The 513,838-nt window shown below is 46.4% G+C and overlaps 4 protein-coding genes and 5 long non-coding RNA genes across 16 annotated transcripts; 5 read left to right on the forward strand and 4 right to left on the reverse strand.

Annotated features, from left to right (window-relative positions):
* Nucleotides 1-18,723: 18,723 nt before the first annotated feature.
* On the forward strand, nt 18,724-38,814 carry LOC120401643. Its single transcript, XR_005596610.1, has 3 exons — nt 18,724-19,062; nt 19,827-19,993; nt 38,680-38,814. It is a non-coding gene; the product is annotated as an uncharacterized LOC120401643 (long non-coding RNA).
* Nucleotides 38,501-74,025, reverse strand: EHD3 (EH domain containing 3). Its single transcript, XM_039531795.1, has 6 exons — nt 72,764-74,025; nt 64,421-64,597; nt 56,026-56,123; nt 43,793-44,205; nt 42,331-42,495; nt 38,501-40,650 (listed from the first exon to the last, which is right to left on the reverse strand). Exons 1-6 carry the CDS (start codon nt 72,988-72,990, stop codon nt 40,123-40,125), a joined length of 1,608 nt encoding a protein of 535 aa, XP_039387729.1. The 5' UTR covers nt 72,991-74,025; the 3' UTR covers nt 38,501-40,122.
* LOC120401641 (calpain-14-like) lies at nt 73,644-122,329 on the forward strand. The gene is made up of 22 exons (XM_039531794.1): nt 73,644-73,713; nt 91,159-91,515; nt 96,481-96,550; nt 97,687-97,805; nt 98,410-98,546; nt 99,957-100,131; nt 101,480-101,545; nt 104,380-104,465; nt 106,292-106,366; nt 107,061-107,224; nt 107,929-108,092; nt 109,274-109,285; nt 111,291-111,496; nt 112,149-112,185; nt 112,724-112,786; nt 114,585-114,642; nt 116,454-116,518; nt 116,910-116,978; nt 118,149-118,227; nt 119,647-119,763; nt 120,393-120,448; nt 121,206-122,329. Exons 2-22 carry the CDS (start codon nt 91,279-91,281, stop codon nt 121,230-121,232), a joined length of 2,082 nt encoding a protein of 693 aa, XP_039387728.1. The 5' UTR covers nt 73,644-73,713; nt 91,159-91,278; the 3' UTR covers nt 121,233-122,329.
* A 9,981-nt stretch (nt 122,330-132,310) lies between these two features.
* On the forward strand, nt 132,311-147,092 carry LOC120401881. 2 transcript variants are annotated; one of them, XR_005596809.1, is made up of 4 exons: nt 132,311-132,689; nt 140,304-140,464; nt 142,808-142,924; nt 145,961-147,092. It is a non-coding gene; the product is annotated as an uncharacterized LOC120401881 (long non-coding RNA). The 2 variants fall into 2 exon arrangements; XR_005596808.1 differs by lacking the exon at nt 142,808-142,924.
* A 3,764-nt stretch (nt 147,093-150,856) lies between these two features.
* Nucleotides 150,857-338,904, forward strand: GALNT14 (polypeptide N-acetylgalactosaminyltransferase 14). 4 transcript variants are annotated; one of them, XM_039532166.1, is made up of 17 exons: nt 150,979-151,079; nt 168,113-168,218; nt 179,103-179,282; nt 227,766-227,935; nt 269,147-269,245; nt 290,122-290,189; nt 292,619-292,684; nt 295,313-295,434; nt 302,979-303,066; nt 305,532-305,616; nt 307,694-307,797; nt 318,145-318,271; nt 321,299-321,391; nt 325,552-325,635; nt 326,754-326,898; nt 336,760-336,879; nt 337,574-338,904. In XM_039532166.1, the coding sequence occupies exons 3-17, from the start codon at nt 179,118-179,120 to the stop codon at nt 337,730-337,732; spliced, it is 1,695 nt and encodes a 564-aa protein (XP_039388100.1). In that variant the 5' UTR covers nt 150,979-151,079; nt 168,113-168,218; nt 179,103-179,117; the 3' UTR covers nt 337,733-338,904. The 4 variants fall into 4 exon arrangements, with proteins under 4 accessions (XP_039388102.1, XP_039388100.1, XP_039388101.1 ...); XM_039532167.1 differs by lacking the exons at nt 150,979-151,079; nt 168,113-168,218 and adding exons at nt 170,196-170,226; nt 177,262-177,341; XM_039532168.1 differs by lacking the exons at nt 168,113-168,218; nt 179,103-179,282 and having other exon boundaries at nt 150,857-151,079.
* LOC120401917 lies at nt 169,333-176,501 on the reverse strand. The gene is made up of 3 exons (XR_005596834.1): nt 176,387-176,501; nt 172,611-172,727; nt 169,333-169,434 (listed from the first exon to the last, which is right to left on the reverse strand). It is a non-coding gene; the product is annotated as an uncharacterized LOC120401917 (long non-coding RNA).
* A 9,813-nt stretch (nt 338,905-348,717) lies between the features above and the next one.
* On the forward strand, nt 348,718-437,851 carry CAPN13 (calpain 13). The gene is made up of 24 exons (XM_039528259.1): nt 348,718-348,847; nt 351,417-351,593; nt 377,761-378,131; nt 383,939-384,190; nt 397,885-397,954; nt 398,862-398,980; nt 403,140-403,273; nt 405,079-405,253; nt 406,475-406,549; nt 410,727-410,812; nt 412,895-412,969; nt 414,102-414,268; nt 415,710-415,858; nt 416,192-416,203; nt 418,313-418,524; nt 420,688-420,724; nt 423,393-423,455; nt 424,974-425,031; nt 425,961-426,028; nt 428,576-428,644; nt 430,115-430,193; nt 432,369-432,485; nt 435,593-435,645; nt 436,448-437,851. Exons 4-24 carry the CDS (start codon nt 383,948-383,950, stop codon nt 436,472-436,474), a joined length of 2,088 nt encoding a protein of 695 aa, XP_039384193.1. The 5' UTR covers nt 348,718-348,847; nt 351,417-351,593; nt 377,761-378,131; nt 383,939-383,947; the 3' UTR covers nt 436,475-437,851.
* LOC120399975 lies at nt 370,587-375,991 on the reverse strand. The gene is made up of 3 exons (XR_005595439.1): nt 375,971-375,991; nt 373,927-374,021; nt 370,587-370,627 (listed from the first exon to the last, which is right to left on the reverse strand). It is a non-coding gene; the product is annotated as an uncharacterized LOC120399975 (long non-coding RNA).
* LOC120399974 lies at nt 424,549-449,542 on the reverse strand. 4 transcript variants are annotated; one of them, XR_005595437.1, is made up of 5 exons: nt 449,480-449,542; nt 438,007-438,089; nt 431,911-432,059; nt 429,562-430,546; nt 424,549-425,024 (listed from the first exon to the last, which is right to left on the reverse strand). It is a non-coding gene; the product is annotated as an uncharacterized LOC120399974 (long non-coding RNA). The 4 variants fall into 4 exon arrangements; XR_005595435.1 differs by lacking the exon at nt 424,549-425,024 and having other exon boundaries at nt 428,227-430,546; XR_005595436.1 differs by lacking the exon at nt 424,549-425,024 and having other exon boundaries at nt 428,227-431,025.
* Between the last annotated feature and the right edge of the window lie 64,296 nt (nt 449,543-513,838).

Raw genomic sequence — 513,838 nt, forward strand, 5'->3', positions numbered from 1 at the left:
TGCCCCTCCCTCACCACTGAGAAGCCCCTGAATAGGGGAGGCGCAAGTCACCTCGTCTCTGTCCCAGTGCTGGCCTTAGCGCTGGGGCGAGGATGATTTCAAGACCCCTCAAAAATGGATTAACAGGACAACGTGGCGTCACTACCTAGGTCAGTGGCCTGTGTAAAATGAGTCTGATGGTCTCAGTCTTTCTCCTAGTCAGCCGGAGTCCTTGTAAACAGCATCGTCCCCACAACAGGCCTCCTGGTTTGTTGACTTGGCGCGGCGGCCATGGACTGAGTGGGGCATGAAGACTGCATCAGCACCCCTGGAGGTGGACCCTCCAGGACACAGCTGAGATGCACTGTGAGGTCAGTGTGTGGGAAAACTCACATAGCTGGTCCCCTGCCCCCCTGAAACGTCCAAATAGATGACTAGAGGACTCCAGGCGTAAAGTGTGTCCATGCAGCATCCATTGCCAGCATTTAACTCAGCCAAGAAAGGACAATGTACACACAGAGTGTGGTTCATTGCAAACATACAATGGTTGATACTGGAGAGTGCATCCGGTATTTATCTGACAATGCACCTCATTAAGGGCTACATCCTGCACTCTTGATTTAGGCAAAACTCCCAATAAAATGCATGTGATAACACTACTTCCCTACCTCAAAAGAAAAAGCAGCAGCAGCAGCTTCGCCTGAGAGAGGACTGCAGGGTTGGCCCCAAAGATGACTACATGGTAACTATTTGGGCTAGATTCTATTTTGCTCATTGGCACTTAATCCCATTCCAAGATATTTTTGTGTGTCAATGACCACTCTCATTTTTGGTCCCAAGAGTTCCTCCTACACATCAAGACTTTTACAAAGAATATGCAAATCCTGGGCTATTGTTCCGCACTGCATATAACAGACAAAGCTGCACCGGAATCCTTCTTAAAATGGCTTTTGTGGATTGTGTGTGGGTGGAGGAGGGCAGAGTGTGTTGGTGTCTGTTTATGGGAATGTGAACTTTGTTACGTGATGGCAAATACCATCCAATTCATCAAGGGATATTTTTACCCTGCTGCCTGAAGGAGGAGCAGATCGGAAACCTATTTTTTCTCCTGTTTCTTTTTGGGAGGCCAGCACTTGGAAACCGGGATTTGAGATCTAATTGTTGAATGCTCTAGAGCAGAAAATGCTGCCAAGTTCTTTGTATCATCAGTCACTCCAAAGAAATGGCAATGTATAAATAGCCCTCTTCCAAGAGTGGCATTCTAAATGGGAAGAATCTTTTTTCCTTATCAAGAAAGGATACAGTCATAAAGCAATGGACTGGGTACCACAATTCCTGGGTTCTCTACTGCCTGGCTCCACCAAATGGAGGTGGAGCCCTTTAAGGAAGCGTGGCCCTATGGGCAAAACTCAGGGGGCTTTGGGAAGCTACTTTGTTTGTGAGTGAGTTAGCTAGGCTGCAGTGCTGAGGAATCAGCCCCTTCTTTGAGCTCCTTTCTCTGTGCTTATTTCCAGCACCAAAAGTAGCAGGTGGAGATGTGGACACTTGTCCACTAGCATCTGGCCTGATGCCACCAAGCTCATTTCACTCAGAGGCCATCAGAAAGGTGTCTGAGGGCAAGGCCTTTTGGCCAATATCATTATGTTTTTAAGAGACCCGCAGCATGGTTGGTCCAAGTCACAAATGTGTCTTCCACCTAAGCCCAGTGCCTTATGTAGTCTCAGGGCAACTTCAGGCAATAGTATTGCTAGATGAATCATCTCCCTGGGTCAGAAGAGGTTACATAAGAGGGGAAAGGAAAGACATTTCACATGTCATTCAAGGAATAAAACAGGTAGGACAATGTTTAAAAGGGTTGTACAACTCAGACACTTCCTGTTTTCCTCCGGCCAGGAGCTGTGATTGTCACTTCTTATTCAGCGTCTCATCCTGGGAGGAAGACAATATCAGGTTGTATGAGGGCAGCAGGATGTTTATATGGCAGATTGAGTCAAGGTGCTGCTTTTAATACTCCCAGGAACAGAGTTGGGGAGGGTGTGGGGGGGAAGCATTCAGTAAAGCTTTTTTAAAAAGGGCCATAAACACTCAAGATTCTTAACGATTGCCATGCAGACCGGCTGGCTTCTTGCCAGCTCAGAATGTCATTTTCTAAGGCTATTATAAAGGGATTTGACAAGATGCTGGGGACTATTGGTAATTTAATGTGGATTCATACCATTAGTGACGCTGCATTGAGAGGCTTTGCTTAATTACAATGTAAGCCGTTAAACACATCCACTCAGATAGACCGCATTAACATTAATACTTAATTGTGATAAACATAATCAGCTGAGACTCAGCCACCTGAGACCCCCCTCCCCCCATTGCATTTCTAGTCATGTCATACCCCACTCATCTCCCATTTTAGGAGCTATGCATCTGCAAGGCCTGTTAGAACAAAGCCAGGTACGCAATGGGGCTTATTCTCATTGGTTACCAGTTGTCTCACAGCCTCAACTATCAGGAAAGATAAATGCAATTCTTGTAAGTGAGGGGTGTTGTAACAGCAGAGGAATAAATTGGACATGGTTGGCTAAATTCAGGCCTGTGTGCAAGTGCTCAGCTCCCATTGACCTCAGTTAGGAGTTGGAAATTGGTCCAAAATATCAGTGCTTCAGTGTGCTCTACATAGGTTTATTGCATGAATGTTACAATACTTAGGGCCTAATTCACCTTCCATTTACACTGGTGTAACTCCATTCACTTCAGCAGTTTTAATCTTGATTTACTCTGGAGCAGAATAAGGCCCATAATGATAGATGGAGCTTGTTAGTGCCATCTAATATTAAGGTTGCCAGATACTTCCCATTGTAAGACCCTGCCTTCAGCTGTTTATAACTTTGCCAAAATGGGATTGGCTGGACAAGGAGACCGGGACTGAGAACTGAGTGGGGCATGGGGAAGGAGAGGATGGGGAGTGGAGACTGAGCTGACAAAGAGTTGGTGTGCAGGGCAAGAACTGAGACTGGCTGGGCAAGGAGACTGGGCCAGGAAGCTGGGGTGGAGGACACTGAGGTTGGAAGAGGAGCCTGGGTAGGGAGATCAGGGCTGGGAGACAGTGAGGATGGGGAACATGGGCATTGGGGGCATGAGTGGAGGCCTGGGGGGGCTCAGGTGGAGGAAACTGGGAATGTCAGCAAATATCTGTGAAACCCACTGGCAGAGTGGCTCATACCCTGCTAATGCTGGTTTACATACAGGATGACAACCTACTACAGCTCATTAAGTGAGCGCTTGTCCATCCTGTGCACTGACTGAGTCCCAATCCTGTGTAAAATACAGTATGTATTCATGTAATTATTAAAGACAGTATCATAAGGCATATGCTTGGGCTTGGTCAACCTTCATTCTGGCATTTCCTAACTTTGATTGCTTGACTTTGCAGCCTTAATAACAGGGGGTGGGGGTGGAGGAGGGGTGTTAACACCATTTGTGTGTGTGTGTGTGATATTTGTTTGAATAGACTCCGACCTGGCTATATTTCCCAACTAGTTTGCGTCTTCCCATTGGGTTCTCCTGTCAGACTTGCTGTGCACTATTTCAAAGCTGCCACCTTCCACCACAGAGAAGGGGCTCATCGTTCTTCCTTATGAGACATGAAACTGAGCTCCTGGCCACTTGTGGTTATTAAAGAGGATTATTAGTGTGGTTTACTGTACTGTTGTATTACTTGTAAGACGTGCAAGGCGCTGCACAGACATACAGGAAGCAGGGGCGGCTCTAGAAAGTAGGCTGCCCCAAGCAGCGCGGAGCGCTGTGCCGCCCTTCCCCGGTCCCGCGGCGGGTCCCCTCTTCCCGCGGCTCTTCCTGCGGGAGCTCAACCGGAGCCGCGGGAAGACGGGACCCGCTGCAGTCATGCCTGCGGCAGGTCCGCTCGTCCCGGGCTCCGGTGGACCTGCCGCAGGCATGCCGGCGGGAGCTCAACCGGAGCCAAATGCCGCCCCCCCGGGAAACGGCCGCCCCAAGCGCCTGCTTGGCGCGCTGGTGTCTAGAGCCGCCCCTGACAGGAAGCCACAAGTGCTTGCACACACAAACTAGCTGCTGTGGATTTCTGCATGCTTAATTCTGAAAATCTAGCTCTCTGCCTCTCCTTGCTCATCTATTTTTAAAGGGAAGGAAAAGTCTGCTCCTGTGCTGGCCATTAGTTTACCTCCTCCTTTAGGCTGTGGTTATCTACTGGCCTTACATTTTAGGATCCATGGAGATCTGGAATAGGTAGGTGGTAAATGATGAGTTTAGGTCTCCACACACTTATGTCTCTCAGACTCGGATCATTTCCAAACCACCATCCTATTTTGGATTTAGCTAAATTACAGGCTAGATCCATGGAGTTGTCTATGAAATAACCCTCTACACCTAATAATCAGCACAATAACTCAGATTTATGGCACAATATGTCTGAGTCCCACCTTCTCGCCTTAGCCTAATATTTTGTGTGTGTGTGTTGAGGAGGGAATGAGGGAGTGACCCAATGAATTAGTAATCCCCCCTGTGGAACTCCCATTGAAGCCCATGGGAATTTTTCATACAAACTGATGGCAGGATCAGGCCCTCTGTTTTTCATCTGAGGCAATGCTGGCTGGATTGAGGCTCTTGCAGAGCAGAGAAGGCTTAAATCAAAGTGCCCTCAGAGCTTGCTAGAAAAGAAAGTGAAAATGAAGTGAAGGGAGAGGAAAAGTCAAACCTAAAGCATCCGCTTGCGGAGCCAGGGCCTGATCTCTCCCTTGTGATCCGTGCACCAAAGTGAAGGGGAGGTTCAGGTTTGTGTAAATGTGTGCAAGGCAGGTTGATGTGCTTCCCTGAACTACCACTGGTGCAGCATTTATACAAACCGAGTCTCACAGGTTCAGGAACATAGAGCCTCATATTTCGTGTTTCTGCTTTGCCACAGGCTTCCTGTGTGATCTCTGGTAAGCTCCTTAGGGTTTGACTAGATGAATTGATAGGTTGTGGTAAGCTGGAGTGTAAACCCACCTTGCACTAGTCTGCTGCACACTCACTGTCTGTGTGGACCCTGCTACCACGCACAAAAAATTCCCTAGTGTGCATTGACCTCCTTTGCTCTGGAACGGCAGTAGATCAAAGTGCATTAGGGAACTGTGGGGAGCAGGGAACTTGTGCGGCAGGCTAGTGTGAGGTAGATTTAGACTCCAGCGTGCTGCGCACTTTGTCTAGACAAGCCCTCACTCTCTCTGTGCTTCAACGTCCCACCTGTGAAACGGGGATAACAACACAGCCTTTCTCTCACTCTTTGTCTGCCTTGTCTGCTGAGATTGTAAGTTCTTCAGAGCTGTCCCTGTCTCTAACTATGTGTATGTACAGTGCCTAGCACAGTGGGGCTCTGATCTTGGTGGAGGCTTCTAATTTTCTACTGTCATATATAATAGTTAAATCATAGAAATGATCCTTTCCTCCACTTGTGTGAAACAATCATCCCAAGATTGTGACAGTGAAAAATGCAAAGCACCCCTCTTACCATCACATAGTTCCTATTAGTAGACATGCATTTTGCTGCCCAGTGACTTTCAGAACAAGCACAAATTATATAGTTAACCAGACTAACAGAGTTGTTATGCACGGCTGATTCTTTCCCTACATGGCACCGCCGTTTGGTTTTTCCCAGGCCCTGACCTTTCTGTCAGGGCAGTGAGCAGCTGTTTGAATGAAAGTTGTGTTGTTCCGATAGTGCTTGGCCGCAGCTGAAAGTATGTGCTGAAGGGCCTGAGTCAGCACTTTGCGACTGCTGCTGTTACCCGTGTTTGTCACTGCAGAGCTGGGTCAAGACAGAGCACGTTCTGCCTTTGTTTACCCTGGCCTTTGGCCACAGTCAAGTAAAGGCAGAGATGCAACTCAGCTGGGTATGAAGTGGAAAAAGAGAAAGAGAGGCAACCGAGTGGCTCAGAATGGCAGTTGTCCGAAGGCTCTCATCTCTCACTGAGACGCACTCCATTGTAGATCAGAACGCAGCTCAGAGAAACACCTCTGGCGACAAAGGCCTGGTTCAGTGAGCTGACTGCTAACTCTGCAGAGTGTTCATAGAAAGGTGGAGAGGGGGTGGACAGGATTGTCTTCAACCTGCCCAGTATGGCGGCGGTGTGATCTCTTCCCTCCCTCGCCACCTTCTCTGGCTGGGAGAACCATGTGTTCCCTACCCTCTGACTAGGAGCATTGCCCCTCCTTTAGCTAGCGGCAATAACCCTCTAGTCTGGATAGGTGTTCCTCCTTCTGCCTTCTAGTTAACAGTATCAGCCTTTCCCTGAGTAGATGCCCTTTCCTGTCTAGCAGCATCCCCTCCCCTTTGGCTCGAAATACTCGATGGTAATTAAACCCACTCCGTCAAATTCTGCTCTTGTTTATAATGGCCCAAATCTGGTGTAACTTCCCTGACTTTATGGAGGTACTTTCCATTTACACCATGGTAAACTGAGAGCAGAATTAGGCCCACTGTTTCCAGTAGCGAGTGAGCAAAAGGGTGCTTTTCCACAAGATACTGAGTCCAATTCTGATCCCACTTACACTGGCATAAAACTGGGGTGAGCACTGAAACAGGCCCATTGTCTTTTCAGTTTGACACTGGGAAGTAACTATTGGCAACCAGAAACCTGATGCACGGAATTGCATGAAAGGTGGGCATTTCCACACATTGGAATGCGGCTCAGTGTATGCAAGGGGCTGAATTCACTGATTTAAAGCTGGAGTAAAGTTATTGACTCTCATGTGGTTATTCCAGATTTACCACGATGATTTACCCAAGTACCTCGGTGTCAGTCATAGCTACAGTTTTGTTTTCTTTATTACATTTTCAAGGTGAAAAGAATCTGGGATCCTGAAACATTGTCATCGGAACATCCAGGCTGAGCTCCTGTTCTTACTGAACGAATGCACCACAAGGGGAAAAAATGCTAGGACAGTTCTGCCAAAATTCTCATGGAATGTCACAAAACACATAGTCTCCCTATGGGCCCGATTCAAAGCCTGGTGAAGTGAGTAGAAAGACTTCCATTGCCTTCAGTGGGCTTTGGATCAGGCCCTAACGCAGCTAATCCCCATAAAATCAAATGCAGACAGCATTCACCATAAATCAGAGAAGCATGGGATTGATCTTAACTGCCACTAATGATCCTGCCTCCAGCTCTGCTGGGGATGAATCAGTCTACACTGGATCAGTGTTTTCATTCTCACTCTGCCAGCTGCAGTGGAGGTGGCCACGTATACCCAGGACCGCTGTGGTGCACAAGCAAAAACTGCATATGCACCCACACTTTTGTAATTGCCTTGTTGCAAATCAGCTCCTTTTGTGCCTGGCTGCCCATTTGCACAGACATTTTTGTGGGCACATGGAGGCTGCAGCTGAGGCTGGTGGAAAATTTGGCTCTGATAATTTCTTCTACGAGAATTATTTGGCATTGATTGCTCCATTTCTAGATGGGAAGAAGATCAGGGGTTTTCCTAGCTGCTGCCATTTTAAGACACAAAAGAAGACCAACATACAATTTGACTACAATAAATATGGCACAATCTCTCTGCCATTGTAAACTGGCATTGTGTTGCCCCAAAAACCCAGAGAGGAGAGATGATCTTGTGGTGAAGGCTCTGGACTAGGACACAGAATAGCTGAATTTAATTCCCGGGTGCGTCACAGACTTCCTGGGGTAGTTCACTTAACCTCTCTGTGCTTCACTTTTCCCTTTGAAAAATGGGGCTAATACTACTGCTTTGTCTTGTCTATTTTGATTGTAAACTCCCCAGACCAGGGACTCTCTCTTATTATCTATACACTGCGTAACATGGTGGGGACGTTCTCAGCAAGCAGCTCTCAGCTGTGGAATTGTTCCATCCAAGGGGGTGTTCCCCTTCAGGGTATACCACAAGGCCCAAGTCAGTCTTGAGGGAGTGGTGTGAATGAGATGAGTTCTTTTTAAGCAGATATTTATCACTTTTTGGTGATACTGTTGTGTGACTGTCCAAATGCCCAGAGATGGTTGATGGCTGCATATTTTACAGATCAAATAGATACTAGATAGAATCAGTGACCAGCCCTTGCACCTTCTCTACACCTAACTTCCAGCCGTCAGTTATGAGTAATTTGGATAAATAATGTTTTCGGGAAAACCAGAGTCTTTGATCCCTGACACTTACCATACCAGAAATGGAAGGGGGAAGTGGATTTAATGGCTGTTTGTTTATCTTTTTTTTCCAGACAATAACCTAGTAGGTAGGCCCAGGTTGTTTATATTGGGATCAGGCTGTACAGTGTCCTGTGAAAGGAAAATGACACATCTACCTCTGTTTGGATAGAAGTGTAAGAAAAACAGAGTTGGCCAAAGGATTGATCTCAGTGCAGAGACACCAGGGATGAATTTGATTGGATATATATTTCAGCACAGGCGCAGGCTTCCTCCGGGTCCCGGGGTGCTCAACCCTCCACTCCGCCCACACCCACTCCCTATCCCCAAAGCCGGCCCCCATGCCCTGCCTCTTCCTGCCCCAGCTCCACCCCAGGCCCCGCCCCTAACCCACCCTTTCCTCCAAGACCCCACCCTGCCCTGCCTCTTCCCGCCCCCAATCTGCCCCCACCCTACCTCTTCCCGCCCAGTTCAGCCCCCTCCTCTGAGCGCACCCCCTGCTCCTCCCCCCACAGCATCTCCCGCATGCAGCAAAACAGTTGATCACGGCGGGTGGGTGGGAGGCACTGGGAGGGAGGAGGAAGAGTTAATTGGCGGGACTGACAGTGGATGGGATGCACTGGGCGGGGAGGGAGGGAGCTGGCTGCCGGTGGGTGCTAAGCACTCATTATTTTTTTTTCTGTGGGTGCTCCCATGGAGTCAGAGCCTATGCACTTGAGGCCTGAACCCCCATTAAGTGCCAAGCCCGAGATGACAACGAATAAGAGGAGAGCTGTGTAACCTTGTTTTTCCCCATTTGCAGTGTTAGGTTATTGGGGCAAACATGCAGGAAAGGTAGAGTTTGACCACAAGCCTGCATAGAATCATATGAGCTTTGACATCACCCACTTTCAACCTCCTCCCCCATTCTGAGTGCATGTTTTTGTGGGCTGAAAGTCCTCTGAACACATCCAAGGAAATCTGGAGGCCCTGAGTCTAGTGGAAAAACAATGTAACCCAACCTGCCATCATCAATCTCAGTGGTGCCAAGAAGTCACCCCTTCCCCTTCCTCCCCTCCCCGTAAGTGACATTGTTTCAGAACACACTGACAGTAAACCAGAAACCAATACCCGTTTCCCATGCTATTCCAAGGACACATCACCAACAAGAATGGAGCAGGCAGGCAGAAAGACCCACACAAGTTTATATCACATGCCTCTAATACCAGGTGGTTCCAATACCTGATCTTCTGCTCTTTCAGGATCTCGAGATCAACTTTACTTGAATCACTGAAGTACCTAAACATCATCAAGAGATATGGGCTTAACCTGCAAAATTCACTTCTGGATCCAGAGCTGAGTTCCCCCAATGCTCAAAGGTGTTTTGATCTTGGGTTTTGGGCTGATCCATCAGAGAGATAAGGCCCAGCAGTGAATTTTAGAGCCACACCCAGACTGAGTTGCAAAGTTCAGCGTTGTTAATATATCAATATTAAAGTATCAGATAAGTGCTCTGTGTTAATGAATTAGGCCTTGGATCAGTTAGTCCACACCATTTGCAACATTTATCTAACTGCCAACAACACTGTCTGAAAAGCCACCTTGGTGCTTATTCTTTGTGTCCCTCAGTTTGGGTCAATTAATTTTCTTTTTCTTTGCACATTAGTAGGTGCATCTGTTATCCTTTTATACTGTGGTATTGCCGGCCCCTGCATCCTCGTGTTGGATGTAACCCCATTTTACTGCTCCCTCTAGCTTTTCTCCCCTGTTTTTCTCCATTCATCCTTCTGTAAATAAATATTTCCTTTCGTATATTCATCCTACTATTCATTGTGGGTGTGTGTGTTTGATCCTGGGGGTTTGGCACAGGTACCCCTGGGTTAGAAGGGAGTTTCCCTGCTGCATTCCTGCGCGTGCCTTGTCTTGGCCAGAAGCCCCACTCCATCTTAGCCACAAGGTCGCTACAGTTTCCCTTGAAAACAAAAGCTGGTTTGTTTTGTTAATGAACCTCCCCCCCATTTCATTTAAATCAGACATTTCCTGTGGAAATTGACCCCCCAAAAGCCATTTTTTGCCCAAAAAAAAAAAAGTTGTGAATGAAAAATCTCAATCCACCCTAATTGCCTCTCCTGTGCTATTGTGCAGTTTAAAAACTGCTGCTGCTGCTGCAGTGAGCCTCAGAGATGGCTCATTTCAGAGGTGCATGAAGAGATGTGCATATGCTCTGTGTGTGTGTGAACTCATTAACCAGTGTGAGGACTATTTTGGGAGCTTTGGATATAAGGAATTATATATATATGTGTGTCACTATCATTTATCTGTCTTATTTAGTTGACAGACAGAGAATCAGCTCATCACAAATTTTTGCATCAGAAAGCTGCCTCCAGGTCCTTGCTGCGTAGAAGGGTGTTGCTAGCATAGTAAACAGTGCACTACTGTAAGGGGAATATATAACTGCTCCCTTTGTCCTCTCTCATTCATGTTATTGCTTTTCTTTCCATGCTGCTCACTACACTTAAAACAGCCTGTCACTTCCCTATGCCCAGTGTTCACCCTCTCTTACTCCCATTCCCCCACCCTCAAATCCTGCATGTTCTATAAAGGCTTTGTCTGTGCCACTTTTCTCACTCACAAGGATCCTGGATTTTTCCCATGCTGTCACTGAAATCTTATGGCATTGTATTTGCCTCAGTAAAGACTGATCTTTGTGGCAGGTGACATGTCTCTGTGTACCTTGGAAAGCGATGTGTGTGTATTTATGATGCTAAACAATAACAATAAGTTGCATTATCCATTCAGAGACACAATTGCTGCATTCCCCCCCGCCCGGGCGGTCCCGCCTACCCAGGGTTGTGAGTTCAGTCCTTGAGGGGGCCACTTAGGGATCTGGGGCAAAAATCTGTCTGGGGATTGGTCCTGCTTTGAGGAGGGGGTTGGACTAGATGATCTCCTGAGGTCCCTCCCAATCCAAATATTCTATGACCTATACAACATGTGTGAACAGACCTTCTGATGGGGATAATCAGCCTTATTACATTCTGTAGTTATTTATCCTGGGATTTTAGAGGCGTCTCAGGGAGCGAGATACCCAACCCAGATCACATTGAATTCCAATGGGAGATGGGTTCATAACTCCCAGAGGGTCCTTTGAAAATCCCAGCTTTAGTGGAGATGAGCCTGAATCCAAGCCCTAGATCTGAACACCCTGCACAGACCAAGAACAATGTTTTTATAAGCCCCCAAATGACCTAGGAGCTTAAGTTTCATTTTCAAAAGTGACTTAGGCACTTAGGAGCCCAAGTCCTATTTTGTCATTTAGGTGCTTTTGGAAATTGTACCCCAGATTTTGAAGGCTGATCCTATTTTTAGGTTTGAAAATAAAAGGGGAAGCACTCCCCTCTTCCCTGTCCCTATCAGACTGCCTTTATTGAGCTCCATTTTGGTGTAATAGTAGGTGAGTCAGTCCTTGCTAGATCTATCAATACAAGTTCATGACCTGTTACTGCATTATGGGATTGCAGGGGATCTGCCTAGAAAACTCATAATAGAAACCAGCCTAGTTTTTGTGATTGGCATAACGAGATCAGACATTAAAATGCAGTGATGACATGTTCAGAGGATCAAAGTCTTATCTTTTTACTATCAGATTTGACAGCAGTGCATCACTGTTGAAGCTTCAGAGTTTCCACTTACTCGGTCTCATTGCTAGAATAAAATATTTTAATTTTGGTAGCAAGTGCTACTAACATATAAAGGGGATCTGGAAAATCACACACACACACACACACACACACACACACACAAAGATGCTATAGATTTAGTAGAGATGGGCCCCTCATGGAGAAGCTCAGCCCTGAAAGTGGTTCTAACTGCAAACGTTCTCAAACTTTTTGGGTCTTTGGAGTCTGGTCTGGTTTGGCCAATTAACAGAGAATTGGTAAGTTTGGATCATCGTGAAACTTTACAAAATGTCTTTCTGTCTTGCCACGGTCTATTGTGAAGCCCAGAATTTTCTCCCAGAGGTAGTGGGCTACTGAGAGGCTGTTCTTATCACTGTCTTCTCTCTCCCTCTTCCCAACATTCAAAACGGCAGGAACAAGATTTCTGGCGTTGTCCTAAGGAGACATTGTTACAGCACACTGCTTTCAACTCAGGTTTATTCCTGAGCCACCTGAGCACCTGATTCTCTTCTCACAGATGCTAATGTGTGCTATTGACTTCAGTGCACAGGCTCCTGATTTAAACCAGTGCAAGCTGGAGGAGAATCAGTGTTTGTGTGTCTGGGGGATCACCAATGCGAGCAGTAAGAGCAGGATCGGGCCCTCTCATTGACTTCAGCAGGAACAGGTTTGAGCCATCACTGCCTATGATGCATTTCAGCATTCATCGTTTATCTACAGTGTATAAGAATCAAGAACTTTTTCTGCTTAAAAACAGACATATACCTTCCATTTCCCCAGGCAAAAATACCAGCCCTTTCCCATTCATCTCCAGGAGCAGGTGAGGAGGTTACTAGGACTTGAGAGAAGTTTCCTTGTTAGAGGCCTGAGAAAAGTATGACCTATTTCTGTGTATTTCTGGTTCCTCTCCTTAGCTCTTAGACTGGCTATGACAATTACCTCACTGGTAACAGGGACTGCAGGGAAATTCAAGCAGAAGAAATGCCCAGTAGTGAGCAGAGGCTGGTGAGTGAAAGATTCTTGATAGCAACAATCACTTGCAATTGTTTCTTTCTTATATAGTTAATTCTGATGTTATTAGTGGCTTTTCTATATGGTTACCTGTTCAGCAAGGATCTGGACTGAGAACAGCTAACTCATTTCACCCAAGCTGCTGAAGAAGATAACAGCTTTCCGTGCCTAACCACCTACATTGTGTGATACCCGGAGCTTTGAAATTGGGAGATCTTTGTTTCCTGTCCTGCATTTAAAACATTCTGTTTGCAGAGACAATAGCCACTTTCTTGTTTTACGCCCCATCCTCATCACCAGAATTCTTGTTATGTTTCTCCTTAGGCAAGGGCAGCCATGTGCTTTCCCTCCAAATGGCTCTCTTTTAGATTAAAGAAAACAACAGCACTAAAAAACATCTTCATGGGAGACAGCATAGTGTTTGGGTTTCCTTTGCAAGTGGCTGCTGCGAGTTGGAGGACAAAATGGCTGCTTTCTCTGTGCACAGGCAGAGTGCTTAGAGTTTAAAGGTGGAGTTCATCAAAAACAAAGGCATCTCAGTTCCATAGCTACTATGTCCTTGTTTTCCATATGTGGTAATGGAGACTGTGCCTTTAAGGAAATTGAACATCACGCTTCTGGGAATGTTCTAGAATTAGAACATGACAGTCATTGGACATCATGTCAAATGGCAGACTCAGGTACTTGCATACCTAGCAGAGTCTGGTATTTTTCCAGGGATCTTTGAATGGTGTGGCAAGTGATGTTTCCCACACCTGAAACGTCTCTTTCTGTGTTATTTACCTACTAAGTCTCAGGTGATTTAGAAGAGAAAGCTCCATTGTCTCTGATCCTTTATGAAAATATCTAATCCCGGCTCTTCATGATGGCCTGGCTCAGTATTAAAAATGAAAATGGTTTTCTCAAACCAGCTGAACGCCATCCTGTGAAGACTGCTGCACAACTGGCTGAAGAGCATGTGCCCCTTTCCAATTTATAAATCACACTGGTTTATAAATCCTTCATATCTGTATATGGCGCTATAACACAGAAACACTAACAGCAGATTAGAATAAACAGATGTAAGAACTGTGCTGGATGGGGCTTCCAGACAGTAGGGCTGCACAGGAGACTGTTCAGCCCTAGACTCTCACAATTTCATCAGTCTGGGCAGAGAGAGAATACAGGAGATAGAAAGAGACCTGTATGATTAATGATGAAATCATACATGCAGGCAGTAGTTGTGAGTTTAGCTGCATAAATAGCCAGGCGTAATATGGAATGGGATGACTGATTAATCTATGGACTATTCTAAAATGCAATATGCAGTAGATATTTTTTCCTAATGGAGCTCCTTTTGAAACCCTGACCAAAGTTTGGGCAACAATTCATACCCATGAGGGTGGGGTGGGATGGGGAGAGGGTGTCCAAGTTCAGGATCCTAATTTGGTATCAGATTTCTGCATCCAGATTTAAGATCCAAGTTCTGCATCCAAATTTTGGATCCTGTGTTATCCACATTTTGGATCCAAGTTTGGAATCTGAGTTCTGGGGCTAAATCTGAGTGTCAAGATCTGAATCTAAACTGAGCAGGACCCTGATTCTGCTAACACAGTGGAGTAACTTTTTGCCCCTCTAGCACTGCCATGTGTGACGTTACTCAGGCCCAGATCCACAAAGGTGCCTGGGCTCCTTACCGCCATTCATTTCAATTGACGTTAGAAGCCCAAATACCTTTGTGGATCTGGGCCCCTGTATCCACAGGCTTGTGGCCTAAATTTAGGTATCTAAGTTCGAGATCCAGACTTAAGATCTGAATTCTGGATCTGAATTTGGGGTCCAAGTTCAATCTTCTGCTTCTCTCATGACAAACCTGGCAGTGCCGCACAGAGGGAAACACTCAGCCCTGATGATGGGAGACAAACGGGAGCGACGTATTGCTCTCCAGTGGACCCATGGAATAGCACTGAGGGGCAGCACCCTGCTTGTAGGACTGTCCTGGCCTCACACATCCACTGAGGAGTCTGGGAGCCATGGTGCAGGGGAGGGGAAAGGGTGGGAAAGAAAGACAATATTCCTCTGTGCTTATATATTTCCCCTCATATTAATTACTGACATTGAAAAGCAGGATGCGCCCACTTGGAGCGCATGATGCTTTCTTTCCCCCCACACAAATACTTACCTGGTCAGAATGCAAAAACAAACCCTGCTACTAAAAATACTCCACCAATCAGAGTTAAGGGGAGAGATTTTCCAAAGCACAGATTGTTCCGGAAATTCGTAATCCCATTATAGTTACTTTGGGGGCAGTACTGCTTGTTATATTTAAGGAGACCATGAACAATGCAAATAACAAATGCGATTCCATCCCCTCCTGAATACTGTCACCCTTCGGAGAGTCCATCAATAACTCTGCAACTGCCGGCTCCCCAACCAGACGGAGCAAAAACAGGATTTTCTTATCGGCGCAACAGGAAATTCTATTTTTACTTTATGTTTGAATTAAAAATACAGGAGAAAGACACAAGCACACGTGCTCACGTAAGGGTTGTGCTAAAATTAAACCATTCTGCTTGTTCCTGGTGTCGTCCTCCATGAGCAACCGGTGCTGCACTACAAGGAGAATTGTACTGCAAATTAACACTGCTATGGTATTTCACCTGTTGTGCCTTTCCTCTGAGCATCTATTCTCAAAGTGCTTTATGAGCATGAATTAATTAAAATACCCCATACCCCTGTGAGGAGGGGAAGTATCATCATCATCCTACCATTGTAGGTGGAGACAATGATGACTTTCTAAGCCCATCCAGACAGCCACTAGCCAAGCTGGGAATAGAACCCAGGCCCGTGTTCTAAGATGGTCTACCACCTACCTTACTTATTGTCAATTGGCAGGTGGCAACTACTGGTTCTTCTTGGAGATATTCTAGTGAGGCCAGGCTGTGATTTTAAAGGTAGGCTAAGGCCTTGTCTAAAGCTGCAGGCTATGAGTTGTGTGCAAAGTCTCTAGGGTTTTGATGCTTCAGGACAAGCTGGAAGATGTTTTCCCTTCCCAACCCCCCAAAATCATTCAGACAGTAAATAGCCGCACAGCATTTCACTGTGCTAGGTGACCCCAATTCGGCCGGTTCAATTGAGTAATCCTGTGTACTCCAGTGCCAGCTTACTGAGCGCAAAAGAGATTTTGCTGGGGCAGGAGCTATTGTGGAGTTTTAGGGCACTGGAATTATGCTGGGACTGGCTGATATATTTGGGTCAGAACTGGGAGGGAGTTATGGAAAGGTTGGAGGGGAGGTTGCAAAGGTGGAAGTGGTATTTGCCTCAACTCTCCTTCCAAGGGCGAGAGTTAGTCATTAAGAATTGAATTGCCTCTGTGTTGTGGCATCAGTGTATTGTTTTGGATTCCACTCCACAAGTTTAGAAAAAGTTCAGAAGTTCCTTATGAATTTTTTCCGGGGTGGCCATCGTTGGCAGAGGCAAAGTATCTTGTATCTGCCCATTGTGGAAGGAGCTCAAGGTCTCATTGATCTTTTCACCAGAGTTACTTTTCGGTCACTGTCTTTGCAGCGCCTGTTGTTTGTGAATGAGCCTGTTCCTTGGAAGCAACTGGACTTTGCTTTTCTTCGGTGGGTGGGGGATTTGGGGGTTTTGATTGGGCTCTTTTTTGTTGGATCATGGGTGCCTCCATTTTGAGGTGTTACTCAGTTTTTATCAAACTCCTTTTAATGTTTGAAGATTTTTAAAGTTGAGGCTTCAGGACAGGTGGCTTGCTGCAACTCCTTGTTTATAACCATGTTGTGAGGATTGGTAGTCTTGATTCTAGGAGTCTTGTCTCTTCCCTTATGGCAGCAGGTGTAACAAAACTGGTTCGTTTAATTGATTTTACTAATTTTACATGGGTCTCGGTGGCTAACTTGGCTGTCAAGCTTGGTTTTCATTCCATTCGCAGGGTTTCTTGGTTTTTATCAGAAGCGGAATCAGCCCTTCTTAGGGGCAGTATTGCCAGGCTGGCCAGTTGCTTCCTTGAGCGAGCCATTCCTGAATATACTAATGTTTCCATCTTCTTGCCTGTTGTTCCTGCTGAGGATTGGGATGTTGACAGGCCTTGTAGCTTACTTGCCCTTAATGGGTCCTCTTCATAGCTTAAGCCATAAGTCATTGTATATGCTTGTTGTAAAAGAGTCATCATTTTCAAACGCTTGTTGGTTATCCAGATATGATATGGAGGAGACAGCTGCTGGTAATGGGCTCCAGCCATCCAGCCTAGCGAACTGTGTGGTGTCCCTAGCCTCTGTTTGCCAGAAGCTGGGAATGGGTGACGGGATGGATCACTTGATGGTTACCTGTTCTGTTCATTCCTTCTGAGGCACCTGGCATTGGCCACTGTCGGAGGACAGAATACTGGGCTAGATGGACCTTTGGCTGTTCTTATGTTCTCACATGTGCAAGCCTCTGATTGCAAAGAGGATGGGTGATCTCCAATGGAGAATTCTTCACGAGGCTATTGCCATGAATGTGTTTGTGCATCATCTGACTCCGGAGGTGTCAGTGTCATGTCCTTTTTGTGACATGGAGGAGACTTCTTTTCATATGTTTCTTACTTGTTTCAGGTTTCAGACATGATTTGTTTTATTTCAGGGTATTTTCTGGTTATTGTCCCTTCATTTTTCTCATACTGTGTTTATTTTTACTGTTAAGTATAGGTTCACAAATAGATCGCTGGTATGCCTTGCAAACTTTATTTGAGGCAAGCAAAGACAACCATTTTAAAAAGCAGATGATGTAAATTATTTGGTACTGAGGCTGCCGTTGTTCTTCAGTTTTGTAGGTTTTTATTGGTTTTACACCTTCATGTGGCGTTTAGATATTATACTCCTATAAGTGATTTGGATCAATTTATTCAGCAGTAGGCTATTGGAAAGGCACTTTGTACTGTTTGGGATGGGCAATTGTTTTGGATTTATAATTGATCTTGTTTTTACTGGGTTGCTGTACTAATTTTGTGAAAAGTGTTTTAAATGTCAAAGTCTCTCTGTCTCTTTCTTACCCAATGATTATGTATTTATCCATAAAGGAACAGTCGGTGGGCCAGAGATCCCATTCATGGATGACTAAACAGAGATAGGTGTCTTCCTGCAGCATGGACTTAGGCACCTATGTCCGAGACAGGGGTGAGGCTAAGGACACACTCCTCTACTTGGGGTGTTGCAATGGTTATTGTAGGTGCTCTCCCCCTAGGATGCTGGCTTTTGTGGACTGCATTCTAGGACAGGTATCTCTCTCCATTCATTGCATAGGGAGCCTAGGCACCTAACCTGCCTTTCTGGAGTGCACTGTCATTCCTGTGATTTTCTAGGCATTTAAAAGTTAGGGGCTGGGATACCCAGCGTTGCAATGCCAAAGTTTGTGGATCTGGGCCTTCCTTCTTGTGTGCCATCACTGGCAGCAAAAGTTCTGCAGACTATATTAAGCCCTCAGTGACACTTGTGCAATTTCATTAGCACCTGTGGGTTTGCTCAGGTGTAACTAGTGGTACTTAGTAGGCAATTCTGTTGATCAGAGAGAAGAACAAAGTGAACCCAGATCATTCTCTCTTATTTGTGCTGACTCTGCAGGGCTATTAGGAGCAAAAAGCAGCTAAAACTTACTCACTAAAGTCAGTAGATGTGACTGATTACACCCAAGGGGCAAATCTGTTGAATGACTTATAAGATGCCATTTGTACATAATCTCTTTTTAGAGATCCCTGAAAGAATCACTTTAAAATGACTTTTGAATACAGAAAGGTTTTTAAAGGCCTCGGTGGGGGTTGTCTGTGGTAAAACAGGATTTTCAGTCATGAATGAAAGATGGCTTAAACCTGCTGACCCTGTGAACAGTTGGCTGACCGGGTGCAGAAGTGGGGGAAGGGTCTCCCACACACATGACACTGATGAGTACAGCTCAGTTTAAAAGAAGGAGTTAAAGCAGAGAAGGGGGTGGGTGTTTTAGGAAAGTGAGTGTAAGCACAAAGTAGGTATTAGTTACATTAAAAGAGCCAGGAAAGTAATGAGTCAAAGAAGTGACTCAGGAAAAACAGGGTGGAGAGGGAATCACAAAAGGTTCAGATCTGATGAACAGCAGGCACCAAAAAGTTTGGAGGCCCAAGTGAATGTGTTTGTCTATGTACTTGCATAGTTGTGTTGAACCCAAAGCAGATCATAGGTCTCTTCTGTCTGGAATGGCTTGATGACATCTTTACCCCCACATGATCTTAAAAACTTCTTAATGTAAGTTCAAACCAACAAATTGTTAGCTGTTTTTTGTACTAACGGGGAAAAAAGAACATGGCTGAAGTGAAAGTGATAGTGGGCAAATTCTTTAATTTATTAAACTCAATGTGCTCACTCTTTTTTGTTCTTTAATGCATTACTAAATCTTGACTCTACCCTCTCATCTGGAAGCTCCCTCATTCCATCTGTTTGCCATATGTGTTTAAAAACAATCCCGCATAGGCTGATGCGTAGCTTGTTCCCTTAACTTAAATTGGACTGGAAATCCTATGCTTTGCAGTGAGATTTCAGGTGGGACATAGACCTAGATGACCAGAAATGTCATGAGAGCAGCCTTTCTCCTTGCATTGGAGTATTTGCAGTCTTAACTAGAAAAGGCAAATGCAGAAACAAATGAAAATGACATGGGGAGGGTTTGGGTCAACTAAAGTCTATCAAAAGTTTTGGCAGTAAGGTGGCTATGGTGCACAGAGAGATCTCCCTGTGGTTAGACACTAGTGCACAGAGCACTGGGCTTGGGAAGAAAGAGAGAAATTATGAATTCTGATTGGGTGGGAATAGAGCCTGAATTCTGTAATTCCTGATCATCTAGCTGTTTCTTTGGCTACACTTGAGGGGAGAAAGCGGAAATCTATATCTGCAAATGATGTGGATGATACAATACAAAGGCCCCTATTACTATCTGATCTTTTAAGATGCTTACTTTGCAACTTAATGGTATTGTTCATTTTATATATTTTTCCCCTCATACTTTGAATTAGGTATGTGCCAAGTGACTTCATCATAAATATGAAACTTTCAGTTACCAGAGCAAGCAAGAACTTGACTCACGCTAGGAAAACCCAGTCCATGCGCCTGGCCCATGGATGGAGACGAATGAAAGCCTGCTACCAAATGAATGAAAACGAGAGTGCCCCAGCTACAGCATGTGAGTAGTTGCTTGCTTAGTCATGCACTACACAAAAATTCACAATTTATTTTAAAGGAGGAATAGAACAAAGTCTAATCCCTTCTGATTTAAAGAAGCACTAGTCAAAAGGGTGTTAAGACTTCCTTGGGGGACAACAGCAACTTAAAAATCAGGCTTCTGTCTGAAATATTTTAAATCTTCTGTGGTTAGAAATAAACCTAAAATCAGATATTTTCATTTCTTTTTAATTCATTTTGTTTACTTTTGTGCATTTGACCGCACTTTGTTGGCAGAATCCCTGTTTCCCCTGTATATCCAAAAGAACTTCTTCTCTTTTTGCTTTTGTGGGTCTTTCATATAGCATCTGGGGAGAGAAAACCACAGAGGAAAATAGATACATAAACCCCACAAAACTTGGCTGGGTGACTCAGGGACAGGTGTAGTATCTGAAACTGCTCTTACCTCATTTCTAGCACTGGACTATATTTCAAACTGACTTTGTCCCTTTTAATGTATAACAGTTTAATGAGTTTATCTGGAAAATGTAATGGTTTAGTCTGATTGCCCCAGTATTTATTTTGATTTAAATAACTAAAAATACAACAATGTATTCAAAGAGAGGGAGGGTGGTCCCGTGGTTAGGGTATTAGTCTAGGCCTTAGCAGACTTGCGTTTGAGACTGCCTCACAGTGACGTTGTGAAGTAAATGCTTTAAAAATTGTGAGAGGTTCAGACACTATGGTAATGCTGGGCCATAGATGTACTTGAGGCCAGGTCTACACTAAAAAGTTAGATCAATCCAGCTATGTTGCTCGGGGGTATGAAAAATCCACGCCTCTAAGTAATGTAGCTAAGCCAACCTAACCTCTGGTGTAGACCGTGTTAGCTTTTGTTCAACCTAGCTACCGCCCTTTGGGGAGATGGATCCACTGTCAAATGTACAAAGCTATGGCTGAAACAAAGTCCCCAGGGTCTGATACATGCACCTCCTGAGACGTACCTATTCTGTTGAAGGAAGGGCACTTGAAGTGCTTCTTTCTCTGGGAGAAGGGGCTATCCCTGGTAGATGCTCAATCTGTCAGTCACTTTTTCTCTACGAGGACACAGAAGACAAGAGATGCAAATCCTAAATCTTTTTCTCTGGAGCACTCAATGAGAGCCCCCTCAGGACCAGAGGAAGGTGCCTACTGGGCCTGAACAGGCTTCATCTGTCAGCAGGGCCGGCTCCAGACCCTAGCGCGGAAGGTCCACCAGAGCCGCGGGACCAGCGGACCTCCCGCAGGCATGACTACGGAGGGTCCGCTGGTCCCGTGGCTCCAGTCGACCTTCCGCAGGCATGACTGCGGACGGATCGCTGGTCCCGCGGCTCGGGTGGACCTCCCGCAGGCATGACTGCGGATGCTCCACCGGAGCCGCGGGACCAGCGGACCCTCCGCAGTCATGCGTGTGGGAGGTCCGCTGGTCCTGCGGCTCCGGTGCACCTCCCGCAAGCATGACTGCTTGGGGCGGCCAAATTCCTAGAGCCGCCCCTGTCTGTCAGTGTTCCTGTGAACTACTGCCCAGCTCTCAGGCCTGCTCTTCAAAAGCACCTTCATCCACAGAAACTGGCAGAGCAGCTATGTCATCCTCCACCCAGTTATCTGAAAGGAGTGGGAAGGAACATCATTCCCACAGTAAGCACAGGCCTAGGTCACCCTCCTGAGGACTTAGTTAAAGAACGCATAGATGTCTTCAGGCTACTCAGCCAAAGGGTAATGGCCCAAATCGGGTCCTTCAGAGACCAGGTTTTGACAAGGTGTCAGAGCACATATGGTACTGTCACAGGCCAAGATCCGCACTTCAGCTGGCACTGACTTCTTGTTACCAACATTTGTGCACCCCAATGCCCTTGGTGTCCATGATTCCAGTGTTGACCCCTATGATACAGATGGTCTCCGCACTGACTTTCTTGGCATCAAAGTTATTTTTGGTACCAAGTGGTGACCATGCGGCCTAAATCACCATTACTATCCTTAGCTGTGAGAGTGCCTGTAGCAGGGTCCACTCAGCGCAAGAAGTCTCCTCTTGGCCAGGCGTGGCAGAGTGGATAATTCCTATACAGCTCCCCCTGCCGATGGTCACTTCATCACTGTAAATGGCCTCTCTTCCTGTAATTCACAGTGCTGCCTCTTCCTGACTCAGCCCTCCGGCTAAGTTGCTACATGGTCCCCACTTTTGGGGTTTCAAAGTCTGGCTGGACCAGCTGTTTGGATGGTGCCTCAGGCTGACCTATGCCACTTCCCAGTGGCTGGCAGGGGAACCCAGGCCCTCCCACTACACTGGGTTCCAGCCCAGGGGCTCTATAATCAGCAGGCAAAGGCTACACAATCTGCTTCCTTGCTGCTGTTTCCCTGGTGTCTTCCTACCCTGCCTTCTCAGGCTTTCATTCTCCACAACTTGTCTGGGTTTGACCCTTTTTCCATGGCCAGGATCCCAGGGCTTATTCTCCCCCTGCTCGGGTTTCCCCCTCCCCACTTCTCTGCTCTCAGCGAGACAGGGGACTCTCCCCCTGCAGCTCCTCCTGTTTATATTCCTTACCCAGCTGGGCTTCATCAACAATGAGTATTTGTAAATTCCTGGGCCTCCCCTCAAATGCAACTGTGAAGGTTAATTGGCCTCTTCTGGGCCACCTTAATCCCTTCAGGGCTGGTGTGGGGTGAACACCCCGTCACTGTGCCCTGTATAGCACGGACAACTAATACTATCGCAGTATCAGTCACCTCTTCAGTTACAGTAGCGGCGGACTTAACCTCACCTTAGGAGTTCCTGCCTGAGTGCAGGGGGTGGACTCACTAGATGACCTCTCCAGGTCCCTTCCCGGCCTACATTTCTATGATTCTGTGAAATAAAAAATTGAGCTCTTAAGGAAATAGAGATCAGTAGGTGACAAATGTAGGATCTACAGGCCATCCGCATTCTAAATCCATTCACTGGAATGTGTGATGGACCTGGATCGAGAACTTCTTACCTCTTCCTGAATTGTCCTGGTGGTCTGTGTATTTAGACTCAATTCTTAATTGAGACTTAACAAACCCAAATTAGTACATGTGGCATGAAAGGAATATGGGGGAGAAAAATACCTAGTGGTGACTCTTGCTGTCCTCTCTCAGAAGTCTGAGGGAGTCAATTATTTTAAAAAAACCTCAAAACAGGAAACTCTTATCAGCTCAGCAGGAAGTTCTATTGCTTTGTGGAAGTGTTACTTTAGGGTCATTGCTACTTTAAGGAGCTGTTTGTGAGTAATTTATGGTCTGAGATAGGCGTCAAGCCTTCCATGAGCAGGAGGAGTGGCTCTTTGCCTGGGAGGGGTAGTGGCAGAGGGGTGGAGGAAGGGGGAAATGACAAGGGAAATAGCTTGTATTATCTTACAATGTACATTCACATTGATAATATTTTCATTGTCCTTTATGGTAAATTACGATCCTGTTTTTGTTCCATATTCAGATACAGGAAGCAGGGAACCTGTGTCTTTTAAAAAATACACAGTCTTAGCCTTTTTGTACATTATTATTCAATAGAAATCAGTATGTATAGAATGTGTGATCTGGAGGGATGCAGGAAGATATAAAATTCTCTGGAAGAGCATCTGCTAAACTCTTAGCATATAAAATAATGTGCCTGTCTGTGTGCTCCAAACCCAAAATATGTGTATGTGTATATATACTGTGTATATGTATAAATATATATATGTATATCAAAATATATAATGGCTAAGATTTTCATAAAGGACTGACAAGTACTTTTGGTTACCTCAATTTTGAAATGTCCAACATGAGACTGCTTCAAGGGGCCTGACTTTTAGAGGCTGAGTGTGATGTATTCTTTGGGTTTGGAGTGTACCTAATAATTCTTACTGAACAAGCAGCACTGGCTCACTACCCAATATTAGATCCCTTTTGTTATATTTGTTTGACTATTTTGGATTGTTCTCATCACTGTGGTCAAGCCTATTATGAATATCTTTACAATGGAATTATTTGCAAACTGTGTTGTGCATGTGTAATAAAAAGAAGAGAACCTATTAATAGCATCCAGTTGCTCAGTTACCATTTTCAAAGCTCTGAGTGGCGAGCAAAAGTGTCTGTACATTGTTTGTTCATCTTATATTATCATTAAGCCTGGGAAATCTGTTTGTGTTAAAAATCTGAGCTGACTCTTTTTATTGAGGTTTTAAAGGTTTGGTTAAGTGATTTGGGTTTTTTAGGGTTTTTTATTCATATGGGCCCAAAGTAGTATTCCAGATCCAATTTGCCATATTTCAGCACTTTCAGAAAGTGAATATTCAGAGCCAGCTTCCCCTCCCCAGCTCCATATGAACTCAATGCAGCTGAGGCTTTATCCCATTCACTTTAAGTAGCCACTTCCAACCATGACACTTCAACTACAGGTTTCAGAGTGGCAGCCGTGTTAGTCTGTATCAGCAAAAAGTACAAGGAGTACTTGTGGTACCTTAGAGAGTAAAAAAATTGAGTTGAGCATAAGCTTTTGTGGGCTACAGCTCACTTCATTGGATGCATGCAGTGGAAAATACAGTAGGAAGGTAGGGGTGTGTGTGTGTGTGTATGTACACAACCACACACACCCACGGGCATGAAAAAATGGGTGTTGCCATACTAACTATAATGAGTAATCAGCTAAAGTGGGCTATTAGCAGGAGGAAAAAAAAAACTTGTGTAGTGATAATCAGGATGGCCTATTTCCAACAGTTGACAAGAAGGTGTGAGTAACAGTAGGGGGGAGAAATTAGCATGGGCAAATAGGTTTTACTTTGTGTAATGACTCATCCACTCCTAGTCTTTATTCAAGCCTAATTTAATGGTGTCAAGTTTGCAGAGGGGCTTTACTGGCACATATCACTTTTAAAAAAAAAAAAAATTGGAGATATACCTATCTCCTAGAACTGGAAGGGACCTTGAAAGGTCATCAAGTCCAGCCCCCTGCCTTCACTAGTAGGACCAAGTACTGATTTTTGCCCCAGATCCCTAAATGGCCCCCTCAAGGATTGAACTCACAACTCTGGGTTTAGCAGAGCTATCCCTCCCCCCATTAGTATATGTACAGGTGAACGCACCTCTGATAGTATGGCTGATGTGATTAGGTCCTATGGTGGTCTCATTCACCTGCACATCTACCAATGTGATATATGCCATCAGGTGCCAGCAATGCCCCTCTGCCATCCAAACCGGACATTCTCTACGCAAAAGAATAAATGGACACAAATCAGACGTCAAGAATTATAACATTCAAAAACCAGTCAGAGAACACTTCAACCTCCCTGGTCACTCAATTACAGACCTCAAAGTCGCAATACTCCAACAACAAAACTTCAAAAACAGACTCCAACGAGAAACTGCAGAATTGAAATCGATTTGCAAACTTGACACCATTAAATTCGGTTTTACTTTGTGTAATGACCCATCCACTCCCAGTCTTTAGTAAAGCCTATTTCCCCATGCTAATTTTTCCCCTACTGTTACTCACACCTTCTTGTCAACTGTTGGAAATGGACCATCCTGATTATCACTACAAACCTTTTTTCTCCTGCTAATAATAGCCCAGCTTAACTGATTACTCTCGTTATAGTTAGTATGATAACACCCATTTTTTCATGTCCTCTGTGTGTGTGTGTATATATATCTTCCTGCTGTATTTTCCACTGCATGCATCCGATGAAGTGGGTTTTAGCCCACGGAAGCTTATGGTCAAACACATTTATTAGTCTCTAAGGTGCCACAAGTACTCCTTGTTCTTTTTGCCTTCAAATACAGTAATCCCACCAGGGGATATTATTTCTCTTCCACTGGATGTCTCATGTCCAATGTTCTGATGATTCTCACATGAATCCTTTGGAGTTGGTCTCCGTCACCATCTTAACTGGGGACCTTTCTAGCTGAGTTCCCCAGACGAGTAGTAAAACTTACTACCTCCTGTCCCAATAGTACGATTTACTTGGAGAAAAATTACTGAGCAGAAATGATTTAGTACAGGAGTTTGCAAACTTTGTCATAGTGTGGAACACATCCTAATAGGGAGAGTGTCTTGTGAACACCTCCTCTTTCACTGTAAATTGTACAGACCACCTCTTCTCTCATTGGTGTTTGAATATCATCTGTGGGGATTCCTCACTTTTGAATGCAGGCCACCTATATAGGTGCCTAAATATGGATTTTGGAGCCTAATTATAGTCTAAACTTTGGGTTGTTCAGAATCTTGGCTTATGTGTTTTTAAAGAAGTTGTTGATACAAAAAAATGTGCAGCATAAAAATTCCCATTGTATGTGCATCTCTTTGTCTTTTATCTGCTTACCTCTATACTAGGCTTTTTGAAGAAACATATCTCAGGCTTAGTAAACACAGCTAATGGCTTTTTTTGTCCTTGGATTAGATAAGATGTTTCCAGTTGTACTTATCTAGGAAGTAAATAGCTTTTTGCTGGGGCTGTAAAATCACTCTTCCTCTCCCTGTGTCTCAGGGCTTTTTCCTCTGTCAAGTGTCAAGTGCTGCTTTTCTGAGTAAACAATTGAATAAGAATGATTCAAAGGGTGTAACTTCTCAAGTAGCAGCTCTCCAGATATGAACATGCAAAACAAAAGGTTGTGATGACCTATCTATGTGGGAAATGGTCTCTCTCCCAATGACATACCACCACAGTTGTGGTCAGCATTGGTGTCTAAGCTGGAGCTTTATTGGTATGAGAGAGGGTTGGCTGGCAGGCCATTCTCTACAAAGGCTCCAGACCTCCAGAGCTCACTTCCCCTTGTGCATAATAGCTTGAGTATATTAGTCCTCAGGGTGCATGACTGGATCCAACTCTTCTCCCCTACCCTTGAGGGTAAGGATGTTGGGTTGGGCTGGGTAGAGATTTTGTGTGGCAGCAGATTCAGATGGCTATGATATAGCTGTGGTGGTGCATAGAATGGACTTTTAAGTTGAATTGTCCCTTGCAAGATTTCTTCCTTTGACAGTATGGAAGGGTTTAGGCTTCTTAAATCCTTCAGAATTGCATCTTCTAACCTTGTTCATGATCATCCTCCTGCTCTGCTTCCTTCAACCTCTGCTCTATACACCTTCTATAAAAGCATACCTTCTTCTGCATGTGGGACATGACTCTGCCATTGCAGCTGTGCTATTCTCAGCTGGTGCTAGACTGTAACTTGCCAGGATCTTCTGCGTATCTCCTTGTTTGTGACAAAATCAAACCGACATGCTAAGAATACAGCATAACTTTTGACACTGAAAACTGTTTCGTTTCCTCTCCTCAGTTGTTTTTAACAGCCATACTTCTGCTCCATGTAACAGGGTTGTCATCACTATCACGCTGAACAGTTGTATCCTAGTTGTCACATAGACATCCTGCTGCCCAAACAGAGGCCTTTGAAGACTCTGAAATGCCATTGAAGCAAGACTGAATTAACGTGTAAGTTCTGCAATTATAGAACCGCCTGTTGTCAACCAACTACCCAGATAGATAAAACTATTCACCCCATTCAATGTCATTGCCATCTACATGCAGCATCAGCAGGTCATTCATTTCCATTTTATAGGAGGCATGCGTAGCTTTGCTTTTGTCACCACTGATCTTAACGCCCATAGATTCTCTTTTCTTTTCTTTTCTTTTTTTTTTCTGCAGCTATTCCAGCATTAGCTGTAGTTGGTCAGTAGTCTCTCCAAGTAAGTCAATATCATCCTCATACTTAAGATCCTGTAAAGATGATTCTTAAATTTCACACCTCCTACTTTCTTTGGCTTCCTTCGCCTTTGTCGTCAGCTAGTATAGTAGAATGCTAAATAACATAGATCAGAGTATACATCTCTGGCATACCCTTGATTCTACTGAAAGTCAGTCTGCAAGGCAACCATTGTCCTTCACACGGCTAAATTTACCACAACACAATTCTTCCACTAGGTGTGCTCAGTCGTCAGGCACCCCGTACTGGACTAGCAGTATCCACTGTGCTGATCAATGTACTGAGTCAAAAGTGGCTGCAGAGTCTATAAATGCAGTGTTACCTTCCTTTTGTTGCTCCGGTTGTTTTTCAGTAACATTCCACAGAGCATATATAGCATGGATTGTAGAACAACCTGTACAGAAACCACACTGGTTATCTCATTTTAGGGTTGAGACAGTATTTCAGTTGGTTCAGAAGTATGATCATAAACACCTTCCTTGGGACTGACAGTAGTGTAATTCCCCTATAACTTGAGTAAGCTGAGTGTGCTCCTTTTTTGGGGAAAGAAGGGATGATGCAGCCCCCTTTCCAGTCTTCTAAGATAATGCTATGAAGCCAGTGAACTAAGTCCAGGCTTCCATGTTTCAGCAGGTCTGATGAAATATTGTCAAGACCAGATGCGTTACCATTTTGTAACTGTTTGACCTCTAATGTCACCGGTCTTTTTCCTGCTGAGTAGGTTCATTTTTGGATGAAGCTGTAGTTTGCAGCTAGTTGTGCATGGAGGTTATGTTTATGCTGGGGCTGGGTTATTTGTTTTGAATTTATCTGGGATAAGTGACACTTCTGATTGTTTGTGAATTTTTATAAGACTGTCTGGGGTGCTCTGATCATTACAGAATAGTAACAATCACATAAATCATTAAATAAGTAAGAATTGACTGTGAACATGAAAGACCAGTCTGAACAGCCCCATACTTGAGGGAACTCCAGATCTGAATGTCCCTGTGCCGACTTCATCCCCAATTCTATAATGAATGAAACCAAACACATGAGCCCTGAATGCTCTGACTTTCTGGAGCACTGGCTGCAGATCTGAACTCTGAGGTTCATGCTTGTCTCTAGTGAGAATCTAATAAACTACATTTCTGCTGCATGGGATCTCAGAGGTTTTTGCAGACTGCATGGAGAGTGCTTGCTTCCTTCACCTGTGGGATATTCTAAAGCAATCTAAACCTGGAAGGGAATAATATCCCAGGTTTTATTCCTAACCATGCACGAAAAGGAGGCAGTGAAAAAATACTGCCCCTTTTTAATCTAGCTGTAAGAATTGTAGAAATGCAGCTAGAAATATACATGCTATTAAAGGAGCTACAGGGTTAAGGCAGGGAAACTCAAGATGGATAAGAACCCTGGCAAAGAATCCTCACTGTCATGGTGGGTGCTTTTCTTCCCACACTCCAAACCCAACTACTTCCTCTCCTGTGAGGAGGGCTGACCCTTTTCTCATGACAGGACGCAGGCACTCAAAAAGGCCTGGTCCTGGCAGAGACTCTTTAGGGCTGTGTGAAATGCCTGAGTCTGCGTGAGTGGTTCACTGATGAACTGTGTCTTAGCCAACTTTCACAGGTTCACAAGCCACCCCTCCATTCTCCACTAGCTGCCTTTGACATCTCCAGTGGACCTCTCTGAGTTTTGGTCTGAGAAGCCACCTCTGCCACATCCCAAGCCCTTCTGGGCATGCCAGTTGGCTGCTTTCCCACAGGTGGGCACTCTGAGGGGTCACTTGGTGAGGACCACTGTTTCTGCCAAGCCTAAGGGGTCTCCTGTGGGACAGGATGCACACCCCTCTTGTCTCACCACATCTGCCGGCGGGGAATGTTTGTGTCACTACACTTCTACCATAGAAAGAAGTAAAAAGAGACCAGAAAGGTGTTCAACCTGGGGGTATATAGGGAAGATTTTTTTTAAAAGGTGTCCATGGTCACATTTGAGGTGCCCCATCCCATCAGGGTGCTCTGCCTCCACTCCAACAACCTTATTTTTTTTTTTTCCCCCTGAAGCAGAAATTTCTTTGTATAGCTGTGCTGGAGGCTGACATCAGTGGCAATGCCAAGGAAGCAGCTGCAGATAAAGCACTAGAGCAATGGTTTTCAACCTGTGGTCTGTGGATCCCTGGGGGTCTGCAGACTCTGTCTAAGATTTCTAAAGGAGTCTGTACCACCATTTGAAATTTTGGGGGGGGTCTGCAAGTGGCAGAGTGCTTTCCCGAAAGGTGGCTGCATTTCAGTGGTAGTCTTGATTAGAAATGCCCCCCTCCCCCCAAAAAATTCAAACGTTTATTCAAATAAAAACCTCAGATTCATTTCAATGGTGTGACAATTTGGAGAATCTCTGTTCCACTTATGAATTTCAGTTTGATTTTATGGAGTGTCTGTATTCATATATCTTACAAGAGTCTTTTACTGTGTACTGCCTCATGTCCATTGTGCTAAAGAACAGGGGAATGCTGCCTACAAATCTGTCTTTGAAAGAGATAGAGGTTCAGGGCTATCAACTAGTGAACTGATCTGGCCCACAGAGAACAATAGGAAGGATGAAGTCTGGGGGAAGTCAGTTTTCTCAAATTTCCATGCAGGGGGGTTTGGACAGAGCAATGGAATTTCCCAGCAGTGGACAAAGGAACCAGGTATTAGTGACAGGACTTACAAACTCGAGCGACTCACAGGGCAAGGGAGAGAGGAAGCCTTTGACACAAGATAGGAACAAAACAGGGCATGCTTTTGTATCGTGGGGGACTGGTTTTGATGGAGGAACGAGCCAAGACCAAAGGAAGCTAATCTGGAGGAGGGAGAGAAAGAGACTCCATGATTCAGAGAAGTCATGAACTGCAGGGCAAGGATCTTGAACAATCTAGAGGACTCTGACCTAAGCCCAGATAATGCTCCAGAGAGGTGAGGAAACTGAGGTAGGGAAATGTCTGTAGGTGTGTTTATTATTTTTGTCTGGCTCTGTATATATTTTGTGTTTATATAAGGTAAAGAATGATTGTGTTTAGAAACCTTTGCAAAACCATTGGGTCTATTCGCTTCAATGATCACGTCATAGAATCATAAGATTAGAAGGGACCACAAGGGTCATCTAGTCCAACGCCCTGAATGTCCTTAATGTCCCTGGAGAGGTGAACTGTAAACCCAGAGTACCCACAAGGTTAGAGTTCTGGGAAAGGCTGTGCTCCCAAGCTACTGGAAGGTTTGTGTTTTTTTTGGTGTGGGGGCAGGGGCGGCTCTAGCCATTTCGCCGCCCCAAGCAGGGCGGCATGCCGCGGGGGGCGCTCTGCCGGTCGCCGGTCCCGCAGCTCCAGTGGACCTCCCGCAGGCGTGCCTGCGGAGGGTCCGCTTGTCCCCCAGGTCCACCGAAGCTGCAAGGGACCAGCGGACCCTCTGCAGGGATGCCTGCGGGAGGTCCACCGGAGCTGCCTGCCGCCCTCCCGGTGACCGGCAGAGCGCCCCCCGCTGCATGCCGCCCCAAGCACGTGCTTGGCGTGCTGGGGTCTGGAGCCGCCCCTGTGTGGGGGGCAGCATTGGTCCTGGAGACTGAGGGTAGTTGGTTTATAGGGCCTGGTTTCTGTGAAGGGGTAATGGAGAGCCTGTGCCTGGGGAAGCGTACCACAGAGGCCAAGGGGAGAGACAACACTGCTGCCTACTCAGATCAAGAGATGCTTAAGAGCATGTGTGAGGCCCAAACACAGCAGGCAGGTGAGTATCCAGCCAATGGGTGCTCAATCAGGGCTGTGGGTGACAAAGGGTGTCGGCAACCCCTTTAGTCCCTTTCTACAAATGTTCGTGTCAGTACATTTTTGTTCACAAGAATATTCACAGAAACAAAGCAGCAGCTGGCACCCATCCTGAGAGCTCATGCAAATGTTGTACTTGCACCATACGGGTCTGGCAGCTACCTTGGAAGTGTTTTGTGGGTTTGGGACTCATCCAATAGGGAGCAGAAACATTATCCTGTGACTGATGTCCAATCACACAGCACAAAGAGTGCCCATTCAAGCAAATACTCAAGGAGTATTGCTAGTTTTGCTAGCGTAGAGGGCATAAGGCTCAGAGGGTTTGGCCCATTATGTCAATATTTTATTTAGGGCTCACCGTGACATCCGGTGGTAACAGTCCACCAATTTCAAGAAGTCTAGTTCTGTAGATACTCCTTTCCACCCACATGTGTATTCAGGGCCGGCTCCAGACCCCAGCGCGCCAAGCACGCGCTTGGGGCGGCATTTTGCCGGCAGGGCGGCAGGCGGCTCCGGCGGACCTTCCGCAGTCATGCCTGCGAGAGGTCAACCAGAGCCGCGGGACCAGCGGACCTCCCGCAGGCATGCCTGCGGAGGGTTCGCTGGTCCCGCGGCTCCGGTGGACCTCCCGCAGGCATGACTGCGGAAGGTCCACCGGAGCCGTGGGACCAGCGCACCCTCCGCAGGCACGTCTGCAAGAGGTCCCCCAGAGCCGCGGGACCGGCGACCGGCAGCGCGCCCCTGCAGCGCGCCGCCCTGCTTGGGGCGGCCAAATTCCTAGAGCCGCCCCGTGTGTATTAGTGAGTCTCTGAGATTTCATTTTAAATTACTAGCGATCCTCCGTAGCAGGTGCTCTGTTAGCATCAGAATTAGGACATTTTACTCCAATCCAGAAACAGACACTTACAGCTCAAAAGCCATAGACTGAGACTCAAGGATCAAAATTAACACTGCTTGGGGTCCAGGAGATTTTCCTTAAAGCATTAGACACTAAGTTATGTGTGTCAAAAAGAAAAGATCATATATATGACTTTAAAGAAAAGGAAGGGGTCAATGAATGCCCACAGCTAGCAGATCCTGGCACCTGCTAATAAGAAAGCTTGGATGAGTTAGATAATTTTTATGGCTGAACTTACAAGCTGTGACTGCCAGAGAATTGTCACCACTGACCTTTTGTTTGCTGACTTTACAGATACTTTTGTTATGCTAGATTTAGATGGATGCATAAAATGTGCATTGGATGTAACATTACCGAAGCGTTTCAGGGTGTACAAAGAAACAGAATGTCCTACCAGGAAGAGAAAAATTAACTTGCAGACTGAGGAAATCTGTACCTGGCTATATGTGCCTTCCTTCAAAATTTTGGGTCAGTTACATTCAAGCTCTTGAGAGTCTTACACAGTGGGACTGGAACAATTTGCATAATGGGTGGGGGGTGGAAGAGCCATTGAACCAAACTGTAAACCCTGTATATGATGGAAACCACTTCAAGCCAGGGGGTACAGCAGCACCCCTAGTTCCAGCCCCTGTGGTCTTACATATCTGGAATTTGAGAGTCCACTGACATAGTTAGGGTATAGATTAGAGATGGGCCCAAGCTACAAACCTGAGATGTAAACTTTGAGGGTGTTTGTATCTGAACAATTCCCTCCGCTGTATCTGTGAATCTTTTAAATAACACAGATGCAGATGGATCTGACTTTTATTCCTGCTTTGTATCTTTATTTCCAAAGAGTTTAAAATTCTTGACTTCAGAAATAATAAAGTGTCCAAGTCAGTGGAAAGCTAGTGAGATAGCTTAATCCTATCCCTCCGAGTGACTGCAATTTCTTTCCCTACATGTGCTATATTTGTAGGCGCCTATTTCATTCTCATCTTACTGGTAAGGACATAGTTTCATAGGCCAAGTAGTGTGTACAAAGCTATAGATAGAAAATCTCCACTTAGCATTAGTGTTGCAATCAATTTGGGGGCTAAGGCTGAGGAGAGGAATTTTACACTCAGACCCTACAGCTGATTTAATGCAGTGTTCACTACAACGGGGGAAAGAGACCGACAGAAACCACACACACACACACACACACACACACCCCCAACCACTCAGGACTATTCCTAAAAATGCCTCCTGTGGTTTGTGCCAATAAGACCATTTAAAATATGCTACTGGATCCGTTTATTCTAATTTCTTTACATGATATATTGTTAGGTGGAAATGGGCCTGATCTAAAACCCTGGAAACTTTTGCAGCGTTCTTAGGCCCATGCCATCCAAGGGACCAGTACAATATAATAAAGCCCAGAGGAGGCAGGTCACATTCACAGGGGATTTCCTTCTCCCTAGGCAGAGATTAGCTGTTTTAGGTACACTGCGTCTCCCTTGAAATAGCAGATTCATTGTTCCATTTGACCTGCCTGCAGGAATAGGAAAATGACATGCTGAGTGAATTGCCCACGTTAGCCTTGAACTTTCTCTGTGTGCAGAGTTCCCAAACTAAACTCTGGTCTGAACATCCCCAGTCCAGCCTTGAGAAGGGAAAGACGGAGGGAGAGACTTGGAAGCACAAGGAAGGAAAGGGAAAGACCAAAAATAACAGATGCATGCTGTATTATGAAAGCATCATAAAAAATAACCCGCAAAGTTACTGTCCGGCTATTCCTGTGTAACAATTCAGTATCCTCCTCCTCACCGCAATTCTTTCCTAGCACAGAAACTCCAAACTTAGCAATCCTGAGGCTGGGGAAAGATTTCACTGGGTCTGCAATGTTCTCTTGACCTGCCAAAGCCCAGATAAATAGCCACACAATCTCCCTTCCCACAGCTAGCCCCATAATAAGAGAAGCCATGAAATAATAGTGGAGGCGACAACTGGAAAAGCGTCAGAATGTGTAGCACTGGCCTAGATGAGTTTTGCAGACACTCCGTCCGGTATTCCTCCAGTGCTGTATTGTGGGTGGTGCAGATCATGGTCTATGTAAAGTCAGGTCACCCACAGCTCTATGCAAAGGCAAAACGTTTAGGCATAAGAACGGGAGTTACCAGAGGGCAGTTTTCAGCCTTAATGCTGAATTTCTTGGTTGTATGCAGTTTATGCCAGTTAGTTAATATGACGTAATACAGGTTCTGACTGTTTGATTAAAGATCCACTGCAGTGTAGGAATGTTGACCTCACTGTCCTGACAAAGCACCAGGTTGGCTAATTAACTGCATTCTGCCAACCTAAATGCACCCTAAAGTTTTAATGGAATAATTTATTCCATTTATTTACATTTTCTTCTCCCGTAACAACTTGTTGTGTAGTGGTATCGGTACGAAGTGGCTGTCTTACCCTAGAGATATATCCAGCAACCCTAAAATGCAGCTATCATCCATAGGGCCAGATAGTCCCCTCTGAGAGATGTCCAGAGAGGAATGGAAGTAGAGGGAAAACCCATTACAATGGCTAAAAATGGGAGCAATAGGAGTTGAGCCAAATAGCATCTTATCATCCCCTCCTTCTGAGTCTGTGGAACATTCCTCTGTCTGCTTGGGGCTCCTCAGATTTAGGAGGGCATGACTGGAGCAGAGAGGAGAGTGGCTGAGTATGGTGGTAGAAGTATTCCCCTGTTTGGCATCATCTTCCAACAAACCAGAATGAACGAATGAATGCTGAGCCCTCCACAGAAATTCTTGGGGACTTCTTGCCCCACTCTGGCAAGCATCTCCTGGAAAGAGGAAGTGGGGACAGGTACAGATAGGGAGGCAATGGCAGCATGGCTCAGGCTGGAGAAGAACTGCCAAGGAGACCTGGGGCTTGGAGTAGCATGAGTGTTGAGCTCCATGAGACTGCCTAGTGGGTTTTGAGGCAGTCATAAGTTTGGAGGGGCCACTCCACCTACTCAGCGGTAGAGCTGGTCAAAAACATTTGCAAGAATTATATTTGAAAAGTCTTTCTCCTGTTTTTCATCCTGTGGTTATTGTGAGTTCCCTCTGTGTGCTGCCCCAGCTCTGCAGATAGCTGACACAGCAGACCTGACGAGAACCCCCAATAACCACAGAGTCCAGTAAGATGCAAAGTCACGTCGGCTAGGTTTATTGCGACCTCGGACACAATTGTAGTTCCCTGTAGGTTTCTTAGCCTAATTCAGGGCATACTACAAGAAAGTGCCTCTTGGCAATGGACCCGGCTCAGTGGTGGGACTTTCCACTCCCCCTTCGGCCGGACAAAGACACCGCCCCAAGGATGCATTCTTATACACAGATACAAACAAGTTACACATCACACCTGACGTATTGAGGTGCAACCCCTCTACATAGCACGGTACAACCCCTCTACGTATTAAGGTGCCGCCTTCTACCTTGTACATGTAGGTTCAATCAAAACAACTCTATCCATCATATTACCCTTTTGCCCCTGTCATTGGGATTGGCCAGCCTGTTCTTTGTTATCTGTGTGGAATGTGCAAGTACCGGTATGTGAATGTTCTGATATCTAGTGTTCAGTACCTTTTAGGTACGTATCTTCTTGCAGCATCAGCCCTTTCCTTGCCAGCTTTTGTGAGCAGGGCCTGCCTCTGGCTCACAGCTTAACTTTGCTTTATGTTAGCAAAGTCTTGATCATTACTTTAGTTTAGGCCTCAGGCCTCATACCAGGCCTCTGATACCAAGGTTTATATCTTAGGGCCTCCTCTTACTACACAGCTTGGTTAGACTTTTTCAAATAGCCAAAATTTCAACACTTTATTTTAAAAGTTTTCAATTTTTATTTATTTTTGACTGGCTCTATTTACCAGAGAAGTTTGTATGTACTTTATGTATGCAGACGTGTGGGATTTAAGCATCTTTTTACCCTCCAAGGGGTTTGTTCTGTCTCATCGTTTGCAGGGCATTTTGGAACCCATGAGGATGAAATGTAACATGTAAATGCAATTTAGTATTATTTGTACATGGATTTCTTTTTATTTGTAACTTTCCTGTTTGGCATCCTGCCCTTTCATACCGTCACATTTTCACTGAATGCTGAGGGTGCTTCACCTCTTCTGTCTTGTTGTTAAACCATAATGCATAATAAATCAGATCTCAAAGCAACTAAACTCACGTCTGTTTAGTTTTTCTTCTCAAAATGGCCTGAAAAGTTACATTTGAACCAAGCAAAGTGGTTTTTGCGTTACAACCTACAAATCTTCTGTGTTTTGGGCACTTGTAACAGATGGTAGAGCTCTTCTGTGGACCCCTCCTGTTAGCATTTTTAAATGAGAGCTGATGAAAGCTACCAGATTGGCTATCATGGAGACTGAAGTCCTCTGTATATCCAGACAGTGGATACAGGATGGGCAGTGGCCATGCCACATGCCAGTCTGCTGACTTGTCCTCAGTTGGGGACAAAATCTGTCTGTGCTGCCAGCCTGTTCAATCCTTGGCTTCTTTTTCGGAAACTGCTAAGATCAAGTGGCCAAACATGGTGTGATGGTTTTTGTAATGTGGACAGAAACCACTGACTAATTTCCTATGGACAGCTCAGCAATTGAAGCCGCTAATGATGTTTCAGTCAGTACAAGGCTGGACTGAGTTGATCCAGAATGGAAGGCTTTGTATCTCTGGAGCCCTCCAGTCCCCACTAGAGTGAAATTTATGGCTAACCTCAATACTCCTGCCAGTGGAACTTTATACTGAAAGAAATGTTGATAGACACTCTGCTTTTAGCAGCAAAAATCCCAGGTCCCAACATCAAAAAGCTAATGTGTCACAACTTCACCACAAGCCCTTCCAGATTAGAGACCTCCTCTAGAGCCAGTCCCCAGAACTCTGAACCAGCCTGGAGGTGGGAATGTCATTAAGGAGTGACACAAGGTGCTTCCCTCTCTTTCCCAGCCAGCCCCTGTTGAAATCTAACAGAAACTCAGGTTTTGGAGTTAAGTGAATGCAGCTTCCTTGGAGGAAACTAGTAACATGCAGCCGACACGTGAATTGCAATGCAAGTTAGTTGGAGAACAGTTGTTACTGACAAAATAGTGGACCCTGATAATGGAGTGGGAAAGCAGACACAGCCTACGTTAGCATATAACCTTGTGTTAATTGCTGTTCTGTTTACACTACCCCCACAGGCTATATCTACTGTGATCCCCAGCTTGCGCATGTATACTCGCGTCGCTGAGAGCTAGCTGGTGTACAAATAGCAGCGAAGGCAGCAGAGGCACGGCCTTGCTGGGCCATGTACATACAGACAGGGTTCAGGTGGGTTTGTACGTGGCTTGGCTAAGACATGCTGCGGCTGCCTGCGCTCCCGTGGCTACACTGCTATTTATACGCATGCTAGCCCGCATCGAGCTAGTGTGACTATACATATACACTCTGGGAATTACCCTAGCTCATGGTGTCGGGACAGCATTAGATATACTCACTGAATGCTAAATCTGTGCTGTGTTACTGCTTACACCCACTTTCTACATGTTACCAGCATTACACCAGCACTCAGATGGGCCCTCACTGTGTTATTACCTGGGATAAAGGTCACTCAAATGAAGTATCACATCTCGCAGTGGTCGATTTTAATGCAAGCTCAGAAGAATATGTGAGTGGCTGTGGGACTATGTGGTTTGGTTCATTTCCGGTCCCTGTGAAGCTGTGGAGCTTTGGCACCTTCTCCTTCCATGACTGGCAGGAAAGAAATTACTTGGGACCATTCCTGCTGCTCCTGAAGCTAGTGGCAAAACTTCAACTGAGCTGAGCAGAAATCAGCTTATTTGGGTTCTACCCTTCCCATATATTGAGCTAAATTAATCCTGGGTGCAATTTCACTGGCTCCAGTGATGCTACACCTGTGATTACGATTAGATTCCCAGAAAGTAGCAGGAAATTTTAATGCAGATATTAACCAATCATGACCCAACACAAGCCCAATAAGGTTGTTCTATACACAGGCAATACAGATGGTACCTGGGATGGTTTGCTTCTATTGTAGCCTCCAGGCAGGAACAGGGGTCTCTTTAAGAAACCACTGATATTTTATTCCGTTATATAAGGGAACAGAGAAAGAAACAGTCCTGATTTTTTACTTTTTTAATAATGTTTTAGGACCAGGGTACAAAAAGGTTAATGCATTAATTTTTAAAAGATAAATGCACTGCAGTAAGCACATCCTACATACATAGAATATATTTCTCTATATAATATCAACACAGATATAAAATAAGTTATGCTTGTCTTGTTTTTTTTCATCACAGTAGGAGCTCAGCATATATCAAGTGACAACAAGAAGTGGAGCCATACCCCGTCCCAAATGAAAAAAATAAAAGGGGCGAGGGGGAAAACAAACCTAAAATGGAGGGATTATTACCAAAGTAAAATCCCAGGAAATCAGAAATGTCGTAGTGAATGAAAGGAAGAGTTGAACATTTCTTGGCTCAGGATGGAAGTTCTGGATGGAATAAAGAGGAATTGTGTGAGGGCTAAGCAAGGGCTCATTACCGGTATCCAGGCTATTGCTCACAAGGACACAGAAAATACAGCAAGCCCTTCCTACTGCTACATGGTGCCTCTGTACTCATGATAATAGATGATTCATCTGACAGTGTTGGATTTTTTTTTATAAGATAAGAACATGAGCTTGCGGTTTTCATTGTACACACTTCTGTGATAACAGGTAAACATATCACTTTCTAGGAAGGATAAATACCATCCATTGTCCAGAAAGCTTTCAGAAGGGGAAAATACTGAGCAGTTCCATACGACACATTCAGTGGATTATTTGAGGATGATGAAGCAGGGAAAATTCCTCCCCTCTAAACCATCTGATCTCTGCCTCTAAACATTCAACTATTTCCATGCCTTTGTCCCCTCCTTCTCTTTGTTTTCCTGTGGGTTGTATTATCATTTGCTTGGCCATGCCCTGAGTCGGACTCTCCCACTGGTGTCAATGGGAGATAAAGGTGCTCAGTAGCTTGTTGGATCTGACCCACTGTGGTTAGAGGAATTCAAACTGCCAAATTCAGATCCAGATGTCAAAAGCACTGAAGTTTGGGCGTATTCAGATGTGCTGTTTTTGGCTGAGCCCGCCCTAACGACAGGGGCCACTTGGAAAATTCAGAACTAGAGCTGGATCCAGATTGCAGACACCTCTCTAGATCCTGTCCATGAGGGCTTTTATCTGGGGTTCCAGTGGGGGCTCATCACTAACGGGTGATGTGCTCTTTTACTTTGATCTGCAGCTCAGGGACTTTTGAGTCGCTTCTCCTTTCCCACCAGGAATTTCACAAATCTCAGGCTGCATCTGAACCCAACTAAATAGCGTGGATGAAGTTCAGGACTGATTCTGGAGATTATCCTCAGATAACTTGCGCCTAATCCAACCCCAGAAGACACAGCCTACTTGATACTTCCCTCCACCCCCTGCTGTCAGCTTCTGCCACTGTCTCCAAGCCTTTCCTTTCCCTTCATCTTTACAGGCTACACATTAGGAAGCAAGGACATTACATAGGAAGAGTTAGTTGCATGTTATGATGAGAAAGGGCTGGGCTTTTTTGTTTTGCTTTAGGTTTTCCTTTGTACATTAAAATTGTTATAAATCCAAAGGTGACCTCACATCTAAAGGTATAATTTAAGTAAACATGTCTCTGGGTTGTCTCTCTTTCCCCCTCCTCCCTCGTGTCTCTCTGGTGACCTTCTTTTCACTCTGTCAGTTTCCTCTTGGATGGAGGGAGGAGATGGGAAGGAAGTTCATTTGGGAGCTCGTGACCTTCCAACTTGACCTTAATGAGATGATTAGCCAAGGCAAATTCCTCATCATCCAGCATCCCGTCCTTGTTGATGTCAGCCAGTTTCCATATCTTGCCCAGCACGGTGTTGGGCAGTTTGGATCTCACCATCTCCCTCTTGGCGTTGGCCCCAGTTATTTTACCATCGACAGGCGACAGTGTGTAAAAGATCTCATCATACATGGGCTTGTCTCTGGCCACCACCCACTCTGCATCATCGATTCCTTCTCCCGCTCCTTCGCCGTAGCCGTGTCCGAATGGGCCATGCAGGGTGCCCTCAAAGGCACCTCCCTTCACCATCTGCATGGGCCTTTGGGACTCTTCCTGGCGTACCAGCACCATGAGCTGTGCAATGTCATTGGCCAGCATGTCTTCCACTGTCTCCAGGAGTTTACTCTTCAGTGGCTGGAATTTGCTGAAATCTTGACCCTGCAGCTGATCCTTAAAGCAGGACAACAACAAAGAGAGGGTAAGCTGCAAGTATTAGTGAGACTTAGCCGGGCTGCCGGGCAGGAGGTGACACAACAGCAGCGCTCAGTACGCCTCTTTTCTGCCACAGATCCCAAAGCACTTTCATAAAGGGGTGTGTGTAAAGATCAAGGACTTGAGTAAGGGGGACCACGGGAGAACACGGCTCCCCCTCCACTAGGGTGACCAGATGTCCTGATTTTATAGGGACAGTCCCAATTTTTGGGTCTTTTTCTTATTTAGGCTCCTATTACCCCCACATCCCCATCCCGATTTTTCACACTTGCTGTCTGGTCACCCTACCCTCCTTTGCCAAAAGCAAAGGGAGAGCTCTCTTGTCCCCTGGGCTGGTACTGCTAATGCAGTAGGTAGACAGACCCCTTCCTTCCTGGCTGATGTGGCAAAAGCTCTCACTCCTGCTTCATTCAACTTTAACCCTTGGTAAAGATTATTATCCCCGTTTTATAGATGGGGAGAGACAGTTCAATCTACATCCAAATAGTTTTAGAAGCAACTGTGACATTTCAGGAGTAATCCTTCCTTTAAAAATGCACGAGTGCCCCTCTCCATTATCTTAAGGAGCAAACTGAGGGCGTGCCTGGCGTGAGCTATAATTTCATTCTACCCCTTGTACTTCAGGGCATAAATTGATTGCCCATGAGAATAAGGAGTTGTGGGGGAGGTTCCCCTTAAGTGCAGCATTGTACAAATGGCTGAGTGTATACTTGTTTTCCTCTGAAACATCAGATACCAGTCACTCTCTACACCTGTGTTCTGGCCTGGAACTTATCTGATGTGACAAACTCCACTGGCCTGACTTTTCACAGCCAGGTAAAAGTGCTTAGAGCAAGTGTTACTAGTTCATCCTCTACTGATAGAAGCTAAGTGACATACATCTTTATCCTTCAGCCTCCACTTCCTTCTTAAATAGCATCCATTTACTCCTAACAGTAGTATAAAATTCACATCTTAGCAACTAATGAACTAGATCCTCCAGCTGGAAACAGGCTGCAGCCTGGATTGAAGCCAGTCAGTGGTTTGAACATCTCCAACATGGTTTGCATACACTATATGAGGTCCTGATCCAGCACTCACTGAAGTCAGTGGAAAGGCTCCCATTGACTTACATGGCCATTGGCACAGTCCCCAAATGTGTAGCACAGAAAACCTGCTTGTCCTTTTAAAAACAGAGAGGGATACTTTAATTGTCACATCCTCTTTCTTTACAGGAGTCTTTCTTTGCCAGAAATAAACAAGCAAGGGAGCAGAGAGCAAAAAAATAGCCCCTATTTGAATACAGAATATTATAAATATTACATCAGTGGTATTTGTGAGGCCAGGTTGGTCCTGAAAGCTGTAAGCCTGAGGTCTGAAATAAAAGACAGAAGGAGCTAAGTAACTCACTGTAAGAGCTGTTTGTGCCATAGACTCAAGTGAAGGAGTCTTCCCTCTCGTGAGGGCGTTAACCTGCCATTGTTGAAATATCTATGTCTAAATATAGCCTGGACATAACGCAGGTTTCATTTCTGCCTTACAAAAGTCCTGACACACTTGTAACAGCATCAGTTCAGCGTTGCTTCTGACCGACTCCCTACAGCTGCTGTAATGCTCTTGCCTTGGTCAATTATCCGGCCTTGTTATTCCAGCGCTTACCTGCATCTTTCTGAGATTCGGGAAGTCTCCTGGTGAGATCTGATGCTCCCGTTCGATGCGGCTATAAATCTCCCCCAAATTGTTCACGAGCTCCTTCTTCTTATTGTCTTTACCAAACACTGATGGCATTTCCTTCTTCAGGGAGCTAATGATGTAGGCGTGGACCTGACAGGCATAAGAAAGAGATGGGAAAGAAGACCAAGAGGAGCATTAATGGGTACATCTGAGCATTATCTTCAGCAGATGGTACTCATGCATCCAAGCTTTGGAGTAAACCCTATCCTCTCTCCCTTCCCCTTCACTGAGCTCTTCCTCTCTGCCTGCTCTTGCTGGTTATCACTACCGCACAACACTTACCATTCTGAATTGTGTGCCCTGATTGGTCTGACACAAGAACACTGTGCATGCTGGGAGATGTTTGAAAGTCACCTGTCACAGGGAATTGTTTTGTTTCATTTTACAGCTCCCTTCAGGACAAAGCATCCTTCCAGCTAGTGATGCCAATTGGGTTAACAGACACCATGCACTTTGGATCTACGGTAGTTAGAGTTTAATCTTAAGGTTCATATTTTCTGTGTGGCCGACTTTAATATGAATACATAAAATGAATATCTTATGTGCAAGGATTCTGCCGATCCAGAGAAACTAATTCCACTGATGTCAACTTATATCAATGTGACTAAGGGCAGAATCTGTCCCAGTGCCTCCATTGCTAACCTGACCTACAGTATTGGGTGAGGCCATCCTTCTATTTCCTCCCCTAATAGTATGGTGTGTTATGCTGGTCCAGATAGGATACAAAAGCCTGAAGTATCACCTGGTCCCTCTTTTCAGCCAGAGCAGGACTGTGACCTACCGTATATTTTCAAGAGCTACTTCGGCCCAGTTCAAATAGTTCCAGTGAGGGGGTTTCCACCACTTGCTTTGAGCGACACTTCCACAGGGTGCTACTAAGCTCACAGTATGATTTAGCAGTTTCAGTGAATTGCACTGTATCTCCTTCTCCAGTGTGCATTGTTCTCGTGGGTCTCCTCTGAGCCAGATTTGCTCTGTTAAGGCTATTCAGAATTGGAAGCCAAAGGCCCAGAGCTGCCCAAGCGCCGGTGTGTGTTGTTAAGTCTGGTGATCTGGGGTGAATTTTAAAGTTGCTACTTTAAAGCAAAGAGACTGTAAGAGATGGTGTCCATCGCCTGCCACTTCCTGTGCTGACAGCCTCCCTGATATGATTGCTTCTGCTTCACCCTACTCCCACACACATTATTATAACAGTACCTCTGGGTACAGCAACAAGGGCTAGTCGCTGCTAGGACATTTGTTTTTTCATATACACAGTGCCCCTCCCCACCCCCAGTGCAACATGATGGACAATGGCTATGACCCAGTGAGCTGAAATAGCCAAGACCTCTCCTTCATCCTCCCCACCGTAAACTCTACAAGGCTGAGTTTCTCTGGCAAGACCCACCTTGGCCAGCCGTGCCCGCTTGATGAGATCGTTCAGCTTCCGCAGGGCTGCATTGCGGGGCAGGCTTTGAATATCCCTGAACAGGTCCTGTTCCTCAGCCTCAAACAGCTTGCGGTTGTCAGGGATCAGCAGCGGATGGGACCAGAAGGAGCCGATATAGACCCTGATCACCTCGGGCGTGTTGACGATCTTCCCCAGGGACCACATGAGGGCACCATATACGCGCATCAGCTGCTGGGTCTCAATTTGGTCAGCCTTGTTGAGCACCACCCTCATCTTGTCCTCGTGGTTCTTCAGCGCCTTGATGACATCAGAGAACTCGTCCGAGATGTCCAGCTTGTGGGCATCGAAGAGGAGAATGATGCGGTCGACCCGCTCTGCAAACCACTCCAACACGGCTGCAAAGTCATAACCTAATGGGGGAGGAGGAAGAGCAGAGAGACACATGGGAGACGAGAGAGGCAATGCGGTGCCGTATTCATTGACAGGCTGAGAAAGAATAGGCAACATGCTGCAGGTTGTGCAGAGCACTGTGGGAGCCAGATAAGAAAGGCACTGGAGACATCACTCTCCCTTCCACCATATCCCTGACTCCAAGGTATGTTCTTCCCGCACCTCATTCTGACCAACACTGGTTCACCGAAGACATGCACAGTTTCTTTTACAGACAATAGTCCTCTCCTCTGGACTGGCTATAGGGGAGCACTCAGACAAGTCTTAAAAGTCACACACAGAAGAAACTGCCATGTTCAGAATGCAAACTGGTATATCCAGTCACATGACAGGAAAGTCTAGCCTCTTAATTACTTTTCATCAAGGTAACCCACGAAGGCTGCAGGGTTCTGGAGAATTATAACCTGTACCCTGCCTGCTCTGAGGTGTATTTCTTTCACCATATTAACAATACTTAGCCGGGGCAAAATTCAGTTTGTATTTTTTTTATATATATATACAATTTTGAGGGATAATATGAATGTTTACTTTTAAACTTTTTTTTTTTTTAGATTTTTATCCATGTTCATAGTTGCAGGAAATTATAGGAGAGTATCAGACAATAATTTAATGATAACAGATGCTGAGATTCAAAAAGTTAAAGCTTTCTAACTAGTAAAACAAAAACTGCCAACATCACATGTCAAAATATACAAATATATAAATATCCTTAAATCAAACTCTAATTTAAAGTTCTCAAACAACATTTCTCTTATGTTGCCTATCTGTAAATGTCGATTATCAGTGGAAATATTTTTTCAGCAGTTTGTGTGTGTATGACGTTTACTGACATTTAATGACCTTGTCAGGACCCAAATGAAGGGAGTAGCTATAGCATTAACTCGGTCATTTCCGCAGCCAGCCTTGGTTACATACCCATCTCCCCTTTTCCTTTTCACAGATCGTCCTGTGCTATAGAGTGCAGGATTTCCCACCCGTCTCTTTTCCTCCTCTCTAAATTCTTTTGTCATTTTTTTTAAAATCTCCCCCCACCTGTGTGCATTTTCCTTCTGCGTCTAGCTGTGCCTGTCAGTGCACATGACTACAGGGAGGACTGGAATGCAGCACTGGTGCACGCTAGAGGGCTATTTATCACTCTGCTTGGCACAAATAGGAGCTGTGCTCATAAATTCCTTTGAGTGTCAAATGCAATGCAACACAGCTGAGTAGAATGTAATTCCTTTGGGCTTTCCATGGCCTGCTTGAGTTCGTGAGTCTCGTGGTGCTGATTGCTGGGACTTCACTGGCAAAATGTAGCAAGAGATATAAGCAGATGCCCTGCCCCAGGCATTTACTCTAATGCTGAAATCACATTCCCTTGCCGCTACGTAAGACTCGAGCATGAATGGAAAATGAGTCCCGACAGTGGAAGGGGAAGCAGACAAGATAAACAGGAAAACTATTTGCTTCCATCAGATGTTTCTTCATGGGACAGGTTTCCTTCTGCCAGCTTGAGAGGCAGTCAACGGATTTATCCCAGCTCCAGGACTGACAAGCATTTCAAATCGGCAAGTCTGATGGGGGGAGGGGATTTTTCATAGAGCGGACTAAATTTAAAAAGATACAGGTCCTGTTGTGAACACCTCCGTGGCCAGCCCCAGCTCCACACACTCTCTGTGGCACTTGATCTTATTTCCCCATGTAACTAAGCTCTAAGAGGGGATAAAATAGACAAGCCATTTATTCACCCCAAGTTGCCTTTCGTAGCCAGCAGCCTCCACTGAGCTAAACAGTGCAGCTTCCTGAGCGGTTTGGCTCCGTCTACCAGTGTTTTGGTGACTTCCACCCCTGCACACCTCAGATTTTGGTGTTGCCTGCAAATTTGAATCTGGCCACTGAATTTATACCAATGAAAACCATAAGGAAGTGAGATTGCATCTTCCATCCATGGAGAGATTGGTTCTGAGCCAAAAAGCTCCTCCTGGATACCTAAGGGCATCCTACACTGGGCTACAAACCCGTGGGGCGTATCATGACTTGAATACTAATAGGCTCAACTGCTGTGACAGTATATCAGCTCTGGGGAACACCTGGGTTTGCTCTGTAGGTCAGTCTTCAGCACTAGTCTAGGCCCTTTTGCATTTTGTACTGGCACTGCCCATGCTAATGCCAAATGAGTTCCTACCAGGCAACATACGCCTGTTTCCATCAGCCTACTTTGGAGTAATCCCTTCATTGCATCCCCCTCAGCCTGTGATCTTATCAGATGTCACCAGGTAGGAGGGATCAGTCCTAAATAATAATAATACTTGGCACCTCTAAAGCAAGGATTTCAATGCATTTCCAAAAATTAATGAACTGAGTCTCATAACATCCCAGGAAGGGAGAGATGTTTTATCGTGCCCAGTTTACAGATGTGAACACTGAGGGACAGAAAGGTTAAGTGACTTGCCCAAGGCTGCACAGTTAGTCAGTTGCAGAGTCAGAGAGGGGCACATGAGCACTGTTGAAGAAGCGGAGATGATGGTCAGGAGAGGAAGCAGCCACACGACGTGATCAGAGTTTAGTGAGAAGATTAAGTGAGTACCCACTTTGGTCAGAGAGATGATCTAGGGTTTGAAATCAAATGAGGTGGTGAGGAGGCAGGATCTAATGGATCAGACAGGACATCAACCTGGGAGCCGAAACCACCAGGGTTGAGGGCAGGAAACTGGGCAGCGGAAGGAGAGGCAAGAGGCTGTGCTGGAGAAGTGGGCAGGGAGTCAGGTGGGTGTAAGTGATGGCTACGTGGAGGGGCAAATGGAGAAGAGTTGGATGGAGAGTTCTTCAGAGAAGAAGGAGTGAGAAGGGGGAAGAGGAAGGGCCTAGAGGTGGAAACAGGAGGAGCCCTGTGCCCTTGCCATGGCTCTTTGTCATGAACCAAGGTAGGGAGTGTGCAAAAAATGCTGCGGAGACAGTAGCCGCAGGGACATGGGAATCTAGGTTTCAGCCGGAGCCAGGAGAAGGAGTGAGGGAGGGAGAGCTGAGGAGGTCATGGAGGGTGGTGATCATCTTTGAGGTGGAGTGGCTGTTCCAGCTGGAACAAAGGGTGGAGGCATGGGGGTGAAGTCTGAAAGGGAGGAGACAAAGGTGCAAAGGTGAGAAGGAGGGCAGGAGGGCCAAGGCTTGGGCAGATGCCTCTCGAGATGAGGATAAGTGGATTTATGGGGAGAAGACAGGGTGAGGAGTATAGTTAGAGCTGGGGGGAGCAGCAGCAACAGGAGGGCAAAAGGGAAGATGAAAACAGAAGGAGACATGATGGATCCTATATTCTTTTTCACATCTTGTCCTAACCTATTGTTTTAAACAGCTGCTCTGTTCCTCCACAGAGGTGGCTGCATTTCAGTGATGGGTAAAGATATTTCTCTCTCCCTCTCTAGATGTACTTGTACAGTGCATAGGAACTCTTCAGGATGAAAAGGCTTATATGAATGTAACATGTCATCGTTCTCAGAGCAGGGCTCATCATGATACTTCCGCCCTTCCCTGTGTTTAAGGAAATAATCCAACACAGCGCTAGCAATTTAAAGCACTAACAGTGCGTGAAAAATGGCGGGTGGGTGGATGTGTGTGTGTTAGAGAGAGAGAGAGAGAGAGAGAGAAGAAAAAAAAACCTGGGTAGTGGAAACCTCTCACACATCTTGGGTATGTAAATGTTTCCAAAGCAAAGGTACAAGTGACCACACTGCAGTGCAAGTCTCACTGCTTTCTCAGTCAGGAATGATGTGTTAACGTGAACTTTATAACACTAACATTTACATTAACAAGTATCTGGAATGGAACAGAGCAATCTCTGCTTTTGAGGTGTTTATTATAGTGGCTTCAGGGCTAAAAAGAGACCAGGGGCCTGATTCTGTTCTCACAGGGTAAATCAAGAATAATTTCAACAACAGCATTTGAGTCAGATGGGTGTATAACTTGGGGGAGATGAGCCAGTTCTCATGTTTCTAAACCGAACCCACATTCCTGGCAACAATCTGTTTATTTCTACACAAAATATAATTGCTACTTTCTTCAAGTGTTCTATCTCATCGTTTGTACCAGCCAGACTAAGCATTTCTTGGTACTTGGAACCACATTTTGAAAAGAGTTCAAAGTGAGATTTTTAGTGCTCAGCACCCACAACTGGGACCAAATTTTCAGAAGAACGAATTTCCCATTTAGGCACATAAATAAGGTCCAGATTTTCAAAAGCGCTCAGCATCCAGCAGCTCCTATCGTGACACGTGTGGCCAGATCTCTTTTGAAAATCTGATCCCATTTACGAATATTGACTTCTGAAAATCTGGCCCCAACTGAGAGTGCTGAGGCCTTGGAAAAATCTAGCCCTTAATGACCATCTGCAGTAGGAACCTTCACTCATCCAGCCACAGCTACTGACAACTTCAAAATACCTTCACCATCAATCATTATTCAGTGCATTGAAAGAAAAAGTGATCTGCTTAAATACTATGAATTGATTTCAAATCTGATTCATAAATATGGTAGAACATTCCCTGATTAATAAATGAGACACTTATAGATGTTTTCTAAGTCACTATGGTTATAAAAATAAAATAGCTCTCAGAAACCTATTAGGAATTAAAATGTTGCTTTATTTAAAAAATGCAACATTTGCCTCTCCGCTGTTGGTGGAAACACAACACAACTGCAGCATTTCCATCATTGAGCACTCAAAATTCATGCGTAAGGCCGTGAAAAAAATCATGAGTCTGGCTTAAAAATTATGAGACATTAAAAATAAATATTGGGTTCTTTTTATTTGTTCTGGTTTCTGAGCCTTTAGTGTCACATTTTCAAGCATTTCTCTGCAACCAGGATGGTTACAACTTGCTTTTTTAAAAAGAAACCTGAGTTTCATGTAATCATATGACTCCAGGAGCAGAGGCATTTGGTAAAACACCAAATATTGTGATAATATTACAAGAGCTGGAAATACTGTAACAGCATTGTGCTAATGGATGAGAATGAGGAAGTTGAAATTGACCAATATAGTTTCATCCTGGGAGTTGAATGAAATGCAAAATGTAAGCAAACAGCATGTGTGGTGAAGACTAGGCACAGGTTTAAAATTCTTCCCTTTTTAATTTTGGTTATCACACTGTTCTTGATATTACATAAGAACATAAGAACAGCCCTACTGGGTCAGACCAAGGGTCCATCTAGCCCAGTATCCTGTCTTCCGACAGTGGCCAATGCCAGGTGCCCTAGAGGGAATGAACAGAACAGGTAATCATCAAGTGATTCATACTCTGTCGCTCATTCCCAGCTTCTGGCAAACAGAGGCTAGGGACACCATTCCTGCCCATCCTGGCTAATAGCCATTGATGGACCTATCCCCCATGAACTTATCTAGTTCTTTATTGAATCCTATTATGCCTTCACAACATCCTCTGGCAAGGAGTTCCACAGGTTGACTGTGCGTTGTGTGAAGAAATATTTCTTTTTATTTGTTTTAAAACTGCTGCCTATTAATTTCATTCGGTGACCCCTAGTTCTTGTGATATGAAAAAGATTAAACAACACTTCCTTATCTACTTTCTCTATACCAGTCATTATTTTATAGACCTCTATCATATCCTCCCTTAGTAGTTTCTTTTCCAAGCTGAAAAGTCCCAGTCTTATTAATCTCTCCTCATGCAGAAGCTGTTCCATACCCCTAATCATTTTTGTTGCCCTTTTCTGAACCTTTTCCAATTCCAATATATCTCTTTTGAGATGGGGTGACCACATCTGCACACAGTATTCAAGATGTGGGCGTACCATGGATTTATATAGAGGCTATATGATATTTTCTGTCCTATTATCTATCCCTTTCTTAATTATTCCCAGCATTCTGCTTTTGTGACTGCTGCTGCACATTGAGTGGATGTTTTCAGAGAACTATCACAATGACTCCAAGATCTCTTTCTTGAGTGGTAACAGCTAATTTAGACCCCATCATTTTATATGTGTAGTTGGGATTATGTTTTCCATTGTGCATTACTTTGCATTTATCAACATTAAATTTAATCTGCCATTTTGTTGCCCAATCACCCAGTTTTGAGAGATCCTTTTGTAGCTCTTTGCAGTCCACCTGGGTCTTAACTATCTTGAGTAGTTTTGTATCATAATGGTAAAGAAACTTTTTGTAAAATTAGTTCCATGTTGATAGTGTCCATTTAACTTAATTTTTCATGCAGGATAGGAGGTGAAAAGCCCTCTGGCTTCTCTCCTTTCTGCTCCAAGCACAGCCATTACAGGCAGAACCTATCGGTGGGTTCTGTAGTCACATAAGATTGCTATTGATTTCAACTTTACACTGTACCATGAAAATGCATGACTCTCATGGACAGACTTGCTTCTAAAAAGAATGACTTTGCCCTGAATTTCTCATCACTGATGCTTATTCTTCATAAGAGAGACATCTGGGCTAGAATATACATTTCCTTGGCTGTGCAGATCCCTGGGCTGGACTTGAGCCAGTAAAAATGGACGTGGCTAAATGCATGTGTTGGAAATGAAACCTAAAGCCAATTTACCAGCTCTCATCCTTTATCTCCAGGCTAGGCTCTCAGGGCTTGTCTACATTACCCACAGGATGGACGGGCAGCGATCGTTCCAGCGGAAGGGGGCGGGGGGGGATTTATCGCCTCTAGTCTAGAGGCGATAAATCGACTGCGGAGCGCTCTCCCGTCGACTCCGGGGTACTCCACCAGAGTGAGAGGCGCAGGCGGAGTTGACAGGGGAGCATCAGCCGTCGACTCACCGCAGTGAAGACACTGCGGAGAGTAGATCTAAGTACATTGACTTCAGCTACGTTATTCACATAGCTGAAGTTGCGTAACTTAGATCGATCACACCCTCTCCCCCTTCCCCCCAAGCGGAGACCAGGCCTCACACTCAGCCGCTAGTGGGGGAAGAAAAGCAGACTGGCTTAAAGGATTTTCACTAGGAGAAGATTTAGTTCAAACAAGCACTCAGATTTCTGGATGTCTATTCAAACCTTACCTCAACCAGGAGCCCAATACAGCCCAGCCAGAACACCACTGCATTCAGTGGAATTCCATTTGCTTAGCCGAGGGCTATCTTTAGGCCAGTGTGAAGCTGTCAATCATTGGTTAGCAAAGTGTGCAATGCTTAGCCCTCCAGTGCTGCGCCGCTATAGCAGAGGATGAGTAATTGTTATCAGAGGATTATTGGCTTATTTAGGAGTGTGGTGCAGTTTACAGCTCATGCAGGGCATCGCTGCAAAATAAACAGAGGCAGCATGGCCTAGTGATTTGCACATAGGGGCAAGGAGGCAGAAGCCTCTGACTCCCGGTCCCTACTCTGTTACCAAGTCGTTGTGTGACATGGCACAAGCTGCACCCTCCCACCTTGTGTCACAGTTATTCACATTTTACAGGTGCGCATAAAACTCCCCTCCCAGGAGCGTGGTGAGGATTAGTTACGCAATATCTGAACAATGCTTTGAAGAGACAAAGTATTCAGTATTATTATCAAATGATCAAAGCGGCCAAGCCTACAAAGCGACCGCTGCTTTGGTACGAATACCTCCATACAGGCATCTACGCAGACTGCTATAGCCCTCCTCTTGAGCTGGAGGAAATAAAAGAAAGGGGAAGGAAACGGAGTGAGAGACAGAGCTAGATAATGACAAACGCTTTAAACGTGGACACCGACACCCATCTCAGCAAGGGAAAGAGAGAACAAATGACCACTCTTCTCATGCCCAGACGAGTCCCGAACAGTGAAGGGATGCCCTGTGCTGTGGCTTCCAGGCAACACTTCCCTCAGGTCCTTTAAATCAAGCCACCTTTTACCTCCCAGTGAGGTAGCTCCACCCCTGAAGCACAGCAGCATTGACCCTAGTGATCCCTAGGCAAGGAGCGTGCTGTGCTCCAGGAGTGGAACAGGGCAGATTGCTACGGGCAGCGCATCGGCAAAGTTCCACGCCATTCCTGATTTCACAGCCATCTACCTCCTGCTGTGTAATTTCCCTATGGCACTCAGCCTTCTGACTCTGGCCCTGTTCTGCTTGGCAGCATGAGTGATGGAGTTCTTACTGCACACTTAGACGCCCCGGACCTTTGCACTGACAGAGAGTATGGGCCTTCAGCTCCTCAGCGTCCTGCGCCTGACTGTTCCTACATCCAGAATCTCAAAGACCCTCAGGACTTTCTTTTGGTAGGGTGACCACTGGTAATGTTAGCACCTAGCTCCAAGCCAATGCTCTTCCTTTCTGTTTACCCATAGCACAGCTGCAGCGTGGGCTGTGATACTGCACTCATGCATGCCTCATCCCTGCTTGGGAGGGACCACCCCTAGGAGTGGGTGAGGTGCCTAATCTCCAGGCTCTCTCTACTGAGAGTGTCAGCAAGGGGGCAGTTAGTGCTAACGTGTGCTGGTGTTCTGAGGGGTCACCTGCCTACTGGAAATGGACTGTGACCCCCCCCCCACACACATTTGACAGTGGCTGTTCAGTAGCCTAGAAGACAGCAGTGAGTTTTGGTCAATGTGACCCTTCGCTGGGTTCAAATTAGTAAGAGGCTCCATACCTCACTCTCAGTCCCCTGGGCCACGCAGACCCCAACGTGAACTGATTCTGCCTTGAACCAGTGTGTCCCTGCGGCACCCAAGACTCCCTGAACCACTGGGACAGGGATTATTTCTATGCTTCTTTTCTGAGGACTAGTGGAAACACGCCAGGCCCCTGTGGGTTAAACCCCTTCAACACAGCATGCAGGAGTCTCCTAGTGTAGTTCTGTTCTCCGTTTTCCCATAATGCCCGCTCTGCATCAGTGGGAGAAGGAGATCTATAGATGCCAGCTTGATGTTACTAGCTGGAAGAAGAGCCCCTAGCTTTAAGGGTTTTTTTTTAAAAATAAAATGCTGGTTTAGTTCATTCAAGGGGAGAAATAAATCAGCTGCATCCTACGTATTTCACCACCTTTATTATCAGCCTTATTTTCCCCTTCAAATAGTTTTCAAATATTGGATCCATGGAAGCTGCCCCTTCAGGATCCTACACCACAGGTATGCTGGGGTGAGGAAAGCAAGGCTTCATAGTCATTACAAGCGAGCTCCCCGAACGAAAGCCATTCCTTCCCTGCTCCTAGCTATTTCGATGTCCCAGCTAAGACACTTCAAGGTCTCCACTGGGAAACATCTGCCAGACATTTGTCTCAAATAGGTGCCCAAGTGAAATCTCAGTGAGTGTGGGGAAAGCATTTTGCTATGTCAGCAATTCCTGGCACTTTCCCATTCTCTTTCCAGAAACCTACACTGCTACTCCACCTGCCTCTGACACCAGCTTGCCAATGAGAGCAACTGGCTAGCCAGGTGGGTGGGGCCAGCCTCCCCACCTCTTCTTGTTTCTTCTCCATCATACTTGGGAGTTAAAATTCCCCTTTTCAAAGATGGCTTCCTTGAGAAGTGCTGTGCATCACAGAATATCAGCGTTGGAAGGGACCTCAGGAGGTCATCTAGTCCAACCCCCTACTCAAAGCAGGACCAATTCCCAATTAAATCATCCCAGCCAGGGCTTTGTCAAGCCTGACCTTAAAAACCTCTAAGGAAGGAGATTCCACCACCTCCCTAGGTAACCCATTCCAGTGCCCTCCTAGTGAAAAAGTTTTTTCCTGTGGGCAGCCTCTTCCCTCATGCGTCACACCCTTTAGACCCTTTCTGTGCTGTAAAGCAGATCCTTTGGTGGTGCAAGTCACCATAATGGCATTGATTTCAACAGAGCTACACTTATTTACACTAGTGGAGGATCTAGTCCTACAACCCTAGCCAGGTCATTGTACAACGTGCTACAAGATGAATGTAGACGCAACCCAGCCATATACCCATAATTTGGCTGAAGCCTCAGACGGTCCTGTATTTTAATTCAGTTATGGGAACATTAGGTCTCTTCTACACCGTACCCTTTGATTGGGTGGTGGTCAGGGGACAACCACGCTGTCACTGCTTCCCTTGACTTGGTTACGATTTTAGTGTAGAAAGGGCTTTGGTGTGTGGGACAATTAGCTGCTCAAACAGCAGCAGATGGCCACGTTCTTCCTTACACAAACTGTGTGGCAGGCGGTTGTTGGTGATCCAAGATGCAACTGGAGCAGTACCCTTGATTTTTTACTTCAAGTCACAGGCCCAATCCATCACCACCTGACTCCATTAGAGTCAATAGAGTCAAGGGAAGAACTGGGTCCCATGTGCTGAAGCAGTCCTCCAGCCTGTAATCTGCAAACGGGTACTGTGTGAACAACTCACACAACGCTCCAAGCAAGAGAGCTCCCATTATGCTGCCTGCCATAGCTAAGATGGGGGAATAGGACACAGGGTACTCTGCAATCGGAGTAACCCATGCTAGCTGTACCCTAGCTAGCGCCGATAATCCTGGGCAGCATGGGCTAGCTACTCGAGTACATACACAGGCTCCTGGGTGGGGTGGTACAGCCTGCACTGTCATGGTTTTACTGCTGTCATTATTCAAGCTAGATAGATCCAAGCTAGCTTGGAAATATCCACAATACTGCAGTCACGTCTCTGATTGCAGCATAAACACACCCTCAGAGGCACACAGAAAAGCAGTGGGGAAATTTACAGCAGAGATTGCAGAAAACACCGGTCCATTTTGCTACAGGATATTGTCTGTGTATCTTATACCTCTGTTGGTTTTTCAACTGAGAACTTGCTGCTGGGTGTCAGCAAAAAGCATTAAACCTTGTTCGTGCAGAGTTGGTTACTCAATGACAAGAGAAAGTGAAATGCACAAGAAAAGCCCTATTGATGGGATGGAGACGAGTGTAATACTAGAAAAGGCATTCAGGGCATCAGAAACATTAGGGGAAGGGCATGCATTAAGGTGAGGGAGAGGGATTAGCAAGACCTGCATTGCGATTTAATTAGCAAGCATTAAAACATGACTTTCACAAACATTTATTTTTTCAGACCTGTGTTTGGGGTTGTCGGTATTGCTTACTAGGTTATTCATCCTAGTGCCTGCATAGCGCTTTCTGTCATCAAGACACTCTGCAGACATGAACTGCTGTATCACCATAATCTCAGGAAATGCAAGTGTCACCAATCCCACTTGACAGATGAAAAAACAGATTCCGAGATGTTATGGCCAACAATTTTTGGGTGCCTAAGATGAGGCATCTGCATGTCTCAAGCTGGGCTCCCAGAAATGGAGACACCCAAAATGAGTGGACACTTTTGACATTTCTGTCCTAAATGATTCCCCCAAGAGCACATACCAAGGGGTAGAGAGGCAGAGCTGGGGTTAGCACTAAAGAGTCCTGAATACCACTAAACCGCATTGCTCTCTTGCCACTCTCTGCTTTGAGTCAGGTCAGACACCTGTCAGTTACAGCCCGCACTCCTGCTGAATGCCCACCCAGAACCTGCAGTGCAGAAAATTAAATAAAATTTTAAAAAATGGTGAGGAAATTACCAGGCGACCAGACCTTCTCAAGCCGCAGAAAAGTTCAGCTTAGGTTCCAGGTCAATGCTTATTCCATTTGTATAGGTTCTCCCATCTCTGCTTGGGTGAGATGCAATTAATTCAGTCCCTGCTGGCAGCCCATTCTGGGACTATTTCCGGTACCGTATAGGATACTGCACACTAAGTCCAATATTAGATCAATATGACCATAAGGTAACTCTGAAGACTCCCATTATGGTTACCTACCTCTTGAGTTTTAATAGTTTGAAAAGAAACTCTGAATACTGGTCTCTATTTGTGTCTCCAAGCCAGAAGATGGCCTAGCCCTTACCTCGGCTAATTCTTTGCTTCTCTCCTGAAAGGATCCCCGGAGTATCGATCACACTGATGCTTTCTAGAACTGGGTTGGGCAGCTGGGCACATACAAATCTGTGTAAAAAGAAGGGGAAAAAAATCTGGTGATAAATTGATACCTCAGGATGTATGTATAATTCAGCTCCTGGTCTCATTTACACTGCGGTAAATCCAGAACTCTGTTGACATTGATGGAGTTCCTCTGGATTTACACAGGTAGAAATGAAGCCAGAATCTAGTCCCTTCTATGCTTATTTGGCGCTTCTGGAAAATATTTTTATGTTCACTCTGTTGGCATGCGGCACTTTTTCCATGTGGGCCCCAAATGTAGATTGCTAAAGAAAAACAAACAATGTGTGAATTCCAACGTGGAGAAAACTATTTTCTTTTGTTGTTTAGCTTGCAGTGAGAAAGGATTTTTGTTTTTCTTCCTGTAAACATTCCCCTGCAGGGTTCTGGACTCAACTGAGCTGAAACAGCAACACATCTGAAAAAGCAACAGCATAGTGCTAATGCCAGGAAACCCAAAAGCAAAGCTGGCTATAAACGGAAACCAAAACTGACCATTCTAACCTCACTGATGAGAAAGCCAAAAGAAGACCAAACGCATACACTGTTATTTATCTTGTTGGCCCATGGTAGCATTGCATGGGTGCCCCTTTTGCAATCATATCACAAGGGAGGGGAGCTTTGGGGGGGGTGGCAAGGTGGAAGGCAGTGGAAGTTGGCATGAAAAGTAACAGCCATGCATTGTCATGGGAGGAAGCAGCAGCACCAGAAGAACTTTTGGCCCAACCCAGAAGTAAATTTGGCACACCGGACAGCTGGGTACAGTCAGGATGGGAGAACACAGTCCAACAGTGCTACTGAAGTCACCGTGGCATCTGGACAAACTAGTGCCACTGCTATCAGTTGTTTCTTCAATACCTTTTCACTCTGAAGTATGACCCAGCTGTTTTTTATAGGAATGAGCTTAGTCATCTGGCAATGGGAGTCCCACAAACTTCTGCCCCACACGGTTAGGGATTTCAGTTCAAACATTACCTCAGCTTGGCAAGTGAGCATTCCTCATTGCATGATTGTTAGCTAACAAAACCGGAGTATTCAGCAGCATTTCTGGCATGGCTTTCTCACTGCATAGCTTATGTATCAACCAGGGGCGGCTCTAGGAATTGCGCTGCCCCAAGCAGGGCGGCACGCCGCAGGGGGCGCTCTGGCGGTCGCCGGTCCCGCGGCTCCGCGGGACCTCCTGAAGACGTGCCTGCGGAGGGTCCGCTGGTCCCGCGGCTCCGATGGACCTCCCGCAGGCACGCCTGCGGATGCTCCACCGAAGCCGCAGGACCAGCAGACCCTCCACAGGCAGGTCTGCGGGAGGTCCACCGGAGCCGCCTGCCGCCCTCCCGCGGCACGCCGCCCCAAGCGCGCGCTTGGCGCGCTGGGGTCTGGAGCCGGCCCTGGTATCAACTGTGCAGTCAGAGCTAGAAAGACCCATTAGGACATGTAGCCCATCCCCTGCCAAGACAGGATTGTTTCCTGCAGTATATTCCTGAGTACTCTGTCAGGGCTAGTTTTAAATGACCCATGTAATGGGACTTTCAGCACTTTCCTTGGGGAAGCCAGAAGAAGGGGATTTAATAGAATGCCAGTACATGTAATTGCATCCTGGCCGCTCTTGCAATCCTGTCGTTGTGTCCAGTGGGGTAAGTTATGCCTCACTAAAACATTGTGTGGGCAGCTGTTCTGTGCCAGCAATATGTTCCACTGCAGAGATGGTTGTGTCTCAGTAGTTATGTAGCTGGGAGGGAGGGGTTGAGCTGAATTTTACTTACTAGCACACTCATCTTAGGTACCGCTTTCTCAAAAAAAAAAAAAAAAAGGCAGGCCTGTCTATTAAATATTATGGGTTTTCTGCATCACTTGGAGGCAGCCACAATGTATTTTCCACAGTGTAGTTGCTATGATTCCACTGCTAAAGTGATCAATGAAACCAGAGTTTAAAATGTGGTTATACCAGGGAAAGGAACCACATACAAGTGACACCTTCTTACTCCACAGATAATGCTTGATTAGTTGTGCTAAGCACTTCACATGCTTAATGAGACATAGCCCCAGCCCCCCAGAGCATACAATCTAATACCCATTGATGTGGAAACCAGGATGGGGTTAAACACTTTCTCTGGGCAAGAAGGGTTGCTAGATCTAGTGGGGAAAGGGCTGGCAGGTGTGGCTTGTCAGACTTTGAGACTGAGAGGAGCAACTGACAGCTGTGCTAGGGTGGGTGTGAAGCAGCCCATAAAAGGGAATCAGTGAGGGTGTGAGGAGGAGAAAGGAGTTTCTCCTCAGGCAGTGGCTGTCATAGTCCTAGGCTGAGGGGAGAGTAACTGTGGAAGTTAAGGCCTGCTAGGACCCAGGAGGCTCAGATTATCATGGCAAGACTATTTCTGTTTTGTTTGGACACAGCGGTGAGGTGGAAGGCAGCTGTCCTGAAATTGGTTCATGCTTTGGGACCTAAGGTTAGGAGGAACCATGCCTGGGCTGGGCTGTTTTCTCAGGACTGAGCCTGCAATGTTTCTTTTGGTTCCTTGCTGTTTCCCTGCTGGGTTTTGATCTGCCTTTCAGAGGGTGACTGTGACTCCATCTGCCACCCCCTCTATCCAGAGAGTAAGAACACCCCTCTGATGGTGGAGGAAGAAAGGGAGGGCTGGATTCTCTTCTGGCCCAGGCATTGTTAGCTAAATTCCAGATGCAGGGCCAAACCCAGGTGAAGACGGTAGGGATTGCATAATTGTATCATATGTAGGGGGCAGACTAGCTTCCAGAGTGTCTCTTACTGCTGACAATACACAAACAAGGAGACCCAGTTTGGCCAATGGTGCAAACTTGGTGTGAAAGTGATAGGCCAGATTTTTGGTCCTGCTCCATGCACTTTGTGCCATTCAGGTGCCCTAGGTGTGGGCACTGCCTATACCTTCTCTGCTGGGGATACTTCCAAGAGTCCGGGAGCCCCAGCTGATACAAAGTGTGTGTCCGTGTCCCTCACTTCAGCCCCCATGGCATGTCATGGTCAAGGAGGGGCCAGAGCATGATGTTGCCTCAGTGATTACCAGCTGGTGGAGGGTCCTGCAGCTGGTGCTCTGTAGAAACTGAGAGCAACAGTTGTTACCTGCTTACCCTGTCTCTGCTGTGGGAGCTGAATGCAGCAGAAAACCTGGCCCAATACAACAACAAAAATGAACCCCTATGGCAGTGGTCCCCAAACTTTTTACCTCATGTACCCCCTTGCCCCTGTCATGGCTCTGGCTTGGGGGGAGGGGGAAAAGGATGTGGTAAGGGGGCTGAATCTGGCCTGGACCCTTCCTTTTGGGGGCTGGCCTGGCCAGCTGTGGGGCCCCCCCAAGCATTTCTCTTTGCTTCCCACAGCTTGGGGACCTCTGCCCTATGCTGTCATGCGGATACCACTTTTCATAATTGAACTGCACTATAAGGTGAAATGAAATGGCACCAGGATCTTCATCCAGGAAAAATTCCAAGCACATTACGTAGCTACAGCCCTGAAATGCAAGGGCAAAGGAGAGGTAGTCCGATCTTCATGGTGGTTGGCTGACAATTATGATTGACTAGTCAGATGACTCATTCACTAGACCAAGTTATATTTGCTACCTTCTTTAACAGGCTGGTGAAATTCTTGTCTTAGTTAGAAATTCCACCCACTTCAGACATGGGTTGATTCTCTTAACTTGCTTAAAGAATGTTACCATGGGAAAAAGGGGGAAAAATAGTATCATTGGGCAAGAGTTCTACAGGCAACTGATCATATGTGGCAGAATGATGGCTTAAAATAACCAGCCACAGTTCACTACAAATACAGGGGATTGCCAGGGATGCACTATGAAATTTGGTTCAACAATAGAAATACATACAGGACAGAATATAATCTTTCCCAGTCTTGACTGGGACTTTTGGGTGCCGCTGCAATATAATGGCTGAACAATCACAGCCATCCGGTGGTAGCCACTACTAGCCTGGGTTGGATTTGAACTCCAAGAGGCTCTGTATCTGCATACCATTCTCCTTAGATTGAACATACTGAGCCAAATTCACCTTGGTGTTACTAGGTTGGCAGAATTAGCCAAGCAGGGTGGTATTTGGCTCTCTGTTCCCTCGCTTTCACTATTCATGGCCGGACTGTCAGAATGTAAGGTATGTTCTTTCCAGAAGTGTGTTTACTGAAATCCTGAAAGGCTAATAAACTGAGCAGCACGTTCATTCTCTGGAATGACCCATGGAACACAATGCAAAGGGATGGAGCAGCCATTGCCTCCCTGGATGATGACAGCCTCATCTCCCCTGCATATGCAGATCCTGCAGGTGTTCACTGGCAGAGAGATATGTACCAAGAGCAGGATATTCCCCAACTGTAGCACTTGCTGCACTTGGAAAATTAGCTTCCTACTTCTTTTGGGGACCCTGCCTCCCTCTGGCCTGTGGGCCAGATCCTCAGCTGGTGTATACTGGTGTTCACTTCACTGAGGATCTGGCCCATGGCCTCTTGCGGATAAAGCAGTAGGACAATTCTTTTGGGTACTTACTTATCTTCTGAAGCAGTTGGCTGTTGCTTTATGTAGTTGTATGCACTAGGCGTAATGCACCTTCACCTCTGCCATGGGCACTGTACCAGACTACCCCCTTTGAAGTCTCTACAGCCAGCAGTTCAGAAAACACTGCCCCTTTCTATTTACTGCATGGTGTTGGCAAAGAGGGGTTAATCACATTTCTTGGCTACTCCCTGAATTAACAGCAGGACCTGTGCTTCTCCTCCTGTCACTGAATCACTGGTACAGACAAATGCCCCCATACACCCCACATGCACACATCCAGCTCCTTCAGCACAGAAGGATGATAGAGAACAGAACACAGTGTAATGAGATGAGCTAGTCCGCTGGAAGCTTAGTACAAACCATGACTCTTCATATTGTTGCTAGGTCATCAGCATAAGTCAAGCAGCCAAAGTAAGGTGGCATTTGTATTTCACACTTTGTGTAGCCTCCTTATTACTGCTCCTGTCCTCTACCCTGAATGTTTCTGGCAGCAAGGGCTCTCCTGCATTGTCTTTCTGTGGTGAGGAAGCTTCTGCAACTCCTTTTTGGGCTGCTCTTAATGGTGCTTTTTTGATCCAATGCCTCTGAGCCCTAAGCAGGGGATCTGTTATTTCCACAGTGCAAACCACCCCCTATCCTGGAGGAAAGTGTGGGTTGGCACAAGTCCTAGTCATTGGCTGGATGCAGATGTTCTGGGCCGTGTGGGACACTGATAACAGATGGAAATCTCTCTGGAACTAGTGCCACATCACATTGGCATTGTCAGAGTGCTGTGATCAAATGTCACTTTCACAGTCAACCAAAGGCTCTTTGCAAACTGACACCTATAGGAATCCATCTAACTCTGTGTGTCACAGGACACCTCTCCCCCCCTGCCCTGTATGCCCACACGATCTCCTGCCCGGCTGCAGCAATACCCCCATGTTTCTCTCCTAGTGGCAACACTGCTGCTTTTTGATTACCTTCATGGCCTGGGAGCCAGGAGCGGAGCCAAAGTGCAACGCTGCAGAACATGTGGCAGAGTGTCTGCGTACCAGGAACCATCAGGGAAAGTGAGGAAGGGCAGTTAGAAAACTCAGTTTCTGCTGCCAATGCTAGCACTGGAGTCAGTCAAGGCCACAGGAAAGGCTGGGACTGGTGCTCTGTCTGGATTAGGGTTTGTGTGTTGCTGGGCCCCTGGAGCGGGGAAGGTCTGTGTGGCTGCCTAGACCTAATGCTCACACTGGCTGTCTTGGGCCTGGAGAAATGAGCCCAAACCAAGGACCTTGAATTTTGGAGAAGTTAAGATCTGAACAGCACAGCTTATGGCCCCCGTCTAGCTGTGACACAGCATAGATCCCTCCTTGCAGAGGTTGTCCCGGGGGAAGTTGAAACCCTAGTCAGTTTGTATCTGTAACCAGTGCAAGAGAAGGGAGAGATCCATATACTGTTTCAAGTCATGCTCAAGCAATGCTGAAATCCAGAGATGAAACATGGACACATTGGGCCAGTTTCATAAGAACGGCCATACTGGGTAAGACCAAAGGTCCATTCAGCCCAGTATGCTGTCTACTGACAGTGGCCAATGCCAGGTGCCCCAGAAGGAGTGAACCTAACAGGCAGTGATCAAGTGATCTCTCTCTTGCCATCCATCACCACCCTCTGACAAACAGAGGCTAGGGACACCATTCCTTACCCATCCTGGCTAATAGCCATTAATGGACTTGACTTCCATGAATTTATCCAGTTCTCTTTTAAACCCTGTTATAGCCCTAGCCTTCACAACCTCCTCAGGCAAGGAGTTCCACAAGTTGACTGTGCACTGTGTGAAGAAGAACTTCCTTTTATTTGTTTTAAACCTGCTGCCCATTAATTTCATTTGGTGGCCCATTGTTCTTATATTATGGGAACAAGTAAATAACTTTTCCTTATCCACTTTCTCCACGTCACTCATGATTTTATATAACTCTATCATATCCCCCCATAGTCTCCTCTTTTCCAAGCTGAAAAGCCCTAGCCTCTTTAATCTCTCCTCATATGGGACCCATTCCAAACCCCTAATCATTTTAGTTGCCCTTCTCTGAACCTTTCTAATGCCAATATATCTTTTTTGAGATGAGGAGACCACATCTGTACGCAGTATTCAAGATGTGGGCGTACCATGGATTTATATAAGGGCAATAAGATATTCTCCGTCTTATTATCTATCCCCTTTTTAATGATTCCGAACATCCTGTTTGCTTTTTTCACTGCCGCTGCACACTGCATGGATGTCTTCAGAGAACTATCCACGATGACTCCAAGATATTTTTCCTGATTAGTTGTAGCTAAATTAGCCCCCATCATATTGTATGTATAGTTAGGTTTGTTTTTCCCAGTGTGCATTACTTTACATTTATCCACATTAAATTTCATTTGCCATTTTGTTGCCCAATCATGTAGTTTTGTGAGATCTTTTTGAAGTTCTTCAGTCTGCTTTGGTTTTAACTATCTTGAGCAGTTTAGTATCATCTGTAAACTTTGCCACCTCACTTTTTACCCCTTTCTCCAGATCATTTATGAATAAGTTGAATAGGATTGGTCCTAGGACTGACCCTTGGGGAACACCACTAGTTACCCCTCTCCATTCTGAAAATTTACCATTTATTCCTACCCTTTGTTCCCTGTCTTTTAACCAGTTCTCAATCCATGAAAGGATCATCCCTCTTATCCCATGACAATTTAATTTACGTAAGAGCCTTTGGTGAGGGACCTTGTCAAAGGCTTTCTGGAAATCTAAGTACACTATGTCCACCGGATCCCCCTTGTCCACATGTTTGACCCCGTCAAAGAACTCTAATAGATGAATAAGACGTGATTTCCCTTTACAGAAACCATATTGACTTTTGCCCAACAAGTTTTCTTCTATATGTGTCTGACAATTTTGTTCTTTATGATTGTTTCAACTAATTTGCCCAGTACTGACGTTAGACTTACCTGTCTGTAATTGCCGGGATCACCTCTAGAGCCCTTTTTAAATATTGGTGTTACATTAGCTATCTTCCAGTCATTGGGTACAGAAGCTGATTTAAAGGGCAGGTTATAAATCATAGTTAGTAGTTCTGCAATTTCACATTTGAGTTTCTTCAGAACTCTTGGGTGAATGCCATCTGGTCCCAGTGACTTGTTACTGTTAAGTTTATCAATTAATTCCAAAACCATCTCTAGTGACACCTCAATCTGTGACAATTCCTCCGATTTGTCACCTACAAAAGCCAGCTAAGGTTTGGGAATCTTCCTAACATCCTCAGCCATGAAGACTGAAGCAAAGAATTCATTTAGTTTCTCTGCAATGACTTTATCATCTTTCACTTCTGATATTTTTCCGCCGGCTTCAGTGGAGTTACACCAGAGCCTAATTTGGCCAAGGAACTGAAGTGATTGCGTAGTAGAGAACTCTAGGAACATAAAATCAGGGGAGAGCAGAGTGGTATGCAGTGATCCTTCAACCTTGTTAGTTTCAAGGCAGTATATGACACAAGGCAAGTTTGGTGTCCTCAGGTCTCTGTAGTGAATGCTTGTCCGTGTTACAAAACAGCTCAGCCCAGGCCATTATGCTTGGTGGTCTGGCCCATGACAAGGCATTGTAGGGCAGGAGTGCTGCCCAGTGTGACTGGGGTGGCTTCACACCAATGCAATGTGGGGAGAAGCTTGGGTGATGTCTTACCCCCATGACACTCATCGTACTGTTCGCCAGGGACTCATTATGACACTGCAGAGCAGCTCTACCTTGGTGTATAAGAGCAATACACTGACCTGTTCAAAAAGGCATTGCCAAAAGCATTGAGTTTCCTGAAGGGTTTTTTCGGATCCACCACCAGTGCATTACCAGGAATGATCCCCTCCACGTCCCCCTGCATCACTGCGATGAAGGAGTCAGTCGTAGGCTCTGGTCCAATTCTCATCCCTGGGAAATCCTGTTCCAGCAGGTACCTTGAGAGAGAAAACAGGGCAGGATGATGCGTGAGATCTGAGCTGTTGAATTCCTATCAGAGCTGCTGCTGAGGTGCACGGTGCAGCCCCTTGAGACTATTTTTAGCACTGGAAATCTGCAAATGCAATGGTAGGTTTTCACTGGGGATCTCAGAGCTACGGCTGCCTCAGCATAATCAGATGAAGAAACTGAGAGAATGTCAGATGCTGTGAAGAGATTCTCATCATTATTAGTCATTCTGTAAGTCTGTGTAACAACCCCTTAGAAGTTTAGAACCGATCTGTTTCTTTATCAAAGAAAAGCGCAAACAGCCCCATTCTTTGCAAGCGGGGCTGTTAACTCTGAAACCTAACAACATTCAATATTAACATTACTTCACTGCTGATCATTTTAGCAGAAGTGTTCAGCTAATGGGCTCAGCCCACAATCCAGAACTGCTTCTCAGATGCTGAAAGCCACAACTATCCCATACTCTGCTGTCAAAATCTCTCTTCCCTTCCTCCATGACAGCTTCTACAATGCAGTTCTTGTTACAATAGCGTACTGAACATTAAAAGGATAGGGGGCAGTGTTACAAAACCTATCTAGAGGGGAGGTAAGTCAGTTCACTTACCACTTCTGTGCTACAGAACATTCCTCAATAAAACCCTCAGGTTTTTTTTTTAACGTAGACAAAGCTGGAACGCTGCAAAAATTAGGGCAAGTTTGTCACAGTATATGGGGCATTAATTATAAGGCTGCTGGTGAATACAGGGCTGCACATACTGACTTGGCATTGCCTAGTTTGTGAGTACTGGATTGCTACAGGTGATAGAGTGCTGGACTGTGCACATTTAGTTTAATATTGTATTGATCATCAAAGCCGGGTAGCTGGTACTTTGTTTTTTCCCGTTGCTTAAAGCACACCATTGAACCTTGTCATGAGGTGGGGAAAATACATATTGTATGGACTTTGCAAGTCAATACAGGGAAAAAATAGGCTGCATTTTGAGATTACTGTCTTTAACAGCTAGTGGAGAGACGAGGAGGGGGAGGTTATAGCTTTTCACAGCTATGTTGTTTTAATATGGGATGAGTTTTATGAAGGAGGGTGATACTGGGCATGCCACCATAATCCATCCTCCATGTGAGGGTCTATGGGCCAATCGTTTGGGTGAATTCTCATCTTCTCATCACCTTAATGAATGTCATCTCATCCAGCAAAACAATATAGACATATTAGGAATGGCAACCTTTATGCTCATCTGGATACACTGTACTCCTGGGACCTGGACTGGAGCTGCATTTTCCACTCTCGCTGAGCAAGGAGGAACTACACTACAGACGAGTATAAGATTTAAAAGCCAATTGAAAGGCAATGTGGCAAGGAAGCATGCAAGATTGATGGCTATTGATCCTGTAAGGGATTAATTAACAAACAGTGCAGCTACAGCAGCATTAACTCTAGCGGTGAGCCTCCAGTTTCCAGCAGGAGCAGGTCTTGCCCTGCTTCTCCTGTCACAATCATTTTGTCTTGCATGCCTTTCATCCCAGTGCTTTCGAAGCTCTGTATGGACTAGAAAGATTCACCTACCGCTGAAATATAAGGAGCTTTGGGGTGAAATGTGGAAACTGCTTAACAGTTCCCAGCAACACTAAATAATTTAGGACAGGAAGAGAAGAAAATACAACAGCCCAATAGCTCCTAGATGAGGCTACCTGAAATTCCTGAGCAGTTGACTATTGTAGAGGTTCTCAAACTTCTCCAGAACAGTAGAACCTCAGCGTGACGAACACTTCGGGAACGGAGGTTGTTCGTAACTCTGAACAAAATGTTAGGGTTGCTCTTTCAAAAGTTTACAACTGAACGTTGCCTTAATACAGCTTTGAAACTTTACTCTGCAGAAGAAAAATGCTGCTTTTAACCAATTTAAATGAAACAAGCACAGAAAGTTTCCTTACCGTCAAAAAAAAATAATGAAAATTTCCCTTTATTTTTTAGCAATTTACATTTAACACAGTGTACTTGCATTTGCCTTTTTTTTTTTTTGGTCTCTGCTGCTGCCTGATTGCATATTTACAGTTCCAAATAAGGTGTGTGGTTGACCGGTCAGTTCGTAACTCTGAGGTTCTACTGTAGATGGGCCACATCTTAACAGAGAGATTATCTCATGGGCTCAGCTCCCCTCTCATTCATGATCGTATGAGCCACCTCCCTTCCTGATCATGATCACAGAGGTTCTCTGTGGCAGTTACAGCAGCTCTTTACGTACAAGAATATTAGGAAAACATGGATGTATGTTTTACTATCTCTACTGGAATTTAGCAGCACTAGATGACCAGCCAACTTTCTACCACCAAGTGCTTCATGGACCTGGATTCAATTCCTTGGGCCTATCTTTCTGCGTCAAGAAGAGCTAGCTCACTTCTTGGAAAGCTCATTTTAGCATCCCTGTGAGCCAGTTCGGAAGCTGTACTGATGGATTCTAGAAACTGAACATAAACTTCCTGTGTGGCAGGGCAGAACTCTAGCCCCTAGACCAAATGTAGGCAACCTATGCAGGGGCGGCTCTACCTTTTTGGCCGCCCCAAGCAGTCATGCGCGGGAGGCGCTCAGCGAGCGGGACCGCCCTGCGGGCATGACTGCATGACTGCAGCTGGTCGCTGGGCGCGCTGCTCGGACCGCAGCCGGACGAGGTCTTCACAGGTCGGCGGCTCTGGAGCTGCCGCAGCGTGCCTGCGGGAGGTCCCGGTCCAGCCGACCAGCGAACCAGCGCGGTCCGCAGTCCATGCGGGCGAGGTCCTCCCCTCCCTCCGGCGGGGACCCCGCCTCCATGACGCCGCAGCTGGCGCCCGCCCGCGCCGCCCGCCCGGCGCGGCCCCGCTGGCCTTGCCGCCCGCCCGCCGGAGGGCCCTGAACCTATGGCACGTGTGCCAAAGGCGGCAGGCGAGCTGATTTTCAGTGGCACTCACACTGCCCAGGTCCTGGCTGCCAGTCTGGAGGGCTCTGCATTTTAATTTAATTTTAAATGAAGCTTCTTAAACATTTTAAAACCCTTGTTTACTTTACATACAACAAGAGTTTAGTTCTATATTATAGACTTATAGAAAGAGACCTTCTAAAAATGTTAAAATGTATGACTGGCATGTGAAAGCTTAAATCAGAGTGAATAAATGAAGACTCGGCACAGCACTTCTGAAAGGTTGCCGACCCCTGCCCTAGACCAATAGCATAGCCCTAAGATACTTTTATTTCTATTGGCTTTCCTCCGATCTTTTTGCAATGTTTTTTATCTGAGCCAATATACACAAAAGCTCTCCCCACACAGACCTAGATTGAATCCACAGAGTTAGATATTTTAGAATTCCTACTTTAAAATGCGACAGGAAAATAGATATTATAGTCTGAGGAGATAAAGGCACAAAGAGGAGTTAGGCGCCTTTTGAAGACCTCCACCCTGGCCTTTAACTTTGTAATAAAATCATTTTTACACTCCTTTCTGTGATGCACAAGCACCATGACAACATGCAACTATTGTGTGAATACAGACTTTAAAAAAGCCTGTGGTTTCACCTTTCAGTTATAGACAAGACCTCTAAGAGAGAAGAAGCAAATAATGATCCTCTTCTAATCACCTGGAATGGATGCATTTTATCACATCCCCACTCATCTAGTAATCCCGCCCAACTGTTTTTGTTTGTTATATAAAACACTTTTAAAAAAAACCCAAGCACTCAAACAGCTACAAAAGAAGTTACAAGTTAAAGCTAATTGATGTGCAGCAAGTGGTATGAAATCAAACTGACGAAGTGGATTCTAAGATACTTAAGAATTTACACTGCCCAGGGAGATCTCTCCGGGAGATTTGGGCGCATTGTACAGCAGGGCAACTACTGAACAAGGGTTCTGCTATACTGTGGGCAAACACAAGGTGATCTATTGAAGTGCTGTGTACACTCGTCTGATGGGCTGATGGTCAGTGAAGCAAGGGGCCTGCACTGAAAGAAGAAAACCAAAGCACACTTGTGGTGGTGAGAATCCTATAAATACACAGGCACAGTGAATGTAATGGCTTGTAAAAGGTGCTGGGTAACAGCACCAGCGTTCTGGACCCCTTCAGACTGGGCAGCTGCAGTGCAAGCTTCCCCCAGCAGCCACTGTGCCTTAACCCTCAGCTGTGAGACCCCCTGCTAGGGATAAAAGGGAAGACAAATCTCCACTGCCCAGTGGTCTATCAGGTCCAGACTGTCTTGGCAGCCTCTCCAAGGTATGCTTGCAGGCTCCTCTGTTCTAACCCCAAGACATTGCTGCCTCCTGCTAGAAAGGACAGAAGTGCTGATCTTCATGCAAGGATAGGGTGACCAGACAGCAAGTGTGAAAAATTGGGACAAGGGGTGGGGGTGGGGGGGTAATAGGAGCCTATATAAGAAAAAGACCCAAAAGTCGGGACTGTCCCTGTAAAATCGGGACATCTGGTCACCCTATGCAAGGATGCTGCAGGATGTGTGTGGGGAGAGGAGGGTTGCTTTAGCGATAAGTCAGGCAGGATGCTGTGGAGAGGCAGAGATGATGTAGTGGTTGTAGAGGGGAGGCGGGGAGCAGTGGCTGGAGCAGCAGCTTGGAACTGCCCTGGGGAGCAGAGCATGAGAATGTTTGGAGTGAGGAGATGGCTGCACCAAAAGCAACCTGTGCTGACCGACAGCAGGGCTCTAGCCCCTTGTTTATTTTATTAACAGGGAGGCTGGAGCCAGGCCAGAGCTATTTTTAGCAGAGACTACAGCCCACTAATTAATTAAAATAGTAACATCCTGCCCTGCTGTCCCCTCCCCAAGCAGGAAACATAAAAGGTAATAATATTTCAGAGCCAGACTCTGATGGGATCCTGCCGTCACTGCTAACATCAGACTGGGCTGCTAGTGGTTAAAGGAAGCATTTTTAACTTCCCAGGTAAAAGTGCCAGCTCACTGTGTCTCTTCGGGCACGTATGCCCTTTCTGTGGATCTGGAAATTCTGCCAAGGCACCCTTGGAAGGGAATGGGAGGAGTGAGTGATGGGAGGGTTGAAATGTACAAGCTGAAATTCAGGACAGTACATCTTTCACCTAGCAAAATAAGGCTCGGTCCCCTGCGTCTCCAAAGGCAGACAAGAGAACAGTCTGGTTCCACCAAAACCAAAGGGAGAATTTCAGTCTTGCTTCACCGACTTCCAAACACGCAGCAAGCCTCCTCCCTGCCGGGCTGTTAGAAATATTTCACAGATGACCTTGATTGTCTTGTTTCTACCCCCCCACCTCCAGATACAGCAGGAGTCTGATCACAAGATGCTGCCGCTTAGCCCTCGAGAGAGAGACACCCCTTAACATTTCATCTGGATCTAAACCTTGGCTATAGATGGCCCCCTTCAGCTTTCAGGGAAGAGGCTTGGGGTCCAAACCCAAATTTTGTGGCTTAGGTCCTGTTTGTCGCCGGGAGCTCCTTAAATCAGCACTCTGAGACTCAATGGTCAGGTATCTGAGTTTTATTGATCATATTTGCACTGCACAACAGGACTGAGGAATCTCTCCAAGCCCTGCCCTGAAGCACACAGAGCTCAATGTAAAGATAAGATGGATTCTCTGGGGGGCAGCCTGTCCTTTCATTGCTCCAGAGTCGCGCTCAAAAATCTGGAGGGGAATATCCCCAGGATGGGTCAGAGCCATTGCTAGCTTCATCCTAATGCTGAGGCAGAGGAGGAGTCTCTTACTTCTCTGCTGTTGTGGTTAGCTTCTGATGCTTTTATCCAGACTATCTGGACCCACAGGGTCTGCGAGCTCGGGCTGGAAACCTCTCAAAAGCTTCCTGGCATTTCCTGCTTCTGACAGGCTGGAACTACCTGGAGACCAGCCTCTTACGTTATTTTATGCGTTTGTATCCAGTCCCAGCACCCCTACATCCCCCGAATTACACCCACCACCCTCTGGTACATGCAGAGGGACAGACACACTTCGAAAGGCCCACTCATCCATCTTGGTGGAGCTGCTCCCGGGAAGAAACAGGCTGGCTTCTTCTGCTCTGCCCAGGGCTCCCACGTGTGTTCATCACATCTGTGTCCACAGCAGGAGCGGAAAGCAGAGCAGCCAGGCATGGGGTAACTAATGAGAACTTGCTGCTTCAGGAGAGAGAGCCGACTCACCAAACAAGTGCATCAATCCAAGAGGTGAGGGGATGCTACCTCCCCAGGCCACTAGTTACCCCATAGCGGTCGTGGAGTCTCACTTGTGTCACCTGGGCGTACTCACCTAGTGAGCAGCCCAGCTCTCAGGCCTGGAGAGAAGAGAGGGATTGAGTGGGAGAGGGGATCTAGGAGGGAAGGCAGGTAGGTGGTGGTGAGTCTTGTGCTGCTGGGGTTAGTGATGGAAGTAGGGGAGAGTGTGGGGGGAAAGCCAGTGGGGGCTGCAGAGACCAGGGAGGAAGCACTGGGCATACATAGGGGCTGAGAGGCAAAGGGAGGGAGTGGATGTGCAGGTAGCGAGCTTAGAGTGGAAGAATTAATGACCTCCCCAAATCTGGAGTCAGCTCCACTCTGAAGTGTGGCTGAGGATGAAAATGAGGAGGGATCCAACATGTGACCCCACCACACCTTTCAGATCTTCCAAGAAGTCCAAAGCAGAGTTTAAGAACAAAGATTCAGGTCAGGTGTGTGGAGAAGGGGAGGGCAGGGTTAGCTCTGCCAGCCCGGCTTCACTTTATGCAGGGCAATTCCCTCCCCGCACCCAACCCATCTTTAAAAATAACTTCAAGAGACCAAGCAAGACCCCTGCACTGTCTGCTTTCTAGCACACAGGGGTCGTGCGCCAGCTGGCTGGGCATTGCAAATTCATTCTGTGTCTAGCTCTTGGTTACAGCATTAGGTTGCAGGAATATTAGAACAGATAAAAACGCCTGCATTCCACAAGGTCATGCAGGCACAGACAGTTTCACTGGCCCTCTCCTATTCTCCCCACACTCCCGTTCAAATGTTGGTACAAAGTAAAGCTTCCTCCCACGTAGATAAAGGGCTGGCCTCACCTCTGGCTTACTGTGGTTTTATGCCCGTGTTACTCCTTTGATTTCAATGCAGTTACCCCAGCATCACACTAGAGATACTCAGTGGTGAATCTGACCCAAGATATTCATCTTGTGAATCCAGAGAGGAAATGGAGAAGATGCAGCCCAAGTATGATCTGAGGAGTGAGGATACTGGGAGCTGACCTGGGGTTAGTATCACTGCTGAGGTATATAAGTGGTGCATCTGAATTGACCTGCAATCAAGACCAGCTCATCCTGAGACTGTGAATATGTTTAACCCTCCTTCTGCTGGTCTTCCACCAGACCTGCTATCTGCCATTAACCTTCCACTGAAATCAGTTCACCTTTAGGATGTACCTGACACCTGCAGCAGCACAGTCAGTACATCGGTGCTGGATGGATCTGAAACAGGTAGGAGGGGCTGCTTTTAGAGCCTTGAAGTTTGACCGTCCTTTTTCACACCCACCCCCTCACCCTCCCACCCTTCTTCATAGGGGCACCCCAGGGCACTATACAAAGGAAAAACAATCCTAAAATAACTTAAAAAATATAAATCCCAAAGAACCCACAATAAGTTTTATCCAGGACTTGTCAGTTGGGAAATCAATGAATTCCTTGAGAGAGAAATGTCCACTGTTCCACCACCTTCCAAAAGCCAGGGGGATATTCGATAGTAAGGCCACATTGGGGTCACGCTTACCATGCACCGAAGCGTAAATGTTTCGCATACCTAATAAAAAGGTGTCAATGCAACTTATTTCTTGTGGGTGATGCCCTAACTCTCCAGCACTTTTGCTGTGGGTCATTTGGTCCTGATCTGAGAATTGTACATTCCTGCCATGTTAGAATTTGACTTACCCGTTATTTTAAAGAAACAGCTCTGAGAATTTCCTATGAAGCAGCCTTTTTGTAAGTCATTGGTGGCTGGCACCACAGGAGATGAATGAAAGAGAACCAGGGCTGCCCTTACCCTCAAACATAAGCAAAAGAATACAATTGGCCAAAATCTGCCTTGGGAGAGACACGTACCACCCCCATTGACAGTGATGGGAATTGTATGTGTGTATCAGACAGCAAAACTGGCTGCTTCCACCCCAGCAAAATTTTCCACCCCTCAAATAAATAGGCCAAGTTATTACCTGATAAAGGTGGTCTTCCCAGTGGAATACTGCCCCACCAGCAGCACCATGGGCTTATTATCAAAGTCAGCATCTTCCAGGGCTGGCGAATGAAACTCGTGGAATTTGTAGTAGTCTTCCAAAGGGAGCAGCTTGGTTTTGTAGAGCTTTTTGAGACCCTCGCTCACCGTCTGGAACACTTCAGGGTCTTTCCTCCTCCTGTCATCGGTACCCAACCAGCTGAACATGATGGAATGGCCGGAGAGGGGATTGCCTTTCGGTGCTCTCTCCTTTTCAATGAAGCTTGGTCTTCAAAGCACAGAGCAGAAGAGGTATATAGCTCAGCCGGAGCTCTTTCTGGGGAAGGTTCCAAGGAGCAATTCCTAAATTTAGTCTCTGTATATTTGTTTATGTTAAAGCAGCAAATTTCTGTTTATCTCCAGAGGTTGCTGGTTATCCTCTAGGAAAGAACATTCTCTGTAATGCAAAGCAAGACACTAGAGCAGGATGCAGTGGAGAGGGGGGATGAAATACCCGTAGTGGCTGCAAAACAACGTCCTTTTTCTTGCATCAATGGAAGATGAGATGACTCCCCTTGATTTCCTCCAGGATCTCTTGTTATCCGCAACTGGAGTTTTGATTGTTTTGTTGTTTTAAATCTGCAGTAGGTAGGCTTTTTTAAGCATTTGCATAAAAACTCATCTTGAATTGCAATTATAATGCAAAATGAGAGAGCCTCCCCCTCTAGCCCGGTTTGCAAGGCAGTTAAATGCTAAACTTCATTCACTCTCTCCTTTCAGATCGTAGAGGTGGGACTGAGGCGCTGATTTGCTCCCGGAGGGTGCATGCTGCAGCTCTGGAGAAGAGGTGGCTGAATCACAACCGCATCCTCCCCTGGTGCCGCAGCTGGTGTTTAAATGCCAGCCTTTCAGGAAATTGACGAGCGACGGAAGTCACCAGCTCCTGGCAAGGTCTGGCCGTTCTCGCGGGCAGGGTGAGGCTGAGCAGGGAAGCACCATGTTTGGAGGAGGAGCTGGCTTTGCTCCTGCTCAGGATTTGCTGCAGTGGCTGGGCATGGTCAGATTGCAAGCTGCGATCAAGGACAAAGTCATCTCTGGGGTGGGAGAGGATCAGGCCACAGCGCCCTCTGGAGGGAGACGCAAGGATCTCGATTAGCAGGTTACACACAGACACAGTTTGTTGATTTAAAATACTTCGTTTTTCATTTTTAATCTGGCATACACTGGCATAGCTCCACTGACTGCAAGGGTGATGTGACGAGGTAGGCCAGGTTAGAATCTGGACTGTGATGTATGTGTATTATGCTGCTTGTTATCCCAAAGAATCTAGAATGACAGAGCTCTTTAACTGTACAGGTCTGTCTCATCTTACGCTGGGGTTACGTGCCGCAGTCCGCGTGTAAAGCGAAAATCGCGTATAGTCAAAATTACATTGAGTGTAATGGCAGGTGGAATCGCCCGCACTACAGAAACAGTATTTAAATTGTTATTGTTCTCTTTTTTTGTTGTGTTTTTCTTGTTTTTGCTGACCACGTAAAGCTGAAATCGCGCATGTTAAATGCGCCTAAGATGCGACAGACCTGTATATTTGTGCATTTGTGAGAGAGTAGCCTTATGATCTTTCATACTGCCCCCCAAATGTACCTCTATTCTGACCTCTGGGGTTGAGAGGGTAGTTCAGTTTCTAAGGCCTGTTTGAGCTTTGATGTCTTCGCAGAACCTGCCAGCAAGGTTGTATTGTGGTGGATTTCATTTTTATATGTAAAAAGAACAGGAGTACTTGTGACACCTTAGAGACTAACAAATTTATTTGAGCATAAGCTTTCATGGGCTACAGCCCACTTATTGGCTGCATAGACTGGAACATACAGCAAGAAGATATTTATACATACAGAGAATATGAAAAGGTGGACGTAGCCATACCAACTGTAAGAGGCCAATCAATTGAGATGAGCTATCATCAGCAGGAGAAAAAAAAAACTTTTGAAGTGATAATCGAGATGACCTGTAGAAGGTGTGAGGATACGTAACATGGGGAAATATATTCAAGCGTAATGGCCCAACCATTCCCAGTCTCTGTTCAAAGTTAATTGTATCTAATAGCACCCAGGAGATGATGACGGCTAGCAGTCATAATGCAGCATCTTCTGCTGAGCACCCAGGAGCTGACGATGGCTAGCAGTCGAAGTGCACCATCTGCTGCCACCCTAAAGATGTAAAAGATAGATGGAGTGGATCAAAATAAGAAATAGACCCAATTTGTTTTGTATTCATTTGCTTCCTTCCTCCCTCCCTCCGTCAGAGCAACATCAGACAATTGTTTCGCGCAAAACCGGGTGAGGAGGCGACGGCAGTGCAGTGACAAGAGGGACATGGTCATAGACTTCTCACAAAGTACGGGCTGGGCAATGTGCCCTGGCAATGTGCACATCATGCTGATGAGCTCTGCATGAGCTCTGCAAACACGCTGGCCAAACAGGAAATGAAATTCAAAAGTTTGCAGGCCTCCCAGAGGCCAAAACAGTGTCGCAGGTGATTCTGGGTACATGTCATCAGCCCCGCCCCCCCATGAAAGCAACGGCAGACAATCATTTTGTGCCTTTTTTCCTGTGTTACCTGTGCAGACGCCATACCACGGCAAAGCATGGAGCCTGCACAGCTGACCGTCACCTTAAGTCTCCTGGGTGCTGGCAGACGTGGGACTGCATTGCTACACAGCAGCAGCTCATTGTCTTTTGGCAGCAGACAGTGCGTTATGACTGGTAGCTGTCGTCATATTCCTGGGTGCTCTTTTAACTGACCTCGATGAGGTCAGTCAGGGGTGCCTGGGCAGACATGGGAGTGACTCTGCCAGGTCATTCCCATCTTCTGCCGAGCACCCAGGAGATGATGACGGCTAGCAGTCATAATGCAGCATCTTCTGCCGAGCACCCAGGAGATGATGACGGCTAGCAGTCATAATGCAGCATCTTCTGCCGAGCACCCAGGAGCTGACGATGGCTAGTACGGTAGTCAAAGTGTACCGTCTGCTGCCACCCTAAAGATGTAAAAGATAGATGGAGTGGATCAAAATAAGAAATAGACCCAATTTGTTTTGTATTCATTTGCTTCCTCCCTCCCTCCCTCCCGCCGTGAAATCAACGGTCTGCTAAACCCAGAGTTTTGAGTTTGATCCTTGTGGGGGCCATTCTGTATGTGACAGTTGTTTGTGTTTCTTCTTGATGCAAAGCCACTCCCTTTGTGGACTGTAATTCCCTGTAAGCCATGTCGTCAGTCGCCCCTCCCTCCGTCAGAGCAGACAATAGTTTTGTGCCTTTTTTCAGCCCAGACACCATAGCACTGGGATCATGGAGCCCGCTCAGATCACTGCAGCAATTATGAGCACTGTAAACACCACGCGCAGAATCCTGGAGTATGCGCAGAACCAGAACCTGCCAAAGCAAAACCAGGCAAGGAGGTGACAGCAGCGTGGTGACGAGACTGATGAGGACATAGACATGGACGTAGACTTCTCGCAAAGTACGGGCCCCAGCAATGTGCACATCATGGTGTTAATGGGGCAGGTTCATGCTGTGGAACGCCGATTCTGGGCCTGGAAAACAAGCACAGACTGGTGAGACCGCATAGTTTTGCAGGTCTGAGACGATTCCCAGTGGCTGCGAAACTTTCGCATGCGGAAGGGCACTTTCATGGAATTTTGTGACTTACTTTCCCCTGCCCTGAAGCACCAGAATACCAACATGCGAGCAGCCCTCACAGTTGAGAAGCGAGTGGCGATAGCCCTGTGGAAGCTTGCAACGCCAGACAGCTACCAGTCAGTTGGGAATCAATTTGGAGTAGGCAAATCTACTGTGTGGGCTGCTGTGATCCAAGTAGCCCACACAATAAAAGATCTGCTGATATCAAGGGTAGTGACTCTGGGAAATGTGCAGGTCATAGTCGATGGCTTTGCTGCAATGGGATTCCCTAACTGTGGTGGAGCAATAGACGGAACCATGTCTCTATCTTGGCACTGGAACACCAAGCCAGCGAGTACATAAACTGAAAGGGGTACTTTTCAATGGCGCTGCAAGCATTGGTGGACCACAAGAGACTTTTCACCAACATCAACGTGGGATGGCCGGGAAAGGTACATGACGCTCACGTCTTCAGGAACTCTGGTCTGTTTCAAAAGCTGCAGGAAGGGACTTTCTTCCCAGACCAGAAAATAACCGTTGGGGATATTGAAATGCCGGTAGTTATCCTTGGGGACCCAGCCTACCCCTTAATGCCCTGGCTCATGAAGCCATACACAGGCAGCCTGGACAGTAGTCAAGAGCTGTTCAGTTGTAGGCTGAGCAAGTGCAGAATGGTGGTAGAATGTGCATTTGGATGTTTAAAAGCACGGTGGTGCAGTTTATTGAGTTGGATAGACCTCAGCGAAACCAATATTCCCATTGTTATTACTGCTTGTTGTGCGGTCCACAATATCTGTGAGAGTAAAGGGGAGATGTTTATGGTGGGGTGGGAGGTTGAGGCAAATCGCCTGGCCACTGATTACGCGCAGCCAGACACCAGGGTGGTTAGAAGAGCACAGCAGGATGCGCTGTGCATCAGAGAAGCTTTGAAAACCAGTTTCATGACTGGCCAGGCTATGGTGTGAAAGTTCTGTTTGTTTCTCCTTGATGAACCCTCCCCTCCCCCCTTGGTTCACTCTACTTCCCTGTAAGCTAAACACCCTCCCCCCCACCCTGCTTTGATCACCGCTTGCAGAGGCAATAAAGTCATTGTTGCTTCACATTCATGCATTCTTTATTAATTCATCACACAAATAGGGGGATAACTGGCAAGGTAGCCCGGGACGGGTGGGAGCGGAGGGAAGCGCCGGGTGGGATGGGGGAGGAGGGAAGGACAAGGCCACACCGCACTTTAAAACTTAAACTTAAAAACTTTAACACTTATTGAAGGCCAGCCTTCTGTTGCTTGGGCAATCCTCTGGGGTGGAGTGGCTGGGTGACTGGAGGCCCCCCCACCGCGTTGTTGGGAGTCTGGGTGAGGAGGCTATAGAACTTGGGGAGGAGGGTGTTTGGTTACACAGGGGCTGTAGCGGCAGTCTGTGCTCCTGCTGCCTTTCCTGCAGCTCAACCATACACTGGAGCATATCAGTTTGATGCTCCAGCAGTCGGAGCATCGACTCTTTTCTTCTGTCAGCAAGCAGATGCCACCTATCCTCTTCAGCCCACCACCTCTCCTCGTGTTCCTGTTGTGCTTTCCTGCACTCTGACATCGTCTGCCTCCATGCATTCTGGTGTGCTCTGTCAGTGTGGGAGGACAGCAGTAGCTCTGAGAACATCTCATCCCGAGTGCGTTTTTTTCACCTTCTAATCTTTGCTAGCCTCTGCGAAGGAGAAACATTTGCAGCTAATGGGGGGAAAAGGGAGATTGGTAGTAAAAAAGATACATTTTAGAGAACAATAGGATCACTCTTTCCCATTAAACCTTGCTGTTCACATTATACAGCACATATGCTTTCATTACAAGATAGCATTTTGCCTTTTATATTGAGGGCCTGCTGGTGTGGTGTGAGAGATCACTCACGCAGTGCCAGGCAACAGAATTTGGCTTGCAGGCAGCCATGGTAAGCCACAGTCTTTTGGCTTCTTTAACCTTCATAACATGTGGGAATGGTTTCAAACAGCAGTGTCCTCATTTCCCATACCAAGCGGCCGTTGGGTTGGCCATTTCAAATGGGTTTGCAATTTAAAAGGAGGGGCTGCAGTTTGTGGGTTAGAGTGCAAAACCCAAATAACCCCCCCCACACACACACTATTCTCTGGGATGATCACTTCACCCCTCCCCCCACCGCATGGCTAATAACGGGGAACATTTCTGTTCAGCCACAGCCAAACAGCCGAGCAGGAACGGGCACCTCTGAATGTCCCCTTAATAAAAGCACCCTATTTCAACCAGGTGACCGTGAATGATATCACTCTCCTGAGGATAACACAGATATAAGGAATGGATGTTGTCTGAATGGCAGCGAACACCGGGGTTTCTGCTCCATCCCCATACACCTTAACAGACTTTTGCAGTAGCTGCACTGGCCATGAATGCCAGGGCAGATTAATCATTAAACACGCTTGCTTTTAAACCATGTGTAATATTTACAAAGGTACACTCACCAGAGGTTCCTTCTCTGCCTCCAGGGTCCGTGAGCATGCCTTGGGTGGGTTCGGGGGGTACTGGATCCAGGTCCGGGGTGAAAAACATATCTTGGCTGTTGGGGAAACCGGTTTCTCTGCTTCCTTGCTGTGAGCTATCTTCAATCTCTTCATCATCATCTTCCTCGTCCCCAAAACCCGATTCCTTGTTGCATGATTCTCCATTGACGGAGTCAAAGCACAGCGTTGGGGTAGTGGTGGCTGCACCCCCTAGCATGGCATGCAGCTCAGCGTAGAAGCAGCATGTCTGCGGCTCTGCCCCAGACCTTCTGTTTGCCTCTCTGGTTTTGTGGTAGGGTTGCCTTAGCTTCTTAATTTTCACATGGCACTGCTCTGCGTCCCTGTTATGGCCTCTGTCCTTCATGCCCTTTGAGACTTTTTCTAATGTTTTGGCATTTTGTTTACTGCAACGGAGTTCAGCTAGCACGGATTCGTCTCCCCATATGGCGAGCAGATCCCATACCTCCTGTTTGGTTCATGCTGGAGCTCTTTTGCGATCCTGGGACTCCATCATGGTCACCTCTGCTGATGAGATCTGCACTCACCTGCACCTTGCCATGCTGGCTAAACAGGAAATGAGATTCCAAAGTTCGTGGGCCTTTTTCTGTCTACCTGGCCAGAGCATCTGAGTTGAGAGCACTGTCCAGAGCGGTCACAATGGAGCATTCTGGGATAGCTCCCGGAGGCCAATACCATCGAATTGCATCCACACTACCTCAAGTTCGACCCAGCAAAGCCAATTTCAGCGCTAATCCCCTCATCAGAGGTGGAGTAAAGAAATCGATATAAAGAGCTCTTTAAGTAAAAAAAAAAGGGCTTCGTCGTGTGGACGGGTCCAGGCTTAAATCGAGGTAACGCTGCTAAATTCGACCTAAAATCGTAGTGTAGACCAGGCCTCTGTTAAATTCAGCTTCTGGTATTATTACATCTTACCAACCTAAATTCCCCTTGCTCTTTCAAATGGATGCTGTTTTCTTTGTTTCCTGTTTAAACCTGTTCCTTGTGTTGATGTTAAACAGCTACAAGGCTCCACTCCAGGGTGGCTATATTTTAGTGCTGGGTGAAGTGATCATTATTTGTATGTATCCTTTGTCTATCCCACAGGGACATACATCTAATATCCCTGAGATTGGTGGATGAAAAATGCTAGGAAAATACTAATTCTTTGGGTCTAACAGCCAATATGATTGTCTCTATTTCTATCTTAAAAGTATAGACATTAAATAATGGCCACAAACTTTCTGTGTCATTACATTTTTCAGGTAGATGGACATATCATACCTGAGGAGAGAAAACATACTGGAAGTCAAGCATTTGGCATTCTGTTCCCGGCTTGACCCCCCCCCCCCCGGCTCCCTCGTAGTACACGGAGGCTGGCCAGGCAGCTCTGTGCGCTGCCCCATCCGCAGGTGCACCCCGCAGCTCCCATTGGCCGCGGTTCCCAGCCAATGAGAGCTTCAGGGGTGGCGCCTGGCCGCACCTCAGAGCTGGAGAGGGGACATGCTTCTGGGAGCTGCTTGTGGTAGGTGCTGCCCAGAGCCTGCACCTGAGCCTCCCAGTGCCCCAATCTCCTGCCACAGCCCTGATCCCCCTCCTGCTCTCCGAATGCCTCAATCCCAGCCCAGAGTCCTCTCTTGTACCCCAAGCCCCTCATCCCCAGCTTCACCCCAGAGCCCGCACCCCTAGCTAGAGCCCTCACCCCCCATGCCCCAACAGCCTGCCCCATCCCTGAACCCCCTCCCACCCTCTGAACCCATTGGTCCCAGCCCACAGCACCCTCCTGCACCCCAAACCCCTCATCCCTAGCCCCACCCCAGAGCCTGCACCCCCAGCTGGAGCCCTCACACCCCTCCCCCATACCCCAACCCCCTGCCCCAGCCCTGATTCCCTCTCCAATCCTCTGAACCCCTTGGTCCCAGCCTGGAACCCACTACTGCACCCCAAACCCCACAACCCCAGCCCCACCCCAGAGCCCTCACCCCTGCACCCCAACCCGGAGCCCCCTCCCGTGCCCTGAACTCCTCATTTCTGGCCCCACCCCGGAGCCCTCACCCCAAGCGAGAGCCCTCACCCCCTTCTGCAGCCCTACCCCCAATTTCGTGAGCATTCATGGCCCACCATACAATTTCCATACCCCAATGTGGCCCTCAGGCCAAAAAGTTTGCCCACCCCTGGTCTGGTGGATAGAGTTTGAGACTAGGAGACGGGAGACGTGTTCTATTTCTGGCTCTGCCACTGACTTGCTTGTGTGATCTTGGGCAATTCACTTTACCGCTCTGTGCCTTGGTTTCCCCTCCAAGTTTTTGTGTGTTTAGATTGTAAATTCATTAGGTCAGGGACTGTCTCTCTCTGTGTTTGTACAGCACCAAGCACAGTGAGTCCCTGATTTCTAATGGCCCCATAGGTGCTTTACATAATACAAATGGTAATAATAATTACAATATTTTGCTCAAACAGTTCTACACAAACACTACCTCACCTTTCTGGAAGTGGTGTCAATATAAAAGCCTGTTCTCTTTCCTACTTTCTGGGCAGCTTGTGGAGCAGTCTGCTTGAAAACTGACAGATAAATACAGCTGCCGTATAAAACAAGTCATATGATCAATGGTGACATGAACCTTTGTGGGCTATCTATAACTGTTATTGATTCCTCTCTTTATATACCTAGTGAATTTTGCATTGTACAGTCATGTTATTTTAATAGGGATATGTCCTTAAAAATGCTGCACTATCAGGCTTTCGTGGCAGCTTGCCACATTAAAGTGACTAGGCAGTGTCTGAAACTAAAGTTAAGCTATACAGTGGCAAAAAGATGTTAAAACTGTTGTTGTTAACAGGGTTAGTGTGGCTAAGTGGCTCCAAAATAGAGCTGGACAGAAACTGGAATTTCCATTTTTTCAAGATATTCGGTGATTTCAACATTTGATTTTGTTCTGAATTGGAACAACTAGAAAGAATTTGGAAAATTCCCACAATTAATTTTTTTTCAGATAATATTTTGGGTCATTCAAAACTAAAAATTTATTTTGAAACAAAAAATCAAAATGTTCCATTCTAAAAATGTCAAATGAAAACATTAAGATGTTATCAAAATGCTTTTTTCATTTTTTTTCCAAAGTGAAATTTCATTGAAATTGACACATTACATGAATAAATTCAGTTTCAACAATACAGCATTTTCCAATGGAAAAACAATCTATAGAAAAGTTTTCAATCAGCTCTACTTCCAGGCTTTGTTATTCTGCACTGTGCAATACAATCTGCCTCTAACGAACAATATGCTCTTTTAACATGTACATTGTCCTCAATAGCTTTGATGTTGATGAAAGCGATATTGTTAAGGGAACTTCAATAAATAGTAGAAGAGAGAGCAAGAGAGTTATTGCAGAGTGTTTACAGAGATTATTAGTATAAATTGATCAATACAATGCAGCCAGATTTTGCTCTGTTACCCAGGTGTAAATCCACATAAGTACATTGAAGTCAGCAGTCTGTAACAGAATTACACTGGCTTTACTCTGATGTATCAGAGCAGAATCGAGCTCACAGCATTTATTTTGGGTGTTTTTACTTATTGGATTGATGCTGACTTTTAACCATTACTATAGTTGTTCAGAACAATTCCATCAAAATATTTAAAAAACAAAAACAACTTCATAAGTTTTGTTTTTGTTTTTCTGCCCAGTCCTAACTAACCACAAGAGAGAGTCTAGTTAAAAGTGCATGCAAAACAAATTAAAGTGATTAATTAAGAGACTAGTCATCCAGGTATAACACATTATGTACATACAGTATTTGCAGAACCTCAAGATGATAACATTACCTGCCTAGTGCTGGTCAGAGGTTTGACCTACTTCACTAGTATCTTGAACCGTAGTCAAGACATGAAATATGCATTTTGCAGTTCATGTTTAGTATAGCTGAAAAGATCTGACAATCTTCCAAATAGGGAGAATGTGAACATGTCATCTGCTAGTGTTATTAGGAAAGTCAAGGTAGAAAATTTGGTTGAATTGTGCTTATCGGATACTGACCGAAGTTTCCAATCTTGCAACTGTCAGTGTCTGTGAGCCATGAATTGCAGGACAGGGGTTTAAGACTTTTGTTGTGAAAGTTAAGCTAACTAACCACTATAGCTGGGAAGTAGTCAGACACTTACAAAAGGAGCTTTATATTAACCACTAAGCTAATCACGGATGTCACAGGCCAAACAATAAGAAACAAAATGCACATCCTTTTCTTTTATGAACAGAAAGTTCCCCAGTTTGGGGCTTTATTTCAGCAAAATGAGCCCACAGCCTCACAATTTTTTCAGACATTTTTGAAAGGTGTCTACCCCCCAGTCTTTACAAAGGTTAAAAAAAATGGCTTACTTGCTAACTCCTTCCAGGAGGGAGACAGTCTCTCAAAGTCTCCTCACCCTGTGGAAAGTAGAGCGAGTTGAAAAATAAGGCAGAAAAAAAGTGAGAAAAATGTCAGAATAATTTTTGTTTAATTTTCCCACCTATTCATTGAAAAGTTTAATCCAGTTTTTATTGTTTATTGTTGTTAATCTTTTGAAACAGGACATTTTCAGAGGTGATTATGTTGTTCAGGTTAGTCATATGGTGAGAAAAATTATATTAGAAATGTGTACAAATAATTTTTGAGTGACTTATTTTAAGAAAGATTTTAAACTTGATAAAAGTTTCCAAAAAACAATGAGTTTTCATGAAAAATGTCAGTGTTGAGAACAGGGCAGTTTTCAATAAAAAGGTTTGATCAGTACTAGTGGTAAGGTCACAATTTATATACTCCCTTAGTAACCCACTAGTCAGTCCATGTTGTGTGTCCCAGATACAGAGGGGATGTCAGTCTATTACAGCGCCCAGCTGCTGAGGTTGGTTTTTCAGATGAAGCTGTAGCAGCTGATGCTTTTAGCTCTATAGGTCCCTGGTTCAATCTCTCCTGTCAAGATGATGACCATCACATAAATGGGGAAGCTGTCTAGGTTTGCTAGATAAGGTACTTGTTTGTATGAAGAAGGGTGGTGGAATCAGGCCCTTAGTTTTCTTAATCTTATAACACCCACATTCCTGTAAAATAGGAAGGAGGTGAGTCTTTGGGTTTATACACAACATTGTCGAGATTCAGTAAGTTTCACTTAAGGTCACGTCGATGACACAGTGTTTTGGGATTTTGTTTTTTGTCTGCTTCCCTGTTGTATTGGAAGGTGTGTCTTCTGTTGAATCCATCTGAGGTCGAGGTAAGGTGAGCAGGGCACCTCGCTTTGAAAACAAATGGTGATTCAGTCAGTCCCATAAACTCCTGGCTTTTTGTCTCTTTTCCAGGAGGTTTGAGGAAGGAATTATTCAGAAAAAACCCACTTTCTATCAGAACAGTCACAGAGGCATTGAGGCCTGTTCATTACTAAGCATTAATGCCTAATGAAAAGTATCAAAGAGTTCAGGTAGCAATGGGTATAGAATGAGCAGGGGCTAGGCAGGGGTGCTGGAACAATTTGTATAGTGGGGGTGCTGAGAGCCATTGAACCAAACTGTAAACCATGTATATGATGGAGTGTCACTTCAAGCCAGGTGGTGTGGCAGCACCAGGACCCCTACTTCCAGCACTTCTGGGGCTAGGTGGGAGGTGAGGGGTAATAGGGTTCCCCAATGTTAAACCAGTCATTAATTTAATATATAAATGGGAAGGAGAGGTTCCCTTGCTGCATTTTTACCTATGGACCAAGCCTCTTAATATCCCAGTATTGGGAGTAATGGAGGGAGAAACATAAAGTATCTGAGGTGGAATGGAAGAGAAGACGCGATGAGGGCAATAGATGGAAGGGAGGGAGATTTTTGAGCTGCAATGGAGAGACAGAAGAAGTGTGTGTCTAAGTGGAGACAATTTCCTTTTAGGGTGTCTAGAGCCCACATAGCAAATGTCCCTGTACCCTTTCTCTCTCCACTGCTCTGCCCTTCTACTGTCTCACTCCATTGTTCCATATGTTCCTACATCCTCTTTGCTTCAGGTGGAGGTGGTTTCTAGACAGTCCCAGCAGCCCCTTTCCCCAGACTATGGGCCCTTCTCTGTGCTGGTGGCAGGATGTGTAAGCAGGTTGGCCTGGGCCTGTCCAAGGTGTGGAAGAGTCAGAGGAGCACTAACAGGCAGGAAGGTCAAGGTCTCAGTGAGCCATGGAATCTGAATTCCCCTTTGGCCTTGGAGGTGGCCTCTGTTGCAGAACATTGGTGGGTGGGGCAATGTGGAGAAAGCTGCACTGCTGCTGTTTGTGCTGTACCTACTTCTTCTTCCCACCTGTCAAGCCAACACATTTCTAAAGCACCAAGGAAACCCTGAGCAGCCTATTTTCTCTTGCAGAGATTAATATTGCTAGGAATTAATATTGCATTCAGTGGTATAGTCATATGATAAATAATTGAATTATAATTCATTTTTTAAAAACAGAGCAATAAAAAGACTGGTAAGATAAGATGGTTTAATACTTGTAAAGAGACAATTTGTAGCTATGATAATCTCAGCCCAGCTTCTACTGGCTTGGTTTGCAGGAGACTTCTATTGGAACTGCTGTCTAGATTGCCAGTATGAACATTGGCTACCATAATATGCTGGATACGTGCACTGCAGCATGTGGATAAGTAACACTGTTAACTGGTAAAGTCAAGGATGTGTAGTTGGCAAACAAAGCCAGATGGCCTCTTCCTGCTTGTTAATATCTTAGTATCACTTATATCATCGGACCTGAAGACCCCTTTGGGCTAGACACTGTACATACACAAGTGTGAGAGAGCCCCTGCCCCAAGAGCTTAGAATCTGAATAGTATGTATTATTAACCCCGTGTTACACAGGGGTGACAGAGGCACGGAGACATTGAGTTACTTGCCAAAGGTCTCACACAGTGAGTTTGCAGAAGAGTCGCCCGAGCTCCATGCCACAAGACAGACCCTCTTTTAGCCACAAGACCATCCCTTTTGTCTAGAGAGCTGACAGGGTTTGACCATAGCTATTGAATAATTCTGATGATTTGTATGGTGGTACCAGAAGGTCATATCCCTGGAATTTCCATTTTTTCAGAAACCACACTTGTCTTAATCATCAATGTGACACAATTCTAAACACTGTACAGGCTCAATCCACTCTGAGCTGGATTCCCTTCCTGAAAACATAAATCAAGTGTAAATGCATGTGGATGGAGTCAAATAAATCCAGTCATCATGCATTATCAGTGGGGTGTGAACAGTGTCACCTGTTTCATCTTTGAGATTCCATAGAAAAGCAACTTTACAAACAAGGAAACTGCCTTCCATTTAAAGAATGAATGTGTCAGTTTCTGGTAAAGGTGACGGACTGACGTGTTCTTTCACGTCCACCAGTGGGACCAGGAGTTGCCTCCTGGGCAGGTCTCCAGAAAATGCCTATTATTGCTCAATACCACTAAACCTATTTTCTTTCCCCTCTCTTATGCTTGACTACGTGTCAGATTTGCATAAACAGGATATACCACATGCATATGTATACAGTGTATATATAAAAACAGGTGCCATTGGAGTGTTGTTGACAGTGGAACGTTACTGTTTCTTGTGAGGAAGCAAAGCCACCTGGAAGAAGGTAGGACACTTAAACTGTAAGTGATAGTTGGAGTGATTTGGTGCTGAAGTTCAGAGGATGTCTGGTGCCTGCATACGCTCATGAAGATTAGGATTTTCCAAGTGGAGGAGAGGCGCGCAGCTGGTGCTGCTGTAGTTACTTTTCTTTTATCATGCGCTTGGATGAAGTTCTTTTAGCAGCTCAAATGGGCATATTTGCAACATGTTGCGACTAGCTGTACTGAACAGAGAAGCTGTTGCTGTTGTTCGCTCTTTAATGGGAAAGAAAGAGAAGTTGGGGTATTTTCATATCGGATCATTTCAAACAAGAGAACAGGCGCAATCAATGTTAGATTAACAATGAGACCGACTCGATCAAATGATCTGGGTGCCACACATCAAAGGCTCTTGCCCACCAAATTCCTGGGAATGAGGGGGGAGGTGAGTGGGTGACTAATGTACACCTTGTGCCCCCTTCCATTTCAAGATCAAGAGCTATGCATTTCAGAGACATTAGGCTACATTTGGCCACAACGCATATGGCAGAGATTAGAAAGGCCCATTGACTACATTGGAGTTATATGTGCTCGGCACCTCTGATAATCACGACAGTTATTAAGGTGCCTAAATATAGATTAAGGTGCTTAACTATGAGCACTACAGGCCAGATCTTCTGCAGGTGTAAATGGCTTATTGTCATGGGTTTCCATGGGGCTCAGGTGGCATCTGATGATCTGAATGGTAATTTGAAAATTTCAGCCAAGGTGCTTAAAAGCTGCTATGTGAATCTCAGCATATAGACCAGGGGTCGGCAACCTTTCAAAAGTGGTGTGCCGAGTCTTCATTTATTCACTCTAATTTAAGGTTTCGTGTGCCAGTAATACATTTTAAAGTTTTTAGAAGGTCTCTTTCTATAAGTCTATAATATAGAACAAAACTATTGTTGTATGTAAAGTAAATAAGGTTTTTAAAATGTTTAAGAAGCTTCATTTAAAATTAAAATGCAGAGCCCCTCGGACCAGTGGCCAGGATCCGAGCAGTGAGAGTGCCACTGAAAATCAGCTCACATGCTGCCTTTGGCATGCGTGCCATAGGTTGCCTACCCCGATCTAGACTGATAGGCTGAGATTTTCAGAACTGTGCAGGCAATTCAGCCAGGCATCTTTTATTAAGATCAATAGAAGCCTATGGCCAAATCCCTGGCACTGCTTTGAAAATCTCAACAATAACAGATGTCACTCTTAACCCTTTAGGGCAATGGTTTAAGCACTGAGGATTTGGAGGAACATAATACCTAACATTCTGCTATGACGAATGACCAGCTATAAAAGATAGGACTATTGCATTGTCCACTAAATTCACCTTTTAGCACAGAGACGTTTGTTACACTCCTAACAGCTACAGGCTTAGGGGCAGATCATTAGCCAGTGTAAAGATTTGAATGGAGCTAGTCTGGTTTACGTCAGCTGAGGATCTGGCCCCTGAAAACAACCTGCTTCAGGATTTGCTGGCATAAGTGCACTCAGAGAGCAAAGAGGAAGAGAGAGGCTTTCAGAGAGTTACTTTGTACGCTGACTGCTTTTACTACATGCAAAAGCTTTGCCTGTGGGTTGTTGAGACACTCATTCCCAGCGCCTGGCAGCTCCAGAGCATCTAACAGTGTGTGAGAGGTCAGGCAAGGTCACATACTGCTAATCTATAGTGCCGAGGTATAAGTCAGATGACACACTGCTTCCAGTAGTAAACATACCAGAGGGAGGTGCGAAAAGAGAACAGGGCCAGATCTAGCCAGCCTTCTCATTCACAGCTTTCAGTTAAAGCACTTATCCTCTGTCTGTTACCCACAGCTGCTTGTCCTTAGAAACTGCACTTACTGAAAAGGAAGACACATACCATACTCCGCCCCCAGTACAGGAGGTGGCATAAGTAGTGTATGCTCAGAGCCACATTCAGTAACATTACTGACAGACATACACGCAGGCTTCTGTTTATACTGTACTTTGCACATCTTCAGCCCCTTCCTCCCAAGGCTCTGAGACTGTTGGGAAAGAAGAAGATTAAAACAAGTGGGGAAAGGATCCAGTAGCCATCTGAGTAATAATTGCCCATGGCGTAAGTAATTAGGTGTTGCATTACTTTTAACTTACATGGCATCTGTCATCCAAAGATCTCAAAGCAATTTGGCAAAGATGCTCAAAATTAGGTGCCTACAATTAGATTCCTAGGGGGAAATTTTCAAAGGTACGCAAGTAGGGTGACCAGACGTCCCGATAAAATCAGGACTGTCCTGATATTTGGGTGTTTGTCCCGCGCCCTGACCGATCTTTGGTCGGGATGCAATTTGTCCCAGTATTTCGCTCCGCTGCCAGCACTGGGTTGTTTTTTTTTTTTTCCTTTGGGCTCTGCCAGCTGCACTCAGCTTTTTTTTTTTTTTTTGCTCCGCCGGCGGACCCCCACCACAATATGTCCCGATATTTTCTTCATCTCACCTGGTCACCCTATGCGCAAGGTATTTAGGAACACAAATGTCATTGACTTTCAGTGGGTCCTACTGGAGTCACTAGGAGTTGGTGGATCAGCATGTTTGAAAATTTAGGCCATTTATTTAGGCACCTAAATGTGGATCTAGGAGTTTAATTTTAGGCACCCCTTTTTGAATGTCTTAGCTTTTATAATTAATAAGCTTCAAAACACGCCTGTAAAGTGTGGGTATTTTACAAATGTAATGAATTGGTAAACTGAGGCACAGAGAAGGGTAGGGCTGCAAATGATTTAATATGGCATTGTGGGTGCTCTGGGCATCTGAAAAATCAGACCCCATGTGTCAGCGTCTTGGTGGGTGTAACTCAGCATAGCTCCACTGAAGTCAATGGCTGGTAATCACGACACAGGAAAAAACCCATAACAGTTAAAATAAGAGAGGCCTCTCTTTTCACCTCAGGCCCTTTGGCACCAGCCACACAAACTGCAGCCTCTGGGTCACATTCTCCCCTCCATTCTTTGTGTTAAAACTCCTGTCTGTGCCAGTGGGATGAAGGTAGAATATAGCACTTTGGCTGGCTTCTGAATCTTGAGGCGCTATCAATGGGGAAAGCAGCTCAACTTGAGTTCCTTGATGAGAGCCACATTTGAGCCTGGAATGTCTGATTCCAAGTGAGTACAATTTCTGAGGTTACTGTGACGCAATGAAATTTAATTTTGCAGAGTATCTGTTGCAGAAGAGCCTCCCAAATGCTCACCCTCTCATTACTGCCTGGGATCTACTTTTCTTTCAAGACAAATTCAATTTTTCAGTCTATATTGTAGTAGCATAACCAGGGTCCCTTAGGAACTTCCTGGTTATCACTAAGATGTGCACCTGGGCTGTATGGAAATTCCCAATCACAGCAGGAATAGAACTTGGATTCTCTTGCTCCATGTACAGGGGACTCTGCCACTTGAGCTAAAGGATGTTGTTCTGTTAGCTTTTAGCATGGCTGCTAAAGGAAATCCAACAGGCATGTGGCATAAAAAATATGTGCAAGATCATTGTTAACACTTGTGATGTGGGTCACAGCACCAGGGGCGGCTCTAGACATTTTGCCACCCCAAGCAGGGCGGCGTGCCACAGGGGGCGCTCTGCCAGTCGCCGGGAGGGCGGGCAGGTGGCTCCGGTGGACCTCCCGCAGGTGTGCCTACAGAGGGTCCGCTGGTCCCGCGGCTCCGGTGGACCTCCTGCAGACTAGTGGACCCTCCGCAGGCGACCGGCAGATCGCCCCCCGCGGCATGCCGTCCCAAACACACGCTTGGCGTGCTGGGGCCTGGAGCCGCCCCTGCACAGCACATAAGAGGAGAGGAGAAATTCTTGTCTTGACTTGAATGTAAACGGAAGAGAAACCTCGGTGTGATTTCTATAATGGGTGTGTTGCATTCAGCAGGGTGGAATGGCTATTAGAATAGGAGGATTTACCATCTAACAAAACTTAGAAAGGGGAAGAAAACTCAGCAGAGGAAATCCAAAAGCAGATTATGAGTAATGGCTTTCTGTTTTCTCTAGCTGGTATTATTCTTTGATTTGTTGTTGTACAGTGAATGGTTCTTGTATAAAGAGATTTTTAAGATCGATAGCTAGCAACATTATATGTTGGCATGGAACAACCTACTCCTAGGTCTTCATTTAGTTATGCCACCAGAGATGGGCATTTTGTTAGTAATGTCTGTGTGACTCCAGGTGACTGGAATAAAGGTGTTACTAAGATTGTGGCATGACAGGAAAAGGTCTTAGAAGGGATTTAGAGTAGTCTACTGTGCCGGGGAGGTAATATGGGGAGAGACTCAGAATATCCTTGTGTGTTGCATAAAATGAGTTATCAAGGTCTTGCATTTAAGGCCCAATTCAATGTCCATTGAAGTCAATGAGCGTCCTTCCTTTGACTTCAAAGTGTGTTGGATCAGGTCTACAGAGTTCAAGTCTCAGATACCACAGTGTTGGGTGCAATGGTAGAACCTATGCTAGATAGATGGTAAGATGCCCACTCTGCTTTTGAGATTCATCCCTCCCTGCTGGTTATTCTTGAAAAATACACAAACCAGTTATGACTAAACTTGCTTGTTACAATTACTTTAACAGCCAGGAACTCTACTGAAGGAGACACTTTTCCACACAAAGAAGGTCGAGAGAGTCCTCCGGCATTGTGTAGTGACAAGACCCCTAAAGTATCACTAGCTGGGAATTTCTCCTACCACCCCCATGGCCTTGCTCTCATTCCTGAGACGAGGGAAATCAAAGCCACGGGTGCCTTCATGCAAGGGAGCCTTTCAAAAACCCAACAAACTTCTTCATCAGAACTACGAGACCTTGCTGGAGACATGCTTGAAGAATAAATGCCTGTTCAAGGATGAGAACTTCCCAGCTGACCTTTGTTCCATTGGAATGGGATCATTGCTGCAGAAACTGCCCCCAAAGCTACAGTGGAAGAGGCCACATGTAAGTGATGTTCAGTGAATGGCTCTTATGTGAGGGATTGTTTACGCAGGATAGCCATTAATGTTCCATGTTAGTACGGAACAACCTACTAATAGGTCTTTGAAACAGGGTGGCTTGCCCTTGGGCTGAAGATCCTAGGGCAAGTTAACGCTGATTACAGAATGAATCCCACCTGAGGGGAATCGGGCAATTTCCTATAAGGAGGAGAAAGTGACTACAGTAAGGGGGAAGCTCAGGGGGATGTACTGAGACTGCAGAGAGAGCAAGAGTCTCCTGCAGGAAAGACCCTGAGGTTGGGGAATTGCTTCAGCTCGGGAGGGCTAAGGCGGGAAGGACTTTGACCAGACCAGGGGAGTTTCTGCTGTACCCAGCTGAAGGCTGGAGGGAACCCACTATCGTGTCTAGTTTTGAACTTCAAGTTAATAAATCAGCAGAGCTGGTGTGATTTAACTGGAAAAACCCTATGTGGGATATATCTGGGGACCCAAGAAAGGAAAATGAGGTGAGAGGCTGCCTGCAGGGCTGCCCTGGGGCCACCAGGGGTGTTGTCAGGTGGCCACTTGTCTACAGTCTTCATTTAATTATGTCTTAAAGCAGGGGTGGGCAAACTACAGCCCACGGGCCACATCTGGCCCGCAGGACCGTCCTGCCCGGCCCCCGAGCTCCTGGCCTGGGAAGCTAGCCCTGACCCCTCCGCCGCTGTCCCTCTCCCCCACAGCCTCAGCTTGCTTGCTCCGCCACCTGTGCAATCAGGGCCAGTGCAAGGATGTTTCACGCCCTAGGCGAAACTTTCACCTTGTGCCCTCCTCCGTCCCCGAGCCGCCGCCCTGAGGCAACCCCCCGTCGCGGCAGCTCCTTCCCTCCGCCCTGAGGCGCCCCCCTGCCTCAGCTCACCCCTGCCCCGCCTCCTCCCCAAGCACGCCATCGCTGCTTCACTTCTCCCGCCTCCCAGGCTTGCGGCACCAATCAGCTTACGCGCCACAAGCCTGGGAAGCGGGAGAAGTGAAGCAGCCACAGCGTGCTCAGGGAGGAGGCGGGGCAGGGGTGAGCTGAGGTGGGGAGTTCCCCTGTGTGCCGCCTCCCCCGTTACTTGCTGCAGGTGGCCCTCCCCGTGCTTCCCTGCCCCAGCTCCTTCCACCTAAATGCCGGCGGCGACCGGGGCGGCCGAAGATCCGGCTGCTGCAGTCGCTGCCGAAGAAAATGCTGCCCCCCCTAAATCCTAGTGCCCTAGGCGAACGCCTAGGTCGCCTAAATGGTTGCACCAGCCCTGTGTGCAATGCTCTGGGCGGCAGGGCTGTGAGCTCCTGGGGCTGTGAGCTCCTGGGGCAGCGCAGACCTGGTCTCTGTGCTGCATGATGGTGGTGGTGGCGTGGCCCTTCTCCAGCCGGGTGGTGTGGCTGTAGTGCCGCCAGCCCCTGGTGCTCCAGGCAGCACGGTAAGGGGAGCAGGGAGCGGGGGGCGTGTTGGATAGAGAGCAGGGAAGTTCAGGGTGGTGGTCAGGGGGCAGGAATGTGGATGGTGGTTGGGGGGGGGAAACAGGGTTGAATGGGGGTGAGGTCCTGGGGGGAAGTCAGGAAGTGGGGGGTTGGATGGAGTGGCAGGGGGAAGTAAGGGGCAGAGGTTCTGGGGGCAGTCAGGGAGAAGGGAGAAGGGGTGTTTGGATGGCGCGGGGGTCCCAGGGGGCCATCAGGAATGAGAGGAGGGGTTGGATGGGACGGCGGGGGTCTAGGGGCAGTCAGGGGACAGGGGTCCCAGAGGGGCCCTCAGGGAACGGGGTGGTTGGATGGGGCAGGAGTCCTGGGTGGTTTGTGGGGAGATTTATGGTAGAAAAAAATTTCCCCATACTCTAATGCTCCAGAACTACTTGCTAGATTTGACATTTTTATGGCCCATGACACTATGGAGCATTTGTAATGTTCAGACATCGCTGAGTAAAATATCATCTTGACTCGATGGAGAGTGACATATGCAGAGAATGTCTGTGTACTGAGAAAAATATACCACAGTCCATCCATCTGTCTAATATAACCTTTCTGCTCATCACCATAGGCGCAGTAATAAAGTAACATAGTGGCAGGATTGAATGGATGGGGCCAGTGATGAGCTGCCAAAATCTTAACAACCGGTTCCCTATAAAAAGTTCTGATTTAAGGGGGGGGAGTGGGGGAGGGGCCAGGGAGAGATCATCGTGGGGCCGGAGGCCCCTGCAGGGCCTGGGCCAATTGCACCACTTGCCCCCTCCCCTCTCCTCTGGCCAGCCCTGGAGCTTGCAGCAGCCCCACCGCCACCTTGCTGGGCCATTCAAAAAGTGGCAGCAGGATGACTCCAGAGCTCAGCTGAGCTGCCCAGCTGATGCCCATGGCTGGCCACGCTGCAACTAGGGGGAAGCTGGGGAAGGGCCGGGGGAGCCTCAGCCTCCCCAGCGGGGAATCCTGGGAGCAACAGGATGGTCCGGCCCACAGACCGGAGTTCTTTGCCCACCCTCTGGCCCTTTAACAACCGGTTCTCCACAGAGGTCTAATTTTAGCAACCAGTTCTTGAGAACCTGTGGGAACCTGCTCCAGCTCACCACTGGATGGGGCAATGTGGGCCCTGTGCTCTGGAAAAGCCTCCACATTTTGTATTTCTACCTGTATACCCTGGAAGTACCTGCACAGGTTTGAGGCCTTTTGCTCTGAAATCCCCATGCTGCTGACAGCCACAGGTTTTTAATTGCAGGGCAGACATACTCTGTGACTGTTCACATAAGTGCAGGCTGAGCAGTTTCGTCTGGGGTAAGGGTTAGTATTTAATTACTCTAAGTGTCTTTTGAGTGCTTGGCATTTCTCTGCCACCCTTGATGGGGAAGACGACAGTGTGAAAATTAAATTGAGCAATTTGTGGATCATAATAGTCAAGGAGAAGTTTGGCATTTATTTTATGAATTTGCCCGGAGAGGTAATAATATGTCTTCTTTCTGAACTATTACTCACAGAGTTTTTGCGGCCACAGAAAGTTCTTCAGCAGCTATCAGTTAGTTTTTTTTCTTCATTGTCTAGCCCGGGGCTGGTCTACACTAGGGGAGGTATCGATCGTGAATAGCGTAGCTGAAGTCGAAGTATCTTAGATCGATTTACCTTGGGTCCTCATGGCGTGGGATCGATGTCCACGGCTCCCCGTGTCGACTCCACTACTGCCGCTCGCTCTGGTGGAGCTCCGGAGTCGACAGGAGCACGTTTGGGGATCGATATATTGTGTCTAGATGAGACGCGATATATCGATCCCCGAAAAATCGATCGCTACCCACCGATATGGCGGGTAGTCTGGACGTACCCCCAGTTATTAGTCATAGCTGTTGAAGACATGACAGGAGGTAGCCTCTGTTGTGAATTACATAATTGGAATCTCAGTACAGTCGAACCCATTTATCTCGACCTCGGTTAACTTGCCAATCCTATTAAGTCGACGTTTTAGAAGTGGAACCGCCAAACTCCCTCTTTGTCTTATGGGTTTCTCATCCGTTATGTCGATTCTTTAATCTCGCCGAACCCTAATATCTCGACCCACCGTGTCCCCAGCCGCCCGCTCCCCGGATCTCCAGCCGCGCGGTTCCCCAGCCGCCCGCTCCCCGCGTCCCCAGCCGCCCGGCTCCCCGCGTCCCCGACCCACCGTGTCCCCAGCCGCCCACTCCCCGGCTCCCCAGCCGCACGGTTCCCCAGCCACCCGCTCCCCGTGTCCCCAGCCGCCCGGCTCCCCGCGTCCCCGACCCACCGTGTCCCCAGCCGCCCGCTCCCTGGCTCCCCACCCAGCCGCCCGCTCCCCACATCCCCAGCCGCCCGGCCTGACCCACCGTGTCCCCAGCCGCCTGCTCCCCGCGTCCCCAGCTGCCCAGCTCCCCGCGTCCCCGACCCACCGTGTCCCCAGCCGCCCGCTCCCCGCGTCCCCAGCCGCCCGCTCCCCGATCATCTCGATCTTTATCTCGATCATCGGTTATCTCGACGCTTTTTGGCAAACCCCTAGGCCAGCGACATAACAGGGTTCAACTGTACTAAGAGTAAAAGAATGAGCAGCAGCATAGAATTCCAAGACAAGAAACTCTGTTAAAGTTAAGTTTTAATATACATGTTAGTAACCCAAGAGTGAAAAACCTTACAGGGATTGTTTTAATTATCTCCAAATCAGGCATTTCAAACTCAGGAAATTCAAAGTTAAGGCTACACCTAAAAGAAATCCAAACATGTTAAGGTAATAAATGCACAGTTATGGCACTGAAACAATCTCAACTCTGCTGTGTATTTATACTATGAGAGGAACAAAGGGAGAAAAAATCCCTAAGGTATCTTTAAAAATCAGTTTACTCTGGAACCACAAACAATGTCTTGGTGATAATTGTATAGTTATTTCATGGCATCAGTACAGGATCTGATACCCGACCTGCTCAGCAGCAGGAGTAGCTCTGTTAGGAATAGAGCTGGGTAAAATTTTTCAGCCCAAACACTCTTTTTGGTGATAAATGCTGATTTGGCAATACTGTTGTTTTGCAAATTTGTGTCAGTTTCACCAAATTGTTCATTTCAAACATTATTTCACTGTAACATTTTCAAAATGAAACGTTTTTGGTTTTTTGGTTTCGCAGTTTCCACTCATATTGTTAAAAAAAAATCATGAAATCGTTCAAAGTGAGACAAAACGTTTTGGTCAACCCAGAATGATTTTTTTTCTGACTTTTTGAAATTGCCAGCAAAGCAAAACATCCCTGATTTGTCCAGGAGTCAGAAAGCAGTGAGGTGACTTCCCTACACCCTCTTTAAGACACATGACAGAGACCTCCAGAAGCAATGTCAGAGACCTTAGACTCCTCAGAAACTCACTCCATTAGTGGTGAAGTGACTTCAGAAGAAGCCATTCAGTCCTCAAGGTTTTGCAGGACCTCTGCAATGATTTGACATTCTCTCTCTCTCTCTTTTTTGGTCTTGTACCTTCCAGGAGCTGCATAAAACTCCAATATTTTATACTGCAAACACAAGACGGCTTGATCTCTGCCAAGGATTGGTTGGTACGGCTGCTTTCTCTTTTGTATATATAGCTATACACAGAGCAATTTGAGCTTAATTTGAACTGTGTAAGACTGCATATAAAGGGTGTTGATTTCAATATCCTTCCAGCTCTGAATAAAATGGATTAGGTAATTATGTAATATGCTCAACAAAGAAGCTAATGTTCTAGGCTAAGATGTGATCCAAAGAGGTGGGAAGTGTCCCAACTAGTTGAAAGCTCCACTGTATGCCATAAACATGACTTTTATTAATGTTGGTGCTGGAACATGAACTGACCTTATCTTCATACTTGTCTATAAAGTGCCATGCATCCTACGCAAATGATAACAATAGGAGCTTTGTCACTGTGCCTAGTCACTAGAGCATGTAATATATTTCATATCACATAGACAGCAGAAGGGCCTGTGACTACTGCGATATGTGTATTGGGCACAAAGCAGGCTTTGTGTCCACCTTGACTTGCATCTGTTATGAAGTGAGAAGAGGAAGGGTGGGTAACTTAGTGAAGGTGTGTAAGACTTGTCCTCTTCTAAACGGGAGTGTGGTCTAGTGGTTAGAGCAGAACGGCCAAGTTCTATTCTCAACTCCACCACTGACTTACTGGTTGGACAAGTCATATTTGTGCTTCAGTTTACCCAGGTTAAAAGGGTAACAGATGGTCTTAGGCTTCATTACATTTGTAAAGTACTTCGAGATCCTCAGACATAAGGTATAATAAACGCAGATCATTACTGTTAGAGCTGGTCAGGAAATGATTTTTTCCGTGTGAAAAATTTCAAGTTTTTGTAGAAACCCCCCAACAGTTTGGGGGTTTGGGCAATTCTGGTTGTTGAAACAGGAAAAAAAAAGGTTTGTTTTTTTAAATGAAAACTTAAATATTTTCACTGAAAACTTTTTTTGTGACATTCCAAATTCATTTGTACTCCATTCCAAATGAAAAGGCTATGAGAGGACAGTAAAGCACTAAACCTGTTTTGACTTAATAAAACACAAATCTAGCTCATCCCAATTTTTTTTGGTGTAGTTATAACTTAAAAGCATCCAACATGCTGCCTCCTCCAAAAATATTTGTCAATGACAGCAATCATTCTGTCTTGATTCCACCCCAGTGTAATTGCTCATTCTTTTGGTACAGAAAACTGCTGGTTCCTGGCCGCATTGGAAGCGCTGACGTTCCACCAAGACATCTTGGCCGTGGTCGTGCCGCAAAACCAAAGCTTTGATAGGAAGTACGCTGGCATTTTCCATTTCCGGGTGAGTGTTCTTCCCCCTAGCACTGGAGGTCCTCAAAAATTATTCCTTATACTTGACGGTGCCATGACTAAGATCGTGTTCTCAGATAGTCCATGAGCAATTCCCGCTGCCCTCAGTGAGCGATCTGAATAGGCAACTCAAGTCAGGAAGTGGGTGTCGTCCCAACCCCTCTTTAAATGAAGTGACACACTCAGAGTCAAAATAAAGTCACCCCTCTTGGTGAATATAAAAAGTTTATGCTCAATCCTTCTATCCAGCTTTAGCTGTCCCTATGGTTACCTTACTCCAGCCTAAGTCTTCACCACTCCTACACCCCCCAGCATGGCTGCCCTCAGGACCCATCTGTTCCAAATCTTTACACATTTGGTCTCTCTTTTAGCCTGAGAGCTACTCCCATCTCTCTTTACCCCACCCATGTATAAAAACTAGCTGCACCTGTGAGGCAGCAGAACCCACTGACCACAATAGAATCATCACCCTCTAACAGGTTACATGTTACTCTGACAGCCTGTTACAACCCATAGCTAATAGATGGGTCCTTTTCTATTGATGAAGAGCGGATTACTTCCCAGTGAAATATTTGCTTGTTCCTGTCCCCTTGCAGTTTTGGCACTTTGGTGAATGGGTTGATGTGGTGGTCGATGACCGACTGCCAGTGAACGAGGCTGGTCAGCTGGTTTTTCTCTCCTCCGTTTGTAAGAATCTCTTCTGGGGAGCCCTTTTGGAGAAGGCGTATGCCAAGTAAGTGAATCGTCGTGCTTTATGCAGATAATCTCTATCTACAATTTGTTGCCTCCTGCATATGCAGTTATTTCTCTCTAACAAATAGGTATTGTAAAATTTGCAATATCTGGAATATTGTGTGTGGTTCTGATCTCTATACTTTAAAAATTAAAAGCTACCAAATCTAGCTTTTTTTTCTGGTGTAGTGATAATTACATGATAATTAACCCCAGTTAGAACCCTTGTATAGGAGCCTAAGAAGCAGTGGTCATGGAGACAGAAATACACTCTCACCCTGGGAGAAGGTTCTTCTAGGGTAGGCTTGAAATGGTTGGTGGGGTGGGGAAGTTTACATTGCCACTGTAAACACTGTACTTATTCTGTGACTCGTATAGTTCTTTAGGCCAAGATTTGCAAAAAATGACTGGTGATTTGGGGTGCCTCCATTTTTTGGCTATCCAAATTGAGACACCTTAGAGGGGCCTCATTTTCAGACAGGGCTGAACAGCCACCCTCTAAATATCAGGCCCTTTTAAGATAACTACAGTTGGGCACCCCAAAATTGAAGGACTCGCTTTGATCCACTCCACAAAGTCACGTTTGAACACTCCAGTCCCACTCCTCCAGGGCTGTTAATCCAGCTGCATTCATCAACACTAAAAAAGAGACAACACTGAGAAGAACAAATTAGATGGTACATGACCTTCATCATCTTACAAGGAGACACTGAAGGAGCTTAATGTATTTGGTCTGAAAAACGATCCCAAGAATGGGAGAGAATTCTAAATAAATATTAGATGGGAGACAATATGAAAGAGGGAAAATTAATTAAATTTCACTGGACACTAGCCTTCTGTCAATGAGAGACTAGCTAAAATTTGAGACGATTCCATTTGGCTTTGCTATTTTGAAATAATATGTTAATGGTGAGGAAAATCAGACAGTGGACTAAAGTCTTAAGATGCAGTAGATATTCAGAAGAAACTAGCTAAGATATGATTATGAAAGGAATAGTGTAGGAGATCCTTTCAGTACTTCTTAGTGAAGGGGCTTAGACTAGAAATAGAGGAAACCAGAAGTTCCTTCCAAACCTGAAATCCATTATGTGTTTTCCCCTCCTCCTGAATGTTGAGGATACATATAAAATGAATCATGGATTTCAACCTTCACTTTGGTTTTGCAAGCCCATCCTGGAGTTTGCCCCTCTCTAATATCATAGATTATTAGGGTTGGAAGGGACCTCAGGAGATCATCTAGTCCAACCTTCTGCTCAAAGCAGGACCAATCCCCAAATTGCCCCCTCAAGGATTGAACTCACAACCCTTGGTTTAGCAGGCCAATGCTCAAACTACTGAGGTATCCCTCCCCCCTATTAGCTATGTTTGTACCACAAATTAATAGCAGATAAACTGATATCTCTCTTGCTAGGCTCTATGGCTCCTATGAAGATCTGCAGATTGGACAAGTGTCGGAAGCGCTGGTGGATTTTACAGGCGGAGTTAATATGACAATAAAACTGGCAGAGGCTCCTCCTGATCTGTGGGATATACTGACAAGAGCAACCTACAGCAGATCTCTCATGGGTTGCCAGACGCATTTAGGGGTGAGGCCTAGTCTGATGTCAAATGGATGGATGGGCTAACACCAGCCCCATCTTTCCTGGGAATATTCCCTCCACCAAGCTGAGCAGCAGTTTATTATACATCTGTCTCTCTCATTTTTCTATAGCTGCCATCACTGTGGTATCTAAGATGATGCACATTAGCATGTTTCACATTCTTTATTTAAAAATCACAGATTTCTTTTTAAGTTTGCATGTCTTTTCTAAACTGCCCTTGGTGTTCCACATTTCTTACAGTCAGAGATGGGTCTGGGCTAGGGAGTAGAGTTGAATTGCAAACCTACATCTGAGATTTGCAAATGGCTCCCGTCTTGTAATGGGCTCAACTAAACCCCCCATTCTAAATGCCCTGCCATCGAGGCGGCGTTGGAGCCCAGATCAGAATTTTGCAGCTGGAGCCAGGGGTGAAAGTAATTTAACCAGAAGAGGTGTAACTTCAACCGGAAGAGGCGGGACCTTCAAGATTTAAAGGCCCTCAGGCTCTGGCTGTGGCTGGGAGCCCCAGGGCCTTTAAATCACCCCGGAGCTACCAGCTGCAGAGGCACCAGGGAGCCCCAGGGCTAAGGGGTGAATTAAAGGGCCCGGGGCTCCAACTGCCACAGAGTTCTGGGCCCTTTAAATCACCATGGGAGCCCTGCCGCCATTACCTCGGGGCAGCAGGGCTCGGGCTGGGGCTGGGGTAGCGGTGGCAGGGCTCCAGTGGTGATTTAAGGGGCCCAGGGCTCCAGCAGCCGCGCTCGGGCGGGGATTTAAAGGGCCCAGTGCTCCTGCCATGGTGGGGAGCCCCAGGCCCTTTAAATCACGCCGGAGCCCTGCTGCCCCTGGGGTAGTGGTGGCAGGGCTCCAGCAGCAATTTAAAGGACCAGAGGCTCCGGCCACTGCGGGGAGCCCTGGACCCTTTAAAGTGCTGCCGGAGCTCCGGCAGCAGGGCTCGGGTGGCGCTTTAAAGGGCCCGGGGCTCCTCGCAGGGGCCAGAGCCTCTGGCCCTTTAAATCCCCACCCGAGCCCGGCTGCCGGAGCTCCGGAAGTAATTGAAAGGGCCTGCAGTGGCTGGAGCCCTGGGCCCTTTAAATCACCGCCGGAGAAGCTGGTCCAGTCCAGCACTGTGTACCAGCTCTTGCCGCTATGCCGTACCGGACCATACTGGCTTATTTTCACCTCTGGCTGGAGCCAGTCTGTAGTTACAATAGGCCAAATTCCATCTTCATGTATAGCTCCCTTTGGCTCCACTAGGAGCTGCATCCACAGAACTGAGGGCAGTATTGGGCTCAGCTGTTGCTTTATTAATACATTTGCTGCAGGTTTTTCTCTTTTTCTTCCCTGTATGCAGACAGCAAGGGTCCTAGAGAATGGGCTGGTGGCTGGCCATGCCTACACAGTCACTGGTATTAGAAAGGTAAGGACAACTCTGGTTCTCTAGCTCCAAACTTGTCTCTAATGCCAGCAGCATTCCCTGCTGCAGCCTTTGGTCAGACCGTGAGCAGGCCGTGTGCTGTGCTGGGGGAGCCTCATGCGCCATCCGCCCCTTTTAAGTGATGTCCGGGTGGCTTGAAAATGAGGAGTGCTTCAGGTAGGTTTCCTTTCAAAACTGCCTTCTTTTTACCAGCAGGACTAAAACATAGGGGACACTGACTGACCTCAGGGTAAATCTCAGGCTGTAATTGACTCATGGGCTCTGCTGACGGTATAACCTACAAGAGCATGCTAAGCCGAGCTGTCTAAATTCCCTTTATCTTAAAGTGAAAGGGGCTGGCCTATTTGAATTCCGGGGAGGTGGGCCTAAGCCTACCTAGGACACCCGTGCAACCGAGTGAGGGGCCACAGAGCCCAGAAGCCCTCTGAATGCATGGTATGGAAAATGAAAACCAGGAATAGGAACGTGGGGGCATAGGTTTAAAATGAAGAAACTGGATGGAGACACAAAGCACAGAACCCCAGACAGCGCCCACTGTTCCACTAAGGAGTTCGAAGAGATGGTGGAAACTGCCCAGAGGAACTCTGCCCAGATACATCTTGTGAGCAAGTTACGGGAATAGTCCCTACAATCACAGAGCACCTTCCCCTCAAGCTTCCTCCTTGGTCATGACTGGGACATGGGTGGTTGGACCTAGTGGTTGGAATAGGAGTCAGGCCTAGTGGTCAGAAGAGGAATCAGAAGCCAGGAGGCAGGCTGAGTCAGGATGCCAGGATATCAGAGGCCAAGACAGCCTAGAGGGCAGACCAAGAGTCAGGCATCAGGAAACAGGCAGGGTGAGATTACCAGGAGATCTGAATCAGGCAATAGGAGCAGGTAGCACAGGGGAGGCAGTCCTCAGCGGGGAAAATCTACTTGCACAGTTGACTTCTTGTTTCTCTGCTTTGTTTAAATAGAAGCAAGGAACCAGTCAGGATCCCTGGTGTTCCACCATTCAGATCCCAGGGCTCTGTCAGATTTGAGCTTCGAGTGTTGGTGATTGTTAACAGGTCACTGAGTGGTAGGTTGGAACATACAGGCTCCTAAGAGCCCTGTGGACTGGGGTTTGAGACCCGCAGCACTTGGCAGCCTTCTGGACTGATGGCTGGCCATCTTGTCCAGCACCAGGAGAAGACTGCCAAGGAGGCTCTGTGACTTTGTGGGCCACAGGCATGGAATGCATAAAGGGACAGATGTGGGGGAAAGTGCAGCCATAATCCCAGCAAGAGGTGCTGCAGCCTGGTGCACTCTGGATAGATCTGTGCCAGGGTATGCCGCAGAAGGTGCAGGCATTAGGGGTGTCTGTGGATGGCACCAACCACGGGCTCATGCTCACAGCTCCATGAGGAGCCTCCAGTTAACATCTCTGGTTGGCTGTGGGACCACTGTGGAGCAAAGGCTGGCCCACTGGGGTTGCTCACCTTCACTAAGTGGTAGAATGTCCCACCATTTAGTGTCACAGCAGGATACAAAGGTTAAGGGAAAAGCACCGAAGAAGCCCTGTCCAAGCCTGCAACTGATCAGACAGCCTGGCCTCCAGACTGGATCGTTCAGTTCGTCAGGGGGAGGGATTAGCGGAAGAGAGAGGCAGTAGATAGAGCATCGGACCCAAAGCCAGTTGGATGGGATGGAGCATGGGTGGGAAGAGCTCTTGTTGCTGTTATTGGGGCAGAAAAGGCCACCAAACAGATGGCTTGGCAAGCCACTGCCTACCTCAGGTCTCCCAGATCCTGGGCATGAGGCAAACGTAGAGTAAAAGATCATCTTAGAGATCAGCATCCTATTTATTCATTAGCAGGTGCACAAACAGGGGGGGCAAGTCTCCTCACTCCTCACCCTGCTCACTGGGCTCATCCCTGACCCAAAGGTTCAACCTCCGCTGGTAAAGAGGAGTTAACCTCCCTGGCCCCCATTTATTTCTTGGTGTCTTGGCTGAGATGAGAGCCAGTTCTGGTAGTGGTTTGTGTGATGATCACTGTTTGGAAATGGACTGAGACTCAGGCCACCAAACGGCTGTCTGTTACAACAGCGTTAGGTAATTGCTGACATGAGGTGTCTTCGGAACGGGAGGTGAAAAGGCTCAGTGAGGATCCCATTCACAAGGTGCAGAGTGCCTGACTCCAGCATGCCTTGTGGCTGGGGACCACAGCCTTGTTGTGTCTGGGAGGGCTAGCAGCAGCAGCACTTGCCTTGTAACAGTCTTTCCATGCAGGAGAGCACAAGCGCGGCTGCTGTGCCTAGAACCTGCGCAAAGACACAAGAAGGCAAGTGTGGAGAGAGGAAACTCCTTTCACCCTCTCTCCGCCCTCTAGGCCAGGCACAGTGCCCCAGTTACATTCAACTTCAGGAAGTGCTATAATTAAGATTCTTGTAGCAATGTTCTAGGCTGCCTTGGATTATTCGTCCTACTGATAGAATTAGTCTTCATGGCCCGGCCCTGCCCTCGGCTATGCAGGCATTACTCCAGGTTGATTGCTAGGGAGTTACACAGATGTTGTAGTGTGAGGATGGTTTTATTGTTAAGACCCTGAACTAGGACTCTGGAGCTTTGGGCTCTATTCCTGGCTCAGCCACAGGCTTTTTGCATGACCGTGGGCAAGACACTTAATCACTCCGGGCCTCAGTTCAGAATTCCGCATTGAGCAGAGTAACTAAAAAGAATAGTGCGAGTTGACACTCAGTAAAAGGAGAGGAGTCACCATGGCATATTATGCAAATATAAACCAGACAAAGGCTGCAGAGACCCTGGTAAACTCAATGTTATTTGTTTTGTGCAGGTGACTTGCAAATATGGACCGGAAAATTTAGTGAGACTGAGAAATCCATGGGGGAAAACTGAATGGAAAGGAGACTGGAGCGATAGGTGAGTGAAACAGGGAAGGGCTAGTGCTGAGGAGAGGTTTGGGTGGATGAAATGATGCTGCCACCTGCAGGCATAAATTAGTGCTGATGACATCCGCATTAATAGAACAGGTGGGGCTGCTTTCAGATACCCTTTGGTTTCAAGGCAATGACTTCATGGAGGTATTTTGCTAGATCAGCCAGCGCTAATGCAGTTCAACTAACTTAGTTATTTCACACATGCTGCTTCCGAGCATTTAAAACACAGAACTTTGGTTTTGCTTTTTTTGGTCAAAGGACACATAATGTAAAGGGGGTTCTTCATAATGCAAAATGATGAACACGGCAGGATCTAGCATCAGACACAGGTGTTTTCTGATTACCAGCGAGGCTGCTCCCAGGACAGCTAGAATAGTAAAGTGATCTGCCATCCTATATCAGAACATTCACCCCTTTGTCTGCGGATCATGCAAGACCTTCTATATACTGCAACTTCTGGGATTCTGAGATTAGAGTAGGGCAGGGCCTGAGCTACCTGCTCTTCAGGGAAGTAGGCATCAGGCTGGCTCTGAATATGACAAAGTAGAAGGCACAAGTAGAGATGGCCAGGGAAGTGGTGGAAGAGCCCCTGAATCTGTGTTTACATGGATGCAGCAGCTGGGAACTTCCTTTTCCCCTACAGAGGGCATAGTAAGTATAGTAGCCACTGCCCCTCAGTCGCAGAGGGACCGTGGCTGCTATTCCAGCTCAGAGGCTGGAGTGACAGCTGCAAAAGCACTGTGCTGTAGCGCTGCAAGCTACCCTCATTTTAGGTTGGGGCGGATTCCTTCTTTGGCAGCTCCAGTTAGTTCCCTGCACAAATCCTCTTTGCTCAGGTTTTATGAAGGGGTGTTGTGAACATGTTTGGATTTTGCCTTGTATGAAGAGAGAGTAACTTTCCTCTGATCTGCGTCTGTCACATGATAACATGAAAGCTGGCCACACTGAAGAAAGAATGAAGAGCATACCTAGGCCTGACTTGTAAATCACTTCCAGCTGTCTCTGGTACTTGATGCAGAATATTCTTCTGATTACGTGTCCTTTGACACAGAATTGACAAACAAAATAGAACCCAAGGTCTATATTTTAAACATTTGGAAGTAGCATGTATAATCTAATGAACTGGCCAGTAGAGCCAGTTGGGAATTTTCTGACATGTTTTTTTCTTTGGAAAATGCTGATTAGTTGAAACCAAAACTGTTTTCAGGAGAGGGCCTGTTTCGATGAACTTCCCATTAAAAAAAAAATGAAAAAAAAAAGCTTCTAAATTGTTGAAATGTTCCATTTTGAAAATATCAAAATGAAAAACTTCAACTTTTCAGGTCAAAATGACTTTCTTTAGAAACATAAGTGAATTTATAGTAAAAATGTATATAATTTTTTTTTCAGATTTTGACATTTCATTCTTTCAAGACAGGAAAAAAATTCAAAAACTCAAAAATTCTCATGGAATGGGACAACCCCAGTGTGCGATCCAACATTAGTGCTCTCTACAGAAGAAAATCAGAACTGCTCAGCCGTTTTACATAGGACCTCTATGGCTAGCAGCTAATGGAGATTTGCCTCTAGATCAAGCCTATGCTTTAGGTCTAGAGGGATTTAGGTTCTAGCCCTGCTTCTGCCATGCCATTCTGAGTGTCCATGGTGCAGTGTCTAGTGCGAACAGTGAACTGCTTGGGGCCAGAGATTTGTTACAGTGGGAACTGATCTTATGGCAGACTTCTGTATTGAGCTTCTTGACTTGAAGATAGATTTGGAGCATTTATTTAGTTATCGCTTCAAAATCAGCTGCCTTGTTTCTGTCCCTAGCTCTGGGAACTGGGAGCTGCTCAGCCCGAAGGAGAAGATTTTGCTGCGGAGAAACCAAGATGATGGAGAATTCTGGTAATGGAACTGTGAATATCTGAGCTCCGCTCCTCCTCCACCCAGCGCCAAGGCCACAGCTAATGCTGAAGCTAAACCTGCTGTCTCTCTGCTGCGCTCTAAGATGAGATCTGTGCATGATGCTTTATAGCAATTGGAACACTTTTTGTTTTTTAACGAAACAAAGGGAGAAATTACATGAGGCTACTACATTCCCATTTGGTGGTAAACGGACATGAGAAACAGCCTGTATGATTCAAGCGCGGTTCTGTGTGAAGTCAAGAGCGCTTTTAAGAGCAGAGGAAGAATCTTTGTCAGTCCCTTCTGCCCTTAAAGTCTATTTTTGTCATTATATTTTCAAGACAAACCCAGGCAAAGCTTTGGTCAGGCAAACAATGTTTGTTCAACTGCTTCCCAGTCCCATATATGTTTGCCACTAGGTGGCAATGTTGCATCCGGTTTCATTATACTTGTTCTTTTGCTTGTATTCTCATAATAATCTCTCTCTGCTGCTGTCCTTGTTGGGCCTTTAGTTATGCATTCATCACTGCTGCATGTTGCTGTGAGAGCAAACATTAACTTCTTTACTAGCTAATAATATGTAAGGGCTACCATATGTAACCCAGAAAGGGGCAGTGCTGGGGATATCCAGCCTCTACTTTTTAACCCCACGGATTGGCTGCTGACTAAGCATCTTGTGGCCGTCTTGTCACAGGATGTCTCTGCACGATTTTAAGACCCACTTCGTAGATCTGATGATCTGTAAATTAACTCCCGACCTGATGAGCCAGGAAGATGGAAAGAAGTGGATGTATTCTCTGCAGATTGGGAGATGGGTCAAAGGAAGCACGGCAGGCGGCAGGATGAGGCCCTACAAAGGTGAATGGCACTTGGATGGCACTTTAGGGGATCCGGATTTAGAACTTTTCTGTGTAAATAGTAAAGAAAGGAATTTGTTCAAGCAAAGCAAAGTTTGGCTCAAGACCCAAAGCCCAATCTTACCCTATCATAACCAGAATTCGACACCTTTTAAAAAAGGTTAGAAAGCCTGGCAATGAACAGGCAAGGGAGCCAGCTTATTCTCCATTACCACTGAAATCAGGTTGTTTCCTAAGGAAAGATAGGATGGTCTTGTGGTTATGGGCCTATTGCGGCACTTGGAAGAGGTGGTTTCAATTCCTGACTCTGTGACTTGGGCAAACCGCTTAAGATTTGACTTTTCAGGGATGTAGAGCATCCACTAGTCCAGTTGAAGTCAATGAGAACCACAGGTGCTCAGCACCACTGGCAATTGGTGCCCCAGTGATTCAGTTCTCACTAAAGTGAGGGGAAATAATTTTTCCTTCCTCCCACCCTTTGTCTTGTCTGCTTAGACTGTGAGATCTTCCATGGCAGGGCCTCTCTCTCACTATATGTTTGTGTATTATCTAGCACAGTAGGGCTCTGACCTTGGTTGGGGCCTCTGGGGATTATAAATGAGCTGCTTCCCCCACTCACCCTGAAGCCAGGTATCACGTGGAAACATGACGACAAAATGTGTGATGGAAAACGTGGCCAGAAGGTCTTTATGTTTTGCTTCTCAGACACATTTTGGATGAATCCCCAGTACTGGCTGGAAGTTTTGCAGGGTGACGGCAGCAAAAGGTCCCTGCATTCCTGCAGTGTGCTGGTGTCCCTGATCCAGAAACCCAGCAGCAAACACCGAAACCGGGCCCCTCACTTCTCCATAGGGTTTTCCATCTTCAAGGTGGGTAGAAATCTGGTCTGTGGTGGAATAAATGGGTTGCCCTGCCCAGCATGAGAAACTGCCTAATCCTCTGAACCAAGTGAGAGCTCTGCAGATCCTCAGAGTTACATATCCTGCAAAACCCAACGGGCTCTGTGTTCTCACCTCCCTGTCTGCATGTGGCTCCCATTCATCCAAGAATCTTCTCTTGAATCGGCGGGGTTGGGCCCCTTCAGACACAGCTTTCCTTGAGCTTTTCATCAAGCTCAGGATGTGATCTGTGTTTGCATAGTCTTTGTCAGACTGCAGGGCTGTAAAGGAGCTCCTGCTACCCCAGAGTGTACCGTGTCCAGCTGTGTGTGTGTTTGTCAGGGCTGAGGGAAGGGCTAGGAGCCTCCTGAGAAAACGCTGGATACAGAGTCCTTCTCAGGCTACCATTCATAATGGCAAAATCACCCCACAAAGGGTGGGGAGGGGCAGGGAGCTGGCCCTGGGTGTGATGTTGCAGCCATGTGTAACACCCTGGTGAATGAGTGCTATAGGTTCCCCCTCTATTCCCCAGCCATAGAGGATTTAATCCATGACAGCTCCTGCTGCTGAGGTTTAGCTCAAGATGTCGCAGATCCTGCTTTTAGCTCTGGAGGTCCCCGGTTCAATCCCTGATATGGCAGCCATCACATTTGGAAGGAGTGTGGCCCATGGCGTCAATTCCTCTGTGCTCCCAGCAGTTTGGGGGAATGTGCAGCCTCAGAGATTGTGTGCAGCCCCAGCTCCAGCAGACTGCAGCTGGAGTTGTGAGTGCTCAGCTGTTCTGAAAACTAGGGCCACTGTGCCTTAGTCAGGTACAAAGCCTCCCGCATTTCCCGCTGGGGCATTGTGCTCCTCCAGGCCGCAGCACCAAAGTCCTATGGGCCACATTAGCAAGGGACCCCCTTCCGTAGGGAGCCTCCTTCCTGACTGTTGAAAGTGCTGAGGGTCCTGGTGCCACCACATGTTTCAGCAACCCCAGCTTTACTGACCCAGCCTGGTGAATGGGCTGTGGATGGCCTGGGAAAGGTTTTCGAAGGGAGGAATCCGGGCTTTTTAGGCTAAGGAGCCCCATTGCTTCTCCTCCAGTTGTTAAACTACATCTGCTGTTAGCTGTGAGCCAAAGGGCTCTGAACTCCCTGACTGATGGATGCTCTCTCTTTCTTCCTCTTTAGGTGGGCCCAGAGGTAAGTCCCTCTCTGCCTTCCCTTGGCATCACATGGGGGCCATTCAGACTCCATGTCACCACCTGTGGAGCTGCGAGTGCCTTTGTTTCTTGACCCACCATTCAAAATGCCTTAATACAAGCTTTAGAAGGCGTTACAAGAAATCACCATTAATACAGAGCTATTACTAGAGGAGTGTACCTCAGTTCAGCATTAAGGCCCTGCTCCTGGGCTGCATCTGAGCTGTGCTCTGAGCAGCGATGGGGAAAGGTGGCATACCACCCTCCCACTCTTGGGATCAGCCAAGGGCTGGGATGGTGCCCAGCATTAGTTAGAGGAGTCTCAAGGTAATTCACCCTCCCACCAGCTCATTGCTGGGGATCTCCCAGAGAAAAGACTGCAGGTGTCTTCTGCCACCTGGGCTTTGCCAACCATTACAGGATGTTCTTAACCCTTTCACCTCCTCATGGAACTCTGGGACCTGAGCTGGGCTTCTGAGAGTTAAAAACTGAGGAGGGAGTTTGCCCTGACTTACATCCCTTGATCTGAAAGGGGCTATAGCAGGTATAAGCCAGGGCAGGATCTACCTCTGATCTTGTATCTAGGAATCCTGCACCTACTGCCCTGCTAACCACTTAACTCACTTCCAAAATCAGTGTCCCCAGGAACTTGGATTGGTAAAGAACTAACTTTAGCAAACAGTCACTCCAGCATGTTTGCAATGTTAATTACCTTGTGTTAGAAACAATAGCCCTAGATATGGCCTCTTTCTGAACTACGTATGTTAGGGCACCATTAGGAATACAAGTGAGATTAAATTTGCTAGCACACGTGGGCCTGACACGGATTAGGAGAACACCGCAGCACTGTCTGTGCTGCATCCGTGCTAATGGGGAGACCAGGGATGATGGGAGTTCAGTTTCAGGTTTGTATTGAACACTGAGATTAATGCTGAGAGATATAAAACCGAGACCGTTTTTGGAATTGGAACTACAGTGAATCACGGTATTGACAGGGCCATAAAAGCTATGAATGTAATATATGATGCCTAGTAAGGGACAGCCCCACGCCCCTGTAGAGGAGAGATTGCCGCATTAGCATGAGAGAAATATGGACAAAGAGAGAAGAACAGGAACTCCATCATTCTGCAAGAGAGTGAAATGTCTGAGCGGTTTTGTGGCACACCCCATATAAGGAGGCTGCAGTATTTTGGCCTGCAGAATAAAAATAATTTGTAAGAGCAAAGAGTGCTGCATCCTTGTGTAGGACATGGGGTATCAGGGATACATACACACACAGGGATACATACGCACACACAGGCCTGGAAGCTGTAGCAAAGACGTAAGGTGGAATTCTCCCCTCACCCCACTAAGGTTCTGGAGCACTTTGTCCTGGTGTAGACACAGTGTAGGACCACCACCATAGGTGACCCTATAAGTCCACAGCCCCCGTTCCCCCCCCCCCCCAAAAAAAAACCCCTCTTGTGCATGGGGCATGCTGGGGCAGGGCTGTGGCGCATGAGGAAAAAGCTGAGGAGGTAGCCCTCAACATAGGGCGTTCTGTGCTGCTCTGGGTAGTGCAGTGCTCAGAAGGCTGCTGGAGTTTAGGGCAGCTCCTGGCTGTTATAACTTTCACTGGGGGCTGAAATGACCCCTGCAGCAGCCCAGAATAAGAAGGGTGCAAAGGTGGCCTAAGGCCACTCTTGCCCCGTTCCCCCCTCAAGTTCTGGGCTGCCGTTCTTAGTGAGATCTGAGTAGGCTGCAGAGGGACTTGGGTGGAAGCCCCATTGCTTGGTGACTTTTAAAACGGGACAATGAGAATGTACCATAAGGACAATCTGGCAGGAGGACAGACAGGAGATTGGTCTTTCAACTCTCTAATTAGATTTCTAATGTCTGCCTCCTTTGCTTGTGGATTATGGAAACTGGATGTGCTATGGTAGATTTTCTTTAAGCATGCCCCCGGGTTCTCCGCATGACTTTCACCTGAAACCAGAGAGAATTTCCTTTGTTTCTTCCCTGGACAGTACCACAAAAGCAACAAAAGGCTGGCACCAGCATTCTTTGCCTGGAACCCCTCCGTCAATCAAAGGCATCTCTTCCTGAACGAGCGGGAAGTGACTCAGGATTTCCGGCTGCAGCCTGGGGTCTATGTCATCGTCCCCTCCACCGCGGAACCCCAGCAGGAGTCCGAGTTCATCCTGCGGGTCTTCTCCAGGAAACACGTCCTTCGGTGAGACGACGCCATTCCCTTGCTTGTAGTGTTTTCTTGGTGCTTCTGGGATAGTTGTGCCTTTCCACCGGGGTGGTGGAGTCACAGGTCAGTGCTGTCTGCTACTGGGCTGGATGAAGCTTAGGATAAGTACCTGCTCCATAGCCTAAACAATGCTATTAGTCCTAGTCTTTCCAGGGAAGTGCAACAGGACAAGGCATTGAACTAGGAGCACTGGAGACACTGTGCATACTGTATGGGGAGACACAGCACGCTGGCCTTGTCTTCACTGGGATATTTCTCGTTACATTTTCCACCATTGCTACGACTGGTTCATCACCATGACTGGTAGCAATTGTGAAAGCTCTAATGCAGACTAGGCCCAACCAGCCACTGGCCTTCTTTCCACCACATCCAGGAGACCTGTTCTGTGCAGGGTTAGCTGATATAGTGCTTAAAATGCCAGCAGCTGCCTGGAGCCATATTGACACTACTGCTTCCACTAATGGCGTTGCAATGGTGGGAAAGATCCCTATTGTAGACACAGCAGCTGTGTGTGGGCAGGTTGGGGTCCCTGCATGGGAAGCAGAGGAAGGCATTTTCCTTGGCAGGTGGAGAATCACATGTGATAAGGGAGACACCATCTAACATTTCCATTGTTTTCCATTTTCAGCGAAATGGGCGGAAATTCAAGTTTCATCCTTTCCAAGGTTAGTTGGAATGAGGGAGGTGAACTGTCGGAAGCTGTGTTTCAGATCAGGACTTTGGCTTTTCTCCTGTGGCAGTGCTCTTCTGGGGCAGCAATGGGTCGGGGTTGAGTTGGAATGTGAGACCTCATGTTACAGCACTTTAAGAATGAGACGCCATGTCTTGTTCTATAGATAGAATCTCTTGTACCATGAAGGTGAACATGGTATAAACGCCCATAACAAGACAGACAAACCAAAAGACACAGATGCTTTTTCACTGCAGTGTAAACCGTTCTTTTTGGCGAGATCATCACAATTCATCTTCACTCTTTCTTTTCCATCTGCCTGCAGAGAGTCTCCCTTTTATTTACTTGTGTTCCTCCCCACTCTTCTCCTTTTGTGTACTAGCAAAGTTGAAACCACAATGGGAGCTGGACAAGTAATTGCAGTGGTGATGGCAGGACAGGGAATGCAGTGAAATTTGGGAAGAATGTGATCGTATGTTGGATACTCCTGCTTCTGTTTCTTCAGTTAACATTGACTTTTTTGTTCCCTAAAGGAAATAATTGATAAACATGAAGGCAAGATTTGGGAGGATTTCTTCAATAAGCATTTTGAACAAGTAAGCGTACACATTAACTGCCAAAGGAAATTCTTCAAGGCCAGCTGCTTGCACTGCCAGAGCAATTGTGCAAAGAAAAGTCAGAATGCAATGGGGAAATTGGGAGCTGGAGTGTGCTGGAAACTGGTGGGGAACGTAGGAGATCGGCATGAGGGTACAGCGTGAACGTCACTCAAGGAGTTGTGCAATACATAAACAGTCGAGAAACATGCCAGTTAGTGAAAAGCACTCTTCATTAAATTCACAAGCACTCAGCTCACGTTGGGTCTGCTTAGGCTTCTGAAAGCCACTAATTTACTCTCGATGTGCTCAGAAAATTAACATAGGCATTAGCAAAGCCGCTCCCATCATCTGATATGTATGGGGACCAATTATTTAATAGTGGGCTCTTCAGTCTAACAGAGAAAGATATAACACAATCGTTCAAGGTAGACAAATTCAGACTGGAAATAAGGCATAACTTTTTAATGATGAGAGTAATTAACTGCTAGAACAATTTAGCACAGTGGTGGATTCTCCATCACTGACAATTTTTAAGTCAAGATGGGATGTTTTTCTAAAAGCTCTGCTCTTAGAATTATTTTGGGGAAGTTCTGTGGCCTGTGTTCTATAGGAGGTCACACTAGATGACCACAATGGACACCAGAATCTATTAAATGATTAATAGTCTTGCTCGTAGAGAGACAATATTTATTCTTACAGATTGTTTATTATTATTATTATTATGGACCTGATTTTCAGAGGTGCTGAGTGCTGGCAGTTCCCATTGATACCAGCTGTAGTTGTTCAGCTTGTCTGAAGATCAGGCCCTGTTTAACTCTGAGAATTAGAGCTGGTCAAAATTTTGTGCATAATTTTGCCCATAATTTTTTTTGCACATAAAAAACAGCATATGTTCACAAATGAAAATTTCCACAAAAACTTTTTGGTTCTGACAACATTTTTTGGTTGTAAACATTTTTGAAAAATTTTGAGGCTTTATTTTTCATGAAAAAAAATTGAGATTTTTTTCCAGGTTTTTCAAAATTATTTTCATTTTGTGTGTAACTTTTGATTGTTGTCATGGGGTGTTTTCTTGACTCTTTGGTTGGATGAGTGTGCACATAAATACTTGCTACACTCATTCCAACTGTCTTTCACAGGGGGTTTCTCTGTGGTTTGGACAGGTTTTGGTTTCAGGAACTGAAGTTTTTCAGCAATCAAAAGTTTCCAGAAAATTCAGTTTCAGTTTTTGGAAACCATGAAAAAATTGATAAAACAAACAAAATTCTGTGTTGAAAACTGAAATGGAAATATTTTTTAAATTTTTCATCTTTGCTGACGATATGCTTGATGTGACAGATAACACAAAAGAGAAAGAGGGTCTTTTGAAAATAATGGGCCAGATTTTTAGCTGGTGTAAATAACTGTAAATGCATGAATGTCTGTGGAGCTTCGACCATTTTATACCAGATGAGAATGTGCTTTTAACAATCTACAGGTCTAATTGAACACCCCCAGTAGGGGCGGCTCTAGGAATTTCTCCGCCCCAAGCACGGCGGCACGCCACGGGGGGCGCTCTGGCGGTCGCCCGAGCCGCCTGCCGCCCTCCCGGCGACAGCCAGTGCGCCCCCCGTGGCATGCCGCCCCAAGCACGTGCTTGGCACGCTGGGGTCTGGAGCCGGCCCTGACCCCCAGAGTCAATGGGTGTCTTTCTGTGGGAGTTGGATTGGGGTTGAAAAGGCAAATAGTGAAGACAGGACATGCTGGGAAATCCAGAGCAGGGGAAATTTATTACAATAGTATTTGTCTCCCCTAGCATCCTGAAATAAACGCTGTGCAACTCCAGAGGATCCTGAATAATGTTGCCTGGACACGTAAGTGCTAGGAGATAATAGTTTAATAACATTAATTAGGTACTAATTAGAGATGAGCCTGAAGTGGACCCATAACTCCCAAACTCCCTCCCTGAGTTCTGGGAGTAGAGGAGCTGGTTTGAAACCCCGGATTTGAACCTTTTCTGATAATTTAGGTTCCAAATTGGATTCCAAACTGGCAAGGATCAGTTCTCAGGATTTGGTACAGATGTGGCCCAAAACCACAATGCCTGAAAAGTTTGAGCAATAAGTTGGCTGAGTCCCTTTATACTTATGCAGATAGGGGCTGATGTAGGCATGGGAGGGTAATGAGTAGAACTGGGTGGGAAATGGCTTTCTCATGCTGGAAACTTTTGAGACTTCAACAAATTTTCCCATCAAAAATGGGAATGAAAAGTCGAAATCTCAAATATTTTCACAAACTGAAAGTTTGAAAAAAAAATGGGATTCAGTTGAAACATTTATTTTCAATTTTGACTTTTTATTATAATTAGCTTAAATTAAAGACAAAAGTTGCTTAAGAACATAAGATTGGCCATACTGGGTCAGGCCAATGGTCCATCCAGCCCAGTATCCTGTCTTCTGACAGCGACCAGTGCCAGGTGCTTCAGAGGGAATGAACAGAACAGGTAATCATCAAATGATCCATCTTCAATCCAGCTTCAAACCAGAAAACCAGAATTCTATGTTAGAAAATATCAAAATTAAAAATTTTGACAATTTCAAAACTTTTTTTCCTAAATTTTTTCAAGTAAAAAAAATTGTCAAAACTGACCCTTTCCCATTAAAAGTTTTGGTTTGACAAATTGGCATTTGCAGACAATAGAATTCTAATCAGTTCTAATAATTGGCTTTACCAGCACTAGTCTCTTTCATTGCACTTGTCTCTGGGTAGATAAAACATCTGAAGCGTTGGAAGTTCCTTTAATTTTCTCAAGGGTGAATGAAGATTGATTTTTTATCTTCATGTCAGTATCTTTCGAAAGTGACCCATTGTGAAATCTGTAATGAAACTCACCAATCCAGGTGGAGTGTCTTTACTCTTCATAGGCAATCAGTTTGAAGACATTTGTTTCAAAACTTTTACTGTGTGTGATGCATATTTAATAAACAGAGCTATAATGAGATTACAGCATCTTCGCTTTCTGTAGAGTAGTGATCTGTGAGTTATGGCATCTGTTCCGTGGAAGCCTACAGGCAATCAATAATCATGAGTTGCAACAAGATTAGTTTCTTTCTGTTTCTTTTCACATAACTCGTGTATGGCTCAGGAATGCTCAGAATTAGGCTTTCAGTGATGCTTGTGAGTTTAAAAGCTGCCTGTCTGTAAGAGAGACAGAGAGAAACACTAAGCACAAGGGTTTCAATTCATTGTGGCTAGTGAAGCTGCACCACAGATGAATTAGGCCTAAGGAGATCAAGTGACTGCTCCAGGTCACCCAGTAAATCGTATTTGGGGTGCTTTTTAACTATTTCCTGTATTAGCTACAGGTAATGGGTCATATTCCGCTCTTCGTCACATGGCCGCAGGGAGCTCCCATTGGCTTCCATGGGAATTACACCCATGCAGCTGAAAGTGGAATCTGACCCACTGTCTCACATTTGTCCCTTGCCCAGGTTGAATCACAAGAGATGAAACTTGTAAATCAGAGGTACGGTGTCACAAAAGGTTTGGGGGGCCCCAATCCTATCCCCAGTGAAATGAATGGCAGTTTCACCATTGAGTTTCGAGGGCAGCAGGCTCAGGCCCTGGAAGTCTATTTTTCTGAATAGTGTTCAGTGCTTCACCGGAACAATCTTCTCTTTTCCAGATCTCCAGAGCTTTCGGCTGAGGTTTAGTCTGGATGCCTGCCAAGGTATCCTGGCACTGCTGGATGTATCCTTTAGCTTGGGCTGTATATTTATTTGACGCACCTAATACCTTACCTGAGCTTTATTCTTCACGGGGGAGGGACTTACATTGTGATTTCTACATCATCGGGGCATTGCCCTGCTCACTTATTTCCTAACTCCCAATAACAACAATTCAGTCAGGAAGAAATGGGGTTTGTTCTGTAAAGGATCAGATTGTGCTCTCATTGAAATCAGTAGCAAAACACTCATTGATTTCAGTGGGAGCAGGAGCCGGCCCATAGTGAAGGGGGAACTTCCCAGAATCAGCATCACCACCATCATAAAATTATATTGACTGACTTTTTTTTTTCTTCTCAATTTTGGAGTCTCTGCCCCTTTACCAAGACATCATCGACCTTAACTCCTCCACTAAGCTTAATGCCACTGGCACACTGAGTATTCAGGAATTCAGGGTCCTGTGGAAGAGGCTGATTTTCTATCTGGTACAAAAATATTTTACTTGCCTCCCTGTATACTTCTCAATCGGTGTTGGCTAGGAAACAGTTAAATCCCAAGAAACCAGTCGGATCTCTGGGTAGCTATGAAGACTCATGAGGATGTGAACTGGATGGAAAAGTTGCCTGCTTGTCAAGACACAGGGAAATACTTAGTCTTAAGCAGGGCAGTCGCCAGAGGTGAGGGAGGATCCAGCGAGAATGGAGATAGCCAGGAAAGATCAGTGCTGGTGCAGCATTGGTTTCACTGAGGTTCCTGCTTTTGAAACCCAATTGACCTGCTGTCTGTGACTGACGCACAAGAAAGTCAGGGGCTAGGATCCACAAAGGGATTGAGGCATCCAACTCCAGGAGACCATTTATGGCTGTGAATCCTGAGCAGATATAGGCACCTCTCTCTGGCCTGGAGTTATGCACCGAACTACTCCTGGGGGCAGAGCTTAGGCCTTGCTCCTCTCGCCAGCATTTTGTGTTGGCTAGTTTAGGTAACTCTCCACTCAGCTTGCTGGCTTCTGAGAATCCCATTCTTAGGCACCTAACTCTCTCAGTTCATTGGTATAGGGAGCCTGGGCGTCTAACTCAGGGCTGTGAATTCCACCTGGCAGCAGAGCACTAGAAGTTAGGCATTGCAACGCATAAGTCCCTTTGTGGATCTGGCCCCAACTGATTTAGGGAAAGGTTCCACAGTGAGTCACTGGTTCATCTGGGATCAGAACTCTGGACCCTGCGAACTTTAGTCAGGGCGTATTCTTGCATGTGGGAACACCGTATCCCTGAATAGGTGCTTCATCTGCACATTGCAAACAGATTTCTTGGGCCCAAATTCTGCCCTGACTTTACCCCCTGTGAAATCCCACTGGAGTCAGATTGTAAATAAAGACAGACTTTTGACCTTAACTTTTCCAGGTACAAGTCCCAACTCTGTGGCTGCTTTGCAGCGTAAGTTAATAGAGATTCCTGGAAAAATCTACTACTTTCCGATATTATTACTACTACTACTAAGTATATGAATTGCTTTGACACCTCCATGTTGATGAGCCCCACACATAGCAAAGTGGGGTTTGTGTGTCAGTGCTGCTGACCAACAGATCTCCCCTTCTAAGATGCTCAGATTCACTTTTGTTTCTTTCACTTGTTTGATTTATTTTTAAAAAACAGGAAGTTTTCCAGAAGAAAGATGTTGATAGATCAGGAAATCTGGACTTAGTGGAATTGCATGCAGCTGTGCAGGAGACAGGTGAGCAGGTCACCGACTTTTGGCAAGTAACCACATCCTCAGAAAAGCTGGAAAATCCCCCCAACTGGGAAAGAACTAGAAGACTGTACCAAATGCCAGTAAGAGGGGCAAACACACAGAACCCCCTCTCCCCCGTAACCGTAGCTACTTCTGCTACTCCCTCTAGCTTCTCTCCCAACCACTTTCCCAGCAGTCAGGTTAACCATACTTTATCAGTGTCACAAAGACCCTAGACCTTGGCTTCTGAAAGTGCTTTGCAGCGTGACGTTTCACTTTAGCTCTGTGTACAGTATATCCATGTCTCATTGACATCTCTCTGCTGGGGTGGGAAGGCAACCACTCCATAGTTAACTCTCCATTATAAGCCCTATTATGAAACCTATACGCTCCCCACAGAGTCATAACTAACTTTACTTTAACCAATTGGTTGTGTGTGTGTGGGTGGGGGGGAGGCATATATTTGTGAGCCAGATCCTGAGCTGGTACAAATCAGTCCAGCCCCATGAAAGTCAGTGGTGCTAATGCTGATTTACAGCTGCTGAGGATCTGGCCCTCTCTGTCAGCTAGACAAGCACACAAGCAGTAGCAGTGTCAGACTTTATTCCTTTAAGATCTTTGCCCCAATCCTGCCAGGAGAACCAGGCAGGTGGACCCCTGCATCCGGGCAGAGCCACGCTGACTTCAGTGAGGCTCTGCGTGGGAGAAAGGATTCACTCACGCAGTTCTTTTAAGGATCAAGGCTTTTAAATGCTCAGGATTTATTGGCAGTTTGCCTCCATCTGGTTAATTAAAGTCATTTTGCTTGGCAACATTCAAAACTGTAGCTATAATAAAGAGGTGAAAGATAACCTCCAAATCCAGGTATTGCTGTTATTTACATTAAATCATAAAGGTTGTGTTTTCCAGGCACAAATACTGAAAGACACTTGGGGTGAATTCCCCTGCATTTATTTGTGAGACAAAAAAACAACCACCTGGACTTGGAGAGATATCCAGACCCTGAAAATGGCGTGAGGATAATTTTCCCCACTAGTTTCAGCTGGATATTCTTCTTCACCTCTTTTCCTAAATTCTTGTGTTATATGGTGCTAAACAATTTCTGTGCCTTACCCCAGAGGTGGCTGCATTGCAGTGGCGGGTAGAGGGATCTGTTATATTACTTGCGCTACCTCCCATGGATATTGTGAGTAGAGATGAACCAGATTTTGAACCACTCAAAGTTTGGGGGTTACATTTGGATCTGAGGGACTGGTTTGGGTCAATCCTTCATTTGAGGCATAGTTATTGTCTATCAAGCACTTTGAGATCCTCACATGAAAGATGCTGGGGAAGGGTAAAGTCCTGTTAGTTTTGCAATTATCCTGTGATGCTCTGAATGGCTGCAAGGTGCCCTATCATTCCCTTTCTTCCTTTCTATAGGTATTTCGCTCAGCAACGAAGTCTGTAACCTAATGGCGATTAGATACGGCAACCCTGACCTGAAAATCAGCTTTGAGAGCTTCGTCTGCTTCATGCTGCGAGTGGAGATCATGGGGGGTATGGAAGTTATTCAGCATGTCACTGATGCTGGACTCCAGAGCAAGTCTGGGGCCCCTTGCAAAGCCATTCAGCTCAGTCCCCGGGGCTGTAAGAGCCAAGATATGGGGCTTGGTTCTCTTCTCAGATAAACTAGTGTAGAGCAAGACTAACCCCACTGAAATCATGGAGTGAATTAGAGGAGAATCAGGCCCTAAGCCTCTTTCCCACACTCCTAGGTCAGGCAACCTGGAGAGGTTTGGTTCTGTGGAGAGAGCAGGTCTTGTATCTGGCACTGCAGTGTTTGCCTGTGCATGGAGTTAAGGGAATAAGAGATGTTCCTATTATGCAGGAAGCAGGAGGACCTGTGATGTGTCCCAGCCAGAGCTGCCATAGAAAGGGAAACCTTCTGATCTCCCCAGGAGTCAAATGATCACAGCACCATGAGGCAGCTCATACTGCACCCCACATGTCACTGGTGAATGTCTCATATGCTCCACACAGGCATTTCGAACTATCCTGGATGGGGTGGGGTCCCCCATGAACTGCTAGAGGCTCCACATTTCAGTTCACTCCTGGGCTGGCGAGTCTGAGTTGCCCTTGTCCCCGTTGGCCATCGAATTAATTTTCCTCGTTCTGTTTCTTCACAGAGGCCTTTCGGAACTTAACTACAGACGGCAAAGGGATATATCTCCAGGAAGCTGAGGTAAGGCCATGCACTTGCCCATTCCTTGAAATACAGCCTGAGACCTCTTTGCCTGCTGTAGTAAAAGGCTTATTAGAACAACAGGGCCTGACTCAGCACTGCCATGCACCTGTGCACGGTCATTTGCATCTGTGCCTAGTGACTGTAAAATGCTACCCTCATTAACCAGGCCTCACAACACCCGTGTGAGGTAGGGAAGTGTTAGTTATCCCCATTTTATACATGGGGGAAACTGAATCACGGAGCGACTACAGTCACACAGCAATTAATGCGGAGAACTCCCGAGTCCCAAACCTTTGCATTAGCCACAAGATCAGCTGCCCACCAATAAAATGCAAGAGATCAAACTTTCTTGGAGGGCTAACTGGGGCCATAGAATGTAGCGAATGGTTTGGATGTGTGCATGTGGTCACGTCACTATCTGCTGCTGGATGGAATCGATACTACACAGGCTCCAGTGTGCATAATTTCCTGGTAGTAATGGAGCTGCTTCTCTTGCACCCTTGGGGTGGGTTATGTGTTTTGGGATCTCAAGAGCACAGATCTTAGTTCCTGCTCTGTGGGCCTAATTGTGATCCCACTGTAGTCAATAGTAAAGCCCCCATTGACGCTAATGTGAGCAGGATTGAACCATATGTGAGGTCTTCACACTGTCTCACCACAGACAGAGAATCCACAACCCTCCCATTCAATTGTGAATGTTACTGCAGTCCAGTTGGATGTGCTAGTTCAAACCACTTTCCCCGTTATTTTACAGTGGATGATGATGACTCTCTATTCTTAAAGCAAAGCAGTGGAGGAGGAAGGAATTGGACTTAGACACACTGGCCCCTCCCAGGACATGGAGGGTTGTTCCTTATCAACTTGCTGGATACTTTGGGCCAATCCTGCAATCCCCACTCATGCGAGCAGTCCTTGGTCAGCCAGTGGGGTGGCTTAAATGCGTTAGGACAACTGAAGTGAATACAGGTTGCTGGATCAGGCTCTTTCCATATGGATAGATTTTATCCCATGAGGATCTACTTTTATGAACAGATTGGATCTAAAGACCCGAGATGCGGTGAAATGAAGATTGGCTTTTATTTTTAATGCATCATTTCAGACACCTCTGAGAATCCGCTCTTAGAATGGGACTGCAGAGTTGTGGATTCACTGAGAGACCAGGGTGACACGTAGTTCTTATAACTAGCAAAGCTACCAGGATGAAAAGTCCCGTATTGGATGCCCTGAATCTGTAAGGCTCCCCATAGTTTTCAGGTTGATTGTAGTTGGACACTTACAATTAGTAATAGTTGTGTATATTGTGGTAATGCCCAAAGGCTCCAGCTAGGACTGGGCCAACACTATCCTGGGCGATGGACAAACCTAGAAAACAGACGATCCCTGCCCCAAATGGCTTATGTGCTAAAGATGCAAACACATTCAAATTCCACAACCCCTCCAGGCAAATGTAATCCAGGTCCCTTCCTCCCTCCAAGGGTAAAAAGAATCACTAAAAACTATTAATGAGTTTGGAAGCTGAAGTCTAAGCTTTAGGGCCAGATCCTCAGGTGGAATTTGAAGTCAATCGACCTATGCTCATTATGCCAGTTGATGATCTGGCCCCCTTATTGGTTGTTTAGGGCTGAGACATCATTGTTTGCATAAGAAGGTGGGTAATGACTTCCAGTTACAGACGGCAAAGGACAGTGAAGGACTGTTTGGTGCAATAACAGCGTTCTAAGCATTAATGTCACTATTTTCCAATTTAGTAGAAGAATTTGTGTGCATTGAGCAGTCTGAGCATTTGTTATCGATGACGTAGATACCCATAGGTGAGGTCTAATTATGGACTTGCTTTGTCTAAATAGTGGGAATTGTGTGTGGATTTGAGATCAGAATTTGGGCCTCTATATTATAGGTGGGGATGGGGGTGGGAAGACGAGGGAATCTGGGACTAGGAATTGGGGGGCGGGACGGGGGACCTGGACTGGCTGGGCAAGGAGCCAGAATGGGAACTGATTGGATGAGGAGCCTGGGAGGGAGCCTGGGACTGGAAGCCAGTGGGGATGGGAACATGGGCATGGGGTGACTGGAGGCCAGGTGCAGAAGGAAAGAGTCAGATTGGGGGAGGAGCAAGGAAGGGGGAACTGGGATGCTCTGGGCAAGGGGACTGGAAGAGGAGGAGAGGACTGTCTGCAAGGAGACTTGGGAGGTGGATGAGAAGCCTGAGGAGTAGAGACTGGACCTGGGTAAGAGAGAAGAATGGGATTGGGACAAGGAACCAGGGTGGGAGAAGGCACAGGACTGAGATGAGAGCAGGTTGGAAGATGTGGGTAAAAGGGGTCACGGGGGGGATGGAGAGAAGAGTTTGTGCCTGCTGAAGCACACTCCCCTCCAGAATGGGGACTGGAACCAGAGATTCCTGAGTCTCACACTCCTCGGCTGTCAGCGAATAGCTGTGATACCCGCTGCCAGCATGTCCCATCCCCCTCTAGTGCTGGTCCACAATGAGAGTTGGGACATATTCCTGCTCTCAGATACTCCGCTAGCTGAAGTGGCACAGGGCTGTGCAATGGATCTAAAGGTCCCCACCCTGCTGACTGACCCATGTGGGCATCAAGATGGTGCTACACAATGGAATTGCTGGGTTTTGCAGTGTTCTGTTTTAAAATCTAGGAATTCACTAACTACATTCAAAGAAGATTATTGAGGTTGCAAAGTCAAGCACTCAGAAGTTAGGAAATGCCAGAATTAAGCTTGCATCTACAGCCTTTATTCAGCCCCCTTGTGTGTATGCCTTATGAGACAGTCTTTCAGTCACACAATCACAGAGTAAGTTTGGTTGAAATGACTTGCCCAGCATCACACAGGGACTGTATGGCATAGACAGGGGCAAAATCCAGTTTCCCAGGGTGGCATTCAGCTGCCTTAACCTTTCTCTTCCTGCAATTCCCTGCCTCTTTGATTACACACCTTCCAGCTCGGCAACAAATGAAGCAGGGGTCCTCCTGCATTGTACAACCCTGCCTCGTCCCCAGAGCAAGTCCAGCCTGTGCACTGAATGAGCCAGGGGTTGCGTCTGTGTGGGGCGGAGCACGTGATCATGGATTAAAGACTGTATCATAATGCAGACGCACAAGGGGGACAAATGAAGTGTACACAGGCAGCCTCACTAGTTGTCTTTTAGTGTGTGTGTGTGTGTGTGTGTGTGTGTGTGTGACAGAGAGATAATAAAAGAAACTGAGCCAAATTCAGATCCTGGTTACCGAATACTGTACAATACCCCAGTAAAGTCCACGGAGCAGCACATGTGTAATGAGAGTAGAATTGGCCCTTAGTAACATGCCACCCTCTATACATTAGATAATCTTTATAGCCATGAGTGGCAGGCATCATAGGCAGGGGGAGGCTGTGCCTCCCCAAATAGCCTGGCGTGACCCCGCCCACGCTCCACCAGGCCCCCTCCTATCTGCAGTTCCATTCTGTGGCCAAGAGGCTGGGGCGGGCAGGCTGAGGGCTGCGGTGCACAAGACCCCCAGGCTGGGGCCATGCCAGGCTGCCTGCCCTCCTGGCACTGGGATCACGCTGGGGCTGAGGATGCTTTGGCCGCACCGCCTGCCTGCCCTCCTGGGGCTGGAGCTATTACGGCTGGGCTGCCCGCCCGCCCAGCACTGGGGCAGAGCGGGGAGCCAGCAGCTGTGCGGGGGAGAGCAGTGTGCTCTGGGCTCCGGTTGGGGAGCAGAAGGGACGGGGCCTCTGGCAGAGGGGTGGTGCCAGGGGCTAGCCTCCCCCAAGGGCATGTTCACCAGCTGCTCATGTTTATAGCTCGTTAGCTGGACTAGTTAAAGTACGATGCTTTGTCCCCGAGCAGTTAGTCTATTTCTACAGTTATAGTTAGTCTGTTCTCATGTAGTTACTCTAACTTAAAGTATTCTTGTTAAAATATTTATTTTTGTATTTTTTGTATCCGGTTTTATTTATAATAGACAACATGTCTGCCTGTGTGGCCTGCTGCGACACAGATAGATACCAGTGTTCAGATCTCTCCAATGTGCCCGTCCCTGGGTTAGCAGAAATGTGTACGGTGCATAGAAAATGGCATGGCTTCCTGAGCATAGGTGTCAGTTCAGCGATCCCAGATCCAGAACGCCCCCTCCAAGGTTCTTTTAGCAGATCCTGTGACAAAGCATGCAGCTTTCCACAAGCAAGCCACCCTCTAGCCTCCTTCCTGACCTGCAGATGAACGTGTTTGGACAGTGCAAACTAAACAAGGCTGTTTTAATTTTCACTCAGCTCACTGATTTACTGAGTGTAATACCAACAGCATATGACCCACATGGACATTTGAAGCAGCAAAAGAAATCCTGTGCAGATATTAGACTACGTTGTTTTTTTTGCAGCGTGGGTTGTTAGTTAGTCTATAGGGTTCTTTCTGCTCTTTTGCTGCTCTGAACTAGACAGACTATAATGGACATTTGAGGAATCATGGGCCTTGATCTTGCCATAAGCTTTGCCCAGACACTCCCTGGGGTAGGCAGTTAGTCATTGCAGACTGGGGACTGGCATTCCAGATGGGAAAGACCTGCCACTGGGTTTGTTTTGTAAAGTGGGCTCAGGGTGAACAGGAATCATTTTCAGCTGGGGGAGTTTGCCAAAAATAATAGGATTAAATGCTGGGCATGGTTTGAATAGCCTCTTGCATGGGTTATACTCAGAATTGGGGTGGAGGACCCATTTCCAAGGTTATGTTATGTTATGTTATACAGTGGTATGATTGTTGTCTATATCCAGGTTATTTTATACATATTTATTTTCTCACCATTTACTGCTGAGCAACATAATTGCAGGGAGATTATTTTACTATTGATTATTTGATCCAGAAAAGGAACAGAATTCATCTGTGCCATGTATCACTAAGCATTTGTAACAATAAACTACACTGAACCATGTGACTTGCTCTTACACAATTGTAAAGAATGTTTTACTGGAATTATTATACGAAAACATGTACAATGCAAACGGCATTATCTGGATCACAATAAAATGTTTTGGCGATGGTGCATACTCAGATGTTGTAAAGCTTTTATGTCACTCGCAGAGTAACATTTCCCGGGTAATGCTGAAGATCTGTTACTCCTCGTTTACAATGTGCATCATGGAAAATGATATAAAAGGTTTCTGAAGGATGCGTTCATTTGTAACCACCGGCATTTACAGAGACGCTGATCTTTGCAATGGGCGATGTTGCTATAGCAGATTGGTAGGAAGGAGCAGAAGATCGGACTGGATGCCTCAGAGGAATAATAGTGAGAATACAGAGCCTTTGATGAAAGGATTGAAATGGTTTACCTAGAGTAGAGATGAACAACCAGGGACATGATACAGGTATACAAAATAATGGCTAATGTAGAGAAGGTGACTAGCAATGGCTTCTCTGAGTACAAGAGCAAGGAGACATTACATGAAACTGAAAGGGAGCAAGTTTCCCTTTTCACACATACACACTTAGCTGGTGGAACTTTCCCAGGGGACAAATTATCCTATTACAAATTACTGCATGGATTCTGGCAACCATCATTGGCCTCTGTTGAAGACAGGGTCCTGGAGTAGCTGGACCCCTGGTCTGATCCAGTCTGGCAATTCCTACCTTTCTACTTCTGGGCTGTGAATTCGAATCTAAGAGTGCTAGGCCACCTGTCGGAGACAGCCTTCACCCAGTAGCACCCTCTCAGAGCTGTGTGGGGTGCCACACTGACTCCGAGTCCATTTCTCCCCTTCACACCGTCACTCATTTAGTTCGGTCTCTATCAATTTCTTGCTATAACTAAGGCTATGATTTATTGATGGGTATTTTTAGTAAAAGTCATTGACAGGTCACGGGCAATAAAAATTCACGGCCCATGACCTGTCCATGACTTGTACTGTAAACAGGGCCACTGCTGGGGGGCTGCTGTTGGGGGGCGTGGGGCCAGTGGCTCCAGCTGCCAGGGGCCACTGAGCAGCAGCTGCTCTGGCTGCCCTGGGACTGCTGCCAGGGTCTGCTGACAGCAGCTGCTCTGGCCTCCCCCAGGACTGCTGCTTGGGCGGTCCCTGGGGGTTAACTGCCTGGGGCTACCCGAGCAGTGGATGGGGCAGCTGGCCCTGGCGCTGCTCCTGCAGGGGCTGGTGGGGCTGGTGAGACTGTGCCCGGCCCCCCCCCCAAGGAGCAGTCCTGGGGGAAGCCAGAGCAGCTGCTGTCCTGGAGCCAGCTGCTTGGGCGGCCCTGGGGTCAGCCACACTGGCCGCCGCAGAAGCCACAGAGGTTGCAGAAAGTCACGGGATCCGTGACTGCCAGATCTCTGTGACAAACACAGAGACCTTGTTATAACCTCACCTCTCTGGCTGGGCCTGACGAGGACCCACCCAGAGAGCTGAGGTTATAACAAGGGCCTGACGAGGACCCACCCAGAGAGCTGAGGTTATAACAAGGGCCTGACGAGGACCCACCCAGAGAGCTGAGATTATAACAAGGGCCCTTTCACCGTAATAGAGTCAGAAGGCCCATGGCTTTAGCACAGGGTAGTCTCTGACTGTGCCTTCTGTTGGAGATGGTGGTGGAAACTCCACTGGTTTCCAACTCAGGGACACAGTTTGAGCAGCTAGAACCAATGCCCTGCTGCTCTCTACCTTATCTCCTCTGTAGGTTTTCTCTAGAAGGCCAACTTCCCTAGCAGCTCCTCGTCAGTCTGTTGAAGGGAGCTCCACTCGCTGGTGGCCACTTCTGCCTTGAAGTCCTTTTAACTTTACAGTTGCTTTGAGGTCCCCAATCAGCCTCAGATGAGCAAGCAGTTTTCATATTAACCCTGTAGATGCCAAGGCAGCATGGGGGCTATACACCCCTTGACTCCACCAAACAGCCTTCAGACACTGAACGCTTCTGGCCAGAGATATAAGATGAATTGGTGGTTTTCAGGCTGATTCCTGTTGGTTATAGCAAGGGATTGGGGAGCTGGAGAGCAGAGTCCTTTTTCTGAATGCTGTTGCCTTGCTATGTAACTTTGGGCAAGTTAAGTATCAGAGGGGTAGCCGTGTTAGTTTGGATCTGTAAAAAGCGACAGAGAGTCCCGTGGCACCTTATAGACTAACAGACGTATTGGAGCATGAGCTTTCGTGGGTGGATACCCACTTCGTCGGATGCATCTGACGAAGTGGGTATTCACCCACGAAAGCTCATGCTCCAATACGTCTGTTAGTCTATAAGGTGCCACAGGACTTTTTGTTGCTTTGGGCAAGTTACTGATCTTCTCTATGTCTCAATATCCCCATTTGTAATAACTCATTCACCTTTCTTAAAAGCACTTTAAGATCCTCGATGGAAGACATTGTATGCATGCAATCAGTTATCACATATACCACCATCGCAGTTTTTATATACATTGACACAGTAACAGACTCTAAGGTCCGGAAACAGGGTTTTCTTCATGAGAAGACTTTCATTAGTAACGAATAGTAATAATATCTCCATGAATTACACAAAGCACCACTAGACGGTGCTCCATCCTTATAGAGAAGACTGCCAGTCTTACAAACACAACCAAAGAAGTATGAATCCTCAGAAAAATGTTTTCCCTTAGGAAATACAGCTGGATGGATTTCAGAGTAGCAGCCGTGTTAGTCTGTATCCGCAAAAAGAACAGGAGTACTTGTGGCATCTTAGAGACTAATACATTTATTTCAGCATGAGCTTTCGTGAGCTACAGCTCACTTCTTCGGATGCATAGAATGGAATGTGTGTTCCATTCTATGCATCTGAAGAAGTGAGCTGTAGCTCACGAAAGCTCATGCTGAAATAAATGTATTAGTCTCTAAGATGCCACAAGTACTCTTGTTCTTTTAGCTGGATGGATGGATATTTAAAATGACAAGGTATAAGGTATCCTTTTCCTTTTGCAGCTTAGGAAAAGTCAGCTGTGGGGTGGATCAAGAGCCCGGTGATGGGATATGAAATACAATATTGCCAAACCCAAACATTCATAAGGGCCAGCTCCCCCAAAATCATGATTGGCTTAAAATTCATGAGATTAAAAAAATTAGTAAAGTTGGGTCCTTTTAATTTCCTTTTGGGGCTTGGGGCCTTAAGGGTCACTGCCTCCACAATGAGGGATAGAAACTTCCTTGGTTTTAAAAATGAAAGTTGCAATTCTCCCATAAAACGACCCCAGGAGCTGGGGCTTTAGGAACAACACCCAATAGCACAAGATTTGCAATAAAATCGCATGAGTTGGCAACGCTGGGCCTCATTGCATTTCCGAGGATCACCCGTTTGAATCCTGCCCAGGCTGGTACTGAATGGCCGTCACTGCTATAGACACCACAAAGCAGAGCCCCTTTGCTCCCATAAAGTGCTCCAGAGCTGACCTGAAGGAGGTGGTGAGATGGTAACTCCCTCCCACACTCCCCTCTGTCCGTGGCATCCCTGCTACATCTGCCAACATTGCGTGCGTGGCCACATGCCCATTAGGAGCTGGGCAGAGAGAGTCTATCTGCTTGTAGGATGACTCTTTTCTTCCCAAGCTTCGTGCTGCTGCACTGACTACCCCTAAATGAAACACAGGTGCAAGCAACAGCGATGTGGGGTGTGTGGCAGGGGGAGGGTTCCCACAAGGGATAATATTTAGAACTTGAAATCAAAACAAGTTGTGAGAAGCAAAAAAAGCAGAGTTGCCATTATTATTTATACTGGAGTAGCGCCTAGGGGCCTGATTCGGATCAGGACCCTGTTGGGCTAGACACTGGTCACAGTCCCTGCCCCAAAGAGCTTATCCCCCCAAGATAGCAAAGGGTGGGAGAACGGAGGTATTATTAGTCTCTTTTTACAGCTGGGCAATTGAGGCTCAAGGAGATTAAGTGACTTGCTCAAGGTCAGCCAGGGAACCTGTAGCAGAGCCTGCAATTCAACCTAGCTCTTGTATCCCAGTTCAGTGCATTAATAACAGGCTTGTTCTTTCTTTCTGTAACTGAAAGCTCTCTCAACATTGAGTTCATCACACTGTTACGAGCCCTGTTTGCCCATGGGCAGTATCCCCTCTCTCTAGGTTCGGCTACATTGAACACTGCTGGTGGGGGGCACGTAGGCTACGTCTAGGTAGTTGCCAAAGTGAAAAGCAGGCGGCATCCAAACTGCGGCGTGTAGCTACACGTGGCAATGAACAGCAATGGCAGAGGGGAGGCAGCGGAGAAAGGACTCTGGCCGCGGGGATGCTGGTTTTATGTGGATACTGCCGGAGCCTTTCCCTGCTGCCTCTACCTGCCAGAGTCTTTCCCTGTGGTGTGGAGAGTCTCCAGCAGCTCCCTGTTGTGGGGAAAAACTTCAGCAGTGGGGAGCTGCCAGAGCCTTTCCCCGCGGCTTTCCTGCTGCCAGAGCCTTTCTCCTGCCGGAGCCTTTCCCCGCAGCCTTCCTGCAGCCAGAGCCTTTCCCCGTGGCCTTCCTGCAGCCAGAGCCTTTCCCCTGCCGGAGCCTTTCCCCGCAGCAGGGAAAGACTCAAGCAGCGGGCAGGCAAGTGGGATGCTACGCTGCTGAAAAATAGCAGTATAGCTGGGGAGGCACAGCTTGGGTGTGTAGAGAGCTGTGTAGGGTACATACACTAGGGTTCAGGTGTGTCTTTACTCACCTAAGCAGTCCTTCACCGTCTACATTACTAGTTATACCCGTGCTGGGGGCTGATGTGGGTATGTACTCAACACGCTGCCATAAGGAGTGTTCAGTGTTGACGTCCCTTTTATCCCTAGCACCCCGTTTATGATCCCTCACCTGAGAATGGGGAGGGGCAAGGGGGGCTCATTTTAAATTAACCATTGTTCAGCAAGTATCAGGGAAGGCCCCTCCACCCGGCTGCGCACACAGATAGACAGAGCTTATTACATTTCTGAGATGTTGTGACACAAAGAGGGTGAGGGGGAATGTTTTTCCCAGCAAGCTGCTTTTCACTAAATGAGATGCTAAAAACAATGCTTCTCTTTGCCTCGCTTCCTGCTGTGTCTTACACTGGATTACACCTGCGAAGGAGCCTCACCAAGCTGGAAGTTCAATTTAGCAGCGCAGTCGGGATTGATTTGTTACATCACCTATTCCAGGGGAACGAATGTCTCCCATTCTGGGCAAATCTCTGTTTTTCTCCGATCATCTGTGTAATGAAAAAAGCTGACATTCCACAGATGAAGAGGAAAAAGCCTATAAAATACAACCTCACTGCCCCAGCAAGGCAACACCAGAGATTAATGCCACACGGAATACAAAGCAAGGCCTGGGGCTACCCATGGCTGGCACTGGCACTTAGGTGGCTGTAGCTATCTGAGGTGGGCAGAAGTTACCTGTTTGGTGATGTAGATTTTTGTTGACTGCTGGTGAAATGTCTCAGATGAATGAGAATGAAGTTCCCTGTTTATCTACTGATTACATAACATACAGAGAGTGAGGCAGATCCTCTGATCCAGCCGAGCTGTGTTCAGCACCAAACGGAGAGTGGGTTTAAGTCACCTTTTCACTGCAGTGATCCTGAGGCTGGTCTGCTCTCCGGTGCAAGTTAAAGCTACCTGAATGGTCAGCTGTTTACAGTCTAGGGCAGTGTTTCCCAAACTTGGGACGCCGTTTGTGTAGGGAAAGCCCCTGGCGGGCTGGGCCGGTTTGTTTACCTGCCGCGTCCGCAGGTCCAGCCGATCACGGCTCCCATTGGCCGAGGGATGTACTGGCCGCTGCTTCCAGCAGCTCACATTGGCCTGGAGCAGTGAACCGCGGCCAGTGGGAGCCGCGATCGGCTGGACCTGCGGACGCAGCAGGTAAACAAACCAGCCTGGCCCTCCAGGGGCTTTCCCTAAACAAGTGGCGTCCCAAGTTTGGGAAACACTGGTCTAAGGAGCTGGAACTGTATGACAGTCTTCAACAAAATTGTTGGGGCCGTCATTCTGAATCCAAACCCTACTATGTATGCAGTGTGGCCTAATGGATATGGTGCTAGAGGGGAACTCAGGAGCTCTGGGTTCTATTCCTTGTGCTACCAGTGACCTTCACCATGAGATTTAGGCTCCTAACTTCCATTCATTTCAACAGAAGTTGATTTGTGGATCTTGGAGTTTGCCAGTCTGTAAAATGGGGTTAAAGATATTGCCCTCCTTTGCAAAGTGCTTTGAGATCTAGTGATTATAAGAAGTCAGAGCTATTGTTTTTCGCCAAGCTTTGCAAAGATTTCCACACTCCCAGGCTGACTTTCAATGCAGTATGGGCTGGTTTTAGAGAGGCAACAATGTGATACATTGTGGTTTCATCTTAAAATTATGTAAAACTCGGCAGCATTAGCTGAGATCTGCTTTGGGGCTAGGGGTAGGGGGATTCCTTCAAAGCAACATTCCAGATGTGAAAAATAGAGCTAGTGAGAAAATGGGATTTTTCTCCCTGCAGAAATTTTCAATGCAAAATTTTACTTCATGAAAACATCATTTTTCCCTTGAAAAACCATCTTGAATGAAAATTTGCAACCAGCCCTAGCACAAACCCACAAGAACGAACCCCTCAACCCATAATAAGGTTTGCAAAATTAAACATTGGTCTAAACCATAACCATAAATGCAACCCCCATCTTTGAGGGGAGCCCTGAATCTGAACCTAGGTGTAGATCCAATTTAATAATGGGCTTGTGGTAGAGAGTACATCCCCCTTCTCCCCCAGCAAGACAGGCATGAAGAGGTTAATCACCTACAGAAAGAAATATGGAGATGCTCCTCCCCACCCAGCACAGCTGCCAGTTATGGAAGAGGAAGATCCTTCCAGGTGATGCTCATTAAGGCTTGACAAAATAAAGAGGGGATTCCCTCCTCCAGTAGCTTTCTTTCATGAGAAGATGCAGAATTTATCTCCTTTTTGTAAGATACCTATGGGCATAAACCAGCTGTTGCTGTAAGGAAGGAGAAAAGAAATTGAAAAGGCCCTGAGAATGTGGTGCAGGAGTTGAAAGTGGGGATTAGAAATTTCTGATCAGTTTGTTCTGACTTTGGCTGAAGGAAACTCTGATGGTGGTGTTCTTTTGGATTGTGGTTGAAGAAAACCTGTTTTACGTCAGCCTTTAAAGATGACTCATAAATGGTCATCCCTCTCCCAGCACCCAACCCAAAACAAGTCTTTATTTTTTTACCAGTAGAAATTCAGGACTTGCCTAGTCTAAAAGACTTCAAAGCTGTGCCTGCACTAGTCCATTCCCCTTATATGCAACTGCAACAATGGAAAAATGTAAGTGCTAACCTGGATAAGGTACCAATGAGTGCTTTAATTTCTCTAAACACCATTTTATCTAGAATTATGCCAAGTAAATGAAAGGGGAAAGAACTCCTCAGTCGGACTACCTCAACTATTTGTTTTTGTTAACACCTATTTAACTCCATTGCCTGATGAACACGCTGGAGACATGGTTTCGCTAAAGATACAACACCAGTTCCCTTTGTGACACTGCACCCCATATGCTTCATAGAAGTATTGTTATGATATGAATATGGCCCAACTAAAATGTTTTATGCAAGATGGGTCATGAGAGGTATCATTGAAAAGATTATGATCTACTGAATGTGTTTATCCAATATGTATGCATGTATAATTTCTGTATCTAAAGTTAGGAATATTGATATTGTAACAATTACAACTGTGTGTGCATTTGGGGGAACACCCACCAGACAGTAGGCAATTGGCCTCAATGGGCCAGTAGGAAGAACAATAAGACTTGGAAGATACTAATCTCCTGCCTTCCTGAGAAGCTGCTAGGGTTGCTGCTTTGACACTACAGGGTCAGGTGACTGGGTCATCTGGTACTAGACCCCTCATCTTGGACTTTCAGTGTTTTTCCATTAAGAAGGGATGTGAGGGTGGAGGAGTCAGACTGAGAAAGATTCTTGCCTTATGCAAATTCTATTTTAAGACTGGGAAGTAAGTCGATCAGGACTCTTCTCCCAGAAGGAGAAGACAGGACCCTTCCTGTCCAAGAAGGAAGATTGCTAAAAACATCTGAAGGAAAAGGAACTAAGCTGAGGGAAAGGGAAGGGCTGAGTCCAGCCCGAGACAGAGGTCTAGTCTACAAAGAGAAATAACTAGAACTCTACGCTACAGAAACTCTGCAACCTGCCTAAAACATTTAGTTTGAGAAATTACATTGTTACCTGTTTCTTGAGTGTATTAAGCTTAGTTTGTGTGGTTTGGTTTTGTTTGCTCAGTGATCTGCTTTGTTTTGTTTGCTATCCCTTATAATCATTTTAAATTTACCTTTTGTAGTTAAACTTTTTTTGTTTATTACAAAACCCAGTTTGTGCAATTCATATCTGAGGGGGAGTTGCCAAAAAGCTGTACATATCCTGCTCCACATTGAGGGAGGGGGTGAATTTTTATGAGCTTGTGCTGTGCAGGTTGTTTTTTTTTTTAATACAGCACAAGACAATATTATTTTGGGTTTATACCCCAAAGGAGGTGTGCATGTGCGTGCTGGCTGTTCCCTTAGCTAAGCCATCCCACACAGAGCTGATTTCAGTCTGTGCCTGCAGCTGGGTGTGGCCTTACCTGTGTGTGCTGGAGAAGGCTTGAGAGCCTAGCACAGAGAACAGGGTGAGGAAACCCAGGCTGGTGGAAAGGGTGGGCTTAGTGAGTCCCCAGCACATCAGGTGGCATCCCAGGAGGGGGATTTCTAGAATCATAGAATATCAGGGTTGGAAGGGACCTCAGGAGGTCATCTAGTCCAACCCCCTGCTCAAAGCAGGACCAATCCCCAACTAAATCATCCCAGCCTGGGCTTTGCCAAGCCTGGCCTTAAAAACTTCTAAGGAGGTTCAACCCACTGCACCCTTCAGGTGAGACAGTTCTTGTTGTGTCTTCTCAGGTATCCTACAGGAAATCCTGTGGCAAAACCATGGGGGCTAAGGCGTGGCTGATGCTTGTCAATTAAAGACTCTAAAATTAAATTACATTGTTTCCCATTCTTCTTAACCTTCCAGGCTTTCTGTAGACATCCCTAAAGAGTCACAAGCCCCGTGTTCTAAATCTCCTTGGCAGGTCACCTTTAAAGAGGGAGGCCACTTGCTTTTCTCAGGGTGTGTTAAAAGTGAAGCCCATTGTAAACATGGGTAAACTCCACCTCACTGCTCGTTTCTTTTCAGTGAACCGCTATAGACCATTACCTCATGTTGGAGAGTCTGTCATTGTTGCCAACTCTTGCAATTTTAATCACAAGTATCCTGATCTCTGTGGTCTTCTCTTAAAGGCCCAGCTCCTGGCATCAGGTGATCATGTGAAAATCTTAGTTTAAAAAAGTAAGTTTAGTCCTCTTGTGGGGGAGGGGGAAAACATGAACCCTAAATGCTCAAAGACCAGATGGCAAACACAAAGAACCTAAAACATCTGGGTTTAAAAACTGAGAGTTTATTTTCTAAAAGCACATGAATTTTGGGGCCAGACTGCTGAGTTTTGAACACTTTAGGTTGACAATACTGATTTCATTTCCACTTCCCCATCTGTGTACATGACTGAACCAAACCCCCAGATCTGAGCCACCTTGGACTTCATTGTGTCTGAAAGCTGGATCAGCATTTTGTAACTTGCATGACCCTCTGACAATTGAAATTGCTGAGTTTTTCACCGCTCTAATTGCATCAAATACAAGAAGAAAGGGGCCTTCTATCAAACTCAGGAACAGCTAAGCATGTAAAGAATTTAGAGGCTAAATTTACATAGAAAATAATTCATGTGCTGTAGGGAATAAGTGCATGTGTGTGTGAGTTGAACTAACCTGGAGAGAGAGGAACATAGTTTTGAATCACGGCAGTAATTCAGAGGGGAGGCTGAGCATCTGTAGTACTCCTACTTAAGAATTTAAGAGTATGGGAGTGTCAAACCCAATACTGGGATAAGAGGATGAAGCCAGAGGGCTCATAGGGTGGCTGGGATCTGGGGCAGAATGAAGGTTGTGTGGCCTACCCTAATTCTGTGTTTCCATACTTCCAGCTTCTGTGTTGTGGTGTGTTTTAAGTCTGACCTTAAAGGAGCATGTCTTGGGTGTGTGGGTGTTGGACTTATTTACAAACTTCTCTCCAATAAAATTATTTACCTGGAGTTAATTGTGTTAGTTGTGAGCAGCCAGCAAGGAAACAAGACACTGGACCTATGTTAAGAACATAAGAAAGGCTGTACCAGGTCAGACCAAAGGTCCATCTAGCCCAGTATCTGTCTACCGACAGTGGCCAATGCCAGGTGCCCCAGAGGGAGTGAATCTAACGGGCAATGATCAAGTGATCTCTCTCCTGCCATCCATCTCCATCCTCTGACGAACAGAGGCTAGGGACACCCTTCTTACCCATTCTGGCTAATAGCCATTTATGGACTTAGCCACCATGAATTTATCCAGTCCCCTTTTAAACATTGTTATAGTCCTAGCCTTCACAACCTCCTCAGGTAAGGAGTTCCACAAGTTGACTGTGCGCTGCGAATAACTTCCTTTTATTTGTTTTAAACCTGCTGCCTATTAATTTCATTTGGTGACCCCTAGTTCTTGTATTATGGGAATAAGTAAATAACTTTTCCTTATCCACTTTGTCAACATCACTCATGATTTTATATACCTCTATCATATCCCCCCTTGGTCTTCTCTTTTCCAAGCTGAAGAGTCCTAGCCTCTTTAATCTTTCCTCATATGGGACCCTCTCTAAACCCCTAATCATTTTAGTTGCCCTTTTCTGAACCTTTTCTAGTGCTAGAATATCTTTTTTGAGGTGAGGAGGCCACATCTGTACACAGTATTCGAGATGTGGGCATACCATGGATTTATATAAGGGCAATAATATATTCTCAGTCTTATTCTCTATCCCCTTTTTAATGATTCCTAACATCCTGTTTGCTTTTTTGACCGCCTCTGCACACTGCGTGGACATCTTCAGAGAACTATCCACGATAACTCCAAGATCTTTTTCCTGACTGTTGCCTGTCTTTAAAACTTGGATAATACATTGTAACTGTGTAATGAGACTTAGGTTGGTCTCCTGCTTGAATTATGTGAAAACTGCTCAAAGCTACACTTGCAGCCTTCCTAAAACCTTTCATTCCCATACAGATTCTGTGCTGTGCTGCAGCCCATTGCACTGCTCAAGTGGTACAAAGTGGTTGTTATCTGGCTGCAAATGTCCAGCAGAATTGTCAGAGAACTGCCTGTTGGCATGACTGGGCCAAGGCCAGGTCCTCCATCGGTGAAGGGGGTGTGCTGAAGGTGAAAGGGAGGCTTAGGGAGGGGGTATGGTGTCAGTGTCTCCACCAGGAGGTCCCAGCATCAGAGGCACAGCTTAGAGCAGGTGCTGGGCTCCTGAGTTGCCTCAGGGCTGGGGTCAGCCCTGAAAACCAGGAAGTATATGCAACTCCTGGACTCCGCCTGCCCTGCTGCCTCCCGGTGTTGAGCAGAGTTCTGGCACAGAAGAGAAGCTAGCCTATTAGCCAAACCATTCTTGTGTGTGTGCTTTAAAAAACCCATACATGAGTTCAAATTTCTGTATCCCAGAAAGAACTCTTCTGATTTTTCCTGACACCCACCTCTGTTTGCTGAAAAGACTCTCTATATATTTTAAAACAAGCATTTTTACTGGCTGCTAAAATCAAGCACCTACTACAAAGGTGACTATCACTTTAATGATGAGGAATATTTACCCTCTCCATAATGAGCAAAATCCAAACAAAAATAGACTGTGTGGACACACCCATGATTAATTAGCTAAATGCACCCGAGCACTTTGAAGTGCGTAAGGCATTAGCTAAGTGCTAACTCTTACATATCGCTTAGTTCTAGGCCTTTAGACACATCTTAATCTGCTTTTATAAACAAATAACACATTCATTTACATGAATAATCCACATTTCTTATGCAAATCATCTTCCCTACTGCTGTTCCACTGAGAATGATAGTCTGTGTAATTGCCACATCTATTTACTGAATCTGTTTACCCAGGGTAGCTCTGTCCATGAACATTCTTAGCCAAAGAGGCCCAAGGAGCAACATGGGAGCCCAAGCTGAGACTCGCCAGCTCCCTACTCCTCTTGTTTTTGTTCTAATAAAGACTCTATGGGGGATTTGTGATGTCCCTGCAACAGCAGCAGGATGGCAGTATTTCCTCCTCCCAGGGACTGCATCTGCTGCTAACTGAAGGCAAACCTCCCCTGTTTCCTACCCTGCTGCTTGCGCTAACTATAATGAGATAAGACACTTTGAATAATAGCCCGACACCCAAAGGAAGGTTATTTTAATTTTTTAAAAGTTGGTAATTGCCATGGAGTTTGGAAACCTTCCAGGTTTCACCGTTCTTAGATGATGCATATGCTTGAGCATAATTATCTGCCCATGTGCTCGTTAGTGCAAGATCAGAAACCAACATTTTGGAATGGGTTCCTCTGCATGTCTCAAATGTCTATTCCTGTGAAACATCCCCCCCACTCCCGCCCCCCATAAATGGGGCAACCCACTCTGGGTGGAACATATTTTGCCAGCTAGAGCAAAATCCTCCCAGTGCAATTAAGTCGAATCGGCTTCTACTTTCTTGTCACCCTGTTTGGATTGATCCTATCTAGAAATCCTCCTTGTCCTGTATCACTCTTTGTTTAATTGCTTATTCAGTGGAAATTATTACAGTGCCCTGCTGGGCTTTATTTCAGACCTGCTAGAACGCTGATTGCCTGTCTTTACCTGCTTTGTTTGTATCTGTTGGTCTTTCTGGTTTTAAAAAAAAACAGCCTTTGGGACTAGCAAGTTCTAACAGTTTGTATGTTAGTGAAGTGTTTTTATGATGATGATTCAGGTTTTATGGTTTTAATTAAAAAAAAAAGACACTGTTGGATTTCTAAGGTTTTTTTTTTTATTCTTCCTCAGTGACTCCAGATCAAATTCACACTATTGACAAGTTGAAAGATCATTTTATTTTTCCTAACCAGTAGCCCTGAGACCTCAGCCTAGGATCTGAAAATCAAGCTATGTTTCTGCCTCTTAGATAATGAGTAGTAATGGCCCTGCAATCTGAATTTAGCTGTCAGTTCTGATGAATATGCATGAGCTCGAATAGAATCCAGCTTGTTCTACCATAGCGGTACTGGCTCTGCAGAGGTAAACAGGTGCTTATGCCACTAAAATAAATGGATGTGACTCAAAGTTGCACGGGGACAGACTGACACCTCCTGATTATCCCGCTCTTCTGATCACAACTACCTCTTGCTTGTGTGTGCCTTTCAGGTTGCTGAGTAGTCGGGTATAGATGTCCGTTGCTGGCACTTTGGAGCTGATGCTTTGAGAAAGCCAGGGTGGTGTGATCAGATGGCAGGTCACCCAGTCTTTGCACTTACACAACTTTGATCGTATCAGACAAGAGGATGGGCGGTTAGTCTCATGAATTTTTCATCTAAGAAACAAAGTGCCTGGATGAGCTTTCCGTTCCGTGCTGTGTACAGTGTGGCAGTCCATAGATCAAAGAGATAATTAGTTTTCAGCACTTATGGAGATGGCTTAAACTGGGGTCATGTGCGTTTCCTAGCGCTAGAAGCTCCTGAGCTCAAAAAACAGGCGTTTATACATTTCAGCTCTGCACCTTGTGTATTAGACCTGGTCATGTTCTAACCCAAGGAAAGTCCAAGCTACGTGGATGGGACTGAATTCTTATCATTGACTTATAAAGCCATGAGTGAGCCCTGGAAATTTTCATCTGCTCCCAAGCAAGATTGCACTGTTTGTTGCATGACTGCCCCCTCCCTCAGTGCTTAATCTGTGCTAAGGCTGAGCCCTGGCACCTCTGGGCTTGGCAGTTCATAGTGCTGGCGCCTCCGGGCTTCCCGCATCAGTTATGAATGTAAAAAATTTTTCTTGTGCCCTGGTGCCTCTTTCATTACAAATGAGGCACTGTCCAAGCTTATTAAACAACGGCACTTACACAGTGAATTTCAGTGTAGCTAGGGCTGAGAGTTGCTCCTGAGCAGACAGCTGTCTCAAAGCTGGCTGGTTGGGCTATTTGATCTCTCACTTTGTGGGGAGTTAGGGGGCGTGAATCTCTTCTGACTTTTGCTTAGAAGTGTGTTTAAAAAACCGATTGGATGCTTTGTCACCTGATACCTTAAGCTTGTCAGGGTTGTGCACGCTTACAAGCTTTTCCAGGAGGGAGGTGTGGGGCAAAGCCTGGTGTCCCAGTGTGAAAATACTCCTATCTACAAAAAGGAGGTGTAAAGCTACACGTTGCCAGCTGTGTTAACTGAAGCCTGAATGCTCACTGGCATCAGGCCAAAGAGCTGCCTGAAGAGATTGGGCTCCAAACACTACTCAGTGTCTACACACGGGATAGTGGTAAAGAGACAACACCCAATTAAGATAAAAGTGTTTTGCTTGGTTTCTTTATTTTCCTATCTGAATTTCACCTGTCTGAAGTGATTCTATTTCTGAATGTGGCTAATGGATAATCATGCAGCCAGATGAGAGACTAATGAGCTGATGCATTCACATCCAGATAAGCTTTGATCTGAAATGTGGCACAGCTTTAATGAACATTCTGTCTATGTGCAGTTCGGGGGGGGGGGGGGAGTCTATGCACGCCACTGCCCTCTACTGGATGGAATCAGAGCTGCTCAACTGCATCAGCATAAGCCCTGTACTGCTGTGAAACAAGATCCTCCTTTAGCTCGTGTTCTTTTTGAGCAAGAGGGTCCGAGAACTGGGCACAGCTGCCAGGGGCCATGGAGTGCAGCCTAATGACAACTGTGATGTCAGTGGTGACAGATTCACTACAGTATTGGTAGGGAGCTGTCAGCAGGGTGCTCCCCATGATAAACTGACCAGGATGTACTTGTGCTGTCTTGCAGGCATATTACACTCTCACTGTTGCCCCACCAGTGCTGCTGAGTCCTTCCATTGGTCTGACCTGGAATTAAGACACCAGGCTTCTCAGAGGCCTGCTCCTGTGTGATGCTGAGCTCCCACACTGATGTCCGTGAAAGCAAAAGGTGATAGCACCAGGCACTAGGTGAGTAGCTTTGACATAAGCCACTAATTCTGCTGCGCTAGTCTACAGATAAATTGATAGCTGTAACTTGGCATAGAAAAGAAAAAAAAGATGCCACTCCCATTTTTCCCTGCTCAGCTGCTGGTGACTTCCTGGCTGCCTTGAGTGGCTTCAATCCTCTGGCTATTGCCCTGATTCAGAGTCAAATCTGCCAAGAGCCCAACCCAGCATCTCCCTGAGCATTTGTCATCCTTGACCTCTGCTTTTCCCGTCCTTCTGGGCAAGAAATTGCACTGAGGCTCTGTGCTTTGCTTCACCTGACTATTACTTTTTTCCACAGTAAGCATCATCCAAAGAGGTTAGGCATCTGGACCTGGTTATTGGTTCCACCACATTTTGGGGCACTAAGGCAATAGGCAAGACCATTAAAGAGAGACAGTCACAAATTTAAACCCCATGTACGACTGACTTTAACACAGTTAGATGCAGAGGCTGTTCCCCACTGGATGACTTCTTAAAATCCCCAGTTGTGCAATGATCATTAAAGTGAGGGTTTTTTTTCTGTAGTCTCCTCCCATTGCTCTAAAGCACTTGTGTAGCTCCATCAGTGCCAGCAAAAGTGGGACTGTGAGAGCAGACTGATCATTAGCATTCCTATCACCATGACACTGAGACCTGCTTGGAACAGGGTTAAATGACACTGGTAAAAATGCCTGTGTCTGGTCTACTTCTGGCTAATCAGTTATGGCAAGGGGGGGATATGCGCATGAACGGCACTTCATACACATCAGTAATGGGACTACCGATGCTAAAGATTGGAAAGCTTTAATATATCAAGGACTGGGGTTTTTTTTACCCCTCTCTGTCCATGCAAACAGGGTTTATAAAAGGTTCTCCAGACAACTTAAGTGCCACTAATATCGTGATGGAAGTTCTTGCATTTACCTTCTACAGTGGAGGAATTCCTACATTGTTCTTAATTAGTTCAGTGTGAATTAGAATGAAAGCAAGAGTCCAGCTTCCAGGCCTATTAGACAATTCTGTTAATTAACCCTTGACTGAGTCCTAATCCTCCTGACCCCATATGTGTGGAACAGCCCATGTTACTGTGGAAGTCTGAGGAGATCTTCAATTAACCATCACTACTAAAGAAGCTCTCCTCTTTAATTTTTTTATGCATAGCATCTCCTCACAGCTTAAACCTTTAAATTAACTGGAGACATCATCAAGGAAAGTTTGCCAGAGAAGAATGTTTGTGATTTAATTAAAAAAAATCTTCAATAGTTGGGGGGGGGGAATCTATTTGCAATTTATCCCTAATAATAGTGAAGAGAAGCCCATGAGAATTCCTCCATTTCCATCTTTGATGCATTTAATGCTAACGTGATGTGCAGTATTGACATGACAGCTCTGGTGGAAAATAAAGCACTTTAAAGCATCACATTTGAATCTTCAGTTCAGGCTGCAGCTGTGAAACAAGCTAGAATTCAGTTAGCCTGACAACGGAAAAGGTACTGAAAACTTTCTATACACTCAGTATGCTCATAAACAGAAGCAATTGTTTTGTACGATTTCTCCTTGGGGATACATATTTGGAGAATTCATTGCTCTACGCAGGAGCTACCTTCTGGAAGGACTAAACCAAACTGACTCATAGGAACAAAGAGAAATGTATCTGTATTGCATTACAAAGACACTGCAAAGGGTGAAGCGTATCTTTCTGGCATGTATTTTTGGGCCATCAGCAGAGTCCCTAGGCATCCACTCCAAGGCTTCCTGAAATGAAGTGGTGTTCTATGCAATACCTGCAGCAGAGCTAGTCAATTGTGCTAAAGATTTCAGTGACTTCATCTGCAGCTCTTGATGCAGGAGTCTTTTAAGCTTCAATGTGGCTGTGGTTAGGAGCAGGTTTGAGATGTTTTTCGGTGTCTGTCTAAATCTAGGGGATTTAGATAGACGCATACCTTCTATGAAAAAGAGAAGTGTGTGTGTCTTAGATGACTTTGGAAATATCCAGCATGATTTCTGCTTCGCACTATGGTGTGGCTGGTTTTTGCATGTGTGGTGTCCCCTCGAAGGAAAGGCAACACAAAGAGCCCTCTTTCATTGCACTGGGAGGAAGGCAGCGCTAGAGTAAACCGGGCTGTCTTGTGTCAGACTCCCACAGCTGGGAACTCTTCCTGAGGAATGACTGATCTCCCCAAAGGAATTAAAGGCAGCTAAACTGCAACAAAGAAATAGTGTCTTTTGTTTTTTTTAAATGGGGAATGTCCTTATGGATATCTGAGCACTCCTTTGTGACAGCAGCAGCATCTCTCTTAAGGTTGCCTAACACTGTCTCTCTTCCATTGCTTTTAATTCAAGCACATCTTGAGCATTCAGTCTGAAATTTTCTATGAATGCTCTCTGAGGCTGAGATTTAAAAGAATAATTGAAGAGGCCCGAACCATTTATGATCAAGACAGAGGCTAGGAACAACAGGTAGTTATTTTATTTACCTTTTTTCTGAACTGGTCTGAAAACTACACTGAAACCAACCTGAATCTTGGCAGGGGGTATAGTTGTGGGCTCATAGAGGTATCTGTTGCTGTCCACTTGAAAATTCAAGTTGCAAAATCAGGGGGGAGAACCAGTGGCTCCTCCAAATTTTGTGACCATTCCAATTGCACTATCCCAAACACTTCAGAGTCTTTTTGCATCATCCCAAAGCAGCCACAGACAAAACAGACCATTTTGCTTGTGCACTGATTTAGGCAGGGCTCCTGTGGAAAGAATAGTATGTGACCCTGTAAGTAAAGATTGTATCATAAGGCATTCGGACAAGGAGCCAAACTAAAGTTGTGTAAGTAACCTTTAATTCTGGCATTTGCCATCTTCTGATTTTGCAGCCTTTATAACATTATTTTAGCAGTTCTTTGTATGTGCTCTGTAGCGCCTCATCATAAATGATCTTAAAGTATGTGTGTCTGTGTACAGAGATTGCTCAGCCACTTCTATGGTGGAACTCAGCAGTGGTTCAGCACTATTACATAGTGGTTTAGGGCAGGAAATAGACAGCAGTATCCAGTTACAGCTGGAAGGTGAATTTAGGTAGGTAAAATAAGAATGTTAGTGTCCTCTAAGTTTCACTTAAAATCCACTCCCCCCCCACCCCCATATACAGGAGATAGTGACCAAAACTAAGCCATGAGATATCGGTGTATCACTCAAGCCAACAAAACTAGTTACTAGGCCCTTTCAGGGCCTGTTAGTTCAAGCGGCCAACTTGATTGCAATTGCCAGACTAGATCATGGAATGGGGGTGTCACTGAGTTTAGACATGTTAGTTTAATTGGCCTCACCCATTGTGAGCCCCTTGGACACTGTGTGGGCCAGATCCTCAGCCGGTACAAACTAGTGTTGCTCTGACTCCAGTGGATCTCATGCCAGCCTACACTAGCTGAGAATCTGGCCCAATGATTGAAATCTGGGCAGACATCCTCAGTCCAGCAAGCTTCAATATCAAACACATTGCCTGGGTTTCAGGGGGGCTTCACTGATGGTTAGGCACATTCATTGCAAGTTCAAAATGTCTCAACTGCTGTTTTGTTTAAAAGATTTCCTGGGCCTGAGCTAATTCTCCACTTACAATCACTTTCAAGCCCGTAAGCATTCTCAGTCAGCTAAGGTCAGGGATTCCTTCTCCAGGGCTGTAGGTGAGGACCCATTTGGGGGGCTTGCTTGTCTAGAGTATGATGATGTGCAGATTATTTAATGTGACTCTTATAGGAAAGCTGCAGTGCAAGGGCATTTGGGTGGGAGAGGGAGCACAGAATCTACCTTTTTCTAAATGGGTAGGCTTGTTTTGGAGCTCTTCCAGGATTTCATCTTTCCACACACCCCATAACTAATCCCTCCTCTGGCAAAGGAGGACTGGATTCCTCTGAACTAACATGGAGCATGTGCCAGAACAGGCAGCTTAAAAGCAACTTGAGATGTGCTCTATTTCTGTCTCCCTCCTCTCATCTACCTCCCACCCTCACCTACTGCCTCAGGTAGGTTGAGTGTGCAGTAGAACCAGTCTGCCTCTGCCCAGGGGCTGAGAGGGAAATGGGTGAAGAGGGAAATATCTACTCACCTTTTTTCCCACCCACGCCCTGGGCTCAGATCATCATGGTTCTGCTGCACGCTTATCAGGAGCTAGAGGATGAAGGAATAATACCTAATCCCCTTGCTTGGCTATGTCAGCAGGTTGGCCCTTGGCTAGGTACTCCCCATCCATGTTGTCTTTGCTAGCTTGGTCTGTATTCATGTGGAAGGAGAAACTCTTCTGACACACCTCAGCCCTGGCATAAGCAGAGGGAATACCCGCTGAAATCAGCAGAACTGCACCCCGTTAGGCCAGTGGTGACATCTGGCCTCTGTGTTCTGTCAGGTTCTCTTTAGACAGCAAGTCCCCAACATCCTAAGAATTGTGCTTCAGTCAGGGCCGGCTCCAGACCCCAGCGCGCCAAGCGCGCGCTTGGGGCGGCATTTTGCCGGCAGGGCGGCAGGCGGGTCCGGCGGACCTCCCGCAGGCGTGCCTGCGGATGCTCCACGGGAGCCACGGGACCAGCGAACCCGCCGAACTGCAGGAGGTCCACTGGAGCTGCGGGACCAGGGAACCCTCTGCAGTCATGCCTGCGGGAGGTTTGCTGGTCCTGCGGCTCCGGTGCACCTCCCGCAGGCATGACTGCTTGGGGCGGCCAAATTCCTAGAGCCGCCCCGGCTTCAGTATTGCCCTGCTCAAATTGCTACAGGCAGAGCAAGTGGCAATATTCAGCCAGAACTCCCCAGCAGGCCCACACATCTAGTGCTGTCCGGAGGATGATCATTCCATTTCATGACTGCTTTTCAGGGTTCAAACTTTATTTTCCTTCCTCATTGGAGCAAACCCAAAGCCTGTCAAAGGCTTTGGAAAACAGCCTCTGACGCAATTCTGTTTGGAGAATCAAGAAGCTCAGGCTTTTGATTTGGGGGGGGGGAGGGGTCTCTCTGGTCAGAAGTGAGCAGAGAGCCCTGGACCTTACAAACCTTGGGGAGAACAACTTTGTCAAAACCAATCTCTCCTTGAAATGTTTTGCCTTTGATGGCACAGCTTATTTTGTTGAAACTTAATTTGATCAAACATTCCAACCAGCTCTGCACAGTCAGACGCTGAAATGCTTGGAAGCAAGTTTTTTTTTTCCTCCACCCACTCCATGACATTCACAAAGCACCACTGGTAGCAACTTGGAGCTGGAGCTTTAAGACACCCCCCCTCCTCCTTTCCACCCAGAAAATCAGATCCTGGTTATACTCTCCTGATTTCCCCTGTCCCTGGAATTAACTAACAGAGTGACCCATTTCTAAGGTGACTGCTTCTCACACCTCACACTTGCCTGAAATTCCTTCTCTTAGAGCCCTTGTGGTTGTCTTTGGCTCTAGGTTGATCTAAGTACTGTATCAGTCACCCACCTGTTGCTGTAACAGCTTTCTGAGTGTGTGGCTTTTCTGCAGGTCTCACTGCTACTGCACCAGCTGAGGAGCAGCAAACTGGGGAAATGGACATGTCCACCTGCTGTCTGATGTTCCTTCAAGAGCTGCTCTTGACAGTTAATCCAAAATATTCAACCTGTTGGAAACAGCCCCAGGGTTAAAATATTCAAAAGTAGGCAGGTACCCTCTTATTGGAACACACCAAGCTTCACTGGACCCACTCTTCCCCATTGCTATTCACTACCTAGATACAAAGGACCAAATTCTTCTCACTGCTGCTACAACTCATTTGGCATCAATGTGGTTGCAGCAATGTGTGTGCGTGAGAGAGAGAGTAAAAACTCAGGCTCTAAATATAACTTCCCAACTAATGAATGTATTTTCTCCTTCTCCTCCTCTGAACTGTTTTTTCTGCGGCTTGCATGATCGCTTGCTAAATATATTACCGTGTGCCATTTGTCTCAGCCTACAGATGCAAGACCCCTGCATGGTTCATAGGTCCACCATTAGGGATTTCCCTTGTACTTTGCAGAGTCACTGGCATCTGTGCAAAGCAACTATAGAACATTATCAGATTGGAATTCTGCAGTCTCAGTAGTGGTGTTACATCCATGTTACACAGGTGTAAATGACCACATGAGGTGCAAGGCACTGGAGAATGGGCCCCAAGCTACTTATCCTACATAAATCACTGGCTATTTATTGCATTAGCAGGGCCCCTGTCAATAACTCTTTCCCTCAGTAGAGGGAGTTGTTTCTCAATGTAATGAGAGAGCATCATCTGATTGCATTTTCTTTGTCAGGACTGTCTTATTTATTACCTTTACCTGTAATCTAATTTGTACTGTATTTCCCTTGCTATTCTATATTGTTAAACTTTTTATTGAAAAGTTTGTACTGTAAAAAGGACAAGATTTTAATCCACAAGTGAGTTGTCCTGCTCAAGTTCCTTCTGCATTTTTTTAACCTTTTGACCCACTGTGAAGTCTTCTAGAAAAATGTTGATGACCAGGTGGGAACAAAAATATTAGTCAATTAAAAACTGCAATAGCGGTGTTGCCCTGACAACACCAGAGGACCTATGCCCATACCAAAGTAAATGGTAGTTTGTATGGTGGTACTGTATCAGAGCTCCAATGTGCCAGACCCTGTACCCTGATCTAATAAAGAGATGGGCCCTGCCTAAAAGGCTTATAAACAAAGTGTGTGACAGTCACTGGATACAAGAAGTAGATGGGGGTGGGAACACAATGTAAGTGAGAAGAATATGAATAGAATCATACACCTGTAGGCCTCAAGAAGTCTAAGTCCAGCACCCTCGGCTGAGGCAGGACCAAGTAAAACTTGACCATCCCTGACAGGTGTCTGTCTAATCTGTTCTTTAAAAGCTCTAGGGATGGGGATTCCACATCCTCCCTTGGAAGCCTATTCCAGAGACAAACTACTCTTATAGTTAAACTTTTCCCTACTATCTCATCTAAATAGCCCTTGCTGCAGATTAAAGTAAGATGTCTTGCCGTGAGTGGACATGGAGACCAATTGATCGCATCCTCCTTATAACAGCCCTTAATATATTTGAAGACTTATCAAGTCCTTCCTCAGTCTTTGGTTCTCAAAACTAAACAGCTCCAGTCTTTTTTTAACCTTTCCTCATTGGCCAGGTTTTCCAAACTTTATCACCTTTGTTGATCTCCTCTGGACTTTCTCCCCAATTTATCTACATCTTGCCTAAATCGTGGCACGCAGAATTGGGCACAGTGCTCCAGTTGAGGCATCATCACCAGTGCTGCCTGGAGCAGGACAATTATTCTCCCATATTACACTCATACACCCCAGAATATTAGCCTTTTTTGCAGCTGCATCAGAGTGACTCCTATTCAGTGTGTGATCCTCCCTAACTCCCAGAGGCTTTTAGGCAATACTATCATCTAGCCAGTTATTCCACATTTTGTATATGTGCATTTGATTTTTTTTCCTCCCTCCTACATAGAGTACTTTATCTTTACTGAATTTCATTTTTGTTGATTTTCAGACCAAGTCTCCAATTTATCAAGGTCATTTTGAACTCAAATCCAGTCCTTCAAGGTGCTGGCAGCCCCTCTCCCCCAGTGGTGTTGTCTGCAACTTTTATAAGCCTGTTCTCCACTCCATTAAATAGTACCAAACAGTGTAAGATGGGAACCCTGAGAATACTCTGTTTTTGAAACTAGGGGGAAAGTTTATAAGTAAACAGAATCGCCCCAACTGAAATCTTGCTAGAACATTGGACTCTTTAACCATGTTAACTGGCAGAAGAATATTAATTTATTTTTCACAAGGGGGAAAGAATCTCTGTGTTGTCTCCTGGAAAAAAAATGGCTCTCTTCACCTGCATACAGCCTGCTAGGAGAATGACTCAATAAGAAGAGTGGTAGAATCACATTTACTAACCCCACTTCTTGCAGCACCTGTGTTTTCCTTAGTCACATGCTGAGCGAGCTCAACCCTCCCTGCTTAGCTGCAAAGACAGTCTTCTCTACACTAGCACCAACTGCTTCTGTCATTGTTAAAGACTTCTGCATATGGACATGGATTTCATCACTTTATCCTTCCACAAACTCCCTGGACAGAAAAGTCTCACACTCTTAAAACAAAGAAAAGATTAAATGTCTCTTTGTTGTTGTTAATGAAATTTTTATCTGGGCATCTTTCTAAGCACATCAGGCCTAAGAGGCATGGATTACATTAAGAGAAAGAGAGGAGTCAGTGAGCCTTGGAATAAATCAAAAGAGGGCAAAGGATGGAGAATGCAAACAGTAAATTAATAAGTGACACAAACAACGGGAGGAAATCATAAAAAGAGGAGCAGTGGGGGAAAATGCACAGGAGAGAGTGTTTGCAACATGTGCAGTGGATGGCCCAGCTTTCTGACAGCTTATCACTGATTCCTTCCGTATGTTGTTTTATGCATGGGTTCCTGTTTTTATAGGGTTTTGTTCCATCGCTTTGATACTAACACAAATGCTTCACATCTGCTCCGATGTCTAATTTATTCCATCTTCTCTAGCAGGGGGAAGCATCAGCTTACTCACTTCAGGCCAAGCTTAGTAATGGAAAAATAGTAAGTTGGGAAAGGGGACTAAACCAGGTTCTGACATGTGACTTTTTTGGTGTTTACTATCGTCTTTCTAGTAGTGTATGATCCCAACTGAGCTCCAGTTCCAATAGTCTATCTTAAGCCCTTACTCTGTGAATTGTTCACTGCAGGTAAACCCCTGTATCCATACAGAGCCCTACTGAAGTCATTGGGACTCTGGATGAGTGCAGAAATCCTATACCAGGGAACCACTTGCAGGAACAAGGTCTTAGCTACTGCTCCTCACCCCTGGCTCTCGTATTAGTAATAAAACAGTACCTTATCCTTTGCTCAGAGTTACCACCACTCTCTCTCAAGCAGTTCTATTCTAGGTTGATTATGATTTTACTTTTTAAGGGCTCAGGAGAGGTCTAGAGCCTTCAGTCTTCTCTTCCAACCCCAGTAATTAAGTTATCTACTTCCATTCCCCCTGCTGTTTCAATTGGATAAATTAAGCTCCATGTCCTAGCTAACGCTCTTGTATGTAATGTTAAGTAGATGCTGCCTTTCCCTGTAGTACCACTTTCCATGTCACTGTTACATTTCTGCACTGGGCCTTGGGCTTGTTCAGCCTGAAACGTGCTCCATCGATGGAGTTTGAGCACTGGCCTACTAAACCTAGGGTTTTGAGTTCAATCCTTGAGGGGGCCATTTATGGAACTAGGGTAAAAATCTGTCTGGGGATTGGTCCTGATTTGAGCAAGGGGTTGGACTAGATGACCTCCTGAGGTCCCTTCCAACCCTGATATTCTATGAATAGTCTGAAATGACCCCCACTGACCACAGCCTACCCTCCTAGTGTCCTTCAGCTGCTCACTTGCAGGTTCCAGAGATGGTGGTTTAGCAACAGCAGATCTGCCCACAGCACTTATGCACCTGACATCGTTAATGAGAGCTTAGTAAAAGAACCTCTAGTTTCAGGTTGGTGATTTTGATGAAAGTCTGATTCTCACAAGCTGTTGACCTTAGTGCTGTAATGTCCAAGAAACACCACCCTCTTCAGGCCCCCCTCCCCACCATTGAAATAAAGCCCCTACCTGCTTTAAAAACTCTAACACACCCTAGACAGGAGGGTGGACACAAGCTCTCACCCATGAACTAGAAGGCTACCCGCACGCAGACAACCTGATTCTCCTCTTATTCATCACAGCAGCCTCCGGCAGGAGGTAGCTCCACCGCCTTCCCTGGAGGTACCCGGATAGAAGGAGCACGGAATCAGGCGCACTGTAATGGGCAGTGACCCTGCTGGAGTGTAAATCTCCTGCCTCTGGAAGCAGTCCCCTGCCCACGGCGGGCTCCGAGCAGCGCCGTGCACAGCAGCTCAAGTTCGCAGCGAGAGGCTGCCTGGCTGCAGGTTGCCCCTGCCCCGGAGAGCTGAGCTGAGCCAAACCTGGAGGCTTCCCGCTCAGCTCGGACGTGCTGGAAAGTTGCAGGGCCCCTGCCCCGCGGCCGGCCCGGAGCTTTTCCTATCCCCGATCTCCCCGGACCGGACCGGACCGGACCCGCCCCGCGCTGCAGGGCCCGGCCCAGCGGCCGCACAAGCCGGAGAGCTGAGCCGGCGGCGCTGGGGGAAGGAAGGAAGGAAGGAGTCGTGGCTGGCAGCGCCTCCCCCTGCTCCCGGGGGGCTGCCAGCCGGAGACACCCCGCCACTTTCCCGCCTCCCGGGGAGCCTGACACAGTCCGGCGCTGCAGCTCCCCGGGCGAGCCGCGGCCGCTTTGAGCCAGCCGCTCCCTCCCCGCTCCACCCCCGGTACCTCCTCCTGCCCCGCCCCGCCCGGGCCTCGCCGCTCTCTGTCTCCGCCCAGCCTCGGAGCAGCCCCCGCTCCAGCCATGCCCCGCGCCGGGGAGGCGGCCCGCCGGTAGCGCTGCCAGCCCCTCTGCCCCGCGCCCCTTGGAGCCATGAGGCGGCCGAGTCGCCGGCTGGCGCTGTCTCTCGCGGGGATCCTGTGGCTCGCTGCGCTCCTCTTCTTCTTGGGGGCCAGGAGGAGACTGGAGGTGGCAGGACCCGAAGGGCAGACGCCAAAGGTAACGAGCGGCCGCTTCTCTTCGGGGACTGGCGGCCGGGCTCCAGCCCGGCTCGGCGCCAGGGGGCTTTGCAGGAGCAGCGTGGTGCGCGCAGCTGTCCCGCCCGCGGGCTAGAGCCCCAGCAAGCGGGCGCGGGGAGATGCCCCGAGCACACGTGCAGCGTTGGGCACCGTCACATGTGGGAGAACCGCTTGTGCTCACGCTGTACGCCAGGCTTGGGGAACCGGGTGCCAACTTTGCAACAGTTTCGCAGTCAAGTCCTTTAGGCTCTTCCTTCCCTTAGAGAAGGCACCCAAACCAGGGCATGATGCACCGAGAGCACCCTCACCAGTGGCTTACATTTGTCCATTAACCCCCTGCCACCATCTCTTCCTGCGCCCCAAGGGTCTTTAATGTATGTGGGGCTGGAGGAGCGAACAGGATTGTACGGCAGCCTAGCGATAGCCCAAAGGCAAGCAGCGTTTGCGGTGATGGGACTGGAGATTAGCTCGCTGGTTTCCTTGCAATCTGCGGGAGTTTTGCCCTGCAGGATATGACCCGACCTGAGCATTCCCTCATTTGTGAACGCTGAGATAAGGACCCCGTAAGAAATGTTTGAGAGCGGTGGGCGCCAGAAAGCCCCTCCCAGATTGCTCCCTCTGCAGAGGTTTTGCAGTTGTGTAAAGTACATACAGCAAGTATTTTCTCGTCTTCGCTATTTGCTTAATTCCTTTCTCCGAGTCAGATTAGTGTCGCCATTGCTGCCTCTGAGAGTTTTTAATCTGTGTATTGTCTGCTCAGGATGGACCCGATTCTCCTCTTGCTTACCCCAGTTAGCTTTACATCAGTGTAACTTCATTGCTCTCGATGGAATTACTCCTGATTTATACCAGTGTGTGTGAGTCAGATCAGAATCCTGCCCACGTTCATAGACTCATAGACTTTAAGGTCAGAAGGGACCATTATGATCATCTAGTCTGACCTCCTGCACATTGCTGGCCACAGAATCTCATCCACTCACTCCTGTATCAACCCCCTAACCTACGTCTGAACTATTGAAGTCCTCAAATCGTGGTTTAAAGACTTCAAGGTGCAGAGAATCCTCCAACAAGTGACCCTTGCCCCATCTTAGAGAGGAAGTCAAAAACCCCCCAGGGCCTCTGCCAATCTGCCCTGGAGGAAAATTCCTTCCCGACCCCAAATATGGCGATCAGCTAAACCCTGAGCATGTGGGCAAGACTCACCAGCCAAACACCCAGGAAAGAATTCTCTGTAGTAACTCTCATCCCACCCCATCTAACATCCCATCACAGGTCATTGGGCATATTTACCCCTAATAGTCAAAGATCAATTAATTGCCAAAATTGGGCTATCCTATGATACCATCCCCTCCATAAACTTATCAAGCTCAGTCTTGAAGCCAGATATGTCTTCTGCCCCCACTGCTCCCCTTGGAATGCTGTTCCAGAACTTCACTCCTCTGATGGTTAGAAACCTTGGTCTAATTTCAAGTCTAAACTTCCTGATGGCCAGTTTATATCCATTTGTTCTTGTGTCCACATTGCTACTGAGCTTAAATAATTCCTCTCCCTCCCTGGTATTTATCCCTCTGATATATTTATGGTGAGCAATCATATCTCCCCTCAGCCTTCTTTTGATTAGGCTAAACAAGCCAAACTCTTTGAGTCTCATTTCATATGACAGGTTTTCCATTCCTCGGATCATCCTAGTAGCCCTTCTCTGTACCTATTCCAGTTTGAATTCATCCTTCTTAAACATGGGAGACCAGAATTGCACACAATATTCCAGATGAGGTCTCACCAGTGCCTTGTATAACGATACTAACGCCTCCTTATCTCTACTGGAAATACCTCGCCTGATGCATCCCACGACCACATTAGGTTTTTTCATGGCCATATCACATTTGAAGCTCATAGTCATCCTGTGATCAACCCAATACTCCGAGGTCCTTCTCCTCCTCTGTTACTTCCAACTGATGTGTCCCTAGTTTATAACAAAAATTCTTGTTATTAATCCATAAATGCATGACCTTGCACTTTTCACTATTAAATTTCATCCTATTACTATTACTCCAGTTTAGAAAGTTATCCAGATCTTCCTGTATTATATCCCGGTCCTTCTCTGTATTGGCAATACCTCCCAGCTTTGTGACATCTGCAAACTTCATTGGCACAAAATGTGGAAATGTGCTAAGGTCAGTAATAAAAAGATTGGTCCCAAAACCGATCCCTGAAGAACTCCATTAGTAACCTCCCTCCCGCCTGACAGTTCACCTTTCAGTATGACTCGTTGTAGTCTCCCCTTTAACCATTTCCTTATCCACCTTTCAGTTTTCATATTGATCCCTATCTTTTCCAATTTAGCTAATAATTCCCCATGTGGAACTGTATCAAATGCCTTACTGAAATCGAGGTAAATTAGATCCACTGCATTCTTGCTTCAATTCCTGTTATTGGTTGGATGCCTTCTCTGAAGTTCATGCCACCTTGTCAGGTGTCTGAAACCACTGTACTCAGCCTTGTAGCCCTTACTTGTTCTGTTGGCCTTGGGAATTAAAGTATTTTCTCAGAATGCCAGCCTATGTCTCTATGATCTTTTTGACTAACCAAGATTCTCAAGTCCATGTATCATTTTTTCTGTCTGCTGTGTCATCTTCATTCCTATGCTACTTGTTTTTATATGCTGACTGTAACTGCGCTCGGTGTTCCAAATATGACCTCACTAGGCCTTACCGTGGCTAGATAGTTTTATCGTGCTCTAGTTTTCTGCTTATACGATCTGTGCCAAAAGTTTTAATGTCTCTATCCACTCCCTTTTCCCTGTATCAGTCTCAAGTTTAATATTTGCCTGTTAGAGGTATATAAACTTTTCTTGTTATTTGGCTTGCTGTGAGCACACTACCTTGTATTCTAAATTTAAAATAGTAATTGAATTGAATGCTCTGGATAGCTCCGTGCTTGGTGTATAACTAAATTGGTAAGAAAATGATGCACTCAGCATAGTAATTAATACAACTTTGCACACTTGTAATGGTCATCATCATTAATGACTGGAGCTCCAGAGCTAAAAGCATGAGTCTCTACAGTGTGAAATAAGCTAAGGCCCCAATTCAGCAGAGCATTTCGGCATGTGCTAAAATCCACCCCTATTCAGCAAAGCCCACTGGGACTTAGCATACTTAACTTCAGCCATGTGTTTATGTGGAATACAGATGGGCTGCTGAATCCGGGCCAGATCCCCTAGCAGAGTATTATAGCAGACCTGTGTCCTCTGTGGATCAGGCACCAGGGGGGACATGTAGCACACAAGGAAAGCAGTTTACACTGTCAGTTTTCATCTGTAGATTTCTAAGCACTTTATAAACAATAAGTGAATGATCCTCACAACCCTTCTGTGAGGTAGGCATGACTAGACCCATTTTAAAGAGAGAGAAGCACACAGAGAGAATTTAATGGACTTGTCCATCATGGTGAGTCTGTGGCAGAGCCGCAGATGTCATCAACTGGTTTAAATCACTACACTTATGTAGTTAAACAAAAAAGTCAGGGTCCTAATATGAATATAAATATTTCAATGAAATTGGTTTTTGTCTCAGTGAAAGCTAGGTGACCAGATAGCAAGTGTGTAACATCGGGATGGGGTGGGGGGTAATAGGAGCCTATATAAGAAAAAGCCGCAAATATTGGGACTGTCCCTATAAAATCAGGTCACCCTAGTGAAAGCAGTTTCTGGTTGGACTTGAGCATTCCCTTGCAGTGTTTGAGCCCAAAGAACAGCACTGTACAGTGCATGAGACTGCAACCTGCAACTTACTATAAACAGAAACTGACCAGTTTAGTTTCACAGTTCAAACTGCATGAAATGCAAAAAGTACACAAGCAGCATAAACCAGGAACTTTTTCAAAATTCTTTCCATTTTAATAACCTATGGTGGTACTAACATTGGTAAAGAACTGACTGTTTGAAATACATGGGACCAGATTCTGATTTTAATTATACCACTGTAAATCTGGACTGACTTGGTCGAAATTAGAGGGTTTAGGATCTGATCCAAAACCAATAAAGTTAATGGGCATCTTAAAGGACTTTGGATCAGGCCTTCACTCCAGATTTACACCAGTGTAACTGAGATGGGCATCTGGCCCATGATTTTTATATCAGCTGTGTCTGTGTAAGCTATTCCTCACAAATGACTATGTATATGCCAAGTCTGGAACTTTAAATCCAAATCACTGTTTGAAAAAGTTCTTAAATTGGTAAAAATACATTGGTTTTCATGTGGCAAAAGTCACTGGTTTTTCATGCTTTTTTTTTCAAACAAAAATGACTGAATGGAATTTTTCAGGCTTTCCATAATCTCACCTATCTAGGATGGAGGAATGAGCTTGTGCAATTTCAGGCCCAAAGATCATTTTTGTGGGGGAAGGTAATAAGTCACTGGAAACATAGGTTTAGAATGAAAGTGCTCTCTTAACCATAACTATCCCTTTGGGTAAATAGGCTTGTATTGAAAATGCACTCTTCAAAACTGCAAAATAAAAACTCACTTGTCAGCCATGATGTACTGTATTCTCCTTCAAATGAACCTTTTTAGCTAACAACAGTTGCAGTAGAATTGATTCTTCATTTTACAGCCCCCTTTGAATATCCACAGAACACATACAGATGTAGTTCTCCCCTGCTCTTTGGACGGCTAACCTTGTTACTGGCCTGATCCTGTTCCTACTGAAGTCAAGGGTAATTTCCTCATGGCTACAGGATCAGGCCCTAAATTTCTAAGTTACACCTGCCAAGTTGCCATAACTCCAGAAATCTGACAGCTGAAATTGCCTCTCCTTCATTTCCTCTGAATTTTCCATCAAAACAGTTGCATCCCCCTGGGATTCATAGAGTACAGATTCATTTTTTAGTGCATTACATTTTTGGCTTTGGAAACTCCTTTTGAGTAATATGAAATATGAGCTAGTTGTGAGAAAAGGAACATGATGTCACTTCATTTAACCCCTCTTCAGGGATCCAAATCTGGTTTCATATATTTGCATCAAAGCCAGTGAAGCAGCAATAAAGGGAGAATAGGTGATTGGGCATAGGACAGTACAATCCTCTGGCCATGAGGTTATGTATTTTGGATATTGGCTAGCTGCTAACCCAGTTTCAGGCAATACTTTTGCAGTATGTAGATAGTTCCTCCTTACCTTCTCCAACTTCCTAGAAGGAGCTCATATTATAATGGCAGAAACATGATTTGTAAAATAATGGGATAAACTGGTTGTCCAACTCCTAATGGAGAAATGAGGTGTCTCCATTCATCAACCTCCATGGCAAAGCATTCCTGATCTACACTGGTGAGACAAGCACTAGGCCTAACGAATCTAAGGCCTGGTCTACACTACGCGTTTAAACCGAATTTAGCAGCGTTATACCGATTTAACCCTGCTCCCGTCCACACAATGAGGCCCTTTATATCGATATAAAGGGCTCTTTAAACCGGTTTCTGTACTCCTCCCTGACGAGAGGAGTAGCGCTGAAATCGGTATTGCCATGTCGGATTAGGGTTAGTGTGGCCGCAAATCGACGGTATCGGCCTCCGGGCGGTATCCCACAGTGCACCATTGTGACCGCTCTGGAAAGCCATCTGAACTCAGATGCACTGGCCAGGTAGACAGGAAAAGCCCCGCGAACTTTTGAATTTCATTTCCTGTTTGCCCAGCGTGGAGCTCTGATCAGCACGGGTGGCAATGCAGTCCCAAATCCAAAAAGAGCTCCAGCATGGACCGTACGGGAGATACTGGATCTGATTGCTGTATGGGGAGACAAATCTGTTGTATCAGAGCTCCGTTACAGAAGACGAAATGCCAAAGCATTTGAAAAAATCTCCAGGCTATGATAGACAGAGGCCACAGCAGGGACTCAGCACAGTGCTGCGTGACAAGCGTAACGGAAAGCCAAAGAATCAAATGGATGCTCATGGAGGGAGGGAGGGGGAACTGAGGACTCCAGCTATCCCACAGTCTCCGAAAAACATTTGCATTCTTGGCTGGGCTCCAAATGCCTGAAGGGTCAAAAACATTTTCCCGGGTGTTTCAGGAAAAATTGTAATTGTATGTCGTCAATTTACACCCTCCCCCCCCCCCAAAGAAAAGGGAAAAAATCGTTTCTCACCTTTTTTTAATGTCACCCTATGTCTACTGCATGCTGCTGGTAGACGGGGTGCTGGAGCGCTAAACAGCAGCATCCTCTCCCCTCCCCGGTGGCAGACAGTACAGTACAAAAGGACTGGTATCCGTCCTCATCATCAGCCCGTGAGTGCTCCTGGCTGGCCTCGGTGAGGTTGGCCGGGGGCGCCTGGGTAAAAATAGGAATGACTCCAGGTCATTCCCAGCAGATGGTACAGAACGGCTGGTAACCGTCCTCATCATAGCAACTGGGGGCTGAGCTCCATCAGCCCCCCCCCCACCCCCATGTCTAAAGAAAAGATTCTGTACTGCCTGGACTATCATAGCAGTGGAAGGCTGGTCTCCTCTCCCCTCCGACCTTTTAATGTCCTGCCTGGACTATCATAGCAGCTGGAGGCTTCCTCCCCCTCATTTTATCTCACTAAAAAGTCTGTGTTTCTTATTCCTGCATTCTTTATTACTTCATCACACAAATGGGGGGACACTGCCACAGTAGTCCAGAAGGGTTGGAGGAGGAGGGAAGCAACGGGTGGGGTTGTTGTAGGGGCACCCCCTAGAATGGCATGCAGCTCATCATTTCTGCGGGATCTCTGGGGCTCTGACACGGAGCGGTTGTGCTCTCTGGTTCTCTAGTACACTTGCCCCTTATTCTAGGCTGGACTGACTCTATTTTTAGACAAAACAAAGGAGGGAATGACCCGGGGAGTCATTCCCATTTTTGCCTATGCGCCCCCGGCCGACCTCAGCGAGTGTAGTGTAGACATACCCTAACTGAGTCTCCTACATGGGTGTCCAGGACATTATCCCAGTGGCTAGGCTTTCCCTATGCTGATATTCTATTGGCAGAATGGATAGGAGCATGCTTGTTTTATTTTACCTGGTTTCACCTCTTATTTCTTCTTACTTTTATCTCCCTGCACCACACTCCGAGGCTCCATCTACGCTGCAGCTGAGACCAGACTTCCCAGCCTGGGTAAACAGACACGCGCTAGCTCCGATTGAGCTAGTGCGCTAAAAATAGCAGCGTAGCTGGTGAAGCATGGGCTGCAGCTCAGGCTAGTCACCTGAGTACAAACCCGTGGAGTCCCTACGTATGTACTTAGGTGGCTAGTCTGAGCCACCACCTCTGCTACCCCTGGCTACAATGCATATTTTTAGGGCACTATCTCAAGCAGAGCTAGCGTATCTGTCTAGCCACACTGGGAAGCATGGTCCAAGCTGCAGTGTAGATGTAGCTATCACCTTATCGAGCCTCTCTCTGCTTCTTTCCTAGCCTTGCTCACTTTTCTTCTAGTCACTTTCTTCATTCCTTCCTAACTCAGAGCATCACTGGCTAATGGCTGCATCAAGCCAGCCCTTTATCACATTCAGGAGTTGCCATGGAACATTTCCTCTAAGGAAGGCCAGCAGTGCTTTACTCAAGCAGGGGACTTCTTGCTGAGGCCTTTATTTTAAGCAATAACCTCATAGTAACAATGGGGCATGGAATTAAAAATGTGTCCCATTCAAAGTCGCCTAGCTGGTTATGGAATGAAGTCCCCAGTCCATCCAAGGACAGTTTGAATCTTATTTGCCTGGCTAGGGAAAATGTTTCTGTGTTTCTCTTCTGTTCTTTTTGGAGTCCCCTCAAGCTGTGAAGGAAGGTGAGTGCAGCGAGCCCCGCTGGATTGGTGTGACTGTCTTCTAGTGTCTGCTGTCTAGCAGGCACCTAATCAGGTGAGCCAGTTAGCAAGCAAGGGATTAGTAAAATTAATCCTGTCTGCTGGATGGTTTACTAGGGAGCAACTGTACAGCAGTTCTGTGTTTCTGATCAGCTGAGGTTCAGTGATTATATTCTGTACTTACAGAGCCTTTCGTTTCAGGATCTCCAAGCACTTCACAAGCAGTAATCAGTGCCAGCCAATGCCCCCTGCCCCTTCTGTTTTCCAGAGGAGCAAACTGAGGTCTTCAAAGGCACTAAGCATGTCCAGCACCCATTGATTCAAGGGAGAGAGAGTAGCTCAGCACCTTGGAAAATCAGGTCATCCATGACTTGCCTAAAATCACCTAGTGTGTCAGTGTCAGAGCTTGGAGCAGAACCCAGGAATTCTGAGTCCCTGCCCTGTTCTAACCACTAGACAGCACTGCCTCCCTGTGTTTTATGCAGGAGTTTTTTCTTTCTCTCATTTAAAAAAACACACATAGAAATTAATGACTTAATTAGATTAAGACATAATGAGAGGAATTGATATGCTGGATTAATTACAAGTAAATTCCCAGATTGGTTTGTGAGGAATACATGCAGTGGGCTCTGCTTAATGGCACTGAGCTGGCAAACCCAATTCCCAGTGCTTGTGCTGATGCTGGCAGTGGTCAGGTTTCAAGCTTGGTTGGCCTCTCACTTTCTGGGGCAGGCAGGGCTTGGGAGGGCTTTAAAAGGGAAAGAAGACCCCTGTTACTCCTGCTGGTATATGGATGAAGCATAGCTGATGGATTCTGGAGATCAGGACCTTTATGAGTGGGGCTGAACCGTGAAGGAAGGAGACATCTGGGCATTCCAGAAGACTCTCCAACTATCAAAAATAACAAGGCTTAGTTAATGTCACGGTAAGAAACATGGAACTAAAAACCTCCAGGAGAAACAAATGCTATTTTCAAGTTTCCAAGGAGGAGTTACAAACACTGGAGGGTATAAAAAATAGTGTAAACCACAAAATATGACATATCCTGTAACTATTATTGTAGATATAGTTTGTTCAACAAAAGGGAATGGTTAATGTTAAAATGCAGTGTGTGTGTGGGGCTGATCCTGTGAAGTGATCAGAGCTTCCTATAAGCTGCCGAGAATTCCTGTTGGAAGCAACTGGGGCTGGGGGTCGCTGTGCAGCCCCCCGAAGATTCCAGCACCCTTGCTCTGCGCCCTGGAAGGTTGGGCCCATAGCCAGAAAGGTGGTTGCCAGTTCTGCATTTGGGATCTGAATAGCACATTGCATTCTTTCTGCATCAGCACCAGCTGGAAAGATTCTGCATCCAGAGTTCATCTGATAATCTTTCTTCCTTTAATTTCTCCAGGTTTTACAGCACCAGTCTCCTGGAGGTGTTTAACATAGATTAAAACAACAATGTACACTGCCAAAATTAAGATCTTAACACAGTAATTAACTGAACTGCCTATTCCAACATGAACAGTAGCCTGCCAATTTAACGTAATAGAGGGCTTGATCCTGTGCCTGTTGAAGCCAGTGGGGGATTTGGCACTGACTTTGATGGTCACAGGGTGGGACCTATAATGACACTCATCAATGAATGCCCTCCCTGAAATGTCCAAGAGTAAAGGCAGGCTTTGCAGCATGTCTAGAACACTAACAAACTGGTGATGCGTGATCCAGAATCGAATCTAGTTTGTGCTCCGATACCTGTATTTCAGCTGCATGTCTAACAGTGATAAAAAACAACACATTCATTTTTGTGTTCGTGTGACTCAGGCAGAGCCAAGGAGCAGACCTGCTGAATAAGAAGGAGCTGTTTTCTCAGTCACTTTCCTAACTGTAGCTAGGCTTTGAAAATAGTTTTCCTCCACCGTATCCACCCGGGTTGCTAACAATTGCGTCTTTGTTGAACATTGAGCGGGACACAAAGTTCCATCAGAATTTAGCAATCCAAGTGGTCAGGCGAAACTCAGCTGGCTATAATAATAATAAAACTGTCATGGACAAATGGTGTCAGGCTTATATTATCTGTATTGTTTAATTAATCTATTGACTGCACATGAGTGGTCTCTCTGAGATATCTGAAAAACAATAGTCAGTAAATGAAAACCTTGTTAATTTTTCACTGATAATTACAATGAATGAATGTACCCCCATTCCATTCCATTCCAGCTTTATGGGCAGCTGTGAGTGATAGGGGCATAAATATTGATTGAACAAGGCCTGTTTACTTTATGAAGTGATGAGCATCAGGGCGTCCAGAAACCTTCCATTGCTTTGTGCTTGCAAAACAAGAAAAATTTTAAAACGGTAAAAAATTGCTGTCTGTTTACTCAGAAGAAGCCCAATAAATCTTGGATGCAGTTAAAGCCTTTCGTTTGACATTTTAGAGGAAGGAGAACATTTTCTTCTTTCTCTGAGAGAAGGCACAAAGATTTTGAGAAGTCCCAACACTGCCAAGAAAATTCAAAGCCATTCACTCTTGGACTGAGATTGGAAGGCCCACTGAATCTCAAACACAGGCCTACAGAGCTGCTAGTGAACACCTCCAGGCGGCCACCCAGCAATGGCTAACTACGGTAATTTGTGTCTCGCTACCCATTAGCGGCTGTGGACACAGACCATGGGAAGCCCCACCTCAAGGGCTCTGACAAGCAGCAGCCTCATGGCTCCTGATTGGCTCCCTACCCTATACAAACCTAAGGGTCATTCCAAGAAGGGTCCAGGCAACAGTGTGGATCTGCTGTAACTACCATGACCATCCCTGATCCTGAACTCCTGGCTTTGACCTCAGCCCAGTTTGGACCTTGCCTCCGGCCCCAGAACCTGAAACCTGACTCATACTCTGATCCTTGCTGTTGACCCTGGCCTGGAACTTGGCTGCAAGCTTCCCTGCTACTCTCAGCCTTAGGTTTGACCCTGCTCTGACTCTTGGTCCTGACTGCCCTTGTCAGGACCCTGCTAGAGATACTCTGAAGATATGGTTCTGATCATTAGGAAGAAGGCAGTTGAACGATTTAAAAGAACTTCTATATATTCAGTGGCAGGAGGGTTAGATTTATGTCATTTCCCCCTGTGTTGCTTTTTATCTTTATTCCTTTGGGGCTAGCTCAGGGTAGAATAAAATAGCTGGCAAGTTGTCTGCTCTTCTGGGTTAATCCTGTCAGAATTCCTAAACTAAGTAGCTCTGAACTAGAGCAGTATGTGGATGGGAGACCTTCATAGAATATCAGGGTTGGAAGGGACCTCAGGAGGTCATCTAGTCCAATCCCTGCTCAAAGCAGGACCAATCCCCAGACAGATTTTTTACCCTAGATCCCTAAATGGCCCCCTCAAGGGCTGAGATCACAACCCTGGGTTTAGCAGGCCAATGCTCAAACCACTGAGCTATCCCTCCCCCATGAAACACCTGGATCAGTGGTGGCCAGTCTGAAGTCCAAATGTTCTTTCAGAAAGGTCAGGTGGTTACAATCAGCACTGTGGGGCAGAGTGTCTGGCCTGTTCTGCTCTCTTTGTGCTACTCAGCCAAAACACTGATATTTTAGGGATTGCTGTAACCTGTGCCAGCAGGCAACAGTCCATTAGGGGTCAGATGCCAACAGGGGATAGTCCTAATGCAACATGCTCCTACTTTTTCACCTCTGCATGAGGGGCTGTGGAGAGAGAGAGAGGTGTAGGTGCTGGCTCCGTGCTTGCTAAGGACTCCCCAATGCTGGGAGAAACCCCGGGAGTGGAGTTGCAGGTGGTTTCTGCTCCCTTTCATCTGTCTGGTGTTAGTTCTCAGCTTCTTCTTTTCTAGGGTACCCCAAGTGGCTGTGTTTGGGAGAGGACCTTTGTCAGGCATTCCCCTAAGCTCTAGCAGAACCAGGAGAGCTCCTATTCTCATCTTCTTGGGACTTCCACATTCCAGTGGCTGATAGCGCAGTAAGAGCTACTCTTCTCCTTCCCCGGCCACGCAGAAGGGGGCCAGCAGGGGGGCTGATGAGTAGCTGGGGCTGGACAGCTGGTGCTGGAAGCACTCCTGGCTTGGCTCGTACTAGGGCAGCAGAGGAAGCTGTGGGAGGTAGCTAGGGAGGCAGGGCCCTCTACTTCCTCTTCAGAGGGATGCAGACACGTCAGCTAAAAAATCACAGGGTGAAGCTCAGGGAACACACATTCAGTTCATAATCAAATACAGATTTTCTTCTTAACACAGTTGGCCCTGGACGTCCCTGATTTAGAGCCATGAGGGACGCAGTGAGCACCACTGGCCTAGATGCTCAGGAAGTGCTGGTGGCAGTTTAGTAGGAGGCACTGACCTCTTTGATTCAGTGCTGAGCCTTGTGTCTCACCCGAGTACTGGGGGTGCTGTCCTGCAAAATCTCCTGGCACCTTTGGAACCCTGGTATCCTGGCAAAATTCTGAGAACTGCATCCCGCCTACCTAAACTTCCCCCTAACGTTCCAGGTGGCAACCGTACTCTGCATTTCTTGGCCTACACTATTGCACGGCAATGCTGTGTGCAGCTAAACAGCTGCTCTGTTCCATCTCGGAGGTGGCAGGAGAAGTGACTGTTCATTTTTTTAACAAAGACCTTAGGGCCAGTTTTTTCAAGTGCTCAGCACACACAACTGGGGCTCAGCTCTCACTTAGGCCCCAAATCTGTCTAAAGTGCTGGCTGCTCAGCAGCTCCCATTGTGACCCTTATGACCAGATTGCCCTAAGAGCTCTGAAGAGCCCAGCCCCTCTGAGTGAGCTCTTCTGAAAATCTGTCCCCAAATTGCTATCAGCTTATTAACTCTTTGGGACAGCAACTGTATCTATCTGTGTGTCGGAAGGGTGCCTAGCACACTTTGGGTGCTACACAATACACAGTAAATTACATATATAATGTATATGCTGTAATTTGGTGCAGTGGCTTTGTGCCTTTCATAAGCATCATCTCTGTGGGAAGAGCTTCACACCGGTTTCCATATCAAAGAGTGAGGGTGATCACCATCAACTGAAGTCCCTGTTTTCCTCCCCTCCCACAGTAATTTGTCACAGGAATAAGAACTTTTGCAGAAAATATAAGGTACAGTCTATTGAACCATTTAAAAAAACTCTCAGTGCTTTATAGTGATATTTACAGACCAATACCCGGGTAAATAGGCATGTATAAGGCACAGGTAAGTATACAAATTTTAGGTCTAATACTTGGAGCAGTGTTGTTCTGCATAACACCACCACACAGTGAAGTATATACAATGTATTTGGTACATCACTGCTTTATCCTGATAAGTCCAAGTAGCTGAGTAGAGGTTTTATACAAAGGTGTACTTGGCGCAGGGTTGTTGTTCTTTGGGAAGGATGCACATTGTTTACTCAGCATATAAATAAGGGAATGACAACTTTCCAGATACAGGACAGCTGTTTGGAAGGAGCTGCCTGGGCAGCTTTCGTGACCAAAGAACTGCAAAGGTTGGCAGAAGGCACTGGCTGTAATGAGTATTGGATTTCAGCTCCGGAGCGAAGAGCCCTGCTTTCATCTAGCACCAAGGCCTGTGAGCAGCCTGATTACAGTCAGTCCTTTAGTCATTCAGGGGCTGAGCCTGGCCCACTGAGGTCAATGGGAGTTTTGAAGTGACTTCAGTGGCAGCAGGATCAGCCCCTAGAAGTGGTGCTACTTCTCAGCTTGATGTCATAATCCCCATGGCGAGTGTGGTATTTTGCACATAACTGAACGAGCTCTTTTTAAAACACAGTCCCTGTGAGCACGCATGTTGCTTTATATGCAAGCTCTGCAGATGGTATTAGAGTTGGCAGCGCACATGCCCCTGGAGGATGCCAATTTGGTACTTTTTCTTAGCTCGAGTCTCTGTGCAGATGGAAAAGAAAACATGGGAGAAATAATAAAAAATGCACAAGCAACGTGCTGCAGCTGTGCAAGAGAAATGTAGTTAGAACCATTCCCCTTCCACGAGGACAGCCCAGCATTTGGTGCAATAAAACAAATCACTGGGATGTATCTGCGGAGAAAGCAAAACTGGGATCTGCTAAAGAGAGACGCTTTGCATGAAAGGGTAATTACGTGTCGGATAACAACAAAGGGTGCAGTGGATTGACTATTAAATGGAATCGTACAAGCACAAAATATCTACCATTAACTGTGTGCCTCTTGGAGGCTTCCTCCTGTTTAAAGAAGGGGAAGGGGTGAAAACCAGATGACAGCCTGGTAGATTTGTTATCACCCCTCTTTCCCATGCAATGAAAAGAGCCATTCCCCCCACCCTCACAATAAAGTGCTCACATTTTGCCAGCAACACTTAGCACATTTGCTTACTAAGCTGCAATTAAATTGATTTTTCCCTCCCTCTTCCCCTTCTTGGTTCCAAAGCCGCTGCGGGAGTCAATGTAACAGGAAGATCAGCTGGGAAAGAGACCTTGGGCCAGATCCTCAGCTGGTATAAACTGGCCTTGTTCCATTGCCTTTAGTGGAGCTGTGCGGAATTCCATCAGTTGTGAATCTGTCCCCTCATTAATTTATAAAGGGATTTATAAGGTCTCTTCTGAACAGCATCGTTAAAGTGCATGTGCGGTGATGCCTTTGCTATGGGAGATGAATGGGATGTAGCTGAGAATGTTTTACATCTGACTTATGTCCAATTCCATTGGTTAAGGATGGAGACGGCAGCCGTCTCCCTCCCAATGGGGCTCGTGTGATTGCTGATTGCCTGTCTGTTTACATGTATTTTGCTGTGTTCCAGACACTTATCATTAGATTCAAAGCACATGCACAAGTCAGTATTTAAAAAATGTCTCCCAGAGCAATCCAAAGTGGAATCAGTGACCTTCCTGCAGTACAGGCCCACTCGCCTGTTTAGACCCTCCCCTTGGGCTGTCAGCCCTGCTCATGTGAGTAATTCTTACTCACGGGAGTACTCCTATTGACTTCCATAGGACTGTGCATGTGTGTAAAGCCTACTCACATGAGCAAAGCTTGCAGCGTGGCCTGGCTCAATAAATCTTACAATGTGCCCTGAAAGCCAGCTCAAGAAAAGCAGGTCTCTAAAATATGCATGTCCCAAGTTCTGATATAGGGCTTCCTAGCTTCCATACCATCTTCAGTTGCACCCAGTAACTAACTAGAAGCCAGTGGAGCCTCTTCAGCTCAGGTGTAATGTTCTCCTTGCAGAAACGTGGCCAAATAACCAGGCAGTCTCATTCTAGATTGTTGTCTTCAAGTGGCATGAAAATGCAGCTCTAGACAGAGTGTGGTACAGTGAACCGGTCTAGAGGAAACAAATGCACAGATCACTCTGCTGAGGTCTCCCATCTGAGAAAATGGATTGCATTCTCCTTGCTATAAGCAGATGATGGTTGGGAATTACTCTTGGCCACTGCTGTGATCTGAATAGCCAGAAGCAACCAAGGATCAGACATGACCCCAAGCTGTGAATGTAAGTCAGAAGAGGTGGGCGAGTCCCTTTAAGGTGGGACGCAGCACAGATACTATCTCCATCATCGTTAGCTGTTGAGGAACACTTCAGGTCCCAGCTCTTCATAATATATTTCTCCCTTTCCAAACCAGGCTATTTAGTTTGACTTTTTTTATGGCTTGCCTAATGAGTTCCCACATGGATCATCAGTAGGACTTGAAACCAGGACCTTCAACACCAAAGCCCAGATCTCTATCACTTAAATGAAAGGAATTATGCCATTAGCTAGTAGCAATTGTGGGCTGTTATCCACTCCTAGGTCAGCCACTAGGAGGGGATGCACACTCTGCCAGCAGTACACTTGCAGCTGTAGCATGTTACTCTGAAACACTAAATTAAGCTGACCAATCTAGTGGAAGGGCAGAATGTAAACAAAGGATAACTTCTTTCAGGACAAATAATCTAAGGTGGTGGCATTAACATACAGTAGATTTTCTGATTCTTGGACCAAGCCATGATCTGGGTGGCATATCTCACACAAGGTCTCTTAATCATCTACTGTTTCTGTGAACTGTCGTCCATGAGGCTGCTTAAAAAGTTGAAATTCCAATTGGCATCATTAAGTTCCAGAGTCAATACGCCACTGAGCTGAGTGGGACTGTTCTTCCCAGAATGGCTGTTTCAGGATATGTCTGCACAGCAATGGGGAGGTATGCTAGCATCATGTAGACAGACCTGAGAGAGCTTTGCTCTAGCTAGCTTGACTAACAGTGGCTAGCCACCTGACTACAAGCTGCCTGGGCCACTGGGTCTGTACTCTGGCAGCTCGCATGTGGCTGCACTGCCATTGTAATTTGAGCTAGCTCGATTGAGGCTGGTTTGGGTATGTCTACACATGCTGCAATCACACCTCCTGATTGTAATGTAGACAGACCCTAAGACTGTCTGTCTCCAGACTAATGAAGATAGCCCTGCACTGGGTCTGTATCTGGACACATAAGACAAGAGGAGATATACCTCCATGTCAGCTGTGGATAACAGACTATGGCAGTGAGGCTGCTACTTTCTTAGGCAGCTTATTCAACTGAAGGCAATAAAAGACTGTTCCACTAATGGCCCAGTATATACATGTGGCTCCTGGAGCTCCGTTTGTCTGTGGATCCATTAAGCTCTTCTCTTTGTTTTCATACGGTATGTGCTGAGCGTATGCGCTGGGAGCAGGGATTGATCATCGTTAACATTTGCATTCAGAAAATGAGCGGTGATGACAGTTTCATCAGGCATCCACTGGTTTATTTATCAAGGCGCTATTTGTAATACTAATCATTTGCCTTTCAGCCAAATATATGAAAGCTCCTTATAAACCTTAATTAACCCTTACAGCACCCTCAAGAGGAAGGTAAATACAGTGTTCTGTGCTTTTCACTGTTAACTTTTAGTTCAGGAATTAATGGGTTGACTTGCCTCAGAGTGCATGAATATGATCTAAGTTGGGGCAATATGTGTGCTGGATCTGAGCCTGGTGCTGAGAGAATTGGGCCTTTCAAAGTCTGATTTATTGTGTTGTAAGCAAAAATGATCTTTGGAACAGCAAAAATTGGTGACACATTAGCTGTAATAATGTGTTAGTCTGCAGCTGTCTCTAAGTAGACAAAGGTAGTTGTATAGGGCAGCAGTTTGGAGGATGCGTCAAAGCAGACAGCGCTGTCTGGAATCTGGTTCGCCTGCTGTTTTGTTCACTCACTCTTTGGACTCTGTTTTTGTTGTTTTAGCACACTGAAGCATTTTATTGAGGAAATCCAAGGGGCTGCTTGTGATTCACAAGTACACAACAACATTGTTATGATGTCATCCCATTTTACAGCTGGACAAACTGAGGTACAGAGAGGTTCAATTACTTGGTTCCCCTTATGCACTGAGTCAGCAGCAGAGGCTGGAATAGAACCCAGCACTCCTGACTCTGGGCCAAGCCCTACATTCTGACCACTAGATCCCACTCCTGCTCCTGCTCCTGCTATATAGGTTGAAGATAGTAATTTACCATAAACAGGGTTGAACTCCAAACCTAATACTATTTGTGGGAGCAAGTGAGCTAATCATTGCCTCTCATTTGAAAAAGAACTGGAGCCAGCAGCAAGAAATATGGTGTCAGAAGAAACAAAATTGGTTCATTTGAAGATCAGGCTAAAAGAAAAGGAAAAGATTGTATTATTATTATTATTATTAATTTACTATTTCAAGTGGAACTGAGGCTTTTACTCGTCAGTTTTATAGTCTAAGATGCTGACAATAAAATATTACAAAATGATGTGAGGAGAAAGGACCTTGTGCACTGCAAAAACAAATGAGCTCTGAAATCACCGTCTATCCTCTAACTATTGTTTCCAGAGCCAAGGCAATTGAGATAGATTCTTTCTTTTCTTTTAAAGCCGTGGAAAGAGTAAGTCCAAAGGCTCTAATTTGGCCCAAGCGAGAGGGGAAAAGCTGCTTTGTCGTGGCTTCCTAAAAAGCTTTGTCTGCATTTAGACACACACCATTTCCTTTTCAAGGACCAGTGCCAGCATCAGACAATTACAAACACACCTCATAACACATTATAGAGACGCACGGCTCACAGATAAGACAAAAAGATGTTTAATGGTCGTGGTGCATAGTGGCAGTTGCAGCCTCTTCACACTGCAGGGTTTTGTAGAGGTGTCATTTTTATGAGTGCGCATTTCATTTTTGCTTAATTATAATTGGGCACAATTGAGCAAAATCAAGGTGAGAACAGAATTTTAGATTACGACGGGCTCATTTGAACTCCTTGAGCCAAGTTCCTCTCTCAAAGGAAATCTGGAGAGATTCTGATGACTTTAATGGAGGGCTTCCAGATTTACACAGGTGTCACTGAGAAAAGAATGTGGCCCCTTTTTGTAGTCTTGTCATTTTCTCATTGCATTCTCTTCTAAGCTGTGTCTATACCAGGAATAATTGGTTGTTTTTGTAAAATCCCCACTGCTGCTGTCACTGGGTGAGAACCTGAGGGCAGATGAATCTCTGATGGTGTCCAGCCTTTTTACTAATATTCATTCGGCCACTTGGGAATATTTTCCTATGGAGTCAGAACATAGCCTATAGTTGGTAAATTGCTTTGGAATTTTACAGGATGGAAGGTGCTGTATAAACGATAAGCTCATTTAAAATCTGATTATATGAAATGTGAGCTATCAAATGGGGCCTTTCTTTTCCCAGGGACAGACTGAGGGAAGCTTTTTCCAATGAGCATAATCTTTCTGGAGTTTCAGCCATTCAATTCTAAGCTTCCACGGAGCAGTGAAAAAGCAAAATGTCCTTGTCCTTTCCTTTCAAGAAAGCAGACATCACAATTCCAGATGGAAAACCAGGCCCACTCCTTCCTGAGGATATTTGCAAAGCTATAGTTCCCCATACTTCCAGCTTCTAAAACTTGGACAAATGTACTTTTACACTTCATTCGTATGTTTCTTAGTCTTTGGCAATCCAGCAGCTTTTGAAGAATTTATGTTTGGATCTGCCACTTAAGTTCCCAAGGGTTATATTTATGGGGGGGGTGTGATGACATGAGATGCACTGTCCACTCCACACAAGACCTGAAGTAGTTAAGGTGGCTAGGCAGGCCAGTTAAGTGCCCAGGCTGCACCTGGAGGAGAAGCCAGAGGGCAGGGATTAATCAGAGAGGAGGCTCAGCTGGACAGGAACAGGAGGGGCCTGTATAAAGTCCAATATTTTAGGACAGCTGGGGCTGCAGGAAAGTAGTGTGTAGCCACTCCCTGGGTGAAAAGCATGCTTGGGACTATACAGAATAGTATACATTTACTAGCAGGGAGTTTGGGCTGGTAGACCTAGAGATGGGGAGAGCCGGAAGGTAAGGCAAGGCTCAGGGGAAAAGGCAGCAAGGTTCAGGAGGGTGCAGACCTTAGCTGCTGACTAGAAGGCCCCTGATCTAGAACCCAAAGTAGAGAGTGGGTCTGTGTTCCTCTGCTGGCCACTGGGTAAGTGGCATAGGCTGGGCTGCTTGGAACAGTTTGCCCTGAAATCCTTTGATACCTTGGGAGGGGAGGACCCTAGTGAGGTGGCTGGAGGGCCAATCACCAAGGGGGAGCTGTAGCCACAGGGTGAGAGAGAGAGGACAGTGGGTGGAGAGACCACCAGAGGAGGGTGCAGCACCTGGAAGGAGCTAATCCCCAGTGCAACCACGAGGAGGTGCCCCTGGTGAGCAGGGCTGATGAGGAGGGGAAGTGGGTACAAATTACTTGAGCCTGGCTTCCCCAGCTTTCTTGGCCCTGTTTAGCTGGTCTGCCCTTGCTGGGGGGCCTGAAAAATTTTTTTCACCGGGGCTCGAACCTGCTCTCGGCGGCCCTGCTGGTGGTGAGTGCACCCTGTGACATGGTGCTAAGGCACTGTAGCCCCTTATGCTTTGGGCTTTGACAGCTGCAGTTTGAAACCCAGAGTTCAAGTTTGATCAGTGACCTAAATTTAGGCTCTGCCTGTGTTGAGATTTTTGTGATCCCGCATACTGGCTAAGGAACGTGGAGTATTCTCTCAGCTGCGTGGACAGTGCTGAGATCCACGAGAGCTGTCTGACTGGGTGTGTTCGGCACTGAAGCCAGAGAACCAAAGGATTTGGTCATTTTGCAGGAGCATGCATTTACGTGGGAGTAGAGTGGCAGTGGTGGTATTTTAAGGCCCTCAGCGATCTTCTAGCGTTTTAATGCAGTGCAGCCTATGGGGAGGTTAAGGGGAAAACAGCCTGAAACACAAATTAACCAGCCATCTGATTTCCTGTGGCTAAAATCAAAATGAATGAATTTTCAAGTAACAATAAGAGTTAAAATGCATACAGCATGTAGCTTGCATGTGGTGCATTCGTAGCATCAGTCACGTGAAATGGTTTGTAGAATGCTGTCATACTCTACAGAAGGATCATCTGGTTTAGATTTGTTTAAAGTATTAGGCCTTGTCTACACTGGGGATTTATCACCAATGTAGCTGCGCTGGAGCAACCCCCTAGTGTAGACAATATAAACTGCTATGAATTGTGACTTGTGCTGGTGCAGCTTGCTACTACTTGAAACTGCTTTGCTTCCCCCTCCACCCCCATGGGATGTTGTTGGGGTGTGGGGGAATCTCACAAAAATGTTGTGTCTGAGTCTTCCTGTGAGTTTTCTGCAGGGAATGAAGGTATGATCCAGGTCTCTAATGTAGAGGCATTAATAACCACTCCATAGTTAAGCTGAACGGAAATCTACCAATAGTCAGAGGATAACTGAATTAGCCATGTCATTTTTTGTAGTAACTGATATATTTTATTACACACACACACACAACTACATTAAAAGAACATTATTAAGGTTGTAAAGTCAAGCACTCAGAAATAGGAAATGCCAGAATTAAGGTTGCCTGTACCACCTTAATTCGGCTCCACTGTGCATATGCATTATAACAGCCTTTAATTACATGATCACGTACTATTTTTCCACCAGACCCCTGTGTCATTCAATGCACGAGATGGATGGCAGTCATAGAATGAGTAGCTATTTAATGTTTTCTTTTATCCCCGTAGTTTAATGTGTGGTCCCAGGCCTTATTTACTTCACACTATTCAAACCCTGCTTTGAAGATGGAATTAATTTCCTCATAGGCTTTTCTATGGTGCTAAACTATAAGAAGTTTCTACTGAGCATGTGAGAACTGAGATTTTTTTTTTTTTGAAGGGCTTGTAACATGGCCAACTTTGTGCAGATTTTCACCAGACCAGCGCAAGGCACATCCCTGACACACACATCATCCTGCCAAATTTCAAGCCCCTGCTAGAGCTTCTCAAACAAAAGATCACCAGAACATGGGCAAAACAATGTTATTTCTCCCTGGCCTTGCTCTTGGAAATTGCTGAACTGTGTTGGCTGAAATTTCCTTGCAAAATTCTGCCTGAGGCAGGCACTCAGCATGGGAAATTTCAGCCCAATAGTTTGGCAAAAATATTAAAACATCTGGCAACAAGATCCTATAATGGGAAGTATTAGGCAACCTTAATAGACAATGCCACAATCCTTGTCTATCATAATGCATGTACACATTAAGGAATTCCGTAACAAGGATCTCCGTGATACATCCAATGAATCCAAGAAACAAGGAACTTTCAGTTTGGCTTTTCTGACCAGGTGCCATGCTGCTCTGTAGAAGCAACAGGTAAAAATTATTAGCACTCAAGAGTGTTGGTTTTTGAAAGATGAAATTTGGTCCATATACCTGCATAATCAGAACTGGTGTTATAGCACATGGAGAAATCCTGTTTTCCAGACCTCATCAGACCCTCATTCCATCAGGGTTGGTATCATGCCTGCATGCCATGGCCAAATCCCAATGCTGCAATGAAACATGACACTTAATTGAAAAATTCCTGCTGAGATAGGTTTTTTTAATCTATATCACTGGGCCTAATTCACCACTTTAACTGCATCACGATAAAAAGGAGTAACCTAGTGGTAAATCAAAGCCTTTGACTCTGCTCCATGACCACCTCCTGCAGCAGTGAAATCCACAGGTTGGTTATATGCTGCTTAAAGAAGTAAAACATATTTTAAATCTTGTAAATCTAGGCCTTGTTTACACACAATCTTGTCCCAGTTTAACTAAAGGTGTGATCTCAAACTAATGTAGTTAAACTGGTGCTGAACTGTGCATTAGACACTCTTCTTTCAGTTTGAGTGGTATATGTGGATTTAGCCTTCACACAGACCGGAACCAAAATAACAACAAAAGGTGTTAATTAAGCCTGATTTTTATTTCCATACAAGTCTGTGTGGACACTTATTTCATATTGAGTGTCCTAATTCAATCTAATTTACTATTGATTTAAGTTAAATCAAAATAGGACTTTTAATTGGGGAAACAATATCTACGCATGACTTTTTTGCTCTGCAATTACTAAAGGTGTGAATTAAAACCCATATAGCTATTTTAGTACCAGTTAATGTGTAGACAAGTCCTAAGCTGATTCAGGCATCGTCTCAACCTAAAACCTTAGGTTGACCTAGCTATATCGCTCAAGGCTATGAAAAATGTAATGTTCTGTGCAATGTAGTTAGTCAACCTACCTCCATTCTAGATACAGCTAGGCTGACAGAAATCTTCTGTGAACCTAATGACTGCCTCTTGGAGAGTGAGGGCGAAATTTCTTCCATTGCTGGAGTAAGTGGCTACAGCGCCACACCTGTAGACATACCCTTAAACCAAACCAAAATAAGCCTTTCTTAAACTAAAATAAGAGTGTCTACACAAGGTTTTGTACTAATCTAATTAAATCAGTTTTAAACCAATTTAAGTTAAACCCGTGCAACTTTCTTGCATGGACAAGCCTCGCTTGCCATAAATATCACTGACCTGATATTATGCACATTCTGGGACAGCCTAAAAGAATGGACTGCTCAGATATGGGCAGTATGGATCTTCAATGGGACTTAAACCTATGCTTAAGTGCTTTGCCGAAGAGAATAGACTTATGCATGTGCTCAGAGTTAAGCGCTTGCTTAAGTGCTTTGCTGAATCAGGGCTTAGTATGGTGTCTGTAAGAAACTAGTAAGAATGGTGTTTATCTCAGTTGTCAGGTCACTTAATTTTTTTTGCAAATGGGGCTGATTTCTGATGCCATAGCAGGTTCTGCAGAATTTAAAAGTTGGCATCGTAGTTCAGCTTTGCCTGGCAAAGGTTCCTACTTAGAAGCCACAATGTGATTACAAGGGCAATTAAGAACCCCTAATATTCATGCTGTTTGAGAGACTGTTTACTCCTGCAGGGTCTGCTGCTGTCTGCAGTAGCTTTAAATTGATGATTAAGTCACAAATACTGCACTGAAATAACATGCAAAGCCCCATTGGCTGGGAGACGGAGAGGTAAAATGAAAGCTCTGCCTGATGCCCACCACATTATATCATGGGCTCTGGCCACCTAAGCGAGGGTAAGGAGGTTTCAAAGGACAAATTGGAAAGAGTTCAGAGGAGAGCAATAAAAACTACCAGGGATCTGGGGGGGAAAGGGCCTTTGAGGAGAGGTTAAGAGAAGTGGGCATGTTCAGTGTAAGGGAAAGAACCCCGAGGGCAGCTAAGGTAACAAGCTATGAATATGAAAAGCAGTGTTACTGTATCTAGAGTACAGGGACCAATTATTTTCATTAGTCAGCAAGGACAGGACAAGAAGTCATTGGCTTAAGCTGCAGCAGGGAGAATTCGGACTGACTCCAAAGGACGTGGCAACAGAACAAGTTGCCAGAGGAAGCTGCCTTGTCACTAGAGATGCTCGTGGTCAGACCTGGAACCCATCTACAGCTCACATCCAGAGCCCATGAGTCTACTCAAGCCTGTCAGATGATATATGCAGCGGGGAAACGCCAGGGTTCCAGAATTAACACCATTGATGGTGACCAGTGAGTTAACAATAATGATAATATAGTTTGTCACTGGTGGGTGGCTTTTTTTTTAAATAAGCACAAATCCCCATTAGAATCAACACTGCAGGGGCAACATAAGCTAAAAGCAGTAAATGCTTATTCTTGTCTCTGAAGTTAGCATGTGTGACCTTGAATACTCCTGGGGAGCAAGCTTGCTGAATAAGAAGGGGCATTTTTATATAGTCACATTACAGGGCACAACTGTGCTTCAACAATGGTAGCACCAAGGGGTACGGATGTGATGACTAGGGCTGGACCTGCTCCCTGTTCACGTATCTGGGTTGTAACCACAGTAGATCTTCTCTGGGTTCCCTGAGTCTTGAGGGAAACGCTCCCAAGTGTTACTGCTTTGTATGGCGCACACGCTGCACAGAGTCATAGATTTGAGAGTTAAGAAAGATTGATCTGGTCATCCAAGCCATCCCAGCCATCCCAGCCCATGGATGACTGTCCTTAGAGTATACTCTCCAGTCTACATTTAACTGACTCAAGAGTTGAGGTTCCCATCACTTCCCTTGTGGAGACACTCAGCAGTCTAACATCTCACGGTGGGGGAGCTTGTCCCTAATGCCCAGCTTGTGTCCCTATGCATAAGGCCTAAAATGTGTCAAGCGCTCTACAGAACCCATGGGAAAATTGCCCCTTCATTTGCTCAGCTTTGCCCCACTACTTCTAGTTACACCTCTGTGTATCAGGCTAAACCATTTTCTCTATTCTTTCATACTGTGTGGTGGCTTCCACTGTGGCTGAACATCACTTCCTTCTGGCCAGCAGGAATGGCTTGCTGCAGAGGAGTTGACTTGATGTTGCTCTAGTTTTATTTAAAAAAAAAAAAAAAAAAAAAAAAAGGAGCGGGGGTGGTGGAATCTCAGATGGGATCCACTACCTCATCCAGCTGACAGCTTCAGTTTAGCTCTGCCATCCCAGAATGTAGTAAAGTCGGGGATTTTCAAAGGCAGCTAAGTGAGTTAGGCACCTAAATCCTGTTGAATATCAGTGAGACTTGGACACCTACCTCCATTAGGTTCCTTTGGGTGGCGGGGAAAAGAACCCAAACCCAGCAACCTTAATTCCTACATTTGAATGAATGTCAGCAAGGTTCCTAGTGATGATGACTACCTGAGATGACCATGTGAGGTGGACTGGGGACAGCCAGTGTGTCCCTCTGCAGCGTCTATCTCTTTCCACTCTTTCTGAGCTGCTGCTACTCAAGCCAGGAGAACCGCCTCGAACCAGTTTTTTAAATGCTGTTTATTTTCTTCTAAGGGATCTGAGGGAGTGAATTCCAACGAGGTGAACGTTAATGAACTTGTCAGCTAATCATTGCCCTGTCAGTTTCAGTTAGAAAGAACACCCAGGTGGGAGTAGTGGGAGAGTCATAAAGTTAGGCTGCAGCAGAAGGCCCTTCTCAAGGTTCAGTGAATTTCAATTGATCTTGAGCAAGTCATTCTGTCATGCTGCTCATAGGTATATTGAGGCTGGAGCTCTTTGGCAGTAAAAGTACACCAAGTTCATCAGCATATAAGGAATTTCTCTGCTGACAAGACAAAAACCCAAACATCCCCCACAACTCTGTCACCTGATCAGCCTCATTCTTGGAGGGATATCAGTGCTCATCCGCGGGGTGGGAAGCTATCCAGCCAGGGCTAAAGAAGGGGAGGTGATAACCATCTACAACCACCAGAAAGCTGCAAACATCAAGGAAGGAGAGGAATTACTTAGGGTGACCCAAAGGGTCTATGCTCCTTGAATAATGAGATAAAATTGAGCACAGGAAACTGTAGGTTATCTTAGTGGGGTAGATGGTGACTTGGGTTATGCACATGTGCAAGGGAATAAGAAGCTCCCCACCCACGTACCCCTATAAGGGCTATCTGGATGTTGGCACACAGGAGTAAGCAGGGTTATGTGCTTATTTACTCACTCCCTAGAGCAGGTAGGGGTGGAGCAGGTGGAGAACAAGTGGTTCCATTGCTGCCCCCTCACAGGTCTGCACAGCTGACTCAGCAGACAGTGGGTAGTAACTTATTGCTGGTATGGGCTATCCCATGGAGTGAGAGGGAAGCAAGGGAATAATTGTGATTCAGAACTGTGTCTGAGTCACAATGCCTCCTGGGGCGGCTGCTGCAATTGTGCAGCTTATGCACCACCCCTTGTTCAGAAGGCACCATTTATCCCACTGGGATTTATTGGGTGGTGGGACTGGTGTCCCAAGGGAAGTGGCAGAAGCTCATCATTAGAGTCACTAGAAAGTAGATTAGACAAAGCATTGGAAGGAATAATCATATACTGCTGTGGGAGACTCGGTGGGCTAGGCGTGCTTAACCTTTAGAATGTAATAAAAGGAGATGCTTTCTGTGGTTGTCTTGAGCCATCCGATAGAATTCTATCACTGGGATATAATTTTCTATTAAATCCTGTAGGGAAGTTAAAAATTTCTGTTAAATTCTACAGGACTGTTTTCCATAAAGGAAGAAAGTTAAATGGAGTTCCTCGGGTGCTTTCTGCTTTGTTCGAAATACAGGAAGGGACAGGTGGGTGGAATCAGAGCTTACTCAAGAGAGAAGGGTAAAAGCAGGGCATGGTGTTGGGGTACTGGTAGGCACTGAAGGAGTTAACATTGGCAGAGGTCTTGCTAAACTGGGAAGTAGCGCTGCTGACTGCTGTGTCACTAGGGCTTGCCATCAATAAAGCACTTACCTTGTTGTAACCACACTGGCCTCTACCAGCCCAGCCACAGCTGGGTTTGCAAAACCAAAACCAGAGGCTGGCTCAGATCCGGAAGCTTATTTTATCCCCCAGGAGATTGGCTATCAGGCACAGGTTCTGGCCCATCCCCATCTTTCCCATAAGAGGGAGGCAATTAGCCCCTGTGGCTAGACATCTGGCAGGATAATCAAGAGAGTGAAGTTCTGTGCCATTGACTAGCCACCTGACTTTGGGCAAGTCACCTCACTTCTCCATGCCTCAGTTTCCTCATTGGCAAGATGCGGGAGGGGGCAATGGATACACACCATTTGTATGCTGCTTTGGGACCTATGGATGGAAAGCACTGTAACAAGTTCTCAGTATTGTCATCATCACAAACAGTGGAGTGTTTGTGGGGAGGAGAGGAAATATAGCTATCACAGACTATTTTAAAACCCAGCAGTTGACATGTGCTCCTTTTTAATTGTCCTGATTTAATCAGACTGATCAAATGCCACAAGAAATCCACCCCTACTGCTGTGGCTGCCTGGCGTAATATCTGTCCTCCTGACCCCTGGCGTTATTACTGTCAGTTCCCTTATCTCTTCCAGCAGGCCTGGTTCTTTATTCCAATGTATTCCCTACACAAAAGCTTAAGTTGATTTATTTTTTTCCTGAATCCTTTAGTTTCTGGCTTTAAAAGGGTGGGGGAGAGAACCAACAAAAAAGCACTCCAGCTCATGTTGCCTTCTGACAAGATGTCCCTGTGTATTAGATACCACATGTCACAGGAGCCTTAATCCAGTGTGCCAAAAAAAAAAAAAATTAAAAAAATACCTTGCAATAAAGTAATCCTCTCTGAACCGCTGCTGCTTTTTGCCAGTGGGATGTGGGACTGGTGCCTTCGGATGGGTTTGTCTCTTCTTTTTAGCCTGGAGGCCTTAAAATGAGCTTAAAATGAGGTTGTTTATGGACATGATAGGGAATAAAACTGCCCTCTTTTGATTTGTTTATGAAATGATTTTCTATTCCCCTCCCCCCACCCCTGGCCCCTCATTCCATTCCCTGCACTCTTACGTGCCCAGACCCTTGTTTCATGCCAGCTTTGATCCGTCCCTTTTTCGTACAGCTTGTGCCAGAGCTGCGCTGATAGAGGCAGTAAATCAGCGTGGGCACCATGGAGACAAATGGCAGCTGTAATGTGAACCGAGGGGAAATCAGATAAAAACCCTAGAACGATCATACCCAAGAAAAATCCATCTTGATCAAGGGCCCTTAGCAGAATGGGGAGGAATTAAGGCCAGGGTAGGAGAGCACTGGGCTTTTCTCATGAAATCCTGGGATTGGAGCTCCACTGGCAGGAAATATGTCTGCATATACCGTCACTCTCATGCTCTCTCTCTCTCTCTCTCTCTCTCTCTCTCTCTCTCACTCTTTCTCCGAGATGCTTCTGCTTCCATGTGCCCCGGGCAGACATATGTGCACTAGCACTCCGTTTTATACCTTCTGCTGCACACGCACATCCCATGCACACACGTGTACTGTCACATACTTGGGAAAGTACCCGAACACACATTCACCCTAAGTTCTTCACTTTCCATTTCCAGGCAACAGCTTAAAAGATGAAGGATACGAGTCTGTTCCCACAGTGTGTGATGAAAGGAGTGATTGAAGAAAGGCCACTAAATGGAGCTAAATCACAGCCCAATTTACACTCTCGCTGCCTGTGGCTGCTGGAGAGGTTTGATCTGAGATATCATTGTTCAGATGCCTCTACAACTCCGAAGGTTGCAACCTTTCCATTTGCTACCTGGCTTAGCTGGGTTTTTTAATGACTTTAAGTGGATTCTATACCGGGGAAAGCCTGACAGCCCTTAAGACGGAAGCCCTGTATTTATTTGCAGAAGAGGCAGTGACAGTGTCAGTTTCACCCCATTACCCTGCCAGTATGCTCCAGACCTGGCATGCCTCTGGGGGTGGGGAAAAGAGTTTGGAGTTCAGTCACTGGCTTCTTTTCTGTGTGGACAATTATCCACTCAGAACTGAATGGAAACCAGCACTTCTCATTAGTCACACAATAGCTGTCAGTTGACAATGATTTACAGCCACTGTCATCCCGGATACAAACCAGTGATGATGATTAGCTCTATTTTACAGATGGGGGAAATTGAGACACAGTTTGTTAATGGGGCTGGGTTCTAAATTAGCTGTAATTGCTCAGGGATGGGGTGCTATAGTGGACAGATGGATGAAAACGTCAGGGGTGATCAAAAAGCAACCAGTATGGTAGGGTAATGCAAAAGGAAATAATGTTGATAATGTTATAAAGCCATTATTGAAATTGATGGTGTTCTCTCATCTTGAATACTGTGTTCCATGCTGGGCACCTCATCTGGAAGGGACTTATGAAATGAGGGATTGAGATGGACATGAGAATGGAAAGATGTCTATAGCAGGAGGGATAGAATTAAAATTAGAATGAATAGAGGGTACATGGTAGATATATAGGAAAAGTCATCTAGATGCTCCAGTTTATCATAACGTGATACAAGAGCAAGGGAATGGACAATGAACCAGAAAGGCACCAAGTGCACAACAGATAGCAGGACATAATGCTCATTATGTAGCTGACTTATGGAACTCATTGCCACAAGATAGCCGTTGGATCAGGAGCTAAGTAGGAATAAAAAAAAAGACTCACTAAGCATTGGTACACTAAGTGCATACATGGTTACATATGAGAGGATATACCCTCATGCTTCAGGGTATAAATCAATCTGTCACGGTCAGGAGTTAGGAAGAAACTTCACCTATGGACAACTTATTACACAACTTCCCATTATGGATCTTTTTGCACCTTTCAAAGCATCTGGTACTGGCCACCATCAGAGCCAGGATACTGGATTAGAATGACCATTGGACTGATCTGGTATGGAAGTTTCTATACTCCTGAATGGCTTGCTTAAAGCCTCCCCAAATTAGTGACAGAGCATGGAGTGGAGCTCAGATGTTTCAAATACCCAGTCGTGTGCTCATTTGAAATGATTATTTCTACTACAATTTGGGCAGGACACTTAGGTTAATCATTCTGTCCAATGCAGATTCAGTTAGATACAGTATTCTTCATTCCTTTTGCTAAATCGGTATGTAGAGTTGCTGTGTCCTGCTAAACAGTTGCTGGGTTCTACCCTAGAGGTGGTTGCATTCTACCTTGTGCGTAAAGTGATTTCTGTGCCAGGCCTTTTGGATCATTCAAGAGGAAGTATATAAATGTAAGGGATTTCGGGGGGGCGGGGGAGTGATGCCTGTGTGCTGATTTCATGTCAGTTTTCAAAGCTTTAGTGAAGGGAGAGTTGTGATTATAATTGCTCCTTTGTTTTACCTTTGCTAGCTAGGGCACAAAGCTGGCTCTTATTGTTCTGTGATTGTTGGATTGGAAGCTTTAATGTCTCCTGTGTATCACCTGTGCACCAAAGTGCAGATCCCAGTTTGTATGATGATTTGTTAAGGCAATTCTGTAAGTGCAGTTAAAGTAAATTTTATTAAGATGATGTTTAAAAAAATAAGTGAACTGTACAGAGTTTAAGCGTAGAAGTTTCTGGTTATCACAGTTTTGATTGGAAAGCCCGGTTGAAAAGGGATCCTGGTGGCTCCGATCAGCACAGCTGACTGGGCCGTTAAAAGTCCGGTCAGTGGCGCAGCAGGGTTTAGGCAGGCTCTCTGCCTGCCCTGGCTCTGTGCAGCTCCCAGAAGCAGCAGCATGTCCCTGCGGCCTCTAGGTGAGGGGCCAGGGAGGCTCCATGCACTGGCCCTGCCCCAAGCGCCAGCTCTGCAGCTGCCATTGGCTGGGAACCGTGGCCAATGGGAGTTGTGGGGACTGCACCTGCAGGCGCGGGCAGTGTACACTGCGCAGAGCTGCCTGGTCATGCCTCCACCTAGGTTGCTTCCAGAAGCAGTGCGGTTGCCAGGGCAGGTAGAGAGCCTGCTTTAACCATGCTCCGCCACTGACCAGGAGCTGCCTGTGGTAAGCACCGCCCAGCTGGAGCCCGCACCCTAACGCCATGCCCTCGGAATGCTCTCCCGCACCCAAACTTCCTCCCAGAGTCTGCACCCTGAACCCCAACCCCTTACCTCAACCCTGAGCTCCCTCCTGCACTCCAAACGCCCCACCCCAGAGCCTGCACTCCCAGTCAGAGCCCTCACCCCGTCCTGCACTCCAACCCGCTCCCGCATCCTGAACCCACCCCAGAGCCTGCAACCCCAGCTGGAGCCCTGACCCCTCCCAACCAACTGTCCCAGCCCAATGAAAGTGAGTTAGGGTGAGGGAGAGTGAGCAATGGTTGGAGGGGGGCTGGAGTGAGTAGGGGGCGGGGCCTCAGAGAAGGCACAGGGCAGGGCCTTGGGGCAGGGTTCAGTTCTACGCAATTAGAAAGTTGGCAACCTTACTGGTCCTGCTCCCGACACAGGCAGCTCAGAATTACTGAGGTGCAGGACCACCACAGCCACACCTTTCCTCCCTCAGCATAACTCCTCTTTCCTCTGGCCTGTCCCAGAAAACCTCCTGGGCCTGAGAAGATAGGAGAGGAGAAGCACAGCTGATGTGACAGATCTGGCTGTGTGGCTGGCATCAGGGCCTCCTGGGCTGTGGATACTCTCCAAGGGGGCTTACACTTGCCCTACGCCCTCTGAATTGTGCCCTGGTTTTTAGGAAGGCGAAGTGAAGAAAAACCTCTCTTGTCGAAACCATAGGGGGATTGCAGCAGGGCCACTGCAAGTCCCTATGTTGAAATTTGGCCAGGACACTGGGGTGAATGCACCTAAACTTGTGCAACATGTCATGGGAGTTTTAATGAGTCAGGGCCTAGTTTTCTTACAACATAACGGTATCTCTCTGAAGCCTTTAAACTGCCACGGAAGAGAGAGGGAGAGAGATCACTGCAGAGGGCAGGGCACCCTTCTTTCATCCTCATTTATTTTTGACAGCAACATGCCTGGGGAATGTTATTCCTAGGGGAGAACCTGGTTGTACATTAGTATTTTCTCTAACTACTGCATTTTCTAGGAGTCAGCCTCTTGTAGCTGGGCTTTTGAATGGCTCAAGCAAATAGTTACAGTTAGTTACAGTTTAGCCATAACTGGGAAGCTTGCAATGACTAAACATTCTTTGTTGGGGTCTAGCTCTCATCTGTAGATTAACACAAATGTCTCTGGTCTATAAGAAGGAACCAGAGACGCAGGATTTGTTTAGCCTTCAGACCATTTTGATAGCCAGATGAAGCACAGGGTCTTATTTTTCCACTGCAGTGAGGAGAGAGAAAGAGATCAGGAAAGTTTTGGGTGGAATTTAAAGCTGAAGCCATGAGCACTCTAGGTCATTAAAGATCCAGCAATGTTGGTGGAGGAACAGGATGTTAATCCTGGCATACGGACTAAACTCCAATCTGAGTAATTATATTCCACCTACCTAGAAGGCTTTCCTTGTGGTGTTCGGTTGCCGAAGTTACTCTTCACAGTCTCCTTCTAAAACAAAGCAAAACACAAACCTTGTGGTGCAGATGGCAGCCGGGGGTCAGTAATCCTCAAATACATTCAGAAGGCCAGATTCTGATATCTGGTACACCAAAGTACATCAGGTCCCATTGATCTACTCTTGATCTAGTTTAAATCCATTTCAGTTCATTGAAGTCAGTGGAGTCACTGCAGGTGAATGGGGGGAAATGAGATCATAATTAGGCCTGTTGATGTTAAAACTTGCCAAACTGGCTGCTTTTCAGTGGTCAAAACCAGCAAGGAAAACTGGGCTAGATCCTTGGCCTTGCTCCCTGGCCTTGGCACTGTTTTGAAAGTGCAAAGGGGAAAGGGAGCCTGTGTAAATAGCTACTTGGGGATTCCCCTGGGTAGCACAGGAACTGGTATAACTTTGCTTGTGTTAATTTTCATTGTTTGTACCTTGTGTTAAGCTGTGACACACTGAGTACCTCACCCAGATCTGAAGAGGAGCTCTGTGTAGCTCAAAAGCTTGTCTCTCACCAACAGAGGTTGGCTCAATAAAAGAGAATACCTCATCCACCTTGTCTTTGGTTCAAAGAGACCCCAGAACTGGGGGACTGTGGACGTGTTTCAAAGCCACTTTTGAAAACACCCCCAACGGTGCTGCGTGCTCCTTGGCCTCAGCTCAGGATCTGACCCTTGTTTTTTAAAAACGTGTTTTTTTAATCAGTGTCCCTTTAACGAATGCCTTACACTGTGCTCAAAGCAGGCAGGGGACAGATTGATTGAGCTATTTCCTAACTATCCCAGGTATGTAGTGGTGGCTCTGGGTCAAAATTCCAGCTGGAGCATTGGAAACCCTCTTTCCGTATCTGCACCTTCCTCTAAGGCCCACTCTCCCTGTGCCCCCCCCATGCCGCCCCCAGATTCTCTGACTGCATTTCCACCTGTCTGCACCCACTTCAGAGATTTAGTTTCCCAAGAGCCCTCTCTTTTGGAAAGCTGTACTTAAACTCCACTTCCTGGCTTGCCAGCCCACATGGCTGACTGGGAAGGGCATTGAGACCAGGATGAGGGAGGCCATTGGCAGAGCATGACTGGGATCATAGGCAGGCAGAGGTGGCTGGTATGTGTGTTACATGTGCACAGTGGTAGTGAGAGCCCATCATAGGGAGGGAACTGGATGGGGTCCAACACACACTGCTTCATGTAAGGCCCTGCAAAACAGGTCTGGGTTTGTGAGGGCTGGTGATTTCATCGAAATCTGGCCCATGGCTCACTGTAACAAGGTGGCGATGCATTGCAAATCTGCGGCAACCAACACAGTGAAATGCCTGGAAGACGAATGTGGCTCCCAGTCTGTCACTTATGAAGAACTTTCTGGCCTTATTAAACTAGGCAGTCCCTGGCAGATGGGAGTTTTGTCAAGGACAGCTCAAAGGTGGTTGAATACAGCAAGGAAATGGACAGCAATATTTTCTGCACTGTGAGTCTCCTGGATAGGGTGACCAGATGTCCCCATTTTATAAGGACAGTCCCGATTTTGGGGTCTTTTTCTTATATAGGCTCCTATTACACCCCACCCTCTGTACCGATTTTTCAGACTTGCTGTCTGGTCATCCTACTCCTGGAGAACATCTCTTTGTAACTTATTATAGCACAGCATTGGCACGGTTTAATCAATCACATTAGCATGCATGACACTAATAGGCCCTTGCTTTTGTTTCCCAGAATGCACTGTGCCTGGGCATCTCTTGCCAGTGCTTTGCCTTTGCAGAGTGGCCTGGATCTTTTGCCCTCCCACTGCTCATTGTGTCCTGTGAAATTGTTAGTGGGAGGTTGTTGCACTGTAAATCTTCGTGGCCTGTGAATACACATGAAGTTAAGCCTCAGGGTGGTGGTAGCCAGAGTGGCCTGAGTGGGTGGGGTTACCTTGTTCTAGTGTGACAGAGGAGGAAGAGTGAAAGGCAGATAAAATCATTAATCAGTGACTAATAGGGAACCATGCTAACTAGGGACTAGGATCTGAAGCATGTAAATGTGACAGCTGCCATCTTGGCCAACACACAGGAGATCAGAACGCTGTAAGTGTAGCTGCTGCAGCTTGAGCTAAAGAGGCAATGCTCTCTAGCTGGGGGGCTGTGCTGCTCATATCCTCTCTGGATTGGCACGGAAGGGGTCTTGTGGCACACGCTCACCAATGGGCTACGTAAGCACTAAGGGGAGGAATTATTTTGAACGGGAAAAGTGGCCATGGCCGGGCCTGGTGGGATGGAAGTGAGCCAGTCAGAAGAACGTAGGCTAACTATGAGAAAAAGTTTAACTGTGAGATCTATTCTGAGTAAGGAATAGTCTAAGGATGTGGTGGAAGCCCTGTTCACCAATCGTTTAAAACAGAGGTGGCCAAACTTTTTGGCCTGAGGGGCACATCTGGGAATAGAAATTGTATGGCAGGCCATGAATGCTCACAAAATTGGGGTTGAGGTGCGGGATGGGGCGAGGGCTCTGGGGGTGAGGGCTCCGGGGTGGGGCCAGAAATGAGGAGTTCAGGGTGCAGGAGGGGGCTCTGGGCTGGGGCGGGGGGTGGGGGGGCGGGGGTGAGGGTGCGCGCTCGGGCGGGGGGTGTGGGCTCTGGGGTGGGGCTGGGGAATGAGGCGTTTGGGGTGTAGGAGGGTGCTGTGGGCTGGGATCAAGGGATTCAGAGGGCGGGAGGGGGATCAGGGCTGGGGCTGGGGATTGGGGCACGGGGGGAGGCTTAGGGGTGCAGGCTCCGAGGGACACTTACCTCAAGCGGCTTCTGGAAGCAGTGGCATGTCTCTTCTCTGGCTCCTACGTGGAGGCATGGCCAGGCAGCTCTGCGTGCTACCCTGTCCACAGGCATTGACCCTGCAGCTCCCATTGGCTGTGGTTCCCGGCCAAAGGAAGGTGCTAGGGGCGGTTCTTGGGGCGGGGCAGCATGCAGAGCAGAGCCCCCGGCTGCCCCTATGCATAGCAGCAGGAGGGGGGCTATGCCGCTGCTTCCAGAAGCCACGTGGAGCAGCCCCGGACCCTGTTCCCCAGGTTGAGCACTGGAGCAGGTCAAGCTCCAGACCCCACTCCCCAGTGGGAGCTTGAGGGCCAGATTAAAACGGCTGGTGGGCCGGATCCGGCCTGCAGGCCATAGTTTGCTCACCCCTGATTTAAAACGTACTTGGTCAAAGTACTGGAGAACAGACGAGAGGGGGTGCTGGTAAGTAGTTTAGCTAGAAACTGAGATCAAGACTGCATTAGCAGAGGGTTACTAGGAGGAAGTGGTCACTTGGAAGGGCAGCACATAAGTCTGCTTTACACTTTCTAAAAAGTTGTCTTGCTTTGTGTGTGTGCACATGCTCTCTTCAACCTAGCCCAGCACCGTCATATTTCTGAGTTTACGGTGGACTCTTCTCTAGGACTCAGTCTCTGCTGGTCTGTATAGAGGATGCGGCGGGAGGGAGGAAGGGGTTACTTTGAGCAGTAGAGTAGAAAGCTAGTTCCAATCCTGTTGCTTGTTTGATAGAAACTTTCACACATCTATAAGGGAATCAGCCTCAGAAACACACTTCCTGAAGACAAAAAGGCCAGTACCATGGAACATTTCAGGCTACTTGGTCCAACTTTTCATTTAGGGAGTTAGGACCAGATCATGCAGTCTTTATGAAAACCAACAACAGAAAACCCAAACAAACCTCCCACTGACTTTAGTGGGGCACTGTTCTGAGCAAGGTCTACTGGATTTGGCCCACCCAAAGATGGGAGGAGATCATGGTTAGTTAACACAATTCACACTTCAGCCCTGGAAATCCTCTGCAGAGAGGGAGATTTCAGTCCTTGCAGGGGAAAAACACTCTATGTCTTGCTCTTGTCAATCAGACTATTGGTCAGTCTACTTCAGTGTCCTGTCTTCATCCATGACCAATACTGGAGCCCTCAGAGAAGGCAAACAAACAAATAAACCAACCTGATGTAGCTGGTCAGTGCTACATATTGTATTCCGATATCCTCCTGACCTCTCAGCTGACAACCTGAAGCATGTGTGTCATTTTCTGAGACCAGGTCAACCCGCTTCAGTCCCCAAAATTGAAATTCCCCTTACTGGAAGATAAATCTCATGCATCATCCCTGGAGGAGATGTAACTTTTGTTTCACACTTCTTGTATTTGTGGGCAGGTAGTGGTCCAGATTTAGTTAGATAGACTTCTGAGGCAGTGCACAAGCATGATTCTATCGCTGGGTCTGTGCATGCAAAATGGGGAAGTAGCAAGAGGTCAGCAAGACTTCTTCCATTCCACAAGTGTCATCATTTTAATGACTTAGCTTTGTTGCTAATAATCTATGTGAAATAGTGACATTAAAGGAAAAGTCCTATTGAATTTAATGGATAATTATGGAAGCTGTCTGAGATTTTGAAACTAGCTTATAGAATTTCACAGAAGAGATCGCTATTCAATTCAGTATGAAGGATACCATTAACTATCACATTCTGTAGATTTACAGAGTAAACAGAATATAGAATCCTATTAGTTTCAGCTATATTCAATTCCCTAGAACATTCCTTAAAGGGACAGTGTCAAGATAAGAATCCTACATTAATTTTCTTATCTGTCTATACACAAATGTAATTGCTACCCTCTTCTGAATAGAATAAACAGATACAGGGTATACAGTCTAAATGTATCCCCTTCCTAGGGTTTGGCTAATAAAATCACCAGAGGCAACATGTCCTGGAGGGGGTAAAGAGGCTTACTCTGTAAGATGTAATAAGTTAGAGGGTGTTTCTAATGGGGCCCCTCAGGGGTCATTCCTGTGTCCAGTACTAGTCAATATTTTCATTAATGATTTGGATAATGGAGTGGAGAGTGTGCTTATAAAACTTGCCAACGACTCCAACCAGAGAGGAGTTGCAAGCACTCCGGAGGACAGGGGATTGGGATTCAAAGTGACAAATTGGAGGATTGTAGGGTTGCCAACTTTCTAATTGCTGAAAACCGGACACCCACGCCCCATCTCTTCCCCTGAGGCCATACCCCCACCTCTTCCCCCAAGGCCCTGCCTCCTGCCCCGGCACTTCCCCCTAAGGTCCTGCCCTCTGTTTGCTCCCTGCTCCCAGGAAGCTGATGTGATTGAGCAAGCCAGTGCTGATTCACGAGACTTAGAACAGCATGGGAGGTTTAAAAGAAGTGTTTGTTCTTTGCCTTTTGGAAAACATTTTTCTCAAACTTGATTCCTTTCTACAACAAAACTCCACCAAAAAATCATGTAGAACCCCCCTCTAGCCTTAGCAGCATTCATTAAATGTCTCACCTGTTCTATAGGTAGGCTTTCCCCACACATCTCAGGGATTTTTTTATTTTTAAAAGAGAAAACTGCACACTCAAATGAAGCAAACCTAATGAGCAGATTCAGTGTGGTTATACAAATACACATTGCCATTTACCCAGTGTGCATCTATTTGCAATTGTGTCCTAATACTTAGGGCATGCCTGTATTAGAAAAGTTGTACAGTCTTAACTAAATTCATTTGAAGTCTGTGTTGTTAAATAGGGGTGTTGGCAGGGCCGGTGCAACCACTACTGGTTGGGGGTGCCAAAAAGCGGTGCCCTGGCTTGGCAGGGAGGAGCCGCCTTCCGGAGGCACTGGAGAGCCAGAGCATCGGCTTGCAGGGGTGGCGAGCCCCAGCCATGGAGGAGCCGGCATGGTGTGTGTGTGTGGGGGGAGGACAGCAGCCCCGCAAAGGCGGTGGCGCCGCTAGGGGGGAGCAGCTGCACCCCCCGCCCCTCCTGCCCAGGCTGCAGCCTTGTGCCCCCCCCGGGGGCTCCTGCAGGCTGCAGCAGATGCATGCAGGTGCTGGCCCCCATGCGCCCCCCGGCTCTCCCCTTGCTGCGCTCGGGCTCTGCGGCTCCCAGGCATGTGAGCCACTGCTGGGGCATGGGGCCCTGAGCCTGCTCTGGGAGTTCAGGGAATGGGGCGGGGGGAACCTGGTCTGGGGAGCAGCCTCTGGACACGGCTGACCCCTGGGCAGGCTGGCCCCTGGGGTCTATAAAGGCTTGTTGGGATTTGCCCCTCAATGAACTGGATGTGCGATGGGGGAGGGGGCGCAAGTTGGAAGTTTCGCCTAGGGTGCAAAATATCCTTGCACTGGCCCTGGGTGTTGGGGGTGCGGAGGGAGCAGTAACTGGCATTGATGTGGTGTGGCGGGAGGACTGACTGGAATTGAATGGGCATGCTGTGGGTGGGACACTAAGTGGCAGAGCGGGGGCACTGGAGTTGAGGGACCACTAACTGGCAGCAGGGGAGTGGGAGGAGAGAGGTGTGTGTGTGGTGGGGAGAGGTGGTAAGAGGCAGAAAGGGGGCATGCTGCATGTGGGGGGGATGGTAATGGGCAGCAGGGGGCATGTGCTATGTGTGGGAAAAGAGATAGTAACGGGTGGGGGGCACATGCTGTGTGCAGTGCCGGGGGGGGGGGAAGGGTCAGTCCCAGAGCAGGGAAATCGGGGCAGAGGGGGTTCGAGGGGGGATGGACAGGATTCCCCCTTTCCGGGCAGCGGCAGCACTGGTTCCTACCTTTCCGCTGGAGTGTCTGGAGCCGGGTCTGGGAGCCAGACAGTTTTCTCCATCAGCAACAGCAGCAGCAGCTGAGCAGCTGCTGCTCTTCCTGCCCCCTTGGCAGGGAGGCTAATCGTGGTTACTCTGGTAACTGGACTTTTAGTGTCCGGTCAGCAGTGCTGACTGGACACTGCTAGGTCCCCTTTTTTACTGGACTTTCTGGTTGAAAAGTGGACACCTGGCAACCTTAGAGGATTGGTCTGAATTCAGCAAGATGAAACTCAGTAAGGACATGGGCGAAGTACCTCGCTTAGAAAATGAGGAATAACTGGCTAGGTGGTAGTACTGCTGAAAATGATTTGGGGGTTATATTGAATATGAATCAACAGAGTGGTGCAGCTGTGGAAAAAGGCTAATCATTCTGAGGTGTATTAATAGGAGTATTGTACGTAAGACACAGGAAGCAATTGTCCTGCTCGTCTCAGCATTGGTGAGTACTGTCTACTTCTGGGTGCCACACTTCAGGAAAGATATGGATAGACCGGAGGGAGTCCAGAGGAGAGCAACAAAGATGATAAATGGTTTAGAAAACATGATCTATGACTGGGGTGGGCAAACTACAGCCCGCGGGCCGGATCAGGCCTGTGGGATTGCCACCCCCATGGTGCTGCAGGCCCCGCATCGCTCCCGGAAGCAGCCAGCACCACATCCCTGCGGCCTCTGGGGGGAAGCGGGGGGCAGAGGGCTCTCCGCGTTGCCGTCCCCTGTGGGTACCTCCTCCCACAGTGCGCGGAGCCCTCTGCCCCCCGACCCCAGGGACCACAGGGATGTGGTGCCAGCCGCTTCCGGGAGCAGCGTGGGGCCAGGGCAGGCAGGCAGGGAGCCTGCCTTGGCCCTGGTGCGCACTGCTGCCACCCCAGAACCGCTCCAGGTGAGCAGTGCTGGGCTGGGGCCCGCACCCTGAACCCCTCCTGCATCCCGAACCCCAACTCCCTGCTCTGAGCCCCCTGCTGCACCCTGCCTGCATCCCAACCCCTTGCTGCACCCTGCACCCCTCCTGCACCCCAACCCCCTGCCCTGAGCCCTCTCCTGCCCTCTTCCCTGCACCTCTGCCCTCCGCCCCCGCCCTCACTCCGCCCCCCCTCCTGCACCCCAACCCCCTGCCCTGAGCCCTCTCCTGCCCTCTTCCCTGCATCTCTGCCCTCCTCCCCCTCCCTCACTCCGCACCCCCTCCTGCACCCCAACCCCCTTCCCTGAGCTCCCTCGTACACACCGCACCCCTCCTCTTCCCCAACCCCTTGCCCTGAGCCCCTTCCTGCACACCCCACACTCTCCTACACCCCAACCCCCTTCCCCAGCCCTACCTTCATTGCCCTGCAGGCAATTTCCCCACTCAGATGTGGCCCTCAGGCCAAAAAGTTTTCCCATCCCTGATCTATGAGGAAAGATTAAAAAACCCAAGTATGTTTGGTCTTAAGAAAAGAAGATTTAGGGGAGAACCTGATAACTGTCTTCAGATATGTTAAGGGCTTTTTTGAGGATGGTGATCAATTGTTCTTGATGTCCACTGAAGACAGGACAAAAAGTGATGGGCTTTTAATCTGCAGCAGGGGAAATTTAGGCTAGATATTAGGAAAAACTTGCCAACTAATGGTAGTTGAGCTCTGAAATATGCTTCCAAGGGACAGACCCTGTGAGGGATGGTCTAGGTTCACTTGGTCCTGCCACAGCACAGTGGGCTGTGCTTGATAACTTCTCGAGGCCCTATGATTTTATGTAAACACGCTGTTAGAGATTGGATGATTATATTACTGAATAATGTTTCTCTAAACAAAAAATAAGATCACTGTTATAATGATTGTCACTTTGTTTCTGACATTTACAGGGCAATTATTTGTAAATCTGTTAACTTCCTAAATAAATAAAAGCTATAAAATAACAAACGAACGTCTGCCTAAGTTTTCTCCCTAACATCAACAGTGCTTAGCTTTTTCCCTGTATAACTCTGTTTCAGACCTTAATCCCATCTGCCCAGAGAGAGACTCTAACCTTGTTGCATCTAACAAGATCATCTGCTAATATGAGTCAGCAGTAATTTACCCTGTATCTCCATGCAGGGTTCAAACACCTGACATCCAGATCGCTTTACAAATAGCCCTGCATCCGTATGCAGGGATCTTGGAGCTGTCTCTCTCTTTGTGTTGCTACCAGTCAGCTCTTAGTTTATTAAAAATAAAAGTATGTAACAAATCTAATTTACTCTGCTGATTGCTTTTTGCATTTCCCTTAGCTTGGTCAGTGAAACTGGATTGGTCTGTTTCAACCTCTGCTTATGGTCACTTTTACTGTCTAATTCTAGTACAGGGTTTCTCAAACTCTGTCTGCAGGTCCAGGGTTTGCTGCTCCAGGCCAGTGGGAGCTGCTGGAAGCGGCGTGGGCCGAGGGAGTTACTGGCTGCCGCTTCCAGCAGCCCCCATTGGCCTGCAGGGGCGAACCGCGGCCAGTGGGAGCCGTGATTGGCTGGACCTGCGGATGGGCAGGTAAACAAACCGGCCCGGCCCGCCAGGGGCTTCCCCTACACAAGCGGTGACCCCAGTTTGAGAAACACTGTTCTAGTAGCTTAAGGTTGCCATGTTTGAGTTGCAGACATGGTAGGGGACTTTTAAAAGTAAAAGCATGTTACTCACTGAAAGAAAGAAACATGAAATCATCTCTATTAACACTGAGTTTTGTGAAAGCTTCATAGGACAAACTATATACATCTGGGCGCCTAAAGTTACGCAGTATCAATAAACGAGGAGTGATTTCCAGCAATACCTCGCACTTGCATCTTCTAATCTCTTTTGTGGCATTTGTTGGGGTTCTGCACTTCTGAAAACTGGGTCATTTTAGGTACTGAACTTTAAAACACAATGTTAATTTTTAAGCCTAAACTTCCTGCCAATGTCCCCTTTAAAGACTGGCCTGGATCCACCAGTCTTCAACATGTGGAATTTCCACAAGTACAGGGTTCAGTTTTAAGGAGACATCGCTAAAAAGAGGAGATGACTGACACACTTCTGACCTTAATTGCAGATGGCAAATGCAGTTTAAATATATTGAATCAGCCTCCACAGAGAGAAATTTAGCCAGTTCATAAAGCATTTGTTAACCATTAACTGAAGCCCTGTTGTTAACGATTCTTAATAGCAGCTACTTGAGTTCATACTCATCTCTTTTGCTGCACTTTTTTATGGACCATCAGCCTTAAACGTGTAATTCCATGTTGCAGCCACTTATGAATGATATTGGGACAAACTGAACCAGGTGTTATGCTTAGATTGATACTATTTCTGATTTCTGCCAGTTAATGTAATGTAGCAGTTTAATCTCCTATCAGACGTGTTCAGGAGTATTGGTGTGGTCACAGGAGGAGTTGTAGCAAATATGATACAAAGCTTAAAGGTGTGTGAATGGGATAATAGATCATGAATAATGATGGGAGGAAGAGTGGGCCAGTAGTAAGGGTGCTGTTCTGAGACTCAGAAGACGTGAGTCTATTATGATAATTCAAAATTTTAAAAGGCCAATTTAAATGAGATGTTTTGATTGTTTGATTTTTGTTGAATCATTTCCATCAGCCTGAAACTAAACTGTTTTGGAATTTTTCCTTCACAGAGGATTTTTGAAATGTTCGGGTTTTGTTCCAATTTGGAGCAAAGCCAAATCTCAAAATCCTCCAATTGCCATTATTTACACAGCTCTCAGAAGAACTTTAATGTAATGTAGCCTATGGAACTTGTTGCTGGAGGATATTATGAAGCAAACTTTGGGATTCAGACACTGATTCCTTATACTAGCTAGGATAAAATTGCAGGGAATATCTGCTTTTATAATTTACAACATCCGTGGTGGTCTGGAACAAAAATCCATACATATATAGTACCAGTATACAATAAGAGGCATAACTGGGGCATTCCTTCCATCACCCATTCCTCTGAGGCAGCTGTTGTTGGCCACTGCTGGAGACAGGACACTGGATTTAGAGTGACCATTGGTATGTTCCAGTCTGGTAACTTCTACAGAATGTCCCACATCTGGGGCCAGTTTTTTCTCTGTCAACTCTTCTACATCGCCACTGGTGACGTTTCACTGAGGTGATGAAAGCAGACCTGTGGCCCATGGAGATGTTGTCAGAGTTACAGTAGAAAGGAAATAGTTCCATTATGCTGTGGAACAACCTTAGCACCAGGTACTGGGTCAGATCCTCTGCCCTGCCTAAATCCCTTCACACTGTTCCAATGGCACAGAGGGGACTCAGATAAGCAGTGCTGGCAGAGGAGGTGGGAGTGCCAGGGTTAGGGCCAGAGCGTACAGTGATTCTTGGCCAGCAGAACCGTCTATATGGAATTGTAGCAGCTGGCATAACTTGGAGCAGGCTTTAGGCTATGGTGTATTATGCCATTAGCTGGTGTAGGCCCCAGTGTCAGAGGAACAGAAAGGTAGCTTAGATTTGCCTATTCTTCCCATGCCTCTGCTGCACTGAATATAAGCTTGCTGCTGCTTAGAATCTAACCCACTGCTAATCTGGATATGCAATAGCATATGTCCCTTGACTTCAGTGGAGTGACTCAAGCATTGCAGCAGTGTAAACAAGATCTGAATATGGCCCTTAATGAGATTCTTCCCATTTAGAGATACAGTAGTGGGGGGGAGTGGAGCATGTGTGTGTGAGAGTTAGTCAGACCTGGAGGTGAGAAAGGGGAAGCTGCATCTTTGAATGAAGGCCGCTCAGAGCCCATCTTTTTGGCACTTTCCTTACTGCCAGCTTCTTTCACCTACTGTCTCTTACAAAACCTTGACAAAGCGACAAAGTGAATGTAGTGCTTGTGCCTCATTGCTAGCCCCGGAGACTGAAGGGCTCTGTTAATGCTGGGCAGCACACACTGCCTACAGACCTCCTTGCAGTGTGCCTCGGTGTCTCCAGAGGCTGAGAAACAAGTTTCTCCTTAGTGCCCATTCAATCCTTGGCCTCTCTGTTGAGATGGTCTCCATGGCCCATGTTAGTGCCAGTCAAGGCAGTAATTTTTGTGACGTGCCTTGGGCCAAAATCCCAGCTTGTTTCAAACAAAGGTGACTGGCATTGAATAACTCTCCTGGGGAGAGCTCTTAATTTCTGCCCTGTTTTCGGCAGACTTGGTCGATAACAATCCACTTCAGCATTTATATGTTCTCCTGCCTCTGAGAAATAATCTAGTTCCTCACATCCCTCGATCATTTAAAAACAAGAGACATGCTCGTTCCTGGTTCTGTACTGGATAGACCAAAATGACCTCCCTGCTTTCTACCTTACTGTGCTTGTGCTGACTCAGAGAGGGAGTTTTGATTTGAAAGCCCATGGCGTACTGGTGAAAAACACTAGGCTTCGGAGACTTCTGCTTAGCTTCAGAACATGCACAGCATCAGACAGGGGCATGGCAAACCGTCATCAGCCCACCCACACTACTGGTGTGGCTTGAGCTTGACCTTGGAGGAACAACATCTGGACATGAAAGGGTAGTTCTGTCCCTCTGGCTTGCTCAGTTCTTGGGCTTTGCTATGACTATCCAACAAGTGCGTCAGCTAATGCCAATTGGGTTTTGTCCTATGGAGTCTGTGGTGTCTCTTGTAATAGAGAAGAGACAGGACTCAATTGCAATATTGTTTTTTATTGAGGTTGCTGAGCAGAGACAGTAGTGTAGTTTTTGCTGTCTTTCTAGTTCCCAGACTTGCTTACAGCCTGTGCCGCCTGATGTCCTCTGCCCTGTGCCCCCAGGGATCTTGCTAAGTCTTGGCCATAACTGAGCAGTTATATAAGGGACTGCTGACTGGAGGTGGCTGGGAAACGTTATATTTTTCCACTGAAAATTTCAGTTTTTGTTGGAAGAGCCAAAAACCTGAACTGTTTTTCCTTTCAAGGGAATCAGCAGACACTTTCAGTGAAAATTGTCATTGTGTTAAAATCCAACTTTCCATGGAAAATGGTTGACCGGCCTCACACCTGACTATCCTAGATGCACCTGCCAATGAGGGAATGGACGAAGAGTACCTCCTCACTTCATGCAGCCCAGCAAACAGTCACCAGGCTACAATCCTGGATGGATTGGGACCAATACATACCTTCATAAACCAAATCAATGGTGATCTCTCCCTGACATCTCTGATGCTTCAAGTTTGCACCTTCGCCTTGTGCATTATATGTGACCGACCAGTATTATCTGTACTTGAGTCTGAGATAGGTTTGGAGGACATGAATGTTTGAGCATGTTCAAGTCAGGAGGCTTGGTCTCTGAGAATGATAGGCTTGGGCTGTAAAATTCTCACCAAATTTTGAGTGTATTTGGAGCCAGGAATTGAGCTTGGAATCACTTCTAGTTTGAATTGGACTGTGAGCCCTTTGACAAGGACTGTCTCACTACCTTTATGTACAGCACTGCTTTTTGTGCTCAGAAGGAAGGAGGATCCAGTGGCTAGGGCACTCACCTAGGACTTGGGAGATGTAGATTCAAGTCTCTGCCCAAAATCTTGTGGCCTGGCCAAGTAAAGGCTGGTCTACATTGGGAACCCACCACACCCCTGAGAGACATAGCTATGCTGAACTAACCCCTGGTGCAGACAGTGCTACAATTCATCTGTTGACCTAGCTACTGTGACTCTCTCGGGGTGGTGGATAACTGATACTGACAGGAAAACCCCTCCCATTGGCATAGGTAGTGCCTACACTGAAGCACTGCTGCAGCTATGCTGTTGTAGCTTTTTCAGTGTAGACATACCCTCGTTACCATCTGTAAAACGGGATTCTCATACCGCCCTACCTCACAATTGAGACTGAATGCATGAAAGATTGTGAGATGCTTTGGTAATGGGGAGCCTATCAAATAGACAGGTGAGGCCGTAGCTTCTTATAATCTCAAAATATGATGATGTTTCAGGGGGAGGAGAAAGAACAATACAAACCAAGCTGATTTATGATACTATATTTTTTCTACTTAGCGCTTATTAGAATGGTAAAGACTCACATGCTGTGCTTGTGACTTTTCCCCCACAATGCTACTTTTGTTATGTAAATTTAAAAAAAATCACCTTCCTTGCAAATCTCTCCTTAGTTTGCTGAGTCAGAGGAGGTGACAGATTCCTTGATTAAAACTCTTACAAGCATTTCATCATCATCATCCTGATTCAAGTGTGTGCATTAACATGCTAGTCTTTGAGAGAGCCTCTTCCTTTCTAGTGTGTTCTCTGAGTCTGCATCTCCGGGTTCTATTCATCTGCCTTCTGTTGGCTTCAATCTGACAAAAACAGAAACCAAAGAGGACTGGCTGGCTCAGGGGAATGGCAGTGCGCTGCCGTATCCTCTCCGTTAGTCGTTCTCATTTGGCTTATGTTGGTAGTGGCTAGGTCTGTGTGGAACCTTTTGGCAAACTGGAAGCTGCTGTTGGGTTTGGGAAGTAAACCAGGCCTTGCAGTTAGAATTTGATGAACTCAAGGGGAAATCCCACCCCCACATTGAGTCCTCAGGCCCCTGCTTCTCACCTAAGGGCTGAGGAGAAAGGGTAAACCAGGGTTTGTCTTGGAGAGTGGGCTGGCTGAGGGAAGGCGGTTTGCAAAAAGCCTCAGCCAGGCTTTTGGGAGACGTGTGGCACATTTTCCTGAGGATGGGCTCATATCGAACCACAAACCCACAGCCCCATTTAGCTGTTCTTGAGGTCTGCCATGAGTATTTTGCCTGTTTGAATGCTACTGGAAAGGCATTCCCATCTGGAAGATCCTTGGCCTTTGTGAAACAAATTGGAGGATATTAGTCCACTTACTAAGTAGACAACGGTTGGAGAGACAAAGCCACCACACTAGTCTCAGCAGAGAGGCCAAGGACTCAATATTTATTAATAAGACTGTGTATTGCTGGAGCACCAAGAAGCCCCAGTCATTGACATGGCCCCTCCACAACAGGGCTGAGGGCAGTTTGGGGAAAGCTTGCCCTGCTGTCCATGTTAGACCTTCTCCACAGATTAGAGGTCTGCTCAGATCTAATGTTTAAGCTGGAACTAGACCCAAGCCCACCTGACCTGAGTCCAAGAGGACGGAATTGTTTTCTGACCCAACCCTTCCCCCTCAAGCTGAGTAACCCTAACCCTAACCCTAAGTAATGGCCTCTGCCATTGCCTCCTGCCTCTGGGGCTGGCAGAGCAGCAGTTGTGAGTACCCAAGCTGCTGCCCCAGTTGTGCTGTGTGTGAGAGGCACTGCAACTCCTCAGTGCGCTCGCTCCACAGCGCACACCGTGCAGTCAGGTGGCAGCGGCCATCAGGAGAGGGACACTGAGCCACCCCCACCCCAACCTCATGAGCAGGAGGAGGTGAGCAGAGACAACCTGACCCGAGCCAGAGCGGCTCTGGTTGTTTTTCAACCTCACCTGAACCTGATACTTGTAGTCAGGTCCCACTGGATTCGGGTCAGGTTTCAAGGCTCTATATAGGAGCCCTGGCAGCTCTGTGCTTAAGGTTACAGTGAGATTTGAGTTTAAAGCAGGACTAAAACTCCTCATTTAATTACTGAATTTACTCTCCGTATTTAACACACTTGCTCTTCGGGAGCCTGTAGTATTTTCTTGCTCAAATATTTACTCACATTGGCAGAGGGAACATTTAAGAATGAGCCCTTTGGGAGATATCTAAAACAGTTTCTTCGGGCTCCTCCTGCTGCAGAACCACAGTTGCTGCCAGCTCTAGCCTTCCCCACATGTTCATTCCTGCCTCGGACAGAGGCCACTTTGGAAATGTTAAATTTAAACACACAAGTGTTATATGCTTAGTTCTGTACTAGCCTCCTTTATGTCTGCAGGAAAAAGCCAATGGAGCTGCCTTCCACTGGCTACTGCCATTCTCTGACCTTTGGGAGTAGGCTGGGCAGCAGGGGTCATGATGGAGGATTCTAGAGGGGCACTGTGGATGGAGGAGCTCTGAGAGAGTATGGGGGAATTAGGGAGGCCAGGAGGCTTGAGTGGGGATAGGGTTATACATGCACATTGTTAACTCCCCTGACCTACATTTTTCATATAGAGATAAAATGATAGATGTTACCACCACCTTCATGTCTGGGTCAATCGAGCTGCTGTTAATCAGACTGTTGAGGAGTTTGCATTGAGGTTGATAGAAGTGCAAGGGGATTTGCTATTCCGGGGAGGAGTCAGACACTGTTTGGATGTTACAGCATGTGACGAATGCTTGCCTTAACTGGTGGTGTCCTTGGTTTCTAGAGATTGTGTTGGTGGGATTGCACTTGAACACTCTGAACTGGGCGCAAACAAAGTTTGGTTTGGTGTGGGGAAACAGAGCAATTTCCAGTGCTGTCAATTTTCTACTTTCCCCCAGCAGTAAAACAGAAAGCTAAGAAATCACCATACTCCTAGTGACAGGATCAGTAGGTTTCACTGCATGTTCCTGAGCATGACCAGGGATAAACCAAACCAAGCCTATTTGCTTACAAGAACTGTGTCCTGCTGGAATAATATATCAATCATCTCTCCCCTGCTGAACATCTTGCAGACTTGTCCCTGATCTCAGCTCAGCAGAGCAGCTAGTTGCTGTTCTCTATTTCCAGCAGTTCTGGTAGATTTGAGTGACCTGCGCCTGTGTTTTTGGAATAATGAGACGTTCTCTGAAAAATCCTTCTCTGCCTTTGAGACAGATGACAGGCGCATCAAGGAGCTTCCGAGTTATGTCTGACCTGTAACATGCTGCTGAGGAGTGTCCTCTGGATTCGGAACATCTCCGCACATCTCTTATGGTTCACCATTGGATTGCCAAGAAATTAACAAACAACACCCAACTGCCGTTGGGAGTGACAAAAACAAGCCCCCTCCTGACTCTAACCAAGAACGTTCTCAGAGCTGTAGGTGGTGACGCCAGCAAGAAAGCAAGCAGAAAACCAGATGTGTTTATACCAGCTTGCTAGAGATACAAGGTAGGAACCGACAGACGTACGCAATGTGGAGTAAGGGCCAAATCTGCCTCCTCCTGCTGCACCTGCAGAGGGCCCCTTTGGAGTGGAGCGGGGGCACTTTTGCAGAGCCCACTTATGGGGTGTGCACCCGGCAATCTGCACAGCTCCTCGGTGGTTCCCTGTGTGCCAAGGCAAGAATTTAGGAGATGGGCAGGACAAGTGGATCAGCCACCTCACAGGTTCACTAGCTGCTCCCCTGCCTGCATAGTAGGAGGGAGCATGATCATCATGGAGCCTGTTCTGTGGCTTGGGGTGGGGGTACAGTTTAATAGAGGCAATGTTGACTAGTGGATAGTGGGATGTATAGAAAACTGTATTAAAATTGTAGACCTAACACTTTAAATGCATAGGGGGTTCCTGGTCCTGCCTGCAGGCAAGGGAATCTCTGTAAGGAAGCAGGTGTGCAATCAGTCATTCTGCAAAGAGCCAGCCTAGAGCAAGGTGTGGTGACTTGTGCCTCACTGTCTGAGGGGAGCTTCCTGTTTTCTTCCTCTCTGTTTTTGGGTTCTTGTGTGGTGGTGTTCTAAATTCTAAGAAATAAAGTAGGGTTACACTGCAACTTTCCAGCAAGAGTATTTGTTTTTATCCAACTTCTCTGTCTGGAAGCTGTGAATATAACAGGTTATGGGACTGGAAGTCAGGAGACCCAGGTTCTAATGATGGCTCTGCTGTGTGACCTTGGGCAAGTCATGTCGCCTCTATTTCCCCTCTCATCCTTTGTCTGCTGTGTGAATTTAGAAGCCCTTTGGAGCAGAGACTGTCTGTTATTATGTGATTGTACAGCACTGAGCGCAGTCAGGTTCTGATCTTCAACGAGGCCTCTAGCTGCTACTGTAATATAAATAACTGGGGAGACCTTCCAGGTATATTATGGCTGAGGAAGGGTTTGTCTCTGTATGAGGGAATGGTAGAAATCACTAGGGGGTGAAAACCATTTTCATCTGTCTAAGATGGTTCTTTCTAGCAGTGAGTGAAAAACAGAACCATTAAACTGTCATTTAAAAAAAAAAGTAATGTCCCTTTAAGAAAACATTAGACACTAGATAAATATGTTGGCTGCAAGGATATCTTGTGGAAGGGCATGTAATTCAGTGGTAAATCACCAAAGAGGGACAGTTCTGGGAATGAACAGTCAGCAACAGAGACAGCGCTGTGCGTAGGCTGGCTGTAGGGCTTCTTTCACTGGGGATCTGGTGGGGAGAGAACTGTCCCCAGAGGACACTACCTTCTGGGACAGAAACCTTTGAGTTTTGCCTTTTATCCCCAACTCTGGTCTGATCTCCCTCCACTGCTGTCTGGTTCCACTCTGCAATGTGTGGACACTTTCGGGCCTTTTGTTTTTGGATTTTGCGTTGTTGTTTCTAATGGAAATACCAGCCCCTCGACAGCAGCTGCTGTGTCCATTCCCCACGGCCTCGCCCAGATCTGAAGCCATGGAATGCCACCCCACTACAAAACAGAAAGCCAAGGGGGATGTCGGGCACTGGAAGAGAGGAGGGAAGCTTTTAAAATAACCTGCATATGTTTCCTTTAGCATCAATAGAGATGTTTTATTTCCATCCCTCTGAACACCCAGTTCCCGACTCAGTGGTTTTAAAGAGGTAGTTGGTTGACCTGGGAAAACAGCAGAGGCTGTGTGTGTAAATGGAATAGGGTCTGCATGAAAATGCCAGGAGCTCAGTAGATGCAATGTGTTTTGATGACATGGTGGGGAAGCAAAAACTGTCAGGCTGATGTGGCAGAGGAGGCATTGAGGCTTCTCTCCTTCTGCAAGTCAATTCTCAGTCTTCAGGGCATGGACCTATTGCCAACTGTGGTCTGGAAGGAATTAAACTAACGCAGTTAGGTGAGGTAAGGTTGGATCACCCCCTTCCTTTGACGCAAGTGGTATCAGCTAGGGTTAGATATTAATCTGGATTATATAGTGTGGAATAGATCATTAGCCTCTCAGGTATTTTTTCTAATGATGATAATACCTTGCACTTTGTATCTTTCATCTGAGGATCTTAACACACTTTACATGCATTAATTCACCATGACCTCGAGGAGTAAGTGAGCATTATGATCTGCATTTTATAGCTGGCACAAAGGGGTCAATTGCAGAGCTGGGAAAAGTTCTTTGGAGTCTATAGACTCTCAGTCCTTCATCCTAACTATCCCTAGACCACATTGCCGCCTCCTGATATTCTTGCCTGAACATTTTCTGAGATCTTTTTCTTTTCAGCTGGTATAGGATTACCTTCACTGTGAATGGAGAAAGGTATGAGAGTGCTGAGTTGTACCATAGTGATTTGGATTTTTAGCTCTGGGGAGACAAAGGGGAAAGCTTTGTGTCTCTCTGGACCTCTCTGTTCATCTGGGCAGTAATATATACTGTAAAAAAACAAGCGGAGGAACCAATGCATCTGTGCACAGAACTCTCATTGACTGCAGATGGTTTGCAGGATTGGGCCTTCAGATATGGTCTCCTATAACCAGTAAAACTACACTGTATGGCTGTGCCATCTGATTTCTTTCAGACAGGGAAGCTCCTTCCACAGCTGTGCACACTCATTCTTTCTCTCTGCCCTTCCTACTCCCTCTGTTCATCTCACACTGGCCTCCTCACTGGACTTGCCCACAATCTTCTTATTTTTGGTGCGAGAGCCTTCGCCTCTGCAGCTCCAGCTGTGCAGAACAGCCTCCGTCTCGCCACCTCATCTACTTTCCACCTCCTTTAAAATTTCAACTGCCGATGTAACTTTTCTCCTGTCTCTCCTGAACTGGGCTCTGCCTGCTGCTGCTGCTTAGTAGCTGACTCTGTAATTGCATTACTTAGCTCTGTAAGTGGTTTTCGACTATGGCTTGTACAGAGAATGCCGCAGAAGATAAACACTGTTTTGACTGTATTAGACTAAGATGCACTATATTCCCCCCACCCTCTCTTCCCCACCCCCTTTACAGTGCTTCCATAACACCTTTATCTTTGGCTGGGAGGGCAAGTTCATGGCTTCCTTTGCAGCCAGTTAGTAGCAGTCTCTGATCTCATCTGCAATATTGTGTCTGATCCTCTCGGCTTCTGGATGCTACAGACTCCTAGCAACTTGAACCCATCCCCCTGAGAACCGAGGTGAATCAAGCATGTACAGAGGGCTATGAATTAACCTTACAGAGTGACTGACTAAAACCAAAGTTCAAGCCCTTGCTCTATGCTCCCTGGGTTTTCCTCCCATCCCCAAAGAGGGTTTTTGAAAGCAAAGTGCTTAGTGCTTGGTAAATATTTTATAGCTTCTAATGGAGCCAACATGTTTACTCTGCAAGAAAGGAGGAAAAAAACCCTTAGTTAAGGAAAACAGCAGGCTGCCATGGTGCTGACTCTTCTAGTTTAGAAGCTGAGAGCTTGAATGGTTTTCTACTTCAGAAGTTTCAAAGCCCAGAAGAGAGCCTGAGGGTCCTAGAGGTGACTGGTTTATAGACTGTCAGGGCAGCAAGGCAAAGGGAAGGGGAGTAAACAGCTTGGGTGACCGGGCATAGTAGAGAGCATTCTGGGATAGACTCTGGGATATTCAAAGAAGCAACACTTGAGTCTCCTGCCCAAATGGCAAGATAGAGTGCAAATGGGGAGGGGAAAATGCCAGTCAGGCCCCGGGAACTAGAAACGCGTTCGAAGCTGGTGAGCAGTGTTTCTTCATTCAGATGTACTTTAAATATGGATATGTTTGGGAAAGCATAATCCGCGGTTCTGATGAGTCCCCAGAAGTTCTGCTTCCTACCCAGGTCTTTAGAACCTGCTATGCCCTTAGCTTGCTGCACTGCTGGTTGCTCTTGACCTTACTTGGTTTTCTTTTCTACAGCTAAACAGGCATGTGTGACCCCTCTGTTTCCTGCCTGTTGCCTGCAGCGGTTCTTGAGCATTTCACAGATGTGCTAGCCTTTCGCTTGGGGAGCTCTGAGGCCATCAATCATTTGTGTGTGTTGTTTTTTTTTTTATATCTAAGCAAATACTTCATCTGAAATTGATGCTTGCAAAAGGTGCTGGATTGGCAGCCCTGACGACCTGAAGGCCACAATGCTCTGCCAGTGAGCCTCAGCTCCAACTAGCAGGAGGGGCCCCAGTGCAAGGAGTGGGATGAGCTGAGTCTCCATACCCACTCCAGTCCTGGACATCTCTGCTGATGCTGAGTGCTGATTAGAGCCAGTGGCACTGGTGTAGATACTTGCTCAGTTGCAAGCTGACGAAGACCCACCAATTCACTTCACACAGGCCACTGAACATCCATCAAATGATAACTTTCAGTCACTGTTTACTAAGGGTGAGTGTGAGCATTGATATGCTTTGAATCCCAGACTATTACTAATCCCAGCAGCTTCCCTCTGGGGTCATGTCTGAGGTATGCATCAGGAGAAAACAGCTTTGCTGGGTCTCCTCTTCATCCATATTTGGGCACCGCACAAAACTGCTGCACAGTCCAGACTGGCCTGTCTGAGTTTCTAGCGTCTCCCAGCTCCAAATGCAAATGATAAAAATGTGCCCTCAAGCAATGTTTAAAACCTACAGGGGGAAAAACAAAACCAGGCCAGCTGTGCCTGTTTGCCTGCTTCCCCGGAACGCAAGCAAAGAGACACCTGGCAGAGTTTCCAAGCTGTAACCTACCTGCCTTCATGGTTCAAGGAGGCTTTGCAGCAAAGGCTCCATGTCAATCAAAGTGGCTAGAATAGCACTGGAAATGGACCAGAAATATTCAGGGAGTTATTAAACAAGCTGCATCTCATGTTGCAGCCTTATATTTTGGGCTATAATGAAAACTCATTCCTGTGTCAGCAAAGGGAACTCATTTATGCCTGAGTAGTAACTGCACATCAAGATTTCTAGACTGCCTTCTGACACCTGACAATGGCAAAATCCTCTTTTCTTTATCGATGATGACACGTGTAGGGGTAATCAGTGTAAAATTAAAATACTTAATAACAAGAACAAAAATCCTTCCACCTCTGGGTTTTCATCTTCATCCAGAACCACATACTTCATGGGGCTCTTTCACCGTTGCTTTGTCAGATGACTATCAAGTGGCTGGGTTGGTTTATTTTTTGCTCCAAGTTTACAGGCATGTGCAGCGACATTGATCCCATCCAGACATGCCTGAGTGTGTGTGCGTGTGTGCGTGCAGGGGGGGTGCTGCTACTGCAGTCTTTGACACTGAAATGTTTTCTGAATTTGAGACAGGGTAAAAGGATTCGACAGCTCCAGTGTTTTGCCTTTGGTGGTAACGCAGCTTCGTTCCAAGTTATAATGATCTTGTGTTGGAGAATGTAGCCGAGTTGATTCCTGTGCTGGCCTGAAATATATTCTGGGCATTGCCCCTTTGGGAACCAGTCGGCTGCCAGGACCTTTTTTTAGTGCAAGAGAATGTGTGTAGCACCTTTCTTGCAAATTCTCTCCCCAAGCCCTTGGCCGATGTAAATGATCAAGAGCAGTGGAGAGAGTGGGGCCGACAGAGTCCCGGAGAGAGATGTTTTCAGATTAGATTTTTAGAAGGGCTGAGGGATCAGTGGGATGGAGAGATGTGGAGAGGCTGTTTGGTGGACAGAAGAGAAGGCTCTCTCGCCAGCGGAGGAGAGATTGTAAGGAGGGACAGACAGAAGGCTGCTGGTAGGAGGACACATGGAACAGTGAGGGGAGTAGAGTAGAGTGAGACAAGGTCTGAGGAATGCTGGGGCAATGGAGGGTTTTGAAAACCAGCAAGTTGTGACTGTGGGACAGAGGGGCTCAAAATATACACAGCTTCCTGTGTATCCATTGCGGAGCAGTGGCCAGCGATCTCTCCCATATTCTATATGTACCATTCTCCCATTCCTCTATTTGCTGCTGCCAGGCTCAGGGTACTGTCACTCCTATTGCCTGGGGAAACCCTCCCACAAAGAAGCAGCGGAGTGGCTGGGCTGAGAGAAAACAAACCATTGCTTTCCTCAGTGCACAATGAGGACCAGTGTGACTCCGCCCATCACCACATGTCATGAAACCATTAGACTCCAGACAAGGAGGAGAGGGAAAAGGGGGCAAGTGTGACAGACCTGAAAAATACTGAAACGGCCTTGCAAAGCCATTTAGCCTCCTGGTTTTTTCCTTTGGATTCATCATTTAATTGGTGATGCTGATGAGCTGAGTCATCTGAGCCGAGCTGGTGGCCTGCCAGATCCCAACCTCCTCTTCCGATAAAATTGTTAACGCACCGAGAAGCAGCCGGGATTGTAATTGTCATTTGCTACAATGCCAATTAAAGCTTTTCTTGTTTTCCTTTCACATCTCAGTGAGCTTCCTAGAAATGCAGGGAGCTGCGTTAGGCGCTTCCTTCAAGTGAGTGTGGAGGCGGTGGCGGGGGGTGGGGTGTCTAGTTCTTTTGAGGAAGAAAACTCTCTGTAAATTCTGTCCCTCTAGGAAAGCAGGTGTTGCTTATGGTGGCGGAGGGAGGTTTTGCTACGGCAGCTGCTGTTATTTTTCCCAGCGTGATCTCCTACCTCCCCGCAGGGATGATTCTACACTTGTAGAGAATTCTGTAAGGCAGCCAAGTGTTGTTAGGTCAGCCGGTGACATTCTCTCACTTGGCAAGTTCCCTCATTGCTGCAGTGAGTTGCATGATTAAGGCAAGCAAGGAGATGTCCTCTGGAGAGGCAAGGGTGCAGGGGGTGAGAGCTTCCTACGGAGAGGGGACCCTGAGAAGTTTGTCACTCAGGGGATTCAGCAGCCTAAAGAATTAGGAATTTAGGCTTAGGTTCCAAATGCCGGGCCAGATCCAGAGGTGGTGTAAATTAGCACCGTTTCATTGACTTCAGTGAGACTAGGCTGACTTACACCACCCAAGGATCTGCTTCAGATTTATAAGGTGGAATATTTCAAACGTGGCTCTTGAATTTTGGAGGTGGGGAAAAGCAGGATCAAAGTCCCACGCCTTCACATGCCCTCAAACTTATCTACAAACCCCGTGGCAGTGAGCCTCTGAGCCCAGGTCACCGGGCTCAGGCTTGCGCTGTGGCACTAAAAAGAGCTCTGTAGATCTTGCAGATTGGGCTCTGAAGCCTAGGGAGGGAGGGAGGCGCCCCAGTGCAATCCCACAATTGGGTACATACTTGGGTTGCTAGCCCACGGCGGACTCAGTGCCGAACATCTTCACTGCTGATGTTACCTGCACTATCTAGATTAACACTGGCATGGGTGTGCCTTCCTGTGCTGAGTTACAATTTAATTTGTGGTCTAGATGTATCCAAGTGTTCCGGGGATTGAGACCTTAATATTTACTAATAGGGCTGAGCCTGTGGGCAGGACCTCAGAAGAAAGAAACTGGTGCTGCTGGCAGCCGTGCCAGCTTTCTCTGCCAGGCTCTTAAAGTCCTGCATGTGGACTGCAGTAGTACGAGCTTCTGCCACCAGCCAGCTCCTCAGACTCTTTCTCCTGAGTTTCTTCTGCCATGGCTCTGCTACACCCCGGATCACTTCTCTTACTCCTGAGGGAATTCAGCGCCCAAAACATCAAAAATTCTGCACACAATATTTTAAAACTCTGTAAATTTTATTTGACAATATATAAATTGTCAATATATATAAAGGCTCCAGCATGGCAGTGGGGAGCACAGGCCACTGGGTGCACAGAGGTGGGAGATCACCCTGCAGACCTTCTCCCGGTCCTGGGACAGGGACTCAGTGGTGAGGCTGCACCTTGACACAGTGCAAGGACTGCACCTGCCCCAAAACTCCCCGGGGCCCTGCCCCTCCATGCCAGGCACAACAGGTGTGCACAGGCAGGCTCAGCCCAGCAGGATCAGAGTGTGGAGGGGCTTAGTGTGGAGGGGGAATCCAGGTGTGGGGCAAGAGGGTTCTCTGTGGGGCAATCTGGGTGTGGGCAGCTCAGTGGGGGATCTGGGTGCAGGGGGGATTTGGATGCACAGGGGCTTGTTGGGGCAATGGGACTTTGCATGGGGGTCCCAGTGAAGGTGGTTGGGGTTCAGTGGGGGGAGGGTCTGGGTGTGGTGGAATGAGGCTCTACAGGGGGGGTTGGGTGTGTGGGGCTCTGTGGGAAGGGGTCTAGGTGCTGGGGGAGTGGGACTTGGTGGGGTGGGGCCCCTGGTGCAGCTGGTTGGGGCTCAGAGGTGTGGTGGTCTGGGTGCTTGTCGGGGTGGGGGTTTAATGGGCTTACCCTGCTTAATGCGCAAGCCCCAGCTACTGCCGAGGGGACGCCCCATCCCCCACCCCACCCTCACTTCCACATCCCCTTCCCCCTGCCCCATTCCATCCCCCTCCTTCCACGCTGCCTCTGCCACACTGTAGGCACTCACTGTTCTGCAGAAAACAGGATAGTAGCCATGCATGGTGCCCAGCACATGCCCCTCACCTGGGTAGCTCTGTGCTCACAGAAATGTGGGGAAGGGCAGTGGCATGTGACCCCGCATGTCTCCCCCTACACCTCAGCACTGTTTGGGGGGGCAATGCCCCCCAGCAGTGATTTACCTTTCTGCAGGCTGCTCTAGGCACACGAAACGATGTACCTGTGCTGTGGGGAGGGGTGTATGACTGCTCTTGCGGCTTCCCTTTGCTTCCCTGTCATTTTCTGCGGGGAAGCAAAGAAATCTGTGGGGGACATGAATTCTGCACCAGTGCAGTGGCGCAGAATTCCCCCAGGAGTTCTCTGGCCCCTCAGCCAGGGTCTCCTGGGGTTTCTCATCAGTGAAACTTGCCCCCATCCACTGGGTAAGCCTCAGAATGTAACAGATAATACAAACATGTCTAATGGTAAAAGCTCGTTCCACTTGTCACGACCCCTGAGTTCTCTCTGCACTGGAGAGGGTAGACACTGCTCCAAGTACCTTTGCCTGATCCCATCTTCTCAGACTGCCTGAGTGAATTACTTTTGCCTTCTCCTTTCCCCAAGCTGCCTGGCCGCTGCGCTACAGCCCCCTTTCCCTGAGCCCCTCATCTTCCCCACTGTCTAGGGCCCTTTTTGAGGAGCTACCTGTGAATTACATGGGGCCAAGAGTGAATTATGTGGCTCTTTTGGAACAGGCTGGTTTATTTTCCATTACCGAGCTGAGTTACTGAGGAGAAACTATAGGCTGACACAATTCCCTAAATTATGCCTGCTATATTTTCTGTGCTGTCAGTCATGTCCCTTCCAGCCCTGGAACCTAGCAAACACTGCAGCAGCAGGTACCAAGCGATCAAAGGTTTAGATCAGTTCCTGCTGTCACAGACATTTTACATCTAATTCCTTCTCCAGGAGAGTTGACAAGAGTGTGGGCTGGTGGCTCTTCTGTAGCTGAGTTCTGTAATACTATAGCTGTGCCTTGAGCCCCATCCTCCACGTGGGCCATGGAAACACCAGTCCCTTTGCAAAGTCAGGTCGAGCCGGCATTGTTCAGTATGCTGGAGCCCTTAAGCTGTTGTGGTTTTTTTGTTTTTGTTTTGTTTTTTTTTCATTACAAGATGCAATGGATTCTAAGGGCATAACTTTCTGCTTGTCCCTAACTGGATTCCCATCCCCCTTTGGTGCACCAAGGTTATTGGTGGATGCACTGGGACTTCTATAATTAGGTGGCCTAAATTGCGCCCGCAAATAGGGCCAGATTTGGAAAATCTGGCCCTAAAAATGTAAAAGCTATAGTTAGCCTGTCCAGTGAGCTTCCCTCTGCCAATGCAGGACACAGCCACACAGTGCATTGTGCAATTGCCTTTAAATAACACATGGGGGTCTCAGAAGGGCTCAGATTCTCCCAAGTGCTGTTAGGACAGCAGCAGTGCTGCCTTTATTCCAAACAGGGCCTGCTGGGAAATATGAATATGGTATAGGCAGTGGCCCAGAGCTCTTTGGCACAGGTTAGTAAAAACTGCCGTTTATAAACAGCACCTTTCACCTGATTATCTTACCGCACTTGGTGAAAGTTATCACCCTGAACTCCTCAGAGCAGGGATCAGTGTTTGGAGAGTGCCTTGCACCTTGTGGGCATTACTGTACATAAATAATGGAGAAACTGAGGCACAGAGGTCCGGAGACTTGCCTCAAGGTCAGTGGGCAGAGCTCCAAATAGAAGCCAGGAGTGCAGAGTCCTCTCCTCGAGTATTTCTTATTTCTCCATGATGTGTGCATTGCTCTTCTTGTTTTAGCATTAGCTTTGTAAATGTGTATTTCTTAAACCTTCTTAACTGCCAAAGGGCCTAGGGAAAAGGACCTTTCTCAGAAAAGTCTAGCGCGGAAGATAATTGTCCTGTAATGTTGGACACTGTCAAGTATCTTTATCGTGAGCCACTTTTGAGGGGAAATTCAGGTGCATTGAAAATGTTGGCTGGTAAAAAGAAAACCAAAGTTCCCTCAGTCGAGGGGATGAGGCGAAGAGTAGCAAGCGCTTGGCTGCTCAGTGAGTGCGGTTTCAAGTCAATACACTGCTGTTGTCATTTGCCCCCCAGTACAGGCTGGGTTGGAAGGGCAGCCATCCAGGGGAATGATAGCAGCAGTAGCCTCTAAAGCCAGGTAAATAGCCCCACAGAAGCAATTACCGGATGTATTACCGCTGGCTGCGCTGCTGTGAAAAAGCCACATCGGCTCGAGGATGCCAAGTGTATTAACCTCAAGATCTCTTTCCCCGAGCTGCAGCTGGAGGGCTCCAGAAGTGCAGTGGTGATTATGTGCTTCTTTTTAACAGACTCCTCTCTGAGCAGCGCATTTTCCTTGGGGTATCTTCCTCTGCTCCCCTCTCAAGACAAGAGGGTCGCTTTACAAACCCGTCCATCTCCCACTGTCCTCCTGAGACTGGAACATGCGTCTCTGCAGGGACAGGCTTAACCTGCTCCAACCTCCGAGCTACTGAACTGTTTTTTATGCAGAGGCTTTGGGCTTAGCAAGTGATGGAGCAAATCCTGGCTTGAGACTGAGTGCGCCAGGCTCCAAAATAGAAAGCGTCTTCTGTTCTTACTGACACGCTATTGGGGAGGTTGGTTTGACCTTGAAGGCTGTGAAGTGCCTCCAGTGTATCCCGAAAAGGCACAATTGGTGGGAAAGCTTATGACAAAAACAAATCGTATGTCTCGCTGCACAGTGCCTTGCTGTCTCCCCTGCCCAGGGGGGGCTGGGCTGTTTCCAAAGGTGCTTGACCTCGGAAGGTCCAGGGGAAAAGCCGAGCGTGGCTGGCACGGGTGAGACAGCGCTGCCTTCCTGTTTCCAATTTCTGTGCCTCTTAATTGCTGCCAGCCTTCGGGGGAGTGAGACTCCGGCTTGCCTGCCTGCTGCTCGGTTGCCTTGCAGGAGTGCAGCAAGCCAGCTAAAGATGGCATTAAGCACTCACATTAGGCAGTGGAGGAGCTGCCCGTGGTGCTCTGCTTAATGAGGCGCTCGACAGCAGCTGAGACGCACTCTGCCTTCTCCTGACATGTTGGGGAGCCCCCCCGAGCAGAGCCGGAGTTTTGTTCCAAGGAGTTGGCTCACCAGGAGGGAGGACAGTAGAGAGGGGAGGGTGTCAAGGAGGATGTCAAGGGGTCGGCATTGCTTGTGAGAGGCAGTCAGTGAATGTAGACAGGTCGCTAGGGTAAAGCTTGCAGCCCAGCCCAGTAGAAAAGGGTTCCATACACGCTCACTGAGGGGATCATAGAAACCAAGGCTCTGTCTGATCTGAGGGGAAATTAAAGTCCTGTTGTGCGTCTCACATAAGCCTAATGTCTTTGACCACCCCTTCCCTTCTGCATTGCACCGTGTGCTGGAGAGTTTGCCCTAGCCCCCAGAGGTGAATCCCAGAAGTTGGAGATGGGAGAGGCCTAATGCAGCACCCAGCTCCTCCTCCAGCCAATGCAGACTTGTTCCCTGCATTCGTTAGTCAGCAAGTGCTTTGTCCTGTTCCCTATTAGCAATCCCAGCTAGTTTCCACTGCTTCCCCAGGAAGGCTAGTCTGTAGCCTAATACTTCTAGGAAACGCTCCTGCACTCTGCTGTAGTTAGGGTTGCATTGCTTTCTGTTTAAAGGTTGACTCCTCTAAGTGCTCTAAAATGTGGCTGCTTACACAGATTATCTTGAAATTGGTGGTGCCTTGTGGCAGCGCTAAGTAGTGGAAGTGATACAAATTTGGGGTCCTTTGAGGATGGGGTTTCTGAGATACAGCCCCCGTGAAAAAACTGTATTTTACAAAACCATTTCGTTCTTCCAATAGCTTAAATGCTGCCTCGCTGAATGTCATTTGATTACTATGTGATACCCATATACAACTCTATGGGTATGATTCCTTTCTCTCCCCTCTCTTGCAATATTTGTAGGCTGTTCTCATGCACCCCCTCTTAACCAGGTTCTATATAATTTAATTCTTTCAATTTTTCCTCAAACATCAATTTCTCCAGCCCTGTATCCATTTTTGTTGCTTTACTGTAAACTTCCAGCCTGGGAGCATTTAATTGTGATCTACATACCGGTAGCAAAGTACTAGTGGGATGGAGATGCTATACAATAATAAGATAATATTTACTTATTAATACAAATCCCAGGCCATGTATATTTCAGACCCATGAAAATTAGGGGGCTAATTTACCTGCTGCAGCCAAGTTCTCCTTGGTGTACCAGTATGTGTGTGGTGGGGGTGTCTGTCAGGGAATTGATAATGGCTCCCTGATTCTTTTCCCAGCTTTGGCGTAGGTTAGAGCAACCCCCAGGGGACTGAATGCCAGATGGGGCGCAGCACACTCCTACTCTGCTTTCTCCCTGCTGCTCCCCATCCCCAGCACAGCCGCTGCCACTGGAGATGCTGGCTGGAGAGGAGGTAGAGGCTGGCTGTGCCTGCTCTCTGCCTACTGGGGACTCAGGCAGTGCAAAGGGAGCAGAGAGGGGCAATGAATATGCACTATGGGTTTCAGGAGATGCAACCAAAACTCAGCTTGCTCCAAAATCATTTCCTCCTAGAGTTTGCCACTGGCAACTACATGAAATGCTCCCTCTCCTAGCCCTTCAGTGTTAATCCCAACTCTCTTCCTAAGCACACACAGTGCAAGCACCTCCTGATCTCATAGCCCTTCCTAGCATCTGCGAGACACTCTCGAAGGTTGAGATGCTGCTCAGTTACATTCTGCTTCCGGAGGTGTCACTGTGGAAACCTCGTCTGCTTTAAAGCAGGCATGAATCAGCCACGAGGGCATCATTGGCAGAAGCATGGGAAGATAGTGTTCCAACAGTCCTATGCTGAATTTAATTCCTCCTGCTGAGGTCAAGAGAAGAACTTAGTGCATTCAGAAGCAACCTTTCAGTGGCACGCACAGCTGCTGTGATACTAATGTGAGCTGTCGTTTTCTTCTAGCCTTGGTCCCATCTATATGGAGCGGGCTCTTTGAGTCCTCCTCCTCCATTCTAGTCTGTCTTGAAGCAGTTCTTTGGAAACTCCACAACTCTCTTGTGTGCTATCCATCCATCTCACTTTGAGTCTTTCAACCCTTCTCTTACATTGCAAAGTGGACAGTAACACCCTGTTTCCTGTACATTCTTTTGATCTTCTCTTCACATGCCTGAACCCTCTAAGCCTGGACTCTTTCAACTTTTCTGTAATTGGTACCATCTTCATGCTTCCCCTAACTAGTTCATTCTGAACATGGCTCATCCTTGTAACTCCAAGCATCCATCTTCACATTTTCATTTCCACTGTATTCAAGATCTGCTCCTGTCCCTTCCTTGGTGCCCAGCATTCGGAGTCATACAAAAGTGCAGGCCTGATGAGTCTTATAGATCTTACTTCACAATTTGATAGGCATGGGAGCGATCTACGATGCTGATTATACATGACCACAGCAAGCACAATTTTTAATGTATTCATCTTCACAACACCTGTGAGGCAGGAAGTATTTCCCACCTGTTTAATGGGGAGCTCTGAGACACAGAGAAAATGAGGCCTTGTCTACACTAGAACGGGTTTGCTGGTATAGATATATTGGCAAGAGACTTTAAACCAGTTTCCCAAACACAATAGGCTCTGCTGCGCCAAGGACTCTTTGTCGATATAACTGTGTCTGCACTAGGGTTTTTGCAAACATAGCCCTCTCACTTCTAATTGGCAGCTATTCTGGCAAAACTTACGTGTAGACCAGCCTAAATCAATGGGGGTTAGGGACCTTAATATCTTCTGAGGATCTGAGCCTGAGTGAATTGATCTAGATCACTCAAGAAGCCTGTAACAAAACAAGGACTTAACCCAGGTCTCCCAAATCCCATCCTTTCTCATGGAATAGCAGCATAGCCTAGAACGTATCCAGCTCTGGGGACATCGGTGGCAGGAAGATACCAACAAACTGGAGGGACCTCTGTGCAGAGCAACAACCAAGTCGAACAATGATCAGAGGGCAGGAGGGGTTGGCATACAAAGAAAGATGAGGAGTGAAATCTTACATAGCTTGATTAAATGACCAAGCGGGCACAGTTCTGTCCACAGGTCCTTGAAAGGCGTGAACCCCAAGGAGCGAGGAGTGGATTGAGGTGGAAGGGGAGGGTAACAAGGAGCAAGAGATTAAATTCAACAAAAGGAAACTATACTGGGGGATTGTGTGATTGGGGGCGGGGAGAGATGATCCATGTAAGAGGTCTTTGCCAGCAGTGAAATGAGCAACACCCCCCCCCCCTCCATACCCACTGCCTGGCTGTTGATCTATACAGAGTTGGGTATTTTTTTCTCCAGGCAACAGCTTGCTTTATGCTGACCTCCTAAATATTCAGCTCATTATACAGTATCATGTATAAATAAAACAGAAGCAGGCAGAAGTGGTCTCCAGGAGGATATAATCGCCTTCCTTTTCTTTATAATTAAACAGGATTTGTCTCCATGTGTCAGGCTAGCCTCTGGGCTAATTTATTGTTTTAAGGAATTAGATACCGGGTGCTGGGCACTCGTGAGTGATTCTAAATGGAGCTGGGTCCTATGTGCCTCTGGAATTCAAAGACCCCCCTCCACTGATACCAGGGGTGTTTGTTCTGTGGTGGTGTGGGTGGGGGGGGGGCATTGCAAGAATAGGGAAATTCGTATCTGGGTATAGTTGTGTATTTCAGGCGTGCATGTGCACACGTTTTAGGAACGTTTGGATCTGGGGAGCTCATGCCTCACAGTATGAAATTGCTTCTCATGCAGCTGCCACGCTTATCCAGGCTGCTGAGAAACTGGACCAGAGTGCTCTGCCTGCAGTGCTTTGGCTTTAGGCAGAGTGAGCAGAGAGCCGGGCCAAGGAGCACTTCCAGCTTCAAGCAGGGTGGGGTGCACTGAGCCAAATGGACACACCTGTGAAGGATGCCCGGTGCCCCTCCCACTACTTCAGCACAAGTGGTGGAGGCCTGTATTTCAGTGCCTACATTCCTATGGTCTCTCCCTGCTGATGACTCAAAAGGTATGTCTCCACTGCAATCAGGAACTGTGATTGCAGCAGATGTAAGCATCCCCAAGCTAGCTTGCTTAACAAGAGCAGTGAAGCTGTGGTGGCATGGGCTAGCTATCAAAGTACAAGCCTGCCTGGGACCTGGCTAGCCTGTGCTGCCGTGGCTTCACTGCTGTTATTGTTGGAGCTAGCTCAATCAAAGCTAGAATGGGTATGCCTTAGGGGTGCCAACTTTCTAATTGCACAAAACTGAACACTCCTGCCCCGTCCCTTCCCTGAGGCCCCACCTCTGCCCCGCCCCTTTTCCGAGGCCCTGCTTCCCACTCCCTCCCCCCTCCCCCTTTGTCGCTCACTCTCCCCGACCCTCACTCACTTTCACTGGGCTGGGGCAGGGGGTTGGAGTGTAGGATGGGGTGCAGGCTCCAGTGGGGTTGCAGGCTCTGGGGTGGGGCCAGAAATGAGGGGTTCAGGATGCAGGAGGGGGCTCTGGGCTGGGGCTGAGGGGTTCAGAATGCGGAAGCGGGTTCAGGGCTGGGGCAGGGAGTTGGGGTGCAAGGGGGTGTGGGCTCTGGCTGGGGGTGTGGACTCTGGGGTGGGGCCAGGGATGAGGGATTTGGGGTACAGGAGGGGGCTTAGGGCTGGGGCAGGGGGTTGGGGTGTGGGAAGGGGTGTGGGGTGCAGGCTCCAGGAGGGAGCTCAGGGCTGGGGCAGGAGTGCGGGCTCTGGAAGAGAGTTAGGTTGTGGGAGGGGGTTCCAGCTGGGGAAGGGGGTTGGGATGCAGGAGGGGGATTGGAGCATGGGCTCCAGCCAGGTGGTGCTCAGGCAACTCCCAGTTGGCGGTGCAGCGGGGCTAAGGCAGCAGGCTCCCTGCCTGCCCTGGCTTCGCACTGCTCCTGGAAGCTATAAAAGTACATAGAATTTCCCCTCCCCTCACTGGATGGCCCTCTCAGCCCCCCTTGGGTTAACTGTGCTGTGTGGAGGAGGTACCTGTTATGTCAGGCTTGTTGCTTTCCACCAGCTGCCCCTGCTGGGGTTGTGTTCCTTCCTAACAGCACACGCTGGCACCAGAGGAGAAGGTGGGATGAGCTTTTCTCTGTGTGAAGTGATGTAATCCTTTCAGCTGGCATTAGTGCCTCGGACGGTAACAGCTCTATAATTGAGCCTCCCCCGATGCTGCAGCAGATATTTAAATCTCGTTTGTATAATGCCTGGTTACGATTCCTGCTGAGAGATTACTGTCCACCTCCAGTACCCCTGAATGGAAACAAACAACTTCAAGCCATCCAAAAGCAGGGAAGAGAGTTACTGCCCTTCTAGCGAGCACAAACACCTCAGGACAGCAGGGTCCCCAGAGGCAGGCTGTGCCAGATGGCCAGGAGTTCTTGTGTGTTTTCTGATGCTGTGGTGCCATTGGTATATTATTATATTAATTCTGTAATGCCTCAGTCATGGCAAATAGACAGGATCTTAGAGAGACAGGGTAGAATACCCCATGGGGGCATTACATAAGCACACAGCACCCCATGCGGCTATAAGAAGCACATGATACTGTATACTCCAGGGGCTGTTACAGAGACACCTGGCTCCCCATGGTTATACTATAGAAGCACCCAGAATGAGTCAGGCTGGTCTTTGCACAGGGACTTCTCCCCACTCCCTTGTACACTTGTGCAAGGCATGGGACAATCAGTCTCTAACATGTCTGCCAGGCTCATTCTTTCAAGCCTGTTCGTTTTAGTTCCTTTTATGATTTTTTGCACCAGTGTGACAAGGTTCTCTGCTCCAACTGGTTGGCTCTGTCCCGAGCTGGTCTCTGCAGGATGTTTAAGACTCTCTTAAAGAGTCATTGGGTGACAGAGAATGTGACTCTGTAGCTCAGTGATTAGAGGGGAAAGAGTTCAGAGCGTGGAGAGCCCTGTGCCATGTGAGCTTCATTCGTAGGGAGGGGTAACACACACAGCGTTGCCCTTCCAGGAACGTGCTGGCTCTGGGCAGGACCATTTCCAAAGCCCATTGATCCTCAGACTGACTGCGAAAGCTGCTGCTCAGTCTCTAACCCCTGGGCGTCAAACACTAAGGGCAGGCAAAGCTTCCTGAGCCGGGATCTGCCAGTAGCCCTTCGCCACGTTGCTCGCCCTTCATCTTGGGACCAGTTGTCAGACATCTGGTTATGGTGCCATCTTGCTATACCAGGCTATGGTGTTTCCTGTCATAGATACTCCACTTCCAATGTAAGTCTGCAGCCCCTGTTGTGTGGAGCCCTGGGCCTTCATCCAGCATCCTGGACAATATGGTGCAGTGCTGCAGCGTTTTTTTGTGATGCATGATAGGAGAGACAGGCCTAGAGGAAGCTGGGTTCTTGACCCCCATCTTTGTTCTGGAGACATGTCATGGGCATGAGGCATAGAGCTGGGAAGGCCTGGGCCAGATTCCTGCTGCCTCCAAGTTTCTCCATTCTCATCCTTCTTCCCCCACTCCATCTGCCCCCACCAACCCGCGCAAGCCCACTTGTCCTTTATGTCTCTCCCACATGCATTCTATCATTTCTAATACCCTGATACCAGAGTGATGGGGCATCAGACTTCTCCCTGCATGGTTGTGTCTGTCAAACTCATTCAGACTCTTCCTCTTCTGCCGGCACCCTGGGGCATGGTGGTGTAAGAGGCTGGCATGCTGCAATGTGGATGGCACTGATATGGCCACCAGCTGCTGCCCCCTAATGGACAACTCATCAACTGTCTCTGCCACCATGGGTGAAAAAATCTTGGTGGCAACGAGAATTAGCCAAGCACTCTGTTTGTTTGGTGACTAAAACTGGTTTCTATATAACAGCTGCCTGCATGCAACTAGTGGTCTCAGTTCAGCGTTTAGTAATTCGATATCTGTATAGTGCAAACTACCATCACAGTTCACCAATACAGGGTCAATGAGTCATCTCAGTGCCAGCACTGTGTGAGCCGTGGAAACTGACCTCCCCTTTCACCTCTAGGAGGTGCTTGTGGCTCGGGTTTTAAGAATGTTTAGAGGGACAGCTTGGCCCACTGCTATCCCTGATGCATTTTTTCTCTTGAGGATAAACAGAGGACATTGATCCAGTGCCTGTCACTGGCATGAACAAGCCTTGGGATGTGTAAATATGATCTTAATCTTCAGATGAGCCCTGGGAAAAGGCAGCAGGAGGTGATGGGGGATGGGCTGTCTCCCAGGAAATGAGGCAGGAGAGGGAAGGATGGGGAGCCAGAACCTGCTTTCGTGTTTCTCAGACAGTTATACAATCTGATGTGTTTCTTTTACCTGATAATTAGTTTTTTCTAAAGAACGACAAGGTGTTTGCTTTCCTGGATACTCCTAGCAGAAGTAGAATTAATACTCTTTACAGGTGACAGGCAGCATATTTTGCAGACAGCTGGCATTCACGCTGCAGCTGGCAGTGTGTTGACACTTGTCGAAGACTGGTGAATAGAAAGGGCTGTGCCACACTGAGGGGTTCCTTTTTATTTCTTAATTTCTTTCACACCTTACTGGAATCTTTAATTTTCAGTTTCAGAACATTTCCCCAGACTCGGTATTTATAATTGTTGCAGCACATATTGTGCATGCTGTATAAGTCTCTGGGCTGCCTACAAGTAGGGAACATAGTCAGCAGTTAAATTATACATTAGAACTTGGGACCCTCTTTTCCTAGAGCACAGACTGTTGTTGCACAAGCTCCTGAAGAATCCCCATTAGCATTAATGCTTTGTCTACTCCTTGCAGGACTGCTACTACCACACAACTTAATTGCATGCACTTTGTGCAGGTCTCATTCCATCCTGAAGAGGGCAGTGGTTTGCAGGGCTCCAGAACCTCTGGTTCTTGCCCAGTTCAGGTCTACCTCTACAGCCATACTCATCAGTGTAAGTGCAGCAAAGAGTCCTGTGGCACCTTATAGACTAACAGACATATTGGACCATGAACTTTAGTGGGTGAATACCCACTTCGTCGGTGTGTTTCTTATACCACTTGTTCTTGTTGCCTCTGATCTCAGTTGGTTGTGGGGACTGTGTGTTGTGGCTGTGATCGGCAAACGCATAGTGAGTGAACTGTGTGGGTGGTATATACACCCTAGGGATAGTGTATAGGAAAGAAGTGCAGTGAGAACCCTAGTACACTGTGAGGGTTACATGTCTCAGGATGGGCAGTGGAAGGAAAGCAGCCAGGGTGCATACCTTCTAATGTTACAAGTGGCTAAAGCAGGACACAGCACCATTCAGGTTTGGCCCATCTCTCCCTCTGTAGACTGAGATAGAGGAGCAGAGGGACCAAACCTGAGTGACGCTGTGATCCCATGCAACAGGTTGCAACACCACTTGATTTGGGGGTCCTCTCAAGTGGGGGTCCTCAGTCTAACTGTTGTTTGACCAGGACAAGAGGGTTGGGGGTTCAAAGCAGGATAATCCTGGGCCTGTTGGGAGGTCTGAGAGTATATGGCAGGGAATGGAGGCCCTACCTCATGGCTGGCAGGGAGAGAATTAAAAACCTTTAATCTACAGCAGATGGCTCCCCTTGCGGCAGGCATTGCCAAGATTCCCAGCCAAGGGGGAATGAAGAGGGGCTGAGCTGGGGTCTATGGCTGCTTTAGGAACTATAAAAAGGAGCGTGTTGAGTCGCTTTCTCTCTCTGAATTTGGACAGATCCTTGGGTCAGACGTACCTTGGGATAAGGGCACATTTGCCTGTTTGTTATATCTGGGTTGGATGCCCATTGCCCTTATGTGTTGGGAGTGGCCCTCTGTAAATAAAACTTGGATTGGTTCTCCTGCATTGGGCCTCGTCAAATGGTGTCGTTAGGCCTGTGATTGAAAAACATCCCAGACTGTACTCCTGCAGATCTCTCTGTATGCTTTTGTGTTGCCACTTCACCTAGTCTGATCGGCTGAGGCAAAGAACTGCTGCCTGGTCTATGGTTTTCACCAGCCTTTACAAAGGGCTTGGATGTCCCTTGAGACATATATAAAACAAGGGTTGGCCTGTACTCCCAGGGTGAAATTTATGCCCCTTCTCTCCTTGAATTAATCTTCTGTTGCCCTAAATGTAGTTGCAATTTGCAGATACCACCTCTGGGGCTATGGTCTTTTTTGATTTAAGCTAAGCAAGGTTGGATGGCAGAGCTCCAAGCAGGGCCGGCTCCAGACCCCAGCGCGCCAAGCGCGCGCGTGGGGCGGCATTTTAACTGGAGGGCAGCAGGCGGGTCCGGCGGACCTTCCGCAGTCATGCCTGCGGGAGGTCCAACGGAGCCGCGGGACGACCGGACCTCCCGCAGGCATGACTGTGGCGGGTGCGCTGGTCCCGCGGCTCGTGTGGACCTCCCGCAGGCATGCCTGCGGAAGCTCCACCGTAGGCACGGGACCAGCGGCACGTCTGCGGGAGGTCCCACGGAGGCGTGGGACCGGCGCCCGGCAGCGCGAGCGGTGCAGCGCGCCGCCCTGTTTGGGGCGGCGGAATTCGTAGAGCCGCTCCTGGCTCCAAGGAAAACCCAAGGAATCACCCAGGGAGTGGTGGTGATTCAGCCCCTGAGCTCTGTTTATATTTTTCCCAACCTGTTTCTGTTGGGTTGGCATGGCCGCATTTGCAAACACAATGGGCTTGCTTATCGAATGGAACTAATCTCCAGGATACTGGCTCTCATAGCCCTGGGGCCAATTATAAAAGCCGAATGGCCCAGCAAGGCTCATTATTGCACACAGCACCTTTCTAGGTGAGGAGCAGGCAAGGGAGTGTGCATCAGCTCAGCCCACTGAGCTCTTCCTTACTGTGTGCAGCAACACAGTGGACAAGGCACAGGGGCAGGTTGGGTGACATGAACCTGATCCTCCTGCAGCACCGTTGATCGTTGCATGCAGCACCACACTGAGTAAAGCCCAGCGGCAGGCGAGGCATCTCGAACCAGCTTTGTTCATCACCCCATGTGGCACCATGCTGGGTGACACACGCTGGGTGACATGTTATTGTAACTGCATCCTTCTCCCTTCCGTGGCAGCCTTGACCTGCCACTTACATAGGGTGACCAGATGTCCCAATTTTATAGGGACAGTCCTGACTTTTGGGTCTTTTTCTTATATAGGCTCCTATTACCCCGCACCCCCTGTCCTGATTTTTCCATGCTTGCTGTCTGGTCACCCTACACTTACAGCACCTGTTACTGAAGCGGTTTCTACCCTCGTGGTGGGAGTGTGTGGATGCAATGGCATGGTGGCTGGCTCACCCATGTGCCCTGGATGGAGATGCTGTGGGTACCTGGCTGCAGCCTGAGCTTCCCAGGGGAAACGGAAGAACCCACAGCTGCATCGGTCTGAGCCACTCACTCTCTGTTTCTCCTCCAGCAATCCCTGCTGCACTGTAATCACACAATTATTATGCCATTAAAATGTCATATTCATAGAAATCCACATAAACAAAGCATTAACAATCTCTGGAAAATTGTAGTGTTTACTGCTAATGACCTGCTCTCTTTGCGCACTCTCCCCCCTTTCTTTTCTGAGCCTTGATTTAAGAGGCAGACAAGGAAGTACATCTCTGTGCTTAGACTCTCAATTCTTAATGTGCTGTCACAGAGAGAGACTTCGCGCTCTCTCTCTTTAATAGGGCTACAGGTGGTTTGGAGGAGCCCACTTAGCAAGCTGGTAAAGAAGGAAGAGGCTGTTCAGAGTGTGTTCTCAGCTGGGAAAGTGTCAAATATCTGGTGTATCTATTGGGTTACTGGGAACTGGGTGGGCGGAAGCCTGCCCAATGCTAGAGGATCCCCCCCAGCCTAAGGGGAGGATCTACAGGACCTCAGAAACCCACTGATTTCGGGGGACAACTAATAAAAGAACAGGGACAGGAGTGCAGTCAAAGGGTCATAAGAAGGGAGCCTGACGGGGACACCGAGCAGAGAACCCCGGACAGCGCCCACTGCTCCTTGAAGGCGTCAAGGGAGCCAGCGGATGCCGCCCAGAGGAACTGTGCCCGGATACGTGAATGGACTAAGGACCGGAAACAAGCCCCACAGTCACAGGAGTCTCCATTGGCCAACCGTCTCTCCCTGGTTGCGTAGATGGCCATTTTAGCCAGGGCGAGGAGGAGGTTGACCAGGAGGTCCCATGACTATATCTGGTGTAATAAGGTAGATCCCCTTTGAATTGAATTTTGTCTCTAGCCTGCCTGTGGCATTTTCTATTCTCCTTGTAACGTGCCCAGGGGGATGATAGCTCAGGGTTTTGATTGGGGAAAGCAGGAGGGGGTCAGAGAGTGGAAGACTATGCTGATGAGAGCCAGTTCATCCCTGGTGTAACGCCATTGACTTCTACTAGGGATGAACTCAGCCAATTCTCTTTAGAGTGCACACAGTTTCTCTCCCCACCCCCGCTCCCTTGGCACTATAATTGATTCCGAAGGGCTTATCCAGGTGTGTTATTCCTGACGCATTCGAGTTGTTTGTCAGCTGGTCGCACTCTGATGCTTCTATGCGAGGACTGGTCTAATGTCTCTTGAATTAATTTTTTGTTTGTGTGGGATGCACCAGACACCACACTTGTTCATTTCTAACAGTGTCTCCTTGCTGCACACCCTTCACTGAAGCAATGCAGGGAAAGAACCTTGCCCTCCCAGCTGAACAGGAAAAGCTACTTGTAGGGGAATATTGGGGTCCAAAAACCTTGAAAGAGTCTCTTTAAAAGTTCTCCACATCCAGTTCTGTTCAGTCCATGTGTAATGAAGCATTAGAACTCACTGGGTATTTTAAATTATAAATAATAATCTTGAAACCTGAAGGCTCCTAAGGCACTTCTGAGGGACATTTTTGCTCAGGTGGTCTGAGCACGGGGATTGGCAGCTGGCAATTGTAGTAGGCTCTTATCCTCTTATGTGGCTCCTACTTAAGGGGGACAAAGATGCATACTCAGCCAGTGTGGGTTCCAGTGCGGTCGGAAGCTCCACCCATAGCCCAAGATTCACTCACTTCTGCTGTCAAAGTGTTGGCACTCAAGGTCGATTGTTCAAATCTTCATAATGAACCTACTCTAAAGCCCACTGAAGTCAATTTAAAGACTCTGATTGTCTTCAATAGTCTTTGGCTCATGCCTGACATGATCATGACTGTTCTAATTTCTTTGACCAGCAGTGAAATAGTTACCTTTATTGACATCTAAATTGTCATCAGTAAGTTTCAGAATTAACATTCCATTGATGTATGGCAGTTATTGGCATCCATTCACACCCTGCTCCCATTTCAATAGCTTTCTCCACAATCCTAGAGGCTGGAGGCTGCCTTAAAAAAAGCGTAAGTTCTAATACACAAGGTGGCAGCTACCAAGGACAAATGTTTGCTCACTGTGCTGGTTTCCAGCCCCATGGAATTACTAGAAATCTCACGACTATGACTATTTCATGGTATATCCAGGCTAATATTGATGCCAGTTTGTATAGTCCTGAAAGGCTTTAGATGCAGCTCTTCTAAACTGATCTCAAATTCTGTGAGCTATTCACCCATCTAAAGCACGAAAGCAGAGCTTGCTTTTCACAGCTGGTGAGCCTGATTAACTACTGTAAGTGAATCTTAACAGGCAAGTTCCCTAACAGAGTGGTTTGCCTGGTGCTATTGAGAGGAAGAGAGAAGAACCTATTTCATTAAAGTGGTAGGCTACCCCTCCCCCTTTTTTTAAACTAGAGAATGGGTTTTTTTTCTCCCTTTGCTGTAGACTTATTCAATCTCTCAAACTCTTCTGGCAAAAGAAGTGACTGTTTCCTATAATTAATACCAAACATTAAACTGCAGCATTGAAAGAGAAATTGCCTAATTGTGAGGAAAAAAAATTAGAATTTATTACCAGAACATGAGAGAAAATGAATGAGACAAAGAGAGAGAGGAGCCCTGCAGAAGATAAATAGAAAGGCAAGTGGAATATTGACTTGATCTTTCTCTAGTGCAGGGTAATTTGGCGTCTAAAGTGAGTTAGATCATAATAAATTAAATTTAGGTTTCTGCACATCGGTTAAATAACTCCCAAGACAGAATTCTAGTGTGAGGAAGAGGTGATAATACATGGTGGAAATATAATGAAGATCTTATCCAATAATCCAGAACTGATGTGTGGTCCCTGCATGTGTGATAGGGCTTTTCCTTTCCTTTGTCAGTGGTCCAGGAACAGGTAAATCATCCACCTGCAAGTTGGAGAAGCCGTCTGTCAGTAAAACACTTGGATAGCCTGAACGCTTCCTATACAATGCATCCTTCCTGATAACCAGTGCAGATTTGCTGTCCACAGTGAGTGTATGTCTAAACATTCCCATCCAATTGCATGCAACCTCACAGGAAGTTTAGGAGAGGAGGTTGAAGAATACTGCATCCCAATGAGACTTCAAGAGGGTATTTAGCTATAGTAAAGAAAGTGTAATTATCCAATAGGAATTTGCCCAGGACACTGGAGGAAGAGTTTAAAAGGGGAGAAAGTCAGCTCAGGGGCAGGCAGACAGCTTGGGGGCGGGGGGAAGAGAAGGACGAGCATGATAATGACAGGCTGTTAGTCTCCTCAGCTTCCAGGGAGAGGCCAGACAAAAGGCAGAGCCTGCAGCCCTGCCTGTGCGTGGCCTGAGCTTCTGGCAGTGAAGGTGGGCTGGACTCTAGTCTTTCTAGTGGCATTTCCTTAAAATGCAGATGGTCACCCTAGAGGCACCTCCCAGCAGCAAGTGCCCCAAACTTCATGGGGGAACGTTCCATTTTAATTGCAGGAAGCATTCACTGTCTGATAAACCAGCTCCGCTTCTAGACATTGGATGCCTCCTATCCAAGGATCGGAATCTATAAATGGAAAAGTCCTATTCACTCGTCTGCAGTAGCTTGTTACCTTGCCTTGTCTGCTGAGCACACAATCCTAGCTGGAGCACACTCAGCCACTGTACCTTCTCACAGGCTAGGCTATTCGGAACTTCAGAGTTCAACGTTGCAGCCTCACCACCTTATGTAAATGGCTGGCGTCCTTGTAATGCTGCAAGTACGAACAGAAGTGCCTAGAACATATGGTTGACATCACAGCAGTTTTGCCGAATTGCATTGTCTTGGACTGCATCTATCCATTATGCCATGTGAACTTGGCAAGCATCAAGCTCAAGCTGGCAGAGACTTGCCCACTACCCACACTCCCTTGCAGCATAATTATTCAGAGATCAAAGGGCCAAGCCATTTAGCCATACTGTACAGGGATAGGTTGCCATTATGCCAAGGTTTTAAAGGGATGCTGTACTGATAAATCTCTCAATGCAGGGCCTGATTCTCCACTGTTCTGCCCTGCATCCACTTGAGCATTGGTGTAAATGAGTACACAAGATGCAGGGCAATGGAGAATTTGGCCCACACTATATTACTTCTTCTATATAAAGCTGAAATACATTTGTAATATTTTGCAGATGGTTTAATTTTTGCTCTTCCCTCACTTGGCTGGTCAGTTTCACTTCCTGTTTATAGTCCATTCTCTTTTCTGGGTCTCCTGTCTAGATCAATAACACTGTTTCATATACATTTTTTTTAAATGACCTGTTTTATGGCCATTTTAAAATGGAAACATTTCTATTCATATTAAGTTTTATGAAACTTTTTTTTCAAAAACACAACTTCAGCTTGGGATCTAAACAGCTGACCTTTTCTTCAACAGAGCTGGAATCTCAGGGTCCTCTCCAACCCTTGTAAATTTCAGGGCTTCAGTGGTTCTGAGATGCAATCAGCTCAGTTTTCCCTGATCTTTCACTGTGCTGGTAAATCATGTTTTACAAGATGCCTTAAAAAAACATAAACTATATTTATTGCACAATATTCTGCACTCCTACCAAGAGCCTACAAACTTTTATGGATAGCCTTCTGCTCATAAACTTCCCGATGGACTGGAGTGGCCTTAACATTTTAATAATTTTCTTTCATTCTTGGTGTCCTGGGATGCCGGACTGATGGTCAGTAAGGTGGATTGTTCTATGATTGTCATCAGAGGCAGCCCAGCTCAAGTAGAGTGGCTATAAGCAGAAAAGCAATTGTAAGAAATGACATTGTGGTGCACCATATTTATTCCCTCTGCTGAATGTGCTGCGTCTGCAAGTTAAAAGATGATTTTTATAACTCTCAGCAACTATATGCTCACCTTGGGATATGAAAATAAAGTCATGGTCTTCTTGCCTATTGCCGCATGGCTGGTAATAAAGCTTCTGTGATCAGACCAAGCCTGAAAATGTGCTTAGATCAGGGTTGGGATAGAATTGAGCTTGCTGCTCTGTTGTTGCATGGGCTTAGTAGGTGCAGGAGGGGAATCGCTTCCTCTGCTTAGTAAATTGACCAGATGGAACCCAAAGGCCAAATTTCTTTTTGGGATAACTCCACTGGTGGAGGTGGACTCAGCTGGAGTTACAGCAGGGTGAATCTGGCCCCCAGGGAACAGAGAGAGTATTCTCCAGGGCAAATAATGGTGTTACACTAGTGTAAGGTCAGAATGAGCCTTGATGTCTCTGCCCTGAAGAGTTTACATTCAACAGCCCAGACTCTGATCTCTGTGTCACTGATCAGTAACTGAGGATCACGGAGTTAGGTCCTGATTTACGCTGGTGTAACTGAAATCAGAATTTGGCCCAACAGGGTGAGCAACAGTAAGAAATATTGGGAGTGCTCCGGAGGGAGGACAAGAAATAAAGCCGTCTTTGGTTAAAACCATAGAGGTCTTGAGGGACCTGGGAATCTTTGTGCTTTGAAGCAGTGCCGTGCCTTTGGAGGTGGCCTGTGTTCCCTTAAATTTCACTCCAACGGCCTTGCAGCATGAGAAGGGACATTCCAGGGGAATCTCGATCCAGCCCTTTTTGCTTCAACTGATGTATGGGATACAGGCTGTTAATTTGCAAGAGCCATCACTTTCCCCTCCCCTGTCCTATTAACATGGAAAATGTGCTGTCCAATGTGAATAAAATCAATTATGGGATAAAAATCGCCTGTTTCAAAAGCTTCATTTTGTGCCATTAGCAGGGGAGAGCGGCTGTGAGATGGAGTAACAAAAAAAAGATCAATTATTCGATAATATCACAATTTTCTCTGGTGCTGAAATTACTGTACACGTTTGAATCGCTCTGTATTACACGTAGGCTGAGATCAAAGAGGTGGTGCTGCTGTAACGATGTGATCTTATCGAGTGCACCTTGCGTTCGCCACCTCAGAGCCGGCCCAGAGCCATTGTGTGCTGCTTAATGAAAGGACACTTTGACTCTTGTGCAGGGGGCGAGCAACATCGTAGCCCTGCGGCTCCGCTATACCTGAGCAAACAGTGGGGATGATTCATCCTCAAATGTCTCACTTTGCAGGACCTCCTGCTGTCCGGAATAATGTGGAGGCAGGGGAGTTAGTCCAGGTGAGCAGGCAGGGTTTCACCAAGCCAGTGAGCAGGCAGTGTTTCATCAGTGTTTCACAGATGTTGCACCAAGCCATTTGAAAGGAAGTGCAGATTGAGCCCAAATGCCCTTGCAGGCGGTTGAATATTTGACAGATGTGAGAAGACATTAAAACATACAATATAATTTAGCCAAGCGAGTCACGGCTGTTGGATGGTGCTGAGGTTCGCCTGAGGAGTTGGCCGCCAAAGGGCAGTGCTAAGCGTCGCCCGTGGTCGTGTCCTTTTAATCTGTAGCAGGCCAGATCCTCAGCTGATGTAAATCAGTGCAACTCCATTGACTTCAACTACTATCTGTGAGTGGGTGCGAGAGACCACATGTGCTGAGGAGCTGCTAAGCATTTGCTGGGTGTCACTGCACTCTACCCAGAGACACCTGTGACGTGCAGGCCTCCATGTTCTGACGGGGTTCAATGTTTGTGTGTGCAGGGCTCAGATGTCGACTGGGATGACCTCTGGGATCAGTTTGAAGAGAGAAGGTACCTGAGTGCCCGGAAATGGAAGGGTGGAGAGGACCCATACCGCCTCTATGCCTTTAACCAGCGGGAGAGCGAGAGGATTCCCAGTGACCGTGCCATCCGCGACACCAGGCATTACAGGTTCTTGCATCCTTCCCATCCTCTTCCTTGATCAGGCAGCACTAGTCAAAAAGGGACATGATTGGCCCTTCCTTAAAGGTGTGCACTGGAGACAAAAAACCTACACTTGGGGGAAATTAATGGGCCAGAGACGTTGCACACTGTGTTCTTGGATTGGGAACCTACCTAGGGGATATCTTTGCTTTCAAAGAGACCCGGATGAGATAAGACATATTGACTTAAAAATAATTTCATTACGTGCATTACTAATATCACCTCAGACAACTAATTGAAACAGCTTTTGTGCTGTTTGATATGTTGTTTGCATTTCACCAGGGCAGGGAAGCTAGACCGGTCAATTTTACTTCTTGTTTATCATCCGTTTCTACTCCTGGTTTTCTTGTGCAAACACAATAATGCTGTTTTAATTTTTTTCCCAAATTGGAAGGGGATGTTTAAATCTTCAAAAATCCCTACTGATTGCACTGAAATTTTAAAAAGAATGTTTCTTGATTTTCATGCTGACCTCCAAAAGCATGAGATTGGCTTAAAATAAATGCTGAGTGCTTTTTATTTCCCTTCTGGCTTCTGCTCCTTTAGGGTGCATTCAAGTCCTGTTTTCAAGCTTTTCTCTGCAACCATTAGGGTTAGAAACTTTACTTTTTAAAAGTGAAAGCAGATATTGCCTCCTAATCACGTGCCTCCTGAAGCCAGGGCTTTCAGAGAAACACCAAATATCATGAGACTGGCAATAAAATCCTGGGAGCTAGCAACTGTGTGATTTCATTCTATTTCTATGATGCTTGTGACCTCTCCCACTTTATTCAATATAAACCAAACCTAAGGGTTAGGCCTAAATTTATTGAGTGCCCCTTTCATTAGTTTTTGGGTGCTTGTGTTGAATCAACAGTAAAGTCACTGATCCACCCACAAATGAAAAGGAAGGGGTCTGCTTTGGTCTGTATTTTCTTAGGATGAGACTTACCCCTTGTGTTTGTCTAGTCTCATATATGACGCTGACATCCTATCCTCTGAAAACTTCACCTGCTCAGGAGGGTGAACGCCACTGGATTCCATTCAGATTCTCAAGGAAAAATAGGCTTCACCTTCCTCCAAGGCAGGCAGAATTTTGAGTGAACAGGAGAGAGAGAGAGAGAGAGTGTGTGTGTGAATTTTGAGTGAACAGGAGTGTGTGTGTGTGTGTGTGTATGTAAACATACCACCAGCACTGATCCCCTGTGGCCCTAAGAGATCTCGTGCTGCGGAGGAAACAAATCAGATGACGTGCCAAGTGCAGCACAGCTGCTCGCTATTTTGTTCAGCAGGGCAAGGGTTAATAAAGGGAGGAAGGGATTATTGCAGAGTGAAAGTGGAGGCGTTGCAGTTGGGGGAGAAATATAAGAACTTATCCGGCTGGTTCTCCATCAGCCAAAGGAAAGGGCTCCTGAGTGGCACACTCAAAGAAACTCACTCTGCTTTGGAGGTGGATTTGGGCCATCTGGGGGATTGTCATCTTTCATAATTACAGTGCGGCTTGACTTAGTGGTGATGGACTCCCCTAATGACAGTTGGAAACTGACAGGCAGCAGCTGAGTGCTTTCAGCTCTGAGGGCTTGGGAGGGCCTGGAAGGGCCTGATTTCACTATAGCTAGGCAAAGGATTCTGGCACTTTCCTTTACAAGAACTCACCCAGTTTTAATCCCCGTTTTCCCCACGAGGCTCTTCAGGGGAAATGCTGCCATAGGCCCTATCCTACCCACTCGGCACATGTTGTCACTTCTTCAGTCAGCTGCATGTAGCAACAGCAGCCCCTATCGTCCCCTCCTGTGGGCAGACTTACGGTAGGGAATCTCCCTGAGGTTCTTCTGGTGAAGTGTTCTCCCTTGTCATTCTGATGGGGCAGGGAGAGCATTTTCTATGGGGCCTGCCTGCAGTCCCTTGGAGCCCCGGGATCCTCATAGATTTCAAGGACTCTGTGGGAGGCCAGGGCCGTACATAAGGCTCTGTGAGCCAGGCCGGTGCAGTTCCAGTGGGGCCACACTCACAGGGCTCTCTTGGCCAGCAGCAGTCCCTGTGACACTACCCACTGCCTCTAGCTCTAATACCTTTCTCCTAATCCCATGATGGAGGGTGAGGCACATCCCACCCACTCCCCATGCCTGGATCCCCAGACCTGGAGAGAACCCTTCTCGGGGTCCCACAGAGAGGGAGTGAATGCTGCCCTATGGAGGCCTATCCTGTCTCCATCCCATCTTTCACAGGGGAGAGCTGAGATCTCCATGAGTGGGCATCTAGGGGATACAACTGGGACCAATGACTATGCTTCTAAGTCACGGATGGGCAAACGTTTTGGGTCGAGGGCCACATCTGGGTGGGGAAATTGTATGCAGGGCCGGGGCAGAGGGTTGGGGTGCAGGAGGGAGTGTGATGTGTGGGAGCGGGTACGGTGTGCAGGAAGGGGCTCAGGGCAAGGGATTGGGGCAGAGGAGGGGTGCGGGGTGTATAGGGGACTCAGGAAAGGGGTGCAGACTGCGGGAGGGGGCTCAGGGCAGAGGGTTGGGATGCAGGAGGGGTGTGAGGTGCAGGCAGGGGGCTTAGGGCAGAGAGTTGGGGGGCAGGGTCCAGGAGGAGTTCGAGCTCTGGCCTGGCGCCGCTTACCTAAAGCGGCTTCAGGGTGGCAGTGGCGCGTACCTGGGCCAGGGCAAACTCCCTGCACGCCTGCCCTGGCCCTATGTCGCGCTGCTCCAGGAAGTGCTGTGGCCCCTGTGGGGGAGGAGAGCAGAGGGCTCCGTGTGCGCTGCCCTTGCTATGCCTCCAGGTACCTCCCCCAAAGCTCCCATTGGCTGTGGTTCCCACTTCCTGGCCAATGAGAGCTGCGGGGAGCAGTGTCTGGAGGCAAGGGCAACCCAGGGGAGGCAGGGATGTGGTGTCAGCCGCCTCTGAGAGTGGTGCAGGGCCCATGGCACCACGGGGGGCAATCCTGCGGGCCGGATCCAAAGCCCTGAGGGGCTGGATCCGGCCCATGGGCCGTAGTTTGCTCACCCCTGTTCTAAGCAGTATTCCTTTCAGTGCAGTGAACAAACGATCACTAATTGATTCTTCACCTCCTTGTGAAGTACCTTACTCACACATGGGGCAATACAAGCACTGGTGGACTTGCCCAAGGCTGTCTAGATGGCCAGGGGAAGATCCAGGATTAGAAACCAGGACTTCCTGGCCCCCAGCTCTGTGCTTCTTCATGCAGGGCAGTGACAAGTGGTGCAAAGAATTATTCAAAGGGTTTGCACTAGAAGAGACAGCAGAGGCTTGTTGGTTTGGCAGCACAGTGAAGAAGCTGCATCTTCTGGATGGTATCACCTAGGGGTGGATTTGATGTATGGGGAGGGGATCTGACCTAGCTGGAGCGGCTGGGACAATCTGAACCCTTCCTTCCGAGAGCTAAATTAGAACTCCTTTCCCTTGTGTTCCCCAGTCCTGCTTCTCTCTCTGCAATTCATTTGGTTTGAGTTATAGCAGAGCTCTGCTTGCTTTCCAAGGACATGGCCCAACCTTCAGCTCCTAATGTAGTTCCCATGCAACCGCCAGAATCCTTAGTACAGTAACTCCTCACTTAAAGTCATCCTGGTTAACGTTGTTTCGTTGTTACGTTGCTGATCAGTTAGAGAACATACTCGTTTAAAGTTGTGCAATGCTCCCTTCTAACATCGTTTGGCAGCCACCTGCTTTGTCTACTGCTTGCAGGAAGAGCAGTCCGTTGCAGCTAGCTGGTGGGGGCTTGGAACCAGGGTGGACTGGCCCTCCCTGCTCTCCTAAGTTCCCTGTGCAGCAGCTGCCCAGCAGGCTAGCAATTGCAGCTGTCTCTCCCCCCCTCCACCCCGCCATGTACTGCTCCTGCCCTCTGCCTTGGAGCTGCTCCCCGAGACTCCTGCTTGCTGTGCGGGGGGAGGGAAGGAAGAGGGGGGCTAATGTCAGGGTGTCCCCCTTCCCCTGTTCCTGCACCCCGCTTACGCCATCTTCCATAGAGCTGGGGGGGGACACCAGGGCTCAGGACGGAGGAAGCTTGCTGGCAGCAGCTGGGGTCTCAGCAAGCTGATCTAATGAACAAGGCAGTGTACTTAAAGGTGAAATGAGCATATCTCCTTCCATTTCTGCTGCCTTGTAGAGTGGGAGAGTTAACTCTTGAGGGCTCAGCCAATTGCTAGTTCATCATTTAGCAGTAAGGGAAATATCCCTTACTCCTCCACCTCAACCAAATTTCACAATCATCATCACTGTGTACCAGTATTAAATTGTTTATTTAAAACTTATACTGTGTGTGTATATATATAATATAGTCTTTTGTCTGGTGAAATTTTTTTTCCTGGAACCTAACCCTCTCATTTACATTAATTCTTATGGGGAAATTTGATTCGCTTAACATCGTTTCGCTTAAAGTCACATTTTTCAGGAACGTAACTACAACATTAAGGGAGGAGTTACTGTACTCTGATAAGTAGAGATAGGCCTGCACCAGAGCCCTTGGTCTGAATCTGGATCAGAGTCCGATCCTGGGTCTGGATTTGAAATTCCTAAATTGCCTCTGTGTAAAGAGGGAGAACCAAAATGTGGGCGCCAAACTTCCAGCATTAATTTCCCCAATTCAGCTCCTGAGGCTAGGGCCTGAACCCATCTCTAATGATAACATCGCACCAGTTCTGTAGCACAATTTCTGTTGTGATTTTTTCACTCCCTTGCCTAGTGAGGCCAGATGCTCTTCCCTCTGAAGGGGAGCTGACAGCCCTGACGGACACATGCTATAGCTGAGCAGAGAGCCTGGTATTCCTGGAGAGAATTAATGCAGGGGATATTAACCATCTGCCCTGTTTTAAAGGGAAAATCAACTAGATTGACCCTTTCTCCAAGCCCTGTGGTGGTCTGGCTGCTGCGGCCAAGTGTCAGTTTTTTTCTGGGTGCGTGACATGGTGTCGAGTGCTTTGGAAAAGAAAAGCTCTAATTAAGGGAGGAAGCAAGGGCACAGCATGCGGAGGGGCCTGGGCTAATTACATTTACTTCCAATTTCCTTAACCTGGTAATTGGATTCTGATTTATTGAATATGTCTGGCTAATGGTGCATCATCCACAGCATTGCTCAAGCATTAGAGCAGCCACTAAGGAACTGGGGCTGCCTGGAGATTCAAGAGCACCAGACAGCTGGGAGGAGGGGGCTGCAGGAAGACCGGTCTAACAGCCCTCTATGGAAGGAGGTTTTTGTTCACTGTGCAGCTGTTTGGGGAGATGCAGCAATACGCCCTGGCACTACAGTGCGCTTTGCAAACAGACCTCGCTGCTACGTTTCATTGGATAGAGGCACTGGGGAGGGTTTGTTTGATCTCTTAGCACAGCCTGGTGGGTAAATGGAAACTGTCATATCAGACTCTCGCAGCAGGGAGATTTTCAGCGGCTGATGGGCTGCATGAGGGAAAGGATAGAGGAGAGTCAGGCTGGGGTTGAACGTTTTGGAAATGGCACTGTACCTCCTCACAGGCAGGAAGGGTTGAGCCTCCCAAGAGCTGGATAGCTCCTGCCCGACAAGCATGTGAGACCAACAGTGGCTGTCACTCATTCATTCATCATTCATTCATTCATGCCCGTCACCCCAACCGGGGTATGGGCCGCCAACCACAGATCTCCATAGTCTTCTATCCTGGGCCATTCGCTCTAGCTGGTTCCAGGTACATGAGCTGCAAAAGACTCAGTTCGGACAAGCAGCCAAAGGACAACTTCGGTCTGGTGATGAGGCTCGGAATCCCTTGGGAACAGGCTTTCTTGGGAGCTTTCCACTCCTGTCAGGACCTGATTCTCCTCTCAGCCATGTTGGCGTAAATCGAGAGTGAACCCCCCTGGGTCTACACTAGAGCCCTTTGTTACAGTACTGTTATTGTTAGTTCGGTGCTGGGTAGCACTGAGAGGCTCCTGTAAGGAGTGGGGGCCCTTTGTGCTAGGTGCTGGCCACACGCAGAGGGAACAACTTGTTTATTTCATTTATAGCGCACTGGCTGAAGGACAACGGAGTGTGTCCACACTACTGACCTCAGGCAGTGTCAGGTTTGCCTTTTCGCTTCCCCCCTCAGGCAGCATTACGCTGATTCAGGTGGAGTCGCTGTTGTCTTAGGTGAGAGATCAAACTGTCTCCGGAAGGCTGGCGGAGAGTGGCCCTTCTGCCCCTTGCTGGGGGCCTTTCTGCATGTTCTCCCCCAGTAAGCCCCTGTCCCCAGGAGTGCAAGTCCTCAGCCAGTAATTCAGCAGTGGATTGCTGCCTGTGACAAAGTGCTTTCCTCTCCCCAGCGGTGCCTCTGCTTATGCCCCCGCCCCCTTTCCAGCTCTGTAACTCCTCCAGCTGCATTGTTGGCTGTGATGAACCACAGGTGGTTTCTCAGAGCAATATTATCAGCCAGTGATCCACAAATGGGTCGCCAGCTGGGCCTGCGGCAGGAGGAGTGGAAACAGGAGATGTGCTCCTCTCAGTCCCTCCACTATCTGCTGGCCCCTTTCCCTTCCAAAGCTGGCAGGGGGCGTGTTTGAATCTGGTGCTTTGGGTCAGCCCATTGAAGAGATGAGGAGCAGCTGTGAAGTTCATTCCTGGATCTGAACTTCCCCAAAATTTGCAGGGGGTGGGGGTGGATCCAGGGTTGAGAGTCATAGTGGGGGTGCTCTGGCCTCACCTCTAGGACAAGGTTCTGTTCGATCCAAGTTTCAGGTTGCTTCCTCTCCAACCTTTTTCTCCCACCCCTGACTGCAGGGCATGTGTGACTGCAGCAGGACTAGCAAACCTCCAAAGCACAGTAATTCCCAGCCAGTGTCACCTGCCAAAAGAGACGGGAGAACTTCCCAGCTCTTGTGCTTGCCACTTTTCCACTTTGAATGTGATGCTTTCTCCAGGATGGTTCTAGAAAATCTCCCTGCTTTTTGCCCCAGCCCAGCTAAGCAGCTGGAATTGTCGGCAAAACCTGGCAGGCTCGGAGCAGCAAACTCCTGCTAAAGGGTCAAAGAAAAGGGGCAAATCTTTAGGGGAAAACATCTGGCATCAACCTCCAGTTGCTTTGCAATATTTGTTGTTGTTTTTTCCCCTTTGCTCATTCAGAGGTGGTGCCCTGTCTCAAACAATGAGGAACTATAGAGTCAGTGGCATTAGAGCAGGAAAAGACCTATTAAGTCATTTTATCCATCCCCTCCCAAAGCCAGATTGAAAAACAGCCCACGGGGAACAATGACTTGAGCAATGGGGCTTCCACCACTTCTCCAGGGAGACCACAGTCTAAAGGATCTCACAGTTGAGTAACCAGCCTAACCTTTCCTGTGCTTAATTGCATTCCTGGAGAAAAGTTTTATACTCCCTTGGATCACTCTAAACCAGTGGCTTTCAACCTGTGGTCCACAGACCCCTGGGGGTCTGCAGACTGTGTCTACGATTTCTAAAGGGGTCTGCACCTCCATTTGAAAATGTTTCTGCAAATGAAAAAAGGTTGAAGCCGCTGCTCTAAACAATGCCTCTCCCTGCCTTAAGCACTTGTAGATGGCATATGGCATCCCAACCCCTTCATCCTCATTTACCCAATCCTCAAACCTTAAACATTTCACATTCCCACAGAATAAAGGCATTTCCACTTGCTCTGCCCAAAGTTAGTAATTCATCATTCTTAAAATGCTGCAAGTCCAAAGCATGGCTGACTGGCCTTTGCCAGCAAGTTGAATCCGTAGCACTGTACAAGTGCCTCTAATGCACGGCTTCTTCCTGCAAGCTAGCTAATCCGCGGAGGACTGTGAGCCACACATGTACTGTTGGATTGCATCCCTGTCATGTCCCACTGTAAATACCCACTAGCAAACGTGGTAATAAAATGGGAACCAAGGTTACAGAGAGTCAGGGTTGTGGGTCTGTGTGTGGTGCGGTGCAGAGGTGTGTGCTATTGCTCAGCAAGCTGGGAAATGGTCAGAGAGTAGGATATATTACCCAAAGCCCTAAGAATTCTCAGTAATGGCTTCTGGGTTTCTTCCAGCTGTAGCAGGCACCTCCCAAGGAGTGCAGACGTTCCGGTGTTTATGGTATTACTGTTCCATATGCTAGTCAGACTGACCTCCACCTTCAGAACGCTCTGCTGGTTTTATAGGCACACAGGTCCTGCTGCTAGTCTCAGGTGGTGCTGCACTGGCCTTGAACTTGCTCTTCCTGATGATAATGGAATGAAGGGGAGAAAACGGGGTGGTGGGGGGGTATATTAGAAGACAAACTCTGGGAGGGGAAGAGAGAGGGAGCCTCTGAAGGACTTTTTTTTTTTATCATGTATATGATATGGCCCAGCACAGGGCCTCCACCCGTGCCTAGTTTCCTGGGTTTGCCTTGCTTTTTCCATCTCAATTCTAATACGAATTTAGCAGCTACTGCCTCAAGAGCTGCTTTTCTGAAGCACCTTCCATCTGAGGGTCCCACAGTGTTTTACGCACAAGCCCATCTGTATTAACCTCTAATTCTACTGCTGCCCGAGAGAGAGCCGCTGCTAAAACTAAGCTGGACTTGAAGTGGGAAGTAAGAAGGTGGTATGGAGACTGATGGGATTGGAGGGTAAACTGCTAGAGCTAGGAGTACTCTGGCAGATCCAGGGCCATCTTGAATAAACTTGTGTGACCCTGCCAAACCATTCACGTACTGTCCTTCTCCCAGTCCCTTTGCTGCAAGGGCCATGAATCAGTATGTCACCTTCTCCTCATCTCCCACCCCAAGCCTTACATAGGCCAGCTTGTGGTAGTTGGTGAGAGGTTGTCTCACCATGGGTGGATAATCTTTCCAGAATGGGAGCTTGTGCTTGTGGAGGCAATTAGGCGGTTCCTGTTAGAGAGAGGTAGGGGGTTAAAACTGGTGTTCCTGACCCAGGACTGCAATAAAGAGGGGGGCCGGGAGGTATTTGGAGACCTCAGGGGCCCAAGCTGTTTTCAGCACAGTGCTCTGTCAGCACAAAGCCACTCACACAGACTGGAGCAGGAGCACATCACCCTACTATTTTGATCTGTCCTTTGTGTGGTGGTAAACATGGTGCGTGCGGGGATGTCGGGGATCTGTGCGTGTGTGTATTTGGTGTGCATCTGTGTACATGTGTGTGCAGGTAGTTCAAATATTTGTGTGAGTGGCATCTGAAAGGTGAGTGTGCAGTGCAAATGTGTGCTGCAGGGCATGAGTGGGGCAATTGTATAGTGTCTGTGTGCGTGTGTGCGCTTTGGAGTTACATTTTCCTGTTGAGTTGAGTATTGCAGTGGTTCTCAACCAGGGGTATGTGTACCTTTGGCGGTACTCAGAGGTCTTCCAGGGGGTACATCAACTCATCTAGATATTTGCCTAGTTTTACAACAGGCTACATACAAAGCACTAGCAAAATCAGTGCAAACTAAAATTGCATAGATGCTGGTTTGTTTATACTGCTCTGTATGCTATGCACTGAAATGTAAGTACAGTATTTATATTCCAGTACATTTATTTTATAATTATATGGTCAAAATGAGAAAGTTAGCAATGTTTCAGTAATAGTGCGCGGTCACACTTCTGTATTTGTATGTCTGATTTTGTAAGTTTTTAAGTGAGGTATAAATGGGGGTACGCAAGACAAATCAGACTCTTGAAAGGGGCACAGTCTGGAAAGGTTAAGAGCCACTGGATCATTACATTCCAGACTTGGATTGGGCACTGGATTGCATTCAAGCACCCTTGATAATTACATGCTATCTCAACAACAGCAAAAGTCATAAATGGGAACAATTAGATTTTGATAACATCCCCTTGCCTGAAAGTTTTATGTGACTCCCCAGCCCGTTTGATTTCTCCTATTGCCTTGTCATTCACCAAATCTAGTTACCTTCCTGAAGCCTGCTGCACTAAACCTGCTTAGAAATGAATCAAAATGAACAATCTGTCCTGACAACTAGAAACAATTTCAACACTGCAATATTTTGTACCACCAAAGGAAATTTTGGCTTTATGTCTTTTCCTTGCTCGGCTTCCTCAGAGCTCTTTGTAATGTTCTCTGCTATCCCTCCAGAGGATCCCCTGGAATCATTAGTGTCTGCAGAGTGACCTGTGTAGAAATGACCCCTTCTCACTCCACTGAGCCCTGTGTGTATTCAGAGTCTCATATCTTGCTTACATTAGTGACAAGAAAAATGCTTCCATTGCTCCTTTCAAAGCCAACACCTGTCTTAGGCTCTCTCTCCTGGCTCTCACATCCTCATGACAATTGGTGACGCCTAGCTGCAGAGCTGAACTCTACCCTCTGTTACTGAGGTTGCATGGGTTAAACTGAGAGCAGAATTTGAAGACAGGACGAGGGGTTGCGCGTGTATGTGTGAGGGCAGAATTTAACCTGCAGTATCTTTATTACTGGCAATACAATAAGGGCCCTCGTGGATCCCAGGTGAGGTTTGCACGGCTAACAGATAGATAAATTCCTGTATGTTTCAGAGGAGATCCATACAAAGCTGTCATGATTTAATTTCTGCCTTTCCTGTTGCTGGCCCTAGGTGGTTTTTCTCTTTTGGTTGGCAGCTGCAGTGTTAGCTGAGCTAGTTCAATGTCCTATGCCATGTGGACCAAGTCTTGAGGTCAGTGTTTATTCAGACGAAGTCCCGTTAACTTTGATGCTGATGCCCTACATAAAGACACACCCAGACCTACCCAATCTGACATGACTGGTGTAGTTTTTGCTCAAGGGAAGCCTAGCCTTGGGAATAACAGAGAGTTCTAGATCAGGGCTGAGGGGCATTGGCAGAGATGTGTTAACCCCTAGGATGGGAATAACAGTGCTTGGGACTCAAGTGCTGTGTCAAAGCTGTACTGGGCCGCTGCACTGTCATAGTGGGGCATACTGCAGGTCAGCATTGGGGCACGCTGTCATCCACTGTTTGGTGAAGGTGGAAGAGGGCACTGGAAAAGCAAGGGGCACTAAGGCCTGGATTCAGGTGCGTTGCCAGAGCTCTGAGGTGGCTCAGTGCTGTGTGAGCAGGAGGTGCTGTGCGGTAAGTCAGGACTGAGGAACATTGGCTGAGGTGTAGGGCGGGGGAGCAGGGAGCTGTTGCCACACTATTCTGCAGGGGTGGTCCCAAACACTTCCTCAAGACAGAAGAAGAAGCAGTGGTCTCAAATTGCAGTGGGGGACGTCTAGGTTGGATATAAGGAAACACTATTTCACTAGGAGGATGGTGAAGCACTGGAATGGGTTGCCTGGGGAGGTGGTGGAATCTCCATCCTTAGAGGTTGTTAAGGCCCAGCTTGACAAAGCCCTGGCTGGCATGATTTTAGTTGGGGATTGGTCCTGCTTTCAGCAGGGGATTGGACTAAATGACTTCGTGAGGTCCCTTCCAACCCAGATATTCTATGATAATAGCATGGTGATTAGTGAGTTTGATGAAAGGGCGCTCTCAGGTGCATAGGCAAAGCTGTGCCTTGGGGCCAGGAATGGTAGGAGTGGGGCAAATCAGGACTTAGGGTGTGTGTGTGGGGGGGCGGAGGAGGAGACAGTGCGGAATAGGAGCAGATATTGCATGTCAGGATTCAGGCGTTTGGCAAAGCTTGGTGGCAGGGCCGGGGTGAGGTCTGCTGACACATCTGTGGGTGGGAAGCTTGCACAATGCCTGCCCGCACTGAGGCTGACTCAAGGCAGTGAGTCACTCACTGTACTGAGCACTATATCCACTTATACGTTATTATTCATGGGCCAGATCCTGAGGTCCTGCTGCACGCAGACTCCCATTGACTTCACAGGGATTACACATGTGAGTAAATACAACTTACTGTGAGTAAGAGCTGCATAACTGGGCTAACAGTGAGCAGGTCACCTGATGCGTAAGCTACTGAATGTTATGGATTTGGCTCCCTCTTTGTTTCCATATTTTCATTATTCGTTGCCATTCTCGCACCCCAGAGCCAATAATCCCCAGCAGGTTTGTCCTGTCCCTTGCTCTGCGATTCCAGCTGTTTGTGGACAATCTGGGTGAACCCAGGAGATCGATTTTGTTCCCAAATAAGATTTATTATGTTTGAGCCAAGTATCTGATCCAACTCCTGTATGTGGGGCACCGTCACTCCAGCTCTCTGGACAACAGGGGATGTTCACCTGCAGGAAGATCCGAGGCTGGATTGGCCAAGTAGAACCAATGCAGCCTCTCACAGCTTGCGGCTGACATATGGGGAGATGGCAAAACGTGCTTTTCTGAGGGACAGTTGTGACAAGGAACAGCTGGGAATAAAGGCAAGATGAAAATGTTTCCTGCGGGAAATGGCTTAGTCACTTATTTTTCCCAGTTGCTGGTGCACCGAGAGCACAGCATGACTTTGCTTGACAACTTTGTGCTGGTTCCAGAACCTGCTGGATAGTGAGGAGTGGGGACTCTGGAAACACGGACTCTGCACTGATGGGGCCAGCTTGTGCTTCGATGATGAATTGTGAGCAGATCAAATGGATGCAGCTCCATTTCTCCAGTCAACACTTGATTGTGACAGATTAAAATAAAATCGGTGGTTTAAAAAAAAAATTTCAGAGAGTGGGCAACATCTTAACAGAGAGATTTCCCATTGGCACCTGCCCACCCTTGCACAATCACACTGCGACCCTTTGGTAATCACTGCAATCGCTTGCATGGAATGTTAACATTAGGAAAGGCTCTAATATATTTTTAGCTTCTTTTAATGCACTTTAGAAGCTGAAAACAAGTTGGGGTGGCAGCACCATGTGGCCAGCCAGCTCTCTGCAGTCCACCCGCAAGCTCACAATTAACAGAGCCAATTCACTAACTAGCCAGGGAGATCTAGCCAAATGCTACAAAAGAGTTCTGATGCAGAACTCACCCTCCGGCCAGGAAACCCCTTCCCAGCTGTAACAGGAAACTACAAACAATATGCCATAGCTTATAACTGTTGTCACTCCCAATGCTGGGCTCTAGGATCAGCTGACTGAGAAGGTCAGATCTTGACACAACTTTCACCTCAAAGGCTTCAGCTGTTATAACTCAGGTCAGAGTTTGCTTCTTCCCACAACAATGAGCTAAGGGGCCAGTCTGGAAAACCCCTTCAGTGGCTTGAACACGGGAACTCAACATTGGTTCCGTGCTGCGAAGGAGTGTTGTTGGCATTGCTGCATTCAGATACAGTTGTGATCTGTTACCCCACAGGTGTGGTATTTCAGTGGAAGGGGCAGTGAACTCCTCCATCTCATCTATTGTTTCTAGAACCCTTGGGGATCCATCTTGCAAAAAGGGTGCTGTATCCGTCAGTGTCATTAGCATTAGATGAGGAAGGATAAGTCCTGCTTGCATGACTGCACCCCTCTGATGTCTTGCCAACTGTGAATATCCTTTGTTGTTCAGAGAGCAGAACTGACACTGCTTGTGTGACCCAAGGTGTGCTCCTTTCGTTGTCAAAACTGCCCAGGAAATAAGTCAGCAGCAGAACTGCACAAACATTCCCAACAAAGCCTGACACCCTGGAAACTCACCTGGTTCTGGGTCTTGATACAGATTTGAAACTCAGACTGAATTTGCAGAAAGTTCCAAGAAGGTTCCTTGACCTTTAGGGTGACCCTGGCCTGCCTGTGATGGACCCAAACCCAAAGCCATAGATCTGAACATCCAAAACCTTAGGAAAGCTGAACTCTGGCCTCTCTAGCTTCGTTCCACCTTTAGTTTTGAACGAACATAGTTCACTGTCTGGCTGAGCATCAAAATCATTTTTCAGCTGAATTTCACATTGAGGTTTGGTTATTTTGAACTTGAAACTCGAAGTGAAATTCAGGAGGGTGCACACACATGGGTCAATCCTGGAGAACTTGTTTGCATGAACCCCTGGGAACAGGAACCACTGAGCTCACACAACCCTACCCAGGAGTCTGGCTTTGGAATTTATCAGTGGCTTAATCTGAACCAATCTGAGATGCATAACTAAACACTAGGTCTTGTTGCAGAGTCCGTTGAGGCCTCAAGACCTTCTGCATATCATTCTTGGTCCAAAGCCAGTTCTGAGGCAGAGTTTTGAACCAGTCGACAAAATTGACAAACTTGCTTGTAGTGCACATGATTTGTAGTGCTTCTTTCTGAGCAGCTCACATTAATGGGACCAGGGTTTGTATGGATGTCCTTGCAATACCCATCTCATTCCAGTTTTCCAGGCACTATAAGCCTGATTCTTCTCTCACTTATGCTGCTGTAAATCAGGAGTGACGCCAATGAAATCAAACTCCACTGAATTGTAAAACTGGATTCAATGAGAGGAGAAATAGACCAACATCAGGGTAAAATGTCTTTGGGAAGCCTATGGCCATCCCTGCATACCATGTGTCCCCCTCATTGTTAGCATTTATTTGTTCTACAGTAGCCAAGATCAGGGTCCCATTGTGCTAGGCGCAGAATAAGTGACAGTCCCTGCCCCAAAGACCTTACACTCTAAATAGATGGGGGCAGACAAAAAGTGACAGAAAGGAATTATTATTCTTCCCATTTTACAGATCGGTTCCAGAGACCCAGAAATGAACTGATTTGCCCAAGGTCACAAAGGGAGTTTGTGGCCAAGTCTGGAATTTATCTCCTGAATCCCAATCCAGTTCTTCACCCTCAGCTTACTCAGAGGGCTTGATTCTGTTCTCACCAAAGCTATTTCACTCCAGTGTGACTCCACATGATTTCACTGCGATTACTCCTGACTTGCACTGGTATGGAGGAGAAGAGAATCAAGCCAAGAGATTGGGTGTTGCCTCTAGGCTAGCTAACCCAGAATATAGCACATCTGCATTTGCTCCCTTATATCTTGCAATCTTCTGAGCACTGTTTCCCCCAAGACATCTCCTTTTGAACTTGTCACTGCTCTGCCATGAGTAGATCATAGAATCATAGAATCATAGAATTCAAGATCAGAAGGGACCATTATGATCATCTAGTCTGACCTCCTGCAAGATGCAGGCCACATAAGCCGATCCACCCACTCCTTAGCAAGTGAACCCTGCCCCATGCTTCGGAGGAAGGCGAAAAACCTCCAGGGCCATAGCCAATCTTCCCTGGAGGAAAATTCCTTCCCGACCCCAAATATGGCGGTCAGCTGAACCCCGAGCATGCGGGCAAGACTCTCCATCTTTGTCTTCGCATTCCACAATAGTGTTGATAAAAGAGCACCCTGGTGGAGGAACTGGGTGTCTCTCACCAGGTAAGGGCTGGGAGATCTTGAGCCTTTTCAGATCTCTACACTCTGCCTAGGTTAATTGTAAATGAAAATTGTTACCTGCTGCTGGGTGGCTGATGTGAAAACAGGTGGTGGTTTTAGTCCACTTCTTGGTGGGACAGGAGTCTGTCTAAAAAAACCTCACTTGCAACTGGTACCTTAGCTAGCAGAGAGGCTAAGGGTAAATGGGATTAATAGATTCCAAGGCTGGAAGGGACCATTGTGATCATCTGGTCTGACCTCCTGTATTACACAGGCCATAGAACTGCCCAGAAATAATTCCTAGAGCAAAGCTTTTAGAAAAACATCCAATCTTGATTTAAAAATTAAATTGTCAGTGAGGGAGAGTCCAGCATGATCCCTGGTAATTTGTTCCGATGGTTAATTACTCTCACCATTTAATTTTTTTCTCATTTCCTGTCTGAATTTGTCTAGCTTCAACTTCTAGCCATTGGATTGTGTTATTCCTTTCTCTGCTAGATCGCAGAGCCCAGTACTAAATCATTGTTCCCCGTGTAGGTACTTATAGTCTGTAATCAAGTCACTCTTTAACCTTCTTTCTTAAGCTAAATAGACTCACGGAGCTCAGTCTGTCACTATAAAATATGTTTTCTAATCCTCTGATCATTCTTGTGGCTCTTCTCTGAACTCGCTCCAATTTATAAACATCTTTCTTGAATTGTGGGCACCAGAAATGGACACAGTATTTCAGCAGTGGTCACATCAGGGACAAATACAGAGGGAAAATAACAGCTCTGTTGCTATTCGAGATTCCCTTGTTTATGCATCCCAGGATCGCATTCACTCTGTTGGCCACCATGTCACATTGAGAGCTTGTGTTCAGCTGATTATCCACCATGACTCCTAAATCTTTTTCAGTCACTGCTTCCCAGGATAGATCCCTCTATCCATACGTTCTTTGTTCCTAGATATGTATATATTTACACTGAGTCATGTAAAAACACACATTATTTGCTTGTGCCCAGTTTAGTAAGTTATCTAGATTGCTTAGAACCAGTGACCTGTCATTTTAATTATTTACCACTCCCTAGCAAATTCTAGGGGATTTACTCTCCTGCTTTGTGTAGAGCAGGAAAACGTGTGAAGCATCAGACAGCACTTCTGAAAGCAGCATGAGTCAAGAGACCCAGGGGAAAAGCAGTTGCTCTTCACCACCAAAGCCTGTTTCCCTGTCTTGTTCTCTTAGTCAAGCAGTGTTGCTTGACTAAGAGACTAAGTATCGCCCTTGGGATACAGAAGTTTTGAGATCTGGAGCTAATATTCCCCACATTTCAAGGGGTTTCAGATCCAGAGATTTGGTTCAGCTCATGAGGGGCCTGACTTTCAGAACTGTTGAGCCCTCGCTGTTCCAGTTAAAGGCAATGGGAGCTGCAGGTCCTCATCACCTTTGAAGGTTGGGTCCTGCAAGAAAAGGGACCAAAAATCAGAGGAGTATTAGAGCTGGAGTCCTGGTTCAAGCTAATTTCCATACAAGACCAAACAATTGGTGTTGAATATAAAAGAGAATGCACAGACTGGGAGACGCAATGGGAACTCTGTACATACAGAAGGCCCCGTTCTTCTCTGTTACACCAGTACAAATCTAGAGTAATGTCATTGGCTTTGCTAGAGGATCTCTGGATTTTACGTCAGAGAAGAACAGGGTATGTAGCCTGGCTTGGTTTCCTACCAGGACTGGGTGAATTGATTAGAACAGAACAGGTATCCAGCTCCGTCCTGCCCTGCCTTCCCTATGTTAATAGATGAGATGGGGTCCTAGCCTGAAACTTCACTCTGGCCAATAGAGTTACACTGGAATAAGCCAGAGTGAGTGAGTAGGGAATCATGGTCATTGCTAGCAAAATAAGAGATGACCCCAAACATGGAACTAGACGAGGTGCCTCTGTAGTTTGGATTTAAGTTTTCATCTTGGATTTATCTCCAATTATTTAATAGACATCATGAACCTTGATCACTGTTCAACCAAGTATTCAGTAAGTTGCAGCCTTGAATATGAGCCAAATTTTAATCTCACTTACACCAGTGTAAATCTGGAGTCGTTTTATTGATATTGAGTGGAGATTGTCCAGATTTACGCTGGTGTAACAGAGATCAGAATCTGGCCCCAGGCCTCCCAATCTTGTTGAAAACTATGTAGCTATCTGCTAGATTGCTATCTAATGGGCTTGGTACCGAACTCCTGGTTCATGCTCTTTGAGATACCTGGTGTTTATAACCAAATTCTGTTGTTCTCATTAACAGGGGCTGACCAGCTGAACGGGGGTGTGGTGGAGGCTTTAATACAATCTCTCTGACAGACAGCTTCACCCATTGTGCATGGCAAAGTACATACGGGGAAGTGATGAGTCTCTGGTGTGATACCTGGTCTGGAAACACACATGGGTTATATCTAAGCTACCTGGAAGTGACTAATGAGTGACTCCAGCAGGCTGAGCAGTTCTAGGGTGACCAGATGTCACCGATATTTAGGTGTTTGTCCCGCGTCCCGATTGATCTTTGGTCGGGATGCAATTTGTCCCAATATTTCGCTCCACTGGCAGCACTGGATTTTGTTATTTTTTTTTGCTCCGCTGGCTGCACTCGGCTTTTTTCTTTTTTTCCTCCGCCGATTCTTCATCTTATCTGGTCACCCTAAGCTGTTCTAAACTAATTTCAGGGGTGCCTGGACTTTGCAAGCCAGTGGGCCACACTGGCAGTTTGCCAGGAGGCTACGGGCTGCAGGAAATGTGCAGAGAGAAATGTCCAGACTCGTATGTTTGTTTGAAGTATTTTAATTTTTAGTACCGTTAAACAAAAAACCCATGTAACCCATGCCTGCTCTGTGTGGCACTCTGTGCCCCTCTAGTGGCACCTGGCCCAGCGAGAGATTGATGAGTCTGCTACAGCCTTAGCTTTTGGCTCATGCAGTAGAGGCTCAGATGCTAAACTTTAGAGGCTCAAGTTCGATCCCACCTGCCGATGACAGGGTCTGTTGGTGTTACATTCACACAACTGATTGGGAGGAGGATGTGACAAAGGGAGTGTAGACAATGGAACACACAGTAATCATTATGGGCTCTTCAGGGCTTGCCCAGCATGGATGCCAGAGAAGGCAGTTAGGCAAAGGGTCAAAGAAATATAGTTCCTCTTTGGTAGCTGCACAATTGCCAGTCACCATCTTTGTAAAGTGAAGGCAGCAGCTGTGGTTGGTGGTCCCGGGGCTCCCACTGTAGCATGGTCCCTTGCTCAACAATCAATGGAGTTACACTCTGGTCAAACTCCTGTGAGAGGAGAATCAGGCCCTGTGCTGTGTAGAACACGTCACAACACCTGTGTTCAGCCTGGGGTTCCTGTCTGGTCTGCAGCTTCCTAAAACCCAGCCTGTGGCTGCCCTCTCTCTATAAACGCAGGGGCAGAGGGTTTCATGACTGGTGAGTTCAGCCAATGAGCAATGTCTAGTCTAGTCTGTGTGTGTGTGTGTGTGTGAGGGGGACTTCAGACTTACAGTGGGGTAAATGAGAATAGGGTCTGGCCCATCCTCAGCCGCTGCAGCCGCAGCTTTATCTCAGAGAGCTCCTTGTAGGGAAAAGCTTGGCATGGGAAGGGGTGGTGGTGAGAAGGTTATAGTGGTAGAGAGGAGAGAGCAGGACTGGAAAGTAACTTGGGACAATGTTGTCTGGGAAGGGGGATGGAGAGAGAGAAATGAATTGACACGGGAGTCTCTAGAGATGAGGTTATTTGTACACAGGGCACTGGGGCTAAGCCCTTCATCTTCAGAGATATGGTGTTCATAGGCAGGATCAACTGTTCCCAGATCCTCTCACTTCTGAGCACCGTAAGGAAATGGTGGTGGAAGCACAGAGTCTGCAGGGACGGAGCTGACTTTCAAAAAAAAAAATCATGAAAATGATCCATCTTCCCCTCATCCCCCCCCAAGTAAAAGGGAAAACATCATCCAGGGAAGGTGGCAACTTCTGGGAAGAGTTTGAGGCGTGAGCCAGCATATATGTAGATCTGAAGGAAATATATAGGCTATTGTTTTGACTGCATGAAAACACATTAGTTAAGTGGTTAAGTCATTCATCTTCCTGGTGGGTAAAGCTACTATGTTTAAAAGTGCTTTGCTGTGATGGCACCTGCTAGCACAACAAAAAACCAGAAGTCCTGGCCTCTGTTCTTGATAGGTATGCAGGGGTCAAGCCAGCTTACAAGATATGTATAGTAGAAAGGGGCTCACCATGTAAAGTTGGGATGAGTGACTTGCATGTTCTGTAGGAATTCTGGCTGTTTAAAATGAGGTCTCAGCCTTTTAAAATTATTCTGAGTCTGCAGTGAATTTCGTGGCCTATGGGTGAATTCTACTGGAAAACATGGTGATCCCGTAAAACAAAAAATAACCAGACATTCCCCTTCCTGCAGGACAGAGTGAATTTTAAAGGACCAGGAATGCAGGGGAAGGGGATCCTGACACTGGGCCAGAGTGATTCATGAGTAGTGGGCAAATGAGGCTAGCAAAGGGGTGTGTTGCCGGATGGGTGGGAACTGGAATGGTCTCCAAATGGAGTTCTGCCTTAGAGAACTGTGCTGTGTTGGATTTTGTGTCTTTAACAAGCCAGTGAGGCTCTGCACAATATAGGGCCCAGGGCAATGTTGCACTCATCTAATACATATAGCCAGCTCCCTGGTGACTTTTCCATGGGCCACAAGCAAGCCAAACAGTAGAATGATTGGGAGATGAGGGGCAGATGGAGGGACAATTCACTGCATATTAGGATAATTCTGCAGCTGGTAAAAGGTAACAGTGAGACCATAGTTTTTTTCACACATGCTGGCTTCTTCCAGCTCTGCATTCCCTCTATAGGTTGGAAGGGTCCCTTTGTGCAGAATAGGCAATGTTTTCTTCTGAGGCGTTTGGTTCGATTCCCTGAGGGGCAGGAGAACATTTCCTGACCAGTCACCTCTTGGTTCCTACCACATGCTTGGATGTGGATCCTACATCTGCTCTTTGAAGAATCACCACACAATAGCTTAGGGTAACTTTCTTCTCTCCCATTGACTTTTCCTTCCATAGTCTGGTCTCCTAACCAGTGTAAATCTCCTTTTTGGTATCAATGGGAGATCCAGGGGTGTAGGCGAGGAGTAGTTGGGTCATCTCTTCTATCATCCAGACCCAGGCTTTGAAACAACCGGGGAAGAGACTGTGTCCAGAGGATCCACCCCAGGTTTTACACTCAACTCACTGCATGCTGGGGCAGGATTTGGGGTACACAAGGACAATGAAGCTCATGGTTAGGTGCCTCTCTGTTGCGTCTCAGTGCCTTGATTTTTGGGTACCCTCTGTAACTGATGATTCTAATATAGGCAGAGCAGAATATCTGAGCCGAGCTGGCTGGGTGGACCTGCGAGCAGATTTTTGTTTCTGGTGGTTTCCTACTGCAAGGTGGGGTTTTTTTGTTTTTGTTTTTTTGTTTTTGGTATTGAAAAGTAACCGCTGGCTGGATATGTAGTTAGCCCCAAGGATCAAGCACTGATCAACTTTCCATCAATTACTGCATGTGCCTCTCCACATTTCGGGCACATGGGAGGTGACAGAGCTAGTGCTGCCAAAGTTAATTATTCCCCAGGACAGAAGGCATGAGATAAAAAATTAACCATATTTTGAAACTGAGCTCTAGTTAATTAGCTCCACTTCTGTGACACATCCTCTTGGAGACTAAAGTTAATCTCTGGAAATCTGTCGGAGTCACTGGGATCTTTGGTCATGTCCCTGTCGGGGGGGGGAGGGGAATAAGATGGTGACGTGGCACTTTCTGTAACCTAAGGATGAACTGCTTCATTGCAAGGGGAGTGACATTCAGCATGGTCACTGCTGCCTTCATTAAGGGAGATTGAGGCTTGGGGAATAAAAGATGATTAGCCAAGTGACAGCTGCTGTGCTATAAACTGCCCTGCTGCGGGTGGGGATTTGACAATGGGTTTGTTCATCTGTGTGGGGCAAAGTGGTGCGTCATGGAGTTTGTAAATATCCTTTGGAAAAACACACTGGTTTTAGAAAAATTAAAGCGACAAAATAACAGGAAGTTCCAGTAAGTTTCAAAAGAACAATATTGGGGGGTGAGGGAGGGCCCTAGAAATGGTATGAACCCCGCCCCCAAACTGCTGTGGATTGTCCCTTCCCCAGGGGTGGCTCTATGTATTTTGCCGCCCCAAGCATGGCAGTCAGGTGGCTTTCAGCAGTGCGCCTGCGGGAGGTCTGCCGGTCCCGTGCCTTCGGTGTACCTGCCGCCGAAAATGGGGTACTGGCGGACCTACCGCAGGCATACCACCGAAGGCAGCCTGACTGCTGCCCTCACGGTGACCAGCAGGCCATCCCCCGTGGCTTGCCTCCCCAGGCACATGCTTGGTGCGCTGGTGCCTGGAGCCGCCCCTGCCCTTCCCACTTCCCAGCGTTGGGGGGCCTGTAAGTTGGCCCTGTCATGGTATCTTAGCTCTTCTACCTGAAATCAATGTCCCAGGCTCAGGGGAATCTGTGTCTGTGGAATGACCACTGCTCACAGCCAGTGACAGTGGCTTATGGAAAGGGGCTGACAGGCACAAAGAGTGAGTGATGCCTAAGGCCATCGCTCACAAGTGGAGAGCATCCATGCCGAGAAACCAGCCAGCCATTCAAAAGACAGCTTCCAGCCATGCCCTAGGAAGGAAGCCATCCCTTCATCTCTTAAAGGGCCATGCTCTTTCCCAAAAGCTGCAGCAGCAGCAGTCTGGAGACCAGCTCCAAGGAAAAAGAAATCCTCTGATGACGTTCCAGCTAACTCTGCGGACTGTCTGGCGTTGAGGCTGAATGGGATGGTGCTTGTCAAGAGGCTAATTTAAATTAACTCTTTGATTATAGGAAGAAGACTGATCTTCTAAGGGAGAACAAGTGGCTATTGTGATAGAAACACAAAGAGAGAGAATGAGCTAATATTATTGAATAGTTAGTTCAGTTGGAAACAATTGCACAGATACCACAGCCAGATTCCTAGGGGAAACCCAGTCAAGTTAAGGATATATACCAGTGCATTCACAACTGACAGTCCAGATAACTTCCGTAATACCATTCATAAAGCCTACCCATTCCGGGTCATCCGCATAAAGCAGGCTTGACCTTGCATTACCCATCAAGGTTACACTGAATTTTATAGCACCTTCATTATTTGGACCATCCCAGAGAAGGGTGATACAAATAGCAAAGTAGGCCTCCTCTTTGAGCTCAAGTGTACAAGGACAAGCTAAGATTGCGTCCATTCGTCTCTCAAGTGGAAAGAGAGGAGTCTTGTTTTAGATAAGGCAAAGCATTGTCTTGATGCCCTTCACCAAGAGCAAAAGAACAGGCACAGTGCGTTAACTAAACTGTATTGATGCCTTTTGATTATTTCACAGAAGGCATATTGCTTCATCACTCTGTGTGCTGAGTTCTTTTAGTGTCATTGATCACTTTTTCTTTGAATTACTCTATGCCTCCAACCACTTTCATGTATTGATCATTTGTCATATCGTTATTGTGAGTCTTCGATTACTTTGATAACTTTATTCCATCAGAATTATTTGAGGCAAATTTGTTAACTTAAGCTTTGTCTCAGTGTCTCTGTTGGCCAATGGTATTTGCCTAGACTAAAATCGAACCTGAGTATCAGTAAATAGGGAAACTAATTCCTTGAGCTTCACTGCTATTGCTAGTTGAGTCTATCAGACACTTTCTTCCCTTAAGCTGTCATTTGGCATTTTCTCAAGGAAAAATACCTGGCTGTCTGAGCTATAGTTATTACCATCACCTTTCACTCGTATCTCCGTCTGTCTATCTAGGTATCTAGGCACTGTTGTAATCTACCCTGCAGTTACAGAGATAGGGTGGCCATTGTCAATATTTTTGTACTAGTGTATCACATTTTAGCGTTTAGTAGTAAATGGGAAACCCTTTTAGCTTAGGGATTTGAATGGTCAGGGGTGGGTGCTTCTGAGTTTGTTTTTAATTGGTTTGCAACAAAAGGGATGATGTAGTGCCTCTGATTCAACCTAACAGGTAGAATCACAAAGCTTTGGTAGAAACTATTACCCCTACTGAGTCTTTGAATGGGTTGTTTTTAAACATCCCAAATGGAATTTCAAAGGGTTCCTAGCATCTGAAATCCTGACAAAAAGGTCAGAAGCTTTCCAGGTGGAGGCATGTGGCTAGATTCTTTTCTTAATTACACAAAATGTGTTGTTTCTCCAGATATATGCTGGTGAAACTGATATCTGAATCTGGCCAATACTCTAGATCCTATTGAAAACAGAGAAGTAATTTTTCCCCGCTCCAAAAAAAGTAGGGGGGAAAGGAATCAAACAAAACAAACCACAAATCTGTGTGGAGGGCCCTGGAAGTCTGAATTATTCACAAGCTGCTTTGAAAATCAAGGCACACAATCTGGTTAATCTTGTTTTTAAATGCAGCCATGCTATTCTCTCCTTCAGTTTTAATAGGCTCTCCCCCTTCTTTCCTTTTCCAAAGACAAAAATCCTGTGAATTTTTAATAAATGCATCATCTGACAAGTCTCAAGGTTCACAGGCAGCACATCACACACACACAAGGCTATTTTGTTTCCTTCTGCATTTTTCCCCTTTTTGAAATTTAGCTGTTTGAATAATTTTTTAGATCTCGCTCTCACTCACTCACTCACTCACTCTCACACACACACACACACACACACACACACACACACACACACACACACACACACACACACACCACTGCTTTTGCACTGTCTAAATACAGCGTGGCTCCCCCTTCCAACATCTTAGCCTAGAAATTTCCCTTGGGGCCAAGCCAAGTACTAGAAAGATCCACTTCACAATTCCATGATCTTCTGGGTGTTATCTCCCTGTGTGACTCAGCTCTGGGACCCTCACCCCCTTACGGTACTGTACTCTTCTTGTAGTAGCATATCAGCTGCACTCAGCACCACATGTGCTAGATAGAATCTCAGAAATGGCCAAGAATTACAAGCTCAGCTGTTCCATCTCCCTGCCAGTCTAGGATTGTTCACTACATCCCATTTTCTAATATTTGGTCCCATCTCACACAGTGGGGCTTCTACTAGTCCTCTCGGGACTCTATTCCATAGCCAAATAGATCTTACACTCCAAGCATTCTTCCTGATAGTCTTTTTTTTTCCCTTTCTCAGTTTCATCCAATTCATTCTAGTTAAATGCTGCTAAATAACTCCTCTCCATCCTTGGTGTTAACAGCCTCCAAATATTTGCAGACTGTTATCATGTGTCTTCCCGCCCCCACCCAAGCCCCTTCCCACTCCCACAGTCATCTGTTAGCCCAGCTCCACGCATTTAGCTGTTTTAATTTTCCTCGTTCCTTCCAGCTCCTGATTGTTTCTGTTGCTCCTGTTTGAACTCCCTCTGATTTGTCATTCTCCTTCTAGTAATGTGGTATCCAGGGCTGTGTGTCATATTCCAATTGTGGTTGCACTATAACTATGCAGAGAAGTGGTGATTACCTCCCTGCTCCACAATGTTTTGCCTGTGGGTATGCAGGCCGAAATTGAGTTGGCTCTCTTTGCTACCATATTATATTGCAGTATGATGTCTGATTAGCTATCCATTATCAATCTCTTTCAGCACTGCTGCTTTCCAGGGTCCTCAGTGACATCAAGAATTTGTTTCAAATTACTTTTCTGTCTCGGATCTTTCTAGGCCCTTTATTTCTCTTTCTTTACTAGAATTTGCAACTCCTCCCAATCTAGTATTAATCCCCTATGTTACCAGCTCATTTCATATTGCATCGTTCAGTCATTACTAACCTGAGGTGGATCTGAACAAACAGTCTACAAATGAGAGGTTCTACATCCTAATCTCCGGAACCGTTCAGTTCACCTGGAACTGCTGAGCTTTGACCCAAATAGGTTCTCATACATGCCATGGTCATTGAACTTTGCCGTCTGCTTCTGGTTATGTTACAGTTTTGTACAAAGTCATAGCTCTCTGATTTACACTGAAATCTCTGGAGATTTCTGAGCTGTACCCGGTAGCCTCACCCAGCAGCCATAAAAGAAGGAAATGATTGTAACCAACCAAAGCAGCAGAACCCGACATGCTGCAAATCCTTTGGGTTACAAAGACGTGCTCTGACAAGGCTGTTAAGGCAGGTCAGCAACTGTGCCTGAGCTTGCATACAGGACTTGCTAACAGCCAGACAAGTAGCCAGTGTGCTGCACAGCACTACATGCCAGTCAGGGCTGTGCAGCTGCCAGGTGTTGAGACAATAGATTTATAGCAGCACAATGTACGGCCTTACAGAAACACCAGACGAGCACGCTGCAAAGGACTCAATGTGATGTACCCATTGCCCTCCCTCTGTTACAGTCTTGTGCCATGACTTATGGTGTTTTGCATAATTTAGAATCCCATGTTAACCGCACCTTCTCTTCTTTCTCTTTCCCCTCAATTTTTTCATATTATGACCCCTTGTTACAACAGACAAAAGGGTTGAACCCCATACTACTTTTTATAAAGGAAGAGAGCAATGTGGCAATCACCTGGACTTGCCAATGACCCCCAGGTTGGGAGCCCATGATCTAACTTATTGATCATCTGGTTTTGTTATTCACAGCTGCTCTGAATTAATTTGAATTTGGGCAGCATTGAGCTATGTAAAAGACACTCGGTATGATTCCTCTCCATGGGGTGGGCGCTGTGCTTTTCATATTGGCTCGTGGGTTGTTTTTTGTGTGGATTCCTTTCCAGTATTTAGGTGATGTATCACGCTATGCATGGCTGTCTCCTTAGCAGGTTCATTATAAATCTTCCTGAACAGTGAGATTGGAAATCTAGTCATTTAAGATGGGGAGAATAATACTGGTTGGTGCTGACTATGGCAGGTCTGTCAGAGCTGCATGACAGAGGAATCTGAGAGGATATGCAGGAAAGAGGACATAACCATGGGGAGAGTCTATAGGTCAGAGTCGGGTAGCACAGGAGTGAGTGGTGTGAAGAAAACAGCCTAGATGTCCTCATATGGGAAGCACTTGTGCCTACGTAGATAGTATGTCATTTGTATTGTGTTACATGTGTATGTGGATTGTAATAAGAAAAGTGCCACTTGACTGTCCATCTGCTGAAGTCTTCTAATCAAGACTGGATGCCTTTCTGGAAGATATATTTTAGTGAGACACAAGCTATTGGGTTCAATACACAAATAATTGGGTACAATTCTATAGTCTGTGATGTACAGGAGGTCGGACTAGATCAGGGCTGCCCAGAGGATTCAGGGGGCCTGGGGCAGGGCCGGGTCTTCAGCGGCAGGTCTCTCTTGGAGGGAAGGACCCTCCGCCGAATTGCCGCCAAAGAATGAAGCGGCGGTGATAGAGCTGCCGCCGATAGCGGCTTTTTTCTTTTTCTTTTTTTCCCGCCGCTTGTGGCAGCGCTTGTACTCACCGGGTGGCGCTCCGAGGCTTTGGCAGCACTTCAGCGGTGGGTCCTTCACTCGCTCCAAGTCTTCCATTGCACTGAAGGACCCGTCACCGAAGACCCGGAGTGAGTGAAGGGCCCGCTGCCGAAAACCTGGAGCGAGTGAAGGGCCCGCTGCAGAAGTGCCGCCGAAAACCCGGAGCGGCTCGCGGGGCACCTGCGGGGCCCGGGACCTGGGGCCAATTGCCCCACTTGCCCCCTCCCCCTCTGGGTGGCCCTGGACTAGATGATCAAATTGTCCTCTGTTGGACTTAAAATCTATGAATAGTTGGCAAGTGAGTTGCTAGATGATGTCTCACTGAAGTCCAATATCCACAGCATTCCAATATACATCACACATCTTTGTGCTCCAGCTAGGTCAGTTGCCAAACAACAATGAGAGATTTGAGCAGTGTCTATCACTAGGGAAATTACTTTCCTTATAACCATTGGTGTCCTGTGGGCTCATCCCAAGTGGTGTTGAAAATGGCTGTCCTGCAGGAATTGAGAGGTCAGTCAAGTTCAGCACCTGTTGTAGCAAAGGGCAGGGGAATTCAATCTTCTACTCCCCAACATACCAGGTGTCTAGCATGCTTTGCAACAATGGGTGGTGAACTCACCGGACCTTCTCTACAATTACTACAGAGCAGTAATTTTCATCACCACCTGCTATCGAGATTGGCTCACTTTTTCACAGTGTAGTCAAGTCTGCGGAGAGAAGAATTACAATGAAATAATAGAGGACACATTGCTACAGTAGCTGAGACTCAGCCATTGAGATTAGAGAGGGATGAACTGATTCACAAAAAACAACTCTCCCTTCTTCCAGGACTGAATTGGCACCAGTCTCTTTTATAAATTAAAGTCTCTTCCCCTCCACCCCCCGCATGCCTGGTGGATCAAGAACCAAAATAACATGAATGCTGCTGTTCTCACTGTGACAGAGAGGTCCACCCCGATCGCCAATTGGCTGGAGTTTAGTGTGGGTGAAGTACAGGGGTTATAAAGCTTCTTTCAGCTTTTGGAAGAGTCAGTTTCTCCTGGAAGCTTGGGTTGAGCAGAGGCCTGTTTCGGCCTGGAAAGATTGAGTTTAGCCTGGGAAACTTTCAGAGCTCTGTGCCAGTCCAAAAAGATTTTGTTTAGGCTAGACAAAGAGTTGGGTGGCTTTTGCTTTAGCTGGGAGCTCTCTTTTTATGATGTTTCTATGGGAATTCTTGTAACTTAAGTTATTTCAGTTCCTATGGAACTGTGAAGGAGAGCACTCACTGCAGGCACCGCACAGTGGCTGGTCAGGTTCTCTCTTTCTTGGTGCCCTCTGTTGACAGCGCTGTGGTTTTGCAATGGTCTGCCCCTTCCATAACTCAGCCCTCTGGCCACGTTATGTGTTTGATGACCACTCTTTTTGGGGTATATAAAGAGTCCAGCAAACAGCTAACCCTCTGGGTTAGGTGAGGCTGTAATGCTGCCTGCAGTGACTCGAGTGTGAGTACCAACCTGAGAGTAGACTGTTAGGATCCAGGACCACAACCGCCAAATTGGTTGTGAGTTCTGTCCTTAGGTTTCAGCAACCTATTATCAAATGAAAACTCCTCAGGCACTCTAACAGCCTTAACACGGAGTCACAGACAGTCCCATTAATGGGTGAGCTTACCTTTGTGATGGATGGTCTCTTACACCATGAATCACAGCAGTATTCAGGTTACTCGCAGTTCCAAAGAACTATTCACTTAGCCCAGTTTAATTGCACCTTAAACCTCACACTAAAGAAAACACTTGTAGCCAATCCTATAATAATCTATATGAAGATTTAATAAAATAGGAAAGGGAAAGAAGAGAGTTATTTACAAGGTTAAAGCAGGTAAGCATACATACACAAATGAGTTACAATCTTAAGTTTCAAAAGATAATAGAAACATCTGTGCTGAGCAAGTTCCATATGTCCTTTAGGGCTAACCAAGGCTAAGTAGCTGAGGATCTCTTGCTTATGCTTAGAAAATCCTTTCCCCCTGAGAGTCCAAACAACATAGAAATAATCAGTTTCTTCTTGTCCATCCCTCTCCTGCCATGTGCTCTGAGCTGCAGACTCAGCTGATGGCAAGAATCCACTTGCATGATTCATTTTCATGGGGAGGAGGGAAGAACAACAAAGTCTTCTGTCCTCTTGTTAATGTTATGTAGGGAAATTTTAGTTGCAACATCCCACAGTAGTCTGTCTGGTACTGATGGACTTTGCTTTTGGGAAGGGTGTAAAACTTCCTGTTGAAGATCAGCCCTCACACTAATTAATGTTTCACTCCTGTTAGTGACTTACCCAGTCACAGAGATTCACAGTGCAACTGCTGAAATATCCCCTTACGATATGGGATGCAGATGTTATGAGATTAATGCAGCAACACACAAGCATTCAATAAAGCCTAAACACATTCTTAGAATTCTAGTAACTGTTTTAACAATACTAACACACGGGTGAGCCAGACTAATTCCAGCTATGTACTTGTCTGCATTCAGTTGAGACATGAGGAACTTGGCATGAGCTGGCACCTGGTCTGCCAGCATCACAGAGGGGGCTCTGGGTCTCCCTCTGGATTGATATCTTGACCCGTCTGTCCTGAGTGCCTTCTCTCTTCTATACCCCCTCTATCGGGGTACGCTTCTGCCTTCAGCATCCCCAGCGATTGGTAGGGGAACACATTCCAGCTCCCTTCTGCAGGTTCCAATCCAGGGCACAGTGTAGGCAGCTAATTCCTGCACCCTAAAGCATTATACTGCTGCCTCCCTGGATCACTCCCTACCAGTCCCTTCTTTCCTAACAGACAAGATGTTAAATATGTGGAATCAAAGATAAAATCTCAGACGTTCTGCGAATCACAAGTCTCATTCCTTTGGGTCACTACAGCCAGGAGCTCAGAGCATACGTCAGTTCACCTCCTGTGTCTACTGGCCTGTTCTCCTTTTGAGTCCCTCCTAAAAGCCATGCATGCTCTTTAGGTGTGGATGGGGTAGGGTGGGGCTGCTTGGCCTCAGAACAGCTGCTTAACCCCTTCCTTACTGGTGTGGGGTTTGTGCACCCTGTCACAGGGACCTAAACTTAAAAGAAGTATATTTCTTTTCCAATATTTTTTTCTCATGAGTCTTTTTCTTCCTCTGATTCAGTATTGGAGTCTATGGCTCCCAGTTCACACACATCAGACCACTTTCAACGTCTCTGCTCAAAAAGGTTTATCTAGTTTGGATGTTCGTGCAGACTGGGGGCTGTTCATCTGAACCCCTGAGGCGGAAATGTTTTTAGGTTTGCCCGTGTGTAGCTGAGAACCTGAGAGATACATTTATACAATACATTATACTGCAGTTTGGCATTCTATGGACAACTCTGGTTTGGGGTGTCAGGGCAAAGCTGAGTGATTCAAGCCAAACTGTGGCTGTCTCTCTATCCCCTGTATTTCTGAGCGGAAGGGAGAGGAGGGGGATTTGCAGGAGCTGAAAGATGGCATAGCTCTGCAGACAGGGCCAGCTGTTAAGAATGAATATGCAGAGGACGCTTTGTGAGATGCTGGCTGGGTGAGGGAGCATTAGGATCACACCGAGAATGTTAAAAATTCAAAGCAGAGCTGCTGGCCAGTGAGTGGTGCTGAAGCAGAAAGGAATAATGAGCAGAAACATAGTAAGTGGGGGCCGAGGGCTGGAGGGAGGAAGGACAAGGATAGTGGTCTCTTAAGGAAAGTTAACAAGGCATGTGAGAGAATGTGTGAGAGAGAGGCAGGCTTCATTGTTGCTCTACACATGTGCGCAAGCTGCAATTGCAGAGTGCTCACACACAGAAAAAGGGGGAGAAAGAAGCAATTTGGAAACCACACCGTGGCTGACTGGGATAGTAATCTACCCACTGAGGAACTAGGTACAAAGGTTACATATGCCGGGGTTGCCACTGGTGACCCCCCAGTGGCACCAGCATGGTCAAGTATCTCATTGGTGTTTCCAGTGTAAGCCCTTGTCATTTAAGATGGGGGGGGGTAGGGCAGGGAGAGGGACTCTGTTATATAGATGGGCCTAGGTCAGTAAGTCTGGATACGGATTTCAAACACCACAACGTTTAGGAGGAGTTCTAATGCAGCATCATGGTTTGGCTCATAATAAAGAGCTCTATTGTATATAGTAACTCAAAGGAGAACCTGCTTTAATCATCAGCTCCTCTATTCCCTCTCCTGCCCTACCATGGTCCCTGCTGTGTCTTTTAGCATTCCCAATTCTCTCTAAAGTCCCTGAACCAAACAATGGTTTGCACTCCCAGGGTGGGGCAGTGCCCACAGCAGACCCACACCTGGGTTAGAAGCAACAGACAGCTATAGAGGGGAGTAACCAAATGATCTCTCTCTGAGTTGATAAACAAGCACCAAAGAGTTTTGCTCTAAACAGCATAGTTAAAACCCCCTAGTCTGCAAGGATTCCTGATTTGAGCACTGGGGCTGGGAGGAAATCATTTTCCATTGAGAAGGCAAGCATCAAATATGCATTGAGACTGATCTAGTGTGCTCCATGCCAAGATACAGTCCCTCCAGCTCAGGGTTGAGGCACGTTGGCAGGTGGAGCCAAGGGGAAGATGCAGTACTGCTGCCTGTGTCATACTTCTGTGGATGAACAGGGGTCTTCGGTCTCCAAGGCTATCAATCTAGCTCCCTTCACCAGTCTTAAATTTACTTTTCTAATGATAAAACCTGTGGGAATGGATTGGGAACCCATGGATCCTGCCTCCATCCTCTCTGCAAGAACTTCCAGGAATATTGGTGTGGACATGTTGGGAGGTCATGGGTTGTGATGCCTGGCGTCTTTCCATACCTAGGGAGGACTGGGGTTGAAATGGTGAATAACTGATCCCAGAATGTGTCTTCAAAGGGAATGACTTTTCAGATGAGTGGCTACAAATGTAGACCTGTTGAAATGCCTAGGCTTTATGGGAGAGTATTATGTTGCTTGCTCTTTGCACAACAATCAACCATATGAAGCAACCACACAGGCACAATTGGTTCCCAAGTAACCCTGTTTGCTAACTATATAGGAACATGCAAGGCGTAACTATATACACACTGCTGCTCTGACTGGTTTCTGGTGGCTTTCAAAACATAGAACATGATGAGTTTATACACTACACCATAAAGAAGAAGAAAAGAAAAACAGTGAAGAGAGAGGCTAGTAAAGCTTTGTAACGTGTAACATTAACATATGTAAAATCTCTCTCTCCTTTCTTTGTGCAGTTTATATCATGATCATCACTGATATCTGAGCATTTTACATAACTATGTAGGTCAGATCAATGCTGATCTCTGGTTCTCTGCTCCCCCTCTTCTCATGTGGGAGGGAAGGGTACATAATCATTTACCATTAGTTATTAGTGTTTTGGGCAATACGGCAGAGCCATGCTAATGAGATGAGTTATGCATTTTGTCCTGAAGGCAGTAAGATTTGTGGTCACTTCAGGCTGGGGTTTTTAATGGCACCTACAGGAGACAGCACCCAGCTCGCAGTGAAATTCAATGGGAGCTGGGCCCTGAACACTCTGAGGGTCCTTTGAAAACCCCAGCCTCATCTCTTCTGGAAGGGAGGTCCCAAGCTCGGGGCCAGCCATAGAGAAATTGATGTCTTCTGCTTACTCAGGTTTGACCCATGTAGCTGACAGACCCCTGACATCCAATAGGCCTGGTCATGAAAAGTGAAATGGTCCCCCAAGGGTCCCTGGGCCCAACTCATTGAGGGCTTTGAAGAGTAAAACCAGAGCCTGGCATTTGAGCTGTTATTCAATGGTGAGTGGAGTGCTGGGGATGTGTTCAGCTCTGTCTCTTTCTCATAGGCTGAGATATTGTATGTGGGAATGGTTCTTCTCATGCTTTGACAAAACAATTAGTTTTCCTTGGAAGTAGATCTGCATGGGAACAAAACCCAACAAATTCCAAAATTTTCCATGTAATGAAAACTTTGAGAAGAGTTTCAACATCATCAGAACATTTCATTTGGATTTTTTAAAATGAAATCTAGTCGAAATCGGCATATTCCTGCAAAATGTTTTGATTTTGATGAAAAGGCATTTTCAATGGAAAACTTCCATCAAAATTGTTCGTGCCAGCTCTGCTTGGATGTAATCTTTATTTCTGTAATGAGGATTTACAAAAGAGGGGATGCAGAGTCAAATGATTAAAGGGCAGGTCTGGGAGTCAGCAGACCTAGGTTCTATTCCAGTCTCTAAAACAGACATGCTGAGCCACTGTGGTTAAAACATGTGGAGGCTCATTGATGTAAATGGAACTCCTTGCAGAGCAATTACTGGTAACTGGTCAGTGTGAATAAGGCAGAGTTGAGCCTTTCACTTCTCCTTACCTCCGTTTCCCAGGCTGAAAAATGGGGCTAGCTTATCTCATGGGGGGGCAGGAAGGCTTATTTCATTAATGAGCAAGAACATAAGAATGGCCATACTGGGTCAGACCAATGCTCCATCTAGCCCCCTATCCTGTCTTCTGACAGTGGCCAATGCCAGGTGCTTCAGAGAGAATGAACAGAACAGAACAGGCAGTCGAGTGATCCATCCCCTGTCGTCCACTCTCAGCTTCTTGTAGTCAGAGGCTAGGGACACTCAGAGCATGGGGTTGCATCTCTGACCATCATGGCTAACAGCCATTGATGGATCTATCCTCCATGAATTTACCTAATTCTTTTCTGAGCTCTGTTATAATTTTGGCCTACACGACATCCCCTGGCAATGAGTTCCATAGGTTCACTGTGTGTTATGTTAAGACTTCCTTATGTATGTTTTAAACCTGAGACCTATTAATTTCGTTGGATGACCCCTGGTTTTTGTTATGTGAAGGGTTAAATAACATTTCCTTATTTGCTTTCTCCACACCAGTCATGATTTAGAGACCTCTATCATATCCCTCCTTAGTCATCTCTTTTCCACGCTGAAGAGTCCCAATCTTTTTAATTTCTCCTCATTTGGAAGCTGTTCCATACCCCTAATCATTTTTGTTGCCCTTCTCTCTATCTTTTCCAACTCTAATACATCTTTTTTGAGATGGGGTGACCAGAACTGCTTGCAGTATTCAAGGCGTGGGTGTACCATGGATTTATATAGGGGCATTATGATATTTACTGTCTTATTATCGATTCTTTTCCTAATGGTTCCTAACATTCTGTTAGCTTTTTTGACTGCATGGGGAGTCTTTGTGATCTTGCGAAGGAAGGCCATCATGGCAGTGCAAAATCATAATGTTCTTTTGGTCTGAAGCTAATCAGCATAGCCTGGGATCCTCTGGCGAATTCTCTTTGGCAAGTTGTTAGAACTGATTGTTAATTCTCACTATCCACAGGCATGGCTTGCTGCTGTGGGCTTTCATGCACCTCAGAGGCTGAACAGACCCCATGCTATGGTCAGCCAAGCTCGGCAAGGGGTTGGCATAAGCAACAGTTCTACACTCCTTCTTCCCTGCCTTGTTGCAGGATTCCAGAGCATGCACAGAGCTCACAGACTGTGATGTACGTGGTAGTGCAAACACAAGCAGTGCCATAATTTTTTTTAAAGGAACAATCTTGGTTTCCTAAAAATGTTTGGTTTTTTTTCCTTGTTGGCAATTGGATGACCTATGAGGTACCATAAGCAGCAGAAAGCATTTATCCAGTGACAGCCCAAGGTAGCACAGGCAGCTCTTAATGGGTTTATTTTCATTATTACAGCAATTTTAGGGCGGCATGCTGCAATTTTCACTTGCGGGGATGTATTAAATTGAAATTACCCCAGATGTAATTGTCACACAGAATAAGCCTGGACATGCTGAATTTAATGCTTTTCCAAGCTGTGGTTTTTATTGCCCAAGCAAGTGCCAAAAAAACACTTGTAGTCAACAGCTTAAACTGTGCTCTGCCTCTTCAGGAACCAGGGGGTTTAGCTGCTGTTACATTGGGAAACAAACACGGGGGCTGGGAGGAAGAACCTTGCTAGTACTTTTCATTCCTTTTTATCCGACTGACAAATTTCCCCATTCATCTGTGTTTCCTCTTGCTCAGACTGGTGTCAATCAGGAATAACACCACTGGAGCTACCCATGTACAAAACTGGTGTGGGAGGAGACCTGGCGCTGTTGTGCTCAGGGTCAGATATACAAAGCATGACTTGAAGCCTTACTTCCAGGAGCCATCCCATGCCCAACTACAGCCGGACCTGAGCCACAGAGTTCAGAGCCAGAAGGGAACTTTACCAGCGTAACGGTGCACTCGGACCTTGGGTCCAAGTCTCCACTGCCCTGCATCTTGTGCAGTGATATACATCTGGGCAATTTGGGTGTAAAACCAGGTCAGAACAGTGGCACTTTATACCCATTTGATAGGTGCAGGCTATGCATCAGAACCCCCAGATGCAGGGCAGCAGAGAATCAGGCCCCTGGGGGGTTGATTCAGCCCATTATGCAGAGTTAGGACCCAAGCTTGCCAATCTTGAAAGTGTTTGGATTTGGAGCTTTGGCTGTTCTACCAACTTCCTGCCTGAAGAAAACATTGTCTGCTCGCTAATCAGATACTGTACATAAGCGACTGCACTGTAACTGCAGTTGGCGTTTTAAAGGTGTATGACACCCAAATACAAGGAGTCTGCATCACGTCTCTTTGGAATTGATAAATCTGCGCATCTCCTAAACTGTCTGGGTGACGTATTTTGCAAGTGCTTTCCACACCCTTTCTTTTCGTTGCCAAAAATAGCATCCCTTGTTTGATCCTTGCAGGTGCCAGGTTCAAAATGGGTGGAAGGACACACATCTGGGAGCAGTTAGGGGATAACTGTTTATAAGTAACGTGGAGAGAGTCATTATAGAGTCTGTAACAAGCAAGCAGCATTCAGATCAGAGACATGGTTAGTTTTAGTTCTCATATAAGCTAATAGAAAAAAACTACTGTGAGTGTGAGTGTATTATTGTAGGACCCAGGAGACCAAAGTGACGTGGTACTGTAACTTAGGGCACGGCATGGTGAGTTGCTGTTTGGTAACTCTCTGCTCTCAGCATCCCTGAAGTGTAACTTTGATAAACGAAAGGTGTTGTGTAACCCACACACCTCTGGGCTGTGGTGTTCTCTCCCATCTAGTGGCACCTGGACCACTTAGAGAGAGTTAAGAGTCTGCTCTACAGCCTTAGCTAAGAGCCAGTTGGCAGTAGAGAGGCTCATGCACTAAGCTCCAGAGGTCCTGGATTTGATCCCGCCAGCCAACAACCGGGGTCTGTCGGCGTTACAGGTGCACATGGGCCAACGTCATCAGCCCTTCTCCTATATCCTGATGGGCTCTGCACTTTCAGGATCCTTGGAGAAGGGACCTATGGTCTATCTTGGATAACGCAGCGCAGGTGTCTGGCCAATGTGCAGTGCCAGTTATAAAAGAGCATACAAGTTGCTTGGGTGGGATAGAAAACCTGAGGGGAAATGAGATACAGATGACATGATGTTGGACATTGGCTATCCTACTGCATTCCAGTTCAGCTGTTTCACTTTAAGGATACAGTAAAGGCTAAAAGGACTCCAAAAGAGCAGCAAAGATGTTAGAGGCTTATCTGGGTTTACTGAGCTGGATACTCAGCTGGTGTAAATCAGTACAGCTCTGTTGAAGTCAATGAAACCAGCTGAGGATCACAATGATTCCAAGATCTAAGATGTTTTAGTTTGGGAAGGAGACCAGTAGGGGGGCTGTGGTTCTGGATCCTGGACTCCATAATCTAAAGACTGTAGTGAAAACAGTCTCTCCTTTATGTCGTGTTATTAAAGAACAGTGAATTTAGAAACAATCAATTTAGAACTTATGGAATTCAGGATTCAGTGTGTTTCCCTTTTCTAGGGACGGGCCTGAACAAAAACTGCATGACTGGACTTGCCCCTAGACATTAGGCAAGTTCAACTAGGATCGCTGCTTTGTAGATTTGACCCTTCTCTAGTCTATTCTCTAACTCTCACTTATCATCCTGCTGGTCTGTGCACTTACAGGACTAGAAAGTCAACAGACAAAACTGCGTGGGAGTTCAGTCCCATAAAGGAAAAGAAGAGAGATCTTCTGAGATATCTCCCTTTTTCTGCTGCTTTAAACCCCACCCCCACATAGTTTATTCTGTTTGATTTATACTCTATCAGTGATTCCTTCTATCCTGCTGGATTAAATATTGACAAAACAGGCGGGCTCAGATAAAAAAAGATCCCAGTGTGATGCTGCAAGCCTACCGAGACAAAATGAGAATTCCGCATGATGCTCACAAAGCTGCTAAAATGGCACGTGGAATAAAAATCTCATAGATGACCTCATGCCTGAAGCTTGTGTGTGCATCAGCATCCTCACTGAGGACCTGCTTTTGATCTCATTTGTGCTGGTGCCAATGGAGAATGACTCCATGGAAGGCAATGGTGCCAAGCTGCCGTAAGTCAGGTCAGCATCAGGTCCCAGAGTTTCTGTGGCAGAAAAGCCAATGAAATATGTCAAAGGAGCACTGAAATCCCAATTTCCTTAACTCTGGTTGGGTCTGTGAAATGCTATATACTGTGCACTTGTTCGTAGGTTTGGCTCACTCGTGTTAGAAACTGAACTATGTAGCCTATAGGACTAACCTGCTTATTGCATATATATATATAGTAACTCCTCACTTAACGTTGTAGTTATTTTCCTGAAAAATGTGACTTTAAGTGAAATGATGTTAAGCAAATCCAATTTCCCCATAAGAATGAATGTAAATGGCGGGGGGGTTAGGTTCCAGGGAAAATTTTTGTTGCCATACAGTACAGTACTCTAGTTGGGAGGTGCCCCCACCTTACCCCACACAGGCACAGCCCCCTGGCACTGGAGACAATGAGGCAGGCAAGGAGGCTGAAGGTGCTGTAGGCTAGGAGAAGCACGTTGCGCAGCAGCAGTGGCAGCTTCCCCTACTCTGCAGACACCAGGGGCGGGGGGTTCAACCCTCAGCCTGCCCACTCCACCCCTTCCCCGAAGCCCCCCCCTTGACCCGCCTCTTCTCCCCCCCCCTTTACGCCACACACTATGTCCTTGCTCCTCCCCCTCCCTCCCCTGCCTCCTGCCCGCGGCAATTAGCTGGCTTGCAGCGTTCGGGAGGCAGGGGAGGGAGGAGGAGCCTGCACACCATATCCTTGCTCCTCTCCCCCCCCCCGAATGCCGCAAGCCAGCTGATTGTCGCGGGCAGGAGGCGGGGGGAGGAGGGGGAAGGCGCTGATCCACGGGGTCTGCTGGCAGATGGGAGGTGCTGGGAGGGGGCATAGGGGAGCTTATGGGGGGCTGCCAGCTGTGAACAAAGCAGGCAGCCAAACAACATTATAGTGAAGCGTTGCACAACTTTAAATGGAGCATGTTCTGTAATTGAGCAGGGACGTAAGATTGAAACAACGTTAAGTGAGAGGACTTTAAGTGGGGAGTTACTGTGTGTGTGCGTGTGTATATATATATATATATATATATATCTTTTCTTATAGTTTAAGTATTTGGTTTATTGTAATAGGTTTATAGATTTATATTAAAAATAAGTTTGGCTGTAATACAAGAGACCTACAGGCCAAAAACCTGTATGTTAAGCTAAGTTAGCATATCTATATTAAGACCTTTTACCCAGAAAGCAAAGTTGACCTATATATTGAGACTTGTTACCTAAATAGATAAGCACCCACCCATATGTCTAAGACCGTTTATCTAGACAAACAGACAATGGAAGACTGGCATGGAGGGGGGTTCAATTGGTACCCACAGACTTAACAGGTACACTACAAGGAAAGAACTGAAATGACTAACGAACAGAAATAATATATGTGCGTAGGTACACGTCCTCAATATGCACAAACATACTAGCCTATGGGGTAAGTGTACCCTAACATTTTGTGGGTGGGGAATGAAATTTGGGCAGAGGAGGAAGGATTTCTGGCACTTGTGAACAAAGCAGGCAGCCAAACAACATTATAGTGAAGCATTGCACAACTTTAAATGGAGCATGTTCTGTAATTGAGCAGGGACGTAAGATTGAAACAACGTTAAGTGAGAGGACTTTAAGTGGGGAGTTACTGTGTGTGTGCGTGTGTGTATATATATATATATATATAAAATATATATATATATATATCTTTTCTTATAGCTTAAGTATTTGGTTTATTGTAATAGGTATATAGATTTATATTAAAAATAAGTTTGGCTGTAATACAAGAGACCTACAGGCCAAAAACCTGTATGTTAAGCTAAGTTAGCATATCTATATTAAGACCTTTTACCCAGAAAGCAAAGTTGACCTATATATTGAGACTTGTTACCTAAATAGATAAGCACCCACCCATATGTCTAAGACCATTTATCTAGACAAACAGACAATGGAAGACTGGCATGGAGGGGGGTTCAATTGGTACCCACAGACTTAACAGGTACACTACAAGGAAAGAACTGAAATGACTAACGAACAGAAATAATATATGTGCGTAGGTACACGTCCTCAATATGCACAAACATACTAGCCTATGGGGTAAGTGTACCCTAACATTTTGTGGGTGGGGAATGAAATTTGGGCAGAGGAGGAAGGATTTCTGGCACTTGTGCCCTATAAAAGAGGTGACCCACCTTGCTAGAGTATTCTTTTTCTACTCTATCTCTATGCCTCTTTCTCTTCTCTTCTATTCTATCTACCTACTATGACTACTACTATTAGTAGGCTGTACTTCTTCTTAAACTTTCTAAGTTCCAAGGGAACTAGGCTAAGCTTGGTTTCCCTAAGCTTTTATTCTTAGTTTATTAGGTTTTGATTTTAAGTTTGTTAGCCAAGTAAACCCTAAGTTAGTTTTGATAGTTCTTAGCATTAGTTTCTTCTAAGCACTGCATCCCTCACTCAAGAATTGAGAAACCTGAACCACAAGGCTGGTCCTGTGTTATCAAGGAAGGGTGTGAGTATATTAACCAAAGCTTTGTAGCGTATAATCCTATACACCTCTACCCCAATATAACGCGACCCGATATAACACAAATTCGGCTATAAGGTGGTAAAGCAGCACTCCGGGGAGGCGAGGCTGCACACTCCGGCAGATCAAATCAAGTTTGAGATAACGCAGTTTCACCTATAATGCAGTAAGATTTTTTGGCTCCCGAGGACAGCGTTATATCGAGGTAGAAGTGTATTACCATATGTATCTTTTGAATAGCAGTCATGCATTTGTAACTTTGCAACTCTGATTATTTTACCATTTAATTGTTATTTCATTGATTTTGATAAAAAGTCTTTAAGGCTCTATCTGTCTCAGTGTGAGCTTCCTGTCAATCCCCCGGGGGGCTTTTGTAAATTCTGTGGAGCCTGATTCGGGACAAGAACTTTTATCTTCTGATCAAACAGATTGGCAAGCCTAAACCCCATACTAATTAATATTAATAATTTATTATTAATAATATTAATTCATTAAAATAAAATAAAAAAATAAAATTGATACATTAAATTAGTACACCCTAAACCAGGCTACAACCAAGTACATGTTTGCATTGGTGAGTGAGTTGGAAAAGGAAGAGCTTTCTGTTCTCCATTTCTTGGGGAAGGGAGAGGAACTGAGATGTAGTGCTGGTAGCTCCAAGAGGGCATGTGACCTAGAAAGGAGTATTGTCTAGTGGTTAGAGCAAAGGACTGGGGGCCAGGATACCTAGGTTCTAATTGTGGCTCTGCCACTACCTCAATGTGTAGCTTTGGGCATTTCACATAACCTCTCTGTGCCTCAATTGACTCTTCTGTAAAGTAGGAGGAATAATACCAGCTGTACAGTATTGTGAGGATAAGTAATTAATGTGTAAAAAGTGCTTTTAGATCCCTACATGAAGGGTGCTAGAGAAGCAGAGAGTCTGACCCTTGTACTGTAGCTGCATCTGAGGAATATTCTTTATGCATTTATTCATACATCACTCAGGGCTGGATAAGCAAATGTTTTCAGTGTGGTGTGATCACTTCTCAGTCAAAAGAGCCCCAAGATCTGGGAGCTCATCCCAAGCCTTCTGGAAGGGACCAGCTACAGGGGGTAGAATCCTGTGCCCTGGGTCCCAATCCCCAAAGTGCAGGAGAAGGACAGGGCTGGTCAGGCTGTCGGGAACTCTTCTGGGCTGGCCCCACTGCATAATACTGTTTGTGTTGTGATCTAACTATATTTGTGCCAGGAATGCACATCAAAAGTCTGTTTGGGTTCCTCAAACACTGTGTCTATATAAGCTGAACCTCTTTGGGGATGTTCATTGCTAGTCACAGTAGGGTTACCCACACCCAGAAACAAAGCTGAATGAAAGGGGGATGGTAGAATTCCAGGCAACTTATCCCACACAGCAGAATGTTCTAGATTCTGGGTCAAACAGAAATGTATAGCTCAGAAAACCACTATTTTAGTAGTGTCAGGAGAACCCGGAATGAGTACCATCTACCTTTACCCTGTGCCTTTAATGTTTGTGTCTATTAAATAAGCTGCCATTTTACATTCCAGAACTTTAGTGATACCCGTATCTTTTCCAACTTCTCAGATGTACTACTTTACACTATCGTCCAGATCTGCCATCAACAAGTATCATCATCACCTTCCACAATGAAGCCAGGTCCACCCTGTTAAGAACTATCAGAAGGTAAGACAGACTCATGCAAAGGAATATGCGAGTGCAGCACGTTTTTTTTGATCCTGCTCCAAAAACGTGTGCCACTTTCCTCACAGTATGCCAGATATTCCTTCACATTTCAAAAAAGGTTAGACGTTTGTATGAATAATAAAAGCATTTTCAGCTACGCTTACCAGGGTAAAATTACAAAGGCTACTAACCCAGGTCCTAAGATGATCGTTAGCTGAGGATAGCATGAGATCTGGCTCCTGTTAAGTAGTTTTGCACAAGGAGGTGCATTATGGAGTGGCTTCCTTTGCAGTATCTGCCAATGGTCACTGTCGGGAGCAGGTCACCAATCTAGATGGATCTTGGGATGGCAGTTTTTATATTCATTTGACTATCAACGCTGAGCTGTGTTTTGCCATAGTCAGCAAGGGATATCTGTGGCTTTGCAGAGGTCTGCTTTAGTATCATTTTTTGAGCTTCTCCAGTGACTCCTGAAGGCCACATGGGATGCCAGCAAGGAGAGTTAACTGAGAAGCTCTGATGATTCACAAAGAGGCTGCATTTTCAAGGACAGTTTCTGAGCTCTTCTAAATGAGCTGTGGAGAGGTCTGGGCACATGGCCATTCTTCCATTTGTTGGTTTGTTCTTGGCTGTGGTTTACTGTATGGGGATATAGTATATTCTTCATTTTCACTGCAGGTTTTCTAAAAGAAGCTTTGAATTCCAGTGTGGGTCTACATAGCTCTTTGCTGTGGAATGGAAAGATTTCTTGTAATCTATCCACACCTTCTGTCCTGAGGGTTAGATCTGTGCACCTTATCCAGTGGCTTATCCCATAGGAATGGTCAGATGCATTCAGTCCTGTTTCCATAATAAACATTTGACAGGTGGATTTCACACTCATGTAAGTGAGGGAAGGGTATAGACTCATCAAGTTTAAGGCCAGAAGGGACTACCAAAGCTTCTAGTTTGACCTCCTGTATATTGGGGGGGAGGGATAGCTCAGTGGTTTGAGCATTGGTCTGCTAAACCCAGGGTCGTGAGTTCAATCCTTGAGGGGGCCTTTTAGGGATTGGGGGCAAAAATCTGTCTGGGGATTGGTCCTGCTTTGAGCAGGCAGTTGGACTAGATGACCTCCTGAGGTCCTTTCCAACCCCCTGATATTCTATGATTCTATATTACAGGAGGTCAACACCATCCAGCCACCCCCATCCCAAGCCAATAACTGGAATTAGACCAAAGTATTACAATCCTCAGGAGACTAAACTATTATGTGTCCCAGACAGAGAACAGGAGGGATCAAAATTCACCAATGCCTCAGACCCCTGCAATGGCAGGGAATTGATTGATATCACTGCCTGGAGCCAGGCAATAGTCGATGCACATATGCAATTCCTGTTCATTCTTTGATGGGCAATAGAGCCTGCAGTTCAGGCCAATGCGGCATAAACTTCCTTCTCATAGTCCTGTACCTTGGTCATTGTGGCCTGCAGCCCCTCCTGCTATCACAGTCCTGGGCCTCTCAGGAGCTGAGTCTGCCAAATGTGACTAATTGTACTGGCTTGGTGACATGGACAAATTTCCACACCTGCAAATATTTCTTTACGGCCACTCCAACTCAGACCACATCCCCAGCTGCTGTAAATCAGCAGAGTTCCACTAACGTCTAGACAGCTAGGTTGATTTACACCAGCTAAGGACCTGGCCCCAGGCCTGCACTGGTGAGAGCCACGGACGTTAAAGAGCCCTTTGCCATCAGACATAGGTTGCTGACTGGGGGCCAGATTCGTCATTGCTTGCTAGACATTTCCTTCACCCCTCTGAGCACCTGATGGCTTCATCTGTCTGAGAGCAGAACCCTTTCTCGGGAAGACATGTGCATACTAGGAGCAAGTTTGACCGTTCTGCAACTGAATTCCTGCTTTCCTTTATGGCATCACTCCCCATCCCAGCTCCTTCATGTCTCACCTCATACTGTGTCACTACCTCCCTTCGTCTGGGTGGATCTAATAGACACACAGCACCGTCTCTCTTCACTCTGTACTGGCTCTTGTTGAGTTCATTTAGATGGAATACAGGCCAAAGGTGTTAGCATAACCCAGTTACTGTCCAACATTAAACAGTGTTAAACAAGGCTCGGGGCTTGGTATACAGAGATCTCAGCCTCCTTAGTACCAGTAAAGAGCTGCTGGACTAGAACGCTGGGTCTGCAGAGCCTGGCACAGCTGATGTTCCCACATCCCCACCGGTAGGCCTCAGAGAACCATATGCAAGGAGCACTGGGGAGATTAAGTGTGTTAGGAAGAACCGCTCAAAGGGACCATAGCAACAGCAGCCTGTGACCATCTGATGGGCCCAGGCTTACTATTTAACCCAGGAGGGTGCCCCAGGAAGTTGTCTGAGCAGCCATGCAGACTTCTGGTTTGCGGGGCTCTAAACCTTGCCTTGCTTGCTGATCTCCAGTCTCTGACCTGGCCTGACTCTGATCCTGGCTCTTGCCTACTGATCCTGGCTCTAGCAATTACTCTGATCCCTCCACACTGACTACTGCCTTGTGACTGCCCTGGGCTTGGTGACAGCAGCCCAGCAGTGACTGCTAGGTCAGACTGCCTATGCCTAGGACCCTTACAGTACCATGGCGAATGTCCCATTAAAATCTTTCTAACCTTTTACAGATACCAAAATAGATACAGAATAGATACAGAAAAGAAGGAAAAACGTTCATTTTAACAACATTTCCTGTTACCTTTCCCTTTAGCTGGAGAGAGTTGTGGACGGGGAAAAAACCCATGTTTGATAGTCTCTTAGAGGATATCAAAGATGGTAATAACTGTCCTTGGGGAGAAAAGAGAAGAAATTAGTTGAGAAGGGCTGGCAGTGTTAACATCCAGTCCCATTTCATCTCAGGTGGTTGGGATTCCGCTGGAGTTGGTAAGGGTGGTGATGTCATCTGAGTCCCTCACTCTCTGGCCCACTCTGGTCAGGACATTCCTCAGGATTAGGATGAAGATGGTCTGGAGTCCCAGAAGACAGTGGGGGTGGCAGCCATGATGGTGATGCTCGCTTCAGTAGCTTCTGTTTGTTCTTTCCTTATTTTTCCTCTGAAGTCTTTCTTTAAGGACTCACAAAGGGATTGATGGGTGCAATAGCCCATCCCCTCATTATTTTGTCCACCACTTAGGCCTACTATCTGACACACCAATTTTGGTTCACAAATTCCTGATTCCACATGTTCTGTTTTTACCAAGCATGATTTTAACATATTCCTTGAACCCTATCAGTGGGCCCTTTTGTTTAGACTAATTTAGTCTGTCTCCTTTTTGTACCTTTCCCCATCAACATTTGTCACTATAGGGTACTGTGACATCTCACATATTTTTTACAGCTGAGCTCACAATTAGAGTAAATTTGTAGGCTCATTTATCACAACATTTCTGACCTGAGTTTGGACCGATCCAAGATCCAGCCCCCCATCTTTAAAGCCAACAATGGGCAAGGCTTAGTTCTCCGAGACCACCTCCCTGCCACTATCATGCATGACAGGAGGTCTCCAGGGGGAGGCACTGTGCAGTTCCATGGTACCTAAGGTCAAGATCAACCAACCTCTTGCCACTTTTAAGGTCTGTTGATGAGCTCCTCACTTCAGAGTGGCTTTCCCCAGTAATGGAGAAGCAGAATGATGCAGAGGTGTTACTCCTGGGAGACAACCTCTAGGAGTGATGATGACATGTGAAAGTGTTAGGATCACAATATACTCCTCATATTGTGCCTAGCTACTGTGGTGATGGGTACATACACATGTAGACAGCTACAGTCTGTTTATTATAATTATGGTTGGATTAGAAATGCAAAATAAGTAGATTTCTCTCTTATTCCTTGTTCCTCTGTCATATTTTTCCCATGGGATTGTCCCTGATTTCCATGTCATTAACAGCCCTTTCATTTATCCTTTTTTTTGCTTCTTCATGGAGATGTTTTGTTTGATTAGGTTACTTTGATTCCACTCTTGAGTCATTGTGATTTCACTCACGGCGTCTGTCCGGGTAGCTCCTCCTCCCCTCCCACATCTCTCCATCCAATCTGGCTCACATGTTTTAGCTGGTGATGTGCACCTCCAGGGTTGGTTCTAATTACAGCACCTGCTTGTCACAAAATAACCTTGAAATGTTACTAGGGACCTGTGGGTATTTCCTTTCTAGACACAGTGCAATGGCCTGGAACGGTCAGTTTTACTATTTGTACTGGATCAAAACCAGGGCTGGATAAACGTGGACAGATAAAACAAATTAAAGGTGAAGCAAACCCAACCCCAAACTCCCTCCCCCCGCCCCACTTCCTTGGGGTGGGTTCCCAGAGCTCTCCTGCGCTGGTCCTTGGGAAATGACTGGCTAGGCCCGTGGGATTGGCTCCTGGAGCCAGTGCTGTCTGTTCATGTGGCTTGTGATGTTGAGGTTGGGTTCAACAGACTCAGTCTGGATTCAGTCCCGAATAGGCTGCCCAGCCATAGACCAGACCCTGGGGGCTCCAGCTGTTGTTAGGAAAGAGGACTGCTGACTCAATTCCTGCCCTACCTCGGCTCAGCTCCAAACATGCACACACCTGCATTTCCTGCCTGCCTTTGGACCCTGTTCAGATCTTGTATCCTCTTAAGCCTTTGTAGGCTAATTTATCCAGCCCTCTGGTCTGTTTTTTCTCACTCAGCAAATGCTTGGCTTAATTAAATCTTACAAATCTCTGTTCCATGACATCGGTAACATCTTGGATCATTTTTTTCATGTGACAGTCAACATGAAATCTATCTTAATACTACTTTGTGCTTCTGTAGCAGCTTCCATCGAAGGATCTCAAAGCACTTTATGTGCAATAACACTACTAGTCATACCTAGCTCTTGTATAGCACTTTCCATCAGTACATCTCAAAGTGCAAAGGAATGTAATTACAGGCAAGTCACATCTTAGGCGCATTTAACATGCGTGAATTCCACTTTGCGCGGTTGGCAAAAATGGGGAAAAAAAGAAAAATAACAATATAAAACCTGCATATGTAGTGCGGGCGATTCTGCCTGCCATTCAACTCAATAAGTGTTTCACTATACGCGGTTTTCGCTTTACGCGCTATCCGTGGAATGGGACCCCCGCGTAAGATGAGACTTGCCTGTATCATTATCCCCATTTGTCTGATGGGGAGACTGAGGCACAGAGAGGTGACCTGACTTGCCCCAGGTCATCCAGCAGGTCAGTGGTAGAGCCTGGAATAGAGAACCCAGATGTCTTGAGTCCCAGTTGAGTGCTCCATCCACTATCTTTTTGAATTAAGCCTCTCACTAGCACTGTGAAATTAGTACGCACTCTCCATCCTCCTTTTATAAATGGGGATAAAGTGGGGCAGAAAGAGGTTGTTTGACTTGTCCCGGGTCACAGAGAGAATGAATGGCAGTCAGGGAGAGAACTCTAATCACTAGGTAACACTGCCTCTTTGTTTCACTGTTTATCGTCTCTCTACCATGGATTTCTTCTTCCCTGCAAAGTTATTCCTGAGCACCGCACAGTGCCTAGCACAATGGGATCCTGGTCTTTAACTATGGTTCCAAGGTGCTGTAGTAATATAAATAATAATTAATAATATTTTGTGCCTGGCTAGGGATCATAGTGGTGCGGCTTTGGCCCTGAGTTTGGCTGCCTGGCAGTGAAATAAGAATGACCACTTCCAAGAGTCTTCATAACAAATCAATGGGAATCATCATCATAAGCACGAGGAACAAGAATGGGAAAGAGAAATTGCGTCTTGTAAAATTCACAGGAGCGGGACACATCAACCAATCGGAGCATGTTGCATGTATGTACTGAAGATGAGCAAACAGTGGGAGAAATTTACCGTTAATAATCTTTTGAATTCAAAAGTAAGTGTCAATTTGACCCTGTTTGAGGCCTTTTCCATGGACATCTGAGATCCCTACTAGTTTGAATCCTCATCTAAAGTGGGGTTTTAGCTTGAATACTTAATATTCTCTGTGAGCAAACTTTGAATTGGATTGTAAAATCTGCACATCCTGCTCAATCCTCAGTGGCATGAGTGTTGTGTGACTTCCGTCGCTACTCAGTGTGACACACCGTGTGGATGTCACACTTTGAACATCTGCAGTGCACCATTTGTGAACAATCTGCATCCCGAGAATTAGTCACTGACAAAAATTAGAAGTTCATGTTGAATAATTACTAGGTTCAGGAAACTCATGGTCTGTTCCCACACCATTTGCCAACAGGGGAAAAAATGGAAAAAATCATTGAATCCATGATTCTCTGGGAATTATTTTATCAGCATTACTATATGTGAACATTTCAGGGACTAGGTAGGTTCTTAGGGCCAAAGCAAAAAAACAAAAACAAAAAAAGGAGGAGGATGGGAAGGGAGAAAAAAGGCGCAGATGGGAAGAAAGATGGCATCGTCATTAAGGGTATATTTCACTAGGCATGAGGAGACCTGGGTTCATTTCCTGGCTCTGCCACATGTTTTCTATGTGACCTTGGGCAAGTCACTTACTCTCTGCGCCTCAGTTCCCCAGGTGTAACATAGCACTGCCCTACCTCACAGGGCAGTTGTGAGGAGGATAAATACATTAAAGATTGTGAGACATTCACAGACTATGGTGATGGAGCCATATGAATACCTGAAAACAGAGAGAGTGGAAAAGAAATTGGAACCCCTTTGCAGCTGTCTGCCCTACTTGCCATCCTTTATTTCCTTTCCCACAATCTTTTCTTTCTGATCTCTCCCTCTGCCTCCTACAAACTTGAATTAAAAAAGAAAACTCCATGTCATTTTGCTGCCCCTGCTGCCCTGCTCCTCCCTAGGGAGAGCTGAAGGAGCTCCACAGTGACGCAGCAGTTATTGGAGGGTAAAGAGCAATGCTGAAGTGAAGGAGCTGGACTCGACAAGGCCTGGGTCGACCGTAAAGGCTCTTAACAGTGATTACTGGTAACATCTTACCATCATGTAACCCTGTCTATCCAGAAGGACCCAGAGGTGCTTTGCAAGTGCATGTGGGAATACTTCCTGCATCTCCCACTGAAGTGCAGCCAACTCTGGGGTGGAGCATTCTGTGCTTTATGGGCTTGATCCTGAGAAGCATCCACCAAAGTCAATGGTTGCTCACCTTGCAAAACAAAAAATTGAAGATAAATCCTGCATCCACCTGAAACAATGAGGGGGATTTTAGGAGACACAGTGGAATTCCCCAGACTGGAATCTGACCGGAACAGCAGGGTTGATGGGCCTATGCCTGTAAAATGGGTCACATGTCATCTTTAATGAACCCAGGTGATCAGGACCTCTGGTTTATGTCTCATCCCAAAGATAGCTGGGGCAGTCTGGGAAGTTTTAGAATCAGCCAAACTCTTGTAAGAACTCAGTAGGACAGGAATTGTGAAGTGCCAGTGACTGGCAGCCTGCCAGGTGAGGAATTGCTGCAATGTATGATACTGTAGGCAAAGCGTCCAAGCTCGCTGGGGAGTTACTGTCCTCAGAGCTGCAGGCAAGGCAGATGCCAAACTGGGCAGCAAAAAAAGAAGCAAGGATGCAGCAGGCTAATCCAGAGCCTGAAGTGAGGAAGGAAAGGAGTGGCATGCTGGAGTATTATCTCTGCATCCACCTCCCTGCTGTGTCCTGTTCTAACCTTCCCAGAGCATGCTCTTAATTGGGCTGCATTCTCCAGCCAATGGATGGGCTGTCCACCCATTGCTGAGGAATCCCGCTCAGTCTCATTCTTGTCAATGTTGCAGGACAAATTTCAGTATCTTTTATGTGGCATTTTATCACTAGGGAAATTTTCTTCCTGACCTCCACAGGTGATCACTTAAGTGATCAGCTTAAGTCTTGAAGCCTCCTACTGCAAAACAAGCCCAGGAAATAAACCAATAGAACTCCACTGGCCATCACATATAGTCCTCAGCTAAAACCCCTCCAACGCATCATCAGGGATCTACAACCCATCCTGGACAATGATCCCTCACTTTTACAGGCCTTGGGTGGCAGGCCAGTCCTCGGCCACAGACAACTCGCCAACCTGAAGCATATTCTCATCAGTAACTGCACACCGCACCATAGTAACTCTAGCTCAGGAACCAGCCCATGCAACAAACCTCGATGCCAACTCTGCCCACATATCTACACCAGTGACATCATCACAGGACCTAACCAGATCAGCCACACCATCACCGGTTTATTCACCTGCACGTCCACCAATGTAATATACGCCATCATGTGCCAGCAATGCCACTCTGCTATGTACATCGGCCAAACTGGACAGTCCCTATGTAAAAGGATAAATGGACACAAATCAGATATTAGGAATGGCAATATACAAAAACCTGTAGGAGAACACTTCAGCCTCCCTGGACACACAATAGCAGATTTAAAGGCAGCCATTCTGCAGCAAAAAAACTTCAGGACCAGATTTCAAAGAGAAACTGCTGAGCTTCAGTTCATCTGCAGATTTGACCCCATCAGCTCAGGATTAAACAAAGACTGTGAATGGCTAGCCAACTACAAAACCAGTTTCTCCTCCCTTGGTGTTCACACCTCAACTGCTAGAAGAGGGCCTCATCCTCCCTGATTGAACTAACCTTGTTATCTCCAGCCTGCTTCTTGCTTGCATATATATACCTGCCTCTGGAAATTTCCACTACGAGCATCCGACGCAGTGGGTATTCACCCACGAAAGCTCATGCTCCAATACGTCTGTTAGTCTATAAGGTGCCACAGGACACTTTGCTGCTATTCCTTTGGGTAGTCTTAATTTGTCCAAACTAACATTGTTGGAAATGTTATTTTATTCATGTAATGCCTTTAACTCACAGGTCTGCATTGGGGGAGCTGCTGATGGACACTGTTCCAGCCAGCAGTTCTGGGAGGCTGTGACCCTAAGCACCCCGCTATCCATGCCCTACACACTGCTGCAATGATAATTGTACAACATATGCCTTGTGAGTTATCATTTGAAAACTAATAACACTCTGGTCAATTATATGATTGTGGAACATATGTGACAAGGCTGCCTGTGGAATTACAGATATCTTCTGCTATTATGTTTTAAAGTCTGTATTTGAACAAAGTAGAAAAAAGGTCTCCCCAGGTCTCAAATACAGATGAAGCAGGGTGACCAGTGACTATGGAATTGCAATTTACACATGTGGTAAACAAAACCATCAAAGCTCACAAGGTGACTGGGGAATCTACATGTCTGGGTCAGAAAGGATCATGTGTGTGCTTGTCTAACCAACCTGGTCATCAGGCAGAGGTATTTACATAAAAGGTAAACAAAGCCATCAAGCCAACAAGGGGAAGAGGTAATGACTCATCTATCAACAGGGGATGGAGACTGCACCCTTGGGAAGACTTGCTGCTTCTTTAAGCAGGGTCAACGAACTGTAAGAGAGATGCTTTTAAGAGGTTTACTGAGCTATTAAGAGAGGGGCACCTAAGATGACAAGGGAAACCAGCACCTCATACTTCTGTGGAAGGACCTGAATGAGAGACAGCTAACCATGCTGGACCAAGAGTGAGCCAAATGATCTTAAACAAGTGGTGTAAACTGATGCGGTTCCACTGACTTCAATGGAGATACGCTTACACCAGCTGATGGTTTGGCACTGAACTCTATCACTCTGTTAACATCCAAGGATGTAACCAAATCAGGACAGGGCTCAGTACCATGTATAGCGTCAGTCTGATCAGAGTTTTAATGATGCTGTAACATAGGTCCCAATCGTGGTACATGGGATCTTACCTTTTTCTGAGGATCTAATCCCTCCTACTGCTAACATCTGGCTTAGACTCTGTCTCTTCTCATTGCATAGCACAGCTCCTTCTCTTGTATTTAAATGCTTAGGTTCCATCTTGCTCTCTTTTTTTCATTTCCAGAGCCAGATTTTCAATGATTTTACAACTGCTCCACCTTAGCCTTTAACCTCTGATGCGGTATGCTGTTAAGAATGCTTTCTAAACATAGACTCCTCGTGTTGGGAGATGTGCAGTTTTACTCCACTGTGAGGTCGTTATTTATTCTTTAAATCTGCAATCTGAATCTTCAGAGTTGGAATCAGGAGGCTTAATTATTTACCTCTTATTGACAACCCAAAAAACACCCTTGGGCAAAAATGTTGATATGAGCACTGCACATCCCAGATCAAATATTTAGGTAATTAATTAGTGGGTAGACTGTCATGTCTTTAATTTTCCAATACCCACAAGTAGAAGCAGGCCCCCTCTGGGTTGTTAACGCCCTGCAACCTCCCCTCTCCATATAATCTGGTGTGTAGCCTACAGTTGCTGAGAAAACTGAGTGGTGAAGCCATGCGTCCAATCCCCAGGCAGTATGTCGGTCCTATATAGAGGCTGTGCCATAGCTCAAATGGCTCTAATTAAAACAAGCCAGGTGTTACACTGAAACTATATAATTAGCACTTCGTGCTGACTATTTTTTTCCTCTCTCTTCTCCCCCCCCCAAACCCTGCCCATTTTTATAAATTTGCTAATCGTCTCTCACAGTGAGTAAATATACAGCTCTGCATGCACTTTTACCTTTTGATGTTAACATAAGAGAACTCTTGAATTACAAAAAGCTGGTGGGTATTGAAGAGAATAAAATGCGGAAGCTGCAGTGTAATCAAAGCTCATTATGGTTATTCTTGGTGTAATGTCTCTCTCCATCTCCTACATAATTAGTCAGTTTGGATTGTTGGAGCAGTTTATTTTAACGGGCACTGTGTCTCCTCTCTTGCTCTGTCTGATTTCAATAACCATGACCTCCAGCCTCTCCGGCGCTTTATGATGTTGTTGGGTTTTTTCCCACAGGCCCCATTATGTTGCCATGGAGAGAATTAAGGGTTCATAAATACAAACAAATCAAGGTCTGGAGTCATTTTTATGAACCAGCAAATATTAAGGGGTGACAAAAGTACACACCAGCAAAAGATGTAGGCTCAGGTCTGCAAATACTGGCCCATCTTGTCTGCATCCACATTTTGCCTGCCTCAGTGTTAATTTTGCACTGATAATTATATACAGGTGGCATTTCAGACCTAATTCTACAAACACTTACTCCAAGGGTAGGCAACCTATGGCACGCATGCCGAAGGCAGCACACAAGCTGATTTTCAGTGGCACTTTCACTGCCCAGGTCCTGGCCACCGGTCCGGGGGACTCAGCATTTTAATTTAATTTTAAATGAAGTTTCTTAAACATTTTCAAGACCTTATTTACTTTACATACAACAATAGTTTAGTTATATATTATAGACTTCTAGAAAGAGACTTTCTAAAAACGTTAAAATATATTACTGGCATGCGAAACCTTAAATCAGAGTGAATAAATGAAAACTCGGCACACCACTTCTGAAAGGTTGCCGACCCCTGACTTACTCTGTCATGGGCATAATGAAGAGAATCCCTGGAAAATGCAAGTGACAAAGAAAGATGGAACCTACGATGAAAAGATAGGGTCAAATTCTGCTTGGTTACACCAGCATAATCTTGATTAAACCCAAAGAAGTCAAGGAAGCTACATTGGTGTTAATTCAAAGTAACAGAAAATAATCTAGCCCTTATTCGATAACTGACTGGGTAAATTCACTAGGATAAATCCTGAGATCATTCCCTTTGATAGCAATGGGTGTTTTTGTGTGGTAGGAATGAGTAAAGACCTTGGGATTTGACCCAAAATACTTTGATTTGTCTTGATTTTTTTCATTGCAATATATTTGCCTGTATTTGATTTCAGAAAGAAAAGTGTCTATAAAGAAGAGGTACTTCAAAGAGAGGCAAATCACCAAGTGCTTTTACGTGTAAAAAGCAAAAAGAAAAAGAACCAAAAAAAAGCAAGCAAGCCGAGTGAAGATCTGGGTAATAGAAAAGCTGGCATTCAGTTTTTAAGAGTGCCTTATAGAGTATCTGATGAAATCCCTGTAACACCGAAAAGCTAACGTGTTCAGTGTTTATGTTTCCAGTCGTTCCTGCAAACTGTCACACTGGGGGAGTGTATAATCTGCTGTGTTTTCAGTGGTCTCGGTAACTTATTGTCCGATTAATACAACTCAGGTTGCAAATGTCTGTCAGGAATAGTGAATTGGGCCTTGCTGGGAAGTGAATGCATTTTCTCTTGGCCTCTTGGGGAAGTAACTTACTCTTCTATTACATTCAGCCTTTGTTGCACAACTCTTTATACCAGTGGCAGATGGTTGTTACTGGGCAGGTTTTTAGCAGTGCAGCCAAGAATTCCAAAGCGGTAACGTTTAGGGCCTGTAGGCATATGATTCTGATTCATCACACACAGTGGGTTTAGACCAGTGTAGCTCTGCTGACTTTCAGGAATTTCTTCTGATTTACTGGTACACTTGTGCAGGCGAATGGAGAATCAGGCCTGTAGCACCTCGGCAGTGATGTAGGTCTTTAGCTAAGCAGTTTTGGGACTTGGATGGGAAACTTCCAGGGATAGGGCCAGGTGTTATAGGAAGTGATGTGGGTAATTCAGTGGGGGTGCCCTGTTCTGTGAGTTACAGTGCTGTGGATGGGTGCAAGGGGAATGCGGTGCTGCTGGAAAGTGCTGTCTTTCATAAAGAGGTAAAAAATAAGGTGATATTAGGGCACATTTGGCAAGAGTAGACTCGTTCTGGCCAGCCTGCATAGTGCTTCTCTAAAGTTCCCCAGGTGCTTTCAGTGGGATAATGTTTTCTTCCTGCACTGTCCTGAACAGATGCATAGTGATGCTGTCGCAGAACAGCTGCTGCATTTCAATGATGGCTGAAAATATATACATAAAATCTTCATAGTTTAATGTGATCTGCTCTGAGTGTAGCAAGCAGTGTCATTCGGGGCATGTATCATGTTCATGTATGACTCAGTGCAACTGCCACCACCCACCCATTCAAAAAATACACAGAGCAAATCACTGCCAAACGGGTGGTGAAATCCTGATCATTTTAATGCTGGCTTAAGGGTCGGGTGCTTTTTTTGGAAGCCTGACACTCGTGGTTCTTCAGATTGCATTCATGGTGGTCAAGCTAAAGCTAAGCAGGGAAAGAATTTCCTTGCCTGTGGACATTTTTGGAGATTTGGAAGAAATTTCCCATTCCAAATCAGGGAAAAATGTCGAAGTCTCAAAAATGTTTGTGAAAACGTGAAGAAAAAAACTTCAGGCCAATCAAAATGTTTTTTGTTTCGATAATTTTGAAACATTTTGTTTTGATTTTGACCTTTTTTTATTTAACTTTTTTTCTTAAATAAAAAATTAAAATTAGCTGGAAAGTTAAATGGAAAGTTGAAAAACGGGATTTTTTTCATTTAAAAAAATGTCAAGGAGACCTGAAAATTTCTTGGTCGCTTTTTTTTTCCCCCAAGTTGGGGAAATTTGTCTAAACTGACCTTTTCCAGTGACAAGCTTTGGCCTTGACCAATTGGTATTTTCCAGAAAAAAAAAAAGTTTTGTTGAAAAACTCCCTCTAACGTTACTGTTTCCATCTGTGGTACCCATACCTGTATGGCGTGTGTGATGTAATAATCCTGTAGCGTTCCATGGTCTGGTACAATCTCCTCCCAAAACAACTGGGCATGAAAACATCACCAGTCCTGAGAGCATCCCATGGCTTTTGGTTATGCTACCTATGTTCAGTGTAATAATCAATTTGATTTGATTTGCTTGCTGCTTGTCATTGTCTTGGGGTTAGCTGGTGTAGGAGGCAGTACTTGGGGGAACTGTTCCATAATATCTTCCAGGGCTCAGTAACGTAGCTAGTGGGGAGCAAGGGGAGCGGCTGCACATTCTCCAAAAGCGGCACCTTTCCACGCAGCCAGCACTGGGCTCCGGACTTGGAGTCTGGAGCTGGGTTTTGCGTGCGGCCGCCGGCTTGCTCTTGGCTCCGCGCTGCTCTCCTGCATCCCCAGCCCGGCTTGCTCACTCGCTCTGGGGCTGCAGGCGGCAGCAGGTGGTTGCCTGGCTCTCCGGTGATGAGGAGGAGGAGGCTCAGTCCCGTCCACAGCTGCCCAGCTCGCTAAGCCGAGCCCCGCGGCAGCGCAGCCCCCCAGCGCGGCGGGGGTAATGGGGGCTGAGGAGCAGCAGCCCCATTGGCCCCCAGCAACCCCATGCAGAGCGAGGCGGCCGCACGGCAGGGAAGGCAAACACCTCCTGAGCCGTCCTAGGTGAGCTCTCGCTCCTGGGCTGGTGATGCAGGAGGCCGAGACCTTCCCTCAGAGTCAGTATTGAACCAGCGCCGAAGCATGATGCTCAGGGGACACTGTGCCGCCATCTCTCAGAGGAAGCTTAAAACCAACGTCCTGACCACGTGTGATCACTAAAGCGTCCATTTCCTCACTGCTTAACCCTCCTGTCCTGGCCAGCGTGGGCGATTGCATCCTGCTGACCCATCTTGCCCCTGCAGTTGTGACAGGAGGAGACATTTTTTCACTTTGTCGCCTCTGTCACACCATTGTGGTGCAAATTGGCTGCCAAGTTCCACCCCAGAAGTAGCTGCATTTCAGGCTGGGATGAATGGTCTCTCTGTCTGTACGTATGTATTCTATAAAGCACAACACATGAAGTGCATCAATGGCAAGTACTGGTATCCTGCTGGCATGATAGCCAGGGCACCATGATACTGTGTTGCATTGTTTGCATCTTTAGTTGTGATGATGCCTCACTGCAGGACACTATTGCATGTCCTGGGGCACAGTGATTATGTGACACCGTCACAATGCACTACATTAACATGCAGCTCTTTAATGGCTCATGCTCATGGGACACAGGACATTTATAACAGTAGAATCATAGAACTGGAAAGGACCTCAGGAAGTTTTCTAGTCCAGTCCTCTGCACTCGTGGCAGGACTAAGTATTATTTAGACTGTCCCTGACAGGTGTTTGTCAAATCTTTATTAAAAATCTCCAGTGACAGTGATTCCACAACCTCCCTAGGCAATTTATTCCAGTGCTTAACCACCCTGACAGTTACGAAGTTTTTCCTAATATCCAACCTAAACCTCACTTGCTGCAATGTAAGCCCATTGCTTCTTGTCCTATCCTCAGAGGTTAAGAAGAACATTTTTTCTCTCTCCTCCTTGTAACAACCTTTTATGTACTTGAAAAATGTTATCATGTCCCCTCTCAGTCTTCTCTTTTCCAGAATAAACAAACCCAATTTTTTCAATCTTCCTTTATAGGTCCTGTTTTATAGATCTTGAATCATTTTTGTTGCTGTTCTCTGGACTTTCTCCCATTTGTCCACATCTTTCCTGAAATGTGGTGCCCAGAACTGGACACAATACTCCAGCTGAGGCCTAATCAGCCTATTACTGTCCTGAGACCTACAGGTGAAGCGACAATCCAACTGTATGGAAGCAGGAGACATGCATTCAATTCCCAGGTCTGCCAGTGACTCCCTGGGTGACTTTGAACAAGTCACTTAGTCTGACTGTGCCTCTGTTCTCCATCTGTAGGTACGTCTACATTGGAGCTGGAGGCATCATGCCCAGCTGGACAAGACATACTGGTGCTAGCTCAGATCAAACTACAGTGCTAAAAATAGAAGTGTAACGGCATGAGCACCAGGAGAGGCTAGTCACCTGAGTGCTTATCAAGGGTTTCAGGTGGCATCACACTCAAGATGGCTAGCCCCTTGCATCACTGTGGCTCTGTTTCTATTTTTAGCACACTAGCTTGATCAGCGCTAGCACGGGTATGTCTACACAAGCTGGAAATTACACCTCCCTTTTCCAGTGTAAACATACCCCAAATCATGGGGATACTTCCTTTCGTCCACCCTCTGTAAACTCTTTGTACTCTATATGTACAGCTACTAGCACAGCGGGCCTGACTTCATGTGAGGCTTCTAGGCTCTACTGGACTTGTTATTAATAATAATTAATATGCCACCAAGAAATAAGGAAACCATTCACTGGAAACCAAGCATGCAGCTCTACAGTAGGCACCTGTCACTTGGAAGTTAACACGGCTTCCAAGCTTTCAGTTTTCTCACATCAGGACATCCAAGGAGACCTCGACAGAACAGCACAAAAGCCACAATCTGGTGGGCAGAGCTCCTGGTGACTCTGAAGCCCAGCTGGTGCCGACGGAGGAGGTGGAGAAGGAAGGAAAAGGGGAGGAAAGGGGGATGTTTTTTTCTCGTGGTCTCTCTTCAGCAGTGTCTTTTCTCCGCGAGCAGCGGCAGCCCGGGGAATGACTCTGCCGCAGCTGAGCCGCCACTCTGCTCTGGGGGCGAGAGGTGACAATTACAAACTACTGTATTCTGTGATTTACTTTCTAGAATCTAAAGTATATCTAAGTATAATCTAAAGTTCTCCTGTGAAATGCCGGCTGTGCAAACCCTTCCGTGGCTGGATCATTCTTGTGTTTTTATTTTAAGTACAAATAAATATGTATAACAAATGTAAAAGTATGTAATTAGTAATTTGATATGTTGGGTGGTGCCTTTTTGTATATGTTCGCTCCCCCTGATGTTAGAACCTGGCTACGCCACTGCCAGGGCTGATTGGTGCACATGGAGGTGCAGGTTGGGGACAGAGGTTACATTGATCATCATCACCCATTAACATGGCATAGACTGATTATGTTCTCCAAGGTGCTGGCCTCTCTCCATGGGCTGGTGTGGAGGGGATGGGGATGGGCTCATGGCCTCACCTCCCCTCTCCCCTTTCTGAGTCATTTGTTTCACAGACGGCGCAAGGGCACATTAGCAGCCTGTGGTGGGGGTGCTTCTTGCCCGTGTCTGTTTCCTCCCCCAGCACCAGAGCAGGACACAATCTGGTCCCTAGTCTCTCTTTATTTCCCCTCGGTTTGGTACCTTGGAATCTGCTCCCACTTCCCTCAGGATAAAGGTAATTCCCTTGACGTCCACAGAGTTACGCTGGGGGAAAACTGGTGTCAGTGACCAGGGATTCAGGCCTAACTTTCTTCTGCTGTCCTCCAGTTTTACTTCAGTGTAACTCCATTGGGCCTGATTCTCCCCTGTTCTGTCTCCCTAACTTAGAGCAGCTTCCAGGCTGCTTTTAATTTTTAGCACTGATGCAGGGCCCTTAATGGATCCTACTCCAATGGAGGCTAGCTAGACTCATGCGGCACGCCGCCCCTCCCTAGCCCCTGCTGCCCACAACGTGCTCCCTACTCGTAGAAGGGAGAGCACACCAGGCTTAAGGCTACTACTAGTTACCGTAGCATCGGAGCACTTCTCAGTCTTTAATGTATTGATCCTCACAACACCCCCATGAGGTAGGGCAGTGCGGTGTCCCCATTTTAACGCAGGGGGATCTGAGGCACAGAGAGGTCAAGTGATTTGTGAAAGATCACACCCGGAGTCTGTGGCAAAGAAGGGACTTGAACCCAGGTCACTGGCTAGAGCTCTAACCACTGGGCCATCTTCCCTCTAGCGACGGTGGGGAATTTTCTGCTGGTGGCTTGCAGCCAGTTCCCAGGTGGAGTGGTAGTAAGGGGCAGATCTGAGAATACAACTCACTCCATTGACTTCAGTCAAGTGACTCCCACGTTTTGCTGGTATAAGTCAAAGCAGAACTAGCCCCACTCATGTTTCCCTCCTACCAGGTTAGGCAGCCCTATGCTGCACTATTTTCCTCTCTCCCCCACCATGCTCAGTTGTCTATTTCTTTATTTTGCTGACTCTTTTACAGTTCTTCTTTTCCTGCTGGTTCCCCGAAGTCTGGTTTCCAGGTGATCAGTGCCCGTTAACTATTCCACCGAGTGTGCTATTGCTCTCCTGTCTCTCTGTACTGACGCTCAGCTGCAGTAATTTGCTGAACTCAGCTCCTGCATTTGGCTTTCTTAGTATTTTTATGACAAACCTATTAATAATAATTTTTAAAAAAAGATACTTGACAGGCAGGAACAGCACGTGGAAATGCCTGCATGCAAACTCTGGAGGGAGGAGGGGTGGCCAGACACTTTTGTTAATGCTCTGTGGCTGTGTTGGCGGCTGGCATTTGAAACGCTGTGTTGTCTAACCCCCTGGGGTTAAAAAAGGCCAGCAGCCCTGGGGGGCCTTGTCCGCATTGGTGCAGCTCCCACCTTTGCAATCCCTGGGGGAGCTATTGCCACAGAGTGGGTGGGAATATTCCCCAGATAACCTTATTGTGCACCAGGGCTGCGATCAAGGCTTTAGTGTCACTCAAATGTCGCATTTACAGGCTCAGTCCTTAGCTTGTGCAAACTGGCGCCCTACACTGATTTACACCTGGCCCTACAAGGATTGAGACCAGCTCCGCTCTCACATTCACTGGTGTAAATCCAGACTAGCTCCCTTGAAACCAGTGGAGTTACTCTGGTTTTATACCCGTGGTGCTTTCAGTGGAGTTAGTGATTGCAGAATTTAGCTCACTGTGTGCAATTCAAAGGCAGGGCCGCCCAGAGGATTCAGGGGGCCTGGGGCAAAGCATTTTCAGGGGCCCCTTCCATAAAAAAAAAGTTGCAATACTATAGAATACTATATTCTTGTGGGGGCCCCTGCGGGGCACGGGGCCTGGGGCAAATTGCTCCACTTGCCCCCCCTCTGGGCGGCCCTGTTCAAAGGCCTGATCCTGTGCAGGGTTGAGTACCCCCAGCTCCCATTGATCTCAATGAGAGTTGAAGGTACTCAGCACCCCGCAGTATCAGACCCTCCGTAAAGGACAAGGTGGGTAAGGCATCACTTCCTCATACAATGTTGTGCCCCCTAGGAGAGGGTGAACTTATTCTGAACCCACCTGAACACTGTGGGTTTGAACGTTCAGCTTGAACAGCTACCAGGTAGGAGAGACTGCAGCAAAGGGTTCAGAGAAAGAGAGGCAAAGTGTAATGAACAGACAAGATGGGAGCAGAGCAGAAAGGGACAGAGAGTAAAGAAATTATAGGGAGTGTGAAATAAAGGAGTGGTGTGTGAGAGGGAGATTGTAATGAATACAGTGGGCCTGATTTTTATCTCATTGTCAATTTCACCATACACAACAGACCGACAGAAAAAAATATTTCCATCGATAATTTAAATCTATAAACAGGCAAAGGAAGAAAACGCTGCTTGACAACTTATTACACTTTGATTTAAGGATATTTACTTTGCATATGTTGACATGTGATGTTGACAATTTGTGTTTTAATGGTTATAAAGCCTGAACTTTTTTGAATCTCAATATCTACTGTTGTTAAATAATTATTGTCTAAGCCCTCTAATAATTTCCCACAACTGTGAAAATTTAAATAGGTACAAATAAAAAATGCTTAAAACCCATAATTTTGCATAACTGAAAATTTAAACTGATAATCTAAAAAGATGTTTACAAATAAACATCCATTTTATCCCCTCAAAATAAAAAAAGTAAATTCTGCCAAGCCTACTGTGGCACTCTGTACCTCAAAGCAGCACCCTGGATCCTACATTCACCCCGTCATGTAACTATGATGTATTTCATACAAAGCATGCCATATAAGATATCATAGGAAACATATGTTAAAATATACATATCATTAGTGTGTATGAAGTTATGGGATTTTGCTGCATGGTTGTTACTGAAATATGTTATAAGTTTGGGAATCGTCCATTGCTAGTTCTCCACTGACAACAAAGGAGGTGATCCAAAGGATTGAATGACCATTAATCCACAGGGGAGTTGTAAACCAAGGGATTTACAATTCAGTAAGAGAAGCACCACACAATGGGGATTGCTCAGCCTGTGACTCAACAAGGCACTCCAGGCATGCCTGGGCTAGCGTCTTTCCAGGGACATGGACAAAGAGTATAAAATAAGGGACAGTGGCATCGTGCTTTTACCTTTCTCCTCCCCGACCTACACTGGAAGCAACAAGAATGCTGGAAAGACAAAGACCTGAACTGAGGAGACTGGTTCCAGGCTTAAAGGGAAAGCCTGTGTATTAAGGACAGTAACCTACCTCCAATATCCAACGGACCCCAACATCTTTTTATTTACATATTATGATGGGGTTTTTTGTTATTATTTTCTCTAGAGTCTGAACTTGAACTATACCTTGACCAAGAAATTTGAACCTTGACAAAAAATAATTGGCTGCTTATCCCTGTTCTATACGAACAATCAATCCATCATTGCCAGTGCCCCTTCAAAAAGTCAAGCCTGACTCCTTTCCTATGGGCAGGTTTTTACACTAGTATAATTCCATTGACTTCACTGATTTATACTACTGTAAGCGAGGCGAGAATTAGGCCCTGCATTTCTAATGACAGAACATGTAGATGGTATAATTAAGAATAGATTGTAGCTTTCATCCCCATTTCACAGTAACTATACTCCTGGAGGGGAGTTTAAACTATCACCTCCAGCTTCTTTTCTTTTATTAAACAAACCCGCTGTTATCCTCTCTGCAGCCTTTGAAACACAGTCAGCTCACAGTAAAAAGAGGACTTTTCCTCCCATGCCTGTGAGGTTTGAAAAGATGGGTTTTTGACAGGTAATTTTGCTTTGTGTTGGTCCCATTGCCAGTAACCTAACATTAGTTCCAGGGGAGGGGAAGGGATTTTAAGAGGGTTGTACAGCCCCATGTGAAACTTAGCTTGCAATATGCATGTTATTAAACATACATTTCCCCCGTTCCTGTTGAGGTTAATGGCAAATTGCTTCCAGGCTTTGCATGGCTGGGCCAGAGAGGGGAATAGGAACTCTGCGCTCTTTAGAATAAGTAGATGTGACTTCAGGTATCTGATATGTGGGGACTGATTTCCTGTACATTGCTTCACGGGGACATCCATTATCTACCTCTGTACTGGAAACCTGGCCTATTTTTTGGTTCTTGTCAAAGGTCAGCTCCCACCTTTCCCCATCTCCTAACTTGTTTAGCTGCTCAGGTACTAGCATGGACTTTCTCTTTTCATTCCTCAGTGTTTTAAACCGCACCCCTGTGTACCTGGTCCATGAAATCATATTGGTGGATGACTTCAGCGATGACCGTAAGTGACTCTCCATATCTTAACCACCAGGAGACAGACTGCACACAAGGGCACTGTGCTGGGTTGGGATGACAGAATAAGCAAAGGGATGGGGAGTACACAGCCCTATGTTGGGTGATGGCAGTACGTGGGAGCTGTATTATCTTTCCCATATAGCCCTCTCTGCAATGAGCTTGGGATTCGAGGGTGTGGGGGTGGGCATGGATCTAGAGACAGATTCTTTAAGCTGGAAGAACTTTGTATATCTCATTTGCCTGTTTATGCTGTCTGTTTAATTTTTATGCTTTAACTCAGCATAGACAGTACAACGAGGCTGGTCAGCTTCATTTTCTGTTTATAGTCAGTTTCACTTTCTGGTTTCCATTCACTACAGGGCATTGGTTGAAAATCTGGCTAAAATGTAGGCTGTGCATTAGGAAGCTCTGAGAAAACCCAATGGCCAGTAGAGCCACATCCACAAGTTGTCTTTGGCTTAAAAAAGCTCTAATTTAAACAAATAAACTTTGCCATGCAGAGTTTGCAGTAAAACAGGATGGGAAATTCATTTTTCCAGCCTGTGAAAATTTTTGAGCTTTCAAAAAACAATTCCAAGCAGGATGTGTGAACAATTTCAAAATGTTTTTTGTTTTTTTTAAATTTTGAAACAGGAAATTCATCATAAGTGACCCTTTCCCCTGAAACATTTTGGTTTTGAAGAATCAGCATTTTCCAACCCCCAAACCTTTCATCGAAAAATTCCCATCCAGCTTCAGTTTGCAGCACATATGTTGCCACACGATACTGGTGCATGAGACTCTGAAAGTCACTGTCTAAAATCAGAAGTAAAACTGACTGGTCTGTTTTCATTTTCCATGCGCAAAAAGTATGTAAGTACAAAATCAATACCGCTGTGTGAGAGTCTACCAGTTTTAATAATCTAAGGTGTTGTTAGGAAGGAAATTTTATTTTTTGAAAAGATTTTGAACCACAGTTCACACTTCTCTTTCTACAAAGGGTGGGGTTGCAAATGCTGCATGAGAATTTCAAATTCCAAAAGAGAGGATCTGTTTTAAGTGAAACCAAAAAATCATTTCTGTTCACAGCAGGCCTGATTCTGATCCCACACCAGTTTTACACTTGTGGTGTTCTACTGTGCTGGATCTAATTCTCAGTTACACTGCTGTAAGTCCAGGACACCTTTTGATTTAAGTGGAGCTATTCTGGATTTGCACCATTGTACCTGGGAGGAGAATCTCACTTCAAAGGAATAACTCCTGATTTTCACTGGTGTAAGGGAGAGAGATTCAGATCTATTTAGTGACCATTTGTAGCATAGTGAGCCAGCTACAGCTGTGTCATGAAATGATGCTGTAAATTACACATGGGACCTGATTCTCCCTCCATTACACCCATTTTACACAGGGCCACTCTGTTGAAGGATGTGGGCCAGATCTCAGCTGGTGTAAATGGGCATAGCTCCATTGACTTCAGTGGAATTACTCTGATTGACCCCAGCTGAGGATCAGGCCCAGTGGTGTTACACTGGTGTGACTGAGTGGAGAATCATGGCTGTAGAGTGAAGTGAATAAGAGAACAGGTTTAATTGGTACAATGAATGCTCATTGCATCACTTTAACTTGCACACCAAGGGGCTGCAAGGTGTAGCAGAAAAGCAACTAAAAGGAGGATGTAAAATACACTTATACCCATTTTCCAAGCAATTTACTCTCTACCTGCCAACACTCAAAGGCTATAAATAGGGCTGGTTGAAGTGCATATTAAGCACAAAGAGTCCGATTCTGATCTCACGCTGCCATAAGAGCCTGATCCAAAGCCCACTGAAGTCACTGGAAAGACTCCTGTTGAATTCAGTGAGTTTTGGATCAGATTCTATATCAAGAGCAACTACACTGAAATCAGTGGATTTACACTGATGTGAAACTATTGTGACTGAGGTACGAACCAGGCCTGGATCTTTTCAGTCTGCTGGAAGAGATGAGAATAGGTGTGATGTTTGAGGGATAGAATAAACAAATGACAGTTAGTTGGCTAAAAAATATAAGGCACTTACCTTCCTAAAAGCAGAAAGTTGTTGGGCTAGATCTTCATCTGCATCAGAGCTCCACATGGGACAAGACGGAGAGAGGAAGCAAAGGTGGCTGTCAGTCACCTTTGCACTCCCCTTAGTTCTTTAGGTATCAGAGGTCACTTTGGTGCCTGCCTAACTTAGAGCAACCTCAGGGCTGCTCTACATTGCACCCAGCTGCAACAGGCCCCAAGGAGCCATTCTACAGCTGGGATTGCCAGAGTGCAGTAGTGCTCCATTTATCCCTTCCTTTCACCTTTGCCATGCCCTTTAGGCCACCCAAGGGTTTTCTTGCCTCATGAGGGAACAGAGACAATGGGGGTGAACACTGATGTGTTCTGTGCCTCTGTTTGTGTTTCCAAAGCTGATGACTGCCGTTTACTGGGCAAGTTACCCAAGGTGAAATGCTTGCGCAACAGGCAACGAGAAGGTAAGATCCTGTTGGTGAGGACACAGGTGGGTGGCGAGAGAGAAGGAAGTTCCTGGAGGTGGGGAGAGAGCTGGATGCCCAGTTGAGTTGGCAGGAGTGACTGTGTTGGGGTGATGTGGTCACAGGGAGCTCTGCCGGACTTCTGCAAATATCAGTGACTCTTGGCTCCCAGGGGCGAGAGCACTAATAAAAAGAGATGTTCAGAAGGGCCAGGAATCGAAATGGATTCCCCCCCACTCAAAGAGATTGGACCTATTAAGATATCCAATGAGGCTCAGCTGCAGCTTATTAGCCAGAAAATTAGAACAGGCAAAACAAAGCCCGGGGACTTCTTTTTAAAGCTGTTTGTTCTAATGAAACAGACGAGATCAGCTCCTGCTGCCTCCATGGGAATTTAAAAAAAAATGTAAATTAATTATATTTTAAAGATTAAGAAGCTCTGTAAGGAGGATGAACGTATGCCTTGGGAGGCTATTGCTGGCGACCTCCGGGTACACTTTGCCATCCAGCCCCAGAATCTAAATGGCTATTTTCTAATGCCGCTTTACAGTATTAAATAAAATAAAATAAAATAAAAGTAAATCAAAGAATGTTTTTAGTGGCAAGCCAAAGGCATGAGCTATAGGGATTTTGTGGAGTGGGGAGATAGGGAGGATGGGGAGTAGAGGGGGTTTATCTGAGTATTCTCCTGCTTGGCTGGATTTGCTATGTTAGACTGGGGTGAATCTTGAGTGGCCCCTTTGATTTTAGAGAATTTCTCTGCATTGACACTGGTCTAAGTGAGTCACAATCTGGCCCTCTCTCTATATCTGTATCTGGATTTCTGTCTGGCTTTCTCCCAGCCAAACTGTGAAACCTCACCACATGCACTCCACATACAGATATGCTCCTCCATGGCATCAGAGTGTCCTGACCCAGTGGAAATGGGTTCTGCTGCAGATGCTGGTATGTAGGGAGTCATGATTTGGGAACCCAGCCCAGACAGGTCACATCCACTTGTACACCACAGAGTTATACTCCATCGAGGCTCTTTGCACGCTGCCTGTAGGCAGCTGGAGCAAGGGTGTGATGGAGATGGTAGGCCCCTAGCTAGATGACAGAGCCTGGAGCTGCCATAGACGTTGTAGAGTGCAGTCTGGAGGGATCCTCCATTCTCCAGTCCACAAGGATATCCCTAGTAAACCACATAGTCACTCAGGTTGCCCCAGGTTCCAGGGTTTGGCCTTCTGTCTGTCTCTTGCTCTTGCTCTGACTCTTGGGGTATGTCGCAGTCCCTTTCCTCCAGGTTCTTGTAACATAATTATCAATGGACTCCTTCTGCCTGTCCCTGCAATGCTGCTTCTTGCCTTTGTGATCTTCTATTTCCCAGCATCCCTCAGTTCCTTGTTGTCTCCTTTCATCCCACCACCACTAACACCGACAGTGCTATTCCAGCACCGCCTCCATTCTTGTGTCCCCATTTAGTGCTCTCAGCTATCCTTGGTCAAGGTGCAGGCCCTTCCATTTGTGGAGGGTCCCTCCATTTAGTTAATGCTGCTGGTAATTGGCAAATGGGCAGTGTGCTGGAGGAATGAGCGGGGAGGAGCCATTTGACTGGTAGATATCACATACACAGAGACAGTGGAGAGATGTAACTGGTGGAAGGAGGGCTTCGTGTTCATCTTTAGAGATCAAAAATTAACCAAACAATCCAACCCTAAATCTGCGTTTCTGAGTAGTTCCCCATGAACTGTAGTATCACAGCTAGATATTCCCACTGTATTTACCTGTCTCTTTCTCACATACACAAATATCCACCTCCTACGTCTGCCAACAGCCAGGTGGGAGTAAGTGCATTATAATGGACACAGCAGGCTTGTTGCTCCTTGGGACCAGCACTTGAGATGTCCCCCTCCTTGATAAAAGATACGTTTCTGCTGAGCATCCTGAGCCGATGACCTTTGTTGCCACAGAGGGCAAGACATCAGTGGGTCAGTAGATGGACCCAGCAGTGGGAAGTCAAGATGAATTTTAGGGATTAGAGAGAGAGACCTAATATGGATTGACACTACAGTTACAGACAGTCCTCCATCCCTACACCTGGCTTCCATGGACATAAGTGGGACCGTCACTGGTGGATCCAGTGAACGTACAGACCGAAACCACAGACTTACTAAGGAGACCCACTCACTCTATGTGGCGGAGGATGGATGGGGGTTGTTGTTGGTGGTGGTGGTGTGATAAAATATTTCTTCAAATTCCCCTCTCCTTTGTCACTGCTGTTACAGACACATTCCAAGCTGAATTAAATTTGCATTAGATTATTGTATCTGTGGGGGTTACTGAAGCATTTTAAGTCTTGTTTTTTCCCCAGGAAAGTGGCAGCAGAAATAATTGCATGAATTAAGAATTGGTGTAAATGCCATAAATCAGTAATCTAAATGGCCCCTTAATTTACTTTAATGACCTTGGACAATGAGGGAGGTGGCTTGTTCACACCAAACTCCAGGTATGCACATGTGGGATGGAGGATGGGTCGGGGCTCAAGGGTTCTGTGTGTGTAGAATGTGCTTCTGGGGAGTCCACTAAGCCCCTTCACAGAGACGCATGCAATCTGTGCTGCACCTGAGCTTGCGTGTATCTGAACAGGTTTGATCCGGTCCCGAATCCGAGGGGCAGACATGGCACAGGCAGGAGTCCTGACCTTCCTAGACAGTCACTGTGAGGTGAATAAAGACTGGCTGCTGCCTCTCCTGCAGAGGATCAAAGAGGTAAGTGTCTCAGAAAACCAAGTCACCATTCAATTAGCACAAGTCTTGGCAAAATCCACCAATAGCTTCTCTTATGGCCAGTGGTGGACATAGGGTGACCAGACAGCAAATGTGAAAAATCGGGATGAGGATGGGGGGTAATAGGTGCCTATATATGAAAAATCCCCAAATATCGGGACTGTCCCTATAAAATCGGGACATCTGGTCACCCTAGGTGGACATGTGTCGGAACGTTCAGGGCTGACCCTCAGTGAGGTACCTGCCAAGTTTTTCTTTCTCTAGCCTTTCTTTAGCATGCATTAGAGTTTTCTCTCTCTCTCTCCTGCTCCACTGGTGATCCCAGTTGGCCTAGTTCATCCCTGATGTACTGCCGCTGTAGTCAGAAGGATTACCCTGGCTGTGCAATAGTGAGTCAGTCCCAGCAGATGATGGGTATGTTGCAGAGACAGGAGGCAAGGAACTGGCCAGTGTGTGTGTGCAAATCAAGTTAGCTGAACCCCTGGGTCCCTGTTGCAATTGCTGAGAGGCAAATGCTGAGTGGTGCAAGGGGAATAGGTGGGCATTGCTCCAAGGGACTTTTCAATTAGCCTCATGTAAAAATGCCCAATACTGATGATTTAGGGCTCTTTGAATAAGGGTTGAATTTAATTTCATGCTAATTAAACTTTAATAAATGGATTTAATAGGTTTAAATTCTGCTGATTTCACAGCAGGCAATGATGTTCTCCTTCCACTAGAAACACCTCTCCCCTCGCCCTGCCCGCCACAAATAAAAGGTGGCGTGATCTTGTGGGTTCAGTGTAGCATCTGGGAACAAGGAACTCCTTAGCTCTGCCACTGGCTCCTGTGACCTTGGACCTCACCGTGCCCAAATTTCCCCCTCTGTAAAATGGGGATAATTATACGTATGCGCCTCACAGGGACATCACATGCAGATTTTAATTAGTTGCGTGGTTAGCTGTGCTTGGAAGATGAGAGTTTATGGATCATTAGAAAGATCATTATTGTTACTGTTATCAGGAATGTGTGTTTCCTGGTAAATACTGTTATTCATGATTAAAACAGTTATTTGTATATTTTATTATGAAATATATGAACATATCTTTGGGGAACTGGTGCATATAGGGGTGAAATGCCTTGTCTAAGTTCACAATATTATGTAAAAATGGGCTTGTTTTGCCATAATCCTGCCCCTTGTCTCTCTCATCACTCTGCTGCATCTTCTCACGAACCTACCTTGCCCCTTGTCACAAACTTATGTTGTTCCATGTGAAGCTCCGGTGACTTGGTGGGGGCAGAGGTCCAGGTTAATTTCCTAACCTGTGAGCTCTCAGGGTCAGGCCTTTTTACTGTGTTTGTGCAATGCCTACCCCAACGGGGCTCCGGTCTCTGACTGAAGGCGGCACTAAAATACATCTAATAAATACTGATGTAATCACAATGACACTTACATATTATGAAGACTCCACTCTGACCTGCCCCATTACAGGGTCTTCCACTAACATTTATTTCACTGCTTGTTTCTCACCCTGGATATTGCCTTTTAAAACTCCTCCCTCCCCTTCCCGCCACGTTTCCCTACTCCAGCCAACTCCTCCCTGCATTTTAACTCAAGAGCAACAGCATCTTTCCTGTTGATGTGTTCTGGCAGAGTGAAAGCGAGCAGGGTGGCAGTCAGGACTGCATTTCCCTTGCAGCGCTGGGGACCGTAGCTCATGCTCAGAGTCGATGTGATGGATGAATGTGGATGGCAGAGGCAGCAATGCCGGAGGAGTTTCATTACAACCGAGCGGCAGGAGCATGGTTTGAATGTAACATTAAAGCCAAACATCACCTCTGCTAACTTCTGATTTGTAATTCTATTGTAAATATGTGCATGGCTTGAAGTAGAAGCTGGCTCTGTGGTTAGCACTCTCTGCTGGTCATGCTGCAGAGGACCTGGATTCAGTCACTCCCTAGAAGTTGACAGGGACTTTGTTGAAGGGTGTTGCTGACATTTTGAGCCAAGTGAGATCACTGTGAAATAGGACTTTAAAGAGCTAGAAGAAGGCTCAGTGGCTTAATCCACTGACAGGTCCCCACTTGTGGAGACCTGGATTTAAATCCTACTTTAGGACAAAGACAGCATAGTGGGTTCATCCTACTTCCTAGTGGGCATTTCTCCCAGCTTGCTAAGCCACCACGTAGGCATGGTCGATGCACTCAGTGGTCTCTGAGATTGGAATAGCAGGGGTTTGGTCCTGCTTTGAGCAGGGGGTTGGACTAGATGACCTCCTGAGGTCCCTTCCAACCCTGAGATTCTATGATTCTATGGTTGTGGCAGGTCAGGAGTGAAGGGCATTGACTGAGCTGTGTGTGGGGAGCCCAGGGCTGGATCAGCAGGCAGTGCTGTGGGTCAGGATGGAGATGCATTGGAGGAAAGGTGTCTGGGGTGCGCAGGAATGGAACTGTAGGTGGTGCTTCAGTGAGGATTGAGGTGCACCTCAGAGCTGGGTGGGGACCTAGTTCTGGAATACCGAGGGGTGGGAGGGCTGGGCAGTACTACAGGCCAGGATTGGAGGGTATTTTTGAAAATATATTGTTTTCTTTTTAAAAATGTGACCCTTGAGAGAATTTTTTTAAAGGTCCAAGGGGTCCCTGACCCCCATCCATTAGTGTCCTTGTTACCTGGCTCATTGCCTCCATCCTTTACACCAGGGTTAAGATACTGATCACGGAACTGTAGGAAATGTTACTGCTGCCACCTTCAGGCAGGTGCTGGAAAGACAATCGGCCAATTCCCTGCCATGTTCTTTTACAGTGGTAATTAATGTTATATAAAAAGTCTTTTCTTGCTTTGTTACTGGCAGGAATGGTCTTTGTGGTAATAAAATGTAAGTCTCGAGCAAATTAAGAATGACTGGCCCAAAATGAATCTGACTTCGCTCCCAGCACCATTCCACTCTGCATGTCACTTCCCATTTTTCATTGGGCAAAGCAGCTGTTCAGGCAGGTTTCTGGGTGTTCGGCAAATGGCCAAATAAAAGGAGCTCTGTGTGTGTGCGTGTGTGTGTGTGTGTATCAGAGAGAGAGAGCACATGCACATGTTCCAAGACTGTGTTTACGACTACAAACGTGTAAGCACACGATCTCTCGTTTTTACTTATAGAGCTATATCTAAAACCATTACCCATTTATTTAAACGGAATCACTTTTCTTAAAATGTAATTATCAAGCCTAAGGCATTTTTACAGTAAGAATCAATCGTAATCAGCTCACCTGAAAATTAGCTTTTGCTAATGCCACTATAATGAACCAGTGGATGGCGACGTTCCGCTTCCATCTGAAGCCCCTGAGAGTTTTGCACGTTCTCCCAGTCTGTGGAGAGAGCTCTAAGGTGGGATGTTAAGCTATAACTTTGCATGAATCCACCTCAAAGGGAGAAGGATGTCCACCGCCTTCCTGCTAACCATTCGAACGAATGGGAGGTCAACATTTGTGGTTGTAGCCCTGAATAGCTGGAATAAGTTTCCATTTCCATTGAAATATTTTATTTGACTTTTAAGAACATTCTAAAGGGACAGTACGTGGTTGACTTGTGGATATAATTTAGTTTGTGTGACAACAAGATCAGTAGAAATGTGTTCATGATTTTTTGAAAATTCTAATTAAGAACTTGATAATATGGGAAGGGAGGAGGTTTAGAGGTAAACATGCTCTTGAAATTTTTGCAACCCCAACAGGGCAGCATTGTGCTAGGCATGTGAGAGCCAGAAGGTGGAACTGACTGAAGTAGAAGTTGACTATTAATCAAATAGTAGCTATGCTTATAAGAAGTGCCTTTCTTTTCAGGATCTCAAAGCCCTTTGTGCACGCTGGGTAAGATCATTATCCCTACTGTATAGATGTGGACACTCAGGCACAGAGAGTCTAAGTATGTCACTGAAAGCTAAAATCCCTGCAGTATTTCTCTCTGCTGAGAAACACAGAGAATGTTCATGGGGATTTTCTTGTAAGAGTCTTTGCTTTGTAATGAGGATGAGGAGAATCCAATCTGGACATGAATTATGGCTTTCTAATTGTGTTCATGAGCAAGTTGCTTATGGTAAAATGTTAATATAATGACCAGACATAATAATTCCTCCTCAACATAAGTTTCATACACAGTATCCTCCGATTTCCTCTCCATCCTGGGTTTAAATCCTTTTGCCCTATCTCGTGGAGACCTTCCTGCAGCCAGTGGGCGTGACTGTAGTTTGAGCTCATCAGTGCCATTCTTTGGGTCAATCAGAAGGGTCACTAGAAAGCAACCTTGAGACACCCTCTCCTCAGCCTCTTGCTGGTTCAGCTGTCCAGAAATCAGAGCTGAGATGTGGACAGAGATCTCTCATTTCATAGTGCAGAGTAGAGCTGGTTGGGACATTTTCCATTAATTTTTTTTTTCTTGGTTGAAAACTCCAAGTCATCAAAACCAAAATGGTTTGTGAAACAGGGGCAGGTTCAGTGACTCTCCTGACTTGAAAAATGTTCAGACCAAAGGTTTCCAAATCATCAAAATGTTTCATTTTGACATTTTCAAAATTAAAACATCCAGGTTTCTGGTTCAAAAAAATTTTTTTGTTTAGAAATGTAAGCTACAGAGACTGAAAAAAAAAGGTTAAACAAACAGAAAAAGGTGAAATCAAAATGAAATATGACAAAATGTTTCCACTGACCCCCAAATGAAAAAAAAACATTTTGGGGGTTGTAGTTGTCAGATTTTGACTTTTCGTCCTCATTTGTGATAGGAAAAATGTTGAATGCTTCAAAAAAATATTCATGGAATGGGAAAAAAAATTCCCGACCATCCCTAGTGCAGAGCACTAACCTCTGGGGGCACTTATTTGGCTTTCTGTTCTGTATTGGTTGGATTCTTGTATTAAGGATTTTTCAATCAATTTCAAAAGTACATCATGCTGGGAAAAGAGGTGGTAGAAAAACTTCCAGCAAAAAGGTGTGCTGTGTGAGGGGAAAGGTGATATTGGGGTTCAGACACAAGTCTGGGTGTCAGAGTTCTGTGCACTGACTTTGGTCAAGCCATTTAGGGATCAGTCTTGCCATTGACTTAATCAGGAGCAGGACCGGGACTTTGTGACGCGGTCTCCATTGTGCAACCTGGACTGTGGGACCACTAAGCTCTCTGTCCCACCAACCTGGGTCGCCTCTAACACTGTGGTGCTGATGCCAAGGTACAAGCCTCTGATAGGCACTGCACTTACACAGCCATCCACAGGCAGGGACATGCCCAACTGAGTTACATGAATGATCTCCCAGCCTCTCATGAACTATCAATAGAGAAGCTCCAGACAATTCCCTTCAGCTCCAGCCCTGTGCCCCAGAACTGTACCATCTTGTCCTGATCAGAAGCCTGGCCAGTGTAAATTCATTACCTTGTTTGCCACTCTGACAAAAGGGTAATGCACGTGCAACAGCCCCTGTTAACGTGAGTTGAGATTTCCTAAGCACTTCAACCAAAACATACTCTTTTAGGTAAAATATAAAACAGATTTATTAACTACAAAAAGAGATTTTAAGTTATTATAAGTAGCAGGCATGGAGATCAAAAATGGTTATCTAAGAAACAAAAATAAATTCTCAGTCTAATTCTAACTTAGACTATGGACGATTTGAATCAAACAGTCCCACATTAACAGATGGTACAGTTAGCTTATAGTTCCTCAGTACATAGACTGGACTTCCCTACAACCTGGGACCAATCGTCCTAGTTTCAAGTATTTTCTTTCCAGATGATTTTCCAGGTGTTGAGATGGGGAGGGGAAGAAGCCAAGTGATATCACTGCCTCTCTTTTTATACCTTCTTCCAGCTGCTAGAAAGATCCTAACTGTGAGGTGGGGTCAAGCAGCTCCACTGCGTATGTGCCTTCTTTGAGAAGTCTCTGGGATAGTTGATTCTTCTTGATGGGCCATTAATGCTATCTGGCCCCTCCTTTGTTGCAACTGAAAGGCTGGCTGTGGGCATCTCCCAACCTCACAGCATATTTCAGTACCATCTTCAGCAATACTTCATAACTTCACATATAATGATAGTATGTACAACTGATATTACTGTGCAACAAATCAAGACTTTCAAAATTATCCTTGCAAGGTTTACTTTGTACAAAACATATCATGATTATATGGCAGTGGTGAATATGGGGGTTCCAGGGTGCTACTTTGAGGTGCAGAGTGTCAGTCTTTAATGTCTTGTGTCTCAGTTTCTCCATCTACCATATGGGAATAACAATATTTACTGACCTGACATGAGTGTTATGATGCTTAATTCATCAATGTCCATACAAGTGCTTTGAGATTCTCGGATAGACAATGTCATAGACATGCCAAAAATTATCATTCCGATGTATAAAGCCTAAGTCCCCAATATGGCCAAGCAGCATGACTTTCAGCGCTCAGCTCCTGTGTCCTGTGACTGCACCAGAACATAGCTCCTATTTGTCAGGACTGATTTCTAAAACAAAATGTTTTCCCAGAGTGAGAGAGCAAGCCTGCATGTGCTAAGACGCATTCGTCTGCATGTCTGTGAAAAGCGATTTGATCTGGTGAGGGGAAAAGCTTGAAGTTTGAGCTATAATTGGAGTTTGGGATTTTCGAAAAGAAAAAGGAAGATAAGAGACCAGTCAAAGCTGTCAAAATCTCATCCTCCTGTAGATATTTTTGTCCCTGTTTGTATAATCTCTTTTCCTATAACAAGATGTTAATTAAATCACTAGTACCAAATATGTAACATCATTTCATTCTTTTTTTAACCCCTATCCCTCCTTTGACAAAAGCAGTGCGGTATGGTCATTTTGCGGATTTATGATATGTAATGTTTTTCTATATCTTTTAACTGGCTGACTGGCTTTGTTTTGTCTATTCTTTAAACTGTTTGCTTGTGGCTTAACTTTTGAAATTCAATAAAAAGATTTGAAAGGAGGTGGTGGGGGAAATAAATTGATGAATTTGTAAAAGAAAGATGGAGTTTTGTACTCGGCTAAAGATTCTTGTGCCAAGTTCGGTATGAAACCCACCCACAGCCTATGGAGTCTGGGTTTCTTTGTGAGGGAATTTAGAGCTAGTGAAAGATGCTGGCTTGACAGCCTTGGAGACTAAGTTCTCTGCTCATAATAGGGGAAGTATAAGCTTCCCCACACACCATGCTGGCAGTGTACCCTCAACCTTGACCTCCAGGGATGAGAGTGTCTGAGCGGATGCTTCCATTCAACCCTTAGCCTTTCTGATAAGACAACCAACAAGGGTGAGAGTTGCTCTTGTGATATGGCATCAGTCCAGCAGAAACTGGATTGACATCAGGAGTTCCAGCCAGGGAACACAGCTAAGAATTTGGCCCTCCCCTTGACTTTTCTGTCCTGTGGATCAGTAGAGGACTCCAGACCTCAGTGGCAAACCAGCTTCCTCACATCTTTGCCCATAATACAGGATTTCCCAGCACCCTGCTGCTGAGGTGGCTTCTGAGGAGAAGCTACACCAGGTCAAAAGTCATGGGTTGTTTTGTTCCTTGTTCTCAGGATCCAACCCGCGTGGTCAGTCCAGTTATCGACATCATCAACTTGGACACTTTTGCCTACGTGGCCGCTTCCTCGGACCTCAGAGGAGGTGAGTGTGTGTTGTGCTCACTCCCTGTTGGGTGATGCTGATCTGTCAGGCATTATGCTCAGCAGACACTGGCAGAGGGAAGTGGCTGACTCAGTGTGAAGGAGGCACTGAGTCGGAGCTCCCTACTGTAAAGATTATTTATAATGCTCTGTATCCACAGCTGTTTTGTGCAAGGCATGCTAAAAATACCGTTTCCCCCTCTATCAGTTTGCAAGGCTAGATTGGCCCTTCGTACCACTGACTTGAGGGAATGGAGTTGCTTACTAGGGTGCTGCAGGGGAAGTATTCTATCTAAGCTAAGCCCCAGCAGCAGAGAAAACCAGATGTCATCGAAGGGGAGGGATATAGAGGGATGGTATTGCCGTGCATATCTCCACAGCTATAATTTGGTTTGTTTGCTGAAGTCCCCTTCTGAGCCTTGCACATTTCTAGTTGCCTGATTTTCCCACTGAGTCACTCCAGATATATGCCAGTGTAAAACCAAAGTGACACAGTGAAGAATCAGGCACTGAAATATTACTTCCCTCTGCTAAATGGCAAGATGATTCTTCCTTCCTTGGAGAATGCTGTTCTCTGATTATTCTCAGAGAGAGTGGCTCCTCTCCTTGTTTTTGCATTGCACGTGCCCCTGGAGTTTTTTACTCGTGTCCTTGGATTTCTCTAGAAAGTGCCAGCTAGTGCTCTGTGCAGGGACTATCTACCAGGCTTGGTTGTCTGGTGGTTTTAACACAGAGACAAATGGAAGCTATGATGAGACTAATGACAGATTAACAGGTTTGTGCCGGAGAAGACATGGCCCATACAGAAGTCCAGTCTCTCTAGCCTCTGCAGAAAGGGTTAACTGGGCTAGATGAACCTTGAATGTATTCTTGTATGGCAATTTATACAGTTCTATAAATAGAACCAAAGCCATTCTTCAAGTTCAGACAGGCATGGCTCATTGCCTCTTTGCTAGAATCTTTGATCCCCCTTCTCAAGATGGGGGCTCAGCAGACGAGGCAGCTTCTAGTTTGGACCTCACTGCAAACTTGCTGGTTCTCTGCGATTCCTGTCTCTGTGACCCTTTCTGCTCTGCACCTCCCTGTCTAGACGCCCCAGAACATGCAACATTTCCTAGTGCGTAGAGAATGAACCGGGGCTGTGCAGGGAAGGAGGCTGTTGTTTGAGGGCCCCTGTTTCATTTGTTGCAGAGTTGAAAGGTGGGTAGTGAATGAGGCAGGGGACTGAAGAAAGGGAGGGGAGAGTCTCGGGGTTTAGGCAGTTGAATGCTGCTAGGAGAATTGGTTTCTATGCCCGCCACAGAGTTCCTTAAAGTAGACTTCTCAGAGATGGTCACTACTTGTATGTTCCTCAATTTTGGGGGCCTGTCTTGATTTGCAGATGTGTTGAGCACTCACAACTGCAACTGAATCGATAGGAGCTGTGCTTTGAACATTCAAAATGCTGTGTAATGCTGAGTACTCTGAAAAATCAGGCCCTACGTCTCTCCAACTGGGCACCAAGAGTTAATGTGCACTTTGGACCTTAGTGCCTCCATGCCTTAGTTCAGGGGTCGGCAACCTTTCAGAAGTGGTGTGCCGAGTCTTCATTTTTTCACTCTAATTTAAGGTTTCGCGTGCCAGTAATACATTTTAACATTTTTAGACGGTCTCTTTCTATAAGTCTATAATATATAACTAAACTATTGTTGTATGTAAAGTAAATAAGGTTTTTAAAATGTTTAAGAAGCTTCATTTAAAATTAAATTAAAATGCAGAGCCCCCGGACTGGTGTCCAGGACCTGGGCAGCATGAGTGACACTGAAAATTAGCTCCTGTGCCGCCTTCGGCACCCATGCCATAGGTTGCCTACCCCTGCCTTAGTTTCTCATCCATAAAATGAGGATAGTATCACCCCATCATTCTACAGGGGGATCGTGAAGGTAAATTCGCTAATGCTTGTGAACCCCTCCAGTATTACAGCGATGAGCACCATAGAAAAGCCCATGAGGAAATTAATAATAAATAAATAAGGCCATGGGCCCACATGGTGAACGATGGTGGTAAAATGAAATAAAGAATTGCTGATCATCAACTGAGCCCTGTCCATTCTGTTCACTGAATGAGGCAGGGCTCCTGTGAAGGCCATAGTGTGTGCTCATGTAGTTAAAGGCTGTATCCTAATGCATATGCATAAGGGTGCTGAATTAAGGCTGTACAGGCCACCTTTGTTCTAGCACTTCCTGACTTTTGAGTGTTGGACATTGCAATGTAACGTTCCTTTCATGTAGTTTTTTGTTTGTAATATTTAAATGTGTGAGACACTGGAATCGTCTCCTAAGAGAATTGGCTGTAGCCCCATTATCTGAGTCATTTGAAACTGGAGAATCAGAAACAATTCTGTGCTGGCTAGGGGATGGGTTTGGTGGTCTCCTAGTTTGTGTCCATTTCCAAGTTCACCATGGTCCTTCTCTACTTTGGTTGTAGGGTTTGATTGGAGTCTACATTTCAAATGGGAGCAGCTTTCCCCAGAGCAGAAAGCCAAACGAATTGACCCTACAGAAGCCATTAAGTAAGTAGCAAGGCAGTGAAGGGGGGAAAACTGGGGTGAATAGAGGGCTTTCTCCTGTGGAAGCTGGTGCCAGCCAGGCTGTATCCAGGGCCTTGTCTGATTTTGCCCTTTTCACTTGCAGGGAAATTTTCACATTAAGGAGTAGATTCAAAGCCCATTGAAGTCTACGGGAGTCTTTCCATTGACTTCACCAGCTGTGGACATGACGCTGACTGGAGATATTGCCCAATTCTGTAGATACAGCACATGGTTCTATTTAGCTGGTCCAGAAGGAAATCTAAGTACCTAATTAGGGACCTGGTTTAACATATATGGCACCATGGAGGAGATGGATAGGTACTCCCACCCGTCCCATAACAGTCCTGAGTCTCATGGATCTTATTATTGTAATAAGGTAGTGCCTAAGGGCTCCACATGTTTCCCTCCTCCCCAAAAGTCTAAGTAAAAATAAGCGAAGGCTCCTAGTTCATCCAGCCTTCTCCCCTCAGCAAAGACTCTTACTTTACTTCTCACAACTCATATTTTACCCCAAAACAAAAGGAATCCTTGAAAAAGGGTGAAACCCTTGATGAAAGCAGGTGATCCAGATCACGCCTTCCCAACCAGCCTTGCCCTTCTAAGCTGCCTAAGGGGTGGACAGCAAGTCTGAAGGTAATAGGAAGTGAGTGGTGAATCTCAGGAGAGTTAATCAAATCAGGAAGAGGAAAAAATCTGTCCTCATCCCTTGGGTTGGAGGGAGTGCCTCACCTTACTCATTACCACCCCTTGTGGCTGGCTGAGGTATGGTGTTGGCTGGTATTTTGTCCAGTCCTTGAAGAGAAGTATTGTTCTTGTGACGTGCAGCACGGAAAAGGAATGTGGTGGTGAAAGCTCAGAGGTCCAGAAATGATGCAGAGGACACACATCATGGGGAACCAAATCTTGCTGCTTCTTACCCTGGTTCTTGTAACGAGCTCATGTTCATCTCCCGATGCCCCATCTCATTTTCGTGATTGTCCTGCCTTGCAAAAACAATTGGAGCTCCCTCCCAGTGCAGCGAGACCATGAGACCCGAGACAAATCCAGTGCATCTTAACTGTACATGTTTGCAGGACTTGGCACAGGCTCGTAGAAATGGGGCCTGCCCCATCAAATGGGTCATATTCCTAAAATTATTCTCCTTTAGGGGGAAGGGATAGCTCAGTGGTTTGAGCATTGGCCTGCTAAATCCAACGTTGTGAGTTCAATCCTTGAGGGGGCCATTTAGGGAACTGGGGTAAAGATCTCTGTGGGGATTGGTCCTGCTTTGAGCAGGGGGTTAGACTAGATGACCTCCTGAGGTCCCTTCCAACCCTGATATTCTATGATTCTCTCTCTTCAACCCCTCCACATGACTTCTCTTTGATACCCTCAGCTAATCTGGAAGGTAAAAACTAGCCCTGTTTTTAAATAAAAATCAAACCAGGGGTTCTTAAACTTTTTTTGCTGGGACCCCCTTTGAAAATATTTCAAGCTGTGACTGCTGCTGGTGATGGTGGTGGTGCCTTCAGAGCTGGGCATCCAGCCAGCAGCCGCTGCTCTCGCAACCCCTACAATAGTCTTGTGACCCCCTTTTGGGTCGGGACCTCCAGTTTGAGAAACCCTAGATCAAACTCACAGTGATGGCTTTTAAAAATCCCCTGTTGAATAGGCACAGGTGTCCTCTCCCTGTTGCAATGGTGCTCCTAATAAGATACATCACAAAGGCCATTTTGGTCATGTCATGTAAATAATCTCCAAGTGCTAAGTGCATTTTTGGTTCTGAAGCCTACAATTGGGGCTGTTAACTCTGGGCTTCTAGGAGTTGTGCTAATGGGTGCATTAGCCTGATTTTAAGTGCCAGGCAGTTTATGATTGACAGAAAAATACCAAGCCGACGAGTTAAATGGCTCTGCCATGTTGAGACATGTGTCCTTGTTTCGGGGTAATAGGAAGATTCAGAGATATATCCATCTGAGAGCAGAATAGGAAGAGAAAGGAGGTGGCTTATTGTGCATCTTGGGTTCTGCTCCAATGTTTGAGTAAGAGCTCGTGCCCTCTTCCCTTTGTATCTCTGCAGGACTCCAATCATTGCAGGGGGGCTCTTTGTGATCGACAAAGCCTGGTTCAACCACCTGGGGAAGTACGACACTGCCATGGATATCTGGGGTGGGGAGAACTTTGGTGAGTCTCTGTTGCTGCAGGGACACGTGGATCTTCATCCTCCCAAGAGATGGGGCTGGCTCTTCCTCTCAAGTATGGCCAGCGGGTATCATGGGCCAGGGGAGGCTAAGCCTCCCGAAACAGCCAGGCATGGCCCACCCATGCTCCACCGTGAGGCCCCCTTCTGCATCCCAGTCTTCCCCCGTGGCCCCAGACCAGGCAGCTCTCTTCCTGCCCTTGCTCAGCCTCTCCCCCAAAGTGGGCTGGGGCTGGGGCTAGGGCAAGCTGGCTGGTGGCCTAGGACTTGGGGCACCTGGGGTGGGTGCTCGGACCGGCTGGCCGGGCTGGGGCTGGCTGGTGTTCCAGGGCTGGGGCCACCTGGGGCTGGGGCGGGCTGGTGCTCCAGAGTTGGGGTGGGGCTCCCCTGGCGGTGGTGAGGGTCTGGTGGGGGAGGAGGGCAGAAGGGGCAAGGCAGAGACGGGGCCTCGAGCGGAAGGGGTAGGGCCGGGGGCTAGCTTCCCTGAAGGTGGTGGTGGGGGGGGAGTTTCCCACTCATGGTTTCAAGTAGTGTCTGACTAATACTGGGTTCACTCCAAATGTTCTGAATGGTTTCCCCTAGTTATTTTCATCTGTATCCTGGGTAAGTATGGAGCCTTTCAATGTCTCAGAGTGTTCCAACACTGAAAGGGCTGCCATTATTGGTCTATAGTAGCCCATCTCCTCCATGGTGATAGATACAATGTTGCTAAATAAGCTAAACCAAAGATTCTCAACCTGGTGATTGTGAACATGTTACTGGGGAACTGCTAGAACTCCCATTCCCTCCCATTCTTACTTTTTTTCTTTAAAACATCCAACTATGTTTCTAGCTCATATGTTCATAGACATAATCTTGAAAATGTGAATGGATGCATCAATACCTGCCTGAATTTGCAGCGTGCCTGAAATAGTAACTCAGGCATTCTCAAAGGGGGGTGAGGGGTGTTGCAAACAACTTAGGAACAAGTGATCATGACTTGATAACATTTATAATGTGCAAGCACCATAAAGTGCAGATCAGTAATATATAGAGAGTGCTTTAATGAGGCCAGTTTCACAAAGCTGAAAACAATTATGAGCCAAATCAGCTGGAATGAAGAATTTATCAGAAAAATGTGAATGAAAATTTGGAATAATTTAAGAACACCTTACTAGAGGCCCCAAAAGACACAATCAAGGAAGAAGGTTTTACTGGTTAAATGACCAAACTGGTTTAGAGGGGAAGTGAAGGCATCTGTCACAAAAAAAAAAAGAAGAATATATAACAAATTGAAGAAAGGGGAAGTTGATAGTAATGAATATAAATCAGAAGTTCAGCATTGTAGAAAATTGATAAGGGAAGCCAAGGGATACAAGGCGGTATATATGGCCAGCGGAGTTAAGGACAATGAGGAGATATTTTTAAATACATTAAGAACAAAAAGAATCCTGGCAATGGTATTGGTCTGCTAATAGATGGAAATGATAGAATTATCAATAATAATGCAGAAAAGCCAGAATCATTCAATCACTATTTCTGTTCTGTATTTGAAGAAAAACAGATGATATAATTTCATCATATAGTGATGATCACACACTTTCCATTCCATTAGGGTCTCTGGAGAATGTTAAGAGCAGCTACTAAAATTAGACATTTGCAAATCAGTCCAGTTAACTTCTATTCAAGAGTTTTAAAAGAGCTAGCTGAGAAGCTTGCTGGATTGTTAAAGTTGATTTTCAAGAAGTCTTGGAGCAATGTGAAAGTTTCAGAAGACTGAAAGAAAGCTAACATTGTGCTAATTTTTTAAAATAGTAAATAGGATGACCTGGGTAATTATAAGCCTGTCAGTCATCCTAGGCAAGATAATAGAGCAGCTGATACAGGACTTAATTAATAAAGAATTAAAGGAGGATAATATAATTAATGCAAATCAATGTGGGTTTATGGAAAATGGATCCTGTCAAACTAAATCGGTATCTTTTTTTTAATGAGATTACAATTTTTGTTGATAAAATTGGTAATAGTGTTGATGTAATTGATTTGATATTGCACATTTTGATTTAAAAATCTAGAACAATAAAAAATGAACATGGCACACATTAAATGGATTAAAAACTGGCTAACTGATAGGTCTCAAAATATAGCTGTCAATGGGGAATCATTATTCTAGTGGGGTCCCACAAGAATCAGTTCTTGGCCCAGCACTACTTAACATTTTTATTAATGATCTGGAAAAAGACATTAAATCATGATTGATAAAGTTTGCCAATGACACAAAAATTGAGATAGTGGTAACATCGAAGAGGACAGGTCATTGATTCAGAGTGATCTGGATCACTTGGGAAACTGGGTGCAAGCAAACAACGTGTGTTTTTAATACAGCTAAATGTAAATCTGTATATCTAGGAACAAAGATTTTAGGCCATACTTACAGGATGGGGGAACTCTATCCTGGGAAGCAGTGACTCTGAAAAAGATTAAGGGGTCATGGTGGATATTCAGCTGAACATGAGCTCCCAGTGAGATGCCGTGGCCAAAACAGCAATCCTGGGATGCATAAATAGGAATCTTGAGTAGGAGTAGAGAGGTTATTTTACCTCTGTATTTGGCATTGGTGCGACCGCTTCAAGAATACTGTGTCCAGTTCTGTGTCCACAATTCAAAAAGGATGTTAATAAATTGGAGAGGGTTCAAAGACGCGCCACAAGAATGATTAAAGGATTAGAAAACATGCTGTATAGTGATAGATTCAAGAATCTCAATCTATTTACCTTAAGAAAGAAAAGGTAAGGGGTTGCTTTATTACAGGCTATCAATGTCTACGTGGGGCACAAATATTTAATAATGGGCTCTTCAGTCTAGCAGAGACACGTAAAACATCAGCCAATGGCTGGAAGTTGAAGCTAGACAAATTCAAACTGGAAATAAGAGGTCCTCTTTTAAACTAATCAGTGGAACAGTGTACTGAAGATCATGGTGGATTCTCCATCACTGCCAGCTTTTGAATCAAGATTAGATGTTTTCCTAAAAGCTCTGCTCTAGGAATTCTTTTGGGGAAGTTCTATGGCCTGTGTTATACAGGAGGTCAGGCTAGATGATCACAGTGGTCCCTTCTGGCCTTGGAATCTAAGAATCAATAATCGCCAGAAGGCTGTGACAATCCTTCCATGCCTATACTGCTAAATCGGAGAGAGGTTCCCAGCTAGACCTTGGCTAGATGGAAGAGAGGTCCCAGCATGGAAAAGGTTGAGCACACCTCCCCTATATAGTTTGATGGCAAGTGGAATTTGAGCCCTGTGCTTCTAGTCATCTAAATCCACCTTTGCCCTCTGTGTTCACACCTGTCCTTTGGGGAGCTCCTAGCTCTGAGCTTTGATGGGGAGGTTAAATCGGTGATATACTGTCCCTGTTCACCATGTCAGACAGCTAGATCAGGCTGGGCTTGGTTCTGTTTGCAGCTGTAATGATGCTGCAGATCGGATCGGGTAGGCTTGCAGTCATAAAAGAAGAACGAGGCACTTGATGATAGGGAGACAGATCTTAAGCTGGTTTTAATACTTCAGTACCTCTGGGGGACTGTGGCTAGCAACGAAAAAAAATCCTGTCTTAACAGATGTAGCAACGCTTTCAGGGGATCCAGAGGAACAGATGCTCGTGTTTTACAATAATCCCATCCATTGTCTAGTGCTATTGTTGTCTTCCATACACTATTTCTCTAAAGTATTTTATTTCTTTCTCACCATGTAAAGTGTGTGCGTGAGAGAGAATTTCTTGCCAGTGGTCTGACCGGCAGCATCTGCTCTTTCTTGCACTGCTGTCTGAAGAAATTCATCACAAAAAGCCGCAGTGAGCCTTTTTCTCCCTCTTGGATTAATCATCTAAAACACGTCTTTGCAAAGAAAACTAAACATAAATGTAGGACGTGCCATGCTGGATCAGACGTGTGGTCCATCTAGTCTGGTAGCCTCGTTCCAGGAAGGGTCCAAAATGGACAGTTATGGAATAGCCTGCCCATAGGAGAAGTTTCTTCCTAACCCGTCAGTTAGCAGTTGGCTTACGCCCTGAAGCATGAGGGTTTATACCCCTTATACATTGTTCTAACCTATGTTATGTCGCTAGCTGTTTTCATTATCAACGAAGTTCCCTTTGAAGCTGGCCCTGATCATGTAGTGTTCTTACCTCCCAGTATCAGAGGGCAGCCATGGTCATGGAGTCCCAGGCAGCATTTAACCAAGGTTCAAACTGTAACCGACCCAAGTTTTGCTAGCCCTGAGGGTTGCCCGTCCCATTGCTAGATTAAGCTAGTCAAGAGTTGCAGGGGTCCCATAAAGTGCAAAAACGAGTGACATTGGCCAAGCCTGAATTATGATCATGGAGGCTGGAGGAGACACTTTTTATGGAAGGCCCTGGACTGGTAGGAGACCTGGGTTTGGTTCCCAGTTCTACCACTAACCCGCAGCGTGGCCTTGGATTACAAGCCACTTCATCTCGCTGGGCCTCCTGTAAGCTCTTTGAGGCAGGGAATGTCTCTGACTGTGTGTATATACAGGGCCTAGCACACAGGGGCCCTGATCTTGGTTGCAGTTTCTGGGCACTGGTGTAATAGCAGCAATAATTGTCTCTTTGGTATCCTCCACCAGCAGAGTTCCTGAGGGTAGGCAGGGTGGAAACCCCACCTGGACCACAGTGAGTCTCCCTGGCCCAGAGAGGGAAAGTTGGCTTCTCCTTGCAGCAACAGTGAAGTAACTGACCCTTCGTAACAGGCAATGACTGCTCATTCAGCGAGCTGGGAGCACTCCAACACGAGGTAGCTGAGAAGCAGGATGACAGCTTGTGTGTAAAAGGGAAAGCAATACGACACAAAATGGACCAAAGAAGTTAACACAGTGACAGCAAAGTGGTGTGCTTGTGCCTCAAGCTACGTGAGATTAGCTCCTGCTCTCACCTGTGCACAGCCCCACTGAGGGAGGTCAGAACATGCCCCTCAGTGTCCTAGTCACAGAGCTGCTCACCTTCCAGCTGTGACAGAGCAGAATCTCCCCTGTACCAAGCACTCATTGGGTCAGATTCTGATCTCACTTGCGCCAGAGCAACTCCACTGGCTTCAGGGTAAGTGACTGGGAAATCAGGATCTTGTGGTGCATTCTGCAGGACTGGAATGACTGACTGTTCCTTTCATTATATTTGCAGTGAAATACATTTCAGCCCTTTGGTGATTTACTCTTCTTCCTAATTAGATAGAGCACTTGGAAAACGATGTAGCACTGCAGCGGGGTTTTTTTTTTTCCCCTCCAACATTAACAACTGAGCTCCACTGCTTTATGGCAGTGCGATTGCCAGCCACAGGGGACTGCCAGACTCCATCGAAAACAAAAGCAAGTTGGAATCTGCATTCAGATTAGAGGGAGGGCTTTGGGGATGTTGTCAATGCCCAAACTGGTTTGAAACCTCATCTTGAGCTCTTTGTCGGTGAATGTACCGCAGCTGGTGCCAGGCTGCCAAGCGTCAGCCTGCAGATTGAAGTTGCTTCAACCCACTCCAGCACGCCTCAAACCTGACCTGCAGGGACCAGGGCTAGGACTGTGGCAGGGGTGGCTAGTCCCCCTAGCCATTCACTTTCTTTGCCGAGAGTGCCAGCAGAGATGCTCAATGGGATGTGGACCCTTAGCTGGTAGTATTACAGTGAGGCCCACCAACTTATTTCATGTAGACAACTGAACATCCTTTGGATAGTGGTAACATCCATTGAGTACCAACCCCGCATGGATTCAGGCTGGAGACCTAGCAAAGAATGGCTTGGTAGCCCATTAGCAATCCCTTCCACCACCCAGTCCACCCTCTGCTTTGCTGTCGCCGTTTGTCTGCTGCCTTTCCCTCTCTGCAGACACTGCAGTTCCCCTTGTCAGGCCTTGGTTCCATGTGCCATGTAACTCAGGTGTGCAGAGTTGTAGCTGTGTCAAGTGGGTGGCAAATGGTGACAGGAAAAATAGGAGGGAGTCGTGGTACAAGCAGAAGAGTGTTCCCCTGTCAGGACGGAGCCCGAGCTGGAGATTCTTTAGAGTCTGACACTTTCTGTTACACGCCAGCTTCCTGAAACGTGTTTAACAGAACAGGGTTGGATTTTAGTAGTAACGGAGGCAAAAATAAGAATGCACCGGGGATTGGCTTTAAACTCTAGAAATGTTTTTTGGGTAAGGGACAGGTCTAGGCACCAGGGCATCTGGCTTCTATTCCTGGCTCTGTGTGACTTGGACACATGCTTTAACCTTGCAGTGCCTCAATTTCCCAATCTGTTAAATGAGCATAAAACCACTTCCCTCAGGGGGTGTGTGAGGATTACTTATTACAGTAGCACTCTCAGATCCTCGGAGGGAAGGAGATATAGATAACGCCAAGTATTATTTCCATACCCAGTAAGCTGGGGAGAAATGAAGGCTTTGAATTGCCCCTGCTGGGATTAAACCCGGTGTCTGCAAGGCTCCTAGATGTTTAGAAGTTGATTCTTCGCTCACAAAGTGTCCCCTGCAGCATGAGTACTGTGCTTTCAGCGCATTGAAATCACATCGTCCTTCCTCTTCATTGTGCCTGAAGACACAAGCAAGCAGGGGGTTGAAATATACAGCCCCCTTCTCGCTAAACCCTTCAGAGAGACATAGTCCGTGGTGGGCTGAATAGAAGGGGGGGGAAGAGGGATGAATGGTGCAGCTGCTTGGGCTAACTGTGCATTCATCAGTGCCCCCTTTTGATTGCAGCGACACCAGTGGTGAGCTGGAGCCGGTTCCCACAGGTTCCCAAGAACCGGTTGCTAAAATTAGACCTCCATGGAGAACCGGTTGTTAAAGGGCCAGGAGGTGGGCAAAGAACTCTGGTCCGTGGGCCGGACCATCCTGTTGCTCCCAGGATTCCCAGCTGGGGAGACTGAGGCTCCCCCGGCCCTTCCCCCGCTTCCTCCAGCTGCAGCGTGGGCCGCTCAGCTGAGCTCTGGAGTTGCTTTGAGCTGCAGCAAGGTAAGGGGGGAGGGGGCTGCAAGCTCTAGGGCTGCTGGGGGGGCAAGTGGGGCAATTTGCCCCAGGCCCTGCAGGGGCCTCCGGCCCCACAAGTATGTCTCTGCCTGCCCCGGCCCCTCCTCCGCTCCCCCCCTTAAATCAGAACTTTTTATAGGGAACCGGTTGTTAAAATTTTGGCAGCTCATCACTGCCTCAGCACGCGACACACGGGCAGATGAAGAACAGCACCCGGGTGTGAAGAGAGCAGAATGTAACAGCTTAGAGCCTCCAAACCCCTCACTGATCTCATTTCCTTTCTCTAGCAATGAAGGTGGCTCCCAATATAGCACTAAGACGCGGCACAAGGACACGTTTTATTGGCCCATTAATACCCGCCCCGGGCGAGTTGTGAGGTTCCGCTTCTCGCTGGCACTTTCTCTATAAATGCTGCAGCAAAAGGGAAAGGGGTGGGAGGAGTGGCAGCAGGGAGGGGACCTCTGAAAGGAGGCACCCGCATCTGTTCCGCCTGCTGTGCTTCCTCTCCCGACATATGGCAACACCTCCTGCTGGGGTTTTGCCATTAGAGATGGGCTCAAGCCATGAAATTTGGATCCAGATGTCAAGCATCCCAAAGTCAAGACGGCTTTGCAGCTAGTTTGATTTCTCCTGTGTTTTCCCAGAGAGAAGCCGCAGTGTGTGGTGAGGGGTGGGAACAGCTGTTTCTGGACAACCCCCAAAGCAGTGCATATGCGGCTCATTGCTGTCACATGAGTGCTATGCTCATGACTGGCTGTTTTGCCCTACCTGATAATATTATCACCGTACTTAAAGGGATACTCACCCAATTTTGCCCCCCAAATTTGAGTTTTCTATATTAAAAAATACCTTTTACAAAAGTTGAGTGACTGATACTTTTCCATGAATTAGAACAAAAATTGCTCAGTAACCATCCCAATGCCAAGCGAGAGGGCATACAGGAGGAGTCCCTCCCTTTTAGGGAATTCAACCCTCAAATGGAGAGAAAGATGGAAAGCCTTGTCTAATGGTCTGAGACCCAGGGACATCTCGAGATCTGGTGCTGGCTCTGTCACTGACTTTCTATGTAGCCTTGAAGAAGTCACCTAACCTCTGTGCCTCAGTTTCCCCCATCAGATCATAGAATATCAGGGTTGGAAGGGACCTCAGGAGGTCATCTAATCCAACCCCCTGCTCAAAGCAGAACCAATCCCCAACTAAATCATCCCAGCCAGGGCTTTGTCAAGCCGGGCCTTAAAAACCTCTAAGGAAGGAGATTCCACCACCTCCCTAGGTAACCCATTCCAGTGCTTCACCAACGAACTGATATTAATGAACTGAGTGTTCTGAGGAGAGCAGCAGAAATTATCAGGGAAAATGTTAAGAGCCAAAGATTGTTTTGAGAGCTTGATCACCCCACAACGAAGGTGGGCACATAACACTCCACATATACTTGCAGGGTGTTCACAGGGAGAGCGAAGAACCATTAGCGTGATGCATGAGGTGTAACTGAGAGTAATGGGGTGGAATTAAGAAAGCTGAATGTCAGGTCAGACCTCCTGACAGTGAGATGGATTAAGCTGAGGAATAATCTCCTGAGCGAAAAGGTGGAAGAGCCGCCTCTTAGGACTTTTTAAACTAGGCCAGTTGGGGGACATTTCAAAGGACAAATGGCAGATAGGTGCTGAACTTCCACAGACTCTATGGGAGTTAGGCACGTAATCACCACCTGTGCCTTAAAAATCTGCCCTGTTGTTATTGGTTGTTATTTGTATTGAAGTAGCCACTGAGCAGAACGATTGTGCTAACACTGCAAAATGGAGTGTAAGGAACAATCCTGCATAGACAGGGCAATAGACTGGATGACAGGGCCGGCTCCAGGCACCAGCTTAGCAAGCAGGTGCTTGTGGCGGCCACTCCGGAGACGGGCGGCACGTCCAGCTATTCGGCGGCAATTCGGCAGAGGGTCCCTCACTCTCGCTCAGAGTGAAGGACCTCCGGCTGAATTGCCGCAGATTGCGATCTCGCACTTTTTTTTTTTTTTTGGCGGCTTGGGGCGGTAAAACCCCTGGAGCCGACCCTGCTGGATGATCTAATGGGCGTCTTTCATGCCCAATTTCTGTGATTCAGCAGTAAAATGGGGGAAACTGTACTTTCCTGTCTTCCAGGGGAGGAGCAAGTCAATGTTTGTAAAGCCTGATGAGTGCTAAATATTGCACTACAATTTCAAAAATCACCATCATCACCCAGGATACAAGAAACTGTGAAACTGGTTTCTTCTTATTTTCTCGCTGTTTCCCAAGGGGTGTGCGAATCCCTATTCTGGCTAAAGGTGATGATCTGGCAATGAGATTTCAGATTTATAGATTTTAAGGCCAGAAGGGATCATAAGATCATCTAGTCTCACTTCCTGCATAACATAGCCATAGAATTTCACCCAGTTACTCCAGTATTGAATCCTTGATCCACTGGGGATATAAATGCTTCCAAAAAGGCCCACCCAGATGGTCAGAAACTGGCTGTGGGCAATTTGGACTAAATTTCCTGACACCAGCAGCTCCGTTTTCCAGTCTGATCCTGCATGGAGCTGCGAGGGCCAATGTGTGTTTGAGTGACCTTGTTGTATGTTTCAGAGTAGCAGCCATATTAGTCTGTATCCGCAAAAAGAACAGGAGTACTTGTGGCACCTTAGAGACTAACAAATTTATTTGAGCATAAGCTTTCGTAGGCTACATTTGTTAGTCTCTAAGGTGCCACAAGTACTCCTGTTCTTGTTGTATGTGTGCATGCAGCACAGGCACCAAGGGCCCCATCGTACAAGATGCTGAGCACTTCCTGGGATATGTCAAACACCCTCAGCTCCCATTGATTCCAGTGGGAGCTGAAGGGTGCTCAGGACCTTTCATGATCAGCTCAGTGCTTTCCAGGATCAGGCCCTGATTCATAAAAATGTGGGCCTTCTAAAGGCATGTTACAATCATTAATAAACTGAATTCAGACCCTTTCTTAGTGAGCCCCCGTGGAGGGACATGGCTCTGAATTATACAGTGCTGAAGTAATTACAAGAAGAACAAACAGCAAGATGCTTCTGTGATGTAAGCTGTGCTGCATGTCTTACAGTCTAGCTCTTCCCGCTGTGCTATAGGCTGGTTTCAAGTGGGCTAACTTCAAACAGAGAGTAAGTAGCTTTGAAATGCACTTTTAAGAAAGCTAGGAGCCTAGAAAAGCCCCTCCAAGAATGGATTTATCTGCATTTGGTGTGGCAGAGGGTGAAGTGAGAGAGAAAACCAGGATCTACCCTGCTCTGGGAGGTCCGGAGATAAAAGGTTGAAGCTGATTCTCTTGCAGAAATCTCCTTCCGTGTGTGGATGTGCGGAGGGAGCCTGGAAATTATCCCCTGCAGCCGGGTTGGACATGTGTTCCGGAAGAAACACCCCTATGTCTTTCCAGAGGGAAACGCCAACACCTATATAAAGTAGGCATTGCGCTCTGGCCTTCTTCATGTACCGCTGAAAAAGAATTGGGTGTTACTGGGAGTAATGGATGAAGGGGGAAAGATTAGACGTGTCAACATTTCAGCAGTCTCCCAGCCCAAAGCAGACATAAACCCAGTGCGTTTGGGCCCCTCAGGATTTCCCCAGTGCAGGGGATTCCTTCATCATAGTGGTAGTGGTTCCTGTGCCACCTTTCCTGTCCCCTAGCATGAGGGGTGTGGTGGGGAATGCCCCTTCCCCTAGCTGATTCCAAGATGCCACCAGGCTGGCGCCTAGTGGTTCTGAAATCAAGGGAACATAGAAGTGTTGTAATGCTACCTTGTCCCCACTGATCCTGGCCTGGGACTGAGGACAGCTCCTCCAGACCAGAAAATCTGGGCCAAATGCATGCAAGAACATCGCGATAATGGAGACCAAGCCAGAGCAGTGTGTCAGATTGAGATATGGTGCAAACAGTGTGACCCTCCTTCCAGTGGAGGCTGCCTCCAGAGCAGACCCTCGGAAATGCTTGGAATTCTGACAGCTGGAAGCGACTGGCTCCACTGTGGTTGGCTGCTTAAGATATAGGATGCTTGGTGACAGATCAGGACTTGGGATGCCTGATTAGAGGCCAATAGACCCCAGTTCTTGTAAACCTTTCAAGCACACACGGATGTGGGCAAAGCTAAGCACTCCATTGCACAGCTAAGACAGCCAAGTTATTACCCTGTGAAGGCACCATTCACCCATCTGGGAAGATGTTGGAAATAGTTAGCCAAGGAGAAAGTGCAGAAGAGCCAAAGGAGTCAAAAAGGGCTTTTTCCCCTTTCAAGTTTCGAAGCTGAGGGCTGTCCATTGATACGTTAATAAGGAAAGCATTGTCTACAGATGGGAAGAATTGTGCTTATCACCAGTTAGTTTCCCAGATAAGCTGTGTGTTTGCGAGTCCCTTTTTTGTGTATATTTCTTGATGTTATAAGAATAACTAACAACAAACGTGAATACCCAGTTGCCTGCGGCATGGTCACCTCTTACGTGTCCACTCAGGCTTATCATGTACTAATGGCATTGGAAGAGGGTAAAACCTACAAATCAATTATGTGTTCATTTCCATTCTCAGTTATAGCATGTTAGGTATGATTTTCTGGCATGCAGCAAGGTGGGTGAGGAAAGGGCCTTCACAAATAGGTGCCCAGAAATGAATACATCACCTAGCTTCAAAAAGGGAGCAGTGAATGAGTGGTGTATACAGATGTTTAGTAAATATAAAGGAGGAAGGAGACAAGTTTTGAGGCTGATTATGGATGGAATGGCCTTGCCTTCAATAATGACAAGAAGTCTGGACCTTAAGCTAAAGGACAGGAAGTGGCAAAAGCCCCATCACTGGAGCAATTTAAACCTGGAATAGACAAAGTATTTGATAAGGTGCTATAGGGAACAAACCTGCACTGGTCCCTGTTGGGGATGAATGGGGTGAATTTAAACAGGTTCTGGCTCTAATGTTCATAATAAAGAAGAGAAGTTTTAATGAATGTAAGAAGAGAGGAGCCCAACCTGATAGCTCATGAACTTTGAACTTTGGGAAGCTTTAGCTCCAAATCCAGATTCCAGCTTTGCCATTAGCCCCATCTCTATTATAGGCCAAACCAAACTCTCTGATGAGAATGCCCTTGAGCATAGGGGGAGTTTAGATCTGGGTTGGAACATTGTGATATAGGTCCATCTCCAACAAGAAGAGCAATTAAGCAAATGGAATGGCCACTGTGAGAGGTAGCTGGGGTATTGTCAATAGAGCCATTCAAAAGGGGACTGGAAAACATTCTAGAAAATTGTGTGTGTAGGCGATAGCAAGGCATTGAGAGCTGGGACCTGATGAGCCATGTGTTGCCTTGTAGCCCCAACCTCTAGTATTCCAAGATGTGAATTTGGTTGGAGTGTGGACTCTGGTAACCCAACACTCCTGTCTCCCTTCAGGGCTCCCAAAAGAAGCCCAGTACAAAGATATTTCCAAAAAAAAGTCCATGTCTCTAGGCTTTTTCTAGGGATTAATTCCTTCCATGCAGCCTCTTTGCCACTCCTTTCTGCACCAGTGTCAGTGAAAGACTGCTCAGGTTCCAGAATCATGCACAATTCACATGATAATTCTTGCTTGCTAATTGCCGGGAGTGAGTTTGGTGCTCAACAGGACATAAATCTAAAGTCAGTCCCTGCCCTGAGGAGTTTACAATCTGGTGGTTTTTACAGTGATAGTCTGGACCATTAAATCCTGAGGCCATCACTTGCAGAGAGAGTATTCCTGAAACACAGAGAGTGAGAGAATAGACATAGAGCAGCAAGAAATATTTGCAAGGAAATCTGAAGCTGCATCAAACTCACCTGGTTCGGGAGTTTGTTATTGGCTCTAAACTCCGCTCAGGGTCGCCCCAAGATTTCTGAAAGTCTGCAAGCCTTCTGCACACCTCTGAGCTGACATGGAGAACACCTGAGCCATTTTCTGTCTCACATTGAGGCCAAAGGTGTCAATGGTTTCTACTGAGTTTCATTTTGAGTTTATTCAAATGAAACTCAAGGAGGCAAAGAGGGCAAATGCACATGGCCTGAAATTAAGGAAATATTTGACTGAAACCCCAAGAACCAAAACAGCCGAATTGTATAGAGCCTTTTAGAGACCCCCACCAGCCCCAAGCAAGCCTGTCTGGGATGTTACTGTGAGGAGAACTAGCTATGCTTCCAGGCACAAGTACAAAGCATGCAGTGATCTTATTACACCAGCCAAGATGAGGAACTCCCCCTCTAAGCTGTCGCCTAAGATTGTGTATAGCAATTGCAGGAACAGGGAAGAAGTGGAATCTCTGTGGTAACCAGGCAAGTGTGGCCTGGGTGAAGCCAAAGTAGCACCCCAAATATGTTGGTGATGGGGTGGAGAGAGAGAGGTATAGTCACAGCATTAGGGGCTCCCTTGATAGAATGCTGGAAGTCCCTTTAAACGCTTTATAGGTTTTCACCTCAGCCCTTTGTTTCTCCTCTAGAAATACCAAGCGCACAGCCGAAGTATGGATGGATGAGTTCAAACAATACTACTACGCTGCCCGGCCTGCAGCACAAGGGAGACCTTACGGAGAGTAAGTGGTGGTTCTGGTGGCCAGTGGAAGCACAAAGAGGTCTGCGCAGTGAGCCTGATGCAATGAAAAGTTCAAGATGATGATACAGGGGCATTGTATGCAGCTGTGGAGATGTCGCCATGTAGTTTCTGTGGTAACAGATAATTAAGTGCTAATAATAGGCAGATGCTACATGTAAGGTGATACAGTCCCAGCTTGCAAGCGTATAACCAGTTTGTTTAGAAGGGCTGTCAATTAATTGCAGTTAACTCATGCAATTAACTAAAATAAAAAATAGCGATTAAAAAATTAATCGCGATTCATTACAGTTTTAATCACACTGTTAAACAGTAGAATACCAATTTAAATTTATCAAATATTTTTTGATGTTTTTCTACATTTTAAAATATATTGATTACAATTACAACACAATACAAAGTGTACAGTACTCACTTTATATTATTTTTTATTACAAATATTTGCACTGTGTGATAAAGTTCCTCCTCTACCTTGGTGGGTCCTGTGCTTATTGGCGGATTTTGCTAGACTCAGAGATTCACAGTAGCCCTCAGTTTGGCCACTTTTGTGGCTCAAATCTGCTGTTCACTCAGATAACCTCATCACTGGCTAGTATGGGGAAAAAAGTACGAACAATCCCCTCAGTTTCTGCTGTTCCACCATGTGGGTCAAGGAACAGCCCAGAGACCTTCCCCTCAGGTGGAACCTCCTGTGTTGGATCAGGAGTTGGGAGGTTTGGGGGGAACCTAGGCCCACCCTCTACCTTGGGTTCCAGCCCAGGGCCCTCTGGATCGCAGCTGTCTAGAGTGCCTTCTGGAACAGCTGCGTGACAGCTACAACTCCCTGGGCTACTTCCCCATAGCCTCCTCCCAGCACCTTCTTTGTCCTCACCACAGGACCTTCCTCCTGATGTCTGTTAACACTTGTACTCCTCAGTCCTCCAGCAGCACGTCCTCTCCCTCTCAGCTTCTTACGCACACCTCACTAACTGGAGTGAGAGCCTTTTTAAACCAAGTGTCCTGATTAGCCTTAATTAATTCTAGCAGCTTCCTGAGTGTTCTGGAATAGTCCCTGTTATCTTACCCAGGGAAAAGGGACCTGCTTAACCTGGAACTAATGTATCTACCTTCAACCACTCTCTTGTAGCCATCTGGCCTGAACCTGTCACAAATGTAAAATGATAAACAAAAGAAATAGGATTTTGCAATTCACCTCATACAAGTACTGTAGTACAATCTCTTTATCGTGAAAGTGCAACTTACAAATGTAGATTTTTTTTGTTGCAATACTGCACTCAAAAACAAAACAATGTAAAACTTTACAGCCTACAAGTCGCCTCAGTCCTACTTCTTTTTCAGCCAATCACTAAGAGAAAAAGTTTGTTTGTATTTACAGGAGATAATGCTGCCCACTTCTTATTTACAATGTCACCTGAAAATGAGAACAGGCATTTGCATGGTACTTTTGTAGCCAGCATTGCAAGGTATTTACGTGCCAGATATGCTAAACATTCATATGCTCTTTCATGCTTCGGCCACCATTCCAAAGGACATGCTTCCATGCTGATGATGCTTGTTAAAAAAATGTGTTAATTATTTAGTGTCTGATCTCCTTGGGGAAAATTTTACATCTCCTACTTTGTTTTACCCGCATTCTGCCATATATTTCATGTTATAGCAGTCTCGGATAATGACCCAGTACATGTTCGTTTTAGGAACATTTTCACTGCAGATTTGCAAAACGCAAAGAATGTACATGTGATATTTCTACAGATAGCTACAGCACTGGAACCAAGGTTTAAGAATCTGAAGTGCCTTCCAAAATCTGATCGGGATGGGGTGTGGAGCATGCTTTCAAAATTCTTAAAAGAGTAACACTCTGATGCGGAAACTACAGAACCTGAACCACCAAAAAGAAAATCTACCTTCTGCAGGTGGCATCTGACTCAGATGATGAAAATGTACATGCATCAGTCCGCACTGCTTTGGATCATTATCAAGCAGAGCCTGTCATCACCATGGGTGCATGTCCTTTGGAATGGTGGTTGAAGCATGAAGGGACATATGAATCTCTTGCGTATCTGGCACATAAATATCTTGTGACGCCAGTTACAACAGTGCCATGCAAACGCCTTTTCTCACTTTCAGGTGACGTTGTAAAGAAGAAGAGGGGGCAGCATTATCTCCTGCAAACCTAAGCAAACTTATTTGCGCAATTGGCTGAACAAGAAGTAGGACTGATTGGACTTGTAGGCTCTAAGGTTTTACATTGTTTTGTTTTTGAATGCAGGTTTTTTTACATAATTCTACATTTGTAAGTTCAACTTTCGTGATAAAGAGACTGCACTACAGTACTTGTATTAGGTGAATTGAAAAATACTATTTCTTTTGTTTTTTACAGTGCAAATATTTGTAATAAAAATAATTATAAATTGAGCACTGTACACTTTGTATTCTGTGTTGTAATTGTAACCAATATATTTTGAAAATGTAGAAAACATCCAAAAATATTTAAATAAATGCTATTCTATTTTGTTTAACAGCGCGCGGTTCATTTTTTTTAATCGCTTGACAGCCCTGTTTAGAAGCTGTTAGGTCATGCCAAGGAGAGGACTGAATTCTTGCTGGGGAATTCCCCCTCCTCCCCAGCCAGATTCCTGCTCTTGACTTCAAATAGCTCTAGTCCTAGAGATGGGCTTTAACACTGTAGTTTAGAAGTGAAACCAGCAGGCAAGAAAAATAATCAGCATGTTCTGGACCCCGTCTTGGCAGATGTGGATTTATGAAAGCTGAATTACTGCTTTATACTCCACTAGGACATGTGTGATTCTTTCCCTTATAATCGTGGCTACTCAGAAATCCTCCTTATTAAAAAAAGGTCTGTATTCACAGGCAGCAAATTCTTGAGTTTAGATAACAGCCAGCCTTGCATTCTAATCCCGTAGTTTCACATGCTCCTTGCTTTCACAGAGATTCTCCTTTCAAGCTGAGAATGAGATGCAGGGTCTCAGTCCAAAGGTGAATTGCTGGAGCAGAGTCTCTCCTGCTTTTCAATTTCCAGGGAATCTAGATTATGAAAATACTGTGCAGCCTGACCTGTTTACAGTCAGCCATATCCTCTTCTCTGCTACCAGCACGGAGGGAAGGAAACGCTCTGACACACTAGGCAAACTGGACTGCAGAGAGGACAGAGGGTTCTGGGAAGGGGATAGCAAATATGTGGGATGCTTCCTACTGCTTCATAGTTACTAACAGCCCACGTATGCTGGCTTGACCCTTGCTCGGCGTGATGGTTAAAAGGGAGCATGGCCTGCCCAGGTAGTGGGCTGGAACCAGGCCTTGATTCATCAAAGTACTTAAGCATGGGGCAAAAAAAGTTGTCCCCGTCTTCATTTGAATCCTGGGTTCAGTAGCTCCTCCCTTTAGGCTGCGGGAGGAGCATTCAGATGTGCTTGTGCCCACCTGCCTCCCCGACTTCAATAGATGCTTAAGCATGTGCTTAAATCCCACTGACTTCAAAGGGATTTAAGCACATATTGAAGTGTTTTGCTGAATTAGGACATTTTTGTTATTATTATTTTATTAGCATATACTATATATTCATTTCATGTAAAATTCCTATATTAATTTAATATTTATTTAGTGCATTAAATAGCATATATTAAATATTTTCTTCTTCTATCAGCCTGTTCTTCCTTCAGTCTCAAAGCACTGTACAAAGGAGAAGGATCATTAGTCCCATATTACAGACAGGGAAACCAAGGTATAGAGAGGTGAAATAACTTGGGGGAGGGATAGCTCAGTGGTTTGCACATTAGCCTGCCAAACTCAGGGTTATAAGCTTAATCCTGGGGCAAAAAATCAGTACGTGGTCCTGCTAGTGAAGGCAAGGGGCTGGACTCAATGACCTTTCAAGGTCCCTTCCAGTTCTATGAGGTAGGTATATCTCCATATATTTATTTCTACAGCATATTAGTGGCAGAGTAGGGAAGAGAAGCCAGGTTTCTTGACTCCCAGTCCTGCATGTTATTGGCTTGGTACATATACAAACCTTTTCTTCCTCCCTTGTGACTTGGATCTGATCTTCGTGACTCAGATTTGCCTCCATATGTAACATCTGTGTGTTCACTGCAATGATAACTATGTCATGTTTTTCCCCCACAGCATCCAGAGCAGACTGGAACTGAGGAAGAGCTTGAAATGCCAGACTTTCAAGTGGTACCTGGAAAATGTTTATCCAGAACTTAGGTATTGGCCAATTGTTATAGTCTTCTTCATAAAGATTTAGTGCCAGCTGATTGGTATGTGACCGATACGTCACGGATCTCCATTTTCACCAGTGCTTTCAGGTTCTGTGGGAAAGGGGAAAACTCAGAAATCATCATTGAAAATCTTTTTCAGGACATTGTTCTCTGCCTGTAGGCAACAGCAGATGCCTGAGGGCTGCTGAGCCAGAGCTCATCTCACACTGTGTCTCAGGTTTTCTGCTAAAGTGTGTTTTCTTAGCTACTTTCAACTGGCTACCCCACAGACACAAGAAGTGCCTCAGAAGCCATTGCAGCAATTCCCTCAGTGGCTACCCTCCACCATCTTGGGAAACGGTGCAAAGGATTCTGGAGCTGCATCCAGGGACCCGCTGGGAGTGATTGAATGTGGAGTCAGAGAGAGAAAAAGACTGAGAGTTAGGCCTGGTCTACACTAAAAAGTTTGGTTGATCCAGCTACATTGCTCAGGGATGTGAAAACTCTACATCCCGGAGTGACGTAGATAAACTGACCTAATCCCTGGTGTAGAATGCACTAGGTTGATGGAAGAATTCTTCTGTTGACCTAGCTACCACCTCTCGAGATGGTGGATTACCTACGCCAATGAGAGAACCCCTCCCATCAGCCTAGGCAGTGTTTACACTGAAGTGCTAAAGCGGTGCAGCTGTGCTGCTGTAGCACATCACGTGTAGATGCTCTCTTACTGTATAGAGCTTTCTTCATACAAAGAGGCATTGCACTGAGAGAGAAAGACTGGTGGACAGCTGAATTTGAGGTTCCCTCACACTTGTGAGTCAAAGACAGACCTTTAACAGGCACCCAATTTATTTCTGTCTGCTGTATTTGCCGTATGCCATGCTCTTAGTCTATCTCCTGTAGTGATGCCACATAGGAAGGCTCTCAGTCCGTCATGAGATACCTGTTCTGCAGTGTAAATATCCGTCCTCTGTAATACGCATAGCAACTCATCGCTGTGATGGGCCTTGCAGTTCTTCGTTTCAAAAACGAATCCATCCAACTAGGTGAACAGCCCCATCTTTCTCTGAATGCTGGGCATGTCTACAGCAGATACTGTAACATCATCTTGGGTTATTTCCCCAGGATTCCCGAGGAATCATTGTATCAGTCTGGAATGATCCGGCAGAGACAGAGGTGTCTGGAGTCCCAGAAGTCTGAAGATCAGGAGTTCCCCGTCCTGAGCTTAAATCCCTGCATCAGCAGCAAAGGTGTGGCAGCAGTGGCACAGGTAAATGTTTTAGGCCTGCCCTTCTAATACAGATGAAAGGAAAGCTGAGCTACACATCGGAGTTCATCTGGGGTCTTAAAGCTGATCTGTCAGGGGCCCTGAGCCTCCAGTTTGTGGGAGCAGCTTTGCCCACATAGTCGGCCGCTGGAAGACTGCCCCCTGCAGAGCAATCTCTGAGTGGCACTGAGCTGCTACCACTTCCCTTCCCAGTGGTTGGGAAAAGGGGGTGGAGGTGTGATGAGGGACTCCTGATCATCCCCAGTTGCCAGTCAATCAAAATCACTTGGGGCCATTGGCAGCCCCCGTCAATTGCCGCAGCCACCAGGCGACTATCCCTGCAACCAGACAGCCCCAGAGTCAAGTGAATGCAAAAATGACCTAAGACCACCTTTGGCCTAACCCGCCTTTCCTGAGCTGCACGGAGCACTCTTCATTGGCAGCTCAGCTCACTCAGACCTCTCTGCTTTTCACATGCAATTCAAATGCAGAGATCAGAGGAAGAAAATGAGAACTATAATTTCCCCTCATCTTTCCGACCTATTTACTCCTCTTTCTATTTCAAAATGTACTGAATTGCAATGGTATTTATAACTTCATAGTCTGCATTCATTCAATATTAAATTGCCCATTAAACTAGCAAGAGCTTAATGAGCGTGACCTCATTTATTTTTCAAATTCTCACTGAGAGAAGAAATATGCAACATCAGTCAGCATGTGTTCTCTGCTCCAGATTCTCAGATACATTAGAATGGGAAAGGTTGTTTTCTGCCGAGGTCTTTGGACTCAGAAGATCTGGGTTTAAATCCTGTCTGTGCCACAGTCTTCCTGTGTGACCTTGGGCAAGTCATTTAATCTCTTCGAGGCTCAATTCCCCCTCTGTTAAACAGGGATAATACACTTCTCTACTCCACAGAGGTGCTATGAAAACAAGTTAATTAAGGTCTATGAGGTGCTCAGATACTCCAGTGATAGGGAGGGATAGCTTGGTGGTTTGAGCATTGACCTGCTAAACCCAGGGTTGTGAGTTCAATCCTTGAGGGGGCCGTTTAGGGATCTGGGGCAAAAATCTGCCTGGGGATTGGTCCTGCTTTGAGCAGGGGGTTGGACTAGATGACCTCCTGAGGTCTCTTCCAACCTTGATATTCTATGGGAGCTGTACAAATAGATAGTATGCAACTCTACACTTACTTTGTGCACACAAATGCAATAATTGTATATGTGCAGCTCTCACTAAGGCTATGTCTACACTGTGAGCTAGGGGTCACTCACACTGTGAGTGTCAGGGGGAGTATATACCCTATGCTGGCCCTGCAGCCAAGGAGTTAAGGCAAGTACTGCTGGCCAAGGCTGATTGGCTGCCTCACAGCAGCTGTGAGAATAAAAGAGCTGGGAGGCATTGGGGCAGGGCTGCTGCCAGAGGGGCAAGCAGACTGGAGAAGGAAACTCCTGCCTTGCAGAGTCCACATCCTGAGAAAGGACAACTTGACCAACAGGCTGAAAAGCCTATGGAAACCAGGGAAGGTAGGAAGGAGCTCAGGGTGCAGCAGGAAGAGTTGTAGAGGCCCAATTCTTCCTGTTTGGCTTAAGGGTGCTGAGCTGCAATCCCATCGAGTGGGCAGTCCTGGGTTCCCCTACTAACCCCTGAGAGACTTAAGAACTGAGGGAGTATCCAGATGCCCTGGATACCAGGACCAGCTGACCCCACCAAGGATAAAGAGAAAACCACATATGCCAGACTGAGTAAACTCTGGTGCAACACTCTACATGGCCAAAGGAGGCGCTGTTGCATCAACACACCAGCCCGTACGGTGGGTCCCCTGCTTGTGTACACATACTCATGCTAGCTCTCATCAGGCTAGCACAAGCGTAAGTAGAAGTGTAACTGCAGTAGCACAGGTAGCAGCAGTGGAGGCACAGCTAACCTGCCAGTACCCATGCTACCATGGCTACACTGCAATTTATGGTAGCTAGTGCGAGTATGTGTACATGAGCAGGGGAATCACACCTCTAGCTTGTAGTGTAGCCATAGCCTAAGTGTGTGGGGGTTACACATGCACAGTGGGTAATTAGTCACATAAGTGACCAAAAGTGGCTATATTGCTGCAGAATTACCTAATTTGCATGTGCAAATGAGGCCTTCCATTGTATATGCATTTTACCTACCATTCTACATCTCTAATACATGCAAAAAGCCTACTTTTCTGTCCTGTTAAAGAGACAATGGCTAGTTGGATTCCAGGTGTTACCCCAGAATTTCTGTGACAAGTTTTAGAGTATAACAGTCATATTATCCTGGTTTTAAAAATATTTTTCTTTTGTCTGATGCTGTGTAGAAGTTCCACACAAACAGCAGGGGAAAGGCTTAACTAGAGCTGGCTGAAACATGTTGCATCAAAAATTCTCTCAGAAAATGCGGTCTAGTCAAACCTGGAATTTTCAATGCATTTTGATGCCATTTTCAAACTTTTCCAATTGGGAAAATCAATGTTGCTTTAAGCCAACATTTCAAAATGAAACACCATTTGCAATGTCATGATATTTTGAATGAAAAGTGATGACTTCAACATATCAAATTAACATTTTTGATCAAAAGGAAACAACATTTTTGTTTTCAGAATTTTTTTGTTCCACAACATTTTTTGACATTTCGACTTCCCATTCTGATTCAAGGTGAAAAATAGTTTCAAAATATCAAATTTTCCTGTGTGGCATCACTCCCTGCTGAGTCCAAGGATGCCAGACCTTAAGTCAGCCGTGTGGAGGGAATTTTGTGGAGCAGGACTAGATGCTGATTTCCCAGGGCTGAGTGTGCTGTCTCTACAGTGCTCCCGGCCAGAAGCTTGGTATTTTTCCATCTTGTGTCTCATTTACTAAAGGAATTGATTGATTTAGCTCTTCACCAGCAAAATGCATTAGGGAGTAAATAATTGATCGTAATTTTGCCCTGGATCATCTAATGAAGATGTCACTGGTTGGCTTGTGCATTTGTTTTCTGTTGTAACAGAGCATCAGTTGATATTAGGCTGTGCAGGAACCTTTTTGGAATAGATTTCTGACTCTGGGATTCGTCTAATAAACCCATTAATCATTAGCAGTTCCCGGCAGCCTGACATGCTTGAGAACAAAAAATCAGAAGCCTCTTAGGCCTCGCTACACTTGAGCATGTCAGCGGCAGCAGCAAGATGACTGTGCATTAGGAGAGAGAAGCTGCCACTCTCCGACAGAACACTGTGATGCTGCGTCATTGCGTCCAAACGCGAGGGAACTACAGCATGGTGACCTGACGTGGCAGCTTTGTCCCAAAGTTCGCGGTTCACTGCTAGCCATCCGAGGGGAGGACTAGTACTACAAAAACTGTGTATCCACCAAAACTTTCAGGGTCTGAAAAACATCAGAACCACCCCCCCTTACAGAATTTCCCTCCTAATCCTTGCTCTGCCTCTGAGGCTCTCTTCCTCTCTCTGTCCCTCCTTTAATGAGCTCTGTGATCTCCTCCCCCAAGCCCCAATGAACTCTGCCTCCTTGCTCAATCCAACCTCACCTGATTAGACTTTTTGATCTTCCCCTTTGACCCCTCCTGGATAGACCGGCCGATAGTGAAGACATACCCTCAGAGACTCCCTCGTACTTAGGACCTTCTTGGACCACTGAATGCAGGTCCCCAGGATCCTACTGTAATCCTGCTGAATGCAGTGGCCCCAGCTCTGAGCTGTGCCTCTGAGGGTGCAAGCGGGGCGAACAAAGATGACTTTAAGACCTCAGTGTTTGCCTCAAGGGATGCTCTAACTTATTGCAATTTTGAATGAATAGCTGAGAGCAGAACACTCTGCTCATAGCTCCTCCCTTTCCCAGCATGCCCTCTCTCACTCTTGCTTCTCCCCTGGCTTTCCCCTACACTGGATAATACGACAGGGGCAGTGCAGGGCCACTGAGTCACACACTTCCCAGGGAAGTGCCCTACTCCAGGTATATTGACTGGGAACAGTTAGGCCAACTTAGCTGTCACTTTATGGTGGATCAGTCACAGCAGAGAGGCAGCAGCCTAGTCCAGAATCAGGGACAATAGATGAGGAGTATTAAGGCAGCATCTCCCTACTGAAAACAAATGCTGTGGCTTATGTGGCAAAATAGGGACTGGAGAGCTAATGGAAGTGTTGAGAGCAGCTCTCCCTTCACCTCACTTGACTGCATTGGCCTATTCAACACATCTTCTAAAATGGCCCCAGTGAAGCTCTTGGCATTTAATATCAGCCTTCCCAGGCGATTGCAAGTAAAGGCTAGTACTTTAAAGGTGTGGCCTTAGATGGGCTTGGTAGAGGGTAGCACACAAACGATTCATAGAATCATAGAATCTGGAAGGGACCTTGAGAGGTCATCTAGTCCAGTCCCCTCCACTCATGGCAGGACTAAGTATTATCTAGACCATCCCTGACAGATGTTTGTCCAACCTGCTCTTAGAAATCTCCAGTGATGGAGATTCTAGAACCTCCCTGGGCAATTTATTAAAAACGCTATTGCACTGCCCCTGCTCTGGCTATATGGGCTTTTTAAAACAAATTAAAAAACGAAGCTGCTCTCTGCACTGGGAGACAGTGTAATGTAATAGTTAGAGTAGGTGACTGGAAGTCAGCCGACCCTGGGAGTTCTCACCCCTGCTCCAGTGCTGGTGCCCTAAGTGATATTAGTTGAGACATGTCACCTTCTGTTCCTCAGCTTCCCTCTTTGTAAGGGGCATGAGAAAAGCTGATCAACTAATAGCAGTGAGGCATGTGGAGAGCCTTAGCTGGATGGGGCTATAGAATGCTAATTATAATATTACACTGAGTTATTAATTATCCATATTAATAAGATAATAAACTGAGATCATCCCAGGCTTCTCCAGGAATGATTTGCTTTAACCCTTCCTTACCTTGTTCCTTCTCCAGCCTCAGGGCACAGCTGCGCTCTTGTATCTCAATGGTAGAACCTCGCTAGGCTTCCTGCATTATCTAGGGCTTCCAGCTGGCTGCTCTCTGATTGGCTGAGAGGCATTCTTTTTATATGTCAGCCAGCCTACACTAAGCTGAAGGTGACGATTTAAAATCATGTCGTTAATTCATAACGATGCTGAGTAGCAGTGACGGATGCCTCCTTGAATGATGTTAAAGCTTTGAAAAACAGTCCCAAGCCTCAGCTGGAGTTAGTATGGCTGGGATTTCAGAGGAAAGCATCATTGCCATTTATTGTGACCAGCTCGTGACCCTCTCTGCTCTATCCAGCCCCATTCCTCCCCCTCCCCCCCGCAACAAACACAATTCCACCACCTTGTAACAAGAGGCTGGCTTGTCTTTGAAAACCTGTAACTGTAGTCTCTGCATCACCTCATGTCTACTGTCACATCCCATCCATGGTAGGCCCTCAGCCTGCAGAGTGGCCTCTTCTGGACAATCTGCTGCCTTTACATCTGGTACACTTTATGGGGACTCCCCTCGTCAGAGCTATCCCAGAATGCTCTGCGCACCTCCAGCCCTAGATCATATGAGAGTTGAAGCTTGTACTCAGCCCTACTGTGTACCTACCTTTACCTGATCCGTTAAGAACCTGAGGGAAAGATAAAATGGTCTATTGTGAAGAGGAAGTAGGTATACTTACCTGAAATGATCCAAACAGGGGTTAGATGGGATGGGATAAAATAAGAACCCACATAGGCCTTTGCCCACACCCCATATTTCAAAGCAAAGCATCTTGCAAGTTCAGAAGTGTTCAGTTCACTTTATTTTTCCAGTATTTTTCCTTTTCTTGCACCTTTTCATCACTAGGGCTGAAAGTGAAAACACCATACTGCCACGAGAGAAGCAGTTCTCAAAGAGTCTGATTTTTTTATTTTTTTTTAGTTGACTTCAGCTCAGGCTGTAGGAGATCATCAGTTCTAAAAAGTGAGGCCCATGGAGTTGTCTTGAGATTTCCCACTTTATATTCAGATAGTTCAGAGGGGCCTCTGAACATTTATGCCCGTCTCTGAGCTCAAATCAGCCTCTATACCAGATGACTGAAGCATAACTAATACAATGTCGATTTTTAAAAGTAGCGCCAGAGGCAATCCCGGCAATTACGGTCTGGTAAACCTCTCTTCAGTACCAGGCAAACTGGTTGAAACTATTGTAAAGAACAGAATTATCAGACACATAGATGAACACCATATGTTGGGGAAGAGTCAACATGGCATTTGTAAAGAAAAACCATGCCTCACCAATCTATTAGAATTCTTTGAAGGGGTCCACAAACATGTGGAGAAGGGTGATCCAGTGGACTTGGAGTTTCAGAAAGCCTTTGACAAGGTCCCTCCCCAAAGACTTTAAAGCAAAATAAGCAGTCGTGGGATAAGAGGGAAGGTCCTCTCATGGATTAGTACCTGGTTAAAGATAGAGAACAAAGTATAGGAATAAATGGTCAGTTTTCACAGTGGAGCGAGGTAGATAGTGGGATCCCCCACGGATCTGTACTGGAACCCCTACTATTCAACATATTCATAAATGATCTGGAGGGGAAAAAGGAGTAAACAGTGAGCTGGCAAAATTTGCAAATGATACAAAATTACTCAAGATAGTTAAATCCAAAGCTGACTGCAAAGAATTACAAAGGTATTTCACTGTACTGGGTGACTAGGCAACAAAATGGCAGATGAAATTCAATGTTGATAAATGCAAAGTAATGCACATTGGAAAACATAATCCCAACTATACATACAAAATGATGGGATCTAAATTAGCTGTTGCCACTTCAGAAAGAGTTTTTGGAGTCACTGTGGATAGTTTTCTGAAATCATCTGCTCAAAGTGCAGCAGTGGTGAAAAAAGCTAACAGGATGTTAGGAACCATTAGGAAAAGGATAGATAATAAGACAGAAAATATAATGAAAATATATAAATGCATAATATGCCCACACCTTGAATACTGCATGCAGTTCTGGTAACCCCATCTCAAAAAAGATATATTAGAATTGGAAAAGGGCAACAAAATGATTAGGGGTATGGAACTGCTTCCATATGAGGAGAGATTAAAAAACCCTGGACTGTTCGTCTTGGAAAAGAGACGATGGGGTGATATGATAGAGGTCTATAAAATCATGAATGGTGTGGAGAAAATGAACAAGGAAGTGTTATTTACCCTTTCATATAACTCAAGAACCAGGGGTCACCTACTGAAATGAATAGGAACAGGTTTAAAACAAACATAAGGAAGTACTTCTGTATGCAGTACGCGTCAACCTGTGGGACTCATTCCCAGAGGATGTTGTGAAGGCCAAAAGAATAACTGGGATCAAAAAAAGAATTAGATAAGTTCATCGAAGATAGGTCCATCAATGGCTGATAGCCAAGATGGTCAGGGATGCAACCCCATGCTATGGGTGTCCCTAAACATCTGACTGCCAGGATCTGGGACTGGATAATAGGGGATGGGTCACTCAATATTTGCCCTGTTCTGTTCCCTCTGAAGCAGCTGGCTCCAGCCACTGTTGGAAGACAGGATATTGGGCTAGATGGACCATTGGTCTGATCCAGTATGAGCATTCTTATGTTCTCCCATTACCAATCCAATTCTTAAGAAAGGGGGCTTGGATCATGATGACTTTGAAACTGGTTCTTATTGCCCCTCTCCTTCCCCCATCACAGTTTCAAACCGGCTGAGGATTCCCTATTGTGATGCTGCTGTATAAACCTGCTTATAAAGGGCTCGTGTCTACTGCTTTACAAAGAGTAGTAGATGAGAGTCTCAGCACAGGGGTCACCCTTTCCATATTGCTAAATGGGAGGCTGGTGCCGTTTAGAGGGGAGGTGTGTAAGGAGGTGGGGTTGCAGTATAGAAAGGAGCTCCTGATGTGGAGAAAGCTGAGACTCACTGGAATAGTGCATTTTTCTAGTAGTCCAGTTGAAGCCAATGGGGCTATTCATGTAGTAAGGTAATACTCTGTGAATCAGTATGGGCCCAGACCAATGAGCTGGGGGTGCAAAGTTAACTTCCCCCAAAGTTAGGCATGTTCAGAGCCATGGTTTGAGCTTGGGCCCACCTTTGTTTAAAAGAAGAATTGGTGAAGAGGGTGACGTCAATTTTCAGAGCAGTTTATGGGAGGTACAGACGCCAAGAATAGGATTTGGCCCCGGGGGCTTGATTCTTGACAGATGCAGGACTAATTTGGCACACAGTTTCCCAGGCTGGTAGCTTGCACAGCAGCTGACAGCACGTACGGTAGAATGTTTGGAATTCAATAGCTGTAGGATGAGGCGAACTCTGACATAGAAAAAAGAGCTGCCAAAAGGCCCTTTGGGTGCAGTATACGTCTCCAAAATGCATGCTTCTTGCTTGTGTTGAAATCCTGGGCAATTCTCCCCGACAAGCCTGAGGGCAGCCTGTTTAAGCAGCCAGCTTTGATTTCTGTAAGAAGATGGTGGACGCTGGTCCTAAGAAGCACAGAAAAGTGAGACAAAGTGTAAAGTCTTTGTAGGTTTGGGGCTTTTGTACAATGCACATGTTCCTTTTTGGGTGGCTAAACGCCGAGATCAAACAGAATTTATATGCTCAGGACCTAAAAGTCTGTTGCTGTCTATGTTCATATCAAAGGGGTTAGAACTGCTGACCATCTTGTGTTGCAATATCGAGGGCAGAAGGCGTTCTCTCTCTCTCTCTCTCTCTCTCTCTCTAATAATGCAAACTAATGCGGCCTGAAACCTTTACAAATCAAAGTCAATGGGAGCTGCAAGTGCTGAACACCTCTGAAAATCAGGCCATTCATTGTCCATTAATTCCCTTTGCATTAACAAAGCGTTGCAGGGCTTCGTGAAGCAGCCTTTCCATCTTCTAGTACCAGCCTGGAAGTCACTGCTCCAAGCACTGGAGGCTTCTCCACTGATCCACCTCAGTCTAGCTCCTCTCATACTGGGTGATCTGTAAACAGCTGCGGCTCCTCCCTGCTTCTCTCTAAGTCAACATCAGCTCCCTCCCACCTCTCCTGTCTTGTTGCCTCCTTCACACCTCTCCTGTCTTGTACACCTGGTTAAAATATACATGGAGGCGAGCAATTGGCGAGACCTGAATAGAAGGAATCCTGCCCAGAGAGGGAAACGTTCCTGGGAGAAAGCTTGCCATAAAAACAGCAGGGGCATTAATGGGCCAATAACTACTAGCACACTCAACTCTCCCCTCTGTGGATAGCAGTAAGTCCCATTGAAGCCAACAGGAATTCCTCCTGAATAGGAGGGGGAGCACCACCCGGCCCAGGCATCTCACACTCATATTACTATCTATTTGGTGGTCATGAAACAGGTCGCCACTGTGCTAGGTGCTGTACAAACATAACAGAGACAGTTCCTGCGCCAAATAACTTACAATATAAGTAGAAAATGAGAGACCACAGGTGTCTATAACAAGCAGAGGGGTGGGGGAACCACAGGCAAGTGATAAGATGATACTGATCAGCATGAATGACATGGTGGCAGCGCACCATAACTAGTTAATAATGTGTGTAACCGCTTTAAACCTTTGGGGCTCCCTTCTGCACCACTGGCATCAGGGGGAGTTTGACTAGCAAAATCTGCTACACATCATGTCCTCCTCCTCACCCCAGCCACACCATCGGGAAAGCATCCTATCCCACTGAAAGGAGAGGGAACCATTTCTGTCTCTCTTCCTCTACTAGAGAGCAGGGATCATCTTTTCTATGGTCATTGTCCTCACTCCTCATTCTCTTTGAGCCCCTCTCCTCACAGGGCCTTTTCCCAGCAGCTCTCCCTAGGTCTTGAGACTGTTTTGGTTCCACCTTTCAGGGTGAAAGGATGCTAAAAGATTAGTTTGATTTTGTCCCGGTTTCTCCTCTCTCTCCTTCCAGGAATGGACGTACACATACAACTATCAGGTCCGCCAGCAGCAGCTCTGCTTGTCAGTGCACACCCTCTTCCCAGGCTCCCAAGTGCTGCTGTCACCCTGCAAAGAAGGTGACGGCAAACAGGTAAGTCTTTGATTGATCTGTTGCTGTCTTTGACAGCCCTGGAGTCCTGTTTATCCCCAGAGCAGGTACAGCACCGGCGATGGCCGTATAAGCTTCCCCCACATCATCCCACCAGTGCATTCTGGGTCCTGGAGATACTGCCGCTAGCGGCAGTGGAGTCTCTATGGCCCATTCAATCCTTGGCCTCTCTGCTGAGTGTGTCAGTGAGCATGGCTCTTGGTGCCGCTGGCCATGAGGACATTGCCCATTAGAAACCCAACTGAAACCAGCAGCTCATTGCACACAGGCTGCCTGCCAGCCATCAGATGCTACCATGTTTCAGGAGTTAATGTCCTGGGTGGTGTTTGAACCACAGACCTAGAGGAGAAAACCTTTGTTGATGTATTATTTTTTGAAGCCTGGAGGCTAGGAAGAGGCTACCACCTAACATGAATACTGCTGACAAGGATTGCGGAGTGTCCTCAGTGACTTCAGTGGGAGCAGCGGGTGCTTAGCGCCTCCTAGGACCAGGGCAAGCAGAATCGGATATGATTTCCTTGTTTAAATATCTTCTGCCATCTCCTGGTACTTGCTGCAGCTTGGGTTGAGCCAGCATTATATCTAAAGGGTGATTATTGTTATACAGCTGTTGATACTGCTAGCGCCATCCCCTGAGCCCTCACTCATATCCTTCTTCCCATGTCTCCCTGCACAGCGATGGGGTAAAGTTGGTTCTCATATTGAGCACATGGCCTCGCGCTTCTGCCTGGACACTGAAATGATGGGGGACACCAACGAGAGCACCAGAGAGCTCGTCATCAACCCTTGTGAGAGCACAGCCATGAGTCAGCGCTGGGACATGGTGATGTCCTGACGGCCCAAGGCAGTCATCGAGCAAAACCAGCCACGAGAGCTTCATCGGAAGCAGCCATGGCACAAAGCAGAGGCTGTTGGGAACTCAACAGCAAAACCATTGGGCGCCCTTGTTCATTGTGAGATGGGAGCAGGAGTAAAAAAGGGTTAGGCTGGGGAGCTCCAGGTTGAAGAAGGGATGTCAGCTGTGACCTGCAGTTAGTGGCCAGTTGGGGTGATAGAGTCAATGAGTAAGAACCGCACACAACCAATCCCTAAATGTCTTTCAATAACACTGAGTCCTGGCTGAGGCCTGAGGACTGCCCTACTGAAATACGGTGTGTACAGTATTTATTGTTTTACTGCAAAGATGGAAACTTTGGTGGAAGAGCTTTGGAGAGAAAGTGGAGACCTGGACACAATGAAACAAATGTCTAGTTGGCCGCATGGGTGGCAGGGAGGCTGGTGGGTGGGGGAAGGAGATGCTAAAGGGAGACAAAAATGGTTGCCTGGGGGATGAGCAGAAAATGCCAAGTAATCCTTGCACTTTTCATGGATGTGAATGAGCTTGTCTTCTGCAGGCAGCTAGACTGAAGCTATATTGCACATTCTCATTTGTATATAGTCTGTACATATGGCGTACAGAGAGCCCATGCTGTCATCTGATGCGTGTGACCAGAAACAAGATGACAGGGAGGGTTTGAACTGCTCTCTGCTCTCCAGGCATGGAACCCAGCAAACCACGCCATGGGGGCCAAATGTCTGAGTGCGCTAAATCTACAAACCTTTCTGACAACATGAGGGGAGCAATAACACTGTTACTTCTCCTGTTTGAATGGCCCGGGCAAGCCAAGATCATTGAGTATTCCCCATTAACCTCAGTACAGGTCTCGTGTTTCACACCTGGCATAACTCAAATGTCCACACTACGTCACCCAGGTAATATTTTGCTATTTGAAGGTAATTGTGCCACATTTGCATTTTCCAATCTGCTTAGTACAAAAGCTGGTGCTAGCATAAGACCCTGGGGCCTGAGGGGATGGGGTTTCCTTCTGCATGGTACACATGCCGGTGGGAGTCACCCAGAGGACTTTTGTAGAGAGCAGGAGAGAGGAAAACCACTCCAATGCTGTTGCTGCTTCCCAGAATGTGTGTGTTGAAGGAAGGATTTGGGATTCCCCCAGTTGCATCACTGAGCAGGAAGCCCCAACTCAGGAGATCCCTAAGGGTTCTCTCGCCCCTGTGGCCATTAGTGCTCACGGGCATGGTAGAGGTGACATGTTTCGGTTCCAGGAAGCAGGCATTGGCCAGAGTTAAAATGCCAACATAATGGTGGTGTGGGGCAAGGGGATTCAGTGGGAGAGGGAAGTGGAGACCCCAGGATGTGAAGTTGAGGGGAAACAGTCCTTTCTGAGCTGGTCTTCAGGCTAGGTCCCAGCATAGCAAAAGGGGATGGGGGAGTAGGGCTTTCCAACAGCATGGGACTCACCAAGTCATTCCACATAGGGCCCTGCACAGATGTCTTCTGAGAACAAACACTGGGTGGGATTTTCAAAAGGGCCGAAGTGACTTGAAAGTTAATGAGATTTGTGCTCCTGAATCACCTAAGTCCCACCCTACAAAAGTCCCATCCTCTGTGCCGGCTTCAAACCTGTGACCTGGAGGTGAAGCACCCCCTTATCCAGTTTGCCCAGCCCATCTTCTTGGATATAGTGTTAGGGATAGGAAGGATTTCTCTGCACTAGCTTCTCCCATCCGTGCATGGAGGGAGTCATGCATGTAAATCACCTGGGCATCAAGCGCAGCACCAGCATAGCTATTGTTATTTACACATGGTCCCAGGGTATAAATGCTTTTCCATCTGCTGCAGACTATGTTACTAATCAAATACGCCACCATGGTGTGAACCTGAAGGACTGGAATTGTGAAAGGGTTCAAGGAAGCCGTCATTTCCCAGCAGTGCATCGCACCATTTTCATTGCTTAGCTTTTCGATGGGAAACAGTACAATTAAAAATAGAACAGGGGAAAAAAGAAAACCCCATTCGCAAAGCTGTCAATGACATTGCTGGTTACCTTATTTAACTGAGCCAGTGATTATCATAACTGCTTTACCCACTGCAAATGACAGGCAGGCTGGAATAATTCACTGTCTAATAGTGATAGGAGGGCCCAGGAGGTAAAGCAGCTCTCAAATGCTTGGGTTTTACCTTGAACACACCTGTGTTGTGTTTGCACTGTGATACCTTGATGCTGCATCATTTCTGCTGCCTGCAAAATAAGCAGACAAAATGCTACCTTTGCCTTTTTTTGGTAAGAACTCCTGCTGCTGCTGCTCTCCAACATTCTCCGGGCAATCGATTTACAGCTTGACTATGGGTTCTAAATCTGGAGTTCTCTGCTTTAGCAGGTTTGCTCCCGCCCAGAACTGGGTGAAGAAACTATTGTGCATCTATCAAATCATTTCCCACCGTGGGTTCAAAACATCCATGTTGCTCATGGCCAAAACCAGTCACTGCCGAAGAAAATGCCACCCCCCAAATCCTAGCGCCCTAAAGGGTTGCACCGGCCCTGCTTGGAGCTGGTCCCAGAGCCTCCTGCTTGCAGTACGGGGGGAGGGGGGAAGAAGGGGGCTAATGTCAGGGTGTCTCCCCCTCCCCCCTGCTCCTGCACCCCGCTTACCCCATCTTCCATAGAGCAGGGGGGACACACGATGGCGGGGGGAGCTTCTAGGCAGTAGCTGCCATCTCAGGTCTCAGCAAGCTGATTTAATTAACAAAACAGTGTACTTAAGCCTGGGGTCAGCTACTTAAAGGGGAAATGCGCATTTTTTCTCTCACACACAGGGTGTGTGTCTCTGTCTGCCCTTCCTCCTTTCCTGCTGCCTGTTCCCTGGGAAATATCCCACCCTCTGACTCCTCCACCTCAACCAAGCTTCACAATCATCATCACTATGGACCAGTATTAAATTATTTGTTTAAAACTTATACTGCATATGTGTGTGTGTGTGTATATATATATATATATATATATATATATATATATATAGTCTTTTGTCTGGTGAAAAAAATTTCCCTGGAACCTAACCCCCTCGTTTACATTAATTCTTATAGGGAAATTGGATTCACTTAACATCGTTTCGCTTAAAGTTGAGTTTTTCAGGAACGTAACTACAACATTAAGTGAGGAGTTCCTGTATGTTAGAAGAAGCTCTTGGTTCAAATTCACTTCACTTCCCTGATATGGTGAGGTGGATCTGAATACTATTCCAGGGGCCTAACCCTCTGGGCCAAATCAGGTTTGTAGAAGGCTCTAATTGCAGTGTAATTGCTGAGAGATGGCTGGGGGCAGGAGACAGACAGCATAAAGATAGGGTCTGCATCCCCTGTGACTGTGGAGCTGTGCCACACAGGTGCTCCATCAGGCACCTGTGAGGAGGCTTGGCACAGATAAAATGGATGTAGGTGTGGTGGGTGGCTGTGGAATTGCAACAACACATCAGCCAGCCCTCCACCCACCTAGTGAAGGCACAGCAGCTGCAAAGTATGTTGCAGTCCTGAGGCTGCAGAAGCCACCACAGAGCAGCCTGGAGGGATGAGTCTATCCCCCACGTCCAGCATGCAGCCCTTTATCTGAAGCCTGTTTCGTGGCCCAGAGCACGAGATCAGCCCTCTGATCAGTAGCGTATTTAGAGCAATGTCAGCACAACTCCCATGAAACAATATGAGCAGTCGTGCAACTCTCTAGCACTTTGCAAATGTTCTCTCTCATGAAAAGCTTTGCTTTGGGTGTCAGTAGAAAAGCAAGTGTTGGTGAAATCCAACTCAGCTCCACAGGTTTAATTACCTTATTAAAATATTCCGGCTACAGATTAACTTGCTTTTTTTTTAATGTTTGTTTTTTCCCCTTCATATTTATTATGATTCCACCTGCCATAAACTGGGAGCAGGGAGCCCGTTGACAAGGTGTCTAAATAGGCTTTAATATTTATACCTCTGTGCTCGCAGCAGCAGTGTTATTTGGCAGTTTTTTACACTGATCGAGGAAGAGAAGATAAGGTTCTAATCCTGGCTGGGCTTGTGACCTTTGGGTAAATCACTTGTCCTTGTGCCTGAGTGGAAGCTGTCTGGAAAATTGGATCCAAAGCAGAAAACTCAGAGAAGGACAAAGCCTTTTGCTGCTTTTAAAATGATCTACCTTGGGTGAACAAGTTATGTTAACAATATAATTATAAAATATATTGATGACCTAATGAGAGCTAATCTGAAAGATGTTGTGAAGCGGGGAAACAAACACTCCCCACCTCCCCAAAATCATAATTTGGTTCCCCTGATTTCAGGCCATTTTGCCTTAGGGTGACCAGATGTCCCGATTTTACAGGGACAGTCCTGATTTGGTTTTTTTTTTCTTATATAGGCACCTATTACCCCCCATCCCCGTCCCGATTTTGTACGCTTGCTATCTGGTCACCCTATTTTGCCTTCACCTTCTGTCAGTAGCACAGCAATTGAGTTTAAGGCCAAGCGCAGTGGCTGAAACACCAAATTTTACTCAGTTGTTGGGGAAAAGAAATGGAAAGTAAATTTATAACTCAGAAATGAAAGGGCTACACAGGAACTCTCATTTGAAGATTTACGATTATCCAGTCATGGAAAAGACCTAACATGGAGTGGGAATGTTCCACTAATTGCAGTAGTGGTTTCAGTGCTGCCTCAGTTCCCTCATCTGTAAAATAGGAATAACACATACCTATCTCACACAGGTTTTGTGAGACTTAGTTAATGATTGTAAAGTGCGTTGAACTGGTAGAGTGCTTGCTAAGTGGTGTTATTTATTATATCATATGTTGGCAGCCACCCCCTTGTCCCGCACACTAAAGACTATACGAGCAACCTTCAGAGCTAAAGGATGCTAATCTCTATAACTTGAGCTAAGGAGCCATGCTCTATTGCTGTCACAGACTCACATCCTTTATGGATCAGACAGATAAACCACTGGCCACAGGGGTTACAATGAGTAGCCACCCTAGGTGTTTTGCAAAACAAAACAAAACAAAAAAAGCCACGCTGGAAGTTGCCACCCAGCGCAGCTGCCCTCATTGCCTGCCCCTAGAACTAACCCTAGTTACAATAGGACTCGTGTGTCCTAGCCAATTTAATCTGCCCATTCATATTTTGGACATTGACTATTCAGACATCAAACTACAGACCAAGAATTATTCATAGGCATTATAAAGAAAACAATTCTAATAACAAATTCAAGAGAATCAAGAACTGCTAAAGGTAAGGGTCAATTCACAACTAGAAAAAGAAGCTAACGCTTATTTTTCTGGATAAGTTATTCTTAATTACGTTCTCAGCTCTGGTTTCAATGTTAGCTACATAGAGAGAGTTTTACACAATGTTTAGTCCATCAGCTGTTGGGTTAAATAAGACTGGTATGCGTGCAGGTAGGTTAAACCAGTGATACTCTGACAGAGGCTTGGGAGCCACAAGGGGCTCTGTGACAAAGTGGGAATGTACATGTTTTCACTGAATACTGTGTGGGTGCCTCAGTTTCCCCTATGCATTTCTTAAGTATCTAGGTGATGGGATAAGGGGGTGTGATTGTTGCAGAGCCCAAGAGGACCAGTGTGATGGTGTCTGCACAGAGAATGGCCAACACCCTGTCTCCTGGCAACTGATGGCCTGGGCCCCTCCTCTACAAAGGTGCCGGCTGACGGTGTTGGAGAAAAAAGGGATCAGATGACCTCCTGGCCCAGGAAAGAGACAAAGACCGGGGAGTTTCAGTTTGGAGCTGGCTGTGGAAACAGAGGGAGAGATGCAGGGCTGGGGTCTAAGTTCTCTGCCCCCCCACGATGGACCTGACTGAAGGGGTCCTGTTTGTACCTTCAAGCTCTGTTTTGGACTGTGTTCCTGTCATCTAATAAACCTTCTGTTTTCCTGGCTGGCTGAGAAACATGATGAATCACAGGAAGTGGGGGGGTGCAGAGCCCTGACTCCCCCACACTCCGTGACAACTGGTGGTAGCGGTAGGATGTACTGCATGCCGTGGATGGTGCTTCCTGCAGTAAGTGACTGGGGAGCAATAAAACCAAGGGGGATTGACGAGGACCAGGTGTCCTGAAGGCTCAGAGAGGAGCAGTTTCAGGAGGCAGAGGAGCTACGCTTAACCCCTGGGAATGTGTGACCAGTGAGCAGGACTGTTGCAGTAATGGGGTCCCCCAGGGGACTGCAGTGAGCAGTCTCAGGGACGGAGGAGCCTGCGGCTCGACCCTGGAAGAGAGGTGGTGACCTTGAGAAGGGCTGACACACTAGGGATTCTTCCTGGAAACTGTGGGGAGCTGAGAGCACACAGTCCTGCGAGTCCACAGCAACTTGGGAACAGCAAAGTGATGGCCTATCACCATCTCCTTAAGAAGGACATTGTAATCCTGTGCAAAAAGAGAGGGTTACGCATTGGAAAGTTCACGAAAGTACAGTTAATTGTGCAGCTGGAGGATGATGACTGCTCTAAGGAGCAGATTCCTGATCCAGATGGGGCTACAAGAGGATCTGGGTGCAGCTGGCGTGGTAGTCAGGCATCCCCAAGAGTCCTGTCCCCAACAAGATGAGGGTCTTCACGATCAGGTTCCCCATCAGGGGATCGGAGATGGATGGGATTGGAGCTGAGTCCGAGAGAGCGAGAGGACCATGAGAGACAGTGAGAGCCTGAGAAAGAGCTGCAGGAGAAGCAGCAGCAGCAGCATGAACTGGTGATGGTGCAGCAGAGAGGCATAGGGGACTTCCCAGGGGGAGTGGGGATAGACCCCGGGGTGCCAGTTCCTCAGGGAACCTCAATACTAAATTGCTGCCCCTGGTTAAGGAAGGGGGGGGGATGTGGATGCCCACCTCACTGCCTTTGAGCAGGCTGGCGATTTGAACTAGGGAGACCCTGCGGAAAAGCCCCGGTATCTAGCTCCCTTGCTGCGTCCCAAGGCCATAGTCGCTGTCAGCCAGATGGGTGGGGTGGAGGACAGGCTTTCACTCCTGGCCCCAGCCTATATGTCTGTGTAGACTCTCCTGAGCTCAGGCCCCTCAGACCTCCAGTGGGAGCGAAAGGTGGTGGTCAATGGGGAGACATTCCTAGGACAGAGAGAACTGTTGTCAGGCCCCAAGTGGTGCAGCCTCAAGCTGCTGAGGGGCTGAGTGACCTGGGTGAAGGTCCCAGGGATGAAGCCCCTCACCCTGCCTATGAACTGGATCCCTGTGCAGACACAAGAGGGGTCGGGCTGGCTGGTAGTTGGGGTTCTCCAAGGTATTGGCTGTGAGGTCCTATTGGGGAATGACTGTGTCTCTTTGGGACAGGATCCAGGCCCTGCTCCTGTAAAGGCCGAGGATTTGAATTTGAATCCAGGGAACCAATCGGCTGAGACTGAAATTGTCAGTGAAAATGCGAATGACTTGGCTGGCAGGGGAGAGGAGCTGCTAGGCTCAGTATACCTGCCTGCCTGTAACCAGACCCCTGGGGCTGAGTGGGAGGGAGAGATGCTCCCCACCCTCCAGCACACCAGAGTGGGGGCTTATGCTGGCTCTGATGCTGTGACCAAAACAGCGAGTTCACTGCTACCCCCACTGGGGCAGCAAGGGCAGCACTGAGCTTGGTGGGAGCTGAGACCCCAGCTGAGTGGGGGAACACACAGGCAGGGCAGGACAACTGCCAACCAGGTTTGCCTGATCCAGACATGCTGCTGGGAAGTGATTCCATGGCAGGGAGGGAGCTACCAGGGACAGGGCTCAGGGGGGCTGTGACCCCAGGCCCAGCCAGTGAGAGGGAGCAGGTCCCACTCCCTTCCCCAGCAGCTGAATTCCAGACCCAGCTGCGGAAGGATCCCTCCTTGGAGAAGCTGAGGGAACTTGCTGGCCAGAGCACTCCAACCCCCCTGGGGGAAGGCTGCAGGGAAAGATTCCTGTGGGAGAAGGGATTCCTGTACCGGGAATGGGCTCCCCAAGGGGCAGTAGAACTGTGGGGAAGCAGGAGGCAGCTGGATGGTGCCCCAGAAGTACTGCCGCAGGCTATTGTACCTGGCCCATGATGTCCCTCTCTCGGGACACCAGGGATCCAGTGCCCCAGGCAGCAGCTGCTGCAGAACTTTTACTGGCCCAGTATCTGTGATGCAGTTCAGCAGTACTGCAGGTCCTGCGACCCCTGCCAGAGGGTGGGGAAGGCCCGGGAGAAGGGTGAAGTCCCCTTGAGACCCCTGCCCATCATAGAGGAGCCTTTCCATAAGGTGGCTATGGACATAGTGGGGACCCTCAGCAAGGCGACCCAGTCAGGGAAGAAATACATTCTGGTGGTGACGGATTTCACCACCCACTACCCAGGTGTGGGGATCTGTCCTTCACTGAGGCAGACACCATGGCAGATGTGCTGCTGACCATCTTCAGCAGAGTGGGGATCCCTAGTGAGGTCCTTACAGACCAGGGGTCCAATGTCATGTCAGCCCTGCTCCGGGGCTTGTGGGAGAAATGGGGGGTCTGGCCCTCTGGGATCTGGGGTCTGGGCCTCTGCATATCACCCTCAGTCCAACGGGCTGGTGGAGAGATTTTATAGGACCCTCAGGATGATGCTGAGGGCTTTTATGAATCAGCATCCAGAGAGCTGGGACAAGTACCTGTCCCACCTACGGTAGAGGGAAGTGCCCCAGGAATCCACAGGGTTCTTCCCTTTCAAGCTGCTGTATGGGAGGAGAGTGAGGAGACCCCTAGGAGAAGGGGGAAGACCCCCTGGTGGATCTCTTCCCTGAGATGGGAGCCAGTCCTCCCATCAGGTGTCCCCCATTCAGAATCACTGGGAAAACCGCCCAGGACCTGGAGAGAGAGGTCAAGGACATGCTGGCTTTAGAGGTGATCCAGCTGTTCAACAGCCCATGGGCCTCACCGGTGGGGATGGTTCCCAAGAAAGATGGGCTGATCCGATTCTGTGTGGATTATCGGAAGTGTAATGCCATCACCGTGTCCGATGCTGACCCCATGTCTAGGCCTGGTGAGATTCTAGACAAGCTGTGGGGGGCTCATTACCTCTCTACTATGGACCCAGATGCCAGATTGAAATCTGCCTTCACCACCCCTTTGGGGCTCTTTGAGTTCCTGGTCCTGCCTTTCGACCTCAAGGGGGCACGGCCACCTCCTAGCATTGGGTGGATCGGTTACTGGTGGGGATGGCAGAGGCGTCGTACCTGGGCCTCAAGGTGGGGAGTGGCTGCCCAAGCCCAGAGCCGGCCAAAGTGGAGGTGATCAGAGATTGGCCCATTCCCCAGACCAAGAACCAAGTCCAGGCTTTTATCAGGATGACGGAGTACTACCAGGAGTTTGTACCTTACTTTAGCTCCCTAGCTGCCCCCATCACTGAGCTATGTAAGAAGGGGAAGTCAGACGAGGTGCTCTGGACCGAGCAGCGCCGGAGGGCTCTCTGTGCACTGAAGGAGGCTCTAATCCAAGGCCCGGTAAATCTGGTAAACCCAGACTTTGCCAAGCCCTTTGCAGTGTTCACCGTCGCCTCAGACACAAGGCTGGGCATGGTGCTGATGCAAGCTGATGCTAAGGGGGAGAAACACTCCATCGGGTACCTGAGCAAGAAACTGCTGCCCCGGGAGCAGAACTATGTGGCATTAGAGAAGAAATTCCTGGCCATGGTGCAGGCCCTTAAAAAGCTGCAGCCGTATCTATTTGGGTGGTGCTTTACTGTGCATACCGACCACTCTCCTCCGACATGGTGGCATCACATGGAAGGGGCTGATGCCGAGCTGCTGGTGACCGAGACACCTGGTCAGAGGGTGGCCAAGGTCAAGATGGGGGCTCTTAACCAAAAAAGCCCAAATCACAGCCCTCCAAACTGGAGTGCTGGGAGAAGACCCAGTCCCAGTTTGAACCCCAGGGGTATTGGGGTGGCAAAAGGGCACAAGCTGCATAAACCTTCCAACATGTGGCCTGTGAGTGCCATCAAGCACAACAGACCTACGGGAGGGCATGAAACTGGAAGGGCCTAGTGTAACTCCCACCAAGGAATGGGCGAGATGCTGGGGCATCCATGGGAACGTTGGTGGGTTCGAACTTCCCCAGGTCACTGGCTAAAATGACCCCACTGAGTTTGATCTCGAAGTGGGGAGAGATGTGACGAAGTGGGAATGTTCATAATGTTTTCACTGAATACTGTGTGAGTGCCTCAGTTTCCCCTATGCATTTCTTAAGTATCTAGGTGGTGGGATAAGGGGGTGTGATTGTTGCAGAGCCCTAGAGGGCCAGTGTGATTGTGTCTGCACAGAGAATGGCCGACACCCTGTCTGGATGGCCTGGGCCCCTCCCCTGCAAAGGTGCCAGCTGAAGGTGTTGGAGACCAAAGGGATCAGGTGACCTCCTGGCCCGGGAAAGAGACAAAGGCCGGAGAGGAGCTGGGGAGTTTCAGTTTGGAGCTGGCTGGGGAACCGGAGGGAGCAGCCCACAGCTGGGGTCTAAGCTCCCTGCCCCCCATGATGGACCTGACTGAGAGGGTCCTGTCTGTACCTACAAGCTCTGTGTTGGACTGTGTTCCTGTTGTCTAATAAACCTTCTGTTTTCCTGGCTGGCTGAGAATCACAGGAAGGGGGGGGGTGCAGAGCCCTGACTCCCCCACACTCCGTGACAGGCTCTTTTCAGCACATGATATTAAAACATTGTGTGATTTAATTATTAATCAATTAGGGTGCTTCTACTATGTTAATAGCCAATTGTAGAATACTTGGCCAGTCATTTTGCTGTGAGAATTATACTTATCTAAATAGTAAATGAAACAATGAATTGACACCACTGTGGCGTCACTAATTTGGCTCCTGAAGCACTGAGGCCTGAGTATCACCGGATTAAACTGAAGCCCCAGGGGCCAACTTTAATGGAGTTAGAATTTCCAAGTGTCTGCTGTGTTATTGGCTAGAAGTGCCCAGGGACCATTTAAGAGTCAAACATTGTCAGAGCTGATGGTTTGCACATGCTCTCTGAGTCTAATGAAAATCTGGATTAGGTTGAAGCTGGAGGTGTTCTTGAGCTGCTGGGATTAGGTTGAAGCTGGAGGTGTTCTTGAGCTGCTGGGATTAGGTTGAAGCTGGAGGTGTTCTTGAGTTGCTGGTAACTGCTGCTTTTTCTCTCTAGCTTCTTTACATCTTTGGTGCTAAATAAGAGCGAGCCCTATTAAGGAAATCCAAACTGGTGCTTTGTGATTGACAAAAGATATGGTCCACATTCATGTATATGTTTGTTCAACCCCCTTTCAAAGCTCCTCTCCACCAAACACACACCTGTTCTTTGTATATGTCGCCATGTTAACTGATGTCTCCCCTTGTATGTAATACACATACACAGCCATGTAGTAGATTAGTGTGGAAAATATTCATGTAAATATATCTCTGTTGAATCTAGCTGTGCACCAAAAAACCCACCCAATTTCATATGAAACATGTATTTAAAGGGAGGACAGGGTTGGGTCAGGTCTGGTCCGCAAGAAAGTTAATAGCTTTCTGAAACCCTAACACCAACAGAAATGTTGCCTCAGTTCCCTAGCGGGCAGGTAGGGTCAGCTGCAATCTGTCCCTGCAGCTATGGATTGAAATCACTTCCACCTGAAGCCACAATTCAGTCCTGTTTCAGCCCTCCCACAGTCAAAATGAACTTGGCCCAAGTTCCAGGTTTTTAATGAAACTCCAATTCTACTTGATTTGGGGTTTTGGTCTGCGTTGCAATGCCTCCATTCTTAAAGGTACAGTATGTTTGCATCACACTTTAATCATGCATTAATGAGCATGCTGCAAACAGACTGTGGCCAATGAGACATGATTTGAACAATGAAAGCCCCCCAAGTGTGTCTGTGTGTCTCTCTGCAGAGGAAGCTTGGTAATGCAGCTCCTCATCTCAGCTTTGCAGAAATGATCCAAGCCTGTTCAGAGGTCAGTTTCCAGTATCTTTAATTATGTATTTTAACCCCTAGCGTTGTGGGGGTTAAAACCCAAACCTTGATCTGAGCACAGCACGTGTGTGGACATGCACTTTACACATTCAGGCTACGCAGCGCTGCATCCCCACCGCTTAGCACATTTGCAATGGATCCTTAGCTTGAAAGATCACAGCCATTGTAACCTGAAATTGATTTTTCCTTTGCGGAGAGACGTTTGAAGCAAAAACCAATTTGGTTTGTATAAAGTACATTAGCTATAAGAAGATATCCCTCGGAGTGCACGGGATCACCTTTGAAACTGTTTTCATCCTAGCGTGAATAACAAGTTGCACAATAAAGGGAATTTCTTACAGCCGATCTAATCTCTACCCATCCGTGAGCCAACTCTGAAATGAGCTGCGTCTATTTGCTCTGATTCAGAACTTGTGTGTCATATTTCCTGATCTTGTTACAAAGACTCCCGATGTCTGGTGTCACAACCCAGAGGATGTGGAGGTTTAACCACAGCAAACCATTGAGACAAGCGCAACTCTGTAACCTCTTGTCATGATCAGAGGCTGGGTCCCAAAAGCTCGGTCTAGACTGCTAGAAATCATTTGAGAAAGACTCCCATAAGGAGCAACTAAGGAGGGGCATGTGCACACCCTGCTTTTCTCCTACTTGGATTTGTGCAATCTTCTCCTGTCTGCCTTTGCCTTTTTCCTTCTTCAGTCTGTCCAAAAGGCTGCTGCTAAAGCCATCTTCCTCTCTCCCTCCTCCCACCCCTTTTGAATCCCTCCATTGGCCTCCTAGATTTTAACATATCTGATTCAATCTCTTCGTCCGCGCAGGTCTCTGTACAACCTGGCCCCATCAATCTCTATTCTCACCTCTCGCTTCCCATTCTCTTATCTCACTTCTCCAGCTTTCTTCTTTTCCCTCTCAGCTTTGTACCTTTTAGTGTGCTATCACCTATACATGGAATGATCCCGCTCCTCCTCCACCAAGCGAACACCCCCTCCTCCAGCAATCCCTCGTCTTCGAGTAGGCCTTCCTCCCTTGAGTCCATCGCAACTCCACACGGCTCTCCTGATTCCTTCTTCTGCCCTGTTGTCCTGTATCTTGTCTTGTTTGTAAGGTCTTTGAGGGCTAGGAATGTGTGGTTTTATATCTGTTTGTAGAGTTCAATTGAAATTTACTAATCCACATAAATGTTTAATAAATAATAGTTGCTGTCAACAGCTATCTGAAAGGTCTAGTGCCCAGGAGGGAGAAGAAACATTTATGGTGGTTCAAGGGACCCTAGCTAGGAGCAACTGGATGAAAAGAGGGGCCTTAGACTGATTTCTTTCTGCACTGGCAAATAATAGCTGGCACAGTTCTGAAGGGTGTAAATAGCTATAGCTATCCAGGCTGGGAGCTAAATATGGGCCCTATATAACTTGCATAGTCAGTCTGAGGCAAAGCTGGGATTAAAAGCCCAGTCTTCAGACTCCCCGTCGTGTGTGAGATTGCTCTTATGTTCATAACCTCCATGCTGAGGCCTCTGAGGGAAAGGAGCTTTTTGTGAAACACACAGAGCTCTACTCATTAACTGTAAAAGCACAGGGGCATACGAAGAATTACTCCCAGCGAGCTGCTTTTGAGTGTACTGTGAATGTTAGGCAGGCAAATGGGAGTTTTCCCTGAGTAAGGACTTTGGATTTGGCCCATGGTTTTTCAAGGTAGCCCAGTATTAAAAAATCCATTTATTTGTTCACATGGAAGGTGCCACAGCCAGAGCCCAAGGAACAGAGTTCCTCTACGGATCAGCCGCCGCGCCGGCCTTCCCACAGTCCCCTGCTAATGTGCCTCAAACGTGACCTGGAAGAACCACTCCCAGGCTTGTTCTGTCTCCAGCACCCATTCAACCTCTGACCTCTCTGCAGAGCCTGTTCAGCAAAGGTACCAATGTTTGTGGCACTTCTAGGTATTTTTACACATCCATCCACTTAGAAATGGGTGGATTAAGCGGTCAGATGGCAGTAACTTGGTTACAGACTCATTGCTGCCTGGGACCTATTTGAGCCAGTGACCTAGAGGTGAAAGGCATCCTAGCCAATTACCAAGCATGTGAACTATCCAGTCTCCCTTGGTAACACGATACCCAGGGAAAAAATGGTGAAGAAATAAGTCACCGGGGGCCTGATCTGACGCCCACTGAAATCAATGGGAGTTCCACGGAGCCCCACATCAGGCCCTAGATTTTTGCTCCATCCAGTTCAGCTAATGAAGTTGTATGTTTCAAGCACAGGCTGCAGGGCACACTAGAGTCATGCACCCTGCAGCCTACCCTATGGCTTTTTATCACCTAATTTGAAATGACTTCCACTGCAGGGGCCTTGGTCCCTCCTAGTCTCTCCCGGTGGCATGTAAGAGTCTAGTCTCATGTGGGCGGTGATACTTTGGGTTTAGTGTGGGGGGGATGGGTGGTATTGGTGACCTGTGATATACAGACTAGCTGGTCTCGTGGTCGGTTCCGGCCGTACACTCTGTGACTATGACTCAGACTCTGGTTGGTTCACGAGACCAAAGGATATTCGTGGGCATGATGACAAGCAAGACTTTTATGAGCCACTTCGTAAAGCCAGCTCCTCAGGAGCCACTAGAGCCATAATTAGATTTGAAGATAATATGATTTTTCCCTGCACTCAGTACCAAATCAAGGGAAAAATTAGAGCACTCAATTCATGCCAGTGGAGCCAGAGCTTGGCTACAGGTTCTTTATTAAATAACATGGACGTGATACAGCTTGATATCAGGTAGATTTGGGAGCGGGGGAATGGGAGAGGTTTTGAAACTGCCTCCTTTATGAGTGACTAATAACTGAATAAATTAGTAATGGGAGCCAAAAAACAAAGGGTAAACTGGCCAATATTTTGTGATGGTGTGAAAATGAGCACACCAGCAGGGGGAATAGCTTATTTTAGAGGCCGACACGTCTGATTCATGTTGTCTTTATAATCTCAGCTAAAGTTTTAGCAGCCCAGGAAGATGAATTACCCACTCTAACCAATGCATGCATCAGCATGGGGTTTATTAGAAGCAGACTATCATTGAAAAATGTCAGGAATGTATTTATTATTAAGCAGTACACTACACAGTCTAAATAGAAAACCATTATTCTTCCTTAGATGCTGAACAAGGTGCATTTTTAAAGCTGAGTGGCCAATGTATTGCTTGCTTGCAAGAAGGCAAATATAGGGTCCATTTTACAGGACCTCTGGGCTTTCTGTGTTTGACTAGAGGCAAATAATACTGAAAATTATGCTATTCAGGAACAAAACCATACAGCAGAGGTATTAATTTTGGTCCCATGAGTGACCCATAAACCACTGAGCTAATTCCCAGAGTGATTCCATGAGAAAAAGAACAAAGGATTCTGGGTACAACCGAGACCGTGCATGTGGGCCATGCTTTGTAAAAAGGCAGAGAGAGGGAAACTGAACCTGGGTCTCCCACAGCCTAGGCAAGTACTGTAACTGCTGGGCTAGAAGCTATAAGTAAGGCTATGATTTTGCCTGTGACTTTGGCTCACATGGCTGGCAACTGTAGGGTCCCGCAGCTGGGGGGGAAGCAGGGGGACCCTGCAGCTTTGAGCCATGGGTGGAGGTGGATCCTGAGCCCGCATCGGTGGTGGAGGCCCTTGGAGCTCCTAGTTGTCCCCTTCAGCTGCTGAGTGGCTTACTAAAAATAGCCATGACAAAATGGGAAAAGTCCGGGACAGGTCACGGGCTTCTGTGAATTTTTCTCTATTGCCTGTGACCTGTCCGTGACTTTTACTAAAAATAGCCATGACAAAATCTTAGCCTATAAGGCAAGCACTGCCACAGTCACATTTTGAAAGGGGCCTGATCCGGTAAGTAGCCTCTGAGCATGCCCACCAGACTGGGCCCTGCTGGGGCTTAGGCGGGAGTCCGGGAGATAGGCACCCAGATGCCTAGAAGGCTGCAGCAATGCACATGCTCAGAAACAGAGGCATCGAGGGGACTTATACCCTGAAAACTTACGCGCTGATTGAGTTTAGGAATCCATAGGGTTCAGCGGGAGTTTTGTGGATCGAAGGGGAGTCAAAACTGGGACTTAAGCACCTAAACCCCAGACTTGGGCATCTAAGTACCTTTGTGGATCTGGGCCTTGTGGACTAATACTATCTCCCTTGTCCCTGCTGCCCTGGCCATGCAGCCCTCGGCACTCTGTCCTTTCCCTGCTGCAAAACTGTGCAGGCCTCAGACTCCCCAGATTTGCAACCCACCCTGCCTTCAGAAGGTCAACAGTTAATATCCTGATGGGTTCCCAACTAGCTTTGCAAACCACAGGCCCTGTTCCACATATCTGAGCAAAATTTGCCCCACAGGATGTAAGGGACAGAAATGGGTATTGCAGACCCAAAAGTTTGTATGGTTCATAAAAGCTATCAATTTCTGGATGCTTCTCCTAATCAAAGCTCTGAGCCCTTTCAGTTTTCCCCCATTGTCATAGGTTCAAATTGGTGAATAAAAAATAGTCTCTTGCTCTGTACAATGTGCACAATTTCCCAAGTTAGGATGAGATGCCTGATTGACATGTGATCGGCTGGATCCATGAGCACTGTATTGAACTGGGCGGTCAGAGCTGGCTTTTGACACTGACAAGTCCCTTTGTGTGATCTATGACACCTTATTATAATTTTTATCCGTCTTCGCTACTGAGCTGCTGGGAGATTTTTTGAAATAGGACAAGCTGGCTTTTGAGAACATAGAAGCCAAATTAGAGAGGGGGCTCAGGGCCAGGGCAGACACAGTGGCAACACAATGAACAGGATTTAATAGAGGCCCTTCTTCACTGGCCATTGAAAAATATGTAGCTCTCCAAAACATAGAGAATTCTGTTCCATGTCACCTAAACAGCAATATCCTGAGATCAGGTCATTTTTCAATGCATTTTTCTCACCTAACAGCTTTGGGGGAGGAGAAGGCTGCTTGCATTATGGTTAAAACACAGAGCGGGAGTCAGGTGCTCTGGCCTTTAGCCTCATCTCTTCACCAGTCTTGTGTGTAAGCTCGAGCACTTCTGTTCACTGCTCTGGGCCTCAGTTTCCCCTCATAAATTCTGTGGTCAGGTTGCCAGATTGACTGAGACCCTGAAATGGATTTCAGGAAGGAGCAGAGGCTGGATTCAGTGGGTATGTGGTAGTAAGGCCGGTCTTGTGGGTTTGGGGAGTGGATAAGGAAGGTATTTTACTGTACCCAGGCTGTTCTCATTTTCACTGGCCAGTTTGTCCATCCCTGTTCACAATCCCGCTGTGTTTCCACCCTGTCCCACAGCCTGTTTGGTACCACCAATGCCCACTGGTTACTATTCCCAGAATTCTTGTAAACTGTTATCCATGACCAAGTGGTAAAAGCAGAACTGATATGATCTCAAGAGGAACAATTTTCATCGAGGCACGATAAACACCTCTCGCACATTGATAGCTTGGAGTTGAGCCATGCATAATCTGTACATTAATTATATCATTACAGTTTAATTGCTGCAGTTACTATTCACACTGTTTTCTCTCAAACCATCACCATTATGACGTGGCCTTCCGGTTCAAATAAACACGATCACTCATGTCACCAGCTCCCTGCCCAGCAGTGGCAATGTTTTCCCGTTCCCCAGACAGAAATGCATACCTGTAACATGCACAAGCGGCACATCACATTGTCCATTGTAGTGTACCCATATAATGAAAGACCACCTCAAGGGAGCAGAGTTCAATTAACCATGAGAACATAAAATGCTGGGCTTGATTCTCCATTTTGTGTAGCTTTTTACATCTGTTCATAGTGCATGTGAAGTGGGTGTGAAATGCTACCATTTGAGCTGGTCATATTTCACACCTCCTTTGCACAGATGTAAAAGGCTATGCAAGATGCAGGGAGGTGGGGAATGGAGTTCCCAGATCTTATGTTTGGAGCATATAGAGTCTTTCATCCTCCAAGATTCCAAAGAGCTGCCTAAATGTAGCACAGAGACCACTGCATCCACCCATGAACTACCAATCCTAACAGCACACAGCAAGAGTGCATGGCCACTGAGGACAGGAAGTGAAGAATAGCTGGGGGGAGGAGTACAAGAGGTAGGAAGTCAGAACTTGTCAGGGACAGCAGGCATGGCACATCTACTCATAGGAACAAGATGTTTAATGACCACAGTTGATCAGGAACGTGAATTGGTGTTCTAGCCCAGAGGGTCTTAAACTGTGGTCCGTGGAGCACCAGTGGTCCACAAGCTCCATTCAGGTGGTCTGCAGATAGTTCTCTCTAAGGTGCACCCCTGGGCGGCCGCACACAAGAGAATGAAGGGCCACCCACCTAATTAATGGAGCCATGCAGGTGTGGCTCCACTAATTAGGTGCCTGGACACTGGAGGAGACACACATATAAGGTGAGGTGGTGGCCTTGGGGGGAATAGGGGTAGGTGAGAGGGGGCAGTGGGGTGAGAAGAGGGGGTGGGGGAATTTGGGATGTGCAGGGCTGCGGCAGCCAGCGAAAGAAGCAACTTTCCCCAGCTCCAGGACTGCGGCTGTCGGGGAGAGACCCCTCCTTCCCAGCCTCAGCTCTGTGGCTGCTGTGGTGGGAGAGAGACCCCCCCTCCTTCCCAGCCCCAGCTAGGGGGCTGCTGCTGTGCAGGAGAGAGGGAGAGACATCCTCCCACCTCCTTCCCAGCCCCTGTTCGGGGGCTGCCGCAGCAGAGGAGAAAGGGCACATCCATCGCAATAGAAAAGTAAGACTACTGATATTAAAATATGAGTTGTGTGCTTTTATTTGTAGAACAAAAAAAGTTAATTATTATTAAGGTTTTTTTTATATAGTGCTTTTAGTTAGCTAACGGTACAAACAACATTTGGAAAGATCATTAAGTGAGACCCTCAGGAATTTTCAAGTGTACCACAGAAAAAAAAAGTTTGAGAACCACTGTGATGTGCTGAGACTCTGGCTGAGTAGTGGCTCAGAGAAAAGCGTGACACGTATTGAGTCACTACCAACATTCTTATGCCATCTAGGTGTTCTTTGGGAGTCCACTATCTACTACCAGGTCCATCTGAGTGGGTCCATGCAGATATGACTGCAGTATCTGACCTTTATTTTGGGAAAGCTGATGGGATTGCAGCGTGAGGGGCCAAATTTAGCCCTGGCACAAGCATTCACAACTCCATTGACTTGCACCTTCCTACAGTGAGGCTGAACTTAGCCCTGATGTTATGGCTTCAGGCCTCAACTCTTCCTGTATGGATTCTGTGAGCTGAAATTGTCAAGCTCTGCATTTCATTCTGGTTAGTCTTTTGCAATGAATTAAACTCCATGTTAGATAATGTCACCCCCCCATGAGCCTGCTGCTAGAACACCCCAGTGAAAACTTTTTTGGACCAAGATATGCTCTAAGGATGCAGCACTTCCATTCTACAGGGGAATGAACTTGGTGTGTTGAAGTAATCCACTCTCTAGAAAGCTGGAGGACTCTCAGAGATTTCATAACTTAAAACAACAGTCTGACACCAATTTATTTCCTTCAACAGAATAATTTGAAGTGTATTTTTATGGATCAGCTGGTTTCCAATTGGCTAAAACACTCAGTCTGAGTCTCTCTCCGCTAGCCCAATCAGCATACACCTATCCAATAACAGCAGTGTCAACAATCATGACTTTCCTGCACAACATCCATCAGGCAACAAACCTTGGCATTTACTAGCAGCAGGAGATCATTATCCAGTGGCAATGTTCTTTATTCCACTGACATTATCTCTTAAATGACAGTCAGCTATCCAGACGACTGTCTAGAGCTGATTTCACCCTGGGTGCTAAAAATGATTTAAAATCTTTAAAATAAAAAATTCATCCACCCAATCTCTTCTAAATTTCAACTTCAAGCTTTTTGCAGCTGATGAGGCTGTACATGTAGATCTGGAGATTTCCTTATGTTAGCAATCACTCCACTGGGAGTTCTTATTGCTTTTGTTCCAATCATTGAACCTTGCTTACACAGACAAAAAGTCATTCAGACAACATCACTGCTGATCGCTGTGCCAGTGGGAGTGATGATAAGGTGGCACTAGCAACGCTCAAATGCATGGGTCTGAACCAAGTTCAGTACTGTAAAGCTGCCTTGGGAGAGGCTCATTCTTTGCATGTTTGCTTTGAAGTGGTTAGGAAGAAAGCCAGCAATTACGAAACCTGGGTCAGGGTCATTTAAGTCATCCAATGATGAACATTTATGCCAGGTATTACTAGCTTTTTAAAAGGCACTGTTCTGTGCCAGCGGATACCGCTGACTAGATAATTGTAAAACAAACTCTATACTCCGGTTGACACCCTTTCTAATTACATCTCACCTTCATTAGGCTATTAAAGTGATAAATGCAGGCAATTACACCGAACCCCAGTGAAAACACTCTGTCTGTGACATGCAGTGACTACAGCATGAGTTATTTGCCGAGGAGCCCAGCAGAGCTCCACCAGAACAGGGAAGCAGTACACAAAACAAAATGCCAGCAAAACAGAGCCCAGTCGCTCAGAGTGTGGGGGACTGTAAACTTCATACGGGGTGTCAAATATTTCTGCTGGAATGGACCAGTCCCCAGGGAGTGAGTGTCAGGTTCTCTTCATTTTAAGTAGGTCTGCATGGAAACCGTAAGGGGATTTGGAGTGTGCTTGGGAGGCAGAGATGTCAGGTTTGGTCTGAAGCATAATAAGGAGTTCAGAGATTGCAGTATATCTTCACTTCATGCACACATACATGCATGCTCTCTCTCTCTCTCTCTCTCATGCACACACATGTTCACACACAAGTATACATACACGCACATGGGAGCACGCACTGTCACACCTGCACTTAACTCGCTTTATACAACAAGGCACTGCTGTCCCTCGTTCCAATATGATATGATGCATAGTAATTGACATTCACAGGTAAGTTTCCAAATATAGCACAGATCCCTAGGGTCTGAGAGCCTGCTACCAGGATTTTTAGGTGCTGGGGAGAGATGGAAGCACTGGGCTCCCGACCTTCCATTACTCTTGAGTGACTCCTTCTGGCTGGCCCCTGGAAGTGCTGTCTTCTTTTTATAACTGGCAGGAGGGTTTATCTGGCATGTTGGCTAAAAATGTGAGTGAGGATAAACAGAGGAGAGAATACCCCTGACTCGTGGAAAAGGACTTCCTGAGCTGATATACCTGTCAGAGGCTCAAGTTCTCTTAACACTGAGGGGAGCCCAGGATTCAGATGAGAACGTGAAAGGGGAAGATAGGGCTTGGCAGGGGAGAGTGAGTGGCAGAAGAAAGTAAGAAATGGCAAGGCCCTTTTACTTTCAATTTCAATATTTTAAAATGTTTCCTAGGAGTTTACAGGGATTTATTCACAACTTTTAAAAATTGGTAAAAATCAGTAGAAACCAAAACCAAAGGGCAGTGGGTGCCCGGTGCCCAGTGGGCTGGGAAGAGAGGGGTACCCAGTGCTCACAGGTGCAGTGGGCAGGGGAGAGAAGGGTGCCCGTGCTCACAGGGTACAGCCTTTCACTCCCCTCCTCTCTCCAGCCCCTCGGCATGTCCCTATCCGACAATTACAGGGTTCCAAAACCACTAAAATGTGGGTGAAAATTGGTAATCCAGAATACCGGCTTTGTCGAAGCCTGGGCATTTTTTGGAGAAAGTTGGTGAATCCTGACAAGGAAGGGCCTTAGAAGGGCCATGCTGGAGGAAACCATTGTTTCCTCAGCTGCAGTTTCCCAGCACCAATAATGTTCAGTACCCTGCAATCAGTCTGCCAGACAGCAGAGAAGAACCGTAAAGGAAGAGAGCCCATAGCACAGGTCCAGAAGCATTTCCTTACCTATGCTGTTAGGCCAGTGAATTATGTCTGCACTGGGCGTTCTGTGAGCTAGCATAAAAAGCCACCTGTGACGCCCTTACTCACAATGAGGTTAATGGGACTACTTGGGGAGTAAGAGGTGAGTTGTTGAGAGTGAAAGAACCAGAACCACCATTTAGCCCCAAATTAACTCCCCTGCAGCTGTGATTGGCTGTTCGATAGCTTGTGGCATGGCCACGCTCTATGAAGGGAGCTGAAAAATCCAGGCAGGCTTCTGAAGTTTCATTGCTCTCCCTTGAGTTGTTTTTTTCAGATTGTTTTCTATAAATGTGCTGTGGAGCAGGGACAATGTTAATTTGGAAGTGTGAGATAGGAAGTGTTGTAGGATATCTGTTCCGTGAACTTGTATGGTGTGGGACAAAGACCAAAAAGAATAGGGGCTGTGGGGTGCACAGAGTCTTGCACTCCTGGATGGACGCTCCACCCAGACTGCTCAATAGGAATTATGTTTGTGTGTGTGTGTGTGTGTTGAATATGAAGGGTCATTGTTCAGCTCCTGAGGAGAGAGGGGGTAGGATCACAGAGCAGGTGTCACGGAGTGTGGGGGAGTCTGGCCCTGCACCCCTCTTCCTGGAACTCACAGTGACTCTCAGCCAGCCAGTAAAATGGAAGGTTTAATGGACAACAGGAACACAGGATACAGCAGGGCTCGTGTTCAGAGCCAGGACCCCTCAGTCTGGCCTTTCTGGGGGTTCAGGGTGTCTGGATCCCAACCTAGGATCCCCTGAAGTTCCCCCCACCCAGCCACTAGCTGCCCGTCCCAACCCTCTCCTCTCGTCTCTCTCCTTTGTCTCCCTTCCCGGGCAAAGGTTTTGACCTCCCCTCCCCCGTGCCTAGCTCAGGTTACAGCTGCATACCTGAGTTTCACCTAAAATCCTCCCTGCCACTCTCCCCACCCGGACACAGACAGTCCCTACTGCATCACATCAGGTCGGGGACCTAGACTGTGATGGGGAAGAGAAGCCCAGAGGCCTTTGTTAAGATTAAGTTTTCCCTCTGGGTGTAAGAAGTAGAAGGTTACAGAATGCCGTCGTTATGTTCACTTCGTGGTTTTTCAAACCCACAAGTCAGTGGCGTTGTCAATAGATGGGCTTTGAAGAGATCTGCACGGCCCTCAAAAGGGAGTTAAGAAAAGCAGCCAGGATCTCCTGATACTCTAGGGGAGTGTCCTGAGAGGAAGTTTAGAGGAGTAAAAGGGCTGTACTAGCAACCCAGAGACATTGGTATTTAACATGGTGTGTGTCTACAAAGGGGCAGGCCATGACACACTCCATTTGCAGACTTGCAGTCTATTGGGCAGCATGTCAGGTCTGGGCCAGCCTGTGTGACCATTTCCCTCAAGCAGCTGTCCTACGGAGTCTGCACGTCCTACAGGGGCGGCTCTACGTTTTTGGCCGCCCCAAGCAGTCATGCGTGGGAGGCGCCCCGGAGCCGCGGGAGCAGCGGACCTCCCGCAGGCATGACTGCAGAGGGACCGCTGGTCCCGCGTGGCTCGGCTGGACCCCCCGCGGCTGCGGACGGTTCGCGGGGCCGTCGGCTCCGCTTGAGCCGCCGCAGTCATGCCTGCGGGAGGTCCAGCCGAGCCGCGGGACGAGCGCCCCCTCCGCAGTCATGCCTGCGGCAGGTCCGGTCATGCTGGGGCTCCGGTGGACCTCCCGCAGGCATGACTGCGGCAGGTCCGCCGGCCCAGCCTGCCGCCCCCCCCCCCCCGGCGGCAGGGGACGGGCCGGCAGCGGCAGGATGAGCTGGGGCCCCAGCCTTTTGCCGCCCCCTAGATTTTGCCGCCCTAGGCACCAGCTTGTTTTGCTGGTGCCTAGAGCCACCCCTGACGTCCTAATATTGCTATTGCTAATTAAGAGAGTGGCCAATTGCTTTTGAGACCTACTTCACCATCCTTTGACATCAATGGACATTGGATCAGGCTCTTGGAGCAGAAGGTCCTGAGTTCCATCGCACTGCTGACTGTGAAATCCTTGGCAGCCAGGGAATTTTATAATTTTGTAGAGTTGACGGCCAGACAGGACCATTAGATCATGTAGTATATCCCATGCCACCTATATGTCACGCACACTTAACTTTCAACTGCACTGAGCCCAATAACTTGTGTTTGACTAAAGCACAACCTGTTGTTAGTACGCAATTAGTGCAGTTGGAAGAGCTGAAATCCTGTGCCACAGTGCCTGATGATTAACCTTTTATTGGGTGTGTGTCAGTTTAGAACAACAGCTTTGAATCTCTTCTTTTAACCTCATTTCAAAATCCCAGCAAGTTGGCTGAGATTTTGTTATTGCTGTATATTTGATTCTTCTGAAAGATCAACCAGCCACTGAGTAGGAGCGGAATGACTCACTCCTACAGGAAAGGAAACATGCCTAGCTTTGGTGTTTTGCTTTTGTTTTAAAAAAATAATGCATGAATAACTTAGAATCTGCAGCCAGATACGACACTCCTCCTAGAGACTGGCCTGCTCACAGCCTATAAACCCTAATATTGCAACAGCTAATGAAGTCTCCATAGGAGACTGTGGGTTTGGAGCAGAAAGTCCTGAGTTGTGGTAGTCAGAAGGTCGAAATACAATAACCTGACGTGGAGAATCTAGGGGCAAACCAGGACAATGGCTGAAATGGAAAATAGCTGGGAGTTCTCCATCTGCTGAGGGCTAGTATCCTCAGATATTGCAAAGAACTGGGGCCTTGTTTCATTCTGTCAACGAAACAAGATGATTTGATCCGTATATAATAAAGATGGATAAAGACTTGACCAAGAACAATTTCACCTCTTGTTGTTATTGGTGACCTACCTGTGAACAGCTTGAGATTTTTCTCTAATTATTTGGAATTATTTGCTGAATACAATCAACTAGTAATTCTTGGTCTATAGATATTTCTTTAGTTCATGAGCAGCTCATAGCAACTATTAATTAAGCAAAATTTCAGCTGTGTTGATTAGCTTGGCTGAATGAATTAGAGAACATGTGTTTCCTGATGAGCGCAACTCTTTAAATATTTTGTAATATTTAAATAATGACAAGGTATTAAAACCCGCATGGCTCAGGGTATATGAGGAAGAAACAATCCTCTCTGGGTTGGTTATTGCAAAATGCCCATTGTGGAGTTCCTTTTTTTTAAAGCATCTGCTACTGACTGTCTCAGACAGGACCACTGGCCTGAGCCATCCTGCCAAGTCTTAACGCTCTTCATCTCAGATTTATGATGTGAGAGTCACAGTTACATATTCAGAATTGGCTCTCTGAATATTCTGCTTACAGTTCACTGTGTCTGCAAACATCCCTGCCAGGAAACTCATTCACAAGCAGGTTCATGGAAAGCTAACACAAAGACAGCCTGAACACAACCAGAGTGAATCCACTGAAAAATATGAGAGAATTAGTATTGACCTAACACCATTAAATACTAGCACAGTGATGTTTCAGGCTCCAGCATAGTTTGTGTCCCTTGTGGAGCTGTCCTCACTGTTGGCTTTCAGATTGTGAGTGAAGTGAAGTCTTGGGACGACCCCAAGCCCTGTCATCTCTTGATAACTTAGATTTTTTTGGCTTCCCTATCATAGCACGAAGTGACAATGAGAGCTCCATGGGTGCATTCGAGGGTAGAATTTCACACTTACACAATACTCTGTGAAACCACAGGCCCAATTCTGACCTATCTCACATGGGCACAACTTCCATTGGCTCATGGAGAACAGGGAATAACCAGATCAGTTCCAGGGGCCTTTGAGGGGTTTTACCTGGCTCATTCCTGTGAGGGGTTAATAGAGTGATGTAAAACAAAGCAGAACTGAGGCTGAAGCCTAAGGTTTGAATTTTTGCTGGTGATACTCAGTGTGCAGTAAGTTAGTACCAACATGAAAATGACACTACAATCCCCTTCTGGGTGCCACAGGTCAGTTTCTATTACTTTCAAAATGTGCCGAATGCAGTGTGGCATTGACTCGCTTGTGCTCTGGTTCAGAGACCTGATGCACTGTGCATCAGGGAGATCACAAGTGATAACAGCAGGCAGGTTACGTGATGGCTCGAATTGGATCAAAGGGAAAGTTTAAGGCTGTTGAACATTTGCACATATTTACTTTTCGACAAGTTTAGACATAGGCTTTGGCGAATGGCTTTACGTGGGTACAAAACACAGGGCCAAGGGAAAGGAGGAAAAGGCCTAGGATGGAGCATGTGAGGAGGGTGGCAAAAGTGAGAAAAGGCTCTGTCTTGAAAAGTGGGTTGTGATGAAAGATGCGGTGTAAATGTAAGAGATCATTTTTAATGATACAAGACTGCATGGACAAAACTGGTCCACTGCCCAGAGAAGGCTGGAGTAGGAGGAGCATCTACCATGGAGTTCTGTGGATTTGGAACACCATGATTTTCAGCTTTTGCAAATTACCCCAGGATATGCAGCCCTTATCGCTGCTCCACGTACAGAGCGCTTCTGGCAGTGGCAGACAGATGGGAGGTGCTGGTTTCTTCCTGTTTCCATTCAACAAGGAAGGGGGCTACTTTAGAACAATTACTCTTTAAGCTTTGTTCTCTAGGACAAAGGCACCGGGTGTCATGACTAAATGGATTGGGGACTGGTCATTGGATGCAAACTCTTGGAGTGAATTCTTGGACACATTTCACCAATTTCCGTTCATGAAATTTGTCTCATCTGAATTCTTGCCTTTTATCTATTATTTGATAAGTTCAGAAAATGACTTTCTCCACAGCTCATTCATGCTTATTTGAATTGCGGTAGCATCCTACTCAGGACCAGGCCACCATTGTGCTAGGTGCCGCATAAATACAATGGGAGACAAGATTCTTGCCCCAAAGAGCTTGCAGCCAAAGGATTTAATCCAAAACCTATTAATGTCAAAGACAGTCTGTCCATTGGCTTCAATGACCTTTGGATAGGACTTAAGAAAGTTCAGGAGGAGTATTCAGTAATCTATGAGCTGTTCGGAATGGTATGTTTCTGTTCTTTGACTGGACAAACATAACTCTGTCATGTTTCTGCCTCAAATGTTTGCAGTTACAAGCTCAAAATTAATTTTCCAGCTAAATATTTTCCAATATTTGTTTAAATCTCTCTCATTTTGTGAGTATTCCTTGCAGAAAATTCATTTGCTGGAGGTTTTGTGGGAAGCAAACCCAAAAGGGACACAAACATGATCCAAGTAAATTCATCAAAAGCTCAAATCAATATTCATGAGAAACATTTAGCTTGTATTCACCAGTCTCTAGGTGTTGGCTTGAATCTTGCCCAGGCCATGTAGAGTCAGAAAGTCATTAACATTTGATTGCAGTCTGATGTGTCAAATGAGTGGGTAGGATCCAGCTTCATCACAAAAGCACCACAACGGTCATCTTTGTTGGCAGTTTTAGCCCAGCAATTAAGAAGTGAATGGGCCATAGAGAATGAACTGCCCCCTCTCCCTTAGTCATACTTCCATGCGTAACTGCACTTAGTGTGCCTGTTCTGTGGATGAAAAGAGGATGCCAGTGCTGCTAGTCTCACCAGCTAGATGTTTAATAAAACAAAAGAAAAGGAAACCTGATGAAAGCTGTTTTTGTTTGTTCGTTTGTTTGTTAAATGATGATCACTGGGTGTGGCTTTTTTCAACAGCATATAACAATTATGCTCATTAACCAAACTCCCAGAGATTTATTAAGCTGGTTTGGTTAGTAAAAAACAAAGATTAACAGCTCTGCGACCGCCCTGTGCTCTGTCTATATATAGTTGTTAAAACACAATGAAAATGTTTTTAGTCACATATCATTTTGACATGAAGTAATTGTCTTCTACTACTTATATTGAAGTAGCTCCTAGAGGCCCTGGTTGGGAATCCAGATCTTATTGTGCTAGGTACAGTACACAAATAATAAATCGGCAACACTGTCCCAAAGAAATTACAGATGCAGGAACTCAGATTAAACCATTTTCAATTTCTATCTATGACAGTATTGATGCTCCCTCTCACTCACTCTCTCTCCTTGCAGCAGAGTGACAGCCCAGCTGTTCAGTATAAAACCACAGCCCTGTTGCCTTTGGTGGGTTAAGTTGCGATGTTCTCCACAGCTCATAGTTAATAGGAACAGCTCCACTGCCTTGCTAGTAGGTTAAAGGGAGCAGAAAGCTCTATCGGAAAGGAGGAAGGCAATTCTTTGTTCCTGGAATCTGATCCATCACACGCTGCCGTATTTCCTCCTCAATACCATTCCCTGTCACTCACAGGAATACACATCGAGTCAAACTCATTACAGTTTGATTCTTCAGTTAATGGCTATGGGGGTTTGATTTTAGTCCACTGTAACGAAGACAGTAATTGAAATTCAGGTGTAGGAGAGTAATTGCTTAGTCTTCACTTCAACAGAGAGAGGGAGAGTGTCTCTTTCTCTCTCATGCACACATGCAGAATTTTGCCTCTTGCAGTAAACAAAGCCTCTTAGGGTGTTCTGATAAATTTTTCAAGACACAGATGTCAACTTTTTGGCTCCAAGGGCTTGGCTACACTTGCAAGTTGCAGCACTGGTAGAGGCTTTCCAGCGCTGCAATTAGTAACCGTCCACACCTGCAAGGCACATCCAGCGCTGCAACTCCCTGGCTGCAGTGCTGGCTGTACACCTGGCCAGGTTGGAGTGTAGCGATTGCAGCGCTGGTGATCCAGTGCTGCTCATCAAGTGTGGACACACACCAGCGCTTTTATTGGCCTCCAGGGAATAAGGAGATATCCCAGAAAGCTTTTAACTAAATTACTCTCTTTGTTTTGTTATGCAGCCTCTCTTTGTTTTGTTGTGAACTTGGATCGGAGCTCCGTTGAACTGCTTATCTAAAAAACAAACACTGATCACAGCAAACAGGAGCTATCTGTACCTGGCTGTGAACGATCAAATGAGAGGCAGGGAGTGAATGTTTGCTTGACAGAGAAACAGCGTTGGAGGCAGGCTGTTTGCAATTAAGACCAAGGGTTCACAAACATTTTGTGATTTTTCAATCCAGGAAGCTAAACTGTTGGCTCCAAAAATCCACTCTCTCTCTCTTCCCCGCTCCCTGTCACAGTACACCACAGGGAGTGAGTGAAACAGTGGGGAGTCTGTGTTGGAGGCAGGCTGTTTGCAATTAAGAGTTAAGACTAAGGGCTCGCGAACATTTTGTGATTTTTCAATCCAGGAAACTAACACACAGTGTTGGCTCCAAAAATCCACTCTCTCTCTCTTCCCCGCTCCCTGTCACAGTACACCACCCTCCACCCCCCTCTTTTGAAAAGCACGTTGTTGCCACTTGAATGCTGGGATAGCTGCCCATAATGCAGCACTCCCAACAGCGCTGCAAATGTTGCCACACACTAGCGCTGGTAGCTGTGAGTGTGGCCACACACCAGCGCTGCTCCTACACAGCTGGATGACCAGCGCTGCAAACTACCAGCGCTGCAAACCGTAAGTGTAGCCAAGCCCCAAGTCTCATTTTCCCCACCAAAAATGTCAGTGCTGCAAACATGAAAGACTAGCAGTGCCGAGGCACTGTTATGTTATCTGTCGGATTATCTGACAGAGATCTCCACCTACCTCCCAACATGGCACCTTCCAAATTCCACTCACCCAGATATAGGACAACCTTTTCTAACCCTTCTGTGACTATTGCCTATTGTGTCTCTCTTGCTGCAGCTTGTCACTTCCCACGCTCTCTCCATGTCCTTGGATTAATAGATTACAGTGACAGAAGAGATCGCTGTGATCATCTAGACCAGTGATACCCAGACTGAGGCTCCGGAGCTGCAAGCGGCTCTTCAGTCTGGCTCCTGCAGCTCTTTTCAGCACATGATATTAAAACACCATGTGATTTATTTATCAACCAATCAGGATGCTTTTACTATGTTATTAACCAATTGCAGTTGATAAAATAATACATGGTCAGTCATTTTGGTAAGGGAATAAAAATGAGCTATATATGTCCCATCATACTGTTTAACTATTAATATATAGTCATATAGTAAATGAAGCAATGAATTCACACTACTGTGGCTTTTATGCATAATGTTGACTTGGTTTTAATAAATTTCCTGGTTTTTGAAAAAAAAATTGAAAAGGTTTCACAATTGTCAAAATGTCCCATTTGCCAGTTTTAAAATAAAAGGTTCATTTTTTTTGATCTGAGACAACTTTTTTCGTTTAGAAATTTAACTTAACTTATAGTAAAAAAAAAAGAGAGAGAGAGAGAAATGTTTGAATTGATCAAATTAAAAAAAAATTGGGGGAGAATTGGGGCTACAGAGAGGGATGGGCCTGGCTGCTTATGAGCAGAGGTAAAGTACCTGGGTGAAGCAGGGCTGGGAACAGGCTAAGGAGCTGGGGAGCTCCAGCCTGGAAAACCCCAGGCTGCAGCCTAGCGGTAGGCTACAGGTACTGGGGGTTGCAAGGGGCGACCCAGGGGTAGGAAGAGCACCAGGTCCAAACCCCCTTTGCCTGTGATGAGAAGGCGGACACTGCAGTCTGTCCCAGGAGCTGGGGCTAGAGCACGACTGGGCAGTAGCCATTCTGAGGCAAAGCGGGGAAAGCAGGGTGGGGGTTCCCCAGGGAGGGGGAAACCCACTTAAAGGGGCACCGGGGTCCTGGGAGGGACACGGGGCCGATAATGAAAACAGGCGGATCACCGGCCAGCAGAGGGCGCTCCGGGCTGAAAAAGAGCTAATTCCCCGGAAAAACCAGCAGGAGGCGCCGCGGCGGTGAGTAGCCCGTTTACAGGGGGTTTCAGCTACTGGGATAGTGGGATCCTGCACTTCAGTGGAGTAAAGACTGGCTGTGCTAAAGGTACATCTACACCACACGCGTTCGTTCTGCACAGCCCCCCACCCCGCACGGATATAGCAGCGTAGCCAGTGAAGCGTGGTTTAGGGAAGGTGTGGCTTATCTAAAGCCATTCTTTTCTTTTCAGCTTGTTTTTCCTTATAGCCCAATATATTCATAGAGTAAACATCCCTGTCCCGCACACAGCAGACATAAACTATTACTGAGCAGCTCCAGTTCTGTCACGGGGCCTTTCACCAGACTAAACAGAGCTGGTGTCAAGAGTGCTATGGTAGTGACTCCAGCAGCCATGTAAATTAACCCACCCCCCGCTGACTCATACCTTCACTTCCACCAGGGTAACCTCAGGACCCACGAGTCCTACCAGGTTAGATAGTTGTAAGCTGTATCTAATCTTCAGGGTTTGAGGATACATTGAGGATGTCACTATCATGCCCTTATTATGGTCCAGTCTCCACTTCCTTGAGGGACAGGTGTGCTCGCTCTCTCTCTCTCTCCTCTCTCCGTTCAACCTGGAAACAGGACCCAATCATAGAGCCCTGCCTAGGAAACTCATGGACTCCAGTGGCTTGTAAAGCAGGTGTCAAATATCTGGTAAAAACTTAGATCACTTACAATCCACAACATCACCACTCTGTCTCCTGAACAGCTCCTAGCACCACCCTGCTGGCTGAGGACACTGGGCCTAGGCCCATTCAGACATTGTAATGGTGCTGCATCCCACCGCAGCTCACTCTTATTTGAAGCCATCTGCCCTCCAGCAGCTGAGAAAGTGCATAGCCTTAGAGTCACATTGGACCCACCTCTGACTGTGGATGCCCCAGAGTCCCAAAAATTGCCTTCCAAGCCCTGGAGCTTTACCATCATGGATGCTAATGAAAAGCAAACATTAAACCTATTTTGTATTTGTTTCTAATTGAATTATTCACTCAAAGCTGGGAGTAGCAACAGAGTCCCTGGAGTGACCTACCTGCAGCATCTGGAAGACAGCACCATGCCGGCTCATATTTGAATGGTTGGTTTTTCAAACAGGAAGGCTCGGGACTTGTTTTTTGAAACAAAAGCTGAAATTCTGCAGAAATTGATACTTTAGGGCCCTCACTTTTCATCGAAAGTTTCATTGTGAACTAGAGCGGGGTGGGAACCAGATTTTCAGTGTTGTGGGAAATTCCATGAGTTTGAATGGGTTCCTCCCACTCTGAAAGACCGCCCCCCCCCCAAAAAAAATTTCCCACTAAACCAAATTCCCACCTAGTGCTAACTTTGTATGACCAAATTCCAACTCGGGCCAGACCAGGCTGCTTGGTTTGTAAGAACTGAGCAGTGAAGTTCAGAGTCCAGTTTCTAAGAATAAATATCCACCGATGGCATGATATATCTGCAAAGAGTTACATTTTCATGACAAATTCCCCCTATCGTTGCAATTGGATCCTACTCAAAAACTGATGTGCACCTTCATGATGTACTGTTAAACGGTTGCCATATTTCACCGGAAAAGTAGCTGCATCTAATTGCTCAGCAAAGTGACTCGTGTGCTTAAGGCCAAATGCTGGAGTCCTTGATCTGTTTTTACTCAGGCAAACTCCTTCATGAGGAGCGAACACTGATTAAGGGCCTCCTAATTTGCCCCACAGTTTACACAGTCAATAAAAAATTGTGTTTTAGAATGAAAGATGCTTTCATATAAATATAAGATTATAAACAGAGCAAAGAAAAGCGTTTCTTGCCTATAAATAACAAGTAGAGGAAAGGAATTGGTAGCATGAGACAGGTATACAAAATAACAAATAGGTTAGTAAAATTGATTGTTAGTTCTCTCTCATCCAGCCCCATAATACTAGAGCAACGGGACACTCAGTGAAAGTGACTGGTGGCAAATGTAAAAGCAGAGGGAGGGTTTTGTTTGTTTTTTCTTTACACAGCACATGGTTGTGCTCACTGTCCTAGGAAATTACTGGCCCTGATTTTCCCCTCCCTTACAGCCATATAAATCAGGTGCAACTCTGCGAACGTAAATGGATTTACATCGACATAAAACCAGTGGAAATGAGAAACTTAGATGTAGTCAGAAATATATCACAAGGGATAACAGTCATGATACCTCAGAACATGAGCTCCGTGGGTGGAACGAGGATGCTTAAGCATACAGAATTTGTTGGTTCCCCATATGTTGTTGTTTCTCCTCCAAAGCATGTAAGAACAGGCCATTGCTAGAGGAAGTATATTGGCCAAGACAAATCACTGGGCTGTCCTACATAGAGATGGTTTGGGAGGAAAAGAGGATATTTCATAAAATTATCAAACAAAAAAGGGCTTTCATTTTATCCAACCCCCCACACACACAATTTTTCTTTTAAAAAATACTACTCTCTTTTTCGTGACTAGTTTTTATTGACTTTTTTAAAGCTATTTATTTACAATGTTTTAACATGTTTACAAATCCTTGCCACATAAATATCAGAAACAAAACTATCATTACAATGGTTAATTTTTGTTTAAAGAGATATTACACAGGAAGAGGGTCATCAGATCTTTCTATTTAACAGGATGATACCATATTACAGGGTGAGCATCATTACAGCACTTATAGTATTGTTTCTAGAGATTTTATTAAATTGCGTGAAATTTCTATATACACATATGAGATCAGGCATGTTTATCAAATGTCAATATTCAAAAAAATTGGATGGGTGTGCTGGGTTTTTTTTCTGGTGACTGTACTTTTGAGTATTGAATAAAGGGTAACCAAATATCTATCAAATATCAGAGTCCTGCACTTAGGACAGAAGAATCCCATGCACTGCTACAGGCTGGAGACCGATTGGCTAAGCAGCAGTTCTGCAGAAAAAGACCTGGGGATTACAGTGGACGAGAAGTTGGATATGAATCAGCAGTTTGCCCTTGTTGCCAAGAAGGCCAACGGCATATTCAGGACCGGATCTACAGTTTTCGCCGCCCCAAGCAGCACACCGAATTGCCGCTGCGGACGGTGAGGGCAGTCCGTGTGCCCTTAGGCCGGCAGGCGCGTTTCCGCGGCGGCGGCAATTCGGCGGCAGCTTTTGTGTTTAGCTGAAGCCGCCGCAGACAGCTAAATATAGAAGCTGCTGCCGAATTGCCGCCAATGTGGAAACGCACGTGCCGCCCTAAGGGCACACGGACTGCCCCCGCCGTCTGTGGCGGCAATTCGGCGCGCTGCTGGGGGCAAAACAGGGACTGCCGCCCCTTGAAGATTGCCGCCCCAAACACTAGTTTGGAATGCTGGTGCCTGGAGCCGGCCCTGGGCATATTGGGCTGTATTAGTAGGAGCATTGCCATCAAATTGAGGGAAGCGATTATGCCCCTTTATTCGGCACTGGTGAGGCCACACTTGGAGTATTGCGTCCAGTTTTGGTCCCCCCCACTACAGAAGGGATGTGGACAAATTGGAAAAATACCAGTGGAGGGCAACGAAAATGATTAGGGAGGTGGGGCACATGAATTACGAGGGGAGGCTGAGGAAACTGGGGTTATTTAGTCTGCAGAAGAGAAGAGTGAGGGGGGATTTGATAGCAGCCTTCAACTACTTGAAGGGGGTTTCCAAAGAGGATAGGGCTTGGCTGTTCTCAGTGGTGGCAGATAACAGAACAAGGAGTAATGGTCTCAAGTTGCAGTGGGGGAGGTCTAGGTTGGATATTAGGAAAAACTATTTCATTAGGAGGGTGGTGAAGCACTGGAATGGGTTACCTAGGGAGGTGGTGGAATCTCCTTCCTTAGAGGTTTTTAAGGCCCAGCCTGACAAAGCCTTGGCTGGGATGATTTAGTTGATGTTTGGGGATTGGACTAGATGACCTCCTGAGGTCTCTTGCAACCCTAATATTCTATGATTCTATGATCTAAGCATCTGTCTGTCCTCTATTTTTCTGGGCATGTATAACTGATGTGTTAATAGTTCCATAACCTCCTATACTTTTTTGAACCAATCCTCTGTGGTTGGGCTATTTTTCTTTTTCTAATGAAAGGCTACCTACCAATAATTGAGCCTCAACTAGAGGATGAGAGATTAAGTCTTCATTTCCTTTTGTAAAGCCACTTCCTCTAGAAAGCCCCAGCAGGATTACTAAAGGATCATTTGGTAATAAATACCCAATAATTTCTGATATTTGGTTACAGATTGTATCCCAATGCTCTCTGATGACTAGACATGTCTACCATATATGCATAAAATTTCCTCTTTCACCACAATTTCTCCAACATTTATCCCCATTCAATTTACAAATATTTTTAACCTGACTGGCATGAGTGGGAAACAGTATTTTAAAGAAACTTTCTTTGATTATTCTATAGGCCAAGACTGCTGGTCCTCTTTTCCAGATCAAATCCCATTCCTTTGGGGATAATCTGCCTATCCAGGTCCTTTTCCCAGCAGGACATATATGGCATTTTCATTTTTTTTTGTTTTGTTTTGTTAGCAGAGTCACCTGCAAAGAATGTTATAAATTATTTATAGTGGATTTTTTTCCCCATAGTTAACTTTAATAGAAGTGATGGAATCCGGTCATCTGTCTGTATAAAACAGGTTTTCTAGAAAGCTGAGAAACATAAAGCCTGATTTGAAAGTACTGGTACCTAGGGAGAGTGGACCAGTTAAAGTCAGTTTTGATCTCCAAATAAGCTAGAAAAATTTCTCTACTGAGTATCTGGCCAACCGTGTGTATTCCATGGCTCTCCCAATCTTTGAAGCAATCTGGTTTGTAATTTTAGTTAAAATCTAGATTATTTGCAATCAGTGTCATTGATGAGGGAAAAAGAACTGATCTTGTCTCTAGTTCTGTCCCAAACCCATAGAGTAGCCTTTGCTAAAGGATGTGGGTAAATTTCTGGCAGACATGAGTTATTACTAATCCATGGTAGCCTAGCAATGTTTACACGGTCACAATTTTCTTGTTCAATATAGGCCCAGTGTTTGGCTGGGTTAGAGTGCCCTCAGTCCACTACTGCTTTGAGCTGGTACTCTAGTACCATAGAGTATTTGGAATAGCTCATCCACCTTGTTTAATGGCCATGTACAAAGTATCTGTTCTCTCTTTTGGTCTTTTCTTATTTCATGTAAATTCTAACAATATCCTCTCTGTTCCTGCTGGTGTTTCAGCTGGGTTCACCACAGAAGGGTTATGAAACAAGAACGATATCCTAGGCAGACTGTTCATTTTGACTGCGGCTATTCTTCCCAATTAAGAAGTTGCATACATCCCTCAACACTCCAGATCTTTGTTCAGTCGCTGAAGTAGCGGCTTGACATTTAAATCATAGAGCTCTTCTAAGTTGTTTGAGATTTAAATTCCCAGCTATCTTACAGAATTTGTTTCCCATTTGTACCCAAACGTTTTCTGGAAGAGTGACTGTTCAGTCTGGCAAATCTATAGCTAGCATTTCAGATTTGGCATAATTTAAATCCAGATGCTTTCTCAAAGTCCTGGATTTCTTTAGAAATTAATTGTAAGGAAACATTTGGTTCAGATTTAAAAAAAAAAACCCTAAACAATTAAAAGTACATAAAGGTCAATGACTTACAGCTTACATAAGTTTCCAAATACTGCATGTTTCAAGGGCTCTCCAGCAGAATTATGCAATTTTGCAACTCTTCAGAGCGGCAGGACCAGACAATGCTACATAGACATAACACATTAAGGTGGGGGTAAAAGCAACAAAAGAGGAAAGGACACCCATAAATAAAAGAACAAAGGGACCAGGGAGGGGAAAGGAAAAGGAGGGGGCATAACTGCTCACTTTTAAATGTTTGTCCACACTAGAATAAAAAAAGGAGAGACGAGGGTACAAGAATCCGAAGAAATATTTTCCCCTGAGCTTTCTCTTTCGTGTCCTCCCCTTTTTCCAGTGATGGGGGGAAAGTCTTTAAAAAAGTAAGTGGGTTCTTCCCCCATCACAACTCTCTCTCTCACTTTTTTCCAGTGGGGAGGGGAGGGAAGAAATGTAAGGGATTTTTTTTCCACCCGTGTGAATGCCACAAACTCCCCCCCCTTCCCAAAAGTCAATTTTTCATTTTAAACACTTTTGCCTAAAAAAAAGTGACAATTTTCTAGTCGTGTACATTTTTCCTGAAAATGTTCCGGTTGGTTGAGAAGGCCTTGTCCATCAAAAAAGTTCAGACAGAAGACTTTTAACTGGCTCTATTCCTATATAATGCTCTTCTGTTCCACTGCGGATGAGACTGCTTCCTGGAATTTCATTTTTCAAATAGAGGAGATGGCTAACATCACTCATGCATAATCTGAAAGAAAAAACCCTTCTCTCCAAAGAAATGGCATTACTGAGGCGTTCATCATAAATGGGCAGAAATGGCATTTCCAGATAAAAGCACGGAGCTTGTCATGCTGGATTTAGGCTGCTGGCCCATCAAATCCATCCTCTTCTTCCTGGTGCAGCCCCAAAAACAGCCAACTAAAACACCCTAATGCACCAGGCCAAATGTGTGGTGGGTGACAGAGTGCGTGTGTGTGGTGGGGGGTACGTCAGCGGAGTATTCCTATCAGGCCTTTGCAGTAATGACTCTATACCCTGAGGCAGGATATTTCATTACCGTTATCTTGTAGAATAACACACTGAGCATCTCTAGTAACTTCCATCTGAGGAGTTCAAGGTGCTTTACCAAGGTTATTGAATTAATTCTCATGACACCCCTCTGAGGCAGGTATTTTACATGGATAATCTAAGACCACAGAGAGGTTAAGGGACATATCCACAGTTGCACAGTGATTCAGGGGCAAAGCTGGGACTCAAACCCAGAACTCTTAGCTCCCTGCCCTAACTACTAGATTCCTGGACCAGATCCTGAGCTCTTTACTCCAACTTTGCTTAATCCATACTCAGTAAAAACTTCTATCTGGCCAAATCCTGAGGTGCTGAGCACCTGCTAACTTCATTGGGAGCTGCAGGTTCCCATCACCTCTCAGCTTTTGGCCCACTGATGTCAGTAGGAGTTATAGCTGAATGAAGGTTGAATAGTTGTTGATCCTTGTTTTTTTATAACCCAGAGACAATAGTTGACAGCATAGAAATTACTGTGTTTTGTACTCCCAAGATCCCAAAGCACTTTGCAGTCAATTAATTAATTAATTCACACGACACCCTCTCTGAGGTAGATAAGTATTCTCCATTTTGCAAAAGGAGAAACTGAAGCACAGAGAGGTTTAAGTGACTTAACCAAGGTCACGCAGGAAGTCAATGACAGAACAGAACACATGTCTCCTGATTCATGGGCCTATATTTTTCAGCCATTAGTCTATTCATCTCATGGATTTCTTGTAAATATCACAAACACTTAACAGAGCAAATAATCCACTCACTCATTAACACAAATAAGTCTGTCTGCTTCCTGGGTTTGAGTACTTTTAAGCCACTGTGAAAATGGACACATCAATACAACCCTCCACAGAAAAGCTGACAGTCACAGAACGGTGTCATGCTGCAATAACCAAAATCCCCTGCCAGGCGGCTGATGGTGCTTTCTAATCAACTTTGCAATGAATATTTCTTAAATCATTGTTAATCCACCATTTAAGCAGAGATATTGGTTCCAGACAATGAATCACAATACCTAGAGGGAAATATACCTGCCATTTCCCCAGAGAGCAGGTGATTAACAGACCAAGCGTGCTTGTCAGATGAGCTGGCAGCAGTGGTGTTTATCACCTCAGAGCTCCTTGCTTGAAATGAAAGGAACTTTCCTTCCTGTTTTTGATGCAATCAGCTTTTATTTATGTGGGACAAGTGTGAAACTGCTCTTAAAGGAAAACTGCACCTGTTTTGCACTCGGGGGTAAATTCTGCTCTCAGTTACACTGAAATCCGGACTGAGCGCAGGACTCTGATGGAGAAATGTGTGTCCCTCCCGCGCCCCCTCCCAAAGTTCACAAGGTAAGAAGTAGTTATGAAGGAGCAACACTTTTAGAGGAACAGTGATCCCCTGTATGACCCAGACCTGAACTGAATGTTGAGGAAGAGGCTGAAATATTTGCTTAATGTTTTTTTTCCCCTCTGTCAGGGGCGCTGGAACAATTTGTATAGTGTGGATTCTGAAAGCCATTTAACCAAACTGTAAACCCCGTATATGATGGAAGCCACTTCAAGCCAGGGGGTGCTGCAGCACCCCTAGCTCCACCCCCTATGCCCTCTGATCTTCATTTTCTCCTTCCTCTGTGCTGCTGGGATCCCAGCCCACCCAGAATCAAGAGGAAGCCTGTCCCAAAGGGATTTCCACACCCAAGCACTTCAGGTAGTTTGGATAAGTTTGGAAATAAGGATCTGAATATTGGGGTGACTTTTTCCCATGTCAAACCCCAATGCTGACCATCCCGAGCAACTCCTGAACACATCACTGGTAACAAGCACTTGCCATGGTGATTACACTTGTTACCTTGAATAAGGGGTGGTAATTACACCTGGAGAGTGTCAGAGGGGTAGCCGTGTTAGTCTGGATCTGTAAAAAGCAACAAAGAGTCCTGTGGCACCTTAAAGACTAACAGATGTATTGGAGCATGAGCTTTCGTGGGTGAATACCCACTTTGTCAGACGCACATGCACATGCATCTGATGAAGTGGGTATTCACCCATGAAAGCTTATGCTCCAATACGTCTGTTAGTCTTTAAGGTGCCACAGGACTCTCTTTGTTGCTTTTTACACCTGGAGAAGGGCTCAAGGCAAAGACCTGCATTTGAACCTGCCTTTCTTAAGTGTCTGTATATTTATTTATTTATTTCCTCCAGTTCCTATGGAACTTCTCGGGAATGATGCAATAGTTTGAAAGGCAGAATGTTTATTCTACTGAGAGCTGGGGATTCAGCTGCAGAAGCCAGTATGCTGCTCCTCTGGAGAGCTCTTTGGAGTTACTTGTTTTAGGGCTTGATTATTTATCTAATCTATCGAATCTTATCTATCTATAATGCACCTCTATATCATTTAGCCTGAAGTTAAGATTAAAATTGAAGGCCAAGATTTTCAAAAGCGATGTGTGATTTGGCTGGCTCAATTTTTGGGTGCCTAATTTAAGACCCCTTAAGGGAGCCTGATTTTCAGGAAGCACTGAGCACATTTCCTCTTAAAAGGGCCTGATTTTCAGATGCCTCAAGTTGGGAGTCCCAAAAATGTTATGTTTGCTGGGTGCATTTTTAAGCCTTGGCTTCAGGCTGTGTTAAGATGGGGTCCAATTCCAGAAAGCCTTATGAGTAATCCTTTCTCACGCTAGCAGTACCATATAAAGTAAATTGAACTACTTGAGTGACTGAGACAATGCAGAATCAGACCTATGGTTATGCAAAGGATTTAGAATTAGATGTTAAGCATTAATAGGTATTGATTGGCCTGAAATACCTACTTCTTTTATTACAGATGGAAGAATGAAGCATGATCATAGATTTCACACTTTGTGGTGAGTCTGCATTTCCTGGTGGAGCCAAGAAGAAAACCGATTAAGTGAAAGCTGGCAGCAGTCAACAAACTCTGCTCTGTTGTAACAAAGACCATAGGAGACCAACCATCAACTTGGATAGGAGAGCAAACAGGGTCATTGTGGAGGTCAGATAGAAGAGATGTGTACTGTGGCCCTTCTGCACCTGCACTGTGGATTCTATACTTGGTCCTGAACTGAGATTCACCCTGGCAGTGTTTACTCAAGGAGGTGGGGCAGTTCTTGTATAAAGCAGCACTGGACTGAAACTGAAAACCACACATCTGTCGCCTTGTCACCGGAGGCATTACAGGTAAAACCTCGCTTTGCTGTTCTACTTATTTAAAGATTAAATAGGAGAAATATTGGTACTGGAAAAGCATCACAGATGTATCAAAAGGGATTTGGCTTGGGGAGATGGGCTGGGTTTCTAACGTAGTCCTGGAGGTATAATGTTACCTGGAGGAATTGCTTCTATGACTCCAAAATGAGAGAGAGCGAGCGAGCGAGCAGCGTTTTCAAAGCAGCAAGATGGGTTTGCTTTCCTCTAAAGAACCTCCCTGTGGAATGGTAAGTTGTCTGAAGTAACTGGTAGTGGAGATCCTAAGATAACAATGACTGCATCATATGCTGTAGTTAAACGATGCGGTAAAAAGGTAACTGGCAATATCCTGTGTTGTATATGTAAAATGAAGGAAATTTGACTTTGTGAATAGTATATGAGAATTCCTTACGGGCAGTTCAGAGTTAGAAGGCCGTGTCATGTGTCACTGGAAAGGTAACATCCGCTAGACTTACAATAGCATTGTGAATTTTGTCTTGATGTCCAGAGACATTATTGGCTTTCACACAGAGCACATGTTTAGCTGCACAACATTGTCTCCCAGTGTGGTGGGGTGGGGTTACTTGAGTAATGCTTTCCCATCTTAGAGGAGCACTGTGAAGCTAACTCACTGGTGTTTATAAAGGGCTTTGAGATCCTTGGGGGACAGGGTCTATAAAGAAAAAAGGACTTTCCCTGTGATTGCATAATGCGGGCTGTAGTCAAGGTTAAATATGCAGGTACACTGGTGGAGGGGAAATAGGGGTGGGCAGGATTTCCCAGAATTCTAACAACCTATAAGGCTAAGTTCAGTTGTTTTCCCCTAAGAGACAGAGAGCCAATCGGGCCAACATTTGGTGGAAATATTTTTAAAAGATGGATTGGGAACACTTTCTGAAGGGCAATAAAAGAGGCTGAATAGTTCAAATATGAAGTAGGGAAAAAATGTTCCTTCTTGCTTACTGCCTTATTTCTACTTTGGACTCAGTGGAAAACTGCAGAAAGAGCCACTGAATAGTGAGGTATATAATATTGCACCAAAAACGCTATTAAAAAAACATTAAGATTGCAAAGCCAAGCACTCTGAAGTTAGGAAATGCCAGAATGAAGGTTGCCTGTGCATCTTTAATTCAGCACCCTTGTGCATATGCATTATGAGGCACTCTTTAATTACTATAGTGAGAGATTGTGCCACACACTGTCTAAGAAACTGAGGAAGCACCTGATCAGCAGAGACCATCCTGTACAGCAAACAGGAGAAGATCAAGAATGAGCTCTCAAAACTGGAGACTCTCTTACAAAACCAACCTTCCACACAAACTTCCACGTGGCTGGATTTTACAAAAATGAGACACGGCATTTACGATGCACACTTTACTTCTCTACAGAGGAAAAAGGACAGTAAACTATCTAAACTCCTACATGCCACAGGGGGCTACAACAGTGGTACCCTTAACTCACCCAACAATATTGTTAATCTATCCAACCACACACTTAGCCTGGCAGAAGAGTCTGTCCTAGCTCAGGGACTCTCTTTCTGCGTCCCACCCCCACACACGTCACAGTTCTGTGGTGATCTGGATGCCTACTTTCATCATCTCCGACTCAGGGGATATTTTCAACACACCACTGAACCCACAGGAACCCTCCTACTAACACTACAAGAAGAAGAATTCTGCGTGGACTCCGCCTGATGGTCAAAATGACAGGCTGCACTTCTACATAGAGTCCTTCCACAGACGTGCACAGGCTGAAATAGTGAACAAACAGCATCACTTGCCCCATAACCTCAGCTGTACAGAACGCAACACCATCCACAGCCTCAAAAACAACTCTGACATTATAATCAAAGGGGCTGACAAAGGAGGTGCTGTAGTCATCATGAACAGGTTGGATTATGAATAGTAGGCTGCCAGGCAACTCTTCAACACCACCTTCTACAGGCCACTATCCTCCAATCCCACTGAGGAGTACCAAAAGAAACTACTCCATCTGCTCAAGAAACTCTTTGCTATAGCACAGGAACAAATCTACACAGACACACCCCTAGAGCCCCGCCTCATCAATTATTGGGAGTGGACCACATCTACCGTGACTGAATTGGCCTCGTCAACACTGGTTCTCCACTTGTAAGGTATCTCCCTTCTCTTCATGTGCCAGTATATTTACGCCTATATCTATAATTTTCACTTCATACATCTGAAGGAGTGGGTTTTTTACCTATGAAAGCTTATGCACAAATAAATCTGTTAGACTTTAAGGTGCCACTGGACTCCTCGTTGTTTTTGTGGACACAGACTAACACAGTTACCCCTCTGATCTTTAATTACATGAGCACTTATTATATTTCCATAGGACCCCGGCCTATCTGACTTACCTCTTCTAGATAGCATAGTCTTCCCCTGTGATGAAGGGAGAGCTGATCTGTGGTTGTCCATGATGGAGGGTGTTTCGGGATCTTCATAGTGCCATGCTTTGCTCCCTCCAAACACAGATGTTGGTTTGAAGAAACCTTCTAATGCTCCGAGTCAAATTCCTCCTTGTGGAGGGGTCCAGCACAAGGGGAACACAACACACTCAAGTCTCATTTAAACCCCAAGAGCCTGATTCACTATTGCCCTGCACCTTGCACAGCCTTTCACATTAGTGGAAAGCAATTGTAAGAAGCTGCCAGATCAAAATGGTGTCATTTTGTGTCCCCTCTGCACAGGTGTAAATATCTACGCACAGTGCAAGGCAATAGAAAATCAGGGTCTGAGTGTCTGATTCTATGCATTGAAGTTGACTTCAATGGGTGAAGGATTGAGTCCTGCCAGCTTAAGTGGAACTCGCATGGTTCATGGGCCTTGTGTAGGCTCAATTTCAGGGGTGAATTTCAGCCAGCCAGAGCAATATCTTGCTTGGATATGCACATGCGCAGACATACATGATTCCGGCAAAGCTGATGAAGTTATTCTGCAAAAGGAGGGTAGTTAACTGCCTTATCTTCTACATGCCAGTTGCTAAATTATTCCCAGTGTGTTAAACAATGTAATTAAACACATACACGCACACTAAAAACCCTTGTTCTCCGTCAGAAGAGAGAGAGTGAGCGTGCGTCAGTCCCAGCCTTCAAGCTCTGTTAGTTTTAATTTGAGTCGTGGAATTAGTAATCAGTTTTGCTGGAACACTGTTGCGGGAAATAGATCTTAGCATGCACAAGGCCTAGGTACCGTTTCAAATGAGTATTTGTTAAGGAGAAACCATTCCCTGTCGTGTTATGGTACATTACATGAGATTTATTTCCATTGTATTGAAAAATGCAAGCCAAAAAGGAATGTTCTTTCTCTATGTCAGCTGAGGGCTATTTCTGAATTTCATCTGATTTCTTTGAAATGAAATTGCTTTTTAAAATTAAATAACAAGCCAAGACACTCCTGGTCTTTCCAGGGGAAAGCCCTAAGAGGAAAGGATTTTAACTACCTAGAAGGGCAATAATACTCTCTAAAACATGGGGAAGCTATATGAGCAGTTTTAGTGAATCTAGATGAAGTTTTTAATAATCCTGTGTGAAATGTTTACAACAAAACCAGAAGCCAGGCTCTCATCTGAATATCCGTACTTCTGCTTTCTTCCCAGTGTTGGGAGCGTATTGACCAATAAAGATGATCATCTGATAATAGAAGTATCTTTCATCTAGCAAAAAAGGCATAACAAGATCCAGTGGTTGGAAGCTGAAGGCAGACAAATTCAGACTAGAAGTAAGATGCAGATTTTTAATAGTGAGGGTAATTAACCACTGGAACAATTTACCAAGGGAGATGGTAGATTCTCTGTCACCTGAAGTCTTTAAATCAACCCTGGATGCCGTTCTAAAATATATTCTATAGCTCTAACAGAAGTGCCAGACGTTGTGCAGGAATCACTTGGGTGAGGCCGTTTGGCCTGTGTTATGCAGGATGTCAGACTAGATAATCACAGTGGTCCCTTTTTTACTTCAAAATCTATGAATCATCTGTCCAAAGTGACTAGTGGGCTTAAAAAACAAAATGCTGTGAATGAAGATGGCTGGAATGGAATTCGAGGGAAGGTGGGTTGTGTTTGTTGGAAGGGATAGGACTCAAAGGAACATTCAGTACTTTTAGAGAAGGGTGAAATGGCTTAGATTAAAACCAGAATGACACTGGGGTTAAAATGTGACTCAGAAATATGTGGCTTGGGATAAAAAAGCCCTTGAGAGCCTTTGTGAAGCAAAAGGCTCTCAGTAGGTTTTATTCCTCTGAATGAGTGTTCTTTCAGTAACAGGCGGCCTCAGGTGACACAGTATGAATGCATGTGTGTGCCCACATGTGGCTTTGGGAAGGCCATGAGACTAGTACAAACAAAAATCCTCACACTCCGCTTTTGTGCAGAATAACAAAGTCAGGAACCAATTGCTCTTCAAAACTCTGGGGCTCTGGCAAAGCCTTGGAGCCTTTGAAACCTCTGCCCTCTCCCTCCTCATCTCATGACTGGATCAGGAATGGGGCTGGGAAATGATGCAGAAGACCCAGGAGGATATTTGTTTGTCTGAGGTCCCATATCTGTGGATTCAGGGCTGGTAATATAAAGGGTTCTTCTGAGGTGGCCCTCAACCTTTCTTCCCTGTCATTCCTGACCATTGGTGATGCTTTCGCGAGCTGTTCTACTGCTGTGCTCTTTGACAAGCCTAAGTGGGAAGGGGCCCACAGCAAGAGTCACGTCTACTTAAATTCTTCACCAGCAGCGGTGCTCAGTGCTGCGTCAGCCCGGAAGTAGACAGAATCCCTCCATCTAGTGTCAAGGCTAGTCATTTGCATGCATCTGGCCCATGACTGCAGCCAATGAGGAGTCTCACCCAGCTGTGCGAGGAAGCGCTTTTCCCAGCTGACAGCTGCTCTTTGCGCAGAAGGAAAGGCACTCCTAGCTGAGATGGGCCCAACCAACATGAGAACACCCCCAAATCTGGGCAGGGAAGAGGGTTTCCAAATCTGGATTTGACTCTAAACTTCACACTAAACCCTAACTCAGCTCTCCAATTGAATCAATGGATCTAAATCCCTCAGACACTGGAAGGTGTAGATGAAATGCAGATTTCGATCTAGGTCTGGATTTTTGCCTCCAAGTTATTTGAGAAATTGATCCTAAGACAAAGCCATCCCTGAGAGTCTTTCCATTAACATCAATGGACTTTGCACCAGACCCCAAGGCAGGGCAATGACGGGAGGGGTGTTTGTCTTGGTTAGCACTCTCAGCAGCACAGTGAACGGTGGAGCTGTATGCATCTGACTGTGGACTAAGCCACCAAGCTTTCAAAAATGAGTCAAAGGAGCTCAGAAAATAAAAGTAAACTCCCACAAAAATACACCATGCACAAAAGTAACCAGCAGCTGAAAGTGCTTTTTGGGCACACTACAAATGCCTTAGGTTACCATGGCTTCTCGTGAAACACCCTTCCCTTCCCTCACTTGTTGTCCATCCCCCCACAACCCCCCCACACACATACCTCATGTTCTTTTATATTACCTATATAGTAGTTCAGTGTTTCCCAGTTTGCTCTGCCTGTCTGCCAGGATGACTTAGAATTGAATCTGAAGCAATGGCAGAACTGGTTTAAGATAAACCAGGTGGGATTTTCTCTTTCCCCAGGCGTTTCCAGCTATGAAGGATTTTGTCACAACTACCTCCTTCAGCCTGTGAGTAGCTGCTCCAGAATCCTCTCTGGGCACTCCCTGTGCGCTTGGAGGGCAGTGTTTCAGAAGTGGCCATTAACAATAGCTGACACTCTTTCTCCTTCACAGGATAGAGACATGATGATGCCTGCCTCTGACCCGTATCAGAAGCTAGAGCGAAGCTGGCAAACCAAGGGGAGGACTGGAAGCCTTCAGAGCCCCCAGAAATTTAACAATCAGGACTTCACCCACCTGAGAGACTACTGCCTGAGCCGAGGCCTGCTGTTTGAAGATGACACCTTCCCAGCACATGTTAGTTCCATTGGTCCCAATCTGCTCTCAGAAGACAAGCTGAGCCGCCTACAGTGGAAAAGACCAACGGTGAGTTCCTCCTGATGGCTTACAATAGCAAAACAGATTTCCTGGGTGTAAAAAGACAACAGCTTTGATTTGTCTCATGGCTGTTAGCTACATCCCTGCGTGGAGAGTTATGCCCAGCTGTGCTGACCCAAGGGAAGCACTGGGAAGCATTGTGTCTTATGGACAGACCAAGGCTCCCAGGCCTGTGGGGAAGGGCGCCTGGTGTTACATCTCCATTAGAGGGTGAGGGGGTGAAACGTGTATGCTTCTCCATGGCCAGCACACGGGGGCACTGAGCACGAGAGCACAGGGACTGAGATCACAGCCAGCCCTTGCGAAAGGGGGGCACTAAGGGACGGTGTTCCTGGCATGTGTTCCCCCACACGTACACCTGTGCAGGGATCAGCCACAATCTTGCCCTTAATTTGAACCACTTCATTACAAGTATTTGTCCCAAAGTCCCATGAGATGGTGCCCTGTCGTCCTTTCAATTTATCCCACAACCTCTTCTCGCCCTGAAAACCTCCCTGCCTGCTTTTAAATTAGTAGACATCAATAGAAATCATTTAAGCTGAAGTTTTCATTTATTTAGGGTTTTTTTAAGTATATCGGATCAGGTCCTCAGCTGATGCAAATTGATGTGGCTCCACTGACTTCAGCTGAGCAACCCTTGATTACATCAGCTGAGATCTGGCCCATTCTCTCACTTTAAGGCACATCTTCAGATCATTGGTCAGCTTGCTCCATCATTTCCCTAAAACCTTGAGGGAAAGCCTTGCAATCAGTCCTAGTTCTGCAAAGCCACGGTGCCAAATTCTGGTTACAACTCCACTGAAGTCATAGGGCCAGATGTAGGGAATGGTGTAAATTAGACCTTTTCCTTTTTCTTTAACCTAGATAGCGATGCACTCAGACTCTCTTCAAGCCTACTTCCGCTTCTTCTACAGGAGAAGGGGGGAGGGATAGCTCAGTGGTTTGAGCATTGGCCTGCTAAACCCAGCGTTGTGAGTTCAATCCTTAAGGGGGCCACTTAGGGATCTGGGGCACAATCAGTCCTTGGTCCTGCTAGTGAAGGCAGGGGGCTGGACTCAATGAACTTTCAGGGTCCCTTCCAGTTCTGAGATAGGTGTATCTCCATACATTTACAGATGGGTAAGGGAGTCACCAGCCTTGTAAAAGGCTCTAAAACTGACAACACTTTAGGATTTGGTCCCTAGAATCAGAGACTGTGGAAATGGAAACAGCCTGTTATCCACTCCCATCCCCATTGTCCCTACAGCCCATTTTCTAGTGGTTTGTCCAGCCTACTCTTTTAAGAAGTCCCAAGCAATGGGACTTTACCACTTCCCCAGGCAGGACTATTGTACACATCTTTCAGTCACCCAGTAGAGCTGCACCTTCTTGCAGCAAATTTGCCCCATGACTGTATTTTCTCAACCACTTTCCTTAGCTCCCCCTGACATTTAAAGTCTGGTCAGAAATCGGACTGCAAAGAAAAATAGCACCTTGGTCCTATTCTTCTCTCCCCATTCTGCATCTTCTGAGTCACATAGTTATTTAAGTGACAGATCATTTTTACTGCTGTCAGTGTTCCAGATCCAATATAGCAGCTGAGGAACAAGCTGCCTTCTATTTTACCCTGTGCATCATCAAGAGAATTGCCAATTACATTGAGAGTCTGGGATCTTTATATCTGGTGCTAATGTGCAAAGCAGCACGAAAACAGCTTGATTTTCAGATACCAGGCAGTGGTGACAGTTAGACACAACTTGTTTTGACTTGTAAAGTGAGCCAATTTGATATGGGAGTCCTTGAGGGGGAAAAGATTGGGAGCACCACCATGTCATTTTTATTGTCGCTTTTCTTGATTATGCAGTAGCTGCTCTTGAACAGTAGCTGTGAAGATTAAGGGCCATATTTCCAGACCCAGCCTCTGGCTTTATGCCCACAGAAAGGTGTGTGCTGTTATTTGCACCTTCAAATCTGTGTGTTCACATGTTCTGCGTGTGCAATTTCAAGCATTGTTCTTCTAGATGGGGTGATTAACACTGAATTAGACAGGGATCCTGTGGAAAAAAGATGTGATTATCTCGTTACAGACTCTCTCATAATTACAGCTGGACAAAAAAAAATTGGACGAATATTTTATTCACCAAAAACGTAGTTTCAGATTAACCAAAATTATGAACCAATTCATGATGAATTCGGCAAATAGTTTTGGCGGAACAAATAAATACAAAATTTAAAAAAGTTGGAATATTTCATTTTAATGTATTTAAATGAAACATTTTGTTTTTTTCATTTTCAGACAGTTTCATTTTGAAATTTGCTTAAATTTAATTGAAAAGAAATGGGATCCCACCCACAAAATCATTTGGGGTCAAACAAAGCATTTCGGCCAACTCCAAAATAAAGTTGGGAGAGGGTTCATTTTGCCCAAAAGAGGGGTGGAGTGGGGGAGAAAAAGGTTATTTCAGGTTGATCCAAAACATTTTTTGTTTTGGTTCAGGCAACAAAATGACTGTTTAGTTATTCGCACAGCTCTAAGCGTAATACATATGCACAAAGAGGCTAAATCAAGATTGCACAGACAACTTTAATTCTGGCATTTTCTGATTTCTGAGTGCTTTGCAACCTTAAAAACATTATTTTAATGTAGGGGGAGGGTGTGTGTGTGTGATCGTTTATACTGCAGTAGTGCCAGGATGCTGCACCAGAGATCAAGCTCCCACTGTGCTAGGCACTGCACAAACGCCTCACTAAAGTCCATCCTTGCCCAGAAGGGTACGCAATCTGAATAGAGAAGCCAGACAAAGGGTGGGTAGAGAAACTGAAGCACAGAGAAGTGAAGTGGCTTGCCCAAGGACACACAGCGAGTCAGTTGCAGAGCCAGAAAAGAACCCATGTCTCCTGACTCTCAGGCAGATCTTCTATTCACTGAAGCATGCTGCCTCTTTATTAGATGTATCACTTGCATTGTAGCCAGCCCTCGAGGCCACATTCCGAATCAGGGCCCTCCTGTGCTAGGCATTGTGCAAACACATTTAAAGACCATCCTTGCCATCTAATGGTCAGAGTAACTCAGGTTGAGTAGCACATTGTCCCACTGTTCACAAAGGAAGGTGCCATGCAGCGTGAGTTAGGGCATTGGAGTTTGGTCGTACCAGGAGCTAGGACGCAGCAGGAGGGTGTGCCAGGCAGCTGGAAGGGCTGTCTGGATGACTTGGCGTGGCAGCGAGAGACGTATGTGGTTATCAGAACTAGCTCTGTAATGATTAGTAGGTTTCAGGTAAAAAGAATCATTTAAAATGGGTGACTCAGGTTTTCTCTGGTTCCACCATCCCAGCCTCCAGAGGGTGCTTGAGGCCCTTTGGGAGCAAAGATTCCTATAGGACTGCTCTGGTGTAACCCGCCTCCCTGTGCCAGAGGACCCTTGAAAGGGGCAGGTAGGGTCAAAGTGGGAAGGGGTCACTCCCTGGCATGTAACGCAGAGAGAGCCCCCAGGCTGGAGGCTGACCTGGAGAAAGGCTGCTGAATGAGAACCGGGGCAGAGGTGCTGCACTGTGCGCACAGCCACACACCCAGGTCTCACTGATCCCTGGCTAACTGCTGCTGCTATGCTGAGGGGATGGGCCCAGCCCTGCTGCCTGAACCATGTAGCCTGTTGGTTTAAGTTATTGATGGTTTGTTTCACTCGTTGTGCATACAGGGCTTACCCACAGCGTTAGCTTTCCCACCCTCTTCCTAAATAAAGCGCCACCTTCGTTAAGAAACAATCTGCCCATTGATTTTTTTTTTTTAAATTAGCATTGTGTGCTGGGGACAGACATAATTTATTTCCTGGTGGAGGCCTGAGCGGCTAGCTACATTCACACCCAGAGACCACTTGTAGCACGGCCACAGTTCTAGTTCCTGTAAAACAAGATTGGTGCTACAAGTAATGAAGCCGCAATATTAATCTTCACAATCCCTATGACCACCTAGCTGTGTGCCCATAGCTTTGGGGGGGCATTTATCCAGGCACAAAATCAAAGACTGGTTTGAAGCCACCTTAAAAATGTGGCCCTAATACTGTTGCACGATAACCCGAAGAAATAAAATACCCCCCACTTCCTCTCCTCCCCTCCGCCACCATGCACGAAAGAAGAATTTAGGGATTCTGAGTCTAATCAGAGATGCCCCAAGCTCCTGGGAAACATGGGAAATGCACAGTGACAAGGACTGCAGCTGTTGTGTGCTACCCGTCATTCAATCAGTCTACAGGGCTGTCTTCTGGTGTGAGCAGAGGCTGCTGGGCTGTTCCAAGCTTGGATATCTTGTTGGAGGGTCACAAGGGTGTGGAGCCTTAAAGTCCCACTCAGTATTTCTGTTTGCCTGAAAAAGCAGCTTGATGATGTGGAAACAGGATTTCTACCCTGTGATTGTTTCACGCGAGAGGCATCTTTGCCTGTTCAAGCTGATTTGAATCAGACTGAGACTTCAGACTCAATTGATCTCTGGACTGGGGAAGCCACATGATGGACTAGTCTACGCTCAAAAATTTTGCCAGAACAGCTATACTGGCAAAACTCTCCTAGCATAGATGCGGTTATCCCGGTATAAGTGTTTTGCGGGTTTAGCTTATTCCTCTAGCCTCGGCTGCTTGTCCATAAAGAATAATGGGGTACGGCCAAAAAGATCACATAGGAGACCCTAGATTTGGAACGAAACAAAAGTGAAGAGTTGATGTATTAAATGCCTTTGTATTAGTGGGTTGCCTATCTCACTGACCTCTCTGCTTCCTAAGTAGGAGTGTAATCTATGTAGTGAACTCCCACAGTTAACACAGGTACAGGACTTAAGACCTCTTCTAAGCGCTGAAGCTATGTTCTGACATGCGCTCACACATATGGCTGATGTGTTGTCATGAGACTTTGATTAATAACAACACTGTATTTACTCTTTCTGTTTGCTGTTTTCATTCTTTTTGGACCTTGAACTGAGCAATCCAAACAGCCAGGTAAATAGCTATGGGGGGGGTGGGGTGTAGGGGGAGTCTTATTTTGTTTCTTACATATCCTGTGGTTATTTGGCAGTAATTCTTTCTACAACATACCCTCTCTCTGGTACTTCCATAATATCTGAGCACCTCCCAGTCTTTGTCCTGTGAGCTAGGGAAGTATTATTATTCCCCTCGTGCCACTCTTCCTTGGGGAACTGACACTCTCGGTCTGAATCTTAAGTGACTTGTCTGAGCTTACACAGAGCCTGCAACAGAGCAGAGTCTCCCAAGTCGCTAGCATGCGAACTACCAAACAATTCTTCCCCAGCTAAGTGGCTGCTCTCTAGCCTTATTCCAAGATAACGATTACTAGTAGTAATTTATTATATATTGCAACTTTGGTGTGCATGGCACTTTCTAAACACAGTGATAGACAAGGACCCTGCCCCATGGCGTTTACAATCTCAGAGCCATTTACAGAGCCATTTAAATCCAGAGTAACTCTATTAAAGGCAATGAGCTTACTCTGGATTAACACCCTTGTAGCTAAGAGCAGAATTTGGCCTTCCATCAATAGGCTCCTTTACAGTGACTCCAGAGGTTCATAGAATCCTAGAAGATTAGGGTAGGAAGAGACCTCAGGAGGTCATCTAGTCCAATCCCCTGCTCAAAGCAGGACCAACACCAACTAAATCATCCCAGCCAGGGCTTTGTCAAGCCAGGCCTTAAAAACTTCTTAGGCTGGAGATTCCATCGCCTCCCTAGGTAACCCACTCCAGTGCTTCACCACCCTCCTAGTGAAAAAGTTTTTCCTAATATCCAGTCTAGACCTCCCCTGCTACAACTTGAGATCATTACTCCTTGTTCTGTCATCTGCTGCCACTGAAAACAGCCTAACTCCATCCTCTTTGGAACTCCCCTTCGGGTAATTGAAGGCTGCTACCAAATCCCTCCTCTCTCTTCTTTTCTACAGACTAAATAACCCCAGTTCCCTGGGCCTCTCCTCATAAGTCATGTGTGCCAGCCCCCTAACCATTTTCACTGTCCTCACTGGACTCTCTCCAATTTGTCCACATCCCTTCTGTAGTGGGGGCCCAAAACTGGATGCGATTCTCCAGATGTGGACTCACCAGTGCTGAATAGAGGGGAATAATCACTTCCCTCAATCTGTTGACAATGCTCCTACTAATGCAGCCCAAGATGCCGTTAGCCTTCTTGGCAACCAGAGCACACTCTTGACTCATATCCAGCTTCTCATCCACTGTAATCCTCAGGTCCTTTTCTGCAGAACTGCCGCTTAGCCAGTTGGTCCCCAGCCTGTAGCGGTGGATGGGATTCTTCCGTCCTAAGTGCAGGTTGATGGGAAATTGAGCTGAAAATAGAAGGGAATGAAGTAACAGTAAACAAAGGAAGGGCATACTGGTCTTTGGGGAGTGTTCTGGGAGAGTTGAGGAATGACCCTTTTCACAACTCTTCCACAGCATGCTTTGGATGTATTTGCATAGGAGATAGATCTGTGTTCCTCTCTTTGCATCGCTGGTGATCATTTGCATTGTGTTTGCCTCTTGAGTTATTTTCTTGCTCCCGTCTGGCTTAGCATCATAACGACGTAGCTACAGCCACACATGAGTAGATGGAAGGAGATACCCAGTTTAGTCTATAAAATCCAGGTAGGAGGAGCTGCTGCTCTGCACACCCTGAATTTGTCTGGACTGAGCACTTTGGGAGGCAATGTAAAACTCAGGTGGAGTGCAAAGATAAGGAGCGGAGGGTGGACACTACTAGTGAAAGTACCACAAGAAGTATCAGTGGTGTTACTGCTGATGAGTGAATCCAAACCTCCCTACATCCCTATCCCAACAGTCAACCAACCACTCATCCTAGTCACATACAATCATCATAACTATATTTTAAAATAGCTGTGTAGTTTCAGCATCTCTCGTGCTGGTGGACTGTGATGGCTGTGTGGTTTACTTGGAAATGATTGTGTGCCTTGCCACATTTTGCAAAAATCCCCCTTAAGCCATATTGATTAGCAAATTGCAATTGCTTGAGCTCTTTTGTTGGTCTTGTGTTGGGCACACTGCTCAACATCCCACAACTTACCCTTGTCATATTTATGGCCTGATTGCCAAAGAGCCTCAGCACTCAATGTGCACCTGGCATGCTGAGCTCTCCTGGAAAATCTGCTTCCTTAATTCGAGGCTTTATCCTGCCCCAGTCCAGTCAATGAGTTTTGCCATTGACTTGGATGAGAGCTGGATCAAACTTTAAATAGGTACTGAGCCATTCTGAAAGTCTGGGCCCTTAGTCCTCAGTACAATATATCAGCCAAAGACTGCAGCGGTCACTCCTCATTGCACCCACTGCCAACATGAGCTTTTCTTTGCTGCTACTATTTGCCTCCGACTCTCCTTACGCTCCATTCCAAATGTTCCCAGCATCCACCCTAGGCCAGGGACAGTGTTGTGAAAAATGCAACCAGCTTTCCAGTCCCTCTCTCCAAAGCTTTCTGATACTGCCAGTTTCACTTTAGCCCCCAGGCAAACTCCACTCTGGCTATACTGAGGGTATGGCTACACTTGCAAGTGTACAGCGCTGCTGCAGGAGCGCTCCCGCGGCAGCGCTTTGAAGTGTGTGTGTGGTCACGGCGCCAGCGCTGGGAGAGAGCTGTCCCAGCGCTGCACGTACTCCACCTCCCCGAGGGGATTAGCTTACAGCACTGGGAGCTGCGCTCCCAGCGCTGGGGCACTGTTTACACTGGCGCTTTACAGCGCTGTAACTTGCTGCGCTCAGGGGGGTGTTTTTTCACCCCCTCGAGTGAGAAAGTTGCAGCGCTGTAAAGCACCAGTGTAGCCAAAGCCTCAGAATTGCTAACTCTGTCATTACAACCTCATTCTCAGGTTTTGACCTCAGGGGACACAGTTCCGAGCTGAAAGAGGCTGCTATTATTCCAAAGGGAAGCATCAGTTTCCTCTCTGAGGTCCATGATGAGCTCCTGCTTTGCTGTTGTTGATAGACTCTCACTAACCTGAGCTTGCAAAGCTAATGCACAAGAAGCCTCTCTAGTTCTGTTCAGTCTTTCCTTCCTCCTAGATGCAGCTTTTCTAAAACACCTATGAGAATAGCACAAAATCCGTACCCCTCCCATCTATGTTACTTATAAGTCCTTTATTAACATATTGTTTGAGAGCCTCACAATCTTTCATGCATTTATTTTCCTGACTCCCTCTGAGGAGTGCTGATTCCGCACTTTACAGATGGGGTACTCAGGCACAAAGAGACTAAGTGACTTGACCAAGGAGACATGGGAAGTCTGTGGCACAGCAGAGAATTGAATCCAGGTCTCTGAGTCCCCGGCTAGTGCCCTAACCACTACACCATCCTCCCTCTTCTACACCATGCACTGGTAGGTGTAACGCTGTAACTGTGAAGGTAGGTGAGGACATATACTGTAACTCAAGCACCCTGGAAGAAGTGATCCCTTCTACTTATGCAATATTCTCAGTTAGATTCCTGGAGAGTATACCAAATTGGAGTTAGAGCTGAATCAGTGTTGGGTGGATTTTATTTTGCTTTTGTTTGTTTTGTATCACAATCACTAAGCCATCTACAAACATGACTGAGGCATGTAGGCTGGGCTGTTTTCGTACAGTGTCTTTGTTTGGAGAGAATTACTGGTTGCTTCTGAGCGAGAAGCATCTCCAATGAGTCAGCCGAATTCTCACTTGAGAACCAAATATTCTGACATCTCAGTGGGCTGCACTGAAATCTGCTGCCAAGTCCAATGGGTCAGTTTCAAAGTGAATCTCCATAACGTGCTTATATCATCTCTAGCCTTCTTGTGGGCTTTCTGGCTCCAATGTTAGTGTAAGCTCTGCTATTGTACTCGCCAACAACGCTCAGTTTATTTCATTGGAACCAAAGAAAAGGCAGTCCAGCAGTTTCATACCCATAGCTATAGCTGTTTATTTCCCTTGCTTGTATGTGGTGTACAAACCATGATCTGTAACAAATCTGTAGCTGCCTAGACTCCACAGTTAGGATTATGCTGCCACGGCACAGCCCCTCATGGCAAAAATTGGGAAGGGGGAAACAATATAATGATGAATTTATTAACTTATCGTTATTTTTAAGTACGGTTCTTGGTCTCCCAGCAGTGCTTTGGGGTCCCATTGTGCTAGGCCCTAGGCAAACACGTACTCAGAGAGACATCCCTTCCATGAACAGTTTACAGTGCAGATAGACAAAGAGTGGGAGGGGAGATGGAGAGAGAAAGAAATGAGATTTGCCCAAGGTCACACGCAGGCTAATAGCAGAGCTGGGAATAGAGCCCAGGTCTTGTGATGCCCAGTCATGCATATACTCTTGAATGGGAGGAGGGCACCCGCAGTGTTCCACGAGCCTGCAGAGAGTCTCACTATTAGGGGAGCCTGGGGGATTATTCACAAGAGCTTGAAGCACCAGTACTGGTGCCATGCACCATTGCTTGGGAAGAGCTGCTTTGTACCATCTGCCCGAAGGGGAACTTTGGATGGGCTACTGGGTGCTTTCAGTCACCATGAAAACGTTTCAGGAAGCTGACACGTCTCACTGGAGTTCAACTCACCCAGCCACATGAGTCACGTCAGCTGCTAGTCTCATGTTTGTGCAGAAGGTTGTCAAATCAAGTGGATGGGAGGGAGCGCCCGCCCCAGCTTAAAGAAGAGCTGCTACATTTTTTTTTTAATCTCAGCTGTCAAATATTTTACACCTCTTGTGTCTTGTTGTTTGCTTAGGCATGTTCATTTGCCTCTGCATTTAGGATTAAACACCATTTCAAACCAGACGTCTGGTTTGAAATGGTGTTTAATTGTAAACGAAGAAGCAAATGAACATGCCTAAGCAAACAACAAGACACAAGAGGTGTAAAATATTTGACTCAGCTGACAGATATTATAAGGGTCACTCATACAGAAGACCCAGAGAGATATTTAAATGAGTATTTTCCTACCATAAATACTAAAATCCCATGGAATTATCTCTTTAATCCCAAAGCATTTTTACAGACCTAGGGAGTGGTACAGCATTGCTGTTCATTCCTGTCCATGTTTTGTCCCTCCAGTAAACCCAGCCTGGTCACGTCCCTGCATACGATATCCCGCCGTCTAATCAATGGTCAGTCTCATGGTCGGACTGACTTCAGTTGTCTTTGCATTATTTCCCTTGGCGTCCTGTCATCTGTTTGTCTTCTGCAGGGCCCCACTATCATCATCTTTTCGACTGTAGGTAATTCTGTACCCTGATTTCCAAGGCCGGTGCAAGGATGTTTTGCGCCCTAGGCGAAACTTCCAGCTTGCGCCCTCCCGCGTCCCCGAACCTCTGCCCTGAGGCACCCCCACCAGGGTAGCTCCCCCCGCCCGCCCTGAGGCGCCCCCTCCCCCCCCCCCCCCGCGGCAGCTTAAGTGCCGCAAGCCTGGGAGGCGGGAGAAGTGAAGCAGTCACAGCGTGCTCGGGGAGGAGGCAGGGCAGGGGTGAGCTGTGGCGGGGAGTTCCCCTGCGTGCCGCGCCCCCCTTACTTGCTGCAGGCGGCCCTCAACGCGCTTCCCTGCCCCAGCTCCCTCCACCTAAATGCCGGTGGCGACCAGGGCGGCTGAAGATCTGACCCCCGTGGTTGCTGCTGAAGAAAATGCCGCCTCCCAAATCCTAGCGCCCTAGGCAACCACCTAGGTCGCCTAAATGGTTGCACTGGCCCTGCTGATTTCACATCCAACTCACCTTATAACTTTGCATTAAAATCCTTCCCTTTTATACCTTTGGTCATTCAAAAATGCCCTCTCATCTCTACAGCCTCCAGCTGTCTGATGTCTCTTTCATTTAATGCAGCTGGTTCCAAATCATAGAATAATACTGTTAGTACACTGGGTTTGATAAATTTTCACTTTGGTACCAAATAGAACGCTTTTATCAGTTCATAATGTTGTCAGTTTCTGTGCAGCCCCTATAGGTAAGGGACATCTCCTCGTAACCTCATCCTTGATGGACTGTCCCCACTGATTGAGCTTCCTAGGTACACATAAGATTTTACTTGCTCTACAACTTCACCATTGCTTCATTTCAACACTTTACGGATTGTCTCTTTTCCAACTTGTAACCACTTCGTCTTCTTAGCATTTACTCTCAGTCCAAGTCGATTGCATTTCAATCTTCCAAAGTAGCAAAGAGTATCCTCATCAATTCAAATGTGGCTGACAGTTGTACTTTATCCGCATAAGCTAAAAATCTTAACTCTAGCTTATCCAGTGTCATGCCCTGCAATTCGTCTAACATTCTTAATGTCTAGTTTAAAAACATGATGAAAAGCAGTGATGATTCCATGCTCCCTTGTCTTGCACCAAGTTTTGATTTGGAATTATACAACACTTTAAAAAAAACGTAGGCATGCAGGGTTGAATTCAGAGGCTTTTGCTCTTCAGTCATCCAGGCAGAACTCTTACTGAATTCAGGGAAGCTTCTGCTTGAGTGAGCCTTGAGTAAAAAATCAACAGTAAGGATTTTGGAATTTGGTCCACAGAAAATAAGCCCCGCGTCCGCAGCTCCATTAACAGAAATGATGCAAAGCAGCCCAGCCAGATCTAAATTAGGAATGTGTGAATCACAAAATGCTCAGAGGTTTAGTCTGGAAAAGCATACACAAATCGGGATGCCTAGCCAATGATCTGAGCTTTCTGAGGCCCTCTCTACAGAAAGACACATCCAGGCCCAACTCCCTTTTCCCTTGGACTGATCCCAAGTCCCCCTACCTTCTGATTACTAGATTGGAAGGCGTAAAGTTCTCCTCCAAAGGACGGGCACCCACTCCCCAACTCAAGGAAACAGCATGGTTTGTTGGAGCTGCTCAATGCCCAGATGTCATGCTGATGAAGGCGTTAAAGAACCTCACAGACTCTAAGGCCAGAAGGGACCATCATGAGCATCTAGTCTGACGTCCTGCACATTGCCGGCCACCTAGCCTCACCCACCCACTCCAATAAACCCCTAACCACTGCCTGAGTTACTGGAGTCCTCAAATCGTGATGTAAATAGAAAGTCTCCCCCTCTTCCAGTGGAAGGCAGAATGGCTGTGGATGTCAGGCCAGGGAGACCATAATTCTTTCTCCCCTTGTGAGAGGCAGCATGGTTTAGGAAAGGAAAGCCTGAGTCTCTCATTTCTGTCTGCATGTGGCCGGCAGCATGGGGAGAGCTCCAAGGTCCTTTTCTCACTCTCCAGGTGGCACAGTGGTTTCAGAGAGCTGATTTCTGTCCAGGAGGCTTAGAGGATGACAATAAAAATAACAATACTTAGCGCTTGTTGTGATGGGTTGGATCACAGAACCCCCCTTGGGGGCTGCCACCTGATGTGCCAAGACTATCTCTGCTCCTGCTTTCCCTGCCAGCTCAGGACTCCAGCACCCTGTCTTGCTGAGCCAGACACTCCCGTCTGCTCCAACACAGACCCAGGATCTGAATTACTTGCCCCAAAGCTGCAGGTTTACCTGAAAGCAGCTAACAGAAGTGTTCCTGCCTTTAACACTCAGATGCCCAACTCTTATACAGGGTAAACTCATAAATTGTTCACCCTCTATAACACTGATAGAAAGACACATCCAGCACAGCTGCTTGCTCCCCCAGGTATTAATACATACTTTGGTTTAATTAATAAGTAAAAAGGGATTTTATTAAATACAGAAAGTAGGATTTAAGTGGTTCCAAGTAGTAACAGACAGAACAAAGTAAGTCACCAAGCAAAATAAAATGCGCAAATCTATGTCTAATCAAACTGAATACAGATAATCTCACCCTCAGAGATGCTTCAGTAAGTTTTTTCCTCAGACTGGACACCTTCCAGGCCTGGGCACAATCCTTTCCCCTGGTACAGCTTTTGTTCCAGCTCAGGTGGTAGCGAGGGGATTCTTCATGATGGCTTCTCTCCCTTTGATCTGTTCCACCCCTTTATATCTTTTTTGCATAAGGCGGGAATCCTTTGTCCCTCTCTCTCTCAATGGAAAGACACCAGGTTAAAGATAGATTCCAGTTCAGGTGACATGATCACATGTCACTGCAAGACTTCATTGCCCACTTGCCAGCACACAGGTATACAGGAAGACTTACAGGTAAAACAGCCATCTGCAGACAATTGTTCTGGTTAATGGGAGTCATCAAGATTCCAAACCACCATGAATGGCCCACACTTTGCATAATTACCATAGGCCCTCAGAATTATATTTCATATTTCTAGTTTCAGATACAAGAGTGATACATCTATACAAATAGGATGATCACACTCAGTAGATTATAAGCTTTGTAAAGATATCTTACAAGAGAGCTTTTGCATGAAGCATATTCCAGTTACGTTATATTCACTCATTAGCATATTTTGATAAAACCATATAGACTGCAACATCACGCTTGTATAGTGCTTTCTGTTTGCAAAGCACTATACTAGCACTACATCATTCATCTGGACTATACCTCTGAGAAGCATCTGAACTTTTGGATGCCTGAGTGTAGCAAATCTCCAAGGTTTTTGCAGTTCTCCCATTGCTGCTTTTAAACAGTCATGAATTTCAAATCCCACTACGGTGAGGTAGCACATAATGACCTCACTGGGTCTCAGTTGAAAGTGACGACGTAAGAGAGGCTGTGTAGCTGTGAAGGATGCACTGCGGGTAAGTGTTGGATACTCACACTGGTCTTTGCTTTCCCTCTTTTTCAGATGATTGAGAGAAGTCCCCATTTAATCGTGGACGGTGTTAGCAGATTTGATATTGTTCAAGGAGAAATAGGTAAGATCAAAGTTCTGTTTCACAGGATAGCCAGCCTGAGCAGTAGACCGGAGTCCTTTCCTTTGCTTCTGTCTGAGAGCTTGGTTTGGTGCACACACTCACAAATCCACAGAGAATCCATCCCAGATATTAAATGCCATTGTCTTTTACAGTGCCTTTGGGCCAAGGCACTTCCATGTCTCACTGACTCCCATCATCCTTTATGTCTGCAGAATTATGGGTGCAGAAGGGTAGACCTGGACCAGACAGAAAATGAAGTTCCATGGCCAAATTCAACCCTCATGTAAAGTGGGTACAACTCCCATTGTGTGCCCTCTTTTATCAGAATTGGATTTGGTGTCGTGTCCCTGAAGTCCTTGTCTGGTGACTCTCGGCTTTTCTTTTCCACGCTCTTCTCTTTTATTGTCACTACTGACCAACTTTTCTGATCCATGCATGAGGGACCTGTCTCTGTCCTGCTGTAGCTGCATCCCTTCCCAGCCCCCCCCCCCGATCATGTTTCCTTTCGACAGTAACAAGAGTCTTCCCCTTGAAGAAATAGCACTGTCATTAAATGGCTCATCCTAGCCCAGGGTTTGGCAGTTGCCTGCACCACTTCCTATCCTGTAGAACTAGGATACCCACAAAGGGAAGGAGCTGCTGTGTGATGCCCATAGAGATGGGTGCAGTATAGAAACATACATGCATGGGTGGATGGATGGCAGCATGCTCCCTGAGGCCGAGTGTCTCTGAGTCTTGGACAGTCTGCCTATGTTTTTATTTTATCCAAACTGGTTCTCCCAGTCCTTCTGCAGTAACCCTGTTTCCCAAAGAAACGCGTTAGAAAGATATAGACCCTGGCAAGGCAGAGGGAGATCATGAGGCAATACGTGTAATTGCATCTGGTTTGTTACTTGTCTCCCTGAAGGTGATTGCTGGGTTCTGGCTGCCCTGGGATCTTTGACGTTACAGAGGCAATTTCTGGAAAATGTTCTACCAAAGGACCAAGGATTCAAAGAGAATTATGCCGGGATTTTTCATTTCCGGGTATGTACTACATGCTGTAGTGATTTTGCTCCACCTCATTTGGGTGGAGTGTGCAGATGGTTTTGAACTACAATCTCAGATCCAAGCACCCCTGAATTCTGGAGAAGATCAAAAGCTGATCCCCTGCACAGGATTTTGCAAATGGCCCCTGATTTTCTAATGGGCTGAACCAACCCTCTTGATCCAGATGCCCACAAATGTCAGATTATTTGAACCCAGTTCTGAATGCTATGGTTTGAGCCCATTTCTAGTGAATGCTGTTCTTCTTATTAATTAGTGCAAATGTGTATTTTAGACAGAAGTCCTGCCTCTGTTTCAAATCTGGCAGTTATGACTGATAGTAAATCTGGGTTTGTTGTCTATTTGAACTTTTTATTTCTGTGTTCTGCAGCTTCACCTGCCAGATTCCATCAGCTAGGCAGGAATCGCCAGCCCTTTAACACTGCTCAGATAACTGGTTTTGGTATTTTAAAAATGGGTCTGATTCTCAGGGAAAAATCTCTTTTGGAAGAAACTGAAATTTACTAATCTTGAAATACTCAGTATCCCCCAAATGGATATGTTACTATTTTACGTGCACCACTTATTCAACTCAGAGAGATTGGACTGGGTGAAGGGCAAGTATCATATAATCTGTTCTTAGAGGAGTTGTCATAAGAGGGAGACTTTACATTGGAGTATCACAAAGTCCCAAAAACTAAAGATGGAAATGAACCATTAGATCATCTTTTCCTTTCCCCTTACCCAATGCAAAATTGTTCTCAAGTGCATTCTCTTTTACTTTGTCCAGTTTAAAGATGATGATGCTAGCAAAGGCACTTACACCATTTTTTCTTGAAAGACTATTCCATAGGTAACAGATCTTTGTACTAGAATGTTCTTGCTAGTCCTTATGTTCCATTGCTCCTAGTAATACCAGATGTTTCAATCCTGACTCATCTCCAATATGCAGAGGGGCATTATACAAGATCAACCAGCTGACCATACATTAAAATGAGGCAAACTAGAATTTCTTTCATGAGATTTCTCAAAAAGAATATTTAGGAGCAAACCTTAACTCTCAAGCAGTATGAATACATTCCAATATTTGAAAATATGTTTTCCCTGTCTTCTGACCTTCAGATCAATACACGCCCTTCTCCTTTTCCTCCAACAAGCAGCCAAGACAACAAAACACTGAATGAAAGCATCTCTTCATTAATACCCTTAAATCATCCCACCAAAAATATTTTAGTGCTGTCCACATTGTATGTCTAAACATTCAGTTCCAAGTAACATCACAAACAAGGCATCACTTCCATTAGTAGATATAAACATGTCTTACCTTCCTATAGTGTCTCTCATCCTTCAGGATCTCAAAGCACTCTACAGACCTAAGAGCTGCTGAAGGCCTCCTACAAAATGCTGAACCTGCCTCAACTCCCAGTGCAGTCAATGGGAGTTAAGGGGGCTCAGCATCTCACAAGGATTAGATTCTTGGGATCAAATTTTATCCCTAGTGTAATTACACTGAAGTTAATGGAGTTACGTCAAGGATGCAATGAGCCCTTTGTGTGTACAGGAATCCCATTACCCATCACAGAAGCACAGCCCTCGAGTGGAACATGGCAGCCAATAGAACAAGATACTGCAGCCCCGTGCAGAAGCTCAGGCTAAGAAATGAAAAAGTATTTCTTATCCAGTTGAAACCTCTGGAAGAATTAAGGTAGAGTGGAACTGCCTGAGATGGAAACTAGCCACGGCACCAGGATTAATGTCCTTGTACTTGTGAAAAGGTTGATGGGAGCTTGAATGACGACAAATGGTCAGAACTTCAGTTTCCGGGTTCATCCAAGAAGTACCTAACACCGTAGTGGGTCACAACCCTGCCTACAGCGGAGAGTTCAATGGCATGAGATTTTCTTCTTGACTGCCCCTGACTACCGATCCTTGAAGTTTGCCACCTCTCCAGACAAATAAAGAAAGGACATAAAAAGGATGACTTTTATTTTTAAACCAGCAAAATCTATTTTCAGTTTACATGAATTGGCACAATAGTGGGTGCAGTCTGCCTCAACAGGACCCTTTTCTATTCGGTTCATGGTCACTTTCACAGCCGCAGCACCTAAACTTCTCAGGGCTGCCTCCAAACTCTCCCAAATCCCACAAAGCCTGAGTTTCAGGCCAAAGGCCAGAGGTTAGGCCATCGTCACTGGTTCCTGGGTGGATTCAGAGGGCAAAATGCCCCTTATTGAGTGCTGAACATCTCTTCTATCAACATCCTGGGGTTTGCCTGGAGGACTCCCACCCAAGTGCTAGCCAGGCCAGATCTTCTAAGCTTGTGAGACATGACAAGGTCACAGCCTGAAAGGGTATGGCAATCAGAGCATCTACAGCACCCTTTATCCAAGAGAAGACTAGCAAAAGGAAAATGTAATTCAATATTCGGATGCCCTCTTAGGCCTGGTCTACACTGGGGCGGGGGGGGGAGTTCGACCTAAGGTACGCAACTTCAGCTACGCGAATAGTAGTACCTTAGTTTGAATTACTTACCCGTCCTCATGGCACGGGATCGACGTCCACAGCTCCCCCGTCGACTCCGCCACTGCCGTTCGCGGTGGTGGAGTTCCGGAGTCGACGGGAGCGCGTTCGGAGTTCGATATATCGTGTCTAGATGAGACGCGATATATCGAACTCAGAGAAATCGATTGCTACCCGCCGATATGGCGGGTAGTGAAGACGTACCCTTAGACTCTGTTAATCCCCAAACAGCAGGAAGAGTCATATTACATTCTGAACTTTACTTTTGTCTATCTGGATTCAAATTGCAGTAATCCCTCAGACACCTTCTTGTTTGTACCCTGGAAAGAGTTTGCCTGCTATGTTTGCACATGAGGTGTGGCATGAAGGTGTGACTGATTCTCAAACCCAAATCCTTTGTACCTACAGGCCGGCTGCATGCAGCTTGGCTCTTGCAATGAGCTTTCCCTGTTGAGCCAATGCTCTTGGCTGTGGCAGAAAAGGGATCCTCCTTTTGGAAGGACAGTGCTTCAGATCTTCCAAGCTCTCTCACATCTGTGTCTTTCTCCTGTGCAGATGTGCCTAAGTTAAAGATGGGCTGAACCCAGGGCCTTTTGTCCAGCTGGACTCTTCTCAAACCTGGGTGGTTCAGAAAAAATAGAACCTGCATTCAAGCCAATCCTGGCTTTACTTTTGCAAAATCTAAAACACTGCTCCTCAGCTGTCCTCAACCTAAACTAAATGGAAGATTTAGATTGAGAAAGACTAGGGAGAGTTATCAAACCTGCTCTCCATTTAGAACCCCAAGCTTGTTTGCCACTGAGGGTACCCACTGCAAATAGCAATACTGTTCAAACAGAACAATGCGTTCCTGTAACTTTTGCTCACACAGCCATGGAAATATAGCAATGCTGGGACAAATTTATCCCTGGCATAACGGCACGGAAGTCCTTAGCATTACAACAGGTATAGATTTGGCCAGTTGTGATGTCGAAGTCCTGCTGCACTACATTAGTTTGCTAATGACTCTAGCAACAATTCCATTAGTTCACCCCCTGCTGATCACTCTCCAGCTGGATCAGTCAGAAGAACACCTGTTCTGTCCAGCTGTTGAAGTGGCCAATTGCCTCCTTTTCATTTGTCAAGCTGATGGATAATAGCCCCAACTGTGCTCTGCCTGCCCAGTGCAATCCATGCCAAAGTTTAGAAAGATCTAGCTCTAGAGAGGTTTCAGACACAGGAAAGAGGGAAAGGACTATCCAAAGACTATCTGAGATGTACCCAAGAGAAGCTCCATGTAGGGCTGAGTAGCAAGGCGTACCACTTTGTTTGGACACTTAGTTTTCTGCCCTTTTTGAAACACCTGCCTTAGTCCAGTCATGGTAATACTGACTCACCTATATGTACGATTCATCCCATGTAATTCCAGAGCATGTTGTGTCCAGAAATGACCCACCACTGAAATGAAATTCAGCACCTATTTAACAGTACACAGCAACAGTACAAAATAGCTTCTGAGAGAAAGCAAAGAAGTAACTTTCATTCATGGTTTACATTCACTCTTGGGCTATTTCTGGAGACTGTCATTTGGCAGCACTATTTATTCTTACAATCGATTTTTTTTCCTTTCCTTTTCTTTGCTTTTCTTTTCTTTTTCCAGTTCTGGCATTTTGGAGACTGGGTGGATGTGGTGATAGATGACCGGTTGCCTTTTCTCAATGGGAGATACCTGTCTGTTCAACCTCGCAGCGGAAATGAATTCTGGCCATCCCTGCTAGAAAAAGCGTATGCCAAGTAAATATACCCGCCAAGTCTGTCTTTCCTGCCGTCGCTGAGTCTTTTGCTTGTGTGGCTATATGTTGTGCCAGCTGCTTTGGACAAAGTACCTTGTGGAGTGTTGTTCAGGACCATGGTCCAATATTTTGAGCACTGGATATGTAATGAACTGTGGCTGCACATTCTGGCAGATATTACAGGCTAAAGACTGTAGATTTTTAACTGAAGATCTAAAGTTCCTTGGTTCTCTTATGTGCTTTTCTTTCCAAGAGACAGTAAGGTCCAGTGGATAGGCCATTGGTATGGGACTCAGGAGACCTAGGTTCTATTTCTGGGCCAGCTACTAATCTGCTGTTTAGCCTTGGAGAAGTCACTTCCCTCTCACATTTTGTCTATTTAGACTGGAAGTTTTTTAGGGCATAGATTGTCTCTCATTGAGTGTTTGCGCAGAAAGGGCCCTCAGTCTCAACTGAGGCCTCTAGCTTCTACCTTAATACTAATAATGAATAAAACTACAGTCATCAGTGGGGACTGAACTTTGGATTCTCAGCATCAAAAGCCAAGTCCTGTCTTACTTGAGTTAAAGAAGAACATTTCAGCTGTGAGTAAGTAGCAAGTTGTTATACTCATTGAGACCTGCAACTAGGAGCTATGACATAAATTAAGTCAGTGTATTACCTATATAACACAGGGAGTGCATTAAGCACATACTGGGTAGTTTAATGAATTCAGCAAGGAATAAGCAAATGGTAAAATGATAACTGGGAGACACAGAAGTGGAGAATTTTGCCACAATGTACTTTAGAAAAACTGACTCTGAAGTAGGTACCACTTTGCAATGTGAGATTTTAATTACAGAGCAAACTGAACCTCTATTCAATTGAAATTGCAAGAGTTGCTGTTTATGCAATTCCTATTGAGAAGTTTTCCCCAGAACATATGGCAAATTCCTTTCATCAATATAGGTCAAGGACATCGTTCCAAAATACAATTAGTCCTGGATTTCATTTTCTGATTCTCTAGTTTATGAAATTCATTGTACACTGTGTTTTTTAACGATGTATATATTCATGCTCTAACTACAGTACAGTCTAACTCAAGATTTTTTGCAATTGCAATGAAAGCATAAGATAAGAAAACACAGATCCTGCTTGCAATATGGCATTGTGAGATCCCTAGTGCTTAAACATTGTTACTATCAGATGGCTCTTCACCTGCTGATGCACAACCAGTGGTGGTCTCAGTCCACTTCTTTGGGCTTAAGTGGGATTGAAATGGTGCATGCTGGCACTCTGCACAGTGGGGGATTTCCTTCTTTGTTTGTGCATTACACACTAGCCATGTGTGTCTATGTGCACATGCGTGCACACACACATTTGATCATGCCTCTCTCCACTGGCTGATCCCAATGTCTAGACAGCCTCATACATTCTGAAAGCTAGAGGAATCCCTCTTTAGCTCGAGCTGCTGAAGGGACCAGATTCAATCTAGGGGTTATCATTGTGTTTGCATGTAGGGTGACCAGATGTCCTGGTTTTATAGGGACAGTCCCGATTTTGGGGTCTTTTCTTATGTAGGCTCCTATTACCCCCCACCACACCCCCTGTCCCACTTTTTCACACTTGCTGTCTGGTCACCCTATCTGCATGTGCATTTCAGCCCCAGCTCATGACACATAGTACATTCATAATATGTTTGTGCACCACAGAGAGTATTTAATGTGCATCCATTCAGTTAATTTCTTCTATGCGTTGCTTACTTGGGTGGATCATAGGAACAAATCTATTTCTACTCCCCACCCGCCCTTTTTTTTTTTCTTTCAGGTTGCGAGGCTCCTATCAGAATTTGCACTGGGGTTACATTTCCGACGCATTAGTAGACTTGACAGGTGGAGTCCAAGTGCAGTTTCTTTTACAGAAACCTCCTTCTCATCTGCAGGAGATAATAAAAGCAGCTGCCAAATCACAATGCCTGATGGGATGTACCACGCCAGGAGGGGTAAGCAGGAGGGACAGGCCTTCTTGCCTTTACCATATTTATATTACTTATTTTTTTGAGGGAACCAGGAATCCATATCTATCCCTGTACAACAGGTACTCTCTGAGGGGGCCGGTAGTGTCCCCAGTGATAGAGAAGAAATAATACTTAGCTGTATTGAATATAAAGGGATTTTTTTTATTGGGTTGCTGGCCAGAAGTTTAAAAAACTCTCAGACTGACTATGCTACCCAGCATCGCCAAAGAGTCTCTCACTAAATCCTGGCCTGGACTGAACCATTGTGGAAGGGATGACTACTTGACAGGGCTAATCAGCAAAGATGCCAGAAATCTAGGACTGAGCTACTTGGATAGAAAGTGGATGCTGAAGCCCAAAGGAAGTTTTCTGACTCAAAAGTGCTTGATTCCATAACTATGTTTTTTTTATAGCTCCTCATTGGAGCCTCAGACCAGCATAGAAACTGGCCTTATGGCTTCAGGACCAGAATTTGAGATGATCAATTTCTAGGGCAGGAAGACCAAAAGGAGGTCTTTGGAGAAGACACCCAGTATGTTGTCTGCTGACAGCTATTGGTATTGGCTGCTAGTTCAGTCAGTAGAATCTCAAGTTCACATTTGAATAAGGCAGGTTCCTTGTAGGCTGAAAACACACTTCTGAGATGCAGGGAAAGATATAATGCTGCTTGGTGGGATGCTGCTGGGTTGATAGGGGCCATCATAAAAGCACTCATGTTGTCTGCTGGTGTGTTGCAAAGAGATTTCCATGGTTTTATATAGACTGTGCAGTGCGCCGGCAAAGTATATGTCATGCCGCCTCTAACGTTTGGTTCACTAAAGGAGAGCTGCCAACTGCTGCTACCCACTAACTGAATTACCCCTTTAGTTCAAGTGCTGAGCCTGGTGCTTAGGTCGATTCCTACCAATGACCCACCCCAGCTGTTGTCACAACTGCACCTGCTGTGGAAATTGCTCCAACACTGGATCCTTATGGGCTTTTCAGATGTGTGGTGCTTTTGTAGCTCCATTAACTTGGTTGGATTTGCTTAGGACCACCAGGGGAACAAACACCAGGCACTTAAACACTATAGCTGAGCTGCTGATGTAAGTGAAGTCAGCTCCATTTTTCTCTTTTCCCAAACTAACCAAATAGCGGTTTGGGGGGCAAACAAATGTATGTTTGCAAGTCTTTCAGGGAGCTCATGACTGTGCTTTCTCTCCACAGCAATCCATTGGTAACGTGGAATTGAAGAACGGACTCGTGAAAGGCCATGCCTATACTGTCACCGGGGCTACAGAAGTAAGAACTGGGACCTTTTCCCTACCTATCATTCTTTCTGTATTATTCCATGGCCATCTCTTGATTAGCATGCTGACTGCTGCTCCACTCACAGTTGCTTTCAGAGATTTTAAGGTCAGAAGGGATCCGTATGATCATCTAGTCTGACCACCTGCATAACAGAGGCAATTGAATTTCACCTGTAATTGCTGCACCGAACCTCAAGTTTCTGCAGTCTAGGATTGTGTGTGGAATAAAGGGAATATGGTCAGCTCTCCATTTTCAAGCAACGTACCAAAGCGATGGAGAGTAGAGCCCATCGTTAACACTCCTGGCTTCAGTTGCCCACAGCCAATGACATTGCCAAAGGTACCTGTTACCAAAAATGCAAGACCATAAGCAAGCCTTCAGGGTTTTCAAGAGACAAAAACAAATTAAATGCATGGAGACTCTTGTATATCCATGAGTTATTTTAATTCCCGGCTATAAACTATTGATGGGATAGGAGAGGTAATCAAATTAAGGGAAATTATGGCCCATTATGCTATATATTGTAAGGTTCCCACTCAATCAGAGGTTAGAGGAAGGTCAGGAGGGAGAGGCACTAAGGGACAGATTTTTAAAGGTATTTAAAATACCTTTGGGAGTTAGGTCCCTGGGCACTTTTGAAAATTTTACTAGGTGCCTACTTGCATCTTTAGACACCTAAATACCTTTGAAAATCTGGCCCTACGTGCTGGACACCAACCCAGAGCAGGTGCAGACAGTTACAAGGTAAAAAGTGATGAGCAGGTTAGAACACAGGAGACCTGATCGTCATTAAAGAGAGCACTGCTGTAAGACTATCAAGTTACTCCTCATGAGTTGCAGGAGTCAGGCCTAGGAGTGGAGCATGTAGCTCAAGAACAGATTGGCATGGTGAGGACAGAACGTAAGCCCTTGTCTCCTCAGCCATGCCCATTCTACACCTACCCCCAGCCTCAGTAACGAAGCACATGTGCAGCAGGCTGCTACCAGTCGGTGGACTGCACCTCACAATTTAGCCTTTTAGCATTTATATGTTGCTGCCATGTGCATTTGCACTGAGGTGCAAAAGAGCTTAAGCCCCTTGCTGTGCAGCAGACGGGGGCTTTTAGGCTCAAGGCCTACGTGATCTTGGTAATAGCTGCCACAACGTGAGAGGTTTGAAAAGAAGCCTACTCTATACTGATGGTTTGTCCATTCCACTCGCCTAAATTGTAGGGGTGAGGAGTCAGAGTGGATAGGTGGAGAATGTGAATGTAATAATGGGTGGGACATGTGAGATGTATGCATGGCTTTCAGGGAAGGGAATGCCTGTGATTAAGATATGACAGAATGGCAAGGCTGCCACTGTTGGGGACTTTGGAGGAAATTCTGCTGTTGAAAGGGCAAAAGTTCCTTTCTGTTTGATAGGGGTCTAGTAGTAGAGCTGGTTAGGAGTTTCCAGATGGAAAATGCAGTTTCTGCACAATCAAAATTTTCTTTGGGAAAAATCTCAATTTTGCTTTAAAAAAAAAATTCTTGATTTTTTTTCCCTGTGGGTTTTACCTGAATCAGAATACTTCATTTTGTTGAACTGATCTGAAATGTTTAGAATCAGTTTAATAAAACAAAGTTGTATTTTCTGGTCAGTGAGATGTCTTATGGGACTTGTAGTTTGGGACCCACATTCTTTGTTATGGGCTGAACTCCCTGCAGGACTACATCTCCCATTATGCAATATGGATTTCCCGCTGCCCAAACTCTGTGTGGTGCATCATGGGAGTCACATGCCTCAGCGTGCATTGTAGGAGATGTAGTCTAGCCAGGGAGCCTAGTACATAAGGGAACCCAAAGTACAGCTCCTTAGAGGCAATGTGCCATAATGGGAAAATGTAGTTTAATATTGAATGGCTTGAAATGAAGCATTTCAAGGCAGTTCAACAAACTGAAACAAAACATAGATTTGGGAAATGTCAAAATGGTTTGTTTCAATCTGAAATGTCAAAATGAAAGATTTCAACACTTGTGAATCAACATTTCTCACAATTTCTGTTCCATTAACTTTTCATATTTTTTGTCAAGAATCTGGACAAAGCGTTATAAAATCCCATTAAGGGTGAGGCTGTATCATCTTCATCTTCTGTAGTCAAGGGATATAGCTTGCACTTCACAGATCCAAGAGCAAACTTTCTCTGGCTTCAAACTGTGGCCTAAAGTCAGGAGTTCAGCCGGATAAAAAAATGACTTTCTCTACCTTTTTAGGCGTATCCTTCCAACACACAACCTCCCCTGACCAAATATTAATATTGATTTAGAAGGGACTAATCTGGCACAACAAAATAATCCAGGAAAGCAAATGACTTACTGCAGCCAGCACCTTTTCTTGTGGAGTGAGGACAGAGCTCATCCCGAGAAGCTGTCCCGATGATGGACTCACCGTCACGGGCAATTTTTGAATCAAGATAGGATGTTTTTGTAAAAGCTCTGCTCTAGGAGTTATTCTGGGGACGTTCTCTGGCCTGTGCTATACAGGAGGTCAGAGTAGATGATCACAGTGGTTCCTCTTGGCCTTGAAAGCTAGGAATCTGTCACTCACATGGCTAGTTTCAACAGCAACCAAATAAAAGAGAAGCCAGACAATGACCTGGACTAACTCCTGGGGTGTGGCCTTCAGCAGTGATTAAAGAGTCTCATTCACAGAGGGACACAGGATACATGATACAGTAGCTTTTATCCCAGGATCTCAAAGCACTTGGCAAGGGGATTGTTTCCAAAATTTGCTCGCTTGCTTGCTTGCTTGCTTTCTTGTCTAAATGCTTTCAAGTTTGACCCCTTTAAACACACAAGTCTGTGTGCTTCAGGAAGGGCTTTTGGTCCTGCTGCCCTAACAGCTTTGAACTGCCAAAGGCCTAGCTTTGAATCCTAGCTCCCGTCACGCCCTCCCTTGTGACTCACTTAGCAGTGACCCCTTAGGCTGATCTAAGCATGAGGTTGCTGGGCTCCAGGGTGAGCCCCATTCAGCTACCCCCGGGGAAAGGTGGGTTGCTGTGACCCCGGGCCCTGTGGGGGAGAGGAGTGGGTAGAGGTGAAGCTGGGGAAGCATGAGAGCATGCTGATGACCACCACTTGATGGAAAGAAAGAGAGGGTGGGTGAGAGTCTCAGCTGGTGTAGCTCCACTGAAGTAAATGAAGCTGTGAAGATTTACACCGGCGGAGGAGCTGTCCCGGCATGGCTGCTGACTAGACCACAGGCCTGAGAGTCAGGAAACCTGGGCTTCTAGTCTCAGCTCTATCCCTGACTTCCTGTGTGAGCACAGACAAGTCATTTAACTTTCTGTTGCCTCAGTTTCCCTTCTGTGCAAGGGGGAAAATAATACTTGCCTACCTCATTGGGGTGGGGGGTTGGGAGGTTTTGTGTTTGGAAAGCACTTTGACGCCTACCAGAAAATGATGTCTCTTTGCCTTGGAAGGTGTCCTAGCCACAGTGAGCCAGGCCTTCATTACTTCTAGGAACTCTTTGTATCTGGACAAGAATTGGAAGCCACACAGAAGGTCTGGTTCTCCTGTCAGTGACACCAGTTTACCCCACCCCTGCCAACTTTGGTGGAGTTACTCCTCAGTTACACTAGAGAAAGCAAGAAGAGACTCAAGTCCAGATGCTCCAATTTGTGCAGAACACAGAAGCTCACCGCCTTAACGGGAAACACCAAGCTGGGAATAGAAGCCAGGAGTCAGGGATTGGCTTCCCAGATGACAGGCATCTTAGAAATACCACAAATAGCCAGACAGACAGGTTCCCCAGTCCCTTGTTCTCAGCATTTGCTGCAGTACATCTCCCCACTCCATATAGATACATTTTAATCGTGGGCGGCCTTGTACTACGAAGTCACTGGCTTTGCTGGCAGTCGCACAAAATTAGCATATTGCAGTCATGTGATGTGGCAAGGCAGTCCGTGCTTCTGACTGTGTCAGCCCTCTACTCATGATGCTAAGGAAAAAATGGGTGTAGTGTTCTCTGATGCTTTGTTTCTAATACAATGTAGCAAAGAGACATTGATTTTAGCTGCAGCCAAATGAAGGCAGAAGTTAAACGAGTTCTCAAAGATATATATAAAAAAGATGCATTTGTATTACTGTATATCCTGATCACAGAAGGCTGTGACTATGGTTGGCTTTTTATTCTTTTCCTTTACAGATACCATACAAGAATGGCTGGGAAGATATAATCAGAGTGTGGAATCCTTGGGGTCACGGGGAATGGAGAGGGCCTTGGAGTGATGGGTACGACTTTAAAGATTTGATCTCATAAGAAGGGTGAAACTTTTGTGGGTTTACTGCAAGGAGGCTCTGTCCAGGGCCAACTACAATGGAGTAGGCATCTCTAAATTAACCTGCTTTAAGCCCTTTTTCCATCTGCAAACCCACCTCCCACTAGAGCCCAGTTTGGGATTGAAAACATAAATGCAATGTTATTTTATACTTACTCCAGACTGGGTCTAGTTCAGGCATCCCTCTTTCTCTCAGCTAGCAATTTTCACAGTGGATAATTACAGGTAAATCTCAGACTGGATAGCTACTGTTTTCACCTAATACAGGTTCTGGACATCCCCTTACACAATGTTCTGCTGTTTAATGCTCCACAGGCATCCAATATAGGGTGCAGCTTGTGTGCTGCTGAACTTTCTAAGGATGTCAATGCAGAATGCTCCTGCTGCAGTTTTACCTGGGTGCTTTCCCCCTCCAGGATGTCGACTCTGGAGGGAGAGTAGCCGGCAGGGGGAGTGACCATGATAGCACTGCTCTATTGGATGGATGGATGCTTGCAAGCCAAGGGGCTGGGGACGGGGAAGGGGCTGGAGGTAGTGCAGAGGCATGGAGCTTCCATTCACATAGCCCTTGTCTTGAATGGATCTTCTAGGACCAGCATGCATCTCAAGGGATGAATGGGTTTTGCAGGCCAGACCTCCTGGTTGTTCCATTGGGGATTCACCCTCCCCTCCAAGTGTAAGAGATTGATCCAGAGGAAACACTGTGATGACTTTGTTGCCCATAGGTATCAAGAGGGGAATCCAGTATGGCTGACTGAAGCTGGTGTTCTCCTAGCTAGAGAGTTGTAAAGCTGCCAGTACAACATTATGGTTTAATAGCAACAATTTTCCTTCCCTCTGTGGATGATAACACTAATAACTTCTCCGTGGAGAAAATAAGTCTGGCACTTAATGTCTGGATGGGCCGGTGGGAGTGTAGTAGGTGATGCAGACATGTTTGAGGCTGGGATAATAGCTATCGGCTCAGACAGCATTTCCCACTTTTTTGGAAGGGTGAACTATAATCCTCGCTGTAATTGAAATTTCGGTGGAGCGTGCTTAAAGGTAAACTGCATAAATCAATACCTTATTGATTCATGCTCTGTTTATTTATCTTTTGCTCTGCAGAAAATACAATTATCACTTAATTATAAAACTGCTGTTTGGAAATAACACAACCGACTGGCTAATGTGGTCTCTGTGTGGCAGGGGCGCTGCGAAGTAATATCAATGTAAAGCCTCAGTAGTTCACTAAGCATTCGGATACCAAAGGGTGTGTGCAGGGAACCGGAAATGGGATGCAGAACGTTCCACTTCTAGATAGTCATTCAGATGCAGTAGCTGCAAATAATTGCCACATGATAGCTGGTTGTTGGCCTGTGAGAAATGGCTAGCAGTCCCAATCTGGTTCCCAGCAGACAGCTGTCCACAGAGCCAGAACCATCACTGCTAATTCTCGGGTTTAAAAGTCAGCCCAAGGACTGGTTATGCCCATGGGGACAGAAGTACCATTCCACTCACTGCAGCTGTCCCCCCACCCCCGTCAGGGGTGAAGCAGGCAGAACCTGCAGGTGGAAGTAGAACTGGTCGGAAGAGGGGGTTTTGACGGAAAAAGGTTTTTCAAGAAAATGGAAACTTTCACCAAAAATTTCCATTTTTGGTTGCAATCTTTCAGATTTTTGTCCAAAAACAAAACAACCCACCCCACTTTTTTTCAGTATTTTGGCAATTGGACTTTTCAGTTTTTTTCAACAAAAACCTGAAAAAATTCACAGAAAAAATTCACAGAATTTTTCAAGCGGGGGGAGGGAGGGAACTTCACCACTTCACAATGGCAGTGGGTGGAAACACACTGTGCTGCCAATGCTACCATTGTATTGGGGCTGAATGTAGGGTACCAGTCAGGCTCTCAGTCCATCACTTTTCATGTGCACTCTTGGGCCTGATCCTGGAGCTAGATGGGAGCATGACTCTAGGATGGAAAAGGCTGAGAATCACTGAATGAAGCCCAGGGCAGACTCCTCATTGCTGATTGCTGTTCTGTTGCATTTCACAGCTCTCCCCAGTGGGACCGAGTTCCAGTTGAATATAAGAAAGATCTCTGTGACGATAAGGACGATGGAGAATTCTGGTACGTTCACATTAATGCTTGGATATTCCGGGTTTTCCTGGGGCCCATGGCTCAGTCACTTTGCTTAGGCGTCAACTTGGTCTCTGCTCCGAGTCAGTTTGGAGCCCTATTGTGCTGGAAGCTCTGTAAACAGGTTGTTAGAGACAGTCCTCGCCCCCGCTTGCAATCTAACAGACCGAGGGTGGGAAGGGAAACAGGCTCACGGTGGGGAAGGGATGTGCCCAACATCACACACCAGGTCAGTGGCAGATCCAGGAGTAGAACTGAGGTTTCCTGATTCCCAGTGCAGTGCCCTTGCCACAAGGCCAGGCTGCCCATCTCAAGGTAGGTGACCTGTTAAACAAGAAATACAAAATTTCAAGGATTAGCTACCCAAGGGGATGCAGAGAGGAGCAGGGTACAGTAGCGAGGACTCTGGCAATCAGAGTTCGGGCTTTCCTGACGGGTCTAGGCTTGTAGCTTTTCATGTGTCTGGTCAGGCTCAGGTACAGCTTTGCCACAGTTTTTACAGACTCTTTAGCCACTGGGAAGTCTCCCTCATTGCAGACTTGTGTGGCCAGGCTCAGAGGGTAGCAGAGCAGAGAAAGCAGCATGGATCTAGGCTACGGCTAGAGAGAGTGCAGATTGGGATATAATTTGGATGGGGCCAGGATGGTGCTGGAGAGAGCAGTGTGAGGCCTGTGCTGGGGCACTGGAGAGTGCCATGTGGACATGGGCTGGAATGCAGTATGGGTGGGGGCTGGCCTGGGGCATTGGAGAGTGGAGGGCGGTCCAGCGTCTTCCTTTCTGGAGACCAACCACTTCACTGCCAAGGCTTGCTTTTCTCACCATGGTAGGCTCTGATTCTGGAGCTGAATGCGTACAGGTGGATCCCATTGACTTTAATGGGGTTCCACATAGGCACAAAGCTCTGCCCCCAAGGTTCCAGTTGTAGGATCAGGGCTTTAAGTAGTATGAATGTGATCACTCTGAGACTTCACATCTTCCACAAGGCATTGTCACGATCAGCTGAAGCCTGTAACCCTGCATTTGTGCCTTGGCTATAGCTCCACTTTCCCACGCAGTGAGTGTAAGCGTTAGTATCCAACCGATGTATTAAATGGAAACATCAAACTTCTCGTTTTTTTTCCAGGATGTCATGTCAAGCTTTCGCAGAGCAATTTTTCTTGCTGTGTATTTGCAATAACACCCCATCATTTCTGGACTTTGGAGATGAGCGTGGTACAAGGTGGTCCCTGGCCATGTATGTAAACCAGTGGGCTCGAGGACTCACTGCAGGTGGAAGCAACTATCATAATGGTAATGAATGTCCCAGTCTGATCTCCTACCCCATCCCCATTATCTCCCCTCCGCCCCCCCCCTCTCTCTCTCACACACACACACCCACCAGTACTCTCTTAGATCAAAACTCACTGGTCCATTATGTCGGGCCTGGCTGACCCAGGGCTAGGATGGGGCTGGAGAGAAGCCAGCCTGTTTTGCAAAGAAATAATATTACAGAACACATATACATGTAGAATTAATTGACTAGAATCCCAAAGCTCTGTTGCAGTAGGACAGTCCTTTGGGTAGATGAGGCCATCAGCGTTGCTGCCTGTGCCCTGATCGTTCAGTTGTGTCGAGCTTCAGGGTTTTTTTGCTGTTGCACCTCTTATTTGGTTTTGTTATTTTAATCTATCAGAGCATCATGTGATCAAGAAAGGGTTGCTTTTATCTTCAATGCTGTTCCATTATTCAGCAATAGACAGGCCTCAGTCTCCTAGTAACACTGTTTACAATTTGTCAACGTATTGTAAAGAACAGAATGAGATACTTTCACCACAATGTGAGACTGATAGGCATGGCTGTGTTAAGAGTCCATGTGCTTGTGGCTGTCGGATGGCTGGATGTACTCTATTGCAGTGGGTAGGAGGAGACCACTTTCCATGGACGTATATTTTGCCATCAACCTTCTAGTATAGTTTGTGACTGAACATACCGTAATGCAAAATACAACCACTCGTCAGCAAACCGTCATCTCTGAAGCCCAAACCAACACAATCAAGTGTTTGCCCCTGTGATTAAGTCTATTCTATCTTAAGAGAGAGCTCTCTTCTCAGTCTTGCGTGTCCATCTTGAAAATGCACATGCCAGCCCAGCTCTCTTTCCTCGAGGCCATTACTTATCACTAACCAAAACCTTGGCCCCATTGTCTGACTGGTCTCCAAAAGGCCTTTATCTTTAGATCTGCATCATTGCTACTGACACCCTATATTTTTCATGGTGAACAATAGCCCTCTGGGAAAAGGGGAGAATTTATTTACACCTCCTCCTTTTCATGGTTGTGCAGCTATGACCTCTAAGCCACAATCCTCTCCTCCACTAGAGTATCCTTGTCTGCGTGGGTTTTAATAGCAACTGCCCTTACTGGCTTGAGAACTGATGGGATTGTGGTTAAGGCCCTGGGTTTGAGACTGAGGTGATCTGGGTTAAATTTCTGACTCTGCCACGGCTTTGTTGGGTGACCACTGGCCAGTTACTTAGTCTCTCTGTGCCTCAGCTCATCATCTCTAAATTAGGGATAGTAACACTTCCTTCCTCCTGCACTTGGTCTTTGTCTGGTTCAGTTGTAAGCTCTTTGGAGCAGAGACCATCTCTTACTATGTGTATGTATAGCAGCTGGCACAATGGGGTCCTGATTTTGGCAGGGGCCTTTGAATGCTATGTACTGCTACTACTACTACTACTAATCATTTCACAGCAGGTGCATTTTCAAGGAACCCCCAGTACTTTATCCAAGTGGAGGAGCCTGACCTGAGAAACTATAATGTGGTGGTGTCACTGATGCAAAAACCGGTCAATAATATGCCAGATGCACAAATATTGTTCACCGGCTTTTTGATCTTCAGGGTAAGCAGCATCCGCTGGTATGGGGGCAAGAATAACACTTTGGGTGTGTGCGGGGGGTTGTTTTCTGCCTCTGCATAGAGATTAAGGGCTGAACTCTGTCTTCAGAGACATATGATCAGCTGTCATTCAGTGGAACTGGTGTGAGTGTGACTGAGGGAAGAGGAGGTGATGAGAAGTGGTGGGACTTGCATGAACTGACAGCTTTGACATTAGATAACAGTACCAAGGAAATTTTTGTCTAATTAGGGGAGTTGGAATAGAGAACAGAGCTTTAGATCAGCTACATGCTTATTTTATATTTAAAATCTGCTTTTTCCCCTTTCTTCCCCTCAGGTTGAACCCGAGGTATGTGCATTTTCTTTTCTTTTTCTTTGATTGATCCATAATTACCAGAGCTGAATGGGGGAGCGGAACCATCAGAAATTGAATTTTCAATTGACATTTTCATTAAAAAAAATCAGAACAATTTGATCAACTCTAATAATTGTGTGTTTTTATATCAGGGGTGGGCAAACTTTTTGGCCTGAGGGCCACATTGGGGTTGCCAAATGGTATGGAGGGCCGGATAGGGAAGGCTGTGCCTCCCCAATAGGGTGACCAGACAGTGAGTGTGAAAAATCGGGATGGGGGGGGTGTAATAGGAGCCTATATAAGAAAAAGACCCAAAAATTGGGACTGTCCCTATAAAATCAGGACATCTGGTCACCCTACTCCCCAAACAGCCTAGTATAGTCTCCAGTGGACATTTGCCTATGGCTCAGATCTTATCAGAAATCTAGCTCAAGCATGAATGCTGGTACACCTCAGAATTCTGATACAATGTAGGTCTTTATAATGGAAAGCTCAAGAATTGAAGCGAGGTTGCTACAAGTCATTAGCAAGGGGCAGTAACAGAACTGTGTAAGGCCATGTGTCTACACAGAAAGGTTTTACTAGTTATACTGGAATATAATCCCCCATCTGAACACTCTTATACCAGAATAAGTGTGTCTACATCAGGGTGTATACTGTTATAAGTATATTGGTTTAGATTCACTCCTTAGGTTATCCCGAAAAAGCTTTCCCATATAGACCAGGCCTAAGAAGTTTACATTGGCACTGGGTCTGACTATAGCATGTACTCACGTTCGCTCCCAGAACAAAGCAGCAATATCATTATTAATCTCTTGATACTCTGTGGGACGAATCATATCGCCACTCTGAAGCAGACTGGATGTTATGTGTTGGCAGTATAACAGAAGTGCTGTGCAGGGTATATACAGACAGACATGGAGGGTTAATGTTGTGTGATAGAGCTGGGTAAATATCTAGGGTCGGATTCTGATGTCATACCAGTTTTACCTTAAGTAATGTAAATGGGAGTCACTTCCACTTTCCACCAGCAGGAATTCAGAATAAGACCCAGATGCCAAATGACACCTCCATCAATTTCAGCTTACGCCAACTGTGGATCTGTCCCCTAATGCCTTGCAGTCCAGACAGCTCCCATGTCCTCTATAACATGGCTTGTCTGGATGAGCACTCATTTCACAGCAAGCTGGGGTGTAAATCTACCTCACACTAGCCTGCCCCGTAACTAACTGTCCATGCTGACCATGGTATCACACACTGGACATTTCCTAGTGCACATTCACCTACTCCCATTTCAAAGCAGGGTAGATCAAAGTGCACTAGGGAACTTTTAGTGTGTGGTAGTACGGTCCAGGCAGCTTGTTAGTGCACAGCAAGCCAGTGCTGTGTAGATTTATACACCAGCTTGTTGAGCTCTAACTGCTTGTCTAGACAAGCACACAGTCTTTCCCCCTCCCCCAAGATAGCAGATTTCTACTATTTTCTCGCAAAGGTATGGCTCATAAATAACTGTGTCACACTGTATAGCCATTCTAAATGGAATTTATACACTCCAATGTATTTGAGGGAATTTGTTTAGTAAGGGGTTTTTATTACGCTATCTTTACATGTCATCATAGTAACAGCTGTTACATTATATTTATTGTTATATCTCAGCAAAAGTATTGGAATAACCAAAGAAAGATCAGGCTACATTATTTTCCTATGAGAATTGATGCAAGGATGGCACTGCTGCTAAAGACTCTGTCTTCTGGATGAAATATTTAACCAGGGCTCTGAGCACTCATGTACATGACATATTCCAAGGAAATTTTCACAGGAATTAGGCTATTACCCCACTCTCTTGGCACATTTCAGATCAACTAACTACACTCCACCCACCTAAAATTCTTCCAGCTCTTTTTCACTTTCCTAACTGCTGTGCAGCACTGCTGTGCATTATTAACTGCCATGTTCCACCCCAGAGATGATTGCACTGCAGTGGTGAGTGAAATGATTCCCATATACGCAGGATTGAATATGAAAAGCTATTTCAGATTTTTGTGGATGAAAGGGGCTGTGGGAACAGAGGACTGCCATGGTACAATTAATCATTTCCTTCAGTTCCAGGGCCTGAGGGACAGATTGCCAGTTGCATTTTTCTCTCAGTATAAATCCAAAGTTCTGAAGTACGGTTTCAACGTGTCAACCCGAGATGTCACCAATTACTTTTACTTGAGCCCCGGGACCTATGTTGTTGTTCCAGCCACATCAGAAGAAGGCCAAGAGGCTGAATTCCTCCTACGAATCTTCCTGAGGCGCCAAGACTCCAATGAGTAAGATCATTATACATACTGTTTATATGTACCTTTTTCCAGCTTCCAGGGTTGTCTCTGAACATCTAAGACCAGGGCCATTAATGTGGTGTTTTATTTTAATGTTTTGTGGAAGCTTATTGCAAAGAGAGAGGTTAGTGACAAGGAGTGTATTGGCAGGGATGCTAGGAGTTTAGACTGGGCACACAGATGGGTACGCAGGAATTGCCATAGCTTAACAGAGGAAGGGTCTATTTAGGAGCATCTAGTCCAGTAATGATTCCAGAACAGAGTATCCCCTATAGAGCACCAAACGGAGCAATACTATGCTATACATGTTTGGGAGACTTCCTTCCAGCTTGGGATGGACACCTGCTCTAAGAAAGGAAGGCTGATGGCTTGTATTAGTAGTTCTTTAATATTTATATTGCTGTCGCACCTATAGGCCCCAGTCAGGATCAGATCCCCATTGCATTAGGTGTATGCAAAGACACCCAAGGAGTTTACAGTCCAAGTGCCTGATGTCTGTTCCATGTGGGTGGACTTGTTGCATAGATCCATTAATTTCAATGGACTCCACACAGATGTACGGTTCCACCCACAAGGATAAGATTGTAGGTTTGGGGACACAGGATATACATTTTTCCTAGTCAACATAAATGCAGATGTTTTCATAGAAATGGCTAGTCTTCATTAAAAAAAAATCTAAGCCACAGCATTCACCCTTGACAAAATTTCCTTAGGTAATATTGCACAGTGGCATTGCCTTGGTATTTTCAATCTACTCTATAGTGGGGTTCCACGACTTTTGCATAGCATGGCCCATGGCTTAATTAAGGATATTGTCTTGTGGACACACGCCCTCTCATTTGTCATTGCAAAGCATCCCCAAGCAAGCTACAGCAATTGCTTCTTTCTGGAACAGCTAGCTTGACTTCACTGGGATTGTTCATGTGAGTAACTGCCCATGCCTGTGAATAAAGGAATCACAGTCTGGGCCAATGTGTTTTGAGCTTCTTCCAGTGAGCGGGATTCTGCCACTCTTACTCGGGTTCAGTAGTAACGTCCTCCACACACAGTCTCATTCAAATCCTGGGAGTACAGTAGTAATAGTACCTAGCTTTTATATAGCACTTTCCAGCAGTAGCTCTCAAAGTGCTTCACAATCTTTATCCTTGCAACGTCCCTGCAAGGTAGGGCAGTGCTATTATCCCCATGTTACATGGGGGAACTAAGGCACAGGTAGGCTGAGTGACTTCCCCGCAGTCACACAGGAACTCTGTGGCAGAGCAGGGGGCTGCACCCAGGTCTGCTGGGTCCTTGGCTAGTGCCCTAACCACTGGGCCATGCTTCCTCTAGCTGAGTAGTAAGTTACTATTCATGGACAGTAAGGGTAGCAGCTGGAAAAGTGGAGGAGCAGCTATCATCATTTGACCAGGTAGCTCACCCTAGGGGCCACTGGGACCCCAGTCTGGGAACTGCTGCCCTATAACAAGCACAGGGTTTCATCTAAGGCAAAACTGGAATGTTAGGAGTTGCAACTGTATTTGCCTCAGTAACATCCTGTGGCAGTGAGGTTCACAGGTTAATTTTAGGTTGGCTATAAATGTGTTCTCTGTTTTAAATTTGCCTTTAAATGTCCTCAGGTATCCACTTGCCTTTTTATTAATGTTCATCTTGTATTCACATGCTAAAGGAAAATTAGAGACATTTCATAATGTTACAGCTCAAATTAAGGTAACCAGGAGCTTTTGCTCATGTAAAAGCTGACTGTGGATACAGACCCCCTAGTGCCTCCTGGTGGTGAAAGCGCTGCAAACTAGTCCTCCTGTTGCGCACACAGCCCTGGATTCTCCTCTTCCCTACAGTGGATCAAGAGTGATTCCAGAGAAGTCAATGAACTTTGAAATAGTTTGAAACCAGTGTGAGCGGAGAATCAGGTCCACTGTGCTTACTAATGCATCAGGGATGATTAGACAGAGTTCAAAGGCCTGATTCTGAACCAAAACACCTGAAAAGTGTCAGCATAATCACAGAGTGATTGGGATTCATAAGCATTCTTAGAGTTCTCTCTCCCTCTCTCACACACACACACACACACACACACACACTCTCTACCTACCTTCTGCAAATAAATGCTAGAAGGCTGTCTTTTTCTGATGTGACTCTTGTGCTGTTTTTTAGGGACCTGAAAAGCAGGCTCAGCCCAGTGATGCCAAAGGTAGGAACATGTGAAAAATGACTTAGATGCTGGAGATGTGTGAATCAACATTATGGATCTCCTGGCACCAGCCACTAACCAGTCTCTTTGCTGCAACCCTCCTCTCCCCACCCCACCCTGGCTGTTGCCTTCTCTTCTGCCACCTGCCTCATATCAGAAAATATCACATTGCCTCTATATAAATCCATGGGACACCCACATCTTGAATAATGTGTGCAGATGTGGTTGTCCCATCTTAAAAATGATATATTGGAATTGGATAAGGTTCAGTAAAGGGCCACAAAAATGATTAGGGGTATGGAACAGCTTCCATATGAGGAGAGATTAAAAAGACTGGGTCTTTTCAGCTTGGAAAAGAGACGACTAAGGGGGAATATGATAGAGGTCTATAAAATCATGACTGCGGAGGAGAAGGTAAATAAGGAAGTGTTATTTATTCCTTCTCATAACACAAGAACTAGGGATCACCAAATTAAATAATAGGCACCAGGTTTAAAACAAACAAAAGGAAGTATTTTTTCACACAATGCCCAGTCAATCTGTGGAACTCCTTGCCAGAGGATGTTGTGAAGGCCAAAACTATAACAGGGTTCAAAAAAGAATTAGATAAGTTCATAGAGGATAGATCCATCAATGGCTATTAGCCAGGATGGGCAGGGATGATTTCCCTAGCCTCTGTTTGACAGAAGCTGGGAATGGGTGACAGGGTGACACTTGATGATTACCTGTTCTGTTCATTCCCTCTGGGGCACCTGGCATTGGGCACTGTTGGAAGACCGGATACTGGGCTAGATGGACCCTTGGTATGACCCAGTATGGCTGCTGTTATGTCTCTGAGCACAGCTCTGCCACCTTCGTACTGAGCTATGAGAGGGAGTACTCACAGAATAAGTAACCTGTCTATGTGAGGGACAGTTTCAGAAATAGGTCCTTAATCTTTAATTTGCATTTTTCAGATGCATTTTTCATCAAGTAAATCGCTGTCAGCAGTAGAGCTGAGTTAAATTTTCACTATTTGTGAATTCCAATCAAATTCAATAACTAGTTTTGGACAACAAAGGGGAGGGAAGATTGAAAAAGTTGAAATGGTGTAGCTTTCCATTTTGAAATGACGATTCATTTTGAAATGTAGCTAGATTTAACTTTTGTAAAAAAAAAAAAGGTAAAAATCACATGAAAAGTAAATGTAACCTGTCATTTGACTAGAAACAAAATTTTTGTGTTTTCATTTTAGTGAGAAAAAACAAAATATTTCCACAACAATTTTTCATCTGCTTCATTTTAGTTGGGCCACCAAACTCAATAATCACTCATTCGCTCCACTCTAGACATTAGCACTATCACATTCCCCAGTATGGCATCCTCTCCCCTTTCCACACAGGGATTCGTCCATCTAATATAAGGCAGGGATCTGTGGAAAGCTGATTGTCAGACTGGGTGACACAATTGGTCTTTGCAAGAGTCTAGGCCTGATTCTGAATTCTCTGGTTTGTACTAGTGTAACCACATAGAAGTCAATGGAATTACACTTCTTAAACTAGCAGGAGCTCAGAATCAGGCCTAGATAATTACAGCCCAAGCACAGTAGAATTGTCAGTCCATCTGCAGAATTCTCTCTTTGTGAGCTATGACTCACCCATCCTGGTGCATTCAACAGTACAGTCTTCTAATACTTTGGAAATTGGGTTGCGCACCTGATTCTGCTTTCTCACAGTAATGTAAACCAGGGGTGACTTCTTTGAAGTTAATGGTGTAAGTGAGAGACTCAAGCCCTTTCTTAGTCATTCATTTTCCAATCAGCTATTAAGCCCTGTTATGGAGAGAGAAACCTCTTGTTTAGTCTATTATCCAGTTACACTAACAAACTTTCAATTTCCTTAAATAATGTCACTAACCAACAACCTATATTTTGCCATATGTAAGTACAGTGCCCAGTCCTGCAAACTTCACATGGGTAGGTGGCCCTTAGTAATCCCATTGAAGTCAGAGGCTCCATGTGTGTTAGGATTAGGCCCAAAAGTATTAATTCACCGCTGTCTAGGCAATCTTCCTCTTCTCAGGCAGCTCCTATCACTTCTCCCCTCCTCTTCTTGAATTTCTGCACTGGCTTCCCGTTTCTTCCACTTCCAAAGCTGTCCACAACTCTATCCCTGCCTATGGGCCATCTCTTCACATGGTCTAAAATGGCAAGGAGCCATTGGCTTCAATATAGTGACATCAGTTTGCATCAGGTGACAAACTAGCCCTGATTTCCTCCCATTTCCTGTATTCCACCTAAAATTCTCTACACCTGACTTCTCCATTTACTTACTTTTTGGCTTCACATGGTTCCCTATGCTGAGAACATCCTCCCACTTAAGAGAGGCCAAGCTCACCCCCTCTTCAAATCCTTTCTAAATTTCCCTCCCTCTTTCCCCCCCCTCCAAAATCCCTCATTCTACAAAGTTATAACATCCACACACCACTTCCTGCCTGATCACTATTGTATCGCTTCTTGCCTTTAGGCTGCCGGGTCTCTGAGGCAGCACTGTATGCTTTGTTGTATATACCTTGTCCATTCTGAAGTGCTGCATGCAGCTACAGAGCTATGTGAATAATACGGTTCTGGCTCTGTCTCCCATGGCTTTTGTCACTAATTTGCATATGTACATGTTTTGCTGTGATCCAGGACATACCCAAGCAGAGTCAAGACAACTCCTCTGAAAACGTCTTCCTCAGATATGCTACACAGGTACCCTGAATACAGTCGATTACTGAAAAAATACAAAGACAGGTGGAGTGGTAAAAGAAAAATCTCCTGTCTTGCTATCAATCCATGTAGAAAAATGTCTTTGGAAATGTGGGCCTATCATTCTTTAAGTGGATACTTTCAAAACAGCATTGATCTGGCTGCCACAATCCACAGAAAAGTGGGAGAGAGACCTGGAATAGAATGGACGGCTTACTATATTAGGGGATGATTGTTTGGGGTTTATTTAAACAAGCAATTAGAAATAATCCTTGGATATTTTTTCCCTCTGATCAGAACTGTTTCCAGTTTGCACTTGCTGCATTTGGAAAGCAGACATCAGTCAGCATTTGAGTAATTGATTCCAGCTTTCTCTGAGCCAAGCTGTGTGTGTTCACAGGAGATGCTCTTAATGGTTTAATAAACTGTTATAAAAGAACTCCTTGACTTAGTCAAGAGAAAAAATCACTGCCAAAAGCCTTTACACAATAGACCTCTCACAGTTAATAGTTATATCAATGCATAAAGGTGAAAAATGACACAGTCTGTCACCCAGAATGCCCTGGAGGGCCTTGGGGAGGCATAGGGGCAGGGCAGGAAGGTTTTACATGACTCATGAGTCGGGCAGCTGAGAGCTACAGCATCAATGTAGAGCAGGAGACAAGGAGCCTGATTCTCACTAGCTTGCACCAGTGCAAAAATGTACAGTAGTGTAAATGCAGTGTATCAGCTCTTATGCCTTGTGGCCAGAAAAGTGTGCGTGTGGGGGGAAGGGGGGTACTACTGTGCTCCTGCATCAGCTTATCTCTGGCAATAACCCCTGAAGATTGCTGACAGCTGGCACAAGATAAAGTAGACTTCAGGCTGCTCTAACTTATTCCAGGAACCTTACCGGTGCCCAGCCACCCCAGGGACACGGGGGGCTAAACAGTGCCTTTCCCCCACTCTCCTCCAGGCCTTCAGACTTATGCTGAGCACAGGTCAGCCAATACAGAGACACTGACCCTTTGGCTCTAGGAATCAGCTACTCCTTTAGACGGCCCAGCTTCTCCATAACAAATAATCCACAGTTAAAATAAAAATAGTCAGGCAGGCAGGATGGTCACGTAGGTAAACCATAGGCTAGGGAGTCAGGCGACCTGAGTTCCATTCCTAGCTCAAGCACTGTCTCCTTGTGGACCTTAACATCTCTCAGGCTTGGGTTTCCCTAAGAGAGTCGTCCATCTGTACAACACTGGGGCTGATAATACTGCTCTGCCGCATAGCAATGAGGGGAATGCTTATAAAGCACTTCAAGACCCTTTCATGGACAGTACAAATTATTGTTCTAAAAAGAAAGGGTGGGTCAGAGACTCAGGTGGTCTGATTCTGAGCTCACACCAGATTTGCAGCTGTGTAACTCGACTGCCATGAGTAGATTTCCTCCAGATTCGCAATGGTGTAAGCAAGTGAAGAATATGGAAAGGGGTGAGGGTAAGGAAGCTGTGTGCTTATAAACTCATGTGCTTTGTTCTGCATTAGGGTTCAGCCATCAATGCCTCACAGCTGCAAAGGCTCCTCAATGAAGTGTTCCTGAAAGGTAAAGCTCTTTATGATCCAGTTAATGGTGTTTTCCTACCCTGGATCTAGTGTGAACTAGATGGAGCTGTAGATCTAACCAACCCTAATGGTCCTAGGAAAATGCTCAGTAGGATTGGTAGACCTCTGACGAATTGAAAAAGCCTCTCTGGGATTCCCTTTATGCTTAATTTTTATTAAAAATTAATGTTCACATGTAGGAAGATGTGAAACCGCCCAGCTCCAATCCAGGTCAGCACTTAGCCTTGCCTAGCACATTGAGCATACAGGACAGCAGAGAGGCTGCTGAACTTTGGCACGCCCCTGCACCTCTAAGTGCTCTCTCTGGGACCAGCAGCACCTTTGTTTTTCCAGTCCTGGGTCCCCACACAGCCCTGACCTGCGGAGTGCCCTGCTGGTCCAGGCCTAGAGCACCACACAGCTCTGCTTAGGCCGCACATTTGCTTTTTTATGGGATCCAGTCACAGGTCCTCTCCAACTGGACATGCAGCACCCCCTTTATCCCAGTCCTTACCTCTCTCACAGCTCTGCCAGCTCAGCTCAATGCCCACCTGCAACACTCCCTGGTGGAAGTCTAGTCCTGGCCTTCATCACTCCCCTACCTCTCAAATATTGGGTGCAGCATGTGACAGAGACCGAAAAGGAGGGGGTCAAACAACAGTAGAGGAGAGAGATCACCAAATTTGTATGGGACCTATTTACCTTTGGGTTGCTGCTGAATGACATCCCTCAGAAGGGGTCCATTTGGAGAAGTGTCTCTCACACACACTCCTCTCTCCCTCCCTCTAGTGATATGGACCACTCAGGGATTGATTAAGATCCACCTCCCAATAGTGACCTGGTTGGGGTCCTGCTCTCTGGAGGTAGAGACCTAACCCAGGGCGCCTTTTGTTCTTTGTCTGATCACTTTTGTTTTATCAATTCTTATAGATTGGCTGGCCAGCCCGGGCGGAGGATTCTGCTTCGAGTCATGCAGAGGCATTTTAGCTCTGATGGATGTATCCTTTCAGCAAAGGCACTAAACTTCCCCCCCGGTGCAGCCCATCCTTTCCTTCAGTTATGGCTCAGCTGAGCTTCCCCCTGGGACAACCTGCAAATAAATATTGGCCACACGCATCAAATAATTTTCCCACAATGTATGCAGGGCTTTGCCATGCATACTCCCTCGGGGGGGTGGAATCTGCTGTCAGGAGCTCACTGGGTGCTATAGGCCCTTCCCTAGTTACTTTAAAACCTATTCCATTAATTACATTGTCCTCTTCTTCTGAACTCTCCATGCACTGTGGTTAACAAGCCTTGGCCTCAGTCCTGGACATTGCACAGCTTCCAGAGGACGATGCTGGATTTCAGTAAGATCCACTGGATAGCTCAACCTAACACTACATCTTCACATCCTTCCTCTAAAGCTGCCAACCTTGGCTTGCCTGTGAACTGGAACTCCAAGCCCCCTGCTCAGGGGTGGCTCTAGGTATTTTGTGGCCCCAAGCAGAGCAGGCAGGCTGCCTTAGGCGGCTTGCCTGCGGGAGGTCCCCAGTCCCGCGAATTTGGCGGCAGCCTGCGGGAGGTCCGCCGAAGCCGTGGGACCAGCAGACCCTCCGCAGGCATGCCGCCAAAGGCAACCTGCCTGCCGCCCTTGCGGCGACCGGCAAAGCGCCCCCCGTGGCTTGCCGCCCCAGGCACGCGCTTGGCGTGCTGATGCCTGGAGCCGCCCCTGCCGCCGCTCTAGATTTATGTCAAGAACAATGAAGCTATGATTGCCTTTCCCCTGACATCAGCCAGGGCTGGAGTGGCCAGCAGCAGTGTGTCACTGCTGAATCACAGGCGAAAGCCTGGCAAACTATTCATCCTTTGGTGTGTACCTCTTCTAGTTAGATGGATAGCATAGTCCTCCAACTGTTAACAAGACAACACTGGAAATGCATTGCTGGCCATTGTAAAACAAGAGTGCTCCTTGATGAAAACATAAATTCTCCCCGCTGCATGCTCTCGTGCTGTCTTTTTGTTCCAGGCCTTGGAATAACTCTGAGATAGTGCCAGACCATTACAGATTGCAGCAAATGAATAAAAATGACCAGCAGCCAGTTGCCTTCTTTCCAGCTTTCCTGTTACTGCACCCTCTTGCCGTCTAAACAGGCACGGAATGCAAGACACATGGAGGGTGCTGACACAGCCACTTTTCCCATCCACCCCCATTCCATTTTTACTGAAAATGATTTTTTTTCATTCACTACATTGGTACCCACCCCCTAGACAGTGTGACCTATACTGGCCTTTAAAGACCGGAGCAGCCTCTTTCAGCCAAGTTTGAGGGCAGCACCACCCACTTACTCTTATTTCACTGTAAGGGGCTTTGCTTTCTCAGGGCTGTGGCAGGCACAGCCATGGTGCTGTGAGAGAGGCAGGGGCCAGAGGCAGCCTCACCTGCAGAGAACAGAGCACTGTGGGAGGACACGCAGGGTCAGATATTACACCTCCTTCAGGGTGATGCTGTGTGTGTAACCCCCACATCTTCTGGGTGTGGTGTTCTGTCCCAGCTCGTGGCACCGAGAGAGGTCTACTCCACAGCCTTAGCTAACAGCCAGCTGGCTTTTAGCTCATGCAGTAGAGGCTCAGGCACTAAGCTCCAGCGGTCCCAGGTTTGAGCCCGCCTGCCGATGAGCGGGGCGGTGAGGGCTGTCAGCATTACATCTAAATGCCTTGTGCCAGTGTAGGAGCAGGGTGCAACAGAAGGTAGATCTTGGGGGCTATCTAATACCACTCATGGGGCTATCACTACTCTACACCTTATGCTGAGGAGGCTCTATCTTCCCCTCCCATCTCAAGCCTGTTCACCCCCCCAATACGTTCAGAGAAGAGATAGGGAGGCGTACCCGAGTTAGCAGGGGTAACAATAGCTAGATTAAAGTTAACAGTGTAGCTGTGGCAGCATAGGCTCACCACCTAAGTACCTACATGCGCAGTTAGCCCACCCTCAAGCCCATGCCACCACATCTACTGTTATCAGTGCTGGCTACATTAAAGCCAGTCCAGATGTGCCTACCTGTGCTACAGTCAAGTTCAGTGCAGTTTAGCCATACCCAGAATCTAGCTACAGGTAATGCCTGTGGGCCCCAAGCAAGGGGAGTGGGTGGGGGGGCTAGACCACAGCATCTTTTACTCCTTCCCAAAGGTGGCTGCATTGCCATAGGGCCATGCATACACTGGAGTTATAGCCTCATGATCCCTTGCTGCGAAAGGCACTATATAACCTTGCTGCTTAATGGCCCTCAGTTAGATTTAGTTTGTCACATTTATTTTGTGCAGTCTATAGCTCCTCCCACCCCTGCGCGGAGGAAGGAAAACCTTAGCCTTCCCCAGCTTAAAGCCTGACATTCCAACCTTCATGGCCGCAGGATACCTTTATCAGGGCCCATGGTGTGCGTGAGGGGGGGGGCCTTCCTGCATCTACTTTTCGGTGAGGCAAGCCCTGGCCTAAATGGCATCCTGCCCCTAGGAAACCCAAGATTAGCGGCCACTAAACATTTAAGCCTTAACCACACATGCAGCTCAAGTCTAATGGAAGACTCTCCCTGCAAGAATTTAAGCACCTCTGGAAACTCCTTGCTAAGTACAAGGTACATGTGAGCTGTCAGGGACCCATTTTCTCAGCTAGTGCTGCATTTTTAATCAAGGGGATGCAGACACTATGAAATTAAAATAGTGTGGGGTGGAAAGACCGCAACAAAGGCGCTGACGCTTAGTAGATAAAGCACCTGGCTTATCATTCAAAAGTAGGGAGCTCAAATATTGGATTGAGAGGCCCCCGTCAAATGTTCTGACTGGTAAGAACAGCTCTGGCAAGGATTAAGTGCTCTGCCCTTACGGCAGATCCTGAGGAGTAGGTTAGAGAAGCTGTTAGGTCCCAGTCCTGCACGTACATACACAGGAATAATCCCACAGGTCAATGGGACTGTGGTTGCTCATATGCAGTAGCAAGATGGTGAGTATCCCTGGAGAGTACAAGCACTTAGACTGGATTACCTATTTGTCGTCCTATTATCCACCCTGTTTCTGTGAAAGGCTATTGCCCTATTTCATGGCAGCCAGGCACATTGCACAGGATAATACAATCCATGGAAAGGCCATGCTCCCCGGCCAATACAGACTTTGCTTGTCCGTTACCGTATTTGCATCGTTTAGAAAAGGTAACAGGGCTCCTTCTCCCCCTCCCCCACTTCCTGTAAGAGACTCTAGGACAGAGAAAGGGACCCCAGAATTAGGAAAGACATTCTGGTACAGTCAATGTTCCTTGGTTTCACCTGTTAGATCTGTTTGGGCTATCCTGAACAACTGTTCTCCATGCTTGCTATTTATAGCCTACCACCATTTGGTGTGGTTAGTATCTCACAGGATGGTTTTTGGCCAAGCTAAACCTACTGGGCCAGATCCTCATCTGTTGTATAAGTGGGCATAGCTCTATTCAAGTCAACAGAGCTGAGTACATAGCCTATTGTATTTAGAATATGGAGTCTATAGAAGGATGTCACCTCACCTAGTGCCACAGAAATTAGTTCTGCAACTATTCTTTCAGTTGAGTCATTATTGATGGGCTCTTTGTGTTGGTACAGTCATGGAGATACAAGCTTTGGTCTGAACAAGTAAAACAGTGCAGGGGATATACACAAAAGGTCACAACTCTATAACCATTCAGACATGTTTACCCTGCAGTTCCACAACAATGCCGTCGTTGGCAGGGGGATATCCCAAGGTGATCAGTGCTCCCCTCTGTCTTCTTTCTCCCCTTGTCTCAGTGCACTAGGCCAGGCCAATGCTCTGAAGGAGCATAACATCAATCCCTCACTGCCCCCATCAGTAAGCCCCCTCAGTCCAGGAGCAAGGATCACCCAGCTGTTCTTTCTGGAAAAGTTGTCTGTCTTATTCTAGTCCCCCTATCAGATGTTGCACTGAGTTTCCACTAAGCTAATTCATTAAGGAGAAAGTGAAATGCATTGGCGAGTGGCCAACATGCTAGGTCATAGCACAAGTTTGGGCCACTGACGTTGGCTTAAAAGTAAGAAGCTGAATTCTTTCAAAATGGTTTCCAGGACATTTTCAGGAGGGTAGAGGGAACCGGTTCTGGATTCCTGGACGTCTCCGATTTGAAGAATGCAGTACAGAGAGCAGGTATGTTCAGCTGTGCTATGAGGAGAGTGGTGGAAAGATGAGGGGGGGCGGATTGTATGGAAGATCTAGTGAGCTCCTGCTCCTATCCGCGAGTCATGCATCTCACAAGGACAAAGCGATCACTATCCATTCCCCGTGTAACCAAGCCAAAGAGAATGTCTGAGGAAGAAGCCATTTCCCCGGCTGAGTGGTCCTGCGGCACAGGAATGGAGTGGAGCATTATTGAGCTGGTGCTGATGATGGATATTTGCCAAGTGGTGGGAAGGCCAATAAGGCTCAGCAAAGAGGCCAAAGAACAAGTTAATTTCCATCTCACTCCCTGAGGTGCTCTCTCTTGGTCAGGGATGAAGCACCTGGTAGGGGAAAGGAGCAAGGAAGTTTTAACAGCCACTAGTTCATTCAGTCTCTCTCCAGGGCTGTGACTGGTTGTACAGGGGAAAGCTGCGTTGAAAGACCTTTTATTTAGTTTGCACTGACCTCTGTTGGCTAGACTAATGCTGCAATTTTAAGCAAACAATCCAGTTTCTGTTGCATGATTGAATTTGTTTAGTTATATCTGGTTACATTTTGTGTATGCGATAGGATATCCCAGAGGAAGCGCCCGTCCAACAAATCTGCATTAGAGATCCTTCCATTTAGCTAAATGGCTTTTAAGTTGCATTTGCCAGTAGAATATAAATTTTTCCCCTAAGGGGAACTCTAGGCAAAACGTAATCAACGGAAGCCACAAAGTTGGTGGATTTTTTTCAGGAGGAAGATATAACATGGCCTGTACAGACTGAAATTCTTGATGCATCATCAGGGTGTAGCAAGCAACTCTGAGTTCAGGGATCTGAAATGTATCGCTATTGTAATAAAGGCACGACAGTATAAAATACAGAGGAAGATTGCACACATGCAGATACTGAAGGGATAAACAGGGAATATTAAAAAATGGCAAATTCAGCACATTGTACCGTCTAAGCAGTTTTTGAAGGGGAGACACACCCACACCCACCCACTCACTCACCCCAGCACCTTGCCTCCTCCCACACCATACAGCACAGGCCAGATTCTTCTCCCCAAGAGACTGCCTCCCTCGCCCCCTGCATGGATTTTTCTTACCTGGGGGGGAGGAGGGGCGGGAAGAGGAAGGAGAATAATCAGACCCAGCAATAGCATACAACGGCCTAATTAACCCCAAGAATGCTGCTAAATATAGGCCCCAATTAAGCATGTATTGAAACATTTTACTGGAGTCCATCACTATTCAGCAAAGCAGGAGCGAAGCCTTAATTGAGGCCTTAATGTTTAGAAGGATAATAAGCCAGATCCTCAGCTGGTGTAAATCCGCACAGCTCCACTGGCTTCAGTGCTCTTCTACATCAGATGAGGAACTGGTCCCAGCTCTTCATAAGCATCAACCTAATGAAGTGCTTGGGATGCTCAGTGATGTAATGGAGTAATTTCCATCCAGTTAAAATGAAAAGCCACTCTCTTAAAGCTTTAACAAATCCAGCCAAAGGGATCTGAGCACAAGGGTAAAGAAAGGGCAGAAGGTACGGAGTAAGGGAAGACAACCTCTCTAGGGCCAACAAGTGAATACACTCATGCTTGCCTTTGCAATTAAAAGGTAAGGGTATTTTTGAAGGAAGGGGAGACACTGACAGAGATGGATTTCAGGGGCAAGGACATGCCATACCCCAGGACTGCCCACACCAAACTCCTGACCACTTACCAGTTTAAGATGGGATGGTGGGATCCTTAGACGGTGCCTAGATGTCTTGAAGGCAGATTTCAACAAGTCTGGGCTCAAGGAGATCCGGAGCGTAGCCAAGATCTATGCATTTAAGGCTTTAGTCAGTGCACTTTTTACATGTCCACTGCCTGCGATGGATTAACAAAGGGGAATGGGATTAGTTGCTTTACTGCTGTGATTCTTGCTCACATATACAAAGTGAACGCGATCTCCAGACTTGAGGCTGGGAAAGAATTTTGACTGGATTTTATTTGTGAGGGCCCTCAAGGAGGGAGTTACCCTCTTAGGGGACATTAAGCAGGGATGGGGGTCTCTTGGTGGGTGTATAAACTGGGCATATGTAACCGCCTTAGTTCCCCGCCATTTCAGAGGATGGCTGGACCTTGCTTCTTCCTGTTGCTAGCATGTTCACTGCTCTTTCTGACTCTTGCTCATAGGCCTGGCTGTCGATGACCAGCTCCTCTATCTGACAGCTCTGAGGTACAGCGATTCCTCCATGAGAATCTGTTTCCCTGATTTTGTGTGCTGCATGATCCGTCTCGAAACCATGGCAAGTAAGTCATGCTCCTGGCTAGCTAGAGTCCTGTGGGGGTCTCAGAACATGGAAAATATGGGCTTACACTGCATCAATCACATATCACAATATCCTTAGAACTACAGGCTGCCTGCCTGCCAGCGTAGGGAACTCATTGTCCTTGCTGGAGATGCTGAGAACCAGGGAAAGATGCCTATTTATAGGAAATAGTTTGGAAAGACTGCACCTGCTACAATGCAGGAGCTGGGCTAGGTCAGTGTCCCTCTGCCTTTTGGGGACTTGACACTAATTTACCAGACGCAGGGCCAGATTCACCCATGGGGGCAGCTATCCTTTAATGGGAGATTCAATGGCGAGAGAGAGCGACTGGCAGGATTGCTGTGGATGACGCCCTTTGAAGACACTGCCAGAAGAGAACAGGTTTTCCAACCATGGCTACATCAGAGCCCCATCAGCCCAAGAGATGTTCTGATTCAGTGCATTTCTTAGCTGATCTGGCCCCACCCCTGTGTGTGCTGCCCTAGCAGACTCTGGGCCCATAGTGGCATGGAGGTAGTGTGCAACACGCACTGCTGTCCCCTTCTCCCACCCCACTGGACTTTCCATTGCTGGAGGCATGGGGCCTGGGTTCTGGAGGAAGGGATAGCTCAGTGGTTTGAGCATTGGCCTGCTAAATCCAGGTTTGAGAGTTCAATCCTTCAGGGGGCCATTTAGGGATCTGGGACCAAAAAAAAAAAAAGGAAGGATTGGTCCTGCTTTGAGCAGGGGGTTGGACTAGATGACCTCCTGAGGTCCCTTCCAATTCTGATATTCTATGATTCTAAGACATGAAATAAATTGGACCTTAAAACTTTGACTGTCTTAGGCAGCAACTGCCACCTTTAATCAGTGTTGTGCATTCTAGCCTGCAACAGAACTTGGGGTAGAGGGGTGTGGAGAAATTCAAGCTCTGTTGAGCAGAGGAGCACATACAACTGCATCAGGGGATGGGGCACTCATGACCAGCAAAAGAGGCTTGTCATTAAGGTTAGGAGGAGGAGCCCTGATTAACAGTCACAAGCCTGAATTGCAGCTTCTAGAGACCTGTTCTACTGGAGAATATGAGCAGTCCTCATTGACTCCCATGGGAGTTATTTGAAGCCTCTCACAGGACAGTTGATATCCTGGGTCCAAATCCTCAAGGGTTTTTAGGCACCTCATACCTATTGAGTTCAATGGGTCTTAGCCATCTATATACCTTGGAGGATCTGGGCTCTGGTGACATGAAACAGTCATTCAAAACTCAGTGATACCTTATAATGCTTTCAGGCACTAGTTCAAGGCTGGGTAGCAGAGTCAGCTCAGAGTTTGAGAATCTCCAATTTTAACTCTTAATGAAAAAACATATGCAATAGAACAACAATGTTAGAAGCTCGACATTTCCAAGATGATTAACATCCTTCAGTGTGGATGGAATTTCTTCTGGCTACAAATGTGTCCATTTTTGCATCTTTTTAAAAAAATGAGTGGTTTGATAAAAGCCCCTTTGCACAGTAAGTGCTGGTAGAAAGACCCTTAAATCCATTTTGAAAGGAATTGCTGTAAGTTCCACTGGTGTCTCTAACAAGCACCTAAAAATGCCCTTGGGTCTTTCAATTATTGTTTTCCAGAAAGTTTAATACATATTAATATATTTTTTTCAAACATTTCAAATCTGTGAACACGGCTTTTTCAGGAGAGGATAACTGAGCCAAAGGGGAATAAGGGACAGTCCACCTTCCTGGTGGGAATACAGAAGGGAAGATAAAATTTGCCCCCATTAAATTGTTACTCATATTCTTAAGATAACCAGAGTGATGCAACCTAAACCAGAAGCAGCTTCTACTTTCAAGCCATATTTAAATGGGGGTAAAGAAGTCACCAGTGACTCATTTTTGCCTAAAGTAGGAAACACTAGTGCTGCACATTGTTCCTAGGAAGACACCTAGATCTGATCTACATTGATACAATCATGTCAGGAAACCAGGTTACAGTATGGTTGTACCCTTAACCTACCCCAGGTGTTGTGACCTGATGCACTGAGTCACAGCGCTGCTCAGGTCTGGCCCAGCTCTCTCTCTGTCATGATGACAGGGGACTGGGCTGGCCAAAATTTGAGTGATCAACGCTGCAAGCGTGGAGGAGCCAACCTCAGCCAGCCCCCCTGGGCAAGAGCCCACACTCTGGTATATGCAGTGTACTTCTTTAGTACTTTTTACATTCATGCATATTATATATTGTGGGTAAGAAATATTTAGTAAGCCATATGCTTTTGATACTAAAGCTATTTACTGAGTAACAATAGGCCATCAAAGTTTACAGATGAATCCTGGGCCCCAAAAAGGTTGAGAGCCACTGGACTAGATGACCTTTTGTGGTCCTTTCTAGCCCTACGTTTCTATGATTCTGGATCTTCCAACCAGCCTTGAGCTTTTTTGTTTTTGGTTTTGGTTTTTTTGGCGGGCTGGGGAAGGGGTCAAAAGATGTTTTGATTACAGTTGGGCAGGAATTAGATCTGTCATAGGAAATACCAGGATTTTAAAGTTTGTTTTCATTTTGAATCTGAACAAAGTGGCAATTAAAAAAAAAAGTTCCAGTCAACATTTTCCTAGAGCCAAACTTTTTGTTGGAAAAATTTTGACCACCTTTAGTTTTGACAACTACATGAATCGAGACAGCACCTGCAGTTACTAGCTGATAAGTGTGCAGGACTTAATGATTACGTGAGTTGCTTCTGAGAATACTGTGATCACCAGGTGCCAGTGGATGTTGGCGGGGGGGGAATTTCCCTCCCACCCCATTGTGAGATGTATTATGTATGTGTCATACTTAGGATGACCAGAGAGCAAGTGTGAAAAATCAGCACAGAGGGTGCGGGGGTGGGGGTGATAGGCACCTATATAAGACAGCCCTGAATATTGGGACTGTCCCTGTAAAACTGGGACATCTGGTCTCCCTGTGAATCTTCAGGCATCAGCCAGTGAAGGAAACAGAATACTGGACTAGATGAAACTGGGCTGTTCCAGAATGGAAACAACTTTGTTCTTATATGTTACAAGCTCCTCCCACCTCTTCCTATTGAAGTGAAGCTGTCTTTGTTCTCCCTAGGTGTATTTCGCAATTTATCAAAGGATGGAAAGATTTGCTTCACTGCAACAGAGGTGAGGAGCCCTCATTGTGTTTGTGTCCTTTGCTGCCTTCATAGATTCTTGTTCTCCTCCTCAGATCCAAAGTGGAATCATTACTAGTGCCTTCTTCGCTGAATCACTTTCGGAAAAGTTAGCACAAGGGGTGTTGGAGATCTTCTTACATAGGGTAACTGTGCATTAAGGGTGAAATCCTGGCCCCACTGAAAGTCAATGGCAAAACTGCCATTAACTTCAACGGGGCCAGGATTTCACTCTAAGGATGTCTCTTACGCTTACACTGCAGTCATAGGTGTGGCTGCAGAATGTAGACACACGTGAGCTATCTTTGATCTAGCTAGCTTGGGTACCAATAATAGTGAAGCCACAGAAGCATGGTCTAGAAGTACATATTTGGGGCTCTGGGCAGGCTAGTACAGTCCCTGCTGAAGTCCGTGTGGCCACAGCTTTGCTGCAATTGGTACCTAAGCTAGCTAGGTCTATATGCTGCAGTCAGAAGTGTGACTGAGATGCTGACATACCCTAGATTAAAGCAGACACAAGACTAAGTGGCAACTCCCTCCTTTCTGACACCTCTGATCTTCCTGGAGTACAAAGAACATAGCCCCATTAACTTAAAAGAGTAACATTAGGAAAGTATTTAGTGCAATTTAGCAGCCGGCAACAAGGAAAATGCACCAGCATTATGTCACCGGCCTCCTCCCCATGGACCACAGCATGAGAATTGCTGTGCTCCAGTATTTACATTCTAAATTATTATGCATCTGCTACTTAGATTTCCTGTAACTATCTAAATGCATTTTCTTCATTCTCCCAGTGGATGACTTTTACCATGTACTGCTAAGGCAGCGATATGGCTCTACATTGCTGGTAAGGAGTCACCTCAATCCTGTACAAACAGAGGAGAAGAGTTCCTAGCATGCCATGACACACCTGTGCTCTAATGCTCTGTCAAACAACCGCAACCACCTACCCTGGGAGACAGTGTGCTGTGATCATAGGTAACAGAGATGAAACAGGAGGCAGTCTGGGCTGATGCTTAGAGAAAAGGGGACTAGGAAGCAGCAGAAGGCTCCTGAGTTCTTGTTGCCACTGAGCCACTGACTTGTTGTATGACTTTGGGCAAAGACACTTGATTTCCTTATCAACCCAGCTGGAAACTTGAGCTTTAAAAAAAAAAAAAAAAAAGCAGGAATTTTGCTGAAACACAGAAGCTGCATCTGATGTGAGCCTTCCTTGGGGAACAGAATTATAACAAAAAAAAATCTGATGTTTAAAAAGAAGCTGTGATGGAATTCCTTCTGCCTCTCTCTCTGTTATTGACACAGTGCACTTAAAAGTGAACACAGTACATTTTGCACAGAGGACTCAGAACTATGACGGACAGGGTCTTAGCTTGTCCTGTTATGTTCAGCAGAACCACACCGCTTCCCCACAATCACAGAAGAGGGGGGTGGATTTGCTTCAAGTTATTACCTGTACTGTTAGTTTTGCATGCACCAACCCTGTGTCTGCCCATTCAAGTGAGCACTTCTGTACAAAATCAACTCAAATTTGTATGTGTAGAGTGTGCATTTGCCTGCAACTGCATGTTCGAAAGTCTGGCCTGTCAAAGTTTCCTGGGTGAGAGCCCAGACGGAGGCACAAGCCCTTTGCTGGAGTGTGGTGTCGTGGTGCAATGAAGCTGCCTTGTGGTGATGTTCATATAGCAAGAGGATGGTGTTTGCATTACAGTGTTAATACATCACAACATATCCTCATGTAAATAGCACACCAGGATAATATGAGGACCTTGCCCTGGGGGAGTAAAGTTGGTTGAATTATCCATTACAAATGATACGCCAATTTTACTCTTTTCTATTCAAGAATCATTCATCAACTGATCCCAACTCCTGCAAATATCATGAATTATAATTTTCACCTGATAATTTGATGAATTAAATTCAGCCTATGGGGTGTTCATGAATTGTTCACTTTAGTGACTCATTAGCTGTAGCATGTGACTGGTCACTTATGTCACACACAATTGTTTCTGATCTCCACTGCGAGTGAAACTCTAAGCCCAGAGGCTAACCAATAATGAACACAGGCTCACGGATAATGCACTACACAGTGCTGGCATTCATAGAACTGTGGGGATTTGTGAACATTTTCTCAGATCCCTGCTTGTTGTACCAATCCTTGTGAATAAGGCATAAGATGCCACGGAACACAGCAAACTCATCTGCGTTACTGAGTACTCTGACTTGTAAAGCAAATTAATCTGATTGCAGGTTGGGGAGGATTGTTTGTATTTAGCCAGCTACACAGAACAGAGTTCAGAGAGAGACACCCCATTGCTGGCCATGGGAGAAGATAATGTACCAAGATACCTACCTCCTGCAGAAATCAAGTGGTGAATCTGGGCTTGGGTTCTTGTGCACATGGTTTCTCAGCAGGCCTTGCAGCATTGCAATGATCTAGGAAGGAGAGACACAAATAGTATCATGATTAGTTTTTTAATAAGACATTGCCCACTGGCTGCCTCTAAGAGGCCCTTCCTCCCCATTCTATGCAGCTCATATGCTTCTTGATGTGATGCAGCCCAAGTGCCTTTCACACATGAATTAGCAATGTGGCTTTCAACAAGCCAAGCAGCACTGATTGATGAGCTGGGCTTTCTTGGACCAATAATACATGACTAGTTATTTATGTGTGAACATGGACTCTTTCTTAGACAAGCTGGACTTCATCTGAAGAGGTAGGGAAGGGAATACTAAAAGATGCTCGTGAAAGAAGACAGGAAAGCTTTGGGACGAACGTATTTGCGCCCATTTCATCCATGGATAAGGGATAAGGGATGTTTGGAAGTATTTTCTGCAAGCGGTCTCCCATCCTCATGCATGATAGTGTTCCTGATCAGCCTCAGGATTAACTCCATGTACACTACTGTAAAGCAAATGGTAGCAGACTTGGGTCCTATATTTTTAGAGAGAGCTCACCGTTTAATTTAATGGAAAATGTTTGTGTGTAAGCAGAATTTTTCTGGGTTTTTGTTTGTTTTTCAAGTCTAAATGCCAGAACTGTGCTGTGAGGAAATGAATCACATATGCAGATAAAACCAGGACTTCTTTTTAAAATTAGTTTCTTTAAATGTGTGTAAGTGTCTAAATTGATCAGAACAGGGAGATTTTTGTTGTTGCCAAAACAAAAAGGCAGGTTCGAGCTAGTCAATAATATTGATCCCCCTCCCAGGACAAATTCAGTCAGAACTGGTAGCAGGCCCATCGCTTAGAACTTCTAAAAATGAGACTGGACACTGCATTAGGAAATTGACGATAGGGAACAATCTTGCTTGGCAGCAAGACAGACTGGATAGCCCAATAGATCGTTTTCCAGTTATTAGCTTCTGTGCATCAGACTGGAAAGGAACAAGTTTATTTGAATTCCATTCTCTCTCTTTGTCCTGACATCGTAAAACACGGGAACTAGTTTTTCTCCAAAGGTTACAAAACAACCATGGACATTCCCTAGCCCAGGTACAAGATCTGCTCATCCGCTCTTATCGTGATGATTAAACAAACTGATAATATTTTATCTACCACTTAAAAAAAAACCCTCGCCCTTGCAGGCTCTATTTGTGCAAATGCCAAGGACGCAAATATTGGTGTATGAAGGCTATTCAGTGTTGTCATGGCAATATCACTCTCAGAGTACTTCAACAGAACCTACAAAACAAGTTTCCTTCAGACTTTTTGTATGCAGGCAATGGATTTACTCACGTGGCAGCATGGACATTCCATGCTGGAGCAGCTAATATGTTAAAATAACTCCAAAGTGTCTCTCATATGGAGCATTCAATAAGATACAGGGTTAGTTGGGGTTGGTCCTGCTTTGAGCAAGGGGTTGCACTAGATGACCTCTTGAGATCTCTTCCAACTCTAATATTCTATAATTATATTTCTAGAGCAGAGCTGGAAAACCTGAGCCTGAGAAGGAGTCAGAATTTACCAATGTACATTGCCAAAGAGCCACAGTAATACATCAGCAGTCCCCGCCCCCTCAGCTCCCCCACCCTGCCCCCAGCGCCTCCCACCCACTGGCAGCCCTGCCAATCATCACCTCCCCCTACCTCCCCACACCTCCGGATCAGCTGTTTCATGGCATGCAGGAGGCTGGGGGGGAGGGGGAGAGGAAAGGAGAGAGGGCACTGCAGGCTCAGGGGAGGGGGCAGGAATGGGTGGAATGAGAGCAAGGCCCATGACAGAGCTGGGGTTGAGCAGTGAACACCCCCTGGCACACTGGAAAGTTGGCGCCTGTAGCTCCCCCAGAGTAGGTGCCTATACAAGGAGCTGCATATTAACCTCTGAACCGCATGTGGCTCCGGCGCCATAGGTTGTCCACTCCGGTTCTAGAGCGTACAGCCACAAAGCATTAGTCAGACAGGCAGTCTCATTGATCTCAAATGTCCAAAAAAAAGTCCATGAAGACTTAAAATTGTTCTGTTTCAGTAGTTTTCTAAGCAGACCAATTCTTCATTTTTCAAAGTGTGACTAAGCTAACCCAGCCAAAATTGGCAACAGAAATTAATTCCTCCAAATTGAAAAACAAAGCCAAAAATTATTAAAAAAAACCAAAAAACCCACCACTGCACACAGCCCTTCGCCCCTCTCCTCCCCCCAATACATGTACATAATACATGTAGAATTTGGAGAAAATAAAGATTTGTTTGCAAAAAGTTAATTTTAGTAAATTCATTTCAGAAAAATAGCTAAACTTAATTTGCTCTAGGAATGCAAAAATAAGTAGATATTTTAACACTCCAGTTATGTTTTTCCCACCTGTGTGACTCAAGGGTGTGGTTTTTTTAAAGTCAATTATTCTGACCAGGATCTGTGTTACGTGAACTAATCACTTCTGCAAAAGCAACTGAGATATCAGTTTTCATGGTCAGTTCACCAGGCATGTGTAGTATGGTTTTAAAAGAATTAAACAGCAATCTCTTTAACTTTGATACCATGACACAAAACTGCATTGGTAAAGAAGGCAATGTTACATTTGATGAAAAGCCTTCCCTCTAATAACACAGATCAAAACTCAACAATCTATGGCAAGTCTACTTAAAAAGGAAATAAATATAGGAAGTTCCATGACAAAACTGTATTTAAATACAGGAATAGAGATCTGGGATTTAGACATAAACTTCCTTTAAATGTGTCCTCTGCTCTCAAAGGGCCAGATTTCAAAGGTATTTAGGCACCTAAGGATGCACACAGACACCTTCTGTGATCTTCAAAAGCACCTAGGCAGGTTAGGCATGTAGGGACAGATTTGCAGTGGGACTCAGGATGCGAAAGTCCAGATTTAGGCACCACTGTGAGCCACAGAACTACAGCTTGGCTTCCACCCATGCTTAATGTGTAATGAAAGAGGTGCCATGGCTCAAGCAATTTTTTTTACATTCATAACTGATGCAGCAAGTTAAGCAGTGCTGGGGCTCTGAACTGCCCAACCCAGCAGGGCTGGGGCTCAGCCCTGGAACAAATTAAGCATCGGCTGCCACCTAATCCTAAATTCACTCAGTGCCTGAATATGTGCAGTAAAAGCTCCCTAGACACCGATGTTTCTGCTTTTATATGTGCACTGCTGTCTCAAGCAGGCATCTGGACTATCTCCTGCTGCCTCAGCCCCCCATGAACTGAGAGAAGACAGGCACGCCTCTCTCTCTCTCTCTTGCCCACCAAATCAAGTGTGTCTCCTGTGTCTCTCCCTGTAGGCATGCTCAGAGGCCTCCTCACTCCCCACAATTGGTGTTGGTGGGGGAAGGGGTTTGAACAGTCCTTCTCCTCATCAGGCAGAGAGGGGAACTAGATCAGGGTCTCCCACATCCCACCCACTGGCAGCCCTGCTACTGGCAGCCCTGCCAGGTGAGAACCCTAACCACTGGGCTAACGGGTAGAAGGGAGGCCTCCTTCTCACCACCCCTTCTGGAGGTTTTGCATGGAGTGAGACAGGTGCCTAACTCATTCGCTCAAGAAACAGCTTAGACATCTAAGCCACCTGACTCTGGAGAGGGGTTCCTGGCTATGGGTTGCAAGCAAAGGCAGGCACCTTTCTGCAGCTCAGACTTACGCGCCTAACTCTGTCAGAGTTATCTTGCATTGGCTAGCTTATGTGGGGAGCCACCTAGCTTTTGTGGGTCCTGCTCTTACGTGCCTCTCTCACGCTCCCCTCCCCCCGTTCGTTGTCCAGATCGCCTAGGCGCCTAACAGCATTTCTGGATCCCATTGTTGTTCCAGTGATTTTCAAGGTGCCTAGAAGTGAGGCCTTGCAATGCCTCAGTCTCTTTGTGGATCGAGGTCTTATGGCCCATTGAAATTGGCCTCTGCGTCTGACAATCAGTGCCTGTTGTACTGGTGGAGGGTTTGTAATACAAGGAAGCAAATGGTGTAACTCTATACACATAGGCCACTGAATCGGCCCCAGGTAGTATTGACTCTTGGTCATTACTCAGTCTGATGTTGGCCAGATTTCACTTGGTATCTAAGGCCCCAGGCCTGAAAATGGTTAAGTCAGCACTGAAATCGATGGGTCTACAAACACACAGAGTTACACACATGCTTAAGCCTTTGCAGGACATGGGGTCTTCAAAATGAATTTGCAGTCCCTTTACTTTTGTGAGTCTGAGGTGGCTCACCCATATGGCTATGTGGCAGAAGCTAATAACTCATTATTGTCAGGCTCAGCATGGCTGCATGGCTGTAGCTTTAAAAGAATTGGTATTCCACTTGATTTATACCTCCAACAAAGCCAATTAAGCAATAATTCAGGAAGAATCCATCATCCTGACAGCCTTGTTGATTAACTATCCCAAAAGCAGCGTCAAAGGTGTTTAGCATCCTGAAAAAAAAATAGGTCAATAATGAGAACAAGAGTTTGCCCGCAGTACAGCAATGATGATGTTTTCAGAACAAATAGAGGCATAATATTATTTTCGCACGCAAGCTGCCTTTAAAGTCAACATTTGTCAATAGCTACAACAGATTTTCCCTTGGCTGAGAATGGGAGTATCTCGGTACGTAGTTATCTTTGTCCATTGCTGACTTTGTAATGTTGACCACTCCTTATATGTAAGTGCTCAGCCAAGCGTTGGCAATCTCCTGCGATTTTAATCACAAGCTGCATGATATCTGGGAAGTTACATGAACCCAGGGGATGTGGCTTTCAGAAACTATGTGGTAATCTCGGCTTACATTTTATAATGAAAGTTTCTAGCCCTCAGGGTTGTGGAGAAAAGTTTGAAAACATGACCCTGTTGCATCCGACGAAGTGGGTATTCACCCACGAAAGCTCATGCTCCACTATGTCTGTTAGTCTATAAGGTGCCAAAGGACTCTTTGCTGCTTTTACAGATCCAGACTAACACAGCTACCCCTCTGATACATGACCCTTAAAGGATCCACCACCAGAAGGCAACTAGAAAGAGAACCCAAATGGTGTGTGAGATCTCATCATTTTACAGCCAATCTCCAGGATTTTTTTTTTTAAATGCTTGGGGCTAGTGAAACTGGATTCCATGGTGAGGGCATGGTATAAATACATAGAGAAATTAGATAGCAATTTACAACAGCAGCATCGCAAGAGACTATCTGAGGTAATGGGGCAATGTCTGTTTTCACCCACTAATCTACAAGAGCTGTCTCTCAGGGCCGGTGCAACCATTTAGGTGACCGCTGAGATTTGGAGGGTGCCATTTTCTTCAGCAGCGACCACGGCAGCCAGATCTTCGGTCGCCGCCGGCATTTAGGCGGAGGGAGCAGGGGCAGGGGAGCGCAGGGAGGGCATGCAGGGGAACTCCCCGCCCCCGCTCACCCCTGCTCCGCCTCCTCCCCAGGCTTGCAGCACTTAAGCTGATTGGCACCACAAGCGTGGAAGGCGGGAGAAGTGAAGCAGCGACGGCGTGCTTGGGGTGCTTGTGCGCGGAGCAGGGGTGAGCTGGGGTGGGGTGTGTGCTTCAGGGCGGAGGGTGGGGAGCTGCCACAACGGGGGCGCCTCAGGACGGGGGCGCAGGGGGCCGCAAGGTGGAAGTTTCGCCTAGGGTGCAAAACATCCTTGCACTGGCCCTGCTGTCTCTTCATCATCTCAGGAAGCTATTTCAGCAACATCTAGCTTGGACCCCAAGGTCCTTCCCAGCCTGAGCCCCAGCCCCATCGCTAGACACTAGACCAGTGTTACTCAGTGTGGACAAGTGAGCGGCATTAAAGGGATAGATCTCACAAAGACACACACTGTCCTGGCCGGTGGGGAGGGGGTAGCTGGTCCTGTAAACCACACTAATGCATCAGATACTGGCTGCCATTGCTACCCTCAGTGATGCAGGGAGTTGCTCTTAAAGGGACAGCGCCCCTCAAACTGTGGGGAGGGCAATGGAGCAAGAGTCACCCCTAAAAGTTAAACACACTGAGCATACATCTATATAGTCTAAATTTAGTGCCAGCCCTACCCAGGCACCACAATCACCATTTTATACCAAGCAGAATAGCTGCTCCTCTTCTGGCACTGAGGGCAGCGCATTAACAGTGCCCTCTGCCCAACACTGCCATCACCGGTCACTGAGGCACTTTCCAGCCCTCTGTTGTCTGCCACTCCCTCCCTTGCCTCACTGCTACCTACAGCATTCACAATCAGCTGCGTTTCAGGTATTTTTTCAATGATGGTGTCAGGGTAAACCCAGTTAGATCGCAATGATCCACTGTTATGTGTGGAGTGAGAGTGACACCTAGGGGCTGCCTACACTAATCACAGCTGCTGTCTCTTGATCCATATACTGTATTTCCAAGCAGAAGCCTTTCAGAAGGTTCTCGGACAGGAGCGGCACCAGGGTTTTTGGTACCCTAGGCGCAGGGCCAGCTCTACCCATTTTGCCACCAGTCCCGCGGCTCCGGTGGACCTCCCGCAGGCGTCCCTGCGGATGCTCCACCGGAGCCACGGGACCAGCGGACCCTCCGCAGGCACACCTGCGGGAAGTCCACCGGAGCCGCCTGCCGCCCTCCCGGCAAAATGCCGCGCCCCCCCCCCAAAAAAAAATCCTGGCGCCCTAGGCGACTGCCTAGGTCGCCTAAATGGAAGCGCCGGCCCTGTTCTCAGGTCTTTAACCTATGAAATGTTGTGGCCTAGACAGTTTATTAAACACACCATTGTTACCTATGTGAGGAGAGGTTAAACTACTGTAGACAAAGTATTTCTCCAATCCAGAAACATTGCAATATGATCAGAAGGGCTAATTACTCCATCACATACAAACAATATTGTTCTCACCCCCAGACAACTACAACGGTATCTGTGTTAGCAACATCATGAGTAAACTCTTTTATAGCATCTTACAGAAATGAACAGTACAAAATTTGACCAGGCACAAGGCTGTTTCAGAGAAGCTGACTCAGATGCCTTCCCTAAAAGGCAGACTCTGGACCATGCCTTTACGATGCTGATTAGGCAGCATGTAAAATATACTGCCTGTGGCAAAGTTATCTCCCTGCTTTACATACAGGACTTTATATTCACTTCAATCTGGCCTCAGAGCGAAAACCGCTACAAAATGGAACACAGCTCAACCTGCGCATCGTTCTATCTACTGTAAGATTAAAAACTAATATCAGGCCAATCAGTTTCTTCCAGTGGGTCAAAGGAATAAGTGCAAGCAAGGGATTAAAGTGTATAGTGTCAGCCCTACCCTTTTCACAACCAATTCATCATCTGCCTACTTCCCTGAGGCATTCAATAGCCTTGAGGTAAAATGCCTACCATATAGAGACGGCTGGATCATATTAATGTCCACATAAGAATGGCCTCCTAAGAAACTTGTACCCACAAGATTAATATGGCACTGACTTGCAAATTGGTCTGGAAGAGAGATCAATGCTTAGATTCTCCTCCATGTTCAGGCTACCTTGTGCCGCCTCATCAGCTCAAAGTGTCTGAAAGTCAGCACAACCAGCCAAAGGAGGCTCTTCCAATTGTCTAGGATCTCCTTCTGTGGCACAAAGCCAGCATAATGGCTCATATCCCACTCCAGACACCCTACGGCTGGCATGGGGACATGTCCAGGAAAAGGCAATGTGGGCAGGCCTTCCCTGTACTTCAGGGATCTCTGGTTGTCAAAACTGCCTGTTGGAGTCACTGGTTGCTACGGTATGTTAGTGCAACTTTTGAGAGGACCTGAGCAGCCAGGCCAGGTTCAGGGGAACAAAGAAATGATTGTGAACCATCATGGTGCAGACATCAAATATCTCTATTCCTCTAACCCTACTGTCTGCCAGATCTCTCTGGACACTTGGTCAAGGGCATGATAACAGAACTGAGGTAGAAAGAACAAGTATCACTTCCTTTTCACCCAGGCTGAGTCACAGTCTTCAGCCAAATCCCTCTCCCTATCTCTGTTCAGCTAGCCACACATGGCCAAGTTTCGCTGGCTGTTATACCCATGTTAATCTAGAGTAACTACTGGAGCTGGTGGAGTTGCTCTAGAGTTACACCAGTGTAACAGAGAGCAGAATCTGGCCATGGGAGAATGAGTCTGTAGAATATGCTTTTGATTAGATGTAGAGTGGGCTGGGTAGAGATGGAAAACTATTCCCCCACATGAAGGTTGTTTGGTTGTCTGTGGAAATTGAGTTAGGTGGCCAGGCCCAGTTCCAATAGAAAAGCATCTACAACACAAAACCACAACTGGCACTAGTTGCCATCCCTTGCTATCATGATAAGCAAAGAAGCCAAGGTCTGCCTAGGACTTGGAGAATGAATACTCCCCCACCCTCCACACACCTTCTGAATGAGGTTGGGATCAGGGGTGAAGAAACCTTGCATTGCTTCTGCCAATCCTGCATCACTTCTGTGGTCAGAGGACTTCATTCTCTGTGGCTGGGAGAATGACACCATCCACCACACTAAATCCACTTTAAAAATGAAAGCAAACATCATTTTGAATGTTGGAAAACAGCCATCTCTGTCCAGAGGAGAGAACCTTCCTTCTGCCACCAAATCCTTCATCAAGAGCCTGTCTCTTGCAGCACAAGGGTGACTAACAGAGGTACAGTGGGAGGGAGTCACTGCTGCTGACTTCCCAGCCACATTGCCATGCGTAAACTGTTGTCTGGTCGTCTCCTGGGCACACTTATGATTGAAGGAAGTTTCGCCAAGTGCTGAAATATAATTGAAGCCAAGTACCTCCTGGGGAGAGGCTGGAAAAGAAGAGAGCCATCACTGCCAGAGCATTCAGATGGCTCTCAGCTCAGATTAAATTCCCTCCCCCACACCCATTATTATGTATTATATCCTATAGTTTTGTTTGACTGAAAGAGAAAGGAATCCATAATTATAGCTGCTGGCTTTAATGGAAGGAACAAACAGAGATTAAGAGTGAGAACTGCTGCTGTGGAAATCAGCCTTCTATATTATCCACATGTATCAGAGGCTAAAGAAGCCTCTTTATTCATCTGTGATGGACAGAAGGTAGGTTGACCATCCATGGAATAGAAAGGTATGTCATTTACTGAAGGCAGCTGGGATCTCAAAGCCTTAAAACAGTTATTTGTCTAAGGATCCACTTGTGCATGTTATTCTCAAGACTCAGACTCCATTTTGTCTCAGAGGCGACAGGTAGCAGAGATGGGGAAGAAGTCTTAACTGGAACGGTTAAGTTGCCTTCTCAGGTTTGGTGTTAAATTTTAGGGTTAAAAGAGAGGAATGATCTTGACTAGGGCTGGTTGGAAAGTTTCCTTAATACATATTTGGTCAGAAAAGGATTTGACAAAACTAAAGATTTCACAGAAAGCCTCTGCTTTCCTCAAAGTTTTTTTGAGTTTTCATTTGAAACTGAACACTTTTGGACAAAAACCCAAGAACTTTTCAGGTTTTAGCAGATTTGTAAAGCCAAATGCTATTGCTTTTCCTAAATGAAAAGTCCACTGAAAATTCTGACCAAAAAAAAAAAAAAGTTAATTTTCATTGACATGTTCTGTAAGGCCAGAGGGGGAGCACATAGGCAGGGGAGGAGAGGAAATAAAAAAAAAAAAAACCCACACCATTTTCCAGCCAGCCCTAATCTTCACCTTCAAAAGGACAAAGTCGTTTGCTGCTATTTTACAAACTCAATCACACACTATAGCTCTCAACCTGCCAAGGACCAAGTACAGGTCTAACATGTGACAAAGCCCCAGATTGAGGGAACACAATTATTCATTCAGAAAACATCAAATGCTGGGGGATTCCTTCTCTTTTAAGTTTCCACCATATATCAATTCACCAGTCTACTGCTGTAGGCACAGATACAATTGAAACATGGCGGGGAGGGGGCAGAATTGCATTAACCAACAGCTTGCAGAGAGATTTTGGGGTTATTCCAACCAGCCCTCTCATGTCATTTCAGCCATTAAAAAGAAGCTCATGTAGGTAGAAGTCTCAAACAGCTCCTGGCCTTTCTTCTATAAAGAGAGTCAGAGACCTCATTCTAAAGCGGGCCTTTAGCCTCAAAACATCCTTCGATAATAACTGCCCCTGCATCTTTGCCATTTGTATCTGCCGTCCAATCTCCTGAGCTCTCCTATCTCAGGGACCGTGCTGCTCTGGTTAGATAAGCTGATAAATATACACATCCAAGGAACAAAGTCACACCAGAGCCTTTCATTAGAACTCAAACCAGAGAAGGCAAAGGGGCCTGATCCAGAGGGGAACGCTTCCTATCAATATCAAGGGGCTTTGGCTCAAGCTCTGAAGAGAGTTACAAAGTGCTGTTTAGCAATCAGAGCATGAAATGAGGCATCAGGACTCATGGGTTCTAGTCCTGGATCTGCCAATCGGTTGCTAGATTACCTTATGAAAGTCCTATACATGGCTTTTCCAGAAATGCTAAGCACTCACACCACCAGCTGAAGTCAAAGGGTGCTGCAGGGGGTCTGAAACACCTACAAATCAGACCTTTATTCTCTGTGTTTTATCTGTAAAATGGATACAATACTTTACCTCTCAGGGGGGTGGGAGGGTTCTAAGTATTAAGCAAAGACTATTTGTTTAAAGCTTTGAGAGCTTCCAGTGAAAGGCACCATAGAAATGCCAACTACTTGTTTGTTTATGCTTCCTTATTTAGTATTAAGGGAATTCCAGAAGTGGCATGGGAAATTATACATAGTGATTGTGGAGACAAATCACCTTAGTTTACTGGGTTCTGCTTTCTAGAGACCAAAACAGCAGAGAAAATGGGTACTGGGGCTTAGAGAGGTCAGCTCACACTCACCACTTTCAGGTGAATTAGATCAGCCACGTGGAGCTGGAGGGACACAGGTGAGCTGTTTACCAATGCCATCCCTGCATTCCCAAGCAGCCTAGCCTATATGCTTTCTTGGTTAGCAATTCCATGAATGCACTACTACATGTCACAGCTGATCAGCGCTGCTTGTCAAAACTTGGCCAACCAGATGTCAGGGGTTACTGAGCAGTATGAAATGTGAGGATTATTGTATAAGCACCTGCTAAACCTGAAGAGAACTGAGGAGGGACCAGGAAGCAAGGGGAGTTGTGCCTTAGAAATACCCAAGATGACAAGAGAGAGACAGACAGATCAGGCATGTGTCCGCTTTCACACCACTAACACCATCGGCTTTGCTGGAGTAACTGCTGTAAGGAAGAGGAGAATCAGGTGCCATTCCCAACCTGCTCTAAATAAAGCTTACACCCCATAGCTGGGGATTCAAAAGGTGCAAAACTTAACTCCCTTAGGTTCTCTTAAAGAGCCCAGCCCCTGTCTACAAGGTCAAACTTACTCCCTTCCTCAGGCTAGGATTTATTGGTAATTCAGAAATAATAGAGCACAAACCTTGACCCATTCTGAGGGTTTCCTACAGCATCCATCACTGCCCCGGCTCTTTTTGAAATCAAACAGTCACACCCTCCTTTTTTTCAATCTGTTGGAATCAACAAGCTACACCTGCCACAATGAGTCAGCAGAATTTACTCAATAGCTAACAGGGTGGAGAACCGAGGAGATCTTATGTGTGTTCAGAAATCCTGCCCTCCTGTTACAGGCCCTGCAAAGACTATCTACAATATGACAGAGCTGCATGGCAGGTGGATAGAGGCATCTTTGCCACCAATCTTTGCTGCTTAGACCTACTTCTTTTCCATTAAACAGCAGATTATGTAAGTTAAGCATCTCCCTAACAGGGCTGCAGGGACATTCTTACATAGGGTAACATGCTTTTAGAGTCAGATGTTCTGAGTTAATATAAGCAGTGAAATTTGGATGTGATAGAGCAGACCTGAACCCTTTCCATTAAATGGCCCTTTTATAAAAGTAGACATGTCAGTTTCAGCAGGCTTGATGCATTCTATTAATTTAAATCCCCCTTCTACAATTTCAACTCAAGAAGGTATTTTCACTTCCTGCCCCAAACTCAAGCAGGATCACTGAGTGTGGTGAGACACACCCCTAGAACCTCAACCAGGGGTATTGTATCTGCTACCCAAGATCCATAAACCTGGAAATCCTGGATGCCCCATCATCTCAGGCATTGGCACCCTGGCAGCAAGACTGTCTGGCTATGTAGACTCTCTCTTCAGGCCCTTTGCTACCAGCACTCCCAGCTATCTTCAAGACACCACTGACTTCCTGAGGAAACTACAATCCATTGGTGATCTTCCTGAAAACACCATCCTGGACACCATGGATGTAGAAGCCCTCTATATAGGGCCGGCTCCAGACCCCTGCATGCCAAGCGCGCGCTTGGGGCGGCGTCCCACGGGAGGGCGGCAGGCGGCTCCGGTGGACCTCCCGCAGACATGCCTGCGGAGGGTCCGCTGGTCCTGCGGCTCCGGTGGACCTCCTGGGACCAGCGGACCCTCCGCAGGCACGTCTGCAGGAAGTCCACGGGAGCCGCGGGACCGGCGACCCGCCAGAGCGCCCCCCGCGGCGTGCCACCGTGCTTGGGGCGGCGCAAATCCTAGAGCCGCCCCTGCCTCTATACCAACATTCCACACAAAGATGGACTACAAGTCATCAGGAACAGTATCCCTGATAATGTCACGGCAAACCTGGTGACTGAACTTTGTGACTTTGTCCTCACCCACAACTATTTCACATTTGGGGAAAACGTATACCTTCAAGTTAGCGGCACTGCTATGGGTACCCACATGGCCCCACAGTATGCCAACATTTTTACGGCTGACTTAGAACAACGCTTCCTCAGCTCTCATCCCCTAACACCCCTACTCTACTTGTGCTACATTGACGACATCTTCATCATCTGGACGCATGCAGAAGAAGCCCTTGAGGAATTCCACCATGATTTCAACAATTTCCATCCCACCATCAACCTCATCCTGGACCAGTCCACACAAGAGATCCACTTCCTGGACACTACAGTGCTAATAAGCGATGGTCACATAAACACCACCCTATAGCAGAAACCTACTGACTGCTATACTTACCTACATGCTTCCAGCTTTCATCCAGACCACATCACATGATCCATTGTCTACAGCCAAGCTCTAAGATACAACCGCATTTGCTCCAATTCCTCAGACAGAGACAAACACCTACAAGATCTCTATCAAGCATTCTTAAAATTACAATACCAACCTGCTGAAGTGAAGAAACAGATTGACAGAGCCAGAAGAATACCCAGAAGTCACCTACTCCAGGACAGGCCCAACAAAGAAAGTAACAGAATGCCACTATCTGTCACCTTCAGCCCCCAACTAAAACCTCTCCAGCGCATCATCAAGGATCTACAACATATCCTGAAGGACGATCCCTCACTCTCACGGATCTTGGGAGACAGGCCAGTCCTCGCTTACAGACAGCCCCCCAACCTGAAGCAAATACTCACCAGCAACCACACACCACACAACAAAAACACTAACCCAGGAACCTATCCTTGCAACAAAGCCCATTGCCAACTCTGTCCACACCTCTATAATAGGACCTAATCACATCAGCCACACCATCAGAGGCTTGTTCACCTGCACATCTACCAATGTGATATATGTCATCATGTGCCAGCAATGCCCCTCTGCCATGTGCATTGGCCAAACCGGACAGTCTCTACGCAAAAGAATAAATGGACACAAATCAGATGTCAAGAATTATAACCTTAAAAAACCAGTCGGAGAACACTTCAACTTCCCTGGTCACTCAATTAAAGGCCTAAAAAAACAAAAACAAAAACTTAAAAAGTAGACTCCAGTTAGAAACTGCAGAACTGGAATTAATTTGCAGACTGGACACCATTAAATTAGGCTTGAATGAAGACTGGGAGTGGATGGGTCATTACACAAAGTAAAAACTATTTCTCTATGCTAATTGTTACCCTACTGTTACTCACACCTTCTTGTCAACTGTTGGAAATGGGCTATCTTGATTATCACTACAAAAGTTTTTTTTTCTCCTGCTGATAATAACGCACCTTAATTGATTAGTATTGATTAGAGTTGGTATGGCAACACCCATTTTTTCATGTTCTCTGTGTATCTATATCTTCCTACTGTATTTTCCACTGCATGCATCCGATGAAGTGGGTTTTAGCCCACAAAGGGTTATGCCCGAATAAATTTGTTAGTCTCTAAGGTGCCACAAGTACTCCTTGTTCTTTTTGCTGATATAGACTAACACGGCTACCACTCTGAAACCTGTCAATGTGAAATCAGACGACTATAATCTACTTGTTTGTATTGTGGAAAAGGTTTGGAAAGCTAATGCATGCATGCAGGTCCATCCCAGCTTGTCCTCTCAGTAAGTGTTTTCTGTGTTGTTGTGCCATGCAAAGTGTTGGCACATGTTCAAGAGTGACCCAGTTTACAGGGATCCATGAGTCACTCTTGAAAAATCATCTTTATAATGGCTAGACTGCTACCTGTGAGGTCGTGTGTGTGTGTGTGTGTTCCAATGAGACACTAAGAAAGAACTACTAGACGTTATAATGCCTGCAATAATATACCTAGCTCTTTCATAACAGTATCCATCCATGAATCGCAAAACACTTTCAAATGAATGATGGGGGAATGGAGGCACAGAAAGGTGACATAGCCTGCTCAAGGTTGCACAGTAAATCCAGGGCCAAGATTTCCAAAAGTGACTAAGTGACTTTGGTTGACTAAAATGAGACCCTTTAAAAAGGACTGATTCTCAGACTGTGGGTACTCAACAGTTTCTGAAAACCAGGGCCCTTTAAGATGTTTCAAGTTGGGCACCCAAAATAACTAGTCACGTCTGGAAACTTGGGACACGTTTCCTGATGATACAGCTAGTTGGATTATCCATCTCTCCAGAAAAAGCTGCTCAAACATTTTTGCATGGGAAAGGGTTCATGAGCTGGGGGGGGAAAAATGTTCTACAGCATTTCTGGTCAGAAAATTGACCATGGGGAAATGACACCTCCTTATCAAACTGTTGTGCTCCTTCTTGCATTTAGAGTCATATCTGCTTATTTTTACCAATTAAAATACGTTGGATGCTTTTTACTCTTGCAGAGTCCATGATGTGGGAGAGTGAATAGGCTTCTATTCTGTTTCATGCCAGATCAGTACAATGACCAGCAACACTGCATGAGTCAGAAAGCATATCAGCTGGATTTCAGATCTCAGGTTGAGTTTGCAGGGCTGGGATGTTGGAACGGACATTTTAGTTTTACTTGTTCGCTGGGCAGATTCGGTTTGAGCCACTGAGAAACAAAACCCAGAAGCCTATGATGTCACTTACATGTCTCAGGGTATACCCTCACTTTGATTGTCTTCCATAAAATGATAGCCAGTTATTGCTGGTGGATACACAGGAGGCTAATGAGACTGTCTGGGATCCACAGACCTTGTCACGGTTGGGACAGACATTTCCCGGCAGAAGGGGCAGAGCTGGATTGTTGAGTCAGGCTGTGGTGCATTCTTTCCTCCTTTCCCCGTGTTTCCATTTCCTGTTGTTTTCAGAGGTGATCCCTTTGGATGCAGCTATCCAGTCAGGAGATGGCGAGGCAGACTATGTTCAGGGCACTTTTTCTAGCTCCCTCCCCATGTGGGGTGAGTAGTTGGGCCTAAAAATGGCTGCTCAGTCACAGTTGCAGCAGCTGAGTTGCACTCATGCCTCTGTCCAAATGACCATCTGACAGCCTCCGCCTGTGTGCCAGTCCGCAACTAAGAGCTTCCGGCCAGCACTGTCCTGCCTCCATCGCCACAGGACTTGGACATGAATATGGAAGACACCTGTGCATGATTTTTTTTAACGTGGAGATACTGTTGCACACCTATGTCCACACAGTGCTTGACAGAATGAGGCTCATACTCCAGTGGGGCAAGGAAACACTGTTTGATTTATGATTGAAATGGTCTATGCATGTTTCATCTTTCCTTGTGCGTTTGCCAGGCAAAAGATTATTTTTTCAGCATATACAGTATACGCTCGTTTTAAAAAAACAGCAAAAACCCCTGTATCTCCCCCCTTGAGCATTTTAGCACCAACACTTTCTTTAGAACAAACAATGGCTTGTTTAGGCTAGATTCAAAAACCGTTGGCAATTCAGATATGACCTGCAGATGGCAGAATTGAACTGCAGAGTCAGTGCCCATATCCCGTTTGGTCTCACAGTGACTAACAAAATACTTTCAACAGCAACAAAAACATGGGCAGCATCTCCTAAACTGAGCAGTCAGCTAAGCTCAGCACACCCCTCCCTCTGGCGATCTTTAAATCCCTGTGAAAAATATATTATCTAAGCACAAGGGACGCAGGGTTACCAACTCTCATTATGTGTATCATGGGCATTACGATGGTTGGTGTTTCTCGAGCCCCTGGAGTCAAGTGATTACATGAGAATCTCAGCTTTCAACCATTAATGGTATCCATTAACCAGGTCTGTGCCCCTGTTTAACCAGACATTGCTGTTCTTTCTGCAGCGCTGTTACAATGCAATCATTAAAGCAAATAGAATAGGAACCGCAACATCTCACTGAAACATTCCAGCTGGTGAAGTGACAAGGTTGACTAATTATTGGCACCATTTTTTTGTTACTAACATCCTGGTGCAATAGATTAGATACAATGCAGGTGACTGTATCACTGATTGCTCTGGTTTATTCACTCTCTGGCACTGGCCAAAGACCACTTGTGATTATTTGCATATATTTGACATTAGGATTTTAATCTGGATTTTTATTTTTTATTAAAGGTGATCAGGTTTGCAACCCATTGTCCCCTGGCTATTCTGATAAATATGCACAGCTCAGTTATTCAAGGTTTAATGTAAGGAACGTGCAAGTATTACACCTTGTTAAGGACACATTTACATATTACATGCATGGTTTGTGTCTCATGCATGCGTTATCCCAGTGCTTTGGCTAACAAGGTTGAGAGGCATTCATAAACTTGGCCTTAAGAGTCCCAGAAGCGGTGCGTGTTAATTATGACATGCAATGTCTGACATGCAGCAAGAAGGACCCTCATTTCTGACCCTGAAGGAGGTGGAATCAAGAAAGAGGTAAAGGGTTAAGCAGTGTTCCGAGGTGAGAGATGTGTATGGCCCCTGCTCACTAGGTATTGCTGGGACACTGGATGTGGGCAACGTGAGAGTCTAAAGACCTGAGGGGGTATAAGGCCTGGTAACAACTAGCTTTCCTCCCACAGGCGTAAAGAAACATTCCACTGGAGAAGGAAAGGAGCGGGGCAGTGTCCAGCCATTTCACATAAAGCCTAGGACAGATTTTTAGGCCCAAATTCAACTAAAAAGGCACAGAGGCCAAATGGCTAGAGCATGAAACTGGGAATCAGGACTCCCTGACACTGACTCACTGTGTGACCTTAGGCAAGACTGCTAACTTGTCTGTGAATCACTTCCCCTCTTGCGTGCCATGAGAATGAACTGTTTTAATGTGCTGTTTGAGCCACAGGTGAAGGGCACTATTAAAGGGCAAACCATTCATATTTATTCATTAGTTATTACAGAAAATTAACATGCACATACACGGATATTTCTGGTCACTTTGCTCTGGTCCAACTCAGTAAACTGATACTGAGCCAGATCAGCTGTTTCATCTCATTTTGTACTGTAGCTAGAGAACAAACCCACATGGTCAGAGAACTGTCAAGAAAAAAAAAATGACAGACTTGATTCTCATATACCCTCAGGCCCCTTTACACAGCTTTGGCAATGGAAAGGGGCTTTTATGCTCAAGCCAACTTCATGGGCCCCAACATAAATAAGAATCAGTCCAAACTGATGTTTTCTTTTTTCTCATATGCTCTTGGGCAGAGTTCAGTGATTTCATCTACACTCCAATGAGGAAAGAGGCCCAATCCCTTCTCTAGTCCAGCCTTGGCCTTCAAAGTTGGTCCGGTGCTGACTCGGCACTGAAAGGAACTCATGGAAGCATTCTGACCAAACCAAGAAAGCAAAGAAGGATTTTTCCTTTTGCAGCATGCACTGGCCTTTGTCCAGGTCCTTTATAATCTCTGCTGTCGGTGCCCAATTTTGCATTATCTTAAATTTACTCAAATTCCATGGCTAATCCTTTGGGGGCGGCGGGGGGGGGACAGAATTCTATTTATTGAACTACATTTTTATAATTGCGTTTGTCTGCAGCCAGCATTCTAATCCTGCAGTCCCCAAATCTCTCATAGTTGTGTTGAAAGCCATATAGAGCTGCTTGTGTATGGGCATGTATGTGTAAGAGCAAACATGTTAGTATTCGTGTACTGGTCAAATTCTAACTCCAGCAGTTACGTTCCTCCTGGCTAAATTGTCCCACAATTTCAAATGGGTAAAGTATTTCAATTCCTGTCCTAAACGGTCATGGAGCATGGCTGTGTGTTGTTAAACAGCTACCATATTCCAGCCTAGAGGCTGCTGCATTTTTCATGGTAAGCAAATGTATTTCTCTACAGAATACCCCATATCTACCTCCCAAGGTAGTATATAATGCATGTTTGTAAGCCACTTGGAAATCGCCAGACAAGAGGCATTGGAGAAGAGCCAGATAATGGTTATTAGTGTGCAGGTGTAAACTTGTTTCATTTTGATACAGTATTACAAGACACTGCACTTCAGTCCTGTCTGCAGCGCATGAAAAGCTATAGTGTACACAGACTAGATCTGGGTGAATTCTTCTCAGCCAATAGCAAATTTACCAAAAAATGCATTTTCCTGAGAACAGAACCTTCTTGTGAATTCAGCAAATACTTTCAGCTGGAAAATATTTTTTTCAAAAAAGTCAAAAGTTCAGTTTGATCATTTCCAAACAAAACGTGTTGACTTTGCATTCCAAAACATTTCGTTTAACTAAATATTGCTACATTTGCACACAAACAAGTAAAAAAAAAATCCCAAGAGTAAATAAAATGAAAAACTGAATACAAAAAATCCCAAATCATTTAGTTTTTAGTGTCTGAACCAACAAATTCCCCCTCCCCCTGAATTTGGTTTACTTCAAACCAAAACTGATTTTTCCCCCCTCACCAAAACCAAACAAATTATTTGCTCAGCTTTAGGTAGGACCAAACTGTCTCTGGAATCATGTTAAAAGCAAAATGTTATCCACCTTTGAGATACAGTTAGGTCTCATTTAAGTACAATTTTTAACCATACTGACCCTTTTGAAGTCAGTGGATCTTTGGCTCAGGCCCATTGTAGTGTAGGCAGAGTAAGTTATCCAGAGATGGTCTCTCCAGACTAGGGAATATGGACATCAAGGGAAGTTTCTATGTCTGGTGCCTAGGCTAAACCTGTTCTACAGATAACTAATATCTAGCTCTTCAAAAGCACTCGTCATTATCTGTGTATATCAGAGCACTTTACAAAGGAAGTCAGTATCATCTCCATTTTACAGAGTGGGAAATGGAGGCATGGAGCAGTGAAGTCATTTGCCCAAGGCCACGCAGGAAACCAGTAGCAGAGCTGTGAATATAACCCATGTACCCTGCCTCCTAATCTGGTGCCCTGTCCATTGCACCATACTGCAGTGTTTATGGAGAATTCATCCCATGACTCATGCTGAGTTGTTTTGTCTGGTTGGTTGTTTTTAGAGCATTGAGTACAGCAGCTAGGTCATGTTAGTCCATTCCAGGCTTTGGGTTTTTATTGGAGTTCAGCTCGTTATGGCCCAGGAAGGTGCGTGCTGTGTTCTGTGAGTTGCAGGATTAAACACACAGTCTGTGGAATCTTAATTTGAAACTATTTACGGTGTCTGTGTGATTCTTTCCAGAAACTCCTGCTCAGTTAGGACACAACACACCCTGCCCTAAGTCTCCATCCCCTTTATGCTGCTCAAGTAGCATACAGCAGCTTTCAGGTGGAAGCACATTACGTTTACACCCCTTTAAGGCTGCTTTGCACAGCCAGAGCAGCGTAAAGGGGCCTGTGTAGAATGAGACTTCAGGGCACTAGAGCTCTCAGTCCAGCATCTTCCTCAGGCAGTTCACACATTAAAATAAAACCCACTGAGCTCTGCATGAATAAAATATTTCAAGGGAAAAAAATCGGAAGGCAACAGATTCTGGGCTGGTTCTGGCCATTGCTCAAAGAGAGAAACGCGAAGAACAATTCACCAAATCACTGCCAGCCCAGGAGACATTTTTAGCTATGGCTCCTTCAATCCGAACATCAATCATCTATTCATGCTCTGAATACAGATGCTTTTAAAAAGGTAAATTACTGAGTGGCCTCTTCCTGGGAAAGCGTGTGTCTAGGGAACAGTTATAATTGTCCTTGTTCAGTGTCACTTTGCCTGCCTCCTGCAAACGGAGTGAGGGAAATATACCGTCTGTAAAACGCCATGGCATTCAAAATGAGATGTTGCTTGTTTGCTTGCTACCTGCTGGTGCCAAGACAACAAAGCAGCTGCTGCACAACACAAAGCTCTGAGACACTGCAGGCCATGAATACTTTATGCTGCTCTTCCTGGTGAATTGTGTGGCTTCTAGGTGCAGTAAGGACTCGGTGTCTCACAATGGGGTGATTTGAGGACTCATGGATAGGGTATTAGTTGGTGCCAATCCACTCCTCCAAAGAGAGCTAGTTTTCTCAGGCTATCAATGCACATGTAATCTCCCTTTGATTTAATGAGTGGTGGGCTCGGTGTTTCAGTGGGAGTTGGTCACCTAACTAGTTCTTTGTGCCTTTGAAAATCTCCCTTTAGTGATGGATGAATTTCAGAGAAGTGCCCCTAAAGTTCAAGAGCATATCTGAGTCTCTAAAAAAATGGGCCAGGGTCTTTTATGGCCAAACACAGCTAACCAAACTTTTCTGATTCAGTTCGAGGTTTGGTTGGTCATTTAGAGCAGCCCTTAGCTGCATAATTGCCAACCCCTGCTTTGCTGCATACTTCCAACCCCTTTGGTCTAGTCTGACCATGGGAATAACTGTCAGGCTTTGGAGCTGATCACAGGATATGCTCAGGGCAGACGAGCGGGGGGAAGCCGGTACAAATTACCAGGGCCCAGCAGTCTGGACGGGGGCCTGGGGCCCAACTTCCCCGGCTTTGTTGGCCCTGTTTAGCTGGTCCACCCTTCCTGGGGGGGGGGGCAAAAATTTTTTACACTGGTACCCGAACCTGCTCTCGGCGGCCCTGGATATGCTGCTGGATTCTTCACTAAAATAACCTATACCACTGCTGTGTGGGGCTGGGAGCTTGTCAGCTATCCCCAGCTAAGCAGTGGTAGATTGGGTCAGGCCTTAGGTGGGAAAGCACCTAATATGTCTTCTGGCAGTAGTGTTGCTGCATTAAAAACAGAAGGCCAGATTCTGGTCTCACTTAGCCTGATGTAGAGCAGGAGTAACCCCACCAGTATTAAACAGATTTAAGTGAGACCAGAAGTAGTCCCAACTCTTTGATTTTGTTGTTGTCAAAAATGTGGTAATTAATTGCTAGAGAACCACCAGTCTCATTAGAAACTCACCTTCAGGTTGAGCACTGTTGGCCTAGGGCAGGTCTGTACAACATGCGGCCCGCGAGGGCTCACTGTGCGGCCCGTGGGGGGTGAGTAGGCAAGCTGCGGGTGAGGGAGGGGGGCTGAAGAGGCGGGCGGGCAGTGGCGGGGGGTTAGGAGACAAGCTGGGGGTGTGGGGGGCTGAGGAGGTGAGCAGGCGGGCAGTGGCTGGGGGAGATGAGCCGGTGGTGGGGAGGAGGGGTTGAGGAGGTGAGCCAGGGGTGGGAGGCTGAGGAGGTGAGCGAGGAGTAGGTGGTTGACCTGTTCTACTGATCTGGTCTGGTTCCCATGCCCTCTCCAAGGGTTGCAGCTGTCTGGAGGTGCTGCCTTCCACGCCTTCCTCAGTCACACCTCATTCATTCAACAGGGCAATTGATTACAAAGTGGGGGGAAGATCTTATTCTACTTCTAGCAAAAAGACATTTTTCTTTTACCTTAATTATACTGCCTCAGGGGCCCGCTATAACATATTACCAAGGTTCAATACCGCTGTTTCGGTGGGGCAGCGTTGGGGAAGGAGGGTTTGTTTCCGCGGGGCGGGAGGTGCTGGGGGGGATATTTCAGGGGGGCTTGGCGGCGCTTGGGGCGGGTGTTGTGTTTCAGGAGGGCTTGGCGTCGCTGGGGGTGGGTCGGCGGGGCCAGGAGGGTTCGTCCCTCAGCTGTTTTCTTTGGAGTAATATGGCCCTCGCCGCTTTACGAGTTGTGCAGGCCTGGCCTAGAGGAATCCACACAAGGCTGTTAGTGCTAACGTTGCTGAATGTGTGAGTTCTGCAAGGACTCTGATTGTCCATTGGAAGCTTCCCAGGAGTGAGTTTGTTATTCCCTGACTGGTTGAGGGAAGTGAAATGAAATTCAAATGCTGCTGACAAGAGTCACCGTTACTGGTATATAAATCACACTCATGAAGAGTTGGGACTGGATCCCTTTTCCTACAGTAACAAAACTAAAGCCCTCTGACACTTCAGCTAGAAAAGAGCCTCTCTACCTGTCAGTAGTATCCATGCTGCGATCGCTCACTCACACAAAGCTATTCCATGCCAGTGTATACTGGCAGCCGGGGACTTGCTGGGTTGCGACCTGGTAAACAATTACCACGATGCACACTGGAAGGGCTGCTTTCATCACTGAGTGATTAATAGTAAGATCAGTTTAAGCAGTGTGGGATCTGTTAAGAAGGGTGTGATGTTGCACTCCATATGATTTTATGGAAATATGCTAATGAGTGTGAATATGTGTCATGCAAAAGGTCTCTTGTAAGGTATCATTACAAAGCTTATAATCTACTGAGTGTGTTTATCCTATTTGTATGAATGTATCATTCTTGTATCTAAAACTAGAAATATGAAATATAACTCTGAGGTCCTATTGTAATTATGCAAAGTGTGGGCCATTAATGGTGGTTTGGAATCTTGGTGGCTCCTATTAACCAGGACAATTGACTGTGGATGGCTCTGTTTACTTGCAAGCCTTCCTGTGAGTCAGGCTGGGAAGAATGAAGGCTCGGGGTCTCACAGGACATGTGACCATGTCACCTGGTACTGGAATCCATCTTAAACCTGGGGCTTTTCCATTTAGAAGGACGGGTGGGGATCCAGAGAGACAAAAGATTCCCACCTTGTGCTAAAGCTATAAAAGGGGGTGGAGCAGAACAAAGGAGGTTCCAGTCATAAGAAATCCCCTAGCTACCACCTGAGCTGGAACAAGGATTGTACCGGGGAAAGGATTGGGCCCAGACTAGGAAGTAGGGCAGTCTCTGAAAGAAGCTTATTGGAACATCTCTGAGGGTGAGATTTCATCTGTAATCAGTTTATTCATGTATTAGGCTTAGACTTGCGTGTTTTGCTTCATTTTGCTTAGTAACTTACTTTGTTCTGTCTGTTATTACTGGGAACCACTTAAATCCTACTTTTTATGCTTAATAAAATCACTTTTTGCTAATTAATTAACCCAGAGCAAGTAATTAATTCCTGGGGAGGCAAACAGCTGTGCATATCTCTCTATCAGTGTTATAGAGGGCGAACAATGTATGAGTTTACGCTGTATAAGCTTTATACAGAGTAAAATGGATTTATTTGGGGTTTGGATCCCACTGACAGGGCCGGCTTTAGGCCGATTCGTCCGATTCCCTGGAATCGGGCCCTGCACCTTAGGCGCCTTTTTAATTTTTTTTTACTCACCCCGGCGGTGGTCAGCTCCACCGAGGTCTTCGGCAGCCTCGCTCCCCTGGCCAGAGCGCTGGCCAGAGCGCGGCAAGTCCCGCAGTCCCACTCTCCCGGCTGGAGCGCGGCAAGCCCCATGGCCCCGCTCTCCTGGCTGGCAATCCGAAGTGCTTTCAAAGAATGGGAGCGCCGCCCGGTGATACAAGCCCCCCCCGCAGGAATCGGGCCCTGCACTTGCTAAAGCCGGCCCTGCCCACGGGGAGCTGGGTGTCTGGGTGCTAGAGACAGGAGCACTTCTTAAGCTGTTTTCCGTTAAGTCTGCAGCTTTTGGGGGACGTGATTCAGACCTGGGTCTGTCTGCAGCAGACTGGTGTGTCTGGCTCAACAAGACAAGGTACTGAAGTCTCAAGCTGGCACGGAAAACGGGCTCAGAAATAGTCTCAGCACATCAGGCAGCAGTCCCAAGGGGGTCTCTGTGCTCGAACCCGTCACAAAGGGAAACCATGATATAAATGTAAAGCTATATTGAATGGACCCAGGTAATTGTTAATATTAGAATTGTGATTATTGAAGTTGAAACGGTCAAAGAATTCACCGTCTGATAAGGCTTATAGAGAACAGTTAATATAGGCAGAAGGGCTGGTCACTAGAAAACAAAAGGTTCTTTAACTAACAGCAGAACAGGTGAGAGTAGCCTAAAAAAAGTGAAATATGGCTGCGAGGCCAACTTGGAGCCAGCTTGCCATCCTGCTTATAAGACATCAGAAGCCATGAAAGCTACAAACTCTTTACCAAGTCCTCTTGTTCTGCCTTCCGATAACTATGAGAATCACACCCATGTATTTAAGATCAAAATGCATATTCAGCCAGAACCAGGGGACAGAGCTAATGATTGTTGTTGTTTAAGGAGACTTTAACAGACCTTTCTGCAAGTCAACATGCTGAACATTATTATCTACAGGCCCGTAGAAGTCAGGGATAGAATATGGACCCTCTCGCCAGTAGACCTAACAGTGATATTCCCCAGCATTGGCTTTTAGACAGCAACTACTGTGGAGATTGCTCCAGATTGCTGTTCTTATACCAGGCCTAAGCAAAAGAGGTGCTTCTGTTAAAATCACATGTCAATGTTGTGAGGTCTCCTTTGCTTCAATTCATCCCCAGGGTAGCAACATGTACTGCAGGAGCTTCTAAAATTGAGGGGGGGGGGGGAACGGTTTATTAACTAAAGCCTCATCTATGAAAGGCAAGTATGGTGTTTACAGCTCTTATTCAAGCCCCTTGATTACTTGAAAATCACTTTTGCCTTATTTGCACTACACTTTATTGGGAAAGCTTCCATCTTTGCATTGACACCAGTGCATGTGTACTGTTGGTAGCAATAGTGGGAGCACTAATGTAAAGGAGAGAGAATCTGGGTGGACTGGGCCAGAATAAACAGGGCTTGCCCCAGTGGTGGCTGAGGACAAGAATAGGCAGGGCAGGTAGTCTAATGATATATTTACTACAATATATTATTCAACCACTAGATATCTTTATGTGCTGTCTAGAGTTCCCAGCAAGCAGTCCCTGGTAAACAAAGGAAACAAAAGCGGAACTCAAAGTGTGTGGAAACGTTGTTTGAGATGGGAGGCTGCTTGCTTCAGAGCCAGTTCTTTTGCAATCCTGCTTGGCTCCTGTCCTGCCTGAGGGAGGGAGTCAAGGTGACCCGGTATGTACTGGGCTGTGAGGAAAACTGTTCTCGCCCACACAGCCAGACATCTCTTCTAGTGAGACACCTGATAAGGGCATGAAGCAGGAAACAAACTTTTTCCTTTTGCCTCTGGCTTGTCTCAGCCTAGTTCTCTCCCTGATGCCTGTAGGGGCACCAACCACTAAAAAAGCTTCAGAAGGGGAAGCGAAGCTCAGGGGAGTCAGGGGGAGAAATCGCTCCAAAAATCAAATGCAGCCCTGGGACACAGCTGGGAATTAGACACATTATTGAACTGAATTGTTAATCTAAAAATTTGAAATCTAGTTTGGATTTTCCCTCAGAGAAGCTCTGTAGCTGGGAGGCCTGGCTGAGCCTCCAGCTGCTGGGGAGATAGAGGAAACTGGAAGGAATCCACCCCTTGGATTTTACACTGAGCCCAGCATAAGTTAGTTAATCAGTGTTGTATGGAGGCCCTTGGAGTTTCAGTGCCTTCATTTTAAGAAGCTCCCATTAACCAACAATACAGCAAATAGCCTGCATTTTTCAGCCAGAGGGACCCCAGAACTCAATTCAAGTCAGGGATCAATTCACCCAGGACTAAAATGCAGCCACCTCTGAGGTCAAGTGTGCCAGCTGTTTAGCCATCCACACAGTGCTGCCCAGGGATCACTTTCCCAATGCTGGAATGCAGACAGCTCTTTGGTGACACATGGGCATTAGCAGCAAATCCATGCAACAGTTTAGGACAGGATCAGAAGAAGGACCTTGTATCTACTTATTGCAGGACAGGGTGGGACAAGGAGTTTTAGGAAGGAATTATCCCAATGGGAATTGTGCACCTTGTCACCTAATCTTCAACCTCTGCAATAATGGTGTGACAGGACTCTGGCTCTCGGTCCTAGGACCCTGTGTTGAGCTGCAGGGCTGTTTTGCTGACTCACACTGGCAGCCAGACATAGTGGGTTTTGTTCTCTCCAACTCAGGACTATAAAAAGGTTTGTATGTTTCTCATCAGCAGAAGATAACTAGGGATGGCAAAACCCCTGTGCCAAAAGTGGGACTGTGACCAGAATATTCTGATTCCCAGGCCTCTTATCATTAGATCACACTCCCTCTCAGAGCTGGGAATAGAACTCAGGAGTCTTGACTCTTAATCTCCTTTGCGCAAACCACTATATCACACACATTCTCAACATATGAATAGACTATAGTCATTTGAAACAAGGCAGCAGTGAACTCTGTTTAACAGGTCAGAAATAGGGGTTGGGAGACTTTTTAAAAGTTCACGTCCTGCATTAAAAACAACTGGTTTAAAATGTTGCTGATTATTGATCATATTGAGTCATTGTCCTTGTTCACTGCTCCAGCCACGAGTTGTAGTCCTGGAATGAAAGTAGAAAGTGCTCTGATCACTCTCCTGGATCATGCAACATGCCACTTAGAAATTGGGTGCATCCTTTATAGGCAGCATCTATCCAAGTGTCCTATGAGTGATACACAATTGCATTCTGGCTGTGTTTCCAGACTGCAGCTGTAACATTCTCCCATCGGGGCTCAATGTATGAGCAAGGAATTGCCACACAGATGCCTTCCAAACCAAACAGAGGCCCTGCTGGATGTGTTACTCCTCAGCATTGACAGCAGCTGCCTGTAGAAACAGCACAACAATAAAAAAGTCTAATCCAGAATGTCTCTCTTGTAAAAATATCAACTGCCTGCATGTTCTTGTATTACTACAGCATGTAGCCTATAGAGCTAGCTTAAATGTATTTTGTGTGACAGTAACACAAGGAACCTACAGGCCTGTGACGTATAAGCTTAAGCAATTAGCAGAATACTTTAAGGCCTATGAACTTTGGCGCAGATAGATGGCCCGATAGTCACTCTGCGTGTTGGGGAACTGGGCAAGGTATGTTTAGGGGTTTACCAAATAGCCACAAGGACATTGAACTGATATCAGCTTTTGGATATTTTAGGATAGAAACATCCACAGATATCTGATCACAAGAGTGCCATGGTAACAAATTGACATAGGATAATAAGCTGAGGTCATTACTAGATCTAACCTATGGGATAAGGCCCCCCCCAACATTAGTAGGGTGAGGAAATACAAATAAGGGAAGGGGAGGAAACCCCTGCTAAATATACATTAGGGATAGTGATGCCACCATAACGTATTATAGACGTTGTATCCCAGGCTGTGTGCTTGGGGAGAGAGAGCTGTAGCCCTTGCAGGTGCAGGGCGGGTGACAGTGCCAGGATGACAGGCACCGGTGATGAGGAAGATAGTGACTAACATTTCAGGTTGCTCTGCAAGGGCTGGAGAGAGTATAGGGCCGTTGAGCTGTACATTCTGTATTAGCTGTATCCGCCTTGATGGGTTAGAGTGCTGGTGACTCTGAACTGTACTAATCAACTATTACAAATACAGAAGGGTTTTGCTAAGTAAGAGTGTTGCAACTATGCGTATCGGGGTTCCCAACTGGCCAGTAATTTTAATACTGGGGCTGATCTTGAGACAAGAACCTATCCAACCTCAGAGTATTAACTGGGAAGTCTTAAGTAATCAATACAAGTAATAGACACTCTATAGATCAGGCAACAAGCATACCAGAGAAACCATGACCAGCAATGAGAGTGCCTCCTAACACCACACAGGTGCACTGGGGTCAGAGTTGGAAGGTGTGTCGTGAATGAGGCTGGGGATTGCAGGAGCAACAGGGTGGCCCCATGATTAAGGTAACTGAATGACACCATCGAGGACTAGATTCTATCCCCTCGCTCTGCCACAGAGTTGCTATGTGGTGCTGGGCAAGTCGCTGAATCCAAAATGTTCAAAGGTGGCCACTAAATGTGTGTGCCTCATTTTCATGTATGTCATGTACACAGTAGGTTGAAGGGCTGCCACTAGCAGCTCAGACTCATATACCAGAGCTTCCTTTATAGAGAAATATACTAGTTGTCTCTTCCAAGGGTATGTCTACAGTACAAAATTAATTCGAACTTATTCTGTTCGAATTTTCGGAAGCAATTTTATACGTTCGGTGTTGTGTGTCCCCACTAAAGCACGTGAATTCGGCAAAGTGCATCCACAGTGCCGAGGCTAGCATCAAATGTCAGAGCGGTGCACTGTGGGAAGCTATCCCACAGTATCCCGCCCAGAATTGTGGGTTAAGCTCCCAGTGCATGATGGGGCAAAAACAGTATTGCGGGTGTTTCTGAGTATGTGCCCTCACTTGCTCCTCCCGCTGTGAAAGCTACGGCAGATGCCATACTGCCAGCAGACAGTGCAGTACAGTGCACGGCCTGTCTCCTGGTACTATGAATCCACCTCGCATCGCCTTTCATCTTTCTATCTATTCTTTTATCTAACCATTTCCGGCCTTTTTTCGGCTACCGTGAACCAAGCAGCACAGCTTCCGCTGCAAACTCTGCTCTCCTGCTCTTGCATCACTAGCTAATTTTTCCATGTTGTCTGTCCTGGGCTCGCGTACAAGCTACAGAAGGCAACAATTCCCTGCCATTTTTCGGCCATTGTGACCTGAGCCGCACAGCTTCCGCTGCAAACTCTGCTCTCCCACTCTTGCAGCTCTAGCAAGCGTTCCAACTCCATGAAAGCTACAGAAGACAACCATTTACCACCTTTTATCGGCCATCTTGAACCAAACAGGCCTCCTACGTTTCACACCCTTTTTCCAGGATTACCCATGCAGACACCATAGCACGGCAATCATGGAGCCCGCTCAGATCTCCGCTGCAGTTTTGACCATTATAAATACCTTGCGCATTATCCAGCAGTATGTGCATTACCTGCAAAACCAGGCGAGGAAGCGATGACAGTGCGATTACTATACTGATGAGGACATGGACACAGATGTTCCTAGAAGCACGTCATGTGGTGATTGGGAGATTATGGTGGCATTGGGCCAGGTTCATGCTGTCGAACGCTGATTGTGGGCCTGGGAAACAAGCACAGACTGGTGGGATCGCATAGTGTTGCAGGTCTGGGATGATTCTCAGTGGCTGCGAAACTTTCGTATGCGTAGGGCCACTTTCATGGAACTTTGTGACTTACTATCCCCTGTCCTGAAGTGCAAAGACACCAGAATGAGAGCAGCCCTCACAGTTGAGAAGCGAGTGGCCATAGCACTGTGGAAGCTTGCAACGCCCGACAGCTACCGGTCAGTCGGGAATCAGTTTGGAGTGGGCAAATCTATTGCGGGGGCTGCAGTGCTGCAAGTAGCCAATGCAATCATTGACCAGCTGCTATCAAGGGTAGTGACTTTGGGAAATGTACAGACCATTGTGGATGGCTTTAATGCGCTGGGGTTCCCTATCTGCGGCGGGGCGATAGACGGAACGCATATCCCCATCTTGGCCCTGGCACACCAGGGTGGCCAGTACATAAACCGCCAGGGGTACTTTTCCATGGTGCTGTAAGCACTGGTGGATCACAAGGGACGTTTCACCAACATCAATGTGGGATGGCTGGGAAAGGTGCATGACACTCGCATCTTCAGGAACTCTGGTCTGTTTGAACAGCTGCAGGAAGGGACTTACTTCCCAGACCAGAAAATTACTGTTGGGGATGTTGAAATGCCTATGGTTATCCTCAGGACCCAGCCTACCCCTTAATGCCATGGCTCATGAACCCATACACAGACACTTTGGACAGTAGTAAGGAGCAGTTCAGCTGTAGGCTGAGCAAGTGCAGAATGGTGATAGAATGGGCTTTTGGACGTTTGAAAGCGCGCTGGCACAGTTTATTGAGTTGGTTAGATCTCAGCACAACCAATATTCAATTGTAATTACTGCTTGTTGTGTGCTCCACATATCTGTGAGAGTAAGGGGGAGACATTTATGGTGGAATGGAAGGTTGAGGCAATTTGCCTGGTGGCCAATTTCACACAGCCAGACAACAGGGTGATTAGAAGAGCGCAGCAGGGCATGCTGTGCATCAGAGAAGCTTTGAAAGCTAGTTTCATGACTGGCCAGGGTATGGTGTGACAATTGTGTTTGTTTCTCTTGAAGTTACCTGCCCCACATATATATATATATATATAAAGGAAATAAAGTCAAAATTGTTTAAAAACTGTTCTTTATTATTTGTTGCACAATGCATTGAGAGAAATCCGAAGGAAGACCGGAGAGGGGTGGGTAGTGGGTTAGGTGGGTGGAGGAGGAGGGAAGGACAAGTCCAGAAACCAAATCAAAAGTTCGCATATGCAGCTTTCTGCTGCTTGGGCGATCCTCTGGGGTTGAGTGTGTGGGTCCCCGTAGTCTCCCCGCTCACGTTCTTGGGCATCTGGGTGAGGCGGCTATGGAACTTGGGGAGGAGGGAGTTTGATTATACAGGGGCTGCAGCGGTAGTCTGTGGTCTTGCTGCCTTTCCCGCATTAGATCCACCATACAGCAGAGCATGTCAGTTTGCTCCCCCATGAGCTTGACCATAGCATCCTGCCTGCTTTCATCGTGCACGTCCTTCCTCTCTTCATGTTCCTGTAATGCTTTTCGGGACTCCACAATTGTTTGCCTCCATGCATTCAGCTGTGCCCCAACAGTGTGGAAGGACTGCATGAGCTCGGCGAACATGCCGTCCCAAGTTCCTTTTTTCCGCCTTCTAATCTGGACTAGCCTCTGAGACAGAGTAGATAGTGGCCACATTGAAACATTTGCGCCTGCGGGAGGAGAAAAAGGGAGGGTAGTATTTTAAAAGTTACATTTCAGAGAACAAAGGGGACACCTTGGTGTGAGTAAGCCATCACACACGGCTGGGCAACAGAATTCAGCTAAACGCGAACAGCCCAGCGCGGCTGGGTTTCCCCCCGCCGCCCACCGCATGGCTCTGATCAGGCTCTCACTCACCAGAAGTACCTTCTCCAGGGTCGTGGTCCGGGAGCCCGCCCTGGGGGAGGCTATTGGCTCCAGTGTTAAGAATAGTTCCGGGCTAGGGGGGAAAAACAGATTCCCCACTTGCTGCCTGTGCACTGTCCTCCTCCTCATCCTCCAATGACTCTTCCTCCTCGCTCCGTGCAACTCCCCGCTTGCAGGTGTCCACGGACAGTGGTGGGGTAGTGATGGCGTCACCCCCCATAATTGCATGCAGCTCATGGTAGAAGTGGAATATTTGGGGCTGTGACCCAGAGAGCCCATTCGCCTCCCTGGCTTTTTGGTACGCTTGCCTGAGCTCTTTGATTTTTGTACGACACTGCCCTGTGTTCCTGGAGTAGCCTCTTTCCATCATGGCCTTGGTGACTTTAGTGTACGTATTTGCGTTCCTTTTTTTGGAATGTAGTTCTGCCATAATAGACTCGTCTCCCCAGCATGTGATGAGATCCAGTACCTCCGGTTCAGACCATGCTGGAGCACAACTGCAAATCCAGGACTGCGTGATCTCTTGTGATGGTGGACTGTGCATGGTCGCCTGTGATGGTGGAATGTGCTGATGGTCACCTGTGCTGGTGGTGACCAAATAGGAAATGAAATTCAAAAGTTCCCGGGGCTTTTCCTGCCCACATGGCTAGTGCATCGGAGTTGAGAGTGTTGTCCAGAGAGGTCACAAGGGAGCATTCTGGGATAGCTCCCAGAGGCCAATAATATTGAATTGCGTCCACAATACCTTTAACCCGGGATTACAATCTCGATTTAAGCACTACTTCACTTACTGAGGGGAGTACAGAAATCGGATTGAAGAGCCCTTTAAATAAAAAAAACGGTTTGGTCATGTGGATGGAATCTTTCCCCCCCACCCAAATTAACTCGGCTAATTCCAAAATAACAGACGAGTGTAGACCAGGCCCAAGAGATCTTTAATGCACTCCTGGCCAGGGCCGGCTCCAGGCCCCAGCACGCCAAGCATGTGCTTGGGGCGGCATGCCACGGGGGGCGCTCTGCCGGTTGCCGGGAGGGCAGCAGGCGGCTCCGGCGGACCTCCCACAGGCGTGCCTGCAGAGGGTCCGCTGGTCCCGCAGCTTCGGTGGAGCATCCGCAGGCGTGCCTGCAGGAGGTCCACCAGAGCCGCGGGACCGGCGACCAGCAGAGCGCCCCCCGCGGCGTGCCGCCCTGCTTGGGGCAGCGAAATCGCTAGAGCTGCCCCTGGTTTAAGGAGTATCAGCTCAGGTAAGGTATGTGACATGACACCACCTAGTGGTGGAACAGGATAACACTGTTTAGCGTTCTGTTACAACCTCCACACCATCACCCAATTTATTTTATTTATACAAACTAAATTTCATCCCTCAATTATTGTGAGGCAGACAATGTATATTAGACACCAGCAGAATCCCTGATCTATGCAGGATATTGTTTTTGCAAGCATTAGATAACATCTGATTTGTCTGGTGTATTTGCTCCGTGATTGATGTGACTGAAGATAGAGACAAAGAACAGACCCAGATAACGTATCTGAGCTTCACAGCACAAGAAATGGGATTGGGGGTGGGGGGGAAGTGTCAGGTCCCCAGTGACCTTTGCTGAACTCCATTGTGTGCGAGATCCTTGTCTGAGTGCAGGTGTCATATTAGGGGCCCTGAGCTTCTCTGATCTCTACAAAAATACAGGATGCTTCTGGCAGTGGTGATAGTGATTCATTAAGAGGTGTTTCCCCTCTGAGTCCTTACTGACCCCAATCAGGACCCCATATGTTTCAGGGAGTGTCTTGGGCAAAGCCTGATTTTGCCATTACTTCTAAGGGTGAGATTGGGATGAAACAACTGCAGAGGTCATTGGTCTACACTAGAAAATTAGATCAATTTAACTGTGTGGGTCAGGGATCCACACCCCTGGCCAGCATAGTTAAACTGACCAAAGCCCCTGTGTAGACAGAAGAATTCTTCTGTCGACCTAGCTACCGCCTCTCAGGGAGGTGGATTAACTACAGTGATGGAAGAATCCCTCCCATTGATGTAGGTAGTTTCTACACTGAAGCATTACAATGTAGCTGTGCCATTGTAGCGTTTTAAGTGTGGACAAGCCCTTACACTACCACCACCACCCTGCCCTTTGTGAGGTCAAGAGATTTTATATGCCTAAATCCATTGCTGGGGAAAACACCACCTGCTTCACCCCTTTTATTCTAAAATCTCTCAGCTTCCAGAAGGACTGTGATGATGGCTTGGAATGGAAACATGGGTTGTCTCTTCACTGTAAAAAAAAAAAAAGAGTGGATTTTTTTTTACTGTAAAAAGTCCTAGTGGAGACAAGGTGCAGGAAGTTTTTACCAGAGTGTAGCTAGGTGAGACCACCACTATACCCCCTCCTCCCCACCTCAGCTAGCTACACTGCAGGAAAAACTACAGAACCTTGTCTCCCCTAGCAATAGCACCACAGCTCTGTGCATGTTATGCACGGTGCATGCTTTGACAGAAGCAAGGCAGCCAATGTGTCAGGGAAGGCAAAGGGGTAATTTGTGACCTGGATTACTGAAATTTGGCCCTGTAGCACCTCAGTCACAATGGAAGAGCTGCTAGGTCAAGCCTGAGTGATGCTGCAACCCCATGCAGCAGGTCACAGTGCTACTCACTGACATTTGGCCTAGCAGCCCCTATGTCACAATGGAGGTGTAGCCAGCTCAAACCTGAGCAGTGCCATGCTAGTCAAGAGAGAATGGTTCAGCTGTGTGTTCCATATGAACCATTTCTGGGGATGCCCCTGTCACCTAGGATTTTACAGCAAGATAGCGGTTAACAGCAGGATACCTAACATGTAACATACCCCTTTTGTGGCAGTGAAGGCCTAGCCACTGTGGCCAAACAAGAAGGTCAAGGCCAGGCTCTCACTTACCAGGGTAAGGAAGGTGTATGTGAGTAATCCTAGAAATGGACTGAGGGGGCAATGCTCAGATTCCAGATGAAGCTAAGTCAGGGCTAGGGTTCAAATTCAACCATGCCAAAATCTTATCCACTTTCAGCACCACATGGTAGACATTTATGAGACTGACATGTAATAGCATGTCAATCACCTCTTATGAGCACTCCCTTCCGGTCAGGTGTGTCCGCAATCTTTAAACAGGCCCAGCCCTAGTATCAGGCTGTACCCCCCAGGACTTCCTTCCTGGAGGCAATGGTTTCATCATCTCTGGTCTGTTCTGGCCCCACCTTTCCAGGTGGGCTTCTTAATGGTTCAGATCCCCTTCCAATTGTAGGCCACTTCCCCAGTGGCCTATATGGGAGACCCAGACCCACCCACTATGCCAGGTCCCAGCCCAGGAACCCTAAGAATAGCAGCCACACAACACCATGTCCCTTTAACAAAACTGCTTGCAGTTCCCTGGGCCACTTCCAGCCTTCACCAATGCTTCACCCTTACCTCAGAACTCTCATATGTTCAGGTCCAACAGCCAGTCAGGAGTTCTTCCTCGCTCCCCTAGTCCCTGCCAGCAATGAGCTGTCCAGGGTGCTACAGTTCCCTTTGGCCAGCCAGGAGCGCTATATACACTCCTCTGGCTCCAGCAAGGAACTGCCTATCTTTGGCGCTGCAGCTCTTTTTTATACGGCCCTCCTGGGCCCTGATTCGCTGCTCCCTGCAGCCTCTCTGATTGGCTAGCCCTTTGCAGCCTCTCTAGACTGCTTGGAAGATTTGACTCCACTGCTCCTTTCCTGGGATGGGTGTGGCAGAATCCTGAGGCCTCCAGCAGGGGGCCTCTGGGTCTAGTCCACCCAGTGACGAAGACCAAACCATCTCATGAGATTTCTGACATAGGCTTCATATAAACTGGAACCATGTTCTCATTTTAGATACAATCCCGAAACAAAACCTTATGACCAGGTGTGGGTTTGGGGAATTACAATCCAAGCCCAGTTCTCTTCAGACCCCAGAATGCAAAGATGTGTTTTACCAGAGCACGTGCAAGATACAACCCTCTGGTTATGTATATTTTTGACTATTGCTTTGTATTGAAAGAAAAAGGTCTTGAAACATCTTTCTGGTACAATTTAGCTGGCAGTTCTACGCCTGGGCATCACAAAGGCTTTGAGGCATGAGAGTGACCTTATCTCTTTGCTCCAGAGAAAGGTAGGAGGAAAAGTAAAATGACCTGATTGGGATAAAGTAAGACTGGACTCAACCTTTACCCTAAAGTCAAGCAGGACCTTTTCTGAGGTTCAGCAATGTTCAAATAACCTTTTTTAACATTATTCATGTTGTGCCTTTCTGAGTCCTAGCCAGGCCTGGGAGCAGCATTGCTAAAATATCATGAAAGCCTGCTGAAATGAGATTCCAAGTGCATTGCAGTGTGAAGCTCTGGATGCTTATCTGAACCAAATCCCCAAACCTTTGAAATTCAGCTGATCAGTAGTCTTTGCTAACAGCCCGGTTTCTCTTTTACACCAGAGAAGATCATGGCCTTGTTCTCAGAGCCTTTCTCACTCTTTCAGACGTATCCTGCTCAGTGTGGGAAACTGATGGCTCGGATTTGTTGGTTGTGCCACTTGCTGGATTGCAAGCTGGGCTAGGATGAGATTTAATTTTCATCCCTGACCTTTTCTCTTATGTTAATGTAATCTTCATTGCAAAGGGTCACAACCTGAATTTAAGATGAAAGGGAGGGAGGATGCAGCTGTTTTCATTTGCAGAACTGCAGCTTTGCATTTTTGTATGCTCAGTGCATTGAAGATGGGAAACGTCAGCATTACCATATGATTCTCCTTGAGGGAAGGGGGTTTCAAAATGCTGGATGAAATCTGTCAGGCTACTGGGGACAGGAAGGCAAGAAAGGAGGAAACAAAGAGGTTCATCACCGCTTCTTGGTGTCACAAAGAACCACAGCTTTCTCGACATCCTAGAAGATGTTAGAAATGGAAAAGACCTAAACTTGTTAGATAGGGACCTGCATTGAAACCCTCAGCCATACACCTCCCTGAGCTTTGGGGGAAGTTCAGAAGCTGGAATCAGATCCAAACTTTGCAGGTGTCCCAGAGGACCAAGCCCAACTCCCCCAGACTTTGGGAAAATCCTGACTGGATCCAAATGCTCTGTCTGTCTAGCTCCTGGTATTTATCTGTCTATCAATCTCTTCCCCCTCCCCACCAATATATACATACCTATGAGTATTTACCCATCTATCTGCAATGAGGGCCCTTCATAATTTACCATTTGCCTAAGATAACAAAGGAAGTATCTGAAGTACTTAAGGTATTTTCTGACGTTAGTACAGAGAAGTATAAAGGAATGTGGCAGAAGATGAGGTAGGTGCCTTTATCTATATCTTAGGTAAAACTGGCATGTGTTTTAGGGTCAACTCTCTAGTCTATCTGGCCAGTCTGGTCATATGTATTGTGGGTCTATGCTCAGTTGTAACTTGTTCTAGTGCTGAGTTCTGACACCATCAAGGACTAATGACAAGCCCGAATTTCTCCATGCTTAGCTTTAAACCGGAGAGACAAACATACAAGCCAAGGGCTGGATGTGGTCCACACACTATATTTATGTGGATCACATGACCTATTCAGATTCATCTGAATCTAAGCTTTCATTTAAAATAACAAGTAAGTTTCTAGCCCTCATGGCTACAAAGGTGACCTTCCAAATGCGAACCAAGTGTAACCGATACAGTGATATCTGCCTGAGTCTGCAGACAGCCTGAAACAATGACATAGAGGGGTAAACTCCCCTATCCCTATACATAGTGGGAGTTTATAGCCCTGCAATTTCACAGACCATAATTAAACACAGAATCTGTCCATCCCCCCTTATAATGATGCCTCTGTTTTAGGCCAATCCTCTCTGCACTGCCATCTTCTTCATGGTAACGTGAAGCAAACAAGGCATCTCACTGACTTTTCAGGTTATGTTGAGTAGGACTTTCAGGTAAGGTAACCAACTAACTCTTTGCCCCTCATTAAAAACACCTTTCAAAATTACCTCAGAATAGGAAATGAGCTCAAACCACAACTCTCACTCAGCTGGGAGTGAGTGGCACCCTGGGTATTTTACAAAATCCTTTTGACTCCTCATGTCACAGCAGCTTCTCCCTTAAACTAGGCCAAAGCCTCTTGGGAACTTGTCTTAGGGAGAGGTCTTTCACTTCCCCTTTTCTTATTACATTGCCTACCTGCCTTGAAAGCAAGGGAGACCAGCCAGATCATGGGTTTATATAACAGGTAGTGAAGAGGAGATTAGTGCCACCTGAATTGCCTGAAGGAACTTTTCCCCAGTGAGAAATGGGGCAGTGAGGTTTAGAGCTTGAAACAAGCAGAATGTAATTAGAGAGAGGAATCCAATGCTTCTGCTATGAGTACGGTGCTGGTGTGAGAGAGGGAAGGAGGGAGAGCATTGATTTTCTTGAAGAAAAGAGCTACCATTTGAAGAGAGTGAGTCAGAATGACCTCAGTACAAAAATATCCTGACTCGCTCTCTCTCATGGACAAATATAGACCTATATGTTATCTGAAGATAGCTTTCAAACATGTACGGAATGAGCAGCTTGGGAGGTAAATAACTGCCACTTGCTCTGACTCTTGTTTTCATCTTTTATTTCCCCAACTCCTTTCATCTTCATCCCTCAACTTCCCCCAAAGTATAAGCATCTCACTGACAGCTGTCAAGAAAGCAGCTCAGACCAGTTATACCCTGGTTGCATCTCCACTGACTTCAGCTGATAAATCTGTCCTTTCCTCATCCCCAACTCAGAGCTGCCCTGTTAGGAGGGGACGACGCATTATTAATATTTGCATTACGTTACCCATAGACTCTTAAACGGAGATTGGTGCTCCGCTGTGCTATGTGCTGTATAAAACCACAGGAGAGACTGGCCCTACACTAAAGAGCTTTCAATCTAAATAGACACCACAGAAAGTAACTCCCATTTTACAGATGGGGAACTGAGACAGTGAGATTAAGAGACTTGCCCAAGGCCACACAGGAAGCCTGTGACAAAGGCAAGGCTAGAATCCAGATAACCTGAGTTGCAGTGTAGGACCTTCACCACATGGCCACCTTTCCTAGCTCTACCCAGTAGTGTCACATTCATGCCATTGGTGCCTTCCCAGCTGTAAAATGGTGGTAAAATATTTACGCAGCAAGATGCTTTGAAAGCCTCACATATATATAATGACTGCCGCTTGTATTAGAGTATGGCTACTACTGGAAATCAGTTTCTACATGTAGGATTCAGGAGATGTGCCAGGACAAGCTGGCGTCTATGTTCTATCCTACTGTCGGCCAAGAGGGCGCGACGATATTCTGTTGCTCGTTCTGCTTTCTTTGTAGCAGAGTGCCAAGCTTGGCTGTCCTGGACTGTATCCTCCCACATCATTAAGTCCAGCCTGGCATGGCTGCATGTGCTGCTTGATGCAATCCTGGTAGTGGAGTTTGGGACGGCCAACCTTCCTACTGCATTTTTCAGATTCATTGTTCCGAACTCTCTTAGGTAGTCAATTGTTACTCATCTGTATGACATGGCCGATCCAGGTCATTTGCTTCCACGCTAGCATGGCTTCCACACTTACCATGGCTGCCAGTCATAGTACTTCATGTTGGTGATTATTGTCAGACCATTTGATTCCCATTATACCTTGGGGGGCAGAGATAGCTCAGTGGTTTGAGCATTGGCCTGCTAAACCCAGGGTTGTGCGTACAATCTTGAGGGGGCTGTTTAAGGATCTGGGACAAAAACCTGTCTGAGGATTGGTCTTGCTTTGAGCAGGGGGACTAGATGACCTCCTGAGGTGGCATTGTTGCAGGCAGTTAAGTTTTTGGATATGGCAACAATAAAGGGGGCAGGTCTCTAATGACTATAGAAGACCAGAGAGCACAACAGCTCTGTAAACACGACATTTTGTGGACACTTTGACCTCCCATCTTGTCTATAGTTCTTTTTGTAGATGACCGAAAGCTGAGGCAGTGGCCTGTAAGCGTGCAGAATGTTCTTTGTCAATGCCGGTGTTGTCAGTAATTGTGCTACCTAGGTAGCAGAAGGACTTGGCATTGTTTAATTGGCAGCTATTCAATTGTATTTCTGGTGGTGATGGATTTCTGCCAGGAGATGGTTGGTACAGGATTTCTGTTTTCTTTACATTAATACGGAGGCCAAAGGGGGATACAGCATGGGCAAAAGAATTCAGCAAATATTAGAGGTCATTCTCGGAAAGGGTGACAAACACTGAGTTGTCAGCATACAGTAGATCCTTTACTTCACACTTTGCTAGGATTTGCTTTTGGCCTTGAAGCTAGAAGTCTGCCATAGAATTGCATTGTTAGAGTGACACCTGTAGTGGTAGAACATACAGCGACTTCTAGCACTCCAGCTAAGAACAAAGTAAATAATGAAGGGGCACGCACACCGCCCCGTTTAACCCCATCAGCTACAGATAAGGGATCAGGTGAGTTAGGACGCCTGTCTAAGGTTGAGAAAGACAATGCAGAGGGGCATTTGTTGGTGTCACAAAGAACCACAGCTTTCTCGACATCCTAGAAGTGTTAGAAATGGAAAAGACCTAAACTTGTTAGATAGGGACCTGCATTGAAACCCTCAGCCATACACCTCCCTGAGCTTTGGAGGAGGTTCAGAAGCTGGAATCAGATCCAAACTTTGTAGGTGTCCTAGAGGACCAAGCCCGACTCCCCTAAATAAATAAATATTTATTACTTGTAGTAGTATTTTATCAGTGTAGAGGTAACAAAAGAGGACCACACAGGAAAAACAGTTCAGTGCTGTACAAATCCACCAAATATATTGCCCTACATTTTCAGAAGTGACTAATAATTTTAAATGCTTCAATTTTAGGATGTCTTTAATGAAGTCTGGTTTCCATCAGTGCTGAGGTCTTTCCCACTGTAAATCAGGCCTTTTCAGAGCGTCTCAAGTCAGGAAAATTGAGGCACCCAAAATCACTAGTTACTTCTGAAAATGTAGAACATTGTTTATTATTCTTAAAAAGACCCTAAGGGTAGAAATATTTGAATTTGCCCATTTGTTTTGGAGCAGTAGGGTCACCTTTGGTAAACAAAAATACACAGGATGTGATCTACAGGAATACAGGATGTGACTGTTTATTCTGACGTGAGCAATTTTAAGGTGGTTCTCTTGCACTGTGAGGTGCCCAAGAGGTCCCTTCTCAGCTTCACCCTCTCCGGAAGGAAGCAGTTTCTTGTTTTTCATGGCTACACCAGGTTGAGGACAAGCATAGGCTGTTGTGCATCATTAGCAATCCCGTGGTCTCCAAAGAGCCTTAGGAGAGAAATCATGACCTCCTTAGCTCTCTTATGAGATCGATCTATTATGATAGAACGTGCTGTACAAGGTTTTGATGTTTCCGTTAGCACTGGAGAAGATAATTAATCCTCCTCTTCTGGGCTGAAGATGGTCAAGATGTACTACTGAGCAGCACAGTTTGCCCTGAACGCTAATCAGGAGAGAGCTCACTACAAAGAGTTAACAAAGAGATAGCAGCGATGAAGCAGGGGGGTGAGAGACAAATGAAGCCTAGATTGCATATACTATAAATAGCTAGTACAGTTGAACCCTGTTATGTCGTCGGCCTAGGGGTTTGCCAAAAAGCGGCGAGATAACCGATGATCGAGATAACCCCACCCCTGAACTCCCCTGCCCTCTCTCCAACACCCCCTCCCCACCCCCTTACCATGCCGCCTGCACGTGGCTGCATCCGGCGAAGCGGGACGGGGAAGCGGGGCCGGGCGGCCGTGGACGGGGACCCGGAGCCGGGCAGCCAAAGAAGCGGGACCCGGTAAGCGGGCCGGGCGGCAGGCGAAGCGGGGAGCGGGTAAGCGGGGCTGGGCGGGCGGCAGGCGAGGACCGGGTATGCGGGCCGGGCGGGCGGGCGGGACCGGGAAGCGGGCGGGCGGGCGGGGACCGGGAAGCGGGACCGGGTATGCAGGACCGGGTATGCGGGGCCGGGCGGGCGGGCGGGACCGGGAAGCGGGCCGGGCGGTGAAGCGGGGACCGGGTATGCGGGGCCGGGCGGGCGGGCGGCAGGCGAAGCGGGGACCGGGTAAGCGGGGCCAGGCGGGCAGGTACGCGGGGACCCGCGGGGCTGGGGAGCCGGGGAGCGGGCGGCCGGGGACCCGGGGAGCCGGGCAGCTGGGGATGCGGGGAGCGGGCGGCTGGGGACACGGTGGGTCGGGAACGCGGGGAGCCGGGCGGCTGGGGACGCGGGGAGCGGGCGGGTGGGGAACTGCGCAGCTGGGGAGCCGGGGAGCGGGTGGCGGGGGACACGGTGGGTCGGGGACGTGGGGAGCCGGGCGGCTGGGGACGGGCAGGGAACCGCGTGGCTGGGGAGCCGGGGAGCGGGCGGCTGGGGACACGGTGGGTCGGGGACGCGGGGAGCCGGGCGGCTGGGGACGCGGGGAGCGGGCGGCTGGGGAACCGCGCGGCTGGAGAGCCGGGGAGCGGGCGGCTGGGGACACGGTGGGTCGGGGACGCGGGGAGCCGGGCTCGAGATATTAGGGTTCGGCGAGATTAAAGAATCGACATAACGGATGAGAAACCCATAAGACAAAGAGGGAGTTTGGCGGTTCCACTTCTAAAACGTCAACTTAATAGGATTGGCAAGTTAACCGAGGTCGAGATAAATGGGTTCGACTGTATATCAGAGTGATCAGTCATGTATTGAAATACACGGTTTAGTCTACCTAAGATGTGAGATCAGAATCTACAGCAAGTTGTGTCAAGGGTGGAATTAGCTTTGACTGTGGTGATAACAAGCTTGAATTTGATGCAACAGTGGATGCGGAACCAGTTGTTAAGATTACGGTGGTGCCCAGTTTGTTCCAGGCTCTTTCCAAGCAGAGAGGAAGGGAGTTCCTGCTCTGAAGTCTGAGCCCTGTGCTTGGGGGGGTGTTATGATGTGGGCAGTGGGAAATAGTCCAAAGGACAATTTGTGAGTAAAACTCTGACTACTTCAGATCAACTGCAGCTCATTTTTTTGTTCCTGTCTTTGAAAGTAGCAAACCTCCCCCCACCATTACCTAAATGACCTTGCCTGCTCTTCTATGCTGCACACACTTCTGGGTATGTGTACAATCAACTCCCCTGGAGATAAGAAGGCATGAATACAGAAGTAGCTTCAAGATGGGGATAGAACCCAGGTCTCCTGTCACCCCAACCCCCTCTAACCACTAGACAATTCTTCCTCCCATTCAAGAGGAAGAAGCACAGGGGAATGAGTAACTAGCTGCTGGCCTACTTCCTCAGTGAACAAGTGATTATCCTTTCATTTCTTTAATTGCCCAATCAGTGTTAAATCAAGCAATGAAATCAAGACAATCAATGTGAAATTCAACTTTAAAAACATCCTTTGGTTTGTATATTTGAAAAAAAAATCACAAATAAACAATGGATTAATCTGTGACAACTCTATAAGAGAGCATCTCTGAGGGGGAGAATATTTTCACAGGCTAGATCACAGAGGGGAATCTATCAACAATTTGGAACAATGAGATGGTTCCTCTGCTATGCTGATTTACATCAGCTGAGGATCTGGCCCAATAGCTTCTGGAGAATGTATATTGCACTTTGGGGAAAGGGAAAAGCTTGACAAATGACTGGGTAGGGAATCTGTAATAGGATACGGAGCTTTTCACCTAAATCAGTAGTTCCCAAACGTTTTGGCTACATGACCCCAATTTTGACACTTTATTAATTCTTGCACCCCACAGGCAGCATGGAGGTCGCCATTTTGTAGAGCAAAATGTCATCCTCCGCACAGCGTGACCACACCCACCCACAAACACACACACACACACACACACTATACATGCGTGTGGAAGACGCCATTTTGCTGATGGTGCTACCCCACTTGGTGATCCATAGTTTGGGAAGTGCTGACCTAAATGGTGGCTGGCTTCAACCCAGCCTTAGTCTGCAGTAACTGGAATGAATTTGTTGAGTCTCAGCCTATCTCCTAGTGGAGAAGTGACTACCACACAAAATTTGCCATCACAATATGCTGACAAAGTTGCCAAAATTTTAGTCTTAACACATAGAATCATGAGGACTCTCAGCACCCCCACTATAAAAAATTATTCCAGCTTCCCTCCCTTAGTCCTGCTCCGGCCCCAGCTACAGGTCCACTCCACCCACTACTCTGGTCCCAACTGAACTCTGTTCTCATTCCTTTCCCAGCTCCAGGCCAGCTCTGCCTCTAGCCCCATCTCCTCCCTCATCTCCAGTTCTGCCTCCACCTCTGCCTTCAGCCTGAGCTCCTCTGCTAAGCCAACGGTGCAGTAATGGGGCCTGAGGCATGGACAGAATGCATTACTGGTAAGGGGTGGAGGCAGGACAGGTAAAGATTGGGCACCACTGCCTTAGAGTCAGAGGAAAGAGCTAGGAGAACGAGTTTGGAGATGGAACTGAATGGATCTGAACTTTTGCGCAATGCTGGAGATGCTGAATTTTTCGATCCTTGTTATTATTTGTTTTTGTAAGTCTCTGTATTTCATTAGTTCTGCCCAGGACTGCGCAGGAAAGGCTTTTCCCATAGTATTTGCAGCCTGATTAGAATGATACTTTGCTCATCTCTTGCACCTTCCACCCAAGGATCTCAAAGCACTTTCAGTTAGTGATTTTGTCCTCACAACACTTTTTTAGACAAGCTCTTTGCCGCAGGGACCCTCTTTTTGTTTGGTGTTTGTACAGCACCTAGATCATGGGGTTCTGGTCTATAACTGGGGCTCCTACCTGCTACGGTAATACAAACAAACAACAACAACATCCTTCTGAGATAGGTATCGTCATCTCCATATTTTATGTGAGACACAGAAGTCAAGTGACTTGCCCAAAGCCAGAGCTAGCGACAGAACTAGGAATACGAGCCAAGAGTTCCGATTCCCAATACCCTGCTCCAACCACTCGGCTATGGTGGCACTGCACAGCTCAGTGAGTGGACGACTCAAGTTTTGTTGCCTTAGCATGTTGTGCTGCAAAAAGAAGCCAGGAAGAAACAAGCGCAATGGGGTATTGCAACAAACATGGACAATACAGTCCACCAGATGGTGAATGCTAATAGTCTGAAATGTGCACAAAGGAGCCGACGATCTATTAAGGAGATGCCTGGTTCTTTCTTTGTCTGGACCGTTAACTTTGGTTCACAAATGCTGCTTATTTTCCAGACAAACATTGTGTTGGGAGAAAAAACAAATCCCCAAAGGCCTCGAATCCAGTTGTGTAAGATTTCCAGGAAATCAACCAGCCAAACAAACCAACCAAGCAGATAGATTTTTTTTAAACAAGTCCTTTAAAAAAACCGCAACAACAAATCTCCTCCCTGAAAACATCAGACCTGCCCAGGAAATGTATTTCTGGCTTCTCCAGGCACTGCCGTTGTCACTCCCAGTGGGGAAGCAGACGAATTCAGCTCCCAAGTTTTCTATGAATGAATTGGACAGCAAAGCAATTAGACAGGAAAGAATAAACCATTCATCCAAAAATAACCGCCAAGAGACTAGCTGTTGTAAACACGTGTGTTCCCCATGCACACACATACACCTCCCCCCACGCACGTATTGTCACAGACATTTAACAAAACTGAGAGCGCTAGAAAGACTATGAATCGCTTGGCTATAATGTATACAGCCAGCTATATAATTAGATAGAAAAGACCCCTCCTACCCTTTTGACAAGTGGCCTCTGGTTTTGAGAACTGAGGGGTTTGTGCCTACAAATCAGCCCATGGACTGTATATTACTGTCGCTGCTAATGACTTGATTGCACCCACAAGATGTTTACCTGTATTTGTGGGGACAAAACTGCAGGTTCTACACTGAAGGCAGAGATGAGGCAATTCTGAAAATCAGGGCCATGACAAAGTTTCAGTCCCCTCTAGAACAATGCTTTGTCACCCGATAACTAAGGCTACGATTTAGTCACGGGTATTTTTAGTAAAGGTCATGGAAAGGTCATGGGCAATAAACAAAAAGTCACAGCCCATGACCTGTCCATGTCTTGTACTATATAAATATCCCTGACCAAAACTTAGGTGCTCTGCGAGGGGGCTCCCGTGGCTGCTGCTGCTCTGGGCAAGGGGCCCGGCGTGCCACCACTGCTTCCCAAGTGGTCACTCAAAGGGAGCCAAAACTCTCAGCACAACCAGTTTCCACGCACACAAATGCAGGCGGTAGTTTGGAAATTTGGCCCAGAGAGGCAGCTGCAGCAAGTCAGGGGAAGCTTGCTGCCCCCCCACCTCTCCTGGACCCCAGGTTCTAGGGTCGATAGGACTTTAGAGGCCTCTGTCTCTCCCCTGACTCAGACCACCCAGGACACATGGGCAGGGCCTGCCAACCTCCTCCCCCAGATACTAGCCCACAAGGTCCCTGCTTCCCTGGACAAAATCAGAGAGAGGCATCAACAAAAAAGGCAGTGGGAGAAGCCAAGCCAGCTGGTCGACCTCGACCCTTTCCCAGAAACACCAGGTCAAAGCCTACCAGCCTCCTTTCCTGGGGGACAGCCCCCCAGGTGCTCCAGAAAGGCTGCTAGAGCAGCAGCACATGGGCGAGCACAGACCTGTAGAGAGTCCGGATGCTCTCCATAGCCTCTGATAGAAGCAGAGCTGAGCTCTGAATGTGCAAAGGAGAGAACGGGTGTTTACCGGGGAAGGAGACGCTGGGAACTATAGGAGGTGGGAATTGATAATAAAACAAATGTGGTGGCAATAAAATACAACAGGAGGCACTAATGCCAAAATACATAAGCGGACTAGAGAGGGGAGGGCAGGGCAGAGAAGGGCATGCTGGGCCGGTGGGGAGAGAGTGCATTGGTTGAGGCAGTGGGACAAAGGGAGAACGGGGGAGGGGAATCAAAATCTTGTAAAAGAAAGTAAGATTTATATTGTTGCCATTTTGCTAAGACGCTGCCTGTGTCTGCAAGCTCCTCAGGGCAGGGCCATCGCCTCATAGAGAAGCTGTGTGGCCTAGTGGGTAGTACACTGGCCAATGACTCAGGAAACCTGCGTTCTATTGCTGGCTCTGTCACTTGACTGTGGGTAACCTGGAACTAGTCACCTTTGCCTGAATTCACAAATGGACTTAGGTGGTGCAATGTTGGGTGCTATGGCACCTAGGAAAATCGCAGGAACAACACTGCAATCCACAAGGCCTGAGTTAGGTGCTAGGCAACAAGGTAGATGGTGTTTACCCACTTCTCATTTGGGGAACGTAGAGTTTTGGTTAGGTTCATGGGTGGACCCTTAGCATCCAGGCCCACCCAAATCTGAGTAGGGGTGTAGTGCTGCCACAGTGGCCCGGAGCGTTACTCAGGCACCTGAAATCCAGGACGGAGCTATGCACCTGCCCAGGGCCGGCTTTAGGCCGATTCGCCTGATTCCCCGGAATCAGGCCCTGTGACTAAGAGGGCCCCGTGCCAAGGCCCATGCCTTAGGCACCTTTAAAAAAAATTTTTTTTTTTTTACTCCCCTGGCAGCGGTCTGCTCCAGGGTCTTCAACGGCATTCTGGGGTCCGCCCCGGGGTCTTCAGTAGTATTTGGGTGGTGGGGGGTCCTTCAATGCCGCGGAAGACCCAGAGCAGACCCCCTGCCGCCGAAGACCCAGACTGCTGCTGGGTATTCGAATTGGGCTCCGCAGTTAATAAAACCGGCCCTGCACCCGCCCTTCAGAAACTACACTCCGGCAGTTCTGCCTTGCCATTTTCTGAGCTGCCTGCTGTGTCTGGGGGCAGTAGGGCTAGGAAGAGGGTGTGGCGTCGGGGGAGAAGCTGAGCTAACACAGTCTGTCATTGCCCATCCATCTGAAAGTCAGGGTCCACCCAAATTTCCATTCTTAGCTACACCACTGGTTCATTTACCCACTTCTTTTTTTCTTTTTTTCTTTACCACTACACCACTGCTCCGAGGCTCCCTCTACAATGAATGGCAAAGAGAGGGGTGTGTGTTAAGCCCCACCCTTCTCACAGAGCTTGGCCCCTATCTCTGTTTGCAAGTCTCAGCTGCCAACTCTCTCTTGGAGTTAGGCACGTTAAAGAGGCACACCTCCCTCAGAACTGTTAGCCCAGTAAAAAATTTCCGTCAACAATTTTCAACCAACCCTAATAACTACTGCATACCTGATCCAAACCACTAGGGCCAAGCGTTGCAGCATCCTGAGCTGATTAGCAGGAGCCAGATGCCACTCCGAACATATTTCTCTGGGGCTGTGCAAAATCAACAGAGATACAAAACAACGGGATGAAAACTCCAGGTTCTAGCAAAAAAATAAGAGAAAAGAATTATAAGGTGGAAATGGGGAGGGGAAGGAAGAGGAGGAGCCAAGAATGAGCTTTTCACAGCAGGGGAGAAGGATGTGGTGAGAGAGGAGAAGGAGAAGGGCTAGCCACCAAATCATACCAATGACAGCTGTTCAAAAACTTGCCAGAACTCCTCAGAGACATGTCCCTAAGGAGAGCTTTTCTGAGGTCATGTATTCGCAACAACTAGCTACCCAGGCAGACTTTTCCAGTCCACTTCATATACACCCAGAGCAGCCATCACATGAGTAACTTGCAGAGTGACCATGGTTCCTGGAAAGCAGCTAAGAACATGTAGAGTCAGAGGATGATTCATTCTTGGCTCCAAAGCAAATGTTAACAGGAAATGACTATTAAGATCTGAAACTCTACCGGGGCCAGTGCCTAGAAAACTTCCATCCCAGCTGACTGAGAAAAAGCATCACGGGTTTGCTGAGTTGATTTTCAAGCTTCTGTGTATTTTCCTGGCAAATAAATACATTTGAGCAATTTTCTTTCTTGCCCTTTGAGCAAACACGGTATAAAAAATGGCTGCGTGAATGCCAGATAGCAAACATAGATGAGGACTTCCTTTGTTACCATCACTGACATGCAGGGGCTGTTTTGGAGAATGCCGTCTCTAAATAACACACAGCGTCCTTGAGAAATGGTTCATGCAGCCACTCAATACAGCTTTGGGAGGATAAAAGCTTGCAGATCAATCTCCTTATAGGTTCCTTCATCTGCATGTGGATATGATGAGGGGAAACCCGAGAAGCAAATCTGTCATGGCTCTTTTAATGCACTTCCTCACAGTCAGGCCGTTCCGTATTGATGAAACCGAAAGTGAGTTTCTTTGAGGTGTTTATTACTATCAGCACTCCTTAGATGTTGTGGCAGGGATGTGTGGATAGTTCAGTCAGGACCCAAACCACCCTCCCTATGCAAAGCAAAAGTTAACAGGCTTGGGCTTCCTGTTCTGTTATTGCACAGGGGTCAGAATTTTCCACTCACAAGCTGGGGCACTACCCCTCAGCTACTATTATCACCTCAGAATCAGAGAATATCAGGGTTAGAAGGGACCTCATCTAGTCCAACCCCCTCCTCAAAACAGGACCAATCCCCAGACAGATTTTTGCCCCAGATCCCTAAATGGCCCCCTCAAGGATTGAGCTTACAACCCTGGGTTTAGAAGACCAATGCTCAAACCACTGAGTTATCCCTCCCCTCCACTGCCCCTGGGCTCTTTTAAGCAGAGGTATTTGGCTGCTTGATCCAAGTAGTTATAGATCTACTGGTCACACCAAGACCCTTCACTTTGTGCCTAACGCATCTCCTCTGAGCTAGTGTTCATGGAGCACAATTCCGTTCCATTCAGGGCTTGCAGCCTCTCCCTATGCAGACTATCTACAGCTTGTCTCTCCCTCCCCTTCCCACCTGCAACGACACCCCCATTGCTCCACTGCCTTTCAGGACCCACTTGCTCATGTGGGGAGAGGAATAGGATTTGTGCCTAAAATAATTGTCTCTTTCCGATCTAGCGGGCAGCTTTCTGCTCATGCTACATTCAAAACCAGTGAAGTCCTAGACTCAAGAGGAAATGGATGTTTCAGGAAATGAGAAATGGAATATTAAGCAAGAAGTAAATCACCAGTTCTAATCCAGTGATGATGACTGAAAGTTGGTACGATCTGATGAGTGTTTATTGACTTGTGCTAAACAAGTTGGTGGGCCCCATGGGGGTCTAAAGCACAAGAGCCATGACACTGTCGCTTCTTTTGTTGGCTGTCTCAGCAGAGATGGGCCCAGAGACTGAATCCCTGCCTCCCTTCCCCCACCATCTCCAGATTGTCTTTCTTGACCATGGTGGAGGCACTTTGATGGAGAACTGTGAAGAAGTTTGCCCTGCCAATGTTGTACCTATTCTGTGAACAGATTGAGCCACCTAAATTGTGCCTGTATGAACTTGGTTCAAGGTTAGAGTCTCAGGATGTGACCAGGCAATCAGAGTATGTTCTGATGTTGTAATGTCCTTATCTTTTTGTCCTTTGGTTGTGTGAGCTGTGCCTGGCCATTCCATTGGGGAGTGAAATGGGTGGGGGTCTTTGGAAGCCCAGAAATTTTGCTCCCAGTTTTGCCGTTAAAATAAGATGTTTATTAAGCTCACTTCTTATATTTCTAATTTTGCTCCTTTCTTTGAGGGCAGATTTTCAATACCGAGATGCCACATGGCAAGTGCAAAAACCTATGGTGTATTTGGCTGCAATAGACTGGCTAAGCTTGTGTGATCATATCTCCTGCAGTGGACAATCTGAAGAATTATACATTCCTCCTTTTGTTCTGGACTGAGTTACTTCTTTAGCTTAAGTGCTAGAGATGCTAGATCTGTAGGTACCAAAATGCTTGGGCCATCATCAGAGTTTGAATTTGTGACCACCTGAACTACAGGAATACGCTTCCCCTGCTTAAATTAAAGGAGAAATTCCCCTAGCTGGCATTCTGTAGTAGACTTTATCTTCTTTTATCTTCTGGACCAACCACCAGAGAGGACAAAGACTCCCATGATCAATGTGGGCTACATGTGTGAATGGCCAATTAGGCACCTAACTGGCCATCTGTGCATGCAAGTATCCCATCTGCACTAATAGTGCACACAAATTCAGAATGCAGCTGCCCATCAGAATGCTGATATTTAGAAAATGAGACTCATTTACAAGTGACCCGATCACCATAATAGTGTTAATATGTCCACTACTCTACTTCTCCCATGGTAAACACGAGACACGCATTGAGACAAACCCACTGAAGGTACTTAAGTATTTTACTCTGCTTCTGCTCTATTTTACCTCAGAAAAACACAATAAACAAAATATAAAAATTAATCAGGACTTAAAAGGGCTCTGGGTATATTAGTGCCCCTAAGCACAATAAGACTTGGGATCAGAACTAATCTCAGAGAAAATAAACTGTTTTATACAGAACTGGCTCCACCTGCCATAAAACCACACTTCATGCTTCTGATGTCATAGCACAGCCAAGGGGGGGAAAAAAACCCACAAAACCAAATCTCATAGATACATCAAAAGAGATCAGCCAGCACAGGAAACAAGTGCACATTTTACATCAGCTTGCATCAGGTTGCTAGGGACCAGGAAATCAACACTGTTGCCATGGTGATGTCACTTCATCACCATTCAACACGCAGATCAGATAAATGCAGCTGGAAGTCAATGTGCACAGGCTAGAATAGAAAAGACAGAGAGAAAGAAAGGGTGTCCCCACCTCTGGGCAGTGGGGTTTGCTAAGATAGCAGATCCCAGGGGATCTGTATGTTTACTTGGCTTTTTGGACCACTTACCAAGGAAAGCTGGGGAGAAACAGAGAGATGTGCTGTATCTTAGTTTTGGCTTCTATTTTATAATATTGCTGACCACAGCTGGGCCCAGTTCTCTGTCCTACTTCTGTCCCCTTGATGCTTCCTAAGTAGCTTGAAGAATCCGGAATCGGACCACAGCTGGCTGGCTGAGATTCTTCTCGTGTGGGTCTCAGCATCCATAATGTTGGCAGAGCTACCTTCTACACCCACTCTCCCCTCTTCTCAGAGCAGGGGGCATGACAGAGCAGACCGGCTAGCTGGGGACGGATGCTCCACTAGGTAATACCCAGCTGGTGCACAGTCCCTTTGGGCTCATTGCCAACTGTCATTAGTTACAACAACATACAGGCTGCTCTAATTTGCACTGGAGCAGGGAAAATTTGAGGTCAAGGAATCATAACCGACTCCCTAACAGCCCTTCCCCAACTAGCTTTCAGCACAGGAGAGACTCTGTCCCATGATCTTCACACACATGAGAACACGAGCGAGAACTCTCAAGAATTTTAGTTGCTGAACAGAAAAAGGTCCTTATAAAAATATACCGCTGAGATCTACCATCCAAAACACTGCGACTTAAACCAGTGTTCCTACTGGGCCAGACTTGGAAGTACTTGCTCCAGTTTGGTTAGGTTTGTTCTCTGGCAAACTCCCGTTAATGTCAGTGGGGTTTTACGTGAGTAATAACTAGTGAAAAACTGAGCACCGACGTCAGGGATTTGGCCTCACTGATTCCCATGAGAGCTTTGTCTCTAAGATCTGAGCTTTTCTCTCTGTCCAAACATCAAAAACTCTAATCCTCAATCCCGCCTTGAGGTGATCTCTTCTTTTATTGCCCCCCTGCACCGTAATCCATGCAAAATGCAGTTACCAAGGTCATCTCCCCAGCCCCTCGAATTGACTGCATCACACCTCTTTGAATCCCTCTTCTGGCTTCCCCCTTCTCTGCCACATCAAACTCCAGTTGTCTTGTCACCCTGTAGAAGGCTCTCCATAACTCTGCCCCTCCCTACGCCTCTGGCCCTGTCTATTTTCCTGGCGCTCCATGCCCCCCCTCCATTCTGCCAGTGAGGACAATATTGAAATCCTGCTCATCCTACTATCCCACAGTCGTCTCTGCCTTTTCTTCCACTCTGCCCCATAGGTAGGGAATGCCAAGTTTCCACACCAGGCTGCTTCTCTCTTATTGGTCAGACCCTTCCTCAAGCCTGATGTGTCATGAAGCCTCCGAGAAATGACCCAACTCATAGTCAGGAGGCAGGGCAGTTGGGGAAAGAACCAAAGTGCACTCCAGATGTCACTCTCACCATCGCGCGTGTGTGTTGTGTTCCCTGACTCCACCCTTTGGCTGGTTCTCTCTTGCAGACTCTAAGTTCTTTGGGGCAGAGCCTGGGCCTTCTTACAAGTTTGGAAAGCACCTCATGGGCACAACCGCAATCACAATCTAACGATGCTAAGCAGGTAGTGATGTGTACAGATTCAGGATTTAGCTCATTGACCTCAAGGGAGTTTGGTCTGTAAGGCCTTTGGCTCTTAGCCAGAGGTGAAAGTAAGCCAGTACGGTCTGGTCCGGCATACTGGCAAGAGCCAGTACACCGTGCCAGACCGCACCGGCTTCCATGGCTCTGGGCTCCCCGCCGCAGCGGGCAGCCCAGAGCCCTTTGAATCCCGCCCGTGGCTCCAGCGGCCAGGCTGGGGCCGGGATTTAAAGGGCTCAGAGCTCCCGCGGCTGTGGGGAGCCCAGATCCCTTTAAATCCCGCCTGCGGCTCCGGCACCCAGAGCTGTGGTGGGGATTTAAAGGGCCTGGATGGAGGCTTTATTTTTTTTTTTTTAGGTCTAACAGCCCCCACTTTCAACCCTACTGTCAGCCTCAGTGGGGGTTAGCTACATGGGCTCAGTATCTACAGGCACGTTTGCAAGTGTCCCTAACATACCTGCTGCAGTTGCTGGGTTGCTTAAGTTCTGGCACTTGAATGATGGCATGCTGCTTTGGAGACCCCCTCGTGGGTAGCTCATCCCCAATTCCCTTGCGTGGATCCTTCACCTGGAAGACAGAAGCGCCACAGTAGGAAACTCATAGCCACAAGTGGTGCACAGAACTGGGAAGAAGGTAAATTTATTTGACTTGATCATTATTTGATTATCTTTTTGAGCAGAACTGCCACTGAGCCTTGGGCTTTATCTAGACAGGGGGGCTTGCTCCCATTTCAGCCAGCAGTGGCCAGCCAGGGGTTTAGCTGCTCCAATGCAGCCCCTAGGCAGATCTGTCTTTGGTACCAGTGGCTGAAATGCTAGGGGGGTTGCACTGACAAAACTATATTGACGGCTGAAATTGAGGCAAAACATCAGTCTAGGCGAGGCTTATGGTTAAGAGGATGAAACTGCAGCCTCTCTTTTGAGGAATGAGCAAAAGGGATAAGAGTGCAGGTCTTCTGGCTAGTTCTTTTGTCATTGCCTCATAAATAATGTCTTTATGCAGCAGAGTTTCCCCTCCCCACTCCCCATTTTCAAATGATCCCACTCCCAGGGCTCATAACTTCAGCCTCAACTTGCTCCCCAGGACGAGAATACTACTACTACTACTACTAATTATACATTAATTAATAGGCACCATGAGAATTTGAAGGGATGTGGACGGCAAACGAGTGCCTCTGAGCACCTAAAATGCAGGAATTCTGTGGAGGGTTTAACAAAACTGGTTACTACAACCTACAGAGTTGGTTTGTGGTCAGGATTTATTGGTAACTCATGGGGAAATTCGCAACAATGGCTTTCCTCTTTTTACATTTAAAGATCTTGTATGTTGGGAAGGTTATTTTTTTTAACCCCCCTCATCATTTAATACTGATAGATAATAATAATAACAGCAGCAGCAAGTAACTGAAGCAACTGTAATTAAATATCATTGTAATAGTTGCCTACATCCAGGAAGTCAGAAGAGGCAGGATCCTTTATGGACCTACTAATGCAATTCTTAATTCTGTGCTTAATGTCTAGTTACTGCAGTGCTGGGTTCTTTAGAAGTGTGTGTGTGTGTGTGTGTGCGTGTGCACGTGTGTGGAGAGAGAGAGAGAGAGAGATTTCTTTGGAAAGTAAGGATGTTATTGACTTAGCTTGTTCACCGCCTTGGTATCGGGCAGTGACCAGCAGAGCCAATGATCACGTTGTAGCATTCAGACACGTGCAGAAGTAAAACAGACCTCGAGCAGTAACTGTCCCCAAGCTATTAGAAGCAATTGCTGGGGAGCTGAGGAACACTGAAAACACCTTGAATATCCTCCCACCTCTCTGCATTTGCCAGGCGAGCATCAGAGCCACTGTCAGCTGCATAAAGAGTATCTGCTGCAGGTGTCTGAAGATGGGAAAGAATCACAAGCAGTAAGGGGGAAGGGTACATAGAAGAAAAGCTTGCTAGGTACATTTGATGGCTAGTTTTGGCCATGAACACAATTGAAGAGGTCAGAATCGGTTCCTGACCAATGTTCAAATGAAAAAAAGGCTAAATTCATCAGCTGATTTACTCTCAACTAACATTTGACCAGCTCTACAGAGGACAGTAGAACAGGAGACATTGGGAAATACTAGAGTGAGCGAAAACACTGCACTGGGGCCTAGAGCGTTTAGAAACCAAATGCAGCATGAACATGGGCAAGTGCACCTGAGGAAAAAAATAATCCAGACTACAGGGATTCAGTGGGCAGGGGGAGCCTGAAAACAAGTAAATCTGAAAGGTTAAATCAAAGACGAGGCTGCAACCCCGGCAGCAAAAAGGTCCAATGTGGCTCTGGTGTGCCATGTTATGGGAAGTATATTTATAGATTTGAAATGCTGCTGTTGGGTCAGTTGATGTTTGGACTGCATGATCTAACAATTCTTTTCCATCTCTAACATCCAGGACCCCCACTGGGTCTGCCTCTGACAGTGGGCGAATGGGGGGCATGGATTGGCGTTCATGTCGCGCTCCCCATCAGTATCCAGCCTGGGCCAGGGAAGCTAATGATCCAACCAGCAGACCAAATTCAGGGATGAATCCTGGTCACTTGCCACCTGAGGCTACAAAGAAGTGGGCTAATTGTCGCTGTTTCAGAGAGAGGTAATCCATTTTCTGCCTCCATGGGGTGAAAATCACCTCTGTTCAGAGAGGCAGCATGCGGGCTCTGCATCACTTAAACCCCAGAGGGACTAGGAGCCAAACACCTTAGTGTAAAGCCTAATCTGAATATCTTCTGGATCTGAGTTATACCATAGACTGGACCAGGTCAGAAGAACCTGCAGTTTGGGAAAGCTCTGATCCAGATCCAGCTCTGAGACACGTAGCGGCGTTGTTTGTTATGGCGGTAGCAGAGTGGCAGCACGTCCCTGGCCTACAGACCACTAGCCTGGGCAGTGCAGCAGCTGCACCTGAAAGAACCATTTCAAAACAGGAAACATTTTTTTCTGGCGTTCTTTAGAAATAAGATATTAAAAATAATAAAAACAGAATGAATCCAAGCATCCTCTTTCCAGACAGATGCAGGGCCGGCTCCAGGAACCAGCTCAGCAAGCAGGTGCTTGGGGCGGCCAAGGGGAAGGGCAGCACATCAGGCTCTTCAGCAGTGGGTCCCTCAGTCCCTCTCGGAGGGAAGGACCAGCTGCCAAATTGCCGCCGAAGAAGAAAGTAGCGTGGTGGAGCAGGTGCCAATCACGGCTTTTTTTTTTTTTTTGCCGCTTGGGGCGGCAACAATCCTGGAGCCGGCCCTGTACAGATGGGAAAAAAATGAGGCATGAACAGGAGAAGTGAGTTTGCCAAGGGTACACAGGGAGTCAGTAGCAGAACCCAGGATTCTGGATTCACCGTCCTGTGCTCTAAGCACAAGATTCTCCTTCATAAGTAAAGAAGGGGGGATGTTCTTCTCTGGGAGGGACGTTGCCTCCCAATGGTGGAATGTGATTGTGCAAGATTAAACCAACATGGTTCTAATGGATAACCCCTGGGAAAACAATTCTCCACGTTATTTCCTCCTTTCGTCTTCCTAGTTGGTCCTGTCCCCTCTGTGTCTGTCTCCTAGATCACAAACTGCTCACAGCAGGACCCGTCTTCATGGGTGACCCCAAAGCCCTTTTCCATTGACTTCAGTGGGTTTTGGAGCTGGCTCTTAGTGTCTTATATAGCACGAAGAACATGATGAGGGCCACATAAAGAATAGTTATTACTTGTATTGCAGAGCCCATATTCAGGATCAGAGCCTCACTGTGTTAGGTGCTGTGCAAACACACAGGGAGAGCAACCCCCTGGTGATAAATAATAATCCCTGTTCAGTGCCCCAAGGAAGGTAGGAAAAGGAGATTTCCCAAAGAATGGTTGCAGTGGAGTATGAATAACAGCTGTTGCTCTGTGGCTATTTATTGTGCCCTGGTACACAGCAGAACACTAATTCTTCCTTTATCTTCTCTCTCTAGTGTACGGAGCCTGCATATGTGGTAAGCATGTCCCCAGGAATAAAGAAAATGGAAAAATTCAAATCGTTTGCCAGTTAACTCATGTTTGGAGCAGCACACGTGGTTTAGGTTTAAAAATAACCCCTAAATCTCATTTAATGGCTCCCATCAAAATCCTATCTGAATCCTAATGCAATTTTTTCCTTCCCCCCTTGTACATCCCAGAGAAGAATGACAAAACATTGTCATTACATGTCCTTCATCTCTCTGTGTAATTTAGATGGCGTTTGACTCAGTTGTTGAAAGAGCAAATCCTAACACTGCACATTCATGCTTCTTTTTTTCCCAGAAAAGAAAGGGAAAATTGCTGGCATTATACAAAGAGTCTGTATTTTGGTTTTCCTGTGTATTTTCCCCTTTGCTCTCTGCGGCTTTTCAAAACTACCAGATTCACCCAACTAACACGAATCTCTTTTCTTGCCTCTTTTGTCCTGAGGGAGGCTATGTTTTTCTTTCCACCCTGGAAAGCCACATGTAGCCCCAACAGGCTGGCTTCTGCTACCCTGTCCTTTTAATAGGCTCTCCACTTTCCACTGAGAAAATGTAGGCAGTAGAGCAAGAACCTAAGGCATTGGGCCAATCCTGCTCCACTGCCTTCACTAGGAGCAGAATCAGCTATGCTTTTTAAATAATAGCACATTTTAAGGGGGATCTGGCCTGAAGAAACTCTTGTACGGCTTTTCATAAAAGCGAAGAAGATGGGATGTACCAAGGTGCTCCCACATCACAGGCAGAGGTTGAACTGGTGAGGGGGAAGTAATAGTTGGATTTTCCTAAACTCTGCCCACAATCCAAGCTCCACCCAGGTGAGATGCCATGAGGAGATCCAGCTCATAGCAGATCTTGGGAACCTACTTGTCCATCTTCTTCCTTTGATCAGCAGTGAAATAGTCAACACTGACATGTAAATGATCACAGATAGGTCTCAGAGTTAACAACCCACCAGGATGAATTGATCAGTTTGCATCTCCAAGAGCTCGCATTTCAGCCTCTGGGCCATAGATTCATTGTTGCCAGCCCCAAACATTCCAAAGTCATGAGTCATCCCCACCCCCAGGATAATGGTTTGGGTCTTTTTTATTTGCTGTCTAGTTTACGGGTTGAGTTTTCAAGCTTATCCTGCAGCCACAGGGATTAAAAACAAGTATTTTTTTTTTTTAAATGAAGGTTGAATTTCTGTGGTAGTCACATTCTGCACGTCCTGGGGCTTTAAGAAAAACATCACATCCCACTAGATTCCTGATAAACTTGTGACAGTTGGCAGCACTGCTACATGTAGCTCACATTTGAGGTCAATCTTCTCAACTGTAAGGGCTAGAGAGGTCATTTCTTAAAAATAAAGGCTGAGACTACGGAGCACAAGCGGGCAGCCCCAAAACACAAGCTACTGCAGGTCAGCTCAGTGCATCCCATCCTCATGGGCGATGGATCCGTTGGGACACACCCACCAGATCCTAGCAGAAGTAGCTGTTTTTGTTACATCTCTGCTCATTGCTGCAGGAAAAAGCAAAGTCCCTGCCCTACCACAAGGCCAACGATCCAGGTGAAAATTTCTTCGTGGCCTCAAGTTTAGTAGCCAGCTGAACCCTGCATAGGTGGGCACAAGACAGACGCAGCATCTAAACCCAGACTGACCCCGCAAAGCTATCTTTATTGCTAGTGTTACTAATTGCTAAGTGCTCCCAGTGTGCTTAGACTGTGCAAGGCAGAAAAAAAAGCCAATCCCTGACCCAAAGAGGTGACAATGTCAAGACAGGCCCAGGGAAGACAGAACACACCGGGAAACCCAGAGAGGGGAAGGATTTGGTTTTTTAGCAATTTATGCAACATGGTGTTTTCAGAAGCTGGGTTATAGATTCCCCAGGGCCATCACAAGGGAAATGCATCTTTAGCAGGAACTTGAATGAGGAGAGGGCAGTGGCTTGGTGAGGGATCCACCTGTTCACTCAGATTTTGCTCACGGATTAACAGGGAACCCTGGGAGTTTCACCAACTTGTGCAGAGCCACTTTCACTCTGAAACACTGAATAAACTGATGCATAAATGTAAAGTGACCAACATCCTGGCTACGGAAGCAGCTCTATTTCTGGTAACCAGTTTGATGTCTTCAGCATCTAGTACTCATTTCTTTTTTCCCAACAAATGGAACTGGGCTCTCATTCACACTGGCTTTATGGCAGTGTTGTGCCACTGACTTCAGTGGAGTTCCTCCTGATTTGTTCCAGTTTAAGTGAGATCAGAATCCAGCCTCATATCTTCTTAATGAATTACTGGTTGGAATGCAGTAAGTGCTTTCAACTTCATATGGTGCAGCAACCCAACAATACTGCTGAGAAGGGCTGAATCCATTAAAAACCTTTTGCTAATTAGATAATGTGCATTTATGCCAGGTGAACCACACCTACAGCATGTGGCATGAGGAATAACGCTCTGAACCTGGCCCTTCCCTGCCTGGTTAGTGGCAGCAACCCACACAAAAACCAGCACTTAATTAAAAAATGAAATAAACTTTGCTATTCACCTATTAAGACTTAACCTCTTTGAATCCCTACTATTCAGGGATTCCCCAACACTGGAGGAGGTTCGTCCCTTAAGAGCCAGTGGTACACATTAGCAGCCAGCGTATTACATCATGCCGTCTCCAAAGAGTTAGTCAGTGGGAGGACAGCAAGAAATGAGATGAAGCCTAGAGGGCACATATTGGTAGAGTGCCTTTATCCATCTCTTTATACCAGGTACCTCAACTGGTTTCTATTTTATCATCTCCAAAGCTTCCTGTGCCATTTTATGTGGAGCCAGTGGAACGTTCTCCAGCTGTGCTGACACAGAGCAATAACAGAAGAACCCACTGCCGAGGTCTAGCCAGCTGGCAGAGTACCTGGAAACTTCCCCCTATGGCAAAGCGTGGCAGTGTGGATTTCCTGTGTGCCATATAGCTCCCAAGTGCTCCAATAAGTGATGAAATCTATGCTTTCAAGCTTTGCACAAAAGCTGTATGATAGCAGGGGAAGGCTTGGATATGGATATGGTTTTCGACAGCTGGCAGGGGAAAAATAGCTCTGCCGGTGGATACCTATGAAAAGATTTATATTTAGTACTTTCAAGGAGAAAATTGACTCCATTACAGCGCAGTTGCTTGGTGCCTTCAGCTGTGAATTGTGCGGACACTGTCTAATTCACAGAGAAATTGTTTTGATGGCTTTCATGACGTTTCTTTATCAGAGTGAGTGAAAGTGTTTGCAGCGAAGGCACTTGACCACCTGCTTTCTGGGCCCTTGCCTGCCTAAGCGGGCACACTGCCATTGCTGAAACAATTGCTGAAACAATTATTCATTCAGTCATAAATCCTCTGTTGGCTTCTCTGATGTTGTTCCAACTGCTCTTGAGACCACAGACCCTCCATCTCAGTTTCCATCCCTTTGTTCTTGTCCTGGATACCTGAAAGGGCAATTGCAGAGCTGTAGACCAGGAAAACAATATATACCATCATTTTCAATTGGGCCACAGTACATTGAGTTGGCCTTGGCTGGAATATGTAGTTGTTTATTTTTCTTGATAAGGGTGTTTGCTTGTGGGTTTGTGAGTGTCCTTTGATGTGGTGGATCAAGGGGTCTCACTGGAAGAAAGCAAAGATAATGGGATCCTAAATGTGAGGTAGGACTTTTCCTGGTGAGACAAGGTGTCCTTTGTATCACTGGTGGACTCTGAACTCTTTCCCACTATCTTCCACCCTGGATGGCCCTGTAGTCTAGTCCCAGGATGCTCCTAGTTGAGAATGACTGACTGAGATGCTCTTTGAAGCCTGTCAACATTGCTCCTTCAGTTTCCAGAGACATTGCTGTTGAGCAGCAAATAGTATAACCTCCCAACTAAGGCATGATAGTGCTACCATCTCGCGCCTGTAGTTTGAAGAAGGAGTGGAGCGTAACTGATACATGAGCATCTGCTACAATTAATATACCATGGGATTTCTAATGATAAGAACAAGTAGACAACAGAATAAGATGCAAAGTCACATAAAGGACATCTAGTGTGTCATGATGCCAAAAGATGGAGGAGGTGATCCTTTCCCAAACTTGATGCATTCATCTGAACCTGCCCAAATATCAGTTTGTTGGTTCCTGAGCTGTTCAGTCTGTTAAGACCCACCATGTGTTCCTCAAGGACACAGATAAGAGACACTCTAGATCTGGATATAGATTTAAAACATCCCAGAATGAGAGGTTGATTTCATGGTGAGGTTGGTTTGATCTGGTACAAACACAGGGCCCATTCATGAAACATTGATGTGAACTTGAGACTGATTTTTGCAACGCTCCAAATATAAGAGGCGTTGGTGTGGAGTTATTTGGTTCAAGCCCATCTCTAGTTATAATGGATCGAAATTGCTGTTGTTGTAAGGGGTGCACTGAGGTCAAGTCAACAGAGCTACACTCATTTATAACAGTAGACAGTGTGACCCAGTGTTCAGCCAAATGCCATTTGCATATAGGCAAAATACACTGGATCATGCAGATTGCTGCATTTGAAATGGCCTCTACATTGGCTACCTCCACGATAGTTGTAATTAATTTTTGTTATTGTCACACATTTCACACACTGTGACTTTAATCTATCGCAGTATGTATTCCCACCAGGAATATCCATAGGAAATGAATGCAATTGTTGTCTCCTGTGTGGTTACAGTCTTTCAAACTGCTTATGGGGTACAATTATTGATGGAGAATGAGGCTTTGGTTTTCATTTCAGGGCAGCAGTCCTAGCAAGCAGATGTAGCCAAATGAGGCTGACATTTAAAGCAACTACTAAGATTACATTACCGAGATTATATTTAATATGAGTGGCCAAATTTTTCAAACCAAATCAATGTTCTTTTACTTAATAATACTCTCAGCACATCTTAATGAAGGCTCCTCCAGGATGAGGTCCTATTTTTCTGCAGTCATTTCTGTTCTGTGACATCGCTGTCTGCATCAGACCATGCATAATTTGATTTTCATCTGTTTCTATTGAATTTAGTGCATTCACTTCTTTGATTTGTCAATTTCAATATGAATTAATCAAGGGATTCTTAGGGGGAAATATTTCTGTTACAGAGGGGAAGGGGAATTCATTTAAATGTTGTGTCACAATTACTTTGCACTAACATGCTCCCCTCCTGTTCTGCAGGAATAGAACCTGGAACCTTCAGCATCAAGAACTCAGGTCTCTACCACTTGAGCTGAAGAGGAAAATGGTAGTAGGTAGGGTGACCATATTTCTCAAAGTGAAAATGGGACACAATGGCGGGGGGGGGACTGGCCTGAGCCATTGTCCCGAGCTGCCCACGCCACATGGAGCTGGCCCAAGATGCCCACCCACTGTGTGGGGCTGACCCGAGCTCTGCCATGCTGAGCTGGCTCGAGCCCCCTGGTGTTACTGCTCACCCAAGCCCCTCCGCATGGGGCTGGGATCACCGCTCCCCCTGAACATTCCTCAGCACCCCGTTAGCGGGATGTGCCCCACTTCTTTTGCAGAACTGGGCATTTGTCCCGTTTTCTCTTAATAACTGATGATCAGTTGATGATCAGTTGGCAAGAGCAAATGGGACAAATGGCCAATTCTGCCAAAAAAGAGTCGGGACGTCTGGAACAGGGCTTAAAAAGGGGGCCGTCCTGGCCAAAACGGGATGTATGATCACCCAAGTAGTAGATTTTGCATGTCCGCTCCTCCACACAGCAGCCACTACTGCAAAAAGGCCACTTTCACCCAGATTCTCCTGTTTAATTAGAATGATCTTTACCGGGGTCTCTCCTCATGGCTGCATAATCACTGAGTGAGAGGCAAAAGAGCAGAAGGGTTTGTATTTTTTAAGCTGTATGTCAGTCACATGAACGCCATGATCAATGCAGCGACGTGGTGTCAGCCTAGTGCAGTTTGTAAATTCAGGTCTGGAGCCATCTGCAGCACGAGCAGCCCTCTGGGCAGGTCTGGAGTCCCATGAGACACAGATGGGCAGAGCCAGACGGCTTTCTAGCATACGCAGCCCAGCATCCTCAAGAAAGCAGAATATGACAGCAAAACACCTGCAGCCACAAGAGCAGAGGGGAGGAGGAGCAAAAGGCTCGGTCACTCCAGTGAGTGCAGAATTAGGGACGGCTGCACTCCTTTGGATAATATAAGAGCCGTCCTGAAGCTTTACCAATTAGTGAGCCAAATTCCAGCCTTTTCTGGAAGATGGAAAAAGGTCGGTTAATAAATTAGATCACTATAGACTCAGAGTGAAGTGCCCACACCCTGACTCGCCTCCGGCACTTTGAGTTTAGCCATAGGCACAGCTCCAGAATATTCTAGAATATAGCGTATGGGCCCAAAGCCCTGAACTCTCTTTATCCTAAACAGTACCATTTTGCTCCCCGATTATAGCGTAGTGTGATATTCCTTCCTCAGGGCTTAGCCAAATCAGCTCAGCTTGCCTTATTTTTATTATGGTGAGTGCCTTTTTTTGTGTGTATCTAGGTGGAGGAGATCTGATGTTCCACCTGTCTTATATCCAAGTGACAAGTGAGTGATCTCTGAGTAAGTGACATTCAAGGAAGGGGGGAGAAAAGGAATAAAGCACAATATGCTGAAAATAGAAGAGCACTGAGGAGTGAAGTGTCCATCCTACAGTGACCGGTGCTATATAAATGCCATAGATAAACAGATGGTTTGGATGAAATCGGAGGCCTCCCTGAACCTTCACCCTAGACTCAAAGAAAGTGTCCTTGAAGTGTAGGAAATTTGGGATAACATTTGCCCCTCATTGTTTTTTGATTGACATGCAGACCTGGTGAATCCTGATTCTAAGCCACAGCCAGAAGCAAAAGCCCCCAAATGCTGTGAGGCACGCCCATATCCTCTCAAGCTGTATTTACAATATAATCCTGAGCAGGAAGTAGGAGAAAACTTACCAGGAAGCCTTTTGTCATAAAATGTAGAAGCCAATTTTGCAGCTGCAACGAACTGTTTGGTACTTAGTTCAGCCAAACTGAACCTCACACATTCATTCACCACTGCATGCAAAGGAGACAGGGTCATTTGGTCCAAAACAAACCTCCAGGGATGAATGCCTCTAAACACTCAGGAGCTAAACGTTGTGGCTCTGCGTATACCATTCTCCGTGTACACCAGGGCTGAACCAACCCCTCAGATCCAAAGACGACTGACCGTGGGGCAAGCTTGGTTCTGGATCCAACTGTTCATCAGAACTCATTTCCTGCAGGCATCTCCTTGCACCAATGCTGACATAAGGAAGGGGGCCGATAAGCGTGAAAGAACTCCTGCGTCAGTGCGTAGGCTGCAAAATTAAAAAGGGGGATTACTGAAATACGGCCTAGAAATAGAAAATAAGATTGCATAGCTTATAAGCTCTTTTCCCGGCAGGAACTTTATTAACTCCATTTTTATTTATTTATTTTAAGTACAGTACTAGGAGAAAACCTGCCTGTTGTCACAGGGCTCTGGTGACAATATATTCCCCTCCCCTCATCCCTTTGCAGGGGAGAGGAACAGGCTGGTAATTCTTGTTGCTCAGGACGGACACCCCCATAAGGGTGAGGCAGCCTCTTGGAATTCACATTCTATTGTAGAAGGGAACTGGGCCCAGCTGTGTGTTCATTGTGCAGCCACTTCTCCCTCTGCCCTCGTGCGTGTCACCTCCCTTTCGATGAGCCATAGTTGTGTCTGTCGGAGACACAAAGCTGCAGAGGCCGCAGGCGAATGCTAAAGGTGGCTTTTCTGTAGCCCAGGGGTTTAAAAATAAAAAGCAATTTCAGCAGCTGCTGCAGGAAGGGACCATGCCTCGTGCTGGGAAACAGTGCAGGAAGGGCAGCGGGAGGGAGGAGAGAACAACTGAGTTATCTACAGAGAGAACTGAGAGGGAAGAGAAAAATGGGCCACGAGAATGCAGCCAAGAACAACCCTTCCTCAGGATAAATCACATTGCCCGAGAAACACGCACCCTACAGAACAGCTTCTGCGGCTGTTTTGGAATCAAGCGTTTTCTTTCGGCGCTCTGGGACCAACCCTGCGCGCATTGAAGTCATTGGGAACAATCTCATTGACGCCAGTGAAAAAGGCTCAGGTCTCGCAGGCCTGATCTTGTGAGATGCTGAGCAGCCTTGAGGCCTGTGGACATCCAGGGAAATGGAGGGGCACTTACAGCCTCAAGATCGGGCCCGACATGTCAGTTGTAATGCACAGAGGGAGCTGTGCAAAGCAGGGTCACAGCGGCACTGAGCACAGTCCAAGCTCATGAGGCAGGACTGATTTTCAAACACTTAAAAAAAAAAAAGATCAATATTTTTCAAACTTCAAAAAGGATTTGTGGTTCCTGCTTGGCCAGAATTTGGGGTGAAGGTTTTGGAGTCTTTTCTTTTGTATCCCCCAAATATCAATGACCATTTGGGGTGTCTAATGCCAGTTGGGCCGTGACAGGTAACTAACCAAACGGAAGTACAATGTGCCTCACCTTCATGTGTGTGTGTTTCAAGGGCCTCACTGCACATCTGCAATGAATGGCTTAGTGCTGCCCTGTAGCTCGCATAACCAAAGCTGAACCATCTTTAATAAATACACTCATCAGCTTGTCCCCGGTGATGGGCAGGATGTTGAAATTAGTTAAGTGGCACTTGAGCTCAGATGACTGAAGAAATTACTGACAGAAGAACAAGGATGTACAATGTCTTACAGAGATTTAGAAGATTAGCAAAGACTCGCAGATTCTGCTTTCTGTCACAGCTTGGAGGTCAGTGGGTTTGGCCAGGTATAATCAAAGGCAGAATTTGGCCCAGTATAGGTAGCTGTGCAAGCATAATACTCAGAAGCTTGAAAGGTAACATTTCAGACACTAGAAACTGCCCATGTGTCCCCTTACTAAAGCTCAGTAGGGGCCTTTTGGTTGGCTAGCTCCCAGTAGCAAAAGAAAGGGGAAGGGTCGATGGGACTGACAGTCCCCAGGAACAATGGGGAGAGGCCAATGGTCCAGGTCAGCCTGATTGACAGGGCAGGCAGGCTAATCAGGGAGTCAGGAGGCCAGTGGGGTCCCGGCCTCTGTGTGAGCTGGAATTGCCTGGGTCAGACAGAGCGGGGCCGAGCTAAGGAGAGAACAGGGGCATGAGCTGAGCTAGGGAGCAGAGCCGTGCCAGATCCAGAGGGGCCAGAGAAGCAGCCCAGAAAGCAGGCCAATGCTGGGAGCAGAGTTACAAAAGCAGCCCAGAGAGCAGACCTGTGCTGGGAGCAGAGCTGCAGCAACTAGAGCCAGAGGGGCCAGAGAAGCAGCCCAGGGAGCTGGAGGCAGAGCAGCAGCAGCCGTGCTGAGGCAGAGTGGAGCTGAAACTAAGGCAGTGTGGAGGTGCAGCTGGAGCTGGAGCTGGGGCTGGAGCAGTCCGGAGCCGGGTGCAAGAGCTGGGGAGAGTGAGGGGGGACCCTGGGCAGTGGGCACAGGGAGATGCCTCAGCCAAGAGGCTTTGCAGGCCAGACTTGGAGGGGGATCATAACCCCGATGGGGCAGGGGCGCTGTTTGGAAGAAGGGTCCTGCCTCCTAGAGCCCGAGAGCGTGTGGCCACCCCCAGAGCAAGTGTCCGACCCGGAGCATCCCTGCAGCACAGCCAGGGCCTAGGCAGGAGGCCTGGGACTTGTGAGGAACAGACTGAACTTCCCTTACATTCCAGGGACGCCGGTTGTGATGTCCCCGTGCCACAGAGCGGGGTGATGTTTTTCTTTAACCTTTCCCATTTTTTCCTTCTGTTTTTAAATCGATTGCTGTTTAATAAACTGTATTTGCTTTGAACTGTATGGAATGATCAGTAGGTCAGGGAAGCATCAAGTGCGGCAAGAGCACACGGAGTTAGGACATCCTAGCCCCTGTCCTAAGTGACTATGACAAGGTTGGGGGTCGAGCTCCCCAGGAATCCTGGGCCCAGCCTTGTTGGGGTTACAAGGACTCTGCCACATGGGAGAGTGGAAGGGGAGCCCTCGAGGTCAGGCAGGGCTCTGGGTAAAGGACGTGGGTGGGAGCGAGGACTCAGATCCTTTCACTAGCCCACTTCACTGGGGTAGTGTATAAGCCAGGAAAGTTCCCCACTCCCTCGCTTACACATGCACAATATAAAACTGCGAAGGGGGATGTGCTTTTTGGTCTATGTTTGTGTAACACCTAGCACAATGGGATCCTGGTCCATGACTGGGGCTCCTAGGAGCTACTGCAATACGCGTTCAACATCACCACCACAAAGTAAAGAGAGAGAATTGATTATTTGCTTCCAGCCATTCTGATCGCCCCAAGAGCTCCTGCAGCCCCAACCATGAGTACCTTTCTGTGTGGGAAATAACGCGAACACAGCTTGTGCTGGCTGTTGGACATTCGTGTCTCTCTCCAGTATAATGGAGATGCCCCTGCAACTGCGAGCCACTGCCTGCAGTTTGGATTCAGCCTTGGTCCACGGGCAGCACTGCGCCGTCAGGCCTGATCCAAAGCCCACTGAAGTCTTTCTATTGACTTCAATGCATTTTTAAGTGGGCCCTTATTAAGCAAGGAGTCATCTGAACCTTGGCCAGATAAAACACAGTGTTCCTCAAGGGTCCATACTGCTCCTATTCTGGTCAGCATTTAGAGCAGATGCTTCACCTGGATTTGGTGGCTTTACCTTCTGCCAATCTGCTGGGGAAAACTTCGTTTTAGGCTCATCCACTTCCTTATACACACTCTGCATCCCAGCTAGCGCCACACCTCCCATCAAGCAGTTCCCTGGATACTTTGTCTTCTCGCCCATATATTGTTTTTCCCAGGTTTTCAACATCTTACCTTGAGATGATCCCTGTTCACCTGTTACTGGGATGCATCTGGTTACAGCACTCTCCTCAATCTTCCTCTTTATAGTTTCTCAGGGGATAACAAATTCCTGTTTGGTTTTCTTGGCCAGGGAATATTATCATATCTCTGAGCCTGGCAGAAGCTGCATAACTGGCTTACAGGCCTTAAGCTACAAGGTAAACAGGCCATACTAGTCTTCATAATATGGTATCTTCTCAAATGCAACCTGATCAGACTTCTCGCTTCATGTGGTTCCTTCCAACTGGTCTGAGCAGCTGTCAAAATGACTGTAGATTATAGTATGCAGTGTAGTTGTAGCCGTGTTGGTCCCAGGATGTTAGAGAGACAAGATGTGTGAGGTAATATCGTTTATTGGACCAACATCTGTTGGTGAGCTTGTCTCGAAAGCTTGTTTCTCTCACTAACAGAAGTTGGGCCAATAAAAGATATTACTTCACCCACCTTGTCTCTGTAGGTCATACGGCATTCCCAATAGGACAGGATGAGGAGGTAAGCAGACAGACGCATTACCTAGATCAAGTCATAGCAAGATGTAGGATGCTGTAAAATGAAAAGTTTCCTGTCAACAAAGTTAGGAGAAAGGAACATAGATGGCGCTAATCGGTTTCCATGTTTGTTATGAAACAAAGGCTGTCATGGTTCCTAAATGACATAAATCATACCCAGTGGTACCACAGCCTAAAGAGGAAGTCATGGCCCATTTCTATTTAGGGTCAGCAGCTTGTGTTCTGTAGAAGAAATACAACCTACAGGCTTTCCTCTGGGGATCTGCACTGAGATGTGGAGCAACAGGCACTGTGGCACTGATATAGTCACCATACCAGTATCTCAGGCAGACTTATTACTACAATGCTTCAGGCATCTTACACCTTTCTTTGGTGCTAGCCACTGGTCGGACACAGGATACTGAACTAGATGAACCCACCAGTCTAATCAGGAATGGGACTTCCTATGTTCCTAAGAACTAGGCAAATCCCGCACTTTTCTTGCAAACGTGTGTGCCATCAGTTGATGTAGGTGTGAAACATTAAAGACTTCCATGGCCTTAGTAGATGGGCAACCTGATTGTTTTCAGGAAACAAGATGATACTAAATGGTTTTCTCTCACCATCTAGGATGCCCCACCCCCAAGAATTGTACAATATAACAGCATAATCTCCTTGGTTCATTTAGTCATAGTCAGAAAGTACACAGGTAAATACTCCCTTTGCATATAATTCTGCCCTGGAGAACCTGCGAAGAACTATGATTCTGTCTTCCCCCAAAGGGAGAAGTTGATTAGAGGTGAAATGGAAATACAGTTATGATGCCTTTCACCAAAGGCGCTTTTATGAATATTTATTTGTATAATGGTAGTGTCTACAAGCCCTATCATGTTGGGTGATGTACAAATAGCAAGGGACCATCCTGCCTTAAAGGGCTTGCAAGCTAAGTAGACTAGACAGTTGGGGAACTGCTGCACGAAGAGACTAATCGACTTGCCCAGGCTCACACAAGAAGTGTGTGCAACAGCCAGAAATTAGACCCAGAGCTCCTGAGTCCCAGTCCAATGTCTGAACCTCTAGATTCTTTTTCCTCTTTAATGTCCATGAACATCGATCAAACTTCACAACATTCATGTAAGAGAGGGGTTAGCCTCCATTTATAGATGGGCAAAATAAGGCCCAGAGAAGTTTAGAGCCTCATTTTTCAGAGATGCTGAGCACCTAAGTGACCTCGCCGTGGCTCCAAGTACCAGTACCAGAGATGGGACTAGCACCCAGAGTTGTCTTGACGTCTAGTCCCCTGTTCTACGCACTAGGCAACGTCCTTCTGGAAGCTAAACCCCTCTTTAAATTCTCCACTGGGCTGATTCAACGTGCGAAACTAACATTTTCCCAATTGCTGGATATTTGACTTTCGATCTGCGTGTGTTATGCAATCTTGATAAATATAGATTCGCTTAATTAATATCCTGCCTAATAAGCACCTTCCATGCTCTGTGTGCCGTGCAGGGGAATATAAATGGGAAGTACCTATGCCTAGGGTATGAAGTGACGCTTCGCTGGCTTTTCAAATGCTTTACACTTTCTATGACTTGCTGTCATATTTACCTAATTAATGACTCAGTAAATTCGGCATCTCTGGCAGTACTCCAGGTTCAGAGTTATCTTTGTGCTCTGTGCAGGAGCCGCAGAGCTCATGTTGGAACAGGACCATGAATTCTATAAGCTGATTGATTACGCTGGGTGACTGACCGCAAGATGGAAAATGGAAACGCTACAGTTCAAGTGTCATACAGGGACACTGTTGAGCGTTTGTTTGTTTGTTTGTAGGGTTCCCCACACTCTTCCCTAAACTCCTCGGTGAAATGCTTTCTCCCGAGTTTGGGAACACAATTCCTCTACCTCCCTTTGTCTCTTTCTACTGGGCCAAGATTGATTTCACTCCCTGTTTTTAAATGCAGCTGAAATGAAAAGTGATCGGCAGTAACTTCCAGACACATAGGCAAGCTGGGCAGCTTGGACAAGCGTAAGATAGCAGCTAGCACCAGAAGGAAACCGTAGTGTCTGCCTCTAGAGCACTTGTCATCTAAGGATCTCAGACTGCTTGACTGACATTAAGCCAGCAAGCCTCACAAATGCCCTGTGACGTAGGGAAGTATCATTACCCTCCATTGAGCCAATAGTGACGCTGAGATACCAGTTCATACAGTGAGTGACAGAGCCAGGAACCTAACACCTTATTAATGCCTCCTGCAAAGAAAACAATCCCTCAGCCACCTAGAGTGCAATAGTCTGGCCAATTCGGAAGACACTTGACATCTGGCCTGTCTATTAGTCTATGGGACACATTTGCTCTCTCTGTACCAGAGAGGTGGAAGGAAAGGGTGTGCCCCAAATTCCAAGGCCCAGCCCTGCCCCTGACTCTGTGTAGAGCTGCTGCCAGGCAGCTCTAAGTTACACCAGTGGAGGGTTGGTGGAGAGGAGCTCTGCCATCCCCCTTCTCTAGCCCCTGTGCTGGGGGCAGTGGTGCCAGAGGCTCAGGTCCTTCAAGTAGCATAGATGACTCAGGGACTTCCCTTACGCCAGTGATGAGCTGCCAAAATATTAACAACCAGTTTCCTCCTCCTCACCCCACGAGGGGGTGGCCCCCCACCCCCCAGGACTCCTGCCCCATCCAACCCCCCACATTCCTTGACACCCCACCCCCAGTTTCCCTGCCCCATCCACCCCCCTTCCCTGTCCCCTAACTGCCCCCTGCTGCCCCATCCAACTCCTCCTCTTATTCCTGATGGCCCCCCGGGACTCCTGCCCCATCCAACCACCCCTTCTCTCTGTCCCGACTGCCCCTGGAACTCCTGCCCCTGACTGCCTCCCACCGCCCCATCCAACCCCTGATCCTTCCTGACTGCCCCCCCAGTACCCCTGCCCCCATTCAATCCCCCTGTTCCCTGCCCTCTGACTGCCCCAAGTCCCGACCCTAATCCACTCCCCACCCTCTATTCAACACCCCCTCCCTGCCCCCCTTACTGCGCTGCCTGGAGATGGGGGCCGTGCTACCCAGAGTCGGGACTGGGAGCCACGGGCGCCGGGCCGGAGTTGTGGGCCTGGCCAGAGCCGCTGGCCAGCCCGAAATCAGGGGCAGGCCCGCAGTCGGGACCGGGGGCCAGCCCAGAGCTGGGGGCCGGAGTCGCTGGGCGGCCCGGAGTCAGGGACCGGGGGCTGGCCCAGGGCCGGGGGCTGGCCCGGAGCCATGCTGCCCAGCCGGCCAGAGTCTGAGTCGGGGCCGGGGGCTGGCCCGGAGACGCGTCGCCCAACCGGCCGGAGTTGGAGTCGGGGCTGGGGGCTGGCCCGGAGACGCGCGGCGCCTAGAGTCACACCCCGTGACTGCAGTGTAGACGTTCCCTGAAAGGCAGCACCACAATTGCTCCCTAACTCGACCCTTGGGCACTTGTTCAATACTGACTTAGCAGGAACATCGCCTCTTTTGGGGGCCATTGACACCACTTTCTGAAGCATCCTGGATTTTCACTTGGAGAGCTCCATTCAAGCAGTGACCAAGCCTGCTTAGCTTGTAAGACCTGCTGAACTCACCATGTGTAGGGCTAAGGCTACAGAAATAGCACACTATCCCTTTCCTTGTTCATTGTTCTTTATTACCCACATACAGTATATTGACGGAGTCTGATGTCAGAACAGTCCTGAAGTCAGATTTTCCCTTGCATCCTTATGAGATCACAGTTAGCTATGAGACAGCTTTGCTGCACTGGCTAATAATCATCATCTAGTTCCCAGTGACTAATCCTCAATTCAGTGATGGACTCTCCTACCCCTCTGCACCCTTCCCCCGCTATTATTCTTCCCTAAAGACTGGGACAGGAACTTAGTCTCTGAAATTGTACAAGGAGTTTAGCCACAACAACAAGAAAGGAGAAGAAGAAAAGCAACACTTTGTAAGGGCCTGGCTCAGAGCTTCTCTCTCAGACCCGATGTACCACAGCTGTACTCTGCCAAGTCCTTGAGCAATGAACACTGCAGCCGAGGTTCCAAAGGGATGTTAGATACAGCTGGTCTTTCAATGACATGTCAGTGGGAGTGGGTGCTTAATTCCCTTAGGTTCCTTTGGAAAAACCAGCCTACAACATACAGCCCAGAGCATCAAACCTTTTTTTAAGCTTGCTACATAAGTGTACATGGATAATTAACAATGACCTGCCCAGGTGCTGCTTTTATCGGTCATCTATACTAGTAATTGTCAACACGGTATTGTAATCTGCCTTTCCAAATCAGGCACCCAGCTTGGACATTGTTCTTGTGGAGCTGTAGCAAATGATGAAGCACTTTGCCTTTGTCTCCACTGAGCTGGGGAGCAAGGCCCCCTGCCTCCTCTCCTCTTGACATTTTCTTTCCAGATCTTGCTAATAATATTGCATCTTACAGACTTTTTTTCCCAAGTCAGATAGTAACAGTGTAACGGGCTAAAGTTTATTATTCTCACCCCAATTTCCTGTGCAAATCATTGCATACAAGAGGCAGGAACACGTTTTTGCCTACCAAAAGAGGGGAAAAAGGAGCAACTAGAAAGGGACATTGCCTAGATTGTTAGGCGTAAAAAAAGACAGTTACCTTTTCCATAACTGGTGTTTTTCGAGATGTGGTGCTCATGTCTATTCCACAGTAGGTGTGCGTCACACGGGTCAGGACATTTTTCTGCAGGTCCTCTGCCCCAAGCCCCATGCGTCCAGTGAGGAGCACCACCTCTACATGCTGGATGTGAGATGGGCTCTGGCTTTTTACCTGGAGTGAACTAAGCCGTTCAGAAAGTCCTTGCAACTGTTCATCGCCTTGGCCGAGCGCATGAAGGGTCAGCCAATCTCCACTCAGCGGCTCTCCAACTGGATCACCTCATGCATCCATACCTATTATGGCCTGGCGGGAATCCCTCCGCCACCAATTGTGAAGATGCACTCGACTCGGGTGCAGGCCTCGTCGGCTGCCTTTTTGGCCCATGTCCCCATCCAGGACATTTGTAGGGCTGCTACATAGTCTTCAGTTCACATGTTCACCTAGCACTATGCGATCGTCTCCCAAACCTGGGAGGACTCTGGGTTTGGCAGGGCTGTGCTCCTTCCCGAGAATTTGTGAACTCCTACTCACCTCCAACATATATTGCTTGGAATCACCTACTGTGGAATACACATGAGTAATCACTCGAAGAAGTTGTCAGAGTTGTCTGGCAAGAAGAAACTGAGAGTGAGGGGGAGCATGCAACGCCCCTTATACCGCGCCATGGAGGCGACACTCCAGGGGTTGCTGGGGTGCTCCCCTACGGGTACTGCTAGGGGAAAAACTTCCGGCACCGGTGTACGTGGCTAGCACGCACACGTACTGTGGAATACACATGAGCAATCATTCGAAGAATTGAACTGCCAAGACAAACAATTCGAATCCTTACCAGATCTTCCCTGCATTTGAACATTTTAATGAATTCTCATGACACTTCTGGAATTGGTATTGTCCCCATTTTAAGGATGGTGGAACTGAGGCAGAGCGATTAAGGCCTCAATTAAGCAAGGCAGATCAGCAGGTGCTTAACTTTAAGCACATGTTAAAGTCTATCCCTGTGCAGCAAAACACTAAAGCACATGCTTAAGTGTGCTGTCGAAGCAGGGTCAAAGTGACTTATCCAAGGCCACACAGTTGATTGCAGAACTGGGATTAGAATTTGGGAGATTCTTGGCCTCCAGGTGTATGCCCAGTCTACTAGACCCCTTTGCCTCTCAAGAGGCCAATGAAATTTGGGGCAGAAAAAGCAGCAGCAAAACCACAGACAAGATGAAGGCCAGATGCAGAATTAGAATCCTTTCATCCGCCCCTGCAGCTTATTACCTCATTCACCTCCTCCCCATACTTTGCTTTTTCAGTAGCTCTAACTATTAATCTGTTTATTTCATTGTGTTAATCATTTTTCTAACCAGCAGAGTATTTTTTGCTCATCATCAAGCATTCCTCTTGCTGGCTGATCTGCAGGGAAAGTGACTGAAGGGGAGGGTCCACTGCAGGCAAGTAAGGACAACAAAATCATTCGGGGTGTTAGTCCAGAGTCCAGTCACTGAGGAACATGGCAGGTAGTGGCACTCATGCTTTCTCCTTCTAACCCCACAATGCATCTCACTCCCTGCTCCATCCACCTTCTCCTCCTCCTCCTCCTCCCCCCGAATCTTTGTCCATGGAGACAAAATGGAGCAAAGCAGTTTTTGTCTCCCTTTGATGGCTAGGGAATGGGGAGCGGGAGCCAGGGCAGTGTGGAGCTTTTGTCCTGCCTGGTCCTTCCCTCTAAAGGACCAGGGGAAGCTTTCTCTTGCCCTCTTCTCCTCCCCACTGACAGACAAGGTGAGATGGCAACTCAGGCCCACCAGTTCTGGCCGCCAGAAATGTTGCACTCAGCGCTGGTCTCTCCACATGTTCTCACTTCCCTCCAGCCCAGGATCTGCTCCCACTAACCTGACACATACTTGGGCAGGATTCCGGGCACAAAACGCATTCACCTCCTGATGCTGTGTTGGTGAGCAATCCTTGTTGTAGGAGCGCCAGGCCTGCTAGCGCCTGTCCCCAACTCCCATGCAGACGTAGCACATCCTGGCTGCGTCAGATAGTCCCTCTCTCACTGGTTCTGGTGAGGTTGCTTTTAGAATATTGCACACAGTTCTGGGAACCTCAGTACCTGACAGAGAGAGAGACACACTGGAGGATACAGAGAAAAAAAGCCACATGTAGGGGCTGGAAAGATTGACGTATGAGGAAATATATGTAAAAATTAAGGGCCTGGTCCAACTCCTACAGAAGTCACTGGGAGTTTTGACAGAGATTTCAGGAACAGTAGCACTGAGCCCTCTCTATGTATAGTTTGACTAAGCAGAAACATAGCAGTCGACAGCTACTTGACCAAAGGTGAGAGAAGACTCTCCTGGCATAGTATAAAGAATTACAAAGTAGGGCCAAGGATTACGTTTGTTTTTAAAAAAGGAAAATTTAGGCTGTGGAATAGTCTCCCAAGGGAAGTCGTGGACCATGTAAAACAAGAGTGCAAAGCACATGGGAATTCACTGTAGGGAACAATTCTGAGCTAGCAGTGAGGCATGAAAAGAAAAGGTAAGAGCGTCTGGCTCATCCCCTATTCCCTTGCAATAAGTCAAGGCAAAGGTTAGTTTCCTTTTTCATATTTAATGCTGCGGCAAAGTTTTTTTGTTTAACTAAAAGAAATGTTACTGGAGTCCCATTGGCGATACTTAGAATACAGGGCAGTTGTCCGTCTCAGTGGCTTGTTCGTCCTGACAATCTAGGCAATCTTTGCAACCGAGTTAGAGATGGATGTGGAGGCCTGCTGTCATCTTTGTAGGAGTTCAGCTGTCAGCTGGCTGCAGACTCTTGCACATACTTGTGGCTGGGCAACTAATAGGAACCAATTTTTTCCTCCCTCGTCGGGATGCAACCAACTCCTGTGTGCGGAGACCAAAATCTAAAAATTCATCTCAGAAACATGTCTGGCCTAACCAGTTTCAGTCAGAGCTGACACTCCAGGAGATTGAAAAGCTCATCAACTACTGGGTTGGCAGCAAGGAATTTTAACAAGTTAGAAGGGTTTGGGGCTGTGGAAAGTGGGACCCCCGGGCTACATGAGTTTTCTTGAATGTCATGTGAAGCAGATGATCTACAGCATGCTACTTGAAACTGAATCTACGCTGAAAGGGAGGTAGCAATATCTTTTCAGAGGTGACAACCATTCAATGGTGTAGCAGCAATTGCTTTGTGTTATTTGAATGCTCTGAACCTGTCAAAAAGTCCCAAGTTATTAGATTTTATACCTGTTTTTAAAATAACTAGGAGGGTCCCTGTTCTTCCATTTTCAATCTGGTATATGGTTATTTGAGGGGACAGGACTCCTCTACTGTGGAATTGCCAGTCATGGCTGCGGCTAAGGATGAGTTTTGCTCTTGACACAGAGATTCAACCCCTTTGTTTCATAGGAAGAACACAGTGTAGCCTCCTCAAGCACTTACTTTT

The sequence above is a fragment of the Mauremys reevesii genome, linkage group 3 (genome assembly GCF_016161935.1).
Source record: "Mauremys reevesii isolate NIE-2019 linkage group 3, ASM1616193v1, whole genome shotgun sequence".
NCBI classification, from domain to species: Eukaryota; Metazoa; Chordata; order Testudines; family Geoemydidae; genus Mauremys; species Mauremys reevesii.

Bases quoted from the DNA above. Each gene is read 5' to 3' on its own strand.
- EHD3 (XM_039531795.1), bottom strand. From the start codon at position 72,990: ATGTTCAGCTGGTTGGGTACCGATGACAGGAGGAGGAAAGACCCTGAA. The intron at 64,598-72,763 runs GTAATAACTTGG...TTCTCTCTCAAG, and splicing joins GGGAAGACCACCTTTATCAG to GTACCTGCTGGAACAGGATT. The intron at 44,206-56,025 runs GTAAGGGCTAGG...CTCCCCCATTAG, and splicing joins GAAGCAAAGAATTAGCCGAG to GTTATGACTTTGCAGCCGTG.
- LOC120401641 (XM_039531794.1), top strand. From the start codon at position 91,279: ATGGCCTTGCTCTCATTCCTGAGACGAGGGAAATCAAAGCCACGGGTG. The intron at 104,466-106,291 runs GTGAGTGAAACA...TTCTGTCCCTAG, and splicing joins AAAGGAGACTGGAGCGATAG to CTCTGGGAACTGGGAGCTGC. The intron at 112,186-112,723 runs GTTAGTTGGAAT...TGTTCCCTAAAG, and splicing joins CAAGTTTCATCCTTTCCAAG to GAAATAATTGATAAACATGA.
- GALNT14 (XM_039532166.1), top strand. From the start codon at position 179,118: ATGAAGGATACGAGTCTGTTCCCACAGTGTGTGATGAAAGGAGTGATT. The intron at 179,283-227,765 runs GTTGCAACCTTT...TTGTGTGTGCAG, and splicing joins ATGCCTCTACAACTCCGAAG to GGCTCAGATGTCGACTGGGA. The intron at 269,246-290,121 runs GTAAGACAGACT...TTCATTCCTCAG, and splicing joins CTGTTAAGAACTATCAGAAG to TGTTTTAAACCGCACCCCTG.
- CAPN13 (XM_039528259.1), top strand. From the start codon at position 383,948: ATGATGATGCCTGCCTCTGACCCGTATCAGAAGCTAGAGCGAAGCTGG. The intron at 418,525-420,687 runs GTAAGATCATTA...GCTGTTTTTTAG, and splicing joins AGGCGCCAAGACTCCAATGA to GGACCTGAAAAGCAGGCTCA. The intron at 432,486-435,592 runs GTAAGTCATGCT...TGTTCTCCCTAG, and splicing joins CCGTCTCGAAACCATGGCAA to GTGTATTTCGCAATTTATCA.